The sequence below is a fragment of the Hyperolius riggenbachi genome, chromosome 5, assembly GCF_040937935.1.
Source record: "Hyperolius riggenbachi isolate aHypRig1 chromosome 5, aHypRig1.pri, whole genome shotgun sequence".
In the NCBI taxonomy this organism is placed as follows: Eukaryota; Metazoa; Chordata; class Amphibia; order Anura; family Hyperoliidae; genus Hyperolius; species Hyperolius riggenbachi.
The window spans coordinates 385,968,111-386,470,084 of NC_090650.1; the positions used below are offsets into that span (position 1 = coordinate 385,968,111).

The 501,974-nt window shown below is 45.7% G+C and overlaps 2 protein-coding genes and 1 long non-coding RNA gene across 7 annotated transcripts; 2 read left to right on the forward strand and 1 right to left on the reverse strand.

Moving 5' to 3' along the window:
* The first annotated feature begins 3,765 nt into the window (after positions 1-3,765).
* Positions 3,766-321,105, forward strand: LOC137517834 (uncharacterized). Of its 5 annotated transcripts, XM_068234886.1 has the most exons (5): positions 264,242-264,313; positions 290,003-290,091; positions 293,650-293,937; positions 298,419-298,592; positions 320,580-321,105. In XM_068234886.1, exons 3-5 carry the CDS (start codon positions 293,688-293,690, stop codon positions 321,041-321,043), a joined length of 888 nt encoding a protein of 295 aa, XP_068090987.1. In that variant the 5' UTR covers positions 264,242-264,313; positions 290,003-290,091; positions 293,650-293,687; the 3' UTR covers positions 321,044-321,105. The 5 variants fall into 5 exon arrangements, with proteins under 5 accessions (XP_068090988.1, XP_068090986.1, XP_068090989.1 ...); XM_068234887.1 differs by lacking the exons at positions 264,242-264,313; positions 290,003-290,091 and adding an exon at positions 3,766-3,850; XM_068234885.1 differs by lacking the exon at positions 290,003-290,091 and having other exon boundaries at positions 264,227-264,313.
* On the reverse strand, positions 54,926-115,351 carry LOC137517833 (uncharacterized). The gene is made up of 2 exons (XR_011020685.1): positions 115,263-115,351; positions 54,926-55,095 (listed from the first exon to the last, which is right to left on the reverse strand). It is a non-coding gene; the product is annotated as an uncharacterized lncRNA (long non-coding RNA).
* Positions 321,106-396,310: 75,205 nt separating the features above from the next.
* MTDH (metadherin) lies at positions 396,311-455,542 on the forward strand. Its single transcript, XM_068237702.1, has 12 exons — positions 396,311-396,865; positions 415,965-416,087; positions 416,759-416,843; positions 418,066-418,221; positions 420,306-420,521; positions 425,541-425,627; positions 426,365-426,463; positions 429,208-429,332; positions 441,410-441,523; positions 446,216-446,326; positions 447,489-447,690; positions 450,810-455,542. The coding sequence occupies exons 1-12, from the start codon at positions 396,524-396,526 to the stop codon at positions 450,878-450,880; spliced, it is 1,731 nt and encodes a 576-aa protein (XP_068093803.1). The 5' UTR covers positions 396,311-396,523; the 3' UTR covers positions 450,881-455,542.
* The last annotated feature ends 46,432 nt before the right edge of the window (positions 455,543-501,974 follow it).

The following is a 501,974-nucleotide window of genomic DNA, read 5'->3' on the forward strand; positions in this document are numbered from 1 at the left end:
TTACTGCAGGGGTAACTTAACAAAAATCACTCATCATATTCCTTCCAAAGTGTGCCAAAATTGATCTTGGATAAATGATGGTGGAGGCGCCTGGTGTATAAGGTACCTATCCTAAGATATCTAGAAATAAGTAAAACCAATAATGGAAGTTAGAGTGGTAATATCTTACCTCTCTAGTTGAATTCACACCAGTTCTAGTGGAAAAAGATTTTTTATTCAGAATTAGACAGTGCATTTTGCGGGTGCTTGCCTGCTTCCTCAGGTCAGTTCAACAAAAATCAGTAAGGGCCTGTTTCCACTATCGCGAATTCGCATAGGCAATACAAGTGGATGGGGCTGTTTCCACTTGTCAGGATTTCTTTGCGGTTTTGGGTGCAGGAAAAATCTGCATGGCAGAGCCATCCGAATTTGCTCGCCACACACCGCTAGGCGATTCGCATACAATGTGTTTAATAGGAAATTCGCATGCGGTTTCGGTTTGTGAATTTTAACGCAAATTTGCATACAATTTTGCATTAAACCAATGTACAAGCATACAGGCACTGACATGGTTAAATTCGCATACATACAAACATATGTACAATCGTATGCAAATTCACGGTAAAATTTGCATACAAACGCTAACGAATTCGCATCTGCATGCAAATTCGTTACCACGGTTTCCACGACGATTCCACACCGCACATGTGGAAACGGGCCCTAAATTGTTTCTGGTTAACTGTTATGAGTGTAAACACCTCTAAGACTCTTACTTCCATTGTTGGTTGTACTTATTTCCAGATATCTTACTATAGGTATAATATCAGATATCAGCAGCGCTTCCTCATTAGTATTCCTCCACCAATTAGGCAATCACCCTTATGAAGTGCAACTCACCTACTACATATGCTTTTATCACAGTAGCATACAAGCCTTTGGGGCATTACATAGGCTCCCCCTCGCCTTCTCCTATATCCCTCTCGTCTCATATAGTGGTCAATCATCCATTTCCCAGATTCTTGTGTCACAGAAAGCTTCCCTTAATATTGCTAGTCCGCATCACCTCAAAACATGAAGCAAGAACCTCTCATTGCGCAGATATAGTAAAACACTTAAAACTTTATTTTAAAATTGCACCCACATGGTTTTGCAGGTTTAAGCAGCTTTCGGAAATTTACAGCGGGTTCCACCCCACACGGCCTCCCGGACTAGCCACCGCGTGATCTCCCTCGTTCTGTAAGTTGTTCACCGACCACTATGTCCACATGTGCGTCCTCCGCCTCCCGTCTTGTTCCGGCGTCTCTCCACTGTTTCGGCTAAGCTCCTTCCTATAGTCCGGCTAGTGTTGTGATGATGATGGACAGCAATGATGGGAATAGTGGAAAGCAACACTGTCTTCCTCTTCTGCCTCGCAGCCGCCGCCTCCTCAGGGAAATGACCGACAGTAACTAATGAGGAAGCACTGCTGATATCTGATATAGAACTTTGCATGGAAGTTACTTAATCCTTAACAGAAGCACATGTCTGATGGACTATTTATTTTAGTTAGTTTTTTAATGATTTTTATCCTTAGCAATAGGTTATTTGTTGGACCTATTTGTGCTGAAGGAACTTTAAGTGGACTGTTGCCTGTGGCAGCTTTCTATGTTGCTCTATGTACTGTTGAAGCTAAGGTGGTGTTTAGAGACTGGTGATACAGTACATATAGGGTGTAAATGAAAGAGCTGTATTGTGTATAGGTGCCTCCACCATCATTTATCAAGTTAAAATAGACCTATTTTAGGTGGTATCAGCTTCATAGTTTTATCTCTAAAGACACCAGGAAAGCAACCATCCAGTTTCCTACCTTTGACCTAAAGAACCGAACTGGGAGAGTGAATTCCCTGAAGGCTTATACGGTAATTGCAAGGATTTGCGACCCGCCTTTGTGAGTATAAATCACAAGCTCTGATATATTATCCACCTATTAATCGATATTGGACCACTGGCTCTTGGTCTCTCCATTCTACATTAGCTGATCCTTGAGATTGTTACAGGATTCACCAACATCTATTATCAAGATTAATTCTGTGTTCTTTCCTTTTTGGCAAACAAATTCACTCCATGCTGACCCAATAAAACTGATTTTTGTTCTGTGACTTATCCCCCAAGTCAATGAGTGCTGGTTTCCCAAAGTGCCTGATCTGATGGGCTATGCTGGCCTTGCCCCCTCCCTCCAAGTAATCCCATGTCAGGCTGACCCTTACCGTGTATTTCTGCAACCACCCGTTGGGTTGATGCAGAAGGAGTTGAGTCTTTAGCCCTTTTAAACAGCAGAAGTCTGATCAGTAATTGACCGGATCCCTGCCTCTGCTAGATTTGTACCACCTGAAGCAGTGTGAAGCTATGCATATGTTTATCACCCTCTGGACGACCCCCAACTCTACTCAACTGCTACAAAAACAGACATCTACAAAAATTGACACATCAGTCAAATATTGATTGAGCCTGTCGTAGTCAGGGTGTAACTACAGGGGAGCAACTCCCCAGAGCTGTGAGGGGGCCCCCAACTACTGACCATCCCTTCCTCCAATAAAATGGCCCATCCTTCAGATCAGGTGTTTTTGTGGTTACCTTACACTGACCACATAGGGGGGCACAGGATTAGCCATTGGCTGTTCATGTGTCCCCCATGTGGTCAGTGTAATGATTGGCCGTTGCCATGTCGACTACCTGTGTTCTCCTATGTGAGGGTGTAACTGGCTGTTCCTTTGTCTCTCTACGTGGTCAGTGTGATGATTGGTTGTTACAGTGTCCCCCTCTGTGGTCAGTGTAGTATGGATATGATGATCCTGATGGCCACACGTGCTTAATGCACCTTCCATAATGGCCACCCAGGCCATGAAAGTTAACAACGTTTGGCAACAGAAAGTGTGTGAACATTGGGGGACCCCATCAAAGTTTTGCAGGGGGAGGGGGGGGCATACTTTGTAGTTAAAGTGAACCTCCGGACTAAAAATCTGCTCAGCAGCACTGAAAAGGCTTGGGGTTTCTTTAACAGTTTCAGAGCATCAGAACTTTGTTTTTCTTACCAAAGCATCATTTTTAGCTGCATTTTTAGCTAAGCTCCACCTCCACCCATCAAATAAAAAAAGCCCGAATACTTTTATATCCAGCCAAACGCCTAATCTATGAATACCATTGAAAAGTGTATGCCTACCTTAAAGGTGGCCATACATCAGGAGACTTTGCGGCCGATTCACCATCTGGTTCGATTCAAATTATAATCAAATTGGATGAAAATCGGTGGGGCCAATTTCATGCCGACCAACAATGCGACCAATTGCAGCCCTGAAATTGGTCGCATAGCCGATCGTGCATGCTGCAAGATGTTGGGCCGACTTGCTTGACCGGGTGTGCAGCGGAAGGGCGTGCAATTTCACGATGATCGACGAACGTGACAAAACTCCTGGCGCTGTCCCCCCAATGTTAAATGTCCCCCCGGTGCCCAGGTGCAATCAGGGGCGGCGCCAGGGGGGTGCAAGGGGGTGCTCGAGCACCCCCTAGAATTGTCCAAGCACCCCCAAAGCACCCCCTGGAGTGAACTGACTTCAGGCGTCTAAAAGACGCCAAGTCAGTTCACAGCGGCAGCCCGAAACAGCAGAGCAGGGCTACGGTAAGATGGCCGCCCGGAGCCCTGTTCTGCAGACTTCGAGTCTGCAGTGCATGGCTTCGGGCGGCCATTTTCCCGTAGCCCTGCTCTCTGCATGCAGGCAGGAAGTCTCGTCGTGACGTCGGGAAGGAAGAGGATCGTGGGCGCGCGGGCGCTGCGCGCCACAATGAGGTCGGGACTCGGGACAGGAGGTCGGGAAAGAAGGTCTTCTGGCTGTAGGTGAGTAAATGGGTTTTTCTTTTCTTTTTCAGGTGATGCTGATTGTGCATATTGGGGTCATATCTGCTACGGATTGTGCATATTGGGGTCATATCTGCTACGGATTGTGCATATTGGGGTCATATCTGCTACGGATTGTGCATATTGGGGTCATATCTGCTACGGATTGTGCATATTGGGGTCATATCTGCTACGGATTGTGCATATTGGGGTCATATCTGCTACGGATTGTGCATATTGGGGTCATATCTGCTACGGATTGTGCATATTGGGGTCATATCTGCTACGGATTGTGCATATTGGGGTCATTTCTGCTACCGATTGTGCATATTGGGGTCATTTCTGCTACCGATTGTGCATATTGGGGTCATTTCTGCTACCGATTGTGCATATTGGGGTCATTTCTGCTACCGATTGTGCATATTGGGGTCATTTCTGCTACCGATTGTGCATATTGGGGTCATATCTGCTACGGATTGTGCATATTGGAGTCATATCTGCTACGGATTGTGCATATTGGGGTCATATCTGCTACCGATTGTGCATATTGGGGTCATATCTGCTACCGATTGTGCATATTGGGGTCATATCTGCTACCGATTGTGCATATTGGGGCCATATCTGCTACCGATTGTGCATATTGGGGCCATATCTGCTACCGATTGTGCATATTGGGGTCATATCTGCTACCGATTGTGCATATTGGGGTCATATCTGCTACCGATTGTGCATATTGGGGTCATATCTGCTACCGATTGTGCATATTGGGGTCATATCTGCTACCGATTGTGCATATTGGGGCCATATCTGCTACCGATTGTGCATATTGGGGCCATATCTGCTACCGATTGTGCATATTGGGGTCATATCTGCTACCGATTGTGCATATTGGGGCCATATCTGCTACCGATTGTGCATATTGGGGTCATATCTGCTACCGATTGTGCATATTGGGGTCATATCTGCTACCGATTGTGCATATTGGGGTCATATCTGCTACCGATTGTGCATATTGGGGTCATATCTGCTACCGATTGTGCATATTGGGGTCATATCTGCTACCGATTGTGCATATTGGGGTCATATCTGCTACCGATTGTGCATATTGGGGTCATATCTGCTACCGATTGTGCATATTGGGGTCATATCTGCTACAGATTGTGCATATTGGGGTCATATCTGCTACCGATTGTGCATATTGGGGTCATATCTGCTACCGATTGTGCATATTGGGGTCATATCTGCTACCGATTGTGCATATTGGGGTCATATCTGCTACCGATTGTGCATATTGGAGCCATATCTGATAACGATTGTGCATATTGGGGTCATTGGACGTTTTTTGTTAAAATCTGCTCACATTACGTGTATTTTCTTGAGAAAACCTGCACAATTATGTGAATTTTCTGGGAAAAGGGTCACCAAAACTTGGGCCCTCTGTCTTTGCGTTGCACTTTTAAAGGGAACCCGAGGTGAGAATAATATTGAGGCTGCCATATTTATCTCCCTTTAAGCAATACCAGTTGCCTGGCTGCCGTGCTGGTCCTCTGCCTCTTATTCTTTCAACCATAGACCCTGAACAAGCATGCAGCAGGTCAGGGGTTTCTGACAATATTGTCAGAACTGACAAGATTAGCTGCATGGCTTGTTTCTGGTGTAATTCAGTTCACTACTACAGCCAAATAGATCAGCAGGGCTGCCAGGCAACTAGTATTGTTTAAAAGGAAATAAATATGGCAGCCACCATATCACTCTCACCCTGGGTTCACTTTAAATTACAGTTAGCCCCGCCCTCATCCGGTCATGACCACGCCCATTTTTCGCCGCGCGCCGCAGGTTGTAGCCACACCCATTTTTTGCCGCGGCTCGTCAGCTCCCCCGGAAATTGGTCCAGCACCTGCATAGCACCCCCTAAAAAAATTTCCTGGAGCCGCCACTGGGTGCAATGTATATATTACCGTTCCGCCTACGCTTGTCCCCGCAAGCTCTAGGCGCATTCCGCTGTGCATGCACGCTTGACCCACGTGGTTTCCTAGTAAGGGGTGCGCATATGACATCAGACGTAATACACATGGCCACGTTACTAGGCAACCATGTGACGTGTGTGTATGATGAGCAGAGAGCACCCGGAGACTAGTGAAGGGGGTGGAAAGGTAATGTGTTCATTGCACATGGGCACCGGGGGCTCATTATCATTAGAGGGGACGGCGTCAGGGCGGCATCGCGGTCGTATGCGACGTCACAAGGCTGATTCCCAAGAGATTGCATGCTGAAATTGATTGGGAATCAGCCCGCGGTGTATGGGCAGCTGACAGATCTCTCTCTCAGATTTGATTATAGAAAGATTTGTCTCTTGGTCGAATCTGCCCATCATCGCTAGATGTATGGCTACCGTTAGTCACATGACCAGAGGCAGAGGGTATACATTTGCATAATTGGCTTTTTTACCTTTGCTTCCTACAGCAGAGATGAAACCCACGTGAACCAGGCACAAGTACAAAACAACCACTTATAAATAATGCAGGTGTAATGTATGTGAGAGGCCTATGAGCTGCCCTAATGCTGTATATAGATTGAACCAACATGCTTTCCAATTAATCAGTTTGTATTATAACAGCCGCCAATGCACTGAAAGGCCAACAAGTATAGATATTATAATAAGGGAAAAAGAAATGATTACCAGGGCTGTCTGGATTACCTCTTAGACATTCAAGAGGCCTGAAAGGCCGACACACTACCACTAACACTGCCTCTTAATGGTCTTCACTTAACAGGATGACAAGACGGAATGTAATTTAACAAAAATAGGAAAAACGTGTCACATTGTGCAGAGAAAAGGAATAATATGTGAATTGCTTGTGACTGCGCTATTTAAGAGTCACAGCAAATGACAGTCATTGTGTGATGCATTGGAGTGGAGTATTTACATGTACTTACACCTTATGGGTGGTTATTATTTATCAAATACAGGGGAAAAAACATCAAATTAGTTGAAGCTTGAGTATTATTTAATGAAAGAAGGTCAATAGGAGCAGTTTTCCCAGTCAGGGCTGTGTTTACGTTTTGATGGGTGTTACAATCAATTTTACACAACATCAATGGAAATGAGAGCCTGGTGGATAATGCGTTATGCTTACATGGACCTGGTAGCTGTTTACCCCATACTGCTGCTGCTGCCCTGAGCCTGGTGGATGATGCAGTATTCTACATATGAAATTACCAACAGCAGATACAAGTGGGGTAGCAGCAGCCTATTGGCTTGATTCATTAAACCGTGATAACTCATATTTCATGCGCAAACGCAAATTGTCACACAAAATCGATGTCGTTTTCGCCCAAAAATTCATGTTTGCTTGTGAAAATGCACGTTTGCGCGCGCAAATTCACCATCGCGCACAAATGCGAAAATGTGTGTGAAAAATGGCTGTTATATGAGTTATCACGGTTTAGTGAATCAAGCCCTTTGTATGTTTTTATGAGCCTGGAAACTGATACCAGTGGCATGGACGTCAGTAATTTTTTTCCGGGGGGGGGGGGGGGGGTTTGGTCAAGCCATGTACTGCGCCAAAAAATGGGGGAAAGTTGTGCGCCAAAAAAATGGGCATGGCCATGGACCAGGATGTGGGTGTGGTCAAATTTACATGAATTTAGCAATGGTGGGACATTAGACTAGTGATATGGTAGGGATTAGATTGTGAGCGCTTCCGACACAGGTGCCCTCCAGTTTAGGTAGTGACAGGGACCCCCCATGTGTAGTGACAGGGACCTCACAAGTTTAGTGACAGGGCCCCCCCCCCCAGCTTAGGTGATGACAGGTGCCCCCAGTTTTAGGTAGTGACAGGGACCCCCCATGTTTAGTGACAGGGTCCCCCCCTAGTTTTGGTGGTGACGGGTAAACACTGGGTTAGGTAGTGACAGGTGCCCTCCAGTTTAGGTAGTGACAGGTGCCCCCCAGTTTAGATAGTGACAGGTGCCCCCCAGTTTAGTTAGTGACAGGTGCCCCCTAGTTTAGTTAGTGACAGGTGCCCCCTTGTTTAGGTAGTGACAGGAGCCCCCCAGTTTAGTTAGTGACAGGTGCCCCCTAGTTTAGGTAGTAACAGGAGCCCCCCACATGTTTAGTGATAGGGACCCCACTCACAGTCAGTCGTCTTCCCCCCCGCTGCATCCCAGCAGCCAGCGTCAGACCTCAGAATCAGCCGGCGACCAGTGACATCACGTCCGCATATCAGTGCGTTGTCCGCAAAGTCCTAGCGCCCGCACTGACTGGCCGCCGGCTGATTCTGAGGTCTGACGCTGGCTGCTGGGATGCAGCGGGGATGAGTAACGGCCGGGGGGAGGGGGTAGCTGATGGCCCAGAGGGGGGCATTAGCCCCATTTTGCCCCTATGTGAGGACGCCCATGACTAGCGGAGTAGCAGCAGCCTATGTTTACATGAACCTGTTTATCCCATGGTGCTGCTGCTGCCCTGGTACTGGTGGATGCCTGGGTTGGATTTACATTTTCTGCACCCTTGAAGGAGGTTGTGACAAAAATTAAAAAATGACAAAAATGGTTAGTGCCTCCAAAATATATGTGAACCCCTTTTTTGTTAAATAAGTCCCTATATGTCCCCCAATTTGCACTTTGTTTTAGTATGGGTTTTACACTTGGAGTTTGCGTTGCGATCCCCCCCCCCCTCCCCCCACGGCTAGTGACGTGCTCCATGCTGGGCAGAAAATACATCACTGGGACTCCCGTCGCACATCAGTCCTGTCATGCACACTTACTTCCTCATCCATTGACTTGCATTAATGCATAATCCATGTGGTAGGATCTGATCATGCAGCAACACACTGCAGACTTTGCGTCAGGATTGCAGCGATTTTCATACTTCTGGCGCAGCATATCGCCGGCCCTTGCGGTGAGGAAGCGTAACGTGGTGCAAGGCAATCTGCAAGTGTGCAAGAGGCCTCAACTGAAACAGCAATAACAACAGCAAAAGTATATTTATAATTATAATAAATGATAGACTATGCAGATTTTGCCATGAATTTCAGAAAGTAGGCTTTCTAACCTTCAGTGGATTGACCCTGATCTTATGCCACATGCCAGCTGATGTATAGTAACAGCACGCTCAGCATCACTGTGATGTAAAGACCACACACACAACCATTGCTCTGTACATTACGCAGTCAGAAATATTCACGCTGACACAGCGCTGTTCTGTATGTTGCTAATACTATCTCTGTGTCAAGTCACGGTGAGCTTATGTTACAGGATATCCCAACTGGTGAAGGGAAAAGGAACAACGTGGCTGTATATTTACAGTGCAATGTATAGAAACCTGCAGAGTTATGCCAGACCTACACTTTAGCCAAGAACCGGGCTCCTCTCAATGTATTGGTTCTGCCAAAAAAATACTGTTTATATAAAGGTTATTTAAAGGCGAGCTTATTCAAACTCCAGACAAATAGCCTCAATTCACTAAGCTTATCTCCTGTCTTTAATAACGTTTCTAGAGTTATCACCATGGTGACTGATAAGGGATGTAGTATTCAGGAAATATTTTACCTCAGGCAAACCTAAAGTTAACTCTTCTGTCTTTAAGTTAAGGAGAGATTTATAGAGCGCTTTTCAAAGCACTTTGCGCTTAGAACAGCGCTTTTGTAAGCGTTTTTCTAAGCGCTTTTGCTGAGCGATTTGGATTTTCACTTCATGACGTAAGTCAGGAAGTGAACTCTTAAACCAGGAAATAAATAAATACAATGTATTTATTCATAAAAGCAGTGGGGAAATCGCTATACAAATCGCTTTTCAAGCGCTTTGCGATTTCCCTATACCTTCCATTGATTCAAAGTGCTCAGAAAATGGTACATGTAGCACATTTGCGATTTCAAGAAAATCAAAACGCTTACACGTGAACACTGTCATAGAGCGATTTGCAAAATCGCCAGCACTTAAAAAAATCAGCAAACGCTCATAGTGTGAACGTGCCCTTATGGCTGATTCACACTTGAGCGAATTTCAACGCTTTGCTGATCACTGGCGAGTTGTAATGTTATCTCTATGGGAAACATTGATCTCATAGGAAGTATTCCTGTGTTTATGTTATATCTCTGGTTACAAACTTCCCACAGAGATGAAGTAGGAAATATGTACTCTGCTAGAATTATGTCTGTTTTTTTTCAAAATCTTTTAAAGTGCTTTGATAAAATAAACATATTTTATAGACTCGAATGATACTTGTTATTGTGTAGTTTGTCAGATTAATCACTCTCACTCTTTTTACTGCATTCTTAAATGATAACGTTTGGATATGTTTTTATTCCAAAGGTAATTTTCAAATTGGTACCTCCAGTGACTTTTTCTGTTTTCTATTGCTTTAAAGGGATACTGTAGGGGGGTTGGGGGAAAATGAGTTGAACTTACCCGGGGCTTCTAATGGTCCCCCGCAGACATCCTGTGCCCGCGCAGCCACTCACCGATGCTCCGGCCCCGCCTCTGGGTCACTTCTGGAATTTCAGACTTTAAAGTCTGAAAACCACTGCACCTGCGTTGCCATGTCCTCAATCCCGCTGATGTCACCAGGAGTGTATAGCACAAGCCCAGTATGGTCTGTGCCTGCGCAGTACGATCCTGGTGACATCAGCGGCAGCGAGGACACGGCAACGAGTCTGAAATTCCAGAAGTGACCCGGAGGCGGGGCCGGAGCATCGGTGAGTGGCTGCGCGGGCACAGGACTTCTGTGGGGGACCATTAGAAGCCCCGGGTAAGTTCAACTCATTTTCCCCCGACCCCCCCTACAGTATCCCTTTAATGGATGCACCAGGTTTAGTGTACTTTTCCCCTGGTTTTCATCCTTTAAACCTAGGTGCGTCTTATAGTCCAGAGCATCTTATAGTCCGAAAAATACGATAAATAGTTCCATATATGACCATCAAGATCTCAAAATGCAACAACCCTTCCCTTCTGAAATATGTTTTGTGCATTTGATTTTATATATAAAACATTATATTGATAAATGTAGAGACACCCCAATATACACAGTTGCTGCTTTCAAAGGATATTGCAGCTGCCATGCCGAGAATGTCCTTTCACTCCACCAGTGTGCAATATGTGATGAATGCCACAGCGCTAAGATAATCCTGATTAGGGCTGATCGGAACAGCTGAATTCCGATTTCGTCGAAATTTCGTGTACCGCATGCGAAAACCGAGTTTCGTGTTCCGAATTTTCGTGTTCCGAGTGCATTTCTATTGAATTAAATAGTGTTAACTTCTGTGGTTAATTGTGAAGCCCCCTTACATGCTATCATCACCAAATTTGGCATGTATGTTAAGCAGATGAGTAGGAACATGGTAAAAAAAATTTTGTGAAAAGAGCTTAAAGTTTTTGAGCAAATCGATTTCAAAGTTTCATAAGAAAAATGTTTTTTAAACTGTGTAAAATGACACTGCTGCAGAGCAGGTTACTGCATTCCGAGTTCTGTATACATATTGTATACATTTCATGAAAACAGACAGCGTGGGGTCCCCCCTCCCTAGCCTCCTTCACCCCTTGTCCCCCATGCAGGCTGGGATAGCCAGAATGCGGAGCCCCGGCCACGTGGGGCTTCGCACCCTGAGCTATACCAGCCCGCATGGTCCATGGTATGGGGGGGCTCTGGAGGAGAGGGGCGGCCAACCTCCCCCTCTCCTCCAGAGCCCTTGTCCAATACATGGACAAGGGGCTCTTCCCCACCTCCGGTGCCCCAGGAGGAGGTGGGGGCCGCCGACGTCCTGGGGGGTTCATGGTGCCATCCGGGGTTCCCCTTTAACAAGCGGACCCCGGAAGCCGCCCCCTCCCCAGGAGAAATGAGTATAGGGGTACACGGTACCCCTTACCCATTTCAGCAGAGTTAAAAAAAGAAATAAAAACACGACAACGAAAAAAGTCCTTTATTGTTCTAAATTAACCAGGGATACTTACCTTGCGATAATCTCACGCCAGTAACCTCAGGAGTGGTCCCACGCCAGTATCCTCTTAGGACATCTCACCACCCTCCCACACTGACGAACTCCCACCACTGAATGGTCACAGTCAGCCTCTGCATCTGTATAGCAGAGGCTGAGAACACGAAAATTTTGCCTTTAAAACAAGAAATTTTGGCAAACAGTGATGCAATCAAAATGGCCACTGGGAAATCCCCGATCGCTGGAGGCCACACTAGAGTGGCGAAACCAGTGATTTTTCACATAGATGGTGGGTCCAGGTGACCAGAGCAGGAGGTGCCCTAATCCCCTGGACCCACCCATTCATGTGAAATAACGTGTATTCTGAAACTCTGAGGTGGCCTCCGGGGAACGGGGATTCCCCAGCAGCCATTTTGTTTATGACACTGTTTGCCGAAAATTCTTGTTTTAGCAAACAATTTTCGTGTTTCTAGCTTATGCAATACAGATTGCAGAGGCTGTCTACAGCCATTCATCCCCAGGAGTTCTGCAGGATCGGCAGGTGCGCGGGATCTCCTAAGAGGATAGAGGGGGGCACAGCGCAGGAAGGTGGGAAAGTGGGCACAGAGCGGCGGGGAGGGGGGGAAGCCTCCCCTCCCTCACCTAGGGCCCCCCCTTGTGCACTCCCCCCCACCTCCAGAATTCCAGCCAGCCAGCGGAACGGCTTACCGAGAGCGATAGCTCTGTGTGCCGCTGGTCTGGTATTCTGCACTGACACTGTCCAATCACGCTCTCGCAGTACTTCCTGTGAGAGCGTAATTGGACAATGCAATGCAGGAGACCAGACCAGCAGCGGCACACAGAGCTCTTCTCGCGGTAAGTGATTCCCGCTCGCTGCCAAGTTTCCAAGTTTAGGTAGGCAGGTATATAGGTGTCCCCAGTATAGATATACCCAGGTCTATAGGTGTCCCCAGTTTAGGTAGGCAGGTCACCAGTTAGTGGGGGCCCCCATGCTGGAAGGGGGGGCAGTGGGCACAGAGTGGCGGGGAGGAGTGGAAGCCTTCATCCCTCCCTCACCTAGGGTCAACCTTCCGTTCTCCCCCTCCAAAATTGCAGCCAGCAGCGGCAGCGAGCGGGAATCACTTACCGAGAGAAGAGCTCTGTGTGCCGCTGCTGGTCTGGTCTCCTGCATTGCATTGTCCAATTACGCTCTCACAGGAAGTACTGCGAGGGGGATTAGGGCACGTCCTGCTCTGGTCACCTGGACCCACCATCTATGTGAAAAATCACTGGTTTCGCCACTCTAGTGTGGCCTCCAGCGATCGGGGATTTCCCAGTGGCCATTTTGATTGCATCACTGTTTGCCGAAATTTCTTGTTTTAAAGGCAAAATTTTCGTGTTCTCAGCCTCTGCTATACAGATGCAGAGGCTGACTGTGACCATTCACTGGTGGGAGTTAGTCAGTGTGGGAGGGTGGTGAGATGTTCTAAGAGGATACTGGCGTGGGACCACTCCTGAGGTTACTGGCGTGAGATTATCCCAAGGTAAGTATCCCTGGTTAATTTAGAACAATAAAGGACTTTTTTCGTTGTCGTGTTTTTATTTCTTTTTTTAACTCTGCTGAAATGGGTAAGGGGTACCGTGTACCCCTATACTCATTTCTCCTGGGGAGGGGGCGGCTTCCGGGGTCCGCTTGTTAAAGGGGAACCCCGGATGGCACCATGAACCCCCCAGGACGTCGGCGGCCCCCACCTCCTCCTGGGGCACCGGAGGTGGGAAAGAGCACCTTGTCCATGGATTGTACAAGGGCTCTGGGGGAGAGGGGGAGGTTGGCCGCCCCTCTCCTCCAGAGCCCCCCCATACCATGGACCATGCGGGCTGGTATAGCTCAGGGTGCGAAGCCCCACGTGGCCGGGGCTCCGCATTCTGGCTATCCCAGCCTGCATGGGGGACAAGGGGTTAAAGAGGCTTGGGAGGGGGGACCCCACGCTGTCTGTTTTCATGAAATGTATACAATATGTATACAGAACTCGGAATGCAGTAACCTGCTCTGCAGCAGTGTCATTTTACACAGTTTAAAAATCATTTTTCCTATGAAACTTTAAAATCGTTTATTTCAAAAACTATAGGCTCTTTTCACAAAATTTTTTTTACCATGTTCCTACTCATCTGCTTAATATACATGCCAAATTTGGTGATGATAGCATGTAAGGGGGCTTCACAATTCACCACGGAATTTAGCACAATTGACTTCAATGTAAACACGAATTCGGTACTCGGAATTGCAGAATTTTCGAGTTTCGAGTGCTTACTCGGAACTGCCAAATTCCGATAGCAAACTCGAAATTCGGAATCCGAGAGCTCAGCCCTAATCCTGATTCAGAAAGCAGTATGCAATAGATGTGTTCCACCTCCAGAGATCCCTCTTGACAGATATCCTTTATCATGGGATACGGCGGAACGCCGAAACTAGTCGGGACGAGAGCGGGCAAAGCTTCGTACGCAAGTATTGGATAGTACCACTGGGGTGGGAAGTGCTGTTACCGGAGAGGGTCCTAAATGGTATAGGACCCTCTATATATTGCACTAACAGGTTAACGGATATCTGTCAAGAGGGATCTCTGGAGGTGGAACACATCTATTGCATAATGCTTTCTGAATCAGGATTATACATAAAACATTGATGTTTTTAACCAAAACTATTTATGTTTCCACCCACAGTGACAGCTCTCTATGGGGTCAATTATGCTGAACTAGAGTGAATTTATAATATTTTTAAGTATTTTGGAATGAGCGGGGACGTTTTATTGGTGAACCACACCTTATTTCTTTATTTTTTTATAGACATTTGCCAGTCCACAACATGATTTTAAATTAATTATACATTTATAAAGACTGTTGGAAAAAGGAAACTATATGTTCCATCAGTTCAGAGATCCTCAGATAGGCCTGGTGCACACTAAAAACCGCTAGCAGATCCGCAAAATGCTAGCAGATTTTGAAACACTTTTTCTTCTTTTTCTGTAACGTTTCACCTAGCATTTTGCGGTTTTGGAAAGCGTTTTTGGTGTAGTAGATTTCATGTATTGTTACAGTAAAGCTGTTACTGAACAGCTACTGTAACAAAAAACGCCTGGCAAACCGCTCTGAAGTGCCGTTTTTCAGAGCGGTTTGCGTTTTTCCTATACTTAACATTGAAGCAGAAACGCATCCGCAATCCAAAATCTGCAGCAACCCGGGAGTATGCGTTTCAGCAAAACACCTCCCGCTCTGGTGTGCACCAGGCCAGCCCATTGAAATACATTACCCTAGCTGATCCGCACCCGCAAGCGGATCGCAAACCGCAGCAGAACGGCTCTGGTGTGCACTAGGCCGGACTGATTACTGCTTGCTCCTCATCAAAATACCCCCCTTTAGTGAGGGGCTATTAGGCAGGGTTAAAGAGACTCTGTGTCAGGATCTCTCCTGTAGCATGTTCTGTCCCTTGCAGTGGAGCTGCAACTGAGCAGTTCTGACTTGTCTGCTTGCATTCGGTTGTGCATTCGCAATGAGTCTCATTATCATTTTTTTGATTCTGCAGTTCGGGGTAGCTTAGGATGCTGTCATCATTACACCTATTGCTTGCTGCAGCTGAGCTGCGGCCAGATAGCCCTGGATTTCCTGAATGCTTGTTGTTACATAATTCCTCATGTATTTCTTATAAAGGTCCTTTGCATTTACAGTCAGCTAGCAGATCAGACTAGCTCAGGATTGAGTGATTACCATTCAGCTGTGTGGGAGTTTGCATGCCTGCACTCATTGGCTGAGGTCCACATAAAAGTCTGTCTCCCATTTTAGACCCTGCCCGACATAGCGGTCAGTACGCTGTTCTGCTGGGCACTTTGTCACTCTGTTATAGATCTGTTGATTAGTTCAATGCGACCTTATTACTTGTGCTTTAGCTAGTTTCTTGATAAATATATATGCAGACTTGCTAATAAATATTTATCCGTTAGTTGAGCCGTTTGTTATTTTTCTGTATTATTGTGTATTGCCTTGTTTCCATGCCTGATGGACGTTCGCTGCATCCGCGGTGGGTCAGTGAAGTCCATTATCCTGATAGCTTGGATTCTGCCATCACCACGTTGGTGACTGGTAGTATTCCTGCTACTCTAGTTTCTGGGAACGTGTAACGTACCTCTTCTGATGGAGACCGATGTGCCGAGGACAGCAACTCTTGCGGGTTATCAACTGGAGGCCCTGGAGTGGGTACAGCGGCAAACAGTTGACAAAGGGCAGGAGCGCTAGCAGGACCAATGGTGTGACACCGAGGCGTGTGACCAGTGCGGCTCTGAAGCGCCCCCGCGGGTCAAGTCTGGTAGTGCAGGGACTTGACCAACCAGCAGGAACTTGAATCTGGAACAATCCGAAGGACAGGTGAGTAGACAAGCAGCAGGGTTCTGGCAGCGAGGCAGGTTCTCGGACGGGCAGAGGTTTGGCAACAAATCGGGTACTCAGACGGACCAGGGTCGGCAACAAAGCGGGTAGTCGTACAAAGCCAGGGTCGGTAACAAAGCGGGCAGTCAGACGAGCCAAGGTCAGCATTGACACAGGACAAATCAGGCAGGCAGACACTAAGTCACGTCACAGGAGATACAGGGAACTTGCTGCAAGACTACAGCGCCGAACACTGATCTCAGCAGGCTTAAATAGGCCGTTTGGCGCTAATTACGTCATGCGTAATGACGTACGCATATGCCCGCGCATGCGTACTTCAAAGCGGAATTACATGTACACGCGGAAGTCCCTCCGCGTGCGTGCACGAACACACCCGCCACCACAACTTCCGGTGCAGAGGCCAGGCACGCACGCAGCAACACACGCAGACGCACACCACCGGACCCTGTTTCCAGGAGGCCGATAGCATGCCCCAGGACCCACGGACATCAGTAAGTACCGGCTGCCAAGCCTGCCCAAGAACAGACCGTGACAGAACGTAACTATAAGCTGCGGTTGCTATTAGTTGCGTTCTTTCCTGTAGTCTTGCTTGTGTGGATGCTTGCTGGTGACTGTTGTTAGCCTGCTTGCTCTGCTTCTGTGGACGTGACTGTGAGCTGCGGTTGCTACTAGTTATACTCCAATCTATAGTCCTGTCTTGTACCTGTCTGAATGCTTGCTATAGCTAAGGCAGTGCAACATCGCACTGCGCTGCCATTGTGTCTTATTTGTAGTGATATCAGAAGCCCAGAGCTTCAGTTGCTCTGGGCAACCTGTGTAGCCTCTTCCATTATTCAGCTACCAGCCTTGTTGCTCTGGGTTGTCAAAGTATAACCCCCAGGCATTACACTCTGTAACAAAATTTTCAGCCTTATTTCTTCTTTCCTATAAGTTCCTATACATGTTCTAATGTGGTCTGGATTGCTGCAGCCTTTTCTAGTTGCACTGTCTCTGTAATATATCTAATCTTCTTTTCTTTGTCAAGCTTTGTCGACCCAGGGAGGAATGGGCTGCCTCTGTTGTAATGAATACAAGTTATGCAAGCCCCATGCAGGCTCGGTGTGCTTTGTTTACTCCTCACAGGCAGCTCTTAGTTTCAGCTTGTCTGTGATGCAGTTTCTGAGTCTGAGGGGGAAGGGAGCTGCCTGTCACATGCTGAGAAACTGTGAGAACCCCAAACTGGAGCGCAGATAATTCCCTATGTAATAAAAACTTGTAGTATACTGTAACATGATATATGTGTGTATATATACAGTATGTTCCATGAATAAAAAAAATGTTCTATTAAAGAGGAACTGGACTAAAGTAACATATTGAATACAATTACTTATTTTTTATAATATTCATTTATATATTATTTAGTCAGTGTTTGCCCATTGTAAAATCTTTTCTCTCCCTGATTTACTTTCTGCAATTTATCACTGGTGGTGACATCTTTAGTCCTGCCGGGTGATCTGTGCGAAATGTTCATTACTGAGAGTTCTATACTAGTGATGTACGGGAACAGCTCATCTGCATAGTAGAACAGCTTGCCTGCGAACAGCTATGGCCCTGTACTACTTCCGGGTCTCTGTCTCTCATTAGGACGCATGCCCTGGCCCGGATGTGTTCAGTAGTACGCATGCGCTGGCCCGGCGGTGCGTGTCCTTGCGTATGTGTGTGATGTCATGAAGCGTGCCCAGCCACAGGTGCGCAATCAAGAATACGCACTGCCGGGCCGGGCATGCATACTACTGAACGCGCCTGGGCCAGGGCATGCGTACTAATGAGAGTCAGCGACTCGGAAGTAGTACAGGGCCATAGCTTTTCGAATGCAAGCTGTTCCCCAGAAGGGGAAGGCTTGGGCTACATTAGAGAAGGCAGACTCAGCTATAATGATTCCTGAGCAAAGTCAGACTGAATGCTCAGTTGGTGATTTTATCAGGGCTGGTAACAGGCAAGCTGAGCAGTGAAGGATGCAAAAGAGAGCAGAGCAGGGTAGGTGTTTTTCTCTAAGGTTCCTATTGATATATATGGTAAAATACATGAGGGTGCTTCGTCTCTGGTTCACTTTAAATGCAAGTTAAAAAAATAAATAAATCTGTGCCTGATCTTAGCTATAATTAGAGGAGTACAGAAATGTGTGATGTTCCCGGCCCTTGAGAACTAGAACTGGCCACCCCTGCTGTACACAATTTACATTGACTAATGGAGAGTGGAGAGTCAGACAATATGCTGTGTATTTTTGTTAGTGTTGCCAGTCTCCCAGCGCTGTAACTTATGAGCATTTGGAGCCCTGAACACTCAGCACATGCCAGAATATAATCCTTGCTGATCAACACGAGAAAAACAAAATGACATCATGTTGGAGGGAACGCTTCCTAGCAATGATTTTTTATCAGATAAAGTTATATAGAAGGGCAGTGGAAAATTATGTAAAGTTATACAGGCACAGCGCGGTGTCTCATGATATAACCTCAGGTCATTATCCCTCCGAGTCACTGCCTGATATGTAATTTCACCTCTATGGAAGAGGGCGACAGCTGCCACTCACTGCTCGCTGAATGCAAGCTCAGACCTCTGTGCATAGTATGGGCCTAAATACGGACATCTATAAATGGCTTTTACATCGACGCTAGCTTTTTCTTAGAAAAAGTAATAAAGATTTTTTTTTACCTTTGTTTCCATGTGAGTTAACAAATTCCTTGAGTTCCTGAGTTAAAAACTTAAACTTTTAAATAATGTTTACAAGGATATTGGATATAAATACTGCTGAGGGTAATTCCACTTTTGTAAGAGAATGGGTATGGTGTCCAGATGTGGACAAAAGTGTTGGTACCTTGAGGCTGGGTGCACATTTGGCAGTGTATGAAAGGTCGCGGTTTCTGTTATGTGCGTTTTTATTGCGTTTTACGTGTGTTTCCTGTGCGTTTGCATTTTGCGTTTTCTTTCCGCACATGCGTTTTATGTGCATTTTGTACACGTTTTTCATGCGTTTTTTTATATGCATTTTATGCAAATCACTAGGAAGTCAACAGGAAGCGGAAATACATCCGAAAACAGGTTTTTTTTGTACAAAAGCGCATGTAAAAAAAAAAAACGTCAATACATTTTGTCACCATTGACTTTCATTATGTGTTTTTGAAAACTTGCAACAAAACCAGCGTTATAAAAACATGTATTAAAAAACGCACATGCGTATTTTCATGTGTCCCATTGACTTGACATTATACGTGTTAACGCTGCGTTTTACACAACTCTAGCGTTTCGGCTTAGTGTGTTCTCTGCCTTGCAACCAAATGAAAAACTGCTGTATGCTCCCTGAAAAGGGTTTAAAGAGTACCTGAAGTGCGTGAGTCATGTGATTTAGGTGCCGCCATAGGCCGTAATATTAATGACAGCTATGGAGGTGGAGGCACCCAGCACATAGATACTTTTCCTAAGTGACTCCCTTATTGCCTGAGGAAGTGGGTTCAGCCCATGAAACTTGTCACAGCAAAGTGGAGTGTACTCCAATAAGGATTGTGTTTTTTTTCTCAAAATAAATCAACCATGCTATCTTTTCTTTTATGTTTTTAGTGTATTTTATTCTTTTTGGTGTATTTATTTCTACTGTTTCAAAATTACAATAAAATCACTGTAATTCGCAGAACCCTGAATTATGTGGCCAAACAAAAAAAATGAAGTTCCGGTAATCAGTAGGGGACTATATTTGATGTAATACCCGAGATTACCTAGCGCAGGGAGAGCTGTCTTTCGGCTTCTCCCTGCACCCAAACGGCCAGTACATACGGACACCCTAGTGACGCCTAAACTTAATCCCCCCACTGACACCTTAGTGCTGTAATGAACAGCAGCCTTATGCTTCATACACACTTGAGATAAAAGTCTTTGGAAAATGCAAGATCACAGACCAATTTTACCCCCTTCCATGTAGTATGAGAGCCACACCTACACAGTCTATTCTATGGAGCTGAGCTCCTCATCAGACAGAAATCTTTGCAAGATGCTGCACACAAAGATGCCCGTACACACTCAAAAGATCATTATCTGCAAAAGATCTGTTCCTGCAAAATATCTATTCCTGCAAAATGCATTCATAGTCTATGAGATCTGCAGATCATCATACACACCTGGTTTAACAGACATTCATCTGCATATCTGGCAATCATCTGCAGATCTGAAAATCCATCCTGGTGGATCTGATCTGCAGATGATCTGCAGATGAATGTCTGTTAAACCAGGTGTGTATGAGGATCTGCAGATATCATAGACTATGAATGCATTTTGCAGGAATGGATATTTTGCAGGAACAGATCTTTTGCAGATAATGATCTTTTGAATGTGTACAGCGGTCTTTGTGTGCAGCATCTTGCAAAGATTTTTATCTGATGGGGAGTTCAGCTCCATAGAATAGACTGTTCAGAGTATGGCTCTCATACTACATGGAAGGTGGTAAAATTGGTCTGTGATCTTTCATTTTCCAAAGACTTTTATCTCAAGTGTGTATGAAGTATAACACCAGCCCATGTCAGAGCTAGTGATCGGCCAGTTCAGTGTTCATCTTTATCTTATCTTGACCAGTAGAAGTCCCGCCAATAGGTCATGTGGCCAAGCAAAGGACACACCATTTGTGCTGATAAGATCCATTCTGCTTTGAGAGGACTGGCTACAATACTCCACCAACTCCATTGAAAGATTGGATCATTGGGCAATACTTCACAGTCAATGCCCTAATAGATATTATCTCTAATATTCTGCCTTATAGTAAGGGAATAGCTGAGAGGATTCCGACTATGGCTTTCAGAAGCAGAAACAAGATCTCCTGGGCTGCAGGAGATCTGCCCGTTCGCAGATGAAAACCGGGTTATTTGAAGGAATCGCACAAGATTTCCTCTCTCCTCAAAGAAGAATGTCCCATAATGACGCCACGGCCACAGAGCTGGGAGTGGGCTATAGAACTGGAGGCTGTAGAGAAGGCAACCCAGCCTTCAGAAAAAATGCCATGGCGTTATTCTGTAATGGGGCGGGGCCTTGGCCTCATATGGCGTAGCATGGATAGAGGGGGTGAGGAAACCAAAATTGCAGCTATCATAATTCATTATAACATGTAAAATTAGTGTCCCTAACACTAGATTCGATTTACATTGAAGATCAGAAGTACCTCCTGCCAAAAAGACAGGTCATTTGGATGTGATTCACGGCCCAGAAATTGCTATCAGTATCATTGAATTAGTAGCTATGGATGGAAATTTGGGAGCTAGAGCCATTAGAGGCGGTAGTACAAGAAAGCCACTGTGTATCTGAATTTCAGGTAGGAACGCTGAGTGCTGTTAGCGGTGCTGGGCTAGATAGCGGCATTATTAGTGTTAGGCATAGGTAGGGGGGAGGTTAGTGTTAGCCATAGATAGGGGGAGGTTTGTGTGAGGATAGGATAAGATAGCCTATAGGCCGATAGCAGAATATTGGTAATACAGTATTACCGCTATACTACTGATAGCAGGCAATAGAAGAACATTCAAGGTCCTGTGCACACTCAATGCACTGAACTTTCGACCGTACAGACAAAGGATATAGATGGGTAAAGTGGACCTGAACTCTTGTACAGGACAGAAGTAAAACAGAGAAATGCACTCTGTATGTATTTCGAGAGTTTAGCCACTCTAATGCCCCCTCATCTGTGAGCAAGCACAAGTTGTAACATAATCCTTCAGCTGTGTCAGCTGACTGCCACGGCCGAGAGCACATTTGTAAACACAGGATGTTAACAATATGCCTGCTTCCATGAAACCAGGAAGTAGACAAACTGCAGATTTATTGCAGGATTTATATCAGCTGTAACAAATAATGTTTTTTCTTTAAAGGTTATTAGGTTGTTGCTTACCTTTTAGAACGCAGAAAGGACATTTTGAGTTCAGGTTCACTTTAATGTTCCTTTCCTGGGTATTTCAAATCAGCTATTCAGCTAGAGTATCTCCATAGCAGCTTGGTAACAGTACTGATATTCCACTATCAGCATATCCCATGCCAAGATCCCCATGCAGAGCTTGTAAATGTTTGCCCCGTGGGGCATGTGTTTCATAATATAGCTCATCTGTGGTTATCAGAATTTCAGGCCTCATACCAGACCCAGCGACGTTCAGAGGAAAGTTTATATTTAACAAGCCTCCAGAAACTTTCTCCAGGAATAAAAATGTTTTACAACCGACTCAAAGGATAGTAAACTTTCTCCGAAGATTACATTTTGAAAATTCCTGATGTTTAAAAAAGGAACTTTAACCCAGGATTGGACTTCATCCCAAACAGTAGCTGATACCCCCTTTCCCATGATAAATCTTTACCTTTTCTCGAATAGATCATCAGGGGGGTCTGTTTGGCTGATATTGTGATGAAACCCCTCCCACAGTGTGATGTCATGACCATGGTCCTGACAGTTTGCGGTCTTTGAACCTCATAGCATTGTCGGAAATAAAAGGCATTTTCCAACTGCCAAGCTAGCAAAATCTACCTCTGTGGATAGAACTCTCAGTAACGAACATTCCGTACAGATCACCTGGCAGAACTAAAGATGTCACCACCAGTGATACATTTCAGAATGTAAATCAGAGAGAGGAAAGATTTTACAATGGGCAAACACTCACTAAATAACAGGAGGACGCTATTGCAGACGGGAACACGAAGAAAGCTACGCATCGCCACGGCCGTGCAGGCGCAGTTGCTGTCGACTTACAAGTCAGTGGTAACGAAACTAGCTGGTGGCTGGAGAACAGAGGATTGTGGAGGTCCGTTGTGGGACAGGAAGGCTGCAAGGGGCTGGCAGAAGCCCCAGGTAAGTGGAACACTTGGTTTTTGTTTTTTTTTATTCTTCACTTCTGCTTTAAGTCCTATGTTTTTCTGTAATCAGGGCCAGATTTAGGAAAAGGCCACCTAGGCCATGGACTAGGGCACCACAGGAGCAAGAGCAACAAAGCAGCAGGCTAAACTGGTGCAAGCTTGCAAATGCTGCAAGGCAGGGATATCAGGGGAGCGCCTGACCGCAGTACTCTGATGCTAGCTGCCTGTGCAGCAGCCATCTTGCTCTCTGTGCACGTTTGGATTGTGGCCGGCGGCTATGAACTTGGACAGCATTGGAGACGGAAAGGAAGAGGAAGCTTCTGCACTGGAGATGAGTGGAGAAATGAGTGACACTGATGGCTGCTGCGATGTGACGGCAAGCTAGCTACCTATACTGAAGGGGGGTGGGAAAAGGCAGGATTAAGGGAGTCATCTGACTACCTATACTGGAGGGAAAGGGGGAGGGGTCATCTGGCTACCTATACTGGAGGGAAGAGGGGAGGGGTCATCTCACTATCTATTTGAAGGGGGGCGGCTGGTGACAGTGGCCTTGGGCGGTAAAGAGTACAGATCAGGCCCTGTCTGTAATGTTAAACTACTGAGACTGGTAATTCCTAAACCATTCATGATAATGCTGGCCACACATCTTTCAGCTGAAATAGTTTGGTGGCACTTTTTATTTGATAAAATGATTACCTCTCTGTAAAAATCCAACAGCTGAGTCAAGAAGGATTGATTATTGATTATTGGTTATTATAGCTTTTGATCAAGTGGTATTACTTTATCGTATGGGAAAGCAGTAAGATTTTTCACATTGAAATGATCATTTTACACATTTAAGCAATTGCCATACATTTTGGTAATAGTTTAAAAACATCTACTATAATAAGATTGCATTATTGTGATGTATATTTCACATATGGGTTGGAGGAATTGGGGCAGGGGATTCATGATAATGGTGTTGAACAAACAGTTACTGACGTTCTGCAGTCACATGACAGGGAAAAATCTCACAGATGCAAGTTAAATCACACAGAAAACCTTGTGTGGCAGATAAAAGCAAGTGGCTGTTACTTTCTGGACAACCCCCGTACATAGCGCTGACATCTTCTGCAGTATACAGTCATGTCACTAACTGTCCCCAGAGGAGCTCACAATCTAAGCCCTGCCATAGTCAGTCATTGCTCCTGTTGTGGTCTAAGTATGTTTTTGGGGATGTGAGGAAACCCACACAAACACATAGAGAGCATACAAAATCCATGCAGACTGGCCTAGATTGAACCATAGCACTATAAGGCAAGAGTGCTGCTATTCACTATACCCACATGCTTCCCCAAACAGCATCTTCACCTTAGATGGGAATTTAACCTGCAATGCCTGGCTTAGGAGGCCATATTGATATGCATGAGGCTAGCATAAGGATAAGTAGGTTAGAAACAAAACCATAGACCCTAAGTTGCCTTCTGGATAATCTTGCCTTGCATTTACCTTTTAGCATCAGCCCCTCTCTTTAATTTGCAGCCCCTAACACAGTATCTCCTTTTGTAGCTTCCATTTTCCTCCATGAGCAGCCCCCCATGCGTGTAAGGCCCGGTTCACATTGGCGTTTTTTTCCAGATTGGAACCGGAATGTATGCTGTACAAACGGAACGGATGTGAATGGATCCAATGTTAACCTATGGATCCATTCACATGCGTCCGTTGGTATGAATACGTTTCGTACGTTCCGGTCTATGGATCTAAAAAATGCTGTGGCCCGGTTCACATTAACGTTCTGAGCCAAAAGGATCCAGTGAGCGGATCCGGTCTCCGCTTCACCGGATCTTGATGGTTCAGTCCGTGGCCCGGTTCACATAGTGAAAACAGATCTGATCAATGATTGTTCTGATCCATTTTCACTCAGCAAATACATACCTTATTATCAATAGTAGCCGGCGGGAGAAGCTTCCTCTTCTTCCATTGTGAATACACAGCGCGTCATGTGACTAGTCACATGACGCGTCATGTAGTCACATGATGCGGAAGAAGACGGAAGCCTCTACCGCCGGCTTCTACAGAAGATTAGGTATGTATAAACCCTCCCTAGCCCACCCGGCAGGCTGCTGCACCCTCCCCTCACCCTCCTGTCGCTAGATTCGCGTTGGCACATGCCCCAATTCCCTGTGGAACTAGTGTGAACAAACGTTCCGTTTTACCATTGCCCCAATGCTGCAGTATTTTTTGTCCGGATCCATTCCGCTAGGCAGAATGGTCCGGAAAATTAGGGCCTGCAGCATTTTTTAGATCCGGGGACCGGAACGTATTCGTACCAACGGACGCATGTGAATGGATCCATAGGTCAACATTGGATCCATTCACATCCGTTCCGTTTGTACAGTATACGTTCCGGTTCCGACCCGGAAAAAATGCCAATGTGAACCAGGACTGCAGGCCCTAATTTTCCAGACCGTTCTGCCTAGCGGTACGGATCCGGACAAAAAATACTGCAGCATTGGGGCAATGGGAAACTGAATGTTTCTTCACACTAGTGAAGAAACGGATCGTTCCACAGGGGATAGGGGCATGGGCCGATGCAAATCTAGCGATGGGAGGATGAGGGGAGGGTGCAGCAGCCGGGCGGGTGGGTGAGGGAGGGTTTATACATACTTTATTTTCAGTAGTAGCCGGCGGTAGAGGCTTCCATCTAGTAAAGGCTTCCGTCTAGTCACATGATGCGCTGTGTAGTCACAACGGAAGAAGAGGAAGCCTCTACCGCCGGCTACTACTGATAATAAGGTATGCATTTGCTGAATGAAAATGGACTTGATCAATCATTGATCAGATCCGTTTTCACTATGTCAACCGGGCCACGGACTGAGCCATCAGGATCCGGCGAAGCGGAGACCGGATCCGCTCAGTGGATCTATTTGGCTCAGAACGCTAATGTGAACTGGGCCTTACAGGAAAAAAGAGAGCAGGAGCCCTTGCAGAAAAAAGGGCGCCATCATAGAATTTGCGGCAAAAAAGGTAAATTTGGGTGCACGGAGGCGCATGATAAAATCGCATGTGTTGAAGCTTGCTGATATGCAAATTCTGGCATTACATAGCAAGTGTGGATTAACCACAAATCTCAGGCTTGTGTCGGGCGGGGGTGGGGGGAGCTGTAGTAGGTTAAGGTTGGGAGAGGGGTGAAAGTGTTTGGCACCACCGGGGGGGGGGGGGGGGGAGGGGGTGTTAAGAGTTAGGCATAGGTAGAGGGAGGTCTTAGGGTTAGACATTGGCAGAGGGAGGTCTTAGGGTTAGGCGTTAGGCATTGGTAGAGGGAGGTCTTAGGGTTAGGCACTGGTAGATGGAGGTTTAAGGGTTAGGCATCGGTAGAGGGAGGTCTTAGGGTTAGGCATTGAGGGAGATCCTCAGGTTAGGCATCGGTAGAGGGAGGGAGGGAGGTTAAGGGCTAGGCACCACCAGCAGAGGGTTCTGTGTGAGAGTAGGGTTAGGTTAAGACATAGTAAAATATCAGTAAAGATTACCAATACTTTACTATTGGAATTAAGTAGAATATCAGTAATTTTTACTGATATTCTCAGGCCCGGATTTACATCACAGGAGCCTCTAGGCACAGATATCCTGGCACCGTAGACTTCACCCTTCATGAACCTAAAAACACCTGCCGAACTGCACCACAAGTGTGCTGGCTGGTCCAGATGTCACTTCTCTTTACTTCCCTTGCCTGTCATAGGTAACTAACTACTGGTGCCCCTTAGTATTAGGTAGCCAGAAGTATCCTCAGTATTAAATAGCTAGAGGTGCCCTCAAGTATCAGGTAGCTAGAGGTGCCCCCGACTGAAGGGAGATCTGGTCAGTGGAATACAGAGACTCAGGTGAGTAACCTCTCATTTACACTTCACTCAGGACTTAAGCAAGGAAGGAGGGAGGCACTTAGGGAAGCGAGTGAGCCGTCTTTTCATCATCAGGTGCCTATAGGGACGTACCTACAGTGCCTTATGGTAAATCCAGCCCTGGATATTCTACTAGCATCTAGCGGCAATCCCCTGCGCCCTTTTATCCAGGAGCCTGTCAGGCTTGCCTGGTCACCTGCTGTGAGTCAGACTGTGTGCCCATATAACTGACATATAACCCAGCCCTAACACCTGCGAAAGCTCCTGCCTAATACAAACTACAATACCCTGCAGGCAGATGTAGCATACAGACTGGCAGACAGCAATCACCAAACACAGCAATGCAATGCAATCCAATATACTGTTTAGTCACCTGAGGCCTGTAGGCTGCAGCAATCCAGACGAAGACAAGGTAACAGGGAATGGCTGAAGTAATCACTAGACAGATGCAAGGTCAATCAAGCCAGAGTCAATGCAGGCAGGCAGCGTTCATGCGAATCCTTTCAACAAGCCAGGTCGGTAACAAGGTAACCAATACAGAAGCGTGGTCAGGTGCAAGTCAGGTCGGTAACAGGTAGCCAATCTAGAAGAAGCTTAGTCAAGAGACAGGCACAAGTCCTCTGCAAAACAAGCACTTGGTGTGAGCGCAATCTCAGCAACAAGCCCAGCATAGGCTATCACGGGCACAGACTGGAGCACTCAACAGATTCAAATACCAGGCCTGACCAATCAGAGCTTGGCGTGTCACCTTTAGTGGGCAGTACCTTTCTACTTAAAGGAGGTCTCTTGACCCCATCTAAGTGCTGAAGTTGCAACTTCTTTTTCTTTATAGGACACATAAATGCAAAGTGCCCAGTACCCCCACAATGCAAACATAAACACTCAAGCCTTCTCCTGGTTTTCTCTACCACAGTTAATCTAGAACCACCTAACTGCATAGGTTCAGGATCATCGAACATAGGAGACTTTGAAACAGATTCCAGAGGAACATCAACCATAGGAGACTCTGTAGTAGATTCCAGAGGGTCATGATCTGGGAATATCCCATTACCTGTCCCCAAACCTTTACCCACTCACCAAACTTCCTCACAAAAATACAAAGGACTACCATTGACGTGGAGAAAATAGGCCAATGCAGCCCAATTTATTGAACAATATTTTAATATAAAACAATTCTTAATAACCTAAGAAGTATAAACCTTGCAGGACAAGGAACCCCGGAAGCTAACAAACGTAGGTAATGCAACTATATATATAACCGGCCCCCAGCCGCAAACTCCGGCTCAGGGACAGCTGCATACCCTTACTAACCTCTTTCAGATGACGGATACCCTGAGAAATTCACCCGCGTGAATTCCTCCAATAATTAACCACCGTCCTCCGGGCTCCCTGCCCCGCCAGCTGCAATGACAACCAACTAAAACTTTCTAACTAAGGGAGGGTGGGAGGGAACTTTCTCCTGTGATCTCCTCTCGTTCTGGCTCCTCCCCTTCCGCTGACACCCTTCCTGTCCTCAGCCACTGCTGTCCGACCCGCCTTCCCTCTGACTCAGGTCGCCTGGCCAAGCCCACCCAGAAATTAACCCCTTCCTTTCCTGACAGAAGGTCTATCCCTATCATGGGAGGCCTTCCTCAGCTCCTGCTCTCGCCTATCCAGGCCCTTCTTGATCTGGGAATATCCCATTACCTGTCCCCAAACCTTTACCCACTCACCAAACTTCCTCACAAAAATACAAAGGACTACCATTGACGTGGAGAAAATAGGCCAATGCAGCCCAATTTATTGAACAATATTTTAATATAAAACAATTCTTAATAACCTAAGAAGTATAAACCTTGCAGGACAAGGAACCCCGGAAGCTAACAAACGTAGGTAATGCAACTATATATATAACCGGCCCCCAGCCGCAAACTCCGGCTCAGGGACAGCTGCATACCCTTACTAACCTCTTTCAGATGACGGATACCCTGAGAAATTCACCCGCGTGAATTCCTCCAATAATTAACCACCGTCCTCCGGGCTCCCTGCCCCGCCACCACAAACAAGGGAGAAACCTCACCCTTGTGCAGCCCACAAACGGAGCCCCCGCTGAATACCACCCTCTAAAGCCAGGGACCACAAATCTGTACCTATGGCGTTGAGGTGTACTCCATCACGCCTCAGAAACAAATCTAAATCCTCCTCTAAATCTTCGTGTCTCACTGCCACCCCCCCATTCCTAACCACAAACCGGGACACCTCCCTGTTCAGCTTCTTGCGAGCTCGATTAATTTTGTCAACGGACCGAGCCAACCTCCAATGGCTTCTGCCAATAATCTCAGACCACACTATAATTGTTCGTGGGAAAGTCGACCGCATCCTCATGAAATCACATTTTATATCTTGTATAATCTGCCTCGTGGTCCTTGAGGCCAGATCATTCCCACCGACATGGAGAACCAGTACCTCAGGGGCCCTGTCCAGGGCCACGAATCTCTGCAGTTCTGGCAATACCTTGGCCCATTGCATGCCTGGAATTCCGATCCACCGGACAGTTGCAGTCGCTCTCGGGATACCCAACTGCCGGCCGTCCGGCCGCACAGCGGCTCTGCGTGCACCCCATGCAACATATGAGTGGCCGAAAATCCAAACCAAGATTGGAGGAGCTGGGTTATCTGAAATAAACAAAAACTGAACAACTAACATAATACCTAACACTAGTTTACCTCCCCTTCGCTGACCCATCATACCAACTGTGGCCTGACGTACAACTGGAATCTAGCTGATTCCCATCTTCCTATGCTCTTAATCTGATCATCTCGAAGCCCCCATCTGGCCGCCTCCGTGGCCGCTCCTATCCTAAATGAGTGCGATGCAAACTCGGCCGCAACAAGGCCCAAGCTGCTCAATGTTTTCCTAAACACCGCCACAAACTGGTATTTTGTCAATGGCACCCCATCTGCGTGACACAGCCATGAACCACCCGTCCGGGGGCGCACCCTCAAAAACTGACCCACCACCGCCACTGGACAACCCACTGATCCTTCCACGGGGAACAACGTGATCTTCCGGCCCCCGCCTAACTGATCTGTCTTTGATCTACGCAACTGCACCTCCACTCCTGTCTCCGACCATGCCACATCCCCTTCCAAGAAGCCACCCACCCCTCTTTTATTGGGGCTCACTAATTCACTCACCCTGAAAGCCCCGAAAAATGCCAATACAAAAGCAGCACTAAATAACAAAACCTCGTATGAAGAACTACATATCTCTCCCAGCTTCCCTAAAATTGAAATCAACAGGCCAAATGTAACTGGGCGCCTAGTATCCTTGGGGGCTACTACTTGTCTCCTCAAACCTCTCAATGCCATGCGAACTCTGAAATCTTTAGTAACATCAGTTAAACCCTGAACTTTGAAATAAAACGATAATGCAGCCAAATTTTTTGCTATTACCCCCGGGGTGATCCCCGCAACCCCTTTTTCCGCCATGAATTTCAGCAACAAAAACAACCTTTCCTCATCTGCTTGGCAACCTCCAACTTGTCGCCACGACTCCTCCCATTGCGTCCACACCGCTGAATACGCTGCCCAGGTTGATGCTGACAATGATTGAGAAATCCAAACTCCTATTGTCCCACGGGTATCTTCCATAAGGCCGGAGGGCAGGAAGCCCCCTGCCGTTCTGCTCCCGGGACGAGGGTCCAAAATCTCTGCCATTGGAATCGAGAAAGAGCGTCAGCCACTTCATTCTCTACTCCAGGCAAATGGACTGCAAACATCAACATGTTGAATCTCAAACATCTTAACACCAACTGACGCAGTACTCTCACCACCGGAGGTGATGATGCCGTCAAACTATTGATTGCCTGCACCACACCCATATTGTCGCAATTAAATCGGATTCTCCTATTCCTCAACAAAGGTCCCCACAGCTCAACCGCCACCAAGATAGGGAATAATTCTAACAGTATCAAATTTTTCGTCAGGCCTAACGGTTCCCATGTTTCAGGCCAGGCCTCGGCGCACCACTTACCCGAGAAGAACGCACCGAAGCCCAGAGATCCTGCGGCGTCCGTAAATAACTCCAAGTCATGGTTTGCGAGAGCTTCCTCCATCCACATAGAACGGCCATTAAAGTCAGCCAGGAATACCAACCACATACGCAAGTCCTCCTTGTGCTCTGCCACCAACCGGATCCTATGGTGCGGGGACGCAACGCCTGCTGTAGCCCTTGCCAAACGTCGGCAGAAAATACGCCCCATGGGCATAATTCTGCACGCAAAGTTCAGCTTACCGAGAAGCGACTGAAGCTCTCGCAAGGTGATCTTTTTTGAACCGAGCGTCCTGGTAATAGTGAGACGCAAGTCATCCACCTTATCACCAGGCAGCCTGCACTCCATGGCGACCGAGTCGATGACAATCCCCAAAAACTTGATTGTAGTCTGTGGGCCTTCGGTCTTTTCTTCTGCTAAGGGTATGCCAAACTGCGCACACACCTGGCGCATGGAGGCCAGCAGGTAAGCGCATTCAGCTAGAGCCTGCCCCCCGATAAAAAGAAAGTCATCCAAATAATGAATGACTGACTTTAACCCTGACACTTCTTTGACCACCCATTCTACAAACGAACTAAAGCGCTCGAAGTAAGAACAGGATATGGAGCACCCCATCGGGAGGCAGCAGTCTACGTACAGGTGTGACTCCCAAAAGCAGTCCAGCAAGCGAAAACTATCTGGATGCACAGGAAGCAACCGAAAGGCTGCTTCCACATCAGCTTTAGCCAGCAAAGCCCCTTTACCTGTCCTTTTGACCAGCCGGACTGCTGAGTCAAATGACGTATAAACAACCGATGAAGCCTCGGGATCTATACCGTCATTGACCGAAAAACCTCTCGGATGAGAAAGATGATGAATCAGCCTGTACGATCCTGGGTCCTTTTTTGGGACTAAACCTAGTGGAGATACCACCAAGTCAGTAATCGGGGATTCTGAAAAAGGGCCTGCCATGCGGCCCAACTCCACCTCCTTCTGTAATTTGGCAGAAACAACCTCTGGGCGTAACATAACAGACTTTAAATTGCGATATGGCGGATGAGAACCTGGAACACCTGAACTAGGAATATGAAAACCCTCCGCAAAACCCTTACGCAGAAAATCCGCATCTGCCGCATCCGGATACCTACTTAGATATCGCTCCATCCTTTCCACCATCACTGGAGTCCTCCCTTTTGTTTGCAGCATCTGCGGAACGACCTTTGTTTTGCTTATAGCACCTGGTAAGGGCATGGCTTCCACCACAGGATGAGCATTCATGCTTGAACCTGCACGAACTTCCGAATCTGCATGCCCCCTCATTAAACTTCCAGCACACTCCTGGCTTCTTATTAGCCGGCTGCCCAGCTGACCCTGAGCTGCCGGCAGCTCCCTGAAAGGGCTGATTGCTCTTAGTCCCGGGGATCATCAACTGCATCCACATGCCTATGTCTTTCTGATCCCACCTGATCGTTGGGCGAATCGCTTTACACTGCCTAAAATGTTCATCATAGCGCAGCCATGCTGAACCTCCGTATAACCTGTGGGCCTCCGCTATACATTCCTGGTAACAAAAAAGGGACGAGCAACACTCGGGTTGCTTCTCCCCCAGTACACTGGCATATATGGAAAAAGCCTGTGACCAGTTTTGGAACGTCCGGGGAATGAGTCGGTACCTCCTACGTTCCTCCTCCTCTTTTTTACTCTCGTCGGGCTTGACCCGATCCAAGTTAAACTTACCCAATTGCAGTAACGAGAAGATCTCGATATACTCACCCTTCCAAATTTTTTCCCTAACTTCCTGTTTTAAATGCAAACCCAACGGTCCAGAAAAGCAAAGATAAACCTCTCCTTTTGCTGCGTCTGCCAGCCGCACCGTATCCATTTCCTTATCCTTTGGGGCATTCTGCGCCGGGGCAGTGACCACCGCGTTGGTAACCACATTCCCCCCAGGCTGCGTAACCCCACCAGCTGGCACTAATGCTGTGGACCCTCCCACACCCGAAGGAATCCATGCTGCCACAGGTGACTGCTCAGAGGCCACCTGGGTCCGACTAGGCCCCTGTAAGGCATCTCTGATGCCGACAAGCAGGGTATTAATGAGGGATAATGCCGATGATGAGCTGTCCCCTAAACCTGTAGTAACTGCTGACTGTGCTACAGACAGTGATCCCCCACTGCTACTCGCCCCACTAGCACTCTCCCCCCCCCTCACTAGCACATCACCCCTGTTATCATCATTTACAACATTTCCAACAAGGTTGCTCTCACCTGGCTGCACCGGACGTGGGTCCCGATCAGCCGACCCTCTTGGCCTTGCCGCCTCGAACCGACCACCATTTCCATCCGATCTCCCGGAAGCAGCGACCGCAGGGGAAGCGGCCCTGTTGTTACTCCTGCGCCTTTCACTTTCCAGTCGCCTCTCACCAGACCCCTCAGATTGGCGGTCCCCGTCTCGAGCCGACTGACCACGAAGTGATCCATTGCGCCCAGACCGTCCTCTGCTACCCGATGCTGTTTCCTGACGAGGTGGTGACGGAGAAGATGACCTGCCATGCCCAGCAGCCGCACTCCGTATGCTGCTATCAGAGCTACTGGACCTTGGTCTGCAAGCTTGCTTCCCCTTAGCAGCTGTCACCTTCTTCCCAGACCCCGGATTGGAGTCCTTCTTTGATCGCTTGGACTGCCTGGGTGTAGGGGCATCCGCCTCACGCTGCCGCCTCCCCTCTGCCGCCTTGTTTCCCCTAGTATCCTTCAGACCACTTCGCCTGTTTGAAGCTGCTGCTCCGCTCTGCTTGGGGTTACCTCTGCGCTGTTTGCCGCCACTAGGCCCCATACCGCTTGGGCCCGCCACCTCCTGGTCTCCTTGTGGTCGTTTGCTCCCAGCTACTTTGCTCCCAGCCGCGCTATTCTTCCTTGCTGGGGGGGCTGTAGTAGCTTGTCCCGGGCTACCTCCTCTCCTCTGACCTGCGGGGGAAGCGCTGGGACTCAGCCGCTCCGGCGGCCTGGAGATGCGTGCACTGACCCGCCCGGCTTGTTCGCTGGCTGCGCCCTCCGTCCTCTCCGCAATCTGCTGTGCCACCCATTCAGGTCCTCTTGCCGCTGCCTCGCTCCTCAGCATTGCCATCAGGCTGTCCAACTCCTCCATCACGTTGCTGTAAGCAGGAGAACACACAGAGAAGCCAACTTTCTCCTGTGATCTCCTCTCGTTCTGGCTCCTCCCCTTCCGCTGACACCCTTCCTGTCCTCAGCCACTGCTGTCCGACCCGCCTTCCCTCTGACTCAGGTCGCCTGGCCAAGCCCACCCAGAAATTAACCCCTTCCTTTCCTGACAGAAGGTCTATCCCTATCATGGGAGGCCTTCCTCAGCTCCTGCTCTCGCCTATCCAGGCCCTTCTTCAGGGATCAGAGGAACTGACACATGAACCTTTCCCTGACAGCGTTGTCTGACATGCCTGTCAACCCTGATTGCCAAAGTAATAGCATCTTCTAGAGAAGCAGGTACTGGATGACTGACTAGGATATAATTTACGGTATCTGAACGTCCAAATAAAAATTGATCCATGAGAGCAGAATCATTCCATTTAGTCGAAACAGCCCAACGTCTAATTTCTGGTAACGGTAAAATAGCTACTGTTTACGTAGGCGGAGCGCGCACTGAGACGTGTCCTCCGCCTGCGGCCCTGTGCGCATGTGAGTCAGCGGCAGGGACGGCAACAACTGTGAGCCAGCGGCTGGGCCGGCGGCGGCGGCCTGCAGACTCCTTACAGAGCCATCTTTACACGAATGCCCAATGATAACCACTCTTCTCTATGCACACGCGATTCTGCAGAGGCCTATTGGGCTTCTTCACAGACACCCATTTCTAAGGATCTTGTGTATTCTTTTCTGACTCCATTCTGCAGGAATTTCTGTCCTTTTCCAACACTTCAGCTGTTATGGGAGCCGATGAATCCCCACCTGCGGAATGCCAATACTGAGTAATCTGTTTACATCTCCGCACTGATTGCTGCATTACATTCTTAATGCTCTGACATACGATCACACATTATAATGTTGGACACATTTCACCAAGCTACTGGGAAATACTTAAGTACCTTATTAGTATGTGCCTTGCTTTACATTTCAATAAGGAAGTGCGCATTATGAAAATTGCTCTGATAGTTTTCTGACAGTGGATTTATTACATATTCATTGTATATCCATAAAGCTTGCTGCGTTATAATGTGTTACAGTTTAGCTACACTCGGGATGCGAGATGATAAAATGGTCTCTTCAAAAGGGACACAGGTGGCAATTACACAAGATTTTTAGTGGTAGAAAAGCACGCCCGGATTTACATCACAGGAGCCTATAGGCACAGATATGCTGGCACCCTTTACTTCCCCCTCCATGAACCTACAGTATATACTCCCACCAAACTGCACTGCAAGTGTGCTGGCTGGTCCAGCTGTCACTTCTCCCTTACTTCCCTTGCCCATAATAGGTAGCTACAGGTGCCCCTTAGTATTAGGTAACCAGAGGTACCCTCAGTATTAAGTTGCCCCCGACTGAAGGGAGATCTGGTTAGAGGAATGCAGAGAGCTGGGTGAGTAACCTCTTATTTACTTTCTGATCAGGACTCTACAGGGGGGAAGGAGGGAGGGAGGCACTCAAGGAGCAGAGTGAGCCGCCTTTCTATCATCAGGCGCCTGTAGGCATGTGCCTACAGTGCCTTATGGTAAATTCGGCCCTGTAGAAAAGTGAACATGTGGGACTCTTCTGTCCAGGGCTGGATTTGGACATTTTACCGCCCAAGGCCCACTGTCACCAACCCCGCCTTCCCCCAACCGCCCATCCTGTGCACCACCAGTTCTGTGCGCTCCCCCTGTCCTTTTTGTTCCCCTGGTCCTGTGCTCCTATCTTGTGCTCCCCCCATTCTGTGTACTTTCTTGGTTCTGTGCTTCCCCCATTCTGTGCTGTGCTTGGGGGGGCTCCACTGTTGCCCCTGTGGAAGGACTGGGTTTTTGACTGCTGCAGTGTACATGTTTAGCAGTTTATCTGCCTTCGTGTGCCAGCCCTCTTACTTACTGGTGCCGTAAGCTATGGCCTTTGTGGCCTTGCCTGAAAATCCGGGCCATGTTTATGTCTCTCTATATTCCTATGTCACTTCCTGTCCCAGTGACAAGGTCCAAAGTATAGCACTCTGTAACTGACAGCTCTGATTAGGGCCTTTTTTGGGCATAGCCAACCCAGGTACGTGAATTGGGTGGTGACTGCTTGAGGGGGCACCAAGGAGCTATTCTTAGCAAATTTTGCTTTATAGAATTCTTATACACAACTGCTAGTTCCATTAAGGCAGGGATAAATAGTAATTTTAAAGAGGAACTGTAGTGAAAATAACATAATGAATAAAATAGCTTTTTTTTTTTTTTTTTTTTTTTTTTTTTTTTTTTACAATTGACATTTATAGATTATTTAGTCAGCATTGGCCCATTATTTATGACTGGTGTTGACATATTTAGTTCTGCCAGGTGATCTGTATGAAATGTTTGTTACTGAGAGTTCTATGCACAGAGGCAGATACTGGTAGCTTGGTTGTTGGAAAATGCTGTTGTTTCCCACAATGCAATGAGCTTCACAGACATCAAATTTTCAGGACCATGTCATGACATCACACCATGGGAGGGGTTTCACCCCATTATCAGCCATACAGAGCCCCCTGATGATCTTTCTTGGGAAAGGAGTGGAAAAGGGGGCATCAGCTACTGAATGGGATGTAGTTTAACCACTTCACAACTGAGGGGTTTTACCCCTTGACCACCAGAGCAATTTTCACCTTTCAGTGCTCCTTCCATTCATTTGTCTATAACTTTATCATTACTTATCGCAATGAAATGAACTATATCTTGTTTTTTGTATCTTGTTTTTATCGCCACCAATTAGGCTTTCTTTAGGTGGGACATTATGTCAAGAATTATTTTATTCTAAATGTGTTTTAATGGGAAAATAGGAAAAAATGTGGGAAAAAAATCATTATTTTTCAGTTTTCGGCCATTATAGTTTTTAAATAATGCACACTACTGTAATTAAAATCCATGAAATCCATGAAATGTATTTGCCCATTTGTCCCGGTTATTACACCGTTAAAATTATGTCCCTATCACAATGTTTGGCACCAATATTTTATTTGGAAATAAAGGTGCATTTTTTCCAGTTTTGCGTCCATCCCTAATTACAAGCCCGTAGTTTATAAAGTAACAGTGTTATACCCTCTTGACATAAATATTAATAATAATAAGAGTTCAGCCCCTAAGGTAACTATTTATGTATTTTTTTTTTATTGTAATTTTTTTCTTTTTATTACAAAAAAATAAATAAAAAATTGGGGAGTGTGTGAGGTATTGAGTTAATTTATAATAAAAACTATGTATTTATATATGAAAAATGTTTTTGGATGTAGTTTTACTATTTGGCCACAAGATGGCCACAGTAATTTTTTGTGAATGCGTCCTGTAAGCGTAGGAAGTACGCTTACAAGAAGTGTAATGAGGCTAGGAAACTTTTTTTTTCACAATGATCGCACAGCTTCTCACGGAAACATGCCGATCATTAATGCGGGGAGTTAGATCAATGAACAGAAACAGCTTTCCCGTTCATTGATCTCCAAGCGAGCGGCTGGCGACGTGCACAAATGCAGGAGCGCGCGCACGAGCGAGCAGGAGCGCGGTCAGCGCCGGTAGCGGCGGGGGTGCGTGTATCTATGCCCTTGGTAGGGAAATGATGTTAAAAGGGGCGTAGAGATACACGCTACCGTGGTGGTAATGTGGTTAATCCTTGGTTAAAGTTCCTATTTAACACCTAAATGGGCACTACTGATTAACATAACACAGGTTGCCTGAATAGCATAACAATCAATGCCAGGTGCTGTCAGGGTAGGTGCACACATAACATAACCTGAAAGGCTGCGTTTTATGTCATTATTCATTTTATGTTGTGTGCATTTTTTGTGCGTTTTTGCTGTGTTTTTGGTGCGTTTGCATTAGCGTTTTTTTTTTTACCACAGATGCGTGTTTTAAGCATTTTGCGTGTGTTTAAATGCGTTTGCGGTTCGCATATACAAAAAACATATGAGTTGTGTTCGCGTTTTTCATGCGTTGTGTCGCGCTGGAAGTGCAATCCCGCCTCACAGCCTGCATTGCATTACCGCAAGCACAGCACTGGATGCACGGTGCTTGGGGTAATGGAAGTCAATGAGCGACGCAGTAAGTGTGAATGACGAAGCGTGGAACATTGCGGTGTGCATGTGTGGACTGGCGGGAATCCTGGTGATATACTTTCGGACTAGCAGGGCGTACGTCACTGACTTGGGGGTGGCGCTATGCATATGACACTGCCGCGGCACTCTACCGCAGCGTCATATGTTTGTCATTTTTTTGCATTGTGGTGGGATGCAGCAGGAGAATTGCATCACATCACAATGCAAAAATCAGGTGTAAAACTGGCCTTATGCCTGGTACACACCATGCAATTTCCCGTCAGATAGATGGTCGAATTTCCAACAGGTCCAATCTGAATTCCGATCGTTTTTCTGATCAATTTTGTATAGACGTGATTAGAAAATCGATCAAAAAAAAGATCGGAATTCACATTGGACCTGTCGGAAATTATCTATTCAACCGTCTATCTGACAGGAAATTGCATAGTGTGTACCAGGCCTTAAAGATAGTCTGAAGCCAAAATAAATATTTATTTTTATTGGCTATTTATGTTAAAGCGGACCCAAACCAAACATTTTTTTAATTAAAAATATTTAGTTGCACCACTCTGACACATACAAAGATAAATAAACACTCCTTCAAACCTATGATCATTTCAGTGCATGCTTTTCATCCTTCTCTTTTCATAGCTAGGATTATACGGGGGGCAGCCATTAGCAATTTCTCCATTGCCGGACACCATCTACTCCACCAGTTTGCCGGAAAAATCCCGGCAATTTGAAAGGAAGGGAGGGGTTCCTCCAATAAATGTAAAATATTTTATATTTGTCATCATGCAGCTGAAAAAAGGCTGCTCTTTATTATTATAATTTAGAAAATAGATTTTATTTCTGAAATCTTGTATTTTTAATTTGGGTCCACTTTAAGCAATATGAGCAGTGCTGAAACGCCGCATTCCCATGGCTGAACGAAGGCTTAATACCCTTCAAATCCCCGGGGCAAAAATCGGGGAGCGCTTCCTGGTAGAGGCAGAGCTTTCCGTCGTAGCTCTGCCTCTACTTGGAGTCAATCTCCACCGATCGCCCCCTCTCCCCTCACAGTCTTCTTTCACTGAGAGGGGCGGGGAGAGGCAGAGATTGACTCCAGTAGAGGCAGACCTGTAAAGTCGTGGAATTTTGCCCTTGGATTTGGGGGGTATAAAGACCTTGTTCTGCCGCGGGAATGTGGAGATTCAGCTCTGCTCATATATATCGCTTAACATAAATAGCCAGTAAAAAGAAGTATTTTTAATGGCTTCAGGCTCTCTGGGATGACCTGCATACAACCATCTGTATTACTTTTGTCTTGCCACCTCTTTAGTCATACCACATTTATTTCCTGTTTACCAATCAGTCACCTATTGTACTTCTTGGATTGTTCACTTCTCACTAATCATATTCAAATTACACTGAAAAGCGTACTAGTGACTTTAAGTAAATAATTCCGCCATATCAGTTTATTTAAGCGATAGTAAAGTTGTGTTATGCGTCCTTGAAGTGTGGAGATCTGGCATAACCCAGAGGCTAGTAAGTGGTGAGTACACCTCAGGGAATGCAGGTGCAGCAGTGATAAAACACTTCCTGTACAAGCATGAATGTGTCCGCTCGTCTGAAGATGAATTATGTCCATAGTGATTAATTTATCCTTGCACGAAAAAGAGTTTCTCATCAAACTGCAGAACATCACGAGTCAAAAGCTCGTTAATTATGTAACAGGAAGCCTAGCACAATTACTTTTTGGTGAATGCGTCCATGTGCTTCACCTTGTGCATAGCCAGAAACTACCCCGTGCTAATGTTCTGTGCATTCATATGTGCAACCGTGAGAGAGAGGAGAGATGAAAACATGGATTGTTTATTTAGGTAAAAGGGTGCAAAGAACAAACTTCAGCTTATGGTGAATGAATTATCTAAAGCAGAACTCTGGGCAGAAGTCAAATGTGTAATACAGCAGTCATTTGGTGTAAGCATAAAATTAAAAGATACACGAGGTGACATGTGACGTCATGAGATAGACATATGTATGTACAGTGCCAAGCATACAAATAACTAGGCTGTGTTCCTTTTTTTCTTTCTTTCTCAGCCCGAAAGAGTAAATATTCAGATATTCAGATATGCAAGTGACAGTTTCTGTCCAGGTCGGACCATAGTGTAACCCTCACTGATAAGGAATTACAGCCATAAAACACTTTCCTGGCAGAAAGTAGATTTTCACAACATGAAAGAGATTAAAACGGTCAATAGTTCATAGATTTTAGCTCTGGCATACTTCATTTAGCAAATATGATGAAGCAGAGACAATGAAACATTAAATACTAAAAAATTTGATTTAAATATATAAAGTCATTTTTAGGCGAAGTAGGATTGATACAATTGCTTATCTCATCAGTTTATTTTCACCTTGTGTTTCCTTTAAAGCTACTTTGACACTATGAAAATTGCATTGCGTATCCTGAAAAATAGAATCGCAACGCAATGGTGTTGAAATTGAAAAGTCATATAGAGCGTTATCAGTGCAATGCCACTGAAAAAGCGAAGCATACAGTTCATACATGTATGTTTCTGATTAAAAGAAAAATAGCAGCAATAGCAGCCATACAATACATAAAACCAGAAAATTATGATAAACATTTGAACAACAATAATAATAATACATTTCAGAGTCAGATATTTATTTTTTGTGTGTCTCTGAACTAATAATATGCTAATAATATGCTTATAAAGATATGAATAGGATCCATTAAGATAAAAAAAGCCTATAAATTTCATAAATACTTCGCATTCTACTCCTCTTATCTTGTACTTTGTGACCTGACAGCATGTGACCACATACAGGCCGTCAGGTCACGGGGTACAGGTGCCTGCTGGCGATGGAGAGAAGACACAGGACACAAGATCCAGAAAAGTAGGAGGCGCCCTTGTGATGTGTTTTAAATGCACTTGTTGTGTAGAATCATAAAAGAAATTTAGCCTACCTTATAAAAGGAGACTTCACTCAATAAAGGAATCAGGTTGTTTTATTGACAATAGCACTTCAGACAATGCGTTTCACAGTACAAACTGCTTCCTCAGGTCAAATTAGGGTGCTCGGACGATTGTGTGGAAGCCTGGGTGCCAAGGCTTCCACACAATCGTCCGAGCACCCTAATTTGACCTGAGGAAGCGGTTTGTACCGCGAAACGCGTTGTCTGAAGTGCTATTGTCAATAAAACAACCTAAATCCTTTATTGAGTGAAGTCTCTAAACAACAAGTGCATTTAAAACACATCACAAGGGCGCCTCCTACTTTTCTCGATACCAGTGTATATCCTCCCACACAACAAACCCGGAGTGGTAATTTTTTTTCCTGAAGGAGCAGCGACCACCCGTGAAAAAGACCGAGTGGGGACGGGCTTTCCCCACAGGCTTATTTGAGTGGTTGCCTCTGCAGCAACCCACACTTGTGAGTATTATCACTCTTATCTTTAGATCATCTGTACAAAGATATTACACTATAAGGGCTCCCGGTGTCTCTGTGGTTTCTTTTTCTCATCCACTGTACCTACTACAGCCTCCAGACAGGACACAAGAAGAGTGGGCCAGCGAACTGGTGATCTTAAAGAGAAACTCCAGTGAAAATAATGTAATAAAAAAAGTGCTTAATTTTTACAATAAGTATGTATACAGTGGGATGCGAAAGTGTGGGCAACCTTGTTAATCGTCAGGATTTTCCTGTATAAATCATTGGTTGTTATGAAAAAAAAATGTCAGTTAAATATATCATATAGGAGACACACAGAGTGATATTTGAGAAGTGAAATGAAGTTTCTTGGATTTACAGAAAGTGAGGAATAATTATTTAAACAGAATTAGGCAGGTGCATACATTTGGGCACTGTTGTCATTTTATTGATTCCAAAACCTTTAGAACTAATTATTGGAACTCAAATTGGCTTGGTAAGCTTAGTGACCCCTGACCTACATACACAGGTGAATCCAATTATGAGAAAGAGTATTTAAAGAGAACCCGAGGTGTGTTTAAAGAATGTTATCTGCATACAGAGGCTGGATCTGCCTATACAGCCCAGCCTCTGTTGCTATCCCAAACCCCACTAAGGTCCCCCTGCACTCTGCAATCCCTCATAAATTACAGCCGTGCTGTGAGGCTGTGTTAAAGCGAACCTTAAACCTTAAAGCGAGCCTCCTGGCCGCAATAGCAGCATAGGGGGCGATATACAGGCTGGGAACGCGAACAATCACTCGCGTTCCCATGCCTGTCGGCCGGTGACGGGCAAACCGGAAGTGCTCGCCGGCGGGTCCTGGGACATCGGAGCGGAGCTGTGAGGGCACCGATCGGCTGCTGGGGGCTGAGGGAAGCCCCAAGTGAGTAAATCTAATTTTTTTCAGTTGACTTAAGGTTCGCTTTAAACACAGCCAGCTCTGACAAGCTGTTTGTCAGCAGCGTGGCTGCAATTTATGAGGGATTGCAGAGTGCAGGGGACCTTAGGGGGGTTTGGGATAGCAACAGAGGCTGGGCTGTATAGGCAGATCCAGCCTCTGTATGCAGATAATATTCTTCAAACCCACCTCGGGTTCTCTTTAAAGAGAATCTGTATTGTTAAAATCGCACAAAAGTAAACCTACCAGTGCGTTAGGGGACATCTCCTATTACCCTCTGTCACAATTTCGCCGCTCCTCGCCGCATTAAAAGTGATTAAAAACAGTTTTAAAAAGTTTGTTTGTAAACAAACAAAATGGCCACCAAAACAGGAAGTAGGTTGATGTACAGTATGTCCACACATAGAAAATACATCCATACACAAGCAGGCTGTATACACCCTTCCTTTTGAATCTCAAGAGATCATTTGTGTGTTTCTTTCCCCCTGCAGTTCTGCACTGAAGTTTCAGGCTGCTTGTTTCTTCCTGCAAACAGCTTTGCCTTTGTCTGTAATTCCTCAGTATGTGAAAGCCCAGCCAACTCAGAGGATGATTTATCCAACTTGTAAAAGATAATAGAGAAGAGAGAAGCTGCCCTAATCTAAATAATACACAGGCAGTGTTCATAGAGGGGCCTGGAAGGGGGAGTTCATAGCAGAACCAAAACACTGAAGAACTTGGCAGCCTTCCAGACACAGGCTTACAAGTCTGACAGGGGAAAGATACATAGATTTATTACAGAGACTGTGATAGTAGAAAGTGCTGCAGTAAGCCAGAACACATTAGAATAGCTTAAGGGGGTCAATTGTAAGTTTCCCTCCACTTTTAATTTTCTCTGAAGAGTAGCAACATGGGGGTTTCAAAACAACTCTCAAATAACGTAAAGACAAAGACTGTTCACCATCATGGTTTAGGGGAAGGATACAGAAAGCTGTCTCAGAGATTTCAGCTGTCTGTTTCCACAGTTAGGGACATATTGAGGAAATGGAAGACCACAGGCTCAGTTCAAGTTAAGGCGTAAAGTGGCAGACCAATAAAAATCTTGGATAAACAGAAGCGACAAATGGTGAGAACAGTCAGAGTCAACCCACAGACCAGCACCAAAGACCTACTACATCATCTTGCTGCAGATGGAGTCACTGTGAATCGTTCAACCACTTTACACAAGGAGATGCTGTATGTGAGAATGATGCAGAGGAAGCCTTTTCTCTGCCCACAGCACAAACAGAGGCGCTTGAGGTATGCTAAAGCCCATTTGGACAAGCCAGCTTAATTTTGGAATAAGGTGCTGTGGACTGATGAAACTAAAATTGAGTCATTTGGGCATAACAAGGGGCGTTATGCATGGAGGAAAAAGAACACCGCATTTCAATAAAAACACCTGGTACCTACAGTAAAATATGGTGGTGGTCCATGCTGTGGGGCGGTGTGGCCAGTGCAGGGACTGGGAATATTGTCAAAGTTGAGGGACGCATAGATTCCACTCAGTATCAGCAGATTATGGAGCTCAATGTCCAGGAAACAGTGACAAAGCTAAAGCTGCGCCGGGGCTGGGTCTTTCAACAAGACAACAACCCTAAACACTGCTCAAAATCCACTAAGGCATTCATGCAGAGGAACAAGTACAACGTTCTGGAATGGCCATCTCAGTCCCCAGACCTGAATATAATTGAAAGTCTGTGGTGCAAGTTAAAGAGAGCAGTCCATGCTCGGAAGCCATCAAACCTGAATGAACTAGAGATGTTTTCTAAAGAGGAATGGTCCAACATACCTTCAACCAGAATCCAGACTCTCATTGGAACCTACAGGAAGCGTTTAGAAGCTGTAATTTCTGCAAATGGAGGATCTACTAAATATTGATTTCATTTATTTTTTGCGGTGCCCAAATTTATGCACCTGCCTAATTTTGTTTAAACAATTATTGCACACTTTCTGTAAATCCAATAAACTTCATTTCACTTCTCAAATATCACTGGGTGTCTCCTATATGATATATTTAACTGACATTTCTCATTCTCACAACCAACGATTTATACAGGAAAATCATGACAATTCACAAGGTTGCCCAAACTTTTGCATCCCACTGTAAATGATTTAGTCAGTGATTGCCCATTGTAAAATCTTTCCTCTCCCTGATTTACATTCTGACATTTATCACTAGGGGACATTTTTACTCCTGGCAGGTGATGTCACTGGAAGTAGCTGCTGCCTGATTTTTTGGCAGTTGGAAACAGCTGTAAACAGCTATTTCCCACAATGCAACGAGGTAGTCCTCAGAGTTTCTTGTGGGAGGAGTTTCACCACAATTTCAGCCATACAGAGCCCCCTGATGATCCGTTTGTGAAAAGGAATAGATTTCTCATGTAAAAGGGGGTATCAGCTACTGATTGGGATGAAGTTCAATTCTTGGTCACGGTTTCTCTTTAAGGCTTATATACACGCTCAACAAAAGTCTTTTAAATGCACAATCATCAAACAACTTTTGTTGTTGAAACAAACCAAAAAAGTTGTTTGCTATTGTTCAAAAAACTGGTAAGACACTCCAACTGTTGGATTGATTTGAGCTGCGTCTTATCAGCAACAAAAGTTGTTTGATAATTGTACATTTAAAAGACTTTTGTTGAGCGTGTGTATAAGCCTGTTATGCTGGGTACACACAATGCGTTTTTTCGGTCGATTTCCCGTTCGATCAATTTTCGATTCATTTTCCACTCGATTTACCACTCAATCCTTTTATCTTTTCTTATCAATTTCCATTCACTTCTGTGAGAAATCGAGCGGTAAAACGATCCAACATTATATCGGACATGATGGAAATTATCAATCGAACGCGTCTATCCACCGCAAAAGCGCAACGTGAGTACCTAGCATGAGGGACAACTGAAGTGAGAGAGAGATAGAGGTTGCCTTATTTATTTCCTTTTTTAAAGAATACCAGTTGCCTGGCATCCTGCTGACCTTTCATGCGTCGGTAGTGTCTGAATCACACACCTGGAACAAGCATGCAGCAAATGCAGTCAAACTTCAGTCACCTGATCTGCTGCATGCTTTTTCAGGGTCTATGGCTAAGCCCCAGGTAAGAATAAACACACCCATATTTATGATCTCAAGTTTCCTTTAAAGGGAATCTAAACTGACCTTTAAAAAACGAGTTTCACTTACCTGGGGCTTCTACTGGCCCCCTGCAGCCACCCTGTGCCTGCACCGCCACTGAATGATCCTCCGTTCTCCTGCTGCATCTCAGTTTAGATCTCTTCAACTCAGGCGGTCAATGGCAACTGCGCCTGCGCAGCCCTGGCCGAGCGCGTCCTCGATCATGCTCCCCATCGCCGGGAGCGTCCTTACCATGCGCAGGAGAGATTTTCCTGTACTGCGCAAGAAGCTCCAAGCAACGGGAGCACAATCGGGGACCAAAGTATTGTTGTGTGATGGCGCGGGCACAGGACTGGCCAGTAGAAGCCCCAGGTAAAAAACTCCTTTTTTACAGGTCAGTTTAGGTTCCCTTTAACTTAAAGGGGCACCATGGTGAAAATTTTTCAAATGTAAAATATGTGCAAACGTATACAAATAAGAAGTACAATTTTTACAGAGTAAAATAAATGAGCCATCAATTACTTTTCTCCTATGTTGCTGTCACTTACAGTAGGTAGTAGAAATCTGAAAGAAGCGACAGGCTTTGGACTAGTCAATCTCTTCATGGGGATTCTCAGGGATTTATTTATTTTCAAAAGCACTTAGTGAATGGCAGTTGCTCTGTCCAACTGCCAAAAAACTGTGTAGCGAGCAGGGAAGCTGGCCAGCATCATTGTTTAAATTATTTTAGGGGAATATCTTTATAAAGAATACAAGCCTTGCTGAGAATCCCCTATGAAGAGATGGACTAGTCTAAAACCTGCCGCTTCTGTTACATTTTTACTACCTAACTGTAAGTGACAGCAACATAGGAGAAAAGTAATTTATGACTCATTTTAATCTGGAAAAAACATACTTCTTATTTGTCTATGTTTGCACATATTTTACATTTTTTTTATTTTTTGCCATAGTGCCCCTTTAAGTATTATTTCATGAGTATCAGACCCTTTCAGCTGACATGACTGGTGTTTAGTGTGAATTGGCTTTATGTGATCTTTGATGTTCTTTACGCACGCTGCTAAAATACATTTCTCTCCGCGGCTCCACACAGGCCAGGCAGATCTTGACAAAACAGCCGTAAAACATTTCATCACACTCCGAGACTCATTACCCACCCTGATAAAGCATTGATACCTATCAGCCGTTTCCATAGCTGCAGGCCCCTATCCCTCTCCCTCGCACATGCTTCAATTCTAGACTTCTGAGAGAAGAAAGGTTGCGGGTAAATGTGCTTTAATTCAATGACTATAATTATTTCAACTGACAAATGGCAGTATCGCAAAAGTGAAACTGCGTCTATGGATATTATGAAGCTGGCAGTGTCTCAGAAGTGGGAGATGATTAATACCTTGCTTTTTAAGAGAAGAAAGCCCTGCTTTGTTAATCCTGTTCGCTGACATGCTAGAATTTAAACATCTCTAGCAATAAAACCCACTTTGCATCCATCACATTCCCGATGTTTTTCTTCCTTCGTCATTTGCACTGTTACAGGACAAACGCTTGGAATAACAGAGCTGGGAAGAGAGGCCGGGTTGTTAAAAGGGAATGATTGAGGAGAATGTTGTGTTTTTAATGCTGCATTCCTTCTGCTACTAGGAGCAGCAACAAATGTTTTATCAGGCTGTGCCTCTACTCTGAGGCCCAGCAGCACAGAGGGTCCAGTTATGACCAGTGAGAGAAGTGGCTACTGAGGAACAAGGGGCGTAGCTAGAAACCATGGGATCCCATAGCAAAATATTGGTTGGGGCCCCCCTTGTGCCCTCCTACACACAGCAGTTTTAGCTAGCCAGAGGTACTCCCCAGAATTAGGCAACCCCCGAGTATTAGTAATAGTAGCCAGTGGTAACCCCAGTATTAGGTAGCCTCCCAGTATAGTTAGCCAGAAGTGCTCCGCACTAAAGGTAGTTAAAGGTACCCCCAGTATTAGGTAGCTCCCCATTATGGATAATCAGAGGGTCTTACAGTAAGTCAGGAAAGAAAGTATTGCACACCTCAAAACAGCTCAACATTTTAACCCTTTGGAGACTGGCTGCCTAACCCGGCAATTTTTACATGGGGGGGCGGGTGTCAGGTAGCTGGATCCCCAGTATTGTTGGGTACGGTGTCCCCTGTGTAGCCCGGTGTACCCCGTATTAGCAGCAGCCTTTACTGACCTCCCAGGCTCCAGCGATGAGCAGCTCTAGCCCCCTCCGCTCTGGCCTGCATCCTCGCTCGCACTGCCGTTAAGTTCTGGGTCGCGGCTTGATGGCGTCATCAAGCCGGGACCCAACACTTACATCAGAGTGAGCAGGAATGCCGGAGGGGAGCGCCGATTGCCGGGGGAACATCAGGAAGGTGAGTGGCAGTGGCGTTCCTACCACAGGGCGCAGGGGGGCGTGGCGCACCAGGTGCCAGACAGCCAGGGGGTGTCGCCACGACCCCCCATAGATCCGGACTGACAGGAGCCAGGAGGGGAAGAGCAGCGCTAGGAGGAGGGGTGACGGCAGGGATAGCGGCGGGGAGGGGGGGACATATCCCCCCCTCCCTCACCTGGGTCCCCTCCTTCTGCCTCTCTTCTCCCCCAAAATGCGGGCAGCGGCAGTGGGCAGCGAGCAGGCGGGCGCGGAGAATACTCACGTCATTTCCGCGTATCAGCCTGGAACGCTGCGTCGCCGTCACGTGCCGTCACGTGCCTCTTCTGCGCCTCCAATGATTGGAGGCGCAGTAGAGGCACGTGACGGCGACGCAGCGTTCCAGGTTGATACGCGGAAGTAACGTGAGTATTCTCCGCGCCTGCCTGCTCGCCTTGTTTGCTGCCCGCTGCCCGAATTTTGGGGGGGGAGATAGGCAGAAGGAGGGGACCCAGGTGAGGGAGGGGGGATATGTCCCCCCCCCTCCCCACCGCTATCCCTGCTGTCACCCCTCCTTCTAGCTACACTACGGGGGGCACTATACTACCTACACTGAGGGGGGCCACTATACTTCCTAAACTGGGGGCCACTATACTTCCTAAACTGGGGGTCACTATACTACCTAAATTGGGGGCCACTATACTACCTAAACTGGGGGCCACTATACTACCTAAACTGGGGGCCACTATACTACCTAAATTGGGGGCCACTATATGGAGGCAGCTATACGGAGGGCCACTATACTAGCTACACTGGGCCAGGGGTCTCTATACTAGCTATACTGGGGCCACTATATGGAGGCAGATATACGTGGGCCACTATACTAGCTACACTGGGGGCCTGGGGGGTCACTATACTAGCTATACTGGGGGCAACTATGGGGGCCACTATACTACCTATACTGGAGGGCAGCTGTACGGGGGCCACTATATTAGCTACACTGGGGCCAGCAACACTACCTACATTGGGGGCAGCAGCTATGCTGCCTATCCTGGGGGCATCTATACTACCTTCACTGGGGGCAACTAGCTACTACCTATACTGAGGGCAACTGCTAGCTACCTATACTGGGGGCAGTGGTGGCACCGGGGGGGGGGGGGTGCTTTGGGTGCTGAAACACCCCCTAAAATTCTCCAAGCACCCCCCAGCGTGAATTGACTTTCGGCATCTAATAGATGCCGTGTCAGTTCACCGCAGCGGCAGAGCAGGGCTATAGTAAAATGTCCGAAGCCCTGCTCTGGAGACTTTGGGAGTTTCAGTTGCTGGCTGCAGAGGATCGTGGGAGCTGCGCACCGGACGAAGGCCGGAACAGGAGCTCTGCTGCAGGTGAGTACATTTTTTTTAGTTTTTTTTTTTATTTATATTAGCAGCCAGGTGTATTGTTTATGTTCTGACCAGGTCTGCTACACGATTGAAGTGTTTTCTGGACAGGTCTGCCACACGATTGCATGTATTTTCTGGGCAAATCTGCCGACATGATTGCATGTATTTTCTGGGCAAATCTGCCGACATGATTGCATGTATTTTCTGGGCAAATCTGCCGACATGATTGCATGTATTTTCTGGGCAAATCTGCCGACATGATTGCATGTATTTTCTGGGCAAATCTGCCGACATGATTGCATGTATTTTCTGGGCAAATCTGCCGACATGATTGCATGTATTTTCTGGGCAAATCTGCCGACATGATTGAACGTATTCTCTGGGCAAATCTGCCGACATGATTGAATGCATTCTCTGGGCAAATCTGCACACATTACGTGTATTTTCTTGAGAAAACCTGCACAAGTATGTGAATTTTCTGGGGAAAGGGTCACCAAAACTTGGGTCCACTGTCTTTGCGTTGCACTTTTAAAGGGAACCCGAGGTGAGAATAATATTGAGGCTGCCATATTTATCTCCTTTTAAGCAATACCAGTTGCCTGGCTGGCGTGCTGGTCCTCTGCCTCTAATTCTTTCAACCATAGACCCTGAACAAGCATGCTTGTTTCTGGTGTGATTCAGTTCACTACTGCAGCCAAATAGATCAGCAGGCCTGGCAGGCAACTAGTATTGTTTAAAAGGAAATAAATATGGCAGCCTCCATATCACTCTCACCCGGGTTCACGGTAAATTAGTTAGCTCCGCCCTCATCCGGTCATGGCCACGCCCATTTTTTTGCTGCGGCGCCAGCACCAGCCGGTTTTTGCCCCCCTTACTTTTTTTTTTGGGGGGGGGGGGGGGGTGTCTTATAATACCCAGCACCGGGTGTCAAATGCCCTAGGTACGCAACTGGTGAGTGGATCCTCAGTATTAGGTAGCCCCAATATAGATAACTTCTCTCCTTTGCTCTGCTTACATTACTCTGCTCCTCAGGAGGGCCACTGATGACCCTATTATCACTACCAGCCATTGCCACTGAGCCCCCATTTGACTATGGCTGCTATGGTGATCCCTACACCACTGTGAGGAACTATATTGCCATTGGTGAGGGACATTTTAATTAGCCAAGCATATATAAAGCAAGGTTTTGCCTTCAGGCTGGTCTTACACTGGATACAGCCCCGGGCCGCCCATGAGGCGGGGTGAGGCAGGTTCCATAGGCGGTGAAAGTGGGAGGCGGCGCCCACTTGGCTGTGGGTGGTGTACACAGTGGGCGGCATTGCAATAAGTGATGAGCGGTGGTACGCATGCTTTAATGCGGAATGAAGAGGTGAGTAATTACTTCACCCGCCTGCTGTCTGACACACTGGGACACGTTGCGCTCATAGCTGAAGGGGGAGAATGGATGGGGGGACCCAGGTGAGGGAGCGGGGTCCGAGCCCCCTCCCTGCCGCTGTGCCCGCTGCACCCCTTTCTGGCTGCTACCCCCTCCAGGCTACCTATACTGGGGCAATTATACTGCCTATGGTGTCATCAAAAGTTTGCCTCAGGCGGCAAAAAGTCTAGAACCAGCCCTGACTGGATAGAAGTGATGCGGCGTGCGGCAACAGGGTCATATGCATAGGTCCGCCCCCTGGTTAGTGACGATTACTTCCTGCTGGGCAGGAAGTATGTCACTAGGATTCCCATCAGTCCCCGAATGTGTGCTGTGCTCCCGTTGTGCGCACTGCCTGTGTCGCTCATTGTGGTAGGCACAGATTATGCGGTCACACGCTGCAGCCTTTGCATTGGCATTGCGACGACTTTGGTACTTTCATTGTGCCACATCGCGTGAACTGTGCAAGCCCTTGCAGAGTACCGCTGTGCGACGCAGTGTGCAAGGGGCCTTATAAAAACAAACATAACTGTAGGTCGTTACATTCAGCATAGTTCTGCACTGCATGTCTGGAAAGTTTGGAATGAATGAATTACTTAAAGAGAACCCGAGGTGTGTTTAAAGAATGTTATCTGCATACAGAGGCTGGATCTGCCTATACAGCCCAGCCTCTGTTGCTATCCCAAACCCCACTAAGCTCCCCCTGCACTCTGCAATCCCTCATAAATCACAGCTGTGCTGTGAGGCTGTGTTTACATCTGTAGTGTCAGTCTCAGCTGCTCCCCCGCCTCCTGCATAGCTCCGGTCCCTGCCCCGTCCCTTCCCTCCAATCAGCAGGGAGGGAAGGGATGCAGGCGGGGACTGGAGTTCTGCAGGAGGCGGGGAGAGCAGCAGACTGGCACTATAGAGATAAACACAGCCAGCTCTGACAAGCTGTTTGTCAGCAGCGTGGCTGTGATTTATGAGGGATTGCAGAGTGCAGGGGGACCTTAGGGGGGTTTGGGATAGCAACAGAGGCTGGGCTGTATAGGCAGATCCAGCCTCTGTATGCAGATAATATTCTTCAAACCCACCTTGGGTTCTCTTTCAGTATGGTGGAAAGAGTTATGCAATTTATTAATTTATACCTTTGTCAAATTATAGCACACATAAAGTCTAAAGGCGCCCACTTATGATACAATCTTGATTGTACAATCTTACCAAATCTATGTAGTAGAAGAGTAAACTGAGTGAATGACAGTAAAAACCCCATTATCTGGCACCAAAGGTATGCAGGATAAGTGTAGTTTCTGGTTGCTTGAGAGTCAATTTTAAAAATAGGTCTAGCTAAAAAACAGTACTAGATCCCACACTGTATACTTACCAAAAACTTATTAATGTGGAAATACAGTAATTAAAGACAAATTAGAACAAAGGACAGACTTAACTTGATGTAACAGAGGTTTATAACTGTACAGTAAAGAGGTGTAAAAGTAGCCGTATGCCTTCTGCAAGGCAACAATTTGCTTCTGGTTGCTTGAGACTTCTCGTTAACTGAGTTCTGGATAAAGGGGGTTTTACTGTACTTAGAATGGATTTCTCTATACCTCTATACTATACTAAATAATCGTAATGCAGCAATGTTTTACTAGAAAATAATCATAATGTAGCAATGTTTCACCAGAAAATAATCGTAATGCAGCAATGTTTTACTAGAAAATAATCATAATGTAGCAATGTTTCACCAGAAAATAATCGTAATGCAGCAATGTTTTACTAGAAAATAATCATAATGTAGCAATGTTTCACCAGAAAATAATCGTAATGCAGCAATGTTTCACCAGAAAATAATCGTAATGCAGCAATGTTTCACCAGAAAATAATCATAATGCAGCAATGTTTCACCAGAAAATAATCGTAATGTGGGTAGCGTTTCACCAGAAAATAATCATAATGCCACAATGTTTCACCAGAAAATAATCGTAATGCAGCAATGTTTCGCCAGAAAAAAATCGTAATGCAGCAATGTTTCACCAGAAAATAATCGTAATGCAGCAATGGTTCCCTAGAAAATAATCATAATGTATGCAGCGTTTCACCAGAAAATACTCCTAAGTAAGGCTCCTCTCCCCTCTCCCTTTGCATTAGTTACCCTTAACCACTTCCCGACCGCGCACTCATACCGCGCGTCGGCAAAGTGGCAGCTGCAGGACCAGCGGCTGCAGGCTAATTAATCAGAAAGCAGCCACTCGCGCGAGCGGCTGCTTCCTGTCAATTCACGGCGGGGGGCTCCGTGAATAGCCTGCGGGCCGCCGATCGCGGCTGGCAGGCTAAATGTAAACACAAACGGAAATAATCCGCCTTGTTTACATTTGTACAACGTTACTAACAGTAGCAGCGTTGTACATGATCAGCGATCCCCGGCCAATCAGCGGCCGGGGATCGCTGTCACATGACAGGAGGAGCCTGTTAGAGGCTGCACAGGACAGATCCGTTCCTGTGCAGCCTCCGATCTCCGGGGAAGGGAGGGAGGAGAGGGAGAGGGGGAATCCTGCGGTGGAGGGGGCTTTGAGGTGCCCCCCCCACCAGCCACACGCAGGTAGGAGCGATCAGACCCCCCCAGCACATGATCCCCCTAGTGGGGAAAAAAGGGGGGCGATCTGGTCGCTCTGCCTGGTGTTTGATCTGTGCTGGGGGCTGTAGAGCCCACCCAGCACAGATCAGCAAAAACAGCGCTGGTCCTTAAGGGGGGGTAAAGGCTGGGCATCAAGTGGTTAATAGCCCCGTAGCCCTGGGGCTGCACCTGTAAAAAAAAAAAAAAAAAAAAAAAGCATTTACTCACACGCGAAGACTCCTCTCCCGGCGCTCAGCTCCCCCAATCATCTTCCAGCAGCCAGCGACTATGAAACTCCTGTGCTGACAGGCAGAGAGCAGGGCTACGGGAAGATGGCGTCCAAAGCACTGTACTGGAGACACAAATAGTCAGCGGCGACTCAAGGAAAACATTTTAGGGGGTGCTATGCAGGTGCTGGATCTTTTCACACACATTTACACATTTTGTGTATTACCAGGGGCACCGTGAGTAGGCCCCCCATGTCCTCATGAAAGGGGAGCAGCATGAACAGAGCCCCAAGCTCTCTCATTGCTCAGAAGCAGCTGCACCCCGGGGGAAATAGCACAAACTTACCAAGGCTCCAGCGATGTGGTGTGGCAGTCTCCCTGAACCTCCTCGCAGGCTCTGAGCAGCTTTCCGCCTTCACCAGTGCACAGAAGTCGGAGTGTCAGCTGACCTGCATCAGGTCATGTGACACACCGCCTTCCGTACACAGATACTGGAAGCCACTGGGAGCCCGTGTGGAGGTTCAGGGAGACTGACAGACATCGGCGGAGCTTCCGTAAGTATTTTAAAGCCTGCCAGCACCCAAAGGAAGCCCCCCAAAAGAGGTCCCCGTAAACCCTCAGGCTAGTTGAGATTTAAGGCTGCCTGAATTTTGGATAATGGGGACTCTGCCGTACCTACCTTGCATCCATTTGTGTCGGTGTACAAATTTGCAAGATTAGTGTTACTTATCTGTGATTTCTTGTGATTATCTTAGATCACAACAGTTAAGAAACAATCACTTTATAGAGACGTGTCGCTGCCCATCTCTCGGCAAAACAGTCTGTCTGTTTTGTTCTATGGAAATGGGAGGGGGGAGAGCTAGCATGAACCCACTGCAGGTCCTACAACAATGCTGTTGTTATTGATCCAACATAACAGATCACTAACGACATTGTCAGTGACATCAGGGGACACCTGTCTGTAACTACTAGATTTGTGCCTGAGACAATCTTGAACTATTATTTTGGACAACAATATTAGATTTTTATTTGCTATATTTAATGTCCCCTTATTTAGGGTGGAAAACATGATTACGTAAAATGTTACTGGCATTAAACCAAGATAAATAAATAAATCTCTCTACACGCTCTTTAGTGTTTTATTCTCCTGTAGGGTCAGGAATATGAGGTTGTTTGAGGATCCGTGCCGGAGTTTCCTTTTATTACTGGAATGGATTAGTACTTTGCTTTAACACTCTGAACAATAATATAGCAGAGAATTGGCATTAAATAATCTTTAATATGAAAAACAGCGTAATAGCAAAACAGCAGAATGTACAGTAAAATGTGTAATTTCACAAGCAGCAGGGGCTGGTAAGAATATATTAACCAAACTCCATGTGTGTTCCTCCAATATTATACGTTCTCTCTGATAATAACTCAGCATTGTCTGTAATCAAGAGAAAGTATTTAACTTTAGCGAAAAAGGAAAAAAAAAAGTAAATCCATACATTGCAAAGTTAAACAACAGAAGAGAGATCAAGAAATGACTGATATTCACCATGTAATTTGTTCATGTTGTTTGATCCACAATCAGCCTGCGTGTAATCATCTTTACTACTGGCAGACATGAAAAAAACAGACAGCAGCAACTGCCATATCTATAACCAAACCCCCTAACAATGCAATTGGCTAAAAGGTTGTTTTTCTTTATAGATACACATATGCACAGGGCGAAATACTGGTTATTTGGCAGCTGGAAACACCCCTTATTTCCTGTAATGCAACAAGGCTTCCACAGTGCGGGAGGGGTTTTACCACAGTATTAGCCAAACAGTCGCCCCTGATGACCTAGTCGACAAAAGGTAAAGACTTCTCGTGGGAAAGGGGGTATCAGCTACTGAATGGAATGAAGTTCAATCCTGAGTTACAGTTTCTCTTTAACCACTTCAGGACCACAGGCTTACACCCCCCTAGTGACCAGGCCATTTTTCACAATACAGGGCTGTGCAGCTTTGTCAGCGTGCTGCACAGCCATAACACTTACCACACAAATGAATTTTTCCTCCTTTTCTTGTCCTTAATAGGACACTCTTTAGGAGGTCTCTGATAGCTGCTGCGATATTGTTTTTTTTTTTTTATTTCATTAAAAAAAGAAAGGCTTTGCCCAGTGGCGTAACTAGAACTCATTGGGCCCCCCTGCAAAACTTTGGATGGGGGCCCCCTTGACCATGCTGAACACTGAATAGGGACTGTCTACAAATCTGTGTCTGCAAAACTTTGTATGATTCCTTATCAGTGAGTGACTGAGCAAATGCAGTCATTAGAAAAATTGTGTAGAGAGCAGATTTTTTTTTCTCCATACCCTTAGTTGTCAGTCTCTAAGGACAAGAAAAAGAAACTCCTCCCCCCACTGGGCCCCCTGCAGCTTTTGGGCCACCCTGCAGCTGAATCCCTTGCAAGGTTTATTGTTACGCCCCTGGCTGTGCCCTCCCTCCCTCCCTCCCTCCTTCCCCGTCCTAAACTGGCTCTGGATGGAAATCAGTCCTCTTCCCCGTCTCTCATAGGCATCAGCCTATGAGAGGGCTTCATTCCCCAGCTGCTCTGAGGAACAGCCGAGTGTCCCCCATACAGCGCTGCAGGAGATCGCAAAGGTAAACGAAGAGGTTTTTTATTCCCCTTTCGGCTAAAAACAGTCTGCCAGCTGCGATCACAGGAAATGCGCGCACACGTTTCCTGCTAAACTGCAACTCCAGGACGTGATGCCAATCGGTGTAAGACGGTCCTGGGGCTGCCGCCGGGTTCACGCCCATTGGCATGTAGCGGTCGTTAGGTAGTTAAAGCAAACCCAAGGCAAACCTCTGGTGAAAAATCAAATACTTACCTAAGGAGGGGAAAGAATATGGATCCTCAGCTTCCCATGCTGTCCTTAGGACCTCTGTTACTGCCCTGGACCCTCCAGAACATCAGGGCGACGCGCCTCTTCTGGCTAGAGCATGGCCATGCAGCACTCCTGCGAGCAAATATGATGCAGTACGGCTCCGCCCAAGTCTGAAGAGGAGTGCGGCTATGACATTCATTGCAACAAGTGCTCAACAGCAGGGGATTGGAGAATAGCGTGTGAAGCCTCTATAGGATCCAGAGGCTTCACTCTTCTTTGGTAAGTATTTGTAGTTACCCCCCCTGCGCATCAGGTACACTTTAAAGTGAACCAAGCAACATTTTTAGAACCCAGGGCACCTCAGTAGCACATTCAATTTTAGTATATGTCCTGCCGAAGTGAGGACTCAATAGCACTTTAAAAATGCATACTAATGATGTGGCTCATTATTTAAAAAATGTCAATTTTAACTCTTCTTTTCACATTAAAAAGCTTACCAGAGGCCTTTATTACTCTACATCCAAGGCCTACTCAACTGCAGAAATGTCAGCCAGATGAGGACTGATTTAATTAATTTATTGCACACATTAGCAGAGAGCAAATAAAAAGCTTTAATCAGCAGTGGGGGGGGGGGGGGGGTTTAGAAATAAACCACTATGATTTAAAGTGTTTAGAGAAGCCACAGATGCTATCTTCACAATTTCACCGGATAAATAATGGGCAGCTAGAAGGGGAACATGGCAGCTCCTATAGCTATTCAAAACCAGGACAAACTGCAGGGAAAGAAGTGGTTCTTGGTTCCTTTGAAGATCTTACCTGTGGGCAAAGCAATATAAACACTTTAGTTTTAGGCTGTGTTGTGGCTAAGCAGCTATGGACACCAGTGCAAGTTTTATATTGGGCCCCCTCAAGCGCTTTACACATAAGAATTGATATGGAGCACCACAACCGGCCAAGGGCAGCTGCAGTGTCAGAGAGGGTTAAAGGGATACTGTAGGGGGGTCGGGGGAAAATGAGCTGAACTTACCCGGGGCTTCTAATGGTCCCCTGCAGACACCCTGTGTTGGCGCAGCCACTCACCGATGCTCCGGCCCCGCCTCCAGTTCACTTCTGGAATTTCTGACTTTAAAGTCAGAAAACCACTGCGCCTGCACGCCCGTGTCCTCGCTCCCGCTGATGTGACCAGGAGTGTACTGCGCAGACACCGACCATACTGGGCCTGCGCTGTGCGCTCTTGATGACATCAGCGGGATCGAGGACACGGCAACACAGGCGCAGTGGTTTTCTGACTTTAAAGTCAGAAATTCCAGAAGTGAACTGGAGGCGGGGCCGGAGCATCGGGGAGTGGCTGCGCCAACACAGGATGTCTGCGGGGGACCGTTAGAAGCCCCGGGTAAGTTCAACTCATTTTCCCCTGACCCCCCTACAGTATCCCTTTAAGCAGGGGTAGGCAATGTTCCTTAATGATTATCACTATTAAAAGCACATATATAGGTGTTCATTATCAGCATAGCACCAATATAGAGCATCTGAAGCAGGGCCCCTGATGAGCCCCTCTTGTCCAGGGGCCCTGGTGGGATCACTAGCTTATTTCACCACAAGCACAAGACTTCACAGCAATGGTAACTTATCGCTGCTCACTCACACAGCAGTGAATTGATATGGGCATGTTTAAGCATCTCACCCCCTGATGCCTCCATCCACCTGCAAATGCAAGGATGTCACATTAGATCAGCTGACAGGTGGTGAATGCACCATTGTCAGTCATCCATGTGAACTTCGGCTTTCTCTGAGAACAAACACTGAAAATTAATGCGCTGTCACAGAACAGGCTTAAAACTTACAGGATAGTTCACCTGTCAAACAGTTTTATCTTTCACCTGTGTTATGTGTAGAGATGGCCCGAACCTACGATTTTCGGTTCGCAAAACCGTGAACGCGAACTTCCGCAAAAGTTCGGTTCGCGCAAAGTTTTGCAAACTGCAATAGACTTCAATGGGGAGGTGAACTTTGAAGACTAGAAACCCTTATGCTGGCCACAAAAGTGATGGAAAACATGTTTCAAGGGGTCTAACATCTGAGTTTTTGCATGGATGAGTGGGATAGACGCCAAAAGTCCTAGGGAAAAATCTGGATTTGAAGAAGCGTTTTAAGGGCAGAAATCACACTGAATGCTAAATTGCAGGCCTAAAGTGCTTTAAAACATCTTGCATGTTTATACATCAATCAGGGAGTATAATTAGAGTTCTGCTTCACACTGACACACCAAACTCACTGTGTAACCATCGCAAACAGCTGTTTGCGTAGTGACCACCGTGCTGGCCTGGTGCGCACCATGGCGAGAGTGCAGGCCGTGGCAGTTTTCAAGCCCATATGGTCGCCGAGCTGTGGTAGCTCAATGATAGAACAACAGTGACTGTGCAGATGATCAAATTTGGTCTGTTCACAATGAAGCAAGTAAGCAACGACCTTATTATCTTGGGTGTGCCGCCAACCCCCCAGCCCCCCACCCCCCCCAAGACACTCATATAGCCGTTGGTCACTGCTTCATTGTGATACGTAAGCCCCTTCACAAGGTAATGATCATGAAGGGGAATTGGCACATGAACATGCCTTTCGTTTTGTTGTTGCAGCTGCAGTGCAGCCATAAAAATTAGGCAGGCATGTACACGCACCAGAAATATTAGTATAGCGCCGGCCTTAAAAATTCAGGAATCCACCTGGAGTCCTGGACCCTGTTGGTGGTGGCGGAGAAGGCAGTCAAGTGGCCTGCAGGCAGAGGTGCTGTGTGGGGAGCGACTTAATGTTGGGGCAGGCAGTCACACGGCGTGCAGGCAGAGATGCTGCGTGTGGGGACTGACTTAGTCTTCGGGCGGGCAGTAGCCCTTCGGGATTCATGCCTCGTTCATTTTGATAAAGGTGAGGTACTGAACACTTTTGTGACTTAGGCGACTTCTCTTCTCAGTGACAATGCCTACTGCTGCGCTGAAGGTCCTTTTTGACAGGACGCTTGAGGCAGGGCAAGACAGAAGTTAGATGGCAAATTGGACAGCTCTGGCTACAGGTCAAGCCTGCGCACCCAGTAGTCCAAGGGGTTCATCGCTGCTCATAGTGTCTACATCCACACTTAAGGCCAGGTAGTCGGCTACCTGCCGGTCCAGGCGTTGGTGGAGGGTGGATCCGGCTAAGGCGAGGCGTTGGACTAAAGAATGTCCGCATGTCCGACATCACCATGAGATCGCTGGAGCGTCCTGACCTTGCCTGCGTGAACATGGGAGAAGGATTACTGGCAGTGGTACCTTTATTGCGTTGTGCTGTGGCATCACCCTTAAACGCATTTTAAAGCATAGTTGCCAGCTTATTCTTCAAGTGCTGCATCCTTTCTGCCTTCTGCCAATTTGGAAACATCTTCGCCACTTTGTGCCTATACCGAGGGTCTAGTAGCGTGGCCACCCAGTACAGCTCATTCCCCTTGAGTTTTTTTTATACGGGGGTCCCTCAACAGGCTGGACAGCATGAAAGATGCCATCTGCACAAAGTTGGATCCAGACGTACTATCCATCTCCTCTTGCTCTTCCTCAGTGACGTCAGGTAAGTCCTCCTCCTCCCCCCAGCCACGAACAATACCACAGGAACGTTGAGCAGCACAAGCCCCCTGTGACGCCTGCTGCAGTTGTTCTTCTGCCGCCGCCGCCTCCTCCTCCAAAGAAACACCTTCCTCATCATCTGCGTCTGACTCCTCCTCCTCCCCCCTCTGTGCTGCCGCAGATGTTGAGGAAACATCTGGTTCTGATGAGAACTGATCCCACAACGCTTCCTCCTGTAACTGTTCCTGTTCATGTTCCTCCACAGCTTGATCCACCACTCTACGCACGGCATGCTCCAGGAAGTAAGCGTACGGGATCAAGTTGCTGATGCTGCCTTCACTGCGACTCACCAGGTTGGTCACCTGCTCAATCGGCTGCATGAGCCTGCATGCATTTCGCATCAGTATCCAGTTGTTAGGCCAGAACATCCCCATCTCCCCAGAGTGTGTCCTTTTACTGTAGTTGTAGAGGTTCTTGGTGATGGCTTTCTCCTCTTTCTAGCAGGCGAGAGAACATAAGGAGGGTCGAATTCCAGCGAGTCTGGCTATTGCAAATCAGACGTCTCACTAGCAACTTGTTTCTCCGCTGAATCTCGGCAAAGTCTGCCATGGCCGTTTAAGACCGCCTGAAATGCCCACACACTTTCCTGGACTGCTTCAGGACGTCCTCTAAGCCTGGGTACTTTGACACAAATCTTTGAATGACTAGATTCAGCACATGTGCCATGCAGCGTACATGTGTCAGCTTTCCCAAATTCAAAGCGGAAATCAGATTGTTGCCGTTGACACACACCACGTTGAAGATGTCCAGCTGGTGCAGGGTCAGCCACTGATCCACCTGTTTGTTAAGAGCAGCCAGGAGAGCTGCTCCAGTGTGACTCTCCGCTTTGAGGCAAGACATGTCTAAGATGGCGTGACACCGTCGTACCTGGCATGCAGCATAGGCCCTGGGGAGCTGGGGCTGTGTAGCTGAAGAGGAGATTGCAGCATCAGTAGAGTTGAACTGAAACTTAGCCAAGGAGGAGGAGGAGGACGACAATGAAAAGGAGATGGCAGGAGGCCTGCCTGCAAGCCGTGAAAGTGTCACAAGTTCCACTGCACAGCCATGTACTCCTTGCTTGCCATCGGTCACCAGGTTGACCCAATGGGCTGTGTAAGTAATGTACCTGCCCTGACCGTGCTTGGCAGACCAGGCATCCGTGGTCAGGTGGACCCTTGACCCAACGCTGTGTGCCAGAGACGACACCACTTGCCTCTCAACTTCACGGTACAGTTTGGGTATCGCCTTTTTAGAGAAATGATTGCGGCCTAGTATCTTCCACTGCGGTGTCCCAATGGCCTCAAATTTACGGAAGGCCTCAGAGTCCACCAGCTGGTATGGTAACAGCTGGTGAGCTAACAGTTCCGCCAAGCCAGCTGTCAGATGCCGAGCAAGGGGGTGACTGGCAGAAATTGGCTTCTTCCGCTCAAAAATTTCCTTTACAGACACCTGGCTGCTGTGGGCAGAGGAGCAGGAACTACTCAAGGTCAGAGGCAGAGTGGAGGAGGGTGGCTGTGAAGGTGCAAGGGAGATGTTAGGTTGCGGGAAGAGCTGTTGACCACCCCACTATGTTACGGACCACCCAAGCGCAGAGTCTAAGTGACCACGGGTCTTCACCCACGACCCCTTGAGGGGGAAGCAGGACCACTACCCCAGGAGGGGGAAATGGAACTTCGCTGCCTAGTGCCCACCAGGTTGCGCTCAGGATAATCCCCAGTGGGTTGGAGAACAGGTGACGTCTCAGTGTGGAGAGCCAGGTACAGGCGTACTCAGGGTCAAGACAAGCCAAGGTCAGGGCAGGCGGAGATCAGAATGGTCAGGGACAGGCCGGAGGTCGAGGCAGGCAGCAGACGGTCAATAGCGGAGAGACAAGCCAGGGATCGAGACGGGCAGCAGACAGGAGTAGTCGAGGTCACAAGCCAAGGGTCAATACCAGGAAAACAATCAGTACAATAACAGGTTCACTGGGCACACGCTGTATGAACAAACAGCACTGGACTAAAGGGCAGGCCTGTTTAAATAGAGCAAATGGGCGCCAAAATTAGCGCCTGCGCGTGTGCGCAGCGCGCAGCGAGGAGTGCGCGTGCGCGCGGCCCTACGTGCGCATGCGCGCACCGTGCAAGCGCACCGCCATGACAGTTTACAGGGACTACAAATCCCAGCGTGCCCGCGCGCGCGCGCGTGTAAGGACGCGCCCGCGAAGACGCTGGAGGGAACCAGGCCGGTGAGTATGACATTGCCCCCCCCCCCCCAGGGGCAACCTCCGGGTGCCTCCAGGATACGGTTTCTCAGGAAACTTGGAGTGAAATATTTTAATTAACCTAGGTGCATGTAAGTTCTGCACGTGTTCCCAGGAATTTTCCTCAACCCCAAAACCCTTCCACTTAACCAGGTACTGAAAAGATCTTCCTCTTCTCCTGCAATCTAGAATCTTCTCTACCTCGTACTCCTCCTGCCCATCAAGCAACACAGGAGGAGGAGGAACAGCAGAGCGATTAAACTTATCAGGAATGACCTTCTTTAAACATGACACATGAAAAACCGGATGTATACTCATAGAGCTAGGGAGTTTCAACCTGTATGCCACGGGGTTGATAACTTTGTCTATGGGGAAAGGACCCACAAACTTGGGTCCCAACTTCTTAGAGGGGCAACAGAGGCGTAGATTATTAGTGGATAGCCATACCATGTCACCTGGAGCCAGTGGCGTAGCTAAGGAGCTGTGGGCCCCGGTGCAAGTTTTACATGGGGGCCCCCCAAGCACTTTATACATAACAATTGATATGGCGCACCAAAACCTGCCAATGACAACTCCAGTGTCAGAGGTGCAAGAAGAGGATGGGGAACAGCTTGTTAAGGATTATTACTATTCAAAGCATCTATAGACATGATTATTACCCGCACAGGACCAATAGAGAGCTAATACTGTGATAGAGGGTGGACCCTTCGGGGCCCCTCTGGCCCAAGGGCCCCGATACGGTCGCTACCTCTGCACCCCCTATTGCTACGCCCCTGCCTGGAGCGAAACTAGGGCTCTCCCCCCGTTTCTTGTCTGCCCACCATTTAGACTTTTCTTGGGATTCCAGCAGAATGGACTGTAGTTTCTTAAAATTCTCTGTTATCAAGTTAAGTCTGTCTTGAACGGTGGGAACCGAGGACTCGGGCACCACTCCAGGTAGGTATACAGGATGATAGGCAAAGTTGGCAAAGAATGGCGACATCTTAGTGGCGGCATGCACAGAGTTGTTGTAGGCAAACTCAGCTGTGGCTAGAAGGGAGGACCAGTCATCTTGGGAGGCAGAAGAGAAGCAACGTAAGTATTGTTCAAGCGTCTGGTTGGTCCTCTCAGTCTGGCCGTTGCTTTGTGGATGGTACCCAGACGAGAGGCAGGACTTGATGTTCAGGAGTTTACAGAGTTCTTTCCAGAATCTGGAGGTAAACTGAGACCCCCTGTCAGAAACAATCTCGGAAGGGAGGCCGTGGAGACGGACGATTTCTTTTAGGAACATCTGGGTGGTTGTAGCGGCAGAAGGAACACCCTTCAAAGGAATGAAGTGAGCCATCTTGGTAAAGCGGTCGACTACCACCAGGATGGCAGTAAATCCTTGGGAAGGTGGGAGGTCGACTATAAAGTCCATAGCTATCTTGTCCCAAGGACGCTCAGGAACGGACAATGGATTAAGAAGACCCCAAGGCCTAGTTCTGGAACTTTTTGATCTTGCGCAGGTTTCACACGAAAGTACAAAGTGTTTACAGTCTTTAGGGAGAGTTGGCCACCAAAAGCTTCTCTGGAGGAGTTTCCGGGTTCGGGTAATTCCAAAATGTCCCGCCAACTTGCTGTCATGACAGTTGGCCAGAACTTCCTGACGAAGAGCAGTAGGAATAAAAACCTTGTCCCCATGAAGAAACAGACCGTCACTAAAAACCAGACTTGAAGGGACTTCCTGTGCAGGTACTGTAGCGATGACTTGTTTGATTTGCTCCAACAGTTCAGGTTGTAGAAGAAGAAAGTAATTGGCGGAAAGGATAGTGTCAGAAGTACGGTTGGTGGCACTACCCTCATTAACCTCTTGCCGACCGCGTCACGCCGGTAGGCGTGGCCGCGGCGGCAGCCCCAGGACCGCCTAACGCCAATTGGCGTAAAGTCCTGGGGCTCTGTTTTGAATGAGATCGCGCGCACGCTGCGCGCGCATCTCATTCTCGGAGGGCGGAGCTCCGCCCCCTCTTCAGTCTCCGAGCGGCTATTGCCGCTCGGGAGACTGATAGACGGCGTGATCGCCGTCTATTTACCCGTACAGCGCTGCGATCGGCAGCAGCGCTGTACTGGGGACAGCCATGTGACACGGCTGTCCCCCTGGGACACTGGAGAGCGATCGGCTCTCATAGGCAGAAGCCTATGACAGCCGATCGCCACAATTGGCTGGCTGTGGGGAAGGAGGGAGGGAGGGAGGGAGGGAATAGATTTAAAAGAACACGCTTTTTTTAATAAAAAAAGAAACAAAAATATTTGTAAACAAAAAAAAAAACAATCTGGGGGCGATCAGACCCCACCAACAGAGAGCTCTGTTGGTGGGGAGAAAAGGGGGGGGAAATCACGTGTGTGCTGTGTTGTGCAGATCTGCAGCTTAGCCTTAAAGCTGCAGTGGCACATTTTGCTTAAAATGGCCTGGTCACTAGGGGGGTTTAGCACTGCAGTCCTCAAGAGGTTAAACATGCGAGAGAGAGCATCTGCTTTGGAGTTCTTGGATCCAGGACGGAAGGTCAGATGGAAGTTGAACCTGGAGAAGAACAAGGCCCAGCGGGCTTGACGAGGCTTCAGTCTCTTCGCAGAACGCAAATACTCCAGGTTCTTGTGGTCAGTGAAGATCAGGATGGGATGCGTCGCTCCCTCCAGCAGATAACGCCATTCTTCAAGAGCCGCTTTAATGGCCAGAAGTTCCCTATCAGCAACATCGTAATTCTTCTCAGAAGAACTAAGTTTCCGGGAAAAGAAAGCTGTAGGATGAAGAAGGGCTTTGGGGCCAAACCGTTGTGAGAGAATGGCCCCTACTGCAGTTTCTGAAGCGTCTACCTCCAACACGAAAGCTTGAGATGGATCCGCATGTCGGAGAATAGGAGCAGAAGTGAACAGAGTCTTTAGATCCTTGAAGGCAGACTGGGCTTCAGGTGTCCACTTAAACGGAAGGTTGGTCTTGGTTAGTCGTGTGATGGGGGCAACAATTTTAGAAAAGTTCTTTATGAATCTCCTGTAGAAGTTGGCAAAACCGATAAATCGTTGCACCCCCTTACGGTCAGAAGGCTCCGGCCAGTTCAGGATAGCGGACACCTTGTTAGGATCCATCTCTATTCCCTCAGCAGAGATTAGGAAGCCCAGGAACTGAATGTTATCCTGTTCAAACTCGCACTTTTCTGGTTTAGCATATAGTTCATGTGTGCGTAGCCGGGAAAGAACCCTTTTTACATGGACCCGATGTTCCTCCAAGGACGATGAGAAGATCAGGATATCGTCTAAGTAGACAACAAGGAAGTCATCAATGAAGTCTCTTAACACATCATTAATAAAACGTTGGAAGGTTGCAGGGGCATTACAGAGGCCGAAGGGCATGACCAGGTACTCAAAGTGGCCGTAACGGGATCTGAAGGCCGTTTTCCACTCATCCCCTTCACGGATTCGTACCAGATTATAGGCTCCTCTTAGATCTAGCTTGGTGAAGACCTTCGCAGACCGCAATCTTTGGAACAATTCAGACATCAGGGGTAGCGGGTAGCGGTCCTTAGTAGTAATAACATTAAGAGCTCTATAGTCTATGCAAGGCCTGAGGGAACCGTCTTTTTTCTCCACGAAGAAGATTCCGGCACCGGCTGGAGAAGTAGAGGGTCTGATGAATCCTTTCTTAAGGTTCTCCTCAATGTATTCCTTAAGGACCAGTGACTCCGGTTCAGAGAGAGGATAAATTCTGCCATAAGGAATGGTCGCTCCAGGCTGTAAGTTTATGGGGCAGTCGTAGATACAGTGTGGCGGCAAGGAATCAGCCCCTTTCTTATCAAACACGTCTAGGTAGTCGTGATAGACGGCTGGAACCAGAGTGGCCTTTTCAAAGCTGGTACAGAGCAGGCGGCCTACCCTTGGAAAGCAGAAGCGAGAACAGTAGGGGGAGTTGAAAGAGACTTCCCCGGAGATCCAGTTAATCAAAGGGTTGTGGCTCTTAAGCCAAGGCATTCCCAGGATGGCAGGAAACAGAGGAGAGGGAATCAGGTCAAAGCAGAGGTACTCTTGATGATCATCTTTGATGGTGATCAGCAGAGGAAAAGTCTCTAGTGTGACTGGTCCGGAATGGATAGATGACCCATCAGCAAGTTGAATGAGTAGAGGCTTATTCTTCTGGCGGATAGGTAATTGGAGTTGTTGGGCCAGATGAAGGTCTAAAAAGCAGGAACAAGCCCCTGAGTCGATGATGGCTCCAAGGTTAATGTTCTTTCCTCTGGGACCCTGTAGAAGGAGAGAAAGAGGGATGTGAGCCGCTGAAGCCAAGGGACTATGAAGTTCCAAGGAATGGATGGAATCAGGCTTACTTAGAGGACGAACGGGACAATCCTGACGAAAGTGTCCAGAAGCCCCACAGTATAGACAGAGGTTGGCGGCTCGACGACGTTGTCTTTCCTCAGGGGACAAGGAAGGTCGGGCAAGGCCCAACTGCATGGGTTCAGGTTCATCCATGGATGGGAAGTTGGAGGCAGCGGGAGCAACTGGAGGCAGCGCTGGAGCTGGAGGAAACCAGGAACTGCGAGAGATTCCAGCTCTTTCCTGACGTCTCTCTCTTAAGCGCCGGTCAATCTGGATAGCGAGCTGGATGAGGTCCTTGAGGGTGGCTGGGATCCCCACCCGAGCAAGCTCATCTTTGACAGTCTCAGAAAGGCCCAGACGGAACTGTGACTTGAGTACTGAGTCGTTCCAGTCTAAGTCGCCAGACCAGCGACGGAATTCCAGGACATACTCCTCCACCGTCCTGCGACCCTGCCGAAGAGCGCGTATGGCGGCATCAGCTGAGGCTCCTTTGCTAGGGTCGTCATAAAGTTCTGCCATTGCTTCGAAGAAGGATGTGGAATCTTGCAGACAGACATGACTCTGTTCCACCAGACGAAGGGCCCAGGCCTGTGGTTCCCCTTGGAGCAGAGAGATGATAGCTCCAACGCGAACATTCTCATTGGCAAAGGTGCGAGGTAACAAGGAGAAGTGCAGGTAGCAGGCACTCCTAAACAGTCTGAATTTGCTTGGGTCCCCAGAGAAGCATTCAGGCAGCGGCAACTTGGGTTCAGGAGCCAGTGGCTCAGGATTAGCGGGTGGCAGAACAGGAGCAGCGGCAGGAGCTGGAGCAGGAGCAGGAACAGCGGCAGCCGCAGGGGCCTGTAGATTGGCAAACTGGCCACGTATCTCGGTGCAGTCCCTCTGAACCAGCTGCACCGACACAGTCAATTGTTGTACCAGATCACAGAGGGCATCAAACGGTGATCGCTCTCCAGAGCCGTCCATCTTGGCTGTTTGTTACTGTTAGGTTGCGGGAAGAGCTGTTGACCACCCCACTATGATATGGACCACCCAAGCGCAGAGTCTAAGTGACCACGGGTCTTCACCCACGACCCCTTGAGGGGGAAGCAGGACTACTACCCCAGGAGGGGGAAATGGAACTTCGCTGCCTAGTGCCCACCAGGTTGCGCTCAGGATAATCCCCAGTGGGTTGGAGAACAGGTGACGTCTCAGTGTGGAGAGCCAGGTACAGGCGTACTCAGGGTCAAGACAAGCCAAGGTCAGGGCAGGCGGAGATCAGAATGGTCAGGGACAGGCCGGAGGTCGAGGCAGGCAGCAGACGGTCAATAGCGGAGAGACAAGCCAGGGATCGAGACGGGCAGCAGACAGGAGTAGTCGAGGTCACAAGCCAAGGGTCAATACCAGGAAAACAATCAGTACAATAACAGGTTCACTGGGCACACGCTGTATGAACAAACAGCACTGGACTAAAGGGCAGGCCTGTTTAAATAGAGCAAATGGGCGCCAAAATTAGCGCCTGCGCGTGTGCGCAGGGCGCAGCGAGGAGTGCGCGTGCGCGCGGCCCTACGTGCGCATGCGCGCAACCCAATGCGCGCACTGCGCCGCGCGCGCCATGACAGTTTACAGGGACTACAAATCCCAGCGTGCCCGCGCGCGCGCGTGTAAGGACGCGCCCGCGAAGACGCTGGAGGGAACCAGGCCGGTGAGTATGACAGGAGAAAACGGCTGGAGAAGGAGGGTGGCTTTTCTTTTGTGTGCTGCTTTTGCTCAGGTGCTCTTCCCATTGCAGTTTGTGCCTTTTCTGTATGTGCCTTCATAAGGCAGTTGTCCCTACGTGGGTGTTTGCCTTTCCATGGCTCAATTTTTGGAGGCAGAGAGAACAGATGGCATTGCTCTGATCTGAGGCAGACACATAAAAACATTTCCAAACCCCTGAGCCCCCCTGGGGTGATGGCACTATGGTGGCATCAGCAGCTGACGTTGAGGGGCATGTTGGCTGGCTGTCCATAGGTGGCAATACATGGCGCCGGACATTGCCACCAGCTGTTTCTGATGATGAGCTCCCCCTGCTTCTTTCAGGAACTCGTCTCCTACTACTCCTCTCTGACTCCCCCTCTGAACAATCCCCTTGGTCATCTTGTCTCTTAGGATCCCACGTGGCATCCATATCATCGTCATCATCATAATCATCCTGCCCAGCTTCACTTGCCTCAGACACCTCCAAAACTGCACCAACAGCAGGTACTTCATCATCCTCCTCCTCACACGTTACGTCCATAGTGTCGCCTAACTCAGACATATGAGGTGGTGTAACTTGCTTTGCGCCTTCATCTTGTTGTAACAATAATGGCTGTGCATCAGTGTTTTCCCCACCAAATAACTCCTGCAAAGTGTCAAATTCAGCGGATGTGGTGCTTGTAGTAGTACTGGTGGCTGCGGAAATTGAGGTGTACTGTGTTAAATAGTGAACCACGTCCTGACAATCTTGGGAGTTGATGGGCCGTCTTCTGAGCACTGTACTTTGGTCCAGGGCCGCACGAAATCACATCAGCACGACATCGCACAGCCTGCCGGGTGGCCTTCCTCTGGGTCTGCCTCTACCTCTGCCTCTACCTGTTTTTGTCCGTTTTGTCCATATTGGTGGGGGTGAAGTGAAAGGTATGCATTGACGTGACTAATACAATGTGCAGTCACACAGGTGCAGTTAACAGGTATGCACGGAGTGGTATATCACACTGCGTGCACTCACGTAGGTCGGTGGGTGCACTGAACACAACAGGTAGGTATATGCAGTGATGGGTATTGCAAATGTGCACCTGTCACACACACGTACCATGAACAGGTACAGTGACTGGTGGTATTAAATATCACACTGCGTGCACTCACGTAGGTAGGTGGATGCACTGAACACAACAGTTAGGTATATGCAGTGATGGGTATTACAAAAGTGCACCTGTCTCACACACACGTACTGTGAACAGGTACAGTGACTGGTGGTATTAAATATACTGTATATCACACTGCGTGCGCTCACGTAGGTAGGTGGGTGCACTGAACACAACAGGTAGGTATATGCAGTGATGGATATTACAAATGTGCACCTGTCACACACACACACACAGGTACCGCCATGAACAGGTACAATGACTGGTGTTATTAACAATGCGTGTGCTCACGTAGATAGGTAGGTAGGTAGGTGCACTGAACAGTGAACAGGTGCAGTGATTGGGATGGGATTACAAATGTGCAGCTGCCTGTCACATACACAGGTAGTCACTGAATGTGCTGGGCCTGGCAGTGGCACAGTAGGAATTAAGGTGCCAAAGGCCAGCTGCGACTGACTGACAGGGCTGTATATAATGGAAGTGGGCCACACAAATAAAAAAATAGATCACAAGAACAAGATTAGCTCTCAAAAGAGCTGTTGAGGGGTGCTTTTTTAGCAATAAGAATCAGCAAGGAGCAAGCTAACAAGCCTACAAGAGCCTAACTAAGCTTTCCCTATGAGAGTCTGCAGCAGCTCTCCCTTCTCTAATTACTGCAGGCACACGAGTGAGTCCAATGCCTGACGCTGCCTGCCTTTTATAAGGGGGGGAGTGGCTCCAGGAGGGAGTGTAGCCTGATTGGCTACAATGTACCTGCTGACTGTGATGTAGAGGGTCAAAGTTGACCCTAATGATGCACTATGGGGGCGAATCGAACTTCCGGAAAAGTTTGCGGTTCTCTGCGAACACGAACCACGGAAGTTCGCCGGCGAACCGTTCGGGCCATCTCTAGTCATGTGGTGACAGTGACTAGCTGCAAACAGCTTTAATAGAATAAGAATATTTCTTCCTGTGATACAATGACAGCGGCCATGCTGTTTGTAAACATTACACAGAGGCAGGCTTATCTGCATCTTGAGCAAAGAAAACTAATCCCCCCCTCCTCCTCCCCTCTGCCTCTTAAATCTCTGGCTAGTAATATCTCCCCCTCCTCCTGCCCAGACTGAGCTCCCATGAGCCCTTGCTACTGTGAGGAAACGCGGAAGAGCCGCCGTCTCTCACAATGAGGCGGCTGTTTCCGCGTTCAGCAACGCGTCACAACGCGGAAAAACCGCCGCATGCCGCTTAGGCAGAGCGGCGGAATCCGCATTGGTAACGGCGGAATCCGCATCAGAGGCGGCCCCCGCACTAGATACATTGCATGACAGTACTGGTGTGGCTGGGACTGATAGTCCACCAAGATTCAGACTTACACGCGCGCGAGCACAGAGGCAGAGTTTAAATAGCAGTTAGAAGGGTGTCGGCTGACCAGCTGGGTCAGCTGACAAATTCCACTGCTCTCATTGGACCAGCAATTAGGGAGGTCCTGGAAAGGTCCTAGAGTATATATGCTGCTGGTTGTTCACTTGCTCTTTGTCTGGCGTGCGATCACATATGTGGGAGTACCCAGATCCGTAGTCAGATCCGCAAGTGTGCCGGGACCAGCTGGAGCTGTAATCCTACACTTAGCTAGATTCTGTTGATAGCTAAAGTACTAGTTTGATTGTATTTATTTGTTATGACTTTTGCCTGCCTTGACTACCCTTTTGAACTCTGATCTTGTACCTCGATATTTCTGATACTCTGTTGCCGAACCCCGGCTCGTTCCTTGACTCTGCTTCTGCCTCCTGATTTTGTACCCCGATATTTCTGATACCCCGTTGCTGAACCCTGCCTGTACTTTGACTCCGCCTTTGTCTCCTGATCTTGTACTTTATCTGTCCGTGTGTGTACGACCTGGCTTGTCCGACCTCGAGAACCGACCTTACTGTTAGAGGCGGTTCCTCGTTCTGTTAAGTGACCCTTCCGCCAGAGGGTTACTTTCAGTATATCCTTCCCGCTGGCAGCCTGACTCCTCCCGCCTTGGAGAGCTCAGGTTTGCAGAAGGAATCTGTACAGTACGCCTTACTGTACTGAGGCCCTGTCTTCTAAGTGTTACTGTTACACCAAAACACTACACTCTACTCAGGTGAACAGAGGTTAGCTAGTATATCGGATTATCAGTGATACTGCAGATCACGTATAATCTGGTATACATCTGTATTCCCAGTGGTTCTGCAGATCACTGGTAATCAGATCCTCTCTGTGCTTCACCGATCGTTACAGCTACTGTCTTAAACTGCCTTGGCTCTCTGAAAACCTGTGGGTGTGGCTTGTTTAGTTTATAGGGATTTAGAGCATTAAAACAAAAACATAAAAAGTATTTGGCTTGAGGAATGCCCTATAAACAATAGGAAAGGAACACAATTATGCAATGAGTAAAATTTCATCTCGGATCCACTTTAACAGCACCTAGTCAACAGTAAGCTGGTGAGTATCACAGTTAGCCTGGGTTCCAGGGTTGGATTTCTGGAAAGGCTACAAAGGCCCGGGCCTTGGGCGGCTGCAACCCAAGGAGGCACCTGACCATGAAAGAGGGACTGCTACATATGAAAGGGAGGCTGAAAATGGGGAGAAACACATGAAAAAGGGAAACTGATGCCAAAGGGAACTGTTCATGAAACAAAAGGGCTGCTGTACATGGATAATACATGTGGAAGAGGGGGCTGTACATGGAATGGGAGAAGCACTGCTGCACATGAAACCTTATGTGGTCTAGGGGCACACAAGGTATAGTATGGCACTGCTGGGTTCCCACATGTAACTGGTCAGTTTTGGTCAGTTTTGTGATATGGTAAAAAGGACAAAAAAGCTAGTTTTGCACTGTAGTGGGACACGCAGCCTAACCACAGAACAAAAACAAGCAGGGTGCACTGCATAGCAAAGCTCATAGGGTTTTCACCTGTATACCAGTCACATCTGAATGAATAGTGCTACACAAAGTGGTCCGGTATACTTCAACAGAAAGAGGAAGAGATGGAGCCAGCAGCAAACAGACCACCAAACTGAAGCAACTTTTTTGTAGTTCCACTGAGGAACACTGGAAAACTTTCTAGGGGACTGTCTATGCCATGAAACCGTACCAAAATGACACGAGTTGCCCAGTGCAGCCAGCCATGCTTTATAATTCAACTACTAATTTAACCAGCCTATTTAACTACTTTAACGCAGCCTATGTATGCTCATCATTGAGTGGGTGCGGACAGTTCTGTTTTGTAATAATTTAACCACTTCACCTCTAAGGCTGGATTCACAGTGGTCAGTTGCATAACACATGCGTTATAAAGATTGTGAACAGCAAGGGAGATTGTGTCGCTGTGGAAGTCGACCATAAACGCGCTCTTGGCCAAATAAAAAATCTTGGCTATAAAAGGGCGCCCTTTTGTAGCCAAATCAAAAACCTTGTAGCCATACCTCATAGCCAAATCAAAAACCTTGTAGCCATACCTCGTAGCCAAATCAAAAACCTTGTAGCCATACCTCGTAGCCAAATCAAAAACCTTGTAGCCATACCTCGTAGCCAAATCAAAAACCTTGTAGCCATACCTCGAAGCCAAATCAAAAATCTCAGCTACTAAAGGGCATACTCCAGCTGATTTTGACATCTCGTCTGCACCAGGCACCTTTTGTAGACGAATTTGGAATTTCGGCTACACCAGGCGCCCTTTGTAGACGAATCTTTCTGTTTTTATCTATATCAGGCGCCCTGTTTTCCAGGCACCCTTTTTTAAATGTACGCGTTTATAATTTCAGTGGTATTATTTAGATAATTCATTGGATAATTTTAACATCTACATATTTTAAATTAATGATGTTTGTGTTGGAAGTGAAACATTTGTGAGCTTTACCTACTTTCATGTGGGGGAAGTGTATTAGGCCTCCAATTTTGCCAAATTTAGTTTTTGTCCTGAGGAAGACTCAAATTGTTCAGGGTGTTTAACAGATTAACCACTTGAGGACCGCAGTGTTAAACCCCCAGGCCATTTTTTTGCTAAATTGACCACTGCAGCTTTAAGGCCTGGCTGCAGGGCCACACAACTCAGCACACTAGTGATGGCCCCCTCCTTTTCTCCCCACCAACATTTATTCTATTTTTTTAAAATAAATTTCCTTATTTATTTATTTTTCAAAAACCCTCCCTCCTTCAGCCAGCCAATCCCCGTGATCAGCTGTCATAGGCTTCAGCCTATGACAGCCGATGACTTCTGTCTCCCCCAGGGGGACAGCCGTGCCACAAGGCTGTCCTCTGTACAGCACTGCCATAGATCTCAGCGCTGTACTATGTTTATAGACGGTGGTTTCGCTGGGAGGCTGATGGCGGAGCAAAGCTCCGTCATTGAGGCGGGGATGCGCGTGTATTGGCGTGCGCGATCCCCTGCAAACTCCGCCCCAAGAACTGCACGCCAATTGGCGTTAGGCGGTCCTGGGGCTGCCGCCACGTCCACGCCGATTGGCGTGGAGCGGTCTTCAAGTAGTTAAGGATCATAGGTCTAACTAGGATTTATCATTATAGACAGAAAGTCATCCCCAAATAGGATTATTTTATATTCCCATTGTTGAATACTATATCCCTTTATGTTTGAGTTAGCCTGAATTTGTGCTGCCAAAGGCTCAATCATAAGTACGAAGATTGCAGTTGAGAGCGGACATCCCTGCCTAGTTCCTATTTTAATCTGAATGGGTTTTCTGTGAATACTAGGTTTTAAATAGTTTTAAGACGTCTTGGTGATTGGAATATGTTTATTTCAGCCATTTCCTGTATCATCCTTGTATCACAAAATTTAAAAAGACTTTGAATATGTAGGGTCATAAAACCTTTTCGATGTCCATCGCGGGTATTATCAACGGAATCTTTTTGTTTGTGGCGTAGGAATAATATGTCAATTTCTTTGGATGTTGTTGGTTGCTTTCCGTAAAACTATGAAGCCGACTTCGACATTTGAAACCAGAAGGGGAAACTACTCTGCCTGTCCAAAAAAAGGTCACACACTCTAGTATTTCGTTAGACCGCCTTTAGCTTTGCTTATGGCACACATTCACTGTGGCATTGATTGAATGAGCTTCGGCTATGTCACATTTATTTTCAACAAGAGTAACATTAATTTTTCAACAATATATTGTACAGATGATGGAGAGTAGGACTGCCGCTTAAATTCTTCTCTAGCACATCTCAAATAATCTCAGTGGTGTTAAGGTCTGGACTCTGTGGTGGCCAATCCTTGTGTGAAAATTGTGTCCCATGCTCCCTGGACCACTCACAATCTGAGCCTGGTGAATCCTGGCATTGTTATCTTGGAATATGCCTGTGCCATCAGAAAAAGGAATCCACCAATGGAATATTCAGGTAATCAGCTAACCTCAGTCTTTGGCACACAACGTTTTTGAATCTACACCTGACCAACTTTAGTAACCACAGCCTGTTTGCTGTTAAATCTGAAATCGCTTCATAAAAAAGAACAATTCCGGCACTGAACGTTCTGCAGCACACATTCGCCACGGTGCTCCTTACACGACATCCAAGTACTCCGCAGCTACTCGCTTTTCCCCACTTTCTGTAGCCGTAGCTCAAAGTCTCCTTTCATCAAGTGAAGGTATTGTCAGACACGGTGGGGAATCCAACACAGGCTGTTTCCTAAATTGTACCATTTATCTAGAGGGCCGAGCAATACATTTTTCTCTGAGCATTTATAACTCATTGAGGGGGTTTCGCATTGAATCGTGGGTTTTCTTTAGCTCTCGCTATGTGTATATTGGCTACATTCTTTGTTGTGACTGGGGGAATATACATGCCAAGTGCACAAAGTGACTCAGGTCAGCAAAGGTTGCCTTTCAAATACCTATGAGATAGAGTGGAGAATAAAGAGAGATTCCCAAGAATGCTTTATACAATGGCTCTTTTTTCTTTTTTGAAAAATATTTGCTTGTCTTTTATTTTTAAAAGACAAGCAAACATTTTCAAGAAGCACTGATAATGTAAATGTAAAAACATCAAAAGAAACAGCAACAACTATACATTCTTTATAAAAAATAAAAAAAAACTCCCTAAATATTCCCACCCCACTTGATTTGCTCTGTCTCAAGCTGTGGTATAAAAGTGGAACATCTTCACAAGAACGTAGTTTCTCTCAAATTTCTAAGCACCCTAAAGTGCACATCAACTGTTCATAGCAATACCAGGAGGAATATTTAAAGGGTTCCATAAAGTCTCTGAGATGGTAATGAAGGACAACAAAAACAAACAACATTTTTAAAGTGATTTACTCCCATTTGCTATGCAGTGCACTCCCATAGATTCAGAGTGCATAAGCATGGCTCAGATCAGTAATTAGAAATTGTGTCTAATTGTAACGGTCTTGTGTCGTAGCTCAGATGTCTGATTATGTGGTGATCTGCAGAATCACCAATAATGCAGACGCTATACCTGATTATGTGTGTTCTGCAGAATCACCAATAATACCAGTATAGCAGACAAGGAACTGAGTGTGTAGTGATTTGGTGCAACCGTAACTTTAATAGTTTAATGAGACCTCACCAGAGGGGCTGGTGAGGTATATCAGTACACTGACCGTGCACTAAGGTACAAGCTCCAGCAAGCTGGAAAAACAATACTGAAAAGGCTGAATCTCCCGAGGAGCGGGTGATTCAGAATGTACTGCAGCCAAGTGAACACCCAAGGAGCGGGTGACTCATACTGTACTGCAGCCTAGGAGAAATAATAATAATGCAATGACAGATCACCTAAGGAGCAGGCAATTAAGGCTGTACTGCAGCCTAGCAGATCCACTTCCCCAGAGGAGCTGGTGGAGCTCACACCTCACCAGTGGCGAGGGCCCACCGGTGAGTAGAATGGTCAGGCAGGCAAGGTACCGCAACCGAGAAGTAAGTATCGGTACAGAATCGTGAGGCAGGAGAGTAAACGGTAATCAGGCAGAGGTGCAGCAACAGGAAGGTACGTATCGATACAGAATCGTGAGAAAAGAGAGTAATCTGTAATCAGGCAGGGGTTCAGCAACTAGAAGGCAGATAGGCAAAAGTACAGGATCAGAAAACAGGATCAGAGTCAGAGTAATAGCTAAGAGTCATACACAGGAGATCAATATAATAAGCAATAACCTAGTCTTGGTGTGAAGTCCTCCTTGGCATCAACACCTCGGAACTAGTCTTAACAAAATAACAGTAACAAGTAGCAATATCCTAGACTAGGTGTGAAATCCTTAGCATCAACACCTGGGATCTAGTCTAAGGTCTGAGCGCTAACACGCAAGTATTCACGACAACAGACAGCGTGTGAATGAAGCCCGGAGGCTTAAGAAGCAGAGGAGACCTCACTGGCACGAGCTCCTCCATCAGCCAATCCTGGGCGCCGTGGGACTCCTCTGATGTCAGCCGACCAGCAGGTCAGCTGACAGGCTTCTTTCCCGCATAAAGGTCCCATCTGTGCGCGCACCCGCGCGAGGCGGCGACCCCCTGCACAGATGAATGCCCGTCCCCGGCGTCCCAGACGCCGGACAGACGGATGGCCGCATGGAGGCAGCTGCGGCGGCGGTGCTGTTTGCCACAGCTGCCTCGTGTCTTACACTAATCACAAGTTTTCATTTGATCTCTCCCCTCGGTCACATGACAGCCATGGCAGAGATAGCAGATATGCTTATTTGGAAGCACAGGATGTTAATAATATGTCTGCTTCCATGAATCAGGACGTAAAAACAGGGCAGATTTATTTAAGGATTTGTATCAGCTATAAGTAGAGATGGCTGAACGGTTCGCTGGCGAACGGTTCCCGGCAAACTTCCGGGGTTCGCGATTGCTGAGAACTGCAAATTTGCCGGAAGTTCGGTTCGCCCCCATAGTGCATCATTAGGGTCAACTTTGACCCTCTACATCACAGTCAGCAGGCACATTGTAGCCAATTAGGCTACACTCCCTCCTGGAGCCCCCCCCCCCCCCCCCTTATAAAAGGCAGGCAGCGTCAGGCTTTTCACTCACTTGTGTGCCTGCAGTAATTAGAGAAGGGAAAGCTGCTGCAGACTCTCATAGGGAAAGCTTAATTAGGCTCTTGTAGGCTTGTTAGCTTGCTCTTTACTGATTCTTATTGCTAAAAAGCACCCCACAACAGCTCTTTTGAGAGCTAATCTTGTTCTTGTGATCTATTTTTGTATGTGTGTGTGTGTGTGTGTGTGTGTGTCCCACTGACACTTGGGTTGCATAGACAGCCTTGGTAATTCCTACTGTGTGTGCCACTGCTAGGCCCAGTACATTCAGTGACTACTACTTGTGTGTGTGACAGTTGCACATTGTAATACGCACTGCATATACCTACCTGTTTTTCACTGTGCACCCACCCACCTACTTGAGTGCACGCAGTGTCACTGTGCCTGTCCAGTACCTGTCTGTGTGTGACAGGTGCACAATGTAATACCCACTGCATATACCAGTGGTGGCAAACCTTTTCGAGACCGAGTGCCCAAACTTCAACTCAAAAGTCTCTTGTCTCTCATAAAGTGCCAGCACGCCAATTTGAACAAAATGACCCCCCCCCCTCCTCAGAAGAGATGACAAATACCAGGCCCTCAAACCTACAGTGACCAGATTTTTCCGGGTTCAACACGGGGCAGGGGGGGGGGGGGGGGGGCTTTGCGGCGCCACGGCGAAAAAATGGCCATGACATTGTATGGGCGGAGCTAACTTAATGATGTAACAGCGAGGCATAAGAAAGCAGTGTTTCCGCCATGATGTGGTGAAACAAGAATTCGCATCATGGGTGTGCAGAAACTGTGTGATGCTATTTATTAGTATACCGTAACCCCAAAGCAGCAAACTATGACCATTAAATAATAAATGCAGCAACAGTTACCTCAGACACCAGAAAATAAATGCAATGTGGGCAGCATTTCAGCAGAAAATAATGCAATGTGGCAACATTTCACCAGAAAATAAACGCAATGAGGGCAGAATTTCACCAGAAAATAAACGCAATGAGGGAGCTTTTCACCAGAAAATAAACGCAATGAGGGCAGCATTTCACCGGAAAATAAACGCAATGAGGGCAGCTTTTCACCAGAAAATAAACGCAATGAGGGCAGCATTTCACCAGAAAATAAACGCAATGAGGGCAGCTTTTCACCAGAAAATAAACGTAATGAGGGCAGCATTTCACCAGAAAATAGACGCAATGAGGGCAGCATTTCACCAGAAAATAAACGCAATGAGGGCAGCATTTCACCAGAATATAAACGCAATGAGGGCAGCATTTCACCAGAAAATAAACGCAATGAGGGCAGCTTTTCTCCAGAAAATAAACGCAATGAGGGCAGCTTTTCACCAGAAAATAAACGCAATGAGGGCAGCTTTTCACCAGAAATTAAACGCAATGAGGGCAGCTTTTCACCAGAAAATAAACGCAATAAGGGCAGCTTTTCACTAGAAAATATATGCAATAAGGGCAGCTTTTCACCAGAAAAAATAAATGCAATGAGGGCAGCTTTTCACCAGAAAATAAACGCAATGAGGGCAGCTTTTCACCTGCAAAAAAAAAAAAGAATTTACTCACCTGGCAGAAGTCTCCTCACCCGGCCGGCTTCTGGTGTGCAGCTCCCCGGACGATCTTGCTCCAGCATATCTCCCGCGATGAATGGAATAGCAGGGCTACGGGAAGACACAAATAGTCTCCAGTACAGGGCTTCGGACGCCATCTTTCCGTAGCCCTGCTCTGCCTGCCAGAAGACTATGCAGGCTGGAGTGGGGCTGCGGGCTATGATCTGGTGCGGCATCTATTAGACACTGTGGCCAGTTCAATGCAATCATACGGTGGCCAGATGAGCAGCGATGGGGTGCCTGCAGATGAGGCTACGCGTGCTGGGTCTGGCACGTGTGCCATAGATTCGCCATCGCTGGCATATACCTACAGTACCTGTTGTTCACTGTGCACCCACCCACCTACGTGAGCGCATGCAGTGTCACTGTGCCTGTCCAGTACCTGTCTGTGTGTGGCAGGTGTACATTGTAATACCCACTACATATACCTACCTGTTGTTCACTGTGCACCCACCCACCTACGTGAGCGCACGCAGTGTCACTGTGCCTGTCCGGTACCTGTCTGTGTGTGACAGGTGCACATTGTAATACCCATCACTGCATATACATACCTGTTGTTCACTGTGCACCCACCCACCTACCTGAGCGCCGCAGTGTCACTGTGCCTGTCTGGTACCTGTCTGTGTGTGACAGGTGCATATTGTAATACCCATCACTGCATATACCTACTACTACCTGTTCACTTCAAAGCACCCACCCACCTATGTGAGCGCACGCAGTGTCACTGTGCCTGTCCGATACCTGTCTGTGTGTGACAGGTGCACATTGTAATACCCATCACTACATATACCTACCTGTTGTTCACTTCAGTGCTCCCACCTACCTACGTGAGCACACGCAGTGTGATATACCACTCCGTGCATACCTGTTAACTGCACCTGTGTGACTGCACATTGTATTACTCAAGTCAGTGCATACCTTTCACTTCATCCCCCCCCCCCCCCCGATATGGACAAAACAGACAAAACAGGTAGAGGCAGAGGTAGAGGCAGACCCAGAGGAAGGTCACCCGGTAGGTTTGTGCGAGGTCGTGGTGATGTGATTTCGTGCGGCCTTGGACCAAAGTACAGTGCTCAGAAGAAGGCACGTCCCATCAACTCCCAAGATTGTCAGGACGTGGTTGACTATTTAACACAGAACACCTCATCTTCCGCATCCACCAGTGCTACTCCAAGTACCACATCCGCTACATTTGACAGTTCGCAGGAGGTATTTGGTGGGGAAATAACTAAGCAAGTTACACTACCTCCTATGTCTGAGTTAGTGTGCGGAGGGGGATGATGACGTACGTTATTGTGTGCTTTCAAAGTAAGTTGGACTCTAATATTTCTCTGCAGTTCTGATAATGAGAGTTTCTATACCCCTGGTTTCAGAAAGTAATCAAAGAACAGTAGATTTTGCTATATCTTCAATCTTATGTAAATGGCGATGGACATGTGACTTGACCTGGCCATACGTGAGGAATTGGGACTAAGGATTGCCTAAACGTTTCACAAGAGAGCCAGGCATTGCTCTCAAGGTCTAATATATTGCTCTACTTCTGCCCACTCCTGGCTTCCCACTGCGCATAGGCTTTATGCCCAGTGGCGTAGCAATAGGGGTTGCAGAAGTAGCGACCACATCGGGGCCCCTGGGTTCAGAGGGTCCCCGAGGGGCCCTCCCTCAAGCACAATATTAGCTCTTTATTGGCCTTGTGTTGATAATAATCACTTCTATAGATGCTTTAAATAGTAGTAATCATTAACAAACTGTTCCCCATCCCCTACTTGCAGCTCTTACACTGTTGTTGTCCTTGGCAGGTTTTGGTGCGCCATATCAATTGTTATGTATATAGTGCTTGGGGGCCCCATGTAAAATTTGAACCGGGGCCCATAGCTCCTTAGCTACGCCATTGATTATGCCTCATCCCAGGGGACAAAACGAGGGAGTCCCCATAGGGGCATATACTTAGAGATTCTCCAGGGTAACCCAAATATCTTTTGCACCTCCATCCAGGTGATTGTTGTGTCTCTCATGAGCTGACTGTGCTTCAATCATAGCTGCAGGTGGGTCCAAGGAGTAGGAAGCAGGCCAACAAGGGACTAATGGGACTAAGGGCTTTTTCAAGGGCGAATTAGGAAAATAGCTACCGTCTTTCCCCTAAAGTAAGACATCCTCAGAATATAAGACCTAGCTAAAACTTTGCTTATTCTGTTAATATAAGGCATCCCCCAAAAATAAGACATCCCCCGCCGAGTAACCGACACATACCACTAATGGACTGCGGTGTCTGTGAGGTCTCTGAGACACTTTTCATTTACTACAGGCTGCGTGCTGTCACTTTGTGCTGCTTGTCGCCTTCTTCCCTGTTAGTGTACACAGCCGGTTACTAATTTGACGTGATGTCTCGGAGGCGGGATCATGCTCCATTTTTGGACCAATCACTGCACTCGCTGCTATTCAGCAAATGCATTGATTGGCCCAATCACGGAGCCATGATCCCACCTCCCAGACTGCGTGGACCGGCAGTACACTACAGCAGCTTAATCTTGCCGTATAGCGGCTGAACACAGGCGGCCAGCGTGGGGGACACATTGTGCAGTGCCGATCAGGCACTTGTCATGTCATCCTTGCACACAGCAGATTTATCACCTGTGTGCAGGGATGACATGACAGGTGCCTGATCGGCACTGTAACTGTACAATGAGCAGCAGGCAGAGGCGGCCAGCATGGGGACACATCATGCGTTGCAATATAAGACATCCCTGAAAATAAGCCCTAGCCCACTTTTTGGAGCAAAAATTAATATAAGACACTGTCTTATTTTCGGGGAAACACGGGTAGTGTTTGATACCCATTCACACACGGGCCGAGCAAGTCAGGCCAGGTTGTAGCTTCTGATATATGGTATACCTAACCCAGGCCTCCTAGACCCCTGGGAACTTGGAGTCTCTTCAGCTGGGTTCCTGCTCTCTTTCCTCTACATAAGAACATTGAGAAGGCCCTATTTAATTTAACACCTGAATATAGGGTTTGTAGTGAGTAAATTAATCTCCCAAAACTCACCATTTCAAAAAGGGCTGCTCTGCCTGAAATTCTAATGGGTGCAGCCTCCCAAATAGCACATTTAAAAAAAATAATATATAGATAGATAGATAGATAGATAGATAGATAGATAGATAGATAGGTAGCTATAGATAGATGATACATAGATGATAGATACAGTAGATAGATACCCTCTTTCCCTGAAATTAAGACATCCCCTGAAAGTAAGCCCTAGTAGGAATTTTGAGCATACTCAAAATATAAACCCTACCCTGAAAGTAAGCCCTAGTGGCAGTAAGGGGGAAAATGATGGAAACTTTTGTTATTACTGGAGCCCATAGTCTTGCGGGCAAGTAGACACCGGACACAGGAAGACAGGGGATAGAGGAGGACACAGGTACAGAGGGGACACTAAGGCAGGGAACACACTTGTCTTTCAGTTCTATGCGCGCGTTTTTCTGCATACTTTTTCCGCACACTAAGTGTGTTTCCATGCAGGAAACCGCACACGTTTTTTCACAGCAGCTGATGTAATTAATAGAGAAAACTGACAAAATGTGCAACAACATATTAAGTCTGAACTAGCCCATTGATTAACATCAGTTCTCAGTTTTTCTGTGCAGAAAACGCACACGAAAACGGTCAAGTGTGTTCCCTGCCTGAAGGGGAAAAAAGTGGCACAGAAGAGGTGGTTCCAGCAGAGGAAAAGGTGTCACAGTGGGTGAGGTCAGGAGGACACACAGCACAGGAACATGTGTGTTCATAGAAATATAAGACATCCCCTGAAAATAATCCCTAGCACATATTTTGCTGCAAAAATTAATATAAGACACTGTCTTATTTTCGGGGAAAGACGGTAGTTAGCTTCAGTTACAATTTACAGCATTTCTTACAATCTGTAATTACCATCCGCAGAGTAGATTGACTATTAGTCTGGTAGTGCCTTCACACTTCACAACCTTTACTGACTGCCAACAATTGTTTGACCTCCTAACACCTGAGGGCGCTGTGGCTGTACTGTGGACCTGGTTGTTAAACGTTATCTTGGTGTGCTGTATAACTGGGATGGGAACCTTTGACTTCCATGACGCACTCTTTAGGTGTACAATCTGAACCTGGATTACGCTATGTCTATTCAAATCTTGTCGTTGAGCTGCATATAGGATGAAGCAGGAGTGTTAAAGTGACACCGTTTGATTGAGGCAGTATGCTGATCTGTAAATCAATCAGCCACTACTGTTGGTGATTGTATTTTATACCACCATTAACCACTTAATGACAAACTGACTTATAAAGATGTCCTGCTAGAGCCTCTTAACGGCTCCAGGACGTTTTTATAGGCCAAACAGTGCTGCTGCCGCTGTGCGCGTGCACGTTAAAATAGTGAAAAAAAAACACCATAGAAAAAATACACCTTTATTTCCAAATAATATATTGTCACCATACTTTGTACTAGAGACATAATTAAAATCTTGAGATAACCAGAACAAATAGGCAGATAAAATGTGTGGGTTTTATTCACAGAATCAGTGTTTATATTTAAACTATACGGGATGAAATTGGAGAAATAGTGTATTTTTTCATTTTTCCTTGTTTTTCCCTTTAAAATGCATAAAAAATAAAGTAATTACTGAAAACAAATATCAACCCCAGAAAGCCCAATTGGTGGTGAAAAAAACAAGGTATAGATCATTTCATTGTGATTAGTAGTGATTAAGCTATTGGCAAATGAAAGGGATGAGCACTGAAAGGTGAAAATCGCTCTTGTCCGTTAGGGTAAAAAAACCTCTTTGGGGTGAAGTGGTTAATCCATGTATTGGAAAATTGGAAAGCTGGAACTATTGAGAAACATTTTGAAGTGGACTCAGTTGGACTTAATTATATATTATTATATTTTATTATCTCTTAATGTATGGTGTGAGCGCTGTGCAAACTTTGATTCTATGGGCTCAATTCACAAAAGGATGCTAACTCAGTTAGCATGCCTAAAAGCTTTGGGCGTGCTAACTAGGGTGCTAAGCAGTTAGCACGCCGAAAGCTTTTATTGATCGCGCACAAAGTTTAGCGGTGCGCGCGAAATGTCTCACCGGGTGCAATCAAATGCGACGGATGCGACGTTTTAGGCGCACCTGGTGCAACGTTTTGATTGCACCCGGTGCAACTTTTCGCCCGCAGCGCTGAACTTCGCGCGCCCTAAAGGGCTTTAGGCGTGCTAAGGGGCTTTTAGCCGTGCTAACTAAGTTCATAAAAAGATGAGTGACAGCGCTCCTCTCCTGTAGCTCAATTCAATACCTGCAAAAAATTAAAACATGCTCCACATAGTGCATTACTGTATATATACACAGAATCTCGTTACTCCCAGTGACAATAAGTGCAGCACACGTGATCATTCAGTGCTAAAACCACAAATCCAACTTCCCAGTATATTAGCCGCTCACCGGATAAAATCCACCTCACATCCAGGTGGGTCTAGCGCTTTTGTGATCAACCAATGACTAGGCTCTTAGGCTCGTTCCTTCCAGATAATAAAGCTTTAATCCAGATTCATATAAAACACAAGCAGATAAAAAATCCTCATAGCGTAACTTGATAAAAACAAAGTATGCAGCCTGCGCTATACAGCGCACTTACTCAATCCTGGTGAGTGTCGCGCTTATCGGGTTGATTAACCCAGCGGTTATCCCTCATGTGGCGTCGGCGTCCCGCTCCTCCACCGTGGTGTATCCGCTAGTTTACAATTTTAGATCCCGGCCAGCCGGCGAATGTTTCCGCACCTAGTGACGTCAGTCGCACCTGACTCCGCCCTACGCGTTTCGTCCAATGGACTCATCAGGACTGGAGCTGACGTCACAGGTGCGGCCGACGTCTTTTATGCCACTAAGTCCCACCTCTCCCTTGATGGAACGCATTGCGTCATATGACAGCGTAATTGGACTATCACTTCCTTTCTTTTGTTTTTCTTTCAATCAACTTTATTTGGAGGATTCCCCCCGCTCAATTCTATTTTTTTGGCGCCATCTAGTGACTTTTGCGCTCACTGCTCTTATATTTTTGTTTGGATAGCTGGATTTAAAAGATTTTTTCTCTAGAACATGCCTAAAATTAAATTAAATTCATAAACATAGATTGCCGAATGCCCTCATGGTGATCTATTGCACTTTTGCTACACCCCCCGGCCCCTCGGGGCTAGTGTATTATATGTATATTACATCTGCCTCTCCAACCCCCAAATAATGACCTAGAATATCTATATATCATTATGATGGGCTGGGTCTATTTAAACCGCTGGGTCAAACTCCCTTTTGGGGCATAATAGCAAACAAGTATGTATCTACATAGACAGTTTATGTATGCCCCTATTGCCTCTGTTTACATGCCCCCACTAAACAATAGTGGTTGCCACAGAGGGAGAGTCATGTGACACCCTTGTTAGACTTTTATTTACTCTGTGCCCCCTTGAGCTTTACATTTCCCATATCCCCTAGATCTGTGTGGTGCTGGGTCCCCTTTGTGTACATAGGGTGACAGGACTCTCGGCATTGCAACCTTTCACCATTTTACCTATACCCCCAATGTATTCTATTAAATATTGTTACTAATAAAACAGTTGAGATCAAACTCTACGTTCAAACCTCCTGGTACCAGTGTTTTTAAATAGTATATCCATCGACCTTCCGCTTGGGAAATGTCCTTCACTAAACTGGAGCCTCTCCACTTCTTAGTGTGTGCCTCTATCCCCATGAACCTCAAACCAGTGGGATCACAATTATGAAACATCCTGAAGTGGTTGGAAACATTATGGGAGATTAGCCCTTTTCTTATGTTGGCCACATGTTCCCCCATTCTTTTGTGCAATTTCCTTGTGGTCCGTCCTATGTATTCCAAATTGCATGGACACCATAGGATATAGATGACTCCCTTCGTATTACATGTGATACATTGTTTGATTGGGTGTTGTCTGCCCGTGTTCCTAGATACAATGGAGGCTCCTCTTTGGGGTTTTGCCTCCGAGCACCCCCGGCAGCCCCGACATGGGAAGAAACCTTTTTGCCCCAACAAGTCTGTTTCCCTTATGCGTGGGGGGTCAATAAAGCTTGAGACCAACTGGGATCTAAGATTAGGGGCTTTTTTGTATATAAAACCTGGTCGGTTCGGTATGACCCCATTTAGGGTGCCATCTAATTGCAGGATATTCCAGTGTTTCCTAAACAGACGCTCCACATCCTTATGTTGGGCATTATAGTCCAACAGGATATCGAACTCTCTGCTTTTCCTTTGATTAACATTGTCATCTCCAGCGTGGTTTTCCAAAAGGGTCCTTCTGTCTATGGTAGCTATTTGGTTAACCTGACGCTCTAGATCCATACTCTCATAGCCTTTTTCAATAAATCTGTTTACCAATGTCTGGCTTTGCTGCTTGAAATCTGCAATATCAGTGCAGTTTCGTCTTATACGCAGCAGCTGGCCCTTGGGAATGTTGTCCAGCCACCTTCTGTGGTGGCAACTCCCTTTCGGTATGTACCCATTCTTATCTGTTGGCTTGAAGTATGTTTTTGTACTCAATCCGTCATTATGTTTCCTAATGACCAAATCCAGGAATTCCACCTGTTCACTAGCTACATTAAACGAGATCTTTACGGGGGTCCAGTGGTTGTTTATTACTGCACAGAACTCATCCAATTGTTGTATTGACCCCTTCCAGACAAAAAACAGGTCGTCAATAAATCTATTCCAACTTGCTATGTTCTGTGCCCCCGGTAAAGATAAAATCTCCTCCTCCCATTTATTCATATATATATTAGCTACTGATGGGGCGAACTTAGCCCCCATCGCACATCCTGTGATTTGTAGGTAGTAGGTGTGGTCGTACCAAAAATAGTTGTGATGCAATGAGTAGTCTAATAATCACAATATGAATTTAATTTGTTCACTTTTCAGCTCCGCTTGCTGTATCAATGCTTCTTCTACCGCTTTCATTCCTTGTTGGTGGGGGATGATAGTATACAGGGATGTTACGTCCCCTGTCACTAGAATGTCTCCCTCATTAATCTGTATATTCTGCAACTCCTGTAACAAATGTTTTGTATCCTTCAATAAATATGGCAGGGTTTTTACTATACTTTGCAAAAACCAGTCTATATATTCCCCCACTCTTTGGGTCAGGGAGCCCACTCCACTGACAATGGGTCTTCCCGGGGGGTTCTCCACATTTTTGTGCACCTTGGGATTAAAATATATGACAGGTATGCGGGGGTATGTGGGCAGTAGATATTTCAATTCATTGGTGGAAATAATGGTGTCTTTTTCCCCTTGTATCAATATCCTTTTCAATGTTTCCTTGTATTCCACCGTGGGGTTTTTAGTTAGTTTTTTATAGGTGTACTCGTCACTTAATATTCTATTCATTTCTCCGTTGTATTGATTTGAATTAATTATTACTAACCCACCCCCCTTATCAGCAGGTTTTAAAATCAGATCTTTATTTTCCACTAATTCCATAATTTGCTGGTTAATTTTTCTACCATTTTTATGTGCTTTAATCTCCAATGTATCTAGGTCCTGAAGGATGGCTTTCTTGAAAGTTTTAGTGCTATTTTCTTTCGTGTGGTCCGGAGGGTTAAATAGGGATTTGTTCTTCAATCCCGTGTGGACAAATTCTTGGGGAACCGGGTTCGCCCTTGTGTTAGGACCCCCTCTATTCAAAAAATATTTTTTCTGATTTAATCGTCTAATGTATTTATTGACGTCCAGATAGACACCAAATTTGTTTAATTTCTTAGGGGGGGCATAGTTGAGGCCTTTATCCAGCAATTTAAGCTGTGGGTTGGTTAAAGGGGTCCCACTGATATTAAAGATCCCCTCTCCCTTTACTTGCGCCTTTTTATGTTATTTGGTACCCAGGAGATATAGATGGGATATTTTGATTAATGATGGGGAAAACAACGAGGAAAATGATAAAGAGATGGGAGAATTTCTCAATAAAAGTGGTGTCAACCTGTTGAAAATACTGGTAAAGAGAAAACAAAATAGACTAGATAGATTGGAGGGGGAAATAGACCAGTTGAAGGTCACCATGGAGGCATTTAAGGAAAGTGAGGCATATAAGAAACATATGGAGGATTTGACAAAAAAATTAGTAAAAAATGAGAAAGAAATCATTGATATTCGACAGAGGAGGTTTTGTAATGATTGTGCGGAATATAAACAACATAAGGCCTATAAATGGGAGACCTATAAACAACCCAAGGAACAACCCCCTCAAGGCCAACAAGAACCAGCCGCACCAGCCAATTCACCTAACATAGAAATCAATGGGGTACCCAGTGGCGAACAAATAGCAGACCAAAGGGCCAACTCAATACAGGAATTAAGAAACCATCAGCAAAAAGGATATTCTCCCAAAGGAGCATGGGGAGGGTCATCACCACCACCCCCTCCTCGACAAAAACCAAATAGGGTCCCCAATCCACCAATTTCTCCCCGATATCCCCAAAATCGCCCAAGGTATGGGCAACAACATTACAATCTAAGACATAGAGAAGGTGAGGGAGCAAATAGACATAATGAATACAGATACATACCTATAGCAAATAGATATGAGGAACTGGCCGATTATAATGACCGTTTTTTAGGGATGGACCAGACCAACAGGTGGGAACATTCCCACATATACCAAAACGAAGAATGGGAAGGGGGAGAGAAAAGAACAGGAGAGGAACTAGGTGAGGCCGAAGAGAGAAACATAAAAAGGCGTAAGTAAAGGGAGAGGGGATCTTTAATATCAGTGGGATCCCTTTAACCAACCCACAGCTTAAATTGCTGGATAAAGGCCTCAACTATGCCCCCCCTAAGAAATTAAACAAATTTGGTGTCTATCTGGACGTCAATAAATACATTAGACGATTAAATCAGAAAAAATATTTTTTGAATAGAGGGGGTCCTAACACAAGGGCGAACCCGGTTCCCCAAGAATTTGTCCACATGGGATTGAAGAACAAATCCCTATTTAACCCTCCGGACCACACGAAAGAAAATACCACTGAAACTTTCAAGAAAGCCATCCTTCAGGACCTAGATACATTGGAGATTAAAGCACATAAAAATGGTAGAAAAATTAACCAGCAAATTATGGAATTAGTGGAAAATAAAGATCTGATTTTAAAACCTGCTGATAAGGGGGGTGGGTTAGTAATAATTAATTCAAATCAATACAACGGAGAAATGAATAGAATATTAAGTGACGAGTACACCTATAAAAAACTAACTAAAAACCCCACGGTGGAATACAAGGAAACATTGAAAAGGATATTGATACAAGGGGAAAAAGACACCATTATTTCCACCAATGAATTGAAATATCTACTGCCCACATACCCCCGCATACCTGTCATATATTTTAATCCCAAGGTGCACAAAAATGTGGAGAACCCCCCGGGAAGACCCATTGTCAGTGGAGTGGGCTCCCTGACCCAAAGAGTGGGGGAATATATAGACTGGTTTTTGCAAAGTATAGTAAAAACCCTGCCATATTTATTGAAGGATACAAAACATTTGTTACAGGAGTTGCAGAATATACAGATTAATGAGGGAGACATTCTAGTGACAGGGGACGTAACATCCCTGTATACTATCATCCCCCACCAACAAGGAATGAAAGCGGTAGAAGAAGCATTGATACAGCAAGCGGAGCTGAAAAGTGAACAAATTAAATTCATATTGTGATTATTAGACTACTCATTGCATCACAACTATTTTTGGTACGACCACACCTACTACCTACAAATCACAGGATGTGCGATGGGGGCTAAGTTCGCCCCATCAGTAGCTAATATATATATGAATAAATGGGAGGAGGAGATTTTATCTTTACCGGGGGCACAGAACATAGCAAGTTGGAATAGATTTATTGACGACCTGTTTTTTGTCTGGAAGGGGTCAATACAACAATTGGATGAGTTCTGTGCAGTAATAAACAACCACTGGACCCCCGTAAAGATCTCGTTTAATGTAGCTAGTGAACAGGTGGAATTCCTGGATTTGGTCATTAGGAAACATAATGACGGATTGAGTACAAAAACATACTTCAAGCCAACAGATAAGAATGGGTACATACCGAAAGGGAGTTGCCACCACAGAAGGTGGCTGGACAACATTCCCAAGGGCCAGCTGCTGCGTATAAGACGAAACTGCACTGATATTGCAGATTTCAAGCAGCAAAGCCAGACATTGGTAAACAGATTTATTGAAAAAGGCTATGAGAGTATGGATCTAGAGCGTCAGGTTAACCAAATAGCTACCATAGACAGAAGGACCCTTTTGGAAAACCACGCTGGAGATGACAATGTTAATCAAAGGAAAAGCAGAGAGTTCGATATCCTGTTGGACTATAATGCCCAACATAAGGATGTGGAGCGTCTGTTTAGGAAACACTGGAATATCCTGCAATTAGATGGCACCCTAAATGGGGTCATACCGAACCGACCAGGTTTTATATACAAAAAAGCCCCTAATCTTAGATCCCAGTTGGTCTCAAGCTTTATTGACCCCCCACGCATAAGGGAAACAGACGTGTTGGGGCAAAAAGGTTTCTTCCCATGTCGGGGCTGCCGGGGGTGCTCGGAGGCAAAACCCCAAAGAGGAGCCTCCATTGTATCTAGGAACACGGGCAGACAACACCCAATCAAACAATGTATCACATGTAATACGAAGGGAGTCATCTATCTCCTATGGTGTCCATGCAATTTGGAATACATAGGACGGACCACAAGGAAATTGCACAAAAGAATGGGGGAACATGTGGCCAACATAAGAAAAGGGCTAATCTCCCATAATGTTTCCAACCACTTCAGGATGTTTCATAATTGTGATCCCACTGGTTTGAGGTTCATGGGGATAGAGGCACACACTAAGAAGTGGAGAGGCTCCAGTTTAGTGAAGGACATTTCCCAAGCGGAAGGTCGATGGATATACTATTTAAAAACACTGGTACCAGGAGGTTTGAACGTAGAGTTTGATCTCAACTGTTTTATTAGTAACGATATTTAATAGAATACATTGGGGGTATAGGTAAAATGGTGAAAGGTTGCAATGCCGAGAGTCCTGTCACCCTATGTACACAAAGGGGACCCAGCACCACACAGATCTAGGGGATATGGGAAATGTAGAGCTCAAGGGGGCACAGAGTAAATAAAAGTCTAACAAGGGTGTCACATGACTCTCCCTCTGTGGCAACCACTATTGTTTAGTGGGGGCATGTAAACAGAGGCAATAGGGGCATACATAAACTGTCTATGTAGATACATACTTGTTTGCTATTATGCCCCAAAAGGGAGTTTGACCCAGCGGTTTAAATAGACCCAGCCCATCATAATGATATATAGATATTCTAGGTCATTATTTGGGGGTTGGAGAGGCAGATGTAATATACATATAATACACTAGCCCCGAGGGGCCGGGGGGTGTAGCAAAAGTGCAATAGATCACCATGAGGGCATTCGGCAATCTATGTTTATGAATTTAATTTAATTTTAGGCATGTTCTAGAGAAAAAATCTTTTAAATCCAGCTATCCAAACAAAAATATAAGAGCAGTGAGCGCAAAAGTCACTAGATGGCGCCAAAAAAATAGAATTGACCGGGGGGAATCCTCCAAATAAAGTTGATTGAAAGAAAAACAAAAGAAAGGAAGTGATAGTCCAATTACGCTGTCATATGACGCAATGCGTTCCATCAAGGGAGAGGTGGGACTTAGTGGCATAAAAGACGTCGGCCACACCTGTGACGTCAGCTCCTGATGAGTCCATTGGACGAAACGCGTAGGGCGGAGTCAGATGCGACTGACGTCACTAGGTGCGGAAACATTCGCCGGCTGGCCGGGATCTAAAATTGTAAACTAGCGGATACACCACGGTGGAGGAGCGGGACGCCGACGCCACATGAGGGATAACCGCTGGGTTAATCAACCCGATAAGCGCGACACTCACCAGGATTGAGTAAGTGCGCTGTATAGCGCAGGCTGCATACTTTGTTTTTATCAAGTTACGCTATGAGGATTTTTTATCTGCTTGTGTTTTATATGAATCTGGATTAAAGCTTTATTATCTGGAACGAGCCTAAGAGCCTAGTCATTGGTTGATCACAAAAACGCTAGACCCACCTGGATGTGAGGTGGATTTTATCCGGTGAGCGGCTAATATACTGGGAAGTTGGATTTGTGGTTTTAGCACTTAATGATCACGTGTGCTGCACTTATTGTCACTGGGAGTAACGAGATTCTGTGTATATATACAGTAATGCACTATGTGGAGCATGTTTTAATTTTTTGCAGGTATTAAATTGAGCTACAGGAGAGGAGCGCTGTCACTCATCTTTTTATGAACTTTGCTGAACTCATTGATAGCGAACACTCTAACTGAGATTAGTTTAGGACATTTGTATTGACTATTTCGGGCAGGCGCAGTTTGCTTGTTAAGGTGCTAACTAAGTTAGCACCCTTTTGTGAATCAAGCCCTATGACTGTGACAGGGTGGTGATACCCCTCATTTTTGTGCAGCGATCCATCTGCTAAGTTTGAACAGGGTATTTCATTCTATATTCTGGAGGAGCGCTCCTACCACTATCTAAACAATCTGAGACTGTTCAGTAATTGTTACGAAACTATTTTGCCCACGACTTAGACTAGGTTTTAGATTTTGGCCCCTTACGTGATTACGTTCCACACCCCTTATCTAGAAGGTGGTGGGGTGGAGACATTAGGGCAGGAGACAAAGGGCTTACTGAATGAGGCAATAATGCTCCCTATAGCAAAGGATAGACTTGTCTGAACAGGTGTGTTTTGAGTGTAAGTTTGAAGGTTTCCAGGCTCAGCGTGTCAGTAATGTCATAAGTCGGCAAGCATAGGTGTTGTAGTATGATCACAACTTCAATCAGTAAATGTACTCAGATAAGTGAGAAGAATCCCTAAACACTGAATGGCCCATGCATTACAGCAAGGCTTTATGTGTGCTTTGCTCTAACATCCTGTATCATCCTGCCACCCACTGCCTGGTGATGGAATCACAGAGGTATGTTATGTATCCTGATCAGGAGGCAGGAAATTTGGGCGCATGAGGCAGGTGGACAAAAAGGGCGCCGCCATTCACTCCCATAATAAATATCGTTTAATGGGCGCCCAACAGGAAAAGAGGGCGCCGGAGAAAATTAACGTTTTACAAGCGGCGCCCGGAGACTTTTAATATTTTATAACTGCTTCTCATGATTACACATTATTTAACCTTCCTGGCGGTAACCCTGCCCTGGGCTCGCTACATGATTTAAAATAAAAAAAAAAAAAAACTGCTGCGCTCCCTCCTGGCGAAATTAATTAGACCACCAGGAGGGTTAATGAGTTATAATTTTTTAAACATTATTTTTAAACGAAAAAACAGTACAATATTTTTTTAAAACATTATTTTTAAACGAAAAACCACACAATATTTAAAAAAAAACTTTATTAATGCTTATCACAGGGGGGTCTTAGGTTTAGGCACCACCAACCAGGGGGGTCTTAGGTTTAGGCACCACCAGAGGGGGTCTTAGGTTTAGGCACCACCAGGGGGGTCTAGGAGTTAGGGGTACGTACAGGGAGGGTTCTGTGTGAGAGTGAGAGTAGAGTTAGGTATAGTTTTAGTAAAATTCTTATTAATCTTTTATAAAATGTTATTATACTGTACATTTCACTTTTTAAACAGGGAAGATTAACATTTTTACAATTGCCGATTTCATACACATTATTTAATGATTTATAACTTTATAAAACATTATTTTTAAACGAAATATAGCACAATTTTTTTTAAACATTATTCATGCTTATCGTTTAAAACCCTGCGCCCTTTTTTCCCGGGGCGCTCTTTTTTAACGTACGCTCCTGATCAGGCACGTGCAGAGGGGGGTGCTCTGGGTGCCCAGGCACCCCCCCTTTTTAAAATCAGCAAAAAAGGCCCCTCTGATCGCGCAAAATAAGCTCCGCCCCCTACCGCGGTAAGCCCCGCCCACCCGCGAGAAGCTCCGCCTCCACCTGGGGCACTTTCAGGTGAAGAGGCCTGGATAGGAATCCTAGTGTGGCATACTGACCTCACCCTCCACCTAGGACCCATACTGACCTCTACCTCCCCAAGCACCCATAGGGACTTCTCCCTCACCCACAGGGACCTCTCCATCCACCCAGCACCCACAGTGACTTCTCCCTCCCCAGCACCCACAGTGACTTCTCTCTCCCCAGCACCCACAGTGACCTCTCCATCCACCCAGCACCCACAGTGACCTCTCCCTCCACCCAGCACCCACAGTGACCTCTCCCTTCTCCCAGCACCCACAGTGACCTCTCCCTCCACCAGCACCCACAGTGACCTCTCCCTCCACCAGCACCCACAGTGGCCTCTCCCTCCCCCTAGCACCCACAGTGACCTCTCCCTCCCCCTAGCACCCACAGTGACCTCTCCCTCCCCCTAGCACCCACAGTGACCTCTCCCTCCCCCCAGCACCCACAGTGGCCTCTCCCTCCTCCCAGCACCCACAGTGGCCTCTCCCTCCCCCCAGCACCCACAGTGGCCTCTCCCTCCCCCCAGCACCCACAGTGGCCTCTCCCTCCCCCCAGCACCCACAGTGACCTCTCCATCCCCCCAGCACCCAGTGACCTCTCCCTCCCCCCTAGCACCCACAGCGACCTCTCCCTCCACCCTAGCACCCACAGTGACCACTCCATCCCCCCAGCACCCAGTGACCTCTCCCTCCCCCCTAGCACCCACAGTGACCTCTCCCTCCACCCTAGCACCCACAGTGGCCTCTCCCTCCACCCTAGCACCCACAGTGGCCTCTCCCTCCACCCTAGCACCCACAGTGGCCTCTCCCTCCACCCTAGCACCCACAGTGGCCTCTCCCTCCACCCTAGCACCCACAGTGGCCTCTCCCTCCACCCTAGCACCCACAGTGGCCTCTCCCTCCACCCTAGCACCCACAGTGACCTCTCCCTCCACCCTAGCACCCACAGTGACCTCTCCCTCCACCCTAGCACCCACAGTGACCTCTCCCTCCCCCTAGCACCCACAGTGACCTCTCCCTCCCCCTAGCACCCACAGTGACCTCTCCCTAGCACCCACAGTGACCTCTCCCTCCTCCTAGCACCCACAGTGACCCACAGTGACCTCTCCCTCCCACAGTGACCTCTCCCTCCCACAGTGACTTCTCCCTCCCACAGTGACCTCTCCCTCCCACAGTGACCTCTCCCTCCCACAGTGACCTCTCCCTTCACCTACCACCCACAATCACCTCTCCTTCCCCAAATCTAGCAGTGATCCTGCCTACCCTAGCACCCACACTGACCTATCCTTCCCCCAGCACCCACAGTGATCTTTCCCTCCCCCAGAGGCTACCCTCCTGTCCCCTGCAGCACTTACAGGGACCTCCCATCCCAAAAGCAGCACCCACACTGATCTCTCCCAACACACAGCATTCACAACTACTCCCTCCTCCAATAACTACAATGACCTCTCCCAGCACCCACAGTGACCTCCCCTTCCTCCAGCACTCATACTGACCTCTTCCTTCCACAGAACCCACAGTGACCTACCCTTCCACCAGCACCCACACTGACCTCTACCTCCCCCAGCAACCACACTGACCTCTACCTCCCCTAGCAGCAACTATGCCATTCATAGCAGTACCCACAGTGACCTCCCACCCCCTGCACCCACAGCAATCCCACCAATATTCAGCAACCACATTACACTCAACCAGTAACCCCCACTATAACAAGCACCCAGTACTTGCACCAAGCAACTTTCACCTAATACGTATATCCGACCTCCATATGGCACTTAGTACTTGCATCATTCACCCTATAGCTGGCACCCAGTACTCACACCCTCTTGGCACAGTACTTGCACATTATCTGAACTCACATAAACCAGTACTAGCACCCAAAGTACCTGCACTCAGAATCCACATGACACACGATGCCCACCCATAGCTAGCACCTAGTTCAGGCAATGCACCAAGTATTCGCACCAATGTACCTGCACCCAACACCCACGTTTCATCTGCAGTAGTGCCAGTTGCACTAAGCCTCCACTTGGTGCCCAGCACAAACACCAAACACTCACATATGACATCTAGTACTTGCACCCAGAACTCACAAGGGCTTGAGTAACTGCAATCAACACCTACATGATGCTTGACACCAACCCATACAGCCAGAATGCACACGACACCCTGTGCCAGCACCCAGAACCCACATGGCACCCAGCATCTGCCTTTAGCACTCACATGACAACAAATACCCCACTAGCCAGCACCCATCACCCATATGTTACCATGTACTCGCTCCCAGTACCCACTTGGCACTCAGTATTTGCACCTAAGACCCACATGACACCCTATAACCCCCATAATCAACACCTACATGGCATAGTACTCACACAGCACAAAGTTCCAAAGCCATTATATGCACCTAGTACCCATCCATGGCCAGCACTCAAATAGCAACCAGTACCCACCCTTGGTCTGAACCCATATGAGACTCAGTACTCTCCCATGGCACACATCCAGACCACACATGGCACTCCCTGCTCACTCATGTCCAACACTCACATGGCTCCCTGTACCAATTAGCACTCACATGGCACCCACTATTGTTTATCGCCTTCTGCTACTCATTCAGCACCCAATACAGCATAGCACCCACTGCAAATAAACACCCAATACAAACTGGACCTTGGTACCCACAGCAGCTTGACACGGACTGTACTTTGGCACATCAGCACCCACTGCAACTTAGCACAAACTGGACCTTTGCGTCTTACCACCCACTGTATCTGGGCACCCACTGCACCTTGGCACTTACTGCAGTTTTGCATCTACTAATGCTTAGCAACCACTGCATATTGGCAACCACTGCTTCTTTGCCTGAAAAGAAGCTTGGGTGCTGATCTAGAGGGACAGAGGTCCCAGTAATGAAAGGTGAATCCATGCCTACATCAGGCTCCACTGTGCCCACTCTAATAGTGCGCACCTATGACTGCTGATTTGAGGGTGGTGGCACCAAAGAAGTTGGTTGGAAGAAGACACAAAGTCTGCCTGATACTGGTATAAAGGTGTGTGTGTGTGCGTGTGTGTGGTGGTGGTGGTGGTGGGGTTAAGACTGCCTAGTGCTTTCTGGAGAAGGGGTATTACATACACAATTTAGCACGATTTATCGATTAGGGCCCCTTTTTCAAATTTGAGCACCCCCCCTTGAGAATCCTCTGCACGGCCCTGCTCCTGATCATGTGTGCAGTGCCTGACCTGAAGGGGACCCCACTGCTCAGAGCTTTGAGAAGATTGGAGGTTGGCATCTCCCACATCAGCTGCAGCTGCTGGTAACCATGTGATCTTGGCTTAATCTTGTCAGACACAATTACTCCCTCCTGACTTTTCGCAAATATGCGCAGAGGGCCTTTAACCACTTCACCACTGAGGGGTTTTACCCCCTGAGCACCAGAGCAATTTTCACCTTTCAGCGCTCCTTCCATTCATTCGTCTATAACTTTATTATTACTTATCGCAATGAAATGAACTATATCTTGTTTTTTTCGCCACCAATTAGGCTTTCTTTAGGTGGGACATTATGCCAAGAATTATTTTTTTCTAAATGTGTTTTAATGGGAAAATAGGAAAAATGTGGGGAAAAAAATAATTATTTTTCAGTTTTCGGCCATTATAGTTTTTAAATAATGCATGCTACTGTAATTAAAACCCATGAAACGTATTTGCCCTTTTGTCCCGGTTATAAAACCATTTAAATTATGTCCCTATCACAATGTTTGGCGCCAATATTTTATTTGGAAATAAAGGTGCATTTTTTTCAGTTTTGCGTCCATCCCTAATTACAAGCCCATAGTTTATAAAGTAACAGTGTTATACCCTCTTGACATAAATATTTAAAAAGTTCAGTCCCTAAGGTAACTATTTATGTATTTTTTTTAATTGTAAATTTTTTAATTTTTTTTTAATTACAAAAAAAAAAAAATGGGGAGTGTGGGAGGTAATGAGTTAATTTTATGTGTAAAAGTCATTTATTTGTATGTGAAAAATGTGTAGGGTGTAGTTTACTATTTGGCCACAAGATGGCCACAGTAACTTTTTGTTTTAATGCGACCTCCAAGCTTCCTTCCGGAAGCTTGGAGGAAGAATAAGGAGGCTGGACACGTGAGTTTTTTCTCACAATGATCGCGCTGCCCATAGGAGAGCAGCTGATCATTGCGGGGCTTAGATCAACGAACGGGAATGGATTTTCCCGTTCATTGATCTCTGGGCGAGCGGGCGGCGGCGTGTTTACTAGCGGCGGGCGGCGTGTTTACGAGCGGGAGCGCGGGCAGCGTCGGGAACGCGGAAAGTACGTGTTTCTCCGTCCCTGGTTTTTAAAGGATGGAAAAAGGGGCGGAGAAATACGTACGCGCGGGGGTAAAGTGGTTAAGCAGTAAACTTTTCAGGCATACGAATTCACGAAAAAGGCAGTACTACAGTGAGATCATCTTTCTGTATTGTTATCTACCTGAATTTAGGATTCAGGGATTGACATGGTTTTCTCAGCATAGTGAACAGTGAGAAAAAGAGTCAGAGGGGCCCCAACAAGAATCAGTAAAATATTTGTGGACCTCATATAAGATCTCAAGGGCGGTCCTTGAATCTGTCATACAGCACTAACTTCTTGGTTGCCTCATCCTGTGCTGCAACTGGATCAGAGCAGGATCATCCACCAGGCAACCTAGGCAGTTGCTTGGGGCCTATTGGTTGTCAAGAGGCCCCCCAGCCACCTTCTCTGACTCTTCTACATTTCAGCTTACTGAAAGGACCACAAGGGGGCCCCAAATCCAAATCCACTTGTTTAGGACCTCATTACATCTTAATCCATCTCTGACCGGAGTACTACCTCAAACCCACAATAGCAGATGGATACAATGCTGCTGAGCAATGAATGATATCAGACTGCTCAATTCACATTTTCTTAGCTTCTGGCTGACTATCGAATGTAGCAGAATTTGTGAGGCACATGCTAAATCAGGGATGCCCAATAGGTCGATCGCGATCTACCGGTAGAGCGCGACCGCCTGCTGAGTAGATCTGTTCAGTGATCATTCATTGGTAAGATACATAGTTACATAGTTACATAGTTATTTTGGTTGAAAAAAGACATACGTCCATCGAGTTCAACCAGTATAAAGTACAACACCAGCCTGCTCCCTCACATATCCCTGTTGATCCAGAGGAAGGCGAAAAAACCCTTACAAGGCATGGTCCAATTAGCCCCTAAAGGGAAAAATTTCTTCCCGACTCCAGATGGCAATCAGATAAAATCCCTGGATCAACATCATTAGGCATTACCTAGTAATTGTAGCCATGGATGTCTTTCAACACAAGGAAAGCATCTAAGCCCCCTTTAAATGCAGGTATAGAGTTTGCCATAACGACTTCCTGTGGCAATGCATTCCACATCTTAATCACTCTTACTGTAAAGAACCCTTTCCTAAATAAATGGTTAAAACGTTTTTCCTCCATGCGCAGATCATGTCCTCTAGTCCTTTGAGAAGGCCTAGGGACAAAAAGCTCATCCGCCAAGGTATTATATTGCCCACTGATGTATTTATACATGTTAATTAGATCCCCTCTAAGGTGTCTTTTCTCTAGACTAAATAAACCCAGTTTATCTAACCTTTCTCGATAAGTGAGACCTTCCATCCCACGCATCAATTTTGTTGCTCGTCTCTGCACCTGCTCTAAAACTGCAATATCTTTTTTGTAATGTGGTGCCCAGAACTGAATTCCATATTCCAGGTGTGGCCTTACTAGAGAGTTAAACAGGGGCAATATTATGCTAGCATGTCGAGTTTTTATTTCCCTTTTAATGCATCCCAAAATTTTGTCAGCTTTAGCTGCAGCTGCTTGGCATTGAGTACGATTATTTAACTTGTTGTCAATGAGTACTCCTAAGTCCTTCTCCAAGTTTGATGTCCCCAACTGTATCCCATTTATTTTGTATGGTGCTAGACCATTAGTACGTCCAAAATGCATGACCTTACATTTGTCAACATTGAATTTCATCTGCCATGTATGTGCCCATATAGCCATCCTATCCAGATCCTGTTGCAATATGACACTATCTTCCTGAGAGTTGATGATTCTGCACAATTTTGTATCATCTGCAAAAATAGCAACATTGCTCACTACTGCATCTACTAGGTCATTAATAAATAAATTGAAGAGCACTGGACCCAGAACAGACCCCTGTGGGACCCCACTGCTAACAGTCTCCCATTTTGAGTACGATCCATTGACCACAACTCTTTGTTTTCTGTCCATTAGCCAGTTCCCTATCCATGAACACAGACTCTTCCCCAGTCCTTGCATCCTCAACTTTTGCACCAGACTTTTGTGGGGAAGGCCTTTGCAAAGTCCAAGTATATCACATCTACAGCATTCCCAATATCCATATTAGCATGAACTGGCTCAGGAGACATATGTTCCCTTTCACCAATTAGTGCTGTAGCAGACAGTGACGGGGGCGCACAGGAGCGTGCCCTATCATTCACAGCAGTGCTTTAGGTACAAAATGCATATCTACATCCTTGAGGGTTATTTGTAGATACGGAAGATGTAGATACAGTGTAGCTGAAGCACAAGTGGTTAAAGTAGCACCTCAGCCTTCTTATATCTTAAGATCCACATAAACATTAGTCTTTGCCAATGTAAAGAATCATCTGTCTGGCTGGGAAGCCAGTCAAGGTCACGCATAGGTCATTTGGATGAGCTGCACATACTGTTCTATAGAAAGGGCAAGCAAGAGGTTCCCCGTTGAATGAGAGAACAAAGCCATCGACTGTAAAATCTCCCATTACCCATTGCCAGTTGTTAGTAATTTTGTTGGGCACAGAAGATAGAGAATGTAAGTATAAACTGCCGGCTGAAATAATCGTGAATGGCTGTCAGAAGTCTAATGACTCTACAGGGCCTAACTTACTTTAGCAACACAATAAAGACAAAACAAGGATTATACATGGCTCTGTCCGCCAGTCATCACCGTCCTCCTCCATCTCCTCATCTTTCCATGACCATTAAAGTCATCACCGAGCTGTTTAAGAGTAAATTACCAACACTTTTTACATTTTGGTGGAGTGAAACTCTCAGATAGACCATAAACATAAGAGTAAAAATAAAAGTGTTCTCATTTTACATTCTTTCTTTAATATAACAGTGATATAACCCAGAGGAACACATTTATGGGTGTGAACCATCTTCCTGGTTGATAGAGATCCATAATATTCTTTTCAATGTGTTTTCATATTCGTAAGTGTGATTCTCTCTTTGCGTCTGAAATGTCCCATATTTTTGTTCTCAAATAGCCGGTGAACCTTTATTACAGTAATAATAGAAGATCAGACATTTATGACTGCTCTGAGAAAGTAAATATCTCTGATCCTTACAGGGCCTGCGGGACCATTAAAATCAGCTATATTTTCACATTATTGTACACAGAGAATACCGAACAAGCTTTTTTCCCCCCTCTCTGGTCGTTGATATTGTTCTTACAAAACATATTCTTGATGAAAGGTTTGAAAAACAAATGTTATTAAAGACAGGATCCAACTAAAACTTTTAGGTTATTTTTGAACTGTGTATAGCTGTCCAACTCCAGTCCTCAAGGGCCGAGGTCCTCACACATTTTTGGCACAGCTCAAATTAATTGATTGGGCTGAATCAGGAAATGTGTGGTTCATTAAGTAGAACACATTTCTCAGTCCTTCATCAATACTGGCATGGAAATGGCCTCAAGGACTGGAAGTGGACAGCCCTTTATGAACTGTTATTATTGTCTGTATCCTCATTGGGGAGATTTTTCTTTATTTTTCCTTATTTCCTGTTGAGATTGGAAATGGAGTAATTATCACTATAGACACATATTACTGTTTCATAAGAATCTATGAAATGGACATACCACCTACAGTATACACTCTGGCAGAATTAGCCTAAACTATGTTGCCTGGAGAAAGCTTATTGCATGAACATATAAGCATCTGGATATGTTCTTTGCCTCACTTGTATGAAAGAAGTCCCTTCTAAGGCCAGAAACCCACTAGGAGCGATTTTCTGAACGATTTGCGATTTGAAAACTTTTGTTAAAGAAAACCTGTACTGAAAAAATTTCCCCTGGGGGGTACTCACCTCAGTAGGGGGAAGCCTCTGGACCCTATTAAGGCTTCCCCCGTCCTCCTGTGTCCCACGGCGGTCTCGCTGCAGCCCCCGGAACGCACAAGTGACAAATCCGACAGCCTGTGCAATATTTACGCTGTTGCGGCTCTTCTGACGGAGATAGGCGAAAATAGCCGATCTCCGTTGGGTCCGCTCTACTGCGCAGGCGCAGGAGACTTGCGCCTGCGCAGTAGAGCGGCCCGACGGAGATTGGCTATTTTCGCCTATCTCCGCGGGAAGAGCGGATACTGCACCTGCGCTGGAGCCAAAAGGTATATATTTACATCGCTGCCGCTCCGGGAGGATTTTCTCTGCCTCCGTGGGATCGAGGAGGACGGGGGAAGCCTCAATAGGATCCGGAGGCTTCCCCCACCCGATGTGAGTACCCCCCAGGGGAGTTTTTTTCATTACAGATTTTCTTTAATGTAATGCTGTGGGTGTGTGATCCCACTTGAGCAATTTGATTTTATATGAATCCCCCATAGCATTGCATTAGCAAGAGCTTTTTCAAATCGCCAGCGATTAGAAATAGCTCCTAGTGGGTTTCTGGCCTAAAAGTGATAAAATATCTTCTAGATTGCAAAAAGAAGTCCAGTTGAGATAAGTAATTGTTTTGCTTAAAACATACCGGTATTTAACATCATTCACAATGTTCAGGAAAAATAAATACATTTTTCTTTGATTTAACCGTTAGGTAGCTCGATGTAAAATTTCACATCAAACAATTCAGACATGATTAAAGTGCACATTCCAGATGTTAAATTAAATTTATTTGCACACATTACAGTTGTACCACGTGTTTCTCCCCGGAAATAGTGTCATCTTCTGTTTAAAATAAAAGGAAAAAGTAGCAACTAGGTGAAAAAGTTCTGTCCAAATTATTCTCAGTATTTCTTTGCTTGCTGGTGGCTTAAAGGGCATTTTATGACAAGGGCCTATATGCAATTCACCTTTTCTCCTAGTAGATATTTTTTTATTTTTTACTTAAAATAATTTTTCAGCACTCTGCAATTGAAAAACTACCAAAATGTGAGTGAAAAAGTAGTAGCAAAATTATTTTGAGTATTTTTTTTGGCTTGCTGGTGGTATAAAAGACATTTTATTTACAAGTTATGAAAATATCAGCCAGGAGAAAACTCAGGTGAAAAATGTAATTGCATATGGGGCTATATGGGGCTATATGCAATTCACTTTTTCACCTGAGTTTTCACATAGGTGATATTTTCAAACTTGTTAATAAAGTGCCCTTTAAATTACCAGCCAGCAAAAAAAAAAAATACTCAAAATAATTTTAATAGTACTTTTTCACCTTCTTTGTGGTAATATTTCTTTTGCAAAGTGCTGAAAAGTTAATCCAAATTGAAGATGAAAAATTATCTCCTTGGAGAAAATATGCAATTCACTTCTTCTCCTGACTTTTCTCTTAGGTGTTATTTTCACACCTTTATCAATATAATGCCCTTTAGACAACCAGCAAGTAGGAAAATACTCAAAATAATTTTGAGAGTACTTTTTCACTTAATTTTTGATACCTTTTCAATTACAAAGTGCTGAAAAGTTATTTTAAAGAGGAGATTGAAAATTATTTTCTAGGATAAAACTCAGAACTCAGGAGAAAAATAATACTCAGGCATGGGCCTAAATTCGGATTCGGGTGATCCGGATAGTTACTATCCGGATTTCACCCAGTAATGCTGTGCGGGCTGGGCGGGGGGTGTCAAGCTTACCCAACTGACGTCTTCTTTGCTCGTCCCTCGACGCCTCCCACGATGCGTTCCAATGCGCCGTCACGTGACGAAGTGTTTGTGAAGTGTTTGTGATCATGTGATGGCGCATTGGAACGCATCATGGGAGGCGCCGAGGGACGAGCAAAGAAGACGTCAGACGGGTAAGCTTGACCCCCCGCCCAGCCCGCACAGCATTACTGGGTGAAATCCAGATAGTAACTATCCGGATCACCCGAATCCGAATTTAAGCCCATGCCTGGTGGTCCTATCTGGCAGATGGAGGCAGAGAACTGCCCATATGTATAGCTGCCATGGAGTAGCCAGGAAAAAATAATTGTATATGGGCCCTTATCATTAAAATGCTATTTCCACCAGCAAGCAAGAAATATTTTGATAGTACTTTTCACCAAGGTTTAGGTACTTTTTTTCAGTTGTAAAATGCTTAAAAGCTGTTTTAAAAAGAATATGAAAATTATCTCATAGGAGAAAACTAGAAAAATATGAATTGCATATGGGCTTTAGTGTGAAAATATCTCATAGGAGAAAACTAAGGAGAAAAAGTGAAATAAATAAGGCCCCCCAGTGTTTGTTTAGCGTTCAGTTTGACATCGGCTGCTATCGTTGAGAAACCGCGGAGAAGCCGCCGCGCAGACTGGCGGCGGGGCAGCGGATTCCGCGTCCAGCGCGGCGGTTTGCACGCGGCAGCGTGTGGCTGGGCCTAGTAGTACACACAGCTTGAGAAATACGCGCGCACGCGCTGAGAGGCAGAACCTTTATGGCAAATGAGGAAGGATCAGCTGACCAGGCTGGTCAGCTGATCTCAGTACGAGCGGTGATTGGTTGATCAGCGGTGGGTGGCGCTGCTGAGCCACTCGCTATATATTCTTGCTGCTTGCCAGTCTCAGGTTGTCTGCCGTTGCGAACACTTACGTGGAAGTAGAGTTGGGCCGAACGGTTCGCCTGCGAACGGTTCCATGCGAACTTCAGTGGTTCGCGTTCGCGTCCCGCAGGCGAACCTTTGCGGAAGTTCGGTTCGCCCCATAATGCACATGGAGGGTCAACTTTGACCCTCTACATCACAGTCAGCAGGCCCAGTGTAGCCAATTAGGCTACACTAGCCCCTGGAGCCCCACCCCCCCCTTATATAAGGCAGGCAGCGGCGGCCATTACGGTCACTCGTGTGCCTGCATTAGTCAGAGTAGGGCGAGCTGCTGCAGACTGTCTCTCAGGGAAAGATTAGTTAGGCTTAGCTTGTTCCTGTCTGGCTGCATACCTGTTCTGTGAACCCACCACTGCATACCTGTGCTGTGAACCCACCACTGCATACCTGTGCTGTGAACCCACCACTGCATACCTGTTCTGTTCAGTGGACCCGCCACTGTATACCTGTTCATTGAACCCACCACTGCATACCTGTGCTGTGAACCCACCACTGCATACCTGTGCTGTGAACCCACCACTGCATACCTGTGCTGTGAACCCACCACTGCATACCTGTGCTGTGAACCCACCACTGCATACCTGTGCTGTGAACCCACCACTGCATACCTGTTCTGTTCAGTGGACCCGCCACTGTATACCTGTTCTGTTTAGTGAACCCGCCACTGCATACCTGTTCTGTTCAGTGAACCCACCGCATCAGTGCGCATACCTGTTCTGTTCAGTGGACCCGCCACTGCATACCTGTTCTGTTTAGTGAACCGCCACTGTATACCTGTTCTGTTTAGTGAACCGCCACTGTATACCTGTTCTGTTTAGTGAACCCGCCACTGCATACCTGTTCTGTTCAGTGAACCCACCGCATCAGTGCGCATACCTGTTCTGTTCAGTGGACCCGCCACTGCATACCTGTTCTGTTTAGTGAACCGCCACTGTATACCTGTTCTGTTTAGTGAACCGCCACTGTATACCTGTTCTGTTTAGTGAACCCGCCACTGCATACCTGTTCTGTTCAGTGGACCCGCCACTGCATACCTGTTCTGTTTAGTGAACCCGCCACTGCATACCTGTTCTGTTCAGTGGACCCGCCACTGCATACCTGTTCTGTTTAGTGAACCCGCCACTGCATACCTGTTCTGTTCAGTGGACCCGCCACTGTATACCTGTTCATTGAACCCACCACTGCATACCTGTGCTGTGAACCCACCACTGCATACCTGTGCTGTGAACCCACCACTGCATACCTGTGCTGTGAACCCACCACTGCATACCTGTGCTGTGAACCCACCACTGCATACCTGTTCTGTTCAGTGGACCCGCCACTGTATACCTGTTCTGTTTAGTGAACCCGCCACTGCATACCTGTTCTGTTCAGTGAACCCACCGCATCAGTGCGCATACCTGTTCTGTTCAGTGGACCCGCCACTGCATACCTGTTCTGTTTAGTGAACCGCCACTGTATACCTGTTCTGTTTAGTGAACCGCCACTGTATACCTGTTCTGTTTAGTGAACCCGCCACTGCATACCTGTTCTGTTCAGTGAACCCACCGCATCAGTGCGCATACCTGTTCTGTTCAGTGGACCCGCCACTGCATACCTGTTCTGTTTAGTGAACCGCCACTGTATACCTGTTCTGTTTAGTGAACCGCCACTGTATACCTGTTCTGTTTAGTGAACCCGCCACTGCATACCTGTTCTGTTCAGTGGACCCGCCACTGCATACCTGTTCTGTTTAGTGAACCCGCCACTGCATACCTGTTCTGTTCAGTGGACCCGCCACTGCATACCTGTTCTGTTTAGTGAACCCGCCACTGCATACCTGTTCTGTTCAGTGGACCCGCCACTGTATACCTGTTCTGTTCAGTGAACCCACCGCATCAGTGTGCATACCTGTTCTGTTCAGTGGACCCGCCACTGCATACCTGTTCTGTTTAGTGAACCGCCACTGTATACCTGTTCTGTTTAGTGAACCGCCACTGTATACCTGTTCTGTTTAGTGAACCCGCCACTGCATACCTGTTCTGTTCAGTGGACCCGCCACTGCATACCTGTTCTGTTTAGTGAACCCGCCACTGCATACCTGTTCTGTTCAGTGGACCCGCCACTGCATACCTGTTCTGTTTAGTGAACCCGCCACTGCATACCTGTTCTGTTCAGTGGACCCGCCACTGTATACCTGTTCATTGAACCCACCACTGCATACCTGTGCTGTGAACCCACCACTGCATACCTGTGCTGTGAACCCACCACTGCATACCTGTGCTGTGAACCCACCACTGCATACCTGTGCTGTGAACCCACCACTGCATACCTGTTCTGTTCAGTGGACCCGCCACTGTATACCTGTTCTGTTTAGTGAACCCGCCACTGCATACCTGTTCTGTTCAGTGAACCCACCGCATCAGTGCGCATACCTGTTCTGTTCAGTGGACCCGCCACTGCATACCTGTTCTGTTTAGTGAACCGCCACTGTATACCTGTTCTGTTTAGTGAACCGCCACTGTATACCTGTTCTGTTTAGTGAACCCGCCACTGCATACCTGTTCTGTTCAGTGAACCCACCGCATCAGTGCGCATACCTGTTCTGTTCAGTGGACCCGCCACTGCATACCTGTTCTGTTTAGTGAACCGCCACTGTATACCTGTTCTGTTTAGTGAACCGCCACTGTATACCTGTTCTGTTTAGTGAACCCGCCACTGCATACCTGTTCTGTTCAGTGGACCCGCCACTGCATACCTGTTCTGTTTAGTGAACCCGCCACTGCATACCTGTTCTGTTCAGTGGACCCGCCACTGCATACCTGTTCTGTTTAGTGAACCCGCCACTGCATACCTGTTCTGTTCAGTGGACCCGCCACTGCATACCTGTTCTGTTTAGTGAACCGCCACTGTATACCTGTTCTGTTTAGTGAACCGCCACTGTATACCTGTTCTGTTTAGTGAACCCGCCACTGCATACCTGTTCTGTTCAGTGGACCCACCGCATCAGTGCGCATACCTGTGCAGTTAAGTGAACCCGCCACTGCATACCTGTTCTGTTCAGTGAACCCACCGCATCAGTGCGCATACCTGTGCAGTTAAGTGAACCCGCCACTGCATACCTGTTCTGTTCAGTGAACCCACCGCATCAGTGCGCATACCTGTGCAGTTAAGTGAACCCGCCACTGCATACCTGTTCTGTTCAGTGAACCCACCGCATCAGTGCGCATACCTGTGCAGTTAAGTGAACCCGCCACTGCATACCTGTTCTGTTCAGTGAACCCACCGCATCAGTGCGCATACCTGTGCAGTTAAGTGAACCCGCCACTGCATACCTGTTCTGTTCAGTGAACCCACCGCATCAGTGCGCATACCTGTGCAGTTAAGTGAACCCGCCACTGCATACCTGTTCTGTTCAGTGGACCCGCCACTGCATACCTGTTCTGTGAACCCGCCACTGTATACCTGTTCTGTTCAGTGAACCCACCGCATCAGTGCGCATACCTGTGCAGTTAAGTGAACCCACCTACCTACGTGAGTGCACGCAGTGTGAGATACCACTCCGTGCATACCCGATATGGACAAAACAGGTAGAGGAAGAGGTAGTGGCAGAGCCAGAGGAAGGCCACCCGGCAGGTCTGCGCGAGGTCGTGTAAATGTAATTTCGTGTGGACCTGGCCCACAGTACAGTGCTCGGAAGAAGGCACGTCCCATCACCTCCCAAGATTGTCAGGACGTGGTTGAGTATTTAGCGACACAGAACACCTCATCTTGCTCAGCCACCAGTGCTACTACTAGCACCACTTCCGCTGCATTTGACACTTCGCAAGAATTATTTAGTGGTGAAATCACTGATGCACAGCCATTGTTGTTACAGCCAGATGAATTTTCACCAGCTCATATGTCTGAGTTACGCGGCAACATTATGGATGTAACGTGTAAGGAGGATGAAGGACCTACTGATGTTGGTGCATGTTTGGATTTGTCTGAGGCAAGCGAAGCTGGGCAGGATGATTACGATGATGACGATGATAGGGATCCACTGTATGTACCCAATAGAGGAGATGAAGAGGGGGACAGTTCAGAGGGGGAGTCAGAGAGTAGGAGGAGGAGAGAAGTTGCTGAAAGAAGCTGGGGCAGCTCTTCGTCAGAAACAGCTGGTGACAGTGTCCGGCACCATATATTGCCACCTATGTACAGCCAGCCAACTTGCCCTTCAGCATCAGCTGCTGAGGTCCCCATAGTGCCCACATCCCAGGGTGGCTCAGCGGTGTGGAAATTTTTTAATGTGTGTGCCTCAGATCGGACCAAAGCCATCTGCTCGCTCTGCCAACAAAAATTGAGCCGTGGAAAGGCCAACACTCACGTAGGGACAAGTGCCTTACGAAGGCACCTGGAGAAAAGGCACAAACAGCAATGGGATGGCCACCTGAGCAAAAGCAGCAGCAGCACACAAAAGCAAAGCCACCCTCCTTCTCCTCTTCCTCCTCCATCAGGTGCATTATCTGCTTCTGCCGCTTTCTCCCTTCCACCTTCACAGGCACCCTCCTCCACTCCGCCTCTGCCCTTGAGCGCTTCCTGCTCCTCTGCCCACAGCAGCAGTCAGGTGTCCGTGAAGGAAATGTTTGAGCGGAAGAAGCCAATTTCGGCCAGTCACCCCCTTGCCCGCCGTCTGACAGCTGGCGTGGCGGAACTGTTAGCTCGGCAGCTGTTACCATACCGGCTGGTGGACTCTGAGGCCTTCCGTAAATTTGTGGCCATCGGAACACCGCAGTGGAAGATGCCAGGCCGCACTTATTTTTCGAGAAAGGCCATACCCCAACTGCACCGTGAAGTTGAGAGGCAAGTGGTGTCATCTCTTGCGAAGAGCGTTGGGTCAAGGGTACACCTGACCACGGATGCCTGGTCTGCCAAGCACGGGCAGGGCCGCTACATTACCTACACAGCCCATTGGGTGAACCTGGTGGTGAACGATGGCAAGCAGGGCGCAGCGGACCAAATTGTGACACCTCCACGGCTTGCAGGCAGGCCTCCTGCCACCTCCTCTCATCCTGCTACATGCTCTTCGCTGTCCTCCTCCTCCTTGGCTGAGTGGCAGTTCTCCTCTCCAGCTACACAGCCCCAGCTCCGCAGGGCCTATGCTGCATGCCAGGTACGACGGTGTCACGCCATCTTAGACATGGCTTGTCTCAAAGCGGAGAGTCACACTGGAGCAGCTCTCCTGGCTGCTCTTAAGAAACAGGTGGATGAGTAGCTGACCCCGCACCACCTGGAGATAGGCAACGTGGTGTGCGACAACGGCAGCAATCTGCTTGCCGCTTTGCATATGGGGAAGCTGACACACATACCCTGCATGGCACATGTCATGAATCTAGTGGTTCAAAGATTTGTGGCAAAGTACCCTGGCTTAGCGAATGTCCTGAAGCAGGCCAGGAAGTTCTGTGGGCATTTGAGGCGGTCTTACACAGCCATGGCACGCTTTGCGGAAATTCAGCGCAAAAACAACATGCCGGTGAGACGCCTCATTTGCGATAGCCCGACTCGCTGGAACTCGACCCTGCTCATGTTCTCCCGCCTGCTAGAACAGAAGAAAGCCGTGACCCACTACCTCTACAACTGGAGTAGAATGAAACAGTCTGGGAAGATGGGGATGTTCTGGCCCGACAACTGGACACTGATGGAGAATGCATGCAGGCTCATGCGGCCATTTGAAGAGGTGACCAACCTGGTGAGCCGCAGTGAGGGCACCATCAGCGACTTAATTCCCTACGCTTACTTCTTGGAGCGTGCTGTGCGTAGAGTGGCGGATGAAGCTGCGAATGAGCGTGACCAGGAACCGTTACGGCAGGAACAGGCATGGGACCAATTTTCATCAGACCCAGCTGTTTCCTCAACACCTGCGGCAGCACAGAGGGGGGAGGAGGAGGAAGAAGAGAAGTCATGTGCAGAAGACGAATCAGACTCAGAGGATGATGAGCAAGGTGTTTCTTTGGGGGAGGAGGAGGAGGAGGAGGGGACAGCGGCAGGAGAACAACCTCAGCAGGCATCGCAAGGGGCTTGTGCTGCTCAACCTTCCCGTGGTATTGTTCGCGGCTGGGGGGAGGAGGTTGACTTACCTGACGTCACTGAGGAAGAGCAAGAGGAGATGGAGGGTACTGGATCCGACTTTGTGCAGATGTCGTCTTTTATGCTGTCCTGCCTGTTGAGGGACCCCCGTATAAAAAACCTCAAGGGGAATGAGCTGTACTGGGTGGCCACACTACTAGACCCTCGGTACAGGCACAAAGTGGCGGACCTGTTACCAACTCACCGGAAGGTGGAAAGGATGCAGCACATGCAGAACCAGCTGTCAACTATGCTTTACAATGCCTTTAAGGGTGATGTGACGGCACAACGCCAGCAAGGTACCACTGCCACTAATCCTCCTCCCGTGTCCACGCAGTCAAAGACAGGACGCTCCAGCGATCTCATGGTGATGTCGGACATGCGGACGTTCTTTAGTCCAACGCCTCGCCGTAGCCCTTCCGGATCCACCCTCCACCAACGCCTGGAACGGCAGGTAGCCGACTACCTGGCCTTAAGTGTGGATGTAGACACTGCTGTGAACAGCGATGAGGAACCCTTGAACTACTGGGTGCGCAGGCTTGACCTGTGGCCAGAGCTGTCCCAATTTGCCATCCAACTTCTCTCCTGCCCTGCCGCAAGCGTCCTCTCAGAAAGGACCTTCAGCGCAGCTGGAGGCATTGTCACAGAGAAGAGAAGTCGCCTAAGTCACAAAAGTGTTAAGTACCTCACCTTTATCAAAATGAATGAGGCATGGATCCCGGAGGGCTGCTGCCCGCCCCAAGACTAAGTCAGTCCCCGCACATACAGCATCTCTGCCTGCACGCCGTGTGACTGGCTGCCTGGCCTGCCCCAAGAAGACTAAGTCGCTCCCAGTCCCTCCACACAGCATGTCTGCCTGCAGGCCGCTTGACTACCTTCTCCGCCACCACCAACAGGGTCCGGGACTCCAGGCGGATTGCTGAATTTTTTAGGCCGCTGCTAGCAGCGGCCGCTGTAATAATTTTTCGGGTGCGTGTACATGACTGCCTAATTTTTCTGGCTGCACTGCGGGCAGCTGCAACAACAAAAGAAAAGGCATGTACATGCGCCCATTCCCCTTCGTGATCATTACCTTGCCGTGGTGAAGGGGCTTGCGTATCACAATGGAGCAATGACCGGCGCCTAGATGAGTGTCTCGGGGGGCACACCCACGATAATAAGGTCGTTGCCTCATTGTGGTCAGACCAAATTTGATCAGCTGGACAGTCACTGTTCTGTCACTCAGCTACATCAGCCAGGTGACCATGACCATATGGGCTGTAAAGCCACCAAAACCTGCACTCTCGCCATGGTGCGCACCAGTAAAGCACGGCCGTCACTACACAAACAGCTGTTTGCGGTGCGTTACACGATGAGTTTGGTGTGTCAGTGTGAAGCAGTACCTTAATTACACTACCTGATTGATGTATACACATGCAAGATGTTTGAAAGCACTTTAGGCCTGTCATTTAGCATTCAATGTGATTTCTGCCCTTAAAACGCTGCTTTGCGTCAAATCCAGATTTTTCCCGGGGACTTTTGGCATGTATCCCACTCCGCCATCCCCCCCTCCAGGTGTTAGACCCCTTGAAACATCTTTTCCATCACTTTTGTGGCCAGCATAATTATTTTTTTTTTTCAAAGTTCGCATCCCCATTGAAGTCTATTGCGGTTCGCGAACTTTAACGCGAACCGAACCTTTCGCGAAAGTTCGCGAACCCGGTTCGCGAACCGAAAATCGGAGGTTCGGCCCAACTCTACGTGGAAGCACTCAGACCTTAGTCAGATCCAACAGTGTGTTTGAACCAGGAGGACCTGGGAATTCACACTGAGCCAGATTACTTGTATTATTAATCTGTTATACTTCAGACTAGTTCCAGGGTGTAGAGACCACGGACCTCACACCCAAGACTAGGGAACTTGTATTGTCATTATTCTGTTATACATCAGATTAGTTCCAGGGTGTCGAGACCACGGACCTCACACCAAAGACTAGGGACTTGTGTTATCATTCTGTTATCCCTCAGACTAGTTCCAGGGTGTCAAGACCACGGACCTCACACCCAAGACTAGGGACTTGTGTTACCATTCTGTTACTTCAGACTAGTTCCAGGGTGTAGAGACCACGGACCTCACACCCAAGACTAGGCATTGTTGTTATCTGTTATGACCTGTTGCATTTCTGACTTTCCCTCTGCTTGCTGATTCGGTACCTCGCACTTCTGATTACCTGTTGCCAGACCCTGCTCGTTTAGGATACCGAATCAGTCTTCTGTCTTTGTACCTTGTCTGTCCGTGTGTTGCCGACCTGGCTTGCCCGACCTCGAGAGCTATCTCTCGCCTTAAGAGATAGTCTCCAGATCTGTCAGTGACATCCACCTTCAGGTGTCACTCACTCTCTGGTCCTTCCTACCTTCAGCCTGACTCCACCCCTTGGAGAGTCTCAGGCTGCTGGAAGGTTTCGGTACTCACTAAGAGCAGTATTGCCCATACTGCCTATTATCACCTGCTCCGCAGGTGCGTTACTGAAAGTCTTACTGTTACACCAAACACTCACAATTACATACAGGTGTCCAGAGGTTAGTACTATATCTGTATTATTGGTGATTCTGCAGATCATCCATAATCAGGTATATATCTGCATTCTTGGTGATACTGCAGATCACCACTAATCAGATTCTCTCTGCGTGCTGACACCGATCGTTACACTATCATAGTTAGTTATACATTATACTGTACATACCCAATAGATTTCTCATACACCTCATTGTGCTATTATTTTGGGCCAGGTTTTTTTGTACACTGTTCTTCGGCTTGCTTGTCCACTGAACATCAGAACACCAATGCGCAAACATTATATAATTATTTCACAGCCTTTTGAATTAAATGTGATCAGTACTTTAAACCAGTTGCATGTGGAGATGCTGAGGAAATATTAGAAAGTGTGTATATTGAACTACACGCCAAGCGTTTTTATTTTCTCTCACGTTATTAATCTTTTAATAAAAAGCAACCTTGACGTTCACTGGAATTCCTATTTTATGGCCTATATTTACGTTGTGACCTTTGAGATTTTGCAGGAACAGTCACTTCGCATTTCTCCGCAAAGCGACAACTAAATTGTAGTCTCCCTCCAAATGAACTTTAAAGAGAAATCAAACTGATGACATTTAAAATGATCCACAATGTTTCTAATTTTGCCCGTCTTTATGCAATTTTAATTATTATACAGAAAGGTCTTGGACCCACATTACGGTGTTCCCATGGCGACCAAGTATTATTGTCACTTGATCTTTCTACCCAGGAATGGTTATTATTGAGGCCCTGTGAATTCCCCATCTTACAAGTCTCTGCTTCTCTGGACCTGTCCCATAAACTTCCCTAATTTTACTTCCTGGTGATTTTATTTATTGGACAGAACTTAGTGGGAAGGGAGACTGCGTGGCCATTAAAAACTGATGTATATAATGGTCCCACCAGCCATTTGACATTTAATACTGTTAAATTGTTGAGTTCATCTACTAAGGTTAGTAAACCCTGGAGAACCTAAGTAACTCATAAATTGTGGACTGGGGTTTTTTTTTAAACTGTCTGCTGCTAGGTAGAGAAAGATTGCAACCCTCAATTGCATCATATCAGAATATGTTGGGAGAATCTGGTAGCTTCCAGAGAAAGACAACATAGAGATATAGTGTAGTATGTCTACAGAAACGTTAATGCATTAGCAGCTTCAATAGAATTATTTTGTTAGAGATAAGTGCGCTGCTTTTGACCTCTGTCGGCAGAACTCGTTGTACTGTAAATTCTTGGAATACTTTGATCTCTCTCTACTAGCTGAAAATATAGAAACTGAAAGCAGTCCTCTATTATTGTCTCACACTGTCCCCTAGGGACAAGTGGCCATAAATACACATTATTGCCCTGCTAATTAGAAAATGTAACAAATAAGAAATAAAAAACTGCTAAAATAAATTGGCCTGGAGCACTTACAACCCTCTAAATAAATTGGTTGCTATAGGGCTTAAAAAACGAAATAATAATGATGGGTACTCACAAGACCGCTTGCATGCACGGTAAAAGGCGTTGAAGATAACTGTCTTCACTATGTTATGGTTACTCTCGGTCTTCAGTAAATGGTCAGGTCCCACTTAAAAAAAAAATTACGATAAAATCATAAAGACAGGAGATCTAAGCATATCAGCCCCACTGGGAAAAAACTGTAGAACAAGAAAATAAAACTCATACAAGGAAGTGCCACACAACCCCCCCCCCCCAAACAAAAAACTTTTTAAAAGGCAAGTGTAATGCTGGGGGGTCATACTTTCTGACCACCCAGCACAACAAGGCTAAAAGCTGGATAATGGAAGAGGCTACACAGGCTGCCCAGAGCAACTGCAGCTCTGGGCTTCTGATAAGACGCAATGGCAGCGCAGTGCGATGTTGCGCTGCTCTTGCGATAGCAAACATTCATACAGATACAAGACAGACTGGAGTGAGGTAGCCAATAGCAACCGCAGCAATGGCTACCTTGCAAGGACAGGACTAGGAGGACAGAGGCTGACAGAATCAATGCTTGCTAATCTAGTCACTATCTCAGTGACAGCAAGCATTCACAAAGACAAGAGTGAGGTAACCAATAGCAACCGCAGCAATGGCTACCTTGCAAGGACAGGACTAGGAGGACAGAGGCTGACAGAATGAATGCTTGCTAATCTAGTCACTATCTCAGTGACAGCAAGCATTCACAAAGACAAGAGTGAGGTAACCAATAGCAACCGCAGCAATGGCCACCTCGCAAGGACAGGACTAGAAGGACAGAGGCTAACAGAATGAATGCTTGCTAATCTAGTCACTATCTCAGTGACAGCAAGCATTCACAAAGACAAGAGTGAGGTAACCAATAGCAACCGCAGCAATGGCCACCTTGCAAGGACAGGACTATGCTAGCTAAGCACGGGTGATCACGCTAAGCGCAACCTACCGAAACGTGCTAAAACCTGACTAGCTGAACACAGGATATCAACAGTTCGAGCACGTATATATCAGCGCCACTGATATATCACCGTAACACGAATACAAGGAAAATAACAAATGCTGACTAGAATATGTATATATTGGCGATGAACCAATATATAACATAAGCAAGGAGATTAGCTAGATCTGGACTGGAGCAAAACAGCGAACTAACTAGGCAATACAAACAATACAAATTCTCTGCACTAGAAAAGGTACGTATATATGTCCCCGTGGGAAATATATAATCATAACTCCACAAGATAACTGAACTAGAAAGTAACAAGACAAGGAATATTATTCACAGTATCAAAGGACCCAGTAACAGCTTAGACAGAGCTGAAACTATGACGGGCGAGGTCTAAAAGGGGAGGCAGACTTTTATGTTGGCATCAACTAATGGATGCAAGCATACAAATCTCCACACAGCTGAATGGTAATCATTCAATCCTGAGCTGGCTTGGTTACCATTTACTAGCTGAAAGACTATCTGTACCAATGCATGCAGTCCTATGCAACAACATGCATGCAGGAAATCCAGGGCTATCTGGCTGCAGTTCAGCTGTAGTAAGCCATTGGTGGAATGATGAAAGCATTCTGAGCTGCCCAGAACTGCAGAGCAATTGCAAATGACAATGTGACTCATTGCACAACCGAACGCACAATGTGACTCAATGCACAACCGAATGCAGGCTGACAAGGCTCCACCACAATGGACGGAACACGCCACAGGAGGAATCCTTACAGCAAGAAACCGCTTACCTTAATAATGAGCTGAAAGACAAGAAAGTGAATAAAAACTAAATACACTTGACAACACGTTTCATAGGTAACTTTCCACTTCATCGGGTCAAGTGTCACAGGCAAGTAGAAGATTGGCATGCCTGGAGCCAGGGGCGTTTCTAGGGTCCCTGGAGATCGGGGGCACCTGTGGGCACTAGGTGGGGGGGGTATATGTGGTGCGCACAGAGTGCCGCGGCAAAAATGGCGTGGCCATGCAGTGAGTGCGCCTGGCCATGGGTGGGGCCAAATGTACATGAACTTAGCAGTGGTGTAAGCTACAGATAACGGGCCTGCCCATCAAAATATTGGATGGAGCCCCCTGTCCTTTATTTAGATAATTTACAATCAGTATAGGAATAGATCAAAGATGTATACGCACATACAATTGATTGGTCAATACTGACCAATTTTACCACCCTCATGCAGTAAGTGGGCCAACATACAATGAATTTGATGAACAGAGCTAAAATTGACTAAGCAAAATTGTATGTGTGCACCAGGCTTTACAGCTAATACTGTACATACTGAAAGTAGCAGGGATCAGAATACAATACAGCTGGTTTACAATCAGTAAAGGCACACAGTGCAGGCACTAGAGAACAGCGTATACTGTACATACATGCTCAGCTGGCTGCACTGGCAGACAGCTGTTTGACCATTCCTCTAGTCTGTGGGCTGCAGGTCTCTGGAAGAGAGACCTGTTTTTCCATTGCAAGTTTCTGGTCTATTCTGCTGCTGAGGAATTTGCATACATTTGTTATGCAAAATCCCCTACCTGCCTCCTTTGATGACTGGCATTATAAGAGCTCTCTGCTCCCAGAATGCTTTGCTGGTCATACCTTCAGGGTTTGTAGTAAACACTCCTAGAGTGTCAGCCATGCTACTTCTTGTTAAAGTTAGCTTAGAGTAATTCATAGGACTGCACTAGGTAGTTTCCCTAGTGCAGTTAGGATTGCATATCTGTTTGTTTGTTTGTTGCGATTGTCCTGTCCCAGCGGTGGTCGACAGGAAATCGTTCTGTGTGTCTGGGTGCTAACCGGAACAGCGGTTGTTACTGGTAGCCCCTTCTGATCTGTCTTGCCTGGATCGCACTCGCCTTGTGCTAGTGCTGTGGATCCTTCTGATCTGTCTTGCCTGGATCGCACTCGCCTTGCGCTAGTGCTGTGGATCCTTCTGTTCTGTCTTCCTGGATCGCACTAGCCTCTAGCGCTAGCGCTGTGGATCCTTCTGATCTGTTTTCTTGTTCCTGATTTTAGATCGCACTAGCCGCTAGCGTTAGCGGCTGTGGATCTTTATGATCTGTGTTCCTGCTTGGATCACACTTACTCTGGCGGAAGAGCGGTGGATCCTTTCTGCCTAGTTCTTGTTTCTCGTTCGTCTGTCTTGTCTGATACGGGCGCTTGCTGTAGGCTCGGTGAGGTAACCGTTAAGCAAGCGTTCACGTTCTTTGTTTCGTGTTTGTCTGTCGGTGGTTAGTTAGGCGTGCTTGTCTCTGTTGTGCTTAACACGCGGAGACCGCACATAAACGCGTTCGCTGTTGCGAATGAGTGCGGTGTTTGCGTTTAGTTAGCGTTTGTTATTTTCTTTATCATTCTCATTGTATTATTTGCTGTGCCTTTGCTCCTCTTGTGTTCTGTTCTAGTCTGTCTTGTGTCACTTCTGGCGATCGCCTTTCTCGCGAACGCGTTCCTACTTTTGTTTCTGCTGATGTGTGTTCACCGTCGCAGGGTCGCGACTAGATTGGTGAACACACATTCGTCCTGTCCCTGTGCTCTTTCTCTTTATGGGCTGTTCAGCCCCGCATTGTCTTGATCTGTACAATCCCCATCTGGCATCTGTGGCCGTGCAGCGATTGCACTCGTCTGCACTCCACAGCGCCATCTGCCGGTGGGAATTGCCCTCTGCTGGTGCATTGCACCTAGCCTGGGTTCACCCAATTATACGCTTGTGGAAGGTTTTCGCTGTGTCAGTGCGCATCTCGTGCGCTGACCACGAAAACGATTCCGCAAACGTTACACTAGCGCACCGAAAAATATGAGGGTTACATTGAGCCGAAAAATGGGTGGGCCATGGACCAGAATGTGGCTGTGGTAACAGGTGGAGACCAATTTATGTGAACTTAGCAATGGTGGGACATTAGATTAGGACAGTGGTGGCGAACCTTTTGGAGACCGAGTGCCCAAACTGCAACCCAAAAGTCACTTATCTATCACAAAGTGGCAACAGCAATTTAAACTAAATACTGTACAAATGTTTTGAAGAGAACCCGTGGTGGGATTTACTTATGCTAGTGGGGCACAGAGGCTGGTTGTGCACACTAACACCAGCCTCTGTTGCCCCATGGTGTGCCTCCAAGACCCCCCTGCGCGCCACTATACCCCCCGCAGTGCTGGCGACACGCAGCGTGTCGCCAGCACAATGTTTACCTCTCTCCTGTCTGTTAGCGCCGCTCCACCGCCTCCTCCGCATCGGCGCTACCCGCCCGTGTCCCTTCCCTCCTGCTGATTGGAGGGAAGTGACGCGGGCAGGTAGCGCCGATACGGAGGAGGCGGGTGAGCGGCGCTGACAGACAGCGCATAGGTAAACATTGAGCTGGCGACACGCTGTGTGTCGCCAGCACTGCGGGTAGCATAGCGGCACGCAGGGGGGTCCTGGAGGCACACCATGGGACAACAGAGGCTAGTGTTAGTGTGCACAACCAGCCTCTGTGCCCCACTAGCATAATTAAATCCCACCACGGGTTCTCTTTAACTCATACATGAACATTATGGAAAATCCAAGTTGAAAATAAACTGTAAAGATAAACAATTTCATCCATCCTACTCCTGAAAAAAGTATTCATTTTTTTTAGAACCTCCCAGTTTTGTTTTCTGTTTCAAAAAGCTAAAAAAAAGTAGGTTTAATGCTATTGTCTCATATGATGATGATTCAGCTTTTCCCATAGTCTCTCAGTTAGCAATCATGAGGCTCCCCCATCAAGACAAATTTAGCTATCGTGAGGCCCCTGTCAAAACAAATTCAGCAATCATGAGGCCCCCAACATGACAAATTCAGCAATCATGAGGCCCCCAACAAATCATGAGGCCCCCAACAAGACAAATTCAACAGTCATGAGTCACATAAATAGAAATAATTTAACATAAATAGGCGGAATGCCCCCTTAATGTGAACCGAGCATCATTTTTAACACCCAGAGCAGCTCTATAGCAAATTAAAAATGCATTCTAAAAATGTGGTTTATTATAAAAAAAAAAACTTTAATTTTGCCTCATTTTTTTTTACATCTAAGGGTTAAATTAGCCACTTTGTCCGTCCGCAAAGGACCTGCGGTCCCTGAGCAGGAGATGGTGGAAGACAGATAAGAAATCACCTCTTTAGACTTAATTGACCACAAACAAACCCCCATTGTACTTCAAACAGAAAACATCAGTTACAGTTGACAATTTCACTCCTATCATGCCCCCAACTCACACGCATCACCTACACCAGACCACAGCTCCTAAAATGGGAGCCTAGCACAGCCCTGCACCCAGAGGACAGATTCCTGTTTGACTCTGCCTGGAGCCATGTCCAAAAAATCACTGCCCCTGGGTCAGGGCCCCGCTGGGGCCAGCGACGGAGAGGCTGTCGTGCCGGAGCCCATGCGAGACTGAAAAGGAAAGGACTGCGATCAGCCATCCCCGCTGTCCTCCTGGCAAATGTCTGCTCTCTCCCAAACAAGTTGGACGAACTGCGGCTCCTCAGCAACAAGAGGGAACTTCGCAGCAACACCCCAGTCCTCTGCTTCACACAATCATGGCTGCACGACAACATCCCCGACAGTGCCCTTTATCTCCATGGTTTCAGCATCATCCGGGCAGACCGCGACTGCGCGCTCTCAGGGAAAAGAAAAGGGGGTGGCATCTGCTTCTACATCAGCTCTGCCTGGTGCCCCAACACCTCTGTTCTTGCCAAGAGATGCTCCCCTGATCTGGAACTCCTTCTGGTTAACTGCAGACCCGTATACTCACCCAGGGAATTTTCCTCCTACAACCTTGTTGGGGTGTACATTCCTCCTGACGCTGATGTCAAAACGGCCCTGAGCGTGCTCAGCGACACCATCACACAGTGGGAGTCATCCCTTCCGGACTCGTTATTCATTATCTTAGGGGACTTCAACAAGGCCAACCTACGCCAGGAACTTCCGCGCTACCACCAGCACGTCACCTGCCCCACCAGGAACGCCAACACTCTGGACCACTGCTATACGGTCCTGAAAGATGCCTACAAGGCAACCCCGCGAGCTGCACTGGGCTCATCGGACCACTGCATCATTCACCTGATACCCACCTACAGGAGATGCCTGGAAACCGCAAAACCAGTCCTAAGATCCAGCAAAGTCTGGTCAGAGGAGGCTAAACAACAACTTCAAGCCTGCTTCGACTGCACGAACTGGAAGGCTCTGGAAACACCGAACTTAGATGAGTGGGCAGACGTTGTATCCTCGTACATCAGCTTTTGCGAGGAGCAGTGTGTACCAACAAAAATCCGCAAACACTACCCGAATGACAAACCTTGGTTCTCCAGTAAACTTCGGCATCTGCGCAGAAGCAAAGAATTGGCGTTCAAGTCTGGCAACCAGGAGGAGTATAGGAGGGCAAAAAACGCCCTAAACAAGGAACTGAGGGCCGCCAAAAAGAACTACGCTGTAAAACTGGAACAGAACCTCTCCTCAAGAGACACACGAACTGTCTGGAAGGGGCTCAAGGCTGCCACGAACTACAAGCCCCCTCCGCAGCATGCAACGTCCCGGCACCGAGCTCACTGAGAACCTCAGCGAGTTCTATTGCAGATTTGAGAATCCAGCAAGGTCCCCAGAGCCTCCAGCCACCTCCTCTGACTTAGAACCCCCACATGCAAGCCCACCTCCCCTAGCGGTGTATGAGGATGACGTCAGGAAACACCTGTCAAGGATTAAGGCAAGGAAAGCCTCAGGCCCAGATGGAGTGTCACCAGCCTGTCTGAAAACCTGCGCACAGCAGCTTGCTCCCATTCTCTCATCCATCTGCACCAAGTCCATCCAGGAAGGCAGGGTCCCTGCTTGCTTCAAGAGGTCCACAATCATCCCAGTCCCCAAAAAACAGGGTGTCTCAGACCTCAACAATTTCAGGCCGGTGGCTCTCACCTCAGTCATCATGAAAGCCTTTGAAAGCTTGGTTTTGCCTTTCCTCAAGCAATCGACCGAGTCCCTGCTGGACCCGTTTCAGTTTGCATATAGAGCAAACAGGTCTACTGACGACGCCATAAATATCTGCCTGGAGCTTGTAAATGAACACCTGGACAGACCTGACTCATACGCCAGGATTCTTCTACTCGACTTTAGCTCGGCGTTTAATACCATCAGCCCCCTAATACTTCAGGAAAATCTCGCTGCCCTCGGAGTCCACCCCCACCCTCCGCCTCTGGATCACGGACTTCCTAAGTAATAGATCCCAGGCCGTCAAGCTGGACACTATCATCTCCCAACCAAGGACCACCAATACAGGAGCCCCCCAAGGTTGCGTACTGTCGCCGTTCCTATTCTCCCTATACACTAACAATTGCAGGTCCACTACGGACTCCGTCAAAGTCCTCAAGTTCGCCGACGACACCACCATCGTTGGCCTCATCTCGGGTAATGATGAGCAGGAGTATCGCCAGCAGATTGACAGAATTTGCCACTGGTGTAGGGAGAACGGGCTGGTCCTCAACACTACAAAAACGGTCGAGATGATTGTCGATTTTAGGAAACGCGCCACCACCCCACCCCCGATCAGCATTGACGGCACGGTAGTTGAGAACGTCCCCTGTGCACGCCTCCTTGGCACGACAATCTCTAAGGACCTGACATGGAAAGCCAACACTACCTCAACCCAGAAAAAAGCCCAGCAGAGGCTATTTTTCCTACGCCAACTTAAGAAGTTCGGTATGGCCCGCGCCGCTTCTTTAGTAGGCTCCCCCTAGGCCGGAGATTCCGATCCATCTACACCAGGACCACAAGGCACAGGAACAGTTTCTTCCCCTCAGCCGTAAATTATCTGAACTCTTAGAACTCTTAGATCCCTCCTCATCCTACCGCGACAAGTGGTGTCTGGTAGCACCCAGCCTGACCGCACGGGTGCACACTTCATATATACGTGTTCAAATGTGTCCAAACGCTGTAACTGTACCCCTTATATTGTCTGTCTGCTTACATATATGTATCGTTATGTCCTGCTTGTTCTCACACTAGCCCTGTACTTGCCAAACCCAATTCCGGGCACGGCCCAGCCGTGCTTGGCGGAATAAAAGATTCTGATTCTGATTCTAATAGCAGTTGTAAAATAGCAGGGGAGTGAGCTTCTGAACAAGGGCAGCCTTTGCAGCTATTTGAAGCCAAGAGCTGCTTCGATCCCTTTAATATGGTAGACACCTCTCACCTGGCTTCTGAATTCTCCTCTACTGGCTGCTGTGCCTGGCAATACTGTTTTTGGCTGGATTGGGGATGATGTGTGGGCTGAAAGGCCTGGCAATGATGCTGTGGCCTGGCTGGCTGGCGGTGATGCTGTGGCTGGGTTGGCTGGTGGTGATGCTGTGACCTGGCTGGCGGTAATGCTGGGCTGTGCTTGGCTGGTTGAAGTAAATGTTGGCCTGACTGGTGGTGATGCTGTGGCCTTTTTGACAGTGATTCTGGGCTGGTTGGCGGGTGGTGATGCTGGGCTGGCTGGCCTGGATAGTTTAGGTAGTGACAGGTGCCCCCTAGTTAAGGTAGTGCCAGAAGTCCCCCAGTTTAGGTAGTGACAGGCGCCCCCCAGGTTAGGTAGTGAGTGACAGGGACCCCCAGGTTAGGTAGTGAGTGACAGGGGCCCCCAGGTTAGGTAGTGAGTGACAGGTGCCCCCCAGGTTAGGTAGTGACAGGTGCCCCCCAGGTTAGGTAGTGACAGGGACCCCCAGTTAGGTAGTGAGTGACAGGGACCCCCAGGTTAGATAGTGAGTGACAGGGACCCCCAGGTTAGGTAGTGAGTGACAGGTGCCCCCAGGTTAGGTAGTGAGTAACAGGTGCCCCCCAGGTTAGGTAGTGAGTGACAGGTGCCCCCAGGATAGGTAGTGAGTGACAGGGACCCCCAGGTTAGGTAGTGAGTGACAGGGACCCCCAGGTTAGGTAGTGAGTGACAGGCGCCCCCCCCCAGGTTAGGTAGTGAGTGACAGGGACCCCCAGGTAGGTAGTGAGTAACAGGCGCCCCCAGGTTAGGTAGTGACAGGGACCCCCAGTTAGGTAGTGACAGGTGCCCCTTTACTCTCACTCACCCCCCAGCAGCAGCAGCCCAGCGTCAGACGTCAGACCTCAGTATCAGCCCGCGACCCGACCAGTTAGAGCGGGCGCACGGATGCACCACGCTCTATATGCAGAAGTGATGTCACTTCTGCATATCAGTGCGGTGTCCGCTAGGTCCTAGCACCCGCACTAATGTTCGCTGGCTGATCGAGGTCTGGTGCTGGCAGCGGCGGCTGGCGGGGGGGGGGGGCAGTGGTGGCCGGGGGAGACAGCGGGGCACCACAGTAAATTGATTGAGGGCACCCGCAGACATGTTGGGGGCACAGGCCCCCCTAAAATAGGGCTAGCGACGCCCATGCCTGGAGCACCAAGCATTTTTTCTACTTGCCTTTAACACTTTTGACCTGATAGAGCGGGAACACATCAGAATATGGCAATGATTGCTGTGAGGCTAGAAAATTAAACTTTGTACTGTTGTAGTGAAATGCAGCACCTATAGCAGAAATTCAAAGTTCAGGGGAGGTTGGATTAATGTAAGCTTGGCTCTTTGCCTTATACGGGCACCAGAAACGAGAAGCTCCAGCTCTGCCAGTGGCTGTAATCTGAGCTGTATAGTTGGGAGCCCAATCTGGTGCAATATTGTTAGTAGATCAGGGCGAAGGGTAAAAGTAGTAGATATTATACTCACAAGAGTGGGTTGCTAAAAGAGGCAACCACTCGTTGTCGCATGTAGGGAAGTACCGTCCCCACTCAGTCTTTGGTTACTTGGTGGTCGCTGCTCCAAAAAATGATTCTTATGTCGAGGTAACTCGACTAAATCTCCCCTACGACGTAAGGGCTGCTAACGGTAAACTAAAAATGGGTAGGAGGTGCCCGGGCATATCCGAGCGCCTCCTGCCCATTTTTAGTTTACTGTTTTCTGAGCTACACTTGTTGAGGATCACCCCTTTGATTTCTGTCCTACCTGAAAGCAGTTGAACATTTATGGCATGAGCCCCTATCAACCAGCGACACTGCATTTTGAGGCCTGGAAAAGGAGCCCTACCGGCATTCTCGATTCCCTTCCACCAATATCCATTATTCACATCACTCGTACTGTAAGATAAGTGCACCACTTCACAGTGCCTGCTGTCACCCTCTAAGCCTCAGGTGTCAAACACAAGGCCCGCAGGCCGAATATTGCCCTCCACACCATTTTATGTGTGACCCTCAAGAGCTTCAAACGTGCATGATTGTAAGCAGTAAAATGTCTCTGACATTTCCCTGGAGATGGCAGGTCACCACACATGTATGTACTTGCACTTTATTTTTTTGGCTTCTGCACATTTGTACCATTTTATCTTTTTTCATACATTTTCTGGTAAAGTGACAATACATTTAAGTGACAGTGCCCACTCTTACATTGTTTTGAGGCAGGGGTCACACTTGTCTTTCAGTTTTCTACAGTTTGCAGAAAACTGAAAGACAAGTGTAACCCCTGCCTTACAGCAGCTAATGTAATTTATAGAGAAAACCGACAAATTGCGCAAGATGTCAGTTTTTTTTCTGCGTGCGAAATCTGCATTAAAGTGTGACCTTGCTTATTGATTAACATGAGTTCTCAGTTGAAGTCAGTTTTTCTGTGCAGAAAACGCGTACGAAAGCCGATAAGTGTGACCCCTGCCTGAATGTTTTTATCTAAATATGACCCACCATCATCTCCGATTGTGATAGGATATTTGACAACACTTTCCGCAAGTTGACCTACTTGCTCAGGTCATACAGTGCACAGCCTCTAAGCCTAGGTATAACGACTGGGGAATTATTTCCGTGGTCAGCGCACAGAATGCGCGCCGACACTACGGAAATCCTCCACAAGCGTGTAATTTGAGAGAACCCAGCTATGGTGCTATGCACCTGTAGAGGGAGATTCCCACCGGCAGATGGAGCTGTGGAGTGCAGACGAACACAGCCTCTGCACAGCCACAGATGCCAGATGGGAATTGAACGAGTTGAAGCAATGCAGGGCTGGATAGCCCTAAAAGAGAGAGAGCACAGAGACAGAATGAATGTGTGTCCACCAATCTAGTCGCCACCCAGCGACGGTGAACACACATCAGCAGAAACAAAGTATGAACGCAATCGCAAGACTGGCGATTGCCAACAGTGACACAAGACTGAGCAGAACAGAGCACGAGAGTAGCAATAAAGGCACAGCAAGCAACAACAATCAGAACATCAAGGAAAATAACAAAAGCTAGCTAAACGTGAACACCGCACTCATTCGCAACAGCGAACGCGTTTAAGACACGATCACCGCGCGTTAGACGCCCAGTGATAAGCGTGCCACCCTAACTAACCAATGAAACACAAACATGAAATAGAAAACGCGAACGCTCGCTAAACGGTTGCCTCACCGAGCCTACAGCAAGCGTTCGTACCAGACAGACAGATGGGGCTACCAGTAGCAACCGCTGCTCTGGCTAGCACCCCTAAGGCAGAATACAGAAGGAACCACCGCTGCTACCGCTAGAGCGGATGTGATACAGACAGACAAACAGATGGGGCTACCAGTAGCAACCGCTGCTCTGGTTAGCACCCCTAAGGCAGAATACAAAAGGAAGCACTGCCACTACCACTAGGGCGAATGCAATCCAGACAGATGGAGCAGCCAGCAGCAACCGCAGCTCTGGCCTACACTCCCAGACAGACAGAACGATTTCCTGTCGACCGCCGCTGGCGACAAGACAATCGAGACAGAGAGACAGAACAAGGCAATACAGATAATACAACCTGTATAAGTTCAAAGAGAAGTAACAGTACCTGGCACCAAATGCAGCAGGGCAGACACACCAGGACTGGGACCAGAACACAGAGCGTGCTCATCCAGAATCCTTGTAATCCAATCGAGTTGAAGAAAAAAGCGGGGCACCACTCCTTTAAAAGTCTCTTTATTCCGGTGGGGGGGAAAGAGCAGGTACATGCAGTGGGGGTATCAGGTGCCTGACAGCTGTTTCGCTGGGTTAAACCAGCTTCTTCAGCAGTATGTACATACTGCCTCTGAGGAAGCAGATTTAACCCAGCGAAACAGCTGTCAGGCACTTGATACCCCCACTGCATGTACCTGCTGTCTCCCTCACCGGAATAAAGGGACTTTTAAAGGAGTGGTGCCCCGCTTTTTTCTTCAACTCGATTAGATAATACAACCTGACTGCACTAGAAGGGATGCCTAGTGCAGTCCCAAGGAATTACTCTAAGATAATCTTAGCAAACGATAGCAAGGCTGATACTCCAGGAGAGTTTTGCAGGAACAAACCATCGTGACCAGCAAGGAATTCTGGGAGCAAAAGGTATTTATACTGCAAGTTGCAGAGCAACTCTGAAAGTTGCAAAGCGAAGACAGGTCTCTTTTCCAGAGACCTGCAACACTCAGACCTAAAGAATGGACAAACAGTTGTCTGCCCGTGCAGACAGCTGAGCAGATCATTACACTAGGTTCACACAAGCCTTGGAAAAGTATTGGGGAAAAGAAATGAACCTCCATTGATGTTGGCAAGCGTTCAACTATGACATCAGTTTTCCATGATATCTTTACTCATTGTTCTCTCAGCAAAGGAACACCAGCAGTCACCGTGAGTGTGTGAATGTAGTATAAAGGGCCTTTAGTGTCTCACAGAGTGCCTCTAAAGGGGCCCATACACGTATACTCATGGGCGTCCGCAGAAAATTTTCCAGGGGGGGGGGGGGGGGGGAAATTAAACTAAACTAAATACAAACGTTTTAACTCATACATGAACATTATGGAAAATTAAGTTGAAAATAAACTGTGAAGATAAACAATTTCATCCATCGTACTCCTGAAAAAAATTATTCATTTTTTTTAGAACCTCCCAGTTTCATTTTCTGTTTTAAAAAGCGGAAAAAGTAGGTTTAATGCTATTGTCTCATATGATGATGATTCAGCTTTTTCCATAGTCTCGCAGTTAGCAATCATGTGACCCCCAACAAGACAAATTCAGCAATCATGAGGCCCCCCCCCCATCAAGACAAATTCAGCAATCATGAGGCCCCCAACATGACCAACTCAGCAATCATGAGGCCCCCAACAAGACAAATTCAGCAATCATGAGGCCCTCAACAAGACAAATTCAGCAATCATGAGGCCCCCAACAAGACAAATTCAGCAATCTTGAGGCCCCCAACAAATCATGAGGCCCCCAACAAGACAAAGTCAGTAACCATGAGGCCCGCAACAAGACAAATTCAGCAGTCACGAGGCACATAAATAGACAGCTTTTCACATAAATAGGCAGAATGCCCCCTTAATATGTAGACACCTCTCACCTGGCAGCAGTTCCCCAAAATACACTCAATCTGACAGCAGTGGTTCCCCAAAAATAGGTAGCCCCAGGTCTATAGGTGTCCCCAGAATAGGTGGCCAACGGTATAGATGTCCCCAGAACTGGTAGCCAGGGGTAGAGATGTCCCCAGAACAGGTAGCCAGGGGTATATGTGCCCAGTATATGTAGGCAGGGGTATATGTGCCCAGTATATGTAGGCAGGGGTCTATGTGCCCAGTATATGTAGGCAGGGGTCTATGTGCCCAGTATATGTAGGCAGGGGTATATGTCCCCAGTATATGTAGGCAGGGATATATGTCCCAGTATATGTAGGCAGGGGTGCCTACATATACTGGGACATATATCCCTGCCTACATATACTGGGGACATATACCCCTGCCTACATATACGTCCCAGTATATGTAGGCAGGGGTATATGTCCCAGTATATGTAGCCAGGGGGATATGTCCCAGTATATGTAGGCAGGGGGTATATGTCCCAGTATATGTAGGCAGGGGTATATGTCTCAGTATATGTAGGCAGGGGTATATGTCCCAGTATATGTAGGCAGGGGGTATATGTCCCAGTATATGTAGCCAGGGGGATATGTCCCAGTATATGTAGCCAGGGGGATATGTCCCAGTATATGTAGGCAGGGGTATATGTCCCAGTATATGTAGGCAGGGGGTATATGTCCCAGTATATGTAGCCAGGGGGATATGTCCCAGTATATGTAGGCAGGGGTATATGTCCCAGTATATGTAGGCAGGGGGTATATGTCCCAGTATATGTAGGCAGGGGGTATATGTCCCAGTATATGTAGCCAGGGGGATATGTCCCAGTATATGTAGGCAGGGGTATATGTCCCAGTATATGTAGGCGGGGGGTATATGTCCCAGTATATGTAGCCAGGGGGATATGTCCCAGTATATGTAGGCAGGGGTATATGTCCCAGTATATGTAGGCAGGGGTATATGTCCCAGTATATGTAGGCAGGGGTATATGTCCCAGTATATGTAGGCAGGGGGTATATGTCTCAGTATATGTAGGCAGGGGATATGTCCCAGTATATGTAGCCAGGGGGATATGTCCCAGTATATGTAGGCAGGGGTATATGTCCCCAGTATATGTAGGCAGGGATATATGTCCCAGTATATGTAGGCAGGGGTGCCTACATATACTGGGACATATATCCCTGCCTACATATACTGGGGACATATACCCCTGCCTACATATACGTCCCAGTATATGTAGGCAGGGGTATATGTCCCAGTATATGTAGCCAGGGGGATATGTCCCAGTATATGTAGGCAGGGGGTATATGTCCCAGTATATGTAGGCAGGGGTATATGTCCCAGTATATGTAGGCAGGGGTATATGTCCCAGTATATGTAGGCAGGGGGTATATGTCCCAGTATATGTAGCCAGGGGGATATGTCCCAGTATATGTAGCCAGGGGGATATGTCCCAGTATATGTAGGCAGGGGTATATGTCCCAGTATATGTAGGCAGGGGGTATATGTCCCAGTATATGTAGCCAGGGGGATATGTCCCAGTATATGTAGGCAGGGGTATATGTCCCAGTATATGTAGGCAGGGGGTATATGTCCCAGTATATGTAGGCAGGGGGTATATGTCCCAGTATATGTAGCCAGGGGGATATGTCCCAGTATATGTAGGCAGGGGTATATGTCCCAGTATATGTAGGCGGGGGGTATATGTCCCAGTATATGTAGCCAGGGGGATATGTCCCAGTATATGTAGGCAGGGGTATATGTCCCAGTATATGTAGCCAGGGGGATATGTCCCAGTATATGTAGGCAGGGGTATATGTCCCAGTATATGTAGGCAGGGGTATATGTCCCAGTATATGTAGGCAGGGGGTATATGTCTCAGTATATGTAGGCAGGGGATATGTCCCAGTATATGTAGCCAGGGGGATATGTCCCAGTATATGTAGGCAGGGGTATATGTCCCAGTATATGTAGGCAGGGGGTATATGTCCCAGTATATGTAGCCAGGGAGATATGTCCCAGTATATGTAGGCAGGGGTATATGTCCCAGTATATGTAGGCAGGGGTATATGTCCCAGTATATGTAGGCAGGGGTATATGTCCCAGTATATGTAGGCAGGGGTATATGTCCCAGTATATGTAGGCAGGGGGTATATGTCCCAGTATATGTAGGCAGGGGTATATGTCCCAGTATATGTAGCCAGGGGGATATGTCCCAGTATATGTAGGCAGGGGTATATGTCCCAGTATACGTAGGCAGGGGTATATGCCCCAGTATATGTAGGCAGAGGTATATGTCCCAGTATATGTAGCCAGGGGGATATGTCCCAGTATATGTAGCCAGGGGTATATGTCCCCAGAAAAAGTGGCCATGTGTGCAGGAGGAGGGGAGCAGCGCAGAGAAGAGGGAGAGCTATGGGCACTCACCTAAGGGGGCTCTCCCTCCCTCTCTCGCTCTCCCCTCCGGAGTCCGGAATGAAGTGTGCAGCGGCTGGCAGCGGGCGAAACTTACCTCCTCTCGTCGCACGCGCCGGATGGATTAGCCGCTACTCTGGTCTGATCCAGACCAGAGTGCGGCACCAGAACTTCTGGCGCAGGAGCGAGACGAGGTAAGTTCCGCCCGCTGCCAGCCGATGCACACTTCATTCCGGAGGGGACAGCGAGGGAGAGAGAGCCCCCTAAGGTGAGGGAAGGGGGGGGAGACGTCCGCCCTTCCCCACTGTGCTCTCTCTCTTCTCTGCGCTGTTCCCCTCCTGCTGGCTGCACGGGCACGCGGCCAGGGGGGGGGGGGCAGCGGGCGGCCAGGCTCGGGCAGATGCCCGGTTTTGCCGTATGTGCGGACACCCATGCGTATACTATTTCCCACCGATATACAGCAGATTCAATCACTGTGATTGAATCTGCTGTGAAATCGTTGCGCAAACGGTGACCGAACGATCGATTTCCGTCCAAAATCGAACGTTCCCGTCGATCTGTCCGCGCCGAAGTTTTTGCTCAATCGCCAGTGGGTCAGGAGTGCGTCGATAACGGCGTTCGAATGTCCGACGACTAACGCTAGCAGTAATACATTACCTGTTCCACCAGCGCGTGTCCCCGCTGTCTCTTCTCTGCGCCGGGCTCCAGCTGGCTTCACTTACTTCCTGTCGGGGGAAGTTTAATTAAACAGTAGAGTGCCCTCTACTGTTTAAACTTCCCCCAGCAAGAAGTAAAGTGAAGCTGGAGCCCTGGAGTCAAGCGCGGAGAAGAGAGAGCGGAGAAGAAGCAGCAGAGACCGGGGGACTCACGCCGACCGGATCAGGTAATGTATGTGTGTGTGTGGGGGGGGGGGGGGGGGGGGAGGGATGCCAGTGGATGGGATCATTGTGACCTACCCTATTGGGGGAAGGGGGGTGGGGAGTGGGGGGTTTAGGTTAATGTGTAAGACTCTTAACAATTGGTACATTTATCCAGCCGGACAATCTATGAGTCAGTTTTGTATTTAGAAGGGATTGATTGCTTTTACTTTTGTGGTGAGCTGGTGAGTGTGCCAATTGTCAGGGGGTATTATAATAATAATTGTTCTAATAAAGTTGGCTTATATTACCAATTAGGTCAGGTACAGCTGTAGAGCGTACTGGTGAGGGTGCTGTCTTTGAAGTAAGGTTTGAGCCTTTGACCAGGGTTCGAATCCCATCTTATAATGGCTTATATAGGGAGTCTTTGGCCAAGGCTCCCTAATGCTCCTGGTTGCCCACACCCTAAGTGGTTGCAACTCCAAAGCGCATTGAGCCCGCCACCAGGAGAAAAGCGCAATATAGATGTTATATGTCTTGTGACTAGCAAGTCTTTAAAGGGCAGCTTAAGTGAAAAGTGAAATGATGAGTTTGACATGTGCATGTACAGTGCATAGCACACAAATAAATATGCTGTGTTGCTTTTCTTCTTTTTGAGCCCAAAAGAGTTAATATTCAGCTATGCAGCACACAGTTTTTCTAGAGGTCGGGACCCAGTCGGACTACTGATAAGGAATTATAGCCATAAAATACTTTGCCCTAGGAAGCCCAGTTCTCTGCCAGGAGAGAATAGATAAAAAAAGGTCAATAGTTCATACATCTGAGGCAAAGAGACAGATTGTTACATTCAGCTGAGACATAACAATAAATCTGTTTTTTTAAGTTTTTAAACATAACATAAAACTGTAGGATATCTAAAAGCCATTTTTAGAAGTAGGAGGATAGATACAATTATTTATCTCATCACTTTGTTTTCACTTAAAGAGGAACACCAGTGAAAATAATGTAATAAAAAAAGTGCTTAATTTTTACAATAATTATGTATAAATGATTTAGTCAGTGTTTGCCCATTGTAAAATCTTTCCTCTCCCTGATTTACATTCTGACATTTATCACATGGCAATATTTTTACTGTTGGCAGGTGATGTCAGTAGGAGATGCTGCTTGCTTTTTTGGCAGTTGGAAACAGCCGTAAACAGCTGTTATTTCCCACAATGCAACAAGGCTCCCACAGTGTGATGTCATAACCATGGTCCTGACATCACACTCTGGGAGGGGTTTCACCACAATATCAGCCATACGGAGCCCCCTGATGATCCATTTGTGAAAAGGAATAGATTTCTCATGGGAAAGGGGGTATTAGCTACTAATTGGGATGAAGTTCAAGTCTTGGTTACGGTTTCTTTTTAAGTTTCACTTCAAATATGACAGCTATTCATATATTTTGGCCACAGACATGCAAGGTCATCCCTGATATCTGTTTTCTGTTTTTGCACAGTGAAGATTATATTGCTCATAGGTGAGTGTTTGAGTTGTCGCAAGAATTGCTGCACCCCAAACATCATCTTCTCTCATACTTGTGTCCATTACCTTCCATTGTCCCGCCATGAGATAGGCTAGAGAATATGAAGAACAGCAGCGACAGGTCATACGCACCTTAGAGAGAACATCCTTGAGATGTGACCAATCTTCTAAATATTTTATTAAGAGACATAAATGAAGAAAGGGGAGCAATCTGAAAGTATGAGTTTAATAACACAGACGTGCGCCGTAATAAGGTCAAGTTGAGCCTGCTTCTAAATGAATGGCAATGTGCAATTACTCTTCCTCTCACAGGAGTGCCACTTAAATAAAAAGTAAAAGACAAGAAGTGCTTTTAAGGTTTTCAGCTACGGTCTAATTCATATCTTCTTGCATGCAGGCATCTCTAACTACATCTACACTTACAAAAGGCATGTGCATATTTTTATTCCTAGTAGTGTGTAATTCTAGTATCCATATTTTTCTGACCCTGGTATGACCCTTTATTTTCGACCCCCCGGCACACACTTGAAGGGTACCTAAAGCAACAGTAATGAGGCAAGTTTAACTTACCTGGGGCTTCTTCATGTCCCCTATAGCCCTCCAGGTCTTTTGCCATCATTCCGCTCTGTTCTATTCAGCCGCTGTGCCCCTCTGAAAGCTGGACTACTGAGCCAGTCATGGGCTTCTGCGCACATGTGGTCTCCTCGATCGCACTCTTGTGGCCGGGAGTGTTCAGCACATGCGCTGTTGCAATTCCTACAAACTGTATAATGACAGCAAGGCACCAGCAGGACTGCAGGGGGCTGGTTGAGGCCCCAGGTAAGTTAAACTGGGCACATTACTCTCAGTTTAGGAACAGCCCCTGGAGTGTTCTCACCTCAGGATGGGGAAGGCTTTGGATCCTAATGAGGCTTCCGCTGTACTCTTCACCCTCCGGGATCCAATGCTGGCAGCCCCCGAACACCGGCACCGGTAAATATTTACCTTCCACGCTGCAGCACAGTTGCAGTAGCGGCTTTCCGATGGGCTAAGGTGGAAATAGCCGAGCCTGATCCGGTCTACTCTGCTGCACAGGTAGAGACTTGTGTAGTATCTGTAGTCTGTATATCAAATACTATTGATTGATTTGGGTTTATATATATTTCACTTAGGCAGGGGTCACACTTGGGGGAATCGCACATGGTTTTCCCATATGTAGAATCGCACTACATGTGACAGTCCATGTTAATCAATTGGATGGGATAAGTAACATTTAAAGAGAATCTGGGTTGGGGATTTACCTGATCCGGGCGGCTGGGCGGATCAGGTAGCCGCAATCCTCGCTGCTCTCCGACGCTCCTGTGGCCTGCAGTCCTTTAGTTCCAATATCGTGGGGTCACAACGCTAGAAGAGCTGAGGCGGGGGGCGCAGCAGGGGGAGTGAGCTGCTCTGTCTGTCTCACACACAAATCAGCGTGTAGTGAGGCTAGGGCGTGGCAGGGGGAGTGGCCAGGGAGAGCCAGAGTTGCCCAATGGCAGCTGGAGAAGGCCTGCAGGAACGCCCTCAGTGGGCGTTTAGCAGGGATTACTTCTCCTCCATTTCCCTCGAGATTGGTGACCAGCTGCATGGGGGGTTGATAGCACAGCGATGGGGGGCAGAGAGCAGCACTGGGGGACATAGCGGCACATCATCCGGAAGTGAACATGCCTCGGTGTCCCATCTGCCCCTCCTTTCCCGAACCGTCTCAGGAACACTTTAAGTGTGGTTCCCACATGTGGGAAACAAACGTGTTGCCTGCACTACTTATTATTAACACACATTAAAAACAAAAAGCGTCATTTACCGCAGACCCAAATGTCATCCCTCCCTTCTCTTCTCACGTTGATTTTAGATTCCCACATAAACCAGATCTAGACTGCGGGCCATTCAGTCATGAAATGTGCTTTGGACATCATTTTCCACACTAGGCTTATAGACAGTAATGAAAAGTAAGCAGAGATAGTGGTGCCCCAATGTATTTCTTTGGCGAAGACCTCTGTACAGAGCAGACCAGAGTCCCACTCCAGCACTCAAGCTAAACATTATTACGCTGTAACTGTATCGCGGCTAAAGCTTATTGTTTTAAGAATCCAATATATCGAAGTTTAGGGAAACAAACATTTCCTAGGGAGTTTAAATTCCTTTTCCAGCAGGACAGAATTCTTGAAATGAGAAATTGTGTATTATAGCTGAGCTAAACAAGGAATGCGCCATATGGAAAACAGCTGACTGAGGCTCAATCCATTTACTACCTCTCTCTGGTTTTCTGGGCCTGGAGCTATTTGTGATTGGGAGGAAGGTTTTCATCACTCAGAGAGCGACACCTAGTGGAAAAAATAAAACCTCTAGAATAAGTCAATATCTGTCATTAGTACAGTATTGTAGAGTCCTGGTTATCCAGAACTCAACTAACCGGCACAAATGTCCAGCAGTACTCGCTTTGGGCTGGTTCACACTCGGTGCTTTTTCAGTGCTGTGCTGATCGCCGGTGGCCGGCAAAGTGCTACTCCTAATGTATCGCTATGGATACATTCACACTGCAGTGGGTTGCAATTTAAATCAATCGCAAATGCGCTGCGTGCATTGTTTTTAGTAGGAGGCGTTCGCGCTGAGATTCTTATTCTATTGAATGGGAATCTCAAGTGCAAATCGCCGAGAATCGCGAGGTTCAGTTGTTATGTATGCAAAAGAGCTTCTCTGAGCTGTTCAACCGAACATGGGTGGTATACGGTCCTGTTTTCTGGAGCACTTAACGTGTAACAGAGACAAAGAAAAGTTTTATACATACCAGGGGCTTTCTTCAGCCCCATGTGCACTGATCGTTCCCATGCCACCGTCCTCTGCTGCTTGCAGCTCTGGTATTGGGACCCGTTTGTTCAGCCAGTCACGGCCAGTCTAACGCAAGAGATGTGCGCTCTCTACGTATCTCTTCGACAGCCGCCGGAGAGATTCGTAGAGAGCGCACATCTCTTGCGCCTACTTATTATTCACCGGGCGCACATTGTAAACATTATTCACCAGGCGCCCAAATTTCCTGTTAGGCTCCCATGAAACAATATTTAACATGAGAGTCAATGGCGGTGCCCTTTTTGTCCACTTGCCTCATGCACCCTAATTTCCTGCTTCCAGTTGATGCTACAAGCAAATCCCTGCGAGAAGACTCTGGTAAGAGTGAGACCACCCTTATTCTAACTTCGCAACACTGATGATCATCCACAAACACAACCAGTCATCACATCCTCTGAGGTTATTATGCACCTCACCTGGCTACTAGGGATGGTACTTTGGCATAGCCAAGAGTGGTCTCTGGCCAAAAGGGATGAAGTTTGCCACGGTGACTGCACTCTTCAATGTGCACATGTGTGGTTGTTGCAGCAAGCTCCATCCTTATTGGCCAGCTGACTTAAGGCCAGAGGTCATATAGGGCATTATGGGACTGAAGTTTGATGCTGGCAACCTTTCTGCAGCAAACTTCCATATTTAACGGTTATTCTAAACAAGGGTTAAAACAGTACAAATCTTTGAAAGATGTTACAGTACCATATACAGCTGAGATTTATTATTCATAAAAATTTAAAGTGTATTTGTATAACCACTTTTTTCTTTTAAAAAACAGAGCAATTTTCACATTTCATGCTCCTCCCATTCATTTACCAATAACTTTATCGCTACTTATTACAGTTAAATATAGTATGGAAGCCTCGGCTCTTGACTTTCGGACTGTTACCCCCTCATCCTCCCAGAACCTGTATGAGCCAAAACCAATTTCGGGTACAACCCCCCGTTTGTACTAGGCAAAATAAATGATTCTGATTCTAACTGATCTAAATATTGAGGTTTTTTTTTTTGCCACAGATTAGGCTATCTTTGGGTGGTACTTTTTGCTAAGAATTATTTTATATGAAATGTAAAGGTAATAAAAAGAGGAAAATGAAAAAATTATTTTGTAGTTTCCAGCTAAGTTTAAAAAAAAAATTGCTACTATAGATAAAATCCAGGAGAGATAGAGGTCCGCACCGTCTTCTGGCGTTGTCAAAACCTTATTATATCAAATAAATAAAAACATAGTATCAAAGGATAGCTATCCTTTGATACTATGTTTTTATTTATTTGATATAATAAAGTTTTGACAACGCCAGAAGACGGTGCAGACCTCTATCTCTCATTGCCTGCTTGTGGATGCTGGCGGTACCCAGGTGAAAGGTCCTGCACGTCTGACCCCTTGTTGCGGTATGGCCGTTTGAGTGCGATTCCATCACAGCTAAAACTGCATATAGATAAAACCTACACATTTTATTTGCCCATTTGTCCATTACACCGATTATACTATATCAATAATTACAAGTCTTTATTTGCAAAAATAACAGTAATATACCCCTGTGACATGCATATTAAAAAATCTGAGTCCCTAAGGTAACTATTTATGTTTGTTTTTTAAATACTCTCACTTTTTTTTTTTTAACTAGTGATTTATTTTGATAACGTTGGGGAGTGGGAAAGAAGGGGTTAAAAACTAATGGAGAATTAATTTTTTTTAAATTTCTTTTAATGTATTTTACATGTAATTTTAGTTTATGGCCACTAGATGTCCCCACGCTATCCTGTGTACTAAACAGTACACAGTAAAGTAATTGTGACGAATCGTGCCACCACTCAGATGTCTGATTATTGGTGATCTGCGGTATCACCAATAATACAGACGCTATACCTGATTATGTGTGATGCGCAGAATCACCAATAATGCCAGCATAGCAAGACCGAGAGCTGAGTGTGTGTGTGTTTGATGCAACCGTAACTCTAATGATTCTACCAAATGAGTTGGTAAGGAACACTCAGGATACAAACAGGACAGGTTGGACACAAGTCTCCCCAGTGGGGCTGGGAACGGTACAGACAGAGAATACGGAGGTAGTATAGCTGGTCTCTACCAGGGGTACCAGCGAGAGACGAGAACTAATCAGACAGGTAATAACAGAGGTTCACCTGATAGCAGACTAGTCCTTACAGAGGAGCTGGCAAGGAGTTAGCTTAAACAAATAGAGAAAAGACCTCACCAGAGCTGCTGACAAGGTATTAACGACTCACAGGCTGTCCGTATAATAAAGTACAAACCCCAGGAAGCTGGGGACACTGAAACTGAGATTGAATCTCCCAGGAGCAGATGGTTCAGACTGTACTGCAGCCTAAGCGAGCTGCTACACCAGAGGGGCTGGCGTAGCAACACCTTACCAGTGGCGAGGGCCCCCTGGTGAGTAGAATGGTCAGGCTGGCAAGATTCAGCAACAAAGGGGTAAGTATCAGTACAGAATCGTGAGACAAGAGAGCAATCGACAACCAGGCAGAGGTTCAGCAACAGGTAGACAGATAGGCGAAAGCACAGGAACAGAAAGCAGAATCAGAGCCAGAGTAGATAGCCAAGAGTCATACACAGCAATCCTAAGCTTGGGGGTGAGGTTCTTGGTCTCAACCCCCTGGAACTGATCTAAAGTATAACACAGATATGACACAGTAATCCTAGGCTTGGGGGTGAGGTCCTTGGTCTCAACCCCCTGGAACTGATCTAAAGTATAACAGAGCAAAGACACAGTGATCCTAGGCTTGGGGGTGAGGTCCTTGGTCTCAACCTCCTGGAACTGATCTAAAGTATAACACAGATATGACACAGAAATCCTAGGCTTGGGGGTGTGGTCCTTGGTCTCAACCCCCTGGAACTGATCTAAAGCATAACAGAGCAAAGACACAGCGATCCTAGGCTTGGGGGTGAGGTCCTTGGTCTCAACCCCCCTGGAACTGATCTAAAGTATAACAGAGCAAAGACACAGCGATCCTAGGCTTGGGGGTGAGGTCCTTGGTGTCAACCCCCTGGAACTGATCTAAAGTATAACACAGATATGACACAGAAATCCTAGGCTTGGTCTGGGCGCTGACACACAAGCGTTCACGACAACAGACAGCGTCAGACTGAAGCCCGAAGGCTTAAGAAGCAGAGGAGACCTCACTGGCGCGCCCCCTGCAGCCAGCCAATCTGGGGCGCCGTGAGTCTCCTCTGCCGTCAGCTGACCAGCAGGTCAGCTGACGATCCTTCTCCCAGCATAAAGGTCCTGTCAGCGACCCGACAGGGAACAGACAGTTCTGTCCCCGGCGTCCTAGACGCCAGAGAGACGGGCAGCAGGGATGGTCGTAGTCAGCCAACTTCGCTATGCTGGAAATACGCGTAGTTTTACGCAATTACGCTTCGCCAAACTACGGCTTCGAAAACAAATATTCGCTTCGCATGCATTTTGTAGAATACGCGGTAAAATACGCAATTACGTGTAGTGCGAAGCGTAGTGTATGCGGATACTTATGCCCGTATGCAGAAAATTGTACGCATTCATTTCTTTAGAAATGCATATGCTGGGAACCCTTCTATGCGTACATTCCCCTTTCCAATGCGTACATTTGTATGCATACAATCGCATGCGGAAAATTAGACGCGAGTAACGCATTCGTAGTTCACTACGCAATACACATGTTAACTACGCATAGTGGGCGTAAGCTTCGTAGACGTAGCTTTGAAACTTCGCCTATGAACTACGATGCGTAGATGCGAACTACAATGCGTAAATTTGCACTGGCGTAGTTTCTGCTCATCCCTGACGGGCAGGGAGCCAGAGGCAGCCGCAGTGGCGATGCAGTCCGCCGCGGCTGCACCCATTACAGTAATGTGTTACTGAATGATTACCAGCATCTCACTGATGCCAGTGATCACTCTCACTATGGGCACATTGATCGGCTTTGGGAACATATGTTCCTATTCACCAATCAGTACTCTGCCGGGGGGAGTCAGTGGTTGCGTGTGCCCGCCCGCTCGTAAAAGCAAAGATACATGTATCTACCCCCTGGTTGGTATGTGAAGTCTATAGTAGATACACGTACCAGCAGTGTGGAAGGGGTAAAACATAATACACAGAGAAGATTTGTGCGAGAAATATTACGCAAATTTCAGTAACAGTATCTGTGTATGTAATAATATTTCAAAAATTTCAGTCGCGTATTTAGATCTATATGATAAACATACCAGTAAATGAATATTTTCATTAAAACAGACAAACCGATATGGCAAAGAATCGTTTGTACTTTGTACATTTTATATAACATGCTTACTTGGCCCATAGCATCTATTTTACATTTTTCATGAAACATTTCATAATATGAAGACATAAGAGGGAGCAGGTATGTATGGATAGAGAATGTGAATTACATGGCATGCCAGCCTTCAGTGTGAATAAATCACCCTTAATTATTACAATGCGATAACTATGTGAAATAGCATGCTGGGTATATTCAGCCCACAGCCAGGCGGTTGCCTGTAATGTTTTATAAATGTGGATATAATGGCACGTTTGGTTGTAGACTTTATTTACATTTCAGGAACGTGTCATTATGCTGTTCTCGCCAACTCAGGTAGAATTCACATCATTTAATTAGCCGCTACCTTCTCTTACTAAAATTTCAAATAGAATTTAATCTAGCAAAAAAATAAATAAATAAATAAAGCTTTAGTTTGCTGTACATACAGGTATGGGCCAGCAGCCCAACTATTAGCACATTTGCCTTCCTGTATATGATAGTGGCAGTGGTTGGTGGGCCCAGGAGCTGTGGGGCCCCGCTCATCCTCCCTCTCCCAACCCGTATGCAGAGTAGCAGAAGGAGTGGTGCAATATTTACCAGCTCCAGTGCTTCAGGTCTCTTTCCTGCATCACAGTCACACACACTCTCTCCTGTCATTTGCTGGCTCCCAATCACATGATCAATGCAAGTCATGTGATCGAGAGCCAGAGGATGGCCGCTGTGAGTGTGCGATGCATGGAAAAAAGGTAAATATTACGCAGCTCCATGTGCTACTCTGCAATGGTGTCAGGGCAAAATGTGTGTGTGGTGGGATCAGGTACAGTGGGGCGGAGTTTGGATCTAAAGAGAAATTTGCAGGGGAGGGGCCTGGGTTGTTCTTACTTTTGGGCAGGGGGGATGTAAAGACCATGCTTCCCTTTTCCCCACTGACGTCCATCTCTGGTCTTTGTTGCAATTCAATCCTGGGTTAAAGTTCAGATCTGCTTTAAAGCAAAATAAAAAAATAAGGTTTAAGACTTTCTTTGGTAGGGGAAATCTTCTGGATAGCGTAGAGCCTTCCCATTCCTCCATCCATCTGGCTTATCATTCCAGTGCTGTCCTCCAGTGTAGCTATTTGACCTGCAGGCTCTTCAGAATTGCTTGCGTTCCTGATTAGTAATGCGTGCAGGCAGGGCCGCCATCAGAAATTTTCACACATCATGCCTGGGCCCCCCCTCCCTGGGTCCACCCACTGGTTGCAGTGCCCGCCCACTAGCCACCCCACCCCTGTATCTGTGCGTGAAGTGCTCTGTGGTGAAAAATGTGCATGGCTGCAACACATGCCATCAATTAGCCACAGGCCCTCAGCCAGCACATGCGGTCCTTCCAGCACTGGGGGGGAGGCAGGGCCCCCAGAATCCCTGGACCCCTCACTGCAGTGTCAGTTGTCCCCCCCCCCCCCCCCCCCCGATGGTTGCCCTGCGTGCAGGGCTGTGCCGAGGCGAGAGAGGCTCCAGCCTCAGGGCGCAGTGTAGGAGGGGGCGCACAACTCATTCAGCTATCATTCCCCTGTTGTGTTTGAAGCAAAGAGAACTAAGAAGAAAAGGGGATATATAGCAGTGACTGCAAGCCAGATAACTAGAGATTAAGGTGTTGGAGGCCCTGAGGCACCTCTTAGTCTAATAGCAATCAGTGTGTGATGGTTGGGTTGCGAGGGATGGGGGGGCGCACTTTATGTCTCAGTCTTGGGTGCTGGAGGACCTTTTCCCGGCTCTTAATGCATGAGTGCAGTCCATGCATGTCCAGTAAGGATGGGCTTGTCTTCAGGACTACTCAGGGACATGGATGGTTTTAGGTAAAGAGGGGCCCTGGGAAAAAATGAATGGGGGGGCCCTGACATTTTTATACTATACTGACAATACTATACTGACAGTAAGCTTGTGACATCTACAGTTTCTGGCTTATGGAGCCCCTAAGGAGCTTGGGGTCCTGTCCAACTGCCAAGTTTGACCTTATGGAAGCACCAGAAGGTTTTTTTTTCTTTTTAAGGCTAATTGGCCTGAGTCTGTAAAGGTTTGTGCCCTCCCCTGGATCAACTGGGTTATGTGTGGGTTCAGGACAGTGGTTTTATTTACTATAACTATATACTGTAGTTTGGGCTTGAATAATGAAGCTGTGCAGCTTACATTGAATAGCGCGCGTTAAAATGTCAGCACTCACTCTACCAGCAGCAGTGCTACGTAGTGTGCGCTGGTAACTTACACACACTTTTTAAATAATGGCCACTCCTTTAACCTGGCCCTGAGCCCCATCAGGTCCAGTGGCTTTCCAGGAAGTGATCCCCGCACTTGGATCGGCCCAATAGGCTGCCTCGTGCTAAGATGTAAAAAGTACCACCCAAAGAAAGCCTAGTTTGTCCCGCAAAAAAAGAGAAAAGAATATAAATATAAAAACAAAATACCGATCATTTTGGTGTGATAAGTAGCGATACAGTTATTGGTGAATGAATGGGAGGAGCATGATCTGTGGAAATTGTTCTGTTTTCTATGGGGAAGTCTCCCAGGAGAAAAATTAGGAGAAAAAGTGAATTGTATAAGGATCAATGATTCCTGATAGAATGCAAATGTCCATGTAGAGTGCAGGTACACTGTAACAATTCCATTCAAAAAGCTTTACAATCAATTTACAAATGATGAAGCAAAACAAAACAAAGCTTGTCCATAACTATTGTAGATGCAGAAAAAATAAGCAGATTCCACCTGTAATGAGGTTTTTAAGCTGCTTATTCAATGTCATCAGCGCCATTTTCACTTTCTCTGTTCAATCAGGCAGAATTCATCTGCATTTTTGTTGGTTTTCACTCTCTTGATTTTCAGTCTTGATGATCTGAAGGTTTTGAATTAGATCCCTAATTACAATCATTCCGCACAATAGTGAGAGTAACAAGGCTGCTGCTACCTCCTGGAGGGAGCCAGAGATACAGACAGAGGGCTACTCAACTCTCATCACTCCGAGATGTGATTACTCACACTGTGACGCCGGCATACTTTGCTGCCGGAGAATGCCGTGTGTGTGTGTGTATTGTGCAGTGTGGATGTGATTCCACGCTCTTTCTATGTATTCTTACTTCCAGTTCCAGGCTGCAGAGTAAATCGCTCTGCATGTTCTTAACGTCAGTCCTAGATTTGCAGAAATGGTCGCTATACTTGCCAGCTGTGACTTGTGATCTGTGTAATTGTCCATGTAAACTGATTTACAAGGGAAAACTACTCCCTAGGAAAGAGTTGAACTTACCCGGGGCTTCTAATGGTCTCCCACAGACATCCTGTGCCCGCGCAGCCACTCTGTGGTGATGCTCCGGCCCCGCCTCCGGTTCACTTCTGGAATTTCAGACTTTAAAGTCTGAAAACCCTCTGGTGAATCCTGAGTGCTCCAAAAGCCTTCTGCGGGTCCCTGAAGACGTTTTCGCAGGCCTGGTCCACCCATAATGCCAAGCTCAGGCGGGAGAAGTCTGGGGGCAGCACCAGGCAGAAACAGGAAGTGAAGAGAGTGCCTGGCCAACCTATATTGTGGGCCACTGTAACTGGCTAACCTATACTGGGGGCAACTGTATCTACAGTAGCTACCAGTACTAGGGGCACCTATACCTGGCTACCTACCTATACTGAGGGTGTTTTTTGGGGGGCTCACTGCAGCTATAACATGGGGGGGGGGCATCCTCACAAGTTTTCCTCAGGCAGCAAAAAGTCTAGAACCGGCCCTGCATATACGACCAGTTGGTTGAGTATGTGGAACAGGGGTGACAACATTGGAAGGAGGGGACAGGAATAGGCTCAATAAAATCCAGAGCCTTCCTTCTCCATAAGCAAGTATTAGATTTTTTTTGCTTTAGATTTGCTTTAAAGTGAATGGGAACCGCATTTAAAAAAATGAGACAGATACTCACCCAAGGAGAGGGAAGGCTCTGGGTCCTATAGAGCTTTCCGGCTCCTCTCCTGGTCCCGTCGTTCCAGTGCTGGCTCGCCCCGTAGTAGCAGTATTTGACTAAATTAGTCAAATACTGCTTTACCCGGCCGAAGGAGGCTTCAGAAGTCTTCAGGGAGCCCGAGTGCTCCTGAAGAAGGGCGGCCCTGTACTGCGCCTGCGCAAGCACGCTCTCTTGCACGCTCACGCCTGTGCAGTATGAAGCCGCACATCTTTGGGAGGACACGGCTCCCGAAGACTTCCAAATACCCTTTCGGTGGGGGATTGAAACGGGGGGGAGCCAGCACAGGATAGAGGGCACCGAGAGAGGAGACGGAAGGCTCTATACAACCCAGAGCCTTCCCTCTCCTTAGGTAAGTATTTGCTTCATTTTTTTAAAAAATGCGGTTCCCATTCACTTTAAAGTTGCCAGATACGCATTCATTACCCTGTGATGAGTGTAGGTGGCGGGCGTGTAGATAATTTTGGAAACATTTACAAAATCTAAGCAAGAAAAAATCTGTTTCACAAAATTTGGTGTTGTAGTTCCTGATGTCTCAGCAACTACAGAATAAAATACCTTTATCATTCTGATGTATTGGTATCTTATAACCAACTGAATGATTGGCAGAAGACTAAAATAAGAACTGTAACCAAGGATTGAACTTCATCCCAATGAGTAGCTGATGCCTGCTTTCCCATGAGAAATCTTTACCTTTTCTGGATGAGCTCATCAGGGAGGTCTGTATGACTGATATTGTGGTGAAGCCCCTCCCACAGTGTGATGTCATGGCCATGGTCCTGACAGTTTCCTGTCTGTGAACCTTGCATTGTGGGAAATAACGATTGTTTCCAACTGGTAAGCAACCAATATCTTCCTCTGTGCATATGTATATCTATAAAAAAAACACAACCTTTTAGCCTATAGCATTGTTAGGGGGTGTGGTTATAGATAATGACAGTTATTGCTGTCTGTTTTTTTTCCTTGCCTGCCTGCAGTAAAGATGATGATGTGCAGGCTGATTGTTGATCAAACAATATGAACAAATTACATGGCAGCAATCAATCATTTCTTGATCATGCATCTGTTTTTAACTTCTCACTTTGCAATATATTGATTTATTTTTTTCTCCTTTTTGCTAAAGTACTCTTTAACTACACAATAGCACAGAAAGATATACTTGCCTGTAGCCAACGTCCCCCATGTACTTTCTATTAATGAAATGGGGAAATTCTTTCACAATTTATCATTGTCAAGACAGGAAACTTTCACTAAGGGAGAAGAGCCATTTTGCTTTGTGTAATTCTGCAGTTCTTTGTTTTCGGTTGCTTCATTCCTTTTGGCAAATTATCCACCGCTTGGCCTCATTTTCATTATTTTTTACAATTTTCTATAATTCATTGGAGACACAAGTTAGTAAACATGGTCTTAAAGGAATACTTAAGTCAAAAAAAAAAAATGACATTTACTCACCTGGGGCATCCCTCAGCACCCCGAAGCTGGATGGTGCCCTCGCAGCCCCGCTCCGATCGTCCTGTCCCCGCCGGCGGCTACTTCCGTTTCGGCGACAGCCGCCGACAGGCTGGGGACGCGGCTGATTTTCCGCGTTCCCAGCCGCTGCTATCACTCTCTATGCTGCTATAGCGTATATATATACGCTATAGCAGCATAGAGAGTGATAGCAGCGGCTGGGAACGCGGAAAATCAGCCGCGTCCCCAGCCTGTCGGCGGCTGTCGCCGAACCGGAAGTAGCCGCCGGCGGGGACAGGACGATCGGAGCGGGGCTGCGAGGGCACCATCCAGCTTCGGGGTGCTGAGGGATGCCCCAGGTGAGTAAATGTCATTTTTTTTTTTTTTGACTTAAGTATTCCTTTAAAGGTTAAAAGAACTTAAAAAGAACATGATCCTGTTTTGCCCATTCTGTTTTGCCTTGGCAGGGCCTCCCCCTTCCCTTATTGTGTCCTTCTTAATTTTACTACCCCGGCAATTACACCCTTCTCATGAACTAACTCGTACATGTTTTGCCGGGTCTCTGTAAACCGCATTTTATACCCTGATTGTATGTATAACCTTGTGCTATGTTGTATAACCGTTTGCTACCGCTCTGTCTGTCACCCCTTGTTGCAATCAATGTATGTATCCCTATTTATTGTCCAGCACTGCATAATATGTTGGCGCTTTATAAATACAATAAATAATAATAATAATAGGTGCCCCTGGTATAGGCAACCAGGCATAGGTGCCCTCGGTATAGGTAGCCAGGTGTAGGTGCTCTCGGTATAGGTAGCCAGGCATAGGTGCCCCCTGTATAGGTAGCCAGGCATAGGTGCCCCCTGTATAGGTAGCCAGGCATAGGTGCCCTCGGTATAGGTAGCCAGGCATAGGTGCTCCCGGTATAGGTAGCCAGGCATAGGTGCCCCCGGTATAGGTAGCCAGGCATAGGTGCTCCCGGGATAGCTAGTCAGCCATAGGTGCCCCCTGTATAGGTAGCCAGGCATAGGTGCCCGTGGTATAGGTAGCCAGGCGTAGGTGCCCCTGGTATAGGTAGCCAGGCATAGGTGCCCCCAGTATGGGTGATGGAGGCGGTAGCTGTGGGCACACTTGGACTCGGGGAGGAAGGCCCAACTCCTCCCTCCCTCTCCTTGGGCAACCCCTCTATGGTCCCCCCTTCAATGCTGCGTTATAGCGCCTTGCAAAAAACTCAAAGCGAAGTTCTCTTGCCGCCGGGGTACTCTGTCTGACTTCAATGCAGCTTACTCTCAATACCGCCTGTTAACCACTGTGGGACCGCCTCACGCCAATGGGCGTGGCCACGGCGGCAGCCCCAGGACCACCTAACGCGATTGGCGTCAAGTCCTGGGGCTGCGATTTGCAGGAGATCATGCACAGGCTGCGCGCGCATCTCCTGCACGGGGGCGGAGCTCCGCCACAGCTTCAGTCTCCAAGCGGCGATTGGCGCTCGGGTGACTGTTAGACGGAAAGACCGCCCTCTTTTCACTAAGTACAGCGCTGCGATCAGCAGCAGCGCTGTACTGGGGACAGTCCCCCTGGGAGACAAGAGAGCGATCGCCTCTCCGGCTGAGGGGAGGGAGGGGTTTGTTAAAAAAAAAAAAGGACAAAGAGTAAAAAAAAGCACAAAAACACACAAATAAATATTTATTTAAAAATAAATAAACAACTGGTTGGCGATCAGACCCCACCAATAGAGATGTAGCGAACGGTTCGCCGGCGAACGGTTCCAGGCGAACTTAGGGGGTTCGCGTTCGCCTGCACCAGGCGAACTTTTGCGGAAGTTCGATTCGCCCCATAATGCACTATGAGGGTCAACTTTGACCCTCTGCATCACAGTCAGCAGGCACATTGTAGCCATTCAGGCTACACTAAGCCCTGGACCCCCCCCCCCCCCCCCCCCCCTTATATAAGGCAGGGTCCGGTGGCCATTAGCCTCACTCCTGTGCCTGCTAGAGAGAGGAAAGGGACAGCTGCTGCAGACTTTTTCTCTTAGGGACAGATTAGTTAGGTTCTAGGCTGCTTTGCTTGCTCCTGACTGATTATTGCTTTTAAAGCACCCAGCAACAGCTCTTTTCAGAGCTCAACCTGTACATTTTTTTTTTCTGTGTGTCAAACTGACACTTTTGTTGCATGCACAGCCTTGCTAATTGATATTGTGTGTGCCACTGCCAGCAGCCCAGCACATTCAGTGACTACCTGTGTGTGCTGCACATTGTACTACCCAGTACTGCATATACCCCAGTACCTGTTGTGTTTACTTCCCAGTACTGCATATACCTAGCTTTGTGTTGAGTGAACCCAGCTCACTGCATCTAACTACCCAGTACCTGTTGTGTTTACTTAACCCACCTTATCACTGCATATACCTAGCGTTGTGTTGAGTGAACCCAGCTCACTGCATCTAACTACCTGTTGTGATGAGTGAGAACCCACCTCACTGCATCTTAAGTACCTTTACTGTTCAGTGAACCCAGCTCACTGCATCTAACTACCCAGTACCTGTTGTGTTTACCTAACCCACCTCATCACTGCATATACCTAGCGTTGTGTTGAGTGAACCCAGCTCACTGCATCTAACTACCTGTTGTGTTGAGTGTGAACCCACCTGGCCACCTCACTGCATCTAACTACCTGTTGTGTTAAGTGAGAACCCACCTCACTGCATCTTAAGTACCTTTACTGTTCAGTGAACCCAGCTCACTGCATCTAACTACCCAGTACCTGTTGTGTTTACTTAACCTACCTCATCACTGCATATACCTAGCGTTGTGTTGAGTGAACCCAGCTCACTGCATCTAACTACCTGTTGTGTTGAGTGAGAACCCACCTAGCCACCTCACTGCATCTAACTACCTGTTGTGTTGAGTGAGAACCCACCTCACTGCATCTTAAGTACCTTTACTGTTCAGTGAACCCAGCTTACTGCATCTAACTACCCAGTACCTGTTGTGTTTACCTAACCCACCTCATCACTGCATATACCTAGCGTTGTGTTGAGTGAACCCAGCTCACTGCATCTAACTACCTGTTGTGTTGAGTGAGAACCCACCTGGCCACCTCACTGCATCTAACTACCTGTTGTGTTGAGTGAGAACCCACCTGGCCACCTCACTGCATCTAACTACCTGTTGTGTTGAGTGAGAACCCACCTCACTGCATCTTAAGTACCTTTACTGTTCAGTGAACCCAGCTCACTGCATCTAACTACCCAGTACCTGTTGTGTTTACTTAACCCACCTCATCACTGCATATACCTAGCGTTGTGTTGAGTGAACCCAGCTCACTGCATCTAACTACCTGTTGTGTTGAATGTGAACCCACCTGGCCACCTCACTGCATCTAACTACCTGTTGTGTTGAGTGAGAACCCACCTCACTGCATCTTAAGTACCTTTACTGTTCAGTGAACCCAGCTCACTGCATCTAACTACGCAGTACCTGTTGTGTTTACTTAACCCACCACATCACTGCATGTACCTAGCGTTACATAGTTACATAGTTATTTTGGCTGAAAAAAGACATACGTCCATCGAGTTCAACCAGTACAAAGTACAACTCCAGCCCGTCCCCCACATACCCCTGTTGATCCAGAGGAAGGCGAAAAAAACCCCACCAGGCATGGTCCAATTAGCCCCAAATGGGAAAAATTCCTTCCTGACTCCAGATGGCAATCAGATAAAATCCCTGGATCAACATCATTAGGCATAACCTAGTAATTGTAGCCATGGATGTCTTTCAACGCAAGGAAAGCATCTAAGCCCCCTTTAAATGCAGGTATAGAGTTTGCCATAACGACTTCCTGTGGCAATGCATTCCACATCTTAACCACTCTTACTGTAAAGAACCCTTTCCTAAATAAATGGCTAAAACGTTTTTCCTCCATGCGCAGCTCATGTCCTCTAGTCCTTTGAGAAGGCCTAGGGACAAAAAGCTCATCCGCCAAGCTATTATATTGCCCTCTAATGTATTTATACATGTTAGAGTTGAGTGAACCCAGCTCACTGCATCTAACTACCTGTTGTGTTGAGTGAGAACCCACCTCACTGCATCTAAAGTACCTTTACTGTTCAGTGAACCCAGCTCACTGCATCTAACTACCTGTTGTGTTGAGTGAGAACCCACCTCACTGCATATAGCTAGCATACCCCCGAGATGGACAAAATGGACAAACCAGGTAGAGGAAGAGGTAGAGGCAGACCCAGAGGAAGGCCACCAGGCACCGGCAGGTCTGTGGCTGTGCGAGGTGGTGTTGCTGTGATTTCGTGCGGACCTGCCCCAAAATACAGTGCCCAGAAGAAGGCACGTGCCATCACTTCCCAAAATCGTGAGGAGGTGATTGAGTATTTAACACAGAACACCTCATCTCCCGCAGCCACCAGCGCTACAACAAGCACCACATCTGCTGCATTTCACACTTCGCAGGAGTTATTTGGTGGTGGTGGTGAAATCACTGATTCCCAGCCACTACTGCAACAACAACAAGAAGGCGCAGGTACACCACCTCATACGTCTGAGTTAGGTGGCGATAGTATGGACGTAACGTGTGTGGATGGGGATGATGGTGGACCACCTGAAGTTGGTGCACTTGAGGAGGTGTCTGAGGAAAGCGCAGCTGGCCAGGAGGATTATGATGACGATTATACGGATACCACATATGTTCCCGGTAGAGGAGATGACCAGGGGGATAGTTCAGAGGAGGAGTCAGAGAGGAGTAGGAGGAGACGACTCCATGATAGAAGCAGAGGGAGCTCGTCCTCAGAAACAGCTGGGGGCAGTGTCCGGCGCCAGCTATGGCCAGCCAGCCAACATGCCCTTCAACGTCAGCTGCTGATGTCACCCTAGCGCCATCACCCCAGGGGGGTTCAGCGGTTTGGAAATTTTTTCACGTGTGTGTCTCAGATCGGAGCAAAGCCATCTGTTGTCTCTGTCAGCAAAAATTGAGCCGTGGTCGTGGAAAGGCCAACTCTCACGTAGGGACAAGTGCCTTACGAAGGCACCTGGAGAGAAGGCACAAACAGCTATGGCAAGAACACCTGAGGAAAAGCAGCACCCCTCAAAAGACAAGCCGCGGAGAACAACCGCGGCAGCCGTCACAGGGGGCTTCTGCTGCTCCACGTTCCCATGGTATTGTTCGTGGCTGGGGGGAGGAAGAATGGATACATTTTTAAACAATTTAAAAATACAACCATCTAAACTTTCAAACAATTTAAAAATACAACCATCTATCATTTTCAAAAAATTTAAAAAAAGAGCAAAAAAACTTGCCCTCCGTAAAACATTCTTGGCAAACGCTTTCGACTTGGTTTGTCTTCCGCTGGCTCAAGGGTCCATCTGACCACAGATGCCTGGTCTGCAAAGCACGGTCAGGGCAGCTACAGCATGGGTCTCAGCAGGCTCCCACTTCGGGACGGAATCCAACCTTCATTCCCCGCGCTGACAATGGCAGACTTGCCCTCCATAACGGATTCCCGTTAAAGGATTTAAAGTTAATTCATTTCAAATACACAGCAGGGCCTCGAAAGTCCGCCTCCTGTATTGTTATTTTTGGTCACTACCTCGGGGCGGGCGTGCATGTCTGCCTGCTGCCCTCCTTGGATGTGTAGTGGTAGCCGTTTCTCAGGCTCCACACCGGATTCCATCCCTCATTCCCCGGCCATAACCTGGGGTCACAAATGGCAGACTTGCCCGCCTCCATATGATTCTCGTGAAAGGAATGTGGTGTCATCTTTGCCCGCCATAACTGGTTCTCGTTAAAGGATTTAAAGTACATTCATTTCAAATACACAGCAGGGCCTCGAAAGTCCTCCTCCTGTATTGTTATTTTTGGTCACTACCTCGGGGCGGGCGGGCGTGCATGCCTGCCCGCTGCCCTCCTTGGATGTGTAGTGGTAGCCGTTGCTCAGGCTCCACACCGGATTCAAACCCCTCATTCCCCGGCCATTACTCGGGGTCACAATGGCAGACTTGCCCGCCTCCACAGGATTCTCATTGTTGCGGTACTGAACAAGTACACAGCAAGTAGAAAATGTAATTTAAAAACAAAACGTAAGCTTTTTAACAATGCCATGGAAAGTTGAGAAGGAAGTCACACATTACCTGACATCACTGAGTGAGGAAGAGCAATCTCGCCATGTTGCGCAGTAGTCCAGCATGGCCGTCACTACACAAACAGGTGTTTGCGGTGCGTTACACAGTGAGTTTGGTGTGTCAGTGTGAAGCAGTACTCTAATTACACTCCCTGATTGATGTATACACATGCAAGATGTTTTAAAGCACGTTAGGCCTGCAATTTAGCATTCAATGCGATTTCTGCCCTTAAAACGCTGGTTTGCGTCACATCCAGATGTTTCCCCGGGACTTTTGGCATGTATCCCACTCCGCCATGCCCCCTCCAGGTGTTAGACCCCTTGAAACATCTTTTCCATCACTTTTGTGGCCAGCATAATTTTTTCTATTTTTCAAAGTTCGCCTCCCCATTGAAGTCTATTGCGGTTCGCGAACTTTTCCGTGAACCGAACCTTCCGCGGAAGTTCGCGAACCCGGTTCGCGAACCGAAAATCGGAGGTTCGCGACATCTCTACCCACCAACAGAGAGCTCTGTTGGTGGGGGGAAAAGGGGGGGGAATCACTCGTGTGCTGTGTTGTTCAGCCCCCCAGCTTGGCCTTAAAGGGAACCGGTACTGAGTAAAATTATTTAAAATAAACACATGAGGTAACTTCAAATGAACATTACCAGAATCAGAATCAGAATCATTTATTTTGCCAAGTACAACGGTGAGTTGTACCCGGAATTATTTTTGGCACAATCAGGGTCGGTGATGGTACAGTAAACATATGTTATGCATTACACAAGTTAAAAAACAATACAATAGACACACATTAAGCATTCCTCAGAGCATACATAGAACACATTGCACATTGACGAGAGAAAGACAAGAAAGACCAGAGGGGTCTGTCCAAGAGCTATGTCGAGTGGAGCTACCAGCCACAATCTGAGCGGCGCTCTCTGCCCTGCAGCCCTCCAGACCCCCCACATATAGTGAGAGATAGACATAGAGACCCTTCGTCCCCATGCTTGTTAAACAGTCCACATGGTCCTTAACAGTCCCGGCCTCACAGTTCCCACTGCAGATTTGCAAAAATTAGCCCCTGGCCTGCGCCCCCCCCTTCCCCAGCAGATGATCCGAAGGGGGCTGATGATGATTGTGATTGTCCACTGCTATGCTTCCCTACAGCCCCCCTGACCCGGCAGATGTGTCCCGGCAGGGTGACAGCGGCAGCCTGGACCTCCTGTCTGCGGCTCCCAGATCTGTTACCTGTGTTGGCTCAGCAGCGGCTGCCTGGTCCTCCATGGCTGCACAAGCGGAGCGGCTCCCACTGGGGAGTGGAGCATGGAGAGGAGGTGATCCAAAACGAGCAGCCCCTCGTGATCGCTGGCGCCTGGCCTGCCGGTGTCACTGGCAGCGGCGGTGGCTCGCTGGAGGGAGGAGCAGGAGTGGCGTGCACAGGGGTCCGCGGTCAGCCACGTGGGTGGCGGCCCGATCTCAGAACGAGCGGCTTCCCGTGACTTCTGGCCTGCTTCAGGTGTCCTGCACCCGGCCTGCCTATGTCCCAGTCGTAGAGCTGGGCGTCCTGGGTTGCTGGCAGCGGCGGCTGCTGCTGGAGAGTGGAGCAGGAGATGGGCATGCATGGGGATCCGCGGCCAGCCACGTGGGTGGCGGCCCTATCTTAAAACGAGCGGCTCCTCGTGACTGCTGGCGCCTGGCCTGCCTGTGTCCCCTGGTGGAGATGAATCCATCAGCCCAGAAAGAGGTGTGGATAACGGGGGAGAAGGGCAGTAGAAGAAAAAGAGCCGGAGCCCTGTGTGCCACAGTGTCTTGCTACAGCGCCATCTTGGAAATGCACATAGTTACCTTGCCATCAGTTCCTCTCAGAAGCTCACCATTTTCTTCTGACAATGATCCCTTCCAGCTCTGACAACATTTTGTCAGAACTGAAATATATCAGTTTCTGCCAGTTATTTATCAGTTGCTGTCAGTTATAGCTGAGAGGAAAACTAATGTGCCAAGTAATGTCTATGTTTCCCTATGGCTCAAGTGCGCAATGTTACAGTTTAACAGTGTGCTGACCAGGAAGCGGTTATGGGGTAATGGCCATTTTCAAGAGGACGGAGAATTCCCTTGTTCACAGTGGACAAACAGGACGCGGGAGAGGAGAAAGAGATTGAGGAGTAGACTACACAGGAGGTAAGTATGACTTTTGTATGTTTATTTTGACTTTTAATTTTCAGTTCAGGTTCTCTTTAACCACTTGAGGACTGCAGGGCTAAACCCCCCTAGTGACCAGGCAATTTTTAGCTAAATTGGCCACTGCAGCTTTAAGGCCAAGCTGCAGGGCCGCACAACTCAGCACACAAGTGATTCCCCGCCCCCCTTTTCTCCCCACCAACAGAGCTCTCTGTTGGTGGGGTCTGATCGCTCCCCCCATGTTTATTTTTTTTTTATAAATATTATTGTTTTGTTTTGTTTAAAAAAAAAACCCCTGTTACTTTAAATTTCTACCCTCCCTCCCTCCCTCCCTCCCCACAGCCAGCCAATTATGGCGATCGGCTGTCGTTGGCTTCTGCCTATGAGAGCCGATCGCTCTCTTGTCCCCCATGGGGACAGCCGTGTCACACGGCTGTCCCCAGTGCAGCGCTGCTGCTGATCGCAGCGCTGCACCTATAGCCGCAATAGCCGCTCGGAGACTGAAGGCGGGGCGGAGCTCCGCCCTCCGAGCATGAGATGCGCGCGCACCATGCGCGCGATCTCATGCAAAACAGAGCCCCAGGACTTTACGCCAATTGGCGTTAGGCGGTCCTGGGGCTGCCGCCGCGGCCACGCCTACTGGCGTGACGCGGGCGGCAGAAGGTTAAAGCTGCAGTGGCCATTTTAGTGAAAATGAGCCTGGTCTTTAGGGGGGTTTACCACTGTGGTCCTCAAGTGGTTAATCAGAGGAGCCCGGCGGCAAGTTAACTTGCTTTTAAATAGCTGGCATTTTCCTCTGGGGAGAGAGGGGAGGCGTGGCCAGGCCTCGGGAAGTTGAATGATACGCAGGACATGGCTTCTCAGGTAACTACTTTTTTTTTACTAGGAGACTGCAGGATTTTCTTTTGTTACTCGGGAAGTCTGCTTTAAAGAACCATCTGTTCACCATTGCTTATCCCCATCTTCATAGCTCCACCTCCTCCCTAGGACTTACATACCCCCCATGTGCCCGATATCGCTTACCTTTACTGCCGCACCCCCGATCGACCGCGACATCCCTACATCCTGCAGCATGACCGATTGACACATGCGATCCATTTCGGCCTGCAATTGGTCGCATCATTGATCGAGCATGCTCTTGGGGTACCGATTTTCATCCGATATGATAATTATCAAATTGGGTAGTCGATCGGCCGCCAAATCGAGAGATGTATGGCCACCTTAACTAAACCTTAAACTGAGCAAATCCCTAAATTCCGTCCCAGGATGAATATGCAAATGCAATACTGTAACTCTCTGGATAGGGAGGTCCTGATAAGTACATAGGAGTGGCTCTCAGCCTGTAAGAGCATCGGTAGCTTTGTTTGACTGTCTCTCACTCTGGCGTACAGAAGTTGTGGTGTTAGCATAAGCATTCCCTGTTGCATATCTGTCTGCGTTGTCCCCCTAAGATGTTGTTCCTTGTTTGCATCTAAGGATTTGAATTTGGAAGGCTTTTACATTCAAGAATTCCAAACATGTACACACATATATACATATATATATATATTACACTGTATTTAGCCTAGCCCGCCACGTCGCACAGACAGGAGTGTGAGAGAGCAGATGTGTAGAGCAAGAAGTCATCAGAACACATCTGGGATATAATCGTAGGCTGAGCCATACTCTGGAAAAACAAGATGGCCTGGAAGTCAACTCAAGGAACAACACACATCTGGAACTGATTAAATATAAGGGCAGAAAAAAAAAGTAATGGGATTATGAGTGCTTAAAAATCCTGTTTCTTTTTAATTGCCGAGAATGACTACATCATCTAAAGCATGGTCTGTGCAGGAGTGAGTTGAGTAACATTCTGAATGACCTCTAGTAACATCACAGAGGCCTGAACTCTTGCCTGATCTCTCTAACACAGCAAGTAATGCTCTGGGTATTCCAAACTATTTATTGTTAAAAATGATGAGAATGTTTTGAGTTTTACTTTTCATGGTTGAGAAGTCCAAGTCTTGGAAGCCAATGGAGATTTGCTGTAGGAGGATATATATTAATTCTCAGGACCTGGAATCTCAGACTGCTTTGTAATGGGGGTTGAGTTTCAGCCAAATAAAGTTTAAAGGACCACTAAAGCAAAAAAAAAGGTAGCATTTAAAAGGCATACAGATAAAATGTACATTGCGTCACAGTAAAATGCACTATAAATTACTATTTTTCTATGTTGCAGTCATTTACAATAGGCAGTAAAAAGCCCTGACAGATTTTGGCCTAGTCCATCTCTTCATGGGGGAATTCTCAGTTTTACCTTTATTGTTTACAAAAGCATTCCCTGGAAAGGCTCTATACAAAGATGTCGGACGGCTTTCATCCCCATCTGCACGTTGCTTTGGCAGTTAAAAGAAACTGTAACCCAGGATTGACCTTCATCCCAATCAGTAGCTGATACCCCCTTTCCCATGAGAACATTTTACCTTTTGTCGAATATATAATCGGGGGGCTGTATGGCTGATATTGTGGTCAAACTCCTCCCAAAGTGTGATGTCAGGACCTAGGTCCTGACAGTTTCCTGTCTGTGAGCCTTGTTGCATTGTGGGAAATAACAGTTGTTTCAAACTGCCAGGCATACAATTTCTCCCTGTGTGTATATGTATATCTAAAAAGACCCAACCTTTTAGCCTATCGCATTGTAGGGGTGTGGTTACAGATAACAGCAGCTGGTGCTGTCTGTCTTTTTCATGTCTGCCAGTAGTAAAGGTGATTACACGCAGGCTGATTGTGGGTCAAACAATATGAACAAATTACATCGTGAATTTCAATCATTTCTTAATCTCTCTTCTATTTTTTACTTCTCACTCTGCAATGTATTGATTTATTTTTTTCCCCTTTGTGCTAAAGTTCCTCTTTAGACTGACCAGCTGGTGTTCGGTAAGTGCTTTTGTAATTAAAGAATACCTGAGAATCCAGTGCAAGGAGAAGTATTAGTCCAAAACCTGTCAGATCTGTAAGATTTTCACTACCAACTATAAGGGAAAATAACAAAGAAAAAAGTACTTTTATAGTGCACTCTGGGAGAAATCTACATGTTATATGTATGCATTCTATGCTTTACAGTTGAAAGGTTCATGATAGTTGTTCTTTAAAGCAGTGTTCCCCAACCCTGTCCTCAAGACCCACCAACAGTGCATGTTTTGTGGAAATCCACAGAGGTAGTTAAAGGATACCCGAGGTGACACGTGACATGTTGAGATAGACATGGGTATGTACAGTGCCAAGCACACAAATAACTATGCTGTGTTCCTTTGTTTCTTTCTCTGCCTGAAAGAGTTAAACATCAGGTATGTAAGTGGCTGATTCACTCCTGACTCAGACATGAAGTGACTACAGTGTGACCCTCACTGATAAGAAATTCCAACTATAGAACACTTTCCTAGCAGAAAATGGCTTCTGAGGGCAGGAAAGAGATAAAAAGGGCGAATAGTTCATAGATTTTAGCTCTGGCATACTTCATTGAATGTGTCATTGAGCAAAAACAATAAAACAGTAAAAACTTAAAAAGTAGATTTAGCATACAGTAAAGTAAAACTGTGGAATATCTTAAAAAGTCATTTTTAGGAGAAGGAAGATAGATACAATCGTTTATTTCATTAATTGATTTTCACCTCAGGTGCATTTAAATACACTAATTACCTCAACTGTGCATGTTTGTGGTTTTCTGCAAAATATGCACTGTTGGTGGGCCTTGAGGACAGCGTTGGGGAACTTTGCTTTAAAGCACAACTGTAACAAGAGGGATATGGAGGCTGCCATATTTATTTCCTGTGAAACAACACCAGTTGCTTCGCAGTCCTGCTGCTCCTTTGCCTCTCATACTTTTAGCCATAGACCCTGAACAAGCATGCAGCAGATCAGGTGATTCTGACATTATTGTCAGATCTGACAAGATTAGCTGCATGCTTGTTTCTGGTGTGATTCAGACACTTCTACAGCCAAATAGACCATAAGGCCTGGAACCCACTGAAAACAGCAAACGCAAAACGCTACCGCTAGAGTTTTGTCTGAGCGGTTTGCAAGCGGATTCATGCGCGTTTGCGGTCGCGTTTTGCAACATTGTATTTTTTTGCTCAGCGGTTGTGTAGCGTTTTGCGTTTTGCGTTTTTATCCTGATTGGTCCTGTGAATTATTTTTAATTTTGTTACAGTGTGCTGAACCGCAAAACGCTAGCAAAACCGCTCAGTTTAAGTTTTGCTGAGCGTTTCTGCTAGCGTTTCAATACTTTACATTGAAGCGCTAACGCTCCCAAAATGCTGCATGTCCTGCGTTTGCGTTTCTGGGAAACGCAAACGCTCCTGTGGAAGTTGCCCCATCCATTAACATCAGCTGAGCGTTTTGGCAAAACGCTAGCGTATCGCAGCGCTGCCAAAATGCTCAAAAAAACGCTCTTGTGGGTTCCAGGCCTAAGGGTTACCAGGCAACTGGAATTGTTTAAAAGGAAATAAATATGGCAGCCCCGTATCCCTCTCTTTACAGTTGTCCATTAAACATGAGGATGTATCGTCTGGACAAATAAAGTCATGAGAAGTCTGTAGAAACGAGAAGGAGCTGGAGATCCACCCTTCATCATCAGAAGGCTATTAACAGGATCAGAGAACATTCTGACATGATTATGCAAGTAAATCTGATGTTGGGGGAGTCATTAGACAGGAGATTGCAGTTAAAATTGGACCTGAAACTGAGCCTAAAGGTCAGCAATCAAAAAACACTTCCATTCATATTGTGTGTGGGTGTCTTATGTAACACTTCAGTCATTCTAAACTGTTCCAAACAGATACTGACAGATGGGAGCGTCACAACTGGCTCCATTCACTAGCTTAGTCCAGAAGTGCAGAGGGACTAGCAGGAATTCCTGCTGTTTATAGCTAATTACACACGCAGGAACATAGGAATTTGTGAGCATTCTGTATTCCAAACAGAAATTAATTTAAAGGACCAGTATTGCCAAAATAGTAACATTTAAAATACATGCAAACATATGTAAATAAGAAGTATGTTTCTTCCAGAGTAAAATGAGCCATAAATGACTTTCCTCCTATGTTTCTGTCACTTACAGTAGGTAGTAGAAATCTGACATAAACAACAGGTTTTGGAATAGCTCATCTCCTCATGGGGGAGTCTCAGGGTTTTGTATAGTTTCAACAGCACTAAGTGATTGGCAGTTGCTCCATCCAACTGCCAAAAATATGTGCAGCGAGCATGGAGGCTGGCCAGAAAGATTGTATAAATCCTTTTCATGGAGTATGTTTATAAAGAATAAAGGCCATGCTGAGAATCCCCCATGAAGAGATGAACTAGCCCAAAACCGGTTGGTTCTATCAGTCAGATTCCTACTATCAGTCAGATTCCTACTACCTACTGCAACATAGGAGAATAGTAACATATGGCTCATTTTACTCTGGAAGAAGCATATTTCTTATTTATATGTGTTTACATGTATTTTCAATTTTTCAATTTTTCGCAATTGTGATACTTTAACATTATTGCAAAAGCATTTACTCTGATTGTTAGTGTGGAAATGCATAGATGCTCTTTCACACTGGGGCATTATGTTACCTTGTTTTTACCGCAGGGTAACAATACACCAATGAAAGTCTATGGGGCATATCATTCTTACATGGTGCGATGCGCCGGACGTCCTCAATTTACTGCTGGAGCATCCGCGAGTTGGTGTCCAGCATGCGCGGTGATGTGTGGTGAGCAGAAGTCATGTAGCGCTGCACATATTTGAAACAGTCTGCCGCACGTATTGGCTTTGGGTATGCGCGGAAGCTTATTTTCTCAATACACTTCTGCACAACGTCGCCCACAGGAAGTGAGCGCTAGAGAGTCCCACTTCCTGCTTGCATTGCAGCCAGAAGGGAGATTACCGCGCATTCACTTTCATTAAAATCGCTGTAAAAATCACATAAAAATAGCTGCTATCGCGCACGTGAAAAATCGCTATCATTTTTATGCGATTTTTAATGAGATTTTAATGAAAGTGAATGGGAGCGATTTTTAAAAAGCACTCAGAAAGCGCTATTCAATCACTATTCTATCCCTATTCAAAAGCGCTTATAGTTTGGCTGAGCCCTAAGTCATGTATTTTCAGCTGAAAAGCTGTCATGGATCATTTAGTAATTAATCACTAAGACTAAGATAATTTCTGCATAATTTTGACCATAGTTGTTAATTAACATGCCTAATTAGGCACAAAATGAACACCATTTTTTTAAGGATGTTAAGGAATGGAGAGATAAAGTGAAGTCAGCAAATATGAATATGAGAGGTTTAGTGCCAATGGTATTTTTGTACCAACTGCAATGGTAAGATCATTTTTATTAGCATCACATTACAAAAATTTGCATCACACTGACATATGTTTTTAACATTTTTTTTGAGACAAAGGGGAATTTCTTTTAAAGAGAACCCGAGGTGTGTTTAAAGAATGTTATCTGCATACAGCGGCTGGATCTGCCTATACAGCCCAGTCTCTGTTGCTATCCCAAACCCCCCTAAGGTCCCCCTGCACTCTGCAATCCCTCATAAATCACAGCCGTGCTGTGAGGCTGTGTTTACATCTGTAGTGTCAGTCTCAGCTGCTCCCCCGCCTCCTGCATAGCTCCGGTCCCTGCCCCCGTCCCTTCCCTCCAATCAGCAGGGAGGGAAGGGATGCAGGCGGGGACTGGAGTTCTGCAGGAGGCGGGGAGAGCAGCAGACTGACACTATAGAGATAAACACAGCCAGCTCTGACAAGCTGTTTGTCAGCAGCGTGGCTGTGATTTATGAGGGATTGCAGAGTGCAGGGGGACCTTAGGGGGGTTTGGGATAGCAACAGAGGTTGGGCTGTATAGGCAGATCTAGCCTCTGTATGCAGATAATATTCTTCAAACCCACCTCGGGTTCTCTTTAAATGGTAGCAAAATGTGTGAAGCGTGTCGCCGGTTTTCTGATGTCTGTAGGTAGTTTCGGATGTTTGGAATGGCCCTCCTAATGTCGTCGTCCTCATTCTGTGGGGAGAGACATTACTGCCACTTCCAAGTAGCGTCAGACATCATAATTTCCTCATTTCAAAAATTTCATAGCAAGATGGAACTATTTCTGGGGGAAATGACAGGTCTCTGACACTGATCTTTCCTAGTCTGTGCCATTAGTGTTTCAAAGAAGTTTAAAATTGCTTTTCAGCAAGATACAATCACCATAATAACGATATGTATTGTGGGCACCATAAAGATTTAAAAAAGCAAACAAACACTACAATGATTATTTTTGTGCAAGCAAATATATCCTGTACAATGTGTATATATATTTTTACTGTGATCACACTTCTAGTAGTATGATGAATGATGACCTCTGGAAACTTGGGCATTGGTACATTTTCTTTTTTTTAACTTTCATTTGTTTTTATTGAACAAAATGCAAAGCATACAAATTAGTCATAACAACGTAAGTAAGGTACAAGTATTATTATTGATTTATAAAGCGCCAACATATTCTGTGGCGCTGTACAAAGTAAGAAACAAACATGGGGTACATAATAATACAGACAATGGTGCACACCAATATATACAGTAAGATACATAATTAGTGACAAAATACAAAAAAATGATACAAAATACAGAATACAAAATATAGAAGTGGTAATGACAGTGATAAAAGTAACATGATGAGTAAAATGTATAATGATTTCCAAGACACAAAAGGGGAGAGAGCCCTGCCCTTGCGAGCTTACAATCTAAAGGGAATGGGGGAAAACAAGAGGAGGGGTAGTATACGATAATATATATAAAAGCAGTGTGTTTTAAGATACCTAGTAGGTGTCACGATTGGTATCAGCACGTACAAAATCTGATTCTTTGGTGATCTGCAGTATCACCAAACAATACAGATACTATATCTGATTATAAGGTGATCTGCAGAATCACCAATAATGCAAATATAGCAACACTGAGGAATATCGTGAACTAGTCACACTTTATTGCACCGTGTGTAGTGATTGGTGCAAACAGTAAGAACTGATAGGTTTAACACTACCTCACCAGAGGAGCTGGTGGGTACTTACAGTACTGAGCCCCTCACCAGAAATCAAGGGCTCTCTGGTGAGGATAGAATGGTCAGACTAATCGGGTTGGCCATAGGCAGGCAGATACAGCACAGAATCGTAAGGCAGAGGAGAGTCGGTATAACAGGCAAGGTCGGCAACAATATCAGAGGGGCTAAAGTACAGATTCACTGAGCAGAGAGAATAACAGTTTTCAGGCAGAGTAGGCAACGAGATCAGATAGGCAAAGGTACAGAATCACTAAGAGTAAGAATAGTCAGAACGAGCCAGAGTCATATACAAATAATATAGTAGTAATGCACAATCCTAACACTGTGTGAAATCCCCGGTTTCCTCCCCTATCAAAGCACACTGGATCTAACTAAGGTCTGAGCGCTAGCACGAAGTGATCGCAACAGCAGACGAGTTGCCACTGAAACCGCCGTGCTTAAGAAGTGGAGGAGACCCTCGAGGCACGCCCACCGCCCTAAAACAATCAGCAGCGGCGAGCGTGCCCTCTGACGTCAGCCGACCGACCGGTCAGCTGACGCGCCTCCTCCTGGCATAAAGATACTGCCGGTGAGCGCGCGCACACGCTAATGCACCCCTGTGAGCAGCAGAGACCCCCGTTCTCGGCGTACTAGACGCCCGAGGTGCGGGGGGACTGGCAGGCAGAGAACCAGAAGTAGCTGCGGTGGTAATGCCATCCACAGCAGCTGACATATCGTTATTCATTACAGTAGGAGTGCAATTTGGTCTCAGGACAAAGGGAAGTAGCCTTAGGTAAGTATTATAGATAATACAGTATTATGTTGCTTCTAGAAGTATTGGATTCTGTTTGGTAGCGTACATATTGATTAAAGAGAATCTGTATTGTTAAAATCACACAAAAGTAAACATACCAGTGCGTTTGGGGACATCTCCTATTCCCCTCTGTCACAATTTCGCCGCTCCTCGGCGCATTAAATGTGGTTAAAAACAGTTTTTAAAAGTTTGTTTATAAACAAACAAAATGGCCACCAAAACAGGAAGTAGGTTGATGTACAGTATGTCCACACATAGAAAATACATCCATACACAAGCAGGCTGTATACAGCCTTCCTTTTGAATCTCAAGAGATCATTTGTGTGTTTCTTACCCCCTGCATCTCTCATGCACTGAAGTTTCAGGCTGCTCTTTTCTTCCTGCAAACAGCTTTGCCCTTGTCTGTAATTCCTCACTATGTGAAAGCCCAGCCAGCTCAGAGGACGATTTATCCAGCTTGTAAAAGATAAGAGAGAAGAGAGAAGCTGCTCTAATCTAAATAACACACAGGCAGTGTGCATAGAGGGGCCTGGAAGGCGGAGTTCATAGCAGAACCACAACACTGAAGAACTTGGCAGCCTTCCAGACACAGGCTGACAAGTCTGACAAGAGATAGATAAGTTGATTTATTACAGAGACTGTGATAGTACAAAGTGCTGCAGTAAGCCAGAACACATTAGAATAGCTTTTGGAACTTGTAGGATGATAAAAAACAGGATGTAATTTTTGTTACGGAGTCTCTTTAATGAGTTGTTGCCGCTACCGGAGCTCGAATGGGAAAGAGATATGCTTTTAAGATTAGGAGCTCATACATAGGATTTATATCGGGGATGGGTTGAGTACCGCAATGATAGTGTAGTAGTGGGAGGATAGATTTGGGACTACGGTCATGTGACCTGTTCACTTAACTAGACCACTCTGGGTGGAACAGGAGCACATAGTTTTGGAGAGAGGCTTGCCGAGAGTTGTGACAGAAGCCTGAGATATTAGGTGAAATATTCACTAAAGTAGGTGCTGATTTTATTTGGTACATTTTCTTAACTAATTTTTTCATCTTAAAGGGAACCTGCGATGAGATGGATAGGGATACTGCCATATTTATTTATTTTTAAACAATGCCGATTGCCTGTCTAATCTGCTGATCATTCTGCCTCTAATACTTTTAGCCATAGACCCTGAACAAGCATGCAGACCAAATGTTTCTGACTGAAGTCTGGCTAAATTAGCCGCATGCTTGTTTCAGGTGTGTGATACTGACACTGCTGATGCCAGAAAGATCAGCAGGATGCCAGGCAACAGGTATTATTTGAAGGGATTCAAATACAGTTTATCAGCCTCCATATTGCTCTCACTTCAGGTTCCCTGTAAGCAATGAATATTAAAGTACACTCGATGTGGAGTTTAATTTCCTTATTTAAGAAGGCGTCGCCTGTGACCCGAAAATGTCAGGACAGGTGAGTATTTAACCCCATGACCCCCCCCCCCCCCCCATCCGTCCTTATTAAGACAAAGCCTGCCATTAATAGGCTGGGTCATTTTAGGCTTAGGTGCTCTTTAAATCCACAATGATCCTCCGTTCTTCCACCGCCAGATAGTTTTGTTTTTACCAACTTGGAGTTGGCGGGCTGCTGCACCCGCACAGTCAGGGCCACACGTATCCTTTTTTGCGTTCCCCTACTATTGCAAAGGGTACCGCCAGGAAGGATACGCGTGGCCAGGGTCACGCAGGCGCAGTGGCCTGCCGACTTTGAGTTGGCAAAAACAAAACTAGCTGGCAGTGGGAGAACGGAGGATCGGTGCAGACTGGTGAGGACACAGGACAATTGCAGGGGGCTGGTAGAAGCCCCAGGTAAGTGAAACTCATTTTTTTTGTTTCCTTTAGGTTTCCCTTAAAGAGATACTGAAGCGAAAACAAAATGATGATATTATGATTTGTATGTGTAGTACAGCTAAGAAAAAAACATTAAGATCAGATACATCAGTGTAATTGTTTCCAGTACAGGAAGAGTTGAGAAACTCCAGTTGTTATCTCTATGTAAAAAAGCCATTAAGCTCTCCGACTAACTTAAGGCCCATACACACGTTGGATTTTTGCGAACGACCCGTCGTTTCAACGTTCCGTCGTTCAGTCGTTCGCACGTCAAATCCGACGTGTGTACAGACTATCGTTCGGGTGATAAGACTGGTTTCCAGCGATCCGCCGGGCGGATCGCTGGAAACCAGTCTCATCACGCGAACGATAGTCCGTACACACGTCTGATTCCGCGTGCGAACGACTGAACGACGGAACGTTCAAACGACCCGTCGTTCGCAAAAATCCGACGTGTGTATGGGCCTTTAGTCGTGGAGAGGGCTGTTATCTGACTTTTATTATCTCAACTGTAATTGAACTGTTTACTTTTCCTCTGCTAGAGGAGAGTTCATTACTTCACAGACTGCTCTGAAAGACTCATTTTGAATGCTAAGTGTTGTGTAATCTGCACATATTATAGAATAATGCAATGTTAGAAAAAACACTATATACCTGAAAATAAAAATATGAGAATATTTTCTTTGCTGCTAATCTTCTAGTAATTATTCATAGTACACAACCAATTCATTATATCATATATTTTTTTCGCTTCAGTGTCTCTTTAAGCCAAAAAATCTCCAGCTGACTCAATCGCCAGGCAAGAAGTTGCCCCTTCTATGGTCTAAATCAGCTGCACAGCAGAGGTACATGCCATCCATGCACAGCCCAACACCACACCCTCATACCCTGCTGTCATTAGGCTGATCACATCAAGGAACTGAAAGGCGGTGTCTTTGCCATGTCGTTGCTATCACTTAAGCTATACAAGTGGATAGTTCATTAAAAATCTTAAAGTGGATTTAAACTTAGAAATTTTAATCTGCTCTAAAAGATTAGACATGATAACCTTTATGGAAAAAAAAAATGTCATGACAATTTATGGAAAATCATAACTGAAACTGAAAGGGTTAATCCTCAGTGTTACGCGTCAGTGTTTCCTGTATGTGGAGAGCTGCCTTGGCTCTCCCCCTTGCCTCTCCTGCAGTCCATTAACAGTTGCTGATAAGAGTTAATTAGACAGGTTTATTTGCCTAAATAAATATAGAACACAAGTAAGTGCATTTCTTCAGCAACTATATGCGGGAAAAAAAGACTTTTCATTGTGTGCTGTGGAAGAGTTCAGGTCTGCTTTACACTATAGAAATATGGCATTCTAAATATTGCTTTTTTCTTTAGAAAGCAGAAGATAAACATTATATAGTGCACAAGATATTATACCGAATCAATACAAGTAGAAAAATACCACAAAAGGATTACTTTAAGCCTGTTTACTCATCCACAGACCTGAGCATGCATAAAACATAATCCATTTAACACTAGAAAATCAACACGCAACACATTAGGCAACGGCAGCCCTGATGTCTCCACACTTCATTGTTTTTTTGTAATAGCTAAATGTGAATCAGCCAAGCAAGATGTTTGGAGAAAATAAGAAAATTGAAATTAATGAAGGTTAAAATGATATTACATGGTATGCATGGGACAGACATTGTTATTTGTTGTTGTTGTTATTTAAAGAGAAACTCCAACCAAGAATTTAACTTTATCCCAATCAGTAGCTGATACCCCCTTTTACATGAGAAATCTATTGCTTTTCACAAAAAGACCATCAGGGGGCGCCGTATGGCTGATATTGTGGTGAAACCCCTCCCACAAGAAGCTCTGAGGACTGCGGTACTTTTGACAGTTTGCCACAATGTAACAAGGTTCACAGACAGGAAATACTGTTTACAGCTGTCTCCAACGGCCAAAACAATTTCAGGTAGAGTCATTCTATGGTTCATTTATGGTACACATTTCTGTAAGGAGTCCTTGGGCTAGACTCCCTAACACTGCTACTGCCTACTGAGCGAGGCCTAGTGGCTGAAGCTCATGCGCTTTGAGTCCACCAGGAGAAAAGAGCAATATAAATGTTATTTGTCTTGTCTTATACAGTATAACACTGATGCATTTGTTGCAGTACTTGTAAAACACTGATCCATAGAGATCATTCCTTGTTCCATAAAGGTGCTCTCAGTGCAGGGCCGTTTTATGGCATAGGCAAACCAGGCATATGCCTGGGGTGATACCTGCACGAAGAGCTGCGAAAAGCTATTCTTAGCACACTGTTCTTTATAGAATTCTTAAACACAACTATTAGTTCTATTAATAAAGGGAAGAATGGTCATTTTAACACCTAAATGGTATGGCCAGTGCTCAGCTGTTTGTAGGAGCCGTGCAGCCGTGCGGCCACCCTGAGCGCTTTTGGGAGGGGGCGCTGTAATGAAGGGGGGACCCGCAGCCACGGGGAGGTCAGCGCGACCTCTCCCTCCTTTCCTCCACCCAGGCGCCCTCCGGGCTCCCCCCTCCGATGCAGAGTAACGCGCAGGGAAGCTCTGTAATAGGAACTTACCTGCCTGGTTCCAATCGCCGCTCACTCGCCGCTGGCCTTCTCTGCATAGACGCTGATACACACACTGCTTCCTGTTTAGCAGGAAGCAGTGTGTGTTTTAGCGTCTATGCAGAGAAGACCAGCGGTGAGTGAGCGGCGATTGGAACCAGGCAGGTGAGATCCTACTTACAGCGCTTCCCTGCGCGTTACTCTGCATCGGAGGGGGGAGCACAGAGGGCGCACGGGGGGAGGACAGGAGGGAGAGGTCGGGCTGACCTCCCTGCGGCTGCGGCTCCCCCTCCATTATGAGGGGGCACCTACCTACCTATCTAACCTATACTGGGGGGGGTACCTACCTAACCTAGACTAGGGGGCAGCTACCTACCTAACCTATACTGGGGGGCACCTACCTACCTAACCTAGACTGGGGGGCAGCTACCTATCTAACCTATACTGGGGGCACCTACCTAATGTAACCTATACTGGGGGGCAGCTACCTATCTAACCTATACTGGGGGGCACCTACCTAATCTAACCTATACTGGGGGGCAGCTACCTATCTAACCTATACTGCGGGGCAGCTACCTATCTAACCTATACTGGGCGGCAGCTACCTAATCTATCTTATACTGGGGGGCAGCTACCTATCTAACCTATACTGGGGCACCTACCTAATCTAACCTATACTGGGGGGGCAGCTACCTATCTAACCTATACTGGGGGCAGCTACCAATCTAACCTATACTGGGGGGCAGCTACCTATCTAGCCTATATTGGGGGGCAGCTACCTATATAAACTATACGGGGGGGGGCAGCTACCAATCTAACCTATACTGGGGGCAGCTACCTATCTAGCCTATACTGGGGGGCAGCTACCTATCTAGCCTATACTGGGGGACAGCTACCTATATAAACTATACTGGGGGCAGCTACCAGTCTAACCTATACTGGGGGCACCTACCTATCTAACCTATACTGAGGGGCAGCTACCTATCTAACCTGTATTGGGGCACCTACCTACCTAGCCTATACTGGTGTTAAATACGGTATACGTGGCTACCTATATTGGAGGCACCTACCTAACTAACCTATACTGGGGGCACCTACCTATCTAACCTATGCTGGGGCCTGGGGGCAACTATTCTGGCTAACTATATTAGAGGCACCCACCTAGCTATCCTGTACTGGGGGCGCCTGCCTATCTAACCTATACTGGGGGCACCTGCCTATCTAACCTATACTGGGGGACAACTATACTGCGGCACCTATGCCTGGCTACGTATACTGGGGGAATCTATTGCTGGCTACCTATACTGAGTGCAACTAGACCTGGCTAACCTATACTGCAGGCACCTATACCTGGCTCCGCGGGGGGCGCAATTTTTACACCCTCACCCTGGGTGCATTTTAGCCTAGAAACGGCCCTGCCGGAGCTTTTACTGACGCATGGTCCAAGAGCCCTGTGTCCCAGAGATCTCAAGCAAGGACTAACCTTACAGGATACCACAGTTTGAAAAAAAGTTTGCAGCAGTGTGGGGGGAGGGGGGGGGGGTTAAAATTACATACCGTTAGCCAGTCCTGCCCCCTCCGTCTGCCGCCGTTAGTCTCATATAAGTCCATATAAGTCCCGGTGCCCGGCGACTTGATTGACCCCCCTCCCGGACATACTGCGCCCTGTGCGCCCAGTAATGTTGGGCGAACATCTAGATGTTCGGGTTCGGGCCGAACATGGCCGCGATGTTCGGGTGTTCGACCCGAACTCCAAACATAATGGAAGTCAATGGGGACCCGAACTTTTGTGCTTTGTAAAGCCTCCTTACATGCTACATGCCCCAAATTTACAGGGTATGTGCACCTTGGGAGTGGGTACAAGAGGGAAAAATTTTTTAGCAAAAAGAGCTTATAGTTTTTGAGAAAATCGATTTTAAAGTTTCAAAGGGAAAACTGTCTTTTAAATGCGGGAAATGTCTGTTTTCTTTGCACAGGTAACATGCTTTTTGTCGGCATGCAGTCATAAATGTAATACATATAAGAGGTTCCAGGAAAAGGGACCGGTAACGCTAACCCAGCAGCAGCACACGTGATGGAACAGGAGGAGGGTGGCGCAGGAGGAGAAGGCCACGCTTTGAGACACAACAACCCAGGCCTTGCATGAGGACAAGAAGCGTGCGGATAGCAATTTGCATTTTGTCGCCATGCAGTCATAAATGTAATACAGATGAGAGGTTCAATAAACAGGGACCGGAAACGCTAACCCATCACAGATGTTCATTGTTCATGTTACTTGGCTGGGGTCCGGGAGTGTTGCGTAGTCGTTTCCAATCCAGGATTGATTCATTTTAATTTGAGTCAGACGGTCTGCATTTTCTGTGGAGAGGCGGATACGCCGCCGATCTGTGACGATGCCTCCGGCAGCACTGAAACAGCGTTCCGACATAACGCTGGCTGCCGGGCAAGCCAGCACCTGTATTGCGTACATTGCCAGTTTGTGCCAGGTGTCTAGCTTCGATACCCAATAGTTGAAGGGTGCAGATGGATTGTTCAACACAGCTACGCCATCTGACATGTAGTCCTTGACCATCTTCTCCAGGCGATCGGTGTTGGAGGTGGATCTGCACGCTTGCTGTTCTGTGTGCTGCTGCATGGGTGTCAGAAAATTTTCCCACTCCAAGGACACTGCCGATACCATTCCCTTTTGGGCACTAGCTGCGGCTTGTGTTGTGTGCTGCCCTCCTGGTCGTCCTGGGTTTGCGGAAGTCAGTCTGTCGGCGTACAACTGGCTAGAGGAGGGGGAGGATGTCAATCTCCTCTCTAAAGTCTCCACAAGGGCCTGCTGGTATTCTTCCATTTTGACCTGTCTGGCTCTTTCTTCAAGCAGTTTTGGAACATTGTGTTTGTACCGTGGATCCAGAAGGGTATAAACCCAGTAATTGGTGTTGTCCAGAATGCGCACAATGCGTGGGTCGCGTTCAATGCAGTCCTAGGCCAAAGAGGTCATAGCCTAGGGTCACAAAACCTGTTTATTGGGCAATTTCAATGGTGGCGAGTCTGACGTACATAAATCGCAGCAATGGCCGTTAGCAACGTCAGAATGTCGCGAAATGTCTCATGCAGGTAGAAGACATATTGTTAGACTTGGGCTCCAAAGATGGGTTCCCTACATCTCTGCAAACCAGAGTTACAGGGCTCCAAATTTGGTAAAATCCCCCATAGGCTTTCATTGGGCCTCCTATTTACAGTTCCAAAATCTCACATCTTTTCAAAGGGCAATTACTCAGCAGTGGCAAATTTTCTAGCATTGTAGGGACCCTTAGGGGGAACATGACTGGTGAGTTTCGGGCCCCTAGGCCAAAGAGGTCATAGCCTAGGGTCACAAAAACCTGTTTATTTGGGCTATTTCAATGGTAGTGATGGTGACGTACATAAATCGCAGCAATGGCCGTTAGCAAAGTCTGAATCTCACGAAATGTCTCATGCAGGTAGAAGACATATTGTTAGACTTGGATTCCAAAGATGGGGTCCCTACATCTCTGCAAACCAGAGTTACAGGGGTCCAAAATTGGTAAAATCCCCATAGGATTTCATTGCCTCCCTATTTCACTTTCCAAAATCTCACATCTTTTCAAAGGGCAATGGCTCAGCAGTACCAAATTTTCTAGTATTGTAGGGACCCTTAGGGGGAACATTACTGGTGAGTTTCGGGCCCCTAGGCCGAAGAGGTCATAGCCTAGGGTCACAAAAACCTGTTTATTTGGGCTATTTCAATGGTAGTGATGGTGGCGTACATAAATCTCAGCCATGGCCGTTAGCAACGTCTGAATCTCACGAAATGTCTCATGCAGGTAGAAGACATATTGTTAGAATTGGATTCCAAAGATGGGGTCCCTACATCTCTGCAAACCAGAGTTACAGGGGTCCAAAATTGGTAAAATCCCCCATAGGATTTCATTGCCTCCCTATTTCACTTTCCAAAATCTCACATCTTTTCAAAGGGCAATGGCTCAGCAGTACCAAATTTTCTAGCATTGTAGGGACCCTTAGGGGGAACATGACTGGTGAGTTTCGGGCCCCTAGGCCAAAGAGGTCATAGCCTAGGGTCACAAAAACCTGTTTATTTGGGCTATTTCAATGGTAGTGATGGTGACGTACATAAATCGCAGCAATGGCCGTTAGCAAAGTCTGAATCTCACGAAATGTCTCATGCAGGTAGAAGACATATTGTTAGACTTGGATTCCAAAGATGGGGTCCCTACATCTCTGCAAACCAGAGTTACAGGGGTCCAAAATTGGTAAAATCCCCATAGGATTTCATTGCCTCCCTATTTCACTTTCCAAAATCTCACATCTTTTCAAAGGGCAATGGCTCAGCAGTACCAAATTTTCTAGCATTGTAGGGACCCTTAGGGGGAACATGACTGGTGAGTTTCGGGCCCCTAGGCCGAAGAGGTCATAGCCTAGGGTCACAAAAACCTGTTTATTTGGGCTATTTCAATGGTAGTGATGGTGGCGTACATAAATCTCAGCCATGGCCGTTAGCAACGTCTGAATCTCACGAAATGTCTCATGCAGGTAGAAGACATATTGTTAGACTTGGATTCCAAAGATGGGGTCCCTACATCTCTGCAAACCAGAGTTACAGGGGTCCAAAATTGGTAAAATCCCCCATAGGATTTCATTGCCTCCCTATTTCACTTTCCAAAATCTCACATCTTTTCAAAGGGCAATGGCTCAGCAGTACCAAATTTTCTAGCATTGTAGGGACCCTTAGGGGGAACATGACTGGTGAGTTTCGGGCCCCTAGGCCAAAGAGGTCATAGCCTAGGGTCACAAAAACCTGTTTATTTGGGCTATTTCAATGGTAGTGATGGTGACGTACATAAATCGCAGCAATGGCCGTTAGCAAAGTCTGAATCTCACGAAATGTCTCATGCAGGTAGAAGACATATTGTTAGACTTGGATTCCAAAGATGGGGTCCCTACATCTCTGCAAACCAGAGTTACAGGGGTCCAAAATTGGTAAAATCCCCATAGGATTTCATTGCCTCCCTATTTCACTTTCCAAAATCTCACATCTTTTCAAAGGGCAATGGCTCAGCAGTACCAAATTTTCTAGCATTGTAGGGACCCTTAGGGGGAACATGACTGGTGAGTTTCGGGCCCCTAGGCCGAAGAGGTCATAGCCTAGGGTCACAAAAACCTGTTTATTTGGGCTATTTCAATGGTAGTGATGGTGGCGTACATAAATCTCAGCCATGGCCGTTAGCAACGTCTGAATCTCACGAAATGTCTCATGCAGGTAGAAGACATATTGTTAGACTTGGATTCCAAAGATGGGGTCCCTACATCTCTGCAAACCAGAGTTACAGGGGTCCAAAATTGGTAAAATCCCCCATAGGATTTCATTGCCTCCCTATTTCACTTTCCAAAATCTCACATCTTTTCAAAGGGCAATGGCTCAGCAGTACCAAATTTTCTAGCATTGTAGGGACCCTTAGGGGGAACATGACTGGTGAGTTTCGGGCCCCTAGGCCAAAGAGGTCATAGCCTAGGGTCACAAAAACCTGTTTATTTGGGCTATTTCAATGGTAGTGATGGTGACGTACATAAATCGCAGCAATGGCCGTTAGCAAAGTCTGAATCTCACGAAATGTCTCATGCAGGTAGAAGACATATTGTTAGACTTGGATTCCAAAGATGGGGTCCCTACATCTCTGCAAACCAGAGTTACAGGGGTCCAAAATTGGTAAAATCCCCATAGGATTTCATTGCCTCCCTATTTCACTTTCCAAAATCTCACATCTTTTCAAAGGGCAATGGCTCAGCAGTACCAAATTTTCTAGCATTGTAGGGACCCTTAGGGGGAACATGACTGGTGAGTTTCGGGCCCCTAGGCCGAAGAGGTCATAGCCTAGGGTCACAAAAACCTGTTTATTTGGGCTATTTCAATGGTAGTGATGGTGGCGTACATAAATCTCAGCCATGGCCGTTAGCAACGTCTGAATCTCACGAAATGTCTCATGCAGGTAGAAGACATATTGTTAGACTTGGATTCCAAAGATGGGGTCCCTACATCTCTGCAAACCAGAGTTACAGGGGTCCAAAATTGGTAAAATCCCCCATAGGCTTTCATTGGGCCTCCTATTTACCGTTCCAAAATCTCACACCATTTCAAAGGGCAATGGCTCAGCAGTGGCAAAACTCACCAGTCATGACCCCTCTAAGGGTCCCTACAATGCTAGAAAATTTGGTACTGCTGAGCCATTGCCCTTTGAAAAGATGTGAGATTTTGGAAAGTAAAATAGGGAGGCAATGAAATCCTATGGGGGATTTTACCAATTGTGGACCCCTGTAACTCTGGTTTGCAGAGATGTAGGGACCCCATCTTTGGAATCCAAGTCTAACAATATGTCTTCTACCTGCATGAGACATTTCGTGAGATTCAGACTTTGCTAACGGCCATTGCTGAGATTTATGTACGCCACCATCACTACCATTGAAATAGCCCAAATAAACAGGTTTTTGTGACCCTAGGCTATGACCTCTTCGGCCTAGGGGCCCGAAACTCACCAGTCATGTTCCCCCTAAGGGTCCCTACAATGCTAGAAAATTTGGTACTGCTGAGCCATTGCCCTTTGAAAAGATGTGAGATTTTGGAAAGTGAAATAGGGAGGCAATGAAATCCTATGGGGGATTTTACCAATTTTGGACCCCTGTAACTCTGGTTTGCAGAGATGTAGGGACCCCATCTTTGGAATCCAAGTCTAACAATATGTCTTCTACCTGCATGAGACATTTCGTGAGATTCAGACTTTGCTAACGGCCATTGCTGCGATTTATGTACGTCACCATCACTACCATTGAAATAGCCCAAATAAACAGGTTTTTGTGACCCTAGGCTATGACCTCTTTGGCCTAGGGGCCCGAAACTCACCAGTCATGTTCCCTCTAAGGGTCCCTACAATGCTAGAAAATTTGCCACTGCTGAGTAATTGCCCTTTGAAAAGATGTGAGATTTTGGAACTGTAAATAGGAGGCCCAATGAAAGCCTATGGGGGATTTTACCAAATTTGGAGCCCTGTAACTCTGGTTTGCAGAGATGTAGGGAACCCATCTTTGGAGCCCAAGTCTAACAATATGTCTTCTACCTGCATGAGACATTTCGTGAGATTCAGATGTTGCTAACGGCCATTGCTGCGATTTATGTACGTCAGACTCGCCACCATTGAAATTGCCCAATAAACAGGTTTTGTGACCCTAGGCTATGACCTCTTCGGCCTAGGACTGCATTGAACGCGACCCACGCATTGTGCGCATTCTGGACAACACCAATTACTGGGTTTATACCCTTCTGGATCCACGGTACAAACACAATGTTCCAAAACTGCTTGAAGAAAGAGCCAGACAGGTCAAAATGGAAGAATACCAGCAGGCCCTTGTGGAGACTTTAGAGAGGAGATTGACATCCTCCCCCTCCTCTAGCCAGTTGTACGCCGACAGACTGACTTCCGCAAACCCAGGACGACCAGGAGGGCAGCAAACAACACAAGCCGCAGCTAGTGCCCAAAAGGGAATGGTATCGGCAGTGTCCTTGGAGTGGGAAAATTTTCTGACACCCATGCAGCAGCACACAGAACAGCAAGCGTACAGATCCACCTCCAACACCGATCGCCTGGAGAAGATGGTCAAGGACTACATGTCAGATGGCGTAGCTGTGTTGAACAATCCATCTGCACCCTTCAACTATTGGGTATCGAAGCTAGACACCTGGCACAAACTGGCAATGTACGCAATAGAGGTGCTGGCTTGCCCGGCAGCCAGCGTTATGTTGGAACGCTGTTTCAGTGCTGCCGGAGGCATCGTCACAGATCATTTAAAAGACAGTTTTCCCTTTGAAACTTTAAAATCGATTTTCTCAAAAACTATAAGCTCTTTTTGCTAAAATTTTTTTCCTCTTGTACCCACTTCCAAGGTGCACATACCCTGTAAATTTGGGGTATGTAGCATATAAGGAGGCTTTACAAAGCACGAAAGTTCGGGTCCCCATTGACTTCCATTATGTTCGGAGTTCGGCCATGTTCGGCCCGAACCCGAACATCTAGATGTTCGCCCAACACTACACGTGACCCGTTCGGCCAATCACAGCGCTAGCCGAACGTTCGGGTAACGTTCGGCCATGCGCTCTTAGTTCGGCCATATGGCCGAACAGTTTGGCCGAACACCATCAGGTGTTCGGCCGAACCCGAACATCACCCGAACAGGGTGATGTTCTGCAGAACCCTAACAGTGGCGAACACTGTTCGCCCAACACTAGCGCCCAGTATGTCCTCCCCTCTTCACTTCTGGCCGGCGCATAGCGATCGGCTCAGAAGCACGTTGATTCCTCTGCCTCCTCTGCGCTGCGTGTGCGCTCCACAATCATGTGACGCTAAGTGTAATGGAGCGCACAAGCAGCGCAGAGGAGGAAGAGGAATCAACGTGCTTCTGAGCCGATCGCTATGCGCCAGCCAGAAGTGAAGAGGGGAGGACATACTGGGCGCACAGGGCGCAGTATGTCCGGGATGGGGGTGAATCAAGTCGCCGGGCGCCGGGACTTATCTGAGACTAACGGCGGCAGACGGAGGGGGCAGGACTGGCTAACGGTATGCAATTTTAACCCCCACACACTGCTGCAAACTTTTTTTTCAACTGTGGTATCCTTTAACCACCTGAGCGGTCTGGACGAGCTCAGCTCGTCCAACACCGCCGGAGGCTGCCGCTCAGGCCCTGCTGAGCCGATTTTAATGAAATAAAAAGCAGCACACGCAGCCGGCACTTTGCCAGCCGCGTGTGCTACCTGATCGCCGCCACAGCGTGGCGATCCGCCGCGTGCAGCGGCGAAAGAGGGTCCCCCCAGCCGCCCGAGCCCAGCGTAGCCGGAACAAACAGTTCCGGCCAGCGCTAAGGGCTGGATCGGAGGCGGCTGACGTCAGGACGTCGGCTGACGTCCATGACGTCACTCTGCTCGTCGCCATGGCGACGAGGTAAGCGAAACACGGAAGGCCGCTCATTGCGGCCTTCCGTGTTACTTCTGGCCGCCGGAGGCGATCAGAAGAACGCATCCGGATTCCGGAGCGCCCTCTAGTGGGCTTTCATGCAGCCTGGCTGCATGGAATAGTTTTTTTTTTATTTAAAAAAAAACCTTTCGCAGCCGCCCTGGCGATCTTATCAGAACGCCAGGGTGGTTAATGAGTGAGGTTAGCCCTTCCACCCCAGAATTGTCTTTCTCTATACTCTTTAGCAGCCGGCAAAGTCATGTTAGCACACATGTGGCACCCAGTCTAGACGTTGGACATGCCTGAACTAAACAATCAAGGTCTGATGGGCGGGGACACCCCTTAGCTAGTGATGATTGTAAACAATAAATTACGATTTCACAAAATTATGGAAAATTATGATTTACAAATGCAATTGATTTCGTGTAGTCATTCGTAATTTCGCATACAATTTTGCGTAATTTCTTGCAGTGAATAGCAAAGCCCCCATACAAGCTATTGACACCAAAATTGCTACATATGTTAAGGAGAATATTGGGTACAAATAAAAAAGAATTTTGCAAATAAACCTTATCGTTTTTGAGATACGCGATTTTAAAAATGCAAGTAAAAAATGTTTTTTAAACTTAGAAAAATGACAGTTTAAAAACCATTTTTATTTGCATTTTTAAAATCAAGTTTCTCAAAAACTACAAGGTCTATTTGAAAATGTTGTTTTTCTTTGTGTGACTTGTACCCACTATTCTGCTTAACATATGTAGCAATTTGGGTAGCAATAGCATGTATGGGGGCTTTGCTATTAACCTCTAAAGTCAACACAAAATTAGGCGAAATGTTGTGAAAATTATGCGAAAAATTACGCGAAATTTTGAAATACTACTATTACGTAAGAAATTAACCATTTAAGCCTGCTGGACGTAGCAGCTACGTCCAGGAGGCCATGTGCGCTCCTGCGGCCGATCGCGCGCGTGCATGCGTTCTCCTGATCCGTGTATCATTAGCCCAGGAATCAATCAATCGGGCCATGGTGCCCGATGATTGATTCCTCTCCCCTGCAGAAAAAGCGACGGCTTCTCTCGGAAGCCTCGCTTTTTCTGTCTCTTGCGTCCCCTACGTCCCTCTAAGCGTACAAGTTACGCTTAGAGTGACATCATGTAAACGAACTCATGGCTGCCATCTTGTGGCCAAAAAGTAAAACTACATCTAAATGCAAAAAAAAAAAAAAAATCAACACATATTTACCTAAAAAATTACTATTTACATCCCACCCTCCCAAAAATACCCAAATAAAAAAAAACATTACAATAAAAACAAAACAACACGTAAATATTTACCTAAGGGTCTAAACTTTTTAAATATCAATTTAAAGATGAAATATTTCTATTTTTTAAAAATTATAAGCTTGTAAATAGTGATGGATGCAAAACGGAAAAAATGCACCTTTATTTCCAAATAAAATATTGTCGCCATACATTGTGATAGGGACATAATTTAAATGGTGTAATAACCGGGACAAATGGGCAAATACAATACGTTAGTTTTAATTCAGGAGGCATGTATTATTTTAAAACTATAATGGCTGAAAACTGAGAAATAATGAATTTTTTCAGTTTTTTTCTTATTCTTCCTGTTAAAATGCATTTACAGTAAAGTGGCTCTTATCAAAATGTACCACCCAAAGAAAGCCTAATTAGTGGTGGAAAAAACAAGATATAGATCAGTTCATTGTGATAAGTAGTGATAAAGTTAGGGAGGGCTGAAGTGGTTAATAATGATTTTCTCAGAAATTTCGCATTACGATTACGATGCGTAATTGCGAATTTCGATGCAAAATTTTGCATATGTGGAATTTCGGCCCACCACTGCTATTAGCCTCTCTGCCTAGGATCTTGTCTCACTCCTGATTGTAACACTTCAGCTCTTTGCATTCCTTATAGAGTATTCATATACAGCAGCATCCCGTGAATACTTTGCAGTGATCAGTGGGATACTTCAGGTTCAGCTTGACACAGTTATACCGACTGCATCAATGTCGGTCTCCTCGCCGCTGGAAATTTCTCAGCCTCTTTGTTACAAATCAGATTTCTGCAATCCCGTGTTTTTGCTACGCGCCTGTGAAGGGTCAGCAATACGAAGGCCTCATAGTGACTTTCAGAAGAATGGAAATAAGTTGCTTTTGCAACGGCGGTGCTTCTTATTCAATGCCTGGCAGATGGCTGCCCATGGGCTGGAAAATAATTCGAACAAAGACATATTTCCAAGTTCCCAAAATAACGGAGTCCAGAGGAGGGGGGTTATTGTTCACAGGTGCACACCAAGGCCACCCAAGGATACTGCAATAGAAGCAAAACAAACTGTAGCTTTTACCAAACTTACACTTTTGGAACATCTTCAAAAGAACTACTGACTTGAACAGAAAGTACACTGAAAACATTGCCGACTTTGCAGGGCTGAGTTATTTTTGGATCTCAGTGTGTATTAAACCTCTATTTTTATAAAAATCCCGTTGATCAAATGTTCTGAGTGTTTTGCCTGCCGGGCCTAATTGATGACACGCTTCAATGAATGGGAACATTATCACACGTATTCCACAGAGCAGGCAGCTACAGTATGATCAATACCAGCAATACATGACTGATTATATCTGGAATTCTTGTATTAAGAGGATATTTCTGCAGGAACTATGATTCATAGGAAAGAAATGGCCTTGTCTAGACTGGACTTGCCTTGGATTCAGGGCTGGTTCTAGACGTATTGCCACCTCCACACATTGGGATGTGCATTGCAGGTACTGGCACTACGCTTCCTCCCCTCTGCTTCCTCCAAGACAGCATCTCCTTCCTGCTGGCCTGCAGGATCTTATCCCCAGGATGCCAGGTATGAGCTGCACTGGTGCGCATCACTCAGCCGCTCTCAGCAGATTAGCGATGGGATCACCAGCCACACGTGAAGTCCTGCTTTCTCTCTGACTACAGCGGTGCCTCATGTGACTCGGCAGCATGTAACAGGTCACATGAGGCACCGCTGCAGCCATGGATACAGGATGCTGAATGGGCGGATAAAGATGCCATCGTTGGAACGCTGAGAGCAGGTGAGTGAAGCGGCACAGCGCAACTAGGGAGGGGGAGACGGGGAGTGCAAAGGGGGGGGGTCATTTGGGGAGAGGAGTCGCCTCTTCCTGCCCTCTAATTGTTGCTACCCTGAAGCACATGACATTGCTTCTTGGAAGAACCACCCCTGCTTGGATTGGACAGTTCTCTAATACAATGGGCAATCAGTTTAGTGAACTGGAAAAGGGATCCTTTCTAGTGTTTTCCAGTTAAGTATAGAAATAGAAGATAATTTTTCATCTTCTGTTTAAAATTATTTTTTAGCACTCTGCAATTGAAAAAGCCCAGGCGTACCTAGTGAATTTGACCTCCGGTGCTGATTATTTACAGACACACCCCTTCCCTCCCCCCCACATAAAAAAAAATTATGGGAGGGTTAAGGCACCAATCATGTCGCTGCAAATTTGGAGGGATTTTTGGGGAAAAAGAGTGTTCAGGATGTGGCAGGAGCTAACCGTTATGGAACTCTGTACTCTAGACAGTGCTGCAGAAGATGTCAGTCTTATATAATTACACAATAATATGGTAGGACATTAGACTATGACTATGGTACGATTAGATTGTGAGCTCCTCTGAGGACAGTCAGAAAAGGGGGACATACAAAAGAGGGGGATGCACAGGAAGAGGGGGTAGGGGTAAAGAGGTAGAGGCACACGACAGAGAGCCTGGTGGGAGAGGAGAAATGGTAGGAAGGACTCTTATCAGGACTGCAGACATCACCACTGCTGTTTGGCAGGGACATGCTGTTAAAAGAAGCCACAAAAAGCTGAGAAGAGGAAAGGGTCACGGGGAAAGACAACAGGGTGGGAGGGGGAGCTTGGAAAAGAGATAAAATTATTTGCAATCAAGCAAATCTAAATTGCCTAGAGCTTGCTTCTCTGCTCACTACAGAAGTCTGCTGTCAGCACCTGTATCACTGGTTTGTGCAACAGCAGACTGCTCTGCATTATTGATTCATTACTCTGATCATGATAAATAATGAGTAGTGCAGGGCACTCTGGTATTACAGCAGCCAGTGCATATGGCTGCTAATGACAGACAACTTCTTAAGCACTAAACACATACTGCCACCTCTCCCTGCAAATGTCCCAGCTGCAGCACAGCAATCATTCTCTCTACTCACCCTGCTGGTCTGCACATTCACTCACTGCATGCTGTGTGCAGAGAGCAAGGTAACACATTGCCCATGGGACAAGAAGGGGGAGGGGTGCTACATCTAGTGCAGGAAGTAGTACAGTCCCCTGCACTGCCTGCTGCTATTTTCCTGAATGTTGCCCAAAATATGAGAAAAGGTCCCAGGTGGAAGAACACAGTGGCTGAGCACTACAGCGGCACCACTAGCCATGGCTACACCCTGTGCTGTGAGCACCTGCAGCCTTATGGTAGGGATGCATCTGAAAATGGCGCCTGCAAATAATGGTGCACGGTGTTGCCGCTAATCCGTTTGCCGCTTATCGCTATTTAACGTTAAAGCCTTATTGTTATTTAGCGTTAAAGCCTTATCGTTATTTAGCGTTAACACACAGAACCCTCTCTGTACCTATCCCTAACCCCTAAACCCCCTGGTGGTGCCTAACCCTAAGACCCCCCTGGTGGTGCCTAACCCTAAGACCCCCCTGGTGGTGCCTAACCCTAAGACCCCCCTGGTGGTGCCTAACCCTAACCACCCCCTGGTGGTGCCTAACCCTAACCACCCCCCTGGTGGTGCCTAATCCTAACCACCCCCCTGGTGGTGCCTAACCCTAACCACCCCCCTGGTGGTGCCTAACCCTAACCACCCCCCTGGTGGTGCCTAACCCTAACCACCCCCCTGGTGGTGCATAACCCTAAGACCCCCTGATGATGCCTAACCTTAAGACCCCCCAGTGGTGCCTAACCCTAACCTTGACAGTATTACATTAAATCCATTCATCGTTTTGCAGTTAAATAACGTCTGCTGTTTGGCTTATGTAGGGCGCTATTGAAAAATAACGTTACTGTGGGCAATAACATCTGCTGTTTGGCAAATGAACGGCACTATTGATAAATAACGTTAGTGTGTGCCACTATTGATAAATAACGTTAGTGTGTGCCGTTTTTCTTCTTTTTTCCCTGTGCGCCATTATTATGCAGTACTAACGATAAATAGCGATAAGCGTATCTTTTTGAGAACAATGCATGGTTATTACTGTTTGAAAAACTGAAACCAACATATAGTAAGAGAAAATGCCCTTCTTGTGATTTTAAAAAAAATGTTTTGGAGTGGTGCTGCTCAGAGATGCTCGGATACCCCTTTTTAAAATCCGAATTGATTTGGATCCGGATACCCAGATATCCGGATCCGAATCGGATATCCGAATCCGAACTTTGCAGTATCCGAATCCGATCGGATATCCGAATCCATTATCCGAGATATCCGAATAGATTCGGATATCCGGATAGAAAACCGGAAGTGGCCTTTAACCACTTGACGACCGCAGTGGTAACCCCCCTAAAGACCATGCTCATTTTTGCATTGCTGGGCTGTGCAGGCTTTTCAGCCTTCTGCACAGCCCAGCTTAGATGCCCAGCGATTGGACTCACCTAATTTTTTTAGTCTTTGTTTATTTTTATTTTTTTACTTGCCTCAGCGAGGTTCTCTCTCTCCTTCCTCTTCCCTCCTCCCCTCCGTCACCAGAATTGGAACAGGACGGCGATCTGTCCTGTTCTGCCTCTCATAGGCATCAGCCTATGAGAGGACGGCGCTCCCCAGCCAATCAGAGGCGGAGGATCACCGATTCGTACAGCGCTGCCGGGGACCGCAGCACTGTATACTTGTAAACAAAGGGGATTTCTTTCCCCTTACGTTTACAAGCAGCCTGCTAGCTGCGATCGGCGAATAGCAGGCTATTCACGGAACTCCGTTCCATGAAGCGGCAGGGAACGATCGTGCGTGCATGCACCTGTTCCCTGGGAAACTGCAGCCCCAGGACTTGACGCCAATTGGCGTTAGGCGGTCCTAAGGCTGCCGCCGCGGTCACGCCCATTGGCGTGAGGCGGTCGTAAAGTAGTTAAATTGCTTCCAAAACGTTTTTTAAGGTAAATGATGCATGTAGCATCATGTTTTTTTTTTAACCACTTGCCGACCGCCCACAGCCGAGCAAGGGTTGGGCCCAAACGACCGCAGTGCCCATCGGCGGTGGCGGTCATTCGTGACGTGATCAGCCGCCGGTGACGGGCTCCTCTCCCCTCGCGCTGTAACCCGTCGGCCGTTCGGAAGCGCCGGCGGGTTACTAGCTGCTCGATCGCCGCTACAAAGTGTATAATACACTTTGTAATGGATACAAAGTGTATTATACAGGCTGCCTCCTGCACTGGCGGTCCCAGTGTCCGAGGGACCACCAGGGCAGGCTGCAGCCACCACGGTAAGCACCCAAGCACACTGATATCCCCCCCCTGCCCCCTGATCGCCCACAGCACCCCTCAGACCCCCCCTGCCCACCCCCCAGACCACTGTTTGCACCCAATCACCCCCCTAATCACCCATCAATTACTCCCTGTCACTATCTGTCAAGGCTATTTTTTTTATTCCCTAAACTGCCCCCTGGGGACTACTGATCACCCCCCCACCCCTCAGATTCTCCCCAGACCCCCCCCCCCCTGTATACTGTATACATCTATCCCCCCTGTATTAACCCACTGATCACCTGTCAATCACCCATCAATCACCCCCTGTCACTGCCACCCATCAATCAGCCCCTAACCTGCCCCTTGCAGGCAATCTGATCACCCACCCACACCATCAGATCACCCGCAGACCCGATGTCAGATCACCACCCAAGTGCATTGTTTACATCTGTTCTCTCCTCTAAACACCCACTAATCACCCATCAATCACCCCCTGTCACCACCTGTCACTGTTACCCATTAGAGTGGGAGAAATATCTCTGTAAATGGACAATTGTGTGTAAAAAAAAAATAAAAAAATTGTCATTTACAGATATTTCTCCCACCCAGCATGGGTATGTGTAAAAATACACCCCAAAACACATTATACTACTTCTCCTGAGTACGGCAATACCACATGTGTGGCACTTTTTTGCAGCCTAACTGTGCTAAGGGGCCCAAAGTCCAATGAGCACCTTTAGGCTTTACAGGGGTGCTTACAATTAGGCACCCCCAAAATGCCAGGACAGTAAACACACCCCACAAATGACCCCATTTTGGAAAGTAGACACTTCAAGGTATTCAGAGAGGAGCATAGTGAGTCCGTGGCAGATTTCATTTTTTTTTTTGTCAAAAGTTAGAAGAAACGGAAACTTTTTTTTTTTGTCACAAAGTGTCATTTTCCGCTAACTTGTGACAAAAAATAAAATCTTTTATGAACTCACCATGCCTCTTTGTGAATACTTTGGGGTGTCTTCTTTCCAAAATGGGGTCATTTGGGGGGTATTCATACTATCCTGGAATTTTAGCACTTCATGAAACATGACAGGTGGTCAGAAAAGTCAGAGATGCTTCAAAATGGGAAAATTCACTTTTGGCACCATAGTTGTCTATAACTTTTACCCAAACCAATAAATATACACTGAATGGATTTTTTTTTATCAAAGACATGTAGCACAATAAATTTGGACACAAATTTATACATAAATTTAACTTTATTTGAAAAATGTCAGCACAGAAAGTAAAAAAAAATCTTTTTTTTGACAAAATTCATGTTTTTTTTGATGAATATAATAAAAAGTAAAAATCGCAGCAGCAATCAAATAGCACCAAAAGAAAGCTGTACTAGTGACAAGAAAAGGAGGTAAAATTCATTTAGGTGGTAGGTTGTATGACCGAGCAATAAACCGTGAAAGCTGCAGTGGTCTGAATGGAAAAAAAGGCTCTGGTCCTTAAGGGGCGAAAAGACTGTGGTCCTCAAGTGGTTAAAGAGAAACAGTATTTGATTATGTGGGGAGTTCAAATACAAAAAATTAAAAAATTAAAAATGGCTGTAAGTTAACATCAGGACTAGGTTCCAGACAGAGGTCGTGCAGTCCACCTTGTGTCCAAAGTCCAACCGCACAACTGGGACATGATAGTTTTCAGCCCAGACACCTCAAAAAAAATTACGCCGCAATTGTGTTTTGGGTTAAATATAGGTGGTATCAGCACAGCAGCAGTGGTCTGTGGCACTGTGGCGGTGGGAGCAGCACAGGCAGCAGGAGCAGGGCAATGCAGCAGCAGGTGTACCATGTGCCAGGAGCATGCCGGACGTGGCACGTGTACGTGGCACATGTACAAGGCACTTGGCATTGGTACCAGGGCTATAAAAAAATTGTGAACCAGGTGGCTTAGTTAGTAATAGTTAACAATCAGGAGGAGCCAGGAGGTTGCGGTGGTAAAGGGTGGTAAGCCAGACACAGTGATTCCCAGCCACTTCATGTCCCCCTCTTGCCAACAACAGGGAAAGACTCGCCCAGCAGGGTCTGGTTGCGTTTCTTGCTTGCACAGGAAGCAAAGGAGGGAGCAGAGGAGGACTGGCTGCCTGAACAGGCCTCAGTGTCAGCAGGAGTGGCAGAGGGGGTTCTGGTGCTCTGAGTCTGACCACTGCCAGCGCCAGCTTGCTTTTGCCTCTTGAACTCCTCATGCTCAACAAAATGTTTTTTGGACAGATGGGTGATGAAGCTGGAGGTGCCATAGTTGGAGGGGTTACAACCTCTCCTCAGCTTCACATGACACACATTGCATGTGGCAAACTTGCTGTCCACTGAGGGCAGAGTGAAAAACCGCCAGACTGGGGACATGAAGATTCTCCTGCAGCCGGAAAGGGATGCTGCTGCTTTTCTCCCTGTGGTGGTTGGGGGTTGAGTGGTGCGGCTGGTGGTACTAGTGGCAGATGAAGCAGCAGGCTGTGGGTCCCGCATTCCATGCCCACTGCTGCTCCTGCCACTGTCTGCAATGCTGATCCTCCGTACCAAACACACAGACGCATCCTCCTCCTCAGAGTCAGAGCTGACATCCCCCTCCTGTGGATGGTAGACACGGTCCTTCATCTCATCATCAACATCATACTCCTCCTCCTCAAACAACTGCTGCTGGGATGATGACCCCCAAACTCCACTTCTGCTGCCACATGCAAAGATCCCCCCCCAACAACCGAGTCTGCATCTGTGACTCCTCCACATAGCCCAATGCGCCCAGAATATCCTCCTCAAACCAGCTGCGGGTAACAGCCCTGATTTCAATCGCGGTGCCTGGAGTGAAAAGCTCGCTCAGTGAGTGTAGGCTGCCCGCTGGGGTCGACGTGATGACAGAGTCCTCAGGAACTGCTGGGTGGCTGCTGCTGCTCCTGCAAACAGAAGTGCTGGTGGGGGTGGAGGTCTCAGTTGTAGAGCTGGTGGTGCCCTGCTCAACCACCATCAGCTGGAAAATGGCCGCTACACGCTGCTGAGCCTCTGCAGTGTGACTACCCTAACAGCTGGACGGCCAGTGGCTAGCAGCGGAATGGACACTGACGCGGCAGAACTGCTGGCTGTGGCCGCAATGTTGCTCCCTCTCCTCTTGGCCTTGCTGCCCCTTCCCTGGCTGTCAGTGCCAGCAGACATAGTACAACTTACAGTGGCTTGCAAAAGTATTCGGCCTCCTTGAAGTTTTCCTCATTTTGTCCCATTACTGACACAAACATGAATCAATTTTTTGGGGAATTCCATGTGAAAGACCAATACAAAGTGGTGTACACGTAAGAAGTGGAATGAAAATCATACATGATTTCAAACCTTTTTTTTTTTTTTAAATGACTGCAAAGTGGGGTGTGCGTAATTATTCAGCCCTCTTTGGTCTGAGTGCAGTTAGTTGCCCATAGACATTGCCTGATGAGTGCTAATGACTAAATAGAGTGCACCTGCTAAAGTCAGTACAAATACAGCTGCTCTGTGACGGCCTCAGAGGTTGTCTAAGAGAATATGGGGAGCAACAACACTGTGAAGTCCGAAGAACACACCAGACAGGTCAGGGATAAAGTTATTGAGAAATTTAAAGCAAGCTTAGGCTACAAAAAGATTTCCAAATCCTTGAACATTCCATGGAGCACTGTTCAAGCGATCATTCAGAAATGGAAGGAGTATGGCACAACTGTAAACCTACCAAGACAAGGCCGTCCACCTAAACTCACAGGCCGAACAAGGAGAGCGCTGGTCAGAAATGCAATCAAGAGGCCCATGGTGACTCTGGACGAGCTGCAGAGATCTACAGCTCAGCTGGGGGAATCTGTCCATAGGACAACTATTAGTCGTGCACTGTACAAAGTTAGCCTTTATGGAAGAGTGGCAAGAAGAAAGCCATTGTTAACAGGAATGCATAGGAAGTCCAGTTTGCAGTTTACCACAAGCCATGTGGGGGACACAGCAAGCATGTGGAAGAAGGTGCTCTGGTCAGATGAGACCAAAATGGAACTTTTTGGCCAAAATGCAAAACGCTATGTGTGGCGGAAAACTAACAATGCACATCACTCTGAACACACCATCCCCACTGTCAAATATGGTGGAAGCAGCATCATGCTCTGAGGGTGCTTCTCTTCAGCAGGTACAGGGAAGCTAGGCAGAGTTGATGGGAAGATGGATGGAGCCAAATACAGGGCAATCTTGGAAGAAAACCTGTTGGAGACTGCAAAAGACTTGAGACTGGGGCAGAGGTTCACCTTCCAGCAGGACAACGACCCTAAACATAAAGCCAGGGCAACAATGGAATGGTTTAAAACAAAACATATGTGTTAGAATGGCCCAGTCAAAGCCCAGATCTAAATCCAATCGAGAATCTGTGGCAAGATCTGAAAACTGCTGTTCACAAACACTGTCCATCTAATCTGACAGAGCTAGAGCTGTTTTGCAAAGAAGAATTGGTAAGGATTTCAGTCTCTAGATGTGCAAAGCTGGTAGAGACATACCCTAAAAGACTGGCAGCTGTAATTGCAGCAAAAGGTGGTTCTACAATGTATTGACTCAGGGGGCTGCATAATTACGCACACCCCACTTTGCAGTTATTGATTTGTAAAAAATGTTTGGAATCGTGTATGATTTTTGTTCCACTTCTCACATGTACACCACTTTGTATAGGTCTTTCACATGGAATTCCAATAAAATTGATTCATGTTTGTGGCATTATCGTGAAAAAATGTGGAAGTCTTCAAGGGGGCCAAATACTTTTGCAAGCCACTGTATATGTGTGATGATGTCACCAGATGGATGTGGGGTACATGTACTTTATTAAAATCGGGGTTGGACTTTACCGACAATCAGCACGGAGTGACAGACAGCAGAGTAGTGCACACTAACTGGTCTATCTGTCACACTGACACACAGCACTGCAGTAATCTGTAGTAAACTAACACAGTACTACTCTAACAAACAACTACTAGCACTGCAGTACTAACTACACAACAACACAGTAATCCTATTCTCTAATCTATACTGTAGTTAAGGCTAATAGCAGGCTAGCAGCAGCAGCAGCAGGCAATGGCTTGCACACACACACAGGACCTAGCAGCTGCTGCAGTAGAGTCTGACTGTCACACTAACTAAAATCAAAATACAAGCTAGCTAACTAAAAAACAATAAAACAGAGGTATAGTACAGGTGTTTATGTGCAAAAACGCTACAGTAATACAGCACTTGCTTAGCCAACAGCACTGGAGATGTCTCTCAGTGAGCAGTCACAGCAAGGACGATTTTCTCATCATGCCTTCTGCCTTATATACAGGAGGGGCTGGCCAGGGTTCCCCTCTGTGATTGGTTGCTAGGGCCTGGGCTGGGAGCCCTCTGATTGGCTCAGTGAGGTCCTGGAGCCCTCTGATTGGCCTCAGTGATGTCATCTTGGTAATGTTACCCGGATTCGGATATCCGCACCGATATCCGGATACCGCATTCCGGATTTGGCCAGCTATCCGGAATCCGGATCCGAAGTCAGAGAGCGGAAAACGTTCGGATTATCTGGGTAGTTCGGATATCCGGAATCTGGATAAGCACCACTGTTGCTGCTGTTTAAGAATTCTCAATGAGATGCAAATATTTATGCCAATCTTATGCAGATTTATGCAGCTTCAAAATGGACCAATCACATGTCACAGCAGTAGCATGAATTGGCCTGTTTCCTTTTAAACAATGCAAATTGCCTGCAGTGTCGGCTCCAGCTTCAGATTTTTGGGGGGTGCTCAAAGGGGGCACAAGGGCTGGCAGGCTGGGCTGGGAGGGGGGGGGGGATATTGGGCGTGGTCATGACGTAATGTGGACAGGGCTAACTGTAATGTAGTTGTACCAGCTAACGTAGTTACATAAAAAAAATGAAGTAAACGCACATAATGACAGATAGCCTTTCACCAGTAAATGCACATAAGAGACAACTTTTCACCAGTTCATGCACATAATGACAGACTGCATTTCCGCAGTAAATGCACATAAGAGACAACTTTTCACCAGTTCATGCACATAATGACAGACAGCATTTCCCCAGTAAATGCACATAAGAGACAACTTTTCACCAGTAAATGCACATAATGACAGAAAGCCAGTGTCCCCAGCATAGGTAGCCAGGTGTATCGCTGTCCCCAGTATATGTAGCCAGGCGTATAGCTGTCCCCAGTATATGTAGTCAGGCTGGTGGTGGTGGGCTGGGGGCCCCAGGGCATCTCAATCCTGACTGGTGGTGGGCTGCAGGCCTCAGGCCTGCGTGGCTGGTGGTGGTGGTCTAGGGGCCCCAGGGCAGCTCAGGCCTGGCAGGTGGTGGTGGGCTGGGGCCCCAGGGCAGCTCAGGCCTGGCTGGTGGTGGGCTGGGGGCCCCAGGGCAGCTCAGGCCTGGCTGGTGGCAGTGGGCTGGGGGCCCCAGGGCACCTCAGGCCTAGCTGGTGGTGGTGGGCTGGGTGGAAGGGCTCAGGCCTGGCTGGTGGTGGTAGGCTGGGGGCCCTCCAGGGCAGCTAAGGCCTGGCTGGTTGTGGTGGGCTGGGGGCCGCAGCACAGCTCAAGCCTGGCCGGTGGTGTGGAGTCAGGCCTAGTTGGCCTGGTGCAGGGCTCAGCTGCAAAAAAAAAATTGGGCTGGCTGAAGTAGACAGGAGGATGGACAGCCAGGACAGGACACCCACGACCACCCACCTTGAGCTGCCGTGCCGTCGGAGTTCCGAGTCCGGCCGTTGTGCGCTGCTGACTGCTGAGCTCTGGCTGGCTGACTCGGCTCCAGCCTTCAGTCCTGTGCGGTGTGCGCTGTCCGTGTCACTCCTGTCGGCGGCAACTAGCTGCTGCGCGGGCGGGCGAGGAGACGTGACGCCAAACGTTGTCACGTGTTGACACACCCGCCAGTCGCCAGCACACAACTGTAGTACCCTGATGGGTGGTGACTGTCCAGTCAGCGCCAGCCCAAGCCCTCCTCCCACTCAGGCTCCGCTCCTTTTGTGCAGGTCGGGTCGGAAGTTCTCTCGGCTGCGGCGGGGGGGGGGGGGGGGGGGGGCTTTAAATTGGGCTAATGAGTCGCCAGCTGGGGCTGAAGCCTGGGTAGGCCCCAGTGTGGCGCTGCCACTGATTGCCTGGCTGTCCTGCTGATCCTCTTCCTCTAATACTTTTATCCATAGAGCCTGAACAAGCATGCAGATCAGGGGTTTCTGACAAGTCTGACTGGATTAGTCACTTGCTCACTTGCTTGTTCATGTCAAAGAGATCAGCAAGAGAGCCAGGCAACTGGTAACGTTAAAAGGTTCCTATGGCAGCCTCCCTATCCCTCTCAGTTCAGGCATACTTTAAATGTCTCTTTAAAAAAAATTAAAAAAATCTTTGGTGCCTCTCACTTAAGATGCCCATAGATCTGGCGATGAAGGGCAGATTCGACCAAGAGACAAATCTCTTTCTGATCGAATCTGATAGATCTGTCGGCTGCCCCTACACCCCAGGTCCAGGGCCGGTTCTAGTAACAATGGGGCCCAAGGGCATAATTAGCCCAGGGGCCCCCCAACTGGCACCCCTCAACCAAAAAGCAGCATTAGGAGTTCTTTGTTACAGCCAAATTTCCCTCCTGGGCCCCTGAGCCCGCTGCGGGCGCTCCCTCCCAGTCACCACCCTGTGCTCCCTGAGGCCCCTGCAGAGTCTTTGGCAGTGTAGTGTCACACCTGCCTGCCAGCACAGATGAGATGCTACTCTGCCAAAGACTCTGCAGAGGCCCCGGCGAGCAACAGTTAAGATGGGGGAGACAACTTGGGGCCCCTACATGTTCTGGGGCAATTGCCCCCTTTGCCTCTATACAGAGCCGGCCTTTGGGGGGGGGCAAGTGGGGCAATCGCCCCAAGCCCCACGCTTGAAGAGGCCCCCGCACATCGCCACTAATTTAATATTCACTGTGGGCTGCCTATCGCTCGCTCACCTGAAAGCCCCTGAGGCTTCCTGTATGTGGAGTGCATCGGCATCCGGACGGCGCGCTACGTGTTCCTTTCCTCTGCCCGGCTGCTGGGTGCGCTCTGCAAGTGATGTCACGAATGACGTCATATGCATGAGCATAGAACGCTCCCAGAGGGACGCGGCGGCCCGACCTGAAGAGACGACCCGACAGAGCCACTGTCTGCAGCAGCCTGCCGCCGGACATATTGCAGATACTGGTCCGGTAGGATTATTTGAGGGACAGACAGGGGCTATTTAGTAAATTTGGTCTGGGCACCGGGCCTGGGGGAGCATAATTCCCTGCAAATTCTGCAGTGAAAGTGCAACAAGTGCAGTGCTGTTAACTTATAAAATCACATAGAACATACTGTGCACTGAGCATACTGCATGATTAACAATTAATGTTATCCTCTCTGTGTAACAAAGCTAGTAATAAGTATATTATATATATTACTTATTATAAATTCACTTCAAATAATATGGAAATTTGGAGGATCATGTTTCACAAAAGTGAAAAATTCACATTGATGTAGTACCTTTTGTTTTGCAATGATTTTTGCTTCTCACTTCTCGTGATACTTAAAGGAGTCACCAGGCAAATTGCGTAGAATATAGGCTACTTACCCGGGGCTTCATCCAGCCCCAACCTCCCAGCATGTCCCTCGGCCCAGTTCCACCAGTAGTTCTGCGCCTGCGCAGTACGCTCTGGTCCACGTGGCGATGATTGACAGCGCCGCTCTCTGCACAAGCATATGGCGTCATCGCCGTGGAGCGGGAGGCCTGCGGCTGCAAACAGCTGACGGTGGAACTGGGCCGAGGGACATGCTGGGAGCTTGGGGCTGGACGAAGCCCTGGGTAAGTAGCCTATATTTTAAGCGATTTGCCTGATGACTCCGTTAAATCTGATATAAGTATCATGAGAAGCAAAAATCATTGCAAGACAAAAGTTACTACAACCAGGGCCGGCCTTAGGTTTCACAGCGCCCTGAGCAAAACCTGAATTTGGTGCCCCCCCCCTTCATCCTACACACACACACACGCACGCACTTTGCACCGTGCATTATAGCCGTGGTCTGTCCCCCCCCCCAAAATGCCCTCAGACTCAGTATAGGCAGGTAACCAGCTATAGGTGCCCTTAGCATAGGATCTTATGTTTAGGTGTCCTAAATATAGGTAGCCAAGCATAGGTGCCCCTAGTATAGGAAGTTAGCTATAGGTCCCCCCATAGGTAGCCAGGCATAGGTGTCTCCAGTATAGGTAGCCAGGCATAGGTGCCCTCAGTATAGGTAGCCAGGCATAGGTGCCCTCAGTATAGGTAGCCAGGTGTAGGTGCCCTCAGTATAGGAAGCCAGCTATAGGTGCCCCCAGTATATTAAGTCAGGTGTAGGCCCCCTATGTATAGGTAGCCAGGCATAGGTGCCCTCAGTATAGGTAGCCAGATGTAGGTGTCCTCAGTATAGGAAGCCAGCTATAGGTGCTCCCAGTATATGAAGTCAGGTGTAGGCCCCCTCGGTATAGGTAACCAGGCATAGGTGCCCTCAGTATAGGTAGCCAGGTGTAGGTGCCCTCAGTATAGGAAGCCAGCTATAGGTGCTCCCAGTATATGAAGTCAGGTGTAGGCCCCCTCGATATAGGTAACCAGGCATAGGTGCCCTCAGTATAGGTAGCCAGGTGTAGGTGCCCTCAGTATAGGAAGCCAGCTATAGGTGCCCTCAGTATATGAAGTCAGGTGTAGGCCCCCTCTGTATAGTTAACCAGGCATAGGTGCCCTCAGTATAGGTAGCCAGGTGTAGGCGCCCTCAGTATAGGTAGCCAGCTATAGGTGCCCCCAGTATATGTAGCCAGGTCAAAGGCCGGCCAAGGCTAGTTTAGTTGCCCCCACTCCCCCCCTTCTGCGCTCCAGATAGTTTCAGCACATAGCAGGCTGAGGCGGGGAATTTACTCACCTGTCATCCGCGTTCCAGCGCTGACGTCACTCTTCTCTCCCTGCTTCTCCCCGCCTCCTCTCCGTCTGTAATTAGAGTGTGACTTCAAGAAAATGGCCGCCAATGTCCGCATTTGCAGAGAGACGGCGGGGACGCCGGGGAGAGACAGAGCGGGCGGCGGAGCGGCGACACTGTACTGTGCGCAGCGTGCCGCCCGTGCGCCCTTGTAAGCTGGCACCCTGAGCGACCGCTCCGGTCACTCAGGTCAAAGGCAGGCCATGACTACAACAATGTGAATTTTGTGAAACATGAACCTTAGAATTTCCAAATTAATTGAAGCATGAGCTCCCCCACCCCCGCACTTAAAACCACCATGCAAATGTTTGAAAGTAAAACATCTAATAACATCATGATCTTCACCTTGGTAACTATGGCTGTGTGATAAGTGATAGGTGACTATAGCTCAGAGCCTCAGTGGAGCATGGAGCTGGAGGGGCCTTTGTATCTCTTTCACGCTTCCCAGCCAGCCTTGTACCCATCCCCAGCTCCCATTCAGCCTTGCACCCATCCCCAGCCTGTCTGATACCGCTAGCTTTCCTCCAGTCCCCAGCCAGCCTATACCTATCTCAAGCTCCTTAGCCAGCCTCTACCTATGCTTAGCTCCCCAACCAGCCTGAGCCTAGCACCCATCCCCAGCAGCCTGGTACCAATCCGTAGCGCCCCAGTCAGCCTAGTACCCATCCCTAGCTCCCCTAGGGAGCTTGGGATGGGTACAGGCTGGCTAGAGACTGGAGGGGGGGGGGGGGGGGGTAGGGGATGGGTGCTATGCCTACACTTATGGCTCTAGGCCCCGCATGTGACATTCGCCCCAGGCCCTGCATACTCTAAGGCCGCTTCTGCTCTATGGTAGTGCTAGCCCTGCCCAGGTCGATTCCTGATTGATTTCAGCATGAAATCTCTAGTGAATCGGCCAAGTCCGCCGCCTCTCCGCTGCCCCCTAGTGTATAAATGTGCCTCACATGTGTGTATTTATACATTACCTGCCCTATGTTGCCCACCGCACGGTGCCCATCCGTCTTCGGAATCCCCCTCTTCCATTAGCGCTATACACGCTGCCAGCGTTTAGCGCGTGGTGTGTGTGACATCACATACTCGTCACCCGTCCTCATATTGCTCGCCTTTACTGTCGCACACCCGATCGACCACGATGGCCCAACATCTTGCAGCATGTCCGACCAATACATGCGACCAATTTCGGACCGAAATTGGTCGCATCATCCCTTCGATAATAATTATCGAATCGGATGGACAATTGGCCACTAAGTCAAGAGATGTAATGCCACCTTTACTGCATTGTGTGATAAGTTTCAAGGCACCTTCCCACTCTTTTCCTGTACTGTTCTCCCTAGGTTGGAAATAGATTGATTTTTAATGATATCATTGATGATAATTAGAAAGTATGAATCCAGATAGGTACTCGGCATATCAGAGCTGAGAAGATCTTTCCACTTGTGACATTTCCAGGAGCCACTGATAAGCCTGATTTGAGACGGCTTCCTCAGAGACAAAAAAACATGTCTTACATTTTTCAGTGAAGTAAATTAATCAGCAGAAACTCAGATAGGAGAAAAAAACTGTATATAGCAAACAGTCAACATTTATCTTCCGCTTTTGAAATGCAAATTACACAACATTGATTTGATGGAGTTAATTAATTAGATTTAATTAACAGACAAACATGAGGTAATATGTTTTGCTAGGCTGGCACTTTATTAGTCTGAAACGAACTATGCTGTTTCTTTCCAAAACAACTCTGCCCTCTGTTTATCAATTAGTTGTTTTTTTCATGTGAAATGGAAAAAGCACATTTACTGTGGTCAAAATGCAGTTTTTGGAGAAGAGCCACTTCTATGGGCAGCCAGCTTTCAACAGTTGGAGGAGGCACAGGTGCAAAAGAATGGATTTATGTGAATTTTCCATAACTGAATATCAAGAGGGTGATTCACTAAAGTAAAGCAAATCCGCAAATGCCAAAAAAATGTTACTAAACAGAAAGCATGCCGTGCGTGCCCGCAGCCCGCCATGGCAACTCGGCTATTCAAGTAAGTTAATTAGAATGTCGCTAGGCTGCCTTGATCACCTGCTAAAAAGCAGATGAGACTGCGACGGGCATGTAATATTTGTACTGTATACTGGGAGATCTATACGGTATATATACAGTGGCTTGCAAAAGTATTCGGCCCCCTTGAAGTTTTCCACATTTTGTCACATTACTGCCACAAACATGCATCAATTTTATTGGAATTCCACGTGAAAGACCAATACAAAGTGGTGTACACGTGAGAAGTGGAACGAAAATCATACATGATTCCAAACATTTTTTACAAATCAATAACTGCAAAGTGGGGTGTGCGTAATTATTCGGCCCCCTTTTGGTCTGAGTGCAGTCAGTTGCCCATAGACATTGCCTGATGAGTGCTAATGACTAAATAGAGTGCACCTGTGTGTAATCTAATGTCAGTACAAATACAGCTGCTCTGTGAGGGCCCCAGAGGTTGTCTAAGAGAATATTGGGAGCAACAACACCGTGAAGTCCAAAGAACACACAAGACAGGTCCAAGACAGGTCAGGGATCAAGTTATTGAGACATTTAAAGCAGGCTTATGCTACAAAAAGATTTCCAAAGCCTTGAACATCCCACAAAGCACTGTTCAAGCGATCATTCAGAAATGGAAGGAGTATGGCACAACTGTAAACCTACGAAGACAAGGCCATCCACCTAAACTCACAGGCCGAACAAGGAGAGCGCTAATCAGAAATGCAGTCAAGAGGCCCATGGTGACTCTGGACGAGCTGCAGAGATCTACAGCTCAGGTGGGAGACTCTGTCCATAGGACAACTATTAGTCATGCACTGTACAAAGTTGGCCTTTATGGAAGAGTGGCAAGAAGAAAGGCATTGTTAACAGAAAGCATAAGAAGTCCCGTTTGCAGTTTGTCACAAGCCATGTGGGGGACACAGCAACCATGTGGAAGAAGGTGCTCTGGTCAGATGAGACCAAAATTGAACTTTTTGGCCAAAATGCAAAACGCTATGTGTGGCAGAAAACTAACACTGCACATCACTCTGAACACACCATCCCCACTGTCAAATATGGTGGTGGCAGCATCATGCTCGGGGAGTGCATCTTTTCAGCAGGGACAGGGAAGCTGGTCAGAGTTGATGGGAAGATGAATGGAGCCAAATACAGGGCAATCTTGGAAGAAAACCCCTTGGAAACTGCAAAAGACTTGAGACTGGGGCGGAGGTTCACCTTCCAGCAGGACAATGACCCTAAACATAAAGCCAGGGCAACAATGGAATGGTTTAAAACAAAACATATCTATGTGTTAGAATGGCCCAGTCACAGTCCAGATCTAAATCCAATCGAGAATCTGTGGCAAGATCTGAAAACTGCTGTTCACAAACGCTGTCCATCTAATCTGACTGAGCTGGAGCTGTTTTGCAAAGAAGAATGGGCAAGGATTTCAGTCTCTAGATGTGCAAAGCTGGTAGAGACATACCCTAAAAGACTGGCAGCTGTAATTGCAGCAAAAGGTGGTTCTACAAAGTATTGACTCAGGGGGCTGAATAATTAGGCACACCCCACTTTGCAGTTATTTATTTGTAAAAAAAATAGGAATGATGTATGAGTTTCGTTCCACTTCTCACGTGTACACCACTTTGTATTTGTCTTTCACATGGAATTCCAATAAAATTGATGCATGTTTGTGGGAGTAATGTGACAAAATGTGGAAAACTTCAAGGGGGCCGAATACTTTTGCAACCCACTGTATATATATATATATATACACACAGACACACAGGTTTCATGCGCAAAGTATTCTTCATGTGTAAAGTAACTTTCATTTGTCGGGTTGCCAGGTAGTCCTTTTCACTCCCTACATCACTTGTCACATAACTGCAGAATACTGGTAACTGTTTGTTCAGCAGCATTATTAACATGTAGGCCCCCTATTCTTAATTCCCTCCAACTCATAGGTAAGGAGTGTAATAACACTACAACAAAAATATTACAAAATGATGCAGCAATCTTGGGCCTGGTAAGGTGGTTATTCTCCCAGGATAGATATAACCCTGCCATTGCGGTGGAAGCTGTCCAAATGGGATCATAACAAAAGGTTACTTTGCTCATGTTTAGAAGTACCTCGTCAGATGATAGAGGAACTACACCCAGGGCCGGATTTACCATAAGGCATGATGATGGAAAGGCGGCACAATCCCTTCCCCTAGTGCCTCCCTCCTTCCCTATGCAGTGTCTGGTTACCTAATGCTAAGGCCTAAGGGACACCTGTAGCTACCTATGACGGGCAAGGGAAGTAAGGTAGAAGTGACAGCTGGTCCAGCCAGCACACTTGCGGTGCAGTTTGGCGGGGGTTGTAGGTTCATGGAGGGCGAAATCTAAGGTGTCAGGACATCTGTGCCTATAGGCTCCTGTGATGTAAATCCGGGCCTGACTACACCATTTACTACGATTAGCATGTGGAAGCCTATGATTGAATTCACTGGGGGAGCGGGTATGCTGTGTCCATTTAACACTCTATGGGAAAAGACCACTCTATCTCATTTTATCGATATACCAGATTTGGTGATCTGGGAACTTGATGGAGTCAAGTTCCTGCAACATATTATAGGATATCAGGGGCGCCTTTAGGCATAGGCAGTACAGGCCATTGCCTGGAGTGCCATTGGTCTTGAGGAGCGCCTTGTTGCTGGATTAAGCCCCACCCCAAAACTAAGCCCCGCCTCCACTGTGTTGCTTCTGCTGCATCTACTTAGCGTAAGTTGAAGGCAGCTGCCACCTCTGTGCCTTGTGAGATCCTTCTTTCCCCCTTTGTGCCTCCTTCTGTCCTCTTTTGTGCCTCCTTCTGGCCCTCATGCCTTCTTCTGTCCCCCTGTACCTCCCGCTGCCCCTCTGTGTACCTCCTTCTGTCCTCTGTGTCTCATTCTGTCCCCCATTGTGCCTCATTTTGCCCCCCATTGTGCCTCATTCTGTCCCCCTATGTGCCTCCTTCTGTCCCCTTGTGGCTCCTTCTGTCATTGCCGCATTACGTGTATTTCCTGGTGAAACGCTGCATTACGATTATTTCCTGGTGAAATGCTGCGGCATTACGATTATTTCCTGGTGAAACGCTGCGCCATTACGATTATTTTCATAGGGGGGGGCTCCATGGGGGCGCCACAGGTTTTCTCGCCTGGAGTGACAAAATGGCTAGAAGCGCCCATGTAGGATATGGATGGATTATAACATTTAATGAGCGTAAGCAGCAATTTAACCTCCTCAACAAGATGTTTTTAGAGCTTTACAGATATGTCAGGCCTTCAAGTCACAGTTTTCGGAGAACTTGCCCATCCTGGAGTCATGCCAAATAGAAAAGACACTTGTGATAAATCAACTATAGAAACCATTATCTGCCATATACTATACTCTGAGAGTCTCGGGGCTTGTCTTGGTGAGGTGTAAAAATGAATGGCACAAAGATTTATCAGAATTATGTGACTACTGGGATTGGGAAGACTGTCTCGTTCGAGTCAAATTCCTACATATGACATATCTGACACCTGAAAGAATTAATGCAATAACTCAAGGTTGTAGCAATAGCCATAGCAGCTGCTACAGGGCCCTGAAGCATAGGGGGCCCAGTGGGTACTTACTATATATATAATTAAATTTCTTGTGTTTCTCCACCCTCTGACTTTGTCTCACTGTCCATTAAATAAAGAGACACTGAAGCGAAAAAAAAATGATGATATTATGATTTGTATGTGTAGCACAGCTAAGAAATAAAACATTAAGATCAGATACATCAGTGTAATTGTTTCCAGTACAGGAAGAGTTGAGAAACTCCAGTTGTTATCTCTATGCAAACAAGCCATTAAGCTCTCCGACTAAGTCAGTCGTGGAGAGGGCTGTTATCTGACTTTTATTATCTCAACTGTAATTGAACTGTTTACTTTTCCTCTGCTAGAGGAGAGGTCATTACTTCACAGACTGCTCTGAAAGACTCATTTTGAATGCTGAGTGTTGTGTAATCTGCACATATTATAGAATAATGCAATGTTAGAAAAAACACTATATACCTGAAAATAAAAGTATGAGAATATTTTCTTTGCTGCTAATCTTCTAGTAATTATGCATAGTACACAACCAATTCACTATATCATATTTTTTTTTTCGCTTCAGTGTCTCTTTAAGGGCTCGTTTCCACTGTTGCGACGCGATTTCGCCGGCATTCCGACGCTTGTAAAAACGCATGCGGATGCGTTTCCGCATGCGTTTTTACCCGCGATTTCGCGTGCGATTTCGCATGGCAGGGTGCCATGCGAAATTAACCATGACACTGCCAGGGCAAAATAACATTGAAAAAGGTGCGAAATCGCACGCGTAATCGCGGGTAAAAACGCATGTAACAAACGCATGCGTTTTTACTATTAAATACATTAGCGGCGATTCGCACGGATTCCCGACGCAGGCGAATTCTGTGGGTCCCGTCGTGCAGATTTGGCCCGCCGCCAAATCGCTCCCGCACGCCGCACATGTGGAAACAGCCCCGGCCACTTCAGTGTAACAAGCGAATCCGCATCTCGTCGCCGCATGCGGATTCGCTATGGTGGAAACGAGCCCTCAGTGTAGTGTTAATTGCATGACACTGTAAATTACCCAACTAACTTGACTGAAAAAGTTTGGGGACCCCTGTTCTAGATGGAACTCCATCTTAAAGCCATTCTCAATATTTGATACGTATACTTTGCTATTAGGCCTCACCCTCAAGGTGTGGAAGAGTAGCAAAAACACTACAAGTAACTCCTGGATAGTGACATTTAATAAATCTGTTCCACTAAGAACCATCACAAGAAATTTGGTTAAATAATATAGCAACAATCTCCACATCTGTTATTGAGATATGTTAAGGCTACATGTGTAATATTCGGGCCTGGAGGTGGACTATACTGTTCTTCATGGTTCTGGCCATAATTTTAAGTAACCAAGAGAATAAATGCTTGAAGGCACATATAGGACTTAATAAGCCATGGTTTCAACTCAAAAGTGTTTGTACAAATATGACATTGGCTATCAAATGTGTGCTTGTTAAGACTGCATAAGGAGTTCTGAAATTTTTATTTGTAGTAGACTCGGAACCAATGTATCTGAATCTTCTCTTCACTGTTTTGTTTTATGAATCAATAAAATGATTTGTTAAAAATAAAAACTTTGTAAAAACATATAACAAATGTTTTAAGCAAACACGTGAGATCCACGGGTCTAAAATTTAGATGCTTATCTTGGGTAAAGCACATCCTCCTGCCATCCACCAATCCAGCAATGGGACTCTTAGAAGATTTCAACTGAACTTCTATCCACAAACAAGCGCGGTTGCACTGCGTAAGACATGTTGCGCCTGCACAGTAGCAAGAAGCTGCGACTCAATGGAAAAAAAACAAGCCCATTTGGCTGCCCATAGCGGCAGGGCTCCATGTCAAGCCCTTATTGCCGTTTGGGTCCCAGTGCTGGAACGGCGAGGTGGAGGTGCACAGGGGAAGCCTCTAAATTATACTCTACTTCTACTTAGGCAAGTACCCATTTGGGGCACTTTTTCCCTTCAGGTACACTGTAAATAAGGGAAGTGATTATGTGGAGACTTCCGAAGCCTCCAGGGCCCCCAGGCTGTGAGGGTCACCAGGGGTAAACAAGGGAAAGGGTGTGAACTTTGAGAGGCCCCCATCAAAGTTTTGCTAGGGGGCCTCATGATATGTAGTTACGCCCTTGGTCCTGGGGCTAAGGGGGACCCCTTGTGGCAAGGTGCAAAGCATTAGTAGCGGAAGATCATACATTACCGTCTGCAAGAGGAGCAACATGTCCTCACTCCTCTCCTTACTGTAGCCGCTGTACAGCCTTTGTGACTCCTGATGTATTGGAGGTTTAACAACAATTACCTTAAGCTGCAGTATAGTAAAACAACCACAAGATGTCACTGTGTGTAAAATGCAATGTTGGTCTGAATGGGATTGTTATTTCCTGTATCCACTCTTTGTTCTCTCAAGAGAATCAAGTTTGCTGCTGACACCACCATTGTCGGACTTGTCACCATACAGACCTACTGTCAGCAGGTAGAGAGAATATGCTAGTGGTCGAGTGTAACGATCGGTGTCAGCACACAGAGAGAATCTGATTATTGGTGATCTGCAGTATCACCAACAATACAGATATATACCTGATTATTGATGATCTGCAGAATCACCAATAATACAAGTATAACTAACCTCTGGACACCTATATAGTGTGAGTGTTTGGTGCAACAGTAATGACTTTGAGTGGGACCACCCGAGGAGCAGGTGGTCCTCGGCAATATAGAAAATACCTCCCTCGGGGAAGTGCAAAGACCTTTCAGCAGCCTGAGACATCCAAAGGGGTGGAGCCCCAGGCTGAATAGCAGGAAGGCCCTGTGGCTGAGTGACACCTGGAAGGTGGGCGTCACAAGCAGGTCTGGAGACTAATCTCTGAATGGAGAGGGATAGCTCTCAAGGTCGGGCAGGCCAGGTCGGCAACACATGGGCAGATAAGGTACAGAGACAGAAGGCTGATTCGGTAACCAGGGGCAGGCAAGGTTGGCAACAGGTAATGAAATATGCGTAGGTACCGAATCAAAAAGCAGAGGAATAGTCAGGAATGCAATAGGTCAATACAGATATCAAACAATGCCTAGTCTTGGGTGTGAGATCCGTGTTCTCAACACCCTGGAACTAGTCTGGAGTATAATACGATGGTAACACAGTATCCCTAGTCTTGGGTGTGAGGTCCGTGGTCTCGACACCCTGGAACTAGTCTGAAGTATAACACAATGGTAACACAGTATCCCTAGTCTTGGGTGTGAGATCCGTGTTCTCAACACCCTGGAACTAGTCTGGAGTATAATACGATGGTAACACAGTATCACTAGTCTTGGGTGTGAGGTCCATGGTCTCAACACCCTGGAACTAGTCTGAAGTATAACAAAATGATAACACAGTATCCCTAGTCTTGGGTGTGAGGTCCATGGTCTCAACACCCTGGAACTAGTCTGAAGTATAACACAATAGTAATACAGAAGTAATCTGGCTCAGTGTGAATTCCCAGGTCCTCCTGGTTCTAACACACTGTGGGATCTGACTATGGTCTGAGTGCTTTCACGTAAGTGTTCGCAACGGCAGACAACTTGAGACTGACCAGCAATAACTATATATAGAGCGGCGCTCCCCGGCGCCACCCCTCACTAATGAACCAATATCCACTTGCACTGTGATCAGCTGACCAACTTGGTCAGCTGATCCCTCCTCGTTTGTCATAAAGGTTCTGCCTCTCAGCGCGCGCGCGTATTCCTCAATCTGTGTGCACTAACAGGCCCAGCCACCTCAGACGCACGCCGCTGCGTGCAAACCGACGCGCTGGACGCGGAACCAGCCGCCTCGCTGCCAGTCCGCGCGGCGGCTTTTCCGCAATCTATTACATCGAGGAGAGCTGTCTGGTGCCAAAACTGTTGAGCTGATCATTGACTTTTGGAAGTCTGCTCCCACCTCACCTCCAAACTATATTGATGGCACTAAGGTAGCTAGAGTACTCTGCTCCTGCCTCCTGAACACTACCATCTCCAGCGATCTCAGCTGGAAGACCAACACCACCGCCACCCAGTGGAAAGCGCAGCAGAAATCTTCTTTCTCCTCCAACTGAGGAAGTTCGGCATGGCCCAAGAGATCCTGACAAGCTTTTACTGTGCCACCATTGAATCGCTTTTCTGCTTTTTCATCTTGTTCTGGTATGCTAGCGCCACCACCAGTGGAAGGAACAAACAACAAAGGGTAATCAGGTCGGCGGAGAAAATCATTGGTAGACCTCTCTCCTCACTTGCCTTCCTGTACAACACCAGACTGCATTCTAGAGCTCTGAGTATCGCCAAAGACCTCTCTCATCCAGGCCACTGCTTCTTCAGCCCACTCCCATCGGGCCAGAGGCTTCGGGCTATCTCCACCAGGAATGCTAGACACAGAAACTCTTTATAGCCCTTGGCTGTCAGCCTCCTGAACTCCCCCCACGTTCTTCTACCCTCTATCAGTGTCCACTGCCTCTCAAGAGGCGACCAGGACATTGTTTCTCTCTCGTCCAAACAATCAACAGACCCCAATGACTAACTGTTTTAGACTCTCTGTGACATATGTCGGAAGTGTTCGTATGATGCATACTGTTGTTTTTTAAGAGCTTTCTAATGTCTATCTATCTATCTATCTATCTATCTATCTATCATCTATCCATCTCTATCCTCCAATTGAGCTATGTATTTGTGCCAAACCCAATTCCAGACAGGACCCAGCCATGCTTGGGAAATAAACGATTCTTATTCTAAGCAAGCTGCACTTCCTGATGGTGATGTATGATATATGTGTGCATGTTTTTCCTTCAGTAAAGAGTTCTAACTTGTTATACTGAGTGCCTATCTGCGTGTAAAGAACACTCTCCTCTAAGCATGATGCATGTCACATGACATGCACAGACAGAAGCCGCACATAAATAGACTGTACAGCGGGTACAGTGAAGACCAGAGGACATGTTGCTCCGCTGGAGAAAGTCAAGTATGATTAGTAGGCTGATAAGTAGGGTGAAGATATATGTTATATTAGATTTTTTGTACCAAAGTAGAGTAACCCTTTAACGTTTCTCAGTATTCATAGCTAACAAGAATACACAACGTTTGAAGGAATTGCTAAATACCCCGCTCTTATAATGAAGCCTACACGAAAGTTGTCATAGCCAATTAGCATTGTGTGAGTGGGAAGCAACGAGTCCGCACTTTATTTTGGGAACAGATTTGACTGACGCTCAGGGAACAATTACCCAAAACAATAATTACAGAACACCGGTGCACTGTACATTTTACAATCTCTATAGTTCCTTTTCTCTCTAATTAACACATCTTCACAACATCTTTTTGTTGAGTGACAACGCTTTTAAATATCTTACATTTTCATTTTTTCTTCTTAGTTTTCTAAAGTAGGTTGTTGGCGTCTGTGACCGGGTACTCTGTAGTCACAAATACGAACAGAAAGTTCCTGTGTGTTCAGTGCATAACTAGAATTCACTGGGCCCCCCTGCGAAACTTTGGATGGGGCCCCTTCCCGCCAGCAGAACAGCGCTGTACACAAGACCCTGCTGAACACTGAATAGGGACTGTCTACAAATCTTTGTCTGCAAAACTGTGTATGATTCTTTATCAGTGGCTGAGCAGATGCAGTCATTAGAACAATTATGGAGAGAGCAGAAAGTTTTTTTCTTAGCTGTCAGTCTCTCAGGATGAGACTCCCTGTGGTTTCTGCCCCCCCTGCAGCTGCATCCTTTACACAGTCTATTGTTACGCCCCTGTGTGTGTATTATGTAATGCATGCATGACATTTGCATGCAAGTGAGAATCATTTGCGCCTCATTGACCTTCTCAAGTGATGGGTAGAAGTACATTTTTGATGATCGCAACAGCAGCAGGTTAACATGTAAATCGCTGTGCTGTTTTTTCACAAAGGAGATTTGTTTTTCTCCAAATCGCAATCTGCAAAATTGGATTGCGCTAAACAGGGACGGATCAAGACCAAGTTGCGCCTGGGGCAAGGTCAGGTTTTGGCGCCTAAAGGTCAGGTTTTGGCGCCTAAACTGCCATTCATTTTGCCGCCTTTTTAAGAATTCAGCAAACTGCGCCTGGGGCAAGATACCCGCTTGCCCCCCCCCCCCCCCCCCTAGATCCGTCCCTGGCGCTAAATAAAGCATTTATCTGACTCCACAAAACTCAGCAAAGCCTGTAAAGTGCAAAACAGCCCTTATATAAGGAGAAAAAAGTTAAAGTGGTATAACATGAATAAAATAGTTATAGCGCTCATCCAAAAATGTCCCTTTTCATATAAACGTTCTTGCACAATTCAGTACTCTTTTTATGCAGTCTGATCCGGGTTAATTCAGCACCAGGGTGCCCATCGAGGAACAAACTCACTCAATCAGTGTGACCAACCATTATTAGACTGGTCAAAGTGTGCTCTATGCCGGAATACCTCAGCACATCAGGCTCCAGTTGATTGTACTGCTTCGTTGTTTGCAGGATGGCCTCAAAGTAAAGCAATGGCTCCAATAGGTGCAATATGACAGAGTACGTAAGCATGTGACCCTTAAAGTGTACTTGAGACAAATAGATATAAAAGTTTTATACATACCTGGGGCTTCCTCCAGCACCTCTGCACCGATCGCTCCCACGCCATCTTCCTCCTCCTTCTCCCAGGAGGAGCACTGTAAGTTTGGGCAGTCTGGGCCAATGGGCGCATGCATAGTGAGGCTGCACGCAGTCACAGTCTCACGGTTGGGAGCGGTCTGCACCTGGGCAGTAGTAGTGCACAGGCAGAGAGAGCGATCTCGGCCATGGGAGCACGGCGGAGAGCGTACACGCGGCTTGGCCGCACATGCGCAGTGTGCCCCAACTGGCCAAGCTCACGAGGCTTCTAACGGGAGAACGAGGAGGCGGAGGAAGATGGTGTGGGAGCTACTGGTGCGCAGGGGCTGGAGGAAGCCCCATGTATGTATAAAACTTTTATATCAATTCATCTCATGTTTCCTTTAAATCATGGTGCATGTGGACACCAGGCTGAAAGAGTCCACTGTTAACCAAATGATTAAATTGACAGTAAAAAGGATGACTGGAAGACCAGATGGTGCCCTGTTTTAGCAATGTAGCTGCTTGCCTCAAATCAAGAACCCTTGAGTTAAAGGATACCCGAAGTGACATGTGACATGATGAGATAGACATGTGTATGTACAGTGAAAATCAAAAAAAGCAAGAGGCTTGAAAATGTACATGAAAAATGTCAGAAACGGATTGTACCTTATGCTCGTCCAATATAGAGCGTGACACAGCCCTCAAACGTGCATATAATAGAACAGAACAAGCTTGGGCTCAAGGTGCCAACAAGGAATACAAAATGTATTGATACAACACTGACATAAATTATCTCCAAGAACAGTACTTAATAATCTATTGTGATCAACAGCACAGAGAGTTAAAAACAAGGGATAGCTTCATACAGGGGCGTCTCTAGCCATTTTGTCACTCCAGGCGAGAAAACCTGTGGCGCCCCCCCCCCCCCCCCCAATCTTTCACCATAAAATAATCATAACGCAGCTATGAGGGTCTCCCCTCTGCTGCTCTGCAGACTGTGCACACACTGTGTATGCAGCATGCGTGTCTCCCTCCCTCCGAGTCCTGCCCAGACCCACACAGCAACAGGCATGCTATATGCCTGTATTATTTAATATCCATCCCAGGAGCCACTGACTGCCTGCAGCGATATGGGCGAGCATGGGGGGGGGGGGGGGGGGGCGGAGGAGATTGGAATCAGGGCCACTGGGCCAGCCAGAATGCATATAAAAAATTACCAATAGCAGCAGATCTGCTGATGGCACTCACTGTGAGGTGTGTGTGTGTCGCCTCCACTCTGCTGCTGCCTGCTCTGATAGATAGTTTGTGCCTGTGCGCACACTGCGCACGCAGTCAGGTGTAGTAGCCAGCCCGGCGGCGTTGGTCCTGCGTCACACTCGGTGCCTTCAAGCACGTGTGACAGGCGGGGGCGGAGTTAGGGGCGGCGCCGACGCGTAAACAAACCAGCGTGCGGTGGCCGCACGCTTTGTTTACACAGAGAGGGAGAGGGGGCGGACCAGTAGGCGGCGCCGCGGCGGCACAGCACTCGCACAAAAACTAATGTGCGCAGCGTGCGTGCTGCTCGCTCGGAGGAGAGGAGACTGAGGAAGGGTGCGGACCAGTAGGCGGCACCGGGCACAGGCTGAGCTGCCTGTCACAGCCGGCGCCGACCTGGCTGGCTGCGCTGAAAGAAGGAAAAAAAAATAAACAAACACGCAGAGAGAGCGGCGACTTGGCAGAGGGCGCCCACTTCCACCCAGGGCGCCATAGGCAAAATTTTATAGTTGCCTAATGACTCAGACGCCCCTGGCTTCATAAGTTAGCTGATTTAGAAAATATATATGCTTCAAATGCAATACGTGTATGATACAACAAAATCACACATCCATCACTTGCCCGCGCATTCACCACCAAGTGCACCGTGCCCAGTAGCGTGTCCAGAAGTCTATGAAGGATACGGTTATTGGATAAAACGGAGGTATTATCCTGAAAGCAATTGTGATGTGAAACTCAATACAGAGATGAAATTGTGATGATCGATATATGCATTGCCAAGGACTCTTTCAGCTGAGCCTCGCTGCTGCTTCAGGCTGCTGTAGTATGCAAGGCTTTCCTGTGCTGCCTGTGTTATGATGATGCAGGGCGGGAGATATTCAGGGATTGGCCAGGACACGCAGTCTTACCTTCCGTTCTCTCCTCTCCTTCCCCCTCCCCTTTTCTTCTTTTGTCCTCCTCTCATTGTTCGCTGGAAGAAAGGAAGGGGCGTGACACGTGTGGTGAAAAGGGTGACGCATCAGGAGCTAGCCACACCTTGAGAAAGAACCTGGGCGATTCGAAACGCGTCGGTGGGCGGAGCTTCGGTCAGCTGATTGCTTCACAGCAGCGTGTGCCCGCCACCGCTCTGTGCCCGGCGTGCTCCGTTTCTTCGCCGGTGAATCATCATAAGTGGATCCCCTGCTGCGAGTGAGCGGGGATAACTGGACCTTCAGGATCGGCTGGGTCCATGTGAGGCGGCATTACTGGACTTTACGGAGCAATACAAGCGGCCATGTTGGTGAGACCTCCCCATGTCTTTGCAGCTATTCAGTGTGCAACAGTGGAATAAAAATGTGATATGACTGTCACTAACTTCAAATTCAAGTCACTGCAGTGATTGGATTATAATCCCTGTTGCTGGAAGTTTTAAAGGGGGCCCCCCAACTTCTGGACACACTACTGGGCACGGTGCACTTAATGGTGAATGCGCGGGCAAGTGATGGATGTGTGATTTTGTTGTATCATACACGTATTGCATTTGAAGCATATATATTTTCTAAATCAGCTGACTTATGAAGCTATCTGCTGGGCTCTTGTTTTTAACTTTCTGTGTTGTTGATCACAATAGATTATTAAGTACTGTTCTTGGAGATAATTTATGTCAGTGTTGTATCAATAAATTTTGTATTCCTTGTTGGCACCTTGAGCCCAAGCTTGTTCTGTTCTATTATATGTGTATGTACAGTGCCTAGCACACAAATAACTATGCAGTGTTCCTTTTTTTCTTTCTCTGTCTGAAAGAGTTAAATATCAGGTATGTAAGTGGCTGACTCAGTCCTGACTCAGACAGGAAGTGACTACAGTGTGACCCTCACTGATAAATTCCAACTTTAAAACACTTTCCTAGCAGAAAATGGCTTCTGAGAGCAAGAAAGAGATAAAAAGGGGAATTTCTTATTAGTGACGGTCACACTGTAGTCACTTCCTGTCTGAGTCAGGACTGAGTTTCTACGAGTTGCTACGACTTGGAGGGAGAATTTGAGCAGCAGCAGGGTGAGCGTCATTCGGCACACCCTGCGCCCAACTCACTGGCGGCATATGATGAGCAGGTAATAAAGGGAGAATGAGTGTGAAGTGGTGTACAGTCTGGAAACATACACCAACAGGCCCACTGCACTAGATAACCACGGTGTCCATCTCTGCAGTGGTGCACTATACTTACCACGGGTGTAACAATCACCCCTGTGACCCCTGCTATCGTAGGGGGGCCCAGAGACTTTAGGGGCCCCTCCTCTTCCCTTTCCCCAACCACAAGTGCAGCCAATTAGCAAAAAAACCTCCCTGTTCGATCACAAATGCCGTGTGCAGGAGAGTAATGTGTAATTTTTTTCTGCTTCCTGACGCTGCTTTAGAACACTCTCTGCTGCCATTTGCTGGCTTCCGATCACGTGACCCACATGGGGCTTGGGGACCAAGTGGGCGCCCGGCGCCATTCTATCATTTTTGCAGGGGGGCCCAATAAAGGGACTCCGAGCAGTGCAGAAACTATAGAAAGATGCATATCATTTTAAAGCTCTCTTTCTCCTCTTTCCAATGATATATAAACCACCGCCCTACGCCTTTTAGTTTTCGCTATTTTCGCGATTGATATTAAGAAAACTAAAAGGCGTAGAGCGACGATTTAGGTGTCGCCAGAAAGAGGAGAAAGAGAGCTTTAAAATGATATCCATCTTTCCATAGTTACTTGTATTACACAGGCCGACTTTTTCTGCTGAATGGAGCTGCTGACACTGGGGAAAGTGTCGTCCTGTGTAATACAAGTAACTAGGGAAAGATGGATATCATTTTAAAGCTCTCTTTCTCCTCTTTCTGGCGACACCTAAATCGTCGCTCTACGCCTTTTAGTTTTCTTTATTTTCGCGATTGAAATCGCGGTCGCGGCAATTTCAATCGCAAAAATAGCGAAAACTAAAAGGCGTAGGGCAACGGTTTATATATCATTGGAAAGAGGAGAAAGAGAGCTTTAAAATGATGTACATCTTTCCATAGTTTCTGCACTGCTCGGAGTCCCTTTAAGTCTAGTTAAAAAGACTCAGAGCTGGGGGAAAAAAAGATGTATACATACCTTGTGCTTCCTCCAGCCCAATATGTTCGGATCACTCCCACGCCGTCGTCCTCCTCTGCCCGCAGCTTCGGTTCCCCGCACTTCCTTCAGTAGAGGGCGCACTTCTCCTGCGTAGACTGGCTCCGACTGACGGATGTGCGGGGACCCGGTACTGAAGCTGCGGACAGAGGACGGCGGCGTGGGAGCGATCCAAGCATACTGGACTGGAGGAAGCCCCAAGTATGTATAAAACATTTTGTTTTTTTCCCAGCTCTGAGTCCCTTTAAGCCCCTGATACTTATTATTATGCATTTACATGGCACTTTTTCATTAACGCTTTTCAAAGTATCTAAAGCAAGTTTGTGTTATAAACTGTCCCTCCGAGAAGCTCACAGCGTCAGACGGCTTTTCGCCGAAGGTAAAATTCAGAAACTGCAGAATGAATAAATATTGTTCCACGAATCTGCTTTCCTTTTTGCAGGCACGATTTCCTAACCTCAACATTTCCATCTCCAGTTATTTACTGTAAGGAGACACAAATGAGTGGTGACAGCTGATGATTACTGGAGAGATGCTTTTCCCAGCAGTGGAGAGAGGCGGCCACTCTGGCCATGCAGCAAGTGATGAACCCCCCCCCTGCTCACATAATGCGCCACTGTGCTGGCCGGCTCCCTCGCTCTGCTGTGGATTGGAGGAGTAAACCTCATCACACTGCCCCTGTTTACAAGCCCAGCACAATGTTTACTTTCAGGTACAAAGTCCTAAAAAGTGAAAACACTATCGAGCCACTCAGCTAAGCTGTTTACTGCTAAAGTCCAGTCACATAAGCAGACTGTTTTACTATGTTTCAGAAGGAATGCATATATACGTGTGCATGCGTGCGTGTGTGTGTGTATATATATACACACACACACACATATACACAGCTTTTCCCCTTTTTGAGGTACCTTTCCTGTTTTACCACCAAATCCTGCCATCTCACTCCGCTCCTCCAATTAACTTCACCTGTCTGCACCCCGCATCTCCCAATCCCATGCACGCTTCCAGGACTTCTCAAGAGCTGCTCCAACACTATGGAACTCTCTACCTCCCCTCATTAGGGTTTCCCCCTCCTTCAACATCTTCAAGAAGGCCCTCAAAACTCAACTTTTTACTCTGGCCTACCCCCCTCACTAGTGCTCTAAGCCCGCAGCTGAACTCTGGTCCCCTACCTTTCGTGTCCCTACCTCTCCCTCTAGATTGTAAGCCTTCAGGCAGGGTCCTCCTCCTTATGTCTCCTACCTGTTCATGCACCTCCATTACTGTACACCCATCCTATAGATCTGAGTGAACTCGACTTGCCTAATCTCCATGCTCCCATCCAGTGACTGAATAAGCATTACCTTGTACTCATACTGTGCTGTGTGATCTGGTTGTCTTGTATTCCTGTATTGTCATATTGCTGTTTGTCACCCCTAAATATTGTCTGTAACCTTAACTAATGTACACCGCTGCGTAATATGTTGGCGCATTATAAATACAATAAATAAATAAATAAATCTCGCCTTTCTCAAAGGACAACTGAAGTGAGAGTGATATGGAGGCTGCCATATTTATTTCCTATTAAGCAATACCAGTTGCCTGGCTACCGTGCCTATCCTCTGCCTCTAATACGTTTAGCCATAGCCCCTGAACAAGCATGCAGCAGATTAGGTGTTTCTGACATCATTGTTGGATCTGACAAGATTAGCTGCATGCTTGTTTCTGGTGTGATCCATACACTACTGCAGTCAAATAGATCATCAAGGCTGCTAGGCAACTGGTATTATTTAAAAGGAAATAAATATGGCAGCCTCCATATCCTTCTCATTTCACCTGTCCTTTAAAGTGCACCTGAACTGACCAGGGAGCAAAAAGTTAGATACTTACCTCGGTAGAGGGAAGTCTCTATATAGTCCACAGCCTCCCCAAGTCTGCCTTGACATGCCGTTGCTGCGATTACACCCTTTAAACATATACAACAAGAGCTTCAACTGGGGGAGTATGACCACAACAGCAAGCTGAAGCCACTCAACAACGAGCGTCTCTGGGCGTACTCACGCAGGCACAATACGGTACGGCCGCGTTTGTTCACAAAGGAGAGGGCAGTCTCAAACTGTCAGATGGTCCCAACCAGTGTTGGCGGTGTCGTGGAGGACATGAGAAGTCTTTCCAGAGGTTTCCCTCTCACTAGGTAAGTATGTAACGTTTTGTTCCCCATACAGAAGCTCAAGCAATATAGGTAGGGATTGTTGATTGATCATTAAAAGGAGTGCTGTAATTCTTTATGGAGAAGGGAGGAGGGATGATGGGCATATTAATTGACCACTGCACCTGCCTCAGTTCCAAGTTGATGTTCAATTTTCTGTTGTGTTTAATTGAAAGTTCAGATCAATTTTTGGTCAAAATCTATCTTAATTAGATCGGCATGTTAGGTCAATAGATTTTTAGCGGATACTATGAGAATGATCGAATCTGCCAGAATAGGATGGGAAAATTGATGCATGTATGTGTTGCCATTTTGATTTAAGAGATGGAATAACCAGCCTAATGCCTAAATGGCAGAATTTTGTCACCCAGAATTTTGTCATTTTGAATTGAATTAGCTCAGCAGTCAGCATAAGTCTCCTCCTCCTTATTTATATCTTCAACTGGGTCTGGTTTATCTGAAGGTTCATGTCCGATGGTCTCTTTAAGATTCAGCAAGTACAGATCGCCTAGGAATTCTTCCTATCTCCATTTAAAACAGCCTGTTCCATCGTTTTTTCCCTCTTTCCTGGGCCCATAACCTGTTGCCATTTTGATTTAAGAGGTTGCACAACTGGCCTGATGCTGCTTTCTAATCCTTCCTTGTGAGTTACAGCAGATCTCTGATGTAGGATAAACTCCACACAGACACATTTGTTTCTCTCAGGAACACACTGTTCTCTCTTTTTTTTTTCTTCTTTTCTTCGCTCTCTGACTAAACTTTATTTAAAACACTTCCTGGTTAACAGACAACACTGTCACATGGCTCTAGATTAGTTGATAAGCTGTATAAGGCATAGGGTCCAAGTGCCACGATTTCGCCATGGCAGTTCCGTTTTTAGCCCTCCCTCACGCTGTCACTGGGCAGCGTGCGTTTGTCACGGAGAGGAGACCGTATGCGGCATGGATGGCCGCCGCCATTAAGTTTCTCCCTCCCTCCTAATGTGCTCCAGTGTCCCCGTCCCCCGCCTGCAGAGTAAAAAATGCGCAGCGGAGCAGGCTGTAAATTTTACTATTGCCTCTCCGCACCGGGATCTCATCTGGTCTTCTCGGCTTCCTGCTTCCTGTGACGTTGCAGGAAGCCTAGAAGAGCCAGATCCCAGTATGGAGAGGCAATGGTAAGATTTATAGCCCGCTCCGCTGCGCATTTTTTACTCTGCAGGCGGGGGGGGGGAGATGATACTGGGGGCACATTAGGAGGGAGGGAGAAACTTAATGGCGGCAGCCATCTATGCCGCATACCGCATCCCCGGGCTGATGCCTTGATTGTTTTGTCCCCTGTCTGCCCACCCACGGCCACCCTCACCCTCCTCCCCACCCACTGGCAACCTCACGCGCCTCTCCTTTCTGGAGAAATTAATATTACTTATTAATTAAAAAGATTAAAAAACGTTTTGGTGCTCGTGACTGGGGGCTTTGGGGGTGCGGCCAGGGGTGTGGCCCGCTTTCAGAAAGTCAAATGTTGGAAAGTATGAGAAGGGCATATAAATCATCACATATCTTAACACTAATTCCTCATCAATAAAGAGCTAATGCAGCGATGGGAGGAGGGCGCCATGTTAGTCCCTCTGATCTTGGGCCTTATGTGAGCCCTTTGGGTCTGGGGGGCCCTGAGGCAATTAAAGCCTCTGTATTTCCTTATTAATATACTACTGAGTATGTAAAGTGCTTTGTCCCGCCCCTTTCAGTACATTTGACTTCTACACAACACACACAAAAAAAAAAATACAGAAAGAGCTGGTAATTTCACTCATCTCTACATTAAAGTGAACCTTAAAGAGTAACTGTCAGGCTGCAAAAGCTAATTTAAACCTCTATTCTCCTGTGTTAAACAGTTTAGAAGGAAGCCAAAAAGGCAATACTGAAGTTAAAAATCTCTCTTACTTTTGATGTGTGCTGAACAGCAAGGCTGTTATTCCCAACCTGGTAAGGAGGACAACAGGCCGCATAACATACTGCAAAGCATTATGGGGCTGCTTCTCCCCAGTGCACTACCTTGGGTCCTCCCCTTCATTTCCCTATCACGCCCTAAGGCTGTGAGAAGTTACAGGCTCATGTTACAGCAGCCTAAACTCACAGCACTGAAAAATCACAGGGCACAAGTTCTTAGAGTATACTGCATGAGTCCGCTATTGTTCCTAGCCACATGGCTAATTAATATTCACTGCACAGTAGTGTTGTCCATTAGGATCTTTTTTGTGAGTCGAATCATCAGGAAGCAGGGAGGACATGACATCACAATTGGCTTCATAGGAGACAGACAAACATGGAACCTGCAATGAGCTGTCAGGAGCATCATTCTCTGCAAATACTATATAAAAATTCTGTGAAATCCAAACATGGACAGTGAAATGCATATGTAATGTAAGTACAGCCAATATTTAGCTACTGATATATGTGTTTTTTTTCTCTGAGACCCTATACCTAACAGCTCCTCTTTAAGTAAAAAAAAAAGCCAGATTAACTTACCTGGGGCTTGTACCGACCCCCTGCAGTCACCCTGTGCCCGCTCCAGGACAAACCGATCCTCTGGTCCCTCGCAGCGACAAAGAGTTGTTTTCGCCAACTCAGCCCACTGTGTCTTTGATCATGCTCCCGCCAAGACAATCTCATACTGCACATGCACAGGATGCGGTCAGCAACGTGAGCGTAATCAAGGACGGGCGCGGCTAGGGCCACCCAGGCGCAGTGGTCATCGATTGACCGAGTCACTGAAAATGAAACTTCATTGCTGGGGGGGATTGGAGGATTAGTTTGTCCCAGGGCGGGCACAGGGCCGCTGCAGGGGGGCAAGTAAAAGCCCCAAGTAAGTTACTACAGCTTTTTTTTCTCGACTTTATGATTCCTTTAAGTATGTAGTTACTGAAAATGCTCCATAGTTCCCTATAACGTCACTTGTCCCACTACATGTTTTCCAGACTATACACATATTTCATGAGTAATCTTGCTACATCAACATTTTAGCTGTATCATAAATTTTACATGTAGACTTTCCACTTGTCAGAAGGTTTGTGTACATTTCCATGCTTACAACACACTGGTTGTTCTGCACTCGGTATAGGTCTATAAGTGCATGGTGTTTTCCTGTGAACACCGCCAGAATTACTGTACACATTCCTGCTCATGCAGTTTGACGTGATGAAGTTCTGCTTGGATAGACGTAGTCTGTACTGTCATATTTATCATCATGCTTAAATCCTATTTGAGATCCTATAATCGGAAGGCCATGACGTGCTCCAAAACAAACCTTCAGGATGAACGTAAGGAAACTTTTCTCCTTCTACCTGGGAAACTCATTATACTGAACACGAGTCATAACACTAACTAGATCTGCCAGTAACTAGGCTGATGGGATATCTGGAGGCTGATAGGAGTGGCCAAACGTCTCTGCAACACTGAGAAATGAATCTGATTTACAGGAACTCCCGGAAAGAACAGCACCCATGTTTATACAGAGAACAATAAGACATTTTCAATTTGTATGGCTGGGTTCACACTTATTTAATTTCGTATGCGCTTTCCGAATGTGCGAAAATGCATTTGCCGCACATCTCATGAAAGTCAATTGAGAATCACACATATTATGTAGGGCAGTACGGTGGCGTAGTGAATAGCACTCTCGCTTTGCACTGCTGGGTCCCGGTTCAAATCCCCCTATCTGCACAGAATTTGTATGTTCTCCACGTGTATGTGTGGGTTTCCTCCAGGCACTCTGGTTTCCTCCAACATCCCAAAAACATACAGATAAGTTAATTGGCTTTCCCTTAAATTGTCCATAGACTACAATACATACACTACATGATACATACATAGACATATGTGTAACGATTGTGGAACTTTCCCCGTGATCAGCGCACAACGCGTGCGCTGACAGGGCGGAAATCCTCCACAAGCGTATAATTTGCAGGAACCCAGCAAAAGGTGCTACGCACCTGTAGAGGGAAATTCCTGTTGGCAGATGGCGCTGGTGTTACCGTACTCAGCAGCGGGGCCTCCATCCTGGGCGTCCTGTGTCCACGCGCGCGCGCGGGCGTGCGCTTTCATTTATTCATTATGACTTCCGGGGACGCCGCTATGGAGTACGCATGCGCGCGCGCATGCGTCCATCTGTACGCGTCTGATGCGCATGTGCGCACGCGTCAATGCGCGTGCGCGTACGCGTCATCACACAATCTGGCGCCAGATTCAAATGCACTATTTAAGGAGGTCTGGTGGCAGCATTCAGTGCTGTTACTTCATTACAGCTTGTTTGTGTGTCACTAGCGTTACTCTGTTCCTGATCTCTGATATTGACCTCGGCTTGTTCCTGACTTCGATTACGCCTGTTTGCCGCCTGCCTCGACCTGTGCCTGTTTAACCGATTACGCCTGTTTGCCGCCTGCCTCGACCTGTGCCTGTTTGCCCGTGTACTCCTGTCTGCCGCCTGCCTCGACCTGTGCTACGTTCCTGACTACGCTTCCAAGTCTCTCACAGCGGACTCGGTTGTTCTCTCTGCCTCCGGTGGGGCAATCCCAGGGGCCGCGACCTGGTGGCTACCAGGCAGCTAAAGTAGTCCGTTGCCCGCTAGGGGTAGCGGCCCATCATCCCTTGCGGGGTGCTCTGGTGAAGACCCGTAGCCACTTAGACTCCGCGCCCTGGGAGAGCCTGTGTCTTCCACTGGTGTCAGGGTCAACAGCCGTCTGTCCTCATAACAGCAAGTAACAGCCAGAATGGAGTCCACGAGAGCTGAAGGAGGTACACCTACTATGGAAGATCTTTGTCGACTGGTCGCCGACCTATCTATCTCTGTTCAAAGTACGCGTCAAGACTTTGCTCGCCTGGAAAATAGGGTCCAGTCACTTTCTCCTGCTCCAGTCATGCCAGCTCCTGCTCCTGTACTTGTTCCTGCACCTGAGCCTAAGATTCCGCTACCTGATAGGTTTGCTGGTGACCGTCGCAAGTTCCGGCAATTCCGTAGTGCCTGCTCACTCTACTTCTCTCTCAAACCACGAAGTTTCACTAATGAAGAGATTAAAGTGGGTACCATCATATCCCTTCTCCAAGATGAACCACAGGCATGGGCCCTACGTCTCAGAGATCAACAAAGTCCTCACTTGGCCAGCACAGAAGCATTATTCAAGGCTCTAGCAGAGATATACGACGACCCTCGTCTGACCGCTTCTGCTGAATCCGCTCTTCATAATCTACAACAAGGCAAGAGACCAGTAGAGGACTATGTCGCAGACTTCCGGCGACTAAGTGTCGACACTGAATGGAACCAGGCAGCCCTTCGTCACCAGTTCCGACTAGGTCTCTCAGACCAGCTCAAAGATGAACTTGCTCGAGTGGGGGTTCCTGATACCGTAAATGAGTTGGTGTCGCTGGTCACCCAAATTGACAGGCGTCTGAGAGAGCGAAAAATGGAGCGAGCTGGTCGTACTCTCTGGAGCTCTCCAAGTTCTCTGCCAACAGGTTATCCATCTCCAGTCTCTGAGCAAACGACCTCTAGTTCTGCAGAAGATCCGGAACCGATGCAGCTTGGACTAGCTCGACCCACTCTGTCTTCAGAAGAACGACAACGGAGGCGCCAGGCGAACTTATGCTTATACTGTGGTGCCTCCGGTCACTTTCTCAGAACCTGTCCCGTCAGACCTGTAGGTGAGGAGGAGTCTTCTTTAGATACATCTACAGTACCTTTGCCCGTCCTTGGTGCTTATGTGTCCCTTACCTTGTCGTTACAGGCCCCAAGAGGACCACACGAAATTAAGGCCATAATAGATTCCGGAGCATGTAGTTGTTTCATTGACATTAATCTGGCCTGTCAATTACAGCTTCCGCTCAAGACCAAGATAAAGACTTTAAACATCTGTCTCGCAGATGGATCCAAGATGAAAAGTGGGCCAATCACTCAAGAAACTGCTCCCTTGCTTGTCATTGTTGCTGCTGATCATTCGGAGTACATGACTTTTGATGTTATCCATTCTCCTCTGTATCCTATAATCCTGGGTATGCCATGGTTACAAGCCCACAACCCTTTCATCGACTGGTGTTCAGGAAAAGTTTGCTTCTCTTCTCCATATTGCCTGCAAGCTTGCTTTTGTCCCTCTTCTTCTGTGATGTGCATCAAATCAGAGACTCTTGACAGTATCCCTGAAGTATATAGGGAGTTTGCCGATGTATTCGACAAAAGAGGAGCTGACCAGTTACCACCACACAGAATTTATGATTGCCCTATTGAACTTTTGTCCGGGGCTAAAGTACCGTTCGGCCGCATCTACCCTTTGTCAGAGCCTGAACAAGCCACACTCAAGGAGTACATTGAGGAGAACTTAAAAAAAGGGTTCATCAGACACTCCACTTCGCCTGCCGGTGCTGGTATCTTTTTCGTTGAGAAAAAAGACCACTCTCTACGACCATGCATAGATTACAGGGAACTGAACAAGATTACGGTCAAAAATCGATATCCTCTTCCTCTGTTTCCTGAATTATTTCAACGCCTTCGTACTGCTCAAGTCTTCACTAAACTCGATCTTCGAGGAGCCTACAATCTAATCCGCATTCGTGAAGGAGATGAATGGAAGACTGCCTTCCGTACTAGATACGGTCACTTTGAATATCTCGTCATGCCATTTGGTCTCTGCAATGCCCCTGCCACGTTTCAACATTTTATCAATGATATTTTTAGAGACATTATAGACCAATTTGTAGTGGTTTACTTGGATGACATCCTTATCTTCTCCCAGTCTCTTTCGGAACATCGACAGCACGTTAAACGTGTTCTTTCTCGCCTCCGAACCCATGGTCTCTATGCCAAGCCTGAAAAATGTGACTTTGAAAGATCCTCAATCCACTTTCTGGGGTTCATCATCTCTGCAGGAGGTATAGCCATGGATCCCAAGAAAGTTTCTTCCATTATAGATTGGCCTGCTCCAAATGATCGTAAAGGAGTTCAACGTTTTGTTGGTTTCGCCAACTTTTATCGCAGGTTTATTAAGAACTTTTCAACTATTGTTGCTCCTCTCACTCGTTTAACAAAGACTAACTCCCCATTCGGCTGGAATGAAGAAGCTCAAGTAGCGTTTCAGAAACTCAAGGACAGATTTGTTTCAGCACCTATTCTATCTCACCCTGATCCTGCTTTGCCATTTGTGCTCGAGGTAGATGCTTCTGAAAATGCTATAGGAGCTATTTTGTCCCAAAGGAGAGACCCTGGTGCTATACTTCATCCTGTAGCTTTCTTCTCCCGCAAACTCTCCTCTGCGGAAAGAAATTATGATATTGCTGATCGTGAACTGTTATCCATTAAAGCAGCATTAGAGGAGTGGAGATATCTCTTGGAAGGAGCAAGTAATCCTATTTTAGTCCTGACTGATCACAAGAATTTAGAGTATCTCCGTTCTGCAAAACGACTCAGACCACGCCAAGCAAGATGGGCTTTGTTCTTCTCCAGATTCGATCTCCATATAACTTATCAACCTGGATCTAAAAATATTAAAGCTGACGCCTTATCCAGAATGTTCTCTGAAGATACTGTAGTCACTTGTCCTGAAACTATTCTGCCCTCCAGTTGTTTTCTGCTTCTTCAACCTGAACTACTGGAAACTATTAAAGAAGCTACTAAAGGATTAGGTCCCAACACGGATTCCAAGTTAACGATCAAGGAAGACATTCTTCTATACAAGGATAAGATTTTCGTTCCTGATCAAGTGAGGGGATCCGTCTTGAGTCTTTGCCATGATTCTGTGTTGTCCGGGCATTTTGGAGTCACAAAGACCCTTGAACTTTTACGGAGAAGTTTCTGGTGGCCTAATATGTATCTAGACTGTAAACGTTATGTAGCTTCTTGTCCTGTATGTGCCCGCTCCAAGACATGTAGAGAAAGGCCTTGGGGACTACTGAATCCTCTTCCCATCCCTTCCCGCCCTTGGAGCATGTTATCGGTAGATTTCATTGTCGAATTACCTACTTCAAAAGGCTTTAATTCCATCATGGTGGTTGTTGATCGTTTCACCAAAATGAGCCACTTCATTCCTATGAAGGGTACCCCAACGGCTTTACAAACTGCTGAGACATTTATCAAGGAAATAATACGTCTTCATGGTCTCCCTGATGATATTGTGTCCGATAGAGGAGTGCAATTCACTTCTAAACTCTGGAAAGAATTATGCAAGTGTCTGGACATTCATATGTCACTCTCTTCAGGTTATCATCCGCAGTCGAATGGCCAAACGGAAAGAACGAATCAGACCCTCGAACAATATCTCCGTTGTTTCTCTTCCGCCTCTCAGGAGGACTGGGTTCCTCTCCTTGCTACAGCTGAATTTGCATACAACAATTCTATTCATTCTGCAATTGAACAGTCTCCTTTCTTTGCTAACTACGGTTATAATCCTGTTGCTATACCTAATCTTCTTCCAGAAGTTTCAGTACCATCCCTTCAAGATAGGTTGTCTTTGCTGTCCAGGAATCATAAGACTATTGCCAAATTGCTGTCTCAAGCTCAGGCAAAGGCTAAGAAGAGTGCGGATAAACACAGGAGGTTGTCACCTCAATTCAATCCTGGGGATCTGGTGTGGTTATCCACAAATAATCTTAAATTACGGATTCCATCCAGAAAACTTGGGCCCCGGTTCATTGGCCCATATCCTGTTAAAAGAATAATTAATGATGTTGCTGTTGAACTAGATCTACCTAAAAGGTTCAAGATTCACCCAGTATTTCATGTATCCTGCTTAAAGAACCATGTTCAAGATTTGTTTTCCAGCCGCCAGTCCTCTCCTCCTCCTCCTATTATTATTGAGGGTTCTGAAGAATTTGAGGTTGAATCAATTCTTGATTCTAGGGTCAGATCAGGTCAGACATTTTATTTGGTTAAGTGGAAAGGATACGGGGTGGAAGAGAATTCCTGGGAACCTGTGTCGGGTATCCATGCTCCCCGGTTAATTAGGGAATTCCATGTGAGACATCCTGAAAAAGTAGGATCCAGAGGCACCCGGAGGTTGCCCATGGGGGAGGGGCAATGTTACCGTACTCAGCAGCGGGGCCTCCATCCTGGGCGTCCTGTGTCCACGCGCGCGCGCGGGCGTGCGCTTTCATTTATTCATTATGACTTCCGGGGACGCCGCTATGGAGTACGCATGCGCGCGCGCATGCGTCCATCTGTACGCGTCTGATGCGCATGTGCGCACGCGTCAATGCGCGTGCGCGTACGCGTCATCACACAATCTGGCGCCAGATTCAAATGCACTATTTAAGGAGGTCTGGTGGCAGCATTCAGTGCTGTTACTTCATTACAGCTTGTTTGTGTGTCACTAGCGTTACTCTGTTCCTGATCTCTGATATTGACCTCGGCTTGTTCCTGACTTCGATTACGCCTGTTTGCCGCCTGCCTCGACCTGTGCCTGTTTAACCGTTTACGCCTGTTTGCCGCCTGCCTCGACCTGTGCCTGTTTGCCCGTGTACTCCTGTCTGCCGCCTGCCTCGACCTGTGCTACGTTCCTGACTACGCTTCCAAGTCTCTCACAGCGGACTCGGTTGTTCTCTCTGCCTCCGGTGGGGCAATCCCAGGGGCCGCGACCTGGTGGCTACCAGGCAGCTAAAGTAGTCCGTTGCCCGCTAGGGGTAGCGGCCCATCATCCCTTGCGGGGTGCTCTGGTGAAGACCCGTAGCCACTTAGACTCCGCGCCCTGGGAGAGCCTGTGTCTTCCACTGGTGTCAGGGTCAACAGCCGTCTGTCCTCGTAACAGCTGGGGAGTGCAGAGGAAACAATCCTCTGTACCTCCACAAGTGCCAGACAGGAATAGTACGAAGCGCAGAACGCAATCGCAAGAGAGGTGATTGCGAATGAGATTGAGCAAAGGGATAGGTTGTATGTGTGTGCGCCAATCCAGTCGCCACCCCGCGACCGCGCACACACACACAACAGCAGATACGAAATAGGAACGCGATCGCGAGAGGTGCGATCGCCAGACGTGACACAAGGCAGATCAGAATAGAATACGAGGGTAGCAAAGGCACAGCAAATACAATAAGGAGATACGGAAAATAACAAACGCTAGCTAACCGCGAACACCGCACTCATTCGCAACAGTGCACGCGGTTATGCGCGATCTCCACGTGATAAGCACAATAGAGACAAGCACGCCTAACTAACCATTAACAGACAAACATGAAACAGAGGACGCGAGCGCTTGCTTAACGGTTACCTCACCGAGCCTGCAGCAAGCGCAGCGGACAAGACAGACACACGAAAACAGGGACAAACGAGAGATAGGATCCACAGCACTAGCGAAAAGTGGCTAGCGTGATCCAGGTACAGAGTAGCAGAACAGAAGGATCCCCAGCGCTAGCGAAAAGTAGCTAGCGCGATCCCAGGAGACAGAACAGAAGAGATAGCTGGTAGCAACCGCTGCACCAGCTATACTCCAAGAACAGAGATCAGAACCATTTCCTGTCGACCACCTTTGGGGCAGGACAATGGCAACAGGCAAGACAAGACAGAACAGGCAATACAGATAATACAACCTGACTGGGCTAGAAGGGGAGCCTAAAGCAACCCCCAGGAATTAACTATACTAGATAGCAATGGCTGACACTCCAGCAGTGTCCATCAGGAACAGACCATGGAAAGGAAATGTCCAGCCAAGCATTCTGGGAACCATAAAGCTCTTATAGTGCCAGTCATCAAAGAAGGCAGGTAGGGGATTTGCATAACGAATGTATGCAAATTCCCCAGCAAGAGAACAGACCAGAAACTTGCAATGGAAAGACAGGCAGCCCACAGACTAGAGGAATGGACAAACAGCTGTCTGCCTGTGCAGCCAGCTGAGCGGATCATCACAATATGACTATGGTAGTAGGGATTAGATTGTGAGCCCCTCTGCGGGACAGTTAAGTGACAAGACAATATACTCTGTACATTGCTGCGGAAGATGTCGGGGCTATATAAATACTAAATAGTAATAATATGATAAAAATCTCTATGGGCCTCCCTGTTGTCTGTTTTGTACTTTCTACAGTACAATACTGTGGCACTATAAAAAAAATAATAATAATAATTCCATTAGCAAAAAAGGGGATCTTACAGCATTGGAACCAGGCAGAGATTCCTACCAAATGAGAATGGATTAATAATGTAAATAAATTCTTTCTCTATATAAACCAACGTACACTGACCGAGACGGCCCAGCCAAATTTGAAAAGATTTGGGCAAAGTGGTGTGACTCAATGATCACTAGCGAGATCAGAGATGCTTTAGACTAATGTATTGTTACAAGTCTTGTTTACATGTACACGATACAATTTTTTGTGCAATTCAATTGGATCAAATTCGACTGCTCGATTAAATCCGACATGTCCGATCGGGATTCGATTCGATAGTGTGGTCGAATGTCATTGCAAAACAATGGCAAATCGATCACACTAACGATTGAATCAAAACGAATCCCAATTGGACATGTCGGATGTAATCGATCAAACGAATTCGATCCGATCGAATCGCACAAAAATTGTATTGTGTAGATGGGGCTTAACAAAATATTTGATGTTAGATCAGTCAGGGTGGAACTTTGTTATTGTTTCACTCGTATATGGTGAAGATGTATGCTGTTAATCATTGGATGTAAACAGAATGTAATCTATATGTGATTTGAGGAATTCCTTTCCCATCCCTCCTTACCATACGCCAGGGGCGTAGCAATAGGGGTTGCAGAGGTTGCGACTGCATCGGGGCCCTTGGGCCCTGAGGGGCCCTCCCTCAACTACAGTATTTGCTTTCTATTGGTCCTGTGCTCATAATAATCACTTCTATAGATGCTTTGAATGAAATTAATCATTTGAGTTATATAGCGCCAGCATCTTCCGCGGCGCTGTACAACAGCATACAGGGTATAACAATACAAAATATACAATACAACAGTTAATACAAGACAATGGTGGATTACAGCTGATGCAGTGAACAAATCAACTACATATTTTTACACAGGGGTGGAAGGTATGTACACACATTACTCAGCATTGTGAGACAAAAGGGGAAGCGAGCACTGGCCTTACAATTTCTCCACGTAATCCTGCGCTCACATGTATCACCTCCACACTTCGTAATAGTATCACTCAAAAAAAAAGAAAAGAAAAACCATAGCATAATACTGTTTTGGTGAACTTGTTTCTCATTCACAGACTCCACAGTGCCATGCATTCACTTGTGTATCCACCAAGAGCTCAGTTATCATAAGCCCTCACCATGTGTCATAGCTGCCAGGTCACAGACAGCAATAAAACCATATGCAGTGAATACTCCTTCCAAACTGTACGAGCAGTGAAGCAACCACCTTCCAGTGCTTAAACCAAGAACAGAGTCCCACAGGCCCTCACCATATACTGTATTCTGACTGCCAACCAACAGACAGCAGAAAAGCGCAAACCCACACTCTCAGCTTGCCTCCGGCTCCTCCTGAGTGCCAATCTATTGCACCAATAACAGTGGCCTCTCACCTTATTATTTGCTGCCCAAGTTATAAGACAGCAATCACACTTGTTTTTGTCCCAAGCAATTTCCACAGCGTCTCTTCAGCAGTATAAGCCACTATAAGCAGATCTCACAGCTTCATATGTTATGCTGCAAACCTAGTGACTAAAGGAGCTTAACATAGTGTAAAACGTATCATTTATTTAAAAATCTAAAAGTAGTGCACTCACATCTCCTTAGTAAAAACACGTACATCAAAAAGACAGATCCAGCATGTCGACTTGCCCACGCCTGTAGCTCCGCCCAACGCGTTTCGTACCTCCGTACAGTGTAAAGATTAAGGGCCGTTTCCACTAGCCGCTGACCCGCTGTGCGCGGCTGCAAGACGCGCAGCGGCATTTCCTGGTCTGCGGGTTTGCAGACGAATCCCAGAAGCCATGCCATGCACAGCTATGGGATTCACTGCTGCCTGCACGGAAAAATGCTGCAATGTTGGCCAAATCGCGAAGGCAAGTGGTTTGGACGGCAGCAGCATTATCCCCTATGGCAGAATTTCACCGCGCGATTTGCTTCTGGGAAACTCTGCGGTTTCGGCCCGATAACCTAAGCAGTGGAATCGGGCTCTTAAGGGATAAGAAAATCAGTAAAGGGAAATTGTGTATGAGATGGTAGAAATGGTGTAGAAATGAATAAACGATTATCCCGTTTATTCGATCTAAATGATCAAATTGAATGAAAGTTGAAAATATTTTTTTTTTTCAATCAAGAAATTCGAACGACTATCCCGTTTTTTTTTAGAAAAATCTGATCGGACATGCTGGAAACATCTTTATATTCGATCTAACAGAATAATCAAACTAAATTATCTAATCGAAAAAAAAAAATTGTACCATGTATGGCCACCTTAAGTGTGAGTGAGTGGCGGATGTGTTGAGGGAGAGTGTTCCAGAGGAGGGAAGAGGATCGAGAGAAGTCTTGTAAGCAGTAGTAAGAAGAAATGACCTGAGAAGAAGATAGGAGAATATAGTTAGCAAAGTGAAGATTGCTTGCGGGTAGATACATAATTATAATAGCAGCAGGGTTACAAGTATCTAATATCTAATTCCACTCAGCGCCACCTATATCCTAAAAAGAGCTGTCCCTCTTTCTCATCTCAAAAAGTTGGGAGGTATGCTATTGACCAATGTTAGGGCTGGTTCACACGGGCGCCTGCCTGGCTTTCTGTGGCGTCGCATGTGATTTGATTTGCTTTCGGATGCGGTCGGAGTTTTTTTCCCCATAGGGGAACATTACCCATGGTGGTTAACCGCCCCAAGATGCTACATGTAGCGTCCAGGTTTGCCTTGAACGCCAGGGAAAATCGGGACCTGAACGCCGTTTTCGCGCAAAAGCTGGTCACTTGAATGGGAGCGTTTAAGGACGAGTCCTGAACGCCGGCGGTAAACGCGGGGAAGTTCGGGACTTAGTTTGATATTTTATTTGGATTCTGAAAACATTTGTCCTGGAACAAGGTGTGTGTTAAGGTAAAAACTGACTTAGGTAACTGACTAAATGTGTCGGTAAGCATCTGTATTCCTAATTGATCCATATTAATTCCACACAATGGAATGTTGTATGGAGAGTTGGCAGGCACTCGGGGTATACTGTTAAAGGCCGGTGGCAAATACTCAGGCAGGCTATGTGCTCAAGATCGAAAGAGTAGTCAAATACATAAATATTAAGAGGCAGAAAAAGATCTGGCACTATAGCTTTTAATGTAGCAAAAAATGAACGGTGCTTGAGTTCTTGTGATTTCAAAAAGACACATCTTTGCATGGGACTGGGTGATTCGGGGGGCGGTTAGGCGAAGTTCATTGGAAGAGCGGAGTGAGCGGCTAGGTGTGTACCTCTGAGTAAGATCGGAAATGTAGGTTGGACAGGTTTTGTGGACAGATTTGTAGGTCAGACACAGTATCTTGAATCTGATTCTGGACTGGATAGGAAGCCAGTGGAGGGATTCTAGGAGCGGATCCGCCGTGGTGGAGCGATGGGAGCAGTGGATAATTCTGGCTGCCGCATTCATGATGGACTGCAGTGGGGCTGTTCGGGTCATAGGGAGACCAGACAGCAGGGCATTGCAGTAGTCAAGGCGGGAAATTATGAGGGCATGGATAAGGAGTTTGGTGGTGGCAGAGGTCAGGAAAGGGCGAATCTTACAGATGTTATGAAGGTGGAAGTTGCAGGACTTAGTGAGGTTTTGGATGTGGGAAGTGAAGGAGAGTGCGGAGTCCAGGGTGACACCCAGACAGCGGGCTTGAGAGGTAGGGCGAATGGTAGTGTGGTTAACAGTGACATGCACATCTGGGAGGTTCGTGGATGGCCGGGGTGGGAAGATCATAAATTCAGTTTTGTCTAGATTTAGTTTCAGGAACCTAGCGGACATCCAGGAGGAGATGGCTGATAGGCAGGAGGAGACCTTGTCCATGGTAGTGGTGGATATGTCAGGGGTGTGGAGGTAGATCTGGGTGTCATCTGCATACAGATGATAGTTAAAACCCATGGAGGAGATAACCTTGCCAATGGAGGATGTGTATAGGCCTTACGCCGTTTCGCAGGGCTAACGCCAAGCTTCTTCCGAGGAGTGCACAATGTGACTGGGTGGAAATCGGGGATAAAAGCGCGTCTGTTCGTGACGCCCTTCCGGTCCGCTATACTGGCCCCGCCCTCACTTTCTGATTGGTCTCCAATCCCGCTTCGAGCTAAGGGCGGAAACCCGCATTGCCATACGGAGAGGTCACGTATGCGCGTCATGTGACGCTGCATTAGCGTGGCCAATGGCAGTGCGGATACGTGAGTGGCGCAATTAGAATGCGCTGTGGATAGCAGCGTATGTAGGGTTGCTGCCATGGCAACATGGGCCGTCCCAGCCTGATATGACAGATGCTGGGTTTGACTCAGTGCACAACGGCAGCGAATGGGAGTATTCTCTCATAGGTAAGCTAAATTAGCTAGATGTCCCTATGCTTGAAGCGGGTGGGGATGCAACAGATGGGGGCAGGGAGATGGCATAGAGTGTGTGTGCGTGTGGATGGAATAAACGAAGGATGAGAAGTAGTGCGTAAAGAGAGAGAATAAGTGAAGAGCACTAAGTGTAGAGGACCTAGCAAAAAAGAGGAGGATAGGCCTATGGAACAGAAACTGAGCACCTTAAGAGGCATAGATAGAGGAATAGGTTCCATCATGGCAAATGTATACATCACTATATAATTAAATAGGTATATAAATATACTATGCTAAGCAACAATAGAAAAAAAGTTAAAAATTATAAATTATCCTAAGAGACCAATATCTTGAAATAGTTATAGTTGTTACTTAATTAAAAGGACGAATTGCCATGATGGAAACTCCCGGGCAACAATTGGTGGTTTTGCGGGCATAGAGTAAAGAGAGAGACCATAATAGGTTACTATGGATCCAGGAAACAGGCAAGATCAACGTAGTCATTGAGACCCAAGGCTCCCATAGCGTGGGTGCGCAGAATCCAATGCGCTTCTTGTCTGAGCAGAAGTTTCTTTTTGTCACCGCCCCTGCGTGGGGTATTACAAACGTCAATACACGCAAAGGAAAGTTGGTTGGGATTGCTTTGGTGGACTGTGGACATATGCTCAACTATCCTTGGGCAACCTTTGCCCTTGGGTAGCAAACGAGCATGTTCCAAGATCCGTTCTTTTATCATTCTGGTGGTCTTGCCAATGTAGAAGCGTTGGCATGGGCACCATAGTGCATAGACCACAAATTTGGTTCTGCAGGTGCAAAAAAATGGTACTTTACATTGTACGGGACCGAGTTGAAAAAATGCCCCAGTTTTCATAAGAGGACATGCTTTGCAAAAACCACATCTGTAATTACCTTTTGGTGCTAGTTCGCTCAGCCAAGTGCGCTGTGGATTTTCTCGGAAGTCGCTGTGCACCAAGATATCACCGATAGTGGGTGCTCTTTTGAAGGCTATCGTAGGTTTAGTAGGTAGTCTATCTTTTAGGATTGGATCTTCCAGCAAAAGTGACCAGTTTTTGCTGAAGGCCCACTGGATTTGTTTAGCCATAGGGGAAAATTCAAACGAAAAGACACTCATTTCTCTAGAGGGTTCTCTACGTTTCCTTCTCTTGACTAGATCCATTCTATCCCTGTCTGCGGCCTTCCTTATGGCCAGATCTAGACTATGCTCGTTATAGCCTCTGACCAGGAGTCTCTGCTTCAATTCATCTGCCTGGTGGAGAAAGTCCTCCAGTCTAGTGTTGTTCCTACGGAGGCGTAAAAATTGGCCATAAAGGAGGGACTCCGTGACGTGTTTGGGGTGGTAGCTATTAGAGTGTAAGATGGTGTTGGAAGCTGTTGGCTTCCGATAGCCTTTCGTCATAATTCCTTGTGGGGTAGCACTAAGCTCTAAATACAGAAAGAACACCTTTTCTTTAGACCATTCCATGGTAAATTGCATATTGACTTCGTTCTGATTCAGATATTCCAGAAAACTGTCAAGGAGTGGAAAACCTCCTGACCAGAAAGCCAGGACGTCGTCCACGTATCTGGACCACATCCTTAAAGCTGACCGATAGGGATTATTGGGGGAGTGAATATACACTTCCTCCCATGCACCCAAAAACAGATTAGCATAAGTACAGGCTACAGGGGTCCCCATCGCGGTGCCCGAGACCTGCTGGTACCATGCGTCACCAAAAAGAAAAGCGTTGTGTGTCAGGACACATTCCAAACATTCACAAATGAAGGCGTTATGGAGGTTGTCTTTTTTGCCTCTATCTAGGTACATCCTCACGGCACAGATGCCGTCGGTATGTGGTATTCGACTATAGAGGCTGGTGACGTCAATGGTCACCAACAGGTCCCCCCTACACCACGGCGGGGACCCCAGACCTTCCAATACATCAATTGTGTCGCTTAGGTGAGAGGGTATAAGTGACAGGAGCGGTCGAAGGATGTGGTCCAGATACCTGGACAGTCTTTCCGTGACCGATCCCAGGCCCGACACAATGGGTCGACCCGGGGGATAGGTCACGGACTTATGTATTTTGGGTAAACAATACCAAACTGGTTTGGTTGGGAAAGAAGGTAAAAGATTGTTAGCCAAATCGTGTGTAAGAAAGCCTTGTTCTGCCCCTCTTCGAAGGAGTGACCTCAGGGCAGAGTGATAGCTAACCGTGGGGTCTCCTTTTAGGGGTCTGTAGGTGGTAGTGTCTGTTAATTGCCTTAGGGCCTCTGCTCTATAACTTTCAGTTGAAAGGAGGACAACGGATCCCCTTTATCTGCTCTTCGAATAGTCAAGTCAGGGCGGTTCTTTAACCAGTGCAGAGCTCTATTTTCTACAGGGGTAAGGTTTTGTTTAATATCAGGATAGACCAAAGCCTTTAGTTCGCTGTCTATCTGCTTTTCAAATAGATCGATACAGGAGCCTGCTTGTGTGGGAAAAGGCAATGTAGATCTGCAAGGTTTGAACCTTGTATTGTCATGCGATGGCACTCCAACCAAAGCTGACTCAGCCATAAGTTCATTAAAGGCTGTGATCTCCCCAAGCTCTTTGTCGTTCCAGGATCCTGCTGGACTGAATCCCAATGCGCCCACATGTGTTTTTTCGACCTCCTGGGGGCGCGTCATAGGTGCAGTCTCTTCTATTTCTTTTCTTCCGAAATGGTGTTGGATATTTAGTCTCCTCACTCCCTTATAGAGGTCTACTTTAAACTGTGAGTAATCGAATTGCTGAGTCAAGGAGAGGTTTAGTCCTTTGTTTAATAAGCTTTCCACTCCTTCAGGTAGCTCTACCGAGGTTAAGTTAACCAGGCTTGTCTTAGTGTTGGAAGGCATGATTGCAGTTAAGTTGCTTTCCTTTTCTTTCCCTTCCCTCTCGGTTTGTCCTCCCAAGTGACCCTTCTCCCTTTTCCTTCTCCCCCTTCCGCGCCTGATGCGCCGCCTAAAGGGGCGTCAGTGGGATTAGTGGGGGTTGGTTTCTTAGGATTCTGTTTTGGGCGTGATTTAGGGATGTCCTCTTCACTGGATTCAGAATCAGTAGTCCAGTAACCTCTAGCCTTTTTAGGTGTTAACGGCCTTCCTCTGGGTCTAGAGCCGGGAACTTGTACCCAAGAAAAAATTCTGCCAAATTTGTAATCCTCTTTATCACGAAGGAATTTATGTAGTTTGCGTGCCTTTATGTTGTCTTGGACAGATGCTAGTTTCTTATCGATCTTATCGATGGTAGCTTTGAAATGTTCCTCAGTGACGAGTTTCTTATATTCGGCTTTATTTTCAGAGATAGCTGCAGTTAGTAATTCCAATTCCACTTTACTTCTGTTCAGCACGATGTCTTGGAGACGTGCAGAATGTTCAAGGGGCCAGTATAGCGGACCGGAAGGGCGTCACGAACAGACGCGCTTTTATCCCCGATTTCCACCCAGTCACATTGTGCACTCCTCGGAAGAAGCTTGGCGTTAGCCCTGCGAAACGGCGTAAGGCCGTGCACCTATTGGCACCCACACCTGCTACCTCCCTGACACTCAGGTTAGCATCAAACCATGTGCTGTTGTCACTTATCAATGTTACACTGATCAATCACGATCCTGCATTGTAAGATGTGTCTTTTTGAAATCACAAGAACTCGAGCACCGTTCATTTTTTGCTACATTAAAAGCTATAGTGCCAGATCTTTTTCTGCCTCTTAAAGTGAACCTCCAGACTAAAAATCGACTCAGCAGCATTGAAAAGGCCTGGTGTTTCTTTAACAGTTTCACAGCATCAGAACTTTGTTTCTCTTATACAAGCTTCATTTTTAGCTGCACAGAAGAAAACTGCCCAGGCAGTTTTCACCTTATGCTGTGCAAAGCATGATGGGATTTCTGATGTTGTTGTTCTCGTTCTGCTGTTTTGGTGCAATTTTTTTTTGTACATTTTGAATTTGACATTTGAAGCCTAGGGTGTGCATCTGGGAGGGGTTATCAGGACACTGGACAGTTGGAACTGTGTCTCATGCTCCCTGTCACCTCCTTTCAACCAAAAAGATGGCTGCCCCCATGACAAAGATGGCAGCCCCCATGAATCACAAGCATTTACCTATTCTTTTAAAACAGGGTGGGTAAAATATTATATTACCTATTTATTCTAATTAACATAACTAATGTAACTTAATGACAGTATGTTTGTTTAGGCTGAAGTTCCCCTTTAATATTTATTAATTCCACACAAAAAGGGAAAAAGAAGGAAAAACAAGAGTAAACAGATATTTTTAATATACACCGTACACAGTAGAACTGGAATGAATTGAGATGGCATCTGTTTTTGACAGCTAGTCACTATATCCACAAAACAGTTATAAATAAACCAGAATATGGAAAAAGGAAAAGCAGAAACTAGTCTAGGAAAACTAGCGAGTAAAAAGCAACTGGAGCTGGTGGGGAGGAAGCAGGGGGTCTTGTTCTGTGTTCAGTAATAATTTTGTTTTTGTTTTTTTGTTGGCTTTTTGTTTTTTTTTTCTCGTTTTTTTAGTGATGAAAGTAGCTTTTGGATGTGAACTCGGGTGAACTTGCTCAGTCCATCATGGTTGCGGCATCTGCCCTGGTGACTGGCTCCATGCCGCTGGTGGGAGGACAGAGGGACGAGGCTGCCTTAGCGTACATCCAGTCTCTCGGCAGTGATGTCACCTCCATCCCAGCAGAGACGGTCAGTGCTGAGTTTATTGTAGATGCTCAAATAATCTGCCGGCAGTAATGTCTCTACTCTGGATGAATAACACAGCAGGCTTTCCGTTGCCATCGGCCGCTCTGGTCTTTCACTAAGGCTGTTTTATTTGGAAGTTGACATTAAAAATATCAGAGAAACTTCACAAAGGAAATCATTATGTGTGATCTCATTGTCTGTGGATTCACATGAGAGAAGACTGATGGCAACTATTAGGGAACAAACGTGAGCCGAAAAAATTGATACTGGGCAGAAAATGAGTTTTTTATGCTTTAAACTTATACCTATAAATAAATAGATAGATAAAGAGACAGCCAAAAAGACAGATATGAGTACAGCATAATCTCATCATAGAAAACTCTGATATAGTAGAACTTTGGGTATAGTAAACAAAACATCCAGGTCCCGGCCTAGCACCATTAGAAATATATAGGAGTAATGACTGGTATAGTAAACCTGGATATAATAGAACTTTGCTTATAGCGAACCTGATTTTGGCCCCTGCAGTATTCTGTACCCAGCTATAGTGGAAAGTGGGCAGGAACTTGCGTCAATACGTCAGTCGTGGACCCAGAAGCTGTGGTCAGTGGGTGGGCTGCATCTACTGGTGAGACCTATGTTTCCTGTGTAAATCCCCAGTGTCTGAGGACAAGCACAAGTTGAGACACCAGAATATCTGCAGGCATCCTGCAGCTCACAGCGCTGCCCCCTTTCTTTCCCTGCTACAGTTGACTTTGGATGGAGCAGCAGTGTGTGTACAGAGCATGAAAAAGCAGCGTGTGTGTACAGAGCATGGAGCAGCAGTGTGTGTACAGAGCATGGAGCAGCAGCATGTGTACAGAGCATAGAGCAGCAGCGTGTGTACAGAGCATGGAGCAGCACTGGGGAACTGAACAGAGTCAGGTATGAGCACAGCCCTGTGCCCTGCTGTGTGAATGCTTCACTTTCTCCTTCATTGGTAATGTTGGCTGTCCTCATTATTATCTGTATCTAAACTGCTCCTGATGGATCCAGTAGTCGGTCGGTTGAACAGAGAATTGCATTATGTGTACCTAGCATGATGTCCTACCATATTATTATACTGTATTGTGCGTGGTTGAGGGAGACCTTTCAGGAACCCCCTCCCCCTTGAAAATCTTGGGCTTATCCCCTGCCATTAGTCCCTTTTGAGCTTAGAATTAAGAGATTCTACAGTGTAGCACTCTTATAGAAAGTATGTTTAAATGTCCACAAAATGGCACTGTGTATTTTGCTGATGTGAATGCTCAGTGCAATGTGCCCTTCTGTCACTACACTTAACTCTATAGATTTTAAATTCCTTTTTCCACTATGCGAGGTTGTTGGTCTGTTATTCCTTTGTGATAGACTGTATAGACAAATACAGCAGAGTCACAGTTATCCAATACTCAACTAACCGGTAGTTTCAACCAACCAGAACAAATCGCCAGCAGTACTCACAGTAGTGAAGGCCAACTTCTTAGGTGTTTTGTAGGCTCTGCTGTGCTTAAACACTGGGTTCCATGGCTCTTCCAAAGTTAATATACTTGCAACTTAATCTATCTGTCCCTGATCTGCCGGTGAGCATAGACTAGACTAGGAGTAGTCACATTGAGGTTAGTGTTAAGTGTAGCGGCAGTGAGGTTAGGTTAGTGTTAGGAGTAGTCACAGTTAGGTCAGTGTTAGCTGTAGCAGCAGTGAGGTTAATGTTAGGTGTAGTGGCAGTGAGATTAGTGTTAGGTGTAGTGGCAGTGAGATTAGTGTTAGGTGTAGTGGCAGTGAGATTAGTGTTAGATGTAGCAGAAGTGAAGTTTAGTGTTAGGTGTGGCAGCAGTGGGGTTAGTGGTAGGAGTCGAGGCAGTGAGATTAGTGGTAAAAGTAGTAGCAGTGAGATTAGTGTTAAGTGTAGTGGCAATAAGAATAGTGTTAGGTGTAATGGCATTTAGTGGGTGAGGTTAGTGTTAGGAGTAGTAGCAGTGAGGTTAGTGTTAGCTGTAGGGGTAGTGAGGTTGGTGATAGGTGTAGCCGCAGTAAGGTTAGTGTTATCTGTAGGGGCATTGAGGTTGGTGATAGGTGTAGCCGCAGTGAGGTTAGTGTCAGCTGTAGGGGCAGTGAGGTTTAGTAATAGGAGTAGCAGCAGTGAGGTTAGTGTTAGGAGTAGCGTCAGTGAGCTTAGTGTAGGTGTAACGGCAGTGAGGTTAGTGTTAGGTGATACCACAGTGAGGTTTGTGTTAGCAGTTGTGCCAGTGAGGTCAGTGTTAGGAGTAGCAGCAGTGAGGTTAGTGTTAGCAGTATTGCCAGTGAGGTCAGTGTTAGTAGTAGCTGCAGTGAGGTTAGTATTAGGTGTAGCGGCAGTGAGGTTAGTATTAGGTGTAGGGGCAGTGAGGTTAGTGTTAGCAGTATTGCCAGTGAGGTCAGTGTTAGTAGTAGCTGCAGTGAGGTTAGTATTAGGTGTAGCGGCAGTGAGGTTAGTGTTAGGTGTAGGGACAGTGAGGTCAGTGTTAGGTGTAGCGGCAGTGAGGTCAGTGTTAGGTGTAGCGGCAGTGAGGTTAGTGTTAGGTGAAGGGGCAGTGAGGTCAGTGTTAGGTGTAGCGGCAGTGAGGTTAGTGTTAGGTGTAGCAGCTGTGAGGTTAGTGTTAGGTGTAGGGGCAGTGAGGTTAGTGTTAGGTGTAGGGGCAGTGAGGTCAGTGTTAGGTGTAGCGGCAGTGAGGTTAGTGTTAGGTGTAGCAGCAGTGAGGTTAGTGTTAGGTGTAGGGGCAGTGAGGTTAGTGTTAGGTGTAGGGGCAGTGAGGTTAGTGTTAGGTGTCGTAGCAGTGAGGTCAGTGTTAGGTGTAGGGGCAGTGAGGTTAGTGTTAGGTGTAGGGGCAGTGAGGTTAGTGTTAGGTGTAGCAGCTGTGAGGTTAGTGTTAGGTGTAGGGGCAGTGAGGTTAGTGTTAGGTGTAGGGGCAGTGAGGTTAGTGTTAGGTGTAGGGGCAGTGAGGTCAGTGTTAGGTGTAGGGGCAGTGAGGTTAGTGTTAGGTGTAGGGGCAGTGAGGTTAGTGTTAGGTGTAGCAGCTGTGAGGTTAGTGTTAGGTGTAGGGGCAGTGAGGTTAGTGTTAGGTGTAGGGGCAGTGAGGTTAGTGTTAGGTGTCGTAGCAGTGAAGTCAGTGTTAGGTGTAGGGGCAGTGAGGTTAGTGTTAGGTGTAGGGGCAGTGAGGTCAGTGTTAGGTGTAGGGGCAGTGAGGTTAGTGTTAGGTGTAGGGGCAGTGAGGTCAGTGTTAGGTGTAGCGGCAGTGAGGTTAGTTTTAGGTGTAGCAGTAGTAAAGTTAGTGTTAGGTGTCGTAGCAGTGAGGTCAGTGTTAGGTGTAGGGGCAGTGAGGTTAGTGTTAGGAGTAGCAGCAGTGAGGTTAGTGTTAGGAGTAGCGTCAGTGAGCTTAGTGTAGGTGTAACGGCAGTGAGGTTAGTGTTAGGTGATACCACAGTGAGGTTTGTGTTAGCAGTTGTGCCAGTGAGGTCAGTGTTAGGAGTAGCAGCAGTGAGGTTAGTGTTAGCAGTATTGCCAGTGAGGTCAGTGTTAGTAGTAGCTGCAGTGAGGTTAGTATTAGGTGTAGCGGCAGTGAGGTTAGTATTAGGTGTAGGGGCAGTGAGGTTAGTGTTAGCAGTATTGCCAGTGAGGTCAGTGTTAGTAGTAGCTGCAGTGAGGTTAGTATTAGGTGTAGCGGCAGTGAGGTTAGTGTTAGGTGTAGGGACAGTGAGGTCAGTGTTAGGTGTAGCGGCAGTGAGGTCAGTGTTAGGTGTAGCGGCAGTGAGGTTAGTGTTAGGTGTAGGGGCAGTGAGGTCAGTGTTAGGTGTAGCGGCAGTGAGGTTAGTGTTAGGTGTAGCAGCTGTGAGGTTAGTGTTAGGTGTAGGGGCAGTGAGGTTAGTGTTAGGTGTAGGGGCAGTGAGGTCAGTGTTAGGTGTAGCGGCAGTGAGGTTAGTGTTAGGTGTAGCAGCAGTGAGGTTAGTGTTAGGTGTAGGGGCAGTGAGGTTAGTGTTAGGTGTAGGGGCAGTGAGGTTAGTGTTAGGTGTCGTAGCAGTGAGGTCAGTGTTAGGTGTAGGGGCAGTGAGGTTAGTGTTAGGTGTAGGGGCAGTGAGGTTAGTGTTAGGTGTAGCAGCTGTGAGGTTAGTGTTAGGTGTAGGGGCAGTGAGGTTAGTGTTAGGTGTAGGGGCAGTGAGGTTAGTGTTAGGTGTAGGGGCAGTGAGGTCAGTGTTAGGTGTAGGGGCAGTGAGGTTAGTGTTAGGTGTAGGGGCAGTGAGGTTAGTGTTAGGTGTAGCAGCTGTGAGGTTAGTGTTAGGTGTAGGGGCAGTGAGGTTAGTGTTAGGTGTAGGGGCAGTGAGGTTAGTGTTAGGTGTCGTAGCAGTGAAGTCAGTGTTAGGTGTAGGGGCAGTGAGGTTAGTGTTAGGTGTAGGGGCAGTGAGGTCAGTGTTAGGTGTAGGGGCAGTGAGGTTAGTGTTAGGTGTAGGGGCAGTGAGGTCAGTGTTAGGTGTAGCGGCAGTGAGGTTAGTTTTAGGTGTAGCAGTAGTAAAGTTAGTGTTAGGTGTCGTAGCAGTGAGGTCAGTGTTAGGTGTAGGGGCAGTGAGGTTAGTGTTAGGTGTAGGGGCAGTGAGGTTAGTGTTAGGTGTAGCAGCTGTGAGGTTAGTGTTAGGTGTAGGGGCAGTGAGGTTAGTGTTAGGTGTAGGGGCAGTGAGGTTAGTGTTAGGTGTAGGGGCAGTGAGGTCAGTGTTAGGTGTAGCGGCTGTGAGGTTAGTGTTAGGTGTAGGGGCAGTGAGGTCAGTGTTAAGTGTAGTGGCAGTGAGGTTAGTATTAGGTGTAGGGGCAGTGAGGTTAGTGTTAGGTGTAGGGGCAGTTAGGTCAGTGTTAGGTGTAGTGGCAGTGAGGTTAGTATTAGGTGTAGCGGCAGTGAGGTTAGTGTTAGGTGTAGGGGCAGTGAGGTTAGTGTTAGGTGTAGTGGCAGTGAGGTTAGTATTAGGTGTAGCGGCAGTGAGGTTAGTGTTAGGTGTAGGGGCAGTGAGGTTAGTGTTAGGTGTAGGGGCAGTGAGGTCAGTGTTAGGTGTAGCGGCAGTGAGGTTAGTGTTAGGTGTAGGGGCAGTGAGGTCAGTGTTAGGTGTAGCGGCACCTGCGGCAGTGAGGTTAGTGTTAGGAGTAGCAGCTGTGAGGTTAGTGTTAGGTGTAGGGGCAGTGAGGTTAGTGTTAGGTGTAGGGGCAGTGAGGTTAGTGTTAGGTGTAGGGGCAGTGAGGTCAGTGTTAGGTGTAGGGGCAGTGAGGTTAGTGTTAGGTGTAGGGGCAGTGAGGTTAGTGTTAGGTGTAGCAGCTGTGAGGTTAGTGTTAGGTGTAGGGGCAGTGAGGTTAGTGTTAGGTGTAGGGGCAGTGAGGTTAGTGTTAGGTGTAGGGGCAGTGAGGTTAGTGTTAGGTGTAGGGGCAGTGAGGTTAGTGTTAGGTGTAGGGGCAGTGAGGTCAGTGTTAGGTGTAGCGGCAGTGAGGTTAGGTGTAGCAGTAGTAAAGTTAGTGTTAGGTGTCGTAGCAGTGAGGTCAGTGTTAGATGTAGGGGCAGTGAGGTTAGTGTTAGGTGTAGGGGTAGTGAGGTCAGTGTTAGGTGTAGGGGCAGTGAGGTTAGTGTTAGATGTAGGGGCAGTGAGGTCAGTGTTAGGTGTAGCGGCAGTGAGGTTAGTTTTAGGTGTAGCAGTAGTAAAGTTAGTGTTAGGTGTCGTAGCAGTGAGGTCAGTGTTAGGTGTAGGGGCAGTGAGGTTAGTGTTAGGTGTAGGGGCAGTGAGGTTAGTGTTAGGTGTAGCAGCTGTGAGGTTAGTGTTAGGTGTAGGGGCAGTGAGGTTAGTGTTAGGTGTAGGGGCAGTGAGGTTAGTGTTAGGTGTAGGGGCAGTGAGGTTAGTGTTAGGTGTAGGGGCAGTGAGGTCAGTGTTAGGTGTAGCGGCAGTGAGGTTAGTGTTAGGTGTAGGGGCAGTGAGGTCAGTGTTAGGTGTAGTGGCAGTGAGGTTAGTGTTAGGTGTAGGGGCAGTGAGGTTAGTGTTAGGTGTAGGGGCAGTTAGGTCAGTGTTAGGTGTAGTGGCAGTGAGGTTAGTATTAGGTGTAGCGGCAGTGAGGTTAGTGTTAGGTGTAGGGGCAGTGAGGTTAGTGTTAGGTGTAGTGGCAGTGAGGTTAGTATTAGGTGTAGCGGCAGTGAGGTTAGTGTTAGGTGTAGGGGCAGTGAGGTTAGTGTTAGGTGTAGGGGCAGTGAGGTCAGTGTTAGGTGTAGCGGCAGTGAGGTTAGTGTAAGGTGTAGGGGCAGTGAGGTCAGTGTTAGGTGTAGCGGCACCTGCGGCAGTGAGGTTAGTGTTAGGAGTAGCAGCTGTGAGGTTAGTGTTAGTTGTATTGACAGTAAGACAAGACAAGACAAATAACATTTATATTGCGCTTTTCTCCTGGCGGACTCAAAGCGCCAGAGCAGCAGCCACTAGGGCGCGCTCTATAGACAGTAGCAGTGTTAAGAAGACTTGCCTAAGGTCTCCTACTGAATAGGTGCTGGCTTACAGTAAGGTTAGTGTTAATTGTTAAGAATAGAAGGGGTTAGTGTGAGAGGTAAAGAATAGGATAGGATTATCGTTTGATGCGAGGTAAGTGTTAAGTAGTATAATATCGGTAATAAAAAATGACTGGTATTACTGCTATTGGCAGCTCCCGCCAAGCTACTTAGCGCCTATACTAGATGTGTATGCAACAGATCAATGACCTCCTGCCCAGCTTACGAAACCTTAGCCCTGCCACTGATTGCCTACAAAGGATTAAGAAAACACTTTTCATGCCTGGAAACGAGCTCCAAGATATTCCGAAACCTACAAGGAGAGAATAAATGAAAAGGAGAAAGGAGAAAGGAATAAATGAAAAACAGGTTAAATATTAGGTTTCCCCCCTAACACCCTCCCCAGCCCCCGAACCGCTCAATTATCAACAGATCCCACAGCCTAGGTTAGCCTTCAATAACCCCCGCGATACAGACGCTATCATTGTCTCAGATCCCAGCGACACCATATAATAAGGCTGATTAGTATTCAACATAATATTTTTCTGTACAGGCGGACTTTTGTCTGTCGGGCCAAAGAAATCAGCCTTTTTGGATGAGGCAAAGTTTGTTCTGGAATAGGGGGAGATTTTTTTTCTTCTTCTTCTCTTTCAGAAGCTTATAAAATATGCTTTCATTTCCACAGTGCCAGGAACAGTCCATTTGTAATAGCAGAGGATTATTTTGCTGTCTCGGTGTGTTTGTTTGCATTACCTTCCTGCTTATACACTGATTCTCTGAAAAGCCTTCCTGGTATCAGCCGGCTTGATAAGAGGGGTAGCTGCTGCTGGTGAGAGTGACTGCACAGCCTGTAATCTGCCGCCTCTGTCAGCTCATTATTCTCCTCTCCAGGCATGCTTCACTAGCTTGTCTTCCGCCTGCTTTACAAGAGCTAAATGAACCCTGTGAAATATATATATAGGCTGCAGCAGCCAATCTTTTTATTTATGGGACGTGTGGATTAAGGGAACTTCTGATCCCAAGCCGTTGCTTGGAGGTTTAACGCTTCGAATTTAACAAATATTTCATATTTTTTACATTAATCACGCCGTGTTGTGGCAAGACAGTGAGGAGGAAATCGGGTACCAAACAGCAGTGATGCTAACAGGCCTTCAGCAACAGGCGGTCCAATGATGCTGCATGGAAAGTAAAAGACACGGCGGCGCGCACACACACACACACACACACACATACACACACAAAACACATACACATAACTCACTTTGTTCTCTGGTTGAACTCGATGAACGTAAGTCTTTTTTCAACCTAAAAAACTATGTAACATAACACACACACACATAACACACACATAACACACACACACACACATAACACAAACACCTCACCCTTCTGTGTCTTGGAGTTTGTTGCACATTTTATCATGTTACTTTTGTAGTTGTAATTACTAATTCTCTATTTTGTACCCATTCTGTATTCTGTATATTGGAGTGTACCATTGTCTGAATTCAAGGCAGGTTCTTGACATCTTGCTGCCTGAGGGAAACGTGCCCTCCCCCCGATTCGGAATGATCACGCAGTCCCCGCCAATTTTGCACTGCATGTTATAGCCGTGGTGCGACCCCCCCCCCCCCCCCAAAAAAAAACATCCTCAATATAGGTAGATAGGTAGCCAGGCGTAGGTGTCCCCAGTATAAGTTAGCCAGGTTTCATTGCCCCAGTATAGGTAGCCAGGTATAGGTGCCCCCAATGTAGGTAGGCAGGTATAGTTGACCCCAGTATAGGTTAGCCAGGTACAGGTGCCCCAGTATAGGTAGGTAGCCAGGTATAGGCCCCCCGAGTATAGGTAGCCAGGTATAGATGCTCCCAGTATAGTTAGCCAGGTATACAGTAGTTGCCCCCATATAGGTTAGCCAGGTAGGTTCCCCAGTATAGGTAGCCAGCCTAACCCCTTCCCTCCCCAGCCGCCACTCAATTTTCTTCTCAAGTTGGCGGTCCCTTCCTCCACTACAGTCCTGGTCCCCCTCGCTAGAGCTCAGATCCGTGGTGACCAGGTTACAGGCAGTAAAAAGAAAAGATTTCAACCTGAAATGAATGGGATGAGGTATAGGAAGGAATATAAGGGTGCTAAAAGGGAAAATCGCAGCAAGCCTGCCTCTTCCTGTCTTAAAATTGCAGATGCGTTACTAGCACATAGGTTAGCGCTGCATCTGTTACTATGGAGAGGGGAAGAGGGGTGGCGCACAACTTGAGTTGGAAAACAATGCACTCGGGTTTCAGTTAGGCATCAGTTAAAGATACAGCATGCTAGAAGTTTAGGTGGTGTTGGGGGGCTCCGGTACACATGTTATAGTCTCACCAAAAAGGTGATCCTTATTGGCTGCCTCAGTTGAGTTTATTCCTGCGTGTTTGTGTATCTTTAGCATACCTCCCAACTTTTTGAGATAATAAAGAGGGACACTTAAGCCACACCCCTGACAAGCCCCTAACCACGCCCCCAGCACACCCCTAGCCATACATTATATAAAGATTTCATAAGAAAAATATGTTGTTTTATAATTCAAACCACACTGGTCCTTTCTATCCTGGTTCATTTTCCCTCATATTAACATCTGAAAATAAGTAATATATCAATTTAAAGCATGAGAATAAAGCTTAGAGTCAATTAAACTATTAAAATACATATATTTACATAGATCTGTACATAAATCCTGAAAGAGGGACAAATATGGAATAAAGAGGGACAGCGGGACAGGGTTCCCAAAGAGGGACTGTCCCTCCAAAAGAGGGACAGTTGGGAGCTATGTCTTTAGTAATATTCGAGGATAAACTTTCTCTCTATATCTATTTGAGCACCACCGCTATAGATGTTGGACAACGTTGGTTATATGGCCTGGGAACTGGCATATACATATTTAGAAGCAAATCCCTAGAGCGAGAGGCTGGACCAGGCCCATTTTGGATTACAAAGGAATGCAATGAATATGGAAGGCTGGAAGCTGTCGGCAGAGGCCTTCCTTGGCCGGTACCTCGGACCCCGCTGCCAGGAATTATATTTGCTGCTTAAGGAACTCGTACGGTTGATTATTCAGACCACACACCATCCCCGTGTTCTTGTGGTGCGCTAGATCCAAATGATAAAAAATGCCAGGAATCAATAACTAATTTCTGTTCCGCAGAGTTTCTTCTGAATGCCTTTCTCACGCATTGCGCGTAATATAAAAATACAAGCAGATGTCACTGACTCAGATGGAAAACCATTATTAGGTAATTAGTATAAAATATGACTGCAGAAATAGCCGGAGTGAATTTTGTGTACAGCCTGTTATTGATGTCATAAATCCAGCGGCTCAGAATTTGTTAAATACATCCATCTGTGTTTACCCTCTGTAGGCTTCGCCTATGCAGAGTATGGGGATATATTATTGTGTCCCGGGACCACCTACACACATGGGGAGCTGGCATACATTAGGCATGCAGGGTAAAATCAGCCATAAAATGCAGTTTTCAGGCTTATCCTTAGTATGAGCGATATTAAACATGCATTTTTTTTATAGCACAAGTTCAGCACGAAAATAGTTTGTTTACTTTTGTGAAAATCAGTATTATTGAGCTGCACTTATTTTACGAGCTGCCCTTATTTTAAACTTAGAACTCTGGCAGCAGTTCCAGAACACATTCAAGTAATATTCCACTTTTGATGATAAAGGCAGTCTCCTCAGTTTGGATCTATAAATTACAAAGAACTTTGAAAGCAATATTTAAAGTGAACTCAAGGTGTGAGTTTTATGGAGGCTGCCATATTTATTTCCTTTTAAGCAATACCAGGTGCCTGGCTATCCTGCTGATCCTCTGCCTCTAACACTTATTATTATTATTATGCCTCTAACACTTATAGACATAGGGCCATATTCTATTGCTGAACTCGCCAGCGCTGGCGAGTTCTTAACTTAGGCGATGGGGGCATCGCCTAATCTTACTAAACTTTAGACCCTCCCAGGCGGAAAAGAACTCGATTAAGTGATATAATCGCCCAGCGAGTTTTTAACACGGTATCCAATTACCCTGTTCATGCCTCCGGGAAGCGATGCTTTCCGGCAGACATGAGCATTAGCTTAGACCTGCAAAAAGCAGGTCTAAAGCAGCTAACGCACGTCGTCGCCGCAGCATCTGGGGGTCTCCTTTAATAAGGAGACCCCCAGAGCTCCCGGTCGGGTTGCCGCACACTTTAGAAGCCCCCGCGCAGCTCTGCAAAGGCTCCCCTGTCATTATACGTACCGCCGCCGATCACCCGATGCCTCTCGCCGCAAAATCCATCACATAATTACAGTGTATCTGACACTGTAATTACTGTCTAGGAGCCTGGGCAAAGCATCTTTGAATCTGCAGCCGGGGCTCCCCATTGGTCTGCTGTCTGAGCCATTTTATTGGTTCAGACAGCGGACCAATGGGGAGCCCATCTGCGGATTCAAAGATGCTTTGCCCGGGCTCCTTTGCAGACAGTAATTACAGTATTAGATACACTGTAATTATGTGACGGATTTTACGGCGAGAGGCGTTGGGTGATCGGCGGCGGTACGTATAATGACAGGGGAGCCTTTGCAGAGCTGCGCGGGGGCTTCTAAAGTGTGCGGCGATCCTTATTAAAGGAGACCCCCAGATGCTGCGGCGGAAGATGGCGGCGATGTTCAGCAGGCGAGGCCGCATGTGTGGGGAGTGAGGCCGTGGTGCTGATGGACAGCACCACAGCGTAAACCTCACTCCCCATCGATCGGTAAAAGGGAGCATCGCTCAGCCTTTCGCCTGAGTAATGCTCCCTAATGATCGGCCATCACGCGAAGGATATGGGCAATGGGATTTGCCGGTAATCCTCGCGCGATGGCAAGGTGATAAGTAGCTCGCATCTGCAAGCTACTTATTACCTTGAATAGGATATGGCCCATAGACTCTGAACAAGCATATGCAGATCATGGGCTCGATTCACAAAGCGGTGCTAACCCAGTTAGAGACTTTAGGCGTGATAACAATTGCACCACGCTGGTGAAAAGCCAGTTTAGGCATGATAAGTTTAGGCGTGATAAGTTTAGGCGTGATAAGTTTAGGCGTGATAACTTTAGATCGCGCGCAAAGTCCCGCACGCAAAGCAGCGCCATTAAACTCTATGCGAAGTGCACCAGACTTTGCTAGCGCAAAACTTTTGATCAGCTGTGCACTGCGGTGCTAACCCAGTTGGTGCTATAGTTATCACGCCTAAACTTATCACACCTAAACTTATTACACCTAAACTTATCACACCTAAACTTATTACGCCTAAACTGTTTAGGTGTGATAAAGGGCTTTTCACCGGCGTGCTAACAGTTAGCACCGCTTTGTGAATCAAGCCCCATATGTTTCTGACAATATTGTCAGAACTGACAAAATTAGCTGCATGCTTATTTCAGCAGGGCTGCAAGGCAACTGGTATTGTTTAAAAGGAAATAAATATGGTAGCCTCCATATCACTCTCACCTCGGGTTCACTTTGAAATGTCTTAAAGGAGTGGTCCGAGGTAATTAAGAAAACAAAATTCTACTTACCTGGGGCCGCTGGTAGCAGTCCTGTGCCCTTGCCGCAGCTCCGTACCCAGCCGGCGGTCCAGGGTCCCCTCCGGTGTAGAAGCCGACCTCGCCCGGTCGTCCTCTACAGCCTGCGCAAATCCCCCCTGCAAAATCCCCGACTTTCTTGGTCGTGGATTTTGCTGCCCCTGTGCGCTTCCGTGTGAGGCAGGGCTATGAGCTGCAGCCCTGCCTCACACGTATCTGTCAGCTGCGGATCTCCGCCTTTCCCCCGCCCCTCTCAGTGAAGGAAGAATGAGAGGGGCAGGGGAGAGGCGGAGATCTGCCGCTGACAGACTCATGTGAGGCAGGGCTGCAGCTCATAGCCCGGGCCTCACACGGAAGCACTCCCCGGGCACCACGGAGGGGATTTGGGGGGTAAAAACCCCTCGTTATGCCGCGGGATAGCAGTGTTTTAGCAGGGGCAAACATGCCTCACATGTATATAAGGTAAAAAGCCATTTTTAATCTGGCTTCAGATTCTCTTTAAGGACGATCTGGGTGTTATTCAATATGATTTACGCAAAATTACCTTTATTATTTAAAAATATTTTGCTTCTATTTACAATTTACATGAGTCAGATCCCTCTTCAGTTCCATCTCTCAATAAAATTCAAAATTATCTTAAGTGTTGTGGTCTCTCCAGGTTGTCCGAAGCTCAAGCTTCCTCTCTTCACATGCCCATAAGTAGGGAGGAGTTATTATTAACCCTGAAGACTCTTAAGTCACACAAGGGCGCCTGGTCCGGATGGATTTTCGAGGGCATATTACAAGAAGTATGCAGATGTTTTCAGTCCAAAAATGTTACGTTTATAAAATGCATTTATTATCAGAACAAATTCCTTCCTCTTTTTTACAATCACATATGGTTGTTATTCCTAAACCTCAAAATGATCTTCTGGACTTTAGAAGCTATAGACTCATTTCTCTTTTAAATGTGTATTTAAAAATGTTCACTAACATTTTGGCTAACAGACTCTCACTTCTCATGCCCTCATTGATCCATCCGGACCAGGTAGGCTTTATTAGAGGGATATATGCAGGAGACAATATTAGAAGAGCATTCAATATTGTCGATCTTATTAATCATAAGCGTTTGGCTTTTGATCGCTTGAGTTGGCCTTTTTTGTATCAATGTCTATCCCATATGGGATCTGGTATCTTCCTGAATGTAATATTTAAGCTGTACTCCTCTCCAAAGGTAACCCTTAAACTTCCATATTCAAATCACCATGACTACTTCTCTATAACAAACGGTACACGTCAGGGTTGCCCCTTGTCCCCTTTATTATTTGCATTATCTATAGAGCCGTTGGCTACTAGGATAAGGGGCAACCCTGATGTATCGGGAATAGTTCACGGGGTTTCTAATTATAAACTATCATTGTTTGCGGACGATGTGCTTCTGTCATTGTCCAAACCCCTGTTTTCTTTACCCATATTGCAAAAAGAACTACGTGAGTTTGACTTGTATTCAAATTACAAAATGAATGATTTGAAATCAGAAGTTTTGTCTTTCTATTTATCCCCTTCAGAAATGTTATCTTTGAGAGATCATTTTGCTTACAAATTGCAATCAGACTCCCTAAAATATTTAGGGGTGCTGATTCTTCAACATACTAATGAGGCGGTAAAGCTAAACATTCTTCCAATGATTCAGAGGATTAACGGGGATCTAACTAAATGGGACTCTTTTCATATTTCATATTTCATGGGTGGGCAGGACGACGTCAACTTGAGGGTCTGTCAGTGCCAAACATTTATAATTATTACATTGCTTGTCAGCTTAGGCAAATGTTAGCATGGTGGTCAAGTTAGTTCTCTGTATCACTTGTTTTGAGGTTGTCCTAAAATACAAGCTTATTGGGATATGATGAGAGATACTATACATTCTCAGATCGATATAGATTCCTATGGATCCTTGGATATGTGTTTTGGGCAAACCTATTCCTAAAACTAGATCACATATCCAAAGATTGGTGAACCATTATTTGACGGCAGCAAGATGCCTAATTGCTTATCATTGGAAGGATTCTAAGTGACCTACAAAGCAGGAGTATTTAGCTAGGGTTGCGAATGTTTATAAACTAGAATATCTTTCGGCCCAACTATCGGATAATCTCTATAGATTTAAAAGGGTTTGGGAACAGTCTCCTTTATTTCTGGATTAAAGCTCTGATATAGCTTTCTGGGTATAGGATATGTACTGCTCTATAGAAATTGAAGCATTTTGGGGAAATGGGTAGCTCAGACTCTCTCTTTCTCTCTCCTTTTCTCATCTTTTCTTTTTCCTTTCTCTTTTACTCTTCTCTTTTCTTCTTTCTTTGTCTCCTGTATAAAATCTAAACATTTGTGAGAAGCTATCTGGTTGATTTATTATTCCAGAGGTATCATTACTTGGAGTGGTTGTATGTTTGGGGACTTAATGTCCCTACAATCTCTCTGCTTTGGGATTTGTAGTTTGTAGCTTTCGTATATGATGCTCTGGATTTATGCTCAGTGTGTTTATTACTCCTGTTACCTGATGTTTTTTAACGATATTTTATACTGTTCTTACGCTGATACTTTATACTGTTTGTACGCTGAGTTTTTTGTATTGTTACAAGCAATTACTTCTCAATAAAAAATTTTAGTTAAAAAAAAAAGAAAAGTCATTTTTAGGAGATGGAGGATAGATACAATTGTTTTTCTCATAAGTTTATTTTCACCTCGGATGTCCTTTGAAGACAAGGTGGTTTTAAACTCTCACTGGTATATTTTATACTGCATTGGCGCCTCTGTATTTCCAAAAGTTATTAATTTATCCTCCTGGTGGATGGATGTTACTACCCTTTCTTTTCTATGGAGAGCGACATCTTAACCTGAGTGGGGACAGGATCATTTCCCCTTTTAGTGGTTGCCTGCGGTGGCGACCCACACTTGTGAGTACATTATGATTTTCTAATTTCCTGTTGTATATAATCAGTAATACACTATTGGGGCTCTCAAATGTCTTCTTTTGTGTCTCTACCGGCATAGAGATGGGGCTAGGGAGCCCCAGAAGGTAATTAAATGCTAGCTGAGCACCTCCCAACAGCCAACCTTTTATGGGATAGTGATGCACTTCCTGCACTGCAGGGGTGCTCGGATGTGCCTTATCCACGAATTCGGCAATCCGCGTGGTTGCAAAAAAAATCCGCATTCGGCCCCGCCGCATGCGGATTTTCGTCCGCGTCCACGCAACCACGCGGATTTTCTGCCGTGAATGGCGTAATCACTCGTGGATTCCCGCCCGGAGGCGGAATTTCTTTTAACGTTAATAACAAAGCCCCCATACATGCTACAGTCCCCCAAATAGCATGGATTATCGAGGTGATAAGGGGCAACATAACTTCAACATAAAAAATTCCCCCAATTTTTTTTTTATTTTTTTTAATGGCTTTTAAAGACAAATCACCACTGTAAATGGGGCTATTAATTGGTAATACGTGGTTTTAAAAAGGGATATACGCATTAAGCAATCAAAGAGGTGAAGGCGAGTTCCAATGGCACTTGGCGGCGAAGGTACCGCTGGAGGAGGATGAGTGGCTGACGCCAAAAAGGCCCCAGAGAGGTTTTTGTAAAAAAAAATTTTTTGCAGCAATTAGCAATGACATCGCAGCAGAGTTGTCAGTGGACACGGGCAGTGTGAACGCAGAGTGCAGTGGTGGTAGCGACTGAGTCAGGAGAAGGACTATGCGGGCGGTCAGTTCAGCAGCACAGAAGGACCACGGCAACATACTGGTAGTAGTAGTAGTAGCACAGCGTCATAGTGCTGGCCAAAAAATTAAATGCACCCGGTGACCCGGGCAGTGTGAACGCAGACAGAGTACATTGGTGGAAGCGAGTGAGTCAGGAGGAGGAGGACAATGCGGGTGGTCAATTCAGCAGCACAGAAGGACCATGGCAACATACTGGTGGTAGTAGTAGCAGCACAGCGTCATAGTGCTGGCCAAAAAATTAAATGCACCCAGTGACCCGGGCAGTGTGAACGCAGAGTGCAGCAGCGGGAAGCGACTGAGTCAGGAGGAGGAGGACAATGTGGGCGGTCAGTTCAGCAGCAGCAGCACAGAAGGACCATGCCAACATACTGGTGGTAGTAGTAGTAGCACAGTGTTATAGTGCTGGCCAAAAAATTAAATGCACCCGGTGACCCGGGCAGTGATAACGCAGACAGAGTGCATTGGTGGTACCGTGGTAGCGACTGAGTCAGGAGGAGGAGGAGGACAAAGCGGGCGTTCAGTTCAGCAGCAGCAGCAGCACAGAAGGACCATGGCAACATACTGGTGGTAGTAGTAGCAGCACAGCGTCATAGTGCTGGCCAAAAAATTAAATGCACCCAGTGACCCGGGCAGTGTGAACGCAGAGTGCAGCAGCGGGAAGCGACTGAGTCAGGAGGAGGAGGACAATGCGGGCGGTCAGTTCAGCAGCAGCAGCACAGAAGGACCATGCCAACATACTGGTGGTAGTAGTAGTAGCACAGTGTCATAGTGCTGGCCAAAAAATTAAATATACAACTAGGTCACTGAAGGATGCAGTGGGCACAGTACACGGTCACTGAAGGATGCAGTGGGCACAGCAGTGGGCACTGGATATACAACTAGGTCACTGAAGGATGCAGTGGGCACAGTACAAGGTCACTGAAGAATGCAGTGGGCACAGCAGTGGGCACTGGATATACAACTAGGTCACTGAAGGATGCAGTGGGCACAGTACAAGGTCACTGAAGGATGCAGTGGGCACAGCAGTGGGCACTGGATATACAACTAGGTCACTGAAGGATGCAGTGGGCACAGTACAAGGTCACTGAAGGATGCAGTGGGCACAGCAGTGGGCACTGGATATACAACTAGGTCACTGAAGGATCCAGTGGGCACAGTACAAGGTCACTGAAGGATGCAGTGGGCACTGGATATACAACTAGGTCACTGAAGGATGCAGTGGGCACACAAGGATGTCACACTGTGTACTGAGATGCTTATATGCCAGCGAGCGAGCAGTGGGCACTGGGCACGGCATAAGGTCACTGACAGAATGAATGAACAGCGCTGGCAGAGAGTGGCGGTGCCGGCGGTGTGACTGGCTGCCTGCAAATAGTACAAGTGAAGTGTATAACTGTCACTGAAATAATATACAAGTGTGTAATGAGATGCTTATATGCCAGCGAGCGAGCAGTGGGCACTGGGCACGGCACAAGGTCACTGACAGAATGAATGAACAGCGCTGGCAGAGAGTGGCGGCGCCGGCGGTGTGACTGGCTGCCTGCAAATAGTACAAGTGTATAACTGTCACTGGAATATACAAGTGAACACTGCAGCTGCACTAACCTGCCTGCCTGCACTACACACAGATAATCCCCACTCCCACTACACTGACTACACTGCAGCACTGAACCTGCCTGCACTACACACAGTTAAATAATCACTAGACTCCCACACTCCCACTACACTACACTGACTACAACTAACTACAGCAATCACTCACTGACTAGCTAACTGTGTACAGTATAAGAGCAGTGTTAGCAAAAAAAACGCTTTGTTTTTAACACAATAAATGCACTTGCTCAAACAACAATGGCCTGGAGATAATCCTCTCAGCACCACTGTCTAGCAAGGACAGAGCTTTTCCATCATGGCCGCCGCTTTATATTCAGGAGGGGAGGGCATAGCTCCCCTCCTGTGATTGGTTGCTAGGGCCTGGCTGGGGCCCTCTGATTGGCCTGCAATATGTCACTTCCGCATAGTTTGACGCATTTCCGCTAACCACGACTTCAGCGCCGGGTTTCACGAGCGTGAATGCGGATTTCTGTCCACATTCACGCGAAGCCGAAGCAGATTTTCGTGGTTGAAAATCTATTCACGGCTTAGCGTGTCCGAGGCGGAATGCGTCAAAATGGTCGTGAATCCACGCATAAGCGTGATCACGACCTGGAGGTGAGCACCACTGCTGCACTGTTGGAGGAGCACCACATCCCAGCCAGTGATGCGCTTCCTGAAGTGCTGTTTGGGGAGGGTGCTGGATCGGCAAGTTGCTGGACCTCACCTGATGGTCCAGGACGGACAGCAAGTCTGTATTTGCTGGAATTTTTGAATTTAGGATGTTATTGGCTTAATTCTGTAGCTTTTTGTGCAACAGTTAAAAAGCCAGGATTTATTCTGTTAGATGCTGTTTCCTCTATGGAACGTTTCACAAACTGCAAAACCAAAAGCTATTATTATTTAAATCCCTCAACAGCATGTGGTACGACATCCCACTGAGGCTACATAATCATTTTCCTGGCTACCCTCCATGCTGCTTTAGAGCTTGTCAAAAGAGAGGCTTTTTTAGATATATTTGGAGAGAGAGAGCATAGCTACATACAGGTTTTGGTAGACTATCAAAATTGTGATTAATAGAATCCTTTCATGGACAGCACAATTGACTCCATGGCGTGCCCTACTTAACTATCCCAGCATAGTGGCTGAATGTAATGTAGAGGCTCACAAGTACTTGTGTCCAACAACTGGCAATGTGTCTCCTGAGATCTCTGTGCTTTCTCCTCAGGGAGGAGATGATGAGACAACACTTAGGAAAGAATGACCCTCATGACTAAAGGAGTTTCCTATTTCTCTTCCCTATCCTCCTTTCTCTCAATTGCTTGTATCCTCCTCTACTTCCTCTTCCATCTTCTTCTTCCGGCTGGTTTTACACTTGAGGTGTGTGTTGTGGTTCGATGCCCCCCCCCCTCCCCCCCTGCATGGCACCACAAATAAACCCACACATATGACCCTGCAGTAAGCCCACAGGGTCATATGCATAGCTCCACCTCCCCGCATGCCACTCGCCCATTGACGTACTCACTGCTGGACAAGAAGTACATTACTAGGATTCCCAGGGATCCCCGCTGTATTACCATTATTCCGCACACCACAACGCCACTACCAACTTTTTTAAAAGGTATGCGTTACCAATTGACTTATATTACTTCCGCCACTGCTGCATCGACGCAGTAACGTCCTGTTGTCTCTGTGTTGGGTGAGCAGCAAGTCAGACACTTCCTGTGCACCGCAATGGGCCGCAATAAGTGTGCAAGGCTCCATAGCCTTGCATTGCCTTTGCGGCCACTTGCGGCAACGCAGAGGAACGCAATACAGGAGTCCTAGGAAAGTGTTAAAGGGGCCTCAAGGATACCTTAATTAAGAGGGATTTAGAAGCTATCCTATTTATTTCCTTTTAAACATTGCAGATTACCTGTCTGCCCTGCTAATCCCCTACCTCTAATACTGTTAGCCATAGACCCTGAACAAGCATGTGCAGATCAGGTGTTTCTGACTGTAGTCTGACTGGATTAGCTGCATATAAGGGTAGAAGACCGAGAGCCCAATATAGTGTAGTATGTATAAGAAGGGAGGAGAAGTAATCTGAAAAAGTAAGTAATATACTCACAAACCAGGGTTACCTCCAAGGCAACCACTGTAAAGGCAGGTGGGGAGAACAAGCCTGTCCCCACTCAGGATTAAGACGTCGCTCTCTGTGGATAGGAGGAAAATGTAGGGTATGTCACCCTTCCACCAAGGGTGGACTTCTAGATGCGCGGAGGTGTACAGAGGCGCCGGTAGGATAAAAGTCAATAAAAACTTAAAATTGTTTTGGTTGTGGTGGTGGACCAGCTAACCAAATACAGACACATGTACTTGTAATCATAGAATTAGTATACAATTTATTCGTTTGCTCCCAATAACAGTCGCCATGGATTAGCTGCATGCTTCAGGTGTTAATCGGAAACTGCGGAGGCCTGAAAGTTCAGCAGGGCTGCCAAGCAACTGGTGTTGTTTAAAATAAAATAAATATGGCGGCCTCCATATCCATTTCACTTCCCATTTCTCTCTTCTTCCTCTTTCTACTAACTCATACGCCGTCAACTCCCGTTTCAATTTCAGGCAGAAGAAGACATGTGGAGAATACTGATGATCATTGCCAATGTAGTTTACTGTCTCCACAGCTTGTTGTGAGTTATAATATACTTGTATTTATACATATGCTAAACCAGTGATCTGCAAACTTGGCTCTCCATCTGTTGAGGAACTACAAGTACCACAATACATTTCAGGAGTCTGACAGCCACAGTCATGATTCATAAAGGCAAATGCATTGTGGGACTTGTAGTTCCTTAAAGCAGTAGGATTAGTCATACTATGCCAGGGAAAAAAACACAAATATAAGTAGATAAATACTTGATCTACTTACATAACACATGTATTGTACTGTCCATGTTTTGATTTCAGTGAATGTTATGTAGTAAATGAAGAGAATTCTGTTCCTGGTGGGAACCATGTCTTTTGCCCACAGTTTGGGCTAAATCCTGATGTCATTTCTGCTCTTTACTTTCTTTTCTTTTCTCCTCCAATTGCTGAGTCACCTCAGCCTTGCTTGTAAACACAAGTGAGCAGGGGATCAGATAAGCAGCTAGGCAGGGAAATAAATGGAAAAGGAGGAATACATTGTAGATAAAAAGAACCCCAGCATGCAACTGTTTGGCACTGACTACTAAAGGGCCAGTGCTCCTAAGGTATGTGATAACTCCAAATCATAACAGCAGAAAAAGTTTTGAATGCAGGATTAGCATCTTCATCACTTAATACACTCAGACCATGGTGACAATCCCGCTTTAACAGTTAGAGAGACAAGTTTGCAGATCACCGAGCTAAACCAATGCCAAATAGCTCCCTAATCAGCAATGCAATTATCTTCCATTACTGATTTTGATCCCTTGCAGAGAGCCAGAGACCTAAAGACCTCCTTGACTGACGCATGTTGCTTACATCCACTTACCCATTTCTAGTAGTTAGTGATGGTCAGTAAGATGCAAATAATATTGTGTTGATGCCGGATTATGCAAATTTATGCAACCTGAAAATGGACTTCTCGAATCCCACCATCGCAGAATTTGTTTGGTCCATTTTCAAACTGCGGCAACACATAATTATTTGCATCTTATTGACCATCCCTATGTGCACCATAAAGTAAGAGCTTTGGCTAATGCCAGCTAACCCTGTCTCCTCCTGTACACACCCAGTCTCTGGCGAGATTTCCAAACATAGATTGTAAGAGGCAAATATAACCAAGCTGTGTCTGATAAAGAGACTGCCTTTTTTTTACTGTCCAATCAAATAAAAGTTCAGTGCATAACACTTGTTGATAGGCACTTGCCTTCACTTGCCTATCAAATCAAACTGCTAGCCTATCCATGACTCCCAGCCATAGAAGTTGGGCTGTAATAAATCACTAGTTTTTAACAGGCTTCCCTAATTACTTTCTGGAATCTGTACACCGCAGATAGAAGGGCTCAGAGCAAGCTGATGTCAGCCTCAGAGCTTGAAAGGCTGCCCCCATTGAAATTGGAAAGGTCTCCTGCAATTACAGCATCTTGCTTTTAACCGGTTCAGCACCGCAGTGTCGAAAACCTCATGCATCCGAGCAACGTTCACCTCCCATTCATTCGCCAATAACTTTATTGCTACTTATCACAATTAATTGATCTATATCTTGTTTTTTCCGCCACTAATTAGGCTTTCTTTGGGTAGTACATTTTGCTAAGAATAATTTTTTTCTAAATCCATTTTAACAGGAAGCTTAAGAAAGAAACAAAAAAAATTCATTATTTCTCAGTTTTTGGCCATTATAGTTTGAAATCAATATACGCTACTGTAATTAAAACTCATGTATTTTATTTGCCCATCTGTCCCGCTTATTATACCGTTTAAATGATGTCCCTATCACAATTTATGGTGCCGATATTTTATTTAGAAATAAAGGTGCATATTTTCAATTTGCGTCCATCACTATTTATAAGCTTATAATTTTAAATAATATAATAACATACTCTCTTGACATGCATATTTAAAAAGTTCAGACCCTTGGGTAACTATTTATGTTGTTTTTGTTTTGTGTTTTATTGTATTTTTTTATTATATAAATTTTTTAAAAAATGTATGTGGGTAATTTTTGGTGTGGGAGGGAAACTGCTAATTTTAAATGTAAAATAATACAATTGTTTAATAAAAAATGTATGTGGGTGCAGTTTACTATTTGGCCACAAGATGGCCACTGTAAAAAAATTCCTGGATGCGAACGATCTCGCATCCAGGAACTAAAAAGAAGAGGAGAAGTTTCCTGGGGGCAGAAATACTGCGCTCTCTGAATAGAAAGCGTCGGTTTTTCTGCGGGGAAGTTAGATCGGTGAATGGGAATTATATTCCCATTCACTGATCGGGGGGCTAGCGGCAGGCGGCGGGAGCGCGCCCGATCGCGCGCACCACGTGGTGGCAGCAGCAGTGCCTATCTGGACGAGGAAGCTCGTCCAGATAGGCCGAACTGGTTAATCAGAGTATTGACTTCGCAATTAAAACTAGTGTATATAGACTGCATCACCCCCCCCCCCCCCCCACACACACACACACACACAATCACTTTCATAAATGCACATAAATGCACAACTAGACCTAACACTTAAAATTAGAGAGTGAGTTTGAAAAAAAACATCCATCCATCAGGTTCAACCAAAGGAAAAAAAAAGACACCATCCTGAACCCACATGTATCCTAGTTGATCCAAGGAAAGATGAAGAACCTTACAAGGCCTGGACCAATTTGCCATAAAAGGAAAAAAATCCTTCCTGACTCCAGATGGCAGTCATATAAATCCCTGGATCAACTTTCCCGAGAGTCACCTAGTAATTATAGCTGTAGATGCCCTTCAACGCAAGGAAAGCTTTCAAGCCCTTTTTAAAACCACTTCAGCCTACAGCGTTGTTTCACCTTATGCATCCGAGCAACTTTCCCCTCCCATTCATTTGCCAATAACTTTATCACTACTTATCACACTGTAACTATAGCTTGTTTTTTTCCGCCACCATTTAGGGTTTCTTTGGGTGGTATATTTTGATAAGAATTATTTAATTCTAAATCCATATTAATAGGAAGATTAAGAAAGAAATGGAAAAAAAATCATTATTTCTCAGTTTTTGTCCATTATAGTTTGAAATTAATACATGCTACCGTAATTAAAACCCATATATTTTATTTGTCCATTTGTCCCGGTTATTACACCGTTTAAATTATGTCCCTATCACAATGTATTTCACAGTGTTAGACCAAGCGCTCCAAAGGAGATAGGAGTGTGCTAAAGCTGATATGACCCTGATGCCCAAGGGTGGCCGATTCAAGAAACCAAGACCAGCAGCACCACTCTTGAAGAAATAGCATTTTATTCAGACATGTAATTAAAATCACATGCCAAAAAATGGGCCCATTTTTTGGCATGTGATTTTAATTACGTGTCTAAATAAAGGGCTATTTCTTCAAGAGTGGTGCTGCTGATCTTGCTTCCTATCACAATGTATGGCGCCGATATTTTATTTGGAAATAAAGGTGCATTTTTTCAGTTTTGCGTCCATCACTTATTACAAGCCCATAATTTAAAGAATAACAGTAATATACCTTACTACATAAATATTAGAAAAGTTTAGTCTCTAAGTTAACTATTTAGGTTTTTTTTTATTGCATTTTTTATTTTTTTACAAATAATTTTTTGTGTAGCTATCGGGGAATGTGGGCAGTAAGGGACTAATTTTAACAGTAAAAAAATGTAATTATCTGGAAATGTTTATTGCCAGGTGTAATTTTACTACTTGGCCACAAGATGCTCTCAGATCTTACTTCTGCATGCATAGTGTTAGTACGCAAGCAGAAGTAAAGCATGGATAGGGCAGAAGGGGATTTATGAAAGACGGAGCCGTCTTGCTGATGGTTTCGGTCTTTCACACGGGGACTTAAATCAATGAATGGGAACTGTGTTCCCATTCATTGATCTCTGGGCTAACGGAAGTCGGCGGGAGCACGTGTGGTCGCGAACATGGCTCAGCGTCAGCAGGGCAGGCTATCTGGATGGATATATCCGTCCAGATAGACTTAAGTGGTTAAATGCAGGCATAGAGTTTGCCATAACTACGTCCAGAGGTAATGTGTTCCAGATTTTAACCACTCTCACTGTGAACGACCCCTTTTTAAATAGATGGCAAAACCTTTTTTCCCCATTATGCAGATCATGTCCCTTTTTCCATAGTCTAGGGACAAAAAGCTCATCTGCCAAGCTTTTTTATTGCCCTCTGATATGTTTATACATGTTAATCAGGTCACCTCTGTTGCCTTTTTTTCAAACTAAATAATCTTAGTTTGCCCAACCTTTCTTGGTAAGTGAGTTCTTCGGGCAATTAGTTGCCCATCTTTTACCAGTTCTAGAAGGTCAATAGTGCGGTGTCCAAAACTGTATCCTATACTTCAGATGTGGCTGGATAGTGTAATGGTTAAGGGCTCTGCCTCTGACACAGGAGACCTGGGTTCAAATTTAAGCTTTTCATATTCAGCAAGCCAGCACCTATTTAGTAAGGAGTTCTTGGGTGAGACTCCCTAAAATTGCTACTGCCTACTGAGTGTGCCCTAGTGGCGGCAGCTCAAGCACTTTGAGTCTGACAGGATAAAAGCTCTATACAAATATACAAATTATTATTATTATAGATGTGGCCTAACAAGTGATTTTTACAGAGGGAGAAGTATACTAGCATGTTGAGATATTATTTCCCGTTGTATGCATCCCTGAATTTTATTTGCTTTAACTACCACTACTTGACATTGAATACGATTACTTAACTTTTTATTAACCTGTATGCCTAAGCCCTTCTCCAAGTCTGATCTTCCCAGCTGTATGCCATTTATTTTATATGGTGATCTACCATTGGTATATCCAAGGTGCATGACTTTACATTTATCAACATTAAATTTCATCTGCCATGTGCCTGCCCATATGGCCATGTTGTCAAGATCCTGTTGTAATACTATCCTTCTTAGTGTTGATAATTCTGCATAATAAGATGGCTACATTACTCTATCTTCTGTCTACTAGATCATTAATAAATTATTTGAGAATAACTGGACCAAGTACTGACCCTTGTGGTTCCCCACTGCTAACAGTCAGGGGCGTAACTAGACTTAATAGTGTCCCCCTGCAAAAATGATATCATGGGGTCTCCTTTCTCCCCAAATCCCAAGTGATTGGAAGCCGGCAAATTGCAGCAGAGGCTGTTTTGCTGCTTCACGTTCTTTTGCACACAGTTTTGTAAGCGAATAGAGAGGTTTCTTTGCTAATTTGCTGCACTTGCGGTTGGGGAGAGGGAAGTGGAGGGCCCTCCAAAGCCTCTGCCCCCCCTCCCTCGCCCGCGATGGCAGGGGTGGCGGGGGTGATAGCTATGCCCATGCTAACAGTTTCCCATTTTGAGTATGTTCCATTTATCACCACTCTTTGCCTTCTATCTATTAATCAGTTCTCTATCCACATACACACATATTCTCCTAGTCACTGTATCCTCAGCTTCTGCTCCAGGCTATAGTGGGGAACAGTGTCAAAAGCCTTTGCAAAGTCCAAGTACACTACATCTATAGCTTTACCAAGATCTAAATTTTCATACACCACTTAACAATCTTATGGCACCAAGAACTAGAGGAATAGCTTCCCCCCCCCCCCCTTTTCTCCTGGACACAGAAAAGGTGGTATGGTCCTGGCTGTGGAGGGGACAGCAGACAGTGCATTGTAGAGGAGGCTTCACTCTGGTGGCAGGTGCTGCTGTGCAGAGTAATTCCTACACATCAGCCTAATTAAGTGTTCTTTTAGTTTGTAGTTTATATGGGCTTTAAAGCTTGGCATTGTTATCTTAAGCTAACTATCAACTGCTCTGAGCATTTCAATTAGTACTAAATTGCCATTAGTTCACTAGAATGAAAAGTAATTAATCTGAACCGTAATGGATCTCATCAAAGACAGGGAAACTGTTAATTAGAAGTGCCAAATACATACTTTTTTTATCTTTCATTTTGTGGAAATTAATAAAGCCTATCTGTACAATCATTTTAATTTTAAAGCCCAACTGTCTAGATGTTACTGGGCACTCAGAGGCAGAGCTTACAGAACTCTATAACTGGCCATTTCTGTTTAAGAAGCATGGATTTACAGATCTGCGAGTTGTGACCTTCAAAAGCCTCGTGGGGCATGGTCAAGGAGATCCCGGAGCTCAAATGTAATAGGGTTGTACCTTTACAGCAGATACAGAGTCTCTTCCATCATCGCTCTTCCACCACCAGGTGGTTTCTGAAGGGCTGACATGGTCTCTTAGATCCCGATCATGTGCCATATCATGTGACAGAAAGTGACTGGGAGCCAAAAGACCTGCCAAGACTACAGAGCCACCGGTGAAGGAAGAGAAGAAGCCATCCGGAGCAGGTAAATATAGCTTCTTATTCCCACGCACTTGTTTTGGCTGCACTAGGCAGTCAAACGAGTTATCCTGTCAGAGGTTTACATTACACAAGCAACTTCAACTGATATACCTCATTTGAAGCTGCCATTGGGTTAAGAACTATGGGCCTGATGCATGAACCACTGGTAATAGTGTCGGTACTAATGTCAGAAAAGTTCTAAATGCTGCGCAATTACTGTGACCCACAGTACTTGGGTAACGTGAGCGTTGCTATGGTAATGTCTATTACGAAACTTGCTTAAAGGATTTATCAGGCAAAGTTTTTACAATATAAATGGCCTACCTGCCGCTGTTCAGTAGGCCAATCTCATTTGGATCGCATGTTTTTTTCGCCCCACAGGGCTTCACCGGCTCAGCAATTTGGGCCATTTGTATTTCATGCCCCGGAAGTAGTAATGTTAGAGGAATGTGAAACTTCCCTGTTCCTGTACTTGGAACGCAGGGGAAAGTTACTGTGCATTGCGTGCTTCCGTACAGTTCGGTACGGCTTCGCGCGCGTAGTAGAGCGCAGGAGGAGAGTTTGAGCTTGCCTTCGTCACTCGCAAGCCAAACCCTCTGCTTCGTCTGTATCTTTAAATTATCAAAATAATTTTATGGCCATTTTTATAGGAATTATATTTACTTACAATAAACTAATGAAGCACATTTTCTACAAAAAGTCTCAGCCAGCCTCCGCTTGCCTGCGCCTCTCATGCACGGATGATCTGTGCTGGGACCGCGCATAGAGGCTAGGCGGCGGCTGTCAGAGTGGGCTGGGAGGAGGAGTGGGCATGTCTGACGGGCGGTGGCAGAAGCGGAGGGTTTGGCTTGCGAGTGACGAAGCAAGCTCAAACCCTCCTCCGGCAGTTCCAGTACGCGTGCGCAGCCGTACGTGAACGTACGACTGCACGCATTAGAAGTCACTGCACCAGCGTCCCGCAGCATATTGCGCCTGAGTTGCCACAGTAGTTCTGGGTCGCTGAGGAGCCTGACCCCGAGGTCAGGTCCCGACCAGGGCTTACCGCACAAAAATGCTACATTTGGACGGGGAATGGAAGGCGCGATCAGGCAACAAAAAAAGGTTAGTTACACGCAGGCATGCGTGTTTTACATTTGTGAGATTGCCTGATGACTCCTTTAAAGAGAACCGGAGACAACTGTCGGGTACAAAAACACATACAGTACTTACTGAAGAAGAAAGAAGCCTCTGTATACTGTAGAGGCTAGAGGTTTCCCATGTCCTCGCACCGCTGCCGCCACTCATCGGAACCCACTGGAAGATTCAGCCAGAGACCAGAGTCTTCCCTCTTCTTCACTAAGTAATTGTTTTCTTACCCAAGGTTTGCCTTGGGTACATTTTAATGTGTGTTACCATAGCAATGCTCACGTTTCCCATGCACCACTTGACACGCTAACTGCGCTATGCCCATACTCTGCTGGCCTTACTCCCGGCAGTATTACTTGCAGTTCCTGCATCAGGTCCTATATTTAGTAAAGGGTAATTTACAGGGCTTCCTGTACAGGTGCCCTGCATTTGATATATGTGGATACAGGTCATTCCTGGCATGTACAGTTACCGGCCTCCAGCTTATCCCTTCGAAGGTCTGCCTGCCAGAAACATCTAAAGCACCTCAAATAATTTGCGTTGAAATAGCCCTGATGCGATATTTGACTTTCATCCCGGTGGACTTTAATGTTATCAGCGATGCTTTGTTTGTTATTGAGCTGCACTTTGGAGACCTGCTGAATAAAACATGGCATTCTCCATTAGATTTATTTGAAAGTCTAAAGTGCTTCACTGGAATGATTTTGTTTTTTGACATCCGTCATTTGAGAAAATCTCAGATTTTTCTCGGTGGTTTAGCAATCACCATCAATAACAGGAAATGACATTGGCTGGTGATGCTTTACTTCGGAAAGTGAATGAGTACGGAGGATTTTTATTTTCTGATTCCAAACCACGAAATTCACTAAAATGAACTCTTAAGTAGAATGATAAGTTGGGATCAGAGAGTTTCGGGGAAATATTGGTTGCACTGCAACTTGCTACGGGGCCTTTAAACTGTAGATTTATGTTTGTATAATAAGAAACAACTCACTGAAGTCAGCTCATTTAACAAGACTAATAGTAAACTACGGCACCTCACAGCAAATAAGTCAGCATAAGGATTCTCAGAATTAGAATCGTTTATTTCGCCAAGCATGACTGGGTCCTGCCTGGAATTGAGTTTGGCACAATACATACATAGCTCAAGTGGAGGATAGATACAGGAGATAGGTTTACACATGCAATAAGAAATAAAAATAAGTTTACACATGCAATAAAAAGGAACTAAAAAAGCCCAGTATACAACATCGGATACAAAAACAAATCACAAACACAACACAACATCAGATACAGAGTCTGATCAGTTAGTTAACAGGGCATGTTGACTGTTTGGCTGCAGCTTCGGGGGCAGTATGTGAAGAGGGTTCAGGAGGTTGATGGCCCAGGGAAAAAAATAGTTCCTTTGTCTAGTGATTCTGGTGGGAATGGCCCGTAGCCTCAATGGGAGCCAGCTGAAAAAGCAGTGACCTGGGTGAGAGGGGTCGCTGGCAATCCTCAGTGCTCTAGAGCACAGTCTGGAGCTGTGTAGGAGGGCGAATGAAGGGAGGGGCCTTCCAATGACCCTCTCCGTCGACCTAATAACCCTCTGCGGTTTCTATCGCCGGTGGTGGCGCCAGAATAATCTGATTGATTAGCTCAAAGCTGAGAAGAACGCTGAAATCAGGATTTAAAGTGAAATTCAATTATAGTTATGAGTCAAAGCAATCCCTTAAATTTAACCAGTAAAGGTTACACATTTATCTCAGTAGGGGGAAGACTCTGGATGTTCCAGATGTTTTCCCCGATCCTCCATGATCCCTTCACTGGCCAGGACCCACTGCATCTTCGCGTCCACACTCCCCTCCGTATATGAGCAGGGCATCACTGCGCAGGAGCCCCCGTGCAGAAGCTGTGCCCAAGCGGCTCCATGCTACTGTCCCTCCAGCTGTGTTCGACTTTAAAGTTGACATTTATTTAGGATAAGGCAGAAAGGTTGTAGGAAGACTAGAGAAGCTCTGACCATCCAGAAACTTCCTCTATTGAGGTAACTTTTTTTTTAGGCTAAAGGTACCTTGCTATGAAGCTTGCCAGTGGCAATCAGCTCCCTGAACACAGAGATGACCCTTGTTCACCCTCTGGTCACTAATAACTGCTATTCCTTGGAACGAGGGGGCATGATATTCTCCTACTCGCTCACTGGTCAGCCAGGTCACATGACAGTGGAGCCACTCCAAGCAATGGGAGCCAAAAGCCTGAAAAGGCAGTGGCCCTCTATAAATCTGCTGATGGTAATTTTTACAATACACTGCGATGTCAGATGGTATGTATAGAAGCAACTCTTTTTGTGCCCAGGTCGATGTCGGTCTAAAGGCCTGTACACATGCTCAATCAAACTGCCTGATTGTCATCTGATTTTGGTCTGTTGGACGACACTCAGGCGTGTGTATGTGTGGCAAATGACAAGATGACCGACTGATAAAAGGCTGTTTGCCCGATCCATCCTGTGCATAAACTCACATGACTGTTGGACAGATATCGCGCAGTTGGCAATATGACAAAATTGATACGTGGGATGGAAGGTCTCACTTACCAAGAAAGGTTAGATAAACTGGGTTTATTTAGTCTAGAGAAAAGACGCCTTAGAGGGGATCTTATTAACATGTATAAATACATCAGAGGGCAATACAAAAGCTTGGCGGATGAGCTTTTTGTCCCTAGGCCCTCTCAAAGGACTAGAGCAGTGTTTCTCAACATTTTATTGGTGTGTTCCCCTTTTAAAACCCTGTACTCACCAAGTACCCCCTGGCATAGTAAATATTATCTCAAGTACCCCTTGACAATTTTTTTTTAATCATAGTACATAATAATTGGTTCTAAACAATTTCCAAGCATTTACTATTGCTTTTAATTAGCTAAAATACTAATTTGGTGTTGTTTATATAAGATTTATCATTTTCTAAAACTCTAAATTTGTTATACTTGGTTAATTATATCAAGCCGAAGTACCCCCTGGAACCATCAGAAGTACCCCCTGGGGTACGCGTACCGCATGTTGAGAACCTAGGGACTAGAGGACATGAACTGCGCATGGAGGAAAAACCTTTTAGTCATATATTTAGGAAAGGGTTCTTTACAGTAAGAGTGATTAAGATGTGGAATGCATTGCCACAGGAAGTAGTTATGGCAAATTCTATACCAGCAATTAAAGGGGGCTTAGATGCTTTCCTTGCGTTGAAAGACATCCATGGCTACAATTACTAGGTAATGCCCAATGATGTTGATCCAGGAGTTTTTTCTGATTGCCATCTGTGAATTTTTTACCTTTTGGGGCTAATTGGACAATGCCTTGTAAGGGTTTTTTGCCTTCCTCTGGATCAACAGGGATATGTGAGGGAGCGGGCTGGAGTTTTACTTTGTTCTCTGGTTGAACTCGATGGACGTATGTCTTTTTTCAACCCAAATAACTATGTAACTATGTGTACAACGTTTTTCGTTGTTTTGAATGCAGCCATGCCGTGCAGTTTGACGTTTCACTCATGCGCACAGTATTTAGAGGAGTTGGCCATTTCGTTGGTTGGAGTGCGGAAAATACTTGTCGTGTCAACGAATTGTTGTGGTGTTGGTCATGTTACACAACGGGGGTTGTCCACAGACCTCAGGAATCACTCTGTTAATCTCGGGGAGTCACAGATCATCGTAGGAGGTCCTTCAAGCCTCCAATCATAATCCAGTCCATACACAATCAATCGATTCCGGACTTAACCCTTGCACGAATAATCTTCAGAATTTATTGTAATAATGTATGCGGTTATACAGCAGACAAAAAAGCACAAATGTTTCGGGCTACATGCCCTTTCTCAAGTGCACTTGAGAAAGGGCATGTAGCCCGAAACGTTTGTGCTTTTTTGTCTGCTGTATAACCGCATACATTATTACAATAAATTCTGAAGATTATTCGTGCAAAGGTTAAGTCCGGAATTGATTGATTGTGTATGTGTTGGTCATGTTGTCATGTTAATTGTGCACTTTGTTGGACATGTGCACATAGCTCCCGACTGTCCCTCTTTTGGAAGGACAGTCCCTCTTTCGGAACCCAGTCCCTCTGTCCCTCGTTCTTCCTCATTTGCCCCTCTTTCAGGACTGATGTACAGATCTATGTAAATATATGTATTTTTCTACTGAAAATGTGATTAATTGACCCTAAACTTGATTCCCAGCCTTTAAATTGCTATATTTCTTATTTTCAAATGTGTAACATGACTGAAAATGAACCAGCATTGAAGGGACCAGTGTGGTTTAAACTATAAAACAAAATATTTTTCTTATGAAATCTTTATCGTATGTATAATTAGGGTTGTGCCAGGGGCGTGATTAGGGGTGTGACAGGGGCGTGGCTTAAGTGTCCTTCTTTTATCATTTCAAAAAGTTGGGAGGTATGTGTGTATGAGCCTTAACATCATGAGTTTGCCTGCAGGTCAATTTCAGATATGTCAGCCTCCATATTCCTCTCACTTCAGGTTCCCTTTAAAGTGGAATTACTGCCACCACATACACAGTGTCTGAAATAAATACAGCATAACAAATGTAAATTTTGCCTTCCCTTCACTTTCCCTGGGCTGCGGTCATATGATTATGGCTACAGGAAGTAGTCTGGTGGCGGCAGGAGAGAAATCCAGTATTAACAGTTGGTCAACTCCTCTCAGCAGCTTCTTGCAGACATAATGCTGTGACCAGAGGCCATGGAAAATGCAAGTAGGGATCTTTAACTTCAGAAATTATATTTAAAATACTGTATATTGTATGCTACGCAGATCTGGTTGGGGGTGTGTTTCGATAAGTCTAGCACCGCTCAAAAGGGAAATAATCAATATTTAGTGAAGGCCCTTAGTTAACATCACACCTGAAAACAGCCCTTTAGAGTTAGTATACATAGGGCTTGATTCACAAAGCGGTGATAACTCAGTTATCACGCCTAAAAGACTTTAGGTGTGATAACCTGTGCACCACTGAGTTATCACCGATTTGTGCTGCTCTTCGCGCGAAGCTCCCGCGCACAAAGTTTTGCGCGCGCAAACGCGCACGAGCGCGCAAAGTCCCATAGGGCTCAATGGACGGTGCGCGCGAAGCACGGTACACTGCGCGCGCAGCGCGGTGCGCTACGCGCGCAAAACTTTGCGCGCGGGAGATCGCGCGAGTTTCTTCTTATCACGCCTAAACTGAGTTTAGGCGTGATAAAGGGCTTCCCTAGATCTCCCATTGGCGCTAGTCTACTTTAGGGGACCCACCGCAAATCCCCATAGACACTTTCAGCTGGGCTGCAAAACGGAACAAATGGCTTCCGTTTGCTTGATGAAACCCCCACAAGCCTTATATCCCCGGGTAGCTACGCATGTCCTCTAACGAATTTTGCGGGTTTCGGTAAAAAAAAAAAGTTTGAACTGACTGTGTAGGAGCCTCGGAACGACCGCAATTTCGGGTCCGTCGGCCATCTTGGTTTTGCTCTGCAGGTCGTTTCTTCCTCCTCATTGGAGGGATTGTTAGGTGGGGGCGTGCCAGCTAACAAACCCTCCAATGAGGAGGAAGAAAGAGACCTGCACAGCAGAATTAAGATGGCCGACGGAACCGAGATTTAGGCCGTTCGGTGGCTCCTACACGGCCAATTTAAACTTTCTGTTACCGAAAACCTCCCAATTCGTTACAGGGCATGCTTACCTATCCATGGGTATATGGCTTGTGGGGGTTTCAACAAGCAAACGGAAGCCATTTGTTCCGTTTTGCAGCCCAGCTGAAAGTGTCTATGGGGATTTGCGGTGGGTCCCCTAAAGTAGACTAGCGCCCTCCCATTTTCAATCCAGGAGTATGTTAACCACTTGAGGACTGCAGTGCTACACCCCCCTAACGACCAGGCCATTTTTTTACAATACAGGGCTGTGCAGCTTGGTCAGGGTGCTGCACAGCCCTGCAACTCTGCACACAAATAATTTTTTCCTCCTTTTAGTGTCCTTAACAGGACAGTATGCTGGAGGCATCTGATCTTTTCTTTTTTTTTTTTTTTTTATGGAGGAAAGGGAGCATTTTTCCTCCCTCCGTCCTCCCTCTCCCTCCCCCCTGTGCCGTCCTAATTGCCATTGGAAGGCGATCGACACTGAACCCCGCCTCTCATAGTCTGCTGGCCGCGATCGCAGCTAACAGGCTAATCACAGAGCGGAGCTCCGTGAAAAGGCAGGGAATGATTGCGCATGCGGGCACACGTTCCCTGCCAAACTGCAGCTCCAGGACTTGACGCTAATTGGCGTTAGGTGGTCCTGGGGCTGCTGCCGCGGTCACGCCCGTTGGCGTGAGTCGGTCGTAAGGTAGTTAAAGGACATGACACTTAAAGCCAATGGGTACCGTTTAAAAAAAAGAAAAAGTCAGATACTCACCTAAGGAGAGGGAAGGCTCGGTCCTAATGAGCCTTCCCTCTCCTCTCCCGGTGCCCTCGGTGCTGCGCTGGCTTCCCCGTTCGCGTCTGCTGCCGCAGGGACTTCGGAGGTCTTCGGGAGCACTCGGGCTTCCGAAGACGGGCCGCTCTATACTACGTACGCGCGAGCGCGTCATAGAGGGCGCTCACGCATGCGTAGTATGGAGCGGCTGCGTCATCGGGAGCCCGAGTGCTCCCGAAGGCTTCCGAAAGCTCCCTTCGGCATGTGGAAGTGGCAGTATTTGACCGAACTGGTTGAATACTGCCACGGGGGATCCTGCGCGGGACCGGGCACCGGGAGAGGAGAGGGAAGGCTCATTAGGACCGAGCCTTCCCTCTCCTTAGGTGAGTATCTGACTTTTTTTTTTTTTAAACGGTAAACATTCACTTTAAAGTAGACCTGAACTGCACAGGACAGATGGAAAACAGAGATAAATCCACCCTGTATGTATTTAGAGAGTTTAGCCTGTCTTATTCCACCTTATCTGTGACTAAGCACAAGTTGTAATTTGATCAGCTGTGTCAGCTGACTGCCACGGCAGAGAGCTAGATGGTAAACACAGGATGTTTACAATATGTCTGCTACCATGAAACCAGAGAGTAGAAACACTGCAGATGTATTGCAGGATCTGTATCAGCTGTAACAAGGAATTGTTTTTCTGTAAAGGTTATTATGCTGCTGCTTATCTTTTAGAGCAGAGAGTTCAGGTCCGCTTTAAGTAAACTGGACTGGAAAGGCTAATCCACGCTGGCCCCATTGCAGGGCTCACATTTATCATTGCGGAAAAGTGTATGGGTTTTTTTTCATGTTTTTTTGGGGCATTACAATTTGTATTTGTATGTAAATTTAAACCATTGTACTGGCGACGTGGTGTTATCCCCCTGCCTCCCCTCCCCACAATCCTGCGTTCTCATACATTTCATTTGGGAAAATACAGCATGAATTGTTATTTCCTGAAGGTTTTAGACTTGATCACTGACCAAACACCAAACAATATTAGACTTATGGAAGATCTAGGTCGATCTGCTGCTGGCAGCACATCAATGGCCCATAGAGTTGCATTGGATCTAATGGCGCAGTCATGCCTTTAGATCAATTTTCAATACATTTCCAATAGATTTCATTCTGAAATTTATTGGAAATCTCTTCCTAGTGTGTGGCACACATCAGATAGATTCCTGTCAGATTCGACCTGACAGGCATCTGACAGAAATCTATCTGATGGTCGAATCTGCTGCAAATCTATCAGTGCATGGTCAGGTAGCCATACACTGGTCGATTTGCCATCAGATTCGACCAACAGACAGATCCCTATCTGATCGAATCTGATCAGAGAGGGATCGTATGGCTACTTTTACTGCAAAAAGATTGTGAACCGATTTCAGCCTGAAACCGATCACAATCTGTTGTGGTGGTGCTGCCGCCGCTCGCCCCGCCCGCATACATTACCTGCTCCGCTGGTGCGACTGCCCCCGGTCACCGCTCTTCTTCTCAGTCTCCGCTCTGGTCTGCTCTGGTCTCCGACATGCTTCCCTTCTTCCTGTCTGGGGGAAGTTTAAACAGTAGAGCGCCCTCTACTGTTTAAACTTCCTGCCGGGACCGGAAGAAGGGAAGCATGCCGGAGACCAGACCAGAGTAGAGACGGAGAAGAGCGGAGACCCGGGAGTCGCGCCGGCGGAGCAGGTAATGTATGCGGCTCTATTGCGTCGTCGTCGGGCACTCGAACGCCGCTAGCGATGCGCTCTTTACCCGCAGGCGATCGACGGTTATTTTCCGCACGGCGCGATCGACGGGATCGGACGGAATGGATAGAAATTCGGCGTGTAGCGTGAACGATTGGCAGCAGATTCGATCCCAGTGATCGAATCTGCTGTCGAAACGGGCGCAAATCGGGCCAGAGTATGGCCACCTTTAGGCTTCAATTCACAGAGCTTTATCAAACACTTTATCGAACGTTTGCTAATTTACCTCATGGGTAAAATCTAATTTTGAATTCACTAAGGTGTTATAGATTTATCAAATGTTTCATCAATAAAACGTTCACTAAATCTATAACACCTTAGTTAATTCAAAATTAGATTTTACCCATGAGGTAAATTATCAAACGTTCGATAAAGTGTTTAAATAAAGCTTAGTGAATTGAGGCCTTAAGGTGGCCATACACTCGTTAGATTAGCAGCAGATGTATCATCAGATAGATTTATGATCTATCTGATGTGTTTAGGAACATTTTTCACTAAGAACAGATTTCTAATAGATTTCAGTATGAAATCTATTGAAAATCGATCTGATGGCATTTTTTTACCATCAGATTTCCATTAGGTCCAATGCTAAATGATAAGCAATCTCAACAGATCGACCTAGATTTTCCAGTATGTCAGATCGAGTTCGATCAATTGATCGGCCACTAAGCGGCTCAGTGTATGGGCACCTTAAGTTTGATAATTTACCAAACCTCAGCCGCATTCAGCAAAACCTTTATGAATTGGAAGAAAAAAAGCAGAAATAATGAATGTGGCCGTTTTCCAAACAACTTCTTTTTAGCAAAGATAAAACAGAGAAACCGAGAGCCCGATATAGGCCTCGATTCATCATTCTCTTTGAGATAACTTTTTCCAGTTTGTTAAATTACCGAATTCGAAGTTTAGCGATTTCTAGTTGTAATTCATCAAGGTTTTTCCTCATTCGGTGTGAATTCGATAACAATTCGGTAACCATTCGGTAACGTGTCGATATTTCCATTTTACAGTGGTACTTTAACACAAGGCCATAAGATTCCCATGGAATTGTGGGTAAAAGGCAGTCCTTTGAGCACTACGTAGCAACATTCTGAATAGGGCTTAACACCTGGACCAGGATTCTGGAAGTGGCTTTGGACAATCCCACAATTTGATAGGAGCCTTTTCTAAAAAAAATATAGTGCAGCTAGCAAATTAGTTAACCCTGACACTGCCTGTGTTCTCTTACAAGATGATTCAAGAGAAATGCAGATGTCGTGTTATAGCAAATAAATCTATTCTCTTACAAATTGATATGGTTGCAGACCTTATTCTTGCCCTTCTGTGCCTTTGAATCACTCTCAGCTGATACATAACCACTTCAAATGGCTCCATCTTCTCTGTCAGCAATGATCTGACAGGAATAACGACAGAGCAGTGAAGGAGATAACTAATCCTAAATGTAACGCTAAACCACGCCCACTTTCGTTTTCATGAATTGCACTTTATTCCGTTTTAGCGAATCGTTACCGAATCGTTACCGAATGTTCGCTAACAGCTGTAGATAACTTTGATGAATCCTGAAATGAAGTTAACAAATTCGGTATTTTACCAAACTGTTGTTAACAAATTTGCTAAGTGTTGATGAATCGAGGCCATAGTGTAGTATGTTTTGGAACAAGGAGGGACTATGGCCTCGATTCATCAACACTTAGCAAATTTGTTAACAACAGTTTGGTAAAATACCGAATTTGTTAACTTCATTTCAGGATTCATCAAAGTTATCTACAGCTGTTAGCGAACATTCGGTAACGATTCGGTAACGATTCGCTAAAACGGAATAAAGTGCAATTCATGAAAAAGAAAGTGGGCGTGGTTTAGCGTTACATTTAGGATTAGTTATCTCCTTCACTGCTCTGTCGTTCTTCCTGTCAGACATTGCTGACAGAGAAGATGGAGCCATTTGAAGTGGTTATGTATCAGCTGAGAGTGATTCAAAGGCGCAGAAGGGCAAGAATAAGGTCTGCAACCATATAAATTTGTAAGAGAATAGATTTATTTGCTATAACACGACATTTGCATTTCTCTTGAATCATCTTGTAAGAGAACACAGGCAGTGTCAGGGTTAACTAATTTTGCTAGCTGCACTATAATTTTTTAGAAAAGGCTCCTATCAAATTGTGGGATTGTCCCAACCACTTCCAGAATCCTGGTCCAGGTGTAAAGCCCTATTCAGAATGTTGCTACGTAGTGCTCAAAGGACTGCCTTTTACCCACAATTCCATGGGAATCTTATGGCCTTGTGTTAAAGTACCACTGTAAAATGGAAATATCGACACGTTACCGAATGGTTACCGAATTGTTATCGAATTCACACCGAATGAGGAAAAACCTTGATGAATACAACTAGAAATCGCTAAACTTCGAATTCGGTAATTTAACAAACTGGAAAAAGTTATCTCAAAGAGAATGATGAATCGAGGCCAATGACAAGTAAGTATAATACTCACAAACATGGGTTACCTCCGGCTCCAGGCAGCCACTGTATAGGCAGGTGGGGAGATTAGGCCTGACCCCACTCAAGAATAAGATGTCGCTCTCTGAAGAAGGAAAAGAGGGTTTGTCACCCTTCCACCCAGGGTGGATATCTTGACAAGTAGATGTACAGAGGCGCCAAAAGGATAAAATATGCTAAAATGTTTAAAATATTCAGGTGGCGGCGGTGGACCAACCACATAGAAATAGACTCGGAAATGCTATCTCAAGCGACAGCATCGAGTCTATTTCTGAGTGGCTGGTCCACCGCCACCACCTGAATATTTTAAACGTTTTAGCATATTTTATCCTTTTGGAGCCTCTGTACATCTACTTGTCTTTTTAGCAAAGGACCCTTAGGGCCCTATCACACTGGGGGGGGGCGGTGTGGTGCGTCAAATTGCAACGCACTGCTACCGCACTCCAATGCAAACCTATGCCGAAAAAACACATTACCTCCTGCGGAAGTCCTGTTAGTCTATGGCGACGTAGGGACTTTTAAACACTTTCAGACGCGACTTTGAAGCGCGCATGCGCGGAAGTGTATTTTTTACAATACACTTCCGCGCACATGATCGCTTGGCTGGCAGGAAGTGAGCATCACTTCCTGCTTGGACAGATGGGGAATACCGCATAGTAACCCCCCCACAGGCTTGATCCATTATAAACAAAAATCGATTAAAAGAAGCGATTGGATGGGTTGGAACATTCAAAACAATCGGTGGCGGCTGCCGGAAAGATACGTAGAGAGCGCACTTCTCATGCGTCAGACCGCCCGCTACTGGCTGAAGTTACAGTAACGGCGATACAGAAGCCTGAGGATGGCGGTGTGGGAGCGATCCGTACGCATGGGGATGGAGGAAGCCCCCGGTATGTATAAAACGTTTGTTTTCTGTAGTATCTGGTTTCCTTTGAACACTTTTTTTAGCAGTATGGTATTTTATGTCCATTTAAATCTCGAGGTCAGAAGTATAATAAACTTTTTGAACTTGTTTCAAGGTATTGTAAAGTTGGAAAACTCTAATTTAACTTGGGGAAAAAAAACACTTTGGTATAAAGGATTTTTCCTTTTTCGAAGAAATGAATTCGGCTGACATTCTCATTACTGTGTTCTCGATGTTTAGAACATATTGAATCAGTCTAATCTGTGTCTAAATATTGACGGATGTTTATTACTGTGCTCCAGCCAGCCACGGCTGATCTTTTGTGTGGATTCTGTGAGTTCTGTTATTAGCTGTGATGTAGAGAGACTGACACAGTAATTGAATTAGCTGCTGAGCTGTGAGCTGAGAGGAGACTGCACAATCAAGGAAGCAGTCAGGGTAATGTGGAGGAAACCGTACTGAAGACTTGCATGTGTAAGTCACACATTTCTTTCTTAAACTGGGATTGTCAGCCAAAAATTCCATTTACCCACTGCTCTGTGTTTATTATGTAGTCTACATCCTGACCCTGCATTGCAAGCATTCCAACATAATCATAAAAGTGTCTGCTGTAATGAATGTTATCTCAGTCTGCCTGGCTCCTTTCTGGTACATTGCCGGGTAGAGGGAAGCTTTTTATCTCCCCTCCCACATTCCAACTCCTCACTGATTGGCTGAGGGCAGTTCAGTGTGACACGAGGCTACGAAGGGAACTATGCCTCGCCCCTCTGCAGAAGCTGCTGAAATACAATCTATGATGTGCTTACATGTGTTTACAATGCAAGCTAGATATGCCAGTGCAGTTTCTACATAGCTCAGTGAGGAGGAAGGCTGGCAATGCTTAGAAAAAAGGAATAAGGGAGGAAATTACATCAGGATTAGCTTCAGTCAGAGGCAGTAAAGATGGAAAATGCCTGGAACTGTTTTCTCTTTATTTACTACTGTATATAAAATGTACTGCAGTCAAAACATGGACAGTACAATACAAACGTTATGTAAGTAGAACAAGTATTTATCTACTTATATATGTGTTTTTTCCCCTGAGATAGTATGACTGTCCATGCTATTTTAAAGTGACTCAAGTAGACAGAGCTGCTATGATGTGCCTCATTTTCTTTGGGAGCTTGTAAGTTTTTAATTGGCGCGAGAAGCGTGGCTGTTGATCAAAAGTTTTCCTTATGTTGCGCAATGAAGGTTTTATATTTTTTATTGAAGTTTTACTGAAGAATAAACAGAGATTGGTTCAGAACCTTGGTGTGGTTCACTGATGTGCCCAGTAAAGCATCCATGTTGAATGTGAGATCCACCTGAAAAACGAGGTGGCTACAATCCGGAAAACATTGGCTTTATGTGAGAGTGTGGTGGATTTGAAACTTGAGACTCTGGAGATGCCTTTAATTTGCTCTAGGTAGCATTGTAGGCTCAATACCTCATCCACACACCACTGTATCTCCTTCTCCAACCCACTGCCCTCTAGATTGTAAGCTTGCAAGGGCAGGAACCTCATCCTAGTGTTTCCTATTTTGCTGTAATTTATCATATGAACATGCACCAGTATTGATGATTCCTCAAACCCTACATCAACTATGTATGTATTTGTGTTGCTGGATGTCCTGATTGTACAGAGTCTTGAACGTCTCAAGTGTCTGTCCTCACCACTATTTGTTTTGTACCATGTATAGCGGGAAATGGCCTAAGACAGAGCTTATGCTTGATGGAAAAATTGAGTTTTAAGGCAGCGTTTAAAGATATCAAAGGTTGGAGGGCAGTGGCGTAGCTAGAGACCACGGGCCCCATTGCAAAACTTTCATGGGGCCCTCAGATGTAGGCAGTCATAACTAATGCCACCTGCCCCTACCCTATGCAGATGAATTAATTGGGCAATTTGCATTCTCATGCAATCAACACTGCACATAGTTCATGGGCACTGAGACAAAGTTATAGGGTGGAGAAACACAAGAAAGTTAATGGTGAATACATTAAGTACCACCTGGGCCCCATAGCAGCTGCTACGGTTGCTATGGCTATTGCTACGCTCCTGTTGGAGGATGATGGATGTGTTATGGCAGAGGAGGTTGTGTAGATCTGAGATTGTGATTGGGTTGGTATCTGGAAAATAAAAAATAATAATAAAGCACACACCGGCCACACTTCGTGGGACCATTACTTAAACTGGAAAAGTTAAATTTGCCATAAAGTCTCACATTTTTGAGATCTTAATTAAAATGCGAATGTCTGTTGTACAGGTAAACTCTTCCATGATCACTCAGGACATTTCTGGGACGGAATGCTGAGCACACAGCTCACATCAGTGCCACGCTTTCCTCCATGAGCTGTGATATTATTTAACTAGTTGTGTTACATGATTAATTGGGAAATGATCACCCCCCACATTCCCCCCAGCTAGCGTGTCAATTAGGCCGTAGCGGAGAGGAGAGGGGGCGGCTGCAAGTGCTCATGGAGTGGAAACACATTTGCCGGGATAATTGGCAATTTTCAAAGGCAAGGCCAGAGAAATACTGATACATCGCACTATACAGAAGCATGATACGGAATGTGTGGGAGGGCACCGAAGAAATTATACTTATAATGGACATTGTTCCGCTGTTCCTGATGAACTCATTAGATTGGCTCGGACAGTACCGGCAGTTTCTACAGTACATAGCAAAATGTGCATAAGTAGGGCTTAAAACCTGTCATGTCAGTGACACCTGGTATAACCAGGAATGTATTATGCATATTATATCACTTCTTACAGAACAGAAATGTGTTACAATGTTTCAACTTTCACAAACTATAAGATCTTTTGCCGTTTATTCCAGATGATTCTAATAAGATCGGGTTACACAAAAAATTATTCAATTATACAAGCTGAATAAGAGATATTTCTAATAACCTCAACAGGAAAAAAAAGTACAATTCAGTGACTCCTTGCATTTAAATTGCATGTACAGTGGGTTGCAAAAGTATTCGGCTCCCTTGAAGTTTTCCACATTTTGTCATATTACTGCCACAAACATGAATCAATTTGATTGGAATTCCACGTGAAAGACCAACACAAAGTGGTGTACATGTGAGAAGTGGAACAAAAATCATACATGATTCCAAACATTTTTTTACAAATAAATAACTGCAAAGTGGTGTGTGCATAATTATTCAGCCCCCTTTGATCTGAGTGCAGTCAGTTGCCTATAGACATTGCCTGATGAGTGCTAATGACTAAATAGAGTGCACCTGTGTGTAATCTAATGTCAGTACAAATACTGCTGCTCTGTGAGGGCCTCAGAGGTTGTCTAAGAGAATATTGGGAGCAACAACACCGTGAAGTCCAAAGAACACACAAGACAGGTCAGGGATAAGGTTATTGAGAAATTTAAAGCAGGCTTAGGCTACAAAAAGATTTCCAAAGCCAACATCCCACAGAGCACTGTTCAAGCGGTCATTCAGAAATGGAAGGAGTATGGTACAACTGTAAACCTACCAAGACAAGGCCATCCACCTAAACTCACAGGCCGAACAAGGAGAGCGTTGATCAGAAATGCAGTCAAGAGGCCCATGGTGACTCTGGACGAGCTGCAGAGATCTACAGCTCGGGTGGGAGACTCTGTCCATAGGACAACTATTAGTCATGCACTGTACAAAGTTGGCCTTTATGGAAGAGTGGCAAGAAGAAAGGCATTAACTTGTAATATTCACACTGTCTGTCCTTGTATTGTTTTTGTTTGTGTTTGTTAAGCAACTGCCAAGACAAATTCCTTTTAGGTGCAAACTTACTTGGCGAAAAATAAATTGATTCTGATTCTGATTGTTAACAGAAAGCATAAGAGGTCCCGTTTGCAGTTTGCCGCAAGCCATGTGGGGGACACAGCAACCATGTGGAAGAAGGTGCTCTGGTCAGATGAGACCAAAATGGAACTTTTTGGCCAAAATGCAAAACGCTATGTATGGCAGAAAACTAACACTGCACATCACTCTGAACACACCATCTCCAATATCAAATATGGTGGTGGCAGCATCATGCACAGGGGGTGCATCTCTTCAGCAGGGACAGGGAAGCTGGTCAGAGTTGATGAGAAGATGGATGGAGCCAAATACAGGGCAAACTAGGAAGAAAACCTCTTGGAGACTGCAAAAGACTTGAGACTGGGGCAGAGGTTCACCTTCCAGCAGGACGATGACCCTAAACATAAAAACAAGGGCAACAATGGAATGGTTTAAAACAAAACATATCTATGTGTTAGAATGGCCAGGGCCGGATTTGAACTTTTTGCCGCCCAAGGCCCACTATGACTAGCTGCCCCCAGACCAACCGCATCCTAACCCCCCCCCCCTTATTAAGCATAAACAAGGCATGAGAATGCAGTTGATAACTATGTAGTAGTATTGCAGTAAGCATATAATGTAAAACATTACATAGGGTAAGCAGGCCGAAGCAGGAAAAAAGGGCGCAGGAGCCCTTAAGGAAAAACTGGCGCTGCCATAGGCACCTATGATAAAGGCCGCATTTTGTCTTAAGAGCAGGAAAAATGGGTGCATGGTGGCGCCTCAGGGCACCAAATTTTACCTCTTTTGCCACAAATCGCAGCAGCTATAAAGGTAAATTTTTAGCTTGGCTTAAAATTTACTTTAATGGTTAAGGGCTCTGCCTCTGACACAGGAGACCAGGGTTCGAATCTCGGCTCAGCCTGTTCAGTAAGCCAGCACCTATTCAGTAGGAGACCTAACGCTGCTACTGCCTATAGAGCGCGTCCTAGTGGCTGCAGCTCTGGCGCTTTGAGTCCGCCAGGAGAAAAGCGCGATATAAGTGTTCTGTGTTTGTTTGTTTTGTTTGTAAATTTGGGCACCTGGAGGTGTCCAATTAGCGGTAAGTAACAGGGGACTATTAATGCAGAAAGGCTTGCGGGTATCACAATCGGCTTGTGGATAACAAGATTGCGGCATTACATAGAAATCAAAGAACTAGAGTTCTACAATAAAGTATAAAAGCAGAACATTGATAAAATGTGTAGTGCCATCTTGTGGCTATTTAGTATACACATGTATCCTGACAATTACTCTCCTGGATTTTTGATGGGCTGCAACACTAAAGGATAAGTACTCGTCTTTGCTTTCATAACAATCAGGGCCGTTTCTTGGGTAGTGCGGGCAGGGCGACCGCTCTGCACGCAGACCGGCAAGTAGAAGAAGGGGGGGCGCAGGCAGGAGGACATAACAGCTAGTGAGCTGCTGATGCGCGGTGCAGCCAAATGAAAGAAGAAAGAAGATTACCACCTTCCTTGCCTCCTCCTGGGCTGCCTGCATCTGATGTCAAGTCATCATCATGTCACACCGCGTGATGACACCTGATGTCCTGTAGCGGTACTGCAGGCTGTCAGTGCGCGGCCCCCATGGAGAATTCCTCTTGCCGGGCTCTCTTCGCCTGTGTGTTTTCCTGGTCCCTGCTTTCTCCTGGATGAGCGGCCGGTCACTAGTAGGTAGGCAGATCTACTTGTGACCTGTGGCTGTGTGACTGTCCCTGAAGAGTAAGGGTTTGCAAGTCCACGGGGTGGGGGGCACAATTTTTACACCCCTGCCCTGGGTGCAATTCAGCCTAGAAACTGCCCTGATAACAATACAAATATTGTCTGTCTTCCCTTGAAGGCCCCAGCCTAATGCCCTCTTTGACCTTACAGCAAAGCAGCTCTGTCTAAATGAGAAAATGCTGTCTATTCAGCATCCAGTTCCAGTTGAGATGCTACAGCTTTATTCATATCCAGTGTTTTTCCTCCAGATCCTGATCCAGAAAGAAGTGTAATTTTCATGGCATCAAGCGTAATTATATAAACTTTGCCAATTTCATTAGGAAGGAGCAAGGCACGGTTAATTATAACAGATTATTTATATATGGAAATAAACGCTGGGGACCCGAGGTAAATGAGAGAAGCACAACCTATAATGCAATTACATCGGCATTGTGTTATGACCCAGGAATCCTTGGCTGGCACCGGCGGCTGGCAGGAGAATGGCTTCACACTCTCTGCCTGTTTGCTATTCTTCTGCACACAACATTGCCTTCTGACGCTTTAAAGGGGTGCTTGGGATTTAAAAGTCTTGCGCTCTGTCCTCCGATGCACTTGTGCGCTCGGTAGCATGAGTTGTCCAGATTGCAGAACTAGGTTTCACGCCCCAGTAATCTTTGGATGTAGTTGGATGCAGAGTCTTGAATGGTGCCACTCGCTCTTCCAACTGATTTATTTCAAAGCAAACCCACAAGCTTACGCCAGCCCGGCTTTCCCAATGTCAATAAAGAATATTTCCATGCAGCCTGCGCACAGATTGTGAAGCCGTAAATCCTGCTCTTATTTAATATATATATATTCAGTCTACATTGCCATCCCCAGAACGGCACCCTCCAGAAATATCTGTGACAGCGCCCAAAACATTTATGGCATGTTGCAGCGGTTGTAGGGAAGACAGACAGCTGCATGCAAGAGGAGTGGGAGGATTGGGGGGGGGGGGGGGGTTTGTTCACTCTAAACGTTACGTATTCCCTGCACATGATTTATTGTAAATGTAAATTTTAAAACAGAGTTAGTGAATATTGATTAGTGGAGGTTGTCCCTACGGGTATTAACAAGATTTAAAGCAACATTCCAAACAGCAGTGAAACCGTGCTTTATTGCTCAAGGTTTTGCTTGGGAGACGAGACCATTATGTAAAATGGCTCATCTCTGAGTATCTCATGAAGCAGTGATGAGTCTCTTATTTAAGACATATTTCCCGTTGCTTTCTCACACACATAGGGCAATGCTGAATTCTCACATTGGCCTTCTTTCATTAACCACTTGAGGACCGTAGGCTTACACCCCCCCTAGTGACCAAGCTATTTTTTTCAATTTAGGCCACTGCAGCTTTTAATCAGCTTTCTACATTTCACACTCCTCCCATTCATTAGCCAATAACTTTATCACAATTAATGACACATAAATGATCTATACCTTGTTTTTTTCGCCACCAATTAGGCTTTCTTTGGGTGGTACTTTTTGCTAAGAATTATTTTATTTTGTATGTTTTTTAAAGGTAATAAGGGGAACAAATTAAGAAAAGTAATTATTTCTCAGTTTTCAGCCATAATAGTTTAAAAATAAATAATAAATGGTACTGTAGATTAAACCCACACATTTGATTTGCCCGTTTGCCCTGGTTATTACAGTGATTAAAGTATGATCCTAGTACAATCTGTGGTGACAATATATTATTTGGAAATAAAGGTGCATTTTTCCATTTTGTGTGTTTGGGTTTTTCTTTAATTGATGGTCCACTTTTTAATACTCCCCACCCCCAAGTTAGCCAGATGTGCTTTTTTATACTCCCCCTCTCCCATAGTTGGCCATATGTGCCTCTGTACCCCTCCCCAGCCCTAGATGTGCCTCTGTAACACCCCTCAGCCCCACCTGCCAGCCATTGTGGCCCCAAAAAAATCTGAAGCTGGAGCCGCCACTGGTGATATCATCTTCTGTTTACTAATTGTATCTCCCAAAGGAATGTAAACATTATCAGTGTGCTGGAACTGAGCTGGTACAAATAGAAAAAGCAGAGTCAGCAGAGAAATGATCACTAGATAGATTTTCATATATAAATACAGCAGCTATGCAATAAAATGCAATGGCACCTTTCAGAGGAGATGGACTGTACATGGGAATTTGTAATTTGCAAACAGACAAAATTACTTGTGCACAAAAGTAAATATGGTAACTTCATGGGTAATACAAAGTAGGAAAAGGCGTTTTATTGAATGTTATCACAAATTTTTATCTCACTTTAGTAGACATCTAGTAGACCTATTAGCGTTAATCTTGTTATCAGACAGTGACACAGACCACTTGGTGTACGCTATTATGTGCAATATAAATGCATAGTTATGATAACCATAACCATGAGCTACTGTATGTCAGAGCTTCAGGCTACAGAGATATGAACAATATAAAATGCAAATATTACTGTTAAAATACAATATGTATGCTATGACAGCTCTTTTTTAGCCTGTCCTGTCCAATTCCACCTCCTCTTTTGAATCTCAGTTTCCACGCTGTCGGATTGTCACTTACATCAAATTTTGACTTGTTAAAGTATCTGGGCATCTTACATTTAGAATTCTGTAAAGACCTTGATGTATGAATATCCGTAACTGAGAGCTAATATTCTTGGGAACCTTCCACATTTCACATGTATATAAGAGAACACATTTTATGTCCGTGTTAAAAATGTCTAATCTTGGTGTTCTTGGGAAAAGAACAGCCTGTAACTAGGAGCTAATATCCTTGGGAACCGTCCACAATGCACATGTATATAGAAGGACAGATTGTATGTTAACCCTTTAGCAGCCAATTTATTCAGAGGCTTGAGAGTGCTCCAGGCAAATGTATTTTAGCACATTTTTTATTTATTTCTTACAGTTCCTTGCTTCTAGTTGTGTATTTATGGCCACTTGTCACTAGGGGGCAGTGTGAGGCAATAACAGAGGACTTCTGCTTTCAGTTTCTATATTTTCAGCTAGTAGAGGGAGATGAAAAAATTACAAGAATTTACAGCACAGCCAGTAGTTCTGCCGACTGAGATCAAAAGCAGTGCACTTATCTCAAACAAGATAACTCTACTGAAGCTGTTAATGGGCTAAATAATAAAATCTTGGTGTTTTTAGAGATGTTAGCTATTTTCATGGGAAATTTTTCCATAATGGATAGTAATGAACAACAGGATCATTTGTTTTCTTTACTGTAGCTTGAACATGACTTTCAGCTCCTCCTATCTTGGTTACCACAGTACTGTAGTAGGTGACGTAGTCCATACTCTATAGCCCCATTGTAGTCACTTTGCAGCTAATATCTAAACTTATATTTGTCTCATCTCCTTTGTCTTACTCTCATTTGGAGGCAGATGATGGTCCTTGCTCTAATGTTAACAACTTAGCTTTGTTATCTTTGACGTATTGCAACGTATGTCACGTGCAAAGTCCAGATTTTAGTGCCTTTTATTCAAGCCTCTCACCACTCTTTTCATAACGTAACCTATTACCAGAAATGTCCTCTCAGTATTCTTTTCATAATGTGATAATCATTATCAGAATGTATAACATTGGTGAGAGAATGCAGCCCTGCTGAAGACCTAAGTTTACATTGAATGGATTACTGAGCTTACCATCGTTTTACATTAAAAGCCTCCATACCTTTCTTGAATGTTATTTGTTACCTTTATAAAAATGTATATGTTGATGTGTTCACCTTCTTCAAATTCGGAACTTTATTTTGAAATTTGCCAATCAAAACCGGCATGCGGAAAGCGGCAGGGGGTGTTATCTCGCCATTGTCGCCGCCTCTGCTCGCTGTGCACCACGTCGCCTTTCAATTTACTCTAATACTTTGAAAGAGGAAGTTTTCGAGAGCTGGGATGTAATGTGGAGCTTGGCAACCAGAGGCGGTGACAAGGGTTAGTTAACAGCCCCTGCCACTCTCTGCATGCAGGTTCTGATCCGAAGAATTTAGAACGGTATAAAAGTACATTTAGAGTCCAGAGAATCATTTATTCATTGTGGAGATCAAGCAATCCCTGAATAAATGTATGCATTAGCATAAGAGGTTTAACTCTTCAGGTCAGGACTCTACCTACACCATAAGGAGAAGGAATACTCCTAGATCAGGACCATAGGCTTACACCCCCTAGTGACCAGGCTATTTTTTTTTACAATTTAGTGCTAAGCAGCTTTAACTGTTGGCTGCAGAGCCATACAATTAAGCACTCAAGTGAATCGCCCCCCCTTTTCTGCCCACCAACAGAGCTTTCTGTTGGTGGGCTCTGATCGCTGCTGCAATGTTTATTTATTTTTGTATGAATTTTTAATAATTATATTTTTTTAATAAAACTGTCTATTTTATATTTATTTTTCTCTCCCCCTCCCTCCCAACCCCCGACAGCCAATTGCGACGATCCTCTCTCATATTCATCAGCCCATGAGAGTGGATCGTGATCAGAGCCTCTCTAGGGGACAACCGAGTGACACGGCTGTCCCCAGTACAGCGCTGTACATTGCTGTCTAATAGTCTGCTAGCAGCTGATGACAGAGCGGAACTCTGTCACTCAAGCGGGGATGCGCGCACATCGGCGTGCGCGCCTGTAAAACCCCACCCCAGGACTTGAAGCCTTTCGCGTTAGGCAGTCCTAAGGCTGCCCGCTTCCCTGCGCCTATCGGTGGTAAGGAAAGGGGAAGGAGTTAAAGAAAGTGGAATGCACATTTTGGTAGAGAAAAATTTGATTCACAAGTAAAGTTCAAGACACTAAGAAAGAAACAAAAACAACCTTCTATAATTAGGGGAGGGGCCTTCCGCACCATTTATCATCAACATACAAGTATGTTTTATTATCCAAAACCTGTGTATACATACTAGATAAATAACGTAGCCACAGTGGTCAATAACAACTGCCTCTGCTAAGAACACCTAGCGTGTGTGCAGTGACCCCCGATGCCAGCAGGCACCTCGGCCAGCGATCAGCCCTGTAGATCGATTCAGCCGGCCAAGAGCACTGTTTTCCCCACTCACCCCTCATGATGCGCTCTGCTCCATCGGTCCTTCTCCACTCCCATAGCAGACGAATGCATTGCTAGTCTGCAGGCTAGTGACGCATCTGTACAGCCTCAGCTCTGCTGCAATGTCACCCAAAGAATCAAGTCTTGATCCCTGCCGTGTGAAGTAATTTCTAGACAATACACAATTTCAGCACAGCACTTAAATAATAGGATTTCCTGTACTTCCAAGCATCTGGGTATCCCCATTATCTCATAAGACATGAAAGAGTGATGCAACATTCTCTAAAACAGTGTTTACAGCAAATATACCTTTATGAAAGATGTAGATAACATCAACTCAATAACTCAAGTGCAGATAACCACAGATCACCATGACAGCAGGTTCTGGTTATGTGGCTATGAGCCTGATGCATGTACCGCCGGTAATAATGGTAGTGTGTGGCAGGGGTGCAGCTAAGGTTTTTGTGGCCGCAAGCGGACTGTAGTAAGTGGCCCTATCCTGCGGCGAAAAATGGGTGTGGCTATCCCGCATAAGTGGGCGTGGCCATGACATGTGGGTGGAGCGGGAGGGCGGATTGGGGCGGGGCTGTTTGCGGGGAAAATGGGCCGAAAGATGAGCGTGGCCATGACATTGTATGGGCAGAGCTTAACCGTAGCACAGCAAATATAGCCAACTATGACCATTAAATAGTAAATGCAGCAACAGTTACCCCAGACACCAGAAAATAAAAACGCAATTTGTGCAACATTTCAGCAGAAAACAAACGCAATTTGGGCCACATTTCAGCAGAAATCAAACGCAATTTGGGCCACATTTCAGCAGAAATCAAACGCAATTTGGGCCACATTTCAGTAGAAATCAAACGCAATTTGGGCACATTTTCAGCAGAAATCAAACGCAATTAGGGCCACGTTTTCAGCAGAAATCAAACGCAATTAGGGCACAGTTCAGCAGATATCAAACGCAATTAGGGCACATTTTCAGCAGAAATCAAACGCAATTAGGACACATTTTCAGCAGAAATCAAACGCAATTAGGGCACAGTTCAGCAGAAATCAAACGCAATTAGGGCCACATTTTCAGCAGAAATCAAACGCAATTAGGGCACAGTTCAGCAGAAATCAAACGCAATTAGGGCCACATTTTCAGCAGAAATCAAACGCAATTAGGGCACATTTTTAGCAGAAATCAAATGCAATTAGGGCCACATTTTTAGCAGAAATCAAACACAATTAGGGCACATTTTCAGCAGATATCAAACGCAATTAGGGCACATTTTTAGCAGATAAACGCAATTAGGGCACATTTTCAGCAGATAAACGCAATTAGGGCACATTTTCAGCAGATAAACACCATTAGGGCTGCAAAAAGAAAAGAATTTACTCACCTGGCACTGGCAGAAGTCTTCTCTCCCCGTCTCCCGGCCGGCTCCTCAGGCGCGCAGTTCCCACAGAGCTCCCTCCCTCCTCTAATCTCCCGCGCTGATTGAATGCAGGGCTACGGGAAGATGGCCACCCGAAGCCCTGTACTGGCGACATAAATAGTCTCCAGAGCAGGGCTTCGGCGGCGGCCATCTTCCCGTAGCCCTGCTCTGCTCTGCCAGCCCCGCGGGGCTGCGGGAAAACAGTGACGTCACACCGACGTCACGGAGCCGCCGAGGCCCCTAAGATCTTGAGGCCCCAAGCGGCCGTGTGGTCTGCTTTATGCCTCGCGGCGCCCCTGGTGTGTGGTAATATTACCAGTACTAGTGCCAGCAGAGTACCGCACACCGTGCAATTAGTGCATGGGTAACGTGAGTGTTACTGTGGTAACTCGGGTTACAATACTTGCTTAAAGTGAAACCGTAACCAAGAATAGAACTTCATCCCAATCAGTAGCTGATACCCCCTTTCCCATGAGAAATCTTTTCCTTTTCTCAAATGGATCATCAGGGGGCTCTGTATGGCTGATTTTGTGATGAAACCCCTCCCACAGTGTCATTTCAGTGCCTCACAGCTCTAAGGTCCTTACATCACACTGTGTGAGCCTTGATGCATTGTGAGAAATAGCTGCTTACAGCTGTTTCCAACTACCAAAAAAGTAAGCAGTATCTCCTTCCAGTGACATCACCTGCCAGCAGTAAAAATGTCACCATGTGATAAATGTCTGAATGTAAATCAGGGAGAGGAAAGATTTTACTATGGGCAAACACTGACTAAATCATTTATACATAATTATTGTAAAAATTAAGCACCTTTTTATTACACAATTTTCACTGGATTTCCTCTTTAATACGTGTCACCATGGCAACCATAGCAATACTTTACTGGCCCAATATTAACAGCGATACGTGCTTTGGGCCCAATGATTCCCCACATTTCTCATATAATAGCATTCCCACACACAACCAGCCATGGATTCAGAAGAATCAGCACTAAGCCAATATCTTATGTACAAGCACCCCACATATACCGGTAATAGCATTATTTCAGAAATATCGTTTTCTTGAACAGGCTACATTACTGTAATTGGACAGTCATATTGCTTTCTTAGCCCCAAACTTTTTTTTTCAGTTTTAATATAATTCTTACTGTATGTGGAAAACGCGATAGCGTGATTATACCACAAACAACTAGTTTCGAGTACAAGAAAAGCAACTCCACCACAAACTCAAATGTTCCTGCTGAGATTTCAAAAATAAAGCACAGACCTTTAATTTAGACACATCTCAACAGTTTCCCGTTTCAGTGAAGTAATGTAGTAAGTTGAATTGCAAATCTCTTCCTCAGCACTTTTTGTGGTAGAATAATAAAGTGTTAAGATTGTCAAGGAACCACTGCAGTGATATCATCATAAAGCTGAAAGCTGATTGGTTGCCTTAGGCAACACCAGCATGTCATGGTTCTTCCTATACAGCTACCGTATATACTCGAGTATAAGCTGAGTTTTTGGGACCCAAAAAGTGGTCCCAAAGTGGGGGTTTTGGCTTATACTCGAGAGAGAATAGGTGGCCAGGCATACCTCCCCCGCAGGCAGTTCGCCCTCACTTCCCTTGCAGGCAATGCCCACCCCTCCTCTTCTCTCCCCTACTCCCCTCCCCGCAGGCTGAAAGATTAGATAGGAGAGGGGATTAGCGGAACAGCGGGACTCAGCCGCGGGCCATCTCTTCCCTCTTGTCGGGTCCCCTCTCCACGCCTGAAATAAGAGCAGCAGCAGCGGCTGCAGCTGGGTGTCTCACCTTATGGGCGGCTCCAGGCAAAGATCAAATGTCTCCGGGCTCCTCCATGTACATTGTGGCTAACAGGAAGCAGTGTGATTACTACTTCCTGTTAGCCACGATGTACACGGAGGTGCCCGGAGACATTTGATCTTTGCCTGGAGCCACCCGGAAGGTGAGACACCCGGCTTCCTCCGCTGCTGCTGCTCTTGTTTCAGGCGTGGAGAGGGGACCTGACAAGAGGGAAGAGTCGGCCCACGGCTGAGTCCCGCTGATCCCCTCTCCTTCTATATAATCTTTCAGCCTGCAAGGGGAGGAAGGGGGGCACACTGCTTATGGGGAAAGGGGCACACCTATGGCTCACTACCTATATTAGAGACATCTACACCTGGTCACCTATGTTAGAGCACCTATGGCTGGCTACCTATACTGCAGACATCTACACCTGGCCACCTATGTTAGATCACCTATGGATGGCTACCTATACTGCAGACATCTATACCTGGCTACTTATACTAGAGCACCTATGGCTGGCTACCTATACTGCCTACATCTACTCCTGGCCACCTATACTAGAGCACCTATGGCTGGCTACCTATACTGCAGACAGCTACACCTGGCCACCTATACTGGAGCAACTATGGCAGGCTACCTATACTGCAGACATCTACACCTGGCCACCTACGGCTGGCTACCTATACTGCAGACATATACACTTGGCCACCTATACTAGAGCACCTATGGCTGGCAACCTATACTGCAGACATCTACACATGGCTACCTATACTAGAGCACCAATGGCTGGCTACCTATACTGCAGACATCTACACCTGGCTACCTATACTGGATATACCTTGGCTTATACTCGGGTCAATAATTTTTCCCTGTTTTTTTAGGGTATACGTTGGGGGGTCGGCTTATACTCGGATCGGCTTATACTCGAGTATATACGGTATCCCAATAAGTAAAGCCAGTAGGATACAGTATTAATTTTAGGGCTATGACACAGGGGAGACATAGCAGCACTTGCTGCTATTATAATTAAAGTGGGATTGTCAGCCACAACATTTAATTCAATTTACCCACTGTTCTGTGTTCATTTTGCTGCCTAGAACCTCACCCTGCATTGCAAGCACTCCAATCTAATCAGAAATGTTTCTGCTGTAATAAATCTTATCTCAATCAGCCTGGCTCCTTTCTGGTACATTGCCAGGAAGAAGGAAGATTGTTATCTCCCCTCCCATATTCCTGCTCCTTACTGATTGGCTGAGGTTAGTTCAGTATGACATGAGGCTGAGTAGGGAAATACACCTCACCCCTCTGCAGAAACTGCTTTAATATGATCTATGCTATGCTCACGTGTTTACAAAGCAAGTTAGATATCACAGTGCAGTTTCTAGGAGAAAACAAGAGCAAGGGAGGAAATGACATTAGGATTGGCTTAAGTCAGAGGCAGTAAAGATGGAAGATGCCTGGAACAGTTTTTTCTTTATTATTATTTACAACATAATATTCAATGACATCACAACGTGGACAGTACAATACATATGTTACATAAGTAGAACAAGTATTTATCTACTTATATATGTGTTTTTTTTCCTGGGATAGTATGGCTGTCCCTGCTGCTTTAAAGAAAATCACACCCACTGCAACATCATAAACGTTCTGTGTAGCTTTTATGGCATATACTGAACTAGTTTCCGTGGATCAGGGATATTTTGGACTTTTAACCTGGAAAAATGTATTAAGCACTCCATTAAATCAAGCGATTTGCAATAACCTTTCTTACAAGGAGAAGAAAAATGTGCAAAATAGAAAAAGCAGATTTGCCAGCCAGGAACTCAATCCTCAATGTTTAAAATAAAAACAAATAATGTATAATGTTCTGCAACACTCACCATCTGGAAATCATTGCCGAATAAGTAAAATGTGCGTTTCAACTTGTAAAAGATAAAAAGTAAAAGGCTCAGAGAACTTGGCCGCTGAAGAATGAAATAACTTTATTAGCAGCACTTCTGTACAGGATAAAGGACGAGGGGTGAAGCAGAGGTTAGGGGGAAACTGAAATCCATGTTTTCTGAATGCTAATGTCCTAATTCATTGGGTGCTCAATACAATTGCGCCTTGCACTCTATCAGGTCTCATTCACTAAGGTGGCCATACACTTTTTGATTTTTTATTAGTATTGTTATTTAGTCTTTATATAGCGCCAACATCTTCTGCAGCACTGTATAGAGTATATTGTCACTTAACTGCCCCTCAGAGGGGCTCACAATCTAATTCCTACCACAGTCATATGTCTCTGGGCAGATGCACACTAAGAGCGCTTCTGAGCGCTTTTTAAAACTCCAGCTTTGGCTAATGTATTTGAATGAGATGGATCACACCAGAATGAAGTTAATTTTTTCCCAATAACAAACACGGGTCCTGCAGCATTTTATAGGGGATTCAGCCTCAATGTTAAGTATAGGAAAGTGGAAAATCGCTCTAAAAACCCTAGAACAGAGCAATTTTTCAAGCGGTTTAAAAAAAAAAACAAAAAAAGCTGTTCACTTCAAGCTCAAACAAAAATAAAAAATTGCTACACCAAAAATCGCTAGGCATTCCTAGAAAATCGCTCAGAAAAATCACTTCAAAAACCGCTTAGCAAATGCGATTATGCTAGCGATTTTTGGTGTGCACTAGCCCTATGTATATGCATCTTAGTTTAGGGCCAATTGAAGGGGACGCCAATTAACTTATCTGTATGTCTTTGAGATGTGGAGGAAACCGGAGTGCTCGGAAGAAACCCCCACAGACATGGGGAGAACTTACAAACTCTGTGCAGATAGTGCCCTAGCCGGGATTTGAGCCGGGGACCTAGAGCTGCAAAGCGAGAGCGCTAACCACTACGCCACCGTGCTGCCCATCAATTGCACTGATATCCGTCTGATTCCATTGTTTGGTCGAATCTGCTAGAAATAGATGATTCAAGCGATGTCCAATTGACCGATTTTTGGCCGAAATTGGTGTATTTGGTCGATCGCGCAGGACAGAAAATGTTGCTTGATCGGTGGCAGATTGGAAGTGTGTCACTTGCGGGGTTCGATTCAACAAGCGACAAAGCTACTCTACCCTGTATGCGTCACGGTTCCGAACTCTTCTCTCTCCTGCTGGCTGCTTCTCTCTCTCTTTGCTTCAAAGTCTCGAAACTTGTGAGATGCAAAAGCTAGAGACCAAATACCAGAGGCCACTAGTGGTCACGTCAGGTACTTGCCTTGCTGCCTCTAGTGGTTGCCCTCTATAATATACATCACACAAGTGCGCCAGACTCTGAAGTGAAGAGAGGGGAAGAAGCAGCCAGCAGGGAGAGAAGAGACCGGGAAGCCCTCTGCCCCTACCATTTGCAGAGGCAGGGAGGGGGGGGACTGGCAGACCCGGCGCGTGCGCATACATTTTCAATCAATTTCAGAAAGTCTATGTGCCACATAAAAATGCATATCTCTGCGTTTTACACTTAGCATTTTTTTTCAAAACATACAACTTGCTGCATATTTTTCATGTGTTTTTCCTTAGATAAATATGATACAGTATTTTACTCCACTGAAAAAAGGAAACTCTTGAAAAAACGCAAGAATCACCCAAAAATTCACAAATGAAAGATGCAGAAAATGCAGTGTTTTTCTGCACTGCCTAGTGTGTTTCCAGCCTATGGGCCCGTTTCCACTTGTTCCGCACGCGTCAGCGAGATGTGCGGCGGCACTTCCGGGTGTGCGGGAACGCACGCGAATTCCATAAGCCGTGCCATGAAAAGCTATGGGGTTCGCAGCCTCCCGTGTGAAATCTGCGGACAGTGTCTGCCGAATCGCTAGGGTATTCGATTCGGCCGGCGGTGCCATAAGTTTCCTATGCCAGAGTTTCCCTGGGCGATTTGCCTGCGGGGAAACTATGCAGATTCGAAGCGGTTTCAGTGGAAACGGGCCCTAAGAGTAAATTAAAAAATAAACAATCAAGCAATTTCTGAATGCAAATTTATGAAAATGTTCAAGACATTAAAGAAAACCTGTTCTAAAAAAAAAATCATCCCTGGGGGTACTCACCTCGGGAGGGGGAAGCCTCAGGGACCCAATGAGGCTTCCCCCTCCCCTGTAGCTGCAGGCAGTCCAGCGCTGGCTCCCTCGAATACTCCGGCAATCCTCCCCCGACACGCCTGACAAGGCTCGATATATTTACCTTAGTGGGATCCAGCGCAGGTGCAGTAGCGGCTCTTCCTTCGGGCAAGGCGGAAATAGCCGAACCTGATCGGATGCACTCTACTGCGCAGTTGCAAAAGGACTCGCATCTGGGCATTAGAGCGGATCGATCGGGTTTGGCTATTTCTGCCTTACCCAAATGAAAAGCTGCAAGTACGCCTGCACTGGATTCCAGCGAGGTAAATATTTACATCGCCGCACTTTGTGGGACCCGGGCTGGCTAACGGAGGCACGCAAGAGGACAGGGGAAGCCTCGTTAGGATCCAGAGGCTTCCCCCTCCCAAGGTGAGTACCCCTAAGGGCCCTTTTCCACCAGCGCGTTTGCGCTGGCTGAATCGCAAAAACGCAAACCGCTAGCGATTTTACAATCGCTACGGTTTGCTTTTTAACATAGGAATCGCGGTAGGTCATTTCCACTACCGCGATTCGTTTTTGCCGGGAACGTGAACGCGCGGCGGAGCGATATTTGCCGCGATTTTGCTATGCAGTGCATAGCATAGCAAAATCGCGTCCGTGAACGTCGGAGAATCGCCGGTAATTGCGATTCAGCAATCGCTAGCGTTCAGCGTGAACGCTAGCGACTGCAAGTGGAAAAGGGCCCTGAGGGGCGTGTTTTTTTTAATACAGGTTTTCTTTAATAACAGAAATGCTTAAATTGTGAAATGGGTTTCATGACACATTATTTAACTTGAATGAGAAGCCTGCTGGACTTGCATGAGCTCACTAACTCCAGCCTACTGACCACCTGACATCTAACTGCTAAATAGTAACCAGCACAACTGTCATCTCGGTGTGTAGATTTACCTTCATACAGTGCTTTACTTCAGCTAACATCTGGAAATATGCCTGGAGAAGGGGACTAGTTCCCTGACAGCTTGCATAACTAAACGTCATCAATTAAAGGTATTACGTTTACAAAACATTGTTTAGTTTTTTTTACTACCTGTCCTATATCATCAATTTATGCAAAACTCTCTGTTGCTGTGTGATATAGAGCAGGTTTCTCAGCTTCTGTGGCAACAATGTATCATCTGATGTTCAGAATGTTCCCATGTTCTCATTTTTTTTACTTGTGCGTTTACAAAAACTCTTTTGCCAGTTAGTAATCTCCTGTGTGGTTAAAGTAAGCCTGAAGTGAAAATAAACTGCTGTAATAAACAATTACATCTATAGTCCTAAACCTACATAGGACTTTCCTAGAATCCCAGTCTTATTACGTATTTCAAGGCTAAAATATACCCGTAAAAGGAAGCTTAAAGAGACTCTGTAATAAAAAAAAAAAAAAGTTCCCCTGGGGGTAGGGGATCCTATCGAGGCTTCCCCCCGTCCTCCTCCGTCCCACGGTGGTCTCGCTGCAGCCCACGGAATGCACAGCCAACAATTTGTCAGGCTGCGCAATATTTACCTTTCCCTGTTCCAGCGGGGGCGCTGTTGCGGCTCTCCACTCTGAAACCGGCGGAAATAGCCAATGTCAGTCGAGTCCGCTCTACTGCGCAGGCGCACGAGACCTGACTGCGATTAGCTATTTCCGCCTATTTTCCAGCCGAGAGCCGCTACCGCGCCTGCGATGGAACAGGGACAGTTAAATATTTACATGCCCGCTTTTCGGAGGGGCAGTGAAACACCACCATGGGACACGGGAGGACAGGGGCTTCTCCCTCCTGAGGGGAGTACCCCCAGGGGAATATTTTATAGTTACAGATCCTTTTTAAGTGACATTTGACATGATGAGACCGAGTTATGCTATACAGTGCCAAGCACAAAAATAAATATGCCGCGTTGATTTCTCCTTTCTCTACCTATGCAACTGACTGACAGTTTTTCTCCAGTCGGGACCAAGTCAGACTATAGCATCCCTCACTGATAAGGAATTACTGGAATTACAGCTTTCCTGGCAGAGAACAGGGCTTCTGAGAGCAGGGGGTAGATAAAATGGTCAATAGTTCATATATGTTGAGATACGGGACAGACTGCTTCATTGCACTGAGACAAAACAATAAATCCACTTTTTTAAGTTTTTTAACATAACAATAAACTGTGGGATATCTAAAAGCCATTTTAGGAGTAGGAAGATAGATATAAATGTTTATCTCATAAGTTTATTTTCACTTAAGTTTCTCTTTAGGGCCCTTTTCCACTAGCAATCGCTAGCGTTCACGCTGAACGCTAGCGATTGCTGAATCGCAATTAGCGGCGATTCCCCGACGTTCGCGGCCGCGATTTTGCTATGCTATGCACTGCATAGCAAAATCGCGGCAATTATCGCTCCGCCGCGCGTTCGCGTTCCCGACAAAAATGAATCGCGGTAGTGGAAATGACCTACCGCGATTCCTATGTTAAAAAGCAAACCGTAGCGATTGTAAAATCGCTAGCGGTTTGCGTTTTTGCGATTCAGCCCTTAAACTTTTCACTCTCAGGTTCATAATGGCACTGAACTCATTGGGCTCGATTCACAAAGCGGTGCTAACCCAGTTAGAGACTTTAGGCGTGATAACCATTGCACCACGCTGGTGAAAAGCCAGTTTAAGCGTGATAAGTTTAGGTGTGATAAGTTTAGGCATGCTAAGTTTAGATAAGTGTAGATAGCGTGCAAAGTCCCGCACACAAAGCAGCGCCACTAAACTTTATGCAAAGTGCACCAGACTTTGCTAGCGCAGAACTTTTGATCAGCTGTGCACTGCGGTGCTAAAGCAGTTGGTGCTTAAACTTATCATGCCTAAACTTATAACACCTAAACTTATCATGCCTAAACTTATCACACCTAAACTTATCACACCTAAACTTATGCCTAAACTGAGTTTAGGCATGACAAAGGGTTTTTCACCAGCGTGCTAACTGTTAGCACTGCTTTGTGAATCAGGCCCTTTATCTGTTCCTTACACTAATATGTTTTTTCTCAGTCAGGCCCAGTGCACACCGGGCGGATCCGCCGGCCGAATCCGCCTGAAAATCCGCATGGCTAATGTATCTCTATTGGCTGATGCATACCGGCGGTTTGAGGTTTTTAGCAAGCCGCAAACAAGCCTCTTGCTGCACGTTTGCGGTTTGCTAAAAACCTCAAACCGCCGGTGTGCACCAGCCCATAGAGATACATTAGCCATGCGGATGATGATGCGGATGCGGCCAGTGAACACCCGGTGGATCGCATCAAGATCCGCCCGGTGTACACTGGGACTAAACTCACTCATCCGCACCCAAAACCACTAGCGTTTTGTGGATCTGCTAGCGGTTTTGGTGTGCACTAGGCCTTACACAGAGTTTTACAACCTTGATTATCAATGTGTTACCTTAGTTACACTGCAGAAAAAACCCTGTGATTTAGGGGTCTGGGTTTTTAACTCTGAGGCCCGGTGCACACCAAAACCCGCTAGCAGATCCGCAAAATGCTAGCAGATTTTTAAACACTTTTCTGAGGCATTTGCTAGCGTTTTGCGGATTGCTGCTGCGGATTTCAGTGTAGCATAATTCATATATTGTTACAGTAAAGCTGTTACTGAACAGCTTTGGTAACAAAACCGCCTGGCAAACCGCTCTGATCTGCCGTTTTTCAGAGCGGTTTGCGTTTTTCCTATACTTAACATTGAGGCAGAAACGCCTCCGCAATCCAAAAAATGCCTCACCCCGGGAGGATTCGTTTCTGCAAAACGCCTCCCGCTGTGGTGTGCACACCCCCATTGAAATACATTACCATAGCGTATCCGCGAAAAACACTCAGGTCCTCTGACTCAGGTTTTACTGGATTAGCCATATGCTTGTTCCAGAGTTTTGAATTAGACACTACTTATGCCAGAAAATCAACAGGGCTGCCAGACAACTGGCATTGTTTACAAAATAAATAAATATGGAAGCCTCCATATCCCTCTCACCTTGAAGGAATATCTGAATCTAAAGGGCAAAACTACCTTATATACTTGCGTATAAGCCTAATTTTTCAGCACAAAAAAATTACTGAAAAGTTACTTCCTTTGCTTATATGCGAGTCAGTGGAGCAGAACGGATGGTGGAGCAGGTTTTGTTACTGGCAGAGGAATGTAAGGATCGTGCACTAGTGATCCTGCACTTGCCAGCTGCTTCCCTGCTGGTCCATGTCCCCCAGCAGATTGTGCTGCTCAAGACTACCTGTGTCCCCTGGCTTGTGAAGCAGAAAGTGCAGGCAGCATTGTCAGCTGTTCAATGATTGAGGATTCTTCCTGTGTGGCAATTGCTGTGTCTCTAATCTATGATGCCATCTAGTGGCGTCTTGAAACACAGCTGTATCATCCTCAGGGAACATCTGGCTACAGGGAGGGGTGCTGACTTGTACTGAGGACACATCTGATTACTGTAGAGAGGGCTGTACTGGGGAGGCGCTTTTGTGTGAATCACGAGTGAGTACCTCAGCTTATACACGAGTTAGCTTATATGCGAGCATATACAGTATGCAAAATCTTTGTTTCACAAGCCTGGGTTGTGTCTTTGTAGACAGTCCTATTTGGCGCTTCCACTAACCAGCTGAGGAAATGACTTATGCCTCTCAGATAGCTGAGGAAATGACTCCTGCATCTCAGACAGCTGAGGAAATAACCCCTGCATCTCAGACAGCTGAGGAAATAACCCCTGCATCTCAGACAGCTGAGGAAATAACCCCTGCATCTGAGACAGCTGAGGAAATAACCCCTGCATCTCAGACAGCTGAGGAAATAACCCCTGCATCTCAGACAGCTGAGGAAATGACTCCTGCATCTCAGACAAAAAGAACCACAAACAAAGGTAAGACTTCTACTCTGATGTTTGATCAGATCCTGCCCCGTATTTAGTTTGTTTTTCCTCAAAAGTGTAGCTACCATTTGATATTTTTCAACTGGACTTCTCTAGTGCCTATGTTTCTGCTGAAATGAAGTTATTATGATTATGATCTCTTATTTACAAAGCATCAGCATATTATGCAGTGCTGCATAATAAATAAAAAGCTGCACACTACTAAGCAAGGGCCCCGGGGAGACTAAGCAGGGGCCCTGGGGAGCAACAGTTAAGTTGGGGGTTGCCTGGGGGGCAAGACAGCTCGCTTGGGGGTCTTGGGTGAAAAGAGGTCCCTAATGACACTTTAGGGAAAGGTAGGGTCAGATCTGTCAGGAGGACCCCTAGATTAATTTTGACCAAGGGGCCCTACTGTAGCTAGAACTGGCACTGGTCCTGGAGGGGGGGGGGGGGGATTATATATATATATATATATATATATATATATATATATATATAATTTTCAAAAATTCAGGAAGACTTCAAAGGTAAGGCATGTCTAAAGCTAAGCATACACTACTTTCAGAACAGATTCAATCAGAGAAGGATCTATCTGATGGCCAATCTTATGGCGGATCGAGAGGTGTGTGTGGATAGCTTCACCAATGTGTCTTCCAAGGAGACAGCACCCAGGTGCACTTGCCTAGGGTTATGCCGGTGCCTTGCCTCGACCGGATTGCTCAGACGGTCCTGGTACAACCAAATGTAAGAAAGAGGCGGCACACCAATGGCTGCAAAATGTTGCTTGTATTTCAGAACAGTGACACTACATGTTACGGACATGCAGGTCCTTCATCAGGTGTGTGGACCTGGGAAAGGGAAAGACCACCATGGTTTAAAATAAACAGGAATTGGCACACTATATACTGTACATACTGTATGTCCACACATATATCATCACTATATCATATGAATGAAAAAGTCATGAACAGCCATGAAATCTGTTTTGAATGCAAGTTGTGTAATCTGCCCATGTTTGGGCTCTGCACATCTATGCAGCTGGTCAACTCGGGTGCAGCCTGCATTTAGAAGCGCCGCCAATATGTCCTGTTGTACAAAAATGTAAGTCTACTTATGGCTGCATTCATGTGTATCAGTTTGCATTCAATTTATTTAGATTAGGATTCAGTGCATAGTTTTGCATTTGATTTGTATTCAAGGTATGTATTTACGGCCCTAGGGGACGTTGCACTCATCTGTTGGTTTCATTTCAGTTGCAGCCTGACCAAACGCGGCCAATCCTTTCCCTGTTCCCCAGCCATAAAATCGAAGCTACCGTTGCGTGATACAAAAGTAAAAATCAAAAAATTCAAAACGGATTTTACTAATACTAAAAAGTACAACAAAACAATAGTAGAAAGCAAGGAAGTCACCAGATAATACATTTCTGCAGACGGTTCATTTCAGCGCGGGCGGTTTTTGTAGCTCTGCGGTATCTTGTCTTGACAGTTTACCAGCTTAATGCACCGTGTGTGTGATTTAAGACTGCAGTCTGCCACTCAATGATGCACTTACTATTGGGATAAATTATTTCCAATGACACACTTGCTATGAAGATAAATTGCACTGTTACTGCTATAATACATACAAACAGGCTGGTTTTTGGAGGTTTTTTTTTTTTTTTTACTATGACATGACATCCCACTTATCAGAGGACAAAGTTAAATAAGTCACGTTCTGTCTAGCAGAAAATCAATCACAGCAAATGTTTATAGGAACACTTTTATGTAAGCTCCAGAAACACATACAGTATACTCTGCTCCCGCATGTAATTCCCCTGGTATTGCTGGGAAAATGATAGATGGTGCTTGGATGCCAGGCAAGTATATCGATGTTCTAAAGCAAAACGTCTTTTAGGGGAACAGTGACATGGTGGCAGTTGGTTCTTGGTATCATTCCCACAATTATTTGACTATGAAACACTATACATGCTAAATCAATCTGCATACACCTTAATGCCACCTTCGCAATGGCACATTGCGTAGCCACAGACAATACAATTGCATGGCAAACGCCATGAGATTATATTGTAATGGTGCGTTCACATCTGTCGCAGATTTAACATAAGGCACTGTAGGCACATGCCTACAGGCGTCCAATGATAGAAAAGCGGCTCACTCTGCTCCTCCAGTGCCTCCCTCCCTTCTTTCCTATGCAGAATCCTGAGTGGAGTGTAAATGAGAGGATACTGGCCCAGCTCTTGGCATTCCACTGACTAGATCTCCCTTCAGTCGGGGCAACTTAATACCGAGGGTCAGAGCTGGGACAAGGTCCTCCAGCACCCAAGGCTGAGACACCAAAGTGCGCCCCCCATCCCTCCAACCCCAGCCGTCACACATTGATTGATATTGGACTAAGAGATGGTTTAGGGCCCCAACACCTTAATCTCTAGTTATCTGGCTTGCAGTCACTGCCATATATCCCCTTTTCTTATTTATATTTGCTTCAAACACAATAGGGGAATGATAGCTGAGTGAGTTGTGCGCCCCTCCCACACTGCACCCTGAGGCAGGAGCCTCTCTCGCCTCTGCCTCGGCCCGGCTATGCCGAGGGTACCTCTGGCTACCTAATACTAAGGGAAACATGTAGCCACTTATGATGGGCAATTGTGTTGTGCTCATGTTTTTTGTTAATGTGCACTGCAACGCCCCAGTGTAGCAACTAAGAACGACGACCAGCATTTTTTTTTTTTGAGTGACGAGTGATCGTTTCTGGGTACAAGTGCATGATTACAAGAAAATTACCGCCATGGCGGACAACTCCCACGCAAATTGCTGCACTCGTTTGAACTCCTCTTCGTGCCCATCGTGAGCTGTTGCATGATGTCGTTGCATTTACATCACCGCCGCCGTGGGACCGAGGAGGACGGGGGAAGCCTCAATAGGATCCTGAGCCTTCCCCCACCCGAGGTGAGTACCCCCCAGGGGAGTTTTTTTTTTTCACTACAGTTTTTCTTTAAAGAGATGTTTAAAATAAAAACACAAATTTTATGAGACTTCAGAGTCTCTTTAAGGTGGCTACACTCCATACAATAAAAAGATCCAATTTATCACCAATTCAATAATTTTGATCGGTTGTCCTGAAAAATTGAAATTGAGAGCTTTTCTTTTTTTTCGATAAATCTGATCAGATTTCTCTTTTTTTTTTTCTATTTTAGAGATTGGACATGTGGGATATTTCAGACCAACTTTATCAAGAATTGTATGGTGTGTGATGGACAGTTCCAATCAATTTTTCTGAGATTTCTATTATTTTATTCATGATTGGGGAAAAATTTAACATAGGTGTGTGGTACAGTGGTCAGATTCTTGAATTGTTACAATCAGTCAGAAAAATTGATTGCTATTCTTGAATTGAACAGATATTTTAAAAAAAGTATGGTGTGTGGCCACCTCTAGTGTTGATAATTCTGCATAACTTTGTATCATGATCTGCAAAGATGGCTACATTCCTCTGTATTCCATCTACTAAATCATTAATAAATAAACTTAAAAGGATTGGGCTAAGTACTGACCCCTGCGGTACCCCACTGCAGTTTCCCATTTTGAGTATGTCCGTTTACCACCACTCTTTGCCTTCTGTCCCTTAACCAGTTCTCTATCCACATACACACATTTTCTCCTAGTCCCTGTAACCTCAGCTTCTGCATTAGGCTATTGTGGGGAACAGTGTAAAAAGCCCTTGCAAAGTCCCAGTATACTACATCTATTGCTTTCCAGAAATCTACATTTTCATTTGGCACTGCATAAAAGCTGAGTATGTTTGTAAGACAGGACCTGTCTTTTGTAAATCCATGTGGTCAAACTGAAATAATATTATTTCTGTGCGCCATAATTTTGTATAGTATCCCTTAGGATAGTTTCAAACTATTTACACCCAACTGATGTTAAAGGACAACTGAAGTGAGAGGGATATGGAGGCTGCCATATTTATTTCCTTATAAGTAATACCAGTTGCCTGGCTGTTCTGCTGATCCTCTGCCTCTAACACTTTTAGCCATAGACGCTGCACAAGCATACAGCAGATCAGACATTATTGTCATATCTGACTAGATTAGCTGCATGCATGTTTCTGGCGTGATTCAGACACTACGGCAGCTAAATAGATCAGTACAAGACTGCCAGACAATTGGTATTGTTTAGGAGGAAATAAATATGGCAGCCTCCATATACCTATCACTGCAGTTGTCGTTTATGATAGTTTCTTAGTATTGATTTTTTTCCCTTCTTGAATAATGAGAAAACATCAGCTGTACAACAGTCATAGGGAACTAACCCACATGGAAGAGGATCACTGAAAATAAGATAAGTGTCTTATCGATAACTGAACTCAACTCCTTTAATACCCGGGGGTGGATGCCATCTGAGCCAGGTGCCTTGTCTATCTTGATTTTATTTAAATGTGCCTGCATACCTTCCTCTGTTAGGCAACTAGTATGTAATTTCTTCTTGTAGAATATTCACAAGAGCGAAAACATCTGAAGGCCCCAGACTCTGTCTTACACCGAAAGAAGGCCAAAATTGTCCACCAGCCCCTACTTGGAAACAAAGTGTCTCACAATGGAAAGTGGCTTAACTTACTGATCGAAGCATGTAAAGACCAACACGAGGCAGCTAAGATGCCTACAGGTAACATGCCTTTCCTAATTTATTCAGTAATGTAAAAGACAACTACGTATAGGGGAAATATTTGCTACTTTTTAGTTCACATACAGATTCCCTCCCATAAACGGCCAAAATGTGAAACTGCGCATGCAAGGAAATTAATGGATCTGAGTTATAGGTCCCAACCCACGGGGGAGGGGGGTCGCAGTGGGATGGGGAGGGGCCAATTTACAAGCTATCGGAGCTGTGCGCATTCACACTGGGACAATTATCGTCCGTTTACTGCTGATCACCAAATTGCCAGTGATCGCTAGTGCTTTTAAAAGTGCTAGTGTAATAATGAGTATATGGCAGTGATCTCACTGCCCCGATCGCCAGCGATTAGCAGTAAACACAAACGCTGTGCATGCATTGCTTTTTCGTAATTTTAAAGCGATCCCGATTGTAATGTTAAAAAACACGAATCGCGATCGCTCAAAAATCGCAAAACTGTACAGTAAAAATACATGTTTATCGCAAAAAAAAACCCAAGCATAAAACACTATAAATTTTGCTAGCATTTTGCGATCCCCAGTGTGAATAAGCCCTTAAGGAGCCAAGTAGGTTTACTTTTCCATCCTGTTCTTTACCTCAGTTTTCCTTTAAGCTAGTCCTATTCAGTCTTAACCCTTTCCCGACCATCTAACGCCGATAGGCATCAGGAAGGTGGCAGCCCCAGGACCGCTTAACGGCAAAAGGCCTTAAGAGCGGTGGGTGGAGATTAGCGGGGATCGCGCATCCCTACTTGAACAGTCTGCCAGCGGCGACTCGGCTAGCAGACTGAAAAAAAAAGAAACAGCCATTTCTTTTGTTTGTACAGCGCTGTGATCTAATGCAGCGCTGTACTGGGGACAGCCCTGTGACTTGGCTGCCCCTGAAGTGGCTCCGATTGTGATCCCCTCTCATAGGCTGATGCCTATGAGAGAGGATCGCCATGATTGGCTGTCGGAGAGAGGGGGATGGGAAATAAATAGTCATTTTTAATAAAAATAAAAATACAAATAAATTAATTAAAAAAACAATAACAACTAAACCCGGCAGCAGTGTTCAGAGGGGGGGAGGGGGGGATACGTTAGTGTGCAACATTGTATGGCTCTGCAGCACACAGTTAAAGAGACTCCGTAACAAAAATTGCATCCTGTTTTTTATCATCCTACAAGTTCCAAAAGCTATTCTAATGTGTTCTGGCTTACTGCAGCACGTTCTACTATAACCATCTCTGTAATAAATCAACTTATCTCTCTCTTGTCAGACTTGTCAGGCTGTGTCTGGAAGGCTGCCAAGTTCTTCAGTGTTGTGGTTCTGTGATGCATCTCCCCCCTCCAGGCCCCTCTCTGCACACTGCTGTGTGTTATTTAGATTAGAGCAGCTTCTCTCTGCTCTATTATCTTTTACAAGCTGGATAAATCCTCCTCTGATCTGGCTGGGCTTTCACATACTGAGGAATTACATACAGGCAGAGCTGTCTGCACTCTGCAGGAAGAAACAGCCTGACACTTCAGTGGAAGATAGCTGCAGGGGGTAAGAAACACACAAATGATCTCTTGAGATTCAAAAGGAAGGCTGTATACAGCCTGCTTGTGTATGGATGTATTTTCTATGTGTGGACATACTGTACATCAACCTACTTCCTGTTTTGGTGGCCATGTTGTTTGTTTACAAACAAACTTTTTAAAACTGTTTTTAACCACTTTTAATGCGGCGGGGTGCGGCGAAATTGTGACAGAGGGTAATAGGAGATGTCCCCTAACGCACTGGTATGTTTACTTTTGTGCGATTTTAACAATACAGATTCTCTTTAAAGCTACAGAGCACTGAATTGTACAAAAATAGCCTGGTCACGGGGAGGCGGGGGGGGGAGCCTGTGGTCCTGAACTGGTTAATGACATATCAAAGTAGTCTGGAGACCAGTGACAGTCATTTAGTCACCTTTGGACGATTCAGTCCTCCATTTTTGTACTGCACAAGGACAAAGGTTGTCATACAGCATCATCAGACTCACTACACATGCTAAAAGACTATTATAAGACAAAAAAGACAAATAACATTTATATCGCGCTTTTCTCCGGGCAGACTCAAAGCGCCAGAGCTGCAGCCACTAGGGGCGCACTCATAAGGCAACAGCAGCATTAAGAGAGTCTAGCCCAGGCATGGGCAAACTTGGCCCTCCAGCTGTTAAGGAACTACAAGTCCCACAATGCATTGCAGGAGTCTGACAGCCACAGTCATGACTCATAAAGGCAAATGCATTATGGGACTTGTAGTTCCGTAACAGCTGGAGGGACTAGTTTGCCCATGCCTGGTCTAGCCCAAGGACTCCTGACTGAATAAGTGCTGGCTTGCTGAACAGGAAGAGTCGAGATTTGAACCCAGGTCACCTGTGTCAGAGGCAGATCCTTGAACCATTACACTATAAAGCTGATTAAAATATTATGTCTATCGTTACTTTTAAAGTGAAACTTAAGTAAAAGTATAAACAACTGTAAAGCCCCATACACACACACTCAACAGGGGTCTTTTAGCCTCTCACAACTTTTCTTGTGAAACACCTAAAAAAAATCTCTTACTATTGTTCAAGCAGCTGATCAGGGGCGCCGCGAGGCACCAAGCAGACCACGCGGCCGCTTGGGGCCTCAAGGTCTTAGGGGCCTCGACGGCTCCGTGACGTCGGCGTCACGTCACTGTTTTCCCGCAGCCCCGCGGGGCTGGCAGAGCAGAGCAGGGCTATGGGAAGATGGCCGCCGTCGAAGCCCTGCTCTGGAGACTATTTATGCCTCCAGTACAGGGCTTCGGGTGGCCATCTTCCCGTAGCCCTGCATTCAATCAGCGCGGGAGATTGGAGGAGGGAGGGAGCTCCGTGGGAACTGCGCGCCTGAGGAGCCAGCCAGGAGAGGAGACGGGGAGAGAAGACTTCTGCCAGTGCCAGCCAGGTGAGTAAATTCTTTTCTTTTTGCAGCTCTAAATGAGTTTATCTGCTGAACTGTTCCCTAATTGTGTTTGAGTTCTGCTGAACTGTGCCCTAATTGCGTTTGATTTCTGCTGAACTGTTCCCTAATTGTGTTTGATTTCTGCTGAACTGTGCCCTAATTGCGTTTGATTTCTGCTGAACTGTTCCCTAATTGTGTTTGATTTCTGCTGAACTGTGCCCTAATTGCGTTTGATTTCTGCTGAAAATGTGCCCTAATTGCGTTTGATATCTGCTGAAAATGTGCCCTAATTGCGTTTGATTTCTGCTGAAAATGTGCCCTAATTGCGTTTGATATCTGCTGAAAATGTGCCCTAATTGCGTTTGATTTCTGCTGAACTGTGCCCTAATTGCGTTTGATTTCTGCTGAACTGTGCCCTAATAGCGTTTGATTTCTGCTGAACTGTGCCCTAATTGCATTTGATTTCTGCTGAAAATGTGCCCTAATTGCGTTTGATTTATGTTGAAAATGTGCACTAATTGCGTTTGATTTCTGCTGAAAATGTGCACTAATTGCGTTTGATTTCTGCTGAAAATGTGCCCTAATTGCGTTTGATTTCTGCTGAAAATGTGCCCTAATTGCGTTTGATTTCTGCTGAAAATGTGCCCAAATTGCGTATGATTTCTGCTGAAAATGTGCCCAAATTGCGTTTGATTTCTGCTGAAATGTGGCCCAAATTGCGTTTGATTTCTGCTGAAAATGTGCCCAAATTGCGTTTGATTTCTGCTGAAATGTGGCCCAAATTGCGTTTGATTTCTGCTGAAAATGTGCCCAAATTGCATTTGATTTCTGCTGAAATGTGGCCCAAATTGCGTTTGATTTCTGCTGAAAATGTGCCCTAATTGCATTTGATTTCTGCTGAAATGTGGCCCAAATTGCGTTTGATTTCTGCTGAAAATGTGCCCTAATTGCGTTTGATTTCTGCTGAAAATGTGCCCTAATTGCGCTTGATATCTGCTGAAAATGTGCCCAAATTGCGTTTGATTTCTGCTGAAATGTGGCCCTAATTGCGTTTGATTTCTGCTGAAAATGTGCCATAATTGCGTTTGATTTCTGCAGAAAATTTGCCCAAATTGCGTTTGATTTCTGCTGAAATGTGGCCCAAATTGCGTTTGATTTCTGCTGAAATGTGGCCCAAATTGCGTTTGCTTTCTGCTGAAATGTGGCCCAAATTCTGTTTGTTTTCTGTTGAAATGTTGCACAAATTGCGTTTGTTTTCTGCTGAAATGTTGCACAAATTGCGTTTTTATTTTCTGGTGTCTGGGGTAACTGTTGCTGCATTTATTATTTAATGGTCATAGTTGGCTATATTTGCTGTGCTACGGTTAAGCTCCGCCCATACAATGCTGCGGCGCGCCTCAATCACCCCCACATCCATTTTTCCCCGCAAACAGCCCCGCCCCAATCCGCCCTCCAGCTCCACCCACATGCCATGGCCACGCCCACTCATGCAGGATAGCCACACCCATTTTTCGCCGGATAGGGCCACTTCCTACAGTCCGCTTGGGGCCACAAAAACCTTAGCTGCACCCCTGCAGCTGATAAGACTGATAAGAAGCCAATCCAAATGTTGAATTGACTTCTTATTAGTCTTATCAGCTGCTTGAACAATAGCAAGAGATTTTTTTTAGGTGTTTCACAAGAAAAGTTGTTAGAGCCTTTAAAAGACCGCTGTTGAGTGTGTGTGTATGGGGCTTAAAGCGGATCCGAGATGAAAAACTAAGTATAACTTGTCTATATATCTTATCTTAAGATTAGATAGTTTACACAACAAATCTAGCTGCAAACAGCTTCAATAGAATATGATTATTTCTTCCTGTGATACAATGACAGCAGCCATTTTGTTTGTAAACATTACAAACAGGCAAGCTGATCTGCATCTTCTGTGAAAAAAACGAACCCCCCTTCTCCTCCCTCCTCCCCTCTGCCTCTGAAATCTCTGGCTAGTAATACCTCCCCCTCCTCCTGCCCAGACTGAGCTCCCATGAGCCCTTGCTACTGCCAAGGCTCTCTGAAAAACTATGAGCGAGGCTTGTTTAGTTTATAGGGAATAGCTGATGACCCGGCATTGCTCGGCGGGTATGTATTTGGCTGGTGTTGGCTCCATCCACTTTTCCTAACCCTAACACACAAACACTCAATGACCATGTCTGTAAACTTTGGGGTCCTTGACAACTATAATTTCTATATTCCCATAGAAATCAAACAAATGAGATAGACTGTGGCTCCACTCCAGAATTTGATCCAAATACCAACTGTAGCAGGTTTGAGACATCTGCTATTAACAGTGTAAAAATAGCAGCAATTTAAATATTCCCCTTGAAAACCAACAAATGAATTTTGATTGGCTATTATAGGCTCCACTCATTTCCCTGAATATTAATCAGTCACCCAGTGATCATCTGGGCAAAGTTTGATAACCCTGCCATCAACAGTATAAGAATGGATGCAGTTTATAATTTCCCAGTAAAATTTGTTTTTGGCTCCGCCCACATTTTTGTAACCTTGACACACAGTCATTCAATGACCAATTTTGTGAGCTTTGGGGTCCTTGACATCAATCATTTGTATTTTCCCAGTGAAATGAAACAAATCTGATTGGCTGTGGCTCCACCCCCTTTTCTGACTTTGAACCCCAGTGCCCCAATGACCAACTGTACCAGGTTTGAGGCTTGTGACATTAACAGTGCAAAAATGGCAGCAATTTCAATATTCCCCTTCAGAAACAACAAGTGAATGTTGTTTAGCTTTTTTAGGCTAAACCCACTTTTCTGAATATTATTCCCAGTCACCCAGTAACCAACTGCGCAAAGTTTGAGAACCCTGCCATTAACAGTGAAGAAGGGCTGCAGTCTACATTTTCCCTTGGAAATCTGTTTTTGACTCCACCCAATTTTTGTAATCTTGACACACAATGACCAAGTTTTGAGCTTTCAGGTTCCTGGCATCAAAATGGTGTGAATGGAAGCATTTTATCAAGCAAAGAAATCTGATTGGCTGTTTGTGGCTCTGCCCCTTTAGTGAAGTTGAACCCCAGTCACTTAATGACCAACTCTAGCAGGTTTGAGGCCTCTGCCATTAACAGTGTAAGAATGGCAGCCGTTTCAATATTCCCCTTGAAAATCAAAAGGTAAATTTTGATTGGCTGTTGTAAGCTCCACCCAATTCTCTGAATATTAATCCCAGTCATCCAGTGACCAACTGTGTCAAGTTTGAGAAGCCTGCCAATAACAGAATGGCTGAAATCAATCTAACAAATCTGACTGGCTGTTTATGGCTCCACCCCCTTTAGTGAATTTGGACCCCAGTCACCCAAGGACTGATTTAGGTTTGAGGCCTCTGCCATTAACAGTGTAAGAACGGAAGCAAGGTAAATATTCCCCTTGAAAATCAATAGATGAATTTTGATTGGCTGTTGTAGGTTTCACCCACATTTCTGAATATCAACCCCAGTCACCCAGTGACCAACTGTGTCAAATTTGAGAACCCTGCCATTAACAGTGTAAGAATGGCTGCAGTTTATATTTTCCCATGTAAAAAGTTAGTTGTTTTTGGCTCCGCCCACTATTTCTAACCTTGACATACAGTCACTCAATTACCAAGTTTATGAGCTTTGGGGTCCTTGGCATCAATAATTTGCAATTTTCCACTGAAATTAAACAAATCTGATTGGCTGTTTGTGGCCCGCCCCCAGAATTTGAACCCCAGTCTCCCAGTGACTGACTGTACCAGATTTGAGGCCTCTGCCATTAAGAGTGTATGAAGGGCAGCAATGTAAACAATCCCCTTGAAAATCAATCAATCCCAGTCACCCAGTGACCAACTGTGCCAAGTTTGAGAACACTGCCATTAACAGTGTAAGAATGGTTGCAGTTTATATTTTCCCATGTAAAAAATGCCACCCACTTTTCCTAAACTTGACATGCCGCCCACTTTTAATAAACTTGACATGCAGTCACTCAATGACCACGTTTATGAGCTTTGGGGCCTTGGTATCAATAATTTGTATATATCCATTTAAATTAAACAAATCTGATTGGCTGTTTGTGGCTCCGCCCCTTTCTGAATTTGAACCCCAGTTACCCAGTGACCAACTGTACCAGGTTTGAGGCACTTGCTATTAACAGTGTAAGAATGGCAGCAATTTAAATATTCCCCTTGAAAATCAACAGGTGAATTTTGATTGGTTGTTGTAGGCTCCACCCATTTTCCTGAATATTAATAACAGTGACAAACTGTGCAAAGTTTGACAACCCTGCCATTAACAGTGTAAGCATGGCTGCAGTTTATATTTTCCTAGTGAAATTTGTTTTTGGCTCCACCCACTTTTTGTAACCTTGACGCACAGTCACCCAATGACCAACTTGGTGAGCTTTCAGGTTCCTGGGATCAAAAATGTGTGAATGGAAGCAGTGAATCCACCAATTAAATCTGATCTGTTTGTGGCCCCGCCCTTTTAGTGAATTTGGACCCCAGTCACCCAATGACCGACTGTAGCAAGTTTGAAGCGTCTGCCATTAACAGTCTAAGAATGGCAGGAGTTTAAATATTCCCCTTAAAAAAATCTATAGGTGTATATTAATTGGCTGTTGTAGGCTCCACCCACTTTCCTGAATCTTAATCTCATTCACCCAGTAACCAAGTGTGTAAAGCCGCATCTACACGAGTAGATGCGGCCGCGATGCTCCTTATCAATCGAGCCGCTGATGCGGCTCGATTGATAAGATCCGACAGGACGGATCTCCGCACCGCCGATTCCCTGCTCGCTCCCCGCGAGGGGACAATGGCAGGGAATCGAGTGGAAGATAAGCGGCGCCGGCGGGGACGAGCGGGGAATCGTATGCGGCGCACGTGCGGCGAGGGGGGACGCGGCGGGCACGCGCAGGTACGCGGAAGAGGTGATCCGGCGGCTAATTGAGCCACCGGATCGCAGCCTCATCTACGCGTGTAGATGAGGCTTAAAGTTTGAGAACTCTCCAATTAACAGTCTAAGAATGGCTGCAGTTTACATTTTCCCATTAAAAATAAATGGCTGAAATTTGATTGGCTGTTCTATGCTCCACCCACTTTTCCTGGATTTGTAACCTCGGTTACCAAGTGACCAACTGTGCCAAGTGTGGAGACTCTGGCTTGATTACTGTGAGAATGGCAGCCTTTTCCATGTTTTCCATTGACATGAATGGGTGAAATCTGATTTGCTGTTTGTAGCTCCACCCATGTGTGCAATGGGGACACGAGACCCCCAGAACATATCATCCCAGGTAGTCAGGAATCTGCACACCAAGTTTCATTCAAATCGGTCAAGCCGTTTTCGAGTGGTCGCGGCACATACACACATACACACACACATACATCCGATTTTATATATATATAGACTAGCTGATGATCCGGCGTTGCCTGGGTATGTATTTGGCTGGTGTCGGCTCCGCCCACTTTTTCTAACCCTAACACACAAACACTCAATGACCAAGTTTGTGAGCTTTGGCATCAATAATTTGTATATTCCCATATAAATTAAATAAATCAGATTGGCGGTTTGTGACTCCGCCCCTCTCCAGCATTCGAACTTCAGTCACCCAATGACCAACTGTAGCAGGTTTGAGGCATCTGCTATTAACAGTGTAAAAATGGCAGCAATTTAAATATTCCCCTTGAAAATCAACAGGTGAATTTTGATTGGCTATTATAGGCTCCACCCACTTCCCTGAATTTTAATCTCAGTCACCCAGTGACCATCTGGGCAAAGTTTGAGAACCCTTGCAATTAACAGTGTAAGAATGCCTGCAGTATATATTTTCCCAGTAAAATTTGTTTTTGGCTCTGCCCACTTTTTGTAACCTGGACACAGAGTCACACTCAATGACCAAGTTTGTGAGCTTTCGGGTCCTTGGCATCATTAAAAACAAATCTGATTGGCTGTTTGTGGCTCCACCCCCTTTTCTGAATTTGAAGCCTAGTGGCCCAATGACCAACTGTACCAGGTTTGAGGCTTGTGCCAGTAACAGTGCAAGAATGGCATCAATTTTAATATTCCCCTTGAAAATCAACAGGTGAATATTGATTGGCTTTCTTAGGCTCTACCAACTTTTCTGAATATTAATCCCAGTCACCCAATAACCAGCTGTGCAAATAATAACTGCCAATAACAATAAAGGAGGGCTGCAGTTAACATTTTCCCAGGGAAATCTGTTTTTGACTCCACCCAGTTTTTGTAACCTTGACACACAGTCACTCAATGACCAAGTTTGTGAACTTTCGGGTTCCTGGCATCAAAATTGTGTAATTGGAAGCAGTTTATCAAGCAAAGAAATCTGATTGGCTGTTTGTGGCTCTGCCCCTTTAGTGAATTGAACACCAGTCACTTAATGACCGACTTTAGCAGGTTTGAGGCCTCTGCCATTAACAGTGTAAGAATGGCAGAAATTTCAATATTCCCCTTGAAAATCAAAAGGTTCATTTTGATTGGCTGTTGTAGGCTCCACCTACTTTTCTGAATATTAATCCCAGTCACCCAGTTACCAACTACAGGATCTCCTTAAAAAATTAGCATATTGTGATAAAGTTCATTATTTTCTGTAATGTACTGATAAACATTAGACTTTCATATATTTTAGATTCATTACACTACAACTGAAGTAGTTCAAGCCTTTTATTGTTTTAATATTGATGATTTTGGCACACAGCTCATGAAAACTCAAAATTCCTATCTCAAAAAATTAGCATATTTCATCCGACCAATAAAAGAAAAGTGTTTTTAAAACCAAAAAAGTCGGGGGGCGTGGCTTCCGATTTGGAGAAGACGGACGCACTTTAGCTGAGCTCCGGGGAGACAGTGGGCTAAAGCGGCTAACGGCAGCAGTTACCGGCGACCACAGCATGCAGCAGACGGAGGAGATGACGCTGGAGATGGAGAGCTCCAAAAAGAGGAAGCAGGGGCTGATAGCGCCGCGGAAAGTCACAGACTTCTTCCAGCCGAGACAGACAGAGCGGGCCCAAGATGGCGGCGATACAGAAGGAGAGGCGCGTGCAGCCCCAACACAGGGCGGTAGAGAGGACTCCTCACTTCCTTCCGAAATGTACAGGGAGGATCACCCGAACGCAGACACATCTCCATCGGGCAGCCCAGCAAAATCCAGGCCGAGAAGAGACTCAGAAAGCGGGGTAAGCGGCGCAGTGCAACCACACACACAGGCAGAGGACATATTCACCTCCATAGAGGCCTTCCCCACCTCAGATACAACAGCAACACAGTCTTTTATCAAAGACATTTTAATTACTTTCAGAGCATCCCTAATGGCAGATCTATCTACTATCACTGCAGGCTTGCATACAGAAGTAGCTGCTTTGGGAAATAGAGTGGCAACTGTGGAAGATAAAATGAGTGAGCTAATCACAGAGCACAATGCTATGGTGGATTCATCTGCCTCACAATCATCTGACATACAGTGGCTAAAAGCAAAGGCAGCAGATCAAGAAGACAGGAGCAGACGCAATAACGTTAAGCTTAGAGGCATCCCAGAATAAGTGCAGATCTCAGAGCTCAAGCATTTCTTGCAAAACCTAACCAAAGCGGTCTTACCAGAAACAACAGAAATAGAGCTCACAATTGACCGTGCCCATCGTCTGCCTAAACCGGCACACTTAGCAGACACAGTACCCAGAGATGTGATAGCGCGCTTCTTATTTTATCACGTTAAAGATGGCCTGGTCAACGCACTACGCAAGTCAGGGTCTCTGCCAGAACCATATAAGAACATACAACTATACGCAGATCTATCAGTGGCAACACTTAACCTCAGGAGAGAGATACAACCGTTCACTAAAGCACTTCAACAACTACAAATAAAATACAAATGGGGATTCCCTACGAAACTGCTTTTCTCCTATCAAAACAAGCAATATGCGATAGCATCTTCGGACACTGGCTTCAAGCTGTTCAAAACCCTCCAAATCCCTGTGCAACAAGCTCCTCCCCCTCCCTTTGCAGCAGCAAAAGCAGCTAAACTATCCCAAAGCTGGCAACGGCAAACAAAGAGATGACTCAATATGAATGCTAATATATGGTAGCATCTATACAGCCCTCTGCTCCCTCTCTCTACGTATGGATATTGAGTTATTTTCCCCACCACCAAATGTGGACTTGGAACTTTGTTCTACATTCCCGAATCAAGGAGCTACACCTCAGTATAGCAACTGATATTACTATAAGTGTTGTTTTTAGGTTAACCAGTTATATGAAGTTTTTGTTGTTCTTCATTATCATGCTAAGTTTCTCAATTAACAGATGGTCCAGGGATATTTCTAATGGTGAAAGTATGTACTGCAGCTTCCTGCGAGTGTTAAAACAATACACTGCGGTTTATATACATGAATGCCTATAAAGATTACTACGATAAATGTTCGGGGACTGCATTCCCCTTATAAAAGATACTCATTGTGGAACGAAATCAAGACGCAAAAAAGCACAAATCGTTTTTGCCCAGGAGACACATCTCCTACAAAAAGATACACACCGGTGCTCTAACATATTATTCCCTATAATATATCATAGCACTTTTGTGGAAAAAAAAAGAGGCGTATTGATGGCTTTCCACAAAGATCTCAAGATTGAGCCCAATAAGGTTATCTCAGACCCAAATGGGAGGTACATCATATTCGTAGGGAAAGTAAACGAGGAACCCATCACCTTAGTTGCTCTATACGGCCCAAAAACAGCCCAAAAAGCTTTTCTACAAAAACTGTGCACAAAAATCAAATCAGTACAGGAAGGTCACCTACTAATTGGAGGTGATTTTAACGCCTGCCCCTCTAAATTAGATTCTTCCTCAGGATCCCCACAGCAAATAATTGACAAACAATTATACTGGAACAATCTCTACCACCCATGGCGCATATTACACACCTCAGAGCGTGACTATACACATTTTTCAAATGTCCATAAATCCTACTCTAGGATAGACTTATTTCTCACCGACAAACTATTACTACAGAAGGTGATGGATTCCTCTATTGGCTCCCAAACATGGTCAGACCATGCCCCAGTGCACATCATAATTGATGATAAAACTTCAGTATCCAAACCTTTTATGTGGAGACTCAATTCCTTATTGTTAACAGACAAACCCTTTATGGGAAGGTTAGATACAGAAATACGAGATTTCCTTGATAGGAATAATACCCCGAGTATGCAAAATACTACTATATGGTCAGCACTGAAAGCCTACATCAGAGGCATATTAATCAGACAGGGTGCAATTATCAAAAGAGAGAGAAATAATAAATATGAGTCTCTGTTGGAGCAGGTTCGGAGCAAGGAGGAACTCCATAAACAAAATCCATCTCATCAATTAGAAAGGGAACTCCTCCATCTGAGGCAAGAAATATCAGCCATCCTACAATCCAGATATGACTTAATACTGCAGAAATCTAAACTCAACTTTTATTCTCAAAATAGCAAGGCTGGGTCATATCTGGCAAAACTCATAAAACAGAAACAGCTTAAAACTAAAATTCACTCATTGCAACATCCTATCACAAAGCAAACAATTTCTAATCCAAAACAAATTGCAGACGTGTTCAGTGAATACTACGCAAACCTATACAATTTAAAAGACGATCCCATACAGTCCAACCCACAGACAAAACTATAACAGACTTTCTAAACTCTATAGACCTGCCTAGTCTAACTACTCTACAAGTAGACCAACTAAATACCCCATTTAGCATTAAAGAAATTAACGCAGCTAGACCACCCTAAAACGGAACAAGGCCCCAGGGCCTGATGGCTTTTGCAATGAGTTCTTCCTTGCTCTAAACTCAACTCTATCTCCAATGCTATGTAAACTTTTCAATGAACTTGCCTCACAGGGCCATATGCCAGGTGAATACCTAGAAGCCACCATAACGGTGTTACCCAAACCAGGGAAAGACCCAAGCCTCACAACCAACTACAGGCCAATCTTGTTACTAAATACCGACGTGAAATTGTATGCGAAATTATTGGCCACAAGACTAATGCAGTATACCCCGTTCCTACTAAACCATGACCAGGTCGGATTCACAAAGGGACACCAGGCATCAGATGCAACCAGGCGTATGGTTACAAGTTTAAAACACATAGAGCTCTGTCGGACGCCTTCATTGCTGTTAACACTTGACGCGGAGAAGGCGTTCGACAGAGTTCATTGGAAGTTTCTTGAAGCCACTCTGATTAAATTTGGGTTCTCGGGAACAATAATTTCAGCCATTATGGCCCTATATTCCGCCCCCTCAGCCCGGGTGAACGCGGCTGGTTTTATATCTAAAGCTTTTAAGATATCCAATGGCACCCGACAGGGGTGTCCCCTTTCCCCAGTCATCTTTGTATTAACAATGGAAACCATAGCCCAAAAGATCCGCACTAACCCTCAAATTAAGGGAGTTAACACCAAGGGTACTGAACACCTGATCAGCATGTTTGCAGATGATGTGGCTCTCCTGATAACAAAACCTGAATCCTCACTCCCGCATATTATAGAAGATTTACAAAAATTCTCTGAGGCATCTTTATATAAACTAAACCAGCACAAATCATTTATATTGGGGCTCAATATAGCTCATGAGACTGAATCCCAACTTAGGTCAAAGTTTGAGTTCCCATGGGCAAGGGGAGCAGTATCATATCTTGGTGTTCAACTAACGGAAATATCGGCTGATCTATTTAAATACAACTATATACCCCTCCTCACAGACATCCGTAAAGAGTGCTCCAACATGGCAAAATTTTGGCTTTCCTGGTCTGGACGGATAGCAGTTTTTAAACTGTTCCTCCTACCCAAAATACTTTATTTTTTCTGCACACTACATGTGCCTATACCAAAGTCTTGGTTTCTAGACATTAAAAAGTGCATAAATAATTTTATTTGGAATGGAAAAAAAATCCGGACATCATTTCAGATAATGACTTTAGATAAAGCTAAAGGAGGCATGGGTCTACCCAACATTGAATTATACTACTACGCATCCAATTTAGACATGGCCAAGCAATGGTGGTCACAGGCCGTAGAAAAACCATGGGTTAAACTTGAATCTCAACTTTTAGGGATCAATCTTAGAGATCTATTAATTAGTATATGTGACGGAACCACTTGCTAGACCCCGACCCGGGTCACTCCGTCAAGTCAACGCTTCCAGAACCTCAGGATCCAACTCAGCTGCAGGCCGGTACTGGGATAAGCCTTTGCATTGGGCAGAACCAATGTCATTAAGCAAGCCCGCACAGAAGCAAGAGACAGCACTCTGAACTTCTGTGATTCCAAACAGTAACTCCTTTATTTAGTCAAACAAGACAATTTATACACTTAACAACACCAGAGCCCCCACCTTTGGGAAGGATTGCCCATCCCATCCATGTGGTACTCACTATACAAGGTTAAACAGTTTATCGTATCTATCTGTACACAATTAGGTCCAGCACCTGGAATACACTACTATACACATCACAATGGCTCCCCACAGAGATAATTCAATCAGGTGATGATATTCCTGGACCGATAGTCTTTTGAAGACACACTGTCTCTAAAGGTGTTAAATGTCTCCAGCCATGTGGGCACCTTCCAAGGGCCTGTGACATCACAGGGCTAAGTAAGTCCGAGATAGCCTGGTGCCAGTGTTTAAGTGAGGACACAGTCTATAATACAGTCTGTAATGTAGAAGCCTGCTTCTTTCCAACCCATGCATGCTTCTCAAATGCATGGGCTGGCCGGTGCATCAGAGGAACGTTGTATATTTATGGGACCCCCAAATTTCCCCCAATCCATTTGGTCATGGCTCACGTGACAGTATATTATTGGGAGCAAAACCTCTGGCAACTCAATATCCCACTATCCAGACTCTTTTAAAGTCCTGGGAATACAATATTAAACATCCTCCACCACCAGACACAAATATAACGGTCCAAGCAAACATCTCAGTCTTAGAACATCTCATACCAGACCTTGATCTAAGGGCATGGAAAAGAGCAGGAATCATAACCCTTTCAGATCTCTTTGCAAACAACCATATTAAAAAATGTATAGACCTGCAGCAGCAATATAGATTACCACAAGCACAAATATTTACATATCACAGAGTTTTTCATCTCATCAAATCTACTCAAATATCCCCCCCTACCCTGCATCATAAGATTGCCACTATGCTAAATTACAAAGGGCACAACCTGGGTGGTATATCAACATGGTATGGCGCCTTAAACGCATATTGCGTATCGCCAATGCATAGATACGCTTTAACATGGTCTTCAGATCTGGGCTGTAATATAACGACAGAACAGCTAATAAAAGCAAGCAAACTATCTACCAAAATTTCCAAATGCAATTCACATTGGGAATTGCTAAGGAAATTGACGCTTAAATGGTATCTAACTCCAAGGCAGATAGGTTCCTTCTCACCCAACAGCTCTCCTATGTGTTGGAAATGTAATAAGGAATTAGGAACATATACCCATATGTTTTGGAGCTGCCCCTTGGTAGCACAATTATGGACCAGAGTGGAGTCACAAATAAGACAGTCCCTGATCCCAGGCTTTCAGCTACACCCTAAATTAGCCCTATTATTAATTGACGTCACAGACCTGCCACCTAATACTCGGCCTGCGATATGCCATCTAATCTTTAGTACACTACACTTGATCACTACAAATTGGAAAAGCTTCTGAGAAGTTACACATACGTCAAGTGATCGCTAATGCCAAACTCAACCTCTCGATGGAGAAGAAAATAAGAGCTAGGTTAGGCCTTAACAGTGATCAATACAACATTCCGACAATGTGGTAATACAAGACAGGGTTACTTCCCGCCTTTACTTCCTGCTTTTCCATGCTCTCGGGTTACTTGGAGCTCGAAGGTCTGTAGTATACAGTATATACTAATCTATAGCGTGAGGCACCATCTAACAAATTTCCCCATCTTAGCAATGTGGTTAGAATAGTAGTTTAGTTTTCTTTGGTTTGTTCAACGTCGCACAATTAATACATCGAATTACTCCTTTTCTATTACTAATGTGCCCAACTAAGACCTAAGACTATAAAGCCATATAAGGCACACGCTTATATCATTGGGTTATAGATATATAAAGTGATGCATAAAAATGTAATAGATAAGTAATTAGATTTACCTATCACCTTTACATTCTAGTTGCAGCTGACTAAAGAAATAGCCAACGGGGGGTATCTAGACCCACTGGATCCGTTGGAACAATTTCTCCCAGACAGCACATTGGCTGGTTACCGACGAGGTTATGTAAATACCAGTTAATAGTTCTGTTCAAATAGCATATCTGATAGGGTGTATTCTACAGTTTGGTATAAGATATGATATAATATTTTAATACTTGGTATAACCCACAAATAACCTGACATTTAAGTTCAGATGATGTATGAAACTTTTATTATTCAAGCATTGTTTTGATGTATAATTTGTTGAATCTTGTTTTAAAAAAAAATCAATAAAACAATTTATGATGAAAAAACCCCCCAAAAAAGTCAACCTTCAAATAATTATGTTCAGTTATGCACTCAATACTTGGTCAGGAATCCTTTTGCAGAAATGACTGCTTCAATGCGGCGTGGCATGGAGGTAATCAGCCTGTGGCACTGCTCAGGTGTTATGGAGGCCCAGCATTCTTCAATAGCGGCCTTAAGCTCATCCAGAGTGTTGGGTCTTGCATCTCTCAACTTTCTCTTCACAATATCCCACAGATTCTCTATGGGGTTCAGGTCAGGAGAGTTGGCAGGCCAGTTGAGCACAGTAATACCATGGTCAGTAAACCATTTACCAGTAGTTTTGGCACTGTGAGCAGGTGCCAGGTCGTGCTGAAAAATGAAATCTTCATCTCCATAAAGCTTTTCAGCAGATGGAAGCATGAACGCACTTTTGAACCAGAAACAGCAGCAGAGGCGCCTGACCTGGGCTACAGAGAAGCAGCACTGGACTGTTGCTCAGTGGTCCAAAGTACTTTTTTTCGGATGAAAGCAACTTTTACATGTCACCCAGTGACCAAGTGTGCCAAGTTTGAGAACCCTGCGATTAACAGTGTAAGAATGGCTGCAGTTTACATTTTCCCATTTAAAATGAATGGCTGAAATTAGATTTGCTGTTTTATGTTCCGCCCACTTTTCTGGATTTGTAACCTCGGTCACCAAGTGACCAACTGTGCCAAGTGTGGGGACTCTGGCTTGACTTCTGTGAGAATGGCAGCTTTTTCCATTTTGTCCATTGACATGAATGGGTAAAATCTGATTAGCTGTTTGTAGCTCCGCCCAGGTATACCGGGGGGATGCGAGACCCCCAGAACATATCATCCCAGGTAGTAAGGGATCTGCATGCCAAGTGTCATTCAAATCGGTCAAGCCGTTTTCGAGTGATCGCGGCACATACATACACACATCCGATTTTATATATATATGAACAAACTATGAGATAGAGTATAGGGGGCGGGGGGGGGGGGGGGGTGACCTGATTGAGTACAAACGGACTTTATTCCAAACATATACAAAACTTTATTTATGTAATTGATCCAAAGTATTTAAAACATGAAAGATAAAAAATCCCCCAAAGCAACCCACCACCCACATCAACCCAGCCCGTTCCACCCCAAGCACTGGCGAACTGAGGGGGCTATTCCAGGTGTCTGGAACCTCCCCCCTGCACTGAGCTGTGTATTCAGCCAGGGAAGCCCGCATAATATAAACAGCCTCATTCTCCCTCCCTTTCTTACTTCTGGTGCCTCCCTCCAGCTAATAGAATGAGAGAGGCAGCCCAGCTTCCCTCACAAGAAGATGCAGCCTGCAGTGAAAGAATGTTGATTATGGAGTCCCGGACTCTCCACAGCACAGAAGTGTCAGACATGATGAAATTAGAGTGCAGGCAAGCTGGTAAATATGCACAGCATGATGCAGAGCTTGCCTGGACTCAGGGTCTGTGTGCAAACATCTGTCTGGTCTCTCCCCATTGTTATAATGACTGCATGTGTGGATAAGGTGTGGATAACAAGCTGAAAAGTTTTTGACAGTCCCTAGACTCCAGGAGGGCTTCTTTCTGACTTGTGTGAGAGACTTACAGGGACAGGAGTCCGATTACAGGCAAGTAGCCTGTGTGATGTGGGACTTCAATACAGATAAGTTCTCTGCTCCATCTCAGGCTATTCTCAATTTCTCCACTCCTCTCTCTGGGCTAGTGCAACGCCAAAATGACAATAGCAATCGCTAGCAATTTGTGAGTGTGATTTTGTGAAGTGATTTTCAGAGCGAATTTTTGAATAAATTGCTCAAAAACATGCTACATGCAGTATACCTGCGATTTTGAAAAAATCACAACGCTGCTGTGGGAACACCCACATAGGGTAACATTAGCCAAGCGCTTTTCAAATCACTGTTGATTTGAAAAACGCTCAGAAGCCCTCTTGGTGTGCACCAGCCTCCTTCATTCACCTTTGTTTCCCTCTTCCCCTAGAGCTGGCTGTGTCTTCTTGTCATACAGGAAAGCTAAATAAGTGCAATCCTGGTGAGGCAAAATATTATTATTTAGTATTTATGTAGCGCCGACATCTTCCGCAGATGTATATATCCCTGCTTCATATGGGTATCGCTTGCGCTATGTAAAACTATGTAGCATATTCCACTGAATTGTCCAAACTAAGTCTATCTCCCGTTCCTCTCTCGGGGAGTTGTTCCAGCGCTGTACCCCGTTCACATTTGCTGCTACCAGAAGACCTCAGAAACACTAGTGTCCTTGAGTACTTCCAAAGATAGGCAGCTCCGTAATACGCCAGCGCACTTTTGTGCATGGGCAGTATGGAGCCACCTGTATTCGGAAGCACTCGGGACATACGTGCTTCTGGACCTTTCAGGAACCCCCCAACCCCCTTGAATATCCTGCGTTTGCCCCTGCCAAGCCCCCCCAAAAAAGGCCACCCACTCACAACCACCAAAAACTCCTATCGGTCATGTGCACATGAGCAATGCTTTTGGCTGCGCAGCCTCTAGTAGTAAGCAAGAGGACCGTTCTTAGTACATGAGATTATAGTGGATTCATTAATTTTGAAATACACTACACTGCCAGAGGGAGTCTGTTGTCAATCTATAAGGTTCCACTGGAAAGCTCCACTCAAATAATGCCTGTAGGCAAACGCCCCAGCATCAAAAAAGATAAAAAAACAAATGATTTCTCCACATAGCAGAGGGTTCCACGTATAGCAAGGCCCGTGTGCATATGCCAACTCGGCTGAGCGGAACGAGATCTTCATATCTCCATGACTAAGGAATCACCACAGCCATGTGTAGCATGTAGCATGGCAAATCTGTTTGTGACAAGCACAATACTGCAAGTAGGCCAATCAGGCAGAATAGCAGAGCAAACAAGGCAACAGTTCAGCATGTATCAATGCAGCACAGCATATGTGAATCATGTCAGGTGGCAAGATGCATAACAAGATCTTCATATCTCCATAACTTGAGAATCACCACAAACAGATATGTAGCAAATAGCATAGCAGGATTTGTATGTAGCAAGCCCAGTGATGTAGCAGGCACAGTGATGCAAGTTAGCCAATCAGGCAGACAGCAGCAGTTCAGCGTGCATCAATATAGCAGAGATAGTGCAAGTCATATCAAATAGCAAGATGCATAAAGTGAAAGTTCAAGCATAGGGAGCATGAATAATATTTCTGTGCAGCCAATTGATGATTTGCTCCGTCAGTATTGACATGTATGCCCTGTGGGCTCTTACTGTGTCTTCAGATGAAATGTTCCAATGGCTTGTGGTGAGGCATATGCAATTCAGCCGAGCACAGAGGTATGGCGTTGAAGAGAGGGAAGCCGGGGGCCCGACTAGACGGCATGGGAGAGTGGTGATAGCATCACCATGATGGAGGACAGCGATTTTATATATAGATTAGAGTATTAAAACAAAAACAAAAAAGTATTTGGCTTGAGGAATGCCCTACAAACAATAGGAAAGGAACACAATTATGCAATGAGTAAAAGTACATCTCGGATCCACTTTAACTCCTAAAAATGTTTTTTAGATATCCCACAGTTTTATGTCATGCTTAAAAACTGTAAAAAGTAGATATATTGTTTTATTTCAGGTCAATGAAACAGTCTAGAGTCCCATGTCTCAGGGGGACAATATGCAGTTCATTTCTCCTTAGTTTTCTCCTAAGTGATATTTTTAAACATGTCAATAAAATACCTTTTAAATCAACAGCAAGCAAAAAAACACTTGAAATCGTTTTTTAATTCTACTTTTTCACCTACTTTTTGGTATTAGAAAATGTATTTCCAAGGAGAAAAACAAAAGTTTGCTTTCTTAACACAGAAAGAATCTGCGATAATTCAGGTTGGAGTGAGTTTGAGATGTCTCCCAGGGCATCACTGCTGACTATATGCAAAGAAAGCAAACTTTTGTTTTTCTTAACATCTTAGTAAGGAGGCTTTTAGGACCATTGTAGTCCCTTACACACTCCAATGAGTTCTGGTTCACTATGAGCTTGCTGGTTAGTCTGTCCCTCAAGGAGAAAACTCAGGAGAAAAAGTGAATTACGTATGGGCCTATGCCTTTTAATCCAGCAGCAAGCAAAAAATACTCAAAATAATTTTGACAGTACTCTTCAATTAATTTTTGATACTTGTTCAATTACAAAGTGCTGAAAAATAGGAGAAAACTCAGGAAGAAAAAGTTAATTGCATATAGGCCAGAACGCTAAAATATATGAACTATTAATCTTTTTTATCTATCCCTTGCATTCAGAAGCCCAGTTCTCTTCCAGGAAAGCATTTTATGGCTGTAATTCCTTATCAGTGAGGGACTACTGTAGTCCGACCTGGTCCAAACTGGAGAAAAATGCTCAGTTGCATAGCTGCATATTAAAGTGTACCTGAGATAACTTCCCCCCAAAGAAATGTTTCACATACCTGGGGCTTTCTTTTCAGGCCGATCGCTTCCTTGCCGTCCTCCCGGGTTGCCTCGATCCTCTGATAACCGGCCCGGTAAATCTGACAGTTGTAGTGAGTCTGTGAATGCGCAGTCCACCAGGCTCCCCCCCCCCCCCCCCCATGTGCTCTCGTCACCAGGAGCGTTCTGTGCCTGCGCAATAGTACAGGACAATGACGGAAGCACTGTGTGTGGGGGTTGGGGGCAGTGGGGCGTACGCCTGTGGCCGGGCCTTACCAAGCGACTACAGGACTTACTGGACAGTCTATTGAAGAATCAAGGTGGCCAGGGAGGACAGCAAAAGTAGCGATCGGTATGAAGGGGGCTGGCGGAAGACCCAGTTATGTAGATTTTTTTTTGGGGGGGGGGGGGGGGCAGGGACATCTCAGGTTTCCTTTAACTCTTTCAGGCAGAGAAAGAATATAACCAACACACCATATTTAGTTCCCTTGAAGGTAGGCACACTTGTGGAGACTGAACCAATAGCCATGACAATGGCTCTAACACAGACTTGAGATGTGTAAACACCCAATTACTGTCGCCCGCAGCCCAGGCCAGGTTCTTGAACAGATGCTAGTAAAATTGGTGCAAAAGTGGAGCAGATGCCAAGATCAAGGATTCTGATTGGTTGTTTTGCTCAAATGCTTCATTTCTATACCTGCACTAGTTTCACTCAAATTTTGCTTGGCATTGGTTTTCATAAACTTTCCCCATTGTTTCTACTGCTGTGCAAGGAAATTGGGAAATGTAGTCTGGCATCAAATTGTTCTTTCTACTTTCGGTGTCACATGGTCACAATCTGGCTGCCCCACCCGCCAGCTGAATCCAGAAAGCAGAGGAAAGGAGCTGTAATGCAGTTGGAAGCTCATTTGGCCCATGGAAAGAATATACTGTACACCATTTTGCTTGTATACACTGCTTATATTCACTTATCGCCCAATTATGGACAGAATTTGCCTTGTTCAGTTTTGGGCTTACCTGGGAATTGCTGTTTTTTACTGCATTTAGTTCAACAACTAATCTGATTTTGATTACAGAAAGCGAGGAGGAGAACTGCTGCAGATGTTCAGAACATTTAGCACAAGGAGACACCATTGTTTCACCTGCTTCTAGCCCCAGATCGCCCATCAAGGTCAAGAAGACTCGGCTTCTGACCGCCACTGGTTCACCCCAAGACCTGTTACGTAGAGATGTCAGGCGTGAAAGTGAACAGACTCCTCCCAGGGCTGTTTTGGAACTCACAGTCATGATGGAGGGAGCTATCAATTCCTGGTGTGGTTGTGGTTGTGGATGCAACTCCATTGCCACAATACCCAAAACAGAAGAGCCGAGTCTTCTGCCTGAAGAAGGCCCGGAGGAAGCACATGAAGAAAAGCGTCTTCGCTGTGCACAAGCATCAACCACAAGGAGACTAAAGAAGAACAGCGTTGTTTGGGGAACCACCATTCCTTTTCTCATTATACTATTCATTGGGATCTTCACTGCTTGTCTGACGGGCTGAAATTCAAAGCGAGAAACCCCATTGATTTGCCTGGCAAATACATGGATTTCACAAATGTGCAACGTTTCCACTTTTTCATTTTTAATAGAAAAAAACAATTATGTGCCAGTCAATTTGGTACATATGCAATTATTTTAGCAAACGTTCCCTTAGCTTCTTATTGGCTTACAAAAGTCATTGGGCTGATTCACTAAATGTAGCGTTACAGTGGCTTGCAAAAGTATTCGGCCCCCTTGAAGTTTTCCACATTTTGTCACATTACTGCCACAAACATGAATCAATTTTATTGGAATTCCACGTGAAAGACTAACACAAAGTGGTGTACACGTGAGAAGTGGAATGAAAATCATACATGATTCCAAACATTTTTTACAAATAAATAACTGCAAAGATGGGTGTGCATAATTATTCAGCCCCCCTGAGCCAATACTTTGTAGAACCACATTTTGCTGCAATTACAGCTGCCAGTCTTTTAGGGTATGTCTCTACCAGCTTTGCACATCTAGAGACTAAAATCCTTGCCCATTCTTCTGTGCAAAACAGCTCCAGCTCAGTCAGATTAGATGGACAGCGTTTGTAAACAGCAGTTTTCAGATCTTGCCACAAATTTTCGATTGGATTTAGATCTGGACTTTGACTGGGCCATTCTAACACATGGATATGTTTTGTTTTAAACCATTCCATTGTTGCCCTGGCTTTATGTTTAGGGTTGTTGTCCTGCTGGAAGGTGAACCTCCGCCCCAGTCTCAAGTCTTTTGCAGACTCCAAGAGGTTTTCTTCCAAGATTGCCCTGTATTTGGCTCCATTCATCTTCCCATGAACTGTGACCAGCTTCCCTGTCCCTGCTGAAGAGAAGCATCCCCAGAGCATGATACTGCCACCACCATATTTGACAGTGGGGATGGTGTGTTCAGAGTGATGTGCAGTGTTAGTTTTCCGCCACACATAGTGTTTTGCATTTTGGCCAAAAAGTTTTGGTCTCATCTGACCAGAGAGCCTTCTTCCACATGTTTGCTGTGTCCCCAACATGGCTTGTGGCAAACTGCAAACGGGACTTCTTATGCTTTTCTGTTAACAATGGCTTTCTTCTTGCCACTCTTCCATAAAGTCCAACTTTGTGCAGTGCACGACTAATAGTTGTCCTATGGACAGATTCCCCCACCTGAGCTGTAGATCTCTGCAGTTCGTCCAGAGTATCACCATGGGCCTTTTGACTGCATTTCTGTTCAACACTCTCCTTGTTCGGCCTGTGAGTTTAGATGGACGGCCTTGTCTTGGTAGGTTTACAGTTGTGCCATATTCCTTCTATTTCTGAATGATCGCTTGAACAGTGCTCCGTGGGATGTTCAAGGCTTTGGAAATCTTTTTGTAGCCTAAGCCTGCTTTAAATTTCTCAATAACTTTCTCCCTGACCTGTCTGGTGTGTTCTTTGGACTTCATGGTGTTGTTGCTCCCAATATTCTCTTAGACAACCTCTGAGGTCGTCACAGAGCAGCTGTATTTGTACTGACATTAGATTACACACAGGTGCACTCTATTTAGCCATTAGCACTCATCAGGCAATGTCTATGGGCAACTGACTGCACTCAGACCAAAGGGGGCTGAATAATTATGCACACCCCACTTTGCAGTTATTGATTTGTAAAAAATGTTTGGAATCATGTTTGATTTTCGTTCCACTTCTCGTGTGTACACCACTTTGTATTGGTCTTTCATGTGGAATTTCAATAAAATTGATGCATGTTTGTGGCAGTAATATGACAAAATGTGGAAAACTTTAAGGGGGCCGAATACTTTTGCAAGCCACTGTAAATAAACTTACGCGCAACAGCCGCGCTTTGTGAAGTCCTGTGCAATAGTGACGGCCACTACTATGTTAATTAACATAGTAGCGGACGTGCTAGTGAAGTATCACGGTAGCGATTCGTCACTATAGCGTGGGACTTCACAAGAATAGGCCGTTGCTAAGGAGCACACGCAATGCTGCCTGAAGCGCGCCCGCTCTGTAATTGACTTGCGCTGATAGACAGTATTAGGATGCATAAGATCATTTAACTTGCGCTGCTGCAGCACACTACATTTAGTGGATCAAGCCCACTGGGCCATATTCAGGTAGCGCATTTCGTCATTAACGGTACTTACACCAGCAGTGCACTGTGCATTGCGCAATCAGTACACCGGTATATACGGTAAATATTTAAATACTAAATAACATAGAGGTGGTCATGGATGCATGTTCTACCTAAATAAACTGAGTTTTTATAGTATTTTTTACCCTATGGTAGATGGAGCCTACTACTGATTCAGACCATAATGCATTATAATAGGCTGAGCCTTCGTATTCAGGCCATAATGCACCACACTGGCCGAGCCTCCTGATTTAGACCATAATGCATTGCAGTTCAGATAATTAAAATTATCACATTGTTTCTGCAAGTATTAAGGTAGCCATACATCTGGCAATTTTGTGGCTGATCGACCATCCTTTTCAATAGTTATTATCTAATCGAATGAAAATTGGTACCGCAACAAGCATAACAGTACGATATCGGGACAAGCAACAAATGCAACTGAACCCTTGCCCGCTGTTTCCTCAAATGTTATATGTGCATTCAGTGGCGTTCCTACTATAGAGCGCAGGGGGGCGTGGCGCACCGGGTGACGGACAGCTATGGGGGTGTCGCCATGACCCCCCACAGCAACAGAGCAGGAGGGGACAGCAGCGCTCGAAGGAGGGGCAGTGGGGACAGCGGTGGGGAGGGGGGACATATCCCCCCTCCCTCACCTGGGACTCCTCCTTCTGCCTCTCTCCCCCTCCATAGATTACTGGCGGCAAGTGCAGGCTCGGCGGCGGGGAGGCATGCAGAGAATTACTCACCACTTCTGCGTTCCAATCGCTGGCAGCATCATGTCGTCACAGATTCCGCCTTCAATGCCGCCCACTGTGCTTCCTGATTAGCGGAAGCACAGTGGGCGGCATTGAAGGTGGAGATCTGTGACGACATGACGCTGCCAGTGCTTGGAACGTGGAAGTGGTGAGTAATTCTCTGCATGCCTCCCCGCCGCTGAGCCTGCACTTGCCACCGCTAAATGGAGGGGGAGAGAGGCAGAAGGAGGAGTCCCAGGTGAGAGAGGGGGGATATGTCCCCCCTCCCCACCGCTGCCCCCAGTGCCCCTCCTTCTAGCGCTGCTTCCCCCCTACTCGGGCATCTATACTGGGGCAACTGTACTAGCTATACTGGGGGCAACTAAACTAGCTATTCTGGTGGCAACTATATTAGCTATACTGGGGGCAACTATTCAAGCTATACTGGAGGCAACTATACTAGCTATACTGGGGGCAACTATACTAGCTATATTGGGGGTAACTATACTAGCTATACTGAGGGCAACTACTTTCACTGGGGGCAACTATACTAGCTTCACTGTGGGCAACTATACTAGCTTCACTGGGGGCAACTATACTGGGGAAAACTGTACAAGCTACACTGGGGGCAACTGTACTAGCTATACTGGGGCAACTATACTAGCTATACTGGGGGCAACTAAACTAGCTATACTGGGGGCAACTATACTAGCTATACTGGGGGCAACTATACTAACTTTATTGGGGGCAACTAGTTTCACTGGGGGCAACTATACTAGCTATACTGGGGGAAACTGTACAAGCTACACTGGGGGCAACTGTACTAGCTATACTGGGGCAACTGTACTAGCTATACTGGGGCAACTATACTAGCTATACTGGGGGCAACTATACTAGCTATACTGGTGGCAACTATACTAGCTATACTGGGGCAACTATACTGGCTATACTGGGGGCAACTATACTAGCTATACTGGGGCAACTATATTACCTACACTGAGGGCAGCTATACTAGCTATATTGGGGGCAACTATACTAGCTATACTGGGGCAGTGGCAGCACCAGGGGGTGCTGAAGCACCCTCTAAAATTCTCCAAGCACCCCTAAAGCACCCCCCAGCGTGAACTGACTTTCGGCGTCTAATAGATGCCGGGTCAGTTCACTGACAGCAGCAGCCCGCTGCTCTGGCAGCGGCAGAGCAGGGCTACAGTAAAATGGCGTCTGAAGCCCTGCTCTGGAGACTTTGAGTCTGCAGTGCAGGGCTTCGGGCGCCATTTTCCCATAGCCCTCCCTCAGCGCGGGAGTTTCAGTTGCTGGCTGGCTGCAGAGGATCGTGGGAGCTGCGCGCCATATGGAGGCCGGGACAGGAGGTCTGCTGCTGCTTCAGGTGAGTAAATGTTGTTTTTTTTTTATTTATATTAGCAGGTGTATCGACTGTTCTGGCCAGGTCTCCTACATGATTGAAGTATTTTCTGGCCAGGTCGGCCACATGATTGCATGTATTTTCTGGTCAAATCTTCCACATGATTGCATGTATTTTCAGGTTTAATCTGCCGACATGATTGCATGTATTTTCTGGTCAAATCTGCCGACATGATTGCATGTATTTTCTGGCCAGGTCTGCTACATGATTGAAGTGTTTTCTGGCCAGGTCTGCCACATGATTGCATGTATTTTCTGGTCTCTTCCACATGATTGCATGTATTTTCAGGTCAAATCTGCCGACATGATTGCATGTATTTTCAGGTCAAATCTGCCGACATGATTGCATGTATTTTCAGGTCAAATCTGCCGACATGGTTGAATGTATTTTCTGGTCAAATCTGCCGACATGATTGCATGTATTTTCTGGGCAAATCTGCCAACATGATTGCATGTATTTTCTGGGCAAATCTGCCGACATGATTGCATGTATTGAGACACCACAAAGCAGAGTACAATAAGGATAAATAGTCCTATATCCATGTCTATGGATCTGTTACATAAACAACCACAAAGAAAAAAAAAAAAAAAAAGCGTCCATGACACCATGAATCAATATATAAGGCCACACTCCATAATGGTACAAATATAAGGTAAAGTTTATTAAGGATATCATAACAATAAAATCAAAATAAAAACAATCAGCACGGGTGAACAACGGGAGGGGTACTCAAAAATGACGCTCAAAGAATCACATATATAATATAATGTAGGTCTGATATAACACTGAATAAAGAGCATAGATGTTTAGCCAGGGGCAAGTACCCAGAAAAATAAATACACAGGACCAAACAGGTAACTGACTGAGTCAGATTGACTGGGTAAGGAGTGACCAAGAATAGGTCACACCAATCCGCATAGGATAGAATGATAATATGGCCAGACTGTGCACTTACCCACAAGTGGAGACCCCAGCCACCGAAGCCCCGCTGCTGCGCGCAATCTCACGCGTTCCGGACCCCTGTCATTCGTCGGAGATATCAGCGCAATGGAGCCGATATCCTTTATACTGATTTCCCGGAAGACGCCGAGTACTGGTGGGCGTGGCCACGCCCACCGCCGGACTGCGCCTGCGCGCCAATGCGCACACACCCAGTCAGGCCACCGTAACAGCCAAGCCTCGCAGCCGCAAGCTCCACTCCCAGGAAAAAATGCACAGTCTTTATAAGCCAATGAAGTAACGCGGCATAAATAACTAACATATTACAAAATATATAAATATATAAATGTATTACAATGGATGGCTAGAAACAACGCTAGCAGGAGATACAATGTAAAAAACATACACAATATAATATGTAAACAAACAAAACAATTCCATGCTTCTGTACAGAGACAACAAAACTCCCGGTGACATCTTGTGGAGAAAAATAAAACTGCAGGCACAATACATCCAAATGCATAGTACAAAGAGTATAAAATGTATAATCAGCAACCAAACACTCAATTGGACGATACAAGAATCTAAACCAATTAAATTCTAATATATATAAAAAAAAAAAAAAGAAAAAAATGTATATTAAATATACATAAAAATGAAAATAAATTGAGCAATGCCGTCAACGTGAAAAATATACATGCCATAAATAGCTAATGTGCAAGCAATAATAGGTGAGTATATGAATTTTTCCGCAAAAGGAAAAGACATTCCTATTGTATATAAACAAGTACACACATGCCCATCAAAAAAGGGGGGGCTTTTGCATGTGTATGAAAACACCAATAATTATAATAATCATCATACAAAGTGCTGAAGTGCATATAAGGTGTATAAAATTCATGAGTGTATATACACATATATGGTTATAAAAGTGCAATAAGAAAAACTGTCAGATCAAGTGACCCATCTTGGTGTGTCTAAGATCGTAGATCCATCTGTGAAGTCTAGTATCTTCAATCGAGATAGATACAAGAAAGTGCCCATCAAAAAGTGCATCCTCCTAAATAGATAATAAAATTAGTAAAAAACTACATGAACATACATATAACGTGCCAAAACGTATCCAAGCACCATCACCATCTGAACAAATCAATGGTACCTGTGTTACTCACTCCTACAGGAACCAGAGAACCACCATATGTGAAGAAATAAAGCATGGCCACCACATACTACATTATGACTAATCCTGTCAAAAAAGGTGACACCAGGATTATATCAGCCCATATTGGGGGCCCCAGAAAGTATACAGATATCCTAGTGCAAAAACCAGTGATATACTAGGCTTCTGCACATGTTACTCACACCCATGTGCAGAGCCAGAATGCAAGTGAACATGATAAAAAACCACCCCTGGTACTTACTTCCAGGAGATGGATATAATCCAAACTGGTGAAAGACACACACACACACGAATACTCATATACAGTATGTATAAAGGCAGAAGATTTCAAACTTACGTCCAAGGTGAGGCATATGGATTCCAAAACCACCCTCCGAGCACAAAAACATTCAAAGGAGCGAGCCAGCAATTCACAGATCTCCAAGGCACCAGGGATGCATAGGAATATATTGCACAGGACACATAAACCTGGCAAAACATAAGCATGAGGTTAAAACTACCAGATTTCAAACCACACATGGACACATGAATACATGCAGAGAGCAAAAGGACAAAGGGCCCAACACCATGAACACCATGAATCCCTGGCGTCTATTGGGGAAGAAAGCAGCCAAAGCTGAATTCTTCATTGAGGCCCATAGGGGCTCTCGTTTGAAGCCTGAAAATCCATTTCAGCTCAGCCCTCAAAAGTTTGTTACTGATATCTCCACCCCTAACACTAGATCTGATGACTTCAAGTCCACAAAATAACCAATCATGTAATGAGCCCCCATGTCTATTGAGGGCATGCATAGCTAATACCGATATGGTTTTTCCTTTTTCAAGATCACGTCCAGCCAATCTCACAACTGAACAATGCTTTTGTAGTCTTAGCTTAAGGGCGTTTCTCGTCTGTCCAACATATTGCCATCCACACGGGCATTGGATCAGGTACACTACGGCACACGTTTTGCAATTAATAAAATTATTAATGTACATGTTTTTACCCGTGTGTTTGTTGGTGACCATCTTGGTTCTCCGCATGTTTGAACACATATTACAACTCCCACAAGGGAAACTGCCTTTCACGGATGAACCATGTTTGTACCCTTCATAATGACTCCTGCATAAGATGTTTCTCAGTGTGGGGGCTCTCTTTGGTGTGATACATGGATATTCAGTCAAGAAGGGTCTCAAATCATTATCATTTCTCAATATCCCCCAATGTTTTCCCAACAGTAGGCGTAGTTGGTTCCATTGGCTATTGTATGGGGTGGTGATCCTGATTTTGTTGTCTCTCGGTCTGAACTTGGGTCGTAGAAGGTCTGCCCTAGGTGTGGCCCTGGCCCTTCTGATTGCTCTCTCGATACACCTCCGTGGGTACCCCCTATTTTGGAACCTCTGTTTTAGATGGAGAGCCTCTTTCTCAAATTCCTCATTTTCCGAACAGTTCCGTCGCAATCTAATGAACTGTCCGGTCGGGATGTTCTGCTTGAGTTGCGTTGTGTGATGTGAGCCATAATGTAGTAATCCATTAACTGCAGTGGGCTTCCGATAGATGGATGTCGTAAGTTCACCCCTTAAATTCTTCCTGATTCGCAAATCAAGAAACTCGATCTCTGTATCAGAGATCTTGTATGTCAAAAAAAGATTAAGGTTATTTTTGTTCAGAATCCCGAAGAATTCATCACATATATCCCGGGGCCCCTGCCATAAGATAAACAGGTCATCTATGAACCGGTACCACCCCAAGATATAGGGGTGGAACCGGCCCATACCTTCTGACCAAACTACCTCGCGCTCCCACCAACCCAGGAACAGGTTGGCGACCGACGGAGCGCACTTGGCGCCCATAGCCACCCCCCTGACCTGGAGGTAGAAGCGCGAGTCAAACGTGAAATAATTGTGGGTCAGTACAAATGCCAGTAGGTCCAAAATGAACGTCCGTCTGTCCCCTGAAATGTTGCTCATGTCCAGGAAATATCTAGTTGCCATTAATCCCTCAGTATGTCCTATGTTAGAGTACAATGACTCAACATCACAAGTCACCAGCAAAACATCGTCTGGGACTCCCAGACAGTCAAGGTGGTTAAGGAGGTCTCCGGTGTCACGTATATAGGAATCAAGTGTCGTGACCAAAGGTTGAAGATATTTGTCAATAAACTGACATGCCTTCTCCGTGAGACTGCCAATCCCAGATATAATGGGCCTACCCGGGGGCTTTTTGATGTTCTTGTGCACCTTCGGCAGCATATAGAAGGTGGCTACAATGGGATGTTTCCTCAGCAAGAACTGCTGCTCCCTATGTGTGATTTTATCGTCAGACCTGGCAGTATCCAACAAGTCAGCTAACTGCCGCTGGAACTGTTCCGTAGGGTTATTCCTCAATCTCCGGTAAAACTCCTGGTTATTTAGTTGTCTGAATGCTTCTTCAAGATATAAATCACGGGGCCATATAACCACATTCCCCCCCTTGTCAGCCTCTTTGATAAGCACATCCTCTCTTGACTTCAATGAATTAAGGGCCAATCTCTCATCAACTGTGAGATTGTCGACCCCGACCCTCCCACAGCGGCCCAGTTTATATAGATCTTTGCATATCAAGTCAAAAAATATTTTCACCTCAGGACTAAATTGGGGCAAGAAACTGGATGGAGGTCTGAAGGATGGACCGCTTACCTGCTCTTCATTTTCTGCGAGCAAACTGAGCAAATCATCCAAGGCTTGATCGTCATTCACATCCAGGCCAGAATCCAAAAGATCCTGTGTTCTCATAGATCTGGGATCATACATCTTTTTAAGCGTCAAGCGTCTACAAAATAAATAGACATCCTTAAGAGCCTCAAAATCATTTAGATAATTATTAGGTGCAAAAGACAAGCCCTTAGATAACAATTCAGTTTCAGTTAGGGTAAGAGGGGTGGGGCTGAGATTAATCACCTGTAGTGCTTCCTGAGTTTGTGGGCTCTTGCCCACTCTCCTCCTTTTATTACCAGCCTTGGGGTCCCGTCGTGTCTCCGTAGAAATGGCCACCCTCCGTCGAACCGACTGTGAGGGCCCATCCATATCGGACTCCTGCATATCACTTGAGTCAGATACACCTGAAGATGTAATATTTCCAGATGCAGCACCACCCTCTGGTTTTTTCCCTTTTTTAGGATTATTACGTCTTCTCCAGGCCCCTCTCCCTTTAGGATTTCCTGAATGTCTCCAGAAATAAGCTTTCTTTAAATTGTAGTCCAATCTATCCCGTGTCAATTTTTTCTTTTTTATATTAATTATCTCTTGTTCTATTTTGCCTAATTCTCTCTTAAGGTCCCCCATGAATGCATCAATTCTCTCCTGAGGTCCCATCTGGCCAAGCTGTGATTTGAGATCTTTGATTTTTCCTTTGTATTGGATCAAAACTTCTCTGTCATATTGTAAGAGCATATCAACTATAATATGTGAGCATCGGGCCAAACCTTCCTCCCACTTCTTTTTCTTATCATCATTCATATGCCATGCCGGAAATATCTGGACCCTAAGTCCTCTCGGGTAAATACCCTCCTCATCATAGTTCTCTAAACTTTTCACGTTCCACCAGGTTTTAATATATCCTATGTGTGCATCCTTCAATTCCAAATACACAGCTTTAAGATCTTCAGTCATGCCATCACCAGCAATCTCGCCATCTCGTCCAAAAACATTATCCAAATTCTCCTGCCAGCATTGCTCCAATGCTTCCAACCAATCTGCATCCATTGTAGAAAAATAGCGTACTCTAGAAGAAATCAAAGAGATTTCAATTGCTAACTGAGACACCACAAAGCAGAGTACAATAAGGATAAATAGTCCTATATCCATGTCTATGGATCTGTTACATAAACAACCACAAAGAAAAAAGCGTCCATGACACCATGAATCAATATATAAGGCCACACTCCATAATGGTACAAATATAAGGTAAAGTTTACCTTATATTTGTACCATTATGGAGTGTGGCCTTATATATTGATTCATGGTGTCATGGACGCTTTTTTCTTTGTGGTTGTTTATGATTGCATGTATTTTCTGGGCAAATCTGCTCACATTACGTGTATTTTCTTGAGAAAACCTGCACAATTATGTGAATTTTCTGGGGAAAAGCTCACCAAAACTTGGGCCCACTGTCTTTGCGTTGCACTTTTAAAGGGAACCCGAGGTGAGAATAATATTGAGGCTGCCATATTTATCTCCTTTTAAGCAATACCAGTTGCCTGGCTGCCGTGCTAGTCCTCTGCCTCTAATTCTTTCAACCATAGACCCTGAACAAGCATGCAGCAGGTCAGGGGTTTCTGACTACATTGTCAGAACTGACAAGATTAGCTGCATGCTTGTTTCTGGTGTAATTCAGTTCACTACTGCAGCCAAATAGATCAGCAGGGCTCCCTATTGTTTAAAAGGAAATAAATATGGCAGCCTCCATATCACTCTCATCCCGGGCTCACGGTAAATTACAGTTAGCTCCGCCCTCATCCAGTCATGGCCACGCCCATTTTGCACTGCCGGCTGTGGCCACGCCCATTTTTTTATTTTTATTTTTTTTTGGGGGGGGGGGGGGGTGTCAAATGCCCTAGGTACGCCACTGTGTGCATTAAAAAACTATACCTGTTCAGCCACCCACCATTAATGTTCAGCCACTACCGCATTCGTGCCCCAGGTGACTACAGGCATATCAGGCGTGGCGCATGTGTGAATTTACGCCCCACATGCTAAATGCTGGCAGCCGCGTGGGGCGGCAATGAGAAGCATAGTGGACACTAGGGGGTGGCCGGACAGGTAAAGTATTTTAATGGGTGGGCACTGGGAGACACATATATCATTTGGGGGAGGCGGCGGGGCAGCATCATGAGGCTGATTCTCGAAATATTTCAATCGGGAATTGGCCTGCAGTGTATAAGCAACCAACAGATCTCTAACCTATCAGATTCGATTGTAGAGAGATCTGTCTCTTGGTCCAAATGTGTGAGCACCTTTATGCTGGGTACACACGATACAATTTGCTGACAGATTTACTGTCAGATCTATTATTTCCAACAGGTCCAATCAGATTTCTGATCGATTTTCTGTTCACTTCTATGGAAAATCGATGGAAATTGAGAGGGATATGGAGGCTGCCATACTTATTTCCTTTTAAACAATACCAGTTTCCTGGCATCCTGCTGATCTTTCATGCATCAGTAGTGCTTCATTCACCCACCTGAAACAAGCATGTGGCACATCCAGTCAAACATCTGATCTACATGCATGCTCAGGGGCTGTGGCTAAATGCTTTAGAGGCAGAGGATCAGCAGGACAGCCAGGCAATTAGCATTGTTTAACTACCTTAAGACCGCTTCACGCCCGTGGGCGTGGCCGCGGCGGCAGCCCCAGGACCGCCTAACGCCGATTGGCGTCAAGTCCTGGGGCTGCAGTTTGCAGGAGATTGCCGCTCTGAAGACTGTTAGACGGCGTAATCGCCGTCTATTTACATGTACAGCGCTGCGATCAGCAGCAGCGCTGTACTGGGGACAGCCATGTGACACGGCTGGCCCCCTGGGGGACAAGAGAGCGATCGACTATCATAGGCAGAAGCCTATGACAGCCGATCGCCAGGATTGGCCGGCTGGGGGGTGGGAGGGTTTAAAAAAAATATAAGACAAATAGTAAAAAATAATAAACAAAAAAATAACATAAATATTGATAAAAAATAAATAAACACTGGGGGGGGGGGGGATCAGACCCCACCAACAGAGAACTCTGTTGGTGGGTGGAAAAGGGGGGGAATCACTCCTCTGCTGTGTTCTGCGGCCCTGCAGCTTGGCCTTAAAGCTGCAGTGGCCAATTACAGAAAACACAGCCTGGTCTTTAGGGGGGTTTAGCACTGTGGTCCTCAAGTGGTTAAAAAATAAATAAATATGGCAGCCTTCATATGCCTTTCTTGAGCAATCTTTTAAAGTGGACCTGAACTCAGAACTTCCTCTCTGCTCTAAAAGATACGCAACAGCATACTAACCTTTAAAGAAAAACACTTCTGTTACAGCCCACAGAACTCCTGCAATAAATCTGCACTGTGTCTTCTTCCTGCTTTCATGGAAGCAGACAAAGGGTTAACATCCTGTGTTTACATATTAGCTGAGGCTGCCGAGGACTGCCGAATTTCTTTACTGACACAGCTGAGAGAGCAAATTACAATTGTGATTACTTGCAGCTGAGGGGGAATTAGACAGGCTAGTCTTTCTAAACACAAACAGGTGTTTTCCTTGTGTCCGTGCAGGAGTTCAGATCCACTTTAAAGTCTACTCTTTCTTTATTCCTTTGATAATCAGTTTCTTGCCTCAATGCAAAACGAGAAAAAAGAACTCCATGGCACCAGAACACTGAGCTTAGAGAGAAGATTGCACTCCTCAGAACGTCTGGCAGGCTTCACATGTCTGCAGAGCCATATCACCTTTAATTAAAGCCATCTAAAATTCTGCAGAAGCCGAGATGTGATGTGGGCCAGACTTATCAATGACCTGTTTGTCTGCCTCAATATCCCTCAGTGCCATGCTTCATTGCCTTAGCTCATTGGTGTCAGCCCTGCGGAGTGAACCTGGATGAGGCTGACAGCATAACTAGCGATGCCTTCTCAGCCCTGTGGCCTCCGTAGGGCAAGATGTATTGTGATGGGTATATCGCCAATGACTGAGGACACAGCCTTAATAAAGATAAACTGCTGCAGCCTTTTACAGGAGGAGAAAGTTACAAAAATACTGAAATATCCAATTAAACAAACTTTACCAAATAAAAAACAACATAGAGTCACTCACTGGTGAGCAACTGTGACATGTGACTTTAAAGGGACTCCGAGCACCTCTCATGGTCTTGCCTTTAAGCCAGACGATTTCCAACAAAGTTGTGCTATGACCCTTCTGGAGGAGCCTCTTGCAATGGCCATGCGTGTCACTTCCTCTTCCTGCTTCATTCAGTGATACACTTCTTTAAAGGGACTCCGAGCTCTGATTAAAATCAAAATTTGAACTTACCCGGGGCTTTCTGCAGCCCAGTGCAGGTCGGGAGGTCCCACGACGTACATCCGGCTCTTCTCCTAGGCCTTCATCCAGAAATGGCTGACCGGCGGCTCCCGGCGACACTGGGCCCGACAGTGTCCGGCTCCTCTTCCGCATACATCACGTCTGACGTTACTACGCCGGCCGCCTCACGTCATCACGCATGCGCTGTACTGTCACGCCAGCCGCCGTGATGACGCGAGGCGGCCGGCGTGTGACGACAGCGGTGACTTATGCGGAAGAAGGAGCCCGACATTCGGGCCCAGTGTCGCCGGGAGCCGCCGGTCAGCCATTTCTGGACGAAGGCTACCAACATATCATACAAAATTACGGGTTATCAGCCACCTTAATGTGCCAAGTATCAAAAATGTATTAATTGGGGAAAGGGAACATGGTGAATCTTCAATGATATACACATATAAAAAGAACACTCATGATTCAATAATTAAAATTGCATATGCAAAAGCTAGTATAGCCATCAAACCAGCAATAGACAATACATATTCCAGTTCAGTATAGCATATATATGGAGAATATCTCACACATGCATACTCCAAGCATCCCGCGCTAGCATACTGGTGCCCTGTGAATATAATATTTGATGGGGGCCCCCCTTAAATATTCCACACTCCAGTGGGAACTCCAGGCAATAGCCACAGTTAATGGAATAGAATAATTGCCCCACTATGTGTCCATATAGTCGGGGCCAACATGGCATATATCCTAGGAGTGATGACAGTTCACATATCCACATAGGGGAAATAAAGGATGGGTCTCACCAATCACAGATACTGGCGTTTCTTTGGCATTTCTTTGGCATTTCCGGTACACAGGATGCGGTTTCTCTCACTGCTCATAAGGCTGCTTGAACAAGTGCAGAGCCGTCCTTATCATCTACTCCCCACAGCGATCAAGCTACCCCACTCTGGGTGCGATGCAGTCAGCTGTCTCCCTCCAGCGAGACCATCAGCGGGAGGATCAACCGGACACGAGACGCCAAGCACTCATCAGCGCGGAAGCGTGGCTGGAAGCTCAGGCTGCGTGGCTCCGCCCACCGACGTTTCACGTCATGTGTGACGCTTCATCAGGGTGTGGCTTCAGCATACGGCTATGTGATTAAGAACAGTCTGAAGGCCCGCCCTATCTCCGCACTCGCAGCATGACCTCATGATCTACGGGCAGCTAGATAGGCTGACAGCCATACAAAAATGTGTCAATCTTGAATCGGCATTTGCACAGGACAGGCGTGCCAGTTCTTAAAGAAGCCAACAGGGGCGTCGCTGATTCATATCACAGAAGAGGGAAGGACACTTAAATGCTCTACAAACGACACATAAACGGCAGGCACTTGAACAAATAGGGCTCCACCTCATGCAATAAAATGATGTAGCTATTGACAGATCCACACAGTTCATAAATCCACAATCCATCCATTATAGGGTAAATCACAATGGGGGGAGATCCATGCAGTTCATAAATCCACGATCCATCTACTGTAGACCATATTCTGGGTAAATCACAACGGGAGTACAAAGATGGATACACACCCCCCCACACTGTTCTTTATTATTTTTAATTATTTGTTTTTTAGGGCACCTATTTCACATGGCACCCATCTTTCATTGCGGGTTCATACATATCCCAACTGCTCAATCATACGGATCCACAGAAATGGGGTTAAATCCAGTTCTGCATTTAGACCAAGTGGTGCCACAGTCTTTAATTTAAAGATCCAAGATGCTTCCTTGCAGTATAATAGTACATCAAAATCTCCCCTCCTGGTGGACACCTTTAGCCTATATATGCCCTTAACCAGAGTACCTGTCAATTCATTGCTGTGACATTCTCTGTAATGATCATATATACCTCCTATTGCTTTACCTCCCTTAATTTTGCAGAAATGTTCCAACACCCGTTCTTTCATGGCCCTTTTTGTCTTGCCAATGTATTTGAGCCTGCACGGGCACTGTATCATATAAACGACACGTGTCGTATTGCAATTGATGAACGATCGTATATCGTATTCTACAGTACCAGCACTATTCTCAAACACACCGGTTCGCTCAATAAACGGGCAGAGTTTGCACTTACTACATTTATATGACCCATTGGGTACACCTCTCTGTAGCCACGTGTCGTTATTGACACTTAATTCACTTCGGACTAATTTGTCCTTGAGGTTGGGTGCTCTTTTTGCGGTAAGGAGTGGGCGGGGGCCCACCACCTTAGCTATCTCATCCGAAGCTGTCAAAATTGGCCAAAAAGTGGACAATAATTCCCGCAGGCCCTCCCAATGGGTACCATAGCCGGTCACGAGCCGCATATGTCCCCCTCCCTCCACACCGGACCTCCCACCACGAGCGGCCAAGAGATCCTTTCTGTCCAGGTTCCATGCCCGTTTTAACGCCTTCCGCAAAACTGAATGTGTGTATCCACGTTCGCGAAATCGTTCATACATGTCCCTGGACTCACGTCGGAAGTCATTCTCATTGGTACAGTTTCTCCGTAACCGGAGAAACTGACCATAAGGGATACCTCTTTTTAATGAGGGTGGGTGATGACTGGTGGCATGGAGAAGCGTGTTCCCAGCCGTGGGCTTCCGAAAAGATGTGGAGACCACTTTATTTCCATCAACTCTAAGGCGCAGATCCAAAAACGATATCTCACTACCATATGAGTATGTGAGTTTAATGTTACGTCTATTAGAGTTGAGGGTAGAAACAAATAATTCTAATTCGCCTACACTGCCACTCCACGCCACCAAGACGTCATCTATGTATCGAATCCATAGGGCGACGTGCGCCGCAAAATCCGGATTAGGGAACACATCTCTCCGCATCCTGTGTACCGGAAATGCCAAAGAAATGCCAAAGAAACGCCAGTATCTGTGATTGGTGAGACCCATCCTTTATTTCCCCTATGTGGATATGTGAACTGTCATCACTCCTAGGATATATGCCATGTTGGCCCCGACTATATGGACACATAGTGGGGCAATTATTCTATTCCATTAACTGTGGCTATTGCCTGGAGTTCCCACTGGAGTGTGGAATATTTAAGGGGGGCCCCCATCAAATATTATATTCACAGGGCACCAGTATGCTAGCGCGGGATGCTTGGAGTATGCATGTGTGAGATATTCTCCCTACATATGCTATACTGAACTGGAATATGTATTGTCTATTGCTGGTTTGATGGCTATACTAGCTTTTGCATATGCAATTTTAATTATTGAATCATGAGTGTTCTTTTTATATGTGTATATCATTGAAGATTCACCATGTCCCCTTTCCCCAATTAATAAATTTTTGATACTTGGCACATTAAGGTGGCTGATAACCCGTAATTTTGTATAATATGTTGGTAGTTATCTGTGTTTGGGTTTGGCCCCGCCCACTATCTTCAGTGTGGGTAAGATGGACAAGTAATTAGGGACATCTGGTCTGCCTTTTTTTCCCTATATAGTTGTGATTTCTGGACGAAGGCCCAGGAGAAGAGCCAGGACGCCAAAGTGGGACCTCCCGACCTACACTGGGCTGCAGAAAGCCCCAGGTGAGTACAAAATTCGTTTTTATTCGTTTAGAGCTCGGTGTCCCTTTAACAGAGAAGGCAGGGGTGACCCAGAAGTTATAACATAGCCAAGATGGCAGCCACGATTTTTAAATTGAAATTGAACGAAAACTATCTAGTGTAGAGCAGTGATTCAGGCAACAAATGAAAGAGGAGAGCACAAGCTACAGAAAGGTATGCATGAATGGATATTAAGTAATTTGCAGTACTGGTCGGAGTCTCTAGGCATACCCACGAGAGGTGCTCGGAGTCCCTTCAAGACACCGGTGTCAAACACAAGGCCCACGGGCGGAATATGGCCCTCCTTGCCATTGGATATGGCCCCCCAGGGCTTCCAATGTCCACCACTGCAAGCAGCAGGAGGAGAAAGTTACAAAAATACTGAAATATCCAATTAAACTAACTTTACCAAATAAAAAACAACATAGAGTCACTGGTGAGCAACTGTGACATGTGACTTTAAAGGGACTCCGAGCACCTCTCATGGGTATGCCTTCCCATCCTGAGAAGAACACCGGTAACAGTGTTTCAGCTATAAACGGGGTGCATTAATAATTCATGGGACCCCCCCCCCCCCCCCACAGCAAAATTAGTATGGGGCCCCCTACTTTGATCCAAGGATAAGACCCCTCCCCTCCAAGCTCATTTTTTCCAGTGCTGGGACACTCTGAACCTATTTGACAATAATGATGGTCATGTCTCGGAGAACTCATGTAGAAGCATGTAATGAGTTTGGTCAGGTGATAGAGTTTCACATTAAAGGAAGGGAACACTTTTACAGCGCTAGATGACTTTATTGTGGTCAATGAAAAATAGATTGTAAACATATATAAAGGCATCTCAAACATGCTGTAAATGAAGGGGGGTAGGCAGGGAGGAGGACACGTTCGGGGGGAGCCAACACACGGTGGGAGCCAGGGACACACTGAGGACAGAAGGAGGGACACACGGGGAAAAGAAGGAGGGACATTAGGGGCAAAAGGGGGGAGCAGAAGGGGACACGCTGGGCAGAAGGGGACACAGGAACACCAACGTGGGGAGAACATCTACAAGATGCTCCTCTACACACCAGTGGTTTTTGCCATCTAAACATATATATATATATATATATATATATATATATATATATATATATATATATATCCCTATCCATTTGTCCTCCTGTGTCCATGGGTACATGGGCAGGGCCGAGGCAGAGGCTGGAGAGGCTCCAGCCTCAGGGCGCAGTGTAGGAGGGGGCGCACAATTCATTCAGCTGTCATTCCTAATTGTGTTTGAAGCAGAAAGAAATAAGAAAAGGGGATACATAGCAGTGACTGCAAGCCAGATAACTAGAGATTAAGGTGTTGGGGAGGTTGTGGGCCCTGTGGCCCTCTTAGTCTAATAGCAATCAGTGTGTGATGCTGGGGTGGGAGGGATGGAGGGGCGCACTTTGGTGTCTCAGCCTTGGGTGCTGGAGGACCTTGTCCCGGCTCTGGGCCTGCCTGCCAGCAGTAAGGATGCAAGCTCATGTTGGATCAAACAACTTATTCGAATCACACGTCGACTGTCAATCATTGCTCGGTCTATCTTCTATATTTTAACTTCTCACTTTATGATGTCAGAGTTCATAAAACTAATTGATGCACATCTAGTTATGTTATTCAAAGAAAAATACCTGCAGTTTCACTTTAAAGGAAGGGCGCACTTTTACAGCGCTAGATTTATTGAAGTCAATGAAAATGGATTGTAAACGCATATGAACGAATCTCAAACACACAGTAAATGCATTCTAAAAGCAAACCACTTTCCTGTTATATAATTCCTTCTGACTTTATTTTAACTGCCTAACGACTGCTCCACGCCGATTGGCGTGAGCAGCACGACAGCCCCAGGACCACTCCACGCTGATTGGCGTGATGGCTGGTAATGGAGATCACAGGGAAACCGCCGTCTGATAACACTGTACAGCGCTGCGATCAGCAGCAGCGCTGTACTGGGGACAGCTGTGTGATACGGCTGTCCCCTCTGGAGGCAGGGAAGTGATCCGCTGTCATAGGCTGAAGCCTATGACAGTCGCTCATGCTGATTGGCTGGCGGGGGGAGGGAGGGGGGAATAAAAAAATAAAACATAAAATAGGAACATTTATTTAACATTGGGGGAGCGATCAAACCCCACCAAGCAGAAAGCTCTGTTGGTGGGCAGAAAAGGGAGGGGGAATCAGTTGTGTGCTGAGTTGTACGGCCCTGCACAGCCGGAGTGGCCTATTTTGGTAAAAAATGGCCTGGTCACTAGGGGGGCTTAAGACCGCGGTCCTCAAGAGGTTAATGTAAACCTAAATTGCAGAAAAGGCTCCTCCTCCCACCTGCACCACATACTCACCCTTCCTATTTCAGCTCCGCTACTCTGTGTATCCTGAATCTGCTCATTGTGTGCAAAATACTTCTCATTGGGATGCATGCCACCGAAATGACCAATCATTGGACAGAAGCAAAATCAGATAGAGTAGGAGTGACTATGTGTATTTCAGATGCACTTTTTCTCCCCAACAAATAGGGAGAAAAAGTCCCTACAGGAGACTTGAAGGACAGGAGAGGTCTGCGATAGTTGTGATGGTAAGCAGCTTTATTTTTTGTGCCTTTCAAAATGCAGAGAGAAAGAAAAGTATAGAAACATGGTACACTCCCCTTTAAACATAATTAAAAAATGTTAGCTATGGTATCATTGGAAAACACAGGGCAATGCCTGCCCCATTTCCCTGTCACCTGTACAATATCTCCTATTTCCAGAACAATTTACAGTATACCAGCCCTGACAGCCAATAAGCTTTATTCCCGGGCTTCCAGACATGCTAATTACCATTTACCAGTCTTTGAAATGCAGTTCAGCAAGAAATGAACATTTGATGGTACAGCAGAAATACATACTTTGTTTTCTGAACCATGCAAATATATCTTTGGCAGAAGGCTCCATTCCCTTTCATTATTAGGCTGCATTCCAAGTGTCATTTAATATTTGCATACTGCGGTGTTCAATGAGCCCATTGTAGTACGGCTAATTTCCCAGGACCGTTTGCGGACCTACATTGAGGCATCTCCTACAACATCGGGGGGAGCTGTGCTGAGAGGTTAAATGGCCTGGAAATAACAGAGACAGTCACTCCTTAATAGTTAATCAATTAGGGTAGCAACATATAGAACTTAACATTGTTTTCATTCTCTTTTACAGAATTGCAACAGCTGAATGAGATGAACAGAACAATAATTAGATTCTGGATATTAAGCCGCCACATTTCCCCATTACTGACATGCAGGTGCAGGAGTTCCCCCAGGTCTTAGCTGCAGCCAGATCCAATGGAAATAACTCCTGGAGTTACTGCAAGTGCTGCTTGGGGGAACAGAGGAGAGATAACTATGTAGATGGGGAACCAAGGGGCAATAATGAAAGTGGTCTGAAAGTCAGCATTTCTACTTTGTTCTAAAAGATTCCTCACAGTTTGAAAGCTGCTATCCCAGAAAAAAATTCTAGCAGAACGTCACTGAAATGGTTAAATGAAGCTCTTTCTCCTGCTATTCAGCTTCAAACCCACATCCAAACTGGAGATAACAGTATCTTTTTTACTTGTTAAACACAAATGTATCAATACTGGAATGTAAACAAACACTCTCTGAGAAACTGTCTCTGCTTCAGACACACACAGTGTTCAGAATAGCTCATTAGAAGATTTCAATATATAATAAAAAGCAGTTATAATAGAAAAAGAATAAAATGTAATGCCAGCTTTCAGGGCAAGAAAAACTACACTTTGGAAACGTGTAATTTGTAAACAGACAATATTACGTGTGCATAAAAGCAAATATGATAACTGTATAAGTAATAAAAAGTAGGAAAACACATTTTTATTGAATGTTATGTCAGAGTTTCAGAACACTTTAAAGAGAACCCAAGGTGGAATATTGAAATCTTAATGGGACCTCTGTGTCCCTCTATAGCCGCCACTAGTCCCCCTTGCGCTCTGCTGTCCCCCCTGAAAATACCATCAGGCTAGCAACCATCTGCTTGTGGCTAGCTGAATAATTACCTTGCAGCCCATCAATAATTTTATCAGCATCGCCTCTACCATAGCGTAGCTCCCCTCGCCACTCTCAGCCTCGTTGGCTTCCTCCAATCAAAAGCTAAGCCGCAACCCAGGAAGTCCTCCCCCATGAGGATATGGACTAGTTGGTTCTGTGAGATTTTAACTTCTTGTTTTTTTCACTGGAGGGTCCTTTAATCACTACAGTCCACTGTGAAACATAAAGCTTTAGGATTTATGGCCAGCCTATACAAACATTGTAACAATAACATTTTCAACATATACATCATGTAAATCATTAGCGGTCTTTTTTGTACTCACTATACAAACATTTTTTTTTAAGCGCTTACTATTTTATGATCTTCAGCTTACTCGCCTTGTTTCACTGCAAAGGGAAACAGTTTATTTTTTCTGTTAAAGTAAAAAGATGTAATCGAACACATTTCTTAAGTTCTATAAGCAGTTTCTCTGAAACCTGGGACCCACTTTTGTAAGGTTTCATTTGTTGTGATGGTTTTGAAAAACAGGTCTCCATAGCAACAAAGACATCTGAAAAAAATGGTTTGATGGATGACTGTATAAAACGACTAACAACGGCTTTTTATTTTATTTTTGTCTCTGGTTCAGTTGAAGATTGGATTAGGAATTTTTTTGCAGATTGCCCCTTAATGTGCATGCTTTCTTGTGTAAGGAAGAAAAGTTACCGTATTTTTTGGACCATAAGACGCACCTAGGTTTAGAGGACAAAACCAGGTGGAAAAAAAATAAACCTGGTGCATCCATGGTCCCTTTGTACCTCTTATGTCTCCCTGTGTCCTTCTGTGTCCGCCTCTGTCCTCCTCTATGCCCCTTTGTGTCCTCCTCTATGCCCCTTTGTGTCCTCCTCTATGCCCCTTTGTGTCCTCCGTTTGTCCCTGTGTCCTCCTTTGCATGGGCACAGTACAGGGAGTCCCCGACATTGCGGCGGGTTGAATTGGTAGGTGTTCACAAGTCAGGAACTCCCTGCATTTGGACTATAAGACACAGTGACTTTTTCCCCACTTTTGGAGGAGAAAAAGTAATTCTTATAGTCCAAAAATTACAGTATTTTACTAATTATTTTATTGGAACCTGAAGTGAGAGGAATACGGAAGTTGCCATCTTCATTCCCTAATAACCAATGCCAGTTGCCTGGCTGTCCTGCTGACCTTTAGGCTTTCGTTGTTTTTGAGCCACTCACCTGCAACAAGCATGCAGCCAGTGGAGTCAGACCAGAGTCAGGCCTTTTGCACACTATGGGTTTGATTCACTAAACCGTAATAACCGATATCATGCCTGCGCTAGCGTTTTGCGCTCCAATCTGCATCTCACTGGTGCGCGCTGACGTCATCGGACGTCCTCCGGGCTGTACTGCGTAGGCTCAGAACTACTGAGTACAGCCCGGAGGACGTCCGATGACGTCAGCGCGCACCAGTGAGACGCAGATTGGAGTGCAGAAGAAGTCCGACCTGGCAGCCGGCCTGGCCAGGTCAGGCGCGCCACCGGAGACCACCGGGAGCCTGCGGAGCGGTGCCGAGGGCACCTCCTGCCTACCACGGGCTGGAGGAAGCCCCAGGTAGAGGTAACATTAGTAAATTGAGGTAATTGAAGAGAAAACATATGTGCATTAACCCCAGTGAGTAAAAATAAAATACATTATTTGCTCATTCCTTCTACAACAATGAGGCATACTCACAAAACAGCGGCAAGAGGTGCATAGCCGTTTTACTGGTACGTATGCCACTGATGTAGAGCACATTTTGCATTTAGCACGACTCACATTGCCTAGGTAAGGGTTGCATTAGTAACGTAACACGCATTATACTACTTGCTTAGTGCCTGCTGAACTAGGCAGGCATGGGCGCAAATTCGGCTTCGGGTGAGTCCGGATAGTTCTATCCAGATCTCACCCAGTAATGCTGTGCGGTGTGGGCGGGGAGGTAAAGCTTACCTATCTGACGTCTTCTTCGGTCGCCCCTCAGCGCTTCCCACGATGCGGTCTACACGCGTCACGTGATTACAAACACTTCCTCCGAAGGAGGAAGTGTTTGTACTCACGTGACCGCCATTCGGAGCGCATCGTGGGAGGCGCCGAGGGACATACCTAAGAAGACGTCAGACAGGTAAGCTTGACCTCCCCGCCCACACCGCACAGCATTACTGGGTGAGATCCGGATAGAACTATCCGGACTCACCCGAAGTCGAATTTGCGCCCATGCCTAGAACTAGGTAATGCTGGTTATGCTAAGTGCGCATTGCGCTGTACGTCAGGGGTGTAAGAACTGATAAAATTGCGTCTGTTGACTGCAAATGGCAATTTTACCGCCGGTTAATGCCCTCATTTCTGTAAAATAATGTGATTTTAAAGCAAACTTGAAGCAAAAAAAAACTTATGATATAATGAATTGTATGTGTAGTATGGATAATTGATAGAACACTGGCAGCACAGAAAAGAGTCTTTTATTTTTATTTTCAGTTATATAGCTTTTTTTCTTTTTGTGATAACATTGCATCATTCTGTCAGATTTGCAGTTTACAAACCACATTCTGTATTTTAAACTATAAAACAGAGCAGACCTAATGAGCCTTTGAACTTCCCTGCAGTAAAACCTGATCTCAAGCTGTCTCTCACTGTTTCTAGGTAGTTTAAGTGCTTAAGAAAACATGACTGTATTTAACCCTGTGGGTCTAAGAGCTCAGAGAAGCTCTTTTGCATCGATAACAACTGAGGTTTTTAACTCTTCCTGTACTGGAAAAAAACATAAGACTCTTTGCTTTGCTACTAATATTCTATTTCTTAGCTGTACTACACATACAATTCATCATCTCATAAGTTGTTTTGTTGTTCAGGTCTGCTTTACTACTGTATGGCTGTATTCGAGGGTGATCATTTTTTTACTTGAGATTCATTTTGTTTTAATTTGCAGTTTAGCTTTATGTGTTAACTGGTACACAGATCTGGATGCCACATCCTTCCTACAAACCAGTACGTTAATGCACAAATATTACAGGTAAGCAACAGGGGTGTAACAATAGACCCTGCAAGGGATGGAGCCGCAGGGGGGCCAATAAGCCACAGATGGCCCTGTCCTGAGAGATTGACAACTAAGGGCAAGGAGAGAAAAAAACTTGCTGCTCTCTGCACAATTGTTATAATGACTGCATCTGCTCAGCCGCTGATAAGGAATCATACAAAACATTTTGTAGACAAAGATTAGTAGATTTCGTTTGGTGGGAGGGGGCCCCATCCAAGTGTTTCGCAGGGGGGCCCAGTGATTTCTAGTTACGTCCCTGGTAATCAAGATGGCTGAAGCTGAATACGAAGCAGGAAGATGGATCCCAGTGACATCCCACGACAACAAGTGTTCCCCGATCCATGTTCGTGGGGTTGGGTGCAAGCAACGGCACAGGACTGGCGCAAACGGGAAGTTAAGCAATTGCGGTACTTTTTGTGGAGTCGTCGAGGATCTTAAAGATCCGATCTGGCGTGACAGTCGTTATTGACGTGTATCGCCAAATGTCGTTCGCATAATTGCGCTCCTGTACCCACGTCGCGAGATTGTGGAAGCAATCGCTGGTCGTCGGAAAAATGACAGTAGAAATTGCGTAGTCGGTACAGGCTTTACGCAGCAATCTGCATGCAACAAGTGCCCATTAACCAAACACTGCAACAGAACAGAATCACAAGTAAAAAAATATAAAAATAAACAAACATGCTTAGAACTTTGTTGTCTTCACGCTTGTGCCGGAAATCAAAAGGAATACACACGCTTTTTGAAGCTTATCCTGTCTCCAATTTGTCTATCTCACTCTGCCTTTTGTTCCGCTAACTAGCGAGAGCAGTTTGCTTTTTTCCTTTTCAGATTAATTATGGTTGAGGAATTTGAAAAACAAGCTCGGGGAGGGAGACGAGACGGCCTTATCGGAATGCGCTCTGAGAATATTGCTTGATACCTGTGAATAGGTTGTCAGTTTCATCCTCTTTAAACAGCATGCGGAAAATCAGCCTGAGGATGTGGGCGAGCGTAAAGAGATGTTTATGCTTTCTCACCGGCTACGCCTCCTGGAATCCAGATCGCGTTCAACATAAAAGGCTCCTTCAGCAATTACGCGGCTTTTCCCCCAAGCCCTGAAGACGCAGGTAAATGCTGGAGGTAACACAAAGTAAACAATGTACTGTACAATCACAACGGCCTTTTTGTAAGGGCAGCTTAGCCCCGATGCTAAAAGCGCTAACCTTTATGGCTGTGCATTTAGAGAATGTAAACGTTTTTAAATTTTTCATGGTCTGGGCAGTGAATAAGAAGTCATAATATTAACTTTTTCACGTTTCCATTTTTTTGTTGTTTAAGGCTACTTTCCCATCAGGACGTTGCGTTTGATGCGACGTTAAGGTCGCACAACGTGCCCCTAACGCAACGCCTTGTGCACTATAACTTGGACGTTATAGTGCATTCTTTAGCCCTGCATTTGGTGCGCCGTTTTCGTCGCACAGTGATGGAACGAAAACGGTGCATGCGTTACATATAAAAAAATATATATTACTGAGCATGTGCAACACAACTAGCGCAGCAGATTCACTGCTTAACGCATAGCATGCAGCACTTTCTAGTAACGCAAACGCAACGTGTGCACTGTGAATGTCGCACAGACTTAGTATTGCTGTGCATTAGTCTGCATTATAAAATTTTCTATAGTGCGACTTTAACGTCGCACTGTGAAAGAGGCCTAAAGGTAGCAAAACTTTGTACTATTTACTAAAGCCTTCTACAAACCATAAGTGGATTTCGGTAAGGCCATCTTTCAATGGAGGGCTGGACACTAGTGGTGGCAGAGGACAGCTAAAGTATTTAAATGCACCGGGGGACACATTAACATTTTGGGGGACAGCAAAGGAGGCAGCATCAAAAGGCCGATTCCCGAAAGAGTTCATGGTGAAATTTTTGGGGAATCGGCCTGCGGTGTGTGGGCAGCCAACAAATCTCTTTCATCAGATTTGATCAGAGAGGGATATGTCTCTAGGTCGATCTTCCCATACATCGCTAGCCCCCCCAGGGACTAAGCTTTTTTTTTTTTAATATGTGTGCTGTGAGGGTATTATTTTTTTTTTTTTTAGCAAATAAGGGCTTGTTATTATTTATAGGGTACAAAAAAACCCACAAAAAATACACGTCATAATTTATTGTCATCATACATTGTACCGGCTATCTTTCATGTTGAGATAGCCGGTCAAATCAAATGGGCAAATGGGCAAATAAAATGTGTGGGTTTTATCTACAGTGGCATTGTTTATCTGAAAACTATAGGGGATGTAATTGGAGAAATAGTGTATTTAATTTTTCCCTTGTTTTTTTCTTTCTTCTATAAAATGCATAGAAAATAAAATAATTACTGAAAACAAGTATCACCCACAAAAAAGTCTAATTTGTGGAGGAAAAAAAATGATGTATGTATGTTAATGTATTCTATATCTTTTTAATTTTTATCCACTAGTCCCCACACTGTATCTTGTGTGCTGAACAGTACACAGGAAGTGTTGTGTATATGTGTGTTTACTTTTGTTTTGTAAATGACCACAGGCATCAGGGGGGAGCACGGAGGGCGGCCCGGGGAGAGGGAAGGAGAGGTCGGGCTGCCCTCCCCGCGGCTCCGGCTCCCCCCTCCTTTACAGCGCCCCCCTCACAACAGCGCACAGGGTGGCGGCGCGCTTCCGATTCACCGATCACTATTTGGCAGAGCGGTCACAGTAACATGCGGAAATACGTATAAGTGAAGTTTTCAGGGGCTTATCTATACATACCAGAGTTCCGGAACTGGTTAAAGATTGTTGCATAGCATTTGCTTTCACAAGACAAGAAAAATGGATTTTCGCACATCTCCAGTGATAGGTCCACTTAACCTCCTTAGCGGTAACCCCGAGCTAAGCTCGGGGTAAGCCGCCGCGGAGGATATCTCAGCCTGTGGTGGGGCGATTTCTGATCTGCAAAGTGCTGTACGCGCAGCCAGCACTTTGCTAGTTGCGCGTCCAGCTTGATTGCCGCCGCTCTGTGGCGATCGTCCGCACGCAGCGGCGGAAGAGGCCCCCCCCCCGCCAGAGCCCTGCGCAGCCCGGACCAATCAGTCCCGGGCAGCGCAAAGGGCTGGATCGGATGGGTCTGACGTCAGGACGTCGGCAGACATCCATGACGTCATTCCGATCGTCGCCAGGGCGACAGGAGAAGCCAAACAGGAGATCGCGTTCTATACGCGATCTCCTGTTTACTTTTGTGGCCGGCGGCGATCGGACTAGAGGGACACATGCGCCCTCTAGTGGTGTTTTATGTAGCTACCACTCAGGTAGCTACATGAAACAAAACAAAAAATTTTTTAAAGTGCGATGCAGCCTCCTTGCCAGAAAAATTTAACTGCCAAGGAGGTTAAATATGTCCTCGCAGCATTGGATAAGAAAGAAATAGCTTTTCTAGTCCTAACTGATAAACGTCCTGACTGTAAACATTTGTGGAGTAACTAAAGCAGCCAGTCGCCTTCTATTTATAAATTCTTGTTTCACTGATATAAACAGATGATATGCTTCACTCAATTAAGGGATTTTTTATCACGTACGAACACTGTTTGTTCTCTGTTTGAAGCTTTTTGTAATAAAGGAGATCAAAGAATTGCAACAGTTCCATAACATGGCCCAGAAGAACTCCAGCCTGTAAGGTTACTGATAGAAACATGAAGTGTCATTTACCTCCTATAAACTCTCTGCTAAAGACACAGATGTGGGACACTGGGAAAGCCCACAGCAGTAGTCTGCTCATGTTTTCATAGTTCAGATCAGCTGGACCACTCCAGCCAAAAAAAGTAAGCAGTTAAAATCTGACAGAACCAACAGGTTTTGGACTAGTCCATCTCCTCATGGGGGTTACTCCGGGTTATTTTGTTTTCAAAGCACACTATTATGGCAATGTACTGAGATGTGTAACAGAAACGCCAAAGTAGTATAAAAGTGAATAAAAACTGTTTAAAAAGAGGAGGTAGTGGTGGACTTTCTTTCACCAAGTCGACACCAAAATTCGTTGGTTTTAAGATAAACGACAATTGTATTCACAGTACTCCAACAATGCAGCGCATTTTGCAGGTTTGATCCCGCTTCATCAGGCAATAAAACGGAGCAGTAGCATAAGGGGTCGAATAGAAGAGCCAAGCGCCTCTTTTTGTGTTTCTACAAAACACTATTTTGGCAGTTAGACTTAGCAACTGCCGTTGAGGAAATGCTTTTGAGAACAATGAGAATCCCGAGAATCCACCATGAGGAGATGGACTAGTCCAAAACCTGTCGTCAGTTCTGTCAGATTTTAACTGCTTATTTTTTTTGCTGGAGTGGTCTTTTAAAGTGTAATTCTGAACAGAACAGACACGTTATACCCAGATATGCACAAGTTAAATGAAGACATTGTACTTTTGCTTGTGTTATTATCTCATGCCTTTTCCTGTAGCAGTTACATAAAATCTAAAGGAGATTACGACATTTAGGACATTATGGAAAATGTCTATCACCAGCAGGGATTAGGAATCAATCCTTGTACAGACCAAATGCTGTACAGATACATTGCTAGGCTACAGCCGAACAACACCTCCTGTTGCTATAGAGCAGGGGTGTCAAACTCAAATGCAAAGTGGGCCGAAATTGTACACTGGGACCTAATTGCGGGCCAACCTCAATGTCTAGTCGTCTTTTCCCTCCCTTGTACAGCTCCCAGGTGGCCCCCAATACCTCCCCTGTACAGTTCCCTAGTGTTTAGTGCTTTCCTCCTCCCTCCCCCATATGGCTTTTTAGGTGATCTAGGGCTTCACCTCCATTGTAGCTTCCCTGGTGGTCTAGAGTGGGCCAAACATAATGCAAAGTGAGGAATCCACTTAAGGGTCAAATTTAATGGCTTCGAGGGCCATATCTGGCCCACGGGCCAAAGTTTGACATGTATGCTATAGAGGGAAGATGAGGGACAACAGCATGATGCATGAGCAGCTTCTGGCAGAGCGGGTGCGCACGTGCGCGGCTTGGGTCATGCATGATGTGGAGCACACGTGCTAGGGAACCACATCAGGAAGTATGGAGGCCATGAGGAATGGATGACCCAGAGCTATATATCGGTAGAAGCAGGTGGCTGCAGTGTAGATCGGCAGCTGCAGAAGCGGAGCGTGTGTACAGTGACTGGAGCGAGGGAGAGAGGACCACGGAAAGTGGATGGGTAAGTGCTTCCCTGCGCACTCTGCAACACTTTTTACCAAACATTCAGAATATAAGATGCACCCACATTATCCCTCCATTTTAGGGAAGAAAAAGTGAGTCTTAGATTCCCAAAAAAATACAGTAATCAGGTTAATTTAAATATGGTTTATCGTTTTTTCAATTCCAAAACTTAAAGTGAACCTGTGGTAAAAATAAACTGATAAGATAAGCAATTATGTTACATAGTTATTTGGATTGAAAAAAGACATACGTCCATCGAGTTCAACCAGAGAAAAAGGTACAGCACCAACACCAGCCTGCTCCATCACATATCCCTGTTGATCCAGAGGAAGGTGAAAAACCCTTACAAGGCATGGTCCAATTAGCCCTAAAAGGGAAAAAAATCCTTCCCAATTCCAGATGGCAATCAGATAAAATCTCTGGATCAACATCATTGGGCATTACCTAGTAATTGTAGCCATGGATGTCTTTCAACGCAAGGAAAGCATCTAAGCCTCCTTTAAATGCAGGTATAGAATTTGCCATAACTGCTTCCTGTGGCAATGCATTCCACATCTTAATCACTCTTACTGTAAAGAACCCTTTCCTAAATAAATGGCTAAAACATTTTTCCGTAATGCGCAGATCATGTCCTCTAGTCCTTTGAGAAGGCCTAGGGACAAAAAGCTCATCCGCCAAGCTATTATATTGCCCTCTGATGTATTTATACATGTTAATTAGATCCCCTCAAAGGCCTCTTTTCTCTAGACTAAATAAACCCAGTTTGTCTAACCTTTCTTGGTACGTGAGACCTTCCATCCCACATATCAATTTTGTTGCTCGTCTCTGCACCTGCTCTAAAACTGCAATATCTTTCCTGTAATGTGGTGCCCAGAACTGAATTCCATATTCCAGATGTGGCCTTACTAGAGAGTTAAACAGGGGCAATATTATGCTAGAATCTCGAGTTTTTATTTCCCTTTTAATGCATCCCAAAATTTTGTTAGCTTTAGCTGCAGCAGCTTGGCATTGAGTACGATTATTTAACTTGTTGTCGATGAGTACTCTTAGAATCTGTAACATCAAAAATTCCCCTGGTAGGTACTCACCTCGGGAGGGGGATGCCTCAGGATCCTAATAAGGCTTTCCAAGCCGTCCTCCGTCCCTCGGGGGTCTCGCTGCAGCCCTCCGTACAGCGGCAATGTAAATATTTACCTTCCCGGCTCCTGCACAGGCACTCTGGCGGCTGGCGGCTCCTGAAGTAGGCGGAAATACCCGATCGCCATTAGGTCTGCTCTTCATGCGCAGGCGCAAGTCTCCGGCGTCTGCGCAGTAGAGCGGACCCGACTGAGATCGGGTATTTCCTTCTACTTCGGAGCCGAAAGCAGCCACAGCGCCCCCTGCTGGAGCCTGCAAAGGTAAATATTGAATTAACAGTCGGGTCTGTCGGCGGCTGTTCGGAGGGCTGCAGCGAGACCCCCGTGGGACAGAGGACGGCGTGGGAAGCCTCATTAGGATCCTGAGGCTTCCCCCACCCGAGGTGAGTACGCCCCAGGGGAAATTTTTGAGTTAACAGTGTCTCTTTAAGTCCTTCTCATAAGTCCTTCTCCTAAAAATGACTTTTTAAAGTATCCTATGGCTTTATTTTATATTTAAACATTTACAAAGTAGATTGAATGCTTTATTGTCTCTGCTCAATGGCAGCCTATTAAAGAACAATGCTAACCTAGAAATAAAAAACACATATATAAGTAGATAAATACTAGTTCTACTTACATAACAGATGCATTGCACTCTCCACGTTATGATTCCTGTGAATTTTGTAATGGAAAAGCAGAGAATCCTATTCTAGGCAGTTTCCATCTTTGTTACCTTTGACCTCCTGACATAATTTCCTCCCTCACTCTTTTTTCTCCTTTTGCTAATTGTGTATTCATTACCCGCCCTCCTCCCAGAATCTTCAGACACTCCCACTGAGGTCTATACTAGGAGGTGCACTGTCCTATGTCATTAGAAGGAGGGGGAACTAAAGGGAAGAGGTGGAATATATTATAGATAAAAAGACCCCCAGCGTGCAACTGTTTGGCAATGGCAATTAAAGGGCCAGTACTCCAAAGGTATGTGATAACGCCAAACCCAAACAGCAGAAAAAGTTTTTAAAATTTGGAATGCAGGATTGAAATTTGATTTTTATGGTGACAATCCTACTTTAAGAGTCCTAGAGTTAATATACATGAACTATTGACCTTTTTCCATCTCTTCTCTGCCTCAGAAGCTGTATTCTGTCAGGAAAACTTTTAGTGAGGTTTACTATATTCCCAACAAGACAGAAGTAGTCAGTTCCATGCCTAGAAATTAACTCTTTCAGGAAGCAAAATAAAACAAGTAAAACAGCCTGGTTATTAATATGTTTTGCGCTGTGCATACACATGCTCATCTCATCATGTCACATGTTGCCTCGGGTACACTTTAAATGCCTGGAAAGTATTCTTGTAAACTGGGTGCAATGTTAATGTAGACATCTGTGTACTTAGGCTTCTGTCTCGCTTAAAAACTTACAATTCTGGATCATGATACTCCTTTAGAGGCGCAATACTACCACAAAACAACACACTGTTATTTTCAAAGAATTAAGTTTTCATTCAATAAAGAAAAACTACAAAGCCGTCCTACATACAAGTGACAGCAACATTCAAATGATTGGCCAATAAATAACTCAGCCGGTAATGGGAATGGATGACAGGCGAGACGTTCTCTGTATGCGATGGATAACTGCTAAGAAATGAAAATATCACTTTATTGACAGATAGTTAAATAGGAAACATATTTCCAAGTCAATTCTATTGAAAAAGGACAATTGATTTGGCTCTTAACCCTCTGGGCGATAATCCTGAGCTGCAGAGGATTTCTCAGGCCCTGGTGGGCCAATTTGCATATTTTTTTTTTGTTGCACGCAGCTAGCACTTTGCTAGCTGTGTATATATAATGATCGTCGCCGCTCCGCACTGATTCGCCGCTACCCGCCATGCCGCGCCGTCCCCCCCCCCCAGACCCCGTGCACAGCCTAGCCAATCAGTGCCAGGAAGCGCTGAGGGGTGGATCGGGACTCCCTCTGACGTCATGACGTTGATTACGTCATCCCGATCGTCGCCATGGCGACGGGGGAAGCCAAACAGGAAATCCCGTTCTGAATGGGATTTCCTGTTTGCTTTGATCGCGGGAGGCGATCGGAGGGGGTGGGGGGATGCCGCCGCACAGCGGCTATCATGTAGCTAGCGCTAGGCTAGCTACATTATTAAAAAAAAAAGATTAAAATAAGAAGTGCTGCGCCGCCCCCTGGCGATATTATTGTATCGCCCAGGAGGTTAAAGTGACTCTGAAGCGGAAAAAAAAAAATATGAGTTCATTAATTGTATGCGTAGCACTGATAATTCATAGAACATTAGTAGCAAAGAAAAGAGTTTGTTATTTTTATTTATATAGCTTTTTTTTTATAACATTCCATCGTTCTCTAATGTTTTCAGTTTACAAAGTACACTCTGCATTTTAAACTATAAAACAGAGCAGAGCTAATGGCCCTTTGAACTTCCCTGCAGTAAAATCTTACCTGAAGTTGTTTTTCACTGTTTCTTTCATGCATAAGTGCCTCAGAAAATAACACTGCTCTCTGACTAAATTTGTCGGGAGAGCTCAGAGAAGCTAATTTGCATAGCAAGTGAAGTTTTTTAACCCTTCCTGTACTGGAAACAATGTGAGACTCTGTTCTTTGCTACTAATGTTCTATTTCTTAGCTGTACTATACACACAATTCATTATATCATAAGTTTATTTTCACTTCAGATTTCCTTTAAGGCCTCTTTCACAGTGGGACATTGCGTTTGATGCGACATTAAGGTCGCATAACGTGCCCCTAATGCAACGCATTGAAAGACTATGACTTGGACGTTATTTAGCGTTACATTTTATTTTTTTTAAAAACCTTACTGAGCATGTGCAACACACATAATGCAGCAAATGTATTGCTAAACGCACAGCATGCAGCACTTTGTAAATATTGCTACACGTTACACACAACACAACGTGTGCACTGTGAATGTCGCACAGACTTAGTATTGCTGTGCGTCAGTCTGCGTTATAAAATTTTCTAACGTGCAACTTTATTGTCGCACTGGGAAAGAGGCCTAAATGTGCCTTAGCTAGTTTTGCATGTTAAAAAAAATGCCATAAGCATGCCTGTATAAATATTGCGCACTAGTCCGGGTGTGAGCGAGCGGATAGCAAGTACCATTCAGGAGATGCGGTGTGAGATCAGGGTTGGATTGGAGAATAAGGGGCCCACCATGAAGACAAAGCTCCAGAGGGGACACCGCTGCTCGGAAAACAACATTTTATTTCTTCCTGGAAAATTCAATAAACTACAACAAACAGATGATTGTAGGACGCTGCGGCCATTAAAGATCAGCTCCCGGCAATGTTCTGAATGCATTTCACAAAAACAAATCTAAACGTTAAATATGAGTAAATAACTTTAAGGCAATATTTGTACTGGATTGGCGGCTAATATATCAATATACTCAAAAGAACAAAACAACAAAATAAGGTAAAGTCACAAATAAAGGACCCGCCCCCCAGCACCTAAAAGAGGTAAATAAAAGTCCCTAGTAAGGATGAGTGGCAGAAATTAAAGCGTAACTGTAACCCAGGATTGAACTTCACCGGAATCAGTAGCCGATACCCCCTTTCCCATGAAAAATCTTTACCTTTTCTCAAATAGATCATCAGGTGGGTCTGTAAGGCTGATATTGTGGTGAAACCCCTCCTACAGTGTGATGTCATGACCATGGTACTGAGAGTTTGCTGTCTGTGAGCCTTGTTGCATTGTGGGAAATAATGGCTTTTTCCAAGTGGCAAGAAAGCAGTATCTTCCTCTGTACATATGTATATCTATACAAAAACAACCTTTTAGCCCATCACATTGTTAGGGGGTGTGGTTATAGAAAATGGCAGTTAGTGCTGTTTTTTTATCATGTCTGCCAGTAGTAAAGATGATGACTTGCAGGCTGATTGTGGATAAAACAATATGAACAAATGACATGGCAGGTATCAATCATATCTTGATTTCTCTTGTATTTTTTATTAACTTCTCACTGTAAAGTCAGCAATCCAGCTAGGTTGCTGGGCACTGCGCTGTTACCGGCTGCACACCTTCTCCTTCGCACTACTGTGGCTGGAAGCATTCTGCAAAAACGCAGTTACAGTGTCAATGAACTGCATATGCACAGAACGCTCCTGGACCTGGGAGTGTGACCAGGTGGTGCTGAGCTGGATCAGCTTCTTCGCATCCTCCACCTATAGCGCTGCAATCCTGGAATCCTCTTCTGAGTTTCCGATCACGTGGTATTACATGTGATCAGGGCTCAGAAGAAAGTATCAGCGTTTTGCAGTGCCACTTGGTGGTGGAAGAGGGGTGATGGAAGAGAATGTTCCTGGCCACAGGAGCGTACAAAACCAACAAGAAAATCCAAATTTTGGTTTGACAAAAATCCAATCAGACCACTGTTTTTATAATCGTTCTTATTCGATTGTGCCGATCAATGGAGATTATTCATAACCAATCCACTCACATCTGATCAGAATTATCTGAAAGCTCAAACTTTTTTTGCTAGAAGTTGGACCGTAGGGATGCTCGGAAAATTCCGCGGAATTATAAATTCCGTGATTCCGGCCGGAATTAGGTTAATTCCGATTCCGGTAGTCAAATCGGAATTCCTATACCTCTCAAACGGAATTCTGCGGAAATGTGTGTAGTAGGTATCTGTCTTACCCTCTAGACCAGGGGTCCCCAAACATTTTGGGTTGAGGGCCGGGTCAACATACTTCAGACCGCTGGTGGGCCGGAGTAAACATAAAATGATGTAGAAGTCTTTGCGGACCAGACAGTGAAGCATACCCAGGTGACAATCTGCAAGCCAATTGGACAGCAGTGTCACCTGATGTGGAATTTGATTGGAAACCAGCAAAATTTCTGCTTTCTGGCTTCCATGTGGATGGGGGGTGCTGCACTGCTATTCCATATGTGGACCACCAATATTTAAAGATGTAGCTGACTGCATTTATAAGCAATACATTTTCTGTGTGGGGGGCCGGTAAGAAAGCCTTAGGGGGCCACATTCGGCCCGCGGGCCTTAGTTTGAGGACCACTGCTCTAGACCATCAACCACACTCAGGGCCAGGCTTTAGCATGTAGTGTGGTCAGAGGTGGGACAAGGTCCTTCAGCACCCAAGGCTGAGACAGCAAAGTGCGCCCCCCCATCCCTCCCACCCCAGCTGTCACACACTGATTGCTATTACACTAAGAGGTGCCCCAGGCCCCCCCCCCCCACCCCCAACACCTTAATCTCTACTTATCTGGCTTGCTGTCGCTGCCATGTATCACCTTTTCTTATTTCTTTCTGCTTCAAACACAATTGGGAATGACAGCTGAATGAATTGTGCACCCCCTCCTACACTGCGCCCTGAGGCTGCAGCCTCTCCAGCCTCAGCCTTACTAGTGGGTAAGACAGATACCTACTACCATGCAGTGTGGTTCATGGTCTAGAGGGTAAGACAGATACCTACTAGACACTAGGTTCTGGGTTCAAATCCCAGCTATGGTATATAAGCATGCTTTTCAAAAAGTACAAATCCTTAATCATGCTACTTTTTCTATCAAATTGATCATAATGGAAGTATGGTTTATGCTACCGCCAGCTTTAGCATGTAGTGTGGGTCATGGTCTAGAGGGTAAGACAGATACCTACTACACACTAGGTTCTGGGTTCAAATCCCAGCTATGGTATATAAGCATGCTTTTCAAAAAGTACAAATCCTTAATCATGCTACTTTTTCTATCGAATTGATCATAATGGAAGTATGGTTTATGCTACCGCCAGCTTTAGCATGTAGTGTGGGTCATGGTCTAGAGGGTAAGACAGATACCTACTACACACTAGGTTCTGGGTTCAAATCCCAGCTATGGTATATAAGCATGCTTTTCAAAAAGTACAAATCCTTAATCATGCTACTTTTTCTATCGAATTGATCATAATGGAAGTATGGTTTATGCTACCGCCAGCTTTAGCATGTAGTGTGGGTCATGGTCTAGAGGGTAAGACAGATACCTACTACACACTAGGTTCTGGGTTCAAATCCCAGCTATGGTATATAAGCATGCTTTTCAAAAAGTACAAATCCTTAATCATGCTACTTTTTCTATCGAATTGATCATAATGGAAGTATGGTTTATGCTACCGCCAGCTTTAGCATGTAGTGTGGGTTATGGTCTAGAGGGTAAGACAGATACCTACTACACACTAGGTTCTGGGTTCAAATCCCAGCTATGGTATATAAGCATGCTTTTCAAAAAGTACAAATCCTTAATCATGCTACTTTTTCTATCGAATTGATCATAATGGAAGTATGGTTTATGCTACCGCCAGCTTTAGCATGTAGTGTGGGTCATGGTCTAGAGGGTAAGACAGATACCTACTACACACTAGGTTCTGGGTTCAAATCCCAGCTATGGTATATAAGCTGTTTTGAAAATCTGAGAGAGAGAGAGAGAGAGAGACAGAATTCCGCGGAACTGCCTCGGTATACCGTCGGAATGGAACGGTAACGGAATTTGTATATGTCGGAATGCGGAATTGTGCCGGAAACGGAAATCGGCTATTCCGACCATGCCTGCAATGGACCGTTAGTGGCCTCCTTTAGAGTCAATGAAACATATTTTTCAGTAGAAAAAAATACATATATTTAAATAGATCTGCATATAAGTCCTGAAAAAGGGATCGATGAGGAAGAAAGAGGAACATAGGGATTTGAATCCTAAAAAGGGACTGTCCCTCCAAAAAAGGGATAGCTAGCTGGGAGCTTTGTATGCCTTGTACCGTATATACTCACATACCGGGAGTGCAGAATTATTAGGCAAGTTGTATTTTTGAGGATTAATTTTATTATTGAACAACAACCATGTTCTCAATGAACCCAAAAAACTCATTAATTTCAAAGCTGAATATTTTTGAAAGTAGTTTTTAGTTTGTTTTTCGTTTTAGCTATTTTAGGGGGATATCTGTGTGTGTGCAGGTGACTATTACTGTGCATAATTATTAGGCAACTTAACAAAAAGCAAATATATACCCATTTCAATTATTTATTTTTACCAGTGAAACCAATATAACATCTCAACATTCACAAATATACATTTCTGACATTCAAAAACAAAGCAAAAACAAATCAGTGACCAATATAGCCACCTTTCTTTGCAAGGACACTCAAAAGCCTGCCATCCATGGATTCGGTCAGTGTTTTGATCTGTGTACCATCAACATTGCGTGCAGCAGCAACCACAGCCTCCCAGACACTGTTCAGAGAGGTGTACCGTTTTCCCTCCTTGTAAATCTCACATTTTATGATGGACCACAGGTTCTCAATGGGGTTCAGATCTGGTGAACAAGGAGGCCATGTCATTAGTTTTTCTTCTTTTATACCCTTTCTTGCCAGCCACGCTGTGGAGTACTTGGACGCATGTGATGGAGCATTGTCCTCATGTCCTGCATGAAAATCATGTTTTTCTTGAAGGATGCAGACTTCTTCCTGTACCACTGCTTGAAGAAGATGTCTTCCAGAAACTGGCAGTAGGACTGGGAGTTGAGCTTGACTCCATCCTCAACCCGAAAAGGCCCCACAAGCTCATCTTTGATGATACCAGCCCAAAACAGTACTCCACCTCCACCTCCACCTTGCTGGTGTCTGAGTCGGACTGGAGCTCTCTGCCCTTTACCAATCCAGCCACGGGCCCATCCATCTGGCCCATCAAGACTCACTCTCATTTCATCAGTCCATAAAACCTTAGAAAAATCAGTCTTGAGATATTTCTTGGCCCAGTCTTGACGTTTCAGCTTGTGTGTCTTGTTCAGTGGTGGTCGTCTTTCAGCCTTTCTTACCTTGGTCATGTCTCTGAGTATTGCACACCTTGTGCTTTTGGGCACTCCAGTGATGTTGCAGCTCTGAAATATGGCCAAACTGGTGGCAAGTGGCATCTTGGCAGCTGCACGCTTGACTTTTCTCAGTTCATGGGCAGTTATTTTGCGCCTTGGTTTTTCCACACGCTTCTTGCGACCCTGTTGACTATTTTGAATGAAACGCTTGATTGTTCGATGATGACGCTTCAGTAGCTTTGCAATTTTAAGAGTGCTGCAAGATATCTCACTATTTTTGATTTTCTGAGCCTGTCAAGTCCTTCTTTTGATCCATTTTGCCAAAGGAAAGGAAGTTGCCTAATAATTATGCACACCTGATATAGGGTGTTGATGTCATTAGACCACACCCCTTCTCATTACAGAGATGCACATCACCTAATATGCTTAATTGGTAGTAGGCTTTCGAGCCTATACAGCTTGGAGTAAGACAACATGCATAAAGAGGATGATGTGGTCAAAATACTCATTTGCCTAATAATTCTGCACTCCCTGTATAAGCCGACCCGTGTATTAGCCGAGGTACCCAATTTCCCCCCCCCCCCCAAAACAGGAAAAAGAGATTGACTCACATATAAGCCACCTCCCCAATATAGCGCCCTTCACAGATATGCCCCCAGTACAAGTCAGCACCCCTCTCTGTAGCCAGATGTGGCCCAACGATGATAAAGCTGTCTCTCAAGATGCCACTAGATGACATCATAAATATGAGGAGACAGTGATTGCTACACAGGAAGAATCCCTAGCTATTGCACCCCCGACACGTTGCTTGCACGCTCTGCTCTGTAAGCCAGGACACAGGTCTTGAGCAATGAGCAGTGTAGTCTTGAGCAGCACACTCTGCACACCATGTTGCAGTTGATGGGGGGAATGGACCCAGCAGAGACCCAGAGCAGGATCACTAGTGCAGGATCCTTACCCTCATCTGCCAGTAACGAAACCTACTTCACCGCCCATTCAGCTCCACTGACTCGCATATAAACCAAAGGGGTAACTTTTCAGCACATTTTTTGTGCTGAAAAATTAGGCTTATATGCGATTATATATGCATGTTGTTCGTCCTCCCATAGCCATGGAGGAGGAAGGGTGCTATTACTCTGTGACCAGACCTGACACATGACATATTTGCCGTGAGGCCTCAGGTTTGGCTGTTCTAAGTTCAGCTTTAGATGCAGAATCATATTTAAACCTTTCAGGCTTTTTTATCACCAGTTTGTACTGTAGCCAAGTGGTACTCAGTGCAATAATAAATGTCAATAGCGGATCCAAATATCACTCCTGAGACAAGCAGAGAAGAGAGTACAGTTAATAATACGTCCATCACGCTGCCAGATCCATCCCGCCGCAGAAAGACGCCATCTTTTAATATCCTTTTAACACGATTCTGCACTCCTGTCTTGTGTCAACAAGAGAAGCAGAGAAATGGCATTCCCTCCTTTATTAACATCCTTTCTCTCCATGTTGTCATGCCTGTGACATGTGCTCAGAGCCAGTTTAACAACACGCAGGCTGTTTTATCCATTTACTTCCTTATTTTTCATTTAAAGAGAATCTGTACTGTCTGATTTGTACAATAAAAAACATACCAATCGAGTCACTGATCTGCTGGATCCCTCTTTGCAGTTTCTGCTGCTCCCTGTTGTGATCCTGGCTTTTAATCGCCAGTTTTAGGCAGTGTTTATAAACAAAAAAACATGGCTGCTAACCAGGAAGTGATGTATGTGCATATACAGTGGCTTGCAAAAGTATTCGGCCCCCTTGAAATTTTCCACATTTTGTCACATAACTGCCACAAACATGAATCAATTTTATTGGAATTCCACATGAAAGACCAATAAAAAGTGGTGTACACGTGAGAAGTGGAACGAAAATCATACATAACTGCAAAGTGGGGTGTGCGTAATTATTCAGCCCCTTTTGGTCTGAGTGCAGTCAGTTGCCCATAGACATTGCCTGATGAGTGCTAATGACTAACTAGAGTGCACCTGTGTGTAATCTAATGTCAGTACAAATACAGCTGCTCTGTGACGGCCTCAGAGGTTGTCTAAGAGAATATTTGGAGCAACAACCCCATGAAGTCCAAAGAACACACCAGACAGGTCAGGGATAAAGTTATTGAGAAATTTAAAGCAGGCTTAGGCTACAAAAAGGTTTCCAAAGCCTTGAACATCCCACGGAGCACTGTTCAAGTGATCATTCAGAAATGGAAGGGGTATGGCACAACTGTAAACCTACCAAGACAAGGCCGACCACCTAAAGTTACAGGCCGAAAAAAGAGAGCGCTGATCAGAAATGCAGTCAAGAGGCCCATGGTGACTCAGGACGAGCTGCAGAGATCTACAGCTCAGGAGGGGGAATCTGTCCATAGGACAACTATAAGTCGTGCACTGCACAAAGTTGGCCTTTATGGAAGAGTGGCAAGAAGAAAGCCATTGTTAACAGAAAAGCATAAGAAGTCCCATTTGCAGTTTTCCACAAGCCATGTGGGGGACACAGCAAACAAGAAGGTGCTCTGGTCAGAAGAGACCAAAATGGAACGTTTTGGCCAAAAATGCAAAACGCTATGTGTGACGGAAAACGAACACTGCACATCTCTCTGAACACACCATCCCCACTGTTAAACGTGGTGGTGGCAGCATCATGCTCTAGGGGTTCTTCTCTTCAGCAGGGACAGGAAAGCTGGTCAGAGTTGATGGGAAGATGGATGGAGCCATATACAGGGCAATCTTGGAAGAAAACCTCTTGGAGTCTGCAAAAGACTTAAGACTGGGGTGGAGGTTCACCTTCCAGCAGGACAATGATCCTAAACATAAAGCCAGGGCAACAATGGAATGGTTTAAAACAAAACATATCCATGTGTTAGAATGGCCCAGTCAAAGTCCAGATCTAAATCCAATTGAGAATCTGTGGCAAGATCTGAAAACTGCTGTTCACAAACGCTGTCCATCTAATCTGACTGAGCTGGAGCTGTTTTGCAAAGAAGAAAGGGCAAGGATTTCAGTCTAGAGATGTGCAAAGCTGGTAGAGACATACCCTAAAAGACTGGCAGCTGTAATTTCAGCAAAAGGTGGTTCTACAAAGTATTCACTCAGGGGGCCGAATAATTACGCACACAGCACTTTGCAGTTATTTATTTGTAGAAAATGTTTGGAATCATGTATGATTTTCGATCCACTTCTCACGTGTACGCCACTTTGTATCGGTCTTTTACATGGAATTCCAATAACATTGATGCATGTTTGTGGCAGTAATGTGACAAAATGTGGAAAACTTCAAGGGGGCCAAATACTTTTGCAAGCCACTGTATATACCGCATATACTCGCATATAAGCCAACCCCCCCCCCCCCCACTTTTACCTAAAAAACCCAGTAAAAATTAATTGACCCCCATATAAGCCGGGGGTAGGAAATGCTCGCCGCCTTATTCCCCTAGTGTGTCCCAGTATAGCTAGTATAGTGCCCAGTATAGCTAGTATAGTGCCCAGTATAGCTAGTATAGTGCCCCCGTATAGCTAATATAGTGCCCAGTATCGCTAGTATAGTGCCCAGTATAGCTAGTATAGTGCCCCAGTATAGCTAGTATAGTGCCCAGTATTGCTAGTAAAGTGCCCCAGTATAGCTAGTATAGTGCCCAGTATAGCTAGCATAGTGCCCAGTATCGCTAGTAAAGTGCCCCAGTATAGCTAGTATAGTGCCCAGTATAGCTAGTATAGTGGCCAGTATAGCTAGTATAGTGCACAGTATAGCTAGTATAGTGCCCAGTATTGCTAGTATAGTGCCCAGTATAGCTAGTATAGTGCCCAGTATAGCTAGTACAGTGCCCAGTATAGCTAGTATAGTGCCCAGTATCGCTAGTATAGTGGCCAGTATCGCTAGTATAGTGCCCAGTATTGCTAGTATAGTGCCCCAGTATCGCTAGTATAGTGCCCCAGTATCCCTAGGTAGTGCCCAGTATAGCTAGTATAGTGCCCCCCGCCTCCCCTCTCCCCCGCGGCCGCCGCTGCTTTTACCTTAGCCGGCGCCGCTTCTTCTATTCCCCTGCTCTCCGGCTCCGTAGGACAGCAGCACTCTTCATGGCGGCTGCTGTGATGAGACAGGAAGCAGCAGAGAGCGCGGCTTCCTGTAGCGGCGGTTGCTATGGGAACCGCTCTCTCGCTCTACTGCAGCCGCCGTGAAGAGCGCTGCTGTGAATTATGGAGCCGGACAGGAGGGGAATAGAAGAAGCGGCGCCGGGTAAGGTAACAGCAGTGGCGGCCGCGGGGGAGAGGGGAGGCGGGGGGCACTATACTAGCTATACTGGGCACTACCTAGAGATACTGGGGCACTATACTAGCGATACTGGGGCACTATACTAGCGATACTGGGCACTATACTAGCGATACTGGGAGGGGCGGGGTGCGCGGACCACCACCAGCACCAGACTCGCATACAAGCCGACCCCCCAACTTTTGACCCACTTTTTGGTGGTCAAAAATTCGGCATGTATGTGAGTATATACGGTATATATATATATATATATATATATATATATATATATATATATATATATATATATATACAGTGGTTAGCAAAAGTATTCAGCCCCCTTGAAGTTTTCCACATTTTGTCATATTACTGCCACAAACATTAATCAATTTTATTGGAATGCCACTTGAAAGACCAATACAAAGTGGTGTACACGTGAGAAGTGGAACGAAAATCGTACATGATTCCAAACATTTTTTACAAATAAATAACTGCAAAGTGGTGTGTGTGTAATTATTCAGCCCCCTTTGGTCTGAGTGCAGTCAGTTGCCCATAGACATTGCCTGATGAGTGCTAATGACTAAATAGATGTGTGTGTAATCTAATGTCAGTACAAATATAGCTGCTCTGTGGCGGCCTTAGAGGTTGTCTAAGAGAATATCGGGAGCAACAACACCATGAAGTCCAAAGAGCACACCCGACAGGTCGGGGATGAAGTTATTGAGAAATTTAAAGCAGGCTTAGGCTACAAAAAGATTTCCAAAGCCTTGAACATCCCACGGACCACTGTTCAAGCTATCGTTCAGAAATGGAAGGCGTATGGCACAACTGTAAACCTACCGAGACAAGGCCGTCCACCTAAACTCACAGGCCGAATAAGGAGAGCGCTGATCAGAAATGCAGTCAAGAGGCCCATGGTGACTCTGGACGAGCTGCAGAGATCTACAGCTCAGGTGGGGGAAACTGTCCATAGGACAACTATTAGTCATGCACTGCACAAAGTTGGCCTTTATGGAAGACTGGCAAGAAGAAAGCCATTTTTAACAGAAAAGCATAAGAAGTCCTGTTTGCAGTTTGCCACAAGCCATGTGGGGGACACAGCAAACATGTGGAAGAATGTGCTCTGGTCAGATGAGACCAAAATGGAACTTTTTTGCCAAAATGCAAAACGCTATGTGTGCCGGAAAACTAACACTGCACATGACTCTGAACATACCATCCCCACTGTCATATATGGTGGTGGCAGCATCAGTCATGCTCTGGGGGTGCTTCTCTTCAGCAGGGACAGGGAAGCTGGTCAGAGTTGATGGGAAGATGGATGGAGCCAAATACAGGGCAATCTTGGAGGAAAACCTCTTGGAGTCTGCAAAAGACTTGAGACTGGGGCGGAGGTTCACCTTCCAGCAGGACAACGACCCTAAACATAAAGCCAGGGCAACAATGGAATGGTTTAAAACAAAACATATCCATGTGTTAGAATTGCCCAGAGATGTGCAAAGCTGGTAGAGACATACCCTAAAAGACTAGCAGCTGTAATTGCAGCAAAAGGTGGTTCTACAAAGTATTGACTCAGGGGGCTGAATAATTACGCACACCCCAATTTGCAGGGTTTTTTTTGTTTTTTTTATGTTTGGAATGATGTATGATTTTTGTTCCACTTCTCACGTGTACACCACTTTGTATTGGTCTTTCACGTGGAATTCCAATAAAATTGGTTCATATTTGTGGCAGTAATGTGACAAAATATGGAAAACTTCAAGGGGGCCGAATACTTTTGCAAACGCGTGTGTGTGTGTGTGTGTGTGTGTGTGTGTGTGTGTGTGTGTGTGTGTGTGTGTGTGTGTGTGTGTGTGTGTGTGTGTGTGTGTGTGTGTGTGTGTGTGTGTGTGTGTGTGTGTGTGTGTGTGTGTGTGTGTATATAATATTTTTAATGTATCATCTCCACTCTTCATATTGCAGGGGAAAGGCACAGGCTAAATCTGACTGAGAAGATTGCAGACTATAGTGTAGATAATCTGTCATTGCATCTGACCACTTCCTGACCACGTCTTGATTCATGCTAACATTCGCTAATTAAAAGATACACAAGGTTACTTCTGACATGATGGGATAGACATGGGTATGTACAGTGCCTAGCACACAAATAACTAGGCTGTGTTCCTTCTTTCCTTCTCTGCCTGAAAGAGAAATGCTGGGAATACACCATACAATTTTCTGTTAGATTTTCCGTTAGATTTACCTGCCAGATAGATAAATTCCAACATGTTGGAAATTATCTATCTAACCATCTATCTGCCTAGCAATTAGGCATTGTTCTACTCTGCAGGAGATAACCCGAAGACAATGCACCAGAGATAATGACCAGTCTCTACAGAAAATAATCTAATTATACATTCTAACAGAAAATCTAACAGAAAAATCTAACAGAAGAATCTAACAGAAAATTGTATGGTGTATTCCCAGCATTAAACATCAGGTATGCAAGTGACAGTTTCTGTTTGGGTCAGACTACAGTATAGCGTAACCCTCACTGATATGGAATTATAGCCATAAAACACTTTCCTAGCAGAAAATGGATTCTGAGAGCAGGAAATAAATAATATAGGTCAATAGTTCATAGAATTTAGTTCTGGCAAACTTCAAATAATGTGTCATTGAACAAAGACAATGAAACTGTAAAAAATTAAAAAGTAGATTTAAATATAAAAAAAAACTGTGGGATACCTAATAGAAGGTAATTTTTAGGAGATGGAGGATAGATCTATCTAAATACAAAACATCTCTGCCACCCAGAACCTACACAGGACTAGGCAGATGTATCCAAAATCAGTAGAGTTTATGTTACATTAATCTATCTTCACACCACGCTCAGTCATGTGGGCGTAATTATGTACTTCATTATGCTGAGCCTTTTTTTTCCAAATACGAAAGAGCCACAAGAGTTTCATTTCACTGACTTTATAAAAGGAAAGCCAAATAAGTGCTCTTAGGCAAGGCTGAAGCGTTTCATAGTGCTTGACTGCCACCTGCTGTTTGTCAGGGTTATTGCTAAATGATCTGATTCACACAAACATCATTGGCAACAGTAAACTTTCAAAAAGAGAAAAGGCAAGAATCAAATCACTTTTTCTCAAAAGTTTTCTCCTTGGTATAATAAGTTTTAATCTTCTGTTTAAAATAACTATTTAGCACAGAGGTCTTCAAACTTTTTCGGTCTAGGGCCGGGCCAACATACTTCAGACTGCTGGGGGGCGGAACATACATAAAATGATGAAAAACATTACATTGAATCTAGGTATTGATTTCCCCCATTCATGCCCAGAGGAGAACTCCCAGCAGCAGCAATTCAGTCATGCGGCACCCTAAGAATGTCTTTGTGCACCAGACAGTGAAGCATACCCAGGTGACAATCTGCCGTCCAGTTGGACAGCAGTGTCACCTGATGCAGAGTTGGATTGGAAGCCAGTGAATGACTGCTCACTGGCTTCTACAGTATGTGGATGGGCGGTGCCAGCACTGCTAATCTATATGTGAGCCACCAATATTTAAAGGTGCAGTGGGCTACATCTATAAGTGATACATTTTGTGTTTGGGGGCCAGTGAAAAAGCCTTTGGGGGCCACATTCAGCCTGCGGGCAGTAGTTTGAGGACCATTGTTTTAGCACTTTGCAATTGAAAAAGTACCAAAAAGCATGTGAAAAAGTACTGTAAAGATTATTCTGAGCATTTCTTGTTTGCTGTTTGCTTAAAGGGCATTTTAGAGAGGAGAAAGAGAGCTTCAAAATGATATGCATCTTTCCATAGTTTCTGCACTGCTCGGAGTCCCTTTAATAAGATTTGAAAATACTACCAAGGAGAAAACGTAGGAGAAAGGAGAAAAAGTGAATTGAATCGGGCCCAAAAAGGCTTATCCATAAAACATTCAAATTAACATTAATTTATTGAGGGACATTTCCCCAAAAAACTAAAACAAAATGATATGCTTTAAAATAAAAAATATATATAATTTGATGGCATTGCCCCCCCTCCCCCCCAAGTACTAATCCCACAAGTTCTAATCCTACTAATAGCCTCAAGTTCCTTTCTGCTTTCCTGTACAGCAAGCGTTAAAAACTATAGCTGTTATCTATGCAATGGGGGCAGGGGATATCAAATAATTATACATACCTGGGTCTTCCTCCAGCCCCTTCTAGGCTGATCACTCCCTCACCAACCTCTCCGATGTCTGCATCCTTAGCAGTTTGGTCTGGAAAGCCCTCCAGTCTGGGGCATACTGCACATGTGCCCCGGTCACGCTCCCATCGCCAGGAGCGTTTTGTGCCTGGTGCAAAATGCTCCCGGCCCAGGGAGTGTGATGGGGGAGCATGCGTGGCCAGACTGCTTCATCCGCTGACTGTCCCGGACTGAAGGACTTTCTGGACGAATTGTGGAGGATTCAGAAGGCAGAGGAGGACCGCGAGGGAGCGTTCAGCCTGGAGGGGACTGGAGGAAGCCCTAGGTATGTATAATTTTTAAAAATTCCCATCTCAGGTTCCCTTTAAGTCTGTTTTCTTGAAAAGTAAATAGATAGCAAAACAATTTTATCTGGTTGAGAGAAGAGTGCTAAGTTTTTAGTGCTTAACCATTTAAGCCTTCTGAATGTAAAAGCTACGTCCAGAAGGCCATGTGCGCTCCCACAGCCGATCGCGCTCGTTCACCCGCGCTCCCAGCCGCGGGTCGTTAGGCCAGGAATCAATTAATCAGGACATGGTGCCCGATGATTGATTCTTCTCCCCGGCAGAAAAAGCGACTGCTTCTCTCGGAAGCCTCGCTTTTTCTGCCACGTCCCCCTATGCACCTGAGTGACGTCATGTAAACAATCTCAAGGTTGCCATCTTGTGTCCAAAAAGTAAAACTACATCTACATGTGAAAAAAAATAAAAAATAAATGCATATTTACATAAAAAAATTGCTATTTACTTTCCGACCTCCCAAAAATACCCAAATAAAATGTTTAATTAAAAAAAACAAAAAAACATTACAATAAAAAAAACGTAAATATTTACCTAAGGGTCTAAACTTTTTAAATATCAATGTAAAGATGAAATATTTCTATTTTTTTTTTAATCATAAGCTTGTAAATAGTGATGGATGCAAAATGGAAAAAATGCACTTTTATTTCCAAATAAAATATTGTCGCCATACATTGTGATAGGGACATAATCTAAACGGTGTAATACCCGGGACTATTAGGCAAATACAATAAGTGGGTTTTAATTATGGAGGCATGTATTATTTTAAAACTATAATGGTCGAAAACTGAGAAATAATGATTTTTTTTTCAGTTTTTTTTATTCTTCCTGTTAAAATGCATTTACAGTAAAGTGGCTCTTAGCAAAATGCACCACCTAAAGAAAGCCTAATTGGTGGCGGAAAAAAACAGATATAGATCAGTTCATTGTGATAAGTAGTGATAAAGTTATGGTGGGAGGTGATAATTGCTCAGATGCATAAAGTGAAAACGACTGAAGGCTGAAGTGGTTAAAAGTTGTCAGTCTCACCTGACATCTATCTTCCCTGGGCACTGCTACCAACAGCAATCGTCCTCGATTCCCCCCAATCTTGGGCATAATGGCGTACGTGAGCACGCTGCTGGCTGTGGGTTTATGCCTACGGCTGGGGGAATGTGCATGCAGTGTTCATGAGTTTGGTGTATGTGTGGCGTGCAAAATTCTGTGCCAATGCAGCTTCTGCCTGTTCCAGTGCTCAGCTAGTGGTTATGCTAGACCCTGGGCAGTTCATTATCCAAAAATTCCTACAACCACCTATAGAAAGTTCAACACAGGCCTCATTTGCCAATATCAAAATTTGTACTTTATTGTGAATAGAGCAATCAAGGAATGTGACAGTTTCCACTACATATAAAACCATTAAAAACTTAAAGAGCACCAGAGATTGCACAGCATACCCTCATCTCAGTATCCACTCCATACACACAACTATGCCATTCATTCCACAGGAAGCCACGCATGCATTAATGGACTTCTAGATAGTTGCACGAGCTGGCCAATGATACTATTAGCTTTTGAAAAAAACAAGCTTGTAAAAACCAATGGGGGAACGCACTGTCTCCAGGTTGGAGGGTACTGGTTACTAATATCTGCAGTCCTTGGCTAGTAATAGCACTGATATGTGCAGAGGATATAGTCCAGTTTTTACCACAGCCAGATTCAGCTCTTGTACACTCAGCACAGCAGCCCCAGTAGTAAGCTTAGATAAGCAGCAGCTAGTAATTTCAGCATAGCATTAGATAAGCATAGCATGCATAGGCAGCATCAGACAGTCCATTCCACAGGGGAACCCTGGTTAAATAAGCATAGCATGCATATATAGCGTCAGGAAGTCCATTTGGCAGAGGGACCCTGTTTGGGGGGTCTATTATGTTAGTTCCCCGAGGGTATACGATACCTCTCTTCCCGGGCTGTCCACACCGCAGCGTACTCATGTAGATGATGGCAGTTGGTGGTAACTCGTATGGTAGATCTACCCGTGTGTGCCTTTGCATCAGCGCACTAGCGGGGATCACATTCGGAGCAGCGTGGAAGTCGAGATGATGGGTGAGGCCGGCCTCATGTAGCTCCTCCCACAGTTCATTATCCAACCCTGATACTGATCTGACATTGTTCTTTGACTCGGCTAGTCTGACTTCTCTCGATCTGATCTCCAGGTATGACCTCAGCTTGTTCCTCAGATAAGCTGTTTATCTCCTGCTCTGATCCCGAACTTGTACTCATAATGATTGTACTCCACCTGCACCAACCCTTGCCTGTTCCTGACTTCTGCTGCCTGCCTCTGAATTCTTCTTGCTATTCGATTATGATATCCTGACGCCGCCAGAGTCCTCCTGGATATCATCTCCTGCACACTGTGGTGTCACCTGTTGTCCATCTCACTGTTAGGGTTCTCTTGAATGCAACCAGGTGGGCACTAGGCAGTGACGTCTGTTCTTTGCTAGACGCTCCGGTGAAGACCTGGGGTCACCTACACCCCACACCTCAGGAAACCCTCACCACAGTGGGGAGGGTCAACCGATTGTCACCACAACCGTTAAAGTAGGTATCAGCACCTGAGCCCTGGAACAGGTCTCCTTTGATAGGCCAACTGCCTTGGAACGTAAATTTGCACATAAGTGGACGCCAAATACCATACATACACACAGGGTCTTACACCGCGAATACATGTACACGCCCCCAGCCACAGACAGAATCCCACAGCCAGTGGCTCACATTCATACACCATTGAATCAGGGGGAATTGAGGGCAATCTCTGTCGGTAGCTCTGCCCAGGGAAGACAGATGCCAGGTGAGACTGACAAAAGTTCAAAGGGTCATTACTTCTGTTTTGCAGTTGAATGAAGTAGACACAGACTGTCCTGGCTGCTGTTTAGAATTCAACATTAAAAATTAAGCCCTTAAACTGAAAAGAAAATGACTCTGATCAATGTTACTAATGTTTTAATTATCGTTAGTTACACACACACAATCATCTATCTCATAAGTTTATTTTCTGTTCAGATTTGCCTTAAAGTGGAAGGCAAATTAGGAAAGTTCAATCGTTACGTTGGTAAAGGAGAGAAGCCTCAGGATAATTCCGATTCCCGAGGCTTCCCCATCCCTCTCTGCTCCAGTGCTGGGACCTCTGAACCTATTCAACCAGGGCTAATAGAAATATGAAGATGTAACCAGGGCTGTGGAGTCGGAGTCGGAGTCGTGGAGTCGGAGTCGTGGAGTCGGGCAATTTTGGGTGCCTGGAGTCGGAGTCGGAGTCGGGAAAAAATGCACCGACTCCGACTCCTAATGAATTTGTAACTGTAATTAAAATAGAAAATATGATAAAATGTTCTATTTCTCAGATAATAGTCATTAAAAATAATGTATATATACAGTAATAGCTGTGCTTAGTCCACAAAAATGAAATAAACCAATCAAAATTAGTTACTTGTGCTGCTTCAATAAAGCAGTCCCCGTATTTTTAAGGTCAGATATACATATCTGATTGTGACTGTATATATGATGCGTACACAGGAATCTCTTATATATACTAAATAACATCTATGCTGTAAGAATAAAGCCTGATGTGTAGCTGTGTCACTAATAGAGATGGTCAATGAGATGGAAATAATTCTGCACTGATGCTGATTTATGCAAATGTATGCACTCCCTTTGCTGATGAAATCAAATAATTTGATATGTTATTAAAATTTGGTTTGGTGACTACAAATTAAAGGGTACCTGAGACGGATGAAAAGTAAAGTTTTATACATACCTGGGGCTTCCTCCAGCCCCCTTCATGCTAATCAGTCCCTCGCTGTCCTCCACCACCCGGATCTTCTGCTATGAGTCCTGGTAATTCAGCCAGTCAGCGCAGTCCGGCCGCATGCCACTCCCACAGCCAGGAACATTCTGCACCTGCTCAATAGTGCTGCACAGGTGTAGTATGCTCCTAGCGGTGGAGTGTGTTCATGCGCACTACGCCAGACTGGCTAAAGTACCTGGACTCATAGCAGAAGATCCAGGTGGTGGAGGAGGACAACGAGGGACTGATTATCCTGAAGGCGGCTGGAGGAAGCCCCAGGTATGTATAAAACTTTAATTTCATCTGTCTCAGGTTTACTTTGTTACACAGTAGTACTATACTCTACATATGCACTCCCCACAGAGCTGCAGGGAATCCACTGAGAATGCTGTGCACATTGAACACAGAGGTGTTGTCTGTTTACAATCTCCTCATTCCCCTGCAGAGTACCTGCACATCATTCTTACATGTACCCACACTTACATTGCCTAGGGCCTGATAGATGTTCTTTGTTCCGGTTTGTACCTTTTACAAGTACTCTTACCAAGGACTAGTTTTAGTCTAAAGGGAATAAATATAGTAGTCTACATATCCTTCTCACTTCAGTTGTCTTGTAAAATTCCTAAGCGTTGGCAGTTATGAGACGAATTTCATGTTACATACTTTTAATCAACAAAATTGTAATATGCAAATTAGAGGAGTCGGAGTCGTGGAGTCGGAGTCGGAGTCGGTGGAATCCTAAACTGAGGAGTCGGAGTCGGTGGATTTTTGGACCGACTCCACAGCCCTGGATGTAACGGTTGGGTTCCGCAACTCAGATGTCTGATTATATGGTGATCTGCAGAATCACCAATAATGCAGACGCTATACTTGATTATGTGGTGATCTGCAGAATCACCAATAATACTAGTATAGCCACAAGGATGCTATGAGTGTAGTGCTTGGTGCAACCGTAACTTTAATAGTTTTGCGAGACCTTACCAGAGGAGCTGGTAAGGCACTATCAGTACACAGACTGAATAGATTAGACAAAAACCTCCCAAGTGGAGCTGGGAAAGGTACCAACAGAGAGTATAGAAATAGACTTATTAGTCCTTACCAGAGGAGCTGGCAAGGAACTAGTTAAACAGGTAGTGTGAGAAAACGCGGAAAAGCTGCCGCATGTACTCAGAACAAGGCGGCTGATTCCGCGTCCAACGTGGCGGTTGGCACGCGTGAGTCTACATCTGGTGGTATGGCCAAACGCGGAGAAACCGCCGCATGCCTTGATGGCAGTGCGGCGGATTCCGCGTCCAGCGCGGCGGGTGCTTTGCAACACGTCTGGTGTGGCTGGGACTGATAGTCCACACAGGTTCAGAAGGACGCGCGCGCGCGCTGAGAGGCTGAACTTATATGACAGCCAGAAGGGAGTCAGCTTGACCAGGCCGGTCAGCTGACGGTTCTACTACTTCCCATTGGTCCAGCACTTAGGGGAGGCGCTGGAGGGCGCTTTGCTATATATACTGGGTGCTGGTCATTCTCTGGTTCAAAAACTTTCAGGAGGAGCACCAATAATAAGGTAAACTTGACGTGTGCCACGGTCAAGGCCTCTGTGCCATTAGAGACCAACAACAGTCCAATCACAAGTAAGACCGGCACCACTGGAGATGAATAGTATCAATTGCAATTTGAGAAAGGGCTATGCCCGAAACAGCGTCTGTCTTGCTGAAGCCATGTTTGTGTGATTAAAAGAGCTTATTGATACTATTCATCTCCAGTGGTGCCGGTCTTACTTGTGATTGGTCATTCTCTGGTTGTCTGCCGTTGCGATCACTACATGGTAGCACTCAGACCATATTGTCAGAAACTGTGTATTTACTGTGTTATACTTCAGACTAGTTCCAGGGTGTTGATGATTACGGAGCTCACACCCAAGACTAGGAATACTGTGTATTTTCTGTGTTATACTTCAGACTAGTTCCAGGGTGTTGATGACTACGGAGCTCACACCCAAGATTAGGAATTAGCTTTACCATCCTGTTATACTTCAGACTAGTTCCAGGGTGTTGTTGACTACGGAATTCACACCCTAGATTAGGAATTAGCTTTACCATCCTGTTCCCACTGATGAGCACTCGTTATTTATTCATTATTCTCACCAGCTCCACTGGTGAGGTGTTGCTTAGTGACTGATAGTACCTTCCCAGCTCCTCTGGAAGGTTTAACCAAAACTATCCGAGTCACTTGTAATACCTTTCCAGCTCCACTGGAAAGGTCTAGCGTAGTTTTTCTTGCTACCTGTAACAATCGGTGTAACACAGAGAGGATCTGATCATCGGTGATCTGCAGTATCACCGAGAATACAGATATATACCCGATTATTGATGATCTGCAGGATCACCGATAATCAGATATATCTCTAACCTCTGGACACCTGAGTAATAGGAGTGTTTGGTGCAACAGTAATACTTTGAGGAGAGCACCCGTCTCGAGGGTGCCAGGCAGTAAGAGATACTGCCCAAGAACAAGCTCCTTCCAATGGTCTGAGGCTCCCCAAGGGGAGGAGTCAGGCTGAGAGAGGGAAGGACAGAGTGTGAGTGACACCAATGGTGAGATGTCACTGACAGATCTGTGAACTATCTCTAAACAGAGGAGATAGTTCTCGAGGTCGGAAAAGCCAGGTCGGCAACAGACAGACAGATGAGATACAGAGGGAAGAGACTGAATCAGGGTCCTAAGGCAAGCAAGGTTTGGCAACGGAGTATCAGATATAGCGAAGTACCAAATCAAAGATCAGAAGAGAGGTCAGGGAAGCAGAAGGTCATAACAAATAATCAACAATGTCTAGTCTATAGGTGTGAGCTCCAAGATCATCAACACCCTGGAACTAGTCTGAAGTATAGTATAAGTATAGCTGATGAGCCTCAGAACCCAATAAGGCTAGGCCCCTTCAGTGGTGCTGGCTGGCACTAGCTGAAACTAATAAAGGCTAGGCCCCTTCAGAGGTGCTGGCGGGCACTAGCTGAAACTAATAAAGGCTAGGCCCCTTTAGAGGTGTTGGCTGGCACTAGCTACAAGGCACTGCTAAATACAGCCAGACCTCCGGGGGTTCTGGGAACATACTAACAGATACGGTAACTATAGTTTGGCAAGACCAGTAGAACTGGCAAGGTACTATCAGTTACAGAAACCGTATAAATAGGTCAGACCTTACCAGAGGAGCTGGTAAGGGACCATCAGTCACGGAAACTGTATAGTTTGGCAAAACCTTACCAGAGGGGCTGGTAAGGTACTATCAGTTTAAGTGACAATCTAATTAACAGAGCTTGTGACTGTATAGTTTAGCTAGACCTTACCAATGGAGCTGGTAAGGTACTATTAGTCACTTTAAGGAAGAGTAGCGATACCGCACCAGAGGAGCTGGTGGGTAAATAGCACACCTCACCAGTGGCAAGGGCCCACTGGTGAGTGGAATGGTCAGACAGGCAAGGTTCGGCAACAGAGAGGCAAGCAACAGTACAGAAATCGTAAGGCGGAAGAGTAATCGGTAACCAGGCAGAGGTTCAGCAACTTTAAGGCAGATAGGCAGAAGTACAGAATCAGTAAACGAGATCAGAGTCAGAGTTTAGCCAGAGTCATACACAGATAATCAATACAATATAATAATTCCTAGTCTAGGTGTGAAGTCCTTGGTTTCAACACCTGGGATCTAGTCTAAGGTCTGAGCGCTAACACAAGAAGTATTCATGACAGCAGACGCCGCCTGAATGAAGCCTGGAGGCTTAAGAAGCAGAGGAGACCTCACTGGCACGCCCCCTGCAGCCAGCCAATCCGGGGCGCCGTGAGTCTCCTCTGATGTCAGCTGACCAGCAGGTCAGCTGACGAGCCTCCTCCTAGCATAAAGGTCCTGTCTGTACGCGCGCCCGCGCGAGACAGCGACCTTATGGGCACATGACACTTCCGTCCTCGGCGTGCTAAACGCCGGGACGGACGGAGCAGCTAGGGGCAAGGAGGCAGCCGCGGCAGCGGTGCAGTCCGCCGCGGCTGTACTCGTTACAGAAGAATTATCTTTCCTATAGTGAAGATGGGTACAAATCCAACTTGATACCCTGTTGCTTAATTTAAGTGCAAGTGTCCGACAGTCACAGAGTGAGAAGGATCACTACACAGCCATCCACAAGGCAACCTAGGCAGGTGACCGAGGCATGGTGTGTGCCCAGAGGCCTCACTGTTTCTCCCCCGAGTCCACCTCAGAGAGGAACACAAGAAGAAAGCATTATCTTACATTGGGATTGGCGCAGCTTAAAGTGAACCAGAGACGAAGCACCCTCATGTATTTTACCGTGTATATCAGTGGGAACATTAGAAAAAAATACCTACCCTGCTCTCTGTTTCATTTTTAACTGCTCAGCCTGCTTCTTATCAGCCCTGATAAAATCCCTGACTGAGCATTCAGTCTGGCTTTGCTCACTCAGCTATAATGACTCAGCTATAAAGATTCCTGAGCAAAGCCAGACTGAATGCTCAGTCAGCGATTTTATCAGGGCTGCTAAGAAGCAAGCTGAGCAGTGAAGAATGAAACAGAGAGCAGGGTAGGTGTTTTCTCTAATGTTCCCACTGATATATATGGTAAAATACATGAGGGTGCTTCGTCTCTGGTTCACTTTAATGGGACTCCGAGCTCAAAATAAAAATGAAATCGGTACTCACCTGGGGCTTTCTGCAGCCCAGTGTAGGTCGGGAGGTCCCACAGCGTCCATCTGGCTCTTCTCCCAGGCCTTCGCTCAAAAATGGCTCCCCGGCGACACTGGGCTCGAGTGCCGGGCTCCTCTTCCTGAAATGTCACATCTGACGTCACCACGCCGGCCACCTCGCGTCATCACGGCGGCCGGCGTGACAGTACTGCGCATGCACGAGGCGGCCGGCGTGGTGACGACAGACGTGACGTTTCAGGAAGAGGAGCCCGACACTAGGGCCCAGTGTCACCAGGAGCCGCCGGGGAGCCATTATTTATCCGTACTACACATACAATTCATTATATCAATGTCACTTTAACAAAGTAAAATAGTGCTTTCCAGAGTTGTAACAGAAAGTGCTTCTCGCTGAGCTCACATGCCGCTAATGAAGACATTCTTTACAGAAACCTGCTGAATCAATATGTCTGAACCCGTTTTACCGGAGATAACAGAAGAAGCTTGCCTGTTAGGATTATGTGCATAATCACTGACAATAAATGGCTTCACGCTGAGCCTAATACTGCTGCAAGAGCTTTATATCTGCTTTCCGTACCGCACAGATTTAGCTCATCATGTACATATTCATATTTTATATCCAGCTACAATAGTGACTTACAGTGAGGGAGAAATAATACATAAACATGATAATGTTCTCACAGGCTAGCAAAAGGAAGAAAGAGTTCATAGCCAGATCCCTCAGAAGGCAACTTAGGCAGGTGCCTAGGGGCCAATGGGTGTCCAGGGGTTTGGTTGACAGTCCCATTGACGCCATCCCTACCTTACTTTACCACATAATTTAGGATAAGAGTGGGAGTGGGGGGTAGTTTTTTCCATTTTGCATTAATCCATCTCTGAAAGAGGTGTTATGGAACAGTGTTTCTCAACATTTTATTGGTATGTACCCCTTTTAAAACCCTGTACTCACCAAGTACCCCCTAGCATAGTAAACATTATCACAAGTACCCCTTGACAAATATATATTTAATTGTAGTACATGATAATTGGTGGTTCTAAACAATGTACAAGCATTTACTATTGCTTTTAATTACGGTAGCTGAAATACTAATTCTGTGTTGTTTAAATAAGAGTTATCATTTTCTAAAACTATAAATTTGTTATTCTTGGTTAAGTATATCAAGCCTGAGTACCCCCTGAAACCATCAGAAGTACCCCCTGGGGTACGCGTACCACACGTTGAGAACCTAGGTTATGGAAGATACCATTATTTACCAGCATAAAGGGGTGTACACATGATACAACCAAACTGTTTTATTTTTAGATGTATTTGATGAAAAGATCAGTTGTATAAAAAAATTCAAATGAAATATTTATTTTGATCACTGTATTAGTTTTGTCAGAAATTTTCAGTAAATACCTGACTGGCCAGGGTGGGAACATTTTAGCAAAATCAGTTATCAGTATAGAATTATTTTTTTAAAGTGAAAAATCAAACACAGGTAACAGCAACTTTTTGGGGATTATTATTGCTGTTTGTGTCCTCATTGGAGGGATTTTACTTTACTTCCTATCCCTGGGATCTCCATAGAGCTTTGTGGCTTCATTATAAAAGATGGTGGTTCTGAAGGCGGGAAATGAAGAAGAGTAATAAAACCTTTTGTGGATTCAAACCTTCCTAACGCCCCTAAAAATCTTAGCTTACTAGCCATAAGGTTGGTTTATAAATGGGCACTAGGTTTTTACAGAGTGCCTGCCACCGCCACCCCCTCACTTTCTGCCATACTGCCCATGCGCAGAGCCGCCGTGGCGTCCCCTTGCGGGGGCATGTTTTTAATTTGTTCCTCATCTCAAACTTCCATTAATCTGTTAAGAAGTTGTTTTGGTGGGCTTGTAAAACAGAAATACTGTATAATCCGGCATATAAACGACTGGGCGTATAAGACGACCCCCAACTTTTCCAGTTAAACTATAGAGTTTGGGAAATACTCGCGTATAAGACTACCCCTCTTCCAACGCACACCAAATAAAAATTAAACAAACATCAAATACTGGTGCTATGTATGAACAGATACTGGTGCTGTACTGTATGTGGTACCCAGTATAGAACAGTATACAGGTGATTGACTGGTTGGATTGGTCAAGGGTTCAGATTTTCAAGGGTTAAAAAGTAGTCTTCTATGCCAGAATATACTGTACATTTTTTCTACAGACCAAACAGCCATCTCAGAAAGCCAGGGGACATCCTTGTGGTGAAGTGCAGGGTCTGAGTTATGACTGGACTTTGAACACACAGTTGGTTGGGACCATGCCACTTTATACAACAATTTGCAGCCAAAATGTCAAGTGCCCTCCAAAACGAGAGTAAACAGACCAAATATATCCTGTGACTCTTCATGAGTCATCTGATTTCCCACCAGCCCTGACAGAGAACTACAAATTTAACTTAGGGGGTCTCAACACAAGATAAAATTATAAGAAAGTAGATTCAAATTAAATGTTTATTTATGTTGCAATTGAGAATACAGATTGCATTCAGTAGCAAGCCTTGAATTCTATACCTTTGAAAAAAAATAAAACGAGTTAACGTATTTTTCGGAATATAAGACGCTCCGGCATATAAGACGATAGTTTTAGAGGGCAAAAATCAGGAAACAGAAAATAAACTAAACCTAGGTGCATCGTTGGTGCAGGGGCGTCTTATGGACCTACTCCCCTATAAAGTGTCTCTAAGCTACACTGGCCATCTACACTACACTTCACTAACCAACCCCTTCTGCCCCCACCAACTACACTACACTTCACTAACTAACCTCTGCTGCCCCCATCAACTACACTACACTTCACTAACTAACCTCTGCTGCCCCCATCAACTACACTACACTTCACTAACCTCTGCTGCCCCACCAACTACACTACACTTCACTAACCTCTGCTGACCCCACCAACTACACTTCACTAACCTCTGCTGCCCCACCAACTACACTACACTACACTTCACTAACCTCTTCTGCCCCCATCAACTACACTAAACTGCACTTCACTAACCTCTGCTGCCCCCACCAACTACACTACACTTCACTAACTAACCTCTGCTGCCCCCACCAACTACACTACACTTCACTAACTAACCTCTGCTGCCCCCATCAACTACACTTCACTAACCTCTGCTGCCCCACCAACTACACTACACTACACTTCACTAACCTCTGCTGCCCCCATCAACTACACTAAACTGCACTTCACTAACTAACCTCTGCTGCCCTCACCAACTACACTACACTTCACTAACCTCTGCTGCCCCCCACCAATTACACTACACTTCAATAACTAACCTCTGCTGCCCTCACCAACTACACTACACTACACTTCACTATCTAACCCTTGCTGCATCTCACCTGATCCTCCTGCCTCGCTCCTCTCCTCCGACTGCGGTAATCTGAGGCTGCCTGATCATACAGCGCACGTGACGTCAGGTGCAGGTGTTACACAGAAGAGGTACTGTAACCAGTAAGTGCCTATGATGCTGTAACTAGGAAGGGTGTCGGCAGAGGCACGTGTACATCGGAAGTCTGCAGTCTATATACCGAGACTGCAGTGAAGAGGAGCGCGGCGGATGGGAACGCTGAAGACCTGGATCCTTCATGAGTGGGCAGCCTCGTGATGCAGAAGACATGAACCGCAGACGGAGGACAGGAGCACGGTGGCAGGATCCGGTAAGTATATTCCTGGACCCAAAAACTATACCTTTGGAATATAAAACACACCCACTCCCCCCCCCCCCCCCCATTTTTTGGGGGGAAAAAGTATGTCTTATATTCTGCAAAACACGGTAGATACGAGGTAAAAATATATACTTATCTGGGGCTTCCTCCAGGCGTACGTGTCCATCGGCCAAACTCAAGCGCAGCTTGAGCCAAATGACTCACCCTGCTACCGCTCAATACCCCGGCAACATTAACCTCCCTGGCGGTAAGCCTGTGCTGAGCACGGGCTATGCCGCCGGGAGGCACCACTCAGGCCCCGCTGGGCCGATTTGCATAATTTTTTTTTTGCTGCATGCAGCTAGCACTTTGCTAGCTGCGTGCAGTGCCCGATCGCCGCCGCTACCCGCCGATCCGCCGCTATACGCGTCGCCGCAGCCGCCCCCCCCCCCCAGACCCCGTGCGCTGCCTGGCCAATCAGTGCCAGGCAGCGCCGTGGGGTGGATCGGAGTCCCCTTTGACGTCACGACGTCGATGACGTCAGTGACGTCATCCCGCCCCGTCGCCCTCCAAGAGATCCCGTTCTTTGAACGGGATCTCTTGATCTCCAATCGCCGGCGGCGATCGGAGGGGCTGGGGGGATGCCGCTGAGCAAGCGGCTATCATGTAGCGAGACCTCGTCTCGCTACATGAAAAAAAAAATGTTTTTTTAAAAAACCGTATTTGCTGCCCCCTGGCGGATTTTGACAAACCGCCAGGTGGGTTAAAGGGGAACTGAAGTGAGAGTGATATGGCAGCCCTGCTGATCTATTTGGCTGCAGTAGTGTCTGAATCACACCAGAAACAAGCATGCAGCTAATCTTGTCAGATCTGACAATAATGTCAGAAACACCTGATGATCTGCTGCATGCTTGTTCAGGATCTATGGCTAAAAGTATTAGAGGCAGAAGAACAGCAGGATAGCAAGGTAACTGGTATTGCTTAAAAGTAAATAAATATGGGAGCCTCCACATCTCTCTCACTTCCGTTGCCCTTTAAATACTATTCCCCCTCTGAGTTGTAGCACTTCGGAGGGAGATGTAACAGGAGGTCTGGTGATCGCCGGAGCCCTGATTACCGTTGCACAGGGTGCCCAGCAGAACACTAAAATGATCTATTTCGTCTTCCAGCCCCTAGAAGTCAGGTGTGTCCCTTCTCGCTGCTCCGGTCTTCTCCACATCGCGTTGGCAGCCTCTGCAGTATTGCCGGCCTCCGATGGGTTGTCATCCTATGTGTATGCACGGTACACTCCGGGTGACGTGGGCGTACTTTCGCACGGTGTGGGCGCATACCCCAGGTAAGAAAAGATAGAGTTATTTCTTCGTCTTGAATGTCCTTTAACTAAGTAGATGGAAGCCTCTGGATAGTCCAGCGGCTTCCCGATCCATTCACAAGAGCTTGTCTGATATGTTCTCATGGCCGCATTTCACTCCATGTATGAGAGGGGTACTGGGAGGGAAGATCATCCCTGAACAAGAAGAGGGTCCTGGCCAGCGGCAGTGGAATTGAGGACATTGGAAAAAAAAAATCTACATTATGTCCATGGTAACAAATAGAAAACTACTATTCACCCACTAAATCTCACTAATATTATAAATGTGAAAGTTCGGATGTTTGTTACTCAATCACACAACAATGGCTGAACGGATTTGAATGAAATTTGGCACACACATAGTACATTACCTGGGATAATATATAGGATACTTTTTATTCCATAACCAAAAAGGGGGCGGAGACAAATACAAATTTTACTGGGAAAATGTAAACTGCAGCCATTCTTACACTGTTAATGGCAGGGTTCTCAAACTTTCCACAGTTGGTTACTGGGTGACTGGGATTAATATCCAGAAAAGTGCGTGGGGCCTACAAAAGCCAATCAAAATTCACCTATTGATTTTCAAGGGGAACATTTAATTCCTGCAATTCTTGCACTGTTAATGGCACAGGGCTCAAACCTGGTACAGTTGGTCATCGGGGGACTGGGGTTCAAATTCAGAAAAGGGGGTGGAGTCAAATCCAGATTTGTTTCATTTCAATGCAAATTATTAATGTTGAAGACCGCAAAGCTCACAAACTAGGTCATTGAGTGTTTGTGTGTTAGGGTTAGAAAAAGTGGGTGGAGCCAACATCAGCCAAATACATACCTGGGCAATGCCGGGCCATCGGCTAGTCCCTGTATAATTGCCTAGCAGCTTCAGAATTAATTGCAAAAGAGATTGCACGTCCTTTAGCAACTGCTAACATTTCTCTACCAAATGTTGGAGATCTCAGACATCAATTAAAATTTCCATTGTCATTACAAACAATTGAACCATTGATAGAACATTTACATTTAAAGCGGATCTCCAGCCTGTTCGTGAAAATGAAACTTCCTGTAAAAGAAAGTTATAGTTACCTGCACTGCCTTCTTACTCCAAGCCATCCCGAAGACCCCACATCACCCAACTTCTGGCATGTAGCCACAACTCCCCTCCCTACTTGGAGAAAAATGCCAAAATGTTTACTGCAGTAAAAATCTTGGCATTTTTGTTCGAGGGAGGTGGAGCCACAGGACGGAAGTCGGGTGATTCGGGGTCTTCAGGGAGGCTTGGAGACAGAAGGCAGCGCAGGTAAGTATAACTTTCTTTTACGAGGAGGCTGCCAGATTTTCACTAACAGGCTGGAGATCCACTTTAAGAAACTGGAGTGAGAGAGGTATATTAAAAATTGGGGAACTCTATGATTAACCACATCCTGTCAATAGTCTCTGCATTCTCCTCCCTACAAAATTTTAGATAACACTGTTTATTTATCTCTGAGCTGATAAAAACCTCTATAGAGTTGAAAAGGACAACAGCAAACCCCTCTCTTTCCCCCAGGGAATTCAATAGCTGTGTTAGTTAGTAAACAAGTGTAAAATACACATTCCAGGAGCAGACAGTAGTAGATTGTATACATTACTTAATTGTTACATCTAATACATTATCAAAACAAATGAACTGTTTAAATAAACAGGAGGGATAAACAAATAAAATGCATGAGTTTAGGCCTCTTTCACAGCTGGAAGTTGCGTTTGATGCAACATTAAAGTCGCTCATTGTGCCCCTAACGCATCGCATGTAGGTTATGAAATTGGACGTTATTTTGCACTGCGTTATGTGTCTCTTGGTGTGCCATATTCGTTGCATACTGATGGAACAAAAACGGCCCATGCGTTACATTAAAAAAAAAACATTACTGAGCATGTGCAACACACAACGCAGCCAATGTATTGCTAAACGCACAGCATGCAGCACTTTCTATATATTGATACACGTTACACACAACACAACGTGTGCACTGTGAATGTCACACAGAGTTTGTATTGCTGTGCGTTAGTCTGCGTTATACATTTTTATAACGTGCGACTTTAACGTCCCACTGTGAAAGAGGCCTTAATGTACAATAGAACAGTTTACATTAAAGCTACAATGTATGTAAGTGGATAAATTGTGTATTTTTTCACTTTTTTTCTTATTTTCCTTTTAAAATGCATAGAAAATAAGGTAATTACTAAAAACAAATATCAGCCACAAAAAGCATAATTTGTCCTGAAAAAAAAAACAATATATAATATATAGCTCATTTAGTTGTGATAATTATTGATAAAGTTATTATCAGCTGAGCTGAACTGTGTAAATGACCAGGGTAGGGAAGTGGTTAAGATATACTAAGTTCCTTCCAGATCATACAAAATGATTGTAATGTTCCTAAACCGGATTTCTACATGTATTTACAGATAAGGCATTTATTCAATTCAGTGAAAATGTGAACTATACGAAAGTCTCTAGTCTAGGGAAATATACACTTTACTTACATTAAAGGTGCCACCTCCATTAGATATAAAGATATACACATGTATAAGGTATCAGATGAATATGCACAGATTAAATCCTGAGAACATTTTTTTTAACATTTCAATTTCACATATTATATGGGAAAAAGACATTTCTTATTGTATTAATCACTGAAAAAGCTTTATGAAACTCCTATGGCAATGGTGTTTTACCTCCTGTAAACTTGCTGTTATGTATTCAAACACATCAGATTTCTGTTGGAGGAATTGTAAAGAAAAGGGATCTACATTTTATACATTTTGGAGCAGCCTGAAATACAACCTCTATGGAAAAAGTTGAGGATTTGGTAATTTGATTTCTAAGGATTATACACTGAATCTGTCCTTAGCTCTTCTTCATATTGATTTAGAAGATATACATGACCATGCCCAATGTTTAGTTACCCACGTATTTATAACAACAACATCAAATAACATTTGTAAAGCGCTTTTTTACCGTAGGACTCAAAGCGCAGAAGTATGGCTCAGACCAGTGGTTGGTTAATTGGTAATTGTGGTACAAAGGAAGAACTCTATAAATGCTAGGCTAAACAGGTGGCTTTTCAGTCTGGATTAGAATAACTCCAGGGAAGGGGTTGTCTTTACTGGGTGTGGTAGGGAGTTCCAAAGGGTTGGAGCAGTATGACAGAAAGCTCTGGCTCCAAAGGTTTTGAGGTGCACTCTGGGAGTGACCAAGTTTATGGAACCTGCTGATCTGAGGTTGTGAGAAGTGTGGTGCAGCTTCAGCAAGTCCTTCATGTACCCAGGGCCCAAATTGTGCAACGATTTAATTGTCAACAGTCCAATCTTGAAGAGTATTTTCCATTTTACTGGCAGCCAGTGCAGTGAGCGAAGGATCGGTGTAATGTGTATATTTATAGCTACTAAACCTTTAACAGTTTAACATTGGAAAATGGAAGATATTCCCACATTTAAACAGTATAATAACTTGCTTATAATAACAAATAAAATAAAGCGCTTATAATAACGTATCGAAACCTTCAACTAGAATTCAAACATGTGTCAATACATAGCCATGGGTAATAATGTAGTAGGCATTCATTTCAATGGAACATAATATGCCCAATAAAAGAACTTCATTTCACAGCTGGCCCATACGCAGTTAACTTTTACTCCTGTGTTTTCTCGAAGGAGATCATTTTTGGAAATGATTTTTTAAATACATTTTTAGCACTTTAAAAATTGAAAAAAGTACCAAAAATTTGGTGAAAAAAGTACTGTCAGTATTATTTTGAGGACTTTCTAGCTCGCTGATGGGTTAAAAGACATATTTTGACAAGGTGTAAAATATCACCTAGGAGAAAACTCTGGAGGAAAAAGTTAATTGCATATGGGCCTTAATTGCATAGTGGGCTGGTGGTGTAGTGGTTAGCGCTCTCGCTTTGCAGCGCTGGGTTCGCGGTTCGAATCCCAACCAGGTCAGCATCTTTAAGGCGTTTGTATGTTCTCCTCGTGTCTGTGTGGGTTTCCTCCGGGCACTTCGGTTTCCTCTCACATCCCAAATACATACAGATAAGTTAATTGGCTTCCCCCTAAAATTGGCCATAGACTATGATACATACACTACACGATACATACATATCTATATGACTATGGTAGGGATTAGACTGTGAGCCACACAGAGGGACAGTTAGTGACAAGACTCTGCACAGCGCTGCGTAATATGTCAGCGTTATATAAATACTTAAAGAGACACTGAAGCGAAAAAAAAATTATGATATTATGATTTGTATGTGTAGTACAGCTACAAAATAAAACATTAAGATCAGATACATCAGTCTAATTGTTTCCAGTACAGGAAGAGTTAAGAAACTCCAGTTGTTATCTCTATACAAAAAAGCCATTAAACTTTACGACTTTCAAAGTCGTGGAGAGGGCTGTTTTCTGACTTTTATTATCTCAACTGTTAGTTAACTATTTACTTTTTCTCTGCCAGAGGAGAGGTCATTAGTTCACAGACTGCTCTGAAAGAATCATTTTGAATGCTGAGTGTTGTGTAATCTGCACATATTAGAGAATGATGCAATGTTAGAAAAAACACTATATACCTGAAAATAAAAATATGAGAATATTTTCTTTGTTGCTAATCTTCTAGTAATTATTCATAGTACACAACCAATTCGTTATATCATATATTTTTTTTTTTGCTTCAGTGTCTCTTTAAATAAATAAAATATGGGCCTAGGCCTCTTGTTATAATGTCTAACTTATTAAAAACAAACAACAGCGCTATCCCAAAAGTCACTCAGTTTCCGGTATCTGTTTGAAGCTGCAAAAGTTCACTGCTTCCTGCTCCTTTAAGTTCGCTCTCGCTCAAAGTATAGACAATCACAGTCGCATAAAAATGGCTGACTCTTATCACAGGAGTCAGTTTCAGCAGTGAAGGGTCTCAGCCCCCTTCCTGGCTCTATGGCTTCTTCTCAATTACCCCCACTACAGAGCTATCTTGGTCAACACACCGACCCCCACTACAGAGGTTTACCACCTTGATAGACTGCTTTTCCAAGTAGGGAGAGGGTGCATCTCACCAATAATAGCTATTTCCTCTAAGCATAAAACACTCCCATAGCGTAACTGCATTTAATAAGAACAATATAGAAACATCTAATACACTCACGTTGGTGGCACTTGTGTACAGCATAGAGTTTTGTTCGGGGCTCTCCTCCGTACACTACTCCGGATTAGCGCTCTGTTAGAAGCCGGTCCCCCAAAGCTGCAATCTTGGCTCACACTACCTCGTCGTACCTCTTCCTTGGCACACGCGTCCCGCCCTGCGCATTTCGAACGTCAGTTCTCATCAGGGGAGTGGAGACGTGTGTGCGTACTGCCCTTAAGTATAAAATCACCGGACTTCTGTGTTCCGCTGCTTCCTGTTTGCGTTCCACTCAGAACAAACATGCTGGCCTCTCACTGCCCTGATCTATTCTGAGGTGCCCGGGCGCCCCAGATGTCCTCCAGGTAGAGTAGAGGCAGCACAGCACCCCACAGTACCCAGCATGCCCCACAGAGGCACCACAGCATACCCCATTGTTGTGTGCTGTGGTGCCATGCTGGGTGCTATGGTGCCTTTATGGGGGCATGCAGGTAGCTGTGGTTCTTCTATGGAGACATGCTGGGAGTTTTACTGGCAACAGGCCAGACCAGCCAGCACAAAAGCCAGGTAACTGTGTGAATAGGTATGCTGTGGACATAATAGAGAGAGGTGAGGGGGTAGACAGACAGCAATTATTTAGTAAATAGATAAAAGCACAGGTGGATGATCATACTGTTAAAATCACTATGAAATATACTGTAATTTATAGATAACTATAGTGCACAAAAAATAAAAATTCAGAAACACTGACCTGTGTTATGAAACTATAAGGTGCTGAATAAAATAATACAAGAGAAACCAGGAATTTATTTTTAGAAAGCCAAATACAATTGGCCTACAAATTGCAATGGCAGCAAGAGGATCACCAGGAGGAAGAGAAAGGAGAGTCTGTAAGGTGTGGGAGGTGGGGGGGAGAAGTAACCACTGTCAAAACACTTTAAAGGACTTACGAGGCCAGATTTGCAAAAAAAAACATAAAAAAAGTTAGATACCTGTGCGTGTTTGCAAGGCACGGAGGACGCCGTCCGCGCCCTCCGTGCCGTTCCGCCTGGTCCCCGCTGCTTAATATGCCCCCGAACGGTCCCCGACCGCGCGGCCCGGGTCGTGCTCCCCAGCCTGTACCAAGATGGCCGCCGGAGCTGGCCGCTGCTGCGCAGTCCGCATAGCCGCGAGTGCGGCTGCGCAGCTCTAAGGCCAACCCCCCGATCCACGTAACAGTAGCGTGGATCGGGGAGTTGGCCTTAGAGCTGCGCAGCCGCACTCGCGGCTATGTGGACTGCGCAGTCGCGGCCAGCACTGGCCGCCATCTTTGTGAAGGCTAGAGAGCCCGACCCGGGTCGTGCGGTCGGGGGTCGTTCGGGGGCATATTAAGCAGCGGGGACCAGGCGGAACGGCACGGAGGGCGCCGACGGCGTCCTCCGTGCCTTGCAAACACGCACAGGTATCTAACTTTTTTTATGGTTTTTTTTGCAAATCTGGCCTCGTAAGTCCTTTAAGGATCATCATCAATGTGGGTTAGGGGAAGTGGTTTTCTTTGGGCTGAAAAAGTGCCACCAAACTCTAGAGGGAGTGATTACATTACCAGGATATCCTGTAGGGTTTGGGTGAGGAGGTTGAAATCTTTGAGGGTGGTTAGGTGACAGATTTATACTGCTATGCAATAGCAGCATGGATTTGTCTATCCCATTAACCTAAGATAACAGTTTGAAGTTAAAAGATCCAGAACTGTACATTGACAAAAAGTATAAATTCGAGAATAGAGCCCCATTTTAGAAATTGGTTGATTGCACTCTTAAATGAAGGAGGAAATGGGAAGGTCTAATGAAGAAAGGAACCTTGGGGGTGTGCTCCTCAAAGAGATTCTGACGAAGGCAGCCGATACCGACGAAAAGCGTAAGTCCAAGCTGCATTTACCTGAAGTATTCTCAAACGGTAAATTGAGGAAAATCCACAAAGCTGCTTGCAGTAGGTGACATCACCTGAAGTACCCCATCACGAACTGGAAGTGACCACTACACGGAAGAGAGCTACACATGCAGTGTACTGCAGTGGAGAGTGGGAGCCTGCAGAGCCACCAGCCAGAGACCTAAGATAGCAGAATAATTAATGGCAGGACTTGTACGTTTTTCTGGTGTGTGACAGATACCGGTAGTATCTCACCTGCATACTATGCTGAATATAACCCTGAGGTGTTGTGGAAACCCGGGAGATTGTTGGAAAACACTATCTTACCAACAGGCTGCCAAATAGGCTGAACTGTATGAAGTACTATTGATGATATAACGTAGGTGCTTGCTAAATTGTGGCTTAAGCAATAGTATGAAATTGTACTGTTTTTTGCAGGAGGTCTTAAAGAACTTTTCTGTTTTATATATAGATTTTTATATTTTTAAGGGTTTTACCAGATAGCCTCCACTGTATATTTGGTGATGTGAAGTGTTGTGATCTTGATCTGAGTTGTGGCGATACCACGAACTTTATTCATGAGGAATTATGAGTCTACCATTAAAGAGAAACTGTAATCAAGAATTGAACTTCATCCCAATCAGTAGCTGATACCTCCTTTCCTCTGAGAAATCTATTCCTTTTCTCAAACTGATCATCAGGGGGCTCTGTATGGCTGATATTGTGGTGAAACCCCTCCCACAGTGTTATGTCAGGACCAGGGTTCTGACATCACACCGTGGGAGCCTTGTTGCATTGTGGGAAATAACAGCTGTTTCCAACTGCCCAAAAAAAACACTGACATCACCTGCCAACAGTAAAAATGTCACCATGTGATAAATGTCAGAATGTAAATCAGGGAGAGGAAAGATTTTACAATGAGCAAACACTGACTAAATCATGTAAACATAATTGTAAAAAGTAAGCACTTTTTTATTACATTATTTTCACTGGAGTTCTTATTTAAAGGATTTATCGCATAGTATCTTGCATTTAAAAAAATAACAACAAAAACAGTTTTTAATCATGAATACTGAACACTACTCTAGTTTATCTATATGACTGATATAGTTTATCTATAAACTGATTTTGCTTGTGTAAGAAGTGGGACTGTACATGGTGTAGAGAAGCAGATGATTGTAAACAGTACAATAATACATTTGTACTATATGTACATTTTGTTCCTCAGTGCCTCCAAATTGCTTTGGAAACAGAGCAGGGGCACAGTCATGGCCGCATATCCTCCTAAACCACACCACATATGCTGGATTGGGTGCTTGTTGTGTAGTGTATGGCAAATGGAACAATGACTTTAGACCTTTGCATTTCCTCCCCCGGCTTATACATGAGTTAATCATTTTTCCCAAGTTTTTTAGGCAAAAGTTGGGGGGTCTGCTTATACACGGGTCGGCTTATACACGAGTATATACGGTATGCTTTTTTGTGCTCTGCTTTTTTTTTTACTTTTATAAATAGGCCCTTTACACTTTCAGGGTAATACACATTTAAAGGTGGACATACAATGGCAGATGGCCAGCTGACATGCCAAAAAGATTCTGCTCAGATCGAAATCGGAACAGAGAGGGATCTATTACAGCCACACACAGAGTTAGGTTTGTGAATGTCTTGTTGACCTTCCCACTGAGGTGAGGGCTTCCTAGAGTGCTAGTTTTCATCAGATTGACCCGTATGGGGCGATGGACTTTGCTGCCTGTTGCCTACAAGGTTGCACTCCAGCGACACCCTAACAGTGGAATAGAGAATAAGTGACAATGCTTTGCGGCATTTGTTGTCCAGTACAGGTAAGGGTCAAGACAGGCAGACAATCAGTTGGGGTCACTGGACAAAGATCAGTACGGGCTGCAATAAATCATGAATTTGGGTAAACAGGCCAAAAGTCCGATTTATGTACAAAATCCACTGCCCTGGTAAGTATTAGACTAAGGAGTCGGAGTCGAGGAGTCGGAGCAATTTTGGGTACCTGGAGTCAGAGGTTTCATAAACTGAGGAGTTGGAGTCGGATGATTTCTGTACAAAATCCACTGCCCTGGTGTCACAGGCCTGAACGGAGGAACTGGGTGTTGACCACAGTTTGCAGTATACAGACACTGAACCAAACAATATGGTGCAAATATAACGTTTTATTGCCAAGCAATAATGCAAGCATACATACAACCGTAAATGCAAACATATGCACAGCACACAATATATACAAATAACGTGGGAAGCAGTGACAAATATTTACAACACCTGACTATCTATCTAACTAAGTGCACAATAATATAAACAGAAAGTAGCAACATACAAATATATACAATCACGATAATAAGGAATCAGGCAGAGTATCAGAGTCAAACAGGAGAGCAAGGTCAGTAACAGGCAATCAGATAAGTACAGTACCAGGAAAAAGGCAAAATCAAGGTCTCAGACAGAAATAACAGGGTTCCGCAACAGAAAGGCATAACAGAGATCAGGGCATGGATCAGGAACTAGGATGTCCAGAAACTCAGACCTGGGAGCTCAAAGTTCTGGCAATTAGCAGGGGGAAGAGGCAGTCCATGTGATAGCAAACACAGGACCAGGGGAGGACTGGCCCAGGGGGACAGGGGGCAATTGCCCCCCGGGCCGCCCGAATCTTAAGTAATTAGGGCCGGCCACTGCTATACGCAGCGGCCGCAGACATACCACAGGTGACAGGTTCGCAGTGGGGATCGCAACCTTGCGTGATATTTCCCGGCAAGTTAAAGTATCCAATGAGAGAAGGGGCTGAGGCTGTGGTGTGCCCTTGTGCGTGGCTGCGCCTGTGGTGGATGTGAGCGGCACAAAGACACAAATAGCTTAGGTCCTCTCCGGCCCGGTGGGTTGACCCTGCTTGACTCCGCCCCCCCCCCCCCCCGCCTGGAGCCATTGCCGCCCGCAACGTGCTGCTGTGCCTGCGGTGTCATCGGAGTGAGCTGTCTCACTCTTCAGTTTTCTGTGCTGGGGGGGCTGGGGGCCTGGAGCTGCGGCTACGAGTGGCTGGCTGTCCTGGCTGGAGGAGTCGGACACTCTGGGGGCTGGGAGTCGGAGATGCCACCTATAGCTGCTTGCTGCTGTGGAGGAGGAGGAGGTGTAGGACTGAGGAGACAGGAGGATAGAGGAGGTCGGGTCCAGGTTGCCAGAGGAGAAGGTGGTTTTTATAAATTTTGTTTTTGTACTTCTTCTCCCTTCTTGTCACTGAGTTACTCACACTTTGCTGCCTGCCTGCTACTGCTGTCAAATTCAATTCTCTGCCCAGGCCAGTGCCCTCTGAGTTTTTTTTTGTGTGATAATCATCCCCATTCTGACCCTGGCCTGAGGGGGAACGGTTTTTCTTCTTGTGGTGTGATTGGCGGCAGGGGAGGGGGGAGGCAGGCAGTTAGGCACTGTCAAACAGGTAGTTGGAGGGGGGGGGGGTAGGTGTCAGACAAGTAGTTTTTATGGTGGGTGGGCAGGAGTGGGGTTAGGCATCACCAGGTAGGTAGGTTTGTGTGTGTGTGTGTGTGTGGGGGGGGGGGTTGTTTAAAGGAGTTATCAGGCATTTTTAATGAAATAAGTGCTACTTACCCAGGGCTTCCTCCAGCCCCACTCTCCCAGCATGTCCCTCGCCGCAGCTCTGCAGTCAGCCATTCGCTGCCGCTGCCTCCCAGTCCCCGGCGATGGCACCAGTCCGACCTGGATGTCGGCCTGTACTGTGCATGTGTGAGCAGCACTGTCAATCACCGCCACGTGGACCAGAGTGTACTGCGCAGGCGCAGTAGTTCTGCGTCTGCACAGTATGCTCTGGTCCATGTGGCAGTGATTGACAGCGCCGCTCGCACAGGCGCAGTCGGCCTGACGTCATCGCCGAGGGCTGGGAGGCAGCGGCAGCGAACAGCTGACTGCAGAGCTGCGGCAAGGGACATGCTGGGAGCTTGGGGCTGGACGAGCCCTGGGTAAATAGCACTTATTTTCATTAAAAAAAAAAGCCTGATAACTCCTTTAAAGAGTAGCTGTTAGGTATAAGGTCTCAGAGAAAATAAACACATATATCAGTAGCTAAAGATTGGCTGTACTTACATTAGATATGCATTTCACTGTCCACGTTTGGATTTCACAGAATATTTATATAGTATATGCAGAGAATGATGCTCCTGACAGCCCATGGCAGGTTCCATGTTTGTGAAGCCAAATGTGTCGTCATGTCCTGCCTGCTTCTGATCACAGAACAGCTCGTACAGAATAACACAGTGTGCAGTGAATATTAATGAGCCATGTGGCTAGGAACAATAGCTGACTCCTGCAGTGTACTCTGCCCCGGAGATTTATCTGTGCTGTGGCTGGACTGAGTTAGAAGCTGCTGAAACTTGATCCCGTCTTCTCCTTAGCAGCCGAGGGGAGGGCCCCAGAATGCTTTGCAGTATGGAATGCGGCTTGCGTCCTCCTTAGGAGCTTAGCTTTGCTGATAAGAACACATTAAATGTAAGAGAGATTTTTATCTTTAGTAATGTCTTTTTGGCTTCTGTCTAAACTGTTTAACACAGGAGAATAGAGGTTTAAATTAGCTTCTGCAGCCTGACAGTTACTCTTTAAGGTTAGGCATCAGACACAGACAGGTAGATTGTGCGGAGAAATAGGGTTAGGCATCAGGTACATAGTGTGTGTGTGTGTGTGTGGCTGGGCTTTTAGTCATCACAATTTGAAGATTTGCACACAAGAAAGATATGGCTTTGGGCTGGGGATGCCGTGAAACGGCCTCTAGTTTGTGTTGTCCCCCCAGGCCAAAAGGTCCCAGTCCTCCCCTGCACAGGACGCAGCTGGTGGTGAGAGTTCCATAAGAGGCCTCTACAGGTCAGACAAAGAACTGCAAGTCCTTACAATAGCATTAACAAGCCCCCTGCTGGTGAATGGTGGAGTTTCAGGACAATGCAAAGCCCTCAGAGCGATCTGCTGGTGGAATAATAGAAGTCCACAACAGTCCTGCTCCATGTCGCCACCAGCAGGCAGAAAACGGCAACACAAGGTTCCTGACACCTGGTAAGTATTAGACTAAGGAGTCGGAGTCGAGGAGTCAGAGCAATTTTGGGTACCTGGAGTCGGAGGTTTGATAAACTGAGGAGTCAGAGTCGGATGATTTTTGTACCGACTCCACAGCCCTGAGGCCAAGTAGGAATACTACAGGCTAACCCAAGCTGAAAGAGCTATCTGCACAGGCTATGAGTGTTTTTTATAAGATAAGGACTGTGTTTGAGCGTAAATTTTGGGCACGTGCACAAGGCGTAACACTGTATCGTGTCACACTGAAACAGGCATAAAAGGACATCACCAGCCCGGCGTGTGCACTTAAAGAGTAACTGTTAGGCATGAAAAACAAAATCAATTCTCTAAGTTAAGGTTAAAGTCTGAGTTAAGGTTCCCTTTAAAACAGAAGGCATTTGCGATAATTCGGCTTAAAGGATACCCAAGGTGAAGTGAAAAAAAAAATCATATTTTATATTAATGTGTTAAGAGGTGTGCAAACTCTCACCACACCTCCCTGCCTGTGTCCCCATCCTTTTTGCCTTAAAAGCCTCCGATATGCACGCTCACAATGTGTCCGACCTGACATACTGTGCGCGCACAGCTATGTATGTCTGGATCAGGGGGTGCGGACTTTCAGAACCATACCGGGGACAACAGAGGGGGGACACAGGCACACGGCAGGTGCGGTTAAAGTCTGCACACCTCCCCACATTATTAAAGCGTCGTCAGTCTTTTGTTTACAGTATGCTGCAGGTATCTTTTAAGCAAATGTGGTTTCCCATGATGCATCACTCCTGCATATGCAAATCCTCACTTTATGCCCCTGAAAGCCAAACACACATCCAAAACTGCTGGTGAGCCTATAGCTAATACATTTTACAGAGCCACATCAACCCAACATGCAAACAGCCTGTTTCAGACTTTCTGGTCTTCATCAGTGCATGGTATAGATTGGCTTTGCTCTATATGGGGTAGGGCTTGCCAACACTGTGAGCAGAACACCCTTGACGATGAAAACCACTTCCTGCTGCACTGCCCCAATCTAGTAGTTCTGATTCAATTAACAAAGCAACCAGGTAATCGATATCGACTTCAGTGTAGTTGTTCGAAAGTCTATCAGCTAGTGACCCACACACTACGAACAATTCCTATGAGATTCACCTTTACTAATCAATATGACCATTGCTGTGTTTCTATGCTAAAATCGATTCAGAGTTGATCGAATGATATGTAAACAGTAGCTGATTCCTGTGGGATCGACCGATATCCTGCATCCTGCTCAATCAACTAAGCTGTCCGATTCGACATGCTATCAGCCACTTTTCATCGATTGGGCATACTGGAACACACACAATTCTCTTTTGATTCGATAAAATGATCGAATGATCAATTTGTCGATCGTACAGCAAAATCGTTAAATGTATAGGCACTTTTACTTATAAAGAGATCCCGAGGTGGGTTTCTACAATCAACATTAGGACACAGAGGCACATTCTGCACACAATGCCCAGCATGTGTCCTTATAGTGTGCCTCCAGCTGCCCCCTGTGCTCTGTTGTCCCCCCTTACAAAAACCACCAGGCTAGCGACACACAGATTGTTGCTAGTCGGCTGTTTACAGTCAGGCTGCCACCTACCAACGCTCCCCCATCTCCTGTATAGTGTGGCTCCCCGCCTGCGTTCCTTTCCTCCCCGCCTCCATAAACTTCCTCCCTCAATCGGGGGAGAGAAGAGACTCAGGTGGGCAGCCGCGCTATACAGGAGGCGGGGAGCGTCGGTGAGTGGCAGCATGACTGTCGCTAGCCTGGCGGTTTTTATAAGGGGGGACAGCAGAGCACGGGGAGACTGGGGGCACACTATAAGGACACAGAGGCTGGTGATAGTATGCAGAATGTGCCTGTGTCCTAATATTGATTGCAGAAACCCACCTGTCGTTATGTCAGATTTCTACTACCTACTGTAACTGATAGCAACATAGGAGAAAAGTAATTTATGGCTCATTTTACTCTGGAAGAATTGTACCTCTTATTTGTGTTTGAAATGATAAGATTTTTACAACAGTTCCTCTTTAACCATTGAACTCCTACCCCACCACCCTTTTTCCCTAGCTTTGACAATGTCTGTATGAATCTTAGTCATGCCAATAAAGCAACATTTTTTTATTTGATTTCCTTAAACCAGTACAAAGGATTACCCAGACAATTCATGGTGACCCAGAAGCATAAAGGGCTAAAAGGGCCCTTCTATCATAAAGCTATCAGAGCTATGGCGCCTGTCTCTTCTGCCCTGAGATTGGCATTTGGCAGTGGCAGTACGTCACTTCTGCTTGTCATGCCTGGTAGCTCGTCCACGTCAGCAGCTGGGAAATATCACGTGACCAAGCCCACTCCCAGCCCTTGCTTGCACGGTGTTCCCAGACGTCACCTTCCGAGCAGCCCTGTCTGGGCGACGGAGCCCCACGTGACCTCAGGCCGTCCACCCATTGGGCGGTGGCAGAGGAGCCTTCCAATCGGCGCTGAGTTGCGGTCACGTGGTGTTCTGCCTGCAAGGCAGAGCTGCCTGGAAGGTTAGATTGGATTCCCCCCTCTCCCTAATCTGCGTGGTGCTCCCTCGGCCGGAATGATGACGTTGCGAAGCTAGGCCTGGGCGGAGCCGGGTGATTTCCAGCCGTTCCTCTCACTCTCCCTCTTCCCTTCGCTGCTGACATTCGCAGGAGCTCCCGGGGCCGGGCAGGAAGGAAGGGCCATGGCGTCCGGCTGGCAGGAAGCGGCGGCCCAGCAGGCCGAGGAGGTGTCTGCCCGGCTGAGGCAGCTGCTCACCACTGGTCTGGGCCTCCTCCGTACGGAGCTCGGGCTGGAGCTGGGCCTGCAGCCGCATCTCTACCCGTCATGGGTGTTCCTGGCTGCGCCCGTCTTCCTGGGGCTGCTGCTCGTCCTGCTCCTGCTGCACTGCGCCTCCAGGAAAGCCGGGCCACAGGAGGACAGGGAGCCGCCTGCCCCTCTCAGCAAGCCGGCCGCTGTGCAGCCCATCAAGACCGGCAAGGCAGAGGACAAGAAGAAGACCAAAAAGAAGAGCGAGAAGGCCAAGGTGGGGGAGCTGAAAGCCAGGCATGGGAGGCACTCCATGCATGTGTTCAGGGATCAGTACTATGCTTCTGGAGAGCAGTCCTTACTATGTGGATGTGGGGAGATAGGGTCATGCTAGAATAGGTAGCCATACATCTATTGACTTAGCAGCCAATCGACCATCCGATTGGATAATTATCGAATCGGATGCACATTGGTGCCACTGCAAGCATGCCCGATCGAAGATTTGACTAATTTCGGGATGAAATACTAGGAAATTTCGGATTGATGCGATCGATCATGGGCACAGTGGTAATTGCAAATGCCTAATGTGATGGAACCCCCAGCTGCTGTTCTTATTAAATGTTTTATGTGCCCCCAGGACCTGTGCATTAAATACTTGTCACGCTGTCCGCAGATGTTCGCTGTACTATAGTCGCGTAAAACATCGTCCCACGTGCTATAATGCTGGCAGCCATGTGTAGTGCCAATGCAGAAGTACAGTGGACAATCAGCGGATGGAGTGACAGGTAAAGTATCTTGATGCGGTGAGGTGGCATCACAAGGCTGATTCCCCCAAAGTTTTCATACTGAAATCGATCGGGAATCGGCCTGCGGTGTACAGGCAGCCTACGGATCTCTCTGATCAAATTCAATCAGAGAGAGATCTGTCTCTTGGTCGAATTTGTCCATACATCGCTAGTTGTGTGGCCATTTTTAGACAATAACTACCAGATCGACTATCTGCTAGATCTTTCTCTGGTTGAATCTGATTAGAGAGGGGTCTATTATCTGCACACTTTTCTTTTTTTCCCCAGTAGATTTCAGCAAGAAATCTACATATTACTACCGCTTCCTCCCACCTTAGGTTGTGTCATCGGCCGGCTCTGCCCCTCTCCCAACCCGTGGTGAGTGTAGAATCAACTCTCCTATCTGCCGCATGCTTCCTCTCTGCATCGCTAGGGGCACTTGTACCCTCTAACCTTGTCTCATGTTCATGTTAGTACATGAGGAGCTGTAGATGCACCCCCAGCAATGCAAAGATGACACTAGGAGGATAGATAAGCTGCTTCTTTGTGTGTGGGGGAGGGGTATATCGGCTGGGGGTCATTGGAATATCAATTGTCGTTGAACCAAACTGCTCTGTCAAGGGAAATCTTTTTAGCATGCCATATCGATAGGAACAAACAATTGGAGTGGTCAATCGGGTGGCCACGTTGCAGCATCGATCTCTGCTAGATTTGATCATTACAATGGAATTGGTCAGATAGCGATGCTGCTAATCACGTAATGTATGAGCACCTAAAGTCAGGCATGGGGAATTGGTACATTCTGCAGTGGGAAGAGCAATCCTTGCAATAGGGCCATGGCCTAGGACAGTGATAGGCAAACTTGGCTCTCCAGTTGTTAAAGATCAATCGACACCTATGCTAACCTAGAAATAAAAAACGCATATATAAGTAGATAAATACTACTACTATTTACATAACAGATGTATTGTGCTATCCACACAATGATTCCTTTGAATTTTATAAAGGAAAAGCAGAAAATCCTATTCTAGGCAGTGGCCATCTTGCCAAGCTAATGCTGACGTCATATCCTCCCTGACTCTAGTTTTTTTTCCCTACCTTCTCTTGTTCATTGTGTATTCATTAGCTGCCCTCCTCCCAGAGTCTTCAGACACTCCGCATGAAGTGTATACTAGGAACTGCACAATCCTCTTTTTTTTTTTTTTTTTTTAACGCATCCAATCGCTGAGTCACCTCAACCTTGCTTGTACACACAAGTGATCAGAGGGTGTTTCTGATAAGCAGCTAGGCAGGGAAATGGAAAAGGAGGAATATAATATAGTTAAAAAGAACTCCCAGCATTCAACTGTTTGGCACTAAGGCCAGTGCCTCTAAAGCAGGGGTCTCAAACTCGCGGCCCGCGGGCCATTTGCGGCCCGCGATACAATATTTTGTGGCCCCAGGGCCCCAGAGCTTGTAGGGGCCCCCAGTGGCTACAAGAGGAAAAAAAAATTTTCAAATCGGCCTTATAGTTTTTGAGAAAATCGATTTTACAGTTGCAAAGGAAAAAAATACACATTTAAAAACCCGCCGACTTTAATGGTTAATAGCAAATCCACCTTAAATGCTAGAAACCCTAAATTTGCAGGATATGTTAAGGAGATCATTAGGAATAAGAGGAAAAAACAATTTTTCAAAAAGACCTTATAGTTCTTGAGAAAATCGATTTTAAAGTTTCGAAGGAAAATAGTATACTTTTAAATGCGGTAAATGTCACTTTTAGTAGCAAGCCTAACGGTAGTGTAATTTTACATGTATCAAAAGAAAGAGCAATACATTTCCTGACAGAGTTTCCAGGGGGTCCATATGCAGCCGCAGCGCTTTGGCCAGGGATCGCTATACAGCCGTAATATGGCTGTATGAAGATTCCGGGCATTTTTTCCTATTTTCCCAATTTTTTTTTTTATGTTTAGAGTGGGCGGGCAGAGGCGGCGATCCGCCGCGATTGACGTCAGGAGGGGCAGAGCTGAAGCTGAAAGCTCTGCCCCTTCCAGTAAATGCCGGCGGATTGCCCCCGGGGCGATTTGGGGGCTCTGCAGCCCTCGTTTTGCGGCGGGGACACGTGAACTCCCTTATGCGGCCCAGCCTCATCCTGACTTTGCCTCCTGCGGCCCCCGGGTAAATTGAGTTTGAGACCCCTGCTCTAAAGTATGTGATAACACCAAACCATAACAGCAAAAAAAGTTTTGCAAGTTTTGAATGCAGGATTAGCATCTTTAGGGCTGGTTCAGACGGACGCTTGCAGAGCGTTTACAGCCAGCGTTCAGGGCTTGGTGTTAAACGCTCCCATTCAAGTGAATGGGAGCGTTTGTACCAAGCTTTCAAGCGCGTTTACACAAACGCGGCGTTTGGGTCCCGATTTTCCCTGGCGTTCAAGGAGCCCCTGGAAGCTACATGTAGCTTCCAGGGGAGGTTAACCGCGACGGCTAATGTCTCCCTAGGGGAAGAAAAACGCGACCGCATCCAAACGCACACGAACGCTGCTGAACGCGACGCCAGCAAACGCAACGCCTCCAAACGGCCGTCTGAACCAGCCCTTATCGTTTACACTCAGACCAGTTGCTGTTGAAATTTGAGTTTATATGGTGACAATACCTCTTTAAGGGACTACAAGTCCCACAATGCATTTCAGGACCACTGGCCTAGGAGGAGATCGGTTTCAGAATGGGGGGAGCTGTCCATGACGCATAGACAAGGCACAGGAACAGTAGGTGTCACAGGGCAAGTCCATGCTAGAATATATAAGCAATCAATCCCTTCTTTTGGGCTAGTGGGGGGGAAATAACAATTTGGTTATAGAGCTAGGAATCCATACAATGTGTAGGAATCAATGTATGCCGCAAGCCTAGGCATGCAGTCTAATGCTACCGCACCAGGACATGCGGAGGGTCAGGTCATGCTATGGGGCCAAGGTAAAAGCAATCCACACTGCAGGGCTGTGATATATAGATGAATCAGACCATGCTGAGGGAGCATGAATTGAATGAACCAATCCATGCTGCATGGCTAGGATTAGGAATTAGTACAGAATGATGATTATGACTTTAGAGCTACTTTTTGCTCTACAGGAAGTACCGTAGAAGAAGAAATTTTGCGGCAAAGTTCTTCAGCGCTAGGAAATATTGGGAGGGAGGAATCAGTCCATGGCACAGGATCAAGATGTGTAAAAGGCATAAATCCATCGTATATGAGCAGGACAATGTATGGAGAGCTGGTTAAAGATTTATTTGGCTGTGTACTAAGCATTCTTGCCTTGCAACATTAGAAATCCCATGTTTGAAACCCAACAGGGATGCTGTATTGGGTGGGAGCACACTTGTGAACCATGAGTTTTCTGCCATATGCTTGTCTGCGCTTTGTTTCTCTGCATTTTGTTTTGGTTTTTTTATTGTGGTTGTGTTTTTATGCTTTCCTTGTTTCTGGTTTTTAGTAATCAGCCTTTCTATCAAGGGGGAATAGTTCAGTATATTTTTTTCCAGCCCATAGGAAAGTATAGTATTAGTATGTGAGAAGATCATGCGTGTGCATTTTTTAAAATGTTGCATTGCAAATCACAGCTGTTATTCACAGTGCGGTCCATAGACTTCCCTTCTGTGCCATTTCCCATACCGCGGGAAACGCACAAGATTCTAACAAGTTACTCCCAGCCTCAGCGATTTTTCACTATTTTTGGATGGGTTTCTTGTGCGCTCTTTCTACATCCCAAAAACATGCTGGTAGGTTAAATAGCCTCCCACATTATTTGGAATTTCACAGAAACCTCGTATTAGGCGTAGTGATAAAGACAAAATTCACCAGGGAAGTGGAAGCTGGGGGCTATCAAATTGTAGAACAGTTACCTTATTTCCTGCCATATAAGACGCCCTTTATCTCCCCAAAAATGGGGAGAAAAAGTCCCTGCGTCTTATATGGCGACTGGCGCCACGCTGGAAACTCCCTGCATTGTCCTCCCAGTGTATCCGCTCCCCCTCCGTGTGTCCAGCTCCCCCTGTGTAAAATTAGCAGTGTGTCTCACCTAATCCATGGCTCCCGCTGGGATCGCAGTCCTCTTTTCTCCCGCACTGCTTCTCTAGTGATGGCTTCTGCTGGTCGCGTCACTAGGGTGAGCCGTGCAGGACAGGAGAGGTTCACGATCCCCGCAGGAGCCATGGATTAGGCGAGATGCTGCTTCTACACTGCTAATTATACACAGGGGGCAGGAGACCCGGGGGGGGGGGGGGGGGGACTGTAGGAGACAGGACGACACCCATGGGGAGGAGAACATCTGCAAAGGGACGCACCAGGTTTAATATACATCTTTTTTTTTCATAGGTTTTTAAGCGTCTTGTACAGCGCCAAATATGGTAAACTGCAGCTGGATGAGTGAATCAGTTGCTAGATGGTATGGTTTGTCGAACGGACACTGCCCTTGGTTGCTGGTGCTCATCCATAAGTGGTTACCACTCCACAAATTGCATTGAACAGTGCAATAAACGTGAGGCACTCTTGATTGTCGATTATCTATATTGTCTATGAAGTACACAAACTCCTCCTCCTCCTAGCTCCTCATTCTACCCCAAGTGTTCGAGGAGCTCAAAAATATTTTTGTACTTCATGCACAATATCGGTTATTGCCAAGCAAGAGTTCCTCCTGTGTCGTCTGGCATATTTACATTTTATTAGTCTTTGAAGACCCACTTGGGGGATAGTTATGTCATGGAATAATTTTTCTTTATGATGTCATTACACTACCTTACAAAATGTGTAGCTCCACTTTTCTTAAGAAATAAAAACCACAAGAAATGCATCAAGCTGCATAATACAAATATTCTGTGCCTGTGTTCCTGGTATCTGCCTAGTTTTGCTGTTGCTTGCCATGGGACTGACTGCTCTATATGACGTCTACAAATCCCCACAGATGTGCAGCACACACTCTCTATCTCTCTCTCTCTCTTCGATGCACAGACCACACACACACTTCATTGCAGTTAAACTACACAGATGCGCAGGCCACATACACACGCTCACTCACTTTGTCTTTGATGCGCAGCCCCCCCCCCCCACACACACACACACATACACACAACACAATGTGCAGGACACACACGCACTCTCACTCATTCTCTTTGATACACACACACACACACACACACACACACACACACACACACACACACACACACACACACTCTTTATTGCTGTTCAACTACACAGATGCGCAGGACACACACACACACTCTCACTCTTCGATGCACAGGACACACACACACACACACACTCAAACACTCACTCTTCATTGCAGTTAAATTACACAGATGCACAGGACACACTCTCTCTCACTCACTCATTCTCTCTCTCTTCGATGCACAGGCCACACACACGCTCTTCATTGCAGTTAAACTACACAGATGCACAGGCCTCTCTCTCTCTCTCTCTCTCTCTCTCTCTCTCTCTCTCTCTCTCTCTCTCTCTCTCTCTCTCTCTCTCTCTCTCTCTCTCTCTCTCTCAGTTAAACTACAATGCTAGGTACACACGATACAATTTTCTGACTGATTTACTGTCGGATCAAATATTTCCAACAGTTCTGATCTGATTTCCAAACAATTTTCCATAGAAGTGAATGGAAAATCGATCGGAAATCAAACGGAAAATTGTATGGTGTGTACCTAGTATAAGAGCTGCAGAATACCCGTTTCATTAAGAGAAATCCCGTGTGTGGATAAAAGATCCTATTTGCCTCCCCAGTAGAGCTACTGATGGTCTCCCGTCCTTGGTATTATTCCACTGGTATATGCCCTGCTGTATTGAATTGTTCAGCGAGTCTGATCTGAGGTAATTCTCTTCGGGTTTACAATCTATCTAAGAGTGAAGGCTCTGGATGCCATAGTATTCCCACTCCTTGGTCCATTCTGTCATTCCTGTGCCATCCGTATTTGGAGTTATTAGACCTGAATCCCACACCTGAAACAAGCATGCGGCTAATCCAGTCAGAAACAAGTTGTTACTTGCCTGAGGCATCTTCTAGACCCCCTTAGTGTCTGAGGGGTCCTCCAGGTCCCCTCCATTGTGCTGCTGCCACCCCATGCGTTGTCTTGGCTGCATACGCCTCCTCGATTGCGCTCCCGTGGCTGGAAGTGTTCTGCGCTCTTTGTGAAACTTATAACTGTGCGTGCGCAGAACATTTTCAACAGGTTGGAAGAAGCCCCAGCTTAGTAACATTTTTTTTTTCTTCACTTAGCTTTCCCTTTAAGTTTTTAAACATAAAATGAAACTGTGGGATACCTAAATTCATTTTGAGGAGGATAGATGGAATTGTTTAGAGACTCTGTAGCCTCCAAAAATGCCCCTTTTTATTAGCCAGCCGTGTTAAGCATTGATGTATTACCTGAACCGCCGATATCTCGCGGCAAAACGGGGCTTTAATCACCCCAAAATGCCCGGGGAAGATTGCGGGGCTCCTTCCTGTTGGAGGCAGAGCTTTTAGCTACAGCTCTGCCTCCATTCACGCCTATCTCCCGTGGATCTCCGCCTCCTCCCACCCCTCTGTCTTCCTTCACTGAGAGGGGCGGAGATCCGCGAGAGATAGACGTGAATGGAGGCAGAGCTACAGCTGAAAGCTCTGCCTCCCCGGGCAGCAAAATCCACGACCAAGAAAGTTGTGGATTTTTGCCCCGGTGTTTGGGGGTGATTAGGGCTCGTTTTGCCGCGGGATATCGGTGGTTCAGCTAATGCATTCGTGCTCAACATGGCTGGCTAATAAAAAGGGGCATTTTTAGAAGCTTCAGTTTCTCTTTAACCACTTTGCCATATCTGGACGCATATATCCGTCCAGATAGGCAGTGGTGCTGCAGCCGTGTGGTGCGCGCGATCGGGCACGCGCCCGCGCGCGCTCCCGCTGCCCCCCCGATCAGTGAATGGGAATATAATTCCCATTCACCGATCCAAGTCCCCGGCAGAAATACCGACGCTTTCTCATCAGAGAGCGTGGTATTTCTGCCCCCAGGAAACAACTTCTCTTCATTTTAGTTCCTAGATGCGACATCGTTCGCATCTAGGAACTTTTTGAATGTGGCCATCTTGTGGCCAAATAGTAAACTGCACCCACATACCTGTATTGAATAAAAAATACATTATTTTACATCTAAAATTGGCTATTTACCTCCCAAACTAAAATTACCCAAATACATTTTTGTATTAAAAAAAATAATAAAAAAAATTACAATTAAAAAAAAAAAAACTACAAAAATAGTTACCTAAGGGTCTGAACTTTTTAAATATACATGTCAAGAGAGTATCTTATTACATTTTTTAAAATTATAAGCTTGTAAATAGTGATCGACGCAAATTGAAAAAATGCACCTTTATTTCTAAATAAAATATCGGCGCCATAAATTGTGATAGGGACGTAATTTAAATGGTGTAATAAGCGGGACAAATGGGCACATAAAATGCATGGGTTTTAATTACTGTAGCATGTATTAATTTTAAACTATAATGGCTAAAAACTGAGAAATAATGTTTTTTTTCCATTTCTATCTTAATCTTCCTGTTAAAATGTATTTACAGTAAAGTGGCTCTTAGCAAAATGTACTACCTAAAGAAAGCCTAATTAGTGGCGGAAAAAACGAGATATAGATCAATTAATTTTGATAAGTAGCGATAAAGTTATTAGTGAATGAATAGGAGGTGAACATTGCTTGGATGCATAAGATTTTTGAAGCTGTAGGCTGAAGTGGTTAATAGATAATTGTTTATCAGCTCCGTGAAGCTGCCCCTCGATCTATCTGACAGGATGGAAGATCTAGGTCGATCTGCTGCTGGTAGCAGATCCATGGCCCATAGAGTTGCATTGGATCTAATGGTCCAATAATGCATTTAGATAAATTTACAATAGATTTCATTCTGAAATCTATTGAAAATCTGTTTCTAGTGTGTGACACACATCAGATTCCTGTCAGATTGGACTTGACAGGCATCTGACAGAAATCTGATGGTCGAATATGCTGCAAATCTATAAGTGTATGGCCACCTTTAGCCTTTGCAATGTAGGGGGCTGAGTAAACTTTTATAAAAGCTTGAATATCTCAAAAACCTATAAAAGATAGTGATATATTAAGACTGATGCAGTTTGATAAAGGGCTACTATGCCTGAAACAGCAGTCTTTCACTGGTGCCTATTTTATTATGACATAAAAGAGCTTTAATTACTTAGTGTTGGCAAATTTGTGGACTTGTGTACCCCCTTGAGATACTGAGGTAGGGGTCTAGGCACGCTACCTCTTCATATGTGGTGCTCCTTCTACAGCTGCTTGTGGGGGAAGGGTAGTGACAGAGCCATGTGTTACATATTTATTACTGACAAAGGCCCATGTCACTTGGGTGACTACTAAATCCCTTACTTGGTGTATCCTCGCAAGGAAGGAGTTACCAGAGTACACTACACAATAGCTAATTGTGCACCGCACAGCAGTTCTGTCAGTGTTGTGCTGCTCCATTGCTGGTGACCAAGTTGCAGCAGTCTCTACAGTGGCAAAGAGCAACATGTTCTGCTTACAGAGCTGTGCATAATTCAGCAGCAGTCTAGAGATTAGTGTTGCCAGCAAGGAGATTGCCAGATAATCTCCAGCGTGACATCCACCTAACATTGAGATTAACTTTTGTCAGCATCAGTCAGTGGACACACAAATGTGATATTTCTGGTCAGTACACAAACCTGATGGATTTTGCATGCTCCTCTATCCACCCGAGGGCCCCACAAACTTTATATATACTTTTTTTTCTTCTTTCCTTGTTTCCTTTTCTTCTACTAAAACTAGTGTACCTCCTCTCCCACTTAGGCCCTATTTCCACTATGGCCGAATCTGCATTGTTTCCCCGCAGGTGAGAGAGGCGGGGAAACGCTGCCTATCTCTACTATGATCTTGCTGTCCAGATCGCACTGCAGTGCGAATCCAGACAACATACTGCAGATTTCTGCCACACGCAGAAATCCCTGTGGCTTAGCGATTCGGGCTGCGCAGCAGAATGAGAGTTGTGGCTGAATCTGAAATGACCGCTGCTCCTACTGGAAGCCGGCCCTTACCGGACTTGAAGAGATGGACTAGTTCAAACCCTGTCACTTCTGTCAATTTCTACTACCTACTTTAAGTGACAGCAACATAGGAGAAAAGTCATTTATGGCTCATTTTACTCTGGAAAAAATGTACTGCTTATTTGTATACGTTTGCACATATTTTACATTTTACAGTTTTTCGCTGTAGTGCCCCTTTAAAAATGCAAAACCGTAGGGATTAGCACGGTAAAATCACTGTACACTTCCGTGATTCAGAGAGATCGCAATCGGCGCTTTATTAAGCACTGTGCCAGGATCGCTCCAGAATCGTGGCAAAATGCTGCAGGTAACCTGTTTTGCAATTTGCACTAATCGCCCGCAATCGTCGCCAATCGCGGCAGTGAGATCACTGCTATAGGGTTAGAATAGCACTAGCGCTTTGGCGGTTAGTGGGAATCGCCCACTAATCGCTGTAGAGGGAACGGGCCCCTAGACCGAGGAGTCAGGGGAATTTTGGGTACCTGAAGTCGGTGGTTTCATGTACTGAGAAGTTGGAGTTGGATGATTTTTGCACGGACCCCACAGCCCTGGCTCTGTACAGCACTCCACCCTGAACTTCAAGGCCCATTTGCAATTAGTTTTTTCTCCTGTCTTTTCTCTTAGATGATCATTTTTCATTTTCTGTTTAGAATAACTCCTTTAGCAGTTTGCAATTGAAAAAGTAGGTGGAAAAGTACTTTCAAAACTAATTTTAAGTATTTTTTTTGCTTGCTGATGATTTAAAGGTCGTTTTATTGACAATTTTTAAAATATCTCTTAGGAAAAAAATCAGGAGAAAAAGTTAAAGGGGAACTGAAGTAAGGTATACGGAGGCTGCCATATTTATTTCCTTTTAATCAATACCAGTTTCCTGGCAGCCCTGCTGGTCTATTTCTCTGCAGTAGTATCTGAATAACACCAGAAACACGCATGCAGCTAGTCTTGTCAGATTTGACAGTAATGTCAGAAACACCTGATCTGCTGCATGCTTGTTCAGGGGCTATGGCTAATAGTATTAGAGGCAGAGGATCAGCAGGAGTGCCTGGCAACTCGCACTGCTTAGATAGAAAAATATGGCAGCCTCCATATCCCTCTCACTTCAGTTGTCCTTTAATTGTGTGTGTGTGTGTGTGTGTGTGTACGTGTGTGTGTGTGTACACGTGTGTGTATGTGTGTGTACATAACCTTAGAATCAGCACTATATATATATATATATATATATATATATATATATATATATATATATATATATATATATATATATATATATATATATATATATATATATATATATATATATATATATATATATATATATATATATATATATATATATATATATATATATATATATTAATTTTTTTTTTTTTTTTTTTTTTTTTTTTTTTTTATACAGGCATGATGGTATTTGCAGGGCTGTGGAGTCGGGCAATTTTGGGTGCCTGGAGTCGGGAAAAAATGCTCCGACTCCTAATGAATTTGTAACTGTAATTAAAATAGAAAATATGATCAAATGTTCTATTTCTCAGATAATAGTCATTAAAAATAATGTATATATACAGTAATAGCTGTGCTTACTCCACAAAAATGAAATAAACCAATCAAAATGAGTTACTTGTGCTGCTTCAATAAAGCAGTCCCCGTATTTTTAAGGTCAGATATACATATCTGATTGTGACTGTATATATGATGTGTACACAGGAATCTCTTATATATACTAAATAACATCTATGCTGTAAGAATAAAGCCTGATGTGTAGCTGTGTCCCTAATAGAGATGGTCAATGAGATGGAAATAATTCTGCACTGATGCTGATTTATGCAAATGTATGCACTCCCTTTGCTGATGAAATCAAATAATTTGATATATTGTTAAAATTTGGTTTGGTGACTACAAATTAAAGGGTACCTGAGACGGATGAAAAGTAAAGTTTTTTTATACATACCTGGGGCTTCCTCCAGCCCCCTTCAGGCTAATCAGTCCCTATCTGTCCTCCACCACCCGGATCTTCTGCTATGAGTCCTGGTAATTCAGCCAGTCAGCGCTGACCGGCCGCATGCCGCTCCCACAGCCAGAAACATTCTGCACCTGCGCAATAGTGCTGCACAGGTGTAGTATGCTCCTGGCGGCAGAGTGTGTGCATGCGCACTACGCGTGACTGGCTCAAGTACCTGAACTCATAGCAGAAGATCCAGGTGGTGGAGGAGGACAACGAGGGACTGATTATCCTGAAGGCGGCTGGAGGAAGCCCCAGGTATGTATAAAACTTTAATTTCATCTGTCTCAGGTTTACTTTGTTACAGAGTAGTACTATACTCCACATATGCACTCCCCACAGAGCTGCAGGGAATCCACTGAGAATGCTGTGCACATTGAACACAGAGGTGTTGTCTGTCACCCATAAACCTTGTTCAGATTGTGCATGAAGAATGTGTAATAGAGGAAGAATCTCCTCATTACCCTGCAGAGTACCTGCACATCATTCTTACATGTACCCACACTTACATTGCCTAGGGCCTGATAGATGTTCTTTGTTCCGGTTTGTACCTTTTACAAGTACTCTTACCAAGGACTAGTTTTAGTCTAAAGGGAATAAATATAGTAGTCTACATATCCTTCTCACTTCAGTTGTCTTGTAAAATTCCTAAGCGTTGGCAGTTAAGAGACGAATTTCATGTTACATACTTTTAATCATCAAAATTGTAATATGCAAATTAGTCGTCGGAGGAATCCTAAACTGAGGAGTCGGAGTCGGTGGATTTTTGGACCGACTCCACAGCCCTGGGTATTTGCATAGTGTTCATACTTACCACAGTGCAAAAAAATCACTTTCTATAATTATCACTTTCATTGAAGTTATCTGGGTAAAAGATTAATGCAATTCTAATACCTTGAAATGAAAGGTAAACCAAAGCATCGTCACTGTATATAAATGACTGGACTATATATACATGCCGAGGCAAAGCGGTAATCAAAGGGCGCATCGTGCAACAATCGAGTAGAAAATTGACATTGTTCAGGCTATTGTAACTGATGTTGGCAGCCGCTATCAGTGCATGACCGTGATTGCTCTGCTTACATTATAAATAAGCCCTTTGGTCAGCGTTTTGAATGAGGAACACGTTATTACTTCTATAAATGTTTAACCAAGCCATGCACGTGTTCTGACTTGCTGGATGTACCAACCGGCTCACAGAAGAGCTTCCTGCATTATATAAATGACCACAGAATAGGCTAAGTACCTCCTAATTATATCACTTATTATATCTCTTTTTGGCTCATATTCAATTCACTTTTTCTCATAGATTATTTTTCACCTTTTCAAAATAACCTTTCAGTACTAGTGCCTGGTTTGCATCTTCCCCACTTCTCAGACTTTGAGAGGGCCAGCACAGTCTGGTTCTGTCAGGGAAGATTGCAGCCTGTAGCATATACAGTCTGTAGGGCAGAAAGTGGATAATGTCTTGACTCTTGAGCAGGTATTTTATAAGTGATTAACTTCACATTCACTAATCAAGGCATTTCTAAAGCTAAGAACCCACGGTAAGATTATATCAAACAACTCTGCCGAATACAATCGATCGTTCCCTGATCTATCTTGTTTCAGCATTGTGATTGGCAAGATACAAACGACTGGACGCAAAGTTGCATAAACAATCGTTCAACTTGAATACCGGTAATTGTTCCCAATGTGATCCGTCATGATGATTTTTCAAAACAATCGTCACGGTTCGCTGGCCACCTTTAGCCATCGTTTAATAAATTTTCCCTAATGATGATTACGCGATATTGTGAAAACTAGCGACACAATTTTTATGTGGGTATGAATAAGTGGACCTGAACTCTTGCACAGGACAGAAGAAAAACAGCGAGAAATGCACCCTGTATGTATTTAGAGAGTTTAGCCTGCCTAATTTACCCCCATCTGGGACGCTCACAACTGTAATTTGATTTCTCAGATATATCAGCCGGCTGCCTTGGCAGAACAGCTAATTTGTAAACCACATGTTAACCGTATGTCTGCTTCCATGAATGCAGGAAGTGGACACACCCATTGAAAGAAGACTGGGAGAGACGGCGCTCAGCGGTGATTGACGCTAATGGAGGCAGAGCTACAGCTCTAAGCTCTGCCTCCCCAGGCAATAAATTCCACGACTTTGAAAGTCGTGGATTTTTGCCCCAGGATTTGGGGGTTATAAAACCCTCGTTCTGCTGCAGGAATGCAGCGTTTTAGCACTGGCCATATTCCTTAAAGAGACTCTGTAACAACATTTTCAGTCTTATTTCTTCTATCCTATAAGTTCCTATACCTGTTCTAATGTGGTCTGGCTTACTGCAGCCTTTTCTAGTTGCACAGTGGCTATATTCTCTCTGTTATCTAATCTTCTTTACTCTGACGGCTGTGTAGGGCTCAGGCAGGAATGTGCTGGTTTGCTTGTGATAGGATAGAAGCTATACACACCCTCTCCACGCCCCCTGCGGTCTCTGTGTGAGTCAGACTGAGCTCCTCTCAGCCTATCGCATGCCATGTCTTTTGTTTGTAAACACAGCTTAAAACTGGCAGTTACAAGCTAGGATTGCAGCAGGGAGTGGCAGAAACAGCACAGAGGGGCCCAGGAGAACATAATGAATAGAATGGTATGCTTTTTATTGTAAGAATTTTAGAGTACAGATTCTCTTTACGCAAAATAACAGATAAAATCAAGTTTTTTTTAAAGTGGCTTCAGTGTCTTTTTAAACGGATACAAACCAGCCCTACACACCGATCTAGGAGAACATCTTGTTCCCAGAATGAGGCTTTGAATCATTGAAGGGCGCAGATTTCTAAATTAAGTTGGATCAATGGGGAGGATACAGCCCTTAATGGACCATTCACACTTGAGCGGTTTGCCGCAATTTCGGAAAATGCTCAAACGCTAGCGCTTTTTAAAAGCGCTAGTGCATTGAAACCCTATGGGCCCGTTCTTGGGCGATTTGCGCTAATCGCCCAAAAAACGCTAAACGCAAACGCGTAGCCTGCACCATTTTCAGGCGATTTCCCTTCTATCGCGTTTCAGTGCTATAGAAGCGCTAAACGCGATTGTTAAAAAATCGGCAGGTGTGAATGGTGGGGTTTTTTTTTTTTTTTTTTTTTTTTGGGGGGGATTGCATTCAACACAAAAAATCACCATAGCAAAACGCTAGCAAAAGCGCTAGCGTTTTGCGATCAGCAAGTGTTAATGGGCCCTCAAGGTTAGTGGCTGACCGAACACTTTCATTCCAACACAGGAGACTTGGGCACAGCAGTGAGTAACGTTGGTGCCGTCTGAAGACTGAGCTGAAGTTACTTATAAAACACTATAATTCGGCCTCCAGCAATTGCTGGAAGCCGAATGATTTCATTCCCCACCATCCATGGTGGCCTGGAGGAGGAATAGTACTCAATATTGATGGGCACTTGTGCAGCAGCAGGATAAGCCATACAGTCTCCTCTCGTAGGCTGGCTGACACTGTAGTGTTCTGTACACAGTAGAAAGTTGACATCAGATTGACTCATTTGGCAGGTGGTGATTTGTTAGCTGATGTGCTGACCTAGGCATGTTCTACTGACCCTGAGAGCTGACACCACCCTCCCCCGCTACGCTATCGTTTGCAAACCAGCGGCGGTTGTAAATTCATCTGCGGTGGCCTTGCTTGCTTTAAGTGACATTAACAGCACTGTATTATATACCCAAGACACACTGAGCAATTGTAAATGTGCTCTAAAAGGGTATCGTATAATAGAAGTGTCTTTCTCTGACTTGCACCAGCTTTTTATGTATACTTTTTACACTTGAGTAGTCGCAGCTGCCTGACCTCTGCTCCTTTTACACTAGATGGTTTGCCAGGAGGAGGTCTGCGCCTTACATAGTGTTTTCCATAAAGGGTTTCTTTTTTTTTTTTTTTTTTTTTCTCCTTTGTATGCCATGTAATGGCTGAGCTAAAGCTGGTTAAGATAACCAGCTAATTAAAGCGAACCCAAACCAAATATTTTGTTGCACCACTCTGACACATACTAACATAAATACACTCCTTCAAGCTTATGAGCATTTCAGCGCATGTTTTTCACCCTTCTCTTTTCATAACTAGGGTTATACAGGTGGCAGCCATTACTCCTGAGCTAGTAGGAGGTTTTAGATTATGGGTGTTTTGTCATCAGCTACCCTCCCTCACAGGGGCTTCTTCTATGTGAAATCTCACACAAGATGAGATCACCTCCCCTGTGAAATCATCAGTAGCAGCCTGTGTTTTTTTCTTTTTGTTTTTTATCTCCTCCACCAGTCTGCCGGACTCTGACCCGGCAATATGAATGGAAGGTAGGGGTTCCTCCAATAAATTTAAAATATTTTATATTTGTCATCATGCAGCTGAAAAAAGGCTGCTATTTATTATAATTTAGAAAATAGATTTTATTTCTGAAATCTTGTATTTTTAATTTGGATTGATCAACTTCTTTGAGGTCTACAGTGTATCGGTAGGTTATCTATAGTTTACAATTTTACCATAAATGTATGAATTTTTCCATCTGATTCAATCGTTTTGATTAAAGCAGCCAAGGATCTGTTGCCCCAGCATACCCAATAGATCAGTTTTTAATCAGTTGTGGGCATTTTATTGATTGTAAGGGGTTGTCTGTTATCTGATCGGGGCCCTGCTCTGCTGTTGCTCAAGTACAGGCAGCGGCAGATGACCAGAGGAAAGCGTGGGAAACCTCTGGAGGATCTGAAGGCTTCCCTCTCTGTAGGCAAGTATGGGTTTCTGAACCTGAGCTTCGGCTAGGATTCTCTTTTAGCTATGTACACATGCTGGAGGACACTCTGCCAAGTAACTAGTGTGTGTACAGGTGTCCCCTGCCGTTGCATGCCAGATCTTTTATCAGCAAAGCCCAATCCCATTGCTCCTCCTCCAAAGTCCACTGCACCTTTATCCCATCTTCATAGAAATGGACATCCCTTGGCTGTAGCCATGGGATATGTCTTTACAACTGTTGAGCACTGCAATGTTACCAAAGGATGGTGCTTAATGCTGAAAGGTGACACTAAGTGAAGTATGTACCTAGCTTTAGGTATGCCAGAGGGTAAGACTTGTGGCATTAGGGCTCATGAAATGAAATGTGGGTGATGTAGGAAATCCTGCCCTCAAGACATTCATGGTAGGTGTTTTCAGTATTTATACACTACAATAACCTTTGTAAAGGTCTTTTCTCTCCTAGGACCCAAAGCACATAGATATGTCTTAAATCAATATATAGTTGGAGAGTGGACTGTGTTACAGAGGAAATAGTCAGGTGCTCGTAAAAGGCCAGACTACACGGGTGGCTGTTTAGTTTGGACTCAAATTCTTAGAGAGATGGAGATGTCCCGATTGAGCGTGGCAAGGAGTTCCAAAGTGTAGGTGCAGCATGACAAAGTGTAGGAGTAGCATGTCCGAAGGCTCTGTCTTCTAAGGTTTTGATGTTGACTTACCGGTAAGTTATTAGATCCTTTTAATCTAAGATTGTGGCAGGTGTCATGCAGTTGTAACAAATTCTTCAGGTGTCAAGGGCCCAAGGATTTGAATGGCAATAAGCCAATCTTGAATAGAATGCTCCATTTTATGGATAGCCAGTGGAGTGAGAATCGGTGTCATGTGGCAATGGCAGGATTAGATTAATAGCCTTGCAGCATTGCAGGCAGTGCGAGTCTTTTGCTTGGAAGGGTTGAAAGGCGAACCTTGCAGTAATCAAGCCATGATGTGATGAAGGCATGAACTAGGGTTAGAGATATGAGGTGCTTCATTTTTACAATGTTCCTTAGGTGAAAAAAGTACAAACCACATCACGAGGGACTACTTAACATAAAATGTTAACTTTGCCTCCATGAAAGCAGGAAGGAGACACTGCAGATTTATTGCAGGATGTGTATCAGCTGTAACCTTTTTGTAAAAGTTATTATGCTGTTGCTTATCTTTTAGGACAGAGAGGAAGCTCTAATGCTGGGTACACACTATACGGTTTTTCGCTCGATTTTCCATCCAATCGTTTTTTCTGCTTGATTTTGCACACGATTCTCTAATCTTCCGCTCGTTTTTCTTATCTTTTTCCATTCACTTCTATGAGAAATCGACACAAAAAATGATCGGAAGGAATATCGGATGTGTTGGAAATGATCTATTGAACCCATTTATCGAGTGGAAAAATGTATGGTGTATTCCCAGCATAGCTGAGTTCAGGTCTGCTTTCAACACGTCCTGAATGTTTGCCATGTCATTTTACTGCCACCAAAAAACAGACGTTCACTTAGTGAAAACATAAGCAGAGGATTGAAAATGACCTTAGGACAAATAGAAAACTGGGCTCTGTAGCTTTTTACACATGGCTGAAGCTCAAACATTCCTCCCACAGAATTAAGTCTGCTTGAGATGTCCTCATAGCAGCTGAGAATTCCTGGTGGTGACATATGTGACTTCTTGGTGCGTCACCCTTTTCTGTCACAGGCAGAGCCTGGATTGTCCTGAGTATGGAAGAAATGGGGCTAAAGATACTCAGAGATCTGACTGGGAATCAGTCGGCCTGCTGAGTCAGCTGGTGTTGTACTACTTGCAAAGCTGTATGCCTGTCAGTGCCTCAGCTCTCCTTCCACCACTTCTGATCAACAGCATTATTGATCAGGCTTCCAGAGATCAAAAGATCACTGGTAGGATTTGGGTGCGTCTCACTCATAGCAAGGTCTGCTGTCAGGTTGACCTTAAAGTGTAGCCAAGACGACGTGACATGATAGAAAACACATTAAATAACATGCTTTTTTCCCAGCCTGAAAAAGTTAATTTTCAGAAATACAAGTGACAGATTCTCTCTTGCTGGTACCTTGTCAGGAATATAGTAAATCTCACTGATAAGCAAATGACAGCCATAAATGTTTTCCTGGCAGTATACAACTTCTGAGGGCAGGGGAGCGATAGTAAAAACTCAATAGTTCATGGTTTGTTACTCTGGGACACTTAATAGTTGGCTATTGAGCATAGACAATTAAAAATTTTGTCTACTTTGTAAAGATTTTAAAGGTAGCCTAGCGATGATGGGCAGATTTGACCAAAGTCTTTGTCTAATCAAATCTGAGAGAGATTTGTCAGCTGCCCCTACACTGCAGGCCGATTTTTCGATCAACTTCATACTAAAATCCACCTAGAATCAGCCTTGTGATGCCTCATCCACCTCTCGTCAGCCCGACACTGTTTCCCCCCCCTCGCCCCCCCCCCAATGTCCAGTCTTACCTAGGTTTAGTGTGTCAGGCCCATGATGTGCTATGCAACTGTTAATTCAAAGGTCTGTTCATTTTGAGGGTTCTTTTTCATTATTGTTAACCCAATGAGCTGCTTTGTTTGACCTTTTGTAATAGATGGATCCATTCTGTAACTCCCTTTCAAATCCATGTGAAGTTCAGAGGCATTATTTAATGTTCTACTTCTCCTCTTTGTTTTTGCAGCCTAATGGTCGCCCCGTGGAGTTTGTTGAGGAGGAGGTGATTGCTCCAGTTAAAAAGGAAAGTCCGAAACAGCAGCAGCAACAGGCACCGCCACCTCTGGAGTCTGATAAGAAGAATGAGAAGGTAATCTGACTGTTACAAGTGCTGCAGAATTATTTGAGGAGGATATTTGTCAGTATATCTGTGGTGACATTTACACTTTCATGTATGGAACTGGTCCAGTGTGATCTAGAGAGATGACCTATATTAAGGCCCGGATTTACATCACAGGAGCCTATAGGCACAGATATCCTGGCACCCTAGACTTCGCCCTCCATGAACCTACAAACACCTGCAAGTGTACTGGCTGTCACAGCGGTCACTTCTCCCTTACTTCCCTTGCCCATCATAGGTAGCTACAGGTTAGGAAGCCAAAGCTACCTTCAGTATTAAGTATCTGGTGGTTCCACGACTGAACGGAGATCTGATTTAGTGGAATTCTGAGAGCTGGGTGAGTAAACCTTTAATTTATGCTCTGCTCAGAACTCTGCAGAGGGAGGCACTAGGGGAGGGGGCCATCTTTCCATCATCAGGCGCCTGTAGGCACATGCCTACAGTGCTTTATGGTAAATCCAGCCGAATTTTTACTGCGTTTTTATGAAGCTTGATTCCATTTTCATCTGCTTTCAAATTGCAACCAACTCTGAGTAGGATAACTCTACAGAAAGAGCTCAGCCTCCACATGTGGACACTACAGTGTCTGTATGCTGGCTGTATGGGCAACCTGTACTCTTATTCTGCTGTTTCTTTCTCAGGCAAAGAAAAATAAAAAGAAACCAAAGGCTGATGTGAAACCAAATCAGCAGTCACCCAGCCAAGAGAAGAAGGAAGCTGAAGAAGGTACGTTAATAGTCTGAACTGAAAGCTCTTTATATTTCTGTCGTGAGTTTCTGATGATACTCAGAATTCCAAAGTTTACTGCAGGAATAAACTTGCAAACTCACAGAGTAACTGTCACTCTAAATGATCATTCCTAATCTTTTGGGTTAAAATTTAGGAACATCTGTATTAGAAACAGGTTGCCTGACTATCTGCAGAAGCAGCCTGTTCCGCTGTGTGGAAGGGGGTTGGATGAGTAGAAGTTGCCCATCTGCAGCCACAACAGTAATGCTTTGCGCAGTGAAAAGGTTTATGTATACAAATTTTAGAGCACATGAAGGAAGTCCGTTAATCTAGCACATTGCCAAGCAGGGCTGTGAAGTCACTACAAAAATAATCTGACTCCTCGACTCTGACTCCACAGCCCTGTGACCAAGTGTACTCACTGAGCTGAGAGTGCAGCAAATTCAGGGTTCTCCAAATATGGTAACAGAGAATATTCAAGCAAACCTGTGACCTTCGGAGAGGGCAAAATCAGATCCTTCTGGATCCTTCTCTACAGAGGCTTCCCACTTCTTCCTTCAGACCACTGATGTCGCCCGGGACCCGCTGAAAGCTCACAGCTGCGCTCCCGTATGTGCATGAGCTTGGATGCTTTGCGCAGCAGCTCAGATCCAATTTTACTTGGAAAAAGCCTGAGCAGCTCTGTGCTACTGCGGAGGTGCAAGACCACACATGCAGTGCAGCTGTCCTCCATCCACAATCCCTTGTCAAGGATGTTCAGGGGATCCCAGCGCTAAAACAGCGATGGGGACGGGGGAGCCTCTTGATTATACGGAAGCTTCCCTCTACTGAGGTAAGGCTCTATTTTGGGCACATTTTTCCCCCTACAGGCTTCCTTTAATGCTGGGTACACACAATGCCATTTCTCGTTTAATCAATGGAAATCGGACAATTGTTTCCGTCATGTCCAATCTGCTCCAGTTCGATAACTGGATCGATTTCCAAAGTTATCATGGGAAAATAAATCTCGGTATGCATTGGTAGCAATTTGGACGTTTGGTAAAATGTATCAGTGTGCAACAGCTCCCTAGGATTGCAGTCCTGTTACCAGTTTGGGTGCGCCCCTTGCTATATATGCCGTGAGATCTTCTCTGTTGGACACTAAATACCGAAATAAGTGTGGCCACGTATTTATAAATATGAGCCATTTTTTTATCCAGCATTTTTAAATTTTCTGCAGGAAACTGGGAAACTAAAATAAGCAACAAGGAAAAGCGCCAGCAGCGGAAGCGTGACAAAGGGGCGGACTCTGACACTCTGCCGGAGAACATCACAGCAGTCACTGAATCGTTCACACTGGTGTCCTCTCAGCCAACCAACGTCAGGAAAAACAAAGGTATGTCCATCCTCATGGAACGTCCTCTGTGCTGACTGTTCCTCCAGCGGAGGTAAAACATTCTTGTTAACCCCAGGAAGAACCCCAGGGCACCACTTATTAACCATAACATGCTCTCTAGACTGAGGATTTAAAGTGAAAAACAGATACTCTCCTAAGGAGAGGGAAGGCTCTGGGTCCTAAAGAGCCGTTCCTCTCCTAGTCCCGTTGTTCCTGCGCTGACTCCCCGTTAGCAGTCTTCCACCAATGAGTCGGAGATTGCTCTCTCTTCCGCTTCAGGAGCCAGAGTGCTTCCGAAGACGGACCGCTCCGTACTGCGAATGTGCGAGCATGCTCTCTAAAAATATAGGCAAGAGTAGCTTTCTGCAGATCCTGCAAATTTCACTTCCATTTTTCTCCTGCAGCACAGTAGGGCGAGGAACACTATTATGAGTTATTTATATAGCGCCAACATATTACGCAGCGCTGTACAGAGTATATTGTCTTGTCACTAACTGTCCCTCAGAGGGGCTCACAATCTAGTCCTTACCATAGTCATATGTCTATGTATGTATCATGTAGTGCTTGTACCGTAGTCTAGGGCCAATTTAGGGGGAAGCCAATTAACTTATCTGTATGTTTTTGGGTTGTGGGACGAAACCGGAGTTCCCAGAGCAAACCCACACACACGGGGAGAACATACAAACTCCTTGCAGATGTTGACCTGGTTGGGATTCGAACCGGGGAACCCAGCCCTGCAAGGTGAGAATGCTAAATGCGCCACCGTGGTGGTTAGTGTTATTAAAAAAAAAATACACTAAGGGCCCGTTTCCACTTGTGCTGCAAGCGTCAGCGAGATGCGCGGTGGCACTTCCGGGCGTGCGGGATCGCAGGCGAATCCCAGAAGCCGTGCCATGCATGGCTATGGGATTTCGCAGCCTCCCACGCGAAAACTGTGGGCAATGTCGCCCGAATCGCTAGCGCAAGAGTTTCGGCCGGCGGCAGCCTAGTTTCCTATGACAGAATTTCCCCGTGCGATATGTGTGCGGGGAAACTGCGGCTTTGGAGCGGAAACCGCTCCAGTGGAAACGGGCCGTGAGAGGCAGTGGGGGGCATACCTGGTTCACCATTTAGGGCTTTTACCAGAGGCCATTAAAGAACTGAAGTGAGAAATATATGGAGGCTACCATATTTATTTCTTTTTATACAATACCAGTTGCCTGGCAGTCCTGCTGGTGTATTAGGATGCAGTAGTGTCTGAATAATGCCAGAAACAAGCATGAAGCTAATCTTTCAGATCTGACAATGTCAGAAATGCCTGATCTGCTGCATGCTTGTTCAGGGTTTATGACTATAAGTATTAGAGGTAGAGGAGGAGCAGGATAGCCAGGAAACTGGTATTGCTTAAAAGGAAATAAAAATGGCAGCCTCCATATCCCTCTTGCTTCAGTTACCCTTTAAGCCCTAGACTTACTGTATTACAACAATAGGCAAGTTACCAAACACTTGTAGAGTGTGTGTTCTAATTGGTGCCACTCCAAAAAATAAAGATTTGTAAGCATTCTACTCTAACCTCGCTGTATTTTAAGCTTATTTTTACTATTTGACTTAAAGAGGAACTTTAACCAAGGTTTGAACTTCATCAAATCAACCAATCAATGGCTGATACCCCCTTTCCCACAAGAAATAGATCAGGAACATCTGTATGGCTGATATTTTGGTGAAACTCCTCCCACAGTGTGATGTCATGACCTTGGTCCTGACAGTTTCCTGTCTGTGAACCTTGTTGCATTTTGGGAAATAAGGGATTTTTCAAACTGGCTAGCAAGCAGTATCTTCCTCTTTGCATAGTACAGATCACCTGGCGGAACTAAAGACGTCCCCGCCTGTGAGAACTTTCAGAATGTAAATCGGGGAGAGGAAAGATTTTACCATCTGCAAACACTGATGAAATGATCTATACATGAATATTGTAAACCATAAGGAATTCTATTCATGATGTTGTTTTTCCTGGAGTTCCTCTTTACGTTCTGCATTTACAGTTTTTCCCGCTTTTGTACAATTGTAATTTTGTGTATTTTGCTTGTTTGGTGTATTCTCCACAGGTCCAAGTGAGGTGTCTGCTGTCAATGGGGGTAGCTGGATTGAGAAGCCCACCAAAGTGGTTCCCTCCCAGGTGGTGGAAGAGAAGTGGGTCACCTCTGCTGCTACAACTGGGAAGAAGAAGGCTGAGCCCTGCACCTGGAATCAGGATGCTGTGGACACTAATGGCAAAGAGTGGAGCGCCCCCTGGAGCGAGCGTTCCATCTTCCCAAGCATCGGTAGTGCACTGGCTCATCTATTCTAGATTGTTGTTACTTTCAATGGAATTCATCTGTAACCGTACTACGTACGCCAAGTAAAGCTTATAGGGCCTGTTCACATGGACGGTTGTTAGGGGTGTTAAAGGGAACCTTAAAGTGGATCTGAGATGAACTTTTACTCATTGCATAATTGGGTTCCTTTCCTATTGTTTATAGGGCTTTCCTCCAAGCCCACAGGTTTTCAGAGAGCCAAGGCAACTTTCAGACAGTAACAAGGGCTCATGGGAGCTCAGTCTGGGCAGGAGGAGGGGGAGGTATTACTAGCCAGAGATTTCAGAGGCAGAGGGGAGGAGGAAGGGGGATTAGTTTTCTTTGCTCGAGATGCAGATAAGCCTGCCTCTGTGTAAATGTTTACAAACAACATGGCTGCTGTCATTGTATCACAGGAAGAAATATTCTTATTCTATTAAAGCTGTTTGCAGCTAGATATGCTGTGTAAACTATCTAAACTTTAGATAAAATATATAGACAAGTTACTTGTTATACCGTATATACTCGCAAGCAAGCCGACCCGCATGTAAGCCGACCCCCCCACTTTTACCCCAAAAAACAGGAAAAAATGATTGACCCTCATGTAAGCCGGGGGTAGGAAACGCTGGCCGCGTGATCCCCCCAGTATGTCCCAGTATAGCTAGTATAGTGCCCAGTATAGGTAGGTAGTGCTCAGTATAGCAAGTAAAATGCCCCAGTATAGCTAGTATAGTGCTCATTATAGCTAGTATAGTGCTCAGTATAGCTAGTATAGTGCTCATTATAGCTAGTGAAGTGCCCCAGTTTAGCTAGTATAGTGCTCAGTATAGGTAGGTAGTGCTCAGTATAGCTAGTAAAATGCCACAGTATAGCTAGTATAGTGCTCAGTATAGCTAGTATAGTGCTCAGTATAGGTAGGTAGTGCTCAGTATAGCTAGTAAAATGCCCCAGTATAGCTAGTATAGTGCTCAGTATAGTGCTCAGTATAGCTAGTATAGTGCTCAGTATAGCTAGTGAAGTGCCCCAGTTTAGCTAGTATAGTGCCCAGTATAGCTAGTATAGTGCCCCATTATAGCTAGTATAGTGCCCCCAGTATAGCTAGTATAGTGCCCCCAGTATAGCTAGTATAGTGCCCCCAGTATAGCTAGTATAGTGCCCCATTATAGCTAGTATAGTGCCCCATATAGCTAGCATAGTGCCCCAGTATGGGTGGGTGGGTAGGTGCTGTCCCTCCCCGCTCCCCCTGCGGCCGCCGCTGCTGCTATTACCTCAGGCGGCGCCGCTTCCTCTATCCCCGTCCTCCTCCGGTAGTAACTCATTCACAGCAGCGCGCCTCTCGCTGCTGTGATGACGAGGAAACCATAGAGAGCGGCTTCCTGTAGCGCGATGCCGTTACTATGGGAACCGCTCTCTATGGTTTCCTGCGTCATCACAGCAGCGGGGGGCGCGCTGCTGTGAATGAGTTACTACCGGAGGAGGACGGGGATAGAGGAAGCGGCGCCGCCTGAGGTAATAGCAGCAGCGGCGGCCGCAGGGGGAGCGGGGAGGGACAGCACCTACCCACCCACCCACACATGACTCGCAAGCAAGCCGACCCCCCAACTTTTGGCCCACTTTTGGGGGGTCAAAAATTCGGCTTGCTTGCGAGTATATACGGTAGTTAGTTTTTCATCTCAGATCCGCTTTAATCGGAGGGAAAAAAAAAAAGTTTAAAGAGAACCAGATACGAAGCACCCTCATGTATTTTACCATATATATCAATGGGAACATGACAGTAAACACCTACCCTGCTCTCTGTTTCATTCTTCTTTGCTAAATCTGCCTGTTATCAGCCCTAATAAGAATCCCGACTGAGCATTCAGTTTGGCTTTGCCCCGAATGATTATAGCTGAGTCAGTCTTCTGTGATGTCTTTTCAAGCCCAAGTCTGCCCCCTTGTGGCTCTGCTTTGCTGCTATTTATCCTCAAAGCAGCAAAGCAGAGCCCCAAAGGGGCAGGCTTGGGCTTGAAAAGACATCAGAAGAAGGCTGACTCAGCTATAATCATTCCGGGCAAAGCCAGACTGAATGCTCAGTATGGGATTCTTATCAGGTCTGATAACAGGCAGATTTAGCAGAGAAGAATGAAACAGAGAGCAGGGTAGGTGTTTTTCTCTAATGTTCCCATTGATATATATGGTAAAATACATGAGGGTGCTTCGTCTCTGGTTCACTTTAAATGGCAAATGAAGAACAAGGATTATGGAGGCAGCCATACTTTTTTTCCTTTTAAGCAATGCCAGTTGCCTGGCAGCCCTGCTGATCCTCCCAATACTTTTAGTAATAGACCCTAAAGAAGCATGCAGCAGATTGGTGTTTCTGACATTGTCTGTTCTGACAAGATTAGCTGCGTGCTTCAGGCGTTATTCAGACACTGCTAAAGGCAAAAAGATCAGTAGGGCTGCCAGGCAACTGGTATTGTTTAAAAGGAAATAAATATAGCAGCCTCCATATCCCTCTCCCTTCAGGTGCCCTTTAACTTACCTGGGGTATCTACCTGCCCCCTGCATCCGCCCTGTGCCCACGCCATCACTGAGTGGGTACTCCAGTCCCCCTCAGCGCCCCTCTTTTTGCGACCTCTATCACGCTCCCAGGAGCAGTCTGCGCATGCACTGTAGAGATTTTTTTGGGGGTTTTGACTCAGACGGTACTGCAGCCAAAGAGATCAACAGGACTTCCAGACAACTGGTATTCTTTAAAAAGAAATAAATATGGCAGCCTCCAAATGATTCTCATCTTGGGCTCCCTTTAAGTCAGTTGCCACTCGTAGTGCAACCTCTCCTCCTAGTGGTGTCTAATGGATCAAAGGGCTACTGTGATGGTGAAAAAAAAGTTAACTTAAAAGTGTACACGAGGTGTAGATTTGTACCAGATTCACACTTAAGACAAAAATAGTCCATTTCACAGATTGGAGCATAACTGAGCTATGGGAACATCACTGGACTCTGTTATGAAACCTCAAGTCCCGATCTTTGTGCGTTTTCCAAACACTTGAAAAAAAGAACAAGGGTTGTGTAGTGTGGACAGTGACATCGCATCCACAGTCACTGTGCGCTGCACAAATCCATCATAGTGTAATCAGAGCCTAAAATGCGCTAGGAGTTGCACATTTCCTTTGTAGCTGTCACAGTGGAGACATGGGGAATTTTTAAAGCACACTTGAAGTGAGAGAGATATGGAGGCTGCCATATTTCCTTTTAAACAATACCAGTTGCCTGGCAGTCCTGCTGGTCCTCTGCCTCTAATACTTCTAGCCATATACCCTAAATAAGCATGCTTCAGATCAGGTTTTTCGGACGTTTTTTTCAGATCTGGCGATTGGCTGCATGCTTGTTTCTGGTGGGATTCAGACACTACTGTGGCCAAATAGACCAGCAGGGCTGCTAGACAACTGGTATTGTTTTAAAAGGAAATATGTCAGCCTCCATATACTTCTCACTTCAGGTTCCCTTTAAGGTTTCCGTGTGTGTGTGTGTGTGTGTGTGTGTGTGTGTGTGTTTTTTTTCTTCGTTTTTTACGCAGTCCCTGGCAAGTTACCCTATACAAAGATGGTGGCAGGCAAGCCAACTTGCATGCACACTATTATGACAAATGGACTCTGTGGGCCAGATTTATCAAGAGTGTCTGAGGCAAAATATTAGTAGGTTTTTAGAAATCCGTGCAGAACTGTCTCAGGGATCTTAAAGCGGAATATAACCCTGTATTTCAACTTTGCTCTAAAACATTATTTACAGTATATTATATGCAACCAGCATTTTTTTTTAATAGACCAGCATTGGAAGGGTTACACAGGGCTTTAAAGTTCCTGGAGATTTCTGCAGACGCATCCGAAGCTAAAATAGATACATTTTGTTTACATAAATGTATCTAAGTGTTAAATGTTACACACTTTGGCTGTCCTCCAGCTCAGTCAGAGAGAGTGAGTCACATTCAACACTTAGATCTATTTATGTAAACAAAATGTAACTATCTGAGCTTCGGATGTGTCTGCAGAAATCTCTAGGAACTTTAAAGCCATGTGTAACCCTTCCAATGCTGGTCTAGTAAAAAAAAAAATGCTGGTTGCATATAATATACTGTAAATAATGTTTTAGAGCAAAGTTGAAATGCAGGGTTATATTCCGCTTTAAGAAATCATTAGATAGTGCAGATTCCTTCTAAACCTGTTGTATAATAGGAGGAGCTAGGAAGGTCTCTCAGACAGTGCAGTGTGTGAGGGGAATTGCTGTTGCTGAGGTAACCAACACACCTGCTGTATTGATAGCAGCAGGCTCTGAGGAGGGATTCAGCAGGTGGGAGGAGCACATCACAAATCATGTCTAGCCTGCAGTTCTACATCTGTAGAACTGCTTTCAAGCACTTCTTAATCTGCGCAAGTTTAGGGATGGATTTGCACTTTTCTTAACTGTAGTGCAGCTCTAGAAATTCATGCTAAACTGCCACTATTACCTAGGATTTAAGAAGGTTCTTATTATGCAGAACTGTTTCTCCCTGCTTAGAACAGATTAAGAAGAAAAAAACTGTCGGTAATGCGTTGATAAATCTCCCCCTTTGACTGCTAATCTGGGATTGTTTTGAAATGATGAATGAAACGTTAAACCCCCCTTCCCTGTGAGGAGATAAGTACCAGAAGAAAACCTGTCAGGTTTGGAGCTGTAAAATGTAACAATACAAACCATAAACAGCCTTTTACTCAAGTTTGCATCTTGTATGTATTTGCACAAGTGTTTTGAATTAAGTTTATCATAGCGGCCTTTATAAGAGGTAATTGTTAAAGCCACACTTTTGCATTTGTCTGGCGTTGCTAGCCACATGCTTACCTATATATTTGCCTAAACATTGTATGGCTGTGGGGGTTGTCCTTTTTTACACACGCGCACACACACACTCTTTTTGAAGTACTTTGCCATGTTCCTTGGAGTGCATTAATACTGTGTATACATTTACTTCTCTGCTTGGTTGTGTTGTAGCTCCTTGGACAACTGTGGAACGGATCAAAACATCAGAGCAGAGACCTCCCGCGTTCTCCAGCATTGGACTAAACAGCACTGTGTCTGGTATGTGGATACTCACGCTTTCTAGGTAAAGCCTTGTAAGGCTCCCTGCACACTGCAAATCCGTTTTCCGATTCCGATTCCGATTCCGATTCCGTTTCCGATTTTCCTTGAATACATTCAACAGAAAAACGGATCAAAAAACGCAGCATGCAGTTAAGATTAAAAATCTGAATCGGAATCGGATGTAAAAACAGATTAAAAATCTGAATCTGAATCTGATTTGCTTGCAGTGTGCAAGAGGCCTACTACAGTAGAATCTCTTTATAGGCCAAGTAGTTTACTATATCAGGATTCATCATACATGGTATAGTCATAAAGTGGCATGGTTGGGATCTGGGGGGTTTACTATATCAGTTTACTGTAATGAGATTCTACTGTAATACATTCTTTGTTACCATTGGGTTGCATAAGAATTACTGTCAGGTATTTACTGCTGTCTGGCTTCCCCTTGTTGATGTTTCCCCAAACCCTCTTGATTGATGTAACCGCAGCAAAGAACAGGAAAAGCGACCAGTGTTCCAAATACCGATCCCACCCCCATAAAAAAAAAAAAATCTTCCAAAAAAGTAGTTCTTTGGCTTTGATGCATCATTGCTGTACATGTCAGTAATTGATACATGAGCCCTGGTTGTTTTCTTGAGCTGTATGGACAGGATGCAGCACAGCATAATCCTACACACTTGTAGTAGTGTAACTGTACTAATATACTGTCTCTAACTGTACCGTCTCTCCCGCAGCTGCTGTCAGTGATTCAGCTCCGCAGCCCAGTGCATCTGATAGCCAATGGGAAGCCACCCCTGCTGAGCCCAGTGCAGATGACGAGTGGTCTGGTCTAAGTATGTATACTAAATATGGAATTGCTTTTGTGTCCCTATGCATATATAAATGTATACTTCATTGCTGTTTAAGGTATAAGATGCAACATTACAATGTGAATCCTTTTTTTTTTTTTTTTTTGTCTGTCAGAAGAGTGGTGTGCATGTGACGTCCCTCATAATGCTGCATCTGCAGCCATCAGGACAGAAAGTAGAGCTAAAACAAATTGCCTTAAAGTGTACCAGAGACTATTAAATAGAAACGATGCTTACCCGGAGCTTCCTCCCGCAGCATAATCACGTGAGTCCCTCGCCGTCCTCCCGTGGTCTGCCATTCAGCTGCGATCAGCCCCGGTAACTGGCTCAGTCGGGTCCAGTCTGGGTCTTCTGCGCATGCACAGACCTCCCAAGCTTGTGCAGTGGACCCAGACTGACACAACTGAGCCAGTTTCCGGAGCTGATCGCGGCTGAACGGTAGACGGGGAGGGACTCGCGTGTTTATGCTGCAGGAGGAAGCCCCAGGTAAGTATAATTTCCTACTATTTGATAGTCTCTGGTTTACTTTAAAGGGAGCATAAAGTGAGAGGAATGCAGAGCCTGCCATCTTTATTATCTAATAATACCAGTTGCCTGACCTCTGTTCTGACAGTCTGCCAGTAATACTTTATCACTGGCCCAGAATGAGAATGCAGATCAGATGCTTTGACTCCACTGGCTGCATGCAGGTTAGAAAAAGCCAAAGCTCAGCATGACAGCCAGGCAGCTGCATTTGTTTGTAATGGAATAGCCTCTGCATTCCTCTCACTTCAGGTTCCCTTTAAAACAGAGGTCAGGAACCTCTTTTTGGCTGAGAGCCATAAACTGCACGTATTTTACAATGTAATTCCGTGAGAGCCATACAATATGTTTCAAACTGGGACAGTAGTGCTCACATCCCTGTTGCCAGGGTGATGTGTATACAGTTGATCCGCCAGGTAGCGGAAGTGTCAGACATGTCTTTAGCTTCTCTTGGATTACAGCAACATCAGCAATTTCCTTGAGAGCCAGACCAGAGAACTACTGACTTGTACAAGTCAGCTTGTACAATTGGGTGCATATTCTTTGGCGCCCCCCTCAGTTTGGCACGTGGAGAGCCGAATGACGGCTCTCCCTGCTGCCGCTAAACTCCGAGATGGCGTTAAATACTATTCCCCCCCTCTGAGTTGTCGCAACTCGGAGGGAGATGTAATTCGGGGTCTGGCAGCCGAAGGAGCCCTGAATTACTGCTACGCAGGGCGCGCAACAAAACATTGCTGCTGTGACGGCGCCCAGTTTCGGCGCTCGGCTCTCAGAGCTGCGCTCTGAGATTAAAGAGACCCTAAACTGAGAAGATCTGGATTTTTTCTTTTAAAATAATACCAGTTGCCTGACTCTCTTGCTGATCCTGTGTCTCTAATACTTTTAGCCACAGCCCCTCAACAAGCATGCAGATCAGGTGCTCTGACTGAAGTCAGACTGGATTAGCTGCATGCTTGTTTCAGGCTTGTGATCCACTTACTACTGCAGCCAAAGAGGAGCAGGACTGCCAGGCAACTGGTATTGTTTAAAAGGAAACATCCACATCCCTCTCAGTTTAGGTTCCCTTTAACTGATCAATTATCTAGCTGACTTCACTTTGTAGGACGAGATCCCCGCACTTTGGCCCAATAGGCTGTCTGTAGCATGCACTTTTTGAAAATATTACTTGCGCTGCCACACTAAACTGCGCTGCTTGAGCAGTCTAGCTTAGTAAATCAACCCCTACTGATTTGTATGTGAGCCAGATGTAGCCATCAAAAGAGCCATATCTGGCTCCCGAGCCAAAGGTTCCCTACCCCTGCTTTAAAACCTCTATTAATGTGATGCCCGGAATACTACTGATATAGATTTTTTTTTTTGTACTGTAATCGATACAATGAATGCTAAATGTAATAAACTTAGCTAGAAGAGTCGTAGATGTGCAAAATGATTTATATTTAGCAAGTTTGTTACTGAGCAAGGATTGATGTTTAACGGAGCACTTCCATGAAACATTGTAACATTTATTAACTGTCACTTACTATATCAGGTTGTGGACTAGTTGTCTTCATGGGGGATTTTCAGGATTTTCATTGATTTTCATTGTTTTTGTATTTTCAAAAGCACCCCTTGGATAGCAGTGGCACAGTCCACAACTGTCTGTGCAGGCAAGGAGGCAGGCTTGCTGGTATCTTGGTACAGGTCCTTCCCTGGGAGTGCTTTTAAAAAGAATAAAGAAAATGCTGCGAATCCCCTATAAGGAGGTGGCCTAATCCAAAACCTTTTTTTTGAAAAGTGTTTTTTTCAGCTTATTAGCACTGAGGCTGGGTTCACACATAAGTGTTCAGTCCTGCCAGTTTTATGAGTTTTCTATGGCTTGGTTCACACACAAAAGGTGAACATTTGCAGTCCTGTCAGTTTTTGTATCAGTTTCCGATGGGTATGTTCACACACAAAAGGGTATACAGTTTCAATCCTGTGATGCAAAACGGACAGGACTGGAAGTGTCACAGATTTAGGTGTGAACCAAGCCTTACTGTAAGTTATAGCTGCATAGGAAAAAGTGATTCATGGTGTGTTTTTCTGTGGGTCAAATGTACATCATATATGTATGCATACATGTGTTTTAAACGTCACAATTTTTCATGATAGTGGTCCTTTCAGAATTTACAAATTGATTAATTTACATATATCTGGCTTCTTGGATATTGAACTGTGATCATTTCCAGATGGTCAAAGTTCCGCTGACCCGAGTTCTGACTGGAACGCACCCGCTGAGGAATGGGGCAACTACGGGGAAGAGGAACCCGTGCCTGCTGCACAGATTGAAGAGCCGGAACAGGAAGCAGCAAAGGTAACTGTGCGTGTCTCACCCCACCTGTTTACATACAGCGTGTTTACTGAGCTAATAGGGGTCATTTATCAATTTGTTAATTTACACAAATGTGGTATTTAACCACTTAAGGACCGCCCCCAGCCGATGGGCAGCGGCAAAGACTGGGCCTAAACTACCGCAATACGCCCATCGGCGGGGACGGCGGTGGGCGTGGTTATGCGGCGATCACGTCATTTGTGACGCGATCAGCCGCCTGCGACAGGCTCCACCCCCTCGCGCTGTAACCCGCCGGCCGTTCGCCAGCGCTGCCGGGTTACTAGCTGCCCAATCGCCGGTAACTAAATGTATAATAGGCTTTGTAATGTATACAAAGCCTATTATACAGGCTGCCTCCTGCCCTGGTGGTCCCAGTGTCTGAGGGACCACCAGGGCAGGCTGCAGCCACCCTAGTCTGCACCCAAGGACACTGATCTCCCCCCCCCCCCCCCCTTCCCTCTGATTGCCCACCCCCCAGACCACTGTTTGCACCCAAGCACCCCCCTAATCACCCATCAATCACTCCGTCACTATCTGTCAACGCTATTTTTTTATTTATGCCCCAAACTGCCCCCTGCTCCCTCCTGATCACACACCCCCCCCCCCCCCCCCCCCGGTACGGTATGCCTCTATCCCCCCTGTAATAGCAAACAAACACAGAACATTTATATCGCGCTTTTCTCCTGGCGGACTCAAAGCGCCAGAGCTGCAGCCGCTAGGACGCGCTCTATAGGCAGTAGCAGTGTTAGGGAGACTTGCCCAAGATCTCCTACTGAATAGGATCAGGCTTACTGAACAGGCAGAGCCGAGATTCGAACCCAGGTCTCCTGTGTCAGAGGCAGAGCCCTTAACCATTACACTATCCAGCCACTGATCCACCTGTCAATCACCCCCTGTCACTGCCACCCATCAATCAGCCCCTAACCTGCCCCTTCCGGGCAATCTGATCACCCACCCACACCATTAGATCGCCCGCATATTCGACGTCAGATCACCTCCTAAGTGCATTGTTTACATCTGTACTCTCCTCTAAACGCCCACTAATTACCCATCAATCACACCCTATGACCACCTGTCACTGTTATCCATCAGATTAGACCCTAATCTGCCCCTTGTGGGCACCCAATCACCGGCCCACACGCTCAGATTGCCCTTAGACCCCGCCTTATCAATTCGCCAGTGCATGATTTATATCTGTTCTTCCCTGTGATAGCCCACTGAGCGCCTGTCAATCACCCATCAATCGCCCCCTGTCACTGTCACCCATCAATCAGCCCCTAACCTGCCCCTTGCGGGCAATCTGATCACCCACACCATCAGATCGCCCGCAGATCCGACGTCAGATCACCTCCCAAGTGCATTGTTTACATCTGTTCTCTACCCTAAACACCCACTAATTACCCATCAATCACCCCCTGTCACCACCTGTCACTGCTACCCATCAGATCAGACCCCTATCTGCCCCTTTGCGGGCACCCATTCACCCACCCACACCCTCAGAACGACCTCAGACCCCCCCCCCCGTGTACTGTATACATCTATTCTCCCCTGTAATCACCTGTCAATCACCTGTCATTCACCACCTGTCTCTGCCACGTATCAGATCAGACCCTAACATGCCTCTTACGGGCATCTGATCACCCTCCCACACCATCAGATTGCCCCAGACCTACCCTCAGATCACCTCCAAAGTGCATTGTTTACATCTGTTCTGCCATATAATCACCCACTGATCACCCATCAATCACCACCTGTCACTGCTACCCATCAGATTAGACCCCTATCTGCCCCTAGGGCACCCAATCACCCGCCCACACCCTCATAACGCCTTTAGACCCCAGCCCTGATCACCTCGCCAGTGCATTGCTTGCATCTATTTCCCCCCTCTAATCACACCTTGAGACACCCATCAATCACCTCCTGTCACCCCCTAGCACAGCTACCCATCAGATCAAGCCCTAATTTGCCCCGTGTGGGCTCCTGATCCTTCGGCCAAACCCTCAGATACCCCTCAGACCCCCTTCCGATCACCTCCCCAGTGCATTGATTGCATCCATTTTCCTCTCTAACCACCCACTGAGACACCCATCAATCACCTCCTGTCACCCCCCTAGCACTCCTATCCATCAGATCAGGCCCAATACAACCTGTCATCTAAGAAGCCACCCTGCTTATGACCGGTTCCACAAAATTCGCCCCCTCATAGACCACCTGTCATCAAAATTTGCAGATGCTTATACCCCTGAACAGTCATTTTGAGACATTTGGTTTCCAGACTACTCACGGATTTGGGCCCGTAAAAATGCCAGGGCAGTATAGGAACCCCACAAGTGACCCCATTTTAGAAAATACACCCCAAGGTATTCTGTTAGGTGTATGACGAGTTCATAGAAGATTTTATTTTTTGTCAAAAGTTAGCGGCAATTGATTTTTATAGTTTTTTTCACAAAGTGTCATTTTTCACTAATTTGTGACAAAAATCAAATCTTCTATGAACTCACCATACACCTAACGGAATACCTTGGGGTGTCTTCTTTCTAAAATGGGGTCACTTGTGGGGTTCCTATACTGCCCTGGCATTTTAGGGGCCCTAAACCGTGAGGAGTAGTCTAGAAAACAAATGCCTCAAAATGACCTGTGAATAGTACGTTGGGCCACTTAGCGCACCTAGGCCGCAAGAAAGTCTCACATGTGGTATCGCCGTACTCCGGAGAAGTAGTATAATGTGTTTTGGGGTGTATTTTTACACATACCCATGCTGGGTGGGAGAAATCTCTCTGTAAATGGACAATTGTGTGTAAAAAAAAACAAAAAAAAAAAAAAACAATTTGTCATTTACAGAGATATTTCTCCCACCCAGCATGGGTATGTGTAAAAATACACCCCAAAACACATTATACTACTTCTCCTGAGTACGGCAATACCACGTGTGGCACTTTTTTGCAGCCTAACTGCGCTAAGGGGCCCAAAGTCCAATGAGCACCTTTAGGCTTTACAGGGGTGCTTACAATTAGGCATCCCCCAAAATGCCAGGACAGTAAACACACCCCGCAAATGACCCCATTTTGGAAAGTAGACACTTCAAAGTATTCAGAGAGGGGCATGGTGAGTCCGTGGCAGATTTCATTTTTTTTTTTTGTCGCAAGTTAGAAGAAATGGACATTTTTTTTATTTTATTTTTTTTGTCACAAAGTGTCATTTTCTGCTAACTTGTGACAAAAAATAAAATCTTCTATGAACTCACCATGCCTCTCAGTGAATACTTTGGGATGTCTTCTTTCCAAAATGGGGTCATTTGGGGGGTATTTATACTATCCTGGAATTTTAGCACCTCATGAAACATGACAGGTGGTCAGAAAAGTCAGAGATGCTTCAAAATGGGAAAATTCACTTTTTTTTTTTTTTTTGAAAAATTTATTTTTATTCAAGGAAACAGCAAGATAATAACAGACGGTTGTCACCAAGGTAATGATATTCACATTCAATTGCAACAGTAAACATACTTATAGATAGACAGTAAGGTAAGATGGACACTGTGACAACACGCTAACATACTTATCCAATGACAGAACTGTATCCCGGTTTTATATACAAAAACAAGGAGAGGGGGGGGGGGAGGAGGGGAGGGGGAATAGGTGGAAGGAATTGGGGTTGGGGTGGGAAGGAGGGGGGGGGGGGGGGAGGAAAGAGAGGGTGTCACCAGCCCCTATGGTGTTACTTAGCATTGAGGAACCAAAGGACCTACAATTATACCCATCTTGTAGGTGGGGCACCTAGTCCCGATACTTCCATCAATTGGGTAGAGGCCCAACGACTAGGCAGAACTACAGAACACAAGAGCTTTATCTGTATCCCTGAAATCAATCCAAATTGCCCATCTTTGGGACCATAGATCCTGTTTCGCTTGGGCGGATAACATTAGATCGTCTAGTCTCATTAGCTGGTTTATTTCCTGAAACAACTCCCTTCCCGAGGGGCGCCTGGGGTTCTTCCAAAGTCTGGCGATCAGCAATCTGGCGCATATCAAAATGTAGCGTAATATGGATTTTTTAATGTTTTTGATAGATCCTGGTAGGATGGATAATAGAGCTATCTCTGGGAGGTAGGGGAGGGGGGTTAGGTACAGTAATTCATGTAGTTTAAACACCTGTTTCCAGAAGGGCTGGATAGATTCGCATGCCCACCAGGTGTGAAAATAGGTGCCTATTTGGGTTGAGCATCTCCAGCAAATATCAGGTGTCTGTGGGTCAAATCTGTGTATGGTTTGTGGATCTCTGTACCATCTACAGAATATTTTGTAGTTTCTCTCCTGGGCTAAAATTGAGGGAGATGTTTTGTGGGAGAGGGTAAAGGATTTCTCCCATTCATCTGGTTCAAGAACCCTACCCAGATCTTTGTGCCATTTGTTCTGGATGTTTTCTAGGTTGATCTCCCCAACTGAGCAGACCAGCATAGAGTATACCTGTGAGATCATATGATCTGGTTTTCCCTGTAGGGAGCACAGTTGCTCGAAGAAGGTGAGGTCTCTGTGTATATTCCCTGCTTTGGATAATTTTCTGTAGAACCCCTGGAATAAAGATTTTACTAACCATTGCATGGGGGGTTGAGGAGTGTCTCTCACATCCCATGTTTCAGAAGCGGACAATGAACGCCCTGTGATATAGTGTCTGATCTGCGGCCAAGCAGACCTGTCCCTGCCCAGGAACCTAGGGGCGTGCATAAATAAGCTAAATTGTGGGTTATCCAAGATACTGCTCAGGGGACTGGGAATGGAGGATATGTTGTATGCTGCTCTGGCCCTGTCCCACCCGTCCAATAGTTCCCTGATCCAGAATGGTAATGCGTTTCTGGAAGGTCTGAGATTTTTGGTAGTCCATAAAAGAGCTCTAGGGTCTACCGGAGATTCTGCAGTTATTATGGGAACCCAGTGTTTTTGCGAGCCATTATGGAATATGTCTAAAATTAGGATCAGCTGGGCAGCTTCATGGTATTTTTTAAAGCAGGGAATGCCCAGACCTCCTTCTGGTTTGGGCCTGACCAACAGATTGAAGTGGCAACGTGATTTCCTACCGCCCCACAGGAACGAAATGACTGTACTTCTAAGTTTAGAGAAAAAAGGTTTAGGGACGTTTATCGGGATGGCTTGGAAGACGTAAAGAAGGCGTGGCAGTATATCCATCTTAAGGACGTTTGCCTTGCCTAGCCAGGAGATTTTCAATTTGGACCAGTTTTTGAGGTCTTGGGTTATCTTGTCTAGCAAGGGGATGTAGTTTAATTGGTATAGTTCTGACAGATTTGCTGGGATATGGACACCCAGGTATGTAATAGAGCGAGATGCCCATCTGAAAGGGAAGGAAGTCCTAAGGAGATCTGCTTTATGCTTTGGAATAGAGATGTTGAGTATTTCGGATTTGGCTAGATTAATTTTAAAGTTGCTGAGGTTTCCAAAGCGTTCCGCCTCTCTTAAAAAATTTGGTAGGGTGATCTGTGGTTCGGTAATAAAGAGAAGCAGATCATCAGCATACAGGGCTATTTTGGATTGCTGATCGCCAGACTGAAGGCCTTTGATATCAGGGTTCATGCGCAGAGCTTCAGCGAAATGTTCTATGCACAATATGTATAGCATTGGGGACAGGGGGCAACCCTGCCTCGTCCCATTGGAGATGGGGAAGGCATCCGACAGGATCCCATTAACACGGACCCTTGCGGACGGGCCAGCGTATAACCCTAAGATCTTATGAATCAGGTTTTGTCCCAACCCCACTTGAGCTAAAGTTTCTCTGAGAAAACCCCAGTGGATCCTGTCGAATGCCTTCTCCGCATCGATAGTAAGCAAACACATCTGACTGCCATCTTTCGTTGCTTTATGTATCAGAGAGGTGGTTTTTAGGGTGTTGTCCCTTGCCTCTCTCCCTTGTGTGAACCCTGCCTGATCGGTGTGTATTATTGAAGGGAGAATGGACTTGAGTCTCTCTGCTATTATTTTTGAGAACAGCTTGATGTCTAGGTTTATTAGGGAGATGGGGCGGTAGCTGCTGCATAGGTTGGAGTCTTTACCTGGCTTGGGGATCACCACAATGTGTGCTTGTAGTGCCTGTTTCGGGAAAGAGGAGGTCCCTGAGATGGCATTAAAGGTTTTGTGAAGTATAGGGGTGAGTTCGGTTGAGAGGATTTTGAAGAATGCACCAGACAGGCCATCGGGACCCGGACTCTTCCCATTCTTAAGGGACTGAATGCCAGTAGCTATTTCAGCCTCTGAGAATTCTTTATCTAATTCTTTAGCTACCTCTTCCCCTATCTGCTTGAGTTTCGTTTGAGAGATGTACTGTTTGATTTTATTGGAGAGCATGTCTGCATTCAGATTGTGAAATTTGCCTTTTAAATTGTACAAGTCTAAGTAATAGTCTTTGAATGCGGCGGCTATTTCAGAGGATTTGTGTTTTAAGCCGTCGGTTTTGGGGGTTCTGATTTGGGGGATGAGAGACTGGTTACTTCTGGGATGTAAACTGGATGCCAGGAGTGTACCACATTTGTCTGCTTTCTCATACCATACCCCCTTTAGTTTCTCTCTAGCCCTTAGGGAGCTTTCATCTAGCAGAGCCAGAAGTTCCTGTCTCCTACTGGACAGCTGGAGAGCAGAAGCCTCTGATGTATCTATGCCTGATTTTTGTTTGTTTTCTAAATCTGTTATTAGAGCTAGAAGGGAGGAAATTTTCCTGCTTTTTTCCTTTTTAACCCTGGCGCCATGGGATATGAATACCCCTCGCAGCACACACTTTAATGCTTCCCATTTAATGGGGTACGCAGTGGTATCATTGGCATGATCAGATACAAAGTTTGATATGGCTTTCTTGATGTCCTCAAGACAGGTATCATCTTTTAGTAAATTATTGTTTAGTCTCCACTGAAACCCCCTGTAACTGTCCGTGGACATATTAAGGGAGCAATATACGGGCGCATGATCGGACCAGATGTGGATGCCAATGTCCACTGCTTGTGTTTTTTCCAGTAGGCAGTGCGACACTAGGATATAGTCTATGCGACTATATGAGTTGTGTAGAGCTGAGCGGAACGTGTAGTCCCTGGCGCCTGGATTAAACACCCTCCAACTGTCCACCAGACAGAGATCCCGCAGTTTTTTCTTTATCTGGGATCTTAATTTGTATGAGATATGTCCCTGTTCGCTGGAGGAATCTAGTTTGGGATTAAGGCACATGTTGATGTCTGCTCCAACCACTATAACACCATCAGCAAAAGTTTCAAGTTTGCTTAGATAGCGTAGGAGATGCTGTCCTTGGTTGGTGTTAGGGAGATAAAGGGATGCAAATGTTATAGATTTACCATATAGTTTACCTTTCAAAAAGACATATCTGCCTAGTGGATCCGCTAGAGTGTCTATGTCTGTCAGAGGGAAGGATTTATGGAGGCCAATTGAAGCTCCCTTTGATTTTGAGTCGGGGAATGTGCTGTGGTACCACCTATTGAAAAAGCGATTGTTAATACAGGGAGTGGTGTCGCTTCGGAAATGTGTTTCTTGCAGCATGGCCACTTTAACTCTCTGTTTATGCAGATGATAAAGAATCTGTGATCTCTTATTGGGATTATTAAAACCTTGCACATTGTAGGTGGCGCACTTGCAGTCTGATGGTTTTAATTTATTGGCTGACATTTGGGTCTCTGAGTGGGCATGAAGCTTATTTTGTTGCACCGATCAGCAACTGGCCCTGGGGTCCCTTGCTTGGTTAGAGGCTTGGTGGCAGAGGGTGAGTGAGGGAGGGGGGGAGTGGTGCTGAGGGGGAATGGGAAATTAAATAAGAAAAGAACATAAAACACGAGGAATAAAATCATCCTCGTAGAACTCAATGTAAGTGGTCTTAGCACTGGTCGGAACCAGTATATCATGTGGTGGGGAGAGGAAACTCACGTAACGTGTGGTCTAACACCCAACTCTATACATGAGCCCCCGCCGGACTCAATGAGCAAAGGTCTCCTTTAGTGGAGGTGATGTGAACAGAGCCCTTACACTGACATTGACCTGACCTAGAAGGGCAACATACATGGGAACGTTTAACGGCAAGTGGCCCAGCCATTAAAATAGTGGTGTGCGTACAGAGGGCCTTGAATATATCACCATGTATCATAGACCCTGAGTAGTGTGGAATAACACGTATTTAAACAATATACATGCATCAATCCCTATCCACATATAACTTTATCGGAGTAAGGCATTTGTACGTAACAGCGGTTTAACATAACTAAAATTAACCATAGACATCTCCAAATCGACCCTGTCTGCCCCCCAGGCATTTCTCCCTTCAAAGTTCCGCGGCAAAGGCCTCCTCTGCACAGCCAGGGCTCGACTTAAGCTCTGCGGAGTTCGCTTTCCAATAATCGTCTGACCCCGAGACTCACACCTCTCCGTGGTGTGGGCCGCGCATAGGATTACGAAGGGGGCCCAGAGAAAGTTCCCTATGTGAATGGGATAAACCGTCTCGTGCACGCGGGAGGTTTGAGTATATGAATACAAAAGGGAAAGGCGGGACGTTAGGCTATGGCGGCAATTTTCGGGGCCCAACAGATCACATGGAGCAATAGTTACAGTACCTTTAAAGGGAGAATAACTCGAAACCCAAGGAGTGAAGCAAATGTCTTCCTGAAATGATCCATAGGAGGAGCGAAGATGAGGACTGATTAGCGGTTCCCTTTTCTGTTAACAGTGGCCCATCTCGGCTTCTGAGGCTGGCTAACTGGCGGTTTTGCGGCATGTAGCGGCCATTCATTCAGTTGTACTTCTGGTAGATGGAGGATGTCTCTGAACTTCTGTAGGTCATCGGGGCTGTATAATAAAGCAGTTTTGCCCTCGTGATGTGCCTGTAGATGAAAGGGATACCCCCATCTGTAGGGTATCTGTTTCTCTCGTAGGATGGCCAGAAGCGGACGAACTGCTCTGCGCATCTGGAGGGTTAATCTGGAGAGGTCTGCCAGAATCAAGATTTTTGCCCCGTCAAAATCAATCTCCTCCAGGTCTCTTGATGCGGTCACGATGGCCTCCTTGACTTTATAATAGTGTATGCGACAGATAACGTCGCGTGGTCTATCCGGGTTGGTACTGATAGGGGCCAGGGTGCGATGGGCCCGATCAATCTCGATATGGTCGTCCTTGTCCTTGCCCAGTATTTTATTAAAGATGCAAAGCAGGGTCGGGATAAGCTCTGTTGTCTTGATGGCTTCTGGGATGCCTCTAACACGGAGATTGTTGCGTCTATGACGATTCTCCTGATCGTCCAGGCGTAAGTAAAGATCATTTATCTGCTGGGAGTGTGTGTCGATGGTAGTTTGCTGTTCAGATTGGTTCTTCTCCAGCTTTTCGACCTGTTTTTCCGTGTCCTCTAATCTGTTCCCTATGTGTCTTATCTCCTGCTTCACTTCCGAGATCTCCCTTTTGTACGTTGCTTCCAGTCTGCTTATGTAGGCTTCTAGGTCTCCCTTCGTGGGTAGAGACCTAATATAGTCATGCAAGTCGACCTCCTCATAAGATGTTGACCCTGTTGAATGAGTCGGAGAGGATAGCCCCGCCATTCCAGCTGGCGCCTTAGGTGACATAGAGAAGGAGGGGGAGGCCTGTGTGCCAGGGTTCGTCCTTGGAGACGTGTTCGGGGAAGGTGAGGACTGACCTTTGTTATCTTTATTGGCCCTTGGAGATGTATTCTGCATCGGTGAAGACTGGCCCTTTGTAGTGGTCACGGTCTTTGGATTTGAGTTCTCCTCTGTGGGCTGTGATATGGGGCTGTGCCCCTGCTGTTCGGGCGCCATCTTAGAGGTGCCAGCGGAGTCGTCAGCTCTCGTGATCGGCTTAAGATAGTGCTGGATCTGTGCTGCTGGGGCCGTGTTAGATTGCCCCTGATCCTTCTTCTTCTTGTTGTCTCTACCTCCCATAGTGAAATGAGGCGAGGGAGACTAGTTTAAGTCGCTAATGTCGCTGATAATTAAGTCCAGACGCGGGAGCTCAAAGCAAGAGCGTCTTCACCCGTCCATGAGCAAGCCACGCCCCCCGGAAAATTCACTTTTGGTACCATAGTTTGTAAACACTATAACTTTTACCCAAACCAATAAATATACACTGAATGGGTTTTTTTTTTTATCAAAGACATGTAGCACAATCCATTTGGACAAAAATGTATACAGAAATTTTACTTTATTTGAAAAATGTCAGCACAGAAAGTAAAAAAAAAATATAATTTTTTTTGACAAAATTCATGTCTTTTTTGATGAATATAATAAAAACTAAAACTCACAGCAGCAATTAAATAGCACCAAAAGAAAGCTTTATTAGTGACAAGAAAAGGAGGTAAAATTCATTTAGGTGGTAGGTTGTATGACCGAGCAATAAACCGTGAAAGCTGTAGTGGTCTAAATGGAGAAAAAGGCTCTGGTCCTTAAGGGCGAAAAGACTGTGGTCCTCAAGTGGTTAATTATGGAATGTTTTATGGATGTCATTTACCCATAAGGTGCATATTTAGTTTCAAGAAGTTTATTTGTGATTGAAAAGATTACGGTAACTTAAAATTGCCTAAAATAACAAGTTATATACTTGCTTAACCCTCCTGGCGGTATGAAAAATTCCGCCAGGAGGCAGCGCAGCAGTCTTTTTTTAAATCATGTAGCGAGCCCAGGGCTCGCTACATGATAGCCGCTGCTCGGCGGCATCCCCCCACCCGCTTCGATCAGGAAATCCCGTTCAAAGAACGGGATTTCCTGGAGTGCTTCCCCCGTCGCCATGGCGACGGGGCGGGATGACGTCACCGACGCCGGGACGTCATTGGGAGTCCCGATCCACCCCTCGGCGCTGCCTGGCACTGATTGGCCAGGCAGCGCACGGGGTCGGGGGGGGGGGGGGCGCCGCAACGGATAGCGGCGATCGGTGTGCTGGCGCAGCTAGCAAAGTGCTAGCTGCGTCCAGCAAAAAAAAAAAAAATGTAAATCGGCCCAGCAGGGCCTGAGCGGCACCCTCCGGCGGCTTATCCCGTGTCACACACGGGGTTACCGCTAAGGAGGTTAAAGGAAACCAGAGATGAACGCTTTGGCACAAGATAAACATATGCCTCGATAGATTTTACAAAATAAATGCTATACCTGGTATTTTTGCCGCTCTGGTGTGCCATTTTTTTGTGTTTACTATAACTCCATGCAAAACACAATTCATCAGAAAAGTATATTATTTAGTGGGCTGTGTGCAAAATGAAATCACCATTTCCAAAAACCTCTTATGACTAACAAATATAGATAAAAAAAAAAGTTTTTCAATATACCCTTACATTAGCAGCTCATCACAGCTCTCTGTGATGCTGTAAATATACAGAACAGGAAAGCAGACCCAGAAGGGGGCAGGCTTGGGCTTGAAAAGACATCAGAGAAGACACTCAGCTATGATTCCTGAGCAAAGCCAGACTGCATGCTCAGTCTGGGATTTTCAGGGCTGTTAACAAGCAGGCTGAGAAGTGAAGGATGAAACAGAGAGCAAGGTAGGTGTTTTCTCGAATGTTCCCACTGATCTATGTGGTAAAATACATGAGGATGCTTCGTCTCTGGTTCACTTTACGAAGAGGGAAGTCTCTTTATCTTCCAGAAGCTTCCCACGTCCTCCTGGACCACCTCTGCTGTTCGCAGGGACACTTAGATCACAACCGCACTCTCCTGCATATGAGGCTTCTTCTCACAGGAGATCATCTTAAGATTTTCCTCTCATTGTCCTTTAGGACAACTTCCTCCTCAGAACTGAGTGGTCCCCACCTCTATGGAACACGTACACATTTGATTCATTAATAAGTGCAGCTATAAGCAGTGTTCTCCCCATGCTCTGTTTGTGTTGTGTAGTCGCAAAGCATTGTCTGTGTTTACATAGGCCTTTACAAAGCTGTTATGCTAAGTACACACCATACAATTTTCTGTTAGATTTACCTTGTATGGTGTGTACCTAGCATTACTCTCTCTGCTTTTCAGCTATGCAATTAGTTTATTGCTCCCTAATCAGTAGTGTTTTATCTGATTTATGCTTTTAGGCATCTGATGATGAAAAAGAGAAGGATGAATCTGCCCAAACTTCAGCCGGCAGCAAGAACAAGAAGAAGAAAAAGAAGAAGAAGCAGGGAGAAGAGTCTGGTTCCCCCACACAGGTACATACTTCTGAAATCTGTTGCTGAATTGCACACATCAAAGTTTGATTGGCCAATGTTACCATTTCCATGTAGTATGAGAGCTTACCTACAACATCTGCCCATAGCATTAATCAGCTGCTCATCTCATTCATCTTCTCGCTTTGCCTCTGCTGCCCCTCTCTGTCAAGCACTTCACTGGCTGCCAATTAACCAGAGGATCCAGTTAAACTCTTAAAGCGGAATATAACCCAGCATTTCAACTTTGCTCTAAAACATTATTTACAGCAGGGGTGCCCAAACTTTTTCGCCTTGCGAGCTACTTTAAAAAGTTAGTAAGTCAAAATGATCTACCTATGTACAATTTTAGGAGCACAGTTGTATATACAGAATGGAAAATGTAGTGTGGTTGGGATCCACCATGAAGTCCTTAGTGATCTAACGGTAGATCGCGATCTACCTAATGGGCACCCCTGATTTACAGCATATTATATTATATTATATTACCAGCATTCGAAGGGTTACACACAGAGTTTTAAAGTTCCATGGAGAGATATGCAGACGCATCCGAAGTTCAGATAGATACATTTTAACTAAACAGAATGTAACAAGTGGTGAATGTTACACTCTTTGGCTGTCCTCCAGCTCCTGCACAGTCAGAGAGAGTGAGTCACATTCCATACTTAGATACATTTAAGTAAACAAAATGTATCTATCTGAACTTCGGATGCGTCTGCATATCTCTCCAGGAACTTTAAAGCTCTGTGTGTAACCCTTCCAATGCTAGTCTAGTAAAAACAAAAATACTGGTTGCATATAATATACTGTAAATAATGTTTTAGAGCAAAGTTGAAATGCAGGGTTATATTCCGCTTTAACCCTAACCTACAAAGCTCTCTTCCCTATACATCTCCTCACTAGTTTCCAGATACCAACCCAACCCAACCGTAATCTCGGCTCTGCACAGGAGCTTCTGTTGTCCTCTAGAATTACCGGCTCACATTCACGTTTACAAGAATTTACACGCAATTTACCCGTCCTCCGGAATGCACTGTTGGTGGCACTTGAGGACAGGGTCGGGAAGCCCTGTCCTAAAACACCCATTGCCCCTTTGTTTGTACCCCCCCCCCCCCCCCCCCATTCCTTTATAAATTGTAAGCTCGCAAGGCCAGGGCTCTCTCCCCCTTTTGTGTCTTGGAAATCGTCATACATTTTATTCATCGTGTTACTTTTATCACTGTCATGCTGCATGGAGGTGGAAAAATTGGATGTGTGCATTTCACCTTATTATTATGACGACATTAAAGAGAACCTGAACTGAAAATTAAGTCAAAATAAACATACAGAAGTCATACTTGCCTCCTGTGTAGTCTACTCCTCTATCTCTTTCTCCTCTCCTGCGTCCTGCTTATCTACTTTGATCAATGAAATTTTCTGTCCTCCATCTTGAAAATGCCAATTACCCCATAACAACTTCCTGGTCAGCACACAGTTAAACTGTAATATTGCCCACTTGAGCCATAGGGAAACATGGACATTACCTTTCACATCCAGTTGTATCTGACAGCTGCTGATGTATAACGGACAGCAACTGGTATATTTCAGTTCTGACAAAATATTGTCAGAACTGGAAGGGATCACTGTAGGAAGAAAATGGTGAACCTCTCAGATGAAACTGGCAGTGAGGTTAGTATGTAATCATTTGCAGCCACATCATGTGTTTATTTTAAATAATTTTACTCAGTTCAGGTTCCCTTTAAAGCCTTGTACATTTTCAAATCGGATTGTCCAATCACCAATTTTCCCACCTCCAGATTCTATATCTGTTGGCCCTCATACTACAGGGAAGTGGTAAAATTGATCAGTGATTGGTCAATCATAATTGAAGTGTGTACCAGGCTTTACTCTTCAACAGCCTTAAATTGTCAGGTTTTTAAACTGCTACAGCTCTGGCCATTGCAGGAAGAGAAAATCATCCCTGAATCCCCCATTTCCTTGTGAATTTGCATTTGGTTATTGACATCTATAAGGCTCCCTGTACACTGCATGAGATTCCGATTTTTAATCTGTTTTGACATCAGATTCCGATTTTCTTTATTTTCATTTTTTTTTTTTTTTATTCATTTTTTTTTTTTCTTTTTTTTTGTTTATCGTTACTGCATGCTGCATTTTTTTTTTAACTCTGTTTTTCTGTTACTTGCATTCAGGGAAAATTGGAATTTCAAATGGAATCGGGTTCGCAAAACGGATTTGCAGTGTGCAGGGAGCCTAATACATGATTTAGCTGGGTTTTTTTCTAGCATGTACTGTGTATTCAGGTTGTGTATATATTTGACAGGAACTTGAAGCAAAAACTACATTTATGAGTACAAATTTCTGAATCTAAACTGCAATGTGCACTTGTGCCATTGTTAGCATGACAGTATCTAAAAGCGTGCAGTAATCCCTCCACAGTTCCACCCCATGTCCCCACTGCATGTGTGAAGTGAAAGTCCCCAAGCTGTCGGAGTTCATGGTAGTAGTCAGCTTGTGCTGGAAGGAGGGTGCAGAACACAACTGTGCAGTGTGAGTGAGTCTTCTCACTCTGGCCTCTATTCAATTAACTTTCATCCTGGGTTTTCTACCATAAGCTGCTTCCATACCTTATCAATAAAATCTTTTAAGCTTTTGCAAGCAAACATTTTTTAAATGTTTATTAGTAATTTACCTACTGTATTTTTTTAACTATAAGACTCACTTTTTCTCCCCCTAAAGTGGGGGGAAAAAGTCACAGCGTCTTATAGTTGAAATGCAGCTAGTTCCTGACTTGTGAACGCCTGCCAATACAAACCTCCAACCTGCTGAACTGTGCCCATGCAGAGGGGGACAAACTGGGGACACAAGGACAGAGGTGGACACATGGGGGACAGAGGAGGACACGAGGGCATGAGGTACAAAGGGGGCATAATCCACAAGATGCCTCTTCACCATGGCTGCACCAGGTTTAGTATATACTTTTTTCCCCCTGGTTTTTGTCCTCTAAACCTAGGTGCGTCTTATGGTCAGGAGAGTCTTATAGTCCTAAAAATATGGTACTTTTTGGTGCTAAAAATATAATTAGAATTAATAAGAAAATTGCTGTCTGTCTTTGAGCCAGGGTCAGGCTATCAAACCAATGGGTTTTTTTTTTTTTTTTTTTTTTTCCAGTCTCTTATCAGAACACCACTTACTGCATTGTGTGTAATAGCAATATAAAGCAGAGTACACATACTGGTTTGATCTTGGCCATGAAGCTGGGGTCAAACCACCGGTGTGTACAGTATACACACACCTGCTTAAAGGTCCAGAGTTCCGTATCTCTAGTGACCTCTGATGTACGAGCGCCGCATAATCTGTGTTCTCCCTGCACCCCCATGCGCGAGAGTCCGCTCCATCGCTTGCCGCTTGTGCCCAGCTCCTCCTCGAACAGCAACAGATGCGTCGCAAGCCTGGAGGCTGATGACGCATCTGTACAGCATCGGCAGTGCTCTCCCACTCAAGGGATCATGTACCGGTCTCTGTCAGGTAATGGAAATCCCCCTGTGTGAACGAGGCTTAACAGACCATGTTTTGCATAGGGAAACCGAAGACAGATTAACTGCTTCATGTACAGAACATTGAAGAACTTGGCTGCTTTTTTTAATTCGGACCCATATAGTGTAGAATTAGTTACTTGTTTGTTTTTCTTTTTGTTTTAAGGCCCGTACACACATCAGTAAATATTGCCTGGCAGGGATCAATAACCGATCCCTCTGGCTACTGGTTTTTTTTGTTTGTTTTTTATTATGGCTGATGCAATTTGAAAAAGGTCCCCGAAACAGTGTGTTATTGCTGCTGTCTTTCACATGAATAAAAAAAGCACAAAATACTGAAGCTGAAGTGGTGCCGATCCATTTGTCTTCTACCCTTCGGCTACAATCGAGGGCTGCAGCTGATAGACGCATCACTAGCCTGTAGGCTTGCAATATATTCTGTTACTATGTGGGGGGGGCAATGGAGCGCCGTGGGATTGATGTTATGCAGGAGCTGGGTGAGTGGGTAGAACAATGCTTTCGGAGGAAGCCATCCACCAGATTGGATCGCTGGGCTGTTGGCTGCTGTATATGCTGGAATTTGAACATAGGCAATCATTATAGCCCTCTTCACTGCCTTCTGATAGCTGCACAGCAGGTATCAGAAGGCAATCAAGTATAACAGCAGAGGGGAATAGAGAGAAGTGAGAGGAATGCCAATGTTTGCCGCTCCTTTCTCACTACTGAGGTATAGTGATGGTCTAGTCTAGGAGAACTCATGGAGAAGCATGTGCTTTGTTTGATCAGTTGATAGGTTTGCAAAGCTCTGATTTGCTGTGATCACATCCTGCTTTAGCACATGGTCACGACTAGCAAATCGGAGCCATGCATTTCTATCACCTGACCAAACTAGTCACATGCTTCTCGGGGAGTTCTCCTAAACATGACCGTCGCCCACTACTCAGTGATAATTTGTCTGTTGAGGCAACACACACTCGCACAAGTAAGCAGAATTTGAAAAGTGGAAACAATTGTTTTTTTTTTTTTGTTTTTTGTTTTTTTTATAAAAAAGCTACTAACGTACTTGTAGGCGGAGTCTAGTTGTTTCCAAAGGAACCAGCCTTGATAGATGTGAAATCCTCTGCAAAGATTTTTTGCTAAACTCTTTACACTTTCCTTGTAGGACACAGAAAGCACACGGGAAGCCCTGGATGGTTATAAAGAGAATACGACCCCTCCTCCAGCACCTGTAGTTATTCCATCAGTCACTGGAAAAACTAACGAGTCTAAAGAGGTAAATTCAGCACAAGTCTGGCATAACAATATGCATGCAGCGTCTTTGCAGTTCACTTGTTTTCTGTGTCTGATTTCCCCTGTGAGTACATTGTGATACGAATGCAGACTTTGCAATATGTATGGAAGAGAATGTCTGGCCATCTGTTATCCTTTTTGTGCTAATAGCAGTTTTATTTTCCCCTTTCATTGTTCTCATGTGAGGGAAGGGGCTGAGGTGCATTGTGGGAAGTACATATTGCTGTAGGACATCAGGGTCAATAGAAATAACTGCTGGCATTCTTTCAGTGAAAGTTGAAGCCAGGCCATGTCATCTAAAAAAATATGAGATTACTATGGAAACGGTCCTTTGTAAGTGGAGTTTCATGAACATATGTCAGAGCGAGAGGGAAACCGTTGGAATTTTTTCTCTTGTAACAGTTCAGCTTATCTTAATCGGAACTAATCAAGCGAACAGCTTCTTGACTAGTGTTGAGCTCCGCTGATCATAATCAAAATTATGATTACAAGTTGTTGGCCGCAGCAAAGGAGGGTTGACTCACCCATTTTGCCGCCTGTAACCGATGCACTCCGCATTATGTTCACTTGCGTTCCACGTCACTCCAGTGCTTCCTCCTTCTGGATTTGAAGGAGTTAAGCATGGGAGTGATGTGAAACGCAAGTGGACATGACGTGGAGAGCGTTTTTGCTAGTGTTTTGCTATGGCGAGTTTTTTTGCGTTGAACGCGAAAAAAAAATCACCATTCACACTTGGTGATTTTTTTTTTAGCTATCGTGTTTAGCACTTCTATAGCACTGAAACGCGATCGCCGGGAAATGGCCTAAAAATGGTGCAAACTACACGTTTGCGTTTGGCGATTTGCGTTAATCGCCAGCGATTAACGCATATTGCCCAAGTAAGAACGGGCCCATAGGGTAGTATTGCACTAGCGCTTTAAAAAGCGCTGGTGCTTGAGCGTTTTGCCGAAATCGCTGGCAAAACGATTTAGTGTGGGGCCTTAGTGATTTTATTTACAACAAAAAATAATTTTCTTCAATTCAGGCAATTGGGGTAAATCCATTTTCAGCAAATGTAGTGTTGTCATAGCTTGTGTAGAGGGCTGCACAGTTGTATAATGAATTTTCTGCAGTACCTGATTGTTTGTCTCTTGTTGTGTGATCAGACTGTGAAGGAGACCCGTGTGCATACTACGCTCATAGAGTCTACAGCATCTGCCATACACAACGTCTCTGAGAAGAGTCCACCCCTAGTGCAGCAGCCACAGGAGGTCAACACTGCTCCTACCAAGCAGAACAGTGCGCCTCCTACCAAGCAGAACAGTGCGCTCCCTACCAAGCAGAACACTGTGCCCCCTCCTTCACAAGGTAAATATGCGCATGATGCTCCTCACTTCTACAAAGTTTACTTAACCACCCTGGCGTTCTTGTGTCTTTAAAAAAAAAAAATGGTTTAACTTAGTGTAGCTAGCACTAGGCCAGCTACACTTTCCCCCCCAAGTCCTTGGGCACTTTTTACCCCCCCCCCCCCCTCCGATTGCGGGCTCCGTAGGGGGTTATGTATAAAACAGTGGCGATTGGGGGATCAGAGCGGGCCGTCGGCAACTCGAGCCAAGTGCTAGCTACACCCCCTCCAAAAATTTGTTTAAAAAAAGACCCCCCAGGGCCTGAGAAATCCACTGCGGCGGTAATGGACAAGCTGAGCTAGTCATTACCACCAAGGTGGTTAAAGTGTACCAGAGATGAAAATTACCACAGATTTATGCATACCTGGGGCTTCCTTAAGCCACATAAGCCCGGTTGGCTCCCACGCCGCCGCCGTCTGCAGCACCGGTACCGGGTCCCATCACTTTAGCCAGCCTACGCAGAAGTGCACCCTCTACGTATCCCTCCGGCGGCTGCTGGAGAGATACTTAAAGAGCACACTTCCCTTGCTTCAGACTGGCCCGGACTGGTTGAAGTGACAGGACCCGGTACTGGCGCTGCAGAAGACGGGCGACAGCGTGGGAGCGATCCGAGCTTATGGGGCTTGAGAAAGCCCCAGGTATGTATAAATCTTTTTTTATATTTTTCAGCTCTGATGCACTTTATAATTCACCCAGGATGAAAATAATCAATTGGATCTGTGTGCCTACTTTTATTTTATATTTAAGTAGTTACAAAGTAGATTGAATGTTTTATTGTCTCTGCTCAATGGAAGTCTATTAAGTGCACCAGAGTTAAAATGCATGAACTATTGACCTTTTTGTATCTTTCTCCTGCCCTCGGAAGTTGTATTCTGCCAGGAAAACTTTTATGGCTGTAATTTGCTTATCAATAATGTTTTATATTTCCTGACAAGACACTTCCATGCCTAAAAATGAACTCTTTCAGGCAGCACATTAAACAGCCTGGTTATTAATGTTTTGCACTGTACATACACATGTTTATCTCATTATGTCTCCTCGGGTACATTTTAAACAGGAGCAGTAATGACGTATAGTAGTGTGTAGTAAATGTATTGAGGATACCCACCTTTTATTGTAATTTCCCTTGTTTGAGCATCAGTAGCACGATGTAGGAAGTGTTTCTGATGCTGAAACCAGAAAAATGACTATAGAAGTGGGTATTGTGAATAGACGGATGCCCTCCCAGAAATGTTTAGCTTAGGCTGATTAAGCTTTTTTTTATATTTGTTTTATACCACATATAGCTAAAGGGACTCCGAGCTCTGAGTAAAAACGAAATTGGTACTCACCTGGGGCTTTCTGCAGCCCACCGTAGGTCGAGAGGTCCCACGGCGTCCATCCGCCTCTTCTCCCAGGGCCTGGTCAGAAATGGTTGCCCGGCGGCTCCCGGCGACACTTGGCCCGAGTGTCCGGGCTCCTTCCTCATACGTCACGGCGGCCGGCGTGACAGTACTGCGCATGCGCGGTTTAATCGCGCTTGCGCCGTACTGTCACGCCGCCCGCCATGATGACATGAGGTGGCCGGTGTGGTGACGTCAGACGTGACGTATGAGGAAGAAGGAGCCCGACACTCGGGCCAAGTGTCGCTGGGAGCTGCCGGGCAGCCATTTCTGACCAGGCCCGCGGGAGAAGAGCCGGATGGACGCCGTGGGACCTCTCGACCTACGGTGGGCTGCAGAAAGCCCCAGGTGAGTACCAATTTCGTTTTTATGCAGAGCTCGGAGTCCCTTTAACCCCTTGCATATCAGCAGTTTCTGGCCCCTTAAGGACCAGAGACTGCTGGTACCCCAAAAAACACTTACCGACAAATCGCCACACATACCAGCCAATCTCGCCGGCCATGCGGCTCTCCCACAACTGCAGGCTTCTTTCTGCCGTCGCTTTGATGATAGAGCTCTTTGCACCGAAGTTGGCTCCTGACCCCGTCCACTAATGTAGGCCAATGGGATTGGCTCACAGTGATCACGAAGTCAGGAGCCAATTAAATCTGACAGAGCTGTGCCGTCATACTGCGTTAGCTGCAGCAGGTCAGAGAGGTGGGACCCCACATCAGTGATGTTGAAATCTACGTCCTATAAGAGCCGTGAAGCCACCAGCAGGACGTAGATTTCAACTAGCGTGGTCCGAAAAAGGTTAAGAATAAAGTAGATGGATCCTAATCTTCTTCTTGCACCAAATCCACACATGAAGCTGAGCAACCATTCCTCAGTGGAGGGTGAGGCCTAATTGAACATGAGCATTACATGAATTCAGATCCTTGCTCATGAAAGAACTTAACTGTGCTGAAACCACGTCTGTGGCAGCGACTACCGATTCAACATTTAACGTTCTGTAAAACTAGTTTGAAGTCACCAGCTGTCATAGTTCAGTTACCTTTTGAGTACAGTGTTCCTCTAGCTCAGGGGTGTCAAACTCAAAATACAAAGTGCGCCAAAATTGTAACCAAGTCCCGGGCCATCGTCTTCCTATTAGCCACCACCCTCCTTTATAAAGTTCCCTGGTTGTCCCTTATATAGTTCCCCAGTGTCTAGTGGCCCTCTTCCCTCCCATATACAGTCACCTGATGTCTAGTGATCCTCCCTCACCTGGTGTCTAATGCCTCCTCTTTCTCGTATACAGTTTCTTGGTGTTTAGTGGTCCTCCCTCCCACCCCTATACAGTTCGGTGGTGTTTAGTGGTCATCCCTCACTTATACAGTTCCTTGGTGTTTAGTGTCCCCCTTCTCTATACAGTTCCCTGGTGTCCTATATTGCTTTGTCCCTCCCTTCTCCATTTGGCTTCCCTGGTGATCTAGGTCTTCACCTCCAATATAGCTTTGCTGGTGGCCTAGAGTGGGCCAAACACAATGCAAAGTGGGGAAACCAACTTGGTGGGCCAAATTTTATGGCTCTGACGGCCAGATTTGATATGTATGCTCTAGCTGGTATCATTTGGCATTTTGCTTTCCCTTCTCATGCTAAATCTTTTAATGTGACTTAAAATGAAAGTGAAAAATTCAAATCTTTTTAAGCAAACCGAAACCTTTGTGTTTTTTTTCAGGCAAGTCCGAAGAGAGCTGGGAATCCCCCAAGCAAGTGAAAAAGAAGAAAAAGGCTCGACGGGAGACGTGATTCTCTGCTCCTCACTGGAACACCTGTTCAGACACTCTTGAAGAAGATGCTGTTTATGCAATAATTTGTGAACACGAACCGAGTTTTATAAAGAGAATTCTGCATTTTTAAAAAAGCAACTACTGTCAACACGACCTCCCCGAAGACAGGTGGAACAACCCAGGGAGCTGGAGATTCGCATAGAAGAACATGCAGCAGCTGAGGAGGAATCAAACCCTTTGAAGAACCCTGTATTTGCCAACTGAGAACTGTCATTTGATATAGTATAGAAAAAAACGAGAGACTGACTTCCTGATTTTACAAAAACGATGACCTGTTTACATTCATATTGTGCCCTTTCTGGTCTCTGAGACAAAGAAGCTGGGGTGGCTTTGTGAAAAAAACAGCTCCTCTATCTCAGTACGGAACACCTTTTTATCTTATGTCATTTTAATATCAAAGGCTATTGTCATCACGCCATAGTATCATGTGCGGTGCAAGAGTGTCATGTGATGTTTGTGTGAGCCGTCGGGCACTGATCAGAAGATTGGCTTGCGAACTGGTGAATGTATGAACCATTGTCCCTTACATCACCGTGTCTGCCCATCTCAACTCGTCCTTCACTTTGTATTAGGTTAGCTTTAATTTTTTTTTTTCTACAAAAAGGATCCTTGTCGCCTTTTTTTAGATGAAGTAGCCATTTTGTGGGTGGAGCCAGTCTACGACTACATCTTGTTAGTCTATCGGTCATTTCGGCTTTGATTTGATTGACAAATTTTAACGTGGCACACAGCATGGCTGCTTTCAGTGCATATGCGACAGGTACTCTTTAAGGCGTGGCATTATGTGATTCGTCCGTCACTTCTTATACTGTATTATGTTCCTAATGACTTTTTAATACTTTGCACTCTAGCCCTAGTGTGGCTAACCAATCATGTTTCGTGTGAGAGGTGTGGCTGTCAGTTACAAATCCTACTCGATTTAGCGTTACAACAAAAAACAAAAAAATTGTTAATCGTGCATCCATTTTTTTTATCCATTAACATGAATTATACTGGATTACATGGCTGGGCATGGTGGTTTAAGACAGCTTTAATTGATGTTAAGATCTACAATAATCAGGATTATTATTTTGTACGGCCTTAAACGCTAGTATTTAGATTTCATGACCGATTTAGTGTTCGTTTGTTTTTTTCTTTTTCTTTTTTTTTTTGTTTTTTTACAATAAAAGAAAAATGCATCTGTACTTGTAAGAAGTATTGACAGCTTCAAACTGTGATTTCAAAAGATCCATGTGGTTTTATTACCATTTGCAACCAATGTTTATCCTATTTTTATTAAACTTACAGTTAACTTTGTATCTATCCCTTCTGCATGGTAAGACGGACTTTGTAAATAGCCTTACCAAACTCTCTCTCTCTCTTCAAAACCACGACCCGCAGTCTAGGAAACCACGTGGACAAAATAAGCCATGTTAAGTGTCGTGTCTCTTTACTATACCTGAGAATAGGATGTAACTTGCTCTACAACAGTTATAACCAACGGTACTGATCTGTTTAATACTAGCATATTTGTTTTTGAAATTTGCGTTCGTTCTGAAGGTCATCACTATCATGTTGGATGTTCCGGACCTCAAGAGATTTTTTTTAAACCGTCAAGTTTTGGGTAGAGTGGGTAAATTTAGACCTGTTTCTAAAGTGGACTTTTCACCAAAGAATAATGAAACTTCCATTATTTTTGGGCCTAACTGAATATGAAAGTGGCCCTTAAAGCTAATGTAATGATAAAAAAATAAAGGCAGATACTCACCTAAGGAAAGGCTCGGTCCTAATGAGCCATCCCTCTCCCGGTGGCCCCAGTGCTGTGCTGGCTCCTCTGGTCTCATCCCACGCCGAAGGGACTTTGGAAGTCTTCGGAAGCCAAGTTCGTCATAGAGGGCGCGTGCAGTGTTATCACGGCCCGTCTTCGGGAGCACTCGGGCTCCCGAAGCATTTCCGAAGCCTCCTTTTGGCCGGGAGACGGTCGAATATCGCTACGGGGGAGCCAGGACAGCAGTGGGCACTGGGAGAGGAGAGGGGGTGCTCTATGGGACCCAGAGCCTCCCTCTCCTTAGGTGAGTATCTGATTATTTTTTTTTAACCCGATTCCCATTAGCTTTAAAGGAAACCTCTAATAAAAAAACAGCACCTGAGGGTACTTACCTTAGCAGGGAGAAGCCTCTGGATCCTAATGAGGTTTCCTCCTGTCCTCTTCAGCCTCCTGGATCCAGGGCAGAAGCCTCCGAACTCCACACTCTGTAATATTTACCTTTTGGGCTCCAGTGGAGGTACAGTAGAAGCTTTCCAATAAGGCTCCGGCGGCAATAGATGAGCCCCATCAGGCCCTTGCGTCTGCTTAGTAGAGTGGACTTGATGGTGCTTGTCTATTTCCGCTGGAACCCATCAGAAAGCTGCTAGTGTGTCTCTGCTAGAGCCCTGAAGGTAAATATTGCCCCGGGCTGCTGCGCCTGTCCAGTGCTTGACAACGATTTGTCAGGGGAGCCGGCATTGGCTCCTGAGACTTCCCCCTCCCGAGGTAAGTACCCCGTAGGGGCTGGGTTTTTTTGTTACAGGTTTACTTTAAGTGAAATACAGGATGATGAGATAAAAATCCATAAAATAGTGCAGCAACAGCTATAATCCCAATTTGGACATTGTAGACAATCCCATGTTCTTATTTTGGTTGTAAGGATTAAAAATATAGGTTTGCACTTTGGACTCTTTCTTCTCTGCTAGAAGTTTTGTTGAGTCCCTGAACTTTTTTTAATCAATGAACATGGGTTGGCGAAATTGCACATGTGAGGAACTCTATACAGGTGAATCAGAATATTTTTCTTATTCACAGGTGAACAGTGGTTTCCAGGCAGAAGCAGTGTGGCGTCATTAGGTTCTTGAAGGAGTTGCAGTCTGTTAATGGTCTCTCACTGCCATGTTTGTCTTCAGTACTGGTTTACCTTAATTTAAAGATGTTTATGTCAATGTTGTCATCTCTGTGAATGTTCTGGAGACTTCAGACAACCTGCAGTCCTGCTTCAAACACTCAATGACAATGTTCTGCTTCCTCTCGGAATCTATTACCTACAATGAAGATAGATTCTGAAACGCTCATATAGAGGAGAAGGTACTCTACGAACCTATGCAATCCCTGCAACCTATGTCAGTTTATTAGAAGTTCTGCACTTCTGCAATACTTTCAGTACACCTCTTGTGTATATACACACTTTATCTCCTTTAGGATCAATTAAATTGTAGAAGAGCTACAAGCAAACCTTTTGAGCCTGGAGTACAAAGTTTTCTGAAGAAGGATGTGATGCCAGCTACTTCCAACAACTTGTGGAAGATCGTCATGTGACAGTATTGCACAGTTGTACTATTATACAATTGTTATTACATCTTTTTAAGTCCCATGACAACGGGACTTTGTTTAGTGAAGACATTACCAGCTTGCTGTACAGAGCAGAAAGTAAACTTCGTATTCCTTGCTTCATACTCGGGTTTACTAAGATCTGCTTTGAGATGTGATTCACCTATTTGGGATAGAAAAATTATTTTATTAACCTTGGACTACTCAAATCATTAGAGCAGACTGACTCACCCATGTAGCGTTTCCTATAAGGAAGATACCAGAATAATGTCTGCTACTATATGTGCGTAAGAAAAAACGCTAAGGGCCTTAAATAATGTGTTAATATCCATGCCAGGTATGGACCTGACCAACAGAGGATCTGTTTTTGTTTTTTCCTCCTTTCATATGCGGAGTTCTGCTTTAAAATGGTCACATGATTTTTGTTCTGAAAGATTAGAATATAAATCCAGGATATATTGATGCATCTACTTGTTTGTAAGAGTATTCGATCTGCATATAATCTTACTTTTAATCCAGGCTTAAAAGGTTTGCCTAAAAGTCCTTCTTAAAGTTCGGGAGCGGTTTGGATACCCTGGAATAAATGCACCATAGCTCACAGTAATCATAGGCTTCTCATTATTTTCTAACTTGCACACTGTAAGCAGCAGAATCTGATGTCTCTGAGCAAAGCCTCCTGTATGTGTAATTAATCCGCTGTGCATAACTAGCCATTTACTCAGGCTTTACCAGAGATGTGAATGGTTAAAAAGAAATGATCATGATTGGGGTGGGTGGATGCTGTCACACTTCCTTCCTGTGTGCAATGTGTGGCCAGTCTACAAAATTCTCCTAGACTGTTATTGGACAGGACGCCTGTGGTTGTACATTGCTAAGTGATGAACTTGGTGCTGGGGTGCTCCAACACTGATTCTCTAGGACAGAATGATGACCGAGGAAGGGAAGTATAATCTACAGTGATACTTAATCCCCCGACCACCATAAAACCCTTTGTGGAGTTCTTTGACACAAGTTCCTACCCCCAGAACGGTATTGTCCCTTGTGTGCTGGTTACAGGTCCGCCATATTATTATTATTTTTTTATTTTTTTTTTATTTGGAAAAGGTGGGGAGGGAGGGGAGATTTCCTGATAAAATACTAATTTTTACACAGATGTATTACAGAGAATAGAGATTTTCAGGAACATGTCAAGTAAGTTTACATGTTCATTTTTTTTTTCCATTTGTTTAATTCAGTGATATTTCCAAGTTGTTTTTTGTTTAAATAAATCCTGCAAATTAATATTGTGTCTTGAAATTTATTGACTGCGTATAAAATTGGCCAGATTTAAAACAAATCTGAAAAAAAAGTTTATATGCAATGTAAAGGGAAGGCTCTTGATACAATTGAATCTTCCGTCCGTCCCCATTCCTTTTCCCCCGTAAAAGCCACCAGTTCTAGGTCTTCGGCGCTTGTCATGCAGCCTTCGGAACTACTCACATCCCCGACTAATTCCGAAGACTAGCACATCCGCACTGTGCACAAATGAGACCCAAGTTTGCGTATGCACAGAACGGATGCGCTTGTCTTTGAAAGTACTCGGGGGTACCAGTACTTCTTAAAAGGCTGCAGGAGGAATACTGAAGAGCTATCTGCTTAGCTGGTTCAACAGCATCCACTGGGGATGGCGTGCAAACGTTGGGACAGACCAAGGATCGGGAGCCTTCCCTCTACATAGGTATGTATAAAAACTGAATTTTATTTTTGGCTTCAGAGTTCCCTTCAAAGCAGGGGTGTCAAACTCAAATAAAAAGTGGGCCGAAATTGTACACTGGGACCTAGTTGCAGGCCAAAATTGTACACTGGGGCCAAATTGAGGGCCAACCTCAATGTCTACTGGCCACCTTCCTCCCTTATAAAGTTCTCTGGTGTCTAGTAGTCCTCCCTCCCCTATAGAGTTCCCTGGTGCCTAGAGGCCCCACCCTTTCCTATACAGTTCCCTAGTGTTTAGTGCTTTCCCCTACCTCCTCCATATGGCTTTCCTGGTAATCTAGGGCTTCACCTCCTATATAGCTTCCCTGGTGGTCTAGATTGGGCCAAACAGGGAATCCACTTGAGGGCCAAATTTAATGGCTCTGAGGGCCAAATTTGGCCTGTGGGCCGGAGTTTGACATGTATGCTTTAAAGGGATCTGAGCACCTAATTTTGAAAAATATATGCTGTATAAATGTGGGTTTTTGCGGAGGATAGCTCTACTCTGCATATATGGGGCTGCTCTGCCTGTATGGGGCTATCCATCTTTCTGTTGGCTGATTGAAGTGCCCACGGGGATGTTGCGTGTCTCCAGTCACCAAAGTGCATGCTGGGAGATGTAATCCACTAATGTGTTTACATCTCCCAGAGAGCGAGAGAGTCATTAAGGCATTCCAAGTTCGTGTGCTGGCACCAATTTTTTTTTTTTTTTTTTTACCTAAAGAAGCCGGTGGGGCCCACGAAACACAGCATCCGATAATGTCCAGTAAGTTGAGTATTTCTTACCTTTCTGAGGTTAGACTTGTTTCATTTATACTGTTGTTTAGCTTTAGTAGTAAAAATCAATCATACAGGCCTATTGCAATATATCAGGGCCCCATTGTAAGCACATTTTATTGATCGTAAAGGGGAACCGGAGACAACACAATTCTTATGTCTGAGGCAGATGTTCCAGAGAGATTCCTGTGGGAAAAGGCAATCATGTGAGACAATATCTATCTACAAAAGCTTGCAGCTGTGAGGAGAGTGGGTTTTCCCTTACTAGAAATCCCACAGCCCCCCATCACCGCCTACTTTTTTAAATTTTATTTTAGAGGTTACGGTAATTCTTAGTGGTTACCTACAGCAGACTATAGTCACCTGCAGTGCTGGTGACAGTTATCTGTTAAGAGGTTGGAGGAGTTAAAGAGAAACTCCAACCTAGAATTGAACTTTATCCCAATCAGTAGCTGATACCCCCTTTCCCATGAGAAATCTACTGTATTCCTTTTTTACAAACGGATCATCAGGGGGCTCTGTATGACTGATATTGTGGTGAAACCCCTCCCACAGTGTGATGTCAGCGCCTCACAGCTCTGAGGTCCTGACATCACACTGTGGGAGCCATGTTGCATTGTGGGAAATAATACAAATGTTATCAACTGCCAAAAAAAGCAAGCTGCATCTCATTCCACCTGCCAATAGTAAAAATGTCACCATGTGAGAAATGTCTGAATGTAAATCAGGGAGAGGAAAGCTTTTACAATGAGCAAATACTGATTAAATCTTTAATACATAATTATGGTAAAAATTAAGCACTTTTTTTATTACATTATTTTCACTGGAGTTGATGGAAAAACTGGCTGGTGCCCACTCTGACTATAACATATGGGTCATGATAGTATGGAGAAAAGTCTGGACAGCCACAGATGCCCTAACAGGACATGGAGATAAAGACCCAGCAAGGTGATTTTAATATAGTTATCGCAAAAAGTACAGACATGCAAAACATTTATTGCCAATTAAATCAAGTCTGCTGTCATCATAGGAATTATACTTAAAATAATTTTGCATTGATGCAGAATTATGCAATATTTGTATGCAAAGGTATTCAGCTTGAACATAAACCGATCAAATGAGGTAAAATCCAGTTCATTTTCAAGCTGGACACATTTACATAATCCTGCATGAACTCGAAATTATTTGCATCCCGTTGACCATCTCTACTCCTTGGCTGTTCCTCCTCAGCATTTTGGGCTCATTTCCACAGGCAGTTGATCTGTGTGCTCAGCAAGCAGTTACCAGGCAACAGCAAACCGTTAAGAGATAGCAATGGCCCGAACCTCCGATTTTCGGTTCGCGAACTTCTGTGAAAGTTCGGTTCAGGAGAACTTTCGCGAACTGCAATAGACTTCAATAGGGAGGCGAACTTTGAAAACTAGAAACATTTATGCTGGCCACAAAAGTGATGGAAAAGATGTTTCAAGGGGTCTAACACATGGAGGGGGGCATGGTGGAGTGGAATAGACGCCAAAAGTCCCGGGGAAAAATCTGGATTAGACGCAAAGTAGAGTTTTAAGGGCAGAAATCACATTGAATGCTTAATTGCAAGCCTAAAGTGTTTTAAAACATCTTGTATGGGTATACATCAATCAGGGAGTGTAATTAGAGTACTGCTTCACACTAACACATCAAACTCATTGTGTAACGCACCGCAAACAGCTGTTTGTGTAGTGACGGCCGTGATGGACTGGTGCGCACCATGGCGAGAGTGCAGGCCGTGGCGGTTTTCAAGCCCATACGTAGAGATGGCCCGAACGGTTCCCGGCGAACTTCCGGGGGTTTGCGATCGCGGAGAACCATGAACTTTTCCGGAAGTTCGGTTGACCCCCATAATGCACCATTAGGGTCAACTTTGACCCTCTACATCACAGTCAGCAGGCACATTGTAGCCAATCAGGCTACACTCCCTCCTGGAGCCACTGCCCCCCCCCCCCCCCTTATAAAAGGCAGGCATCGCCGGCCATTTTACTCACTCGTGTGCCTGCAGTAAATAGAGAAGGGACAGCTGCTGCTGCTGACTCTTATAGGGAAAGATTAGTTAGGCTCTTGTAGGCTTGTTAGCTTGCTCCTTGCTGATTCAGATTGCTAAAATAGCACCCAACAGCTCTTTTGAGAGCTAATCTTGTTCTTGTGATCTATTTTTTTTTCTGTGTGTCCCACTGACACTTATGTTACATAGACATCCTTGATAATTCATACTGTGTGTGTGCCACTGCCAGGCTCAGCACATTCAGTGACTACCTGTGTGTGTGACAGGTGCACATTGTAAAACCCAGTACTGCATATAATTACCTAACTGTTGTTGTTCACAGTGCACCCATCTACCTACGAGAGCTGAGCGCACACAGTGTCACTGTGCCTGTCCGGTACCTGTGTGTGTGTGACAGGTGCACATTGTAATACCCATTACTGCATATACCTACCTACCTGTTGTTCACAGTGCACCCACCTACCTACGTGAGTTGAGCGCACGCATTGTCACTTTGCCTGTCCGCTACCTGTCTGTGACAGGTGCACATTGTAATACCCATCACTGCATATACCTACCTACCTACCTGTTGTTCACAGTGCACCCACCTACCTACATGAGTTGAGCGTCACTGTGCCTGTCTGCTACCTGTCTGTGTGTGACAGGTGCACATTATAATACCCATCACTGCATATACCTACCTGTTGTTTTCAGTGTACCCATCTACCTACGTGAGTGCACGCAGTGTGATATACCACTTCGTGCATACCTGTTAACTGTACCTGTGTGACTGCACATTGTATTAGTCAAGTCAGTGAATACCTTTCACTTCATCCCCCCGATATGGACACAACGGATGAAACAGGTAGAGGCAGAGGCAGACCCAGAGGTAGGCCACCCGGCAGGTCTGTACGAGGTCTTTCTGATGTGATTTTGTGCGGCCCTGGACCAAAGTACAGTGCTCAGAAGAAGGCACGTCCCATCAACTCCCAAGATTGTCAGGACGTGGTTGACTATTTAACACAGAACACCTCATCTTCCGCAGCCACCAGCGCTACTACAAGCACTACAATCATTGCATTTGACACTTCGCAGGAGTTAATTGGTGGGGAATTAACTGATTCACAGCCATTATTGTTATAACCAGATGAAGGCGCTAAGCAAGTTACACCACCTCATATGTCTTAGTTAGGCGGCGACACTATGGACGTAACGTGTCAGGAGGAGGAAGATGAAGTACCTGCTGTTGGTGCAGTTTTGGAGGTTTCTGGGGCAAGCGAAGCTTGGCCGGATGATTATGATGATGCGGATCCCACAAGGGTTGCTAATAGACAAGATGACCAAGGGGACAGTTCAGAGGGGGAGTCAGAGAGGAGTAGAAGGAGACGAGTTCCTGAAAGAAGCAGGGGGAGCTCGTCATCTGAAACAGCTGGTGGCAGTGTCCAGCGCCATGTATCGCCACCTATGTACAGCCAGCCAACATGCCCTTCAACGTCAGCTGCTGATGCCACCATAGTGCCATCACCCCAGGGTGGCTCAGCGGTTTGGAAATTTTTTTAATGTGTCTGCCTCAGAATGGAGCAATGCCATCTGTTCTCTCTGCCTCCAAAAATTGAGCGGCGGAAAGCCCAACACTCACGTAGGGACAAGTGCCTTACGAAGGCACCTGGAGAAAAGGCACAAACTGCAATGGGAAGAGCACACAAAAGAAAAGCCACCCTCCTTCTCCTCATTCTCCTTCAGGTGCAGCATCTTCAGCCACTTTCTCCCTTGCACCTTCACAGCCACCCTCCTCCACTCCACCTCTGCCCTTGAGCTGTTCCTGTTCCTCTGCCCACAGCAGCCAGGTGTCCGTGAAGGAAATCTTTGAGCGGAAGAAGCCAATTTCTGCCAGTCATCCCCTTGCCCGGCGTCTGACAGCTGGCTTGGCGGAACTGTTAGCTCGCCAGCTGTTACCATACAAGCTGGTGGACTCTGAGGCCTTCCGTAAATTTGTGGCCATTGGGACACACCGCAGTGGAAGAGACCAGGCTGCAATTATTTCTCTAAAAAGGCGATACCCAAACTGTACCATGAAGTTGAGAGGCAAGTGGTGTCATCTCTGGCACACAGCGTTGGGTCAAGAGTATACCTGACCACGGATGCCTGGTCTGCCAAGCACGGTCAGGGCAGGTACATAACTTACACAGCCCATTGGGTCAACCTGGTTACCGATGGCTAGCAGGGAGTACGTGTCTGTGCATCGGACCAACTTGTGACACCTCTACTGCTTGCAGGCAAGCCTCCTGCCACCTCCTCTCCTGCTACATCCTCTTCACTGTCATCCTCCTCCTCCTTCTTGGCTGAGTGGCAGTTCAGCTCTACTGGTGCTGTGATCTCCTCTCCAGCTACACAGACCCATCTCCCCAGGGCCTATGCTGCATGCCAGGTACGACGGTGTCACGCCATCTTAGACATGTCTTGCCTCAAAGCGGAGAGTCACACTGGACCAGCTCTCCTGGCTGCTCTTAACAAACAGGTGGATCAGTGGCTGACCCCGCACCAGCTAGAGATTGGCAGCGTGTTGTGTGACAATGGAGGAGGACTTACCTGATGTCACTGAGGAAGAGCAACAGGAGATGGATAGTACCTCTGCATCCAACTTTGTGCAGATGGTGTCTTTCCCCGTATAAAAAAACTCAAGGGGAATGAGCTGTACTGGGTGGCAACGCTACTAAACCCTCGGTATAGGCACAGAGTGGCGGACATGTTACCAACTCACCAGAAGGCAGAAAGGATGCAGCACATGCAGCACAAGCTGGCAACTATGCTTTACAATGCGTTTAAGGGTGATGTCACAGCACAACTCAATAAAGGTACCACTGCCAGTAATCCTTCTCCCATGTCCACGCAAGCAAGGACAGGACGCTCCAGCGATCTCATGGTGATGTCTGACATGCGAACATTCTTTAGTCCAACGCCTCGCCTTAGCGCTTCTGGATCCACCCTCCACCAACACCTGTACTGGCAGGTAGCCGACTACCTGGCCTTAAGTGTGGATGTAGACACTGTGAGCAGCGATGAACCCTTGGACTACTGGGTGCGTAGGCTTGACCTGTTGCCAGAGCTGTCCTAATTTACCATCCAACTTCTGTCTTGCCCTGCCTAAAGCGTCCTGTCAGAAAAGACCTTTAGCGCAGCTGGAGGCATTGTCACTGAGAAGAGAAGTCACCTAAGTCACAGAAGTGTTCAGTAACTCACCTTTATCAAAATGAATGAGGCATGGATCCCGGAGGGCTACTGCCCACCCGAAGACTAAGTCAATCCCCACACACAGCATCTCTGCCTGCACGCCCTGTGACTGGCTGCCTGCCCTAAGACTAAGTCGCTCCCCACACAGCATCTCTGCCTGCAGGCTGCTTGACTGCCTTCTCCGCCACCACCAACAGGGTCCAGGACTCCAGGCGGATTCATGAATTTTTAAGGCTGCCGCTAGCAGCGGCCGCTATAATAATTTTTCTGGTGCGTGTACATGCCTGCCTAATTTTTCTGTCTGCAGTGCAGCTGCAACAACAAAACAAAAGGCATGTACATGTGCCCATTCCCCTTCGTGATCATTACCTTGCCGCGGTGAAGGGGCTTGCGTATCACAATGAAGCAATGACCACCGGCTATATGAATGTCTCGGGGGGTGGCACACCAACGATAATAAGGTTGTTGCTTCATTGTGGACAGACCAAATTTGATCAGCTGGACAGTCACTGTTGTTCTATCATTGAGCTACCTCAGCCCGGCGACCATATGGGCTTGAAAACCGACACGGCCTGCACTCTGGCCATGGTGCGCACCAGTCCAGCACGGCCGTCACTACGCAAACAGCTGTTTGCGGTGCATTACACGGTGAGTTTGGTGTGTCAGTGTGAAGCAGTACTCTAATTACATTCCCTGATTGATGTATACACATGCAAGATTCATTAATTGCTGCTCACAGTGTCTACATCCACACTTAAGGCCAGGTAGTCGGCTACCTGCTGGTCCAGGTGTTGGTGGAGGGTGGATCTGGAAGGGCTAAGGCGAGGCGTTGGACTAAAGATTGTCCAACATCACCATTAGATTGCTGGAGCGTCCTGTCCTTGCCTGCCTGGATATGGGAGAAGGATTACTGGTAGTGGTGCCTTTATTGCGTTGTGCTGTGACATCACCCTTAAACGCATTGTAAAGCATAGTTGCCAGCTTGTTCTGCAAGTGCTGCATCCTTTCTGCCTTCAGGTGAGTTGGTAACATGTCAGCCACTTTATGCCTATACCGAGGGTCTAGTAGCGTGACCACCCAGTACAGCTCTTTCCCCTTGAGTTTTTTTATATGGGGGTCCCTCAACAGGCTGGACAGCATGAAAGATGCCATCTGCACAAAGCTGGATACAGGCGTACTATCCATCTCTTCTTGCTCTTCCTCAGTGACGTCAGGTAAGTCCTCCTCCTCCCCAAGCCACGAACAATACCACGGGAACGTTGAGCAGCACAAGCCCCCTGCGACGCCTGCTGCGGTTGTTCTTCTGCCGCCGCCTCCTCCTCCTCCAAAGAAACACCTTCCTCATCATCCGAGTCTGACTCCTCTTCCCCACACGACTCTTCCTCCTCCTCACCCCTCTGTGCTGCCACAGGTGTTGAGGAAACATCTGGTTCTAATGAGAATTGATCCCACAATGTTTCCTCCTGTAACTGTTCCTGTTCACGCTCCTCCACAGCTTGATCCACCACTCTACGCACGGCATGCTCCAGGAAGTAAGCGTATGGCATCAAGTCGCTGAATGTGCCTTCATTGCGACTCGCCAGGTTGGTCACCTCCTCAAACGGCCGCATGAGCCTGCATGCATTTCACATGAGTGTCCAGTTGTTGGGCCAGAACATCCCCATCTCTGTACTGTAATTGTAGAGGTTCTGGGTGACGGCTTTCTCCTGTTCTAGAAGGCGAGAGAACATAAGGAGGGTCGAATTCCAGCCAGTCGGACCATCACAAATGAGGCGTCTCACCGGCAACTTGTTTCTCTGCTGAATCTCGGCAAAGTGTGCCATGGCCGTGTAAGACCGCCTGAAATGCCCACACAACTTCCTGGCATGCTTCAGGACGTCCTCTAAGTCTGGGTACTTTGACACAAATCTTTGAATGACTAGATTCGGCACATGTGCCATGCAGGGTACATGTGTCAGCTTTCCCAAATTCAAAGCGGAAATTAGATTGCTGCCGTTGTCACACACCACGCTGCCGATTTCCAGCTGGTGTAGGGTCAGCCACTGATCCACCTGTTTGTTAAGAGCAGCCAGGAGAGCTGGTCCAGTGTGACTCTCCGCTTTGAGGCAAGACATGTTTAAGATGGCGTGACACCGTCGTACTTGCCATGCAGCATAGGCCCTGGGAAGCTGGGGCTGTGTAGCTGGAGAGGAGATCGCAGCACCAGTAGAGTTGAACTGCCACTCAGCCAAGGAGGAGGAGGATGACGACAGCGAAGAGGATGTAGCAGGAGGAGAGGAGGTGGCAGGAGGCCTACCTGCAAGCCATGGAGGTGTCACAAGTTGGTCCGCTGCACAGCCATGTACTCCCTACTTGCCATCGGTCACCAGCTTGACCCAATGGGCTGTGTAAGTAATGTGCCTGCCCTGACTGTGCTTGGCAGACCAGACATTCATGGTCAGGTGGACCCTTGACCCAACGCTGTGTGCCAGAGATGACACCACTTGCCTCCCAACTTCACAGTACAGTTTGAGTATCGCCTTTTTAGAGAAATAATTGCGGCCTGGCATCTTCCACTGCGGTGGCTTTTCTTTTGTGTGCTGCTTTTGCTCATTTGCTCTTCCCATTGCAGTTTGTGCCTTTTCTCCATGTGCCTTCGGAAGGCACTTGTCCCTACGTGAGTGTTGGCCTTTCCACGGCTCAATTTTTGGAGGCAGAGAGAACAGATAGCATTGCTCCGATCTAAGGCAGACACAACACATTAAAAAATTTCCAAACCGCTGAGCCCCCCTGGGGTGATGGCACTATGGTGGCATCAGCAGGTGACGTTGAAGGGCATGTTGGCTGGCTGTACATAGGTGGCGATACATGGCGCCGGACACTGCCACCAGCTGTTTCTGACGACGAGCTCCCCCTGCTTCTTTCAGGAACTCGTCTCCTCCTACTCCTCTCTGACACCCCCTTTGAACTGTCCCCCTGTTCATCTCTTCTATTGGGAACATAAGTAGCATCTGTATCATCGTCATCATCATAATCATCCTGCCCAGCTTCGCTTGCCTCAGACACCTCCAAAACTGCACCTACAGCAGGTACTTCATCCTCCTCCTCCTCACACGCTATGTCCAGTAGAGTCGCCTAACTCAGACACATGAGGTGGTGCAACTTGCTTAGCGCCTTCATCTGGTTGTAACAATAATGGCTGTGCATCAGTGATTTCCCCACCAAATAACTCCTGCGAACTGTCAAATGTAGTGGATGTGGTACTTGCAGTAGCGCTGGTGGCTGCGGAAGATGAGGTGTTCTGTGTTAAATAGTCAACCATGTCCTGACAATCTTGGGAGTTGATGGGACGTGCCTTCTTCTGAGCACTGTACTTTGGTCCAGGGCCGCATGAAATCACATCAGCACAACCTCGTTCAGACCTGCCGGGTGGCCTTCCTCTGGGTCTGCCTCTACCTCTGCCTCTACCTGTTTTGTCCGTTTTGTCCATATCGGGGGGATGAAGTGAAAGGTATGCACTGACTTGACTAATACAATGTGCAGTCACACAGGTGCAGTTAACAGGTATGCACGGAGTGCTATATCACACTGCGTGCACTCACGTAGGTAGGTGGGTGCACTGAACACAACAGGTAGGTATATGCAGTGATGGGTATTACAATGTGCACCTGTCACACGCACACAGGTACCGAGCAGTTACAGTGACACTGCGTGCGCTCACGTAGGTAGGTGGGTGCACTGAACACAACAGGTAGGTATATGCAGTGATGGGTATTACAATGTGCACATGTCACACACAGACAGGTACCGGACAGGCACAGTGACACTGTGTGCGCTCACGTAGGTAGGTGGGTGCACTGAAGTGAACAACAGGTAGTAGGTATATGCAGTGATGGGTATTACAATGTGCACCTGTCACACACACACAGGTACCGGACAGGCACAGTGACACTGCTTGCGCTCATGTAGGAAGGTGGGTGCACTGTGAACAACAGGTAGGTATATGCAGTGATGGGTATTATAATGTGCACCTGTCACACAGAGACAGGTACCGGACAGGCACAGTGACACTACGTGCGCTCACGTAGGTAGGTGGGTGCACTGAACACAACAGGTAGGTATATGCAGTGATGGGTATTACAATGTGCAGATGTCACACACACACAGGTACCAGACAGGCACAGTGACACTGCGTGCGCTCACGTAGGTAAGTGGGTGCACTGCAGTGAACAACAGGTAGGTATATGCAGTGATGGGTATTACAATGTGCACCTGTCACACACAGACAGGTACCAGACAGGCACAGTGACACTGCGTGCGCTCACGTAGGTAGGTGGGTGCACTGAAGTGAACAACAGGTAGTAGGTATAATATGCAGTGATGGGTATTATAATGTGCACCTGGCACAGCAGTAATTATAACACCAAAAGGCCAAAGGCCAGCTGCGACTGACTGACTGACAGGGCTGTATATAATGCAAGTGGGCCACACACACACAAAAAAAAATAGATCACAAGAACAAGATTAGCTCTCAAAAGAGCTGTTGAGGGGTGCTTTTTTAGCAATAAGAATCAACAAGGAGCAAGCTAACAAGCCTATAAGAGCCTAACTAAGCTTTCCCTATGAGAGTCTGCAGCAGCTTTCCCTTCTCTAATTACTGCAGGCACACGAGTGAGTGAAAAGCCTGATTCTGCCTGCCTTTTTAAGGGGGGAGTGGCTCCAGGAGGGAGTGTAGCCTGATTGGCTATAATGTGCCTGCTGACTGTGATGTAGAGGGTCAAAGTTGACCCTCATGATGCGCTTTGAGTCCGCCAGGAGAAAAGCGAGATATAAATGTTATTTGTCTTGTCACTATGGGGGTGAACCGAACTTCCGGAAAAGTTTGCAGTTCTCCGCGAAGTTCGGCGGGAACCGTTCGCCGGCGAACCGTTCGGGCCCTCTCTATTGAGAGAGTTTGAGAGGCTTTTCACTGCCTATCAACTGCTGGTGGAAAAGGGGCCTTAGAAGCGTACATATGAAATCACCGCCGGGAGACTTGGGCGCAGGATACAGCCAATACATGGCTTACCCTGCTCCTTCACAAGTCCCGGGAATGCTAATTACTATCCCCCCTCCGGGTCGATGGCGCCGAAGTTACTCACTGTGCGTCGCTCAAGCGTAAGATTCCTATTACGGTCTATGGTGGCGCCATCTGCGCCCAAATCTCCTGCGCTGTATTTGAGGTGTTTGCCTTAGGAGGGTCTTCTGGGTCTCGTTCTTAGCCAGTTTGTCTTCAGTTGTGCAGGAGCTTGCAAATAATGACATCATTGCACACAAGTCATACAGGAACAGTCTGATCTGCCAGGTTTTCTGCTCCACTCTCTTTGCCAGTGTGAGGGTGCTGAAGCAAGTGCCTAGGAGGGAGAGGTATGGGAAGGCAGGAGCATGCACAGGACAATTGTACACAACTGCAGCAGTGCGGAAGACATAGTGGGCCATATGCAATTCAGTTTTTCACCTTAGTTTTTCTCCTAGGAGATAAGTTTTCATCTTCAATTTAAAATAACTTTCCAGCACTTTTCAACTAAAAAAGTAACAAAAAGCAAGCTAAAAGATACTATCAAAATTATTTTGAGTATTTTCTTGCTTGCTGGTGGCTTAAAAGGCATTTTATTGACAAGTTTAAAAATATCACCTAGGAGAAAACTCAGGAGAAAAAGTGAATTGCATATGGGCCTGTGTGGCCAAAAAATAAAGAAAACATCACACTGTACACTGTTACATATGGATTTTAGAATGTTACCATGCCCTCCCCCAGAGGCGGCCTTTGGGGGTGGCAAGTGGGGCGACCGCCCCAGGCCCCGCACATGAAGAGGGCCCCACATACCATGCTCATTTTGGTGGTGGTGAAGGAAAGGTCTACAGAAGTCTAGCTGTTCTGAGCAGTGTCATTTACAAATACTCAGATTTTCCTATTTTGTTTTACACGCCTTATATTTTGCACCAACCCCCCTTTTATTGCCCAGGTTTTCCTCTTCAGCATGCTTTACTGTACTATGCCGTTTGCATTTTTGTAATGAATTTCTGCACTGACATGAAGCTTGCCAAATGTCAGATTAAGGTAACATGCAAGAGCCTCAGCCTGAGGGCCCCAGGGGCATTTAGGTCAGTCAAGCATGGACTGGAGCTAGAGGAGGCTAAGGCTGGAGCTTCCAGACTGGCTGGGGATTGGTGCTAGGTTTCATGGGGAGCTAGGAGAGGTAGAGGCTGGCTGGGGAGTTAGGGATAGGTACAGTTTGATTACATTACGTATTGTAATTGTTCCTATATTGGTTGGCTTCGTTTTTAAACAATAATAAGGCATACTGCTTTAGAGGTGGACAAGCCCTTGACTGTGGTGGTACGGTACATGGACTTCACTTATGGCTCTAGGCCCCGCATATGACACTCGCCCCAGGCCCCGCGTACTCTAAGGCCGCCTCTGCCCTCCCCCAGCAACAGGGCCACATTATGGAATAGAACATGGTGCGCTGTGCACAATGTATTTTCAATATAGATGGCCCGCGTTATGCTATTTATTCCAGCACCTACAGTATGCAGTTTGGAAATTTCTAAGAAATGCATTTGCCCTGGCCAAGTTCAAAAGCTGCATATAATTTGCATTAAATGTGCATGTAGATGCATGATTAGCACTTGCTGAGCATCTCTCATGTTTAATTTCAATAAAGATAGCCATGTATTGCTGGATGTTTAGGGCTTGTTCACATCTAGGGCGTTTTCAGCATTTTTTCAAGCGCAGTCGATTTTCAAAATCGCCCTAAAAACGCTTGTACAATGATTCCCTATAAGAGAGTTCACATCTGAGTTTCTGATCCGCTCAGCAAAACGGTGCCTGTACCATTTTTTAGGCGATTTTGCCTCGATGGAAGGTATAGGAAAAATGCTCACAAAATAGCTTTGTGCATCGATTGCGTTCGTGTTTTTAAGATTAAATACATTGTATTTATTCTTTTCTGGGTCAAAGGGCTGGTTCAGATGGACGCTTGCGGAGCGTTTACCGCCAGCGTTCGGGGCTTGGCATTAAACGCTCCCATTCAAGTGAAAGGAAGCGTTTGTACCAAGCTTTCACGCGCGTTTACACGAACGCGGCGTTCGGGTCCCGATTTTCCCTGGTGTTCAAGGAGCCCCTGGAAGCTACATGTAGCTTCCAGGGGCGGTTAACCGCGACGGGTAATGTCCCCCTGGGGGAAGAAAAAACGCGACTGCTGCTGAAACGCTGCTGAAAGCCCGAACGCATCGCCGCCGCAACGCCAATGAACACAACGCCTCCAAAGGTCCGTCTGAACCAGCCCAAAGAGTTCACTTCCTGACTTGCGTCAGGGAGTGAATTAAAAAATCGCTCAGAAAAAGCACTTAGAAAAGTGCTTTTAAATAAAAAGCAGCGCACAGTGGAGCGTCAGGAGGCGCTAAAAAAAAGTGTGCAAAACGCTTTCGATTTTAGATGTGAACAGAGCCTCATTGAAGTAAACGATTATCTTCCTGATAGGCAATGGTTTACATGGATACAACTGTGTGGCAGTAGAGTCCGCAAAAATAGTTGTAGACTTATTTATGATGCGTTTTGCTGGTCTTTCCTGGCTGCATCAGGTGCTAAAAATACTTTTTATTTTTTAACCTGATGAAGCTGGGGAAAACCAGTGAAACGTGTGTGTTTTCATCTTCTGTGTTTAGATTCCTCATCCTGTTGTCTTCAAATAGCACAAACATTGCTAACATAACAGACCTAGAACAGCTTACATAGAGATCACAGACCTGATCCTGTATTCTTGTCTTCCTTGAATAATATCAAAGATAGCCTAGAAGGGATTTGAAAGTGATTCAGGAAGTAAAGCCTTATGTACTCGCTGGACTAGTCTGTTAAGGCGGCCATTTAGGGTTATCTCGGTCAAGAGTTACATCAGTTCTTTAAAGGAAATCTGAAATGAGAGAAAAATGAAAGCTCTGTTCATGCCCTTAAAAACAATGGTAGTTGCCTGACTGACATGCTAAATTTTTGGCTTGTTGTTTTTAAAGAGAACCTGTACTGAGTAAAAATATTTAAAATAAACACATGAGGTAACTTCAAATGAACATTGCATGGTTACCTTGCCATCAGTTCCTCTCAGAAGCTCACCATTTTCTTCTGACAATAATCCCTTCCAGTTCTGACAATATTTTGTCAGATCTGAAATATATCAGTTGCTGTCAGTTATAGCTGAGAGGAAAACTGATGTACCAGGTAATGCCGATGTTTCCCTATGGCTCAAGTGGGCGATGTTACAGTTTAACTGTGTGCTGACCAGAAAGCTGTTATGGGTAATGACCATTTTCAAAATGGAGGACTGAAAATTCCGTTGATCACAGTGAACAAACAGGACGTGGTGGGACAAGAGAAAGACACTGAGGAGTAGACTACATGGAAGGTAAGTATGACTTGTGTATGCTTATTTTGACTTTTCATTTTCAGTTCAGGTTTTCTTTAAATCAGACATCACCAGCAAGCATGCAGCCAGTGGAGTCAGCCCAGAGTCACAGCATCTGATATGCATGCTCACTCTGGACCAGTGACTTGAAATATAATGCTGGGAATATCATGAGATTTTTTGACAGATACCGTATATTCCTGCATATAAGACGACTGGGCGTATAAGACAACCCCCCCAACTTTTCCAGTTAAAATATAGAGTTTGGGGTATACTCTATACTATAAATATTTAAAAAAAAACATCATATACTGGTGCTATGTATGAACAGATACTGCTGCTGTACTGTATGTGGTAATCAGTGTATAACTGTATACAGGTCATTGACTGGTTAGATTGGTCATCTCTCCCTAAGCGGATTGGTCAGCTTTCCTTATCTACCTGTTTATCAGAGCGGTATGGAAGAATAGATGGTGCTGTGCCCATAAACACGCCTCTTTCACCCTTCTGGCCCGCCCTTGTATCCTACTTACCTCCTTCTCTGCCTCTCAAATCTCGCACATGTGTGCCTGCGCCGCTTCACTACAGTCCTCAGCAGCGAGATCTGAGAGGCAGTAACAGTGTATCACCTGCCATCAACGACACACGGCGTATAAAGCGACCCCTGATTTATCAGAAGATTTTCAAGGGTTAAAAAGTAGTCTTATACGCCAGAATATACAGTAGATAGTTCGATAGATAATTTTCAACAAGTCCAATCTTATTTTCGATTGTTTTTCTGATCGATTTCTCATAGAAGTGAATGGAAATCGATTATAAAAACGATCAGAAAATCGATCGGAAAAAGATCGTAAATCTACTCCAGACCGTAAATCTGCTAAAAATGTTGTAGTATAATCCCAACATAAGAGGCAGAGCACAGGACAAAAGTTGGGCAACTGGCAATGTTTATTATGCTAGGTAAACACCATACGTTTTTTCGGCAGATAGATGTTTCGATAAATTCCGTCATGTCTAATATTATTTCCGATCGTTTTTCTGGTCGACTTCTCATACAAGTGAATTGAAATTGATAAGAAAAGGATAAGACAATTGAGCGGAAAATCAATCGGACGGATAATCGACTGAAAAAACGCATTGTGTGTACCTAGCATTAGAGATTGAAGATGGCAGCCTCTGTAAACTTTAACCACCTCAGCCCACGGGTTGTTTTCACCTTATGAGCAAGAGGAGTTCTCACATTTTAGTGCTCCCTCCATTCATTCCCCAATAACTTTATCATTACATATCATACCTAAATTATCTAGATCTCTTTTTTTTTTCTCAGGACTAATTTTATTTTTTTTAAATAATTATTATGAACAAAATGTTCTCCATTTCCCATCCACTATAGTTATTAAGTAAACAATGCTACCGTAGATAAAACCCATACATTTTATTTCCTCATTTATCCTGGTTATCCCAACATTTAAATTATGTCCCTAATGCAATGTATGATGATATTATATTATTGGAAATAAAGGTGTATTTTTCTATATTGCGATCTTCATTTTTTAATTGTACCATAGCAATAATTGCAAGCCCTCATTTGCAAAAATAACAGTAATATACGATCATGGCATACATATTTTAAAAGCTGAGTCCCTAATGCGAAAAAAAAGAAAAAAAAATTCTGCTAAAAAGCTGAAGTGGGGAAATTGTGGCCTGGCAGGAAGGGAAAACTACAAAATTCTTTTGAAATGATTTTGTGTTTCAAACTTATTATACTCAAAATGTATACTAGACCCTTGCTTGGCATATTTTGGTAAGTTACAGGCAAAAATGTCATGAAAATTTATTGAACCACTTTCTGCACAGTAATGCAAAACAGACTGAACGCCAAGGAGGTTAAGCAACATTCAAACACATTTTTCCCCTCCTTACCCCGGCTGCCAGAAGCCACTCCGTCTTGCACCACGCTATCATCCCGTCCTCCCTCCCCATAACAACAGTACGTGTTGTGCTGTAGCCAAGGGACAGGTCTATATGAGCTTGTGGAAAGAACTGTCACCATAGGGATCAAGTCCCAAGCCTTGCTGGTGACTGTGTGTTCACACAAAAAGTCTCAGAAAGATGCAACCTTGTATTCCCAGCATTAGGCCCTCTGGGTGGCATTGTGGTAGCTGCTTTGGTTGCATTATTCTGCAAGGTGGAAGGTCCTTCCTCCTTGCAGAATAATGCAACCAAAGTAGCTACCACAATGCCACCCAGAGGGCCTAATGCTGGGAATACACGGTTCGTTTTTAAGCTGATAAAATGGTTCGATAGATAATTTCTGACATGTCCGCTCTGGCTTTTGATTCTTGGCCGCTTGTTTTCTGATAGAAGTGAATGGAAAAAAATAAGATAAATGAGAGGAAGAAAAAAATCGAGAGCTGAATCGAGAGTTGACTCGAGCGGCAAAAACTATCGAGAGCAGAAACGCACGCCAGAAACGAACCGTGTATTCCCAGCATTAAACTGACCTTCAACCCAGCAATTTCTCAATTTCTTTCAATCAAATTTTGTAAGATAGGATTTTTAGTAAAAAACAAATCATTTATTGAGACAACAAGATACAGCGTTACAACTTTTGTCAAATATGAAAGAGAGGTTTTTTTTGGTTGCAGAAGTTTTATTTCACATACAAAATGGCAATTTTTTAGCTATGTGCCTGGAGATTTAAAGAGAAACCGTAACTAAGAATTGAACTTCATCCCAATCAGTAGCTGATACCCCCTTTCCTATGAGAAATCTATTCCTTTTCTCAAAAGTCATCATCAGGGGGCGCTGTATGACTGATATTGTGGTAAAACCCCTCCCACAGTGTGATGTCAGTGTCTCACAGCTCTGAGGTCCTTACATCACACTGTGGGAGCCTTGTTGCATTGTGGGAAATAACAGCTATTTCCAACTGCCAAAAAAGCAAGCAGCATCTCCTTCCACTAACATCACATACCAACAGTAAAAATGTCACCATGTGATAAATGTCTGAATGTAAATCAGGGAGAGGAAAGACTTTACATTGACACACTGACTAAATCATTTATACATAATTATTGTAAAAAATAAGCACTTTGTATATGTCATTATTTTCACTGGAGTTCCTCTTTAAAGAGAACCCGAGGTGGGTTTGAAGAATGTTATCTGCATACAGAGGCTGGATCTGCCTATACAGCCCAGCCTCTGTTGCTATCCCAAACCCCCCTAAGGTCCCCCTGCACTCTGCAATCCCTCATAAATCACAGCCATGCTGCTGACAAACAGCTTGTCAGAGCTGGCTGTGTTTATCTCTATAGTGTCAGTCTGCTGCTCTCCCTGCCTCCTGCAGAACTCCGGTCCCCGCCTGCATCCCTTCCTGCTGATTGGAGGGAAGGGATGGGGGCAGGGACTGGAGCTATGCAGGATGCGGGGGAGCAGCCGAGACTGACACTACAGATGTAAAAACAGCCTCACAGCATGGCTGTGATTTATGGGGGATTGCAGAGTGCAGGGGGACCTTATGGGGGTTTGGGATAGCAACAGAGGCTGGGCTGTATAGGCAGATCCAGCCTCTGTATGCAGATAACATTCTTTAAACACACCTCGGGTTCTCTTTAAGTTTGGTGTTCCCTCACAAGACTTTTTTTTTATTACTAATAACTATATTTCACAGCATAGGGTTACACATATAGTGTGCCAGGATTGCTGTATTATGCAAAAGGGAGCAAATTGACAACAGAGGACCAAGAAACCAGGACAAAGCTAAAGCAGATTACTCCCTTAATCCCCAGACAGTTTAAACTCAGCCATTGTGCTTTATTGGATTACAGTGTTGTTTATAGAGGAGATCACAATATGCAGACAATGAAGTTGTAGGTGCCTTCCGTGAGCTGACATCCCTCAGTGGGTTTCGTTTTATTAATTGAAGAATTGCCGCCCACAGCAGCGAACAAGATATTTGTAAGAAAAAAAAAATATTATCCATAGCAACTAATCCAGTCCTTTCACGGTATATGAATATAGACAGGTGGAACCTGGTTTGTGTGCATAATAAGAGGGATAATTTGCAGGCGTAGCATGAAAGTTTAAAGCCTGAACTATATCGCTTAAAGGGTGACTGCCCTACATGACCTACCGTATTTTTCAGAATATAAGATGCTATGGACTATAATGTTTAGAGGGCAAAAACAAGGGAAAAAATATACAAAACTTGGTGCAGCCTCCCTTTTTATTGTGTCTCCCTTGTACCTCATGTGTCCCCTTCTGTCCTCTTCTCCCCCTAAATAAATGAAAGCAACTCCAGCATGGCTCACCTAATCCATCAGAGCTTTTGGCGATCAGAGTCCGCTGCTATCTTTCACTGTACCGCTAGTGCTGGCTTCTGCTGATGATGTCATCAACAGAAGCCGGCACTAGGTGAGCAGTGAAGGAGAGGTCTCTGGATTAGGTGAGCCATGCTGCAGACGCTTTCATTTATTCAGGGGGAGCAAAGGAGACATGGGGAGAGCAATACAGAGAGTCCCAGACATTGTGGCAGGTCAGCGGTTTGTATCGGCAGCGTTAGTAAGTCGGAGACTCCCTGTATTTGAAATAGAAGATGCAGACAGTGGGGGAGAAAAAGTGTGTCTTATATTCTGAAAATACGGTATATTATAGATGGCAATGCTTAGGAAAACTCATGGAGATGCATGGAATCAGCTGACAGATTTGTAAGGTTCTGATTTGATGGTCATGATCATGTGTTCAACCAGGAAGTCATCACAGCAAATCGAACCTTACAAATCAGCTGATCATACTGATCACATGCTTCTCCATCAGTTCTCTTAAGGCCTCTTTCACAGTGGGACGGTTCGTTTGATGCGAGGTTAAAGTCGCACAACGTGCCCCTAACGCAGCGCATGTAGGTTATAAAATTGAATGTTGTTTTGCACTGCGTTATGTGTCTCTTGGTGCGCCGTTTTCATTGCATACTGATGGAACGAAAACGGCACATGCGTTACTTTTTTAAAAAAAAAAAACCTTTACTGAGCATGTGCAACACACATAATGCAGCAAATGTATTGCTAAACGCACAGCATGCAGCACTTTCTAAATATTTCTACACGTTACACACAGCGCAACGTGAGCACTGTGAATGTCGCACAGACTTTGCATTGCTGTGCGTTAGTCTGCGTTGGAACATTTTCTAACGTGCGACTTTAACGTCCCACTGTGAAAGAGGCCTTAAAGAGAAACTCTGACCAAAAATTTAACTTTATCCCAATCAGTTGCTGATTCCCCCTTTTACATGAGAAATCTATTCCTTTTCACAAACAGACATTCAGGGGGCGCTGTATGGCTGATATTGTGGTGAAACCCCTCCCACAAGAAAAGTACGTACTTTTTTTGGGCAGTTTCCTGTCTGTGAACCTTGTTGCATTGTGGAAAATAGCTGTTACAGCTGTTTCCAACTGCCAAAAACCATGCAGCAGCTACATCACCTGTCAACAATAAAATGTTCACTGGAGTTCCTCTTTAAAGAGAAACTCCAACCTAAAATTGAACTTTATCCCAATCAGTAGCTGATACCTCCTTTTACATGAGAAATATAATGATTTTCACAAACAGACCATCAGGGGGCGCTGTATGACTGATTTTGTGCTGAAACCCCTCCCACAAGAAGCTCTGAGTACCACGGTACTCTGGGCAAACTGCCACAATGTAACAATGTTCACAGACAGGAATTAGCTGTTTACAGCTATCTGTAACAGCCAAAACAGCTAGGAGCAGCTACATAACCTGCCCACATTAAAATGTCACCATGTAATACATGTCAGAATGTGAATCTGGGAGAGGAAAGATTTTACAATGAGCAAACACTGACTAAATCTTTTATACATAATTATGGTAAAAATGAAGCACTTTTTTTACTACATTATTTTCAATGGAGTTCCTCTTTAAGGGAACCTGAAGTGAGAAGTATATAGATGCTGCCATATTTATTTCCTTTTAAACAATACCAGTTGCCTGGCAGCCCTGCTGATCTATTTGGCTGCAATAGTATTTGATTAACACAAAAACAAGCATGCAGCTAATCTTGTCAGTTCTGACAATAATGTCAGAAACACCTGATGATCTGCTGCATGCTTGTTCACAGTCTATGGCTAAATGTATTAGAGGCAGAAGATCAGCATAACCAGGCAACTGGTATTGCTTAAAAGGAAATAAATATGGCAGCCTCCAATGCTTCAGGTTCCCTTTAAGCATTGCCATCCCTAAAATGACCATAGAAGACATTGTGTAACTGTACACTATTACAATGTGCTAGTAGTAAACTATTTGTAATTTAGATGACTGATATCTTACTATGCAGCAACTAGCACCTATCCTCACTTGAACCCTCTGCTGTAGATTCCTACCCCCCCCCCATACACACAAACACACACACCTAAACCCCCTATGGTAAGTGCCTAAAAGAACCCCCACCTAATGCCTAACCTGAAGTGACGGGCATATGAAGCCTGCCATATTTATTTCCTTTTAAACAATACCAGTTTCCTGGCAGTCCTGCTAATCTCTTTGGCTGCAGTAGTGTCTGAGTCACCCACCCAAAACAAGCATGCAGCTAATCTAGTCAGGTTTTAGTCAGGAACATCTGATCTGCATGCTTGTTCAGGGTCTGTGGCTAAAGGTGGCCATACTTCTACTGATTTTCCAGCCCAATCGACCATCTGATTCTATCATTTTATCAAATCGGATGAAAATCAATGCTGCAACAGGCATGTCCAATCGATAATCAATCGAGCAAGCTGGAAAACATTGGGCCAATGTGGTCAATCGGGTGCGTGGCGGTAACAGCATGCTTTATCGGGATGAGCGACAAATGCAACAGAGCGCCTGCCGCTGTCCACCCAAATGATAATGTGTTCCCTTGCATCAACATCTCCCACCTGTCATAAGTGTCCAGCTGCCTTTGCTTCCTCCATGTGCATCCTATGTGGCTGCCATGAATTGTAGTTACGTCACTTGTTATGTCTGCTAATTAATCCTTAGGCTGCCGGCAGTATATTCTTCAAGACGCTACACTCCAGTTCCCGCTGTTTGAATTGTGTTTATTTAATGTGTTGCCAAAATCTACATGTACCAAAGTTCACATTAGTCAGTAGCATTGTCATTGAGGTGCAAATAAATTTGAGATAATTGAGAATAAAGATAAAGAATTATACTAAGTATTATAAACATTTATTGTAAATGGACTAATCAAATGTTGCTGTGAAAGCATTTGATTGGTTCATTTTCAAGCTGCATTGATTTGCAGCAATATTTGCATAATAATGCATCAACTTGGAATATTTTGCTCAAGCCAAGTAGAAAGTTGTCAATTGGCCCAGGACCCAGAAGTGGCAGGCAGGAGTAGTTTTGTACTAAAACGCCTTTAGATGTCTGTGGCGTATTGATGCGGAAACAGATGGACATCAATACGCCACGGACATGAGTTCTGCTTTTAAGTGCCTACAAAAGACTAAGGTGGGTAAAAAAATGTTGGAGTAAAAAAAAAAAGCCAGAGGAAACTGTTGAAGGAAAATAACTTACTCAATTCTACCCTCTGTGCTTTGTCTTTTATGTCCCCATCAATATGTTAAAATATTCCTCCCTTTGGGCAGTTCGTTCTGGTAAGAGTCCAACCAGCATCATATCAAGGTGACTCAGTCCTCCTTTATGGGCAGGATTACTTGTCCTTCAGAAGACTTCCTCCAAAGTTAACTTTCACTTAAAGTGGACCCAAATTACAAATACAAGATTTCAGAAATAAAATCTATTTTCAAAATTATAATAATAAATAGCAGCCTTTTTTCGGTTGCATGATGACAAATATAAAATATTTTACATTTATTGTAGGAACCCCTCCCTCCCTTTCAAATTGCCGGACACAATCCGGCAAACTGTGGTGTCCAGCAATGTAGGAATTGCTAATGGCTGCCCCCTGTATAACCCTAGCTATTAAAAGAGGAGGGTGAAAAGCATGCACTGAAATGCTCATAGGTTTGAAGGAGTGTTTATTTATCTTTGTATGTGTTAGAGTGGTGCAACTAAATATTTTTAATAAAAAAAAAATGTTTGGTTTGGGTCCGCTTTAAGTGAAATGACATCAGAAGTCAGTTCTAGTTTCGTTTCCCAAAGTCAGGCTTGCCCTCGGAGAACTGGTTCAAACTGCCTTTTTAGATTGCTCCTTTGTCCTCTGAAAAACTGGAATTCCATTGCAAAGGACATAATAAAACTGTGCACAGTAAATAGCTCAGGAACATGTATTCATTCAGTAATATTGTGATAACTCTTAAGGTAATCTTAATAATCATATTATTTAAAGTGTCACTCTAGCACACTGGTCTGATTACATTAACCCTCCTGGCGGTTTGTCAAAATCCGCCAGGGGGCAGCAAATACGTTTTTAAAATTTTTTTTTTTCATGTAGCGAGACGAGGTCGCCGGCGATCGGAGATCAAGAGGTCCCGTTCAAAGAACGGGATCTCTTGGAGGGCTTCCCCCGTCGCCACGGCGACGGGGCGGGATGACGTCACCGACGTCATCGACGTCGTGACGTCAAAGGGGACTCCGATCCACCCCATGGCGCTGCCTGTCACTGATCGGCCAGGCAGCGCATGGGGTCTGGGGGGGGGGGGGGCGGCTGCGGCGACGCGTATAGCGGCGGATCGGCGGGTAGCGGCGGCGATCGGGCTGGTGTGTAAGTAGCTTTAGGGTAGGTGCACACATAACATAAAAGCCTGCGTTTTAAGTCTTTTTTTTGTATGTGTGTGTGCGTTTTTGGTGCGTGTTTCTGCGTTTTGGTGCGTTTCCACTGGCTTTTTTTTTTACTCCAACATTTTTTTACCCACCTTTTTTTTTTTACTCCAACATTTTTTTACCCACCTTTTTTTTTACTCCAACATTTTTTGGGGTAAAAAAATGTTGGAGTAAAAAAAAAGGTGGGTAAAAAAATGTTGGAGTAAAAAAAAAAAGCCAGTGGAAACGCACCAAAACGCAGAAACACGCACCAAAAACGCACACACACATACAAAAAAAGACTTAAAACGCAGGCTTTTATGTTATGTTATGTGTGCACCTACCCTAAGGCTACTTACACACCAGGACGTTAGAGGCGCACGTTAGTGCAACCTGTAACGCAGCCCACCGCACAGCACTACAAAGTCAATGAGGCTGTTCACACTGCCCACGTTGCGTTACACAGTAACGCTGCACGTTCGGGCAAAGTGCAGCGTACTGTGCGTTCTGAGCGGCTTAAGCCGCGTTAGACTGTTTGCACATGCTCAGTGGGGGGAGAGAGGAGGCGGGGAGATGCCGCTACTGTAGCTGCGCACATGGCTACTTAATAGGCACTGCACTGGCGGCTGCTGATTGGCCGGCGGGACCACATGATGCGGAGTGTCTCACTCCGCATCACGAGGTCCCGCCGGCCAATCAGCGCCACTCTGGTAGACCTTATGCGGATAGAGCCGCCTAACGCTGCTCACTCTAACGTCCTCTCCCGCACCACCATACGTTGCGTTAGGTGCACGTTATGCGACCTTAACGTAGCACCTAACGCAACGTTTTGGTGTGTAAGTAGCCTAAAAGTGAGTACAAACCTATCCATTTTTACAGCCAATTCAATCTATTGCCCCCAACACATCTGATCGATTGACTTTGATTTGATGCTTTGCAGTTTATCGATCGGAACTATGATCAGAAGAAAAAAAAATGACACATTTAATATGCTTTGTAGATAATAAAAACCATCAGCATATAGCCACTTTACAAATTTGGAGTCCTTGCTTCACATTTTAACAAGACGGGCTAGGTGTACATTCAAGTATACTGTATTATATATTTATAGACATCTTCTACGTGTGTCTTGTGGATGATGGCACACAGAACAAATCCACTTCATTGCATTATGTTTTTTTCTTGTCTTTTTTTAATTTTCTTCCTTGCAGGCCTGGTGACCTATTTCTTAGCGGTCAACATCTGTGACCTAATGCAAATCTGCTGAGATACAGTGAAAATGCATTCGCTGAGCTGGCCAAGTGCACTGTGAGATTATAAATTGAATTCTAGGAGCCAATTGCTGCTCTTAAACTTAAAGGGAACCTGATGTGAGAGAGATATGGAGGTTGACATGTTTATTTCGCTTTAAATAATGCACATTGCCCGGCTGTCCCGCTGATCTTTTGCCTCTAATACTTTAAGGCCGACTATTGGCAGCAGTGGTGTGGTGCAGCCTAGGGGCCGCACCGCTAAAGACAGGCCTTCGGAGATTACCACGTTAGTACGTGGTATTCCCCGTCTGGCATCTGGCCAAGCAGGAAGTGACGCTCACTTCCTGTTGGGCAATCGATGATGTAAGTGGAAGTGTATTGCTAAAATACGCTGCCATTGCATTCGCAATGCTAAAAACTGTGGCGGGTTTTATAAATACACGCGCGCTACCATAGACTTACTGGACTTCCAGTCCGACGCAGATCGCCACAGGAGCCGTGCAGTAATGTAGGTATGTCCGCGTGTTAGGGCACTTCCGGCGCTGCGTACTGCAAAGTGGGGAGTGTGAACTACCCCATAGACTTTCATGAGGCTGCTGTGGTGTGTGGTAAATTGCCGCACTGCGCCAGTGTGAATGGGCCTTTAAGGTGTCTACACACCTTTGATGAATGTCACTCATCGGGGATCAGGACCTGGTCCCCTGGGCAACATCGCTGGGTGGGCTGCACACACGCGTGTCAGCTGTGTAGCTGGTGATGCGCTGCGTTGTTATGCAGTGGGGCAGAGGGACAATGAGCAGCACGTGCATGTGCCGGTGGGGGAGCGGCACGAACAATGGGATCGGCGTCGCTGGGGGTGAGTTGATACGTCGGGTGTATCGCTAACCAGTTGGGGTCAGGGACTGCCGTACACACGCCTGACTATGGCCCATCTGTACAGTACAAAAGGGGAAAGCAACAGTCTGTTTTGTTGTAGTAAGTTACTGTAACCTGGGGTATGTATAAGAGGCTACTCACAAAGTGTGGTTGGTTGCCTGCAAGTCAACCATGCAGGTGTGGATAACAAGCGCACACTTGGGTCTGCTGGATCATCGCACTCCCGGGAAATGAAGAGTAACCACCAAGGTGGGCAACTAATAATCTGGGACTAGAGGCACCAACATTATATAAAAAGCAACAGTTTAAAATGGAGGAGGGGTGGTTACCTCTTTCTAGGATCACAGGCAAGTCATTCAAAAAGGTTTATTAGAAACACAAGACTACGCATTGCATAAGATTAACCTGCTTCATCAGGTCTAGTAACAGTGTAAAAAAAATACAATCCTATATAATAATAGGCAACTGTCCCTGCGTACAGCAGGGACAGTTGTCTCTGTGTAGCTGGGTCCGTGCTTTTTGCTACTGCGCAAGTGCGCAGCACAGACCCAGCCTCACACAGACAGGAGGACAGGGACAGGGCCAGGGAGCCAGGCGGGTGTGTGAGCAGGCGGCTGGGTGTGCGGCGGGTGCACACGCACGTGTCGGGTGCGCGCGCGTGCGCAGTACATGCGGTGGGCGGCGACGAAAAACACAGACCCTAGACCCTGATTTTAAATGGGCTTGGGTCTTCTAGTGGTCAATAAAACGCCTCCTTTTCTTGGCACATTATTGTACATTGCATGTTTCCCACCAACCAGCAGCTACATCATTGCACGCTGCACCAATGCCCCTCCTCCCATCACCATAGAGACAGTACATGCTGCTCGGCTGTAGCCATGCAATGCGTCTGTATAATGTTCATGCCCAGAAATTGTCCCAATTCCTACAGGCAACAGCTGTTGCACAAGTGTGCACACTTTAAAGAGGACCTGATCTCTTGCACAGGAGAGAAGGAGAACACAGAAAAATCCACCCTGTGTGCACCCCATGTGTGTTTATAAAGAACAGCCTGTCTGAAGCCTCTTTTCCATGAGCAGTTGATAGGCAGTGAAATGCCTCTCAAACTCTCACAACTGCAGTGCTTGCTGCTGCCTGGTAACTGGTCACTGCTGCCTGGTAAATGGTTTCTGAGCACACATTTCAACTGCCCGTTGAAATGTGCCCTAAGGCCTCATTTCCATGAGCAGTTGCAAGGCAGTGAAAAGTCTCTCAAACTCTCACAACTGCTTGCTGCCGCCTGGCAACTGCTTGCTTCTGCATGGTAACTGCTCACTTCTGCCTTTTAACTGCTTTCTGAGCTCACAGATCAACTGCCCGTGGAAATGAGCCCTAAGGGCCCTTTTCCACGTACAGTTGATAGGCAGCAAAAAGCCCCTCAAACTCACACAGCTGCTTGCTGCTGCCTGGAAACTGCTTGCTGCTGCCTGGTTACTGCTCACTGCTGACTGGTAATTGCTTGCTGAGCACACAGTTCAACTGTCTGTGGAAATGGGCCCTTAGTTCTTTTTTACACAGGCAGCTGAACTGCATGCTCAGTGAGCAGTTACCAAGAAGCATCGAGCAGTTACCAAAAAGCAGCGAGCAGTTACCAGGCAGCAGCAAGCAGTTGTGAGAGTTTGACAGTCTTTTCACTGCCTATCAACTGCTAGGGAAAAGAGCCCTATGGCCTCTTTTCCATGGGTAGTTGAACTGTTGAACTGTGTGCTCAGCAAGCAGTTACCAGGCAGCAGTGATCAGCTACCAGGTAGCAGCAAATAGTTACCAGGCAGCAGCAAGCAGTTGTAAACGTTTAAGAGGAATTTCACTGCCTGTCAACTGCTTGTGGAAAAGAGGCCTCATTCTCCCTTCTCAGCAAGTAATGAGGTAGTGTAATTTGAGCTGCCAGCTGTCTGCTAACTCTGCTAAGCTGAGAGCCAATAGGTAAACACAGGAGTTTAACCCTTTCCCTTTGCCTCCATGGCAACACACCGGGTATTAGCCCCGCCCCCTAATACCACATAGGACGTGTTTAGTATAAGTGTTTCGCGAGTAGCCCAGCCCGCTGTCTTTTTTCTTGGTCCCTCACCTCACAGGACGGGAGGCTTTTGTCCTGCAAAACATTTTTATTTTTCCCCCCTTGCCAGTCACATCATGCGACTATTTACACAGGCTGCCTCCCCTGTGATTATACCATTATACAGGCTCTAAATGGGCTTACATATGGTGACCCCGTTCTGCTGGTCTTGGGGGTCAATTTATTGCTCGCCTGCATTATAGACACTAATAGTGTCTTACATTTATTGGCTGCAGCTTCATTTGCTTACCACTCTAATAGTGTGGTCGGGCCGGCATCCTTTCCTCTTTCCTCTGCCTAAAAGTTGCCTCAGCCGTTTTCCCCGCTCTCGGACATGTGCGCTGTGTTGGATGGCGTGCGTTCCACTACTGTGAAGTCTTCCGGTGGTCAGCTGGAGCGCATACGGAGGACCCGGAAGTGCGGCGGGCGGAGCGTCATTTCCTCTGCATCTGATTGGTGAGACCAGCCGGCCGGAACTGGGGGCGGAGGGAAGCGAGCTCTCGGCGCGCACAGCCTATTTGAATCACTGCCTCACCAGACGGAGTGTCTGGAGGCTGTGCGCGCAGGAGGACAGCAGCGAATTGCTGCGCGAGGACAGGAGGGAGATATATATTAGCAACTGCTATATACCTCATATCCAGATTCTGGGTAGGTAGGCAACTTGGAGCAGAAAGCTTTGGCAGTTTGTTTGAGAGTTTTTTCTCTATCAGTCTATCTCTTTCTTGACTGTCTGTTTCTTCTTTGCAGCTGCATTTGCTGCCAAACTATGGATGCCTACAGGCCTTACACAGACCAGCGCTATAATCAGAGGTAAGGGGGTCATAAGGTAAGTTGCTAGGGAAAAGAAGAAAAATGGAGTGCTCATGTCTGCATTATTTTTTTCGTTTTGCAGTTCGAGATCACGGAACAAGAGGCGTGCATCAAAATCACCGCCCCGGCAAAAATCAAGAGAGAGATCAAAGTCTAAGGACAGATCGCATCGCAGAAAGTCGAAACGTTCCAAGTCACATAGGAAAAGCAAGTCAAGGTCGAGATCTCCTGCTTACAGAAACCAAGAGAAACTTTGTTGGGCATGTTCACAACCAGCTGTCCCAGGGAAGACGGTCTGTGCAGACTGTTTTCGTGAAATGGCAAAGGAAGCCACGGCAGAGCCTGTGGATGTGACGGAAATTATTCATAAAGCAGTACAGGTTTCTATGCAGAATTACATAGCAAAGTTACCAAGCCAGGAGGCGCAACAACATTTAGCCTATGCTCAGGATCAACCCTCCACGTCAAGTATGGGAGCGTCTGAAAATGAGTTTGAGATGGGTTTTGACTTCGCTCTTGTAGAGCCATATGTGAATGCCGTAAGAGAGGCGATAGGCTGGGAGGACCCAGAACCGGAATCACAGGAGACATCAAAAAAACCGAAAAAGTACTATGCGCATCTAAATAAAACTAAAACTACTTTCCCTTTTATGGAGGAAATACAAGCTTTGATCCATGAGGAATGGCAGAAAATAGAAAAGAAAACACCCATGTCAAATAGACTGGCTAAATTGTATCCTTTGCCGGAGGATGAGGTGAAAACCTTAGAGAGTGCGCCTACTGTGGATGCGTCCGTAGTGCGCCTGGCAAAACACGTTACTCTCCCAATTGAAGATTCTATTGCATTTAAGGATCCATTAGATAGAAAGCTTGATTTAGACCTTAAAAAGATCTATACCGGTTGTGGAGGAGCGTGTAAGCCTGCGCTGCGATCGCCCTAACCTCAGTGGGCAAGGCAATTAGGGCATGGACAGACAACCTAGAACAGAGAATTAAAGACGATGCGGAGAAAGATGAGCTAATTGCTGCACTAGAAGATCTTAAGATCACGGGAGATTTTGTAGGCGAGGCAGCTATAGACGTCATTCGTTCGTCAGCTAGGTCGATGCTGGTTTCTGTGACAGCGAAGAGAGCTCTATGGCTAAGATCTTGGGTAGCGGATCCGGCCTCCCGGTTGCTCTGGTGCAAAATCCCATTTGATGGTAAATCTCTGTTTGGTGATAGGATGGATGCGGCAATTACCAGAGTAACTGGGGGTAAGTCGGGTCTTATACCACAAGACAGACGACCTACTAAACAGTTTCTGCCTACGCAAAGTCAACAGCAGTCTTCCAGATATAGGAATGCAAGGAATTACAAACCTGGAAAGAATTATAGAAGAAATTGGCAAGGGAGTCAGACTGGTTATACCAAGCCTAACAAGCAAAGAGCGACTCCGGTAGCAGGCCCCAAGAAGTCTTTTTGACAATCATCAAGGTCAGGAATGTCCAGTGGGAGCGAGACTGAGGAATTACGCTCAGGTCTGGAGAGACCATATTCAGTCTCCCTGGGTATTAAGAACAGTAATATCAGGACATTTCTGGACCTTTTCAAGATCGACACCGAAGGACCACTTCAAAGAGACAAAGATACCTACTTCGACAGACAAAAGGGCAATATTGGACATTTATCTACAAGATCTAATCCAGAAACACGCAATTATACCGGTCCCGGATCACCAAAGAGAACGAGGATTTTACTCGACCCTATTCTTTGTGCAGAAGAAGTCGGGAAGCTGGAGGCCGGTTTTAGATCTCAAACAGTTAAATTCTCATATACATCTGGAGAAATTCAAGATGGAATCTCTAAACACGATAATAACAGCAGTGAGGCCAGACGATTTCTTGCTATCGATCGATCTGGAAGATGCGTACTTGCATGTACCAATAGTGGAATCTTTCCAAAAATATCTCAGTTTTTCCGTAGGAGGCCAACACTTTCAATTCATCTGCCTCCCGTTCGGGATCTGCACGGCACCTCGGACATTCTCAAAGGTCCTCGTGGAAGTGATTGCACTACTAAGGGTAGAAGGAATACGTTGTCACCATTATCTCGACGACATACTTCTACTAGCGCAGTCAGAGTCAGAGATAAACATTCACAAGCAGCGTGTAATCGAGACACTTACGAATTTCGGTTGGATAATAAACTATCAAAAAAGTCACCTGTCACCGACAAGGGATCTAATCTATCTCGGGGCGAGATTTCTCACAGGAGAGAACGCAGTGGGATTGCCACATGAGAAATTAGGAATCATCAAACAGAGGGTGTTACAAGTACTGCTGGCACATCACGCACAGGCTGCACTATGCCTAAGAGTCATAGGCACAATATCATCGACCATACCAATGGTGCCATGGGCCCATTGGCACCTGAGAAACTTCCAACAAGGATTCCTCCAGCAGTGGGATGGTCTGAATCTAAAACAGGAGATCCTCATAACAAACTTTATGAAAGGAGACCTGAACTGGTGGCTAGAGGACAGCAACCTACTAAAGAGAATACAACTAGAACAAGACAGACCTGTCATAGTGGAGACGGACGCAAGCACGTCAGGTTGGGGGGCTTCCTGTGCGAAGGAGATAGCACAGGGAGTTTGGCCTCAGTGCATGAGCAGTTGGCCAGCAAACAGGTTGGAGTTAAGGGCAGCTTATTGCGCTCTGAGGTCTTTTCACAATCTAGTCAAGAACAGAGTAGTCATACTGAGGATGGACAACTCGACGGCGGTGGCTTATATCAGGAATCAGGGCGGCACTCGCAGCCTTTCTTTACTGGAGGAAACAAGGTTAATATTCAAATATGCAATCAGCCATCTAGTCTCTTTGTCAGCAGTGCATATTCCGGAAACTTCGAACATCATACCGGATTACCTCAGTGGAGTTCAACTCTCCAACAACGAATGGGTTTTGCACGAAACAGTGTTCAGTTGGATTTGTGCAAAGATGGGGGCTCCGGAAGTAGACCTAATGGCCACGAGGAAGAACAGCAAGTGCAAGAGGTTCTTCAGCCGGTATCCGGAACCCTACGTGGAGGAGGTGGACGCGCTGACGGCTCCTTGGACTTTCCGATTAGCATATGCGTTCCCACCAGTTCCACTAATAGCGCATCTCCTGAAGAGACTGAGGTCGGAACCCGTGACGATAATAGCAATCCTCCCATACTGGCCCAAAAGGCCTTGGTTTCCTATAGTTCTTCAGATGAAAGTGACTCAACCCCTGCAACTTCCGATCAGCAAAGACCTGTTGTCTCAGGGTCCAGTATACCATCCGGACCCAGCCCGATTGAAACTGATGGCTTGGAAGTTGAGAGGAGGAAGCTGAGAAATCTGGGATGTTCAGAATCAGTAATCTCAACTCTACAGAATGCCAGAAAGCTTTCCACTAACACCACCTATCAGAGAATATGGAAAGTCTTTATTGAATTCTCCAATAGTCACAACTTCGATCCCCTTAAACCCTTGGTTAATGAGGTCTTAGCTTTCCTTCAAACTGGAGTGGAGAAGGGATTAAGCTTCCATTCTATTAAAGTACAGATCTCCGCCATATCGGCCTTAACTAGCCAGAAATGGGCAGACAACCCGTTAGTAAAACAGTTTGTGACGGCAGTATTGAAATTGCGTCCTCCTACAAAGCCGATCTTTGCTACGTGGGATCTGCCATTGGTAGTGGATTACCTTACTAACTCACCCTTTGAGCCGATAGAACAATGTTCTTTAGCTAACCTAACTTTGAAGACAATCTTTCTTGTGGCCATCTCCTCAGCTCGGAGAGTTTCCGAGTTACAAGCTCTAAGTTATCTGGAACCTTATCTTGTATTTCTTCCTGACAGAGTGCAACTCAGACCGGTGCAGGGTTTCCTTCCTAAAGTCTCCTCAAGCTTTCATCTCAACCAGGAATGGTCACTTCCAAACTTTACACAGCAAGATTCATCCAATCTTCACTCCTTGGATGTGTCCAGATCTTTGAAGGCTTATATCGAAGCAACAAAAGATATTAGAAAATCTGATAGGTTGTTTGTCATACAGGCCGGCTACAGGAAAGGCCAGGCAGCCTCGAGCAGGACAATTGCGTCTTGGCTGGTCAGAATAATACAAGACGCATACAAAGCGTCAGGGAACAAGCCACCAAAGGAAATCCGGGCTCACTCGACTCGGGGAGTAGCTACCTCATGGGCATCTCAAGCTAAAGTGACGCCCGAAAAAATTTGCCAAGCGGCAAACTGGACTAATATTAACACTTTTGTTAATCATTATAGGGTAGACACTTCAACCGCAACTTCCCTACAGTTTGGGAGAGCAGTAATAGTATCTCGTTCCTCTTCTGTATTGTGTGAAAAATAAATGTTTTGATTTGTTTGGCACCTGCAACAGTCTCCCTCCCGTCAATTTTTATGTGGCTAGCTAAATCCCGGTGTGTTGCCATGGAGGCAAGGGGAAAAGTGAAAATTGTATACTTACCTACCGGTAATTTTCCTTTCCCCATGCATCCATGGCAACACAGCGGACCCTCCCACTGTTCGGTGATGCACTAGTTACAAGACAGCGGGCTGGGCTACTCGCGAAACACTTATACTAAACACGTCCTATGGGGTATTAGGGGGCGGGGCTAATACCCGCTGTGTTGCCATGGATGCATGGGGAAAGGAAAATTACCGGTAGGTAAGTATACAATTTTCACTTTTCTGTGCTCCCAGCGAACCAGGAAGTAACTACACTGCAGCATCTCTGAAGGAGCTCTATAAGCTCTGACAATTATGCTGTTTCTTATCTTTTAGAGCAGAGAGGAAGTTCTGAGTTCAGGTCCGCTTTAAGATTATGGGTTTAGAATGTGAGCTCTTGTGCTGGACAGTGACAGACATGACTAACGTGCTCTGTAAACTTCTGTGGGGGAAAATTATCAGCACCTAATAATAGTTGAATTTCTATGAAATACAATTGTATCTTTACGCCTGGACTTGGGTTGCGGAGCACAGCTGTAATCAATGATGAATTCCGCTGTTGGTAGCTTAGTAGGGCATTTTAGGAAGGATTATTAATCATTTTTGCAGAACAATGTCCTTTTACCTCCGGTGTTCTGTAGCCCAGGTGTTGCTCAAGGACAGTGGAGTTATTCCTAGAAAGCAGCAGTATGTGTGGCAGAAGCTCCTTAGCAGTGCTTACATTGCAGGTTGCGTGAGAAAAAGCTGTTGCCAATAGGAAAATGATGTTTTCAGCAATCTTTCAAAGCATATCACTAGCAAAAAAAATTCAGCAGTCCAAGACAGGGGCGTAGCAATAGGGGGTGCAGACTCAGAGGTGTACCGAACGGTTCGCCGGCGAACGGTTCCAGGCGAACATTGGGGGTTCGCGTTCGCCTGCGCCAGGCGAACTTTTCCGGAAGTTCGATTCGCCCCATAATGCACTATGAGGGTCAACTTTGACCCTCTGCATCACAGTCAGCAGGCACATCGTAGCCATTCAGGCTACAGTAAGCCCTGGAGCCCCACCCCCCCTTATATAAGGCAGCCTCCGGCGGCCATTACAGTCACTCGTGTGCCTGCTAGAGAGAGGAAAGGGACAGCTGCTGCAGACTTTTTCTCTTAGGGACAGATTAGTTAGGTTCTAGGCTGCTTTGCTTGTTCCTGACTGATTAATATTGCTTTTAAAGCACCCAGCAACAGCTCTTTTCAGAGCTCAACCTGTACATTTTTTTTTTCTGACACTTTTGTTGCATGCACAGCCTTGCTAATTGATAGTGTGTGTGCCACTGCCAGCAGCCCAGCACATTCAGTGACTGACTGCCTGTGTGTGTGACAGGGAGCTGCACATTGTACTACCCAGTACTGCATATACCCCAGTACCTGTTGTGTTTACTTAACCCACCTCATCACTGCATATACCTAGCTTTGTGTTGAGTGAACCCAGCTCACTGCATCTAACTACCCAGTACCTGTTGTGTTTACTTAACCCACCTCATCACTGCATATACCTAGCGTTGTGTTGAGTGAACCCAGCTCACTGCATCTAAGTCTAACTACCTGTTGTGTTGAGTGAGAACCCACCTCACTGCATCTTAAGTACCTTTACTGCATACTGTTCAGTGAACCCAGCTCACTGCATCTAACTACCCAGTACCTGTTGTGTTTACTTAACCCACATCATCACTGCATATACCTAGCGTGGTGTTGAGTGAACCCAGCTCACTGCATCTAACTACCTGTTGTGTTGAGTGTGAACCCACCTGGCCACCTCACTGCATCTAACTACCTGTTGTGTTGAGTGAGAACCCACCTCACTGCATCTTAAGTACCTTTACTGTTGAGTGAACCCAGCTCACTGCATCTAACTACCTGTTGTGTTGAGTGAGAACCCACCTCACTGCATATAGCTAGCATACCCCCGAGATGGACAAAATGGACAAACCAGGTAGAGGAAGAGGTAGAGGCAGACCCAGAGGAAGGCCACCAGGCACCGGCAGGTCTGTGGCTGTGCGAGGTGGTGTTGCTGTGATTTCATGCGGACCTGCCCCAAAATACAGTGCTCAGAAGAAGGCATGTGCCATCACTTCCCAAAATCGTGAGGAGGTGATTGAGTATTTAACACAGAACACCTCATCTCCCGCAGCCACCAGCGCTACAACAAGCACCACATCCGCTGCATTTGACACTTCGCAGGAGTTATTTGGTGGTGGTGGTGAAATCACTGATTCCCAGCCACTACTGCAACAACAACAAGAAGGCGCAGGTACACCACCTCATACGTCTGAGTTAGGTGGCGATAGTATGGACGTAACGTGTGTGGATGGGGATGATGGTGGACCACCTGAAGTTGGTGCACTTGAGGAGGTGTCTGAGGAAAGCGCAGCTGGCCAGGAGGATTATGATGACGATTATACGGATACCACATATGTTCCCGGTAGAGGAGATGACCAGGGGGACAGTTCAGAGGAGGAGTCAGAGAGGAGTAGGAGGAGACGACTCCATGATAGAAGCAGAGGGAGCTCGTCCTCAGAAACAGCTGGGGGCAGTGTCCGGTGCCATGTATCGCCAGCTATGGCCAGGGAGCACACATGCCCTTCAACGTCAGCTGCTGCTGATGCCACCGTAGCGCCATCACCCCAGGGGGCCTCAGCGGTTTGGAAATCTTTTCACGTGTGTGTCTCAGATCGGAGCAAAGCCATCTGTTGTCTCTGCCAGCAAAAATTGAGCCGTGGAAAGGCCAACTCTCACGTAGGGACAAGTGCCTTACGAAGGCACCTGGAGAGAAGGCACAAACAGCTATGGCAAGAACACCTGAGTAAAAGCAGCACTCCTCAAAAGACAAGCCAAACTCCTTCTCCTCTTCCTCCTTCAGGTGCATCGTCTTCATCCACTTTCTCCCTTGCACCTTCACAGCCACCCTCCTCCACACCGCCTCTTCCCTTGAGCGGTTCCTTCTCCTCTGCCCACAGCAGTATCCAGCTGTCCGTGAAGGAAGTATTTGAGCGGAAGAAGCAAATGTCTGCCAGTCACCCTCTTGCCCGGCGTCTGACAGCTGGCGTGGCGGAACTATTAGCTCGCCAGCTATTACCATACAAGCTGGTGGAGTCGGAGGCTTTCCTTAAGTTTGTGGCCATTGGTACACCGCAGTGGAAGATACCAGGCCGCAATTATTTTTCTCAAAAGGCCATACCCAAACTGTACCGTGCAGTTGAGAGGCAAGTGGTGTCATCTCTGGCACACAGCGTTGGGTCAAGGGTCCACCTGACCACGGATGCCTGGTCTGCCAAGCACGGGCAGGGCCACTACATTACATACACAGCCCATTGGGTCAACCTGGTGACCGATGGCAGCAAGCAGGGAGTACGTGGCTGTGCAGAGGACCGACTTGTCACACCTCCACGGCTTGCAGGCAGGCCTCCAGCCACCTCCTCTCCACCTGCTATCACCGCTTCGCTGTCGTCATCCTCCTCCTCCTTGGCTGGTGCCGCCATCTCCTCCCCAGCTACACAGCCCCAGCACCCCAGGGCCTATGCTGCATGCCAGGTGCGACGGTGTCATGCAGTGTTAGACATGTCTTGCCTGAAAGCGGAGAGTCACACTGGAGCATCTCTCCTGGCTGCTCTTAACAAACAGGTGGAGCAATGGCTGACCCCGCACAAGCTTGAGATCGGCAACGTGGTGTGTGACAACGGCAGCAATCTCATTGCTGCGTTGAATTTGGGAAAGCTGACACACATACCCTGCATGGCACATGTGCTTAATCTGGTCGTGCAAAGATTTGTGTCCAAGTACCCAGGCTTAGAGGACGTCCTGAAGCAGGCCAGGAAGTTGTGTGGGCATTTCAGGCGCTCTTACAAGGCCATGGCACGCTTTGCAGAGATTCAGCGTAGAAACAACTTGCCGGTGAGACGCCTGATTTGCGATAGCCCGACTCGCTGGAATCCCACCCTGCTGATGTTCTCTCGCCTGCTAGACCAGGAGAAAGCCGTCACCCACTACCTGTATCATTACAGTACAAGGACACAATCTGGGAGGATGGGGATGTTGTGGCCCAACAACTGGACACTGATGCGAAATGCATGCAGGGTCATGGAGCCCTTTGAGGAGGTGACCAAACTGGTGAGTCGCGATGAGGGCACCATCAGCGACTTGATCCCCTACGCCTACTTCCTGGAGCGTGCCGTGCGTAGAGTGGTGGATACAGCTGTGGAGGAGCGTGAACAAGAAGAGTTAGGGCAGCAGGATTCATTGGAGCCATTTACACACGAACCCGATGTTTCCACGACACCGGCGGCAGCACAGAGGGGGGAGGAGGAGGAAGAAGAGGAGTCGTGTGGGGAAGGAGAGGAGTCAGACTCTAATGATGGTGATGATGAGGAAGGTGTTTCTGTGGAGGAGGAAGAGGCGGCGGAAGGAGAACAACCGCGGCAGCCATCACAGGGGGCTTCTGCTGCTCCACGTTCCCGTGGTATTGTTCGTGGCTGGGGGGAGGAAGAGGAGTTGCGTCCCGTCACTGAGGAAGAGCATGAGGAGATGGAGAGTACCTCTGCATCCAGCTTTGTGCAGATGTCCTCTTTCATGTTGTCCAGCCTGTTGAGGGACCCCCGTATCAAAAAACTCAAGACGAATGACCTGTACTGGGTGGCCACGCTACTAGACCCTCGGTACAGGCACAAAGTGGCGGACCTCTTACCAACTCAACAAAAGGCGGAAAGGATGCAGCACTTGCAGAACAAGCTGTCGATGATGCTTTACAATGCGTTTAAGGGTGATGTGGCTGCACAACGCAATCCAGGTACCACTGGCAGTAACCCTCCTCCTCCCAAGTCCACGCAGGCAAGAACAGGACGCTCCAGCGATCTCAGGGTGATGTCGGACATGTGGACGTTCTTTAGTCCAACTCCTCGCCATAGTCCTTCCGGATCCACCCTCCACCAACGCCTGGACCGGCAGGTAGCCGACTACCTGGCCTTGAGTGTGGATGTAGACTCTGCGAAAAGCGACGATGAACCCTTGGACTACTGGTTGCGCAGGCTTGACCTGTGGCCAGAGCTGTCCCAATTTGCCATACAACTCCTCTCTTGCCCTGCCGCAAGCGTCCTGTCAGAAAGGACCTTCAGTGCAGCTGGAGGCATAGTTACTGAGAAGAGAAGTCGCCTAAGTCACGACAGTGTTCAGTATCTGACCTTTATCAAAATGAATGAGGAATGGATCACGGAGGGCTACTGCACGACCGAAGACTAAGTCAGTCCACTCCCCACACACAGCATCTCTGCCTGCAGGCCGCTTGACTGCCTTCTCCGCCACTACCAACAGGGTCCAGGACTCTAGGCGGATTCCTGAATTTTTAAGGCCGCTGCTAGCAGCGGATGCTACACTAATTTTTCTGGTGCGTGTACATGTGCCCATCCCCCTTCGTGATCATTACCTTGCCGCGGTGAAGGGGCTTGCGCATCACAATGAAGCAATGACCGCCGGCTATTTGAGTGTCTCGGGTGGGGGTGGCACACAAAAGATATTAAGGTCGTTGCTTCATTGTGGTCAGACCAAATTTGATCAGCTGGAAAGTCACTGTTCTGTCATTCAGCTACATCAGCCGGGCAAGCATATGGGCTGAAAAGCCACCATCACCTGCACTCTCGTCACGGTGCGCACCAGTCCAGCACGGCCGTCACTACACAAACGGCTGTTTGCAGTCACTGCATACCTTTCACTGCATCTGTGACTGCACATTATACCTGGCAGTCAGTGCATAACTTGCACTTGAATGGATACACTTTCAAACAATTTAAAAATACAACCATCTAAACTTTCAAACAATTTAAAAATACAACCATCTAAACTTTCAAACAATTTAAAAATACAACCATCTATTATTTTCAAAAAATTTAAAAAAAGGGCAAAAAAACTTGCCCTCCGTAAAACATTCCTGGCAAATGCTTTCGACTTGGTTTGTCTTCCGCTGGCTCAAGGGTCTATCTGACCACAGATGCCTATTCGGCAAAGCACGGTCAGGGCAGCTACAGCATGGGTCTCAGCAGGCTCCCACTTCTGGCCGGAATCCAACCTTCATTCCCCGCGGTGACAATGGCAGACTTGCCCTCCATAACGGATTCCCGTTAAAGGATTTAAAGTTAGTTCATTTCAATTAGGGCCGCAAAAGGTCCTCCTGAGTCCTGTATTGTTATTTTTGGTCACTACCTCGGGGCGGGCGTGCATGCCTGCCTGCTTCCCTCATTACCTGGATGTGTGGTGGTAGACGTTGATCAGGCTCCAACTCCGGAACGCAATACAAGAGGGAGCTCGTCCTCAGAATCAGCTGGGGGCAGTGTCCGGCGCCATGTATCGCCAGCTATGGCCAGACAGCCAACATGCCCTTCAACGTCAGCTGCTGATGCCACCGTAGCGCCATCAGCCCAGGGGGGCTCAGCGGTTTGGAAATTTTTTCACGTGTGTGTCTCAGATCGGAGCAAAGCCATCTGTTGTCTCTGCCAGCAAAAATTGAGCCGTGGAAAGGCCAACTGTCACGTAGGGACAAGTGCTTTACGAAGGCACCTGTAGAGAAGGCACAAACAGCTATGGCAAGAACACCTGAGGAAAAGAAGCACCCCTCAAAAGACAAGCAGCGGAGAACAACCGTGGCAGCCGTCACAGGGGGCTTCTGCTGCTCAACGTTCCCATGGTATTGTTCGTGGCTGGGGGGGAGGAAGAATGGATACACTTTTAAACAATTTAAAAATACAACCATCTAAACTTTCAAACAATTTAAAAATACAACCATCTAAACTTTCAAACAATTTAAAAATACAACCATCTATCATTTTCAAAAAATTTAAAAAAAGGGCAAAAAAACTTGCCCTCCGTAAAACATTCTTGGCAAATGCTTTCGACTTGGTTTGTCTTCCGCTGGCTCAAGGGTCCATCTGACCACAGATGCCTGGTCTGCAAAGCACGGTCAGGGCAGCTACAGCATGGGTCTCAGCAGGCTCCCACTTCGGGCCGCAATCCAACCTTCATTCCCCGCGGTGACAATGGCAGACTTGCCCTCCATAACGGATTCCCGTTAAAGGATTTAAAGTTAATTCATTTCAAATACACAGCAGGGCCTCGAAAGTCCGCCTCCTGTATTGTTATTTTTGATCACTACCTCGGGGCGGGCGTGCATGCCTACCTGCTGCCCTCCTTGGATGTGTAGTGGTAGCCGTTTCTCAGGCTCCACACCGGATTCCATCCCTCATTTCCCGGCCATTACCCGGGGTCACAAATGACAGACTTGCCCGCCTCCATATGATTCTCGTGAAAGGAATGTGGTGTCATCTTTGCCCGCCATAACTGGTTCTCGTTAAAGGATTTAAAGTACATTCATTTCAAATACACAGCAGGGCCTCGAAAGTCCGCCTCCTGTATTGTTATTTTTGGTCACTTACTCGGGGCGGGCGTGCATGCCTACCTGCTGCCCTCCTTGGATGTGTGGTGGTAGCCGTATCTCAGGCTCCACACCGGATTCCATCCCTCATTCCCCGGCCATTACCCGGGGTCACAAATGACAGACTTGCCCGCCTCCATATGATTCTCGTGAAAGGAATGTGGTGTCATCTTTGCCCGCCATAACTGGTTCTCGTTAAAGGATTTAAAGTACATTCATTTCAAATACACAGCAGGGCCTCGAAAGTCCTCCTCCTGTATTGTTATTTTTGGTCACTACCTCTGGGCGGGCGGGCGTGCATGCCTGCCCGCTGCCCTCCTTGGATGTGTAGTGGTAGCCGTTGCTCAGGCTCCACACCGGATTCAAACCTCTCATTCCCCGGCCATTACCCGGGGTCACAATGGCAGACTTGCCCGCCTCCACAGGATTCTCATTGTAGCGGTACTGAACAAGTACACAGCAAGTAGAAAATGTAAATTAAAAACAAAACGTAAGCTTTTTAACAATGCCATGGAAAGTTGAGAAGGAAGTCACACATTACCTGACATCACTGAGTGAGGAAGAGCAATCACGTCATGATGCGCACCAGTCCAGCATGGCCGTCACTACACAAACAGCTGTTTGCGGTGCGTTACACAGTGAGTTTGGTGTGTCAGTGTGAAGCAGTACTCTAATTACACTCCCTGTTTGATGTATACACATGCAAGATGTTTGAAAGCACGTTAGGCCTGCAATTTAGCATTCAATGTGATTTCTGCCCTTAAAACGCTGCTTTGCGTCACATCCAGATTTTTCACCGGGACTTTTGGCATGTATCCCACTCCGCCATGCCCCCCTCCAGGTGTTAGACCCCTTGAAACATCTTTTCCATCACTTTTGTGGCCAGCATAATTTTTTCTATTTTTCAAAGTTCGCCTCCCCATTGAAGTCTATTGCGGTTCGCGAATTTTTCCGCGAACCGAACCTTCTGCGGAAGTTCGCGAACCCGGTTCGCGAACCGAAAATCGGAGGTTCGCGACATCTCTACTGCAGAGGTAGCGACTGCATCGGGGCCCTTGGGCCCTCCCTCAGCTACAGTATTGGCTCTCTATTGGTCCTGTGCTCATAATAATCACTTCTATAGATTCTTTGAATAGTGGTAATCATTAACAAACTGTTCCCCATCCCCTTCTTGCACCTCTGACACTGTAGTTGCCATTGGCAGGTTTTGATGCGCTGTATCAATTGTTATGTATAGAGTGCTTGGGGGGCCCCAATGTAAAACTTGCATCGGGGCCCACAGCTCCTTAGCTACGCCACTGGTCCAAAGTGAATTGGATTTACTGATATAACTAGGGGGATACCCTTATTTAGCAATATCAAAGTAAGCACAAATTGGGTGGGCACCAAGAAATAATATAAAAGTATAATAAAATATAATAAATAATATAACACTTTTTATTGAATTATATTTTATTTTATTATTATTATTATTATTATTATTAATATAGTGGCAACATCTTCTGCAGCGCTGTACAGAGTATATAGTTTAGAGATGGCCCAACCTAGGAGAACTCATGGAGAAGCATGTGATCAGTTTGGTCAGCTGATAGGTTTGTAAGGTTCTGATTTGCTGCGATGATTTACTGGTTTTATACATGATCATGAGAAGCAAATCAGAACCTTACAAATCTATCAGCTGATCAAACTGATCACATGCTTCTCCATGAGTTCTCCTAAGCAGGGCCATCCCTAATATAGTTATGTCGCTTACTGTCCTTCAGAGGAGCTCTGCTCACAATTTAATACCTATCATAGTCATATGTTCATTACAGTCTAGGGCATACATGTCAAACTCCGGCCCTTGGGCCAAATCTAGCTCTCAGAGCCATAAAATGTGGCCCTCCAGTGGTTTCCACACTTTGCATTATGTTTTGCCGACTCTAGTCCACCAGGGAAGCTATATTGGAGGTGAAGCCCTAGATCACCAGGGAAGGCATATGTGGAGGGGGCAGCACTAAACACTAGGGAAATATATAAAGGAGGAGCGGGACCTCTAGACACCAGGGAACTATATAGGGGTTGGAGGGGGCGGGGGCCATTAGACTCTTGGGAACTTTATAAGGAAGAAAGGTGGTCAGTAGACATTGAGGTTGGCACACGAATTGGTCACAGTGTACAATTATTGTCCACTTTATATTTGAGTTTGACACCCCTGGTCTAGGGGGAAGCCAAATAACGTCTATATGTTTTGGGGATGTGGGCGGAAACCCACATTGCCACAGGGAGAACGTACAAACTCCATGCAGATAGTATCCTGGCTGGGATTTGAACCAGTTACCCAGTGCTGAGCGCAAGAGTGCTAACCACTACAACCTCACTGTTACTGCTAGCAGCTTTGTATTGCCCAATGTACTACAAAGCTATGTGACTCTTAATCACACACTGCTTCTGCCTGGACACTGGAGCTGGATACAGCATATCTGTTCCACATCTGAGATACGATACTACTCCGGCAAGTGTGAACCAAATGTAACACTGTGGGGTCGGTCAGGCCCGCCATCAGAAATGGCCTGAATGGTTCGCCGGCGAACGGTTCCTGGTGAACTTCCGTGGTTCGCGATCGCGGAGAACCGGGAACTTTTCTGGAAGTTCGGTTCGCCCCCATAGTGCATCTTGAGGGTCAACTTTGACCCTCTACATCAGTCAGCAGGCACATTGTAGCCAATTGGACTACACTCCCTCTTGAAGCCCCCCCCCCCCTTATAAAAGGCAGGCAGTGTCAGGCATTGGACTCACTCGTGTGCCTGCAGTAAATAGTGAAGGGATAGCTGCTGCAGACTCTCATAGGGAAAACTTAGTTAGGCTCTTGTAGGCTTGTTAGCTTGCTCCTGGCTGATTGTTATTACTAAAAAAGCACCCCTCAACAGTTCTTTTGAGAGCTAATCTTGTTCGTGTGATCTATTCTTTTTTGTTTTTGTGTGGCCCACTTGCATTATATACAGCCCTGTCAGTCAGTGTCACTGTGCCTGTCTGTGTGTGACAGGTGCACATTGTAATACCCATCACTGCATATAACTTCTACCTGTTGTTCACTTCAGTGCACCCACCTACCTACGTGAGCGCACGCAGTGTGATATACCACTCCGTGCATACCTGTTATCTGCACCTGTGTGACTGACTGCACATTGTATTAGTCAAGTCAGTGCATACCTTTCAATTCATCCCCCCCCCCAATATGGACAAAACAAACGGCAGAGGCAGGCCACCTGGCAGGTCTGTTCGAGGTCGCGCTGTCGTGATTTTGTGCGGCCCGCGACCAAAGTACAGTGTTCAGAAGAAGGCACGTGCCATCAACCCCCAATATTGTCAGGACAATGATGACTATATAACACAGAACACCTCATATTTCTCAGCTTCCGCACAGAAGCGTGACATATCTTCCTCCTCCTGCTCTGATTCTGGCACCCCACTTAACACTCAGTCGGCCGCCGCCACCAAAGTGCCATCACCCCAGGGCTCAGTGGTGTGGAAATTTTTTTGTGTGTCTGCCTCAAATGAGAGCAATGCCATCTGTACTCTCTGCCACTGAAAATTGAGCCGTGGAAAGACCAAGACCCGCGTAGGGACAACTACCTTATGAAGGCACATGATTACAAAGCACAAACTGCAATGGGATGACCACCTGAGGGAAAGCAGCACACAAAAGCAAATCCACACACTGCAGTGGAAGATACGCAATTATTTCTCAAAAGAGGCGATACCCAAACTGTACCGTGATGGTGAAAGGCAAGTGGTGTCATCTCTGGCACACAGCGTTGGGTCAAGGGACCATCTGACCACGTGGTCTGCAAAGCACGGTCAGGCCTGCCCGAAGACTAAGTCAGTCCCCACACAGCATCTCTGCCTGCATGCCGTGTGACTGCCTGCCCGAAGACTAAGTCGCTCCCCACACAGCACCTCTGCCCGCAGGCTGCTTTACTGCCTTCTCCGCCACCACCAACAGGGTCCAGGACTCCAGGTGGATTCCTGAATTTTTAAGGTCGCAGCTAGCAGCAGCCGCTATAATAATTTTTCTGGTGCATGTACATCCCTGCCTAATTTTTCTGGCTGCACTGCGGCTGCAACAACAAAACAAAAGGCATGCACATGTGCCAATTCCCCTTCGTGATCATTACGCTGCTGCGGTGAAGGGGCTTGCGTATCACAATGAAGCAATGACCGCCGGCTATATGAGTGTCTCGGGGGGAGGGGCACCCAAGATAATAAGGTTGTTGCTTCATTGTGGACAGACCAAATTTGATCAGCTGGGCAGTTACTGTTCTGTCATTCAGCTACCTCAGCCCGGCGACCATATGGGCTTGAAAACCGCCATGGCCTGCACTCTGGCCATGGTGCGCACCAGTCCAGCACGGCCGTCACTACACAAACAGCTGTTTGTGGTGCGTTACACAGTGAGTTTGGTGTGTCAGTGTGAACCAGTACTCTAATTACACTCCCTGATTGATGTATACACATGCAAGATGTTTTAAAGCACTTTAGGCCTGCAATTTAGCATTCAATGTGATTTTGGGACTTAAAACGCTGCTTTGCATCAAATCCAGATTTTTTCCTGGGACTTTTGGCGTCTATCCCACTCCGCCATGCCCCCCTCCAGGTGTTAGACCCCTTGAAACATATTTTCCATCACTTTTGTGGCCAGCATAAATTTTTCTAGTTTTCCAAGTTTGCCTCCCCATTGAAGTCTATTGCGGTTCGCGAAAGTTCGCGCAAACCGAACGTTTGCGGGAGGTTTGCGAACGAACCTGGTTCGCGGACCGAAAATTGGAGGTTCGGGCCATCTCTACCTGCTATCAGAAATTTGGGGGCCACTCACAGACAGGGGCGTTGCTAGCCCCAAAGATCAGTGGCATGTGCCCCGGATCTATTCTGGGGTGCCCCGGATGTCCTCCAGCAGAGTCAGCTGTAATGGCTCAATGGCGGGCATGCTGGGAGCTGTGGTGCATCAATTGGTGATATGCTAGGGGATGAGGTGCCTCTATGTGGGCATACTGGGTGCTGTGGTGCCATGCTGGGTGCTGTGATGCCTTTATGGGGCATGCAGGGAGCTGTGGTTATTCTATGGGGGCATGCTGGAAGTAGTGGTGCCTCAAAGGGAGGCCCAGGGGAGGGTGTCCACTAGAAGGTCAGGGAATGCTATGGGGGAGGGGGGGACTGGTAGACAACCATGAAGCAGGTGCGACCATCAGAAAGCCTGTGCATGCTTGTTTCAGGTGTGTGATTCAGCCACTACTGCAGAGAAGAGATCAACAGGGCTGCCAGACAACTGGTATTGTTTAAAAGGAAAAATACATATCCCTCTCAGAGTAGCAGGAAAAAAAGGCGCAGGACGAGGGTGGATGAAAAGGGCGCCGCCATAGACTTTAATGCAGTTATCGTTGATATGGCGAAAAAAAGCAGAAAAAAGGGCGCTGCAAAAATATTGTTAACAACATTAGAACATTATAGTTTTTGAAGTAGTTATTGTTTTAGAAGCTTGCAAAGTTATAGTTTTTGTCATATTATTTCGTTTATATGTACAGATTTTATGTTATCAAAGATATTATCGTTTCTATGTGTAAAAGGGTGTTTCTGCAGGGGAGTGGTTAGGGTTAGGCAACACCAGGGGGAGTGGTTAGGGTTAGGCAACACGAGGGGGAGTGGTTAGGGTTAGGCAACACCAGGGGGAGTGGTTAGGGTTAGGCAACACCAGGGGGAGTGGTTAGGGTTAGGCACCACCGGGGGAGGGTTCTGTGTGAGATTAGGGTTGGGTTAATCTGTATTGTTGAATTACGTAATGGTTTT

Bases quoted from the DNA above. Each gene is read 5' to 3' on its own strand.
- MTDH (XM_068237702.1), top strand. From the start codon at position 396,524: ATGGCGTCCGGCTGGCAGGAAGCGGCGGCCCAGCAGGCCGAGGAGGTG. The intron at 418,222-420,305 runs GTATGTCCATCC...TATTCTCCACAG, and splicing joins CAACGTCAGGAAAAACAAAG to GTCCAAGTGAGGTGTCTGCT. The intron at 446,327-447,488 runs GTAAATTCAGCA...TTGTGTGATCAG, and splicing joins AAACTAACGAGTCTAAAGAG to ACTGTGAAGGAGACCCGTGT.
- LOC137517834 (XM_068234887.1), top strand. From the start codon at position 293,688: ATGACTTATGCCTCTCAGATAGCTGAGGAAATGACTCCTGCATCTCAG. The intron at 293,938-298,418 runs GTAAGACTTCTA...TTCTTCTTGTAG, and splicing joins AAAAAGAACCACAAACAAAG to AATATTCACAAGAGCGAAAA. The intron at 298,593-320,579 runs GTAACATGCCTT...TTTTGATTACAG, and splicing joins GGCAGCTAAGATGCCTACAG to AAAGCGAGGAGGAGAACTGC.